At 49.0% G+C, this 495,666-nt stretch overlaps 1 protein-coding gene across 3 annotated transcripts; it reads left to right on the forward strand.

Annotated features, from left to right (window-relative positions):
* The first annotated feature begins 10,048 nt into the window (after nt 1-10,048).
* On the forward strand, nt 10,049-474,299 carry cacnb1 (calcium channel, voltage-dependent, beta 1 subunit). Of its 3 annotated transcripts, none has more exons than XM_073071735.1 (14): nt 10,049-10,267; nt 239,935-240,024; nt 392,727-392,846; nt 395,003-395,125; nt 403,228-403,361; nt 405,211-405,281; nt 407,358-407,515; nt 417,635-417,715; nt 422,195-422,253; nt 426,627-426,736; nt 451,404-451,555; nt 454,621-454,716; nt 459,079-459,264; nt 471,493-474,299. In XM_073071735.1, the coding sequence occupies exons 1-14, from the start codon at nt 10,187-10,189 to the stop codon at nt 471,985-471,987; spliced, it is 1,956 nt and encodes a 651-aa protein (XP_072927836.1). In that variant the 5' UTR covers nt 10,049-10,186; the 3' UTR covers nt 471,988-474,299. The 3 variants fall into 3 exon arrangements, with proteins under 3 accessions (XP_072927836.1, XP_072927837.1, XP_072927839.1); XM_073071736.1 differs by lacking the exon at nt 407,358-407,515 and adding an exon at nt 407,666-407,685; XM_073071738.1 differs by lacking the exon at nt 407,358-407,515 and adding an exon at nt 407,666-407,685 and having other exon boundaries at nt 417,638-417,715.
* The last annotated feature ends 21,367 nt before the right edge of the window (nt 474,300-495,666 follow it).

Below are 495,666 nucleotides of genomic sequence, written 5' to 3' on the forward strand. Positions count from 1 at the left end.
AGGAAATGTGATTGTGTACGATCATGAAATATACTTAACATGCCAATGTAGTAGACGGTGACAACCTTTTGTGCGAAGCTTAAATTCTTTCGTGCGGTAGTAGCAAAAGATGTGTGCACACACACCTTAGAAGGAACATTACTCTCAGCCCCATTCTCCTTGACTTCTCCCCATAACCTTTGATGCCCATTTCTAATAAAGAACATCTCAAACTCCTCTTTAAAATTGGGTTGGAGCTTAGGAGATGATGGTGCCTAATGGCGACTCCTTTGCTTGCATCTTTGGAAACAGCTCTATTTCTATCTTCGATATCTCTATTTTTCCCTTTTAGGGTTTTTTTGAAGACCCTGACCTGGAGTTGCACGCTGACCAGTTCTTTGCAGGAATGGGACCTGCTCTCGGGGTCTCACAACTGGCTGCTATTCGACATACCAAGGACACGGCCTAGGAGTCTAGTGCGCCTTCAGGGTTCCAGGATTTCATGGCTCTGGAGGCGGGCGGATCTGAGGTCTGTGCTTCCGCAGGAAATTGGTGTGTCGTGGGAGATGGAAGATTGAAAGCAGTGAGCTGGCTGCTTGCTGTGTGCCCAGAGACCCGAGTTCTTTGGGCACAGAGCTCGGGAAAAGCGACGCAACAGACTTTTAACATCATAAATTAGCGAGTTGTTTGTTATATCTCTCCTCTCGCTGTGAAACACCTCTTTTACCTTATCAGGGAGAGAGAGAAGCCTGTGGTATGTCGAATTATGGGGTAAACGATTAGTCTTTGGGGTACTGCAAGTCTGTGTCTTTATAGATGCTTTGCTGCACGCTTGAGTGCTCAGTGGGGGGTGCTGATAATGTTTTGCTGGTGGGGGGGAACCGTTGCTTTGCTACTGCTTACGCGTGGGAGGGAGGGGAGCTGGGGGGATGCTTTGGGATTCCAACATTTAACTGTGATTCATTCTTTGGGGACACTCCTCTGTTTTTGTGGATGTTTGCGAAGAAAAAGAATTTCAGGATGCATATAGATAGATAGATAGATACTTTATTCATCCCCATGGGGAAATTCCAACTTTTTTCCAATGTCCCATACACTTGTTGTAGCAAAACTAATTACATACAATACTTAACTCAGTAAAAAAATATGATATGCATCTAAATCACCGTCTCAAAAAGCATTAATAATAGCTTTTATATTAATTTAATAATTAATATTGTATACATTTCTCTGACATTAAATGTACCTTTGAAACCTTTGAAATATACTTAATGACTCAGGCTCCACAGCCATCAGTTGCAATGAATTCCACGGAGTCACCATCCTCTGGCTAAAGAAATTCCTCTTCATCTCTGTTCTGCAGGGACGACTTCTAATTTAGGCTATGCCTACTGGTCATAGAGTCTGCCACTAATGAAATCATTCTCTCCACATCCACTCTTTCAATATTTGGTTGGTTTCAGTGAGATTTCCCCTTCATTCTTCTAAACTCCAGCGAGTACAGGCCCAGAGCCATAAATGTTCCTCATATGTTAATCCTTTCATTCCTGGATTCATTCTGGTAAACCTCCTCTGGACCCTCTCCAATGTCAGCACATCTTTTCTGAAGTGTATAGTCTCTGCCTAGTACTCCTAAAATATAGGCAGAGACTAAATATCACAGCATCAGTGGTGGTCAAGGGAGGTGAAGGAGTGCTTACAGGACGGCTTTGAATCAGTGAACTGGACAATATTCAGGGATTTATCTTTGATTCTGGATGAATTTTGTGTGGAATAGTGTGTGCCTTCAAGAACATATTAAACATACCCAAATCAAAAGCCGTGGATGAACCAGGAGATTCGTTGTCTGCTGAGGGCTAGGTATGTGCCATTCAAGACTGTCAATCCTGAACTATACAGGTACAACCAATGGAAGGTTAGCTTAAGAGCAAAAAAAAATCCAATTAAGGCTAGAGATGGAATTGGATACACATCAGGTCTGGCAGGGCTTGCAGGCCATTACTTCCTATAAAGTGAAACCTAATGTGGCTGTGATGCTTCACTCCCATGTGAGTTCAACTTCTTTTATGGACATTTTGAAAGGGAGAATAAAACTACATCTATGAAAATCCCTGCAGCATCCAGTGACCCTGTGATCTCCGTCTGACATGTTTCAAGAGGCATCAGGACCCAGGTGTACCCAGGAGGTCTCTGAAAACCCATGCAAACCAACTGGCGGGAATGGTCAAGAACATCTTCAATCTCTCACCATTGCAGTCAGAGGTTCCCACCTGCTTCAAATGGGTGATGAATGGGACTAGCTCAGTGGGCACAGTGGTCATCACAGAGGAGGTAGGCTGAAGGGTTTGTTTCCATGGTATGTTAGTCTATGACTCCATCACACAATCTTCATCACATTGCTGTCATTGGAGTTTGCTGTTCTCAAACTACGAGGTAACTGCTGCATTTCTCACATTAACCCAATTCAGCCTCCCACACTGGGATGTATGGAGACTATGAAATGTGCCAGCATGCAAAGCTTTCTTTAATATTGGCATTTACTTTAATTTTATATACCAGTCAAAAGGATTGTATAGTGTTAGTGCAGCACACACACACACAGAAGTCTTGCTGAGTTCCTCCCACAATTTGTGTGTGTTGTTCAAGATTTCCAGCATCTGCAGAAATTTGTGTGCTTAGTATTAGGAACCATTTTTGTTGTAACACAACACACACATAATGCTGGAGGGACTCAGCAGGTAGGCAGCATCTATGGAAGTGAATAAACAGTTGATGTCTCAGACCAAGACCTTGTTGTAATTTGCTTTACAATATACAGTATATATTTGTTCTGTTGACCTTGTATTGTCTGAGTTAATGTCGTCAATGATTCATTTCCACTTCCAGATCCTTGAACACATAATCTATGCTGATGCCTCGGTGGGGGGGTGGGGGGGGGTGTTGGAATGCCAAACTGTCAGAGCTGGTGTCTTTGGATAAGATGTTAGCTGATATCTGGTTTACCTCTCAGATGGATGCGAAAGATTACATGGTGCTCTTGCGAAGAGTTTAAGAGGTCATCCTGGTGCCCTGACCATTAATTATCCCTCAATCACTCATCACTGTTTATCTGGTTGACGACATACGGGAACTTGCTAAGCGTAAGTTAAATGCCCACTTTCCTACAATAAAACAGTGAGAACACTTCAAAAGTATTTAATTCGCTGTGAAGCAGTTTGAGATTATCTTAAACCGCACACAACATATTGAGCTCCAAGATTTTTATTTTCTTGTGAATGTTGCCAAAGGTATTTTATTCAATACAGTAAAAAAAATGTGCTATAGAACATTACAGCGCAGAAGCAGGTCCTTTGGCCCATCTGGTATGTTCCTAAATATAGCCTGTTCCCAACTATTATTCTGCCTAGCTGCACTTGGACCATAGCCCTCCATACTCCTCCCATACATGTATTTAACTAAACTTCTCTTAACTGTTGCAATGTAACCTGCATCTACCACTTTCACTGGCAGCTCGTACCACACTCTCATCACCCTCTGAGTCAATAAGTTCCCCCTCATGTTCCCCTTAAACATTTTACCTTTCACTCTTAATCCATGACCGCTAGTCGTAGTCCCACCCAACCTCAGTGGAAAATGCCTGCTTGCATTTACCCTGTCTATACACCTCATAATTTTGTATACCTTTATCAAATCTCCCCTTATTCCCCGGCACTCCAGGGAATAAAGTCCTAACCTAGTCAACCTTTCCCTCTCACTCAGGTCTTCAAGTCCCGGCAGCATCCTTGTAAATTTTCTCTGCACTCTTTCAATCTTATTGCTATCTTTGCTGTGAGTAGGTGACCAGAATTTCACACAATACTCCAAATTAGGCCTCACCAATGTCTTATACAAGTTTAACATATTATCATATAGCAATATGATTGAGTGTTTGGTAAATCAATAAAGTATGTATTATAAACTTTAATAATGCTGGAACATGTGTAATAAAACTAAGCAGTTCTCGCTCCCAGTTCTTAATTCTTACTTCCCAACTCCAGTACTAAATACTTTAATTTAAGAAGTAATTGATACTCAAATACTTTTTAATAGTAATTTCAGCTTTCAAATTGCTGGCAAACTGATTATTCCTCCTGTTTACTTCATTCTCTCAATCACCCAGTTCATAGTATTGGCCATTCAAAATTCTATAGCTCTCTTGTTTTTTGTTGTGTTTCAATCACTTTTGTGGCTTTCCTTTACCTTATCCACAAATAATGTAATCCATTGCCTCTTCATGCTCTCCAGCACAAGCCCATTTCCCATCCATGCATTAAACATTTGTTTTGGGAAATCAAATTACACAGTGGGCCATAGGCTTGCTCTTTTACTCTCTGCTCTCAGGTTCAAATCCAGTTCCAGTTTATTTATGGTAATTTTTTTTACGTGCTGTGCATGATATATGTTTTATGGGTACACCATGGTCCAGAGGAATGTTGTTTGTTTGGTTGTACATATGTATAGTCAGATGACAATCAACTTGAACTTCAACTTGAATTTGGAAGGGGAGATGGAATCTGATTTTACATAGCTCTAACATCAAATTGATTAATAATTTATAACAGGTTTTCTAAATACTTTGAACCACCATCACAATGGTATGACAATTATACAGATGTAATAAGAAAGGTGTCAAAAACTTGCATTCTAAAATTACTAACACAAGAGATTCTACTGATGCTGGAAATCTAGAACAAAACACGCAGAATTTTGGAGGAACTCAGCATCTATGGAGAACAATATACAGTTACAGTTTCCGGCTGAGATCCTTTGTCAGGATTAATAATTAAATTTATTTTTTCCTTCAATCCTAGCTGCTGGATTTAACATTAGGCTGTGTTGATGTTTTAAGAGTGACTTGCATTTATGTAGCACCTCTTAGATTCCTCTCAGAATTCCCCAAGTATTTTACATCTAATTTGATATTTGATCACTGTGTAATGTAGGAAATGTACCAGCCAATTTATGCACAGAATTATCCCACAGAAAGCGTTTTGCTGACCAGATTTCAGAACTGTGTAGTATACACACGTGTAGTCTAACAGTTAAACAAAACATCTACTTTCTCCTGTGAGAGTTTCAAAATGTGGGAGCTAACTTCAGCAGATGAACAGATTTAGGTTTTAATCAGAAGTGTTCATAGTATTGCATTAGATTTTGGAAATAATAAAAACTCCAAATATTGTCTTCTTTTGCACACTGGTTGCTTGTCAGCCTTTGTTTGAGTGTAGTTTTTCATTGATTCTATTGTATTTCTTTGTTCTACTGTGAATGTCTGTAAAAAAATGAACCTCAGTGTAGTAAATGGTGACATGTATGTTGTGACCCGGGGAAAAGTACACACTCAGGACAACAACTACTTTTTCGGGTTTTAATTCCTTTATCTGTTTTAGATGTTTAAGTGCCAGAAGAGGGTCTTAAAACAAAACGAATGACTTTACAATCAGGTCCTGCCATTACAATCTCCGTTTAACCTTCGATCCACACACTTGTGTCTCGACCAATTGCGTATGAGGTATAAAAATACAAAGAAAACTGCACAAAACTATTACAGTACTAATACGGTAGTGGCAATTCTGAAGGAACACAATACAAACAACATTAGAATCCCCCTAACCCTGGACCTTATACATCGCAGTGAAAAATGTAAGCGAATACATCTCATCTAGGATGTCTACTACTCTTTAGTACACACGTGCTGAACTCCCGAACAGAGACTAAACATTCACGTTACACGGTTACAAGCACAATCAGTCATGATACAATAAGGTTAGACAAAAGGTACGCTTTGGCACAACTTTTACAAGATATTGCCTGGTAGTTAAATTACAGGAAGACTGACCTACTTGGCCGGTAAGGAACTTTGCAAGCCACGCTATCCAGAGTTGAGTTCTTTACTTGTGAAAATCTAAAGCATCCACATGTAAAGCATGTCAAATTACCGATATTCTCGAGTCGCCAACAAGCATAAATGAATTCACATGGATATTGTCAATTAATGCTCACCTTTCCTCACCCAGCCCAGTACCTCTGGTGGGGGGGGGGGGGGGGGGACTTGATTCCAACGCCCTACCAGCTTCGGCAGCAGAAAGCAAAATGGTCTCCCCGCTCTCCCGTGCGTGCGTAATGACGTCACCATCTCCACTTAAAGACACAGACAACTATTCTAGCATTACCCGGATGAATGCCTGAGTACACTGTTAACGATACTGAGTAAGATTCAACGGTCACCTGGTTACATGTACATATTTTGCATTCCAGGCATCGATAACTCTGAGTAAAAAACTTACCCTCACATCCCCCTTGAACCTACCCCCTCTCACCTTCAATGCATCCCCATTGGTATCAGACATTTCAACCCTGGGAAACAGATAATCTCTGTCCACTCTATATCTATGCCCTCATAATCTTGTAAACCTCTATGAGATCTCCCCTCAGCCTCCAGTGCTCCAGAGAAAACCACCCAAATTTATCGAGCCTCTTCTGCACCATCTGTACTCCAAATGCGGCATAACCAGAGTTTTATAACATTGCAACATAACCTCCTGACTTTTGAACTCAATGACATGACTAACAAAAGCAAGCATTCTATAAGCCTTCTTAACTACCCTATCAACCTGTGTAAACACTTTCAAGGAGCTATGAACTTGGATCCCAAGATTGCTCTGCTCAGCAACACTTGCCCTTAACAGTGTACTGTTTCCCTGCATTTGCCCTTCCAAGGTGCAACACCTCACATTTATCTAAGTTAAACTCCATCTGCCATTTCTCAGCCTGTATCTGCAATATCAGTCTATATTGGCCTATATATCTGTTTATATTGTGCTGTATTCTTTGCCAGTCTCCTCACTATCCACAAGTCCACCAATCTTGGTATCACTTGCAAATTTATGAACCGACCCATCTATATTTTCATCCAGGTATTTATATACATCACAAACAGCAGAGTTTCCAGTGCAGATCCTTGCGGAACACCACTAATTACAAACCTTCAGCGCAAATAAGTCCCTTCAACCACTACCCTCTGTCTTCTACGCACAAGCCAGTTCTGAATCCAAACAACCAATTCGAAGCAGATCCCACGCATCTTAATCTTCTGCATTAGCCTTCCATGAGGGACTTTGTCAAACACCGTACTAAAATCCATGTAGACAACATCCACTGCCCTACCCTTGTCAATCTCTCCTGTCACGTTGTCAAAAAACTCAATCAAGTTGGTAAGGCATGACCTGCCATGCACAAAGCCATGTTGGCTCTTCCTAATTAGACCATGGGTTTTGAAATGCTTGTATCCTTAAGAATTTTCTCCAGCAATTTCCCTACAAATAGCATGAGACTCACTGGTCTATAGTTCCCAAGATTTTCCTTTGTTCCCTTCTTAAATAGAGGTACAATATTAGCCACTCGCCAGTCTTCTGGGACCTCGCCTGTGGCTGGAGAGGAGACAAAAGATATTGGCCAAGGACCCAGAAATCTTGTCTCTTGCCTCCTTTAATAACCTGTGGTAAATCCCATCAGGCCCTGGGGATTTATCCACCTTAATACTCATTTGGAGGTCCAACACTTCCTCCTCCTTGACCTCTAAATGCTCAAACATATTTATACACTCAGCACTGATCTCCTGGTCCTCCATATCCTTTTTCTTGGTAAATACTGTAGCAAAGTACTCACTGAGTACCTCACTCACATTCTCTGCATCCAAGTAAATGTTCCCCGTTTTATCCTTGAGTGGTCCCACCCTCCCCCTAGTTATCCTCTTGCTCTTGATGTATGTATAGAATGCACCTTAATTCTACTTGCCAAGGACTTCATGGTCCCTCCTGGCTTTCCTGATTCCCTTCTTTATTTCTATTTCAGCTTCTTTGTATTCCTCACGTGTTTTGTTTGATCCTGACTTCCGAAGCTTTATGTACTTTTCATTTTTTTTCTTGACTAAATTCATCACCTCTCTGGACATCCAAGGTTCTCTTATCTTTCCATCCCTGTCCTTCCTGCTAACAGGAACATACCTTTCCTGTACTCTGTGAAATTGATCTTTAAACACCCTCCACATGTCTGACGTGCACTTGCCAGAGAAAAGGTGTTCCCAATTAATGCTTCTTGGTTCCTGCCTAATGCCCTCATAATTTGCCCTACTCCAATTTAAAACTCCTCCACAAGGACCATACCTCTCCTTATCTATAGCTATCCTGAAAGTTAAGGAGTTGTGGTGACTGTTCCCTAACTGCTCACCCGGTCAACTGACCAGACTCATTACCCAACACCAGATCCAGTACGGCCCTTCCTCCTGTCGGACCATCCACATATTGATTTAAGAAACCTTCCTGTATACGCTTAACAAATTTTGCCTCATCTAATTCCCTTGCACTAAGAAGGTCCCAGTTTACATTAGGGAAGTTGAAATCCCCCATGACAATAACCGTATTATTTTTACACATTTCCTTAATCTGATACATATCTGTTTTTCAATTTCCCGGTGGCAACTAGGGGGTCTGTAGTACAATCCCATATTGTTTTTCATTGTGATGTTGCTGTCCCTCCACATTGTCTTGAGTTTGGATAATGCAGTCATTGCAAAGACCGTTCTACAAAGGACTGTGGAGGGGAAAAGAAGGAGAGGCAGACAGAGGAAAAGATGGACGGACAACATTAAAGAATGGACAGGGAAAACATTTGCGGTGACCCAGGCTCTGGCACACAACCGCGACAGTTGGAACAGACTGGTGCAAAGTTTGTCATGATGGTGCCCCAACGACTCCACCAGGAGTTAAGGGAGGAGGAGGAAGAGGAAGAAGAAGAATCCCATCAGTGTAATTGCATCCTTCCTATTCCTGAGTTCCACTCAAATGGACTCAGTGTCTGACCTCTGTATTATGTCTCCCCTGACTGCAGCTGTTATATTGTCCCTGATTAGTCATGCAACTACTTCACCACACCCCAACCCCCTGCTTTTACCTCCTCCTCTATCTTTTCTAAAATTTCGAAAACCTGGTACATTAATCACCCATTCCTACTCCTCTCTCAACCCAGTTTCAGTAATGGCTACAACATTATAGTTCCATATACTGATCCATGCTCTAAGTTCATCACCCTTACCTGTAATACTCCTAGCATTAACATATATGCACCTCAAACTGTTCAACCCATCATACCTGTTATTTCAATTTTGTCTTTCAATACTTTTCCTGACATCTACCTTCTGGTCCAATCCTTCCCTTACTGACCTGAGGCTCTGGTTCCCAGCCCCCTGTAAAACTAGCTTAAACTCTCCCAAACAGGAGAAAGTCTGCAGATACGGGAAATCAAAGTAACACACACAAAATGCTGGAGGAACTCAGCAGGCCAGGCAGCATCTATGGAAAAGAGTAAACAGTTGATGTTTCAGGTCAAGACCCTTCATCAGGACTGGAGAAAAGAGATGAGAAGTCAGAGTAAGAAGGTGAGGTAAGGAGGAAGTAGCAAACCTCACGGCCAGGATGTTGGTTCCCCACCAGTTCAGGTGCAACCCGTCCCTCTTATACAGGTCACCCCTTCCCCGGAAAAGATTCCAATCTCTGCACCATCTACACAGCCACTCATTCATCTGTGCTATCTTCCCATTATCAAAGTACGTATATGCTACCATATACAATATTTAAATTCTTTTCCTGTAGTTTCCCAGTTTTGATCTGAAACATCGCTCATTTCTCTTTCCATTGATGCTGCCTGATCTGCTGAAAATTTTCAGTATTATTACATTATAGATTTTTCTAAACCCCAATCGCTTCTCACGTGGTTTGGATTGAACGTGATTTGTGTTTCCTTGCACTGACCAGCCCAAGGGATTTTATAAATTAACACCCAACTTTCCACCCAGGAAACATGAAGGGAGGAGCCTAACCTGATTATGCTCTGCCCATCATCTCCAGAATCTATTCTACTATTGGTTAATGTTCCACCGCCTTAACCAATTAACCATGCACCCGATGGTCTAGCCATTTGTGATTGGTTCAATGGTCTGTCAATCGAAGCACAGGCGAGTAAGGTGGGGATGTAAAACGCTAGAGGGGAGAGGGAATTCATTGTGTGTGAGAAGAACAAGCAATGCTTTGAAGAGCGGAGCTCTCTAATAGAAATCAATATTAGCCTTTATTTAAGAAAATGTGCTACCAGTGAGTAGAAGTAGCCCCCAATGGTACTAAACAGCATGTCCAGGACACCTTCAACTTCCCAGGAGATTCGGATGGATGTATTCGACAACCCATCCGTACAGGTACTGACCATATTCTATAGAGGGTAAAATATCCTTATACTGCTATTTTCCTTTCATGTACCGCAAAATAGAACTCCCTGTGTATATTTAAAGAAAAAAAAGAGACTGGTTTGCAATGCACCTCATCCCCCCCCCCCCCCCCCCCCACCACAAGCCGCCTCTGCTTTGGACTGGACGAGATCTCACGGACCTGTTACACCTCGCCCGCTAGCTCGCCTGCGGAACAGCAACACCACCTCCCTGCTTTCATTCGCACCGCGGTGCTTGCTATCTTCAGTCTCCTCCTTTGAATGCATAGCAACTACATCGTGTAGTTCTGTTGGCGGATACTAATGGATAGGCTGCAGATTTCTACTTCACGTATCGCTGTTATTTGTGGCATCTTAACCGCACATATTAATAGGGTAATTTCTCCGCAAGTGTGAGATGATTCTTGCCCTTCCCCCAACCCCCTTAGTGGAACTTATGATTTATCATTTTGAAACAACGGAGGACGATATTTTTTGTATTCTTGAGGTTGTTATTACATGTATAGTACGGAACGCTATATATTGAGTGATATAAGAAAGCGTTAAAGGGAAAATAGTGTGCACGATTGTTATTTGCTTAATTAATGTCCGCCTATTTGTGTGTATATGTGTACGCGCCTGTCTCGCTCCCTGTCTCTCGCCAGAACGCTTCATCGAGAGAGCACTAATTTCCCAGCGCTGCTCGGAATAATCTAGGTCTGATTTTCTTTCCCCCCCCCCCCCCCCCCTTTAGCAACTCCAGTTGCAAATTTGTTTTCGCAATAACGTGCAGGTACACTGACAATTTCCTTCACCTTGCCTGCCTTACATTTATTCTTATTTTAACCCTTTTCCTGCTGGTCATTCAGCTCAGGTTGATTTAAGGTATCTCTATAATGTGAAAAAGTTGGGGGTGGGGGCGTGATCTCTCCCATCCCACACAAAGGTGTGTTTTCACGGACTGAGGAAGCTAAAGGTTTGCGTTGCGCCGTCTTTCTGAACATGTTCCGTTCATGGGATGCGGATGTTAGTGACCGTGCCGGTATTTATTGTTCGTCCCAATGGCCTTGATCTGGGCAGTTAAAAATCGACCGCATGGGCGAGTCAGGAAGCACATAAGGACGTTAAATTCTGTTGCCAGATGAGTTAATACAACCAGACATCACCACTGATTTAAATTCAAGATGCTTCTTCAATTTAATTTCCCTCGCTGCCATGCTTCGAACTCCTGCTTCTGGATCAATGGCCCAGATCTTCAGATGCTGGTCCTGCAATGTAATCATTGTGCTTCTGGCGTTCTATCAACTAAGTCTCTGGCAATTTAGTTTGTCGTTTTTTTTTAAAATCGGGGTTTCCGTCTATAAAGAGTGTGCAGTTGTTGATTTAGTAATATTTGTAGGGTAGTCTTGTTGGATGGGGAACATGTGCTAGCCTGTAAAACACTGCTGAAAAAACACGGTTGCGAGTGTCTGTTTAAAAACCCTGCCTGACCTGCGGTGGACAGTTTGGTTGGCTTTTCCATCCTCGTGTCGGATGTTCTCAGGATAGTTAATTCACCCGGGAGACAGTGGTCTGCGCCCATTTCCATGTCGCTGCGTGCGACGCTGGCGTTAGTACAGTTTTTAATCGCTCAATTACGTCAAGAGTCTTCCAAGCAGAATTAGGCCAGTCGGCCCATTGAGTCTGTCCCGCCATTTCATCATGGCTAATTTATGATCCCTCTTAACCCCATTCTCCTGTCTGTTCCTAGTAATTTTTGACGCCCTTATTGATAAAGAACCTATCAATCTCCCAATGACTTAGCCTGCGCAGCCGCTTGTGGCAATGAATTCCACAGATTCATCACCCTATGGTTCTCAAGAAACGCCCTTGTGTTCTGAGGCTGTGCCATCTCGCCCCTTTCAATAGTCGACAGGTTTCAATGAGATACCTCCTCTTCTAAACTTCAGCGAGTTTACGTTAATGCTCCTTTCTTTTCTTGGAATCATTCTCGAGAACGGTCTATCCTCTCTAATGCCAGCACATTCATTGTTATTGAGAGTGTACTCATTTTTCATAGCTCAACAAAGTGACAAGTTTCAAGATTGGGACCACTGCAAAAAAAAAACCCAGACTGCTTTGTCCTGCTGATCGCTGACACTTAAAATCTCTCCAAGGCGGGCACAACCCAACTGTATAAAATTATAAAAACGCAATATTCTGCAGACGTTGAGCAACAAACACAAAATTCTGGAGGAACCTGCCTTTTAAGCAGTTAGAACACCCAGGAGAAAGCTAGAGGAATTCCGTCTATGAAGGCGAATGAACAGTTGACGTTTCAGGCTGAGACCCTCCATCAGGGTTCAGTCTTGGTTGAAAACGTCAACTATTATTTCCACTCCAGAGTTCCTCCAGTTTTTTTTTTGTGTGTTCCAATTGCATAAAAGGTTGCTTTGGAAGTGAGTGTGTGTTACTTCACACAATCACCTACTCTGGAGTTCCCATCTCACCGAGTAGCTCCACACAATTACAGTGTGGGGAGCCAGAGAAAATAATGCTTTGAGTTGCATAAAGTATAAAGGTTGCACTCATTAATTGACCAAACTTACATTCGTAACTTGCTTGAAAGTGCAATAAATTAATGTTACAATAGAGTCTTTAGATTCCATTTTATTTGGGCTATGCTCCCGTTTCTTCATTGTGGGAGGCAGAATCTCCCTACAGTGCGGTTGAAATTTCTACACTGTTAACGTCAGACATTCTCCAGTGTGCATTGAGACTGGAGGTGGCCAGTCCAATACTGCAAGTTCACATTTTCTTGTAAAGGCCAACACCAATGCAATCTGCTCCAGGTAAAGTTCAAAATGTTCAAAGTAAACAAAGTAGATATATCAAATAGAGATTCATTTTTGTAGGCATTTGCAGTAAAACAAAGTACAATAGAATCAAGGAAAAACTACACAAAAATAATGACAAGAACCAATGTGCAAAATAAGGCAGTGCAAATACAAAAAAATACTCAGAACATGAGTTGCAGAGTACTTGAAAGTGAGTTCATAAGTTGTGTCCAGTTATCAGTTCAGTGACAGGAGCTATAGTGAACATATGCATGGAGCCAGATCAGGAGTGATACTGAAAACGTGTGCATGGAGCCGGAGGAGGTAGCGGAGGTAATTATTGAATACTTTGCTTCAGTATTCACAAGTGAAAAAGACCTTGGCAAGTGTGGTGTTGACTTGCAGTGGACTGAAAGTCTTGACTATAGATATTAAGAAAGAGGATGTGTTGGAGTTTTTGAAGAGTAGTAATGTCATAAAGGGAGCGGACCCAAAAGCAAGACACAGACACTGAACTACCAGGAACAGGACTAGGCATGAGAAGGAAGCAAGGGAAGAGAGGAAGAAAAGACGCTGGACACGACACAGACCCCAGACGAGACAAAGACTTCGGGCCAGGGCTAGGACTTGACTATGATGGGGAACCAGGACATGGAACTGGGAACTAGGAGCCTGAGCTTGGACTCTGAGCCAGAGACTGGACAAGGACCCAAAACCTGGGTCTTGACTCAGGCTCAGACTCCAGAACCCGGTGAGGAAAAGACGTGGCTACAGGATGAGGAGAGGCACAGGGCTGACGTGAGACTCCTGGATGGGACAAGGGAACCTTGGCACAGGATGAGGGAACCCCAGCACTGTGCTGGGTGAGGCACATGGACAAGATGAAAACACAGAGCTTTGGTCGAGGGAGAGACAACAGGACTGGATGTGAGACTCCTGCACAAGGGAACCCCAGCACAGGACGAGGGAATCCCAGTGCCGGGCTGGGCGAGGCACATGGGCATGATGAGAACACAGAGCTGAGGGAGAGACAAGAACATGGAACACTGAGCCAGGACCCCTCCTTGTGGACAGGACGTAGGGTCGGGACTCGAACACAGAACGCTGAACATGACGACACAGTTCCCAATGCTAGGTAGCGGCAAAACGGCCAGACCAACCTAGAGAATGCATGGACACAGACAGACAGTTCCAAACAGGGTGAGGTGAGGCTCCAGGCAGAGTTTAGGCGATGCGAGGCGAGGCTAGGCTCCAGTCAGAGGCGAGGCGAGGCTCCAGGTAGAGGCTAGGCTAGGCGAGGCTCCAGGCAGAGGTGAGGTGAGGCTCCAGGCAGAGGCTAGCCGAGGAGAGGCGATGCGAGGCTCCAGGCTGAAGCTGGGCGAGGCGAGGCTGCAGGCAGAGGCTAGGCGATGCGAGGTGAGGCAAGGCTCCAGGCAGAGGTGAGGCGAGGCTCCAGGCAGAGGCTAGGCTCCAGGCAGAGGTGAGGTGAGGCTCCAGGCAGAGGCTAGCCGAGGAGAGGCGATGCGAGGCTCCAGGCTGAAGCTGGGCGAGGCGAGGCTGCAGGCAGAGGCTAGGCAATGCGAGGTGAGGCAAGGCTCCAGGCAGAGGTGAGGCGAAGCTCCAGGCAGAGGTGAGGCGAGTCGAGTCTCCAGGCAGAGGTGAGTTGAGGCGAGGCCACAGGCAGAGGTGAGGCGAGGCTCCAGGCAGAGGTAAGGTGAGACGAAGCTCCAGGAATAGGCGAGGCATAGCGAGAATCCAGGCAGAGGCGAGACGAGGCCCCAGGCGGCGGCGGGGTGAGTCGAGGCTCCAGGGAGAGGCGAGGCGATGCGAGTCTCCAGGGAGAGGCGAGGCGATGCGAGGCTCCAGGTAGAGGCGAATTGAGGCGAGGCTCCAGGCAGAGGCGAGGTGAGGCTAGGCTCCAGGCAGAGGCGAGGTGAGGCGAGGCTACAGGCAAGAGGCGAGGCGAGGTGAGGCGAGGCTCCAGGCAGAGGCTAGGCTCCAGGCAGAGGCGAGGCGAGGTGAGGCTACAGGCAAGAGGCGAGGCCAGGCCAGGCAGAGGTGAGGCGAGGCTCCAGGCAGAGGCGAGGCGAGGTGAGGTGAGGCGAGGCTCCAGGCAGAGGCGAGGTGAGGCTAGGCTCCAGGCAGAGGCGAGGCGAGGCGAGGCTACAGGCAAGAGGTGAGGCCAGGCAGAGGTGAGGTGAGGCTCCAGGCAGAGGCGAGGTGAGGCTAGGCTCCAGGCAGAGGCGAGGCGAGGCTCCAGGCAGAGGTGAGGTGAGGCGAGGATCCAGGCAGAGGTGAGGTGAGGCTCCAGGCAGAGGCTAGCCGAGGAGAGGCGATGCGAGGCTCCAGGATGAAGCTGGGCGAGGCGAGGCTGCAGGCAGAGGCTAGGCGATGCGAGGTGAGGCAAGGCGAGGCTAGGCTCCAGTCAGAGGCGAGGTGAAGCTCCAGGAAGAGGCGAGGTGAGTCGAGGCTCCAGGCAGAGGTGAGGCGAGGCTCCAGGCAGAGGTGAGGCGAGGCTCCAGGCAGAGGTAAGGTGAGGCGAAGCTCCAGGAATAGGCGAGGCATAGCGAGAATCCAGGCAGAGGCGAGACGAGGCCCCAGGCGGCGGCGGGGTGAGTCGAGTCTCCAGGGAGAGGCGAGGCGATGCGAGGCTCCAGGTAGAGGCGAATTGAGGTGAGGCTCCAGGCAGAGGCGAGGTGAGGCTAGGCTCCAGGCAGAGGCGAGGTGAGGCGAGGCTACAGGCAAGAGGCGAGGCGAGGTGAGGCGAGGCTCCAGGCAGAGGCGAGGTGAGGCTAGGCTCCAGGCAGAGGCGAGGCGAGGTGAGGCTACAGGCAAGAGGCAAGGCTCCAGGCAGAGGAGAGGCGAGGTGAGGTGAGGCGAGGCTCCAGGCAGAGGCGAGGTGAGGCTAGGCTCCAGGCAGAGGCGAGGCGAGGCTACAGGCAAGAGGCGAGGCCAGGCAGAGGTGAGGTGAAGCTCCAGGCAGAGGCGAGGTGAGGCTAGGCTCCAGGCAGAGGCGAGGCGAGGCTCCAGGCAGAGGTGAGGTGAGGCAAGGCTCCAGGCAGAGGTGAGGTGAGGTGAGGATACAGGCAGGGGCGGGGCGAGGCGAGGCTCCAGTCAGAGGCGAGGCGAGGCGAGGCTCCAGGCAGAGGCGAGGTGAGGCGAGTCTCCAGGGAGAGGTGAGGCGAGGCGAGGTTGCAGGCAGAAGTGAGGCTCCAGGCAGAGGTGAGATGAGGCGAGGCTCCAGTCAGAGGCGAGGCGAGGCTCCAGGCAGAGGCGAGGTGAGGCGAGTCTCCAGGGAGAGGTGAGGCGAGGCGAAGTTGCAGGCAGAAGCGAGGCTCCAGGCAGAGGTGAGATGAGGCGAGGCTCCAGTCAGAGGCGAGGCGAGGCTCCAGTCAGAGGCGAGGCGAGGCTCCAGGCAGAGGTGAGGTGAGGCTCAAGGCAGAGGTGAGTTGAGGCGAGGCTCCAGGCAGAGGTGAGGTGAGGCGAAGCTCCAGGAATAGGCGAGGCGAGGCGTGGCAAGAATCCAGGCAGAGGTCAGGCTCCAGGCAGAGGCGAGGCGAGGCGAGCCTACAGGCAAGAGGCGAGGCGAGGTGAGGCGAGGCTCCAGGCAGAGGCGAGGCGAGGCGAGGCTACAGGGAGAGGCGAGGCGATGCGAGGCTCCAGGTAGAGGCGAATTGAGGCGAGGCTCCAGTCAGAGGCGAGGTGAGGCTAGGCTCCAGGCAGAGGCGAGGTGAGGCGAGGCTACAGGCAGAGGCGAGGCGAGGCGAGGCTACAGGCAAGAGGCGAGGCCAGGCCAGGCAGAGGTGAGGCGAGGCTCCAGGCAGAGGCGAGGTGAGGCTAGGCTCCAGGCAGAGGCGAGGCGAGGCCAGGCCAGGCAGAGGTGAGGTGTGGCTCCAGGCAGAGGCGAGGTGAGGCTAGGCTCCAGGCAGAGGCGAGGCGAGGCTCCAGGCAGAGGTGAGGTGAGGCGAGGCTCCAGGCAGAGGTGAGGTGAGGCGAGGCTCCGGGCAGGGGCGGGGCGAGGCGAGGCTCCAGTCAGAGGCGAGGCGAGGCTCCAGGCAGAGGCAAGGTGAGGCGAGTCTCCAGGGAGAGGTGAGGCGAGGCGAGGTTGCAGGCAGAGGTCAGGCTCCAGGCAGAGGCGAGGCGAGGCGAGCCTACAGGCGCGAGGCGAGGTGAGGCGAGGCTCCAGGCAGAGGCGAGGCGAGGCGAGGCTACAGGGAGAGGCGAGGCGATGCGAGGCTCCAGGTAGAGGCGAATTGAGGCGAGGCTCCAGTCAGAGGCGAGGTGAGGCTAGGCTCCAGGCAGAGGCGAGGTGAGGCGAGGCTACAGGCAAGAGGCGAGGCGAGGTGAGGCGAGGCTCCAGGCAGAGGCGAGGTGAGGCTAGGCTCCAGGCAGAGGCGAGGCGAGGTGAGGCTACAGGCAAGAGGCGAGGCCAGGCCAGGCAGAGGTGAGGCGAGGCTCCAGGCAGAGGCGAGGCGAGGCTACAGGCAAGAGGCGAGGTGAGGTGAGGCGAGGCTCCAGACAGAGGCGAGGTGAGGCTAGGCTCCAGGCAGAGGCGAGGCGAGGCCAGGCCAGGCAGAGGTGAGGTGTGGCTCCAGGCAGAGGCGAGGTGAGGCTAGGCTCCAGGCAGAGGCGAGGCGAGGCTCCAGGCAGAGGTGAGGTGAGGCGAGGCTCCAGGCAGAGGTGAGGTGAGGCGAGGCTCCGGGCAGGGGCGGGGCGAGGCGAGGCTCCAGTCAGAGGCGAGGCGAGGCTCCAGGCAGAGGCAAGGTGAGGCGAGTCTCCAGGGAGAGGCGAGGCGAGGTTGCAGGCAGAAGCGAGTCTCCAGGCAGAGGTGAGCTGAGGCTCAAGGCAGAGGTGAGTTGAGGCGAGGCTCCAGGCAGAGGTGAGGTGAGGCGAAGCTCCAGGAATAGGCGAGGCGAGGCGTGGTGAGAATCCAGACAGAGGTCAGGCTCCAGGCAGAGGCGAAGAGAGGTGAGGCCACAGGCAGCGGTGAGGTGAGGCGAGGTGAGGCGAGGCTCCAGGCAGAGGCGAGGCGAGGCTACAGGCAAGAGGCGAGGCGAGGCCAGGCAGAGGTGAGGCGAGGCTCCAGTCAGAGGTGAGGTGAGTCGAGGCTCCAGGCAGAGGCGAGGTGAAGCTCCAGGAAGAAGCGATGCTTCGGGCAGAGGCGAGGCAAGGCGAGGTGAGTTGAGGCTCCAGGCAGAGGCGAGGCAAGTTGATGCTCCAGGCAGAGGCGAGGCGATGCGAGGCTCCAGGCAGAGGCGAGGGAAGGCGAGTCTCCAGGGAGAGGCGAGGCGACACTGAGGCAGAGGTAAGGCGAGGTGAGGTTAGCCTCTAGGCAGAGGCATGGAGAGTCTCAAGGCAGAGCTCAGACTCCAAGCAGAGGCTAGGCGAGGTGAGGCTCCAGGCAGAGACGAGGCGAGGCGAGGCTCCAGGCAGAGGTGGGGCGATCGGAGGGTCCAGACAGGGGCTATGCGAGGCTCCACGCTGTGGCGAGTTGAGGCGAGGCTCCAGTCAGAGGCGAGGTGAGGCTCCAGTCAGAGGCGAGGCGAGGCTCCAGGCAGAGGTGAGGCGAGGCTCCAGGCAGAGGTGAGGCGAGGCCCCAGGCAGAGGTGAGGCGAGGCCCCAGGCAGAGGTGAGGCGAGGCTCCAGTCAGAGGTGAGGCTAGGCTCCAGTCAGAGGCGAGGCGAGGCCCCAGTCAGAGGTGAGGCGAGGCCCCAGGCAGAGGCGAGGCGTGGTGAGGTTCCAGGCAGAGGCGAGGCGAGGCCCCAGGCAGAGGCGAGGCGTGGTGAGGTTCCAGGCAGAGGCCAGGCGAGGCGAGGCTCCAGGCAGAGGCGAGGCTCCAGACAGAGGCTAAACGAGCTGAGGCTCCAGGCAGAGGTGAGGCGAGGCGAAGCTCCAGGCAGAGGCGAGGCGAGGCCCCAGGAAAAGGCGAGGCGAGGCTCCAGGAAAAGGCGAGGCGAGGCTCCAGGCAGAGGTGAGGCGAGGCCCCAGGCAGAGGTGAGGCTAGGCTCCAGTCAGAGGTGAGGCAAGGCCCCAGGCAGAGGCGAGGCGTGGTGAGGTTCCAGGCAGAGGCGAGGCTCCAGACAGAGGCTAAACGAGCTGAGGCTCCAGGCAGAGGTGAGGTGAGGCGAAGCTCCAGGCAGAGGCGGGGTGATCCGAGGGTCCAGGCAGAGGCTAGGCGAGGCGAGGCTCCAGGGAGAGGTGAGGCGAGGCGAGGCTCCAGGCAGAGGCGAGGCGTGGTGAGGCTCCAGGCAGAGGTGAGGCGAGGCGAAGCTCCAGGCAGAGGCGGGGCGATCCGAGGGTCCAGGCAGAGGCTAGGCGAGGTGAGGCTCCAGGGAGCAGAGATGTGAGACTTGGCTCCAGGCAGAGGCGAGGCTCCAGATAGAAGCGAGGTGAGGCGAGTCTCCAGGCAGAGAATAAACGAGCTGAGGCTCCAGGCAGAGGTGAGGTGAGGCTCTAGGCAAAGGTGAGGCCAGTCTCCAGGCAGAGGCGAGGCAAGGCTCCAGGCAGAGGCGAGGCGAGGCTCCAGTCAGAGGTGAGGTGAGTCGAGGCTCCAGGCAGAGGCGAGGTGAAGCTCCAGGAAGAAGCGAGGCTTCGGGCAGAGGCGAGGCAAGGCGAGGTGAGTTGAGGCTCCAGGCAAAGGCGAGGCAAGTTGAGGCTCCAGGCAGAGGCGAGGCGATGCGAGGCTCCAGGCAGAGGTGAGGCGATGCGAGGCTCCAGGCAGAGGCAAGGGAAGGCGAGTCTCCAGGGAGAGGCGAGGCGAGGCGACACTGAGGCAGAGGTAAGGCGAGGTGAGGTTAGCCTCTAGGCAGAGGCATGGAGAGTCTCAAGGCAGAGCTCAGACTCCAAGCAGAGGCTAGGCGAGGTGAGGCTCCAGGCAGAGACGAGGCGAGGCGAGGCTCCAGGCAGAGGTGGGGCGATCGGAGGGTCCAGACAGGGGCTATGCGAGGCTACACACAGTGGCGATTTGAGGCGAGGCTCCAGGCAGAGGCGAGGCGAGGCTCCAGGCAGAGGTGAGGCGAGGCTCCAGGCAGAGGCGAGGCGAGGCTCCAGGCAGAGGCGAGGGGAGGCTCCAGGCAGAGGCGAGGCGAGGCTCCAGTCAGAGGTGCGGCTAGGCTCCAGTCAGAGGTGCGGCTAGGCTCCAGTCAGAGGCGAGGCGAGGCCCCAGTCAGAGGTGAGGCGAGGCCCCAGGCAGAGGTGAGGCGTGGTGAGGTTCCAGGCAGAGGCGAGGCGAGGCCCCAGGCAGAGGCGAGGCGTGGTGAGGTTCCAGGCAGAGGCCAGGCGAGGCGAGGCTCCAGGCAGAGGCGAGGCTCCAGACAGAGGCTAAACGAGCTGAGGCTCCAGGCAGAGGTGAGGCGAGGCGAAGCTCCAGGCAGAGGCGGGGCGATCCGAGGGTCCAGGCAGAGGCTAGGCGAGGCGAGGCTCCAGGGAGCAGAGATGTGAGACTTGGCTCCAGGCAGAGGCGAGGCTCCAGATAGAAGCGAGGTGAGGCCAGTCTCCAGGCAGAGAATAAACGAGCTGAGGCTCCAGGCAGAGGCGAGGTGAGGCTCCAGTCAGAGGCGAGGTGAGGTGAGGCTCCAGGCAGAGGCGAGGCGAGGCTCCAGGCAGAGGTGAGGCGAGGCGAGGCTCCAGGCAGAGGTGAGGTGAGGCGAGGCTCCAGGCAGAGGTGAGGTGAGGCCCCAGGAAAAGGCGAGGCGAGGCTCCAGGCAGAGGCGAGGCGAGGCTCCAGGCAGAGGTGAGGCGAGGCCCCAGGCAGAGGTGAGGCGAGGCCCCAGGCAGAGGTGAGGCTAGGCTCCAGTCAGAGGTGAGGCTAGGCTCCAGTCAGAGGCGAGGCGAGGCCCCAGTCAGAGGTGAGGCAAGGCCCCAGGCAGAGGCGAGGCCTGGTGAGGTTCCAGGCAGAGGCGAGGCTCCAGACAGAGGCTAAACGAGCTGAGGCTCCAGGCAGAGGTGAGGTGAGGCGAAGCTCCAGGCAGAGGCGGGGCGATCCGAGGGTCCAGGCAGAGGCTAGGCGAGGCGAGGCTCCAGGGAGAGGTGAGGCGAGGCGAGGCTCCAGGCAGAGGCGAGGCGTGGTGAGGCTCCAGGCAGAGGTGAGGCGAGGCGAAGCTCCAGGCAGAGGCGGGGCGATCCGATGGTCCAGGCAGAGGCTAGGCGAGGTGAGGCTCCAGGGAGCAGAGATGTGAGACTTGGCTCCAGGCAGAGGCGAGGCTCCAGATAGAAGCGAGGTGAGGCCAGTCTCCAGGCAGAGAATAAACGAGCTGAGGCTCCAGGCAGAGGTGAGGTGAGGCTCCAGGCAAAGGTGAGGCCAGTCTCCAGGCAAAGGTGAGGCCAGTCTCCAGGCAGAGGCGAGGCAAGGCTCCAGGCAGAGGCGAGGCGAGGCTCCAGTCAGAGGTGAGGTGAGTCGAGGCTCCAGGCAGAGGCGAGGTGAAGCTCCAGGAAGAAGCGAGGCTTCGGGCAGAGGCGAGGCAAGGCGAGGTGAGTTGAGGCTCCAGGCAAAGGCGAGGCAAGTTGAGGCTCCAGGCAGAGGCGAGGCGATGCGAGGCTCCAGGCAGAGGTGAGGGAAGGCGAGTCTCCAGGGAGAGGCGAGGCGAGGCGACACTGAGGCAGAGGTAAGGCGAGGTGAGGTTAGCCTCTAGGCAGAGGCATGGAGAGTCTCAAGGCAGAGCTCAGACTCCAAGCAGAGGCTAGGCGAGGTGAGGCTCCAGGCAGAGACGAGGCGAGGCGAGGCTCCAGGCAGAGGTGGGGCGATTGGAGGGTCCAGACAGGGGCTATGCGAGGCTACACACAGTGGCGATTTGAGGCGAGGCTCCAGGCAGAGGCGAGGCGAGGCTCCAGGCAGAGGTGAGGCGAGGCTCCAGGCAGAGGCAAGGCGAGGCTCCAGGCAGAGGCGAGGGGAGGCTCCAGGCAGAGGTGAGGCGAGGCTCCAGGCAGAGGTGAGGCGAGGCTCTAGGCAGAGGTGCGGCTAGGCTCCAGTCAGAGGTGAGGCTAGGCTCCAGTTAGAGGCGAGGCGAGTCCCCAGTCAGAGGTGAGGCGAGGCCCCAGGCAGAGGCGAGGCGTGGTGAGGTTCCAGGCAGAGGCGAGGCGAGGCCCCAGGCAGAGGCGAGGCGTGGTGAGGTTCCAGGCAGAGGCCAGGCGAGGCGAGGCTCCAGGCAGAGGCGAGGCTCCAGACAGAGGCTAAACGAGCTGAGGCTCCAGGCAGAGGTGAGGCGAGGCGAAGCTCCAGGCAGAGGTGGGGCGATCCGAGGGTCCAGGCAGAGGCTAGGTGAGGCGAGGCTCCAGGGAGCAGAGATGTGAGACTTGGCTCCAGGCAGAGGCGAGGCTCCAGATAGAAGCGAGGTGAGGCCAGTCTCCAGGCAGAGAATAAACGAGCTGAGGCTCCAGGCAGAGGCGAGGTGAGGCTCCAGTCAGAGGCGAGGTGAGGTGAGGCTCCAGGCAGAGGCGAGGCGAGGCTCCATGCAGAGGTGAGGCGAGGCGAGGCTCCAGGCAGAGGTGAGGTGAGGCGAGGCTCCAGGCAGGGGCGGGGCGAGGCGAGGCTCCAGTCAGAGGCGAGGCGAGGCTCCAGGCAGAGGCAAGGTGAGGCGAGGCGAGGTTGCAGGCAGAAGCGAGGCTCCAGGCAGAGGTGAGATGAGGCGAGGCTCCAGTCAGAGGCGAGGCGAGGCTCCAGTCAGAGGCGAGGCGAGGCTCCAGGCAGAGGCGAGGCGAGGCTCCAGGCAGAGGTGAGGTGAGGCTCCAGGCAGAGGTGAGTTGAGGCGAGGCTCCAGGCAGAGGTGAGGTGAGGCGAAGCTCCAGGAATAGGCGAGGCGAGGCGTGGCGAGAATCCAGGCAGAGGTCAGGCTCCAGGCAGCGGTGGGGTGAGGCGAGGCTACAGGCAAGAGGCGAGGCGAGGTGAGGCGAGGCTCCGGGCAGAGGCGAGGTGAGGCTAGGCTCCAGGCAGAGGCGAGGCGAGGTGAGGCTACAGGCAACAGGCGAGGCCAGGCCAGGCAGAGGTGAGGCGAGGCTCCAGGCAGAGGCGAGGCGAGGCTACAGGCAAGAGGCGAGGTGAGGTGAGGCGAGGCTCCAGGCAGAGGCGAGGCCAGGCAGAGGTGAGGTGTGGCTCCAGGCAGAGATGAGGTGAGGCGAGGCTCCAGGCAGAGATGAGGTGAGGCGAGGCTCCAGGCAGAGGTGAGGTGAGGCGAGGCTCCAGGCAGGGGCGGGGCGAGGCGAGGGTCCAGTCAGAGGCGAGGCGAGTCTCCAGGCAGAGGCAAGGTGAGGCGAGTCTCCAGGGAGAGGTGAGGCGAGGCGAGGTTGCAGGCAGAAGCGAGGCTCCAGGCAGAGGTGAGATGAGGCGAGGCTCCAGTCAGAGGCGAGGCGCGGCTCCAGGCAGTGGTGAGGTGAGGCTCAAGGCAGAGGTGAGTTGAGGCGAGGCTCCAGGCAGAGGTGAGGTGAGGCGAAGCTCCAGGAATAGGCGAGGCATAGCGAGAATCCAGGCAGAGGCGAGACGAGGCCCCAGGCGGCGGTGGGGTGAGTCGAGTCTCCAGGGAGAGGCGAGGCGATGCGAGGCTCCAGGTAGAGGCGAATTGAGGCGAGGCTCCAGGCAGAGGCGAGGTGAGGCTAGGCTCCAGGCAGAGGCGAGGTGAGGCGAGGCTACAGGCAAGAGGCGAGGCGAGGTGAGGCGAGGTGAGGCTAGGCTCCAGGCAGAGGCGAGGCGAGGTGAGGCTACAGGCAAGAGGCGAGGCCAGGCCAGGCAGAGTTGAGGCGAGGCTCCAGGCAGAGGCGAGGCGAGGTGAGGTGAGGCGAGGCTCCAGGCAGAGGCGAGGTGAGGCTAGGCTCCAGGCAGAGGCGAGGCGAGGCTACAGGCAAGAGGCGAGGCCAGGCAGAGGTGAGGTGAGGCTCCAGGCAGAGGCGAGGTGAGGCTAGGCTCCTGTCAGAGGCGAGGCAAGGCTCCAGGCAGAGGTGAGGTGAGGCGAGGCTCCAGGCAGAGGTGAGGTGAGGTGAGGATCCAGGCAGGGGCGGGGCGAGGCGAGGCTCCAGTCAGAGGCGAGGCGAGGCTCCAGGCAGAGGTGAGGTGAGGCGAGTCTCCAGGGAGAGGTGAGGTGAGGCGAGGTTGCAGGCAGAAGCGAGGCTCCAGGCAGAGGTGAGATGAGGCGAGGCTCCAGTCAGAGGCGAGGCGAGGCTCCAGGCAGAGGCGAGGTGAGGCGAGTCTCCAGGGAGAGGTGAGGCGAGGTGAAGTTGCAGGCAGAAGCGAGGCTCCAGGGAGAGGTGAGATGAGGCGAGGCTCCAGTCAGAGGCGAGGCGAGGCTCCAGGCAGAGGTGAGGTGAGGCTCAAGGCAGAGGTGAGTTGAGGCGAGGCTCCAGGCAGAGGTGAGGTGAGGCGAAGCTCCAGGAATAGGCGAGGCGAGGCGTGGCAAGAATCCAGGCAGAGGTCAGGCTCCAGGCAGAGGCGAGGCGAGGCGAGCCTACAGGCAAGAGGCGAGGCGAGGTGAGGCGAGGCTCCAGGCAGAGGCGAGGCGAGGCGAGGCTACAGGCAAGAGGCGAGGCGAGGTGAGGCGAGGTGAGGCTAGGCTCCAGGCAGAGGCGAGGCGAGGTGAGGCTACAGGCAAGAGGCGAGGCCAGGCCAGGCAGAGGTGAGGCGAGGCTCCAGGCAGAGGCGAGGCGAGGCTATAGGCAAGAGGCGAGGTGAGGTGAGGCGAGGCTCCAGGCAGAGGCGAGGTGAGGCTAGGCTCCAGGCAGAGGCGAGGCGAGGCTCCAGGCAGAGGTGAGGTGAGGCGAGGCTCCAGGCAGAGGTGAGGTGAGGCGAGGCTCCGGGCAGGGGCGGGGCGAGGCGAGGCTCCAGTCAGAGGCGAGGCGAGGCTCCAGGCAGAGGCAAGGTGAGGCGAGTCTCCAGGGAGAGGTGAGGCGAGGCGAGGTTGCAGGCAGAAGCGAGGCTCCAGGCAGAGGTGAGCTGAGGCTCAAGGCAGAGGTGAGTTGAGGCGAGGCTCCAGGCAGAGGTGAGGTGAGGCGAAGCTCCAGGAATAGGCGAGGCGAGGCATGGCGAGAATCCAGACAGAGGTCAGGCTCCAGGCAGAGGCGAAGAGAGGTGAGGCCACAGGCAGCGGTGAGGTGAGGCGAGGTGAGGCGAGGCTCCAGGCAGAGGCGAGGCGAGGCGAGGCTACAGGCAAGAGGCGAGGCGAGGCCAGGCAGAGGTGAGGCGAGGCTCCAGTCAGAGGTGAGGTGAGTCGAGGCTCCAGGCAGAGGCGAGGTGAAGCTCCAGGAAGAAGCGAGGCTTCGGGCAGAGGCGAGGCAAGGCGAGGCAAGTTGAGGCTCCAGGGAGAGGTGAGGCGATGCGAGGCTCCAGGCAGAGGTGAGGCGATGCGAGGCTCCAGGCAGAGGCGAGGGAAGGCGAGTCTCCAGGGAGAGGCGAGGCGACACTGAGGCAGAGGTAAGGCGAGGTGAGGTTAGCCTCTAGGCAGAGGCATGGAGAGTCTCAAGGCAGAGCTCAGACTCCAAGCAGAGGCTAGGCGAGGTGAGGCTCCAGGCAGAGACGAGGCGAGGCGAGGCTCCAGGCAGAGGTGGGGCGATCGGAGGGTCCAGACAGGGGCTATGCGAGGCTCCACGCTGTGGCGAGTTGAGGCGAGGCTCCAGTCAGAGGCGAGGTGAGGCACCAGTCAGAGGCGAGGTGAGGCTCCAGGCAGAGGTGAGGCGAGGCCCCAGGCAGAGGTGAGGCGAGGCTCCAGTCAGAGGTGAGGCTAGGCTCCAGTCAGAGGCGAGGCTAGGCCCCAGTCAGAGGCGAGGCGAGGCCCCAGGCAGAGGCGAGGCGTGGTGAGGTTCCAGGCAGAGGCGAGGCTCCAGACAGAGGCTAAACGAGCTGAGGCTCCAGGCAGAGGTGAGGTGAGGCGAAGCTCCAGGCAGAGGCGGGGCGATCCGAGGGTCCAGGCAGAGGCTAGGCGAGGCGAGGCTCCAGGGAGAGGTGAGGCGAGGCGAGGCTCCAGGCAGAGGCGAGGCGTGGTGAGGCTCCAGGCAGAGGTGAGGCGAGGCGAAGCTCCAGGCAGAGGCAGGGCGATCCGAGGGTCCAGGCAGAGGCTAGGCGAGGTGAGGCTCCAGGGAGCAGAGATGTGAGACTTGGCTCCAGGCAGAGGCGAGGCTCCAGATAGAAGCGAGGTGAGGCGAGTCTCCAGGCAGAGAATAAACGAGCTGAGGCTCCAGGCAGAGGTGAGGTGAGGCTCCAGGCAAAGGTGAGGCCAGTCTCCAGGCAGAGGCGAGGCAAGGCTCCAGGCAGAGGCGAGGCGAGGCTCCAGTCAGAGGTGAGGTGAGTCGAGGCTCCAGGCAGAGGCGAGGTGAAGCTCCAGGAAGAAGCGAGGCTTCGGGCAGAGGCGAGGCAAGGCGAGGTGAGTTGAGGCTCCAGGCAAAGGCGAGGCAATTTGAGGCTCCAGGCAGAGGCGAGGCGATGCGAAGCTCCAGGCAGAGGTGAGGCGATGCGAGGCTCCAGGCAGAGGCGAGGGAAGGCGAGTCTCCAGGGAGAGGCGAGGCGAGGCGACACTGAGGCAGAGGTAAGGCGAGGTGAGGTTAGCCTCTAGGCAGAGGCATGGAGAGTCTCAAGGCAGAGCTCAGACTCCAAGCAGAGGCTAGGCGAGGTGAGGCTCCAGGCAGAGACGAGGCGAGGCGAGGCTCCAGGCAGAGGTGGGGCGATCGGAGGGTCCAGACAGGGGCTATGCGAGGCTACACACAGTGGCGATTTGAGGCGAGGCTCCAGGCAGAGGTGAGGCGAGGCTCCAGGCAGAGGCGAGGGGAGGCTCCAGGCAGAGGCGAGGCGAGGCTCCAGGCAGAGGTGAGGCGAGGCTCTAGGCAGAGGTGCGGCTAGGCTCCAGTCAGAGGTGAGGCTAGGCTCCAGTCAGAGGCGAGGCGAGGCCCCAGTCAGAGGTGAGGCGAGGCGTGGTGAGGTTCCAGGCAGAGGCGAGGCGTGGTGAGGTTCCAGGCAGAGGTGAGGCGAGGCGAAGCTCCAGGCAGAGGCGGGGCGATCCGAGGGTCCAGGCAGAGGCTAGGCGAGGCGAGGCTCCAGGGAGCAGAGATGTGAGACTTGGCTCCAGGCAGAGGCGAGGCTCCAGATAGAAGCGAGGTGAGGCCAGTCTCCAGGCAGAGAATAAACGAGCTGAGGCTCCAGGCAGAGGCGAGGTGAGGCTCCAGTCAGAGGCGAGGTGAGGTGAGGCTCCAGGCAGAGGCGAGGCGAGGCTCCAGGCAGAGGTGAGGTGAGGCCCCAGGAAAAGGCGAGGCGAGGTTCCAGGCAGAGGCGAGGCGAGGCTCCAGGCAGAGGTGAGGCGAGGCCCCAGGCAGAGGTGAGACTAGGCTCCAGTCAGAGGTGAGGCTAGGCTCCAGTCAGAGGCGAGGCGAGGCAAGGCCCCAGGCAGAGGCGAGGCGTGGTGAGGTTCCAGGCAGAGGCGAGGCTCCAGACAGAGGCTAAACGAGCTGAGGCTCCAGGCAGAGGTGAGGTGAGGCGAAGCTCCAGGCAGAGGCGGGGCGATCCGAGGGTCCAGGCAGAGGCTAGGCGAGGCGAGGCTCCAGGGAGAGGTGAGGCGAGGCGAGGCTCCAGGCAGAGGTGAGGCGTGGTGAGGCTCCAGGCAGAGGTGAGGCGAGGTGAAGCTCCAGGCAGAGGCGGGGCGATCCGAGGGTCCAGGCAGAGGCTAGGCGAGGTGAGGCTCCAGGGAGCAGAGATGTGAGACTTGGCTCCAGGCAGAGGCGAGGCTCCAGATAGAAGCGAGGTGAGGCGAGTCTCCAGGCAGAGAATAAACGAGCTGAGGCTCCAGGCAGAGGTGAGGTGAGGCTCCAGGCAAAGGTGAGGCCAGTCTCCAGGCAAAGGTGAGGCCAGTCTCCAGGCAGAGGTGAGGCCAGTCTCCAGGCAAAGGTGAGGCCAGTCTCCAGGCAGAGGCGAGGCAAGGCTCCAGGCAGAGGCGAGGCGAGGCTCCAGTCAGAGGTGAGGTGAGTCGAGGCTCCAGGCAGAGGCGAGGTGAAGCTCCAGGAAGAAGCGAGGCTTCGGGCAGAGGCGAGGCAAGGCGAGGTGAGTTGAGGCTCCAGGCAAAGGCGAGGCAAGTTGAGGCTCCAGGCAGAGGCGAGGCGATGCGAGGCTCCAGGCAGAGGTGAGGCGATGCGAGGCTCCAGGCAGAGGCGAGGGAAGGCGAGTCTCCAGGGAGAGGCGAGGCGAGGCGACACTGAGGCAGAGGTAAGGCGAGGTGAGGTTAGCCTCTAGGCAGAGGCATGGAGAGTCTCAAGGCAGAGCTCAGACTCCAAGCAGAGGCTAGGCGAGGTGAGGCTCCAGGCAGAGACGAGGCGAGGTGAGGCTCCAGGCAGAGACGAGGCGAGGCGAGGCTCCAGGCAGAGGTGGGGCGATCGGAGGGTCCAGACAGGGGCTATGCGAGGCTACACACAGTGGCGATTTGAGGCGAGGCTCCAGGCAGAGGCGAGGCGAGGCTCCAGGCAGAGGCGAGGTGAGGCTCCAGGCAGAGGTGAGGCGAGGCTCCAGGCAGAGGTGAGGCGAGGCTCTAGGCAGAGGTGCGGCTAGGCTCCAGTCAGAGGTGAGGCTAGGCTCCAGTCAGAGGCGAGGCGAGGCCCCAGTCAGAGGTGAGGCGAGGCCCCAGGCAGAGGCGAGGCGTGGTGAGGTTCCAGGCAGAGGCGAGGCGAGGCCCCAGGCAGAGGCGAGGCGAGGCTACAGGCAAGAGGCGAGGCCAGGCAGAGGTGAGGTGAGGCTCCAGGCAGAGGCGAGGTGAGGCTAGGCTCCTGTCAGAGGCGAGGCAAGGCTCCAGGCAGAGGTGAGGTGAGGCGAGGCTCCAGGCAGAGGTGAGGTGAGGTGAGGATCCAGGCAGGGGCGGGGCGAGGCGAGGCTCCAGTCAGAGGCGAGGCGAGGCTCCAGGCAGAGGCGAGGTGAGGCGAGTCTCCAGGGAGAGGTGAGGCGAGGCGAGGTTGCAGGCAGAAGCGAGGCTCCAGGCAGAGGTGAGATGAGGCGAGGCTCCAGTCAGAGGCGAGGCGAGGCTCCAGGCAGAGGCGAGGTGAGGCGAGTCTCCAGGGAGAGGTGAGGCGAGGCGAAGTTGCAGGCAGAAGCGAGGCTCCAGGGTGAGGTGAGATGAGGCGAGGCTCCAGTCAGAGGCGAGGCGAGGCTCCAGGCAGAGGTGAGGTGAGGCTCAAGGCAGAGGTGAGTTGCGGCGAGGCTCCAGGCAGAGGTGAGGTGAGGCGAAGCTCCAGGAATAGGCGAGGCGAGGCGTGGCAAGAATCCAGGCAGAGGTCAGGCTCCAGGCAGAGGCGAGGCGAGGCGAGCCTACAGGCAAGAGGCGAGGCGAGGTGAGGCGAGGCTCCAGGCAGAGGCGAGGCGAGGCTACAGGCAAGAGGCGAGGCGAGGTGAGGCGAGGCTCCAGGCAGAGGCGAGGTGAGGCTAGGCTCCAGGCAGAGGCGAGGCGAGGTGAGGCTACAGGCAAGAGGCGAGGCCAGGCCAGGCAGAGGCGAGGCGAGGCTATAGGCAAGAGGCGAGGTGAGGTGAGGCGAGGCTCCAGGCAGAGGCGAGGTGAGGCTAGGCTCCAGGCAGAGGCGAGGCGAGGCCAGGCCAGGCAGAGGTGAGGTGTGGCTCCAGGCAGAGGAGAGGTGAGGCTAGGCTCCAGGCAGAGGCGAGGCGAGGCTCCAGGCAGAGGTGAGGTGAGGCGAGGCTCCAGGCAGAGGTGAGGTGAGGCGAGGCTCCGGGCAGGGGCGGGGCGAGGCGAGGCTCCAGTCAGAGGCGAGGCGAGGCTCCAGGCAGAGGCAAGGTGAGGCGAGTCTCCAGGGAGAGGTGAGGCGAGGCGAGGTTGCAGGCAGAAGCGAGGCTCCAGGCAGAGGTGAGCTGAGGCTCAAGGCAGAGGTGAGTTGAGGCGAGGCTCCAGGCAGAGGTGAGGTGAGGCGAAGCACCAGGAATAGGCGAGGCGAGGCGTGGCGAGAATCCAGACAGAGGTCAGGCTCCAGGCAGAGGCGAAGAGAGGTGAGGCCACAGGCAGCGGTGAGGTGAGGCGAGGTGAGGCGAGGCTCCAGGCAGAGGCGAGGCGAGGCGGGGCTACAGGCAAGAGGCGAGGCGAGGCCAGGCAGAGGTGAGGCGAGGCTCCAGTCAGAGGTGAGGTGAGTCGAGGCTCCAGGCAGAGGCGAGGTGAAGCTCCAGGAAGAAGCGAGGCTTCGGGCAGAGGCGAGGCAAGGCGAGGTGAGTTGAGGCTCCAGGCAGAGGCGAGGCAAGTTGATGCTCCAGGCAGAGGCGAGGCGATGCGAGGCTCCAGGCAGAGGTGAGGCGATGCGAGGCTCCAGGCAGAGGCGAGGGAAGGCGAGTCTCCAGGGAGAGGCAAGGCGACACTGAGGCAGAGGTAAGGCGAGGTGAGGTTAGCCTCTAGGCAGAGGCATGGAGAGTCTCAAGGCAGAGCTCAGACTCCAAGCAGAGGCTAGGCGAGGTGAGGCTCCAGGCAGAGACGAGGCGAGGCGAGGCTCCAGGCAGAGGTGGGGCGATCGGAGGGTCCAGACAGGGGTTATGCGAGGCTCCACGCTGTGGCGAGTTGAGGCGAGGCTCCAGTCAGAGGCGAGGTGAGGCACCAGTCAGAGGCGAGGCGAGGCTCCAGGCAGAGGTGAGGCGAGGCCCCAGGCAGAGGTGAGGCGAGGCTCCAGTCAGAGGTGAGGCGAGGCTCCAGTCAGAGGTGAGGCTAGGCTCCAGTCAGAGGCGAGGCGAGGCCCCAGTCAGAGGCGAGGCGAGGCCCCAGGCAGAGGCGAGGCGTGGTGAGGTTCCAGGCAGAGGCGAGGTGAGGCTCCAGGCAGAGGTGAGGCGAGGCTCCAGGCAGAGGTGAGGCGAGGCTCTAGGCAGAGGTGCGGCTAGGCTCCAGTCAGAGGTGAGGCTAGGCTCCAGTCAGAGGCGAGGCGAGGCCCCAGTCAGAGGTGAGGCGAGGCCCCAGGCAGAGGCGAGGCGTGGTGAGGTTCCAGGCAGAGGCGAGGCGAGGCCCCAGGCAGAGGCGAGGCGAGGCTACAGGCAAGAGGCGAGGCCAGGCAGAGGTGAGGTGAGGCTCCAGGCAGAGGCGAGGTGAGGCTAGGCTCCTGTCAGAGGCGAGGCAAGGCTCCAGGCAGAGGTGAGGTGAGGCGAGGCTCCAGGCAGAGGTGAGGTGAGGTGAGGATCCAGGCAGGGGCGGGGCGAGGCGAGGCTCCAGTCAGAGGCGAGGCGAGGCTCCAGGCAGAGGCGAGGTGAGGCGAGTCTCCAGGGAGAGGTGAGGCGAGGCGAGGTTGCAGGCAGAAGCGAGGCTCCAGGCAGAGGTGAGATGAGGCGAGGCTCCAGTCAGAGGCGAGGCGAGGCTCCAGGCAGAGGCGAGGTGAGGCGAGTCTCCAGGGAGAGGTGAGGCGAGGCGAAGTTGCAGGCAGAAGCGAGGCTCCAGGGAGAGGTGAGATGAGGCGAGGCTCCAGTCAGAGGCGAGGCGAGGCTCCAGGCAGAGGTGAGGTGAGGCTCAAGGCAGAGGTGAGTTGAGGCGAGGCTCCAGGCAGAGGTGAGGTGAGGCGAAGCTCCAGGAATAGGCGAGGCGAGGCGTGGCAAGAATCCAGGCAGAGGTCAGGCTCCAGGCAGAGGCGAGGCGAGGCGAGCCTACAGGCAAGAGGCGAGGCGAGGTGAGGCGAGGCTCCAGGCAGAGGCGAGGCGAGGCGAGGCTACAGGCAAGAGGCGAGGCGAGGTGAGGCGAGGCTCCAGGCAGAGGCGAGGTGAGGCTAGGCTCCAGGCAGAGGCGAGGCGAGGTGAGGCTACAGGCAAGAGGCGAGGCCAGGCCAGGCAGAGGTGAGGCGAGGCTCCAGGCAGAGGCGAGGCGAGGCTATAGGCAAGAGGCGAGGTGAGGTGAGGCGAGGCTCCAGGCAGAGGCGAGGTGAGGCTAGGCTCCAGGCAGAGGCGAGGCGAGGCCAGGCCAGGCAGAGGTGAGGTGTGGCTCCAGGCAGAGGAGAGGTGAGGCTAGGCTCCAGGCAGAGGCGAGGCGAGGCTCCAGGCAGAGGTGAGGTGAGGCGAGGCTCCAGGCAGAGGTGAGGTGAGGCGAGGCTCCGGGCAGGGGCGGGGCGAGGCGAGGCTCCAGTCAGAGGCGAGGCGAGGCTCCAGGCAGAGGCAAGGTGAGGCGAGTCTCCAGGGAGAGGTGAGGCGAGGCGAGGTTGCAGGCAGAAGCGAGGCTCCAGGCAGAGGTGAGCTGAGGCTCAAGGCAGAGGTGAGTTGAGGCGAGGCTCCAGGCAGAGGTGAGGTGAGGCGAAGCTCCAGGAATAGGCGAGGCGAGGCGTGGCGAGAATCCAGACAGAGGTCAGGCTCCAGGCAGAGGCGAAGAGAGGTGAGGCCACAGGCAGCGGTGAGGTGAGGCGAGGTGAGGCGAGGCTCCAGGCAGAGGCGAGGCGAGGCGAGGCTACAGGCAAGAGGCGAGGCGAGGCCAGGCAGAGGTGAGGCGAGGCTCCAGTCAGAGGTGAGGTGAGTCGAGGCTCCAGGCAGAGGCGAGGTGAAGCTCCAGGAAGAAGCGAGGCTTCGGGCAGAGGCGAGGCAAGGCGAGGTGAGTTGAGGCTCCAGGCAGAGGCGAGGCAAGTTGATGCTCCAGGCAGAGGCGAGGCGATGCGAGGCTCCAGGCAGAGGTGAGGCGATGCGAGGCTCCAGGCAGAGGCGAGGGAAGGCGAGTCTCCAGGGAGAGGCAAGGCGACACTGAGGCAGAGGTAAGGCGAGGTGAGGTTAGCCTCTAGGCAGAGGCATGGAGAGTCTCAAGGCAGAGCTCAGACTCCAAGCAGAGGCTAGGCGAGGTGAGGCTCCAGGCAGAGACGAGGCGAGGCGAGGCTCCAGGCAGAGGTGGGGCGATCGGAGGGTCCAGACAGGGGTTATGCGAGGCTCCACGCTGTGGCGAGTTGAGGCGAGGCTCCAGTCAGAGGCGAGGTGAGGCACCAGTCAGAGGCGAGGCGAGGCTCCAGGCAGAGGTGAGGCGAGGCCCCAGGCAGAGGTGAGGCGAGGCTCCAGTCAGAGGTGAGGCTAGGCTCCAGTCAGAGGCGAGGCGAGGCCCCAGTCAGAGGCGAGGCGAGGCCCCAGGCAGAGGCGAGGCGTGGTGAGGTTCCAGGCAGAGGCGAGGCGAGGCCCCAGGCAGAGGCGAGGCGTGGTGAGGTTCCAGGCAGAGGCCAGGCGAGGCGAGGCTCCAGGCAGAGGCGAGGCGAGGCGAAGCTCAAGGCAGAGGCGAGGCGAGGCCCCAGGAAAAGGCGAGGCGAGGCACCAGGCAGAGGCGAGGCGAGGCTCCAGGCAGAGGTGAGGCGAGGCCCCAGGCAGAGGTGAGGCTAGGCTCCAGTCAGAGGTGAGGCTAGGCTCCAGTCAGAGGCGAGGCGAGGCCCCAGTCAGAGGTGAGGCAAGGCCCCAGGCAGAGGCGAGGCGTGGTGAGGTTCCAGGCAGAGGCGAGGCTCCAGACAGAGGCTAAACGAGCTGAGGCTCCAGGCAGAGGTGAGGTGAGGCGAAGCTCCAGGCAGAGGCGGGGCGATCCGAGGGTCCAGGCAGAGGCTAGGCGAGGCGAGGCTCCAGGCAGAGGCGAGGCGTGGTGAGGCTCCAGGCAGAGGTGAGGCGAGGCGAGGCTCCAGTCAGAGGCGAGGCGAGTCTCCAGGGAGAGGTGAGGCGAGACGAGGTTGCAGGCAGAAGCGAGGCTCCAGGCAGAGGTGAGATGAGGCGAGGCTCCAGTCAGAGGTGAGGTGAGGCGAGGCTCCAGGCAGGGGCGGGGCGAGGCGAGGCTCCAGGCAGAGGTGAGATGAGGTGAGGCTCCAGTCAGAGGTGAGGTGAGGCGAGGCTCCAGGCAGAGGTGAGGTGAGGCGAGGCTCCAGGCAGGGGCGGGGCGAGGCGAGGCTCCAGTCAGAGGCGAGGCGAGTCTCCAGGGAGAGGTGAGGCGAGACGAGGTTGCAGGCAGAGGCGAGGTGAGGCGAGGCTCCAGGTAGAGGCTAAACGAGCTAAGGCTCCAGGCAGAGGCGAGGCTCCAGATAGAAGCGAGGTGAGGCGAGTCTCCAGGCAGAGAATAAACGAGCTGAGGCTCCAGGCAGAGGCGAGGTGAGGCTCCAGGCAGAGGCGAGGCCAGTCTCCAGGCAGAGGCGAGGCCAGTCTCCAGGCAGAGGCGAGGTGAGGCTCCAGGCAAAGGCGAGGTGAGGCTCCAGGCAGAGACGAGGCGTAGCGAGGTTCCAGGTAGAGGCGAGTTGAGGCGAGGCTGCAGGCAGAGGCGAGGTGAGGCTCCAGGCAGAGGCTGTGAGGCGAGGCCCCAGGCAGAGGTGAGGCGAGGCCCCAGTCAGAGGTGAAACGAGGCTAGGCTCCAGTCAGAGGTGAGGCTAGGCTCCAGTCAGAGGTGAAACGAGGCTAGGCTCCAGTCAGAGGTGAAACGAGGCTAGGCTCCAGTCAGAGGTGAGGCGAGGCTCCAGTCAGAGGTGAGGCTAGGCTCCAGTCAGAGGTGAGGCGAGGCCCCAGGCAGAGGCGAGGCGAGGCGAGACTCCAGGCAGAGGTCAGGCGAGGCGAGGCTAGGCTAGGCTCTAGGCAGAGGCGAGGCGAGGCTAGGCTCCAGTCAGAGGTGAAACGAGGCGAAGCTCCAGGAATAGGCGAGGCGAGGCATGGCGAGACTCCAGGCAGAGGCGAGGCTAGGGCTCCAGGCAGAGGCGAGGAGAGGCGAAGCTCCAGGGAGAGGCGAGGCGATGCGAGCCGAGGCAAGTCTCCAGGCAGGGGCGGGACGAGGTGAGTCTCTAGGGAGAGGCGAGTCTAGGCTCCAGTCAGAGGCGATGCGAGGCAAGGCTCCAGGGAGAGGCGAGGGAAGGCGAGGCTCCAGGCAGAGGCTAAACGAGCTGAGGCTCCAGGCAGAGGTGAGGCGAGACAAGGCTAGGCTCCAGGCAGAGGCTAAACGAGCTGAGGCTCCAGGCAGAGACGAGGCGAGACAAGGCTAGGCTCCAGGCAGAGGCAAGGCTCCAGACAGAGGCTAAACGAGCTGAGGCTCCAGGCAGAGACGAGGCGAGACAAGGCTAGGCTCCAGGCAGAGGCAAGGCTCCAGACAGAGGCTAAACGAGCTGAGGCTCCAGGCAGAGGTGAGGTAGGGCGAGGCCAGTCTCCAGGCAGTGGCGGGGCGAGGTGAGGCTCCAGGCAGTGGCGGGGTGAGGCGAGGATCTAGGCAGAGGTGGGGTGATCTGAGGGTCCAGGCAGAGGTGAGTCGAGGTGGACGGCAGAGGTGAGGCGAGGCTTCTGGCAGAGGTGAGGTAAGGCGAGGCTTCTGGCAGAGGTGAGGTGAGGCGAGGCTCCAGGCAGAGGTGAGGTGAGGCGAGGCTCCAGGCAGGGGCGGGGCGAGGCGAGGCTCCAGTCAGAGGCGAGGCGAGTCTCCAGGGAGAGGTGAGGCGAGACGAGGTTGCAGGCAGAAGCGAGGCTCCAGGCAGAGGTGAGATGAGGCGAGGCTCCAGTCAGAGGTGAGGTGAGGCGAGGCTCCAGGCAGGGGCGGGGCGAGGCGAGGCTCCAGGCAGAGGTGAGATGAGGTGAGGCTCCAGTCAGAGGTGAGGTGAGGCGAGGCTCCAGGCAGAGGTGAGGTGAGGCGAGGCTCCAGGCAGGGGCGGGGCGAGGCGAGGCTCCAGTCAGAGGCGAGGCGAGTCTCCAGGGAGAGGTGAGGCGAGACGAGGTTGCAGGCAGAGGCGAGGTGAGGCGAGGCTCCAGGTAGAGGCTAAACGAGCTAAGGCTCCAGGCAGAGGTGAGGCGAGGCAAAGCTCCAGGAGTAGGCGAGGCGAGGCATGGCGAGACTCCAGGCAGAGGCGAGGCGATGCGAGCCGAGGCAAGTCTCCAGGCAGGGGCGGGACGAGGTGAGTCTCTAGGGAGAGGCGAGTCTAGGCTCCAGTCAGAGGCGATGCGAGGCAAGGCTCCAGGGAGAGGTGAGGTGAGGCGAGTCTCCAGGCAGAGGCGGGGCAAGGCGAGGCTCCAGGGAGAGGTGAGGTGAGACGAGTCTCCAGGCAGAGGCGGGGCAAGGCGAGGCTCCAGGGAGAGGTGAGGCGAGGCAAGGTTCCAGGCAGAGGCGAGGTGATGCGAGGCTCCAGGCAGAGGTGAGGTGAGGCGAGTCTCCAGGCAGAGGCGAGGTGAGGCGAGTCTCCAGGCAGAGGCGAGGGAAGGCGAGGCTCCAGGGAGAGGTGACGTGAGGCGAGTCTCCAGGCAGAGGCGGGGCAAGGCGAGGCTCCAGGGAGAGGTGAGGCGAGGCAAGGTTCCAGGCAGAGGCGAGGTGATGCGAGGCTCCAGGCAGAGGTGAGGCAAGGCGAGGCTCCAGGGAGAGGTGAGGCGAGTCTCCAGGCAGAGGCGAGGTGATGCGAGGCTCCAGGGAGAGGCGAGGGAAGGCGAGGCTCCAGGGAGAGGTGAGGCGAGTCTCCAGGGAGAGGAGAGGCGAGGCGAGGCTCCAGGCAGAGGCGAGTTGAGGCGACGCTCCAGGCAGAGGCGAGTTTCAAGACAGAGGCGGGGCGATCCGAGGTTCCAGGCAGTGGCGAGTTGAGGCGACGCTCCAGGCAGAAGCGAGGCGAGGCCACAGGCAGAGGCGAGGCGAGGTGCGGCTCCAGGCAGAGGCGAGTCTCAAGACAGAGGCGGGGCGATCCGAGGTTCCAGGCAGAGGTGAGGCGAGGCGAGTCTCAAGACAGAGGCGGGGTGATCCGAGGTTCCAGCAGAGGTGAGGCGAGGCGAGGTGAGGCTCCAGTCAGAGGCGAGGCTCCAGGCAGAGGCGAGGCGATCCGAGGTTCCAGCAGAGGTGAGGCGAGGCGAGGCTCCAGGCAGAGGCGAGGTGATCCGAGGTTCCAGGCAGAGGCGAGTTGAGGCGAGGCTCCAGTCAGAGGCGAGGTGAGGCTAGGCTCCAGGCAGAGGCGAGGTGAGGCGAGGCTACAGGCAAGAGGCGAGGCGAGGTGAGGCGAGGCTCCAGGCAGAGGCAAGGTGAGGCGAGGTGAGGCTCCAGGCAGAGGCGAGGCTCCAGGTAGAGGCGGGGCGAGGCGAGGCTCCAGAGAGAGGCGAGTCGAGGCTCCATGTGAGGCCAGGCTCCAGGCAGAGGCGAGGCGAGGCCCCAGGCAGAGGCGAGGCGTGGTGAGGCTCCAGGCAGAGGTGAGGCGAGGCGAGGCTCCAGGCAGAGGTGGGGCGATCCGAGGGTCCAGGCAGAGGCTAGGTGAGGCGAGGCTCCAGGGAGCAGAGATGTGAGACTTGGCTCCAGGCAGAGGCGAGGCTCCAGATAGAAGCGAGGTGAGGCGAGTCTCCAGGCAGAGAATAAACGAGCTGAGGCTCCAGGCAGAGGCGAGGTGAGGCTCCAGGCAGAGACGAGGCCAGTCTCCAGGCAGAGACGAGGCGTGGCGAGGTTCCAGGTAGAGGCGAGTTGAGGCGAGGCTGCAGGCAGAGGCGAGTTGAGGCTCCAGGCAGAGGCTGTGAGGCGAGGCCCCAGGCAGAGGTGAGGCGAGGCCCCAGTTAGAGGTGAAACGAGGCTAGGCTCCAGTCAGAGGTGAGTCTAGGCTCCAGTCAGAGGTGAAACGAGGCTAGGCTCCAGTCAGAGATGAGGCTAGGCCCCAGTCAGAGGTGAGGCTAGGCTCCAGTCAGAGGTGAGGCTAGGCTCCAGTCAGAGGTGAAACGAGGCTAGGCTCCAGTCAGAGGTGAGGCGATGCCCAGGCAGAGGCGAAGCAAAGTGAGTCTCCAGGCAGAGGTCAGGCGAGGCGAGGCTAGGCTAGGCTCTAGGCAGAGGCGAGGCGAGGCTAGGCTCCAGTCAGAGGTGAAACGAGGCTAGGCTCCAGTCAGAGGTGAAACGAGGCGAAGCTCCAGGAATAGGCGAGGCGAGGCATGGCGAGACTCCAGGCAGAGGCGAGGCTAGGGCTCCAGGCAGAGGTGAGGCGAGGCCCCAGGCAGAGGCGAGGCGAGGCGAGGCTCCAGTCAGAGGTGAGGCGATGCCCAGGCAGAGGCGAAGCAAAGTGAGTCTCCAGGCAGAGGTCAGGCGAGGCGAGGCTAGGCTAGGCTCTAGGCAGAGGTGAGGCGAGGCTCCAGTCAGAGGTGAAACGAGGCTAGGCTCCAGTCAGAGGTGAAACGAGGCGAAGCTCCAGGAATAGGCGAGGCGAGGCATGGCGAGACTCCAGGCAGAGGCGAGGCTAGGGCTCCAGGCAGAGGCGAGGAGAGGCGAAGCTCCAGGGAGAGGCGAGGCGATGCGAGCCGAGGCAAGTCTCCAGGCAGGGGCGGGACGAGGTGAGTCTCTAGGGAGAGGCGAGTCTAGGCTCCAGTCAGAGGCGATGCGAGGCAAGGCTCCAGGGAGAGGCGAGGGAAGGCGAGGCTCCAGGCAGAGGCTAAACGAGCTGAGGCTCCAGGCAGAGACGAGGCGAGACAAGGCTAGGCTCCAGGCAGAGGCAAGGCTCCAGACAGAGGCTAAACGAGCTGAGGCTCCAGGCAGAGGTGAGGTAGGGCGAGGCCAGTCTCCAGGCAGTGGCGGGGCGAGGCGAGGCTCCAGGCAATGGCGGGGTGAGGCGAGGATCTAGGCAGAGGTGGGGTGATCTGAGGGTCCAGGCAGAGGTGAGCCGAGGTGGACGGCAGAGGTGAGGCGAGGCTTCTGGCAGAGGTGAGGTAAGGCGAGGCTCCAGGCAGAGGCAAGGTGAGTCGAGGCTCCAGGTAGAGGCCAGGCGAGGCGAGGCTCCAGGCAGAGGCAAGGTGAGTCGAGGCCAGGCGAGGCGAGGCCCAAGGCAGCAGCGAGGTGACGCAAGGGCCCAGGCAGAGGCTAAACGAGCTAAGGCTCCAGGCAGAGGTGAGGCGAGGCAAAGCTCCAGGAGTAGGCAAGCTGAGGCATGGCGAGACACCAGGCAGAGGCGAGGAAAGGCAAAGCTCCAGGGAGAGGCGAGGCGATGCGAGCCGAGGCAAGTCTCCAGGCAGGGGCGGGACGAGGTGAGTCTCTAGGGAGAGGCGAGTCTAGGCTCCAGTCAGAGGCGAGGTGAGGCAAGGCTCCAGAGAGAGGCGAGGGAAGGCGAGGCTCCAGGGAGAGGTGAGGCGAGGCAAGGTTCCAGGCAGAGGCGAGGTGATGCGAGGCTCCAGGCAGAGGTGAGGCAAGGCGAGGCTCCAGGGAGAGGTGAGGTGAGGCGAGTCTCCAGGCAGAGGCAAGGTGAGGCGAGTCTCCAGGCAGAGGCGAGGTGAGGCGAGTCTCCAGGCAGAGGCGAGGGAAGGCGAGGCTCCAGGGAGAGGTGAGGCGAGTCTCCAGGGAGAGGAGAGACGAGGCGAGGCTCCAGGCAGAGGCGAGGGAAGGCGAGGCTCCAGGGAGAGGTGAGGCGAGTCTCCAGGGAGAGGAGAGGTGAGGCGAGGCTCCAGGCAGAGGCGAGGCGAGGCCCCAGGCAGAGGCGAGGCGAGGTGCGGCTCCAGGCAGAGGCGAGTCTCAAGACAGAGGCGGGGCGATCCGAGGTTCCAGGCAGTGGCGAGTTGAGGCGATGCTCCAGGCAGAAGCGAGGCGAGGCCCCAGGCAGAGGCGAGGCGAGGTGCGGCTCCAGGCAGAGGCGAGTCTCAAGACAGAGGCGGGGCGATCCGAGGTTCCAGGCAGAGGCGAGGCTCCAGGCAGAGGTGAGGCTCCAGGCAGAGGCGGGGTGATCCGAGGTTCCAGCAGAGGTGAGGCGAGGCGAGGTGAGGCTCCAGTCAGAGGCGAGGCTCCAGGCAGAGGCGAGGCGATCCGAGGTTCCAGCAGAGATGAGGCGAGGCGAGGCTCCAGGCAGAGACGGGGTGATCCGAGGTTCCAGGCAGAGGCGAGTTGAGGCGAGGCTCCAGTCAGAGGTGAGGTGAGGCTAGGCTCCAGGCAGAGGCGAGGTGAGGCGAGGCTACAGGCAAGAGGCGAGGCGAGGTGAGGCGAGGCTCCAGGCAGAGGCAAGGTGAGGCAAGGTGAGGCTCCAGGCAGAGGTGAGGCTCCAGTTAGAGGCGGGGCGAGGCGAGGCTCCAGAGAGAGGCGAGTCGAGGCTCCATGTGAGGCCAGGCTCCAGGCAGAGGCGAGGTGAGGCCCCAGGCAGAGGCGAGGCGTGGTGAGGTTCCAGGCAGAGGCGAGGCGAGGCTCCAGGCAGAGGCGAGGCGTGGTGAGGCTCCAGGCAGAGGAGAGGCGTGGTGAGGCTCCAGGCAGAGGTGAGGCGAGGCGAAGCTCCAGGCAGAGGCGGGGCGATCCGAGGGTCCAGTCAGAGGCGGGGCGATCCGAGGGTCCAGGCAGAGGCGAGGCTCCAGGCAGAGGTGAGGCGAGGTGAGTCTCAAGACAGAGGCGGGGTGATCCGAGGTTCCAGCAGAGGTGAGGCGAGGCGAGGCTCCAGGGAGCAGAGATGTGAGATTTGGCTCCAGGCAGTGGCGAGGCTCCAGATAGAAGCGAGGTGAGGCGAGTCTCCAGGCAGAGAATAAACGAGCTGAGGCTCCAGGCAGAGGCGAGGTGAGGCTCCAGGCAGAGGCGAGGCCAGTCTCCAGGCAGAGGCGAGGCCAGTCTCCAGGCAGAGGCGAGGTGAGGCTCCAGGCAAAGGCGAGGTGAGGCTCCAGGCAGAGGTGGGGTGAGGCTCCAGGCAGAGGTGGGGTGATCCGAGGGTCCAGGCAGAGGCGAGGTGAGGCTCCAGGCAGAGGTGAGGCGAGGTGAGGCTCCAGGCAAAGGCGAGGTGAGGCTCCAGGCAGAGACGAGGCGTGGCAAGTTTCCTGGTAGAGGCGAGTTGAGGCGAGGCTGCAGGCAGAGGCGAGTTGAGGCTCCAGGCAGAGGCTGTGAGGCGAGGCCCCAGGCAGAGGTGAGGCGAGGCCCCAGTCAGAGGTGAAACGAGGCTAGGCTCCAGTCAGAGGTGAGGCGAGGCTCCAGTCAGAGGTGAGGCTAGGCTCCAGTCAGAGGTGAGGCGAGGCCCCAGGCAGAGGCGAGGCGAGGCGAGGCTCCAGTCAGAGGTGAGGCGATGCCCAGGCAGAGGCGAAGCAAAGTGAGTCTCCAGGCAGAGGTCAGGCGAGGCGAGGCTAGGCTCTAGGCAGAGGCGAGGCGAGGCTAGGCTCCAGTCAGAGGTGAAACGAGGCGAAGCTCCAGGAATAGGCGAGGCGAGGCATGGCGAGACTCCAGGCAGAGGCGAGGCTAGGGCTCCAGGCAGAGGCGAGGAGAGGCGAAGCTCCAGGGAGAGGCGAGGAGAGGCGAGCCGAGGCAAGTCTCCAGGCAAGGGCGGGACGAGGTGAGTCTCTAGGGAGAGGCGAGTCTAGGCTCCAGTCAGAGGCGATGCGAAGCAAGGTTCCAGGCAGAGGCGAGGTGATGCGAGGCTCCAGGCAGAGGTGAGGCAAGGCGAGGCTCCAGGGAGAGGTGAGGTGAGGCGAGTCTCCAGGCAGAGGCAAGGTGAGGCGAGGCAAGGTTCCAGGCAGAGGCGAGGTGAGGCGAGTCTCCAGGCAGAGGCGAGGGAAGGCGAGGCTCCAGGGAGAGGTGAGGCGAGTCTCCAGGGAGAGGAGAGGCGAGGCGAGGCTCCAGGCAGAGGCGAGGGAAGGCGAGGCTCCAGGCAGAGGCGAAGCAAAGTGAGTCTCCAGGCAGAGGTCAGGCGAGGCGAGGCTAGGCTCTAGGCAGAGGCGAGGCGAGGCTAGGCTCCAGTCAGAGGTGAAACGAGGCGAAGCTCCAGGAATAGGCGAGGCGAGGCATGGCGAGACTCCAGGCAGAGGCGAGGCTAGGGCTCCAGGCAGAGGCGAGGAGAGGCGAAGCTCCAGGGAGAGGCGAGGAGAGGCGAGCCGAGGCAAGTCTCCAGGCAAGGGCGGGATGAGGTGAGTCTCTAGGGAGAGGCGAGTCTAGGCTCCAGTCAGAGGCGATGCGAAGCAAGGTTCCAGGCAGAGGCGAGGTGATGCGAGGCTCCAGGCAGAGGTGAGGCAAGGCGAGGCTCCAGGGAGAGGTGAGGTGAGGCGAGTCTCCAGGCAGAGGCAAGGTGAGGCGAGGCAAGGTTCCAGGCAGAGGCGAGGTGAGGCGAGTCTCCAGGCAGAGGCGAGGGAAGGCGAGGCTCCAGGGAGAGGTGAGGCGAGTCTCCAGGGAGAGGAGAGGCGAGGCTCCAGGCAGAGGTGAGGCGAGGCGAGGCTCCAGGCAGAGGTGAGGTGAGGTGAGGCTCCAGGCAGAGGCGAGGCGAGGCTCCAGGCAGAGGTGAGGCGAGGCGAGGCTCCAGGCAGAGGTGAGGTGAGGCGAGGCTCCAGGCAGAGGTGAGGTGAGGCGAGGCTCCAGGCAGGGGCGGGGCGAGGCGAGGCTCCAGGCAGAGGCAAGGTGAGGCGAGGCGAGGTTGCAGGCAGAAGCGAGGCTCCAGGCAGAGGTGAGATGAGGCGAGGCTCCAGTCAGAGGCGAGGCGAGGCTCCAGGCAGAGGCGAGGCGAGGCTCCAGGCAGAGGTGAGGTGAGGCTCCAGGCAGAGGTGAGTTGAGGCAAGGCTCCAGGCAGAGGTGAGGTGAGGCGAAGCTCCAGGAATAGGCGAGGCGAGGCGTGGCGAGAATCCAGGCAGAGGTCAGGCTCCAGGCAGCGGTGGGGTGAGGCGAGGCTACAGGCAAGAGGCGAGGCGAGGTGAGGCGAGGCTCCGGGCAGAGGCGAGGTGAGGCTAGGCTCCAGGCAGAGGCGAGGCGAGGTGAGGCTACCGGCAACAGGCGAGGCCAGGCCAGGCAGAGGTGAGGCGAGGCTCCAGGCAGAGGCGAGGCGAGGCTACAGGCAAGAGGTGAGGTGAGGTGAGGCGAGGCTCCAGGCAGAGGCGAGGCCAGGCAGAGGTGAGGTGTGGCTCCAGGCAGAGGCGAGGCGAGGCTCCAGGCAGAGGTGAGGTGAGGCGAGGCTCCAGGCAGAGGTGAGGTGAGGCGAGGCTCCAGGCAGGGGCGGGGCGAGGCGAGGCTCCAGTCAGAGGCGAGGTGAGGCGAAGCTCCAGGAATAGGCGAGGCGAGGCGTGGCGAGAATCCAGGCAGAGGCAAGGTGAGGCGAGTCTCCAGGGAGAGGTGAGGCGAGGCGAGGTTGCAGGCAGAAGCGAGGCTCCAGGCAGAGGTGAGATGAGGCTCAAGGCAGAGGTGAGTTGAGGCGAGGCTCCAGGCAGAGGTGAGGTGAGGCGAAGCTCCAGGAATAGGCGAGGCGAGGCGTGGCGAGAATCCAGGCAGAGGTCAGGCTCCAGGCAGAGGCGAGGCGAGGCTCCAGGCAGAGGTGAGGTGAGGCTCAAGGCAGAGGTGAGTTGAGGCGAGGCTCCAGGCAGAGGTGAGGTGAGGCGAAGCTCCAGGAATAGGCGAGGCGAGGCGTGGCGAGAATCCAGGCAGAGGTCAGGCTCCAGGCAGAGGCGAGGCGAGGCTCCAGGCAGAGGTGAGGTGAGGCGAGGTGAGGCGAGGCTCCAGGCAGAGGCGAGGCGAGGCGACGCTCCAGACAGAGGCGAGGCGAGGCTCCAGGCAGAGGCGAGGCGAGGCGAGGCTCCAGGAAAAGGCGAGGCGAGGCTCCAGTCAGAGGTGAGGCTAGGCTCCAGTCAGAGGTGAGGCGAGGCTCCAGGAAAAGGCGAGGCGAGGCTCCAGGCAGAGGCGAGGCGAGGCTCCAGGCAGAGGTGAGGCGAGGCCCCAGGCAGAGGTGAGGCTAGGCTCCAGTCAGAGGTGAGGCTAGGCTCCAGTCAGAGGTGAGGCGAGGCCCGAGTCAGAGGTGAGGCGAGGCTCCAGGCAGAGGCGAGGCGAGGCCCCAGGCAGAGGCGAGGCGAGGTGCGGCTCCAGGCAGAGGCGAGTCTCAAGACAGAGGCGGGGCGATCCGAGGTTCCAGGCAGTGGCGAGTTGAGGCGATGCTCCAGGCAGAAGCGAGGCGAGGCCCCAGGCAGAGGCGAGGCGAGGTGCGGCTCCAGGCAGAGGCGAGTCTCAAGACAGAGGCGGGGCGATCCGAGGTTCCAGGCAGAGGCGAGGCTCCAGGCAGAGGTGAGGCTCCAGGCAGAGGCGGGGTGATCCGAGGTTCCAGCAGAGGTGAGGCGAGGCGAGGTGAGGCTCCAGTCAGAGGCGAGGCTCCAGGCAGAGGCGAGGCGATCCGAGGTTCCAGCAGAGGTGAGGCGAGGCGAGGCTCCAGGCAGAGGCGGGGTGAGGCGAGGATCTAGGCAGAGGTGGGGTGATCTGAGGGTCCAGGCAGAGGTGAGCCGAGGGTCCAGGCAGAGGCGAGGCGTGGTGAGGCTCCAGGCAGAGGTGAGGCGAGGCGAAGCTCCAGGGAGAGGTGAGGTGAGGCGAGTCTCCAGGCAGAGGCAAGGTGAGGCGAGTCTCCAGGCAGAGGCAAGGTGAGGCGAGGCAAGGTTCCAGGCAGAGGCGAGGTGAGGCGAGTCTCCAGGCAGAGGCGAGGGAAGGCGAGGCTCCAGGCAGAGGCGAGGGTGGGCGAGGCTCCAGGCAGAGGCGAGGCGAGGCGAGGCGAGGCCCCAGGCAGAGGCGACGCGAGGCGAGGCTCCAGGCAGAGACGGGGTGATCCGAGGTTCCAGGCAGAGGCGAGTTGAGGCGAGGCTCCAGTCAGAGGTGAGGTGAGGCTAGGCTCCAGGCAGAGGCGAGGTGAGGCGAGGCTACAGGCAAGAGGCGAGGCGAGGTGAGGCGAGGCTCCAGGCAGAGGCAAGGTGAGGCAAGGTGAGGCTCCAGGCAGAGGTGAGGCTCCAGTTAGAGGCGGGGCGAGGCGAGGCTCCAGAGAGAGGCGAGTCGAGGCTCCATGTGAGGCCAGGCTCCAGGCAGAGGCGAGGTGAGGCCCCAGGCAGAGGCGAGGCGTGGTGAGGTTCCAGGCAGAGGCGAGGCGAGGCTCCAGGCAGAGGCGAGGCATGGTGAGGCTCCAGGCAGAGGAGAGGCGTGGTGAGGCTCCAGGCAGAGGTGAGGCGAGGCGAAGCTCAAGGCAGAGGCGGGGCGATCCGAGGGTCCAGTCAGAGGCGGGGCGATCTGAGGGTCCAGGCAGAGGCGAGGCTCCAGGCAGAGGTGAGGCGAGGTGAGTCTCAAGACAGAGGCGGGGTGATCCGAGGTTCCAGCAGAGGTGAGGCGAGGCGAGGCTCCAGGGAGCAGAGATGTGAGATTTGGCTCCAGGCAGTGGCGAGGCTCCAGATAGAAGCGAGGTGAGGCGAGTCTCCAGGCAGAGAATAAACGAGCTGAGGCTCCAGGCAGAGGCGAGGTGAGGCTCCAGGCAGAGGCGAGGCCAGTCTCCAGGCAGAGGCGAGGTGAGGCTCCAGGCAAAGGCGAGGTGAGGCTCCAGGCAGAGGTGAAACGAGGCTAGGCTCCAGTCAGAGGTGAGGCGAGGCTCCAGTCAGAGGTGAGGCTAGGCTCCAGTCAGAGGTGAGGCGAGGCCCCAGGCAGAGGCGAGGCGAGGCGAGGCTCCAGTCAGAGGTGAGGCGATGCCCAGGCAGAGGCGAAGCAAAGTGAGTCTCCAGGCAGAGGTCAGGCGAGGCGAGGCTAGGCTCTAGGCAGAGGCGAGGCGAGGCTAGGCTCCAGTCAGAGGTGAAACGAGGCGAAGCTCCAGGAATAGGCGAGGCGAGGCATGGCGAGACTCCAGGCAGAGGCGAGGCTAGGGCTCCAGGCAGAGGCGAGGAGAGGCGAAGCTCCAGGGAGAGGCGAGGAGAGGCGAGCCGAGGCAAGTCTCCAGGCAAGGGCGGGACGAGGTGAGTCTCTAGGGAGAGGCGAGTCTAGGCTCCAGTCAGAGGCGATGCGAAGCAAGGTTCCAGGCAGAGGCGAGGTGATGCGAGGCTCCAGGCAGAGGTGAGGCAAGGCGAGGCTCCAGGGAGAGGTGAGGTGAGGCGAGTCTCCAGGCAGAGGCAAGGTGAGGCGAGGCAAGGTTCCAGGCAGAGGCGAGGTGAGGCGAGTCTCCAGGCAGAGGCGAGGGAAGGCGAGGCTCCAGGGAGAGGTGAGGCGAGTCTCCAGGGAGAGGAGAGGCGAGGCTCCAGGCAGAGGTGAGGCGAGGCGAGGCTCCAGGCAGAGGTGAGGTGAGGTGAGGCTCCAGGCAGAGGCGAGGCGAGGCTCCAGGCAGAGGTGAGGCGAGGCGAGGCTCCAGGCAGAGGTGAGGTGAGGCGAGGCTCCAGGCAGAGGTGAGGTGAGGCGAGGCTCCAGGCAGGGGCGGGGCGAGGCGAGGCTCCAGGCAGAGGCAAGGTGAGGCGAGGCGAGGTTGCAGGCAGAAGCGAGGCTCCAGGCAGAGGTGAGATGAGGCGAGGCTCCAGTCAGAGGCGAGGCGAGGCTCCAGGCAGAGGCGAGGCGAGGCTCCAGGCAGAGGTGAGGTGAGGCTCCAGGCAGAGGTGAGTTGAGGCAAGGCTCCAGGCAGAGGTGAGGTGAGGCGAAGCTCCAGGAATAGGCGAGGCGAGGCGTGGCGAGAATCCAGGCAGAGGTCAGGCTCCAGGCAGCGGTGGGGTGAGGCGAGGCTACAGGCAAGAGGCGAGGCGAGGTGAGGCGAGGCTCCGGGCAGAGGCGAGGTGAGGCTAGGCTCCAGGCAGAGGCGAGGCGAGGTGAGGCTACCGGCAACAGGCGAGGCCAGGCCAGGCAGAGGTGAGGCGAGGCTCCAGGCAGAGGCGAGGCGAGGCTACAGGCAAGAGGTGAGGTGAGGTGAGGCGAGGCTCCAGGCAGAGGCGAGGCCAGGCAGAGGTGAGGTGTGGCTCCAGGCAGAGGCGAGGCGAGGCTCCAGGCAGAGGTGAGGTGAGGCGAGGCTCCAGGCAGAGGTGAGGTGAGGCGAGGCTCCAGGCAGGGGCGGGGCGAGGCGAGGCTCCAGTCAGAGGCGAGGTGAGGCGAAGCTCCAGGAATAGGCGAGGCGAGGCGTGGCGAGAATCCAGGCAGAGGCAAGGTGAGGCGAGTCTCCAGGGAGAGGTGAGGCGAGGCGAGGTTGCAGGCAGAAGCGAGGCTCCAGGCAGAGGTGAGATGAGGCTCAAGGCAGAGGTGAGTTGAGGCGAGGCTCCAGGCAGAGGTGAGGTGAGGCGAAGCTCCAGGAATAGGCGAGGCGAGGCGTGGCGAGAATCCAGGCAGAGGTCAGGCTCCAGGCAGAGTCGAGGCGAGGCTCCAGGCAGAGGTGAGGTGAGGCTCAAGGCAGAGGTGAGTTGAGGCGAGGCTCCAGGCAGAGGTGAGGTGAGGCGAAGCTCCAGGAATAGGCGAGGCGAGGCGTGGCGAGAATCCAGGCAGAGGTCAGGCTCCAGGCAGAGGCGAGGCGAGGCTCCAGGCAGAGGTGAGGTGAGGCGAGGAGAGGCGAGGCTCCAGGCAGAGGCGAGGCGAGGCGACGCTCCAGACAGAGGCGAGGCGAGGCTCCAGGCAGAGGCGAGGCGAGGCGAGGCTCCAGGAAAAGGCGAGGCGAGGCTCCAGTCAGAGGTGAGGCTAGGCTCCAGTCAGAGGTGAGGCGAGGCTCCAGGAAAAGGCGAGGCGAGGCTCCAGGCAGAGGCGAGGCGAGGCTCCAGGCAGAGGTGAGGCGAGGCCCCAGGCAGAGGTGAGGCTAGGCTCCAGTCAGAGGTGAGGCTAGGCTCCAGTCAGAGGTGAGGCGAGGCCCGAGTCAGAGGTGAGGCGAGGCTCCAGGCAGAGGCGAGGCGAGGCCCCAGGCAGAGGCGAGGCGAGGTGCGGCTCCAGGCAGAGGCGAGTCTCAAGACAGAGGCGGGGCGATCCGAGGTTCCAGGCAGTGGCGAGTTGAGGCGATGCTCCAGGCAGAAGCGAGGCGAGGCCCCAGGCAGAGGCGAGGCGAGGTGCGGCTCCAGGCAGAGGCGAGTCTCAAGACAGAGGCGGGGCGATCCGAGGTTCCAGGCAGAGGCGAGGCTCCAGGCAGAGGTGAGGCTCCAGGCAGAGGCGGGGTGATCCGAGGTTCCAGCAGAGGTGAGGCGAGGCGAGGTGAGGCTCCAGTCAGAGGCGAGGCTCCAGGCAGAGGCGAGGCGATCCGAGGTTCCAGCAGAGATGAGGCGAGGCGAGGCTCCAGGCAGAGACGGGGTGATCCGAGGTTCCAGGCAGAGGCGAGTTGAGGCGAGGCTCCAGTCAGAGGTGAGGTGAGGCTAGGCTCCAGGCAGAGGCGAGGTGAGGCGAGGCTACAGGCAAGAGGCGAGGCGAGGTGAGGCGAGGCTCCAGGCAGAGGCAAGGTGAGGCAAGGTGAGGCTCCAGGCAGAGGTGAGGCTCCAGTTAGAGGCGGGGCGAGGCGAGGCTCCAGAGAGAGGCGAGTCGAGGCTCCATGTGAGGCCAGGCTCCAGGCAGAGGCGAGGTGAGGCCCCAGGCAGAGGCGAGGCGTGGTGAGGTTCCAGGCAGAGGCGAGGCGAGGCTCCAGGCAGAGGCGAGGCATGGTGAGGCTCCAGGCAGAGGAGAGGCGTGGTGAGGCTCCAGGCAGAGGTGAGGCGAGGCGAAGCTCAAGGCAGAGGCGGGGCGATCCGAGGGTCCAGTCAGAGGCGGGGCGATCTGAGGGTCCAGGCAGAGGCGAGGCTCCAGGCAGAGGTGAGGCGAGGTGAGTCTCAAGACAGAGGCGGGGTGATCCGAGGTTCCAGCAGAGGTGAGGCGAGGCGAGGCTCCAGGGAGCAGAGATGTGAGATTTGGCTCCAGGCAGTGGCGAGGCTCCAGATAGAAGCGAGGTGAGGCGAGTCTCCAGGCAGAGAATAAACGAGCTGAGGCTCCAGGCAGAGGCGAGGTGAGGCTCCAGGCAGAGGCGAGGCCAGTCTCCAGGCAGAGGCGAGGTGAGGCTCCAGGCAAAGGCGAGGTGAGGCTCCAGGCAGAGGTGGGGTGAGGCTCCAGGCAGAGGTGGGGTGATCCGAGGGTCCAGGCAGAGGCGAGGTGAGGCTCCAGGCAGAGGTGAGGCGAGGTGAGGCTCCAGGCAAAGGCGAGGTGAGGCTCCAGGCAGAGACGAGGCGTGGCAAGTTTCCTGGTAGAGGCGAGTTGAGGCGAGGCTGCAGGCAGAGGCGAGTTGAGGCTCCAGGCAGAGGCTGTGAGGCGAGGCCCCAGGCAGAGGTGAGGCGAGGCCCCAGTCAGAGGTGAAACGAGGCTAGGCTCCAGTCAGAGGTGAGGCGAGGCTCCAGTCAGAGGTGAGGCTAGGCTCCAGTCAGAGGTGAGGCGAGGCCCCAGGCAGAGGCGAGGCGAGGCGAGGCTCCAGTCAGAGGTGAGGCGATGCCCAGGCAGAGGCGAAGCAAAGTGAGTCTCCAGGCAGAGGTCAGGCGAGGCGAGGCTAGGCTCTAGGCAGAGGCGAGGCGAGGCTAGGCTCCAGTCAGAGGTGAAACGAGGCGAAGCTCCAGGAATAGGCGAGGCGAGGCATGGCGAGACTCCAGGCAGAGGCGAGGCTAGGGCTCCAGGCAGAGGCGAGGAGAGGCGAAGCTCCAGGGAGAGGCGAGGAGAGGCGAGCCGAGGCAAGTCTCCAGGCAAGGGCGGGACGAGGTGAGTCTCTAGGGAGAGGCGAGTCTAGGCTCCAGTCAGAGGCGATGCGAAGCAAGGTTCCAGGCAGAGGCGAGGTGATGCGAGGCTCCAGGCAGAGGTGAGGCAAGGCGAGGCTCCAGGGAGAGGTGAGGTGAGGCGAGTCTCCAGGCAGAGGCAAGGTGAGGCGAGGCAAGGTTCCAGGCAGAGGCGAGGTGAGGCGAGTCTCCAGGCAGAGGCGAGGGAAGGCGAGGCTCCAGGGAGAGGTGAGGCGAGTCTCCAGGGAGAGGAGAGGCGAGGCGAGGCTCCAGGCAGAGGCGAGGGAAGGCGAGGCTCCAGGCAGAGGCGAGGGTGGGCGAGGCTTCAGGCAGAGGCGGGGCGAGGCTTCAGGAAGAGGCGAGGCGAGGCGAGGCCCCAGGCCGAGGCGACGCGAGGCTCCAGGCAGAGGCGAGACGAGGCCCCAGGCAGAGGCGACGCGAGGCGAGGCCCCAGGCAGAGGCGAGTCTCAAGACAGAGACGGGGTGATCCGAGGTTCCAGGCAGAGGCGGGGCGAGGCGAGTCTCAAGACAGAGGCTGGGTGATCCGAGGTTCCAGGCAGAGGCGGGGCGAGGCGAGTCTCAAGACAGAGGCGGGGTGATCCGAGGTTCCAGCAGAGGTGAGGCGAGGCGAGGTGAGGCTCCAGTCAGAGGCGATGCTCCAGGCAGAGGCGAGGCGATCCGAGGTTCCAGCAGAGGTGAGGCGAGGCGAGGCTCCAGGCAGAGGCGGGGTGAGGCGAGGATCTAGGCAGAGGTGGGGTGATCTGAGGGTCCAGGCAGAGGTGAGCCGAGGGTCCAGGCAGAGGCGAGGCGTGGCGAGGCTCCAGGGAGAGGTGAGGCGAGTCTCCAGGGAGAGGAGAGACGAGGCGAGGCTCCAGGCAGAGGCGAGGGAAGGCGAGGCTCCAGGGAGAGGTGAGGCGAGTCTCCAGGGAGAGGAGAGGTGAGGCGAGGCTCCAGGCAGAGGCGAGGCGAGGCCCCAGGCAGAGGCGAGGCGAGGTGAGGCTCCAGTCAGAGGCGATGCTCCAGGCAGAGGCGAGGCGATCCGAGGTTCCAGCAGAGGTGAGGCGAGGCGAGGCTCCAGGCAGAGGCGGGGTGAGGCGAGGATCTAGGCAGAGGTGGGGTGATCTGAGGGTCCAGGCAGAGGTGAGCCGAGGGTCCAGGCAGAGGCGAGGCGTGGCGAGGCTCCAGGGAGAGGTGAGGCGAGTCTCCAGGGAGAGGAGAGACGAGGCGAGGCTCCAGGCAGAGGCGAGGGAAGGCGAGGCTCCAGGGAGAGGTGAGGCGAGTCTCCAGGGAGAGGAGAGGTGAGGCCAGGCTCCAGGCAGAGGCGAGGTGAGGCCCCAGGCAGAGGCGAGGCGTGGTGAGGTTCCAGGCAGAGGCGAGGCGAGGCTCCAGGCAGAGGCGAGGCGTGGTGAGGCTCCAGGCAGAGGAGAGGCGTGGTGAGGCTCCAGGCAGAGGTGAGGCGAGGCGAAGCTCCAGGCAGAGGCGGGGCGATCCGAGGGTCCAGTCAGAGGCGGGGCGATCTGAGGGTCCAGGCAGAGGCGAGGCTCCAGGCAGAGGTGAGGCGAGGTGAGTCTCAAGACAGAGGCGGGGTGATCCGAGGTTCCAGCAGAGGTGAGGCGAGGCGAGGCTCCAGGGAGCAGAGATGTGAGATTTGGCTCCAGGCAGTGGCGAGGCTCCAGATAGAAGCGAGGTGAGGCGAGTCTCCAGGCAGAGAATAAACGAGCTGAGGCTCCAGGCAGAGGCGAGGTGAGGCTCCAGGCAGAGGCGAGGCCAGTCTCCAGGCAGAGGCGAGGTGAGGCTCCAGGCAAAGGCGAGGTGAGGCTCCAGGCAGAGGTGGGGTGAGGCTCCAGGCAGAGGTGGGGTGATCCGAGGGTCCAGGCAGAGGCGAGGTGAGGCTCCAGGCAGAGGTGAGGCGAGGTGAGGCTCCAGGCAAAGGCGAGGTGAGGCTCCAGGCAGAGACGAGGCGTGGCAAGTTTCCTGGTAGAGGCGAGTTGAGGCGAGGCTGCAGGCAGAGGCGAGTTGAGGCTCCAGGCAGAGGCTGTGAGGCGAGGCCCCAGGCAGAGGTGAGGCGAGGCCCCAGTCAGAGGTGAAACGAGGCTAGGCTCCAGTCAGAGGTGAGGCGAGGCTCCAGTCAGAGGTGAGGCTAGGCTCCAGTCAGAGGTGAGGCGAGGCCCCAGGCAGAGGCGAGGCGAGGCGAGGCTCCAGTCAGAGGTGAGGCGATGCCCAGGCAGAGGCGAAGCAAAGTGAGTCTCCAGGCAGAGGTCAGGCGAGGCGAGGCTAGGCTCTAGGCAGAGGCGAGGCGAGGCTAGGCTCCAGTCAGAGGTGAAACGAGGCGAAGCTCCAGGAATAGGCGAGGCGAGGCATGGCGAGACTCCAGGCAGAGGCGAGGCTAGGGCTCCAGGCAGAGGCGAGGAGAGGCGAAGCTCCAGGGAGAGGCGAGGAGAGGCGAGCCGAGGCAAGTCTCCAGGCAAGGGCGGGACGAGGTGAGTCTCTAGGGAGAGGCGAGTCTAGGCTCCAGTCAGAGGCGATGCGAAGCAAGGTTCCAGGCAGAGGCGAGGTGATGCGAGGCTCCAGGCAGAGGTGAGGCAAGGCGAGGCTCCAGGGAGAGGTGAGGTGAGGCGAGTCTCCAGGCAGAGGCAAGGTGAGGCGAGGCAAGGTTCCAGGCAGAGGCGAGGTGAGGCGAGTCTCCAGGCAGAGGCGAGGGAAGGCGAGGCTCCAGGGAGAGGTGAGGCGAGTCTCCAGGGAGAGGAGAGGCGAGGCGAGGCTCCAGGCAGAGGCGAGGGAAGGCGAGGCTCCAGGCAGAGGCGAGGGTGGGCGAGGCTTCAGGCAGAGGCGGGGCGAGGCTTCAGGAAGAGGCGAGGCGAGGCCCCAGGCCGAGGCGACGCGAGGCTCCAGGCAGAGGCGAGACGAGGCCCCAGGCAGAGGCGACGCGAGGCGAGGCCCCAGGCAGAGGCGAGTCTCAAGACAGAGACGGGGTGATCCGAGGTTCCAGGCAGAGGCGGGACGAGGCGAGTCTCAAGACAGAGGCTGGGTGATCCGAGGTTCCAGGCAGAGGCGGGGCGAGGCGAGTCTCAAGACAGAGGCGGGGTGATCCGAGGTTCCAGCAGAGGTGAGGCGAGGCGAGGTGAGGCTCCAGTCAGAGGCGATGCTCCAGGCAGAGGCGAGGCGATCCGAGGTTCCAGCAGAGGTGAGGCGAGGCGAGGCTCCAGGCAGAGGCGGGGTGAGGCGAGGATCTAGGCAGAGGTGGGGTGATCTGAGGGTCCAGGCAGAGGTGAGCCGAGGGTCCAGGCAGAGGTGAGGCGAGTCTCCAGGGAGAGGAGAGACGAGGCGAGGCTCCAGGCAGAGGCGAGGGAAGGCGAGGCTCCAGGGAGAGGTGAGGCGAGTCTCCAGGGAGAGGAGAGGTGAGGCGAGGCTCCAGGCAGAGGCGAGGCGAGGCCCCAGGCAGAGGCGAGGCGAGGTGCGGCTCCAGGCAGAGGCGAGTCTCAAGACAGAGGCGGGGCGATCCGAGGTTCCAGGCAGTGGCGAGTTGAGGCGATGCTCCAGGCAGAAGCGAGGCGAGGCCCCAGGCAGAGGCGAGGCGAGGTGCGGCTCCAGGCAGAGGCGAGTCTCAAGACAGAGGCGGGGCGATCCGAGGTTCCAGGCAGAGGCGAGGCTCCAGGCAGAGGTGAGGCTCCAGGCAGAGGCGGGGTGATCCGAGGTTCCAGCAGAGGTGAGGCGAGGCGAGGTGAGGCTCCAGTCAGAGGCGAGGCTCCAGGCAGAGGCGAGGCGATCCGAGGTTCCAGCAGAGATGAGGCGAGGCGAGGCTCCAGGCAGAGACGGGGTGATCCGAGGTTCCAGGCAGAGGCGAGTTGAGGCGAGGCTCCAGTCAGAGGTGAGGTGAGGCTAGGCTCCAGGCAGAGGCGAGGTGAGGCGAGGCTACAGGCAAGAGGCGAGGCGAGGTGAGGCGAGGCTCCAGGCAGAGGCAAGGTGAGGCAAGGTGAGGCTCCAGTTAGAGGTGGGGCGAGGCGAGGCTCCAGAGAGAGGCGAGTCGAGGCTCCATGTGAGGCCAGGCTCCAGGCAGAGGCGAGGTGAGGCCCCAGGCAGAGGCGAGGCGTGGTGAGGTTCCAGGCAGAGGCGAGGCGAGGCTCCAGGCAGAGGCGAGGCGTGGTGAGGCTCCAGGCAGAGGAGAGGCGTGGTGAGGCTCCAGGCAGAGGTGAGGCGAGGCGAAGCTCCAGGCAGAGGCGGGGCGATCCGAGGGTCCAGTCAGAGGCGGGGCGATCCGAGGGTCCAGGCAGAGGCGAGGCTCCAGGCAGAGGTGAGGCGAGGTGAGTCTCAAGACAGAGGCGGGGTGATCCGAGGTTCCAGCAGAGGTGAGGCGAGGCGAGGCTCCAGGGAGCAGAGATGTGAGATTTGGCTCCAGGCAGTGGCGAGGCTCCAGATAGAAGCGAGGTGAGGCGAGTCTCCAGGCAGAGAATAAACGAGCTGAGGCTCCAGGCAGAGGCGAGGTGAGGCTCCAGGCAGAGGCGAGGCCAGTCTCCAGGCAGAGGCGAGGTGAGGCTCCAGGCAAAGGCGAGGTGAGGCTCCAGGCAGAGGTGGGGTGAGGCTCCAGGCAGAGGTGGGGTGATCCGAGGGTCCAGGCAGAGGCGAGGTGAGGCTCCAGGCAGAGGTGAGGCGAGGTGAGGCTCCAGGCAAAGGCGAGGTGAGGCTCCAGGCAGAGACGAGGCGTGGCAAGTTTCCTGGTAGAGGCGAGTTGAGGCGAGGCTGCAGGCAGAGGCGAGTTGAGGCTCCAGGCAGAGGCTGTGAGGCGAGGCCCCAGGCAGAGGTGAGGCGAGGCCCCAGTCAGAGGTGAAACGAGGCTAGGCTCCAGTCAGAGGTGAGGCGAGGCTCCAGTCAGAGGTGAGGCTAGGCTCCAGTCAGAGGTGAGGCGAGGCCCCAGGCAGAGGCGAGGCGAGGCGAGGCTCCAGTCAGAGGTGAGGCGATGCCCAGGCAGAGGCGAAGCAAAGTGAGTCTCCAGGCAGAGGTCAGGCGAGGCGAGGCTAGGCTCTAGGCAGAGGCGAGGCGAGGCTAGGCTCCAGTCAGAGGTGAAACGAGGCGAAGCTCCAGGAATAGGCGAGGCGAGGCATGGCGAGACTCCAGGCAGAGGCGAGGCTAGGGCTCCAGGCAGAGGCGAGGAGAGGCGAAGCTCCAGGGAGAGGCGAGGAGAGGCGAGCCGAGGCAAGTCTCCAGGCAAGGGCGGGACGAGGTGAGTCTCTAGGGAGAGGCGAGTCTAGGCTCCAGTCAGAGGCGATGCGAAGCAAGGTTCCAGGCAGAGGCGAGGTGATGCGAGGCTCCAGGCAGAGGTGAGGCAAGGCGAGGCTCCAGGGAGAGGTGAGGTGAGGCGAGTCTCCAGGCAGAGGCAAGGTGAGGCGAGGCAAGGTTCCAGGCAGAGGCGAGGTGAGGCGAGTCTCCAGGCAGAGGCGAGGGAAGGCGAGGCTCCAGGCAGAGGTGAGGCGAGTCTCCAGGGAGAGGAGAGGCGAGGCGAGGCTCCAGGCAGAGGCGAGGGAAGGCGAGGCTCCAGGCAGAGGCGAGGGTGGGCGAGGCTTCAGGCAGAGGCGGGGCGAGGCTTCAGGAAGAGGCGAGGCGAGGCGAGGCCCCAGGCCGAGGCGACGCGAGGCTCCAGGCAGAGGCGAGACGAGGCCCCAGGCAGAGGCGACGCGAGGCGAGGCCCCAGGCAGAGGCGAGTCTCAAGACAGAGACGGGGTGATCCGAGGTTCCAGGCAGAGGCGGGGCGAGGCGAGTCTCAAGACAGAGGCTGGGTGATCCGAGGTTCCAGGCAGAGGCGGGGCGAGGCGAGTCTCAAGACAGAGGCGGGGTGATCCGAGGTTCCAGCAGAGGTGAGGCGAGGCGAGGTGAGGCTCCAGTCAGAGGCGATGCTCCAGGCAGAGGCGAGGCGATCCGAGGTTCCAGCAGAGGTGAGGCGAGGCGAGGCTCCAGGCAGAGGCGGGGTGAGGCGAGGATCTAGGCAGAGGTGGGGTGATCTGAGGGTCCAGGCAGAGGTGAGCCGAGGGTCCAGGCAGAGGCGAGGCGTGGTGAGGCTCCAGGCAGAGGTGAGGCGAGGCGAAGCTCCAGGCAGAGGCGGGGCGATCCGAGGGTCCAGGCAGAGGCGGGGCGATCCGAGGGTCCAGGCAGAGGCGAGGCTCCAGGCAGAGGTTGTGAGGCGAGGCCCCAGGCAGAGGTGAGGCGAGGCCCCAGTCAGAGGTGAAACGAGGCTAGGCTCCAGTCAGAGGTGAGGCGAGGCTCCAGTCAGAGGTGAGGCTAGGCTCCAGTCAGAGGTGAGGCTAGGCTCCAGTCAGAGGTGAGGCGAGGCCCCAGGCAGAGGCGAGGCGAGGCGAGGCTCCAGTCAGAGGTGAGGCGATGCCCAGGCAGAGGCGAAGCAAAGTGAGTCTCCAGGCAGAGGTCAGGCGAGGCGAGGCTAGGCTCTAGGCAGAGGCGAGGCGAGGCTAGGCTCCAGTCAGAGGTGAAACGAGGCGAAGCTCCAGGAATAGGCGAGGCGAGGCATGGCGAGACTCCAGGCAGAGGCGAGGCTAGGGCTCCAGGCAGAGGCGAGGAGAGGCGAAGCTCCAGGGAGAGGCGAGGAGAGGCGAGCCGAGGCAAGTCTCCAGGCAAGGGCGGGACGAGGTGAGTCTCTAGGGAGAGGCGAGTCTAGGCTCCAGTCAGAGGCGATGCGAAGCAAGGTTCCAGGCAGAGGCGAGGTGATGCGAGGCTCCAGGCAGAGGTGAGGCAAGGCGAGGCTCCAGGGAGAGGTGAGGTGAGGCGAGTCTCCAGGCAGAGGCAAGGTGAGGCGAGGCAAGGTTCCAGGCAGAGGCGAGGTGAGGCGAGTCTCCAGGCAGAGGCGAGGGAAGGCGAGGCTCCAGGGAGAGGAGAGGCGAGGCGAGGCTCCAGGCAGAGGCGAGGGAAGGCGAGGCTCCAGGCAGAGGCGAGGGTGGGCGAGGCTTCAGGCAGAGGCGGGGCGAGGCTTCAGTAAGAGGCGAGGCGATGCGAGGCCCCAGGCCGAGGCGACGCGAGGCTCCAGGCAGAGGCGAGACGAGGCCCCAGGCAGAGGCGACGCGAGGCGAGGCCCCAGGCAGAGGCGAGTCTCAAGACAGAGACGGGGTGATCCGAGGTTCCAGGCAGAGGCGGGGCGGGGCGAGTCTCAAGACAGAGGCTGGGTGATCCGAGGTTCCAGGCAGAGGCGGGGCGAGGCGAGTCTCAAGACAGAGGCGGGGTGATCCGAGGTTCCAGCAGAGGTGAGGCGAGGCGAGGTGAGGCTCCAGTCAGAGGCGATGCTCCAGGCAGAGGCGAGGCGATCCGAGGTTCCAGCAGAGGTGAGGCGAGGCGAGGCTCCAGGCAGAGGCGGGGTGAGGCGAGGATCTAGGCAGAGGTGGGGTGATCTGAGGGTCCAGGCAGAGGTGAGCCGAGGGTCCAGGCAGAGGCGAGGCGTGGTGAGGCTCCAGGCAGAGGTGAGGCGAGGCGAAGCTCCAGGCAGAGGCGGGGCGATCCGAGGGTCCAGGCAGAGGCGGGGCGATCCGAGGGTCCAGGCAGAGGCGAGGCTCCAGGCAGAGGTGAGGCGAGACGAGTCTCAAGACAGAGGCGGGGTGATCCGAGGTTCCAGCAGAGGTGAGGCGAGGCGAGGTGAGGCTCCAGAGAGCAGAGATGTGAGATTTGGCTCCAGGCAGAGGCGAGGCTCCAGATAGAAGCGAGGTGAGGCGAGTCTCCAGGCAGAGAATAAACGAGCTGAGGCTCCAGGCAGAGGCGAGGTGAGGCTCCAGGCAGAGGCGAGGTGAGGCTCCAGGCAGAGGTGGGGTGAGGCTCCAGGCAGAGGTGGGGTGATCCGAGGGTCCAGGCAGAGGCGAGTTGAGGCGAGGCTGCAGGCAGAGGCGAGTTGAGGCGAGGCTGCAGGCAGAGGCGAGTTGAGGCTCCAGGCAGAGGCTGTGAGGCGAGGCCCCAGTCAGAGGTGAAACGAGGCTAGGCTCCAGTCAGAGGTGAGGCGAGGCTCCAGTCAGAGGTGAGGGAAGGCGAGGCTCCAGGGAGAGGTGAGGCGAGTCTCCAGGGAGAGGAGAGGTGAGGCGAGGCTCCAGGCAGAGGCGAGGGAAGGCGAGGCTCCAGGGAGAGGTGAGGCGAGTCTCCAGGGAGAGGAGAGGTGAGGCGAGGCTCCAGGCAGAGGCGAGGCGAGGCCCCAGGCAGAGGCGAGGCGAGGTGCGGCTCCAGGCAGAGGCGAGTCTCAAGACAGAGGCGGGGCGATCCGAGGTTCCAGGCAGAGGCGAGGCTCCAGGCAGAGGTGAGGCGAGGCGAGTCTCAAGACAGAGGCGGGGTGATCCGAGGTTCCAGCAGAGGTGAGGCGAGGCGAGGTGAGGCTCCAGTCAGAGGCGAGGCTCCAGGCAGAGGCGAGGCGATCCGAGGTTCCAGCAGAGGTGAGGCGAGGCGAGGCTCCAGGCAGAGGCGGGGTGATCCGAGGTTCCAGGCAGAGGCGAGTTGAGGCGAGGCTCCAGTCAGAGGTGAGGGAAGGCGAGGCTCCAGGCAGAGGCTAAACGAGCTGAGGCTCCAGGCAGAGACGAGGCGAGACAAGGCTAGGCTCCAGGCAGAGGCAAGGCTCCAGACAGAGGCTAAACGAGCTGAGGCTCCAGGCAGAGGTGAGGTAGGGCGAGGCTCCAGGCAGAGGTGAGGCGAGGCGAAGCTCCAGGCAGAGGCGGGGCGATCCGACGGTCCAGTCAGAGGCGGGGCGATCCGAGGGTCCAGGCAGAGGCGAGGCTCCAGGCAGAGGTGAGGCGAGGTGAGTCTCAAGACAGAGGCGGGGTGATCCGAGGTTCCAGCAGAGGTGAGGCGAGGCGAGGCTCCAGGGAGCAGAGATGTGAGATTTGGCTCCAGGCAGTGGCGAGGCTCCAGATAGAAGCGAGGTGAGGCGAGTCTCCAGGCAGAGAATAAACGAGCTGAGGCTCCAGGCAGAGGCGAGGTGAGGCTCCAGGCAGAGGCGAGGCCAGTCTCCAGGCAGAGGCGAGGTGAGGCTCCAGGCAAAGGCGAGGTGAGGCTCCAGGCAGAGGTGGGGTGAGGCTCCAGGCAGAGGTGGGGTGATCCGAGGGTCCAGGCAGAGGCGAGGTGAGGCTCCAGGCAGAGGTGAGGCGAGGTGAGGCTCCAGGCAAAGGCGAGGTGAGGCTCCAGGCAGAGACGAGGCGTGGCAAGTTTCCTGGTAGAGGCGAGTTGAGGCGAGGCTGCAGGCAGAGGCGAGTTGAGGCTCCAGGCAGAGGCTGTGAGGCGAGGCCCCAGGCAGAGGTGAGGCGAGGCCCCAGTCAGAGGTGAAACGAGGCTAGGCTCCAGTCAGAGGTGAGGCGAGGCTCCAGTCAGAGGTGAGGCTAGGCTCCAGTCAGAGGTGAGGCTAGGCTCCAGTCAGAGGTGAAACGAGGCTAGGCTCCAGTCAGAGGTGAGGCGATGCCCAGGCAGAGGCGAAGCAAAGTGAGTCTCCAGGCAGAGGTCAGGCGAGGCGAGGCTAGGCTAGGCTCTAGGCAGAGGCGAGGCGAGGCTAGGCTCCAGTCAGAGGTGAAACGAGGCTAGGCTCCAGTCAGAGGTGAAACGAGGCGAAGCTCCAGGAATAGGCGAGGCGAGGCATGGCGAGACTCCAGGCAGAGGCGAGGCTAGGGCTCCAGGCAGAGGTGAGGCGAGGCCCCAGGCAGAGGCGAGGCGAGGCGAGGCTCCAGTCAGAGGTGAGGCGATGCCCAGGCAGAGGCGAAGCAAAGTGAGTCTCCAGGCAGAGGTCAGGCGAGGCGAGGCTAGGCTCTAGGCAGAGGCGAGGCGAGGCTAGGCTCCAGTCAGAGGTGAAACGAGGCGAAGCTCCAGGAATAGGCGAGGCGAGGCATGGCGAGACTCCAGGCAGAGGCGAGGCTAGGGCTCCAGGCAGAGGCGAGGAGAGGCGAAGCTCCAGGGAGAGGCGAGGAGAGGCGAGCCGAGGCAAGTCTCCAGGCAAGGGTGGGACGAGGTGAGTCTCTAGGGAGAGGCGAGTCTAGGCTCCAGTCAGAGGCGATGCGAAGCAAGGTTCCAGGCAGAGGCGAGGTGATGCGAGGCTCCAGGCAGAGGTGAGGCAAGGCGAGGCTCCAGGGAGAGGTGAGGTGAGGCGAGTCTCCAGGCAGAGGCAAGGTGAGGCGAGGCAAGGTTCCAGGCAGAGGCGAGGTGAGGCGAGTCTCCAGGCAGAGGCGAGGGAAGGCGAGGCTCCAGGGAGAGGTGAGGCGAGTCTCCAGGGAGAGGAGAGGCGAGGCGAGGCTCCAGGCAGAGGCGAGGGAAGGCGAGGCTCCAGGCAGAGGCGAGGGTGGGCGAGGCTTCAGGCAGAGGCGGGGCGAGGCTTCAGGAAGAGGCGAGGCGAGGCGAGGCGAGGCCCCAGGCCGAGGCGACGCGAGGCTCCAGGCAGAGGCGAGACGAGGCCCCAGGCAGAGGCGACGCGAGGCGAGGCCCCAGGCAGAGGCGAGTCTCAAGACAGAGACGGGGTGATCCGAGGTTCCAGGCAGAGGCGGGGCGAGGCGAGTCTCAAGACAGAGGCGGGGTGATCCGAGGTTCCAGGCAGAGGCGGGGCGAGGCGAGTCTCAAGACAGAGGCGGGGTGATCCGAGGTTCCAGCAGAGGTGAGGCGAGGCGAGGTGAGGCTCCAGTCAGAGGCGATGCTCCAGGCAGAGGCGAGGCGATCCGAGGTTCCAGCAGAGGTGAGGCGAGGCGAGGCTCCAGGCAGAGGCGGGGTGAGGTGAGGATCTAGGCAGAGGTGGGGTGATCTGAGGGTCCAGGCAGAGGTGAGCCGAGGGTCCAGGCAGAGGCGAGGCGTGGTGAGGCTCCAGGCAGAGGTGAGGCGAGGCGAAGCTCCAGGCAGAGGCGGGGCGATCCGAGGGTCCAGGCAGAGGCGGGGCGATCCGAGGGTCCAGGCAGAGGCGAGGCTCCAGGCAGAGGTGAGGCGAGGCGAGTCTCAAGACAGAGGCGGGGTGATCCGAGGTTCCAGCAGAGGTGAGGCGAGGCGAGGTGAGGCTCCAGGGAGCAGAGATGTGAGATTTGGCTCCAGGCAGAGGCGAGGCTCCAGATAGAAGCGAGGTGAGGCGAGTCTCCAGGCAGAGAATAAACGAGCTGAGGCTCCAGGCAGAGGCGAGGTGAGGCTCCAGGCAGAGGTGGGGTGAGGCTCCAGGCAGAGGTGGGGTGATCCGAGGGTCCAGGCAGAGGCGAGTTGAGGCGAGGCTGCAGGCAGAGGCGAGTTGAGGCGAGGCTGCAGGCAGAGGCGAGTTGAGGCTCCAGGCAGAGGCTGTGAGGCGAGGCCCCAGTCAGAGGTGAAACGAGGCTAGGCTCCAGTCAGAGGTGAGGCGAGGCTCCAGTCAGAGGTGAGGGAAGGCGAGGCTCCAGGGAGAGGTGAGGCGAGTCTCCAGGGAGAGGAGAGGTGAGGCGAGGCTGCAGGCAGAGGCGAGGGAAGGCGAGGCTCCAGGGAGAGGTGAAGCGAGTCTCCAGGCAGAGGCTGTGAGGCGAGGCCCCAGGCAGAGGTGAGGCGAGGCCCCAGTCAGAGGTGAAACGAGGCTAGGCTCCAGTCAGAGGTGAGGCGAGGCTCCAGTCAGAGGTGAGGCTAGGCTCCAGTCAGAGGTGAGGCGAGGCCCCAGGCAGAGGCGAGGCGAGGCGAGGCTCCAGTCAGAGGTGAGGCGATGCCCAGGCAGAGGCGAAGCAAAGTGAGTCTCCAGGCAGAGGTCAGGCGAGGCGAGGCTAGGCTCTAGGCAGAGGCGAGGCGAGGCTAGGCTCCAGTCAGAGGTGAAACGAGGCGAAGCTCCAGGAATAGGCGAGGCGAGGCATGGCGAGACTCCAGGCAGAGGCGAGGCTAGGGCTCCAGGCAGAGGCGAGGAGAGGCGAAGCTCCAGGGAGAGGCGAGGAGAGGCGAGCCGAGGCAAGTCTCCAGGCAAGGGTGGGACGAGGTGAGTCTCTAGGGAGAGGCGAGTCTAGGCTCCAGTCAGAGGCGATGCGAAGCAAGGTTCCAGGCAGAGGCGAGGTGATGCGAGGCTCCAGGCAGAGGTGAGGCAAGGCGAGGCTCCAGGGAGAGGTGAGGTGAGGCGAGTCTCCAGGCAGAGGCAAGGTGAGGCGAGGCAAGGTTCCAGGCAGAGGCGAGGTGAGGCGAGTCTCCAGGCAGAGGCGAGGGAAGGCGAGGCTCCAGGGAGAGGTGAGGCGAGTCTCCAGGGAGAGGAGAGGCGAGGCGAGGCTCCAGGCAGAGGCGAGGGAAGGCGAGGCTCCAGGCAGAGGCGAGGGTGGGCGAGGCTTCAGGCAGAGGCGGGGCGAGGCTTCAGGAAGAGGCGAGGCGAGGCGAGGCGAGGCCCCAGGCCGAGGCGACGCGAGGCTCCAGGCAGAGGCGAGACGAGGCCCCAGGCAGAGGCGACGCGAGGTGAGGCCCCAGGCAGAGGCGAGTCTCAAGACAGAGACGGGGTGATCCGAGGTTCCAGGCAGAGGCGGGGCGAGGCGAGTCTCAAGACAGAGGCGGGGTGATCCGAGGTTCCAGGCAGAGGCGGGGCGAGGCGAGTCTCAAGACAGAGGCGGGGTGATCCGAGGTTCCAGCAGAGGTGAGGCGAGGCGAGGTGAGGCTCCAGTCAGAGGCGATGCTCCAGGCAGAGGCGAGGCGATCCGAGGTTCCAGCAGAGGTGAGGCGAGGCGAGGCTCCAGGCACAGGCGGGGTGAGGCGAGGATCTAGGCAGAGGTGGGGTGATCTGAGGGTCCAGGCAGAGGTGAGCCGAGGGTCCAGGCAGAGGCGAGGCGTGGTGAGGCTCCAGGCAGAGGTGAGGCGAGGCGAAGCTCCAGGCAGAGGCGGGGCGATCCGAGGGTCCAGGCAGAGGCGGGGCGATCCGAGGGTCCAGGCAGAGGCGAGGCTCCAGGCAGAGGTGAGGCGAGGCGAGTCTCAAGACAGAGGCGGGGTGATCCGAGGTTCCAGCAGAGGTGAGGCGAGGCGAGGTGAGGCTCCAGGGAGCAGAGATGTGAGATTTGGCTCCAGGCAGAGGCGAGGCTCCAGATAGAAGCGAGGTGAGGCGAGTCTCCAGGCAGAGAATAAACGAGCTGAGGCTCCAGGCAGAGGCGAGGTGAGGCTCCAGGCAGAGGCGAGGTGAGGCTCCAGGCAGAGGCGAGGTGAGGCTCCAGGCAGAGGTGGGGTGAGGCTCCAGGCAGAGGTGGGGTGATCCGAGGGTCCAGGCAGAGGCGAGTTGAGGCGAGGCTGCAGGCAGAGGCGAGTTGAGGCTCCAGGCAGAGGCTGTGAGGCGAGGCCCCAGTCAGAGGTGAAACGAGGCTAGGCTCCAGTCAGAGGTGAGGCGAGGCTCCAGTCAGAGGTGAGGGAAGGCGAGGCTCCAGGGAGAGGTGAGGCGAGTCTCCAGGGAGAGGAGAGGTGAGGCGAGGCTCCAGGCAGAGGCGAGGGAAGGCGAGGCTCCAGGGAGAGGTGAAGCGAGTCTCCAGGGAGAGGAGAGGTGAGGCGAGGCTCCAGGCAGAGGCGAGGCGAGGCCCCAGGCAGAGGCGAGGCGAGGTGCGGCTCCAGGCAGAGGCGAGTCTCAAGACAGAGGCGGGGCGATCCGAGGTTCCAGGCAGTGGCGAGTTGAGGCGACGCTCCAGGCAGAAGCGAGGCGAGGCCCCAGGCAGAGGCGAGGCGAGGTGCGGCTCCAGGCAGAGGCGAGTCTCAAGACAGAGGCGGGGCGATCCGAGGTTCCAGGCAGAGGCGAGGCTACAGGCAAGAGGCGAGGCGAGGCGAGGTGAGGCGAGGCTCCAGGCAGAGGCGAGGTGAGGCGAGGCTACAGGCAAGAGGCGAGGCGAGGCGAGGTGAGGCGAGGCTCCAGGCAGAGGCGAGGTGAGGCTAGGCTCCAGGCAGAGGCGAGGCGAGGTGAGGCTCCAGGCAGAGGCGAGGCGAGGCTCCAGGCAAGAGGCAAGGCAAGGCCAGGCAGAGGTGAGGTGAGGCGAGGCTCCAGGTAGAGGCGAGGTGACGCTAGGCTCTAGGCAGAGGCGAGGCGAGGCGAGGCTCCAGGCAGAGGCGAGGTGAGGCTAGGCTCCAGGCAGAGGCGAGGCGAGGCTCCAGGCAGAGGCGAGGTGAGGTGAGTCTCCAGGGAGAGGTGAGGCGAGGCGAGGTTGCAGGCAGAAGCGAGGGTCCAGGCAGAGGCGAGGTGAGGCTCCTGGCAGAGGTGAGGCGAGGTGAGGCTCGAGGCAGAGACGAGGCGTGGCGAGGTTCCAGGTAGAGGCGAGTTGAGGCGAGGCTGCAGGCAGAGGCGAGTTGAGGCTCCAGGCAGAGGCTGTGAGGCGAGGCCCCAGGCAGAGGTGAGGCGAGGCCCCAGTCAGAGGTGAAACGAGGCTAGGCTCCAGTCAGAGGTGAGGCGAGGCTCCAGTCAGAGGTGAGGCTAGGCTCCAGTCAGAGGTGAGGCGAGGCCCCAGGCAGAGGCGAGGCGAGGCGAGGCTCCAGTCAGAGGTGAGGCGATGCCCAGGCAGAGGCGAAGCAAAGTGAGTCTCCAGGCAGAGGTCAGGCAGAGGCGAGGCTAGGGCTCCAGGCAGAGGCGAGGAGAGGCGAAGCTCCAGGGAGAGGCGAAGCGATGCGAGCCGAGGCAAGTCTCCAGGCAGGGGCGGGACGAGGTGAGTCTCTAGGGAGAGGCGAGTCTAGGCTCCAGTCAGAGGCGATGCGAGGCAAGTTTCCAGGCAGAGGCGAGGTGATGCGAGGCCCCAGGCAGAGGTGAGGCGAGGCTCCAGGCAGAGGCGAGGTGAGGCGAGCCGAGGCAAGTCTCCAGGCAAGGGCGGGACGAGGTGAGTCTCTAGGGAGAGGCGAGTCTAGGCTCCAGTCAGAGGCGATGCGAAGCAAGGTTCCAGGCAGAGGCGAGGTGATGCGAGGCTCCAGGCAGAGGTGAGGCAAGGCGAGGCTCCAGGGAGAGGTGAGGTGAGGCGAGTCTCCAGGCAGAGGCAAGGTGAGGCGAGGCAAGGTTCCAGGCAGAGGCGAGGTGAGGCGAGTCTCCAGGCAGAGGCGAGGGAAGGCGAGGCTCCAGGGAGAGGTGAGGCGAGTCTCCAGGGAGAGGAGAGGCGAGGCGAGGCTCCAGGCAGAGGCGAGGGAAGGCGAGGCTCCAGGCAGAGGCGAGGGTGGGCGAGGCTTCAGGCAGAGGCGGGGCGAGGCTTCAGGAAGAGGCGAGGCGAGGCGAGGCCCCAGGCCGAGGCGACGCGAGGCTCCAGGCAGAGGCGAGACGAGGCCCCAGGCAGAGGCGACGCGAGGCGAGGCCCCAGGCAGAGGCGAGTCTCAAGACAGAGACGGGGTGATCCGAGGTTCCAGGCAGAGGCGGGGCGAGGCGAGTCTCAAGACAGAGGCTGGGTGATCCGAGGTTCCAGGCAGAGGCGGGGCGAGGCGAGTCTCAAGACAGAGGCGGGGTGATCCGAGGTTCCAGCAGAGGTGAGGCGAGGCGAGGTGAGGCTCCAGTCAGAGGCGATGCTCCAGGCAGAGGCGAGGCGATCCGAGGTTCCAGCAGAGGTGAGGCGAGGCGAGGCTCCAGGCAGAGGCGGGGTGAGGCGAGGATCTAGGCAGAGGTGGGGTGATCTGAGGGTCCAGGCAGAGGTGAGCCGAGGGTCCAGGCAGAGGCGAGGCGTGGTGAGGCTCCAGGCAGAGGTGAGGCGAGGCGAAGCTCCAGGCAGAGGCGGGGCGATCCGAGGGTCCAGGCAGAGGCGGGGCGATCCGAGGGTCCAGGCAGAGGCGAGGCTCCAGGCAGAGGTTGTGAGGCGAGGCCCCAGGCAGAGGTGAGGCGAGGCCCCAGTCAGAGGTGAAACGAGGCTAGGCTGCAGTCAGAGGTGAGGCGAGGCTCCAGTCAGAGGTGAGGCGAGGCTCCAGTCAGAGGTGAGGCTAGGCTCCAGTCAGAGGTGAGGCTAGGCTCCAGTCAGAGGTGAGGCGAGGCCCCAGGCAGAGGCGAGGCGAGGCGAGGCTCCAGTCAGAGGTGAGGCGATGCCCAGGCAGAGGCGAAGCAAAGTGAGTCTCCAGGCAGAGGTCAGGCGAGGCGAGGCTAGGCTCTAGGCAGAGGCGAGGCGAGGCTAGGCTCCAGTCAGAGGTGAAACGAGGCGAAGCTCCAGGAATAGGCGAGGCGAGGCATGGCGAGACTCCAGGCAGAGGCGAGGCTAGGGCTCCAGGCAGAGGCGAGGAGAGGCGAAGCTCCAGGGAGAGGCGAGGAGAGGCGAGCCGAGGCAAGTCTCCAGGCAAGGGCGGGACGAGGTGAGTCTCTAGGGAGAGGCGAGTCTAGGCTCCAGTCAGAGGCGATGCGAAGCAAGGTTCCAGGCAGAGGCGAGGTGATGCGAGGCTCCAGGCAGAGGTGAGGCAAGGCGAGGCTCCAGGGAGAGGTGAGGTGAGGCGAGTCTCCAGGCAGAGGCAAGGTGAGGCGAGGCAAGGTTCCAGGCAGAGGCGAGGTGAGGCGAGTCTCCAGGCAGAGGCGAGGGAAGGCGAGGCTCCAGGGAGAGGAGAGGCGAGGCGAGGCTCCAGGCAGAGGCGAGGGAAGGCGAGGCTCCAGGCAGAGGCGAGGGTGGGCGAGGCTTCAGGCAGAGGCGGGGCGAGGCTTCAGTAAGAGGCGAGGCGAGGCGAGGCCCCAGGCCGAGGCGACGCGAGGCTCCAGGCAGAGGCGAGACGAGGCCCCAGGCAGAGGCGACGCGAGGCGAGGCCCCAGGCAGAGGCGAGTCTCAAGACAGAGACGGGGTGATCCGAGGTTCCAGGCAGAGGCGGGGCGGGGCGAGTCTCAAGACAGAGGCTGGGTGATCCGAGGTTCCAGGCAGAGGCGGGGCGAGGCGAGTCTCAAGACAGAGGCGGGGTGATCCGAGGTTCCAGCAGAGGTGAGGCGAGGCGAGGTGAGGCTCCAGTCAGAGGCGATGCTCCAGGCAGAGGCGAGGCGATCCGAGGTTCCAGCAGAGGTGAGGCGAGGCGAGGCTCCAGGCAGAGGCGGGGTGAGGCGAGGATCTAGGCAGAGGTGGGGTGATCTGAGGGTCCAGGCAGAGGTGAGCCGAGGGTCCAGGCAGAGGCGAGGCGTGGTGAGGCTCCAGGCAGAGGTGAGGCGAGGCGAAGCTCCAGGCAGAGGCGGGGCGATCCGAGGGTCCAGGCAGAGGCGGGGCGATCCGAGGGTCCAGGCAGAGGCGAGGCTCCAGGCAGAGGTGAGGCGAGACGAGTCTCAAGACAGAGGCGGGGTGATCCGAGGTTCCAGCAGAGGTGAGGCGAGGCGAGGTGAGGCTCCAGAGAGCAGAGATGTGAGATTTGGCTCCAGGCAGAGGCGAGGCTCCAGATAGAAGCGAGGTGAGGCGAGTCTCCAGGCAGAGAATAAACGAGCTGAGGCTCCAGGCAGAGGCGAGGTGAGGCTCCAGGCAGAGGCGAGGTGAGGCTCCAGGCAGAGGTGGGGTGAGGCTCCAGGCAGAGGTGGGGTGATCCGAGGGTCCAGGCAGAGGCGAGTTGAGGCGAGGCTGCAGGCAGAGGCGAGTTGAGGCGAGGCTGCAGGCAGAGGCGAGTTGAGGCTCCAGGCAGAGGCTGTGAGGCGAGGCCCCAGTCAGAGGTGAAACGAGGCTAGGCTCCAGTCAGAGGTGAGGCGAGGCTCCAGTCAGAGGTGAGGGAAGGCGAGGCTCCAGGGAGAGGTGAGGCGAGTCTCCAGGGAGAGGAGAGGTGAGGCGAGGCTCCAGGCAGAGGCGAGGGAAGGCGAGGCTCCAGGGAGAGGTGAGGCGAGTCTCCAGGGAGAGGAGAGGTGAGGCGAGGCTCCAGGCAGAGGCGAGGCGAGGCCCCAGGCAGAGGCGAGGCGAGGTGCGGCTCCAGGCAGAGGCGAGTCTCAAGACAGAGGCGGGGCGATCCGAGGTTCCAGGCAGTGGCGAGTTGAGGCGACGCTCCAGGCAGAAGCGAGGCGAGGCCCCAGGCAGAGGCGAGGCGAGGTGCGGCTCCAGGCAGAGGCGAGTCTCAAGACAGAGGCGGGGCGATCCGAGGTTCCAGGCAGAGGCGAGGCTCCAGGCAGAGGTGAGGCGAGGCGAGTCTCAAGACAGAGGCGGGGTGATCCGAGGTTCCAGCAGAGGTGAGGCGAGGCGAGGTGAGGCTCCAGTCAGAGGCGAGGCTCCAGGCAGAGGCGAGGCGATCCGAGGTTCCAGCAGAGGTGAGGCGAGGCGAGGCTCCAGGCAGAGGCGGGGTGATCCGAGGTTCCAGGCAGAGGCGAGTTGAGGCGAGGCTCCAGTCAGAGGTGAGGGAAGGCGAGGCTCCAGGCAGAGGCTAAACGAGCTGAGGCTCCAGGCAGAGACGAGGCGAGACAAGGCTAGGCTCCAGGCAGAGGCAAGGCTCCAGACAGAGGCTAAACGAGCTGAGGCTCCAGGCAGAGGTGAGGTAGGGCGAGGCTCCAGGCAGAGGTGAGGCGAGGCGAAGCTCCAGGCAGAGGCGGGGCGATCCGACGGTCCAGTCAGAGGCGGGGCGATCCGAGGGTCCAGGCAGAGGCGAGGCTCCAGGCAGAGGTGAGGCGAGGTGAGTCTCAAGACAGAGGCGGGGTGATCCGAGGTTCCAGCAGAGGTGAGGCGAGGCGAGGCTCCAGGGAGCAGAGATGTGAGATTTGGCTCCAGGCAGTGGCGAGGCTCCAGATAGAAGCGAGGTGAGGCGAGTCTCCAGGCAGAGAATAAACGAGCTGAGGCTCCAGGCAGAGGCGAGGTGAGGCTCCAGGCAGAGGCGAGGCCAGTCTCCAGGCAGAGGCGAGGTGAGGCTCCAGGCAAAGGCGAGGTGAGGCTCCAGGCAGAGGTGGGGTGAGGCTCCAGGCAGAGGTGGGGTGATCCGAGGGTCCAGGCAGAGGCGAGGTGAGGCTCCAGGCAGAGGTGAGGCGAGGTGAGGCTCCAGGCAAAGGCGAGGTGAGGCTCCAGGCAGAGACGAGGCGTGGCAAGTTTCCTGGTAGAGGCGAGTTGAGGCGAGGCTGCAGGCAGAGGCGAGTTGAGGCTCCAGGCAGAGGCTGTGAGGCGAGGCCCCAGGCAGAGGTGAGGCGAGGCCCCAGTCAGAGGTGAAACGAGGCTAGGCTCCAGTCAGAGGTGAGGCGAGGCTCCAGTCAGAGGTGAGGCTAGGCTCCAGTCAGAGGTGAGGCTAGGCTCCAGTCAGAGGTGAAACGAGGCTAGGCTCCAGTCAGAGGTGAGGCGATGCCCAGGCAGAGGCGAAGCAAAGTGAGTCTCCAGGCAGAGGTCAGGCGAGGCGAGGCTAGGCTAGGCTCTAGGCAGAGGCGAGGCGAGGCTAGGCTCCAGTCAGAGGTGAAACGAGGCTAGGCTCCAGTCAGAGGTGAAACGAGGCGAAGCTCCAGGAATAGGCGAGGCGAGGCATGGCGAGACTCCAGGCAGAGGCGAGGCTAGGGCTCCAGGCAGAGGTGAGGCGAGGCCCCAGGCAGAGGCGAGGCGAGGCGAGGCTCCAGTCAGAGGTGAGGCGATGCCCAGGCAGAGGCGAAGCAAAGTGAGTCTCCAGGCAGAGGTCAGGCGAGGCGAGGCTAGGCTCTAGGCAGAGGCGAGGCGAGGCTAGGCTCCAGTCAGAGGTGAAACGAGGCGAAGCTCCAGGAATAGGCGAGGCGAGGCATGGCGAGACTCCAGGCAGAGGCGAGGCTAGGGCTCCAGGCAGAGGCGAGGAGAGGCGAAGCTCCAGGGAGAGGCGAGGAGAGGCGAGCCGAGGCAAGTCTCCAGGCAAGGGTGGGACGAGGTGAGTCTCTAGGGAGAGGCGAGTCTAGGCTCCAGTCAGAGGCGATGCGAAGCAAGGTTCCAGGCAGAGGCGAGGTGATGCGAGGCTCCAGGCAGAGGTGAGGCAAGGCGAGGCTCCAGGGAGAGGTGAGGTGAGGCGAGTCTCCAGGCAGAGGCAAGGTGAGGCGAGGCAAGGTTCCAGGCAGAGGCGAGGTGAGGCGAGTCTCCAGGCAGAGGCGAGGGAAGGCGAGGCTCCAGGGAGAGGTGAGGCGAGTCTCCAGGGAGAGGAGAGGCGAGGCGAGGCTCCAGGCAGAGGCGAGGGAAGGCGAGGCTCCAGGCAGAGGCGAGGGTGGGCGAGGCTTCAGGCAGAGGCGGGGCGAGGCTTCAGGAAGAGGCGAGGCGAGGCGAGGCGAGGCCCCAGGCCGAGGCGACGCGAGGCTCCAGGCAGAGGCGAGACGAGGCCCCAGGCAGAGGCGACGCGAGGCGAGGCCCCAGGCAGAGGCGAGTCTCAAGACAGAGACGGGGTGATCCGAGGTTCCAGGCAGAGGCGGGGCGAGGCGAGTCTCAAGACAGAGGCGGGGTGATCCGAGGTTCCAGGCAGAGGCGGGGCGAGGCGAGTCTCAAGACAGAGGCGGGGTGATCCGAGGTTCCAGCAGAGGTGAGGCGAGGCGAGGTGAGGCTCCAGTCAGAGGCGATGCTCCAGGCAGAGGCGAGGCGATCCGAGGTTCCAGCAGAGGTGAGGCGAGGCGAGGCTCCAGGCAGAGGCGGGGTGAGGCGAGGATCTAGGCAGAGGTGGGGTGATCTGAGGGTCCAGGCAGAGGTGAGCCGAGGGTCCAGGCAGAGGCGAGGCGTGGTGAGGCTCCAGGCAGAGGTGAGGCGAGGCGAAGCTCCAGGCAGAGGCGGGGCGATCCGAGGGTCCAGGCAGAGGCGGGGCGATCCGAGGGTCCAGGCAGAGGCGAGGCTCCAGGCAGAGGTGAGGCGAGGCGAGTCTCAAGACAGAGGCGGGGTGATCCGAGGTTCCAGCAGAGGTGAGGCGAGGCGAGGTGAGGCTCCAGGGAGCAGAGATGTGAGATTTGGCTCCAGGCAGAGGCGAGGCTCCAGATAGAAGCGAGGTGAGGCGAGTCTCCAGGCAGAGAATAAACGAGCTGAGGCTCCAGGCAGAGGCGAGGTGAGGCTCCAGGCAGAGGTGGGGTGAGGCTCCAGGCAGAGGTGGGGTGATCCGAGGGTCCAGGCAGAGGCGAGTTGAGGCGAGGCTGCAGGCAGAGGCGAGTTGAGGCGAGGCTGCAGGCAGAGGCGAGTTGAGGCTCCAGGCAGAGGCTGTGAGGCGAGGCCCCAGTCAGAGGTGAAACGAGGCTAGGCTCCAGTCAGAGGTGAGGCGAGGCTCCAGTCAGAGGTGAGGGAAGGCGAGGCTCCAGGGAGAGGTGAGGCGAGTCTCCAGGGAGAGGAGAGGTGAGGCGAGGCTGCAGGCAGAGGCGAGGGAAGGCGAGGCTCCAGGGAGAGTTGAAGCGAGTCTCCAGGCAGAGGCTGTGAGGCGAGGCCCCAGGCAGAGGTGAGGCGAGGCCCCAGTCAGAGGTGAAACGAGGCTAGGCTCCAGTCAGAGGTGAGGTGAGGCTCCAGGCAGAGGCGAGGTGAGGCTCCAGGCAGAGGTGGGGTGAGGCTCCAGGCAGAGGTGGGGTGATCCGAGGGTCCAGGCAGAGGCGAGTTGAGGCGAGGCTGCAGGCAGAGGCGAGTTGAGGCGAGGCTGCAGGCAGAGGCGAGTTGAGGCTCCAGGCAGAGGCTGTGAGGCGAGGCCCCAGTCAGAGGTGAAACGAGGCTAGGCTCCAGTCAGAGGTGAGGCGAGGCTCCAGTCAGAGGTGAGGGAAGGCGAGGCTCCAGGGAGAGGTGAGGCGAGTCTCCAGGGAGAGGAGAGGTGAGGCGAGGCTGCAGGCAGAGGCGAGGGAAGGCGAGGCTCCAGGGAGAGGTGAAGCGAGTCTCCAGGCAGAGGCTGTGAGGCGAGGCCCCAGGCAGAGGTGAAACGAGGCTAGGCTCCAGTCAGAGGTGAGGCGAGGCTCCAGTCAGAGGTGAGGCTAGGCTCCAGTCAGAGGTGAGGCGAGGCCCCAGGCAGAGGCGAGGCGAGGCGAGGCTCCAGTCAGAGGTGAGGCGATGCCCAGGCAGAGGCGAAGCAAAGTGAGTCTCCAGGCAGAGGTCAGGCGAGGCGAGGCTAGGCTCTAGGCAGAGGCGAGGCGAGGCTAGGCTCCAGTCAGAGGTGAAACGAGGCGAAGCTCCAGGAATAGGCGAGGCGAGGCATGGCGAGACTCCAGGCAGAGGCGAGGCTAGGGCTCCAGGCAGAGGCGAGGAGAGGCGAAGCTCCAGGGAGAGGCGAGGAGAGGCGAGCCGAGGCAAGTCTCCAGGCAAGGGTGGGACGAGGTGAGTCTCTAGGGAGAGGCGAGTCTAGGCTCCAGTCAGAGGCGATGCGAAGCAAGGTTCCAGGCAGAGGCGAGGTGATGCGAGGCTCCAGGCAGAGGTGAGGCAAGGCGAGGCTCCAGGGAGAGGTGAGGTGAGGCGAGTCTCCAGGCAGAGGCAAGGTGAGGCGAGGCAAGGTTCCAGGCAGAGGCGAGGTGAGGCGAGTCTCCAGGCAGAGGCGAGGGAAGGCGAGGCTCCAGGGAGAGGTGAGGCGAGTCTCCAGGGAGAGGAGAGGCGAGGCGAGGCTCCAGGCAGAGGCGAGGGAAGGCGAGGCTCCAGGCAGAGGCGAGGGTGGGCGAGGCTTCAGGCAGAGGCGGGGCGAGGCTTCAGGAAGAGGCGAGGCGAGGCGAGGCGAGGCCCCAGGCCGAGGCGACGCGAGGCTCCAGGCAGAGGCGAGATGAGGCCCCAGGCAGAGGCGACGCGAGGTGAGGCCCCAGGCAGAGGCGAGTCTCAAGACAGAGACGGGGTGATCCGAGGTTCCAGGCAGAGGCGGGGCGAGGCGAGTCTCAAGACAGAGGCGGGGTGATCCGAGGTTCCAGGCAGAGGCGGGGCGAGGCGAGTCTCAAGACAGAGGCGGGGTGATCCGAGGTTCCAGCAGAGGTGAGGCGAGGCGAGGTGAGGCTCCAGTCAGAGGCGATGCTCCAGGCAGAGGCGAGGCGATCCGAGGTTCCAGCAGAGGTGAGGCGAGGCGAGGCTCCAGGCACAGGCGGGGTGAGGCGAGGATCTAGGCAGAGGTGGGGTGATCTGAGGGTCCAGGCAGAGGTGAGCCGAGGGTCCAGGCAGAGGCGAGGCGTGGTGAGGCTCCAGGCAGAGGTGAGGCGAGGCGAAGCTCCAGGCAGAGGCGGGGCGATCCGAGGGTCCAGGCAGAGGCGAGGCTCCAGGCAGAGGTGAGGCGAGGCGAGTCTCAAGACAGAGGCGGGGTGATCCGAGGTTCCAGCAGAGGTGAGGCGAGGCGAGGTGAGGCTCCAGGGAGCAGAGATGTGAGATTTGGCTCCAGGCAGAGGCGAGGCTCCAGATAGAAGCGAGGTGAGGCGAGTCTCCAGGCAGAGAATAAACGAGCTGAGGCTCCAGGCAGAGGCGAGGTGAGGCTCCAGGCAGAGGCGAGGTGAGGCTCCAGGCAGAGGTGGGGTGAGGCTCCAGGCAGAGGTGGGGTGATCCGAGGGTCCAGGCAGAGGCGAGTTGAGGCGAGGCTGCAGGCAGAGGCGAGTTGAGGCTCCAGGCAGAGGCTGTGAGGCGAGGCCCCAGTCAGAGGTGAAACGAGGCTAGGCTCCAGTCAGAGGTGAGGCGAGGCTCCAGTCAGAGGTGAGGGAAGGCGAGGCTCCAGGGAGAGGTGAGGCGAGTCTCCAGGGAGAGGAGAGGTGAGGCGAGGCTCCAGGCAGAGGCGAGGGAAGGCGAGGCTCCAGGGAGAGGTGAAGCGAGTCTCCAGGGAGAGGAGAGGTGAGGCGAGGCTCCAGGCAGAGGCGAGGCGAGGCCCCAGGCAGAGGCGAGGCGAGGTGCGGCTCCAGGCAGAGGCGAGTCTCAAGACAGAGGCGGGGCGATCCGAGGTTCCAGGCAGTGGCGAGTTGAGGCGACGCTCCAGGCAGAAGCGAGGCGAGGTGCGGCTCCAGGCAGAGGCGAGTCTCAAGACAGAGGCGGGGCGATCCGAGGTTCCAGGCAGAGGCGAGGCTACAGGCAAGAGGCGAGGCGAGGCGAGGTGAGGCGAGGCTCCAGGCAGAGGCGAGGTGAGGCGAGGCTACAGGCAAGAGGCGAGGCGAGGCGAGGTGAGGCGAGGCTCCAGGCAGAGGCGAGGTGAGGCTAGGCTCCAGGCAGAGGCGAGGCGAGGTGAGGCTCCAGGCAGAGGCGAGGCGAGGCTCCAGGCAAGAGGCAAGGCAAGGCCAGGCAGAGGTGAGGTGAGGCGAGGCTCCAGGTAGAGGCGAGGTGACGCTAGGCTCTAGGCAGAGGCGAGGCGAGGCGAGGCTCCAGGCAGAGGCGAGGTGAGGCTATGCTCCAGGCAGAGGCGAGGCGAGGCTCCAGGCAGAGGCGAGGTGAGGTGAGTCTCCAGGGAGAGGTGAGGCGAGGCGAGGTTGCAGGCAGAAGCGAGGGTCCAGGCAGAGGCGAGGTGAGGCTCCTGGCAGAGGTGAGGCGAGGTGAGGCTCCAGGCAGAGACGAGGCGTGGCGAGGTTCCAGGTAGAGGCGAGTTGAGGCGAGGCTGCAGGCAGAGGCGAGTTGAGGCTCCAGGCAGAGGCTGTGAGGCGAGGCCCCAGGCAGAGGTGAGGCGAGGCCCCAGTCAGAGGTGAAACGAGGCTAGGCTCCAGTCAGAGGTGAGGCGAGGCTCCAGTCAGAGGTGAGGCTAGGCTCCAGTCAGAGGTGAGGCGAGGCCCCAGGCAGAGGCGAGGCGAGGCGAGGCTCCAGTCAGAGGTGAGGCGATGCCCAGGCAGAGGCGAAGCAAAGTGAGTCTCCAGGCAGAGGTCAGGCAGAGGCGAGGCTAGGGCTCCAGGCAGAGGCGAGGAGAGGCGAAGCTCCAGGGAGAGGCGAAGCGATGTGAGCCGAGGCAAGTCTCCAGGCAGGGGCGGGACGAGGTGAGTCTCTAGGGAGAGGCGAGTCTAGGCTCCAGTCAGAGGCGATGCGAGGCAAGTTTCCAGGCAGAGGCGAGGTGATGCGAGGCCCCAGGCAGAGGTGAGGCGAGGCTCCAGGCAGAGGCGAGGTGAGGTGAGTCTCCAGGCAGAGGCGAGGCGAGGCGAGGCTCCAGGCAGAGGCGAGGTGAGGCTAGGCTCCAGGCAGAGGCGAGGCGAGGCTCCAGGCAGTGGCGAGGTGAGGTGAGTCTCCAGGGAGAGGTGAGGCGAGGCGAGGTTGCAGGCAGAAGCGAGGCTCCAGGCAGAGGTGAGATGAGGCGAGGCTCCAGGCAGAGGCGAGGTGAGGCTAGGCTCCAGGGAGAGGTGAGGCGAGGCGAGGTTGCAGGCAGAAGCGAGGCTCCAGTCAGAGGTGAGGCTAGGCTCCAGTCAGAGGTGAGGCGAGGCCCCAGGCAGAGGCGAGGCGAGGCGAGGCTCCAGTCAGAGGTGAAGCGTTGCCCAGGCAGAGGCGAAGCAAAGTGAGTCTCCAGGCGGAGGTCAGGCAGAGGCGAGGCTAGGGCTCCAGGCAGAGGCGAGGAGAGGCGAAGCTCCAGGGAGAGGCGAAGCGATGCGAGCCGAGGCAAGTTTCCAGGCAGAGGCGAGGTGATGCGAGGCTCCAGGCAGAGGTGAGGCAAGGCGAGGCTCCAGGGAGAGGTGAGGTGAGGCGAGTCTCCAGGCAGAGGCAAGGTGAGGCGAGTCTCCAGGCAGAGGCAAGGTGAGGCGAGGCAAGGTTCCAGGCAGAGGCGAGGTGAGGCGAGTCTCCAGGCAGAGGCGAGGGAAGGCGAGGCTCCAGGCAGAGGCGAGGGTGGGCGAGGCTCCAGGCAGAGGCGAGGCGAGGCGAGGCGAGGCCCCAGGCAGAGGCGACGCGAGGCGAGGCCCCAGGCAGAGGCGAGTCTCAAGACAGAGGCGGGGTGATCCGAGGTTCCAGGCAGAGGCGGGGCGAGGCGAGTCTCAAGACAGAGGCGGGGTGATCCGAGGTTCCAGCAGAGGTGAGGCGAGGCAAGGTGAGGCTCCAGTCAGAGGCGATGCTCCAGGCAGAGGCGAGGCGATCCGAGGTTCCAGCAGAGATGAGGCGAGGCGAGGCTCCAGGCAGAGGCGGGGTGATCCGAGGTTCCAGGCAGAGGCGAGTTGAGGCGAGGATCCAGTCAGAGGTGAGGTGAGGCTAGGCTCCAGGCAGAGGCGAGGTGAGGCGAGGCTACAGGCAAGAGGCGAGGCGAGGCGAGGTGAGGCGAGGCTCCAGGCAGAGGCGAGGCAAGGTGAGGCTCCAGGCAGAGGCGAGGCGAGGCTCCAGGCAAGAGGCGAGGCAAGGCCAGGCAGAGGTGAGGTGAGGCGAGGCTCCAGGTAGAGGCGAGGTGAGGCTAGGCTCTAGGCAGAGGCGAGGCGAGGCTCCAGGCAGAGGCGAGGTGAGGTGAGTCTCCAGGGAGAGGTGAGGCGAGGCGAGGTTGCAGGCAGAAGCGAGGCTCCAGGCAGAGGTGAGATGAGGCGAGGCTCCAGGCAGAGGCGAGGTGAGGCTAGGCTCCAGGCAGAGGCGAGGCGAGGCTCCAGGCAGAGGCGAGGTGAGGTGAGTCTCCAGGGAGAGGTGAGGCGAGGCGAGGTTGCAGGCAGAAGCGAGGCTCCAGGCAGAGGTGAGATGAGGCGAGGCTCCAGTCAGAGGCGAGGCGAGGCTCCAGGCAGAGGTGAGGTGAGGTGAGGCCCCAGGCAGAGGCGAGGCGAGGCGAGCCTACAGGCAAGAGGCGAGGCGAGGTGAGGCGAGGCTCCAGGCAGAGGCGAGGCGAGGCGAGGCTACAGGCAAGAGGCGAGGCGAGGCCAGGCAGAGGTGAGGCGAGGCTCCAGGCAGAGGCGAGGTGAGGCGAGGCTCCAGTCAGAGGTGAGGTGAGTCGAGGCTCCAGGCAGAGGCGAGGTGAAGCTCCAGGAAGAAGCGAGGCTTCGGGCAGAGGCGAGGCAAGGCGATGTGAGTTGAGGCTCCAGGCAGAGGCATGGAGAGTCTCAAGGCAGAGCTCAGACTTCAAGCAGAGGCTAGGCGAGGCGAGGCTCCAGGCAGAGGCGGGGTGATCCGAGGTTCCAGGCAGAGGCGAGTTGAGGCGAGGCTCCAGTCAGAGGCGAGGTGAGGCTAGGCTCCAGGCAGAGGCGAGGTGAGGCGAGGCTACAGGCAAGAGGCGAGGCGAGGTGAGGCGAGGCTCCAGGCAGAGGCAAGGTGAGGCTCCAGGCAGAGGCCAGTCTCCAGGCAGAGGCGAGGTGAGGCTCCAGGCAAAGGCGAGGTGAGGCTCCAGGCAGAGGTGGGGTGATCCGAGGGTCCAGGCAGAGGCGAGGTGAGGCTCCTGGCAGAGGTGAGGCGAGGTGAGGCTCCAGGCAGAGAAGAAGCGTGGCGAGGTTCCAGGTAGAGGCGAGTTGAGGCGAGGCTGCAGGCAGAGGCGAGTTGAGGCTCCAGGCAGAGGCTGTGAGGCGAGGCCCCAGGCAGTGGTGAGGCGAGGCCCCAGTCAGAGGTGAAACGAGGCCCCAGTCAGAGGTGAAACGAGGCTAGGCTCCAGTCAGAGGTGAGGCGAGGCTCCAGTCAGAGGTGAGGCTAGGCTCCAGTCAGAGGTGAGGCGAGGCCCCAGGCAGAGGCGAGGCGAGGCGAGGCTCCAGTCAGAGGTGAGGCGATGCCCAGGCAGAGGCGAAGCAAAGTGAGTCTCCAGGCAGAGGTCAGGCGAGGCGAGGCTAGGCTCTAGGCAGAGGCGAGGCGAGGCTAGGCTCTAGGCCGATGTGAAACGAGGCTAGGCTCCAGTCAGAGGTGAAACGAGGCGAAGCTCCAGGAATAGGCGAGGCGAGGCATGGCGAGACTCCAGGCAGAGGCGAGGCTAGGGCTCCAGGCAGAGGCGAGGAGAGGCGAAGCTCCAGGGAGAGGCGAGGCGATGCGAGCCGAGGCAAGTCTCCAGGCAAGGGCGGGACGAGGTGAGTCTCCAGGCAGAGGCGAGGGAAGGCGAGGCTCCAGGGAGAGGTGAGGTGAGTCTCCAGGGAGAGGAGAGGCGAGGCGAGGCTCCAGGCAGAGGCGAGGGAAGGCGAGGCTCCAGGCAGAGGCGAGGGTGGGCGAGGCTCCAGGCAGAGGCGAGTCTCAAGACAGAGGCGGGGTGATCCGAGGTTCCAGGCAGAGGCGGGGCGAGGCGAGTCTCAAGACAGAGGCGGGGTGATCCGAGGTTCCAGCAGAGGTGAGGCGAGGCGAGGTGAGGCTCCAGTCAGAGGCGATGCTCCAGGCAGAGGCGAGGCGATCCGAGGTTCCAGCAGAGATGAGGCGAGGCGAGGCTCCAGGCAGAGGCGGGGTGATCCGAGGTTCCAGGCAGAGGCGAGTTGAGGCGAGGATCCAGTCAGAGGCGAGGTGAGGCTAGGCTCCAGGCAGAGGCGAGGTGAGGCGAGGCTACAGGCAAGAGGCGAGGCGAGGCGAGGTGAGGCGAGGCTCCAGGCAGAGGCGAGGTGAGGCTAGGCTCCAGGCAGAGGCGAGGCGAGGTGAGGCTCCAGGCAGAGGCGAGGCGAGGCTCCAGGCAAGAGGCGAGGCAAGGCCAGGCAGAGGTGAGGTGAGGCGAGGCTCCAGGTAGAGGCGATGTGAGGCTAGGCTCCAGGCAGAGGCGAGGCGAGGCGAGGCTCCAGGCAGAGGCGAGGTGAGGCTAGGCTCCAGGCAGAGGCGAGGCGAGGCTCCAGGCAGTGGCGAGGTGAGGTGAGTCTCCAGGGAGAGGTGAGGCGAGGCGAGGTTGCAGGCAGAAGCGAGGCTCCAGGCAGAGGTGAGATGAGGCGAGGCTCCAGGCAGAGGCGAGGTGAGGCTAGGCTCCAGGGAGAGGTGAGGCGAGGCGAGGTTGCAGGCAGAAGCGAGGCTCCAGGCAGAGGTGAGATGAGGCGAGGCTCCAGGCAGAGGCGAGGTGAGGCTAGGCTCCAGGCAGAGGCGAGGCGAGGCTCCAGGCAGAGGCGAGGTGAGTTGAGTCTCCAGGGAGAGGTGAGATGAGGCGAGGCTCCAGTCAGAGGCGAGGCGAGGCTCCAGGCAGAGGTGAGGTGAGGTGAGGCGAAGCTCCAGGAATAGGCGAGGCGAGGCATGGCGAGAATCCAGGCAGAGGTCAGGCTCCAGGCAGAGGCGAAGAGAGGTGAGGCCCCAGGCAGAGGCGAGGCGAGGCGAGCCTACAGGCAAGAGGCGAGGCGAGGTGAGGCGAGGCTCCAGGCAGAGGCGAGGCGAGGCGAGGCTACAGGCAAGAGGCGAGGCGAGGCCAGGCAGAGGTGAGGTGAGGCTCCAGGCAGAGGCGAGGTGAGGCGAGGCTCCAGTCAGAGGTGAGGTGAGTCGAGGTTCCAGGCAGAGGCGAGGTGAAGCTCCAGGAAGAAGCGAGGCTTCGGGCAGAGGCGAGGCAAGGCGAGGTGAGTTGAGGCTCCAGGCAGAGGCATGGAGAGTCTCAAGGCAGAGCTCAGACTTCAAGCAGAGGCTAGGCGAGGTGAGGCTCCACACAGTGGCGAGTTGAGGCGAGGCTCCAAGCAGAAGCGAGGCGAGGCTCCAGTCAGAGGTGAGGCTAGGCTCCAGTCAGAGGTGAGGCGAGGCTCCATGTGAGGCGAGTCTCAAGGCAGGGGCGAGGTGAGGTGAGGCGAGGCGAGGAGAGGCTCCAGGCAGAGGCGAGGCTCCAGGTAGAGGCGAGGCGAGGCGAGGCTCCAGAGAGAGGCGAGTCGAGGCTCCAGGCAGAGGCGAGGGAAGGCGAGGCTCCAGGGAGAGGTGAGGTGAGTCTCCAGGGAGAGGAGAGGCGAGGCGAGGCTCCAGGCAGAGGCGAGGGAAGGCGAGGCTCCAGGCAGAGGCGAGGGTGGGCGAGGCTCCAGGCAGAGGCGAGTCTCAAGACAGAGGCGGGGTGATCCGAGGTTCCAGGGAGAGGCGGGGCGAGGCGAGCCGAGGCAAGTCTCCAGGCAGGGGCGGGACGAGGTGAGTCTCTAGGGAGAGGCGAGTCTAGGCTCCAGTCAGAGGCGATGCGAGGCAAGTTTCCAGGCAGAGGCGAGGTGATGCGAGGCCCCAGGCAGAGGTGAGGCGAGGCTCCAGGCAGAGGCGAGGTGAGGTGAGTCTCCAGGCAGAGGCGAGGCGAGGCGAGGCTCCAGGCAGAGGCGAGGTGAGGCTAGGCTCCAGGCAGAGGCGAGGCGAGGCTCCAGGCAGTGGCGAGGTGAGGTGAGTCTCCAGGGAGAGGTGAGGCGAGGCGAGGTTGCAGGCAGAAGCGAGGCTCCAGGCAGAGGTGAGATGAGGCGAGGCTCCAGGCAGAGGCGAGGTGAGGCTAGGCTCCAGGGAGAGGTGAGGCGAGGCGAGGTTGCAGGCAGAAGCGAGGCTCCAGTCAGAGGTGAGGCTAGGCTCCAGTCAGAGGTGAGGCGAGGCCCCAGGCAGAGGCGAGGCGAGGCGAGGCTCCAGTCAGAGGTGAAGCGATGCCCAGGCAGAGGCGAAGCAAAGTGAGTCTCCAGGCGGAGGTCAGGCAGAGGCGAGGCTAGGGCTCCAGGCAGAGGCGAGGAGAGGCGAAGCTCCAGGGAGAGGCGAAGCGATGCGAGCCGAGGCAAGTTTCCAGGCAGAGGCGAGGTGATGCGAGGCTCCAGGCAGAGGCGAGGCGAGGCCCCAGGCAGAGGCGACGCGAGGCGAGGCCCCAGGCAGAGGCGAGTCTCAAGACAGAGGCGGGGTGATCCGAGGTTCCAGCAGAGGTGAGGCGAGGCAAGGTGAGGCTCCAGTCAGAGGCGATGCTCCAGGCAGAGGCGAGGCGATCCGAGGTTCCAGCAGAGATGAGGCGAGGCGAGGCTCCAGGCAGAGGCGGGGTGATCCGAGGTTCCAGGCAGAGGCGAGTTGAGGCGAGGATCCAGTCAGAGGTGAGGTGAGGCTAGGCTCCAGGCAGAGGCGAGGTGAGGCGAGGCTACAGGCAAGAGGCGAGGCGAGGCGAGGTGAGGCGAGGCTCCAGGCAGAGGCGAGGCAAGGTGAGGCTCCAGGCAGAGGCGAGGCGAGGCTCCAGGCAAGAGGCGAGGCAAGGCCAGGCAGAGGTGAGGTGAGGCGAGGCTCCAGGTAGAGGCGAGGTGAGGCTAGGCTCTAGGCAGAGGCGAGGCGAGGCTCCAGGCAGAGGCGAGGTGAGGTGAGTCTCCAGGGAGAGGTGAGGCGAGGCGAGGTTGCAGGCAGAAGCGAGGCTCCAGGCAGAGGTGAGATGAGGCGAGGCTCCAGGCAGAGGCGAGGTGAGGCTAGGCTCCAGGCAGAGGCGAGGCGAGGCTCCAGGCAGAGGCGAGGTGAGGTGAGTCTCCAGGGAGAGGTGAGGCGAGGCGAGGTTGCAGGCAGAAGCGAGGCTCCAGGCAGAGGTGAGATGAGGCGAGGCTCCAGTCAGAGGCGAGGCGAGGCTCCAGGCAGAGGTGAGGTGAGGTGAGGCCCCAGGCAGAGGCGAGGCGAGGCGAGCCTACAGGCAAGAGGCGAGGCGAGGTGAGGCGAGGCTCCAGGCAGAGGCGAGGCGAGGCGAGGCTACAGGCAAGAGGCGAGGCGAGGCCAGGCAGAGGTGAGGCGAGGCTCCAGGCAGAGGCGAGGTGAGGCGAGGCTCCAGTCAGAGGTGAGGTGAGTCGAGGCTCCAGGCAGAGGCGAGGTGAAGCTCCAGGAAGAAGCGAGGCTTCGGGCAGAGGCGAGGCAAGGCGATGTGAGTTGAGGCTCCAGGCAGAGGCATGGAGAGTCTCAAGGCAGAGCTCAGACTTCAAGCAGAGGCTAGGCGAGGCGAGGCTCCAGGCAGAGGCGGGGTGATCCGAGGTTCCAGGCAGAGGCGAGTTGAGGCGAGGCTCCAGTCAGAGGCGAGGTGAGGCTAGGCTCCAGGCAGAGGCGAGGTGAGGCGAGGCTACAGGCAAGAGGCGAGGCGAGGTGAGGCGAGGCTCCAGGCAGAGGCAAGGTGAGGCTCCAGGCAGAGGCCAGTCTCCAGGCAGAGGCGAGGTGAGGCTCCAGGCAAAGGCGAGGTGAGGCTCCAGGCAGAGGTGGGGTGATCCGAGGGTCCAGGCAGAGGCGAGGTGAGGCTCCTGGCAGAGGTGAGGCGAGGTGAGGCTCCAGGCAGAGAAGAAGCGTGGCGAGGTTCCAGGTAGAGGCGAGTTGAGGCGAGGCTGCAGGCAGAGGCGAGTTGAGGCTCCAGGCAGAGGCTGTGAGGCGAGGCCCCAGGCAGTGGTGAGGCGAGGCCCCAGTCAGAGGTGAAACGAGGCCCCAGTCAGAGGTGAAACGAGGCTAGGCTCCAGTCAGAGGTGAGGCGAGGCTCCAGTCAGAGGTGAGGCTAGGCTCCAGTCAGAGGTGAGGCGAGGCCCCAGGCAGAGGCGAGGCGAGGCGAGGCTCCAGTCAGAGGTGAGGCGATGCCCAGGCAGAGGCGAAGCAAAGTGAGTCTCCAGGCAGAGGTCAGGCGAGGCGAGGCTAGGCTCTAGGCAGAGGCGAGGCGAGGCTAGGCTCTAGGCCGATGTGAAACGAGGCTAGGCTCCAGTCAGAGGTGAAACGAGGCGAAGCTCCAGGAATAGGCGAGGCGAGGCATGGCGAGACTCCAGGCAGAGGCGAGGCTAGGGCTCCAGGCAGAGGCGAGGAGAGGCGAAGCTCCAGGGAGAGGCGAGGCGATGCGAGCCGAGGCAAGTCTCCAGGCAAGGGCGGGACGAGGTGAGTCTCCAGGCAGAGGCGAGGGAAGGCGAGGCTCCAGGGAGAGGTGAGGTGAGTCTCCAGGGAGAGGAGAGGCGAGGCGAGGCTCCAGGCAGAGGCGAGGGAAGGCGAGGCTCCAGGCAGAGGCGAGGGTGGGCGAGGCTCCAGGCAGAGGCGAGTCTCAAGACAGAGGCGGGGTGATCCGAGGTTCCAGGCAGAGGCGGGGCGAGGCGAGTCTCAAGACAGAGGCGGGGTGATCCGAGGTTCCAGCAGAGGTGAGGCGAGGCGAGGTGAGGCTCCAGTCAGAGGCGATGCTCCAGGCAGAGGCGAGGCGATCCGAGGTTCCAGCAGAGATGAGGCGAGGCGAGGCTCCAGGCAGAGGCGGGGTGATCCGAGGTTCCAGGCAGAGGCGAGTTGAGGCGAGGATCCAGTCAGAGGCGAGGTGAGGCTAGGCTCCAGGCAGAGGCGAGGTGAGGCGAGGCTACAGGCAAGAGGCGAGGCGAGGCGAGGTGAGGCGAGGCTCCAGGCAGAGGCGAGGTGAGGCTAGGCTCCAGGCAGAGGCGAGGCGAGGTGAGGCTCCAGGCAGAGGCGAGGCGAGGCTCCAGGCAAGAGGCGAGGCAAGGCCAGGCAGAGGTGAGGTGAGGCGAGGCTCCAGGTAGAGGCGATGTGAGGCTAGGCTCCAGGCAGAGGCGAGGCGAGGCTCCAGGCAGAGGCGAGGTGAGGCTAGGCTCCAGGCAGAGGCGAGGCGAGGCTCCAGGCAGTGGCGAGGTGAGGTGAGTCTCCAGGGAGAGGTGAGGCGAGGCGAGGTTGCAGGCAGAAGCGAGGCTCCAGGCAGAGGTGAGATGAGGCGAGGCTCCAGGCAGAGGCGAGGTGAGGCTAGGCTCCAGGGAGAGGTGAGGCGAGGCGAGGTTGCAGGCAGAAGCGAGGCTCCAGGCAGAGGTGAGATGAGGCGAGGCTCCAGGCAGAGGCGAGGTGAGGCTAGGCTCCAGGCAGAGGCGAGGCGAGGCTCCAGGCAGAGGCGAGGTGAGTTGAGTCTCCAGGGAGAGGTGAGATGAGGCGAGGCTCCAGTCAGAGGCGAGGCGAGGCTCCAGGCAGAGGTGAGGTGAGGTGAGGCGAAGCTCCAGGAATAGGCGAGGCGAGGCATGGCGAGAATCCAGGCAGAGGTCAGGCTCCAGGCAGAGGCGAAGAGAGGTGAGGCCCCAGGCAGAGGCGAGGCGAGGCGAGCCTACAGGCAAGAGGCGAGGCGAGGTGAGGCGAGGCTCCAGGCAGAGGCGAGGCGAGGCGAGGCTACAGGCAAGAGGCGAGGCGAGGCCAGGCAGAGGTGAGGTGAGGCTCCAGGCAGAGGCGAGGTGAGGCGAGGCTCCAGTCAGAGGTGAGGTGAGTCGAGGTTCCAGGCAGAGGCGAGGTGAAGCTCCAGGAAGAAGCGAGGCTTCGGGCAGAGGCGAGGCAAGGCGAGGTGAGTTGAGGCTCCAGGCAGAGGCATGGAGAGTCTCAAGGCAGAGCTCAGACTTCAAGCAGAGGCTAGGCGAGGTGAGGCTCCACACAGTGGCGAGTTGAGGCGAGGCTCCAAGCAGAAGCGAGGCGAGGCTCCAGTCAGAGGTGAGGCTAGGCTCCAGTCAGAGGTGAGGCGAGGCTCCATGTGAGGCGAGTCTCAAGGCAGGGGCGAGGTGAGGTGAGGCGAGGCGAGGAGAGGCTCCAGGCAGAGGCGAGGCTCCAGGTAGAGGCGAGGCGAGGCGAGGCTCCAGAGAGAGGCGAGTTGAGGCTCCAGGCAGAGGCGAGGGAAGGCGAGGCTCCAGGGAGAGGTGAGGTGAGTCTCCAGGGAGAGGAGAGGCGAGGCGAGGCTCCAGGCAGAGGCGAGGGAAGGCGAGGCTCCAGGCAGAGGCGAGGGTGGGCGAGGCTCCAGGCAGAGGCGAGTCTCAAGACAGAGGCGGGGTGATCCGAGGTTCCAGGCAGAGGCGGGGCGAGGCGAGTCTCAAGACAGAGGCGGGGTGATCCGAGGTTCCAGCAGAGGTGAGGCGAGGCGAGGTGAGGCTCCAGTCAGAGGCGATGCTCCAGGCAGAGGCGAGGCGATCCGAGGTTCCAGCAGAGATGAGGCGAGGCGAGGCTCCAGGCAGAGGCGGGGTGATCCGAGGTTCCAGGCAGAGGCGAGTTGAGGCGAGGATCCAGTCAGAGGCGAGGTGAGGCTAGGCTCCAGGCAGAGGCGAGGTGAGGCGAGGCTACAGGCAAGAGGCGAGGCGAGGCGAGGTGAGGCGAGGCTCCAGGCAGAGGCGAGGTGAGGCTAGGCTCCAGGCAGAGGCGAGGCGAGGTGAGGCTCCAGGCAGAGGCGAGGCGAGGCTCCAGGCAAGAGGCGAGGCAAGGCCAGGCAGAGGTGAGGTGAGGCGAGGCTCCAGGTAGAGGCGATGTGAGGCTAGGCTCCAGGCAGAGGCGAGGCGAGGCTCCAGGCAGAGGCGAGGTGAGGCTAGGCTCCAGGCAGAGGCGAGGCGAGGCTCCAGGCAGTGGCGAGGTGAGGTGAGTCTCCAGGGAGAGGTGAGGCGAGGCGAGGTTGCAGGCAGAAGCGAGGCTCCAGGCAGAGGTGAGATGAGGCGAGGCTCCAGGCAGAGGCGAGGTGAGGCTAGGCTCCAGGGAGAGGTGAGGCGAGGCGAGGTTGCAGGCAGAAGCGAGGCTCCAGGCAGAGGTGAGATGAGGCGAGGCTCCAGGCAGAGGCGAGGTGAGGCTAGGCTCCAGGCAGAGGCGAGGCGAGGCTCCAGGCAGAGGCGAGGTGAGTTGAGTCTCCAGGGAGAGGTGAGATGAGGCGAGGCTCCAGTCAGAGGCGAGGCGAGGCTCCAGGCAGAGGTGAGGTGAGGTGAGGCGAAGCTCCAGGAATAGGCGAGGCGAGGCATGGCGAGAATCCAGGCAGAGGTCAGGCTCCAGGCAGAGGCGAAGAGAGGTGAGGCCCCAGGCAGAGGCGAGGCGAGGCGAGCCTACAGGCAAGAGGCGAGGCGAGGTGAGGCGAGGCTCCAGGCAGAGGCGAGGCGAGGCGAGGCTACAGGCAAGAGGCGAGGCGAGGCCAGGCAGAGGTGAGGTGAGGCTCCAGGCAGAGGCGAGGTGAGGCGAGGCTCCAGTCAGAGGTGAGGTGAGTCGAGGCTCCAGGCAGAGGCGAGGTGAAGCTCCAGGAAGAAGCGAGGCTTCGGGCAGAGGCGAGGCAAGGCGAGGTGAGTTGAGGCTCCAGGCAGAGGCATGGAGAGTCTCAAGGCAGAGCTCAGACTTCAAGCAGAGGCTAGGCGAGGTGAGGCTCCACACAGTGGCGAGTTGAGGCGAGGCTCCAAGCAGAAGCGAGGCGAGGCTCCAGTCAGAGGTGAGGCTAGGCTCCAGTCAGAGGTGAGGCGAGGCTCCATGTGAGGCGAGTCTCAAGGCAGGGGCGAGGTGAGGTGAGGCGAGGAGAGGCTCCAGGCAGAGGCGAGGCTCCAGGTAGAGGCGAGGCGAGGCGAGGCTCCAGAGAGAGGCGAGTCGAGGCTCCAGGCAGAGGCGAGGCGAGGCCCCAGGCAGAGGCGAGGCGTGGTGAGGTTCCAGGCAGAGGCGAGGCGAGGCCCCAGGCAGAGGCGAGGCGAGGCTCCAGGCAGAGGCGAGGCGTGGTGAGGCTCCAGGCAGAGGTGAGGCGAGGCGAAGCTCCAGGCAGAGGCGGGGCGATCCGAGGGTCCAGGCAGAGGCGGGGCGATCCGAGGCTCCAGGCAGAGGCGAGGCTCCAGGTAGAGGCGGGGCGAGGCCAGGCTCCAGAGAGAGGCGAGTCGAGGCTCCATGTGAGGCCAGGCTCCAGGCAGAGGCGAGGCCCGAGGCAGAGGCGAGGCGTGTTGAGGTTCCAGGCAGAGGCGAGGTGAGGCCCCAGGCAGAGACGAGGCGAGGTTCCAGGTAGAGGCGAGTTGAGGCGACGCTCCAGGCAGAGACGAGGCGTGGCGAGGTTCCAGGTAGAGGCGAGTAGAGGCTCCAGGCAGAGGCGAGGCTCAAGACAGAGGTGAGGCGAGGTGAGGTTCCAGGCAGAGTGGAAGCTCCAGGCAGAGGCTCCATGTGAGGTGAGGCTCCAGGCAGAGGCGAGGCAAGGCTCTTGGCCGAGGCGAGGCTCCAGGCAGAGGCGAGGTGAGGCGAGGCTCCAGGCAGAGGCAAGGTGAGGCGAGGCTCCAGGTAGAGGCGAGGCGATGCGAGCCGAGGCAAGTCTCCAGGCAGGGGCGGGACGAGGTGAGTCTCTAGGGAGAGGCGAGTCTAGGCTCCAGTCAGAGGCGATGTGAGGCAAGGTTCCAGGGAGAGGCGAGGGAAGGCGAGGCTCCAGGCAGAGGCGGGGCAAGGCGAGGCTCCAGGGAGAGGTGAGGCGAGGCAAGGTTCCAGGCAGAGGCGAGGTGATGCGAGGCTCCAGGGAGAGGTGAGGTGAGGCGAGTCTCCAGGCAGAGGCGAGGTGAGGCGAGTCTCCAGGCAGAGGCGAGGTGAGGCGAGTCTCCAGGCAGAGGCGAGGGAAGGCGAGGCTCCAGGGAGAGGTGAGGCGAGGCAAGGTTCCGGGCAGAGGCGAGGTGATGCGAGGCTCCAGGCAGAGGTGAGGCAAGGAGAGGCTCCAGGGAGAGGTGAGGTGAGGCGAGTCTCCAGGCAGAGGCAAGGTGAGGCGAGTCTCCAGGCAGAGGCGAGGTGAGGCGAGGCAAGGTTCCAGGCAGAGGCGAGGTGAGGCGAGTCTCCAGGCAGAGGCGAGGGAAGGCGAGGCTCCAGGCAGAGGCGAGGGTGGGCGAGGCTCCAGGCAGAGGCGAGGCGAGGCGAGGCGAGGCCCCAGGCAGAGGCGACGCGAGGCTAGGCTCCAGGCAGAGGCGAGGCGAGGCGAGTCTCAAGACAGAGGCGGGGTGATCCGAGGTTCCAGGCAGAGGCGGGGCGAGGCGAGTCACAAGACAGAGGCAGGGTGATCCGAGGTTCCAGCAGAGGTGAGGCGAGGCGAGGTGAGGCACCAGTCAGAGGCGATGCTCCAGGCAGAGGCGAGGCGATCCGAGGTTCCAGCAGAGATGAGGCGAGGCAAGGCTCCAGGCAGAGGCGGGGTGATCCGAGGTTCCAGGCAGAGGCGAGTTGAGGCGAGGATCCAGTCAGAGGCGAGGTGAGGCTAGGCTCCAGGCAGAGGCGAGGTGAGGCGAGGCAAGGCGAGGTGAGGCGAGGCTCCAGGCAGAGGCGAGGTGAGGCTAGGCTCCAGGCAGAGGCGAGGCGAGGTGAGGCTCCAGGCAGAGGCGAGGCGAGGCTCCAGGCAAGAGGCGAGGCAAGGCCAGGCAGAGGTGAGGTGAGGCGAGGCTTCAGGTAGAGGCGATGTGAGGCTAGGCTCCAGGCAGAGGCGAGGCGAGGCGAGGCTCCAGGCAGAGGCGAGGTGAGGCTCCAGGGAGAGGTGAGGCGAGGCGAGGTTGCAGGCAGAAGCGAGGCTCCAGGCAGAGGTGAGATGAGGCGAGGCTCCAGGCAGAGGCGAGGTGAGGCTAGGCTCCAGGCAGAGGCGAGGCGAGGCTCCAGGCAGAGGCGAGGTGAGGTGAGTCTCCAGGGAGAGGTGAGATGAGGCGAGGCTCCAGTCAGAGGCGAGGCGAGGCTCCAGGCAGAGGTGAGGTGAGGTGAGGCGAAGCTCCAGGAATAGGCGAGGCGAGGCATGGCGAGAATCCAGGCAGAGGTCAGGCTCCAGGCAGAGGCGAAGAGAGGTGAGGCCCCAGGCAGAGGCGAGGCGAGGCGAGCCTACAGGCAAGAGGCGAGGCGAGGTGAGGCGAGGCTCCAGGCAGAGGCGAGGCGAGGCGAGGCTACAGGCAAGAGGCGAGGCGAGGCCAGGCAGAGGTGAGGCGAGGCTCCAGGCAGAGGCGAGGTGAGGCGAGGCTCCAGTCAGAGGTGAGGTGAGTCGAGGCTCCAGGCAGAGGCGAGGTGAAGCTCCAGGAAGAAGCGAGGCTTCGGGCAGAGGCGAGGCAAGGCGAGGTGAGTTGAGGCTCCAGGCAGAGGCATGGAGAGTCTCAAGACAGAGCTCAGACTTCAAGCAGAGGCTAGACGAGGTGAGGCTCCACACAGTGGCGAGTTGAGGCGAGGCTCCAAGCAGAAGCGAGGCGAGGCTTCAGTCAGAGGTGAGGCTAGGCTCCAGTCAGAGGTGAGGCGAGGCTCCATGTGAGGTGAGTCTCAAGGCAGGGGCGAGGTGAGGTGAGGCGAGGCGAGGAGAGGCTCCAGGCAGAGGCGAGGCTCCAGGTAGAGGCGAGGCGAGGCGAGGCTCCAGAGAGAGGCGAGTCGAGGCTCCATGTGAGGCCAGGCTCCAGGCAGAGGCGAGGCGAGGCCCCAGGCAGAGGCGAGGCAAGGCTTCAGGCAGAGGCGAGGCGTGGTGAGGCTCCAGGCAGAGGTGAGGCGAGGCGAAGCTCCAGGCAGATGCGGGGCGATCCGAGGGTCCAGGCAGAGGCGGGGCGATCCGAGGCTCCAGGCAGAGGCGAGGCTCCAGGTAGAGGCGGGGCGAGGCCAGGCTCCAGAGAGAGGCGAGTCGAGGCTCCATGTGAGGCCAGGCTCCAGGCAGAGGCGAGGTGAGGCCCGAGGCAGAGGCGAGGCGTTTTGAGGTTCCAGGCAGAGGCGAGGTGAGGCCCCTGGCAGAGGCGAGGCGAGGTTCCAGGTAGAGGCGAGTTGAGGCGACGCTCCAGGCAGAGACGAGGCGTGGCGAGGTTCCAGGTAGAGGCGAGTAGAGGCTCCAGGCAGAGGCGAGGCTCAAGACAGAGGCGAGGCGAGGTGAGGTTCCAGGCAGAGTGGAAGCTCCAGGCAGAGGCTCCATGTGAGGTGAGGCTCCAGGCAGAGGCGAGGCAAGGCTCTTGGCAGAGGCAAGGCGAGGCGAGGCTCCAGGCAGAGGCGAGGTGAGGCGAGGCTCCAGGCAGAGGCAAGGTGAGGCGAGGCTCCAGGTAGAGGCGAGGCGATGCGAGCCGAGGCAAGTCTCCAGGCAGGGGCGGGACGAGGTGAGTCTCTAAGGAGAGGCGAGTCTAGGCTCCAGGCAGAGGCGAGGCGTGGTGAGGCTCCAGGCAGAGGTGAGGCGAGGCGAAGCTCCAGGCAGAGGCGGGGCGATCCGAGGGTCCAGGCAGAGGCGGGGCGATCCGAGGGTCCAGGCAGAGGCGAGGCTCCAGGCAGAGGTTGTGAGGCGAGGCCCCAGGCAGAGGTGAGGCGAGGCCCCAGTCAGAGGTGAAACGAGGCTAGGCTGCAGTCAGAGGTGAGGCGAGGCTCCAGTCAGAGGTGAGGCTAGGCTCCAGTCAGAGGTGAGGCTAGGCTCCAGTCAGAGGTGAGGCGAGGCCCCAGGCAGAGGCGAGGCGAGGCGAGGCTCCAGTCAGAGGTGAGGCGATGCCCAGGCAGAGGCGAAGCAAAGTGAGTCTCCAGGCAGAGGTCAGGCGAGGCGAGGCTAGGCTCTAGGCAGAGGCGAGGCGAGGCTAGGCTCCAGTCAGAGGTGAAACGAGGCGAAGCTCCAGGAATAGGCGAGGCGAGGCATGGCGAGACTCCAGGCAGAGGCGAGGCTAGGGCTCCAGGCAGAGGCGAGGAGAGGCGAAGCTCCAGGGAGAGGCGAGGAGAGGCGAGCCGAGGCAAGTCTCCAGGCAAGGGCGGGACGAGGTGAGTCTCTAGGGAGAGGCGAGTCTAGGCTCCAGTCAGAGGCGATGCGAAGCAAGGTTCCAGGCAGAGGCGAGGTGATGCGAGGCTCCAGGCAGAGGTGAGGCAAGGCGAGGCTCCAGGGAGAGGTGAGGTGAGGCGAGTCTCCAGGCAGAGGCAAGGTGAGGCGAGGCAAGGTTCCAGGCAGAGGCGAGGTGAGGCGAGTCTCCAGGCAGAGGCGAGGGAAGGCGAGGCTCCAGGGAGAGGAGAGGCGAGGCGAGGCTCCAGGCAGAGGCGAGGGAAGGCGAGGCTCCAGGCAGAGGCGAGGGTGGGCGAGGCTTCAGGCAGAGGCGGGGCGAGGCTTCAGTAAGAGGCGAGGCGAGGCGAGGCCCCAGGCCGAGGCGACGCGAGGCTCCAGGCAGAGGCGAGACGAGGCCCCAGGCAGAGGCGACGCGAGGCGAGGCCCCAGGCAGAGGCGAGTCTCAAGACAGAGACGGGGTAATCCGAGGTTCCAGGCAGAGGCGGGGCGGGGCGAGTCTCAAGACAGAGGCTGGGTGATCCGAGGTTCCAGGCAGAGGCGGGGCGAGGCGAGTCTCAAGACAGAGGCGGGGTGATCCGAGGTTCCAGCAGAGGTGAGGCGAGGCGAGGTGAGGCTCCAGTCAGAGGCGATGCTCCAGGCAGAGGCGAGGCGATCCGAGGTTCCAGCAGAGGTGAGGCGAGGCGAGGCTCCAGGCAGAGGCGGGGTGAGGCGAGGATCTAGGCAGAGGTGGGGTGATCTGAGGGTCCAGGCAGAGGTGAGCCGAGGGTCCAGGCAGAGGCGAGGCGTGGTGAGGCTCCAGGCAGAGGTGAGGCGAGGCGAAGCTCCAGGCAGAGGCGGGGCGATCCGAGGGTCCAGGCAGAGGCGGGGCGATCCGAGGGTCCAGGCAGAGGCGAGGCTCCAGGCAGAGGTGAGGCGAGACGAGTCTCAAGACAGAGGCGGGGTGATCCGAGGTTCCAGCAGAGGTGAGGCGAGGCGAGGTGAGGCTCCAGAGAGCAGAGATGTGAGATTTGGCTCCAGGCAGAGGCGAGGCTCCAGATAGAAGCGAGGTGAGGCGAGTCTCCAGGCAGAGAATAAACGAGCTGAGGCTCCAGGCAGAGGCGAGGTGAGGCTCCAGGCAGAGGCGAGGTGAGGCTCCAGGCAGAGGTGGGGTGAGGCTCCAGGCAGAGGTGGGGTGATCCGAGGGTCCAGGCAGAGGCGAGTTGAGGCGAGGCTGCAGGCAGAGGCGAGTTGAGGCGAGGCTGCAGGCAGAGGCGAGTTGAGGCTCCAGGCAGAGGCTGTGAGGCGAGGCCCCAGTCAGAGGTGAAACGAGGCTAGGCTCCAGTCAGAGGTGAGGCGAGGCTCCAGTCAGAGGTGAGGGAAGGCGAGGCTCCAGGGAGAGGTGAGGCGAGTCTCCAGGGAGAGGAGAGGTGAGGCGAGGCTCCAGGCAGAGGCGAGGGAAGGCGAGGCTCCAGGGAGAGGTGAGGCGAGTCTCCAGGGAGAGGAGAGGTGAGGCGAGGCTCCAGGCAGAGGCGAGGCGAGGCCCCAGGCAGAGGCGAGGCGAGGTGCGGCTCCAGGCAGAGGCGAGTCTCAAGACAGAGGCGGGGCGATCCGAGGTTCCAGGCAGAGGCGAGGCTCCAGGCAGAGGTGAGGCGAGGCGAGTCTCAAGACAGAGGCGGGGTGATCCGAGGTTCCAGCAGAGGTGAGGCGAGGCGAGGTGAGGCTCCAGTCAGAGGCGAGGCTCCAGGCAGAGGCGAGGCGATCCGAGGTTCCAGCAGAGGTGAGGCGAGGCGAGGCTCCAGGCAGAGGCGGGGTGATCCGAGGTTCCAGGCAGAGGCGAGTTGAGGCGAGGCTCCAGTCAGAGGTGAGGGAAGGCGAGGCTCCAGGCAGAGGCTAAACGAGCTGAGGCTCCAGGCAGAGACGAGGCGAGACAAGGCTAGGCTCCAGGCAGAGGCAAGGCTCCAGACAGAGGCTAAACGAGCTGAGGCTCCAGGCAGAGGTGAGGTAGGGCGAGGCTCCAGGCAGAGGTGAGGCGAGGCGAAGCTCCAGGCAGAGGCGGGGCGATCCGACGGTCCAGTCAGAGGCGGGGCGATCCGAGGGTCCAGGCAGAGGCGAGGCTCCAGGCAGAGGTGAGGCGAGGTGAGTCTCAAGACAGAGGCGGGGTGATCCGAGGTTCCAGCAGAGGTGAGGCGAGGCGAGGCTCCAGGGAGCAGAGATGTGAGATTTGGCTCCAGGCAGTGGCGAGGCTCCAGATAGAAGCGAGGTGAGGCGAGTCTCCAGGCAGAGAATAAACGAGCTGAGGCTCCAGGCAGAGGCGAGGTGAGGCTCCAGGCAGAGGCGAGGCCAGTCTCCAGGCAGAGGCGAGGTGAGGCTCCAGGCAAAGGCGAGGTGAGGCTCCAGGCAGAGGTGGGGTGAGGCTCCAGGCAGAGGTGGGGTGATCCGAGGGTCCAGGCAGAGGCGAGGTGAGGCTCCAGGCAGAGGTGAGGCGAGGTGAGGCTCCAGGCAAAGGCGAGGTGAGGCTCCAGGCAGAGACGAGGCGTGGCAAGTTTCCTGGTAGAGGCGAGTTGAGGCGAGGCTCCAGTCAGAGGTGAGGCTAGGCTCCAGTCAGAGGTGAGGCTAGGCTCCAGTCAGAGGTGAAACGAGGCTAGGCTCCAGTCAGAGGTGAGGCGATGCCCAGGCAGAGGCGAAGCAAAGTGAGTCTCCAGGCAGAGGTCAGGCGAGGCGAGGCTAGGCTAGGCTCTAGGCAGAGGCGAGGCGAGGCTAGGCTCCAGTCAGAGGTGAAACGAGGCTAGGCTCCAGTCAGAGGTGAAACGAGGCGAAGCTCCAGGAATAGGCGAGGCGAGGCATGGCGAGACTCCAGGCAGAGGCGAGGCTAGGGCTCCAGGCAGAGGTGAGGCGAGGCCCCAGGCAGAGGCGAGGCGAGGCGAGGCTCCAGTCAGAGGTGAGGCGATGCCCAGGCAGAGGCGAAGCAAAGTGAGTCTCCAGGCAGAGGTCAGGCGAGGCGAGGCTAGGCTCTAGGCAGAGGCGAGGCGAGGCTAGGCTCCAGTCAGAGGTGAAACGAGGCGAAGCTCCAGGAATAGGCGAGGCGAGGCATGGCGAGACTCCAGGCAGAGGCGAGGCTAGGGCTCCAGGCAGAGGCGAGGAGAGGCGAAGCTCCAGGGAGAGGCGAGGAGAGGCGAGCCGAGGCAAGTCTCCAGGCAAGGGTGGGACGAGGTGAGTCTCTAGGGAGAGGCGAGTCTAGGCTCCAGTCAGAGGCGATGCGAAGCAAGGTTCCAGGCAGAGGCGAGGTGATGCGAGGCTCCAGGCAGAGGTGAGGCAAGGCGAGGCTCCAGGGAGAGGTGAGGTGAGGCGAGTCTCCAGGCAGAGGCAAGGTGAGGCGAGGCAAGGTTCCAGGCAGAGGCGAGGTGAGGCGAGTCTCCAGGCAGAGGCGAGGGAAGGCGAGGCTCCAGGGAGAGGTGAGGCGAGTCTCCAGGGAGAGGAGAGGCGAGGCGAGGCTCCAGGCAGAGGCGAGGGAAGGCGAGGCTCCAGGCAGAGGCGAGGGTGGGCGAGGCTTCAGGCAGAGGCGGGGCGAGGCTTCAGGAAGAGGCGAGGCGAGGCGAGGCGAGGCCCCAGGCCGAGGCGACGCGAGGCTCCAGGCAGAGGCGAGACGAGGCCCCAGGCAGAGGCGACGCGAGGCGAGGCCCCAGGCAGAGGCGAGTCTCAAGACAGAGACGGGGTGATCCGAGGTTCCAGGCAGAGGCGGGGCGAGGCGAGTCTCAAGACAGAGGCGGGGTGATCCGAGGTTCCAGGCAGAGGCGGGGCGAGGCGAGTCTCAAGACAGAGGCGGGGTGATCCGAGGTTCCAGCAGAGGTGAGGCGAGGCGAGGTGAGGCTCCAGTCAGAGGCGATGCTCCAGGCAGAGGCGAGGCGATCCGAGGTTCCAGCAGAGGTGAGGCGAGGCGAGGCTCCAGGCAGAGGCGGGGTGAGGCGAGGATCTAGGCAGAGGTGGGGTGATCTGAGGGTCCAGGCAGAGGTGAGCCGAGGGTCCAGGCAGAGGCGAGGCGTGGTGAGGCTCCAGGCAGAGGTGAGGCGAGGCGAAGCTCCAGGCAGAGGCGGGGCGATCCGAGGGTCCAGGCAGAGGCGGGGCGATCCGAGGGTCCAGGCAGAGGCGAGGCTCCAGGCAGAGGTGAGGCGAGGCGAGTCTCAAGACAGAGGCGGGGTGATCCGAGGTTCCAGCAGAGGTGAGGCGAGGCGAGGTGAGGCTCCAGGGAGCAGAGATGTGAGATTTGGCTCCAGGCAGAGGCGAGGCTCCAGATAGAAGCGAGGTGAGGCGAGTCTCCAGGCAGAGAATAAACGAGCTGAGGCTCCAGGCAGAGGCGAGGTGAGGCTCCAGGCAGAGGTGGGGTGAGGCTCCAGGCAGAGGTGGGGTGATCCGAGGGTCCAGGCAGAGGCGAGTTGAGGCGAGGCTGCAGGCAGAGGCGAGTTGAGGCGAGGCTGCAGGCAGAGGCGAGTTGAGGCTCCAGGCAGAGGCTGTGAGGCGAGGCCCCAGTCAGAGGTGAAACGAGGCTAGGCTCCAGTCAGAGGTGAGGCGAGGCTCCAGTCAGAGGTGAGGGAAGGCGAGGCTCCAGGGAGAGGTGAGGCGAGTCTCCAGGGAGAGGAGAGGTGAGGCGAGGCTGCAGGCAGAGGCGAGGGAAGGCGAGGCTCCAGGGAGAGTTGAAGCGAGTCTCCAGGCAGAGGCTGTGAGGCGAGGCCCCAGGCAGAGGTGAGGCGAGGCCCCAGTCAGAGGTGAAACGAGGCTAGGCTCCAGTCAGAGGTGAGGTGAGGCTCCAGGCAGAGGCGAGGTGAGGCTCCAGGCAGAGGTGGGGTGAGGCTCCAGGCAGAGGTGGGGTGATCCGAGGGTCCAGGCAGAGGCGAGTTGAGGCGAGGCTGCAGGCAGAGGCGAGTTGAGGCGAGGCTGCAGGCAGAGGCGAGTTGAGGCTCCAGGCAGAGGCTGTGAGGCGAGGCCCCAGTCAGAGGTGAAACGAGGCTAGGCTCCAGTCAGAGGTGAGGCGAGGCTCCAGTCAGAGGTGAGGGAAGGCGAGGCTCCAGGGAGAGGTGAGGCGAGTCTCCAGGGAGAGGAGAGGTGAGGCGAGGCTGCAGGCAGAGGCGAGGGAAGGCGAGGCTCCAGGGAGAGGTGAAGCGAGTCTCCAGGCAGAGGCTGTGAGGCGAGGCCCCAGGCAGAGGTGAGGCGAGGCCCCAGTCAGAGGTGAAACGAGGCTAGGCTCCAGTCAGAGGTGAGGCGAGGCTCCAGTCAGAGGTGAGGCTAGGCTCCAGTCAGAGGTGAGGCGAGGCCCCAGGCAGAGGCGAGGCGAGGCGAGGCTCCAGTCAGAGGTGAGGCGATGCCCAGGCAGAGGCGAAGCAAAGTGAGTCTCCAGGCAGAGGTCAGGCGAGGCGAGGCTAGGCTCTAGGCAGAGGCGAGGCGAGGCTAGGCTCCAGTCAGAGGTGAAACGAGGCGAAGCTCCAGGAATAGGCGAGGCGAGGCATGGCGAGACTCCAGGCAGAGGCGAGGCTAGGGCTCCAGGCAGAGGCGAGGAGAGGCGAAGCTCCAGGGAGAGGCGAGGAGAGGCGAGCCGAGGCAAGTCTCCAGGCAAGGGTGGGACGAGGTGAGTCTCTAGGGAGAGGCGAGTCTAGGCTCCAGTCAGAGGCGATGCGAAGCAAGGTTCCAGGCAGAGGCGAGGTGATGCGAGGCTCCAGGCAGAGGTGAGGCAAGGCGAGGCTCCAGGGAGAGGTGAGGTGAGGCGAGTCTCCAGGCAGAGGCAAGGTGAGGCGAGGCAAGGTTCCAGGCAGAGGCGAGGTGAGGCGAGTCTCCAGGCAGAGGCGAGGGAAGGCGAGGCTCCAGGGAGAGGTGAGGCGAGTCTCCAGGGAGAGGAGAGGCGAGGCGAGGCTCCAGGCAGAGGCGAGGGAAGGCGAGGCTCCAGGCAGAGGCGAGGGTGGGCGAGGCTTCAGGCAGAGGCGGGGCGAGGCTTCAGGAAGAGGCGAGGCGAGGCGAGGCGAGGCCCCAGGCCGAGGCGACGCGAGGCTCCAGGCAGAGGCGAGACGAGGCCCCAGGCAGAGGCGACGCGAGGTGAGGCCCCAGGCAGAGGCGAGTCTCAAGACAGAGACGGGGTGATCCGAGGTTCCAGGCAGAGGCGGGGCGAGGCGAGTCTCAAGACAGAGGCGGGGTGATCCGAGGTTCCAGGCAGAGGCGGGGCGAGGCGAGTCTCAAGACAGAGGCGGGGTGATCCGAGGTTCCAGCAGAGGTGAGGCGAGGCGAGGTGAGGCTCCAGTCAGAGGCGATGCTCCAGGCAGAGGCGAGGCGATCCGAGGTTCCAGCAGAGGTGAGGCGAGGCGAGGCTCCAGGCAGAGGCGGGGTGAGGCGAGGATCTAGGCAGAGGTGGGGTGATCTGAGGGTCCAGGCAGAGGTGAGCCGAGGGTCCAGGCAGAGGCGAGGCGTGGTGAGGCTCCAGGCAGAGGTGAGGCGAGGCGAAGCTCCAGGCAGAGGCGGGGCGATCCGAGGGTCCAGGCAGAGGCGGGGCGATCCGAGGGTCCAGGCAGAGGCGAGGCTCCAGGCAGAGGTGAGGCGAGGCGAGTCTCAAGACAGAGGCGGGGTGATCCGAGGTTCCAGCAGAGGTGAGGCGAGGCGAGGTGAGGCTCCAGGGAGCAGAGATGTGAGATTTGGCTCCAGGCAGAGGCGAGGCTCCAGATAGAAGCGAGGTGAGGCGAGTCTCCAGGCAGAGAATAAACGAGCTGAGGCTCCAGGCAGAGGCGAGGTGAGGCTCCAGGCAGAGGCGAGGTGAGGCTCCAGGCAGAGGTGGGGTGAGGCTCCAGGCAGAGGTGGGGTGATCCGAGGGTCCAGGCAGAGGCGAGTTGAGGCGAGGCTGCAGGCAGAGGCGAGTTGAGGCTCCAGGCAGAGGCTGTGAGGCGAGGCCCCAGTCAGAGGTGAAACGAGGCTAGGCTCCAGTCAGAGGTGAGGCGAGGCTCCAGTCAGAGGTGAGGGAAGGCGAGGCTCCAGGGAGAGGTGAGGCGAGTCTCCAGGGAGAGGAGAGGTGAGGCGAGGCTCCAGGCAGAGGCGAGGGAAGGCGAGGCTCCAGGGAGAGGTGAAGCGAGTCTCCAGGGAGAGGAGAGGTGAGGCGAGGCTCCAGGCAGAGGCGAGGCGAGGCCCCAGGCAGAGGCGAGGCGAGGTGCGGCTCCAGGCAGAGGCGAGTCTCAAGACAGAGGCGGGGCGATCCGAGGTTCCAGGCAGTGGCGAGTTGAGGCGACGCTCCAGGCAGAAGCGAGGCGAGGTGCGGCTCCAGGCAGAGGCGAGTCTCAAGACAGAGGCGGGGCGATCCGAGGTTCCAGGCAGAGGCGAGGCTACAGGCAAGAGGCGAGGCGAGGCGAGGTGAGGCGAGGCTCCAGGCAGAGGCGAGGTGAGGCGAGGCTCCAGGCAGAGGCGAGGTGAGGCTAGGCTCCAGGCAGAGGCGAGGCGAGGTGAGGCTCCAGGCAGAGGCGAGGCAAGGCTCCAGGCAAGAGGCAAGGCAAGGCCAGGCAGAGGTGAGGTGAGGCGAGGCCCCAGGTAGAGGCGAGGTGACGCTAGGCTCTAGGCAGAGGCGAGGCGAGGCGAGGCTCCAGGCAGAGGCGAGGTGAGGCTAGGCTCCAGGCAGAGGCGAGGCGAGGCTCCAGGCAGAGGCGAGGTGAGGTGAGTCTCCAGGGAGAGGTGAGGCGAGGCGAGGTTGCAGGCAGAAGCGAGGGTCCAGGCAGAGGCGAGGTGAGGCTCCTGGCAGAGGTGAGGCGAGGTGAGGCTCCAGGCAGAGACGAGGCGTGGCGAGGTTCCAGGTAGAGGCGAGTTGAGGCGAGGCTGCAGGCAGAGGCGAGTTGAGGCTCCAGGCAGAGGCTGTGAGGCGAGGCCCCAGGCAGAGGTGAGGCGAGGCCCCAGTCAGAGGTGAAACGAGGCTAGGCTCCAGTCAGAGGTGAGGCGAGGCTCCAGTCAGAGGTGAGGCTAGGCTCCAGTCAGAGGTGAGGCGAGGCCCCAGGCAGAGGCGAGGCGAGGCGAGGCTCCAGTCAGAGGTGAGGCGATGCCCAGGCAGAGGCGAAGCAAAGTGAGTCTCCAGGCAGAGGCGAGGCTAGGGCTCCAGGCAGAGGCGAGGAGAGGCGAAGCTCCAGGGAGAGGCGAAGCGATGCGAGCCGAGGCAAGTCTCCAGGCAGGGGCGGGACGAGGTGAGTCTCTAGGGAGAGGCGAGTCTAGGCTCCAGTCAGAGGCGATGCGAGGCAAGTTTCCAGGCAGAGGCGAGGTGATGCGAGGCCCCAGGCAGAGGTGAGGCGAGGCTCCAGGCAGAGGCGAGGTGAGGTGAGTCTCCAGGCAGAGGCGAGGCGAGGCGAGGCTCCAGGCAGAGGCGAGGTGAGGCTAGGCTCCAGGCAGAGGCGAGGCGAGGCTCCAGGCAGTGGCGAGGTGAGGTGAGTCTCCAGGGAGAGGTGAGGCGAGGCGAGGTTGCAGGCAGAAGCGAGGCTCCAGGCAGAGGTGAGATGAGGCGAGGCTCCAGGCAGAGGCGAGGTGAGGCTAGGCTCCAGGGAGAGGTGAGGCGAGGCGAGGTTGCAGGCAGAAGCGAGGCTCCAGTCAGAGGTGAGGCTAGGCTCCAGTCAGAGGTGAGGCGAGGCCCCAGGCAGAGGCGAGGCGAGGCGAGGCTCCAGTCAGAGGTGAAGCGATGCCCAGGCAGAGGCGAAGCAAAGTGAGTCTCCAGGCGGAGGTCAGGCAGAGGCGAGGCTAGGGCTCCAGGCAGAGGCGAGGAGAGGCGAAGCTCCAGGGAGAGGCGAAGCGATGCGAGCCGAGGCAAGTTTCCAGGCAGAGGCGAGGTGATGCGAGGCTCCAGGCAGAGGTGAGGCAAGGCGAGGCTCCAGGGAGAGGTGAGGTGAGGCGAGTCTCCAGGCAGAGGCAAGGTGAGGCGAGTCTCCAGGCAGAGGCAAGGTGAGGCGAGGCAAGGTTCCAGGCAGAGGCGAGGTGAGGCGAGTCTCCAGGCAGAGGCGAGGGAAGGCGAGGCTCCAGGCAGAGGCGAGGGTGGGCGAGGCTCCAGGCAGAGGCGAGGCGAGGCGAGGCGAGGCCCCAGGCAGAGGCGACGCGAGGCGAGTCTCAAGACAGAGGCGGGGTGATCCGAGGTTCCAGGCAGAGGCGGGGCGAGGCGAGTCTCAAGACAGAGGCGGGGTGATCCGAGGTTCCAGCAGAGGTGAGGCGAGGCAAGGTGAGGCTCCAGTCAGAGGCGATGCTCCAGGCAGAGGCGAGGCGATCCGAGGTTCCAGCAGAGATGAGGCGAGGCGAGGCTCCAGGCAGAGGCGGGGTGATCCGAGGTTCCAGGCAGAGGCGAGTTGAGGCGAGGATCCAGTCAGAGGTGAGGTGAGGCTAGGCTCCAGGCAGAGGCGAGGTGAGGCGAGGCTACAGGCAAGAGGCGAGGCGAGGCGAGGTGAGGCGAGGCTCCAGGCAGAGGCGAGGCAAGGTGAGGCTCCAGGCAGAGGCGAGGCGAGGCTCCAGGCAAGAGGCGAGGCAAGGCCAGGCAGAGGTGAGGTGAGGCGAGGCTCCAGGTAGAGGCGAGGTGAGGCTAGGCTCTAGGCAGAGGCGAGGCGAGGCTCCAGGCAGAGGCGAGGTGAGGTGAGTCTCCAGGGAGAGGTGAGGCGAGGCGAGGTTGCAGGCAGAAGCGAGGCTCCAGGCAGAGGTGAGATGAGGCGAGGCTCCAGGCAGAGGCGAGGTGAGGCTAGGCTCCAGGCAGAGGCGAGGCGAGGCTCCAGGCAGAGGCGAGGTGAGGTGAGTCTCCAGGGAGAGGTGAGGCGAGGCGAGGTTGCAGGCAGAAGCGAGGCTCCAGGCAGAGGTGAGATGAGGCGAGGCTCCAGTCAGAGGCGAGGCGAGGCTCCAGGCAGAGGTGAGGTGAGGTGAGGCCCCAGGCAGAGGCGAGGCGAGGCGAGCCTACAGGCAAGAGGCGAGGCGAGGTGAGGCGAGGCTCCAGGCAGAGGCGAGGCGAGGCGAGGCTACAGGCAAGAGGCGAGGCGAGGCCAGGCAGAGGTGAGGCGAGGCTCCAGGCAGAGGCGAGGTGAGGCGAGGCTCCAGTCAGAGGTGAGGTGAGTCGAGGCTCCAGGCAGAGGCGAGGTGAAGCTCCAGGAAGAAGCGAGGCTTCGGGCAGAGGCGAGGCAAGGCGATGTGAGTTGAGGCTCCAGGCAGAGGCATGGAGAGTCTCAAGGCAGAGCTCAGACTTCAAGCAGAGGCTAGGCGAGGCGAGGCTCCAGGCAGAGGCGGGGTGATCCGAGGTTCCAGGCAGAGGCGAGTTGAGGCGAGGCTCCAGTCAGAGGCGAGGTGAGGCTAGGCTCCAGGCAGAGGCGAGGTGAGGCGAGGCTACAGGCAAGAGGCGAGGCGAGGTGAGGCGAGGCTCCAGGCAGAGGCAAGGTGAGGCTCCAGGCAGAGGCCAGTCTCCAGGCAGAGGCGAGGTGAGGCTCCAGGCAAAGGCGAGGTGAGGCTCCAGGCAGAGGTGGGGTGATCCGAGGGTCCAGGCAGAGGCGAGGTGAGGCTCCTGGCAGAGGTGAGGCGAGGTGAGGCTCCAGGCAGAGAAGAAGCGTGGCGAGGTTCCAGGTAGAGGCGAGTTGAGGCGAGGCTGCAGGCAGAGGCGAGTTGAGGCTCCAGGCAGAGGCTGTGAGGCGAGGCCCCAGGCAGAGGTGAGGCGAGGCCCCAGTCAGAGGTGAAACGAGGCCCCAGTCAGAGGTGAAACGAGGCTAGGCTCCAGTCAGAGGTGAGGCGAGGCTCCAGTCAGAGGTGAGGCTAGGCTCCAGTCAGAGGTGAGGCGAGGCCCCAGGCAGAGGCGAGGCGAGGCGAGGCTCCAGTCAGAGGTGAGGCGATGCCCAGGCAGAGGCGAAGCAAAGTGAGTCTCCAGGCAGAGGTCAGGCGAGGCGAGGCTAGGCTCTAGGCAGAGGCGAGGCGAGGCTAGGCTCTAGGCCGATGTGAAACGAGGCTAGGCTCCAGTCAGAGGTGAAACGAGGCGAAGCTCCAGGAATAGGCGAGGCGAGGCATGGCGAGACTCCAGGCAGAGGCGAGGCTAGGGCTCCAGGCAGAGGCGAGGAGAGGCGAAGCTCCAGGGAGAGGCGAGGCGATGCGAGCCGAGGCAAGTCTCCAGGCAAGGGCGGGACGAGGTGAGTCTCCAGGCAGAGGCGAGGGAAGGCGAGGCTCCAGGGAGAGGTGAGGTGAGTCTCCAGGGAGAGGAGAGGCGAGGCGAGGCTCCAGGCAGAGGTGAGGTGAGTCGAGGCTCCAGGCAGAGGCGAGGTGAAGCTCCAGGAAGAAGCGAGGCTTCGGGCAGAGGCGAGGCAAGGCGAGGTGAGTTGAGGCTCCAGGCAGAGGCATGGAGAGTCTCAAGGCAGAGCTCAGACTTCAAGCAGAGGCTAGGCGAGGTGAGGCTCCACACAGTGGCGAGTTGAGGCGAGGCTCCAAGCAGAAGCGAGGCGAGGCTCCAGTCAGAGGTGAGGCTAGGCTCCAGTCAGAGGTGAGGCGAGGCTCCATGTGAGGCGAGTCTCAAGGCAGGGGCGAGGTGAGGTGAGGCGAGGCGAGGAGAGGCTCCAGGCAGAGGCGAGGCTCCAGGTAGAGGCGAGGCGAGGCGAGGCTCCAGAGAGAGGCGAGTCGAGGCTCCAGGCAGAGGCGAGGGAAGGCGAGGCTCCAGGGAGAGGTGAGGTGAGTCTCCAGGGAGAGGAGAGGCGAGGCGAGGCTCCAGGCAGAGGCGAGGGAAGGCGAGGCTCCAGGCAGAGGCGAGGGTGGGCGAGGCTCCAGGCAGAGGCGAGTCTCAAGACAGAGGCGGGGTGATCCGAGGTTCCAGGCAGAGGCGGGGCGAGGCGAGTCTCAAGACAGAGGCGGGGTGATCCGAGGTTCCAGCAGAGGTGAGGCGAGGCGAGGTGAGGCTCCAGTCAGAGGCGATGCTCCAGGCAGAGGCGAGGCGATCCGAGGTTCCAGCAGAGATGAGGCGAGGCGAGGCTCCAGGCAGAGGCGGGGTGATCCGAGGTTCCAGGCAGAGGCGAGTTGAGGCGAGGATCCAGTCAGAGGCGAGGTGAGGCTAGGCTCCAGGCAGAGGCGAGGTGAGGCGAGGCTACAGGCAAGAGGCGAGGCGAGGCGAGGTGAGGCGAGGCTCCAGGCAGAGGCGAGGTGAGGCTAGGCTCCAGGCAGAGGCGAGGCGAGGTGAGGCTCCAGGCAGAGGCGAGGCGAGGCTCCAGGCAAGAGGCGAGGCAAGGCCAGGCAGAGGTGAGGTGAGGCGAGGCTCCAGGTAGAGGCGATGTGAGGCTAGGCTCCAGGCAGAGGCGAGGCGAGGCTCCAGGCAGAGGCGAGGTGAGGCTAGGCTCCAGGCAGAGGCGAGGCGAGGCTCCAGGCAGTGGCGAGGTGAGGTGAGTCTCCAGGGAGAGGTGAGGCGAGGCGAGGTTGCAGGCAGAAGCGAGGCTCCAGGCAGAGGTGAGATGAGGCGAGGCTCCAGGCAGAGGCGAGGTGAGGCTAGGCTCCAGGGAGAGGTGAGGCGAGGCGAGGTTGCAGGCAGAAGCGAGGCTCCAGGCAGAGGTGAGATGAGGCGAGGCTCCAGGCAGAGGCGAGGTGAGGCTAGGCTCCAGGCAGAGGCGAGGCGAGGCTCCAGGCAGAGGCGAGGTGAGTTGAGTCTCCAGGGAGAGGTGAGATGAGGCGAGGCTCCAGTCAGAGGCGAGGCGAGGCTCCAGGCAGAGGTGAGGTGAGGTGAGGCGAAGCTCCAGGAATAGGCGAGGCGAGGCATGGCGAGAATCCAGGCAGAGGTCAGGCTCCAGGCAGAGGCGAAGAGAGGTGAGGCCCCAGGCAGAGGCGAGGCGAGGCGAGCCTACAGGCAAGAGGCGAGGCGAGGTGAGGCGAGGCTCCAGGCAGAGGCGAGGCGAGGCGAGGCTACAGGCAAGAGGCGAGGCGAGGCCAGGCAGAGGTGAGGTGAGGCTCCAGGCAGAGGCGAGGTGAGGCGAGGCTCCAGTCAGAGGTGAGGTGAGTCGAGGCTCCGGGCAGAGGCGAGGTGAAGCTCCAGGAAGAAGCGAGGCTTCGGGCAGAGGCGAGGCAAGGCGAGGTGAGTTGAGGCTCCAGGCAGAGGCATGGAGAGTCTCAAGGCAGAGCTCAGACTTCAAGCAGAGGCTAGGCGAGGTGAGGCTCCACACAGTGGCGAGTTGAGGCGAGGCTCCAAGCAGAAGCGAGGCGAGGCTCCAGTCAGAGGTGAGGCTAGGCTCCAGTCAGAGGTGAGGCGAGGCTCCATGTGAGGCGAGTCTCAAGGCAGGGGCGAGGTGAGGTGAGGCGAGGAGAGGCTCCAGGCAGAGGCGAGGCTCCAGGTAGAGGCGAGGCGAGGCGAGGCTCCAGAGAGAGGCGAGTCGAGGCTCCAGGCAGAGGCGAGGCGAGGCCCCAGGCAGAGGCGAGGCGTGGTGAGGTTCCAGGCAGAGGCGAGGCGAGGCCCCAGGCAGAGGCGAGGCGAGGCTCCAGGCAGAGGCGAGGCGTGGTGAGGCTCCAGGCAGAGGTGAGGCGAGGCGAAGCTCCAGGCAGAGGCGGGGCGATCCGAGGGTCCAGGCAGAGGCGGGGCGATCCGAGGCTCCAGGCAGAGGCGAGGCTCCAGGTAGAGGCGGGGCGAGGCCAGGCTCCAGAGAGAGGCGAGTCGAGGCTCCATGTGAGGCCAGGCTCCAGGCAGAGGCGAGGCCCGAGGCAGAGGCGAGGCGTGTTGAGGTTCCAGGCAGAGGCGAGGTGAGGCCCCAGGCAGAGACGAGGCGAGGTTCCAGGTAGAGGCGAGTTGAGGCGACGCTCCAGGCAGAGACGAGGCGTGGCGAGGTTCCAGGTAGAGGCGAGTAGAGGCTCCAGGCAGAGGCGAGGCTCAAGACAGAGGTGAGGCGAGGTGAGGTTCCAGGCAGAGTGGAAGCTCCAGGCAGAGGCTCCATGTGAGGTGAGGCTCCAGGCAGAGGCGAGGCAAGGCTCTTGGCCGAGGCGAGGCTCCAGGCAGAGGCGAGGTGAGGCGAGGCTCCAGGCAGAGGCAAGGTGAGGCGAGGCTCCAGGTAGAGGCGAGGCGATGCGAGCCGAGGCAAGTCTCCAGGCAGGGGCGGGACGAGGTGAGTCTCTAGGGAGAGGCGAGTCTAGGCTCCAGTCAGAGGCGATGTGAGGCAAGGTTCCAGGGAGAGGCGAGGGAAGGCGAGGCTCCAGGCAGAGGCGGGGCAAGGCGAGGCTCCAGGGAGAGGTGAGGCGAGGCAAGGTTCCAGGCAGAGGCGAGGTGATGCGAGGCTCCAGGGAGAGGTGAGGTGAGGCGAGTCTCCAGGCAGAGGCGAGGTGAGGCGAGTCTCCAGGCAGAGGCGAGGTGAGGCGAGTCTCCAGGCAGAGGCGAGGGAAGGCGAGGCTCCAGGGAGAGGTGAGGCGAGGCAAGGTTCCGGGCAGAGGCGAGGTGATGCGAGGCTCCAGGCAGAGGTGAGGCAAGGAGAGGCTCCAGGGAGAGGTGAGGTGAGGCGAGTCTCCAGGCAGAGGCAAGGTGAGGCGAGTCTCCAGGCAGAGGCGAGGTGAGGCGAGGCAAGGTTCCAGGCAGAGGCGAGGTGAGGCGAGTCTCCAGGCAGAGGCGAGGGAAGGCGAGGCTCCAGGCAGAGGCGAGGGTGGGCGAGGCTCCAGGCAGAGGCGAGGCGAGGCGAGGCGAGGCGAGGCGAGGCCCCAGGCAGAGGCGACGCGAGGCGAGGCCCCAGGCAGAGGCGAGTCTCAAGACAGAGGCGGGGTGATCCGAGGTTCCAGGCAGAGGCGGGGCGAGGCGAGTCTCAAGACAGAGGCGGGGTGATCCGAGGTTCCAGGCAGAGGCGGGGCGAGGCGAGTCACAAGACAGAGGCAGGGTGATCCGAGGTTCCAGCAGAGGTGAGGCGAGGCGAGGTGAGGCACCAGTCAGAGGCGATGCTCCAGGCAGAGGCGAGGCGATCCGAGGTTCCAGCAGAGATGAGGCGAGGCAAGGCTCCAGGCAGAGGCGGGGTGATCCGAGGTTCCAGGCAGAGGCGAGTTGAGGCGAGGATCCAGTCAGAGGCGAGGTGAGGCTAGGCTCCAGGCAGAGGCGAGGTGAGGCGAGGCAAGGCGAGGTGAGGCGAGGCTCCAGGCAGAGGCGAGGTGAGGCTAGGCTCCAGGCAGAGGCGAGGCGAGGTGAGGCTCCAGGCAGAGGCGAGGCGAGGCTCCAGGCAAGAGGCGAGGCAAGGCCAGGCAGAGGTGAGGTGAGGCGAGGCTTCAGGTAGAGGCGATGTGAGGCTAGGCTCCAGGCAGAGGCGAGGCGAGGCGAGGCTCCAGGCAGAGGCGAGGTGAGGCTCCAGGGAGAGGTGAGGCGAGGCGAGGTTGCAGGCAGAAGCGAGGCTCCAGGCAGAGGTGAGATGAGGCGAGGCTCCAGGCAGAGGCGAGGTGAGGCTAGGCTCCAGGCAGAGGCGAGGCGAGGCTCCAGGCAGAGGCGAGGTGAGGTGAGTCTCCAGGGAGAGGTGAGATGAGGCGAGGCTCCAGTCAGAGGCGAGGCGAGGCTCCAGGCAGAGGTGAGGTGAGGTGAGGCGAAGCTCCAGGAATAGGCGAGGCGAGGCATGGCGAGAATCCAGGCAGAGGTCAGGCTCCAGGCAGAGGCGAAGAGAGGTGAGGCCCCAGGCAGAGGCGAGGCGAGGCGAGCCTACAGGCAAGAGGCGAGGCGAGGTGAGGCGAGGCTCCAGGCAGAGGCGAGGCGAGGCGAGGCTACAGGCAAGAGGCGAGGCGAGGCCAGGCAGAGGTGAGGCGAGGCTCCAGGCAGAGGCGAGGTGAGGCGAGGCTCCAGTCAGAGGTGAGGTGAGTCGAGGCTCCAGGCAGAGGCGAGGTGAAGCTCCAGGAAGAAGCGAGGCTTCGGGCAGAGGCGAGGCAAGGCGAGGTGAGTTGAGGCTCCAGGCAGAGGCATGGAGAGTCTCAAGACAGAGCTCAGACTTCAAGCAGAGGCTAGGCGAGGTGAGGCTCCACACAGTGGCGAGTTGAGGCGAGGCTCCAAGCAGAAGCGAGGCGAGGCTTCAGTCAGAGGTGAGGCTAGGCTCCAGTCAGAGGTGAGGCGAGGCTCCATGTGAGGTGAGTCTCAAGGCAGGGGCGAGGTGAGGTGAGGCGAGGCGAGGAGAGGCTCCAGGCAGAGGCGAGGCTCCAGGTAGAGGCGAGGCGAGGCGAGGCTCCAGAGAGAGGCGAGTCGAGGCTCCATGTGAGGCCAGGCTCCAGGCAGAGGCGAGGCGAGGCCCCAGGCAGAGGCGAGGCAAGGCTTCAGGCAGAGGCGAGGCGTGGTGAGGCTCCAGGCAGAGGTGAGGCGAGGCGAAGCTCCAGGCAGATGCGGGGCGATCCGAGGGTCCAGGCAGAGGCGGGGCGATCCGAGGCTCCAGGCAGAGGCGAGGCTCCAGGTAGAGGCGGGGCGAGGCCAGGCTCCAGAGAGAGGCGAGTCGAGGCTCCATGTGAGGCCAGGCTCCAGGCAGAGGCGAGGTGAGGCCCGAGGCAGAGGCGAGGCGTTTTGAGGTTCCAGGCAGAGGCGAGGTGAGGCCCCTGGCAGAGGCGAGGCGAGGTTCCAGGTAGAGGCGAGTTGAGGCGACGCTCCAGGCAGAGACGAGGCGTGGCGAGGTTCCAGGTAGAGGCGAGTAGAGGCTCCAGGCAGAGGCGAGGCTCAAGACAGAGGCGAGGCGAGGTGAGGTTCCAGGCAGAGTGGAAGCTCCAGGCAGAGGCTCCATGTGAGGTGAGGCTCCAGGCAGAGGCGAGGCAAGGCTCTTGGCAGAGGCAAGGCGAGGCGAGGCTCCAGGCAGAGGCGAGGTGAGGCGAGGCTCCAGGCAGAGGCAAGGTGAGGCGAGGCTCCAGGTAGAGGCGAGGCGATGCGAGCCGAGGCAAGTCTCCAGGCAGGGGCGGGACGAGGTGAGTCTCTAAGGAGAGGCGAGTCTAGGCTCCAGTCAGAGGCGATGCGAGGCAAGGTTCCAGGGAGAGGCGAGGGAAGGCGAGGCTCCAGGCAGAGGCGGGGCAAGGCGAGGCTCCAGGGAGAGGTGAGGCGAGGCAAGGTTCCAGGCAGAGGCGAGGTGATGCGAGGCTCCAGGGAGAGGTGAGGTGAGGCGAGTCTCCAGGCAGAGGCAAGGTGAGGCGAGTCTCCAGGCAGAGGCGAGGTGAGGCGAGTCTCCAGGCAGAGGCGAGGGAAGGCGAGGCTCCAGGGAGAGGTGAGGCGAGGCAAGGTTCCGGGCAGAGGCGAGGTGATGCGAGGCTCCAGGCAGAGGTGAGGCAAGGAGAGGCTCCAGGGAGAGGTGAGGTGAGGCGAGTCTCCAGGCAGAGGCGAGGTGAGGCGAGTCTCCAGGCAGAGGCGAGGCGAGGTGCGGCTCCAGGCAGAGGCGGGGCGATCCGAGGTTCCAGGCAGAGGCGAGGCGAGTCTGCAGGCAGAGGCGAGGTGAGGCGAGTCTCCAGGCAGAGGCGAGGTGAGGCGAGTCTCCAGGCAGAGGCGAGGTGAGGCGAGTCTCCAGGCAGAGGCGAGGGAAGGCGAGGCTCCAGGGAGAGGTGAGGCGAGGCAAGGTTCCAGGCAGAGGTGAGGTGAGGCGAGTCTCCAGGCAGAGGCGAGGCGAGGCCCCAGGCAGAGTGAGGCGAGGCCAGGCCCCAGGCAGAGTGAGGCCAGGCCAGGCCAGGCTCCAGGCAGAGGCGAGGCCAGGACCAGGCAGAGGCGAGGCCAGGACCAGGCAGAGGCGAGGCGAGGCCCCAGGCAGAGGCTAAACGAGGCCAGGCTCCAGGCAGAGGCGAGGGAAGGCAAGGCTCCAGGCAGAGGCGAGTATAGGCTCCAGGCAGAGGCGAGGCTCCAGGTAGAGGCGAGGCGATGCGAGCCGAGGCAAGTCTCCAGGCAGGGGCGGGACGAGGTGAGTGTCTAGGGAGAGGCGAGTCTAGGCTCCAGTCAGAGGCGATGCGAGGCAAGGTTCCAGGGAGAGGCGAGGTGATGCGAGGCCCCAGGCAGAGGCGAGGGAAGGCGAGGCTCCAGGGAGAGGTGAGGTGAGTCTCCAGGGAGAGGTGAGGCGAGGCAAGGTTCCAGGCAGAGGCGAGGTGATGCGAGGCTCCAGGCAGAGGTGAGGCAAGGAGAGGCTCCAGGGAGAGGTGAGGTGAGGCGAGTCTCCAGGCAGAGGCGAGGCGAGGCGAGGTTGCAGGCAGAGGCGAGGGTAGGTGAGGCTCCAGGCAGAGGCAAGGCCAGGACCAGGCAGAGGCGAGGCGAGGCCCCAGGCAGAGGCTAAACGAGGCCAGGCTCCAGGCAGAGGCGAGGCCAGGCCCCAGGCAGAGTGAGGCGAGGCCCCAGGCAGAGGCTAAACGAGCTGAGGCTCCAGGCAGAGGTGAGGTGAGGCGAGGGAAGGCGAGGCTCCAGGCAGAGGCGAGGAAAGGCGAGGCTCTAGGGAGAGGTGAGGTGAGGCAAGTCTACCGGCAGAGGCAAGGTGAGGTGTGTCTCCAGGCAGGGGCGGGGTGAGGCGAGTCTCCAGAGAGAGGCGAGGTGAGGCTCCAGGCAGAGGCGAGGGAAGGCGAGGCTCCAGGCAGAGGCGAGTAGAGGCTCCAGGCAGAGGCGAGGCTCAAGACAGAGGCGAGGCGAGGTGAGGTTCCAGGCAGAGTGGAAGCTCCAGGCAGAGGCTCCATGTGAGGTGAGGCTCCAGGGAGAGGAGAGGCAAGGCGAGGCTCCAGGCAGTGGCGAGTTGAGGCGACGCTCCAGGCAGAGGCGAGGCGAGGCCCCAGGCAGAGGTGAGGTGAGGTGCGGCTCCAGGCAGAGGCGGGGCGATCCGAGGTTCCAGGCAGAGGCGAGGCGAGGCCCCAGGCAGAGGCGAGGCGAGGTGTGGCTCCAGGCAGAAGCGGGGCGATCCGAGGTTCCAGGCAGAGGTGATGCGAGGCTCCTGGCAGAGGTGAGGTAAGGCGAGGCCCCAGGCAGAGGCTAGGTGAGGCGAGGCCCCAGGCAGAGTGAGGCAAGGCCCCAGGCAGAGGCTAGGCGAGGCCAGGCCCCAGGCAGAGTGAGGCAAGGCCCCAGGCAGAGGCTAAACGAGCTGAGGCTCCAGGCAGAGGCGAGGAAAGGCGAGGCTCTAGGGAGAGGTGAGGCGAGTCTCCAGGGAGAGGTGAGGCGAGGCAAGGTTCCAGGCAGAGGCGAGGCGAGGCGAGGTTGCAGGCAGAGGCGAGGGTAGGTGAGGCTCCAGGCAGAGGCGAGGGAAGGCGAGGCTCCAGGCAGAGGCGATGCGAGGCGAGGTTGTAGGCAGAGGCGAGGCGAAGTGCAGCTCCAGGCAGAGGCGAGGCGAGGCGAGGCTCCAGGCAGAGGTGAGGCGAGGCTCCAGGCAGAGGTGAGGCGAGGCTCCAGGCAGAGGTGAGTTGAGGCGAGGCCACAGGCAGAGGCGATGCGAGGCGAGGCCACAGACAGAGGCGAGGTGAGGCAAGTCTCCAGGCAGGGGCAAGGTGAGGCAAGTCTCCAGGCAGAGGCGAGGCAAGGCGAGGCTCCAGGCAGAGGCGAGGCAAGGCGAGGCTCCAGGCATGGGCAGGGCGATCCAAGGGTCCTGGCAGAAGCGAGGCGATCCGAGGGACCTGGCAGAGGCGAGGCGAAGCGAAGTGAGACGAGGTGAGGCTCCAGGCAGTGACTAAACGAGCTGAGGCCCCAGGCAGAGGCAAGGTGAGGCCCCAGGCAGTGGCGGGGCGAGGTGAGGCTCCAAGGAGATGTGAGGCAAGGCTCCAGGCAGAGGCGAGGGAAGGCGAGGCTCCAGGCAGAGGCAAGGGAAGGTGAGGCTCCAGGTAGAGGCGAGGCAAGGCGAGGCTCCAGGCATGGGCAGGGCGATCCGAGGGTCCTGGCAGAAGCGAGGCGATCTGAGGGACCTGGCAGAGGCGAGGCGAGGTGAGGCTCCAGGCAGAAGCTAGGCAGAGCGAGTTGAGGCTCCAGGCAGAGGTGAGGCGAGGCAATGCTCCAGGCAGAGGTGAGGCGAGGCTCCAGGCAGAGGTGAGTTGAGGCGAGGCCACAGGCAGAGGCGATGCGAGGCGAGGCCACAGACAGAGGTGAGGTGAGGCGAGTCTCCAGGCAGGGGCGAGGTGAGGCGAGGGAAGGCGAGGCTCCAGGCAGAGGCGAGGGAAGGCGAGGCTCCATGCAGAGGCGAGGCGATGCAAGGCTCCAGGCAGAGGCGAGGGAAGGCGAGTCTCCAGGGAGAGGTGAGGTGAGGCGAGTCTCCAGGCAGGGGCGGGGCGGGGCGAGTCTCCAGGGAGAGGCGAGGCGAGGCGAGTCTCCAGGCAGGGGCGGGGCGAGGCGAGGTTCCAGCAGAGATGAGGCGAGGCAAGGCTCCAGGCAGAGGCGGGGTGATCCGAGGTTCCAGGCAGAGGCGAGTTGAGGCGAGGATCCAGTCAGAGGCGAGGTGAGGCTAGGCTCCAGGCAGAGGCGAGGTGAGGCGAGGCAAGGCGAGGTGAGGCGAGGCTCCAGGCAGAGGCGAGGTGAGGCTAGGCTCCAGGCAGAGGCGAGGCGAGGTGAGGCTCCAGGCAGAGGCGAGGCTCCAGGTAGAGGCGAGGCAAGGCGAGGCTCCAGGCATGGGCAGGGCGAGGCGAGTCGAGGCTCCAGGCAGAGGCGAGTGAAGGCAAGGCTCCAGGGAGATTTGAGGTGAGGCGAGGTGAGGCGAGGTTGTAGGGTGAGGCGAGGGAAGGTGAGGCTCCAGGCAGAGGCGGGGCGATCCGAGGGTCCTGGCAGAGGCGAGGCGATCCGAGGGTCCTGGCAGAGGCGAGGCGAGGTGAGGCTCCAGGCAGAGGTGAGGCTCCAGGCAGAGGCGAGGCTCCAAGCAGAGGTGAGGCGAGGCTCCAGGCAGAGGTGAGGCGAGTCTCCAGGCAGAGGTGAGTTGAGGCGAGGCCACAGACAGAGGCGAGGTGAGGCGAGTCTCCAGGCAGATGCGAGTCGAGGCGAGGCGAAGTGAGACGAGGCAAGGCTCCAGGCAGTGGCTAAACGAGCTGAGGCCCCAGGTAGAGGTGTTGTGAGTCAAGGCTCCAGGCAGAGGCAAGGTGAGGCCCCAGGCAGTGGCGGGGCGATGTGAGGCTCCAGGCATGGGCAGGGCGAGGTGAGTCGAGGCTCCAGGCAGAGGCGAGGGAAGGCAAGGCTCCAGGCAGTGGCGAGACGAGGCGAGGCTCCAGGCAGAGGCGGGGCAATCCGAGGCTCCAGGCAGGGGTGGGGCGAGGCGAGGCTCCAGGCAGAGGCGAGGTGTGGTGAGGCTCCAGGCAGAGGTGAGGCAAGGCGAGGCTCCAGGGAGAGGTGAGGCGATTCTCCAGGCAGAGACAAGGTGAGGCGAGGGAAGGCGAGGCTCCAGGCAGAGTCGAGGGAAGGCGAGGCTCCAGGGAGAGGTGAGGTGACGCGAGTCTCCAGGCAGAGGCGAGGTGAGGCGAGTCTCCAGGCAGGGGCGGGGCGAGGCGAGTCTCCAGGGAGAGGCGAGGCGAGGTTGCAGGCAGAGGCGAGGGAAGGTGAGGCTCCAGGCAGAGGTGAGTCTCCAGGCAGGGGCGTGGCGAGGCGAGTCTCCAGGGAGAGGCGTGGCAAGGAGAGGTTGCAGGCAGAGGCGAGGGAAGGTGAGGATCAGGGCAGAAGCGAGGCGAGGCGAGGCTCCAGTCAGAGTCGAGGCGAGGCTCCAGTCAGAGTCGAGGCGAGGTTGCAGGCAGAGGCGAGGTGAGGTTGCAGGCAGAGGCGAGGGAAGGTGAGGATCCAGGCAGAAGCGAGGCAAGGCGAGGCTCCAGGCAGAGGCGAGGTGAGGTTGCAGGCAGAGGCGAGGGAAGGTGAGGCTCCAGGCAGAAGCTAGGCAGGGCGAGGTGGGGCTCCAGGCAGAGGTGAGTCTCCAGGCAGAGGCGAGGCAAGGCGAGGCTCCAGGCATGGGCAGGGTGAGGCGAGTCGAGGCTCCAGGCAGAGGCGAGGGAAGGCAAGGCTCCAGGGAGAGGTGAGGTGAGGCGAGGTGAGGCGAGGTTGTAGGGTGAGGCAAGGGAAGGTGAGGCTCCAGGCAGAGGCGAGGCGAGGTTGCAGGCAGAGGCGAGAGAAGGTGAGGATCCAGGCAGAAGCGAGGTGAGGCTCCAGGCAGAGGCGAGGCGAGGCGAGGTGAGGCTCCAGGCAGAGGCGAGGCTCCAGGTAGAGGCGAGGCAAGGCGAGGCTCCAGGCATGGGCAGGGCGAGGCGAGGTGAGGCTCCAGGCCGAGGCGAGGCTCCAGGCAGGGGCGGGGCGAGGCGAGGCTCCAGGGAGAGGCGAGGCGCGGCAAGGCTCCAGGCAGAGGCGGGGCGAGGCGAGGCTCCAGGGAGAGGTGAGGCTCCAGGCAGAAGCTAGGCAGGGCGAGGTGGGGCTCCAGGCAGAGGTGAGTCTCCAGGCAGAGGCGAGGCAAGGCGAGGCTCCAGGCATGGGCAGGGTGAGGCGAGTCGAGGCTCCAGGCAGAGGCGAGGGAAGGCAAGGCTCCAGGGAGAGGTGAGGTGAGGCGAGGTGAGGCGAGGTTGTAGGGTGAGGCAAGGGAAGGTGAGGCTCCAGGCAGAGGCGAGGCGAGGTTGCAGGCAGAGGCGAGAGAAGGTGAGGATCCAGGCAGAAGCGAGGTGAGGCTCCAGGCAGAGGCGAGGCGAGGCGAGGTGAGGCTCCAGGCAGAGGCGAGGCTCCAGGTAGAGGCGAGGCAAGGCGAGGCTCCAGGCATGGGCAGGGCGAGGCGAGGTGAGGCTCCAGGCAGGGGCGGGGCGAGGCGAGGCTCCAGGGAGAGGCGAGGCGCGGCAAGGCTCCAGGCAGAGGCGGGGCGAGGCGAGGCTCCAGGGAGAGGCGAGGTTCCAGGCAGAGGCGGGGCGAGGCGAGGCTCCAGGGAGAGGCGGGGCGAGGCGAGGTTCCAGGGAGAGGCGGGGCGAGGCGAGGTTCCAGGAAGAAGGTGAAGGGAAGGGATACAGACAGGGTATTTGGACAGGCACAATCCAGCTGCCAGAGGCTGAATCCTGAAGCTATTTATGTGGACAGCCCAAACAAGAATCAGCTGCCTCAACAGAAACAGGGGAATCCCGGAAAATTGGAATAAGGTACTTGGACCAGACTGTGAACCGGAATGCGGATTTCACGGACCGGACCATGACAAGTAAGTTAGATAAGTTTTTGGGACTGGATGAGATGTACCCCAGGCTACTGTGGGAAGCGAGGGAGGAGATTGCTGAGCCTCTGGCAATGATCTTGCCATCGTCAGTAGGCTCAGGAGAAACACCAGAGGATTGGAAGGTTGCAAACGTTGTTCCCTTGTTCAAGAAAGGGAGTAGAGAACCAGGAAATTATAGACCAGTGAGTCTTACTTCAGTGGTGGGCAAGTTGTTGGAGAAGATCCTGAGAGGCAGGATTTATGAACATTTGGAGAAACATAATCTCATTAGGGATAGTCAGCATGGCTTTGTCAAGGGCAGGTCATGCCTTATGAACCTGATTGAATTTTTTGAGGATGTAACAAAACACATTGATGAAGGTAGAGCAATGTAGATGTAGTGTATATGGATTTCAGGGAGGCATTTGATAAGGTTTCCCATGCCAGGCTCATTCAGAAAGTAATGAGGCATGGGATCCGAGGAGACCTTGCTTTGTGGATCCAGAATTGGCTTTCCCACAGAAGGCAAAGGGTGGTTGTGGATGGTTCGTATTCCACATGGAGGATGGTGACCAGTGGTGTTCTGCAGCGATCTGTTTTGGGGTCCCTCCTCTGTTTGATTTTTATAAATGACCTGGATGAGGAAATAGAAGGGTGGGTTAGTAAGTTTGCTGATGACACAAAAGTTGGGGGTGTTGTGGATAGTCTGGAGGGTTGTCAGAGGCCACAGAGTGACATCGGTAGGATACAGAGCTTGGTTAAGAAGTGGCATATGGAGTTCAACCCAGATAAATATGAAGTAGTTCAATTTGGTAGGTCAAATTTGAGACAGCATATATTATTAACGATAAGAGTCTTGGCAGTGTGAAGGATCAGTAAGATCTTGGGGTTATTATCCACTCAAAGCTGCCATGCAGGTTGACAGTGTCGTTAAGAAGGCATATGCTGTGTTGGCTTTCATCAACTGAGGCATTGAGTTCAAGAACTGTGAGGTAATGTTAAAGCTATATAAGACCTTAGTCAGACCCCGCTTGGAGTACTGTGTTCAGTTCTGGTCACCTCACTACAGGAAGAATGTGGATACTATAGAGGGAGTGCAGAGGAGATTTACAAGTGTGTTTTCTGGATTGGGGCGCATGCCTTATGAGAATAGGTTGAGTGCATTTGGCCTTTGGAGCGACGGAGGATGAGAGCTGACTTGATAGAAGTGTATAAGATGATGAGAGGCATTGATCGTGTGGATAGCCAGAGGCTTTTTCCCAGGGCTGAAATGGCTAACATGAGTGGGCACAGTTTTAAGGTGCTTGGAAGTAGGTACAGGGAGGATGTCAGGGGTAAGTTTTTCACACAGAGTGGTGAGTGCGTGGAATGCACTGTCAGCGATGGTCGTGGAGGTGGATACAATAGGGTCTTTTATGAGACTCTTAGATAGGTACATGGAGATGCAATAAATAGAGGGCTATGTGGTAGCGTAATTCCAGGCAGTTTCTAGAGTAGGTTACATGGTCAGCACAACATTTTGGGCCGAAGGGCCTGTAATGTGCTGTAGATTTCTGTTTGAGGTTATTGAAGTTATCCATGCAGTTCAGGAACTTGATAGTTGAAGGGTAATAACTATTCCTGAAACCAGCGGTGTGGGACCTGAGGCTCCTGTATCTCCTTCCTGATGACAAAAGCGAGAATAGAGCATGGGTGTTGATGGGGGTCCTTGATGATGGATACTGCGTTCTTGTCGATGTGCTTAATACTGGAGAGGATTTCCCTGTATCCACCACTTTAAAAAGTTAATTTATTATCAAAATTTACAACTGTGAAATTATTCGTCTCCAGATAGCCACGAAACCAAGAAAGGAGAGATCATCAACCCCCAAATCCCTCCTCCCCACACAAAAAACAAACAAAAATAGAGCAGGCAGATTGACCCCCAAATCCCCCTTCTCTTCCCTTCCCCCACAATAAAATGAGAAAGATCGGGTGAAAAAAATCACAAAAAATTAAAAGTATAAGACCTGAAAACAAGTCTATAGTCTAAGTCCATATCCAAAATGAAGAAAACCTGGTTAACTTTCTCCGGGCACAGCGGCAGTCCTTTCCTTTTCCGGCAGCAGAGCAACCCTACCAATGATCATAAAGTATTCTGCTTTCTCTGGTGGCAGAGCAATCCCACCAGCAATCAAAAGGCAGGCAGCTGGCTCTCACCTTCGACATTCACCTCAATGTTTCAATCTCCCTCATCGCTTTAATTGGTGAAATGGAGTCGAACATCAACTCGCACCCTGTCCCACACCCTTCTCACCATAGGTTTGCACAAGCTGTCTCTGTCTCCCAGAATCTCTTGGAGACTGCAGAGTGCTGAAACACCCAAATGATCTTCACGCTGCAAATTACAAGCTCCAGCAGTTCCAGAATTACATTGAAGATGAAAAACAAATGTAAAAATAGTGAAATATATGGTTTCATGATCTCTCCAGAAGATGTCGACCAAAGAAGTGTTGTAAGCAGGTGTCATCTTGACCTATAATATGGAACCTTTCTGTTCTTGGGCATTGATGTTTCCATAGCAACTAGTCAGTGTACTCTCCACTGTGTATCTACAGTCACTTGTCAGTTTTAAATGGTGTGCTGAATCTGTGTAAACTTTTAAGAAAGTAGAGTAGAAGATGAGTTTTAATGACACTAGGATTGAATTGATTGACAGATCATTGCTAGAGAAGAAAGCAGGTCATTACATCCAGTTGTGGAGCTGCTGCTGGCGTGCTAAACCATGTGGGATGAAGGAACACTTCAGAATCAGAATCAGATTTATTATCACCGGCATGTGTCGTGAAATTTGTTAACGTAGCAGCAGCAGTTCAATGCAATACATAATCTAGAAGAAGAGGAAATAGATAAATTAATAAATTAAATAATAATAAGGAAATAAGTAAATCAATTACAGTATGTGAATATTGAATAGATAAAAAATTGTGCAAAAACAGAAATAATATATATTTAAAAAGTGAGGTAGTGTCCACAGGTTCAATGTCCATTTAGGAATCTGATGGCAGAGGGGAAGAAGCTGTTCCTGAATCACTGAGTGTGTGCCTTCGGGCTTCTGTACCTCCTTCCTGATGGTAACAGTGAGAAAAGGGCATGCTCTGGGTGCTGGGGGTCCTTAATAATGGACGCTGCCTTTCTGAGACACCGCTCCTTGAAGATGTCCTGGGTACTTTGTAGGCTAGTACCCAAGATGGAGCTGACTAGATTTACAACCTTCTGCAGCTTCTTTTGGTCCTGTGCAGTAACCACACCACCCTCTTCCAGACAGTGATGCAGTCTGTCAGAATGCTCTGCATTGTACATCTATAGAAGTTTTTGAGTGTATTTGTTGACATACCAAATCTCTTCAAACTCCTAATGAGGTATAGCCGCTGCCTTGCCTTCTTTATAACTGCATTGATATGTTGGGACCAGGTTAGGTCCTCAGAGATCTTGACACCAAGGACCTTGAAACTGCTCACTCTCTCCACTTCTGATCCCTCCATGAGCATTGGTATTGATTCTTTCCTCTTACCCTTCCTGAAGTCTACAATCAGCTCTTTCGTCTTTCTGACGCTAAGTGCAAGGTTGTTGCTGTGGCACCACTCCACTAGTTGGCATATTTCACTCCTGTATGCCCTCTCATCACCACCTGAGATTCTACCAACAATGGTTGTATCATCAGCAAATTTATATATGGGGGTATTTGACCTATGCCTAGCCACAGTCACGTGTATATAGAGAGTAGAGCAGTAGTTCCTTCTCCCACAACATTCACATTCTCAGCTCAACAACTATGGCTGAATATTTCTGGAGGAGAGGAATCTGTGTGTGTGTATGTCTCTCTCTCTATCTGTCTCCACCCCTCTCACTCTCTCCCTCGCTCACACACCCTCTCCCCCTCCCCTTCTCTCTCACCTCTCTCTCCCACTGCTCTCCCCCGTCCCTCCCTCTATGTCCCCCCCGTGTCCCCTGCTCTCTCTCTCTCGCTGTCTCACCTTGTTCTCCCTCTAACTCTCGTTGTCTCGCCCAGCTCTCTCTCAGTTGCTGTCTCAACCTGATCTCTCTCTCTCTTGCTCTCTCACTCTCCTTTCTCTCTCTCTCTCGACCCAGTCCTCTCTCGCGGTCTCACCTAGCTCTCTCTCTCTCGCTGTCTCTCCCCCCCCTCTCTCTCTCTTGGCCCGCATGCTCTCTCTCGCTGTCTCGCATCGCTCTCTCTCTGTCTTGCCCCGGTCTCACTCTCTCGTGGTCTCGCCTGGCTCTCTCTCTCTTGCTGTCTCACCCTGCTTTCACTCTCTCTCGCTGTCTCACCTTGCTCTCCCTCTAACTCTCGCAGTTTTGCCCCGAGCTCGTACTCTCTTGTTGTCTTGCCCCGCTTTCGCTCTCTCTCTCTCTCACCCTCTCTTGCTTTCTCTCTCATTTGCTGTCTCACCCCGTGCGTGCTCTCTCGCTGTCTCTCCCATTCTTTGAGGAGATGACCAGGCATATAGATGAGGGTAGTGCAGTGGATGTGATCTACATGGATTTTAGTAAGGCATTTGACAAGGTTCCACATGGTAGGCTTATTCAGAAAGTCAGAAGGCATGGGATCCAGGGAAGTTTGGCCAGGTGGATTCAGAATTGGCTTGCCTGCAGAAGGCATAGGGTTGTGGTGGAGGGAGTACATTCAGATTGGAGGGTTGTGACTAGTGGTGTCCCACAAGGATCTGTTCTGGGACCTCTAGTTTTTGTGATTTTTATTAACGACCTGGATGTGGGTTGGCAAGTTTGCAGATGACACAAAAGTTGGTGGTGTTGTGGATAGTGTAGAGGATTGTCGAAGATTGCAGAGAGACATTGATAGGATGCAGAAGTGGGCTGAGAAGTGGCAGATGGAGTTCAACCCGGAGAAGTGTGAAGTGGTACACTTTGGAAGGACAAACTCCAAGGCAGAGTACAAAGTAAATGGCAGGATACTTGGGAGTGTGGAGGAGCAGAGGGATCTGGGGGTACATGTCCACAGATCCCTGAAAGTTGCCTCACAGGTAGATAGGGTAGTTAAGAAAGCTTATGGGGTGTTAGCTTTCATAAGTCGAGGGATAGAGTTTAAGAGACGCGATGTAATGATGCAGCTCTATAAAACTCTAGTTAGGCCACACTTGGAGTACTGTGTCCAGTTCTGGTCGCCTCACTATAGGAAGGATTTGGAAGCATTGGAAAAGGTACAGAGGAGATTTACCAGGATGCTACCTGGTTTAGAGAGTATGGATTATGATCAGAGATTAAGGGAGCTAGGGCTTTACTCTCTGGAGAGAAGGAGGATGAGAGGAGACATGATAGAGGTATACAAGATATTAAGAAGAATAGACAGAGTGGACAGCCAGCGGCTCTTCCCCAGGGCACCACTGCTCAGTACAAGAGGAGATGGCTTTAAGGTAAGGGGAGGGAAGTTCAAGGGGGATATTAGAGGAAGGTTTTTCACTCAGAGAGCGGTTGGTGCGTGGAATGCACTGCCTGAGTCAGTAGTGGAGGCAGATACACTAGTGAAGTTTAAGAGACTACTAGACAGGTATATGGAGGAATTTAAGGTGGGGTGTTATATGGGAGGCAGGGTTTGAGGGTCGGCACAACATTGTGGGCCGAAGGGCCTGTAATGTGCTGTACTATTCTATGTTCTATGTTCTCTCTCTCTCTCTGCCTCACTCCGCTCTGTCTCCCTTTTGCTGCCTCACTCTGCTTTCTCTGTCACGCCACGCACCCTCTCTCTCACTGTCTCACCTTGTTCTTCCTCTAACTCTCGCATTCTCACCCTGCGCTCTCTCGATCTCGATGTCTTTGATGCACCATCAATAACTCTCGGAGACGGGAGGTGAACGATAGGCTTTTATTAGCTGCAAGAGACCACGATTAGTAGCAAGAGACCACCACACAACATCCTGGAGACTGAGGGAGGAGCAGTGCCTCCAACCGCCTTTATACCGGGGTCTGTGGGAGGAGCCACAGGAGCAGTCAACAGAGGGGCGTGTCCAGACAGGTATATGTAGTTCACCCCATTCACCCCCACTTTGTTTTAAAAGAGAGTCCCTATGGGGCGAAGTTTCTTACAAGTATATTTACAGGTTAAGTCTATCAGATGGTCGAATCTGTCGCTGCGATCTACGTAGCACCGGCTGTGATTGCACAGGTGCCGGTGGTGGTGATTGCACCGGAGACGGTGGTTGTGCTGGCTCCGGCCTGACTTGAGGTGCCAGCCCATTAGACGTCAGTAATCCCTTATGCGTGTGCGAGGCGCTCGGTATGGGAGTGTCGTGAGGAGTCTGTGTAGGGCTTGGTGTGCGCGGTGTCTCGTGGGTATACACCTCGGTGGGTACGGGGTTCAGAGTCACCGTGGAGTGTTTGGGGTAGTGGTCTGCTGCTCCTGCGGGCACCAGGTCGCGGACGGAGACCATGTCCTCCCGCCCATCAGGTAAGACCACGTAGGCATACTGCGGGTTCGCATGAAGTAGGTGAACCCTCTCGACCGTCGGGGAGTATTTATTGCTCCTCGCATGTTTCTGGAGCAGCACTGGCCCTGGGGACGTCAGCCAAGCCGGTAGGGTGGTCCCAGTGGCAGACTACCTGGGAAAAGAAAAGAGTCGATCACGAGGGGTGGCATTGGTGGACGTGCATAACAGGGAGCGGATGGAGTGGAGTGCCTCGGGGAGGACCTCCTGCCAGCGAGAGACCGGCAATCCCTTTGACTTAAGGGCTAAGTGTGTGGCCTTCCACACTGTGGCATTCTCCCTCTCCACCTGTCCATTTCCCCGGGGATTATAGCTCGTGGTCCTACTAGTAGCAATACCCCTAGCCAGCAGGTACTGGCGCAGCTCGTCACTCATAAAGGAGGACCCTCTATCACTGTGGATACAGCAGGGATATCCGAACAGAGTGAAGAGCTGGTGCAGGGCTTTTATGACAGACGTGGCAGTGGTATCGGGGCAGGGGATGGCAAAGGGGAACCGTGAGTACTCGTCGATTATGTTGAGAAAATAGACATTGCGGTCGGTGGAGGGAAGGGGGCCATTAAAGTTGATACTCAGTTGCTCAAAGGGGCGGGTGGCCTTGATAAGTTGTGCCTTTTCAGGACGGTAGAAGTGCGGTTTGCACTCAGCGCAGACTTGGCAGTCCCTGGTCATCGTCCTGATGTCCTCAAGGGAGTAAGGCAAGTTCCGGGCTTTCACGAAATGGTAAAATCGGGTGACCCCCGGGTGGCAAAGATCTGCATGGAGGGCGTATAGCTGGTCGAGCTGCGCGCTGGCACACGCTCCCCGGGATAGGGCATCAGGGGGCTCATTGAGCCTTCCAGGCCGGTACAGGATATCATAGTTGTAGGTGGAGAGTTCCATTCTCCACTGCAAAATTTTATCATTTTTGATTTTGCCCCGCTGTTGGTTGCTGAACATGAACGCAACTGAGCGCTGGTCGGTCAGCAAGGTGAACTTTTTGCCGGCGAGATAGTGCCTCCAGTGCCTAATAGCTTCCACTATGGCCTGGGCTTCTTTCTCCACCGCAGAGTGTCGAATTTCAGGGCCTTGAAGGGTACGAGAAAAGAATGCTACTGGCCTGCCTGTCTGATTGAGGGTAGCAGCCAGCGCGAAGTCGGAGGCGTCACTCTCTACTTGGAAGGGAATGGTCTCGTCCACCGCATGCATCGTTGCTTTGGCAATGTCCCCTTTAATGCGGCTGAAGGCCGCGTGGGCCTCGGCTGAGAGGGGAAATGTGGTGGACTTGACCAGGGGCGGTCCTTGTCTGTGTAGTGAGGAACCCATTGGGTGTAATAGGAAAAGAAGCCCAGGCACCATTTGAGGGCTCTGAGGGTGTTGGGAAGAGGGAGTTCCAACAGGGGGCACATACGGTCGGGATCCGGGCCAATGACCTCGTTCTCCACGACATACCCAAGGATAGCGAGTCGGGTGGTTCTGAACACACACTTGTCCCTGTTATAGGTGAGGTTAAGAGCTTTGGCCGCTTGGAAAAATCGTTGGAGGTTGGTGTCGTGATCCTACCAGTCATGACCGCAGATGGTGATGTTATCCAGATATGGGAACGTGGCCTTCAGTTGGCACTGGTCCACCATCCGGTCCATTTCCCTCTGGAAGACAGAGACACCATTCGTGACACCGAAGGGGATGCGCAGGAAGTGATAGAGCCTGACGCCCGCCTCGAAGGCGGTGTAGGGGCGGTCCTCCGGGCGGATGGGGAGCTGACGGTAAGCGGATTTCAGGTCTATGGTCGAGTACACCTTGTACTGAGCTATCTGATTGACCATATCTGCAATGCGGGGTAGGGGGTACGCGTCAAGCTGCGTTAACTTATTGATGGTCTGGCTATAGTCTACGACCATCCTATTTTTCTGCCCGATCCGAACAACGACCACCTGGGCCCACCAAGGACTTGTGCTTGGCTCAATGATCCCCTCCCTGAGCAGCCGCTGCAAGCAGCCGCTGCACCTCCAACTTAATGAAGGCCCTGTCCCCCGGGCTGTACCTCCTGCTTTTAGTTGCCACAGGTTTACAGTCGGGGGTCAGGTTGGCGAACAGCGGTAGGGGAGGGATCTTGAGGGTGGAGAGGCTGCAAGTGGTGTCAGTAGTGCAGCTGTTGGCATGGTGCTGGGTTGGATGTGCGGGTCGGTGTGTGTGTGTGGTCAGTAGCGGGGTATATGATTAAACCCCACAAAACTGAGGATTTCTGACAGTGATTGGTGGGTGGGGCCCATCATACTCCATTGTCACACTTTTCAGGTGGCTCTGGAAGTCGAGCCCTAATAGCACAGGGGCACACAGTTGAGGCATGACCAGTAACGCAAAGTCCCGATATTCTGTGCCCTGCACCTCCAATGTCGCTACACAACCCCCCCCCCCGGATGTCTGTGGAATGCGATCCAGAAGCCATGGTGACCCTCTGGCTTACCGGCTGTGTCACGAGTCCGCAGCGTTGCACCGTGTCCGGGTGAATAAAACTCTCAGTGCTGCCTGTCTCAAACAGGCAGCTAGTCCTGTGCCCCTCCACCAGGATGTCCATTATTGACCTTGCAAGCTGGTGTGGAGCGCTTTGGTCGAGGGTTACGGAGGCCAGAGTTGAACGGCCGTCCTGGTGTCCGGTAAGCACCCGTGGGTTGGAGGCGGGGTGAGGTGACCAAGATGGCCGCCCCCATGCCTTGCACGAGGCGGGCAGGCAAGATGGCGGCGACCAAGATGGCCGCCCCCATGCCCCGCACGAGGCGGGCAGGCAAGATGGCAGCGACCAAGATGGCCACCCCCATGCCTCGCACGCGGCGCTGCTAGACCCCGCTCGTGGTTTAGACTTACAGGGCTTGGTGAAGTGGCCCTTCTTTCCGCAGCTGGAGCAGGTAGTTTCTCGGGCCAGGCAGCGTTTTCGGGGGTGCTTTTCGAGTCTGCAGAAGTAACACTGCGCGGACTTGTGACTGGCAATAGCCGTGGTCGATTTGCCGGAGGGTTGGGGGGAGTTCACGGACTCGCGAGTGGCAGCAGCTGTGGTCGATTCGCCGGCGGGTGGCAGGGTCTGCAGCGTCCATGGGATTGGCGGTAGATCGCACGGCTGGACAGCATCAGCGTTGTGCAGAGCAGCCTCCAGCGTGTCGGCCAGCTCGATCGCCGACTGTAAGGTAAGATCGGCGTTTTCCAGCAGCCGCTGGCGCACGTACACTGACCTGATCCCCGTAACGAAGGTGTCTCGTACCAGGAGCTCCGCATGTTGTTCCGCTGTCAGTCCCCTGCAGTCGCAGGCCCGCACGAGTGTCTGTAGGGCCTGGACAAACTCAGCGCTCGACTCTCCGGCCCGCTGCCGCCGCGTCGCTAAGCAATGTCTTGCGTAGATGGTGTTCACCAGCCGCAGGTACTGTCTTTTGAGGGCGTCCAGTGCCCCTTGGTAGGTCGGCAGGTCCCTGATAAGGGAGAATACCCTCGGACTGACTCTGGAGAGGAGAACTTTGTGCATGATAGCAGGCTCAGTCACGGGAATCTCTTCCAGGTACGATTGGAAGCATGCAAGCCAGAGTTCAAAGGCAATGGCTGCTTCGGGAGCTTGAGTATCAATGTCCAATTTATCTGGTCGTAAAATGCTCTCCATGTTTTAAAATTGCAGCTAATAAAATTGATGCACCATCAATAACTCTCGGAGACAGGAGACAAACGATAGGCTTTTATTAGCTGCAAGAGACCACGATTAGTAGCAAGGGACCACCACACAACATCCTGGAGACTGAGGGAGGAGCAGTGCCTCCAATTGCCTTTATACAGGGGTCTGTGGGAGGAGCCACAGGAGCAGTCAGCAGAGGGGCGTGTCCAGACAGGTATATGTAGTTCACCACAGTCTTGCCCGGCTCTCTCTCTCAGTCACTGTCTCAACCCGATCTCTCTCTCTCTCTCTTGCTCTCTCACTCTCTTTCTCTCTCTCTCTCTCGCTGTCTCGCCCCACTTTCACTTTCTCAGCTTTTTTCCCCTCTAACTCTTGCAGTTTCGCCCTGCTCGCTCTCTCTCTCATTTGCAGTCTTGGACCACACGCTCTCTCTCGCTGTCCGACCCGCGTGCTCTCTCTCATTTGCTGTCTCACCCCGATCTCTCTCTCTCTCATTTGCTGTCTCGCTCCATGCACTCTCTGTAACAGTCTCATCCTGTGTGTGCTCTCTTGCTGTCTCTCCCATCTCTCTCTCTCTCGCTGTCTCACCTTGCTCTCCCTCTAACTCTCTCAGTTTCGCCCCACACTCTCGCACTCTCGTTGTCTCACCCAGCTCTCTCTCTCAGTCGCTGTCTCAACCCGATCTCTCTCTCTCTCTCTCACTCTGTCTCTCTCTCTCACTCTCTCTCTGTCTCTCTCTCACTCTCTCTCTCTGTCTCTCTCTCTCTCACCTGGCTCTCTGATGCTGTCTCGCCCCACTTTTGCTCTCTCTCGGTGTCTCGTCTGGCTCTCTCTCTCTCCCTCTCTCTTTCTCACTGTCTCGCCCCTCTCTCGCTGTCTGACCTTTCTCTCCCTCTAACTCTCGCTCTCTCTCTCATTTGCAGTCTTGCCCCACATGCTCTCTCTCAATCGCTGTCTCCCCCCCCCCCCCAGTGCGCTCTCTCTCTGTCTCTCCCACTGCGCTGTCTCGATCTGTTTCGCCCGGCGTGCTCTCCCTCTTTTTCTCATTGTCTCGCCACACCCTCTCTCTCACTGTCTCACCAGTGTGCTCTCTCTCGCTGTCTCGCAACGTGCTCTCTCTCTCCCGCTGTCTCGCCCAACTCTCCCTTTCGCTCTCGCTCTCTCTCACTGTCTTGCCCAATTCTCCCTTTCTCTCTCACTGTTTTGCTGCACTCTCTCTGTCTCTCGCTGCTTTGCCCTGATCTCTCTCTCGCTGCCTCGCCCTACGCGCTCTTTCTCTCTCTCTCTCTTGCAGTCTTGCCCCGCGTGTTCTCCCTCACAGTCTCACCACGCACGCCCTCTCTCGCTGTCTCGCAACATGTTTTCTCTCCCTCCTTCGTTGTGTCACCCTGCGTGCTCTCTCTCTCTCACTGTCTCACCTTGCTCTAACTCTAACTCTCGCAGTTTTGTGCTGCGCTCTCTCTATCATGCTGTCTCGCCCCGCTTTCTCTCTCTCTCGCTGTCTCAAACCCCGCGTGCTCTCTCGCTGTCTCTCCCATCTCTTTCTCTCTCTCTTGCTCTCTCGCTCACCATCTCGTTCCGCTCTCTCTCTGTCGCACTCTGCTCTCTCTCGCTCTCTATCACTGTCTCGCCCCGCTCGCTCGCTCTCTCTCTCGCTGTCTTGTCTGTGCGCTCTCTCTATCGCTGTCTCACCCCACTCTCTCTCTCTCTCTGTCACTGTCTCGCCAGGCTCAGCTTCTCTCTCTACTCTCTCTCTCCCTGTGTCATGCTCCGCGCGCTCTCTCGCTGCCCGCCCCGCGAGCTCTCTCTCTCTTTTTGCTGTTTCGCCACACTCTCTCTCTCACCGTCTCACCCTGCTCTCTGTATCTCTATCTCTATCTCTCTCACTCGCAGTCTCACCCGGCTCTCTCTCTTTCTGTCTCGCCCCATGCACTCTCTCTCGCTGTAACGCCCCGCGCGCTCTCTCACGCTGCCCGCCTCGCGTGCTCTCCCTCTCTTTATCTCTGTCTCACCTCACACTCTCTCTCTCTCTGTCTCAGCCTGCTCTCTGCATCGCTATCTCTCTTTCTCTCTCTCTCTCTGTCTTGCCACACTCTCACTGTCTCTCCTCTTTCTTGCTCTCTTTCTATCATTCACTGTCTTGCCTGTGCGCTCTCTCTCTCGCTGTTTCGCCCCTCTCTCGAAGTCTCACTTTGCTCTCCCTCGACCTCTCGCAGTTTTGCTCCGAGCTCTCTCTTTCTTGCTGTCACGCCCTGCGTTCGCTCTCTCACTCGCTGTCTCGCCCCTCTCTTGCTGGCTCACCTTATTCTCCCTCAAACTCTCATATTCTCATTCTCTCTCTCTCTCTCATGACCTATGTGCTCTCTCTCTCACTGTCACATCCTTGCGGGAAGGTTGGCTAGTGCTGCTCTGGAGGGTTTAACCCAGATTTGCAGGGGGAGGGGAACCAGAGTGTTAGAGCAGATAGTGAGGTGGAGGAGGATAAAGGTCATGCGAGAGCTGCAAGTATAGTGCACGGAGTAAAGCCCTATCTAACATATAAAGAGACTTTGAGGAAAGAGAAGCAGAATAAAGGGTATAAAGGTAGTAAGGTAGAAGGGCTAAAGTGTGTGTACTTCAATGCAAGAAGCATCAGGAACAAAGGTGATGAACTGAGAGCTTGGATACATACATGGAATTATGATGTAGTGGCCATTACTGAGACTTGGCTGGCACCAGGGCAGGAATGGATTCTCAATATTCCTGGATTTCAGTGCTTTAAAAGGGATGGGGGGGGGGGAGGGGGGAAGGGGAGGAGGAGTGGCATTACTGGTCAGGGATACTATTACAGCTACAGAAAGGGTGGGTAATGTAGCAGGATCCTCTTTTGAGTCAGTATGGGTGGAAGTCAGGACCAGGAAGGGAGCAGTTACTCTATTGGGAGTATTCCATAGACCCCCTGGAAGCAGCAGAGATAGTGAGGAGCAGATTGGGAGGCAGATTTTGGAAAGGTGCAAAAATAACAGGGTTGTTATCATGGGTGACTAACTTCCCTAATATTGATTGGCACCTGATTAGTTCCAATGGTTTAGACAAGGCAGAGTTTGTTAAGTGCGTCCAGGACGGATTCCTGTCACAGTATGTTGACAGGCCGACTGGGGGAATGCCATACTAGATCTAGTATTAGGTAATGAACTGGGTCAGGTCACAGATCTGTCAGTAGGTGAGCATCTGGGGGACAGTGACCACCGCTCCCTGGCCTTTAACATTATCATGGAAAAGGATAGAATCAGAGAGGAAAGGAACATTTTTAGTTGGGGAAGGGCAAATTATGAGGCTATAAGGCTAGAACTTGCGGGTGTGAATTGGGATGATGTTTTTGCAGGGAAATGTACTATGGACATGTGGTCGATGTTTAGGGATCTCTTGCAGGATGTTAGGGATAAATTTGTCTCGGTGAAGAAGATAAAGAATGGTAGGGTGAAGGAACCATGTGTGACAAGTGAGGTGGAAAATCTAGTCAGGTAGAAGAAGGCAGCATACATGAGGTTTAGGAAGCAAGGATCAGATGGGTCTATTGAGGAATATAGGGTAGCAAGAAAGGAGCTTAAGAAGGGGCTGAGAAGAGCAAGAAGGGGGCATGAGAAGGCCTTGACAAGTAGGGTAAAGGAAAACCCCAAGGCATTCTTCAATTATGTGAAGAACAAAAGGATGACAGGAGTGAAGGTAAGACCGATTAGAGATAGAAGTGGGAAGATGTGCCTGGAGGCTGTGGAAGTGAGCGAGGCCCTCAATGAATACTTCTCTTCGGTATTCACCCATGAGCGGGAACTTGATGACGGTGAGGACAGTATGAGTGAGGTTGATGTTCTGGAGCATGTTGATATTAAGGGAGAAGAGGTGTTGGAGTTGTTAAAATACATTAGGCCGGATAAGTCCCTGGGGCCTGACGGAATATTCCCCAGGCTGCTCCACGAAGCGAGGGAAGAGATTGCTGAGCCTCTGGCTAGGATCTTTATGTCCTCGTTGTCCACAGGAATGGTACCGGAGGATTGGAGTGAGGCGAATGTTGTCCCCTTGTTCAAAAAAGGTAGTAGGGATAGTCCAGGTAATTATAGACCAGTGAGCCTTATGTCTGTGGTGGGAAAGCTGTTGGAAAAGATTCTTAGAGATAGGATCTATGGGCATTTAGAGAATCATGGTCTGATCAGGGACAGTCAGCATGGCTTTGTTAAGGGCAGATCGTGTCTAACAAGCCTGATAGAGTTCTTTGAGGAGGTGACCAGGCATATAGATGAGGGTAGTGCAGTGGATGTGATCTACATGGATTTTAGTAAGGCATTTGACAAGGTACCACACGGTAGGCTTATTCAGAAAGTCAGAAGGCATGGGATCCAGGGAAGTTTGGCCAGGTGGATTCAGAATTGGCTTGCCTGCAGAAAGCAGAGGGTCGTGGTGGAGGGAGTACATTCAGATTGGAGGGTTGTGACTAGTGGTGTCCCACAAGGATCAGTTCTGGGACCTCTACTTTTTGTGATTTTTATTAACGACCTGGATGTTAATCTGACATCAGTGGTGGGGAAAATGCTAGAGTCGGTTATCAAAGATGTGATAACAGCACATTTGGAAAGCGATGAAATCATTGGACAAAGCCAGCATGGATTTGTGAAAAGAAAATCATGTCTGACGAATCTTATAGAATTTTTTGAAGATGTAACTAGTAGAGTGGATAGGGGAGAGCCAGTGGATGTGGTATATTTAGATTTTCAAAAGGCTTTTGACAAGGTCCCACACAGGAGATTAGTGAGCAAACTTAAAGCACATGGTATTGGGGGTATGGTATTGATGTGGATAGAAACATAGAAACAGAAAATAGGTGCAGGAGTAGGCCATTCGGCCCTTTGAGCCTGCACCGCCATTCAGTATGATCATGGCTGATCATCCAACTCAGAACCCTGTACCTGCTTTCTCTCCATACCCCCTGATCCCTTTAGCCACAAGGGCCATATCTAACTTCCTCTTAAATATAGCCAATGAACCGGCCTCAACTGTTTCCTGTGGCAGAGAATTCCACAGATTCACCACTCTCTGTGTGAAGAAGTTTTTCCTCATCTCAGTCCTAAAAGGCTTCCCCTTTATCCTTAAACTGTGACCCCTCGTTCTGGACTTCCCCAACATCGGAAACAATCTTCCTGCATCTAGCCTGTCCAATCCCTTTAGAATTTTATACGTTTCAATAAGATCCCCCCTCAATCTTCTAAATTCCAGTGAGTATAAGCCTAGTCGATCTCTCTCTTGCTGCCTCACCCCGCGCTCTCTCTCTCACTCTCGCCCTAGTCTCTCTGACTCTCTTTCTCGCTGTCTCGCCCCGCGCGCTCTCTTTTACTTTCTCACTCTGCTCTCTCTGTTACTCTCTCGCTGCCTCACCCCGTGCTCTCATCTCGCCCCGATCCCTGTCTCGCTTTCTCGCCCCGCTCTCGCTCTCTCACTGTCCCGCCCCGCTTTCTCTCTCTCTCACTACCTTACCCCGCTCTCTCTCCCTTGCTGTCTCACCCCACACTCTCTCTCTTTCTCTATCTCTCTCCCTCTTTCGTTATCTCACCCCCGTGCGCTCCCTCTCACTACCTTACCCCGCTCTCTCTCCCTTGCTGTCTCACCCCACACTCTCTCTCTTTCTCTATCTCTCTCCCTCTTTCGTTATCTCACCCCCATGCGCTCCCTCTCACTCTCTCTCTCACTACCTTACCCCGCTCTCTCTCCCTTGCTGTCACACCCCACACTCTCTCTCTTTCTTTATCTCTCTCTCTCTTTCTCTATCTCTCTCCCTCTTTCATTATCTCACCCCCGTGCGCTCCCTCTCACTCTCTCTCTCACGCTATCTCACCCCCGCTCTCACGCGCTCTCTATCTCTCGCATTCTCGTACCGCTCTCGCTGTCTCACCCTGCACGCTCTCTCTCTCTCACTGTTTCACCTTCTCTCTCTCTCTCGTTGTCTCATCCTGCTCTCTCTGTCTCTTTCTCTCTCTCGCTGTCTCGCCCCACACGCTTTCTCTCTCGTTGTCTCGCTGTCTCTATGTCTGTCTGTCTCTGTCTCCCTCTCTGTCTGTATCTTGCTCTCTCTGCCTGTCAAACTCTGGCTCACTCTCTCTTTATCTGTCTGTCTCTCGCTGTCTCTTCTCTCCCCTCTCTCTGTCAACCTCTCACCCCCCCCCCTCTCTCTGTCTCTTGCTCTCTGTGGCTCAATCCCTCTCTCTCATGCTATGTTAACTCCCTCTCTGGCTCCGTCCCTCCCTCTATCTGTCCCTCTCTCTCTCTCTGTTCATCCCTCACTCTCTGTCTTTGTCTCCCTGTCTGTCTCTCTTTCTTTCTCTATCTCTTTCTGTATCTCTCTCTCTGTCTTTCTGTCTCTGTGTCTCTCTGTCTGTCTGTCTTTCTGTCTCACTCTCTCTTTCTTGGTCTGTCTCTGTCTGTCTCTTTCTCCCTCTCTTTCTCTGTCAGTCTCCCCTCCGTCTCTCTCTCTCTCTCTGTCGGTCTCCCCTCCCCCTTTCTCTCTGTCAGTCTCCTCTCTTCCTCTCTCTCTGTTGGTCTTCCCTCCCTCTCTCTGTCGGTCTCCTCTCTCCCTCTCTCTCTGTCATTCTCCTCACTCCCTCTCTCTCTATCAGTCTTCCCTCCCTCCCTCTCTCTGTCGGTCTCTTCTCTCCCTCTCTCTCTCTCCTCTCTCTCTGTCCCTCTCCCTCTCTCTGCCCCCTCTCTCTGTTCATCTCGCACTCTCTTGTCTTTGTCTCCCCGTCTGTCTGTCTCTCTGTCTCTCTGTCTGTCTCTCTTTCTGTCTCACTCTCTCTTTCTTGGTCTGTCTCTGTCTGTCTCTTTCTCCCTCTCTCTCTCTGTCAGTCTCCCCTCCCTCTCTCTCTCTCTGTCGGTCTCCCCTCCCCCGTTCTCTCTGTCGGTCTCCTCTCTCCCTCTCTCTCTGTTGGTCTCCCCTCCCTCTCTCTGTCGGTCTCCTCTCTCCCTCTCTCTCTGTCAGTCTCCCCTCTCTCTCTCTCCCTGTTGGTCTCCCCTCCCTCTCTCTGTCGGTCTCCTCTCTCCCTCTCTCTCTCTATCGGTCTTCCCTCCCTCCCTCTGTCGGTCTCGTCTCTCCCTCTCTCTCTCTGCCCCCTCTCTCTGTTCATCTCTCACTCTCTTGTCTTTGTCTCCCCGTCTGTCTGTCTCTCTGTCTCTTTCTGTCTCTCTTTCTGTATCTCCCTCTCTGTCTGTATCGGTCTCTGTCTTTCTGTCTCTCTGTCTGTCAGTCTCCCCTCCCTCTCTCTCTCTCTCTGTCGGTCTCCCCTCCCTCTCTCTCTGTCGGTCTCCCCGCCCCCTCTCTCTCTGTTGGTCTCCTCTCTCCCTCTCTCTCTGTCGGTCTTCCCTCCCTCCCTCTCTCTGTCGGTCTTGTGGTGAACTACATATACCTGTCTGGACACGCCCTCTGCTGACTGCTCCTGTGGCTCCTCCCACAGACCCCTGTATAAAGGTGATGGAGGTCTGAGCCCGGCCTCTCAGTCTCCAGGATGTAGTATGGTGGTCACTCACTGCTTGTTCCTTCTTCCAGTCAATAAAAGCCGATACCTCGCTTTTACGTCTGAGTGATTGATGCACCATCAATAACTCACACTGAGACGTAGGAAGCGAGGTATCGGCTTTTATTGACTGGAAGAATGAACAACACTACATCCTGGGGAATGAGGCTGGGCAACAGGCCTCAGTCGCCTTTATACAGGGGTCTGTGGGAGGAGCCACAGGAGCAGTCCAGACAGGTATATGTAGTTCACCACAGTGATATCAAGTCTCTTCTCTCCCTCTCTCTCCTCTCTCCCTGTCCCTCTCCCTCTCTCTCTGCCCCCTCTCTGTTCATCTCTCACTCTCTGTCTTTGTCTCCCCATCTGTCTCTCTCTCTTTCTGTTTCACTCTTTCTTTGTCTGTCTCTCTCTGTCTGTCTCTTGCTCTCTGTGGCTCATTCCTTCTCTCTTAGGCTCTGTTCAGCTCTCTCTGGCTCTGTCCCTCTCTGTCTGTCTGTTTCTCTCTCTCTCTCTGTCTCCCTGTCTGGCTGTCTGACATCCCCTCCTTCTTGTCCTCCCCCCACTCTCTGTAGGTGCTTCTCTCTCTCTTGCTCTCTCCCTGCCCACCCCTCTCTCTCTCTTTCTCACTCCTCTGACTCTCTCTGTCAGTCTCCCCTCCCTCTCTCTCTCTCTGTATCTCTCTCCCTGGTGTTCTTTCACTCTCTCTCACACACACACACTCTCTCTCTGTCTCTGTTTCTGCTTGTCTCTCTTTCTGTCTTACTCTCCCTTTCTCTGTCTGCCTCTTCTCTCCCCTCTTTCTGTCGACCTCTCACCCGCTCTCTGTGGCTCTGTCCCTCCCTCTCTGACACTGTCCTGCTCTCTATCTGTCCCCCCTCTCTCTGTTTCTCTCTCTCTTTCTTTGTCTGTCTCTCTGTCTATATCTCCCTCTCTGACTTTATCTTCCTCTCTCTGTATGTCTCTGTCTCTCTTTCTGTCTCACTCTATCTTTTGCTGTCTGTCTCTGGGTCACTCTGTCTCTCTCTGCCGTCTATCTCTGGGTGGATCTCTCTCTCTCTCTCTGTCGGTATCTCTCTCCCTGGTGTCCTCTCACCCTTTCTCTCTCTCTATCTCTCTCCATCTCTGTTTCTGATTGTCTCTCTTTGTCTTTCTCTTTCACTGTCTGTCTCTTCTCTCCCCTCTCTCTGTTGACCACTCCCCCTCTCTCTGTCTGTCTCTTGCTCTCTGTGGCTCATTCCCTCTCTCTCAGGCTCTGTACCTCGATATTTCCCTCTCTGTCTGTATGTCTGTCTCTCTCTCTCTGTCTCCTATCTGTCTGTCTTTCTGACTCTCTCTGTGTCTGTGTCTCTCTCTCTGGTTCTATCTCTCTCGCACTCTCTCACTCTCTCTTTCTCTCTCTGTCTGTCTCCGTCTGTCTGTCTGTCCCTCTCTGTCCCTGTCTCTCTGTATGCCCCTGTCTCTTTCTGTCTGCCTTTCTCTTTGTCTCTGTCGGTCTCCCTTCCCTCTCCCCCTTTGTCAGACTCTCCTCTCTCTCTTCCCACCCCCCCTCCCATCAGTCTCCCATCTCTCTCTCTCTGTCAGACATCCCCCCTTGTTGTCCCCGTACTCTCTGTAGGTGTACCCCTCTCTCTGTCAGTCAACCCTCCCCCTCTCTCTGTCAGACTTCCCCTCTTCTGTCATCTTCCCCTCTCTCTGTAGATGTCCCTCTCTCTCCATCAATCTGTCTCTCTGTCTCTCTCTATCTCCTTCTCTCTCTGTCCGTATCTCTCTCTCTCTCACTATTTCTTTCGGTCTCTGTGTCTCTCTGTCTGTCTGTCATTCTCTCTCTCTGTCTCTCTCACTCTCTTTCTTTGTCTGTCTCTCTGTCTGTATCTCTCTCTCTGTCTCTGTGTCTCTGTCTCCCTCTGTCTCTTTGTCTCACTCTCTCTTTCACTGTGTCTGTTTCTCTGTCTCTCTCTCTCATCCCCCTCTCTGTCGGACTCCCCCCTCTATTTGACGGACATCCCCCTGCTGTGTGTCAGACCCTCCCCCTCCCTGTTGGCCCCTCCCCTCTCTCTGTCAGCCTCTGCTCTCTCTGCTTGTCTATCTCTGACTCTTCTCTCCCTCTCTCTGTCTTATCTCTCTCTCTCACTCTCTGTCTGTATCTCACTCTCTGTCTGTATCTCACTCCCTGGTGTTCTCTCACTTTCTCTCTCTCCGTCTGTGTCTGCCTGTCTCTCTTTCTGTCTCACTCTCTTGCTCTGTCTGTCTCTTCTCACCCCTCTGTCGACCTCTCCCCCTCTGTCTGTCTCTTGCTCTCTGTGGCTCATTCCCTCTCTCTCTGGCTCAGTCCCTCTCTCTCTATCTTTCCCTAACTCTCTGTCTGTATGTCTGTCTCTCTGTCTGTATCTCTCTGCCTCTCTGTCTCTCCTATCTGTTTGTCTCTCTGACTCCCTCTTTGTCTGCATCTTTCTCTCTCTGTCTGTATCTCTCTATCTGTCTCTGTCTGTCTCTCTTTCTGTCACACTTTCTTTCGCTGTCTGTCTCTGTCTGTCTGTCTTTCTCTCTCTTTCTGTCGGCCCCTCCCCCTCTCTCTGTCGGCCTCTCCACAACTCTCTGTCACTCTCTGCCTGTCTATCTCTGGCTGGATCACCCCCTCCCACTGTCTGTATCTCTCTCTCACTTTGTATCTCTCTCCTTGGTGTTCTCACTCTCTCTCGCTCCATCTCCATCTCTGTTTCTGTCTGTCTCTCTTTCTGTCCAACTCTCTCTTTGTCTCTTGCTCTCTGTGGCTCATTCCATCTCTCTCAGGCTCTGTTCCTCTCTCTGGTTCTGTCCCTCCCTCCATCGGTCTCTCTCTCTCTCTCTGTCTCTCCTATCTGTCTGTCATTCTGTCTCTCTGTCTGCTATATCCCTCTCTGTCTGTATTTCTCTCTCTCTCTCTGCCTCTCTGTCTCTCCAATCTGTCTGTCTCTCTGACTCTCTCTCTATCTTTTTCTCTCTGTCTGATCTCTCACTCTGCCTGTCTGTCTCTGTGTCTCTCTGTGTCTGTATCTCCCTCTCTGTCTGCATCTTTCTCTCTTTGTCTGTATCTGTCTCTCTTTCTGTCATACTTTCTTTCACTGTCTGTCTCTCTGCCAGTCTCTCTCTGTCTGTCTGTATTTCTCTCTCTCTCTGTCGGCCCCTCCCCCTCTCTCTGTCGGCCTCTCCACAACTCTCTGTCACTCTCTGCCTGTCTATCTCTGGCTGGATCACCCCCTCCCACTGTCTGTATCTCTCTCTCACTTTGTATCTCTCTCCTTGGTGTTCTCACTCTCTCTCGCTCCATCTCCATCTCTGTTTCTGTCTGTCTCTCTTTCTGTCCAACTCTCTCTTTGTCTCTTGCTCTCTGTGGCTCATTCCATCTCTCTCAGGCTCTGTTCCTCTCTCTGGTTCTGTCCCTCCCTCCATCGGTCTCTCTCTCTCTCTCTGTCTCTCCTATCTGTCTGTCATTCTGTCTCTCTGTCTGCTATATCCCTCTCTGTCTGTATTTCTCTCTCTCTCTCTGCCTCTCTGTCTCTCCAATCTGTCTGTCTCTCTGACTCTCTCTCTATCTTTTTCTCTCTGTCTGATCTCTCACTCTGCCTGTCTGTCTCTGTGTCTCTCTGTGTCTGTATCTCCCTCTCTGTCTGCATCTTTCTCTCTTTGTCTGTATCTGTCTCTCTTTCTGTCATACTTTCTTTCACTGTCTGTCTCTCTGCCAGTCTCTCTCTGTCTGTCTGTATTTCTCTCTCTCTCTGTCGGCCCCTCCCCCTCTCTCTGTCGGCCTCTCCACAACTCTCTGTCACTCTCTGCCTGTCTATCTCTGGCTGGATCACCCCCTCCCACTGTCTGTATCTCTCTCTCACTTTGTATCTCTCTCCTTGGTGTTCTCACTCTCTCTCGCTCCATCTCCATCTCTGTTTCTGTCTGTCTCTCTTTCTGTCCAACTCTCTCTTTGTCTCTTGCTCTCTGTGGCTCATTCCATCTCTCTCAGGCTCTGTTCCTCTCTCTGGTTCTGTCCCTCCCTCCATCGGTCTCTCTCTCTCTCTCTGTCTCTCCTATCTGTCTGTCATTCTGTCTCTCTGTCTGCTATATCCCTCTCTGTCTGTATTTCTCTCTCTCTCTCTGCCTCTCTGTCTCTCCAATCTGTCTGTCTCTCTGACTCTCTCTCTATCTTTTTCTCTCTGTCTGATCTCTCACTCTGCCTGTCTGTCTCTGTGTCTCTCTGTGTCTGTATCTCCCTCTCTGTCTGCATCTTTCTCTCTTTGTCTGTATCTGTCTCTCTTTCTGTCATACTTTCTTTCACTGTCTGTCTCTCTGCCAGTCTCTCTCTGTCTGTCTGTATTTCTCTCTCTCTCTGTCGGGGCCCTCCCCTCTCTATGTCGGCCTCTCCACATTTCTCTGCCTGTTTATCTCTGGCTGGATCTCCCTCTCCCTCTGCATGTATCTCTCTCTCTCTCTGGCTCCATCCCTCTATCTGTCCCTCCCTGTCTGTCTGTCCGTCTCCCTCACTCTGCCCGTCTCTCTCTGTCTTTCACTCTCTCTGTCTTTCACTCCCCACCCCCCATCAGACTCCTTCACTCACTTTGTCAGGCTCCACCCCACCGACTGCCTCTCCACATCTCTCTGCCTGTTTATCTCTGGCTAGATCTCCCTCTCCCTCTGCCTGTATCTCTCTCTTTGTATCTCTCTCCTTGGGGTTCTCTCACTCTCTCCATCTCTCTGTCTGTCTCTCTCTGTCTCACTCTCTGTTTGTCTGTCTCTTTTCTCCCTCTCTCTGTCTCACTCTCTGTCTGTCTCTCTGTGGTTCATTCCCTCTCTAAGGCTCTGTTTACTCTCTCTCTCACTGGCTCTGTCCCACACTCTATCTGTCCCTCTCTCTCTGCCTGTCTGTCTCTCTGTCTGTTATATCCCTCTCTGTATATTTCTCTCACTGTCTGTATCTCTCTCCCTCTCTGTCTCTTCTATCTGTCTATCTCTCTGACACTCTCTGTCTGTATCTCTCTCTGCCTGTGTCTCTCTCTATCTCTTTCTGTCTGTATCTCTCTCTCTGTATCTCCATCTCTGTCTGTATCTCTGTCTCTGTTTGTCTCTCTTTCTGTCACCCTTTCTTTCGCTGTCTGTCTCTCTCTGCATGTCCATCTCTGTCTGTCTGTCTGTCGGCCCCTTCCCCTTCTCTATGTCAGCCTCTCCACATCTCTCTGCCTGTTTATCTCTGGCTGGATCTCCCTCTCCCTCTGCCTGTATCTCTCTCTCTCTTTGTATCTCTCTCCCTGGTGTTCTCTCACTCTCACTCTCCATCTCTGTTTCTGTCTGCCCTTCCTTCTGTCTCACTCTCTCTTTGTCCGTCTGTCTCCCTGTCTGTGTCTCTATGTCTGTCTCTTGCTCTCTGTGTCTCATTCCCTCTCTTTCAGGCTCTGTCCCTCCCTCTATCTGTCCCTCTCTCTGTCTGTTTCTCTCTCCCTCTGTCTGTCTCTCTCTGTCTCTCCTATCTGTCTGTCTTTCAGTCTGTTATATCCCTCTCTGTCTGTATCTCTCTCCCTCTCAGCCTCTCCTATCTGTCTGTCTCTCTGACTCTCTCTCTGTCTGTATCTTTTTCTCTGTCTGTCACTCTGTCTCTCTATCCTCCACAACTTCCGCCACCTTCAACAGGACACCACCACTAAAGACAACTTTCCCTCTCTACCCCTCTCCGCTTTTCGCAGGGATCGTTCCCTCCGTGACTGCCTGGTCCACATGTCCCTCCCCACAGATCTCCCACCTGGTACTTATCCCTGCAAGCGTAAGTGCTACACCTGTTCCTACACTTTCTCTCTTACCACCATTCAGGGCCCCAAACAGTCCTTCCAGGTGAGGTAACACTTCACTTGTGAGTCTGTTGGGGTCATCTATTGCATCCGGTGTTCCCAGTGCGGCCTCCTCTACATCGGCAAGACCCGACGCAGATTGGGGGACCACTTCGTCGAACACCTCCGCTCCGTCCGCCACAACAGACAGGATCTCCCGGTTGCCACCCACTTCAACTCTGCTTCACATTCCCATTTGGATATGTCCATACATGGCCTCCTCTACTGCCATGATGAGGCCAAACTCAGGTTGGAGGAGCAACACCTCATCTACCATCTGGGTAGTCTCCAGCCCCTTGGCATGAACATTGAATTCTCCAACTTCTGGTAATTCCCTCCCTCTCCCTTCCTCCATCCCACTTCCACTCTGCCTCCTCTTCTAGCTGCCTATCACCTCTCTCATGATTCTGCCTTCTTCTACTATCCATAGTAGTACATTCCTTCTTCACCTTTCCTGCCTACCCCCTCCCTGCTTCCCCTCCCCCACCCCTTGATCTTTCCTCAGATTGGTTTTTCACCTGGGACCTTCCACCCTTCCCCCACCTTCTTTATAGGGCCCCTGCCCCCTCCTTCTTTAGTCCTGATGAAGGGTCTCGGCCCGAAACGTTGACTGCTCCTTTCAACCGATGCTGTTCGACCTGCTGAGTTCATCCCGCTTGTTTGTACGTCTTCATTTGACCACAGCATCTGCAGTGTACTTTGTGTCCCTCTGACTCCCTCTGTGTATCAGATAGATAGATAGATACTTTATTCATCCCCATGGGGAAATTCAACTTTTTTTTCCAATGTCCCATACACTTGTTGTAGCAAAACTAATTACATACAATACTTAACTCAGTAAAAAATATGATATGCATCTAAATCACTATCTCAAAAAGCATTAATAATAGCTTTTAAAAAGTTCTTAAGTCCTGGCGGTTGAATTGTAAAGCCTAATGGCATTGGGGAGTATTGACCTCTTCATCCTGTCTGAGGAGCATTGCATCGATAGTAACCTGTCGCTGAAACTGCTTCTCTGTCTCTGGATGGTGCTATGTAGAGGATGTTCAGAGTTTTCCATAATTGACCGTAGCCTACTCAGCGCCCTTCGCTCAGCTACCGATGTTAAACTCTCCAGTACTTTGCCCACGACAGAGCCCGCCTTCCTTACCAGCTTATTAAGACGTGAGGCGTCCCTCTTCTTAATGCTTCCTCCCCAACACGCCACCATGAAGAAGAGGGCGCTCTCCACAACTGACCTATAGAACATCTTCAGCATCTCACTACAGACATTGAATGACGCCAACCTTCTAAGGAAGTACTAAGGAACTTTCTAAGGAGAGTATCTCCCTCTCTGTCTGTATCTCTCTCTCTCTCTTTCTCTGTCTGTTTCTCCCTGTCTGTCAGTCTCCCCCTCCCCCTCTCTGTCGGCCACACCCCTCTCTGCTGGCCTATCCCTTCTCACTGTCAGACTTCCCCGCCCCTCACTGTCGAACTCCTCCTCTCTCTCTTTCAGTCTTTTGCTCTCTGTCCCTTTCCCTCTCTGTCTCTCTCGCTCTGGTTCTCTCTCTCTCTCTCACAGTCTCTCCTCTCTCTCTTGGTCCGTCTGTCTCCCTGTCTGTGTCTCTATGTCTGTCTCTTTGTCTGTTTCTCTGCCTGACTGTCTCTGTTTCTCTCTTCTGTCTATCCCTGTCTGTCTCGCTCTCTCTCTATCTGTCCCTGTCGATGTCTGTCTCTCTCTCTCTTTCTCTGCCTGACTGTCTGTTTCTTTCTGCCCCTGTCTCTCTCTCTCTGCTCCTGTCTGTCTCTCTCTTTCTTTCTCTGTCTGTTTGCCTCTCTCGCACTCCCCCCCTCTGTCGGTCTCCCCTCCTGCCCTCTGTCGGTCTCCCTCCCTCTCTGTCAGACTCCCACTCTTCTGTCGTCTTCTCCCCTCTCTGTAGATGTCCTCCTTTCTCTCGCTCTGTACCCCTCTCTCTCTGTTACCCCCCCTCTCTCTGTCAATCTGTCTCTATCTGTATCTCTCTCACTGTCTTTCTGTCTCAGTGTCTCTCTGTCTGTCTCTCTCTCTCACAGTCTGTGTTACTCTGCCTGACTGTCTGTCTCGCTCTCTGTCTGCCCCTGTCTCTGTCTGTCACTCTCACTCTCTTTCTTTCTCTGTCTGTCTATCTCTCTCATTGTTGGTCTGCCCTCTCTCTGTTGGGCTCCCCTCCTTCTTTCTGTCTCTCTCTTTCTCACTCACTCTCACAGTCAGTCTCCTCTCTGTCTCTCTCTCTCCCACCCTGTCGGCCCCTCCCCCCCCTCTCTGTCGTCTTCTATCTCTCTGTGGCTCTCTCTCTGTCTGTTTCTCTGTCCTTCTCTCTGTCTGTTTGTCTCTTTCTATCTCTCTGTCTCTCTCTTTGCCTGTCTGTCTCTCTGCCTCTCTCTCTGTCTCTCTTTCTGTCTTCCCCCCCTCTCTCTCTCTGTTGGTCCCCCATGTCTCTCACTCTGTCAGTCTCCCCTCTCTCTGTCAATCCCCCATCTCTCTCACTCTGTCAGTCTCCCCTCTCTCTCTCTCTGTCGGTCCCCCTCTCTCTATCTCTCTCATTCTGTCCCCCTCCTCTCTGTCTGCCTGTCTCTCTCTATCTGTATCTCGCTCTCTATCTCTTTCTCTCACTATGTCTGTCTGTCTCTGTGTCTCTGTCGGTCTCTCCCCCCCCCCCCCCGTCGGATTCACCCCCCTCTCTATGTCGGATTCCCCCATCCCTTTGTCAGACTCCCCCCACCTCTGTGTCATCCCCTCCCCCGTCTCTCTATCAGCCCCTCTCCTTCTCTCTGTCAGCCTCTCTGCTCTCTCTGCCTGTCTATCTCTGGCTGGATCTACCTTTCCCTCTGTTTGTATCTCTCTCCCTGGTGTTCTCTCACTCTCTCTCTCCATCTCTGTTTCTGTCTCACTCTCCCTTTCTCTATCTGTCTCTTCTCTCCCCTCTTTCTGTCGACCTCTCCCCCTCTCTCAGATTAAGGGAGCTAGGACTTTACTCTCTGGAGAGAAGGAGAATGAGAGGAGACATGATAGAGGTATACAAGATATTAAGAGGAATAGATAGAGTGGGCAGCCAGCGCCTCTCCCCCAGGACAATACAAGAGGACATGGCTTTAAGGTAAGGGGAGGAAAGTTCGAGGGGGTTTTTCACTCAGAGAGTGGTTGGTGCGTGGAATGCACTGCCTGAGTCAGTGGTGGAGGCAGATACACTAGTGAAATTTAAGAGACTACTAGACAGGTATATGGAGGAATTTAAGATGGAGGGTTATATGGGAGGCAGGGTTTAAGGGTTGGCACAACATTGTGGGCCGAATGGCCTGTACTGTGCTGTATTGTTCTTTGAGAAGGAGAGATACAGAGGGGAGAGTCTGACACAGAGGGAAAGGAGAAAGTCAGCGAGAGTGGGAGGGGAGACCGACAGAGGGGGGAGTCTGACAGAGAGGCAGACAGACAGAGAAAGAGAGTGAGAGAGACAGGGACAGGGCAGACAGAGAGAGACAGTCAGGCAGAGAAAGAGAGAGAGAGACACACACACACAGACAGGGACAGACAGGCAGAGAGACAAAGAGACAGGCAGAGAGACAGAGACAGACATAGAGACACTGACAGTGAGACAGACAAAGAGAGAGAGGAGAGAGTCCAAGAGAGATAGAACCAGAGAGAGATACAGACAGACAGAGAGCAAAATACCGAAAGAGAGAGAGGGGGAGTCCAACAGTAAGGGGCGGGGGAGTCTGACAGTGAGAAGGGATAGGCCGGCAGACAGAGAGGGGGGAGGGGAGACTGACAGACAGAGAGGGAGAAACAGACAGACAGATAGAGACAGACAGAGAAAGAGAGAGTGAGACAGAGAGACAGACAGGCAGGGAGATACAGAAAGAGAGACAGACAAAGAAAGAGAGTGAAAGAGACAGACAAACAGGACAGACAGACAGACAGGGAAACAGAGAGAGGGAATGAGCCACAGAGAGCAAGAGACAGACAGAGAGAGGGGAGAGGAGATAGACAGACAGAAACAGAGATGGAGAGAGAGAGAGAGAGAGAACACAAGGGGGGGGGGAGAGAGACTGAGAGATACAGACAGAGGGAGAGGGAGATCCAGCCAGAGATAAACAGGCAGAGAGAGACAGAGATGTGGAGAGGCCAACAGAGAGAGGGGGAGGAGCCAACAGAGAGGTGGGGGAGTCTGACGGCGGGGGGGAGAGTCTGACAGAGAGAGAGAGAAAGACAGACAGAGAGACAGGCAGAGAGATAGAGAGACACAGAGCGAAAGAGAGAGTGTGACAGAAAGAGAGACAGAGAGAGATATACAGACAGAGAAATGGATAGAGAGGGAAAGATATAGACAGAGAGGGAGATACAAATAGAGAGGCAGACAGAGGGAGAGATACAGAGGGAGATGCAGACAGAGAGACAGATAGAAATAGAGAGACAGACAGAGGCACAGAGAAAGAGAAGCAGAGAGAGAGAGATACAGACAGAGAGAAAAAGATACAGGCGGAGGGATATACAGAGAGAGAGTCAGAGAGACAGACAGATAGGAGAGGCAGAGAGGGAGAGAGATACAGACAGGGAGAAAAAGATAGAGAGAGAGAGGGATATACAGACAGAGAGAGTCAGAGAGACAGAAAGACAGATAGGAGAGACAGAGAGGGACAGATAGAGGGAGGGACAGAGCCTGAGAGAGGGGGAATGAGCCACAGAGAGCAAGAGACAGACAGAGGGGAGAGAAGAGTCAGACAGAGAGATACAGACAGAGAGTGAGACAGAAAGAGAGACAGACAGAATCAGAGATGGAGAGAGAGTGAGAGAACACCAGAGAAGAGAGATACAAAAAGAGAGGGAGATACAGAGAAAGAGGGAGATCCAGCCAGAGATAGACAGACAGATAGGAGAGACAGAGGGAGACAGAAAGAGTGATAGAGAGAGAGACAAACAGACAGAGAGAGAAAGATAGAGAGGAACAGGGCTTGAGAGAGAGGGAATGAGCCACAGAGAGCAAGAGACAGAGAGAGAGAGGGGAGAGAAGAGACATACAGAGAAAGAGTGAGACAGAAAGAGAGACTGGCAGATACAGAGATGGAGAGAGACAGACTGAGTGAGAGAACACGAAGGAGAGAGATACAGAGAGAAAGAGAGCAAGAGAGAGGCAGAGAGAGAGGGAGATACAGACAGAGAAAGAGGGAGATCCAGCCAGAGATAGACAGGCAGAGAGAGACAGAGAGATGTGGAGAGGCCAACAGAGAGAGGGGGAGGAGCTGACAAAGTGAGGGAAGGAGTCTGACGGCGGGGGGAGTCCGACAGACAGAGAGAGACAGGCAGAGAGATAGAGAGACACAGAGAGACAGACAGCGAAAGAGAGAGTGTGACAGAAAGAGAGACAGAAAGATATACAGACAGAGAAACGGATAGAGAGGGAAAGATACAGAGAGGGAGATACAGATAGAGAGGGAGATGCAGACAGAGAGAGACAGATAGAAATAGAGAGACAGACAGAGAGGCACAGAGAAAGAGAAGCAGAGAGAGATACAGACAGAGAGAAAAAGATACAGGCAGAGGGATATACAGACAGAGAGAGAGTCAGAGAGACAGACAGATAGGAGAGGGAGAGAGATACAGACAGGGAGAAAAAGATAGAGAGAGAGAGGGATATACAGTCAGAGAGACAGAAAGGCAGATAGGAGAGACAGAGAGGGACAGATAGAGGGAGGGACAGAGCCTGAGAGAGGGGGGAATGAGCCACAGAGAGCAAGAGACGGACAGAGAGAAGGGAGAGAAGAGTCAGACAGAGAGATACAGACAGATAAAGAGAGAGTGAGACAGAAAGAGAGACAGAATCAGAGATGGAGAGAGAGAGTGAGAGAACATCAGAGAAGAGAGATACAAAAAGAGAGGGAGATACAGACAGAGAAAGAGGGAGATCCAGCCAGAGATAGACAGAGAGATGTGGAGAGGCCGGCAGAGAGAGGGGGGCCAACAGGGAAGGGGAGGGTCTGACACACAGGAGGGTGGTGTCCGACAAAGAGAGTGGGGTAGTCCGACAGAGAGGGGTGTGAGACCAACAGAGAGAGAGAGAGCGGCAGAGAGAGAAAGATAAAGACAGAGAGGGAGATACAGAGAGAGAGAGGGACAGAGAGACATACAGGAGAGGTAGACAGAGAAAGAGAGTGAGAGAGACAGACAGAGAGAGAGAGAGTAAACAGAGCCCAAGAGAGAGGGAATGAGCCACAGAGAGCAATAGACAGACAGGTAAACAGAGAGTGAAGCAGAAAGAGAGACAGACAGAAACTGAGATGGAGAGAGAGAGTGAGAGAACACCAGAGAAGAGAGATACAAAGAGAGAGGGGGGAGAGAGAGAGAAAGATACAGAGAGGGAGATCCAGCCAGGCATAAATGGGCAGAGAGAGACAGAGATGTGGAGAGGCCAACAGAGAGAGGGGGAAGGAGCCGACAGAGAGGTGGGGGAGTCTGACAGAGAGGGAGAGAAAGACAGACAGATAGAGACAGGCAGAGAGATAGAGAGACACAAAGAGACAGACAGCAAAAGAGAGAGTGTGACAGAAAGAGAGAGAGAGATATACAGACAGAGAAACGGATAGAGAGGGAAAGATACAGAGAGGGAGATACAGATAGAGAGGCAGACAGAGAGACAGGGAGAGATACAGACAGAGAGAGAGTCAGAGAGACAGACAGATAAGAGAGACAGAGAGGCACAGAGACAGGCAGAGAGTGAGAGAGATACAGACAGGGAGAAAAAGATACAGACAGAGATAGATAGATACTTTATTCATCCCCATGGGGAAATTCAACTTTTTTTTTCCAATGTCCCATACACTTGTTGTAGCAAAACTAATTACATACAATACTTAACTCAGTAAAAAATATGATATGCATCTAAATCACTATCTCAAAAAGCATTAATAATAGCTTTTAAAAAGTTCTTAAGTCCTGGCGGTTGAATTGTAAAGCCTAATGGCATTGGGGAGTATTGACCTCTTCATCCTGTCTGAGGAGCATTGCATCGATAGTAACCTGTCGCTGAAACTGCTTCTCTGTCTCTGGATGGTGCTATGTAGAGGATGTTCAGAGTTTTCCATAATTGACCGTAGCCTACTCAGCGCCCTTCGCTCAGCTACCGATGTTAAACTCTCCAGTACCTTGCCCACGACAGAGCCCGCCTTCCTTACCAGCTTATTAAGACGTGAGGCGTCCCTCTTCTTAATGCTTCCTCCCCAACACGCCACCACAAAGAAGAGGGCGCTCTCCACAACTGACCTATAGAACATCTTCAGCATCTCACTACAGACATTGAATGACGCCAACCTTCTAAGGAAGTACAGTCGACTCTGTGCCTTCCTGCACAAGGCATCTGTGTGCAGGATATAACAGACAGAGTAACAGAAAGACAGACAGATAGGAGAGACAGAGACAGACAGAGAGTGAGGGACAGAGCCTGAGAGAGAGGGAATGAGCCACAGAGAGCAAGAGACAGTCAGAGAGAGGGGGAGAGAAGAGACAGAGGGGGGAGAGGTCAACAGAGAGAGGGGAAAGAGACAGAGACAAACAGAGTGAGACAGAAAGAGAGACTGACAGAAACAGAGATGGAGAGAATGAGAGAACACCAGGGAGAGAGAGATAGAGGGAGAGGGAGATCTGACAAAGAGGCTGAGAGAGACAGAGAGATGCGGACAGGCTGACAGAGAGGCGGGCGAGTCCGACAAAGAGAGCATGGGGGTCTGTCTCTCTATCTCTCTGTCGGACTCCCCCCCTCTGTCAGACTCCTTCCCTCACTTTGTTGGACTCCCCCACCTCTCTGTCGACTCCTCCCCCTCTCTCTGTTGGCCTCTCCACATCTCTGTCTCTCTCTGCCTGTTTATGCCTGGCTGGATCTCCCTCTCCCTGTCTGTATCTCTCAGTCCCTCTCTCTCTCTCTCTCCCCCCCCCCTCTCTCTTTGTATCTCTCTCCCTGGTGATTTCTTCCTCTCTCTCCATCTCAGTTTCTGCATGTCTCTCTCTCTGTTTATCTGTATCTCCCTCTCTGTCTGTATCTCTGACTCTCTCTGTCTGTATCTCTCTCTGTCTGTCTCACTCTCTCTCTTTCTCTGTCAGTCTCCCACCCTCTCTCTGTTAGACTCCCCCGCCCCTGACTGTCGGACTCCCCTCCCTCCCTCTCTCTGTCGGACTCCCTTCTCTCTCTTTCGGTCTTTTGCTCTCTGTCCCTCTCTCTCTGTCTATCTGTATCTCTCTCTCTGGTTCTATCTCTCTCACACTCTCCCTTTCTCTGTCTGATTGTCTCCTCTCTGTCTGTCTGTCGCTCTGTCTATCTGTCTCTTTGTCTGTTTCTCTTCCTGTGTATCTCTCTGTCTGTTTCTCTCTCTCTGTCTGTCTCTCTCTGTTTCTCTGCCTGACTGTCTGTCTCTCTCTGCCCGTCTCTGTCTGTCTTTCTTACTCGCTTTCTTTCTCTGTCAGTCTGTCTCTCAGTCTGCCCCTCTCTACCCCCCCTCTCTCTGTCGGTCTCCCCCTCCCTCTCCCTCTCTGTTGGTCTCTCCTCTCAGAGATAGATATGGACCAATAGACAGAGAGATAGAGATAGACCGATTGGGGGGTGGGGAGGAGAAGAGAGAGAGGAGAGACTGACAGAGAGGGAGAGGGAGTGGAGACCGTCAGCAAGAGTGGGAGGGGAGACCGACAGATAGGGGGGTAGAGAGAGAGAGACAGGGACAGAGAGAGAGAGAGATACAGAGACAGTCAGGAAAAGAAACAGACAAAGAGACATAGACAGAGCAACAGACAGAGAGAAGGAGGCAAACAGAGAGGGACATACAGAGAGACTCAGACAGTGAGACAGACAAAGAAAGAGAGAGTGAGAGAGTACGAGAGATTTACAGATAGAGAGAGAGAGAGAGGGACAGAGAGCAAAAGACCAAAAGAGAGAGAGGGGAGTCCGACAGTCAGGGGTGGGAGAGTCTGACAGTGAGAAGGTGGAGGCTGGCAGAGAGAGGGTGGGAGACTGACAAAGAGAGGGGGAGGAGAGACTGACAGAGAGAGAGGGAGAAACAGACAGACAGCGAAAGAGAGAGTGAGACAGAGAGAGATACAGATGGAGAGAGTTGTAGCGATGTACTACATACAGAGCTAGAGATGACACGCAGTCGGTAAGTTGTTTCGAGACTAGTTTATTCAAACTTCGCGGCGCTGGCATACCAAAGTCTCTCTCCGCGTGCTGGCTATTTGTGAGCCGGGTTCGCCTGTGCAGAAAGTGGGGTCGCCACATAACCCCCCCCCCAGAACTGGCGATACACCCCCCAATGTCCACAGTCTGGATCAGCCTCTGTTTGGGAGGTCTGCCTCTGCGCCGCGGTGGCCTGAACCTCGACCGGGCTGCGCCAAGTCCACATGGGCTGGTTTGAGTCGGTCCACCGTGGAAAACCTCCTCTCTCCCCCCAATGTCCAGAACGTACGTGGACCCGTTGTTGTTCATCACCTTGAACGGCCCCTCGTACGGCCGCTGTAACGGTGCCTGGTGTCCGCCCCTTCATACAAACACAAACTTACAGTTCTGCAGGTCTTTGGGTACATGGGTCGGGGTCCGTCCGTGCTGTGAAGTTGGGTACGGGGGCCAGGTTTGCCGAGCCTTTCGCATAAGCCTGTCCAGGACTGCTGCAGGTTCTTCCTCTTGCCCCCTTGGGGCTGGTATGAACTCTCCCGGGATGGCCAGGGGGTGCGCCGTACAACAACTCGGCCGACGAGGCGTGCAGATCCTCTTTGGGCACTGTGCGAATTCCAAGCAGGACCCAAGGAAGCTCGTCCACCCAGTTAGGTCCTCTCAGGCGGGCCATGAGAGCCGACTTCAAGTGACGGTGGAAATGCTCCACTAGTCCGTTCGACTGTGGGTGGTAGGCAGTTGTGTGGTGTAGCTGCGTTCCCAACAGGCTGGCCACAGCTGACCACAGGCTGGAGGTGAACTGGGCGCCTCTGTCGGAGGTGAATGTGGGCCGGTACACCAAAGCGAGATACCCAGGTTGCAATCAGTGCTCGGGCGCAGGAATCGGCAGATGTGTCGGTGAGCGGGACTGCCTCTGGCCACCTCGTGAACCGGTCTACCATAGTTAGGAGGTACCGCGCTCCTCGGGACACTGGTAGGGGGGCCCACGATATCCACATGAATGTGGTCGAACCTCCGGTGGGTGGGTTCGAACTGCTGCAGCGGGGGCTTTAATGTGCCGCTGCACCTTGGCTGTTTGGCACTGTGCGCACGTTCTGGCCCATTCACTGACCTGCTTGCGAAGTCCGTGCCACGTGAACTTGCTGGAGACCAGCCGGACGGTTGTTCTGATAGATGGGTGCGCCAAACCGTGTATGGAGTCGAAAACTCGCCGTCTCCAGGCTGCCGGGACGATGGGGCGAGGTTGGCCGGTAGACACGTCGCACAGGAGGGGTCCTCTCACCTGGGCCTACGAGAAAGTCCTGCAGCTGCAAACCCGAGACTGCGGTCCTGTAGCTGGGCATCTCGTCATCTGCCTGCTGCGCCTCCGCCAGGTGCTGCATAGTCCACCCCCAGGAACAAGGCCTGGACAGCTGGTCTGGAGAGTGCATCCGCCATGACATTGTCCTTTCCCGAGACATGCTGGATGTCCGTCGTGTACTCGGAGATGTAGGACAGATGTCGCTGCTGGCGAAGCCGACCAGGGATCGGACACCTTCGTGAACGCGAAGGTCAACGGTTTGTGGTCTGTGAATGCGGGTGAACGGCCTGCCTTCTAAGAAGTACCTGAAATGCGATTGCCAGATTACAGTGCCAACAGCTCCCGGTCGAAGGCACTGTACTTGAGTTCGGGTGGGCCGTTGGTGCTTGCTGAAGAATGTCAGGGGTTGCCAGCGCCCCTCGATGAGCTGCTCCAGCACCCCACCGACTGCTGTGTCGGATGCGTCCACCGTGAGGGGCGGTCGGAACATCCGTTCTGGGGGTCCACCAGCATCGCGGCATCTGCCAAGGCTTCCTTGGCTTTAATGAAAGCGGCCGCGGCCTCCTCGTCCCAAGTAATGTCCTTGCCTTTACCCAACATCAGGGTGTACAAAGGGTGCATGATACGGGCTGCTGAGGGGAGGAAACGGTGGTAGAAGTTCACCATACCAACGAACTCCTGCAGGCCTTTGACCGTGTTGGGCCGGGCAAAGTGGCGGAACGTGTCTTCCTTGGCGGGTAGAGGTGTTGCCCCGTCTTTGGTAATCCTGTGGCCCAGGAAGTCGATGGTATTGAGACCGAACTGGCATTTGGCCGGGTTGATCGTGAGGCCGAAATCACTCAGGCGGGAGTAGAGCTGGCGGAGGTGGGACAGATGCTCCTGGCGACTACTGCTGGCTATAAGGGATGTCGTCCAAATAGATGAACGCAAAGTCCAGGTCGCATCCCACCACATCCATTAGCTGCTGGAACGTCTGTGCGGTATTCTTCAGGCCGAATGGCATTCGGAGGAACTCGAACAGGGTGATGAGTGCTGTTTTTGGGGATGTCTTCAGGGTGCACCGGGGATTTGATGGTATCCCCGGACGAGGTCTACTTTGGAAAATATTCTTGCCCTGTGCAGGTTTGCTGCAAAGTCCTGTATGTGTGGCACGGGGGTAGCGGTCTGGAGTTGTAGAACGCCAGGGGGTTGCCAGCGTGATGGAGTCCAGGTGTGGGGGCCGGCAACTTGGCTTCACCCAGGGAGAACGTCTGGAAAGTCTCGGCATGTACCAGTCTTTTCCCTTGCATGAGGCAGGGCTTGTGTCCGTCAGCCAGGGCCAGCATCTCGTTCATCAATGCTGACGGCAGTCTGTCTCCAAACCGTCCAGGTGAAGCAGGCGGCACCCCACTCACACCGTGAGAGGCCAAAGGTCCCAATGAGCAGCGCTTTGAATGCTTCATATTTGCCTTCTTCCGGGGGCGACCTGTGTGAAATCCGCAACCTGGGCGGCTGTCTGCTGGTCAAGGGCGCTCACCACGTGATAGTAACACGTGGAATCAGAGGATATCTGCCGAATCTGGAACTGGGCTTCTGCTTGGCTAAACCACACGCGTGGTCGCAGCGTCCAGAAAGTCGGCAGTTTTAGCGAAACTGCGTGAACAGATGAAGAGTCGGTCATCTTTGGTCCAAATCCCGTTTGGACCGTCGGGGTCACCAATGTAGCGATGTACTACACACAGAGCTAGAGACAACGACACGCAGTCGGTAAGTCGTTTCGAGACTAGTTTATCAAACTTCGCGGCGCTGGCATTTAATCCCTCTCCGGGCGGAAATGACGTCAGAGGTGCATTACCAAAGTCTCCCCCCGCGTGCTGGCTATTTGTGAGCCGGTTCGCCTGCGCAGAAAGTGGGTCGCCACAGAGTTAGAGATACAGAGAGGGAAGATAAGGAAAGAGAGACGGAGAAAGAGAGTGAGAGAGACAGACAGGGAGACAGAGAGAGTGAGGGGAGAGAAGAGACAGACAGATAAACAGAGAGTGAGACAGACAGAAACTGAGATGGAGAGAGAGTGACAAAACACCAGGGAGAGAGATACAAACTGAGAGGGCGAGAGAGGAGAGAGAGAGAGAGAGAGGAGGGGGGGGGGGGAGATCCAGCCAGGCATAAACGGGCAGAGAGATGTGGAGAAGCCAACAGAGAGAGGGGAAGGAGCTGACAGAGGTGGGGAGGTCTGACAGAGAGGGGGGGAGTCCAACAGAGAGAGAGAAAGACAGTCAGACAGACAGAGACAGGCAGAGAGATAGAGAAACACAGAGAGACAGATAGCGAAAGAGAGAGTGTGACAGAAAGAGACAGACACAGAGACAGGAGGGAGAGATACAGACAGAGAGGCAGAGAGAGAGAGAAAGATAAAGACAGAGAGGGATATACAGATATAGAGAGACAGATAGGAGACACAAAGAGAGATAGAGAGAGCGATAGACTGAGGACAGACAGACAGAGAGGGAAAGATAAAGAGAGGGACTGAGCCTGAGAGAGAGGGAATGAGCCACAGAGAGCAAGAGACAGAGAAAGAGAGGGGAGAGAACAGACAGATAGAGGGGAAGTGGTTGACAGAGAGAGGGGAGAGAAGAGACAGACAGAAACAGAGATAGAGAGAGTGAGAGAACACCAGGGAGAGAGATACAAAGAGAGAGAGACAGAGAGACACAGACAGCAAAAGAGAGAGTGAGACAGAAAGAGACAGAGAGACACAGAGAGAGAGAGAGAAAGACATATAGGAGATGCAAAGAGGGAGAGATAGAGTGAGAGAGACAGACAGAGACGGGCAGACAGAGAGAGAGACAGACAGTCAGGCAGGGAAACCGACTGACTAAGAGAGAGAGAGAGAATGACAGAGAGACAGACAGAGACACAGAAACAGAATGACATAGTGAGTGAGAGAGAGAGAGATACAGACAGGGAGGAGAAGGAGATAGAGACTGAGCGACAGAGTGAGAGGGGATAACCCAGAGAGAGGGGGTATAGAGCAAGAGAGAGGGGGAGATGATGACAGAAGAGGGGGTCTGAGAGAGGGGGGGAGGGGGGAGACCGACAGATGGAGAGAGAGTGGGGGGGGGACAGAGCAAGAGAGAGGGTACACCTACAGAGAGAGCGGGGAGGACAAGGGGGGGAAGTCTGACAGAGAGAGAGAGACAGAAGACTGACGGGGGAGGAAGAGAGAGAGGAGAGAGACCGATAGAGAGAGAGAGTGGGGGGGACAGAGAGTGAGGGGGAACAGAGCGAGGAGAGAGAGAGAGAGAGGGGGTACACCTACAGAGAGAGCGGGGAGGACAAGGGAGGATGTCTGACAGAGAGAGACGGGGAGACCGATGGGGGGGGGGGGAGGAGGAGAGAGAGAGAGGAGGAGACCGACAGAGAGGGAGAGGGAGGGAAGACCATCAGCAAGAGTGGGAGGGGAGACCAACAGAGAGAAGGGGGTAGAGAGAGGCAGACTGAGACAGACAGACAGAGAGTGAGAGAGACAGACAGAGACAGGGGGCAGAGAGAGACAGACAGTCAGGCAGAGAAAGAGAGGGAGGACAGACATAGACAGGGACAGATATAGAGAGAGAGAGAGACATAGAACACTACAGCACAGTACAGGCCCTTCAGCCCTCCATGTTGTGCTGACCCATATAATCCTTAAAAAAAGTACTAAACCCCACACTACCCCATAACCCTCCATTTTTTCTTTCATCCATGTGCCTGTCCAAGAGGCTCTTAAATACCCCTAATGTTTTAGCCTCCACCACCATCCCTGGCAAGTCATTCCAGGCACTCACAACCCTCTGTGTAAAAAAACTTACCCCTGATGTCTTCCCTAAACTTCCCTCCCTTAATTTTGTACATATGCCCTCTGGTGTTTGCTATTGGTGCCCTGGAAACAGGTACTGACTATCCACCCTGTCTATGCCTTTCATAATCTTGTAGTCCCCTCTCATTCTTCTACGCTCCAAAGAGAAAAGTCCCAGCTCTGCTAACCTTGCTTCATATGACTTGTTCTCCAATCCAGGCAACATCTGGTAAATCTCCTCTGCACCCTCTCCATAGCTTCCACATCCTTCCTATAATGAGGTGACCAGAATTGAACACAATACTCTAAGTGCGGTCTCACCAGAGATTTGTAGAGTTGCATCATGACCTCTCTACTCTTGAATTCAATCCTCCTGTAATGAAGCCTAACATCCCATAGGCCTTCTTAACTACCTTATCAACCTGTGCAGCGACCTTGAGGGATATATGAATTTGAACCCCAAGGTCCCTTTGTTCATCCACACTCTTAAGTAACCGACCATTAACCCTGTACTCAGTCTTCTGGTTTGTCCTTCCAAAATGCATCACCTCACACTTGTCCGGATTGAACTCCATCTGCCATTTTTCTGCCCAACTCTGCAGCCTGTCTATATCCTCTTGTAAACTTCGACCACCTACAGCTCCATCCACAACTCCTCCAATCTTCGTGTCATCCGCCAACTTAACTCACCCATCCTTCCTCTACATCCAGGTCATTTATAAAAATCACAAATAGCAGGGGGTCCCAGGACAGATCCCTGCGGTACTCCACTAGTCACCGACCTCCAGGCAGAATACTTTCCTTCCACAACTACCCTCTGCTTTCTTCTTTAAGCCAATTTTTTATCCAAACAGCCAAGGTTCCACTTATCCCATGCCTCATGACTTTCTGGATGAGTCTCTCATGAGGGACCTTGTCAAATGCCTTGCTAAAGTCCATGTAGACCACATCCACTGCCCTACCCCTCATCAATTTCTTTTGTTACCTCTTCAAAAAACTCAATCAAGCTCGTGAGGCACGATCTTCCCTTCACAAAGCCATGTTGACTATCCATGAGTAGACTGTACTTCTCCAAATGCTCATAGATCCTATCCTTAAGAATCCTTTCCAGTAGTTTGCATACCACTGACGTAAGACTCACCGGTCTATAGTTTCCCAGGTTTCTCCCTATTACCTTTTTTTAAACAAAGAAACTACATTTGCCATTCTCCAGTCCCTCCAGCACTTCCCCTGCAGCCAAAGAGGATTCAAAGATCATAGCTAATGCTCCTGCGATCTCTTCTCTCAATTCCCACAACAACCTGGGGTGTATCATATCCAGCCCTGGGGATTTATCAATCTTGATGTTTTTAAGAAGATCCAGCACTTCTTCCTTAATCTCCACATTGTCCAGCACACAGGCCCGCTCTACTTCGACCTCATCCTGATCAAGATCCTTTTCACTTGTGAATAGAAGCAAAGTATTCATTTAGGACCTCCCCAACCTCCTCCACCTCCAGGCACATGTTGCCCTCTTTATCCTTTAGCGGTCCCCACCTTCGTTCCTCGTCATCCTCCTATTCTTCACATATGCATAGAACGCCTTGGGGGTTCTCCTTAATCCTACATGCCAAGGCCTTCTCATGCCCCCTTCGAGCTCTCCTAAGTCCTTTCTTTAGCTCCTTCCTGGCTACCCTATATTCTCATCAGCCACTCCTACTTCCTGCTTCTTATATCTAACATATGCTTCCTTTTTCCTCTTGACGAGTTGCCTCACATGTTTCATCAGGCACGATTCCCCTTTTCTTACCATTTTTTCCTTGCCTCAGTGGGACAAACCTATCCTGAACCCAGTTTCAAGTGGTCCCTAAACTTCTCCCACATTACTTCTGTGCTTTCCCCCTTGAAACTCTGTTTACAATTTACTCTCGCTAGTTCCTGCCTCATCCCTTCAAAGTTAGCCCTTCCCCAGTTAAGCACTTTACCATTTCGTCTGATTTTATCCCTCTCCATAGCTATGCTTGAAGCTAAGGGAGTTAGCTTCACCACTCTCACCAAAATGCTCCCCCACCAAGAGGTCTGTCACCTGGCCAGGTTCATTACCCAGAACTAGATCCAGTATGGCCCTCTCCTCTCGTCGGCCGGTCCACATACTGTGTCAGGAATCCTTCTGAACACACCTGACAAATTCAACCCCATCTATAACCCTTGCATTCAGGAGGGTGCCAGTCAAAATAGGGAAGTTGAAATCACCATAACTACTACCCTATATTTACTGCTCTATTTCTAAAATCTGCCTCTGCTTAACTGCTCCTCGGTGTCCGAGGGCTATTTGGGGGCCTATAGACTACTGTGATCGATCCCTTCCTATTTCTGACTTCCACCCAGACTGACTCCGTGGACACTCCTTCAGCAGTGTCCTCCCTTTCTATAGCCGTGATACTATCCCTGACCAGCAATGCCACATGGACAGACAGAGAGAGATACAGAGACAGTCAGGAAGAGAAACAGACAAAGAGACGGATAGACAGAGTGGCAGACAGACAGAGAGAGGGAGACAATCAGACAGAGAGACAGACAGTGAGACAGACAGAGAAAGAGAGAGTGAGAGAGTGTGAAAGAGATAGAACCAGAGAGAGAGGGACAGAGCAAAAGACCAAAAGAGAGAGGGGGGAGTCCGACAATCAGGGGCGGGGGAGTCTGACAGTGAGAAGGTGGAGGCTGGCAGAGAGAGAGAGAGAATGAAGACTGACACAGAGAGAGGAGAAACAGACCGACAGACCGACAGACAGACAGCGAAAGAGAGAGTGAGACAGAAAGAGACAGATGCAGAGACAGAGAGAGAAGGAGACAGAGAGGGACAGAACCAGAGAGAGAATAAACAGAGCCCAAGAGGGAAAGGGAATGAGCCACAGAGAGCAAGAAACAGACAGAGAGAGACAGACAGGTAAACAGAGGGTGAGACAGAAAGAGACAGACAGAAACTGAGATGGAGAGCGAGAATGAGAAAACACCAGGGAGAGAGATACAAAGTGAGAGGGGGGGAGAGAGAGATACAGACAGAGGAGAGGGAGATCCAGCCAGAGATAAACAGGCAGAGAGAGAGACAGAGAGATGTGGAGAGGCCAACAGAGGAGAGGGGAAGGAGCTAACAGAGAGGTGGGGGAGTCTAACAGAGAGAGAGAGAGAGAGAGAGAGAGAAACTGTCAGACAGACAGAGACAGGCAGAGGATAGAGAGACACAAAGAGACAGGCAGATTCAGAGCGAAAGAGAGAGTGACAGAAAGAGAGACAGAGAGAGAAAGATATAGACAGAGAGGGAGATACAGATTGAGAGTAGACAGAGAGACCACAGAGACAGAGGGACAGAGGGAGAGATACAGAGAGAGAGAGAGATGCAGAGTGATACAGACAGAGAGAGACAGATATATATAGAGAGAGATAGACAGAGAGGCACAGAGAAAGAGAGGCAGAGAGAGGGGGAGGGGAGACTGACACAGAGAGAGAGAGGATTAAGGGAGATTAAGACCTCTTCCCCTCTCTCTGTCCATCTCTTGCTCTCTGTGGCTCTGTCTCTCTCTCTATGTCTCTCTGTCTGTACGTATCTCCCCTCTCTGTCTGTATCTTTCTCTGTCTGTATCTTTCTATCTCTCTCCATCTCTGTGTCTATTTGTCTCTCTTTCTGTCTCACTCTCTGTCTCTCTCTCTTTCTGTCGCACTCTTTCTTTCACTGTCTGTCTCTGTCTGTCTATCTCTCTGTGCCTCTCTGCCTGTCTTTCTCACTCTTTCTGTCGGACTCCCCTCCCCCACCCCCACACTGTCGGACTCCTTCCCTCACCTTGTCAGACCTCTCCCCCTTTGTTGGACTCCCCTTCTCTCTGTTGGCCTCTTCCACATCTCTCTGTCTCTCTTTGCCTGTTTATCTCTGGCTGGATCTCCCTCTCCCTCTGTCTATCTCTCACTCTCTCTCTCTCCCCCCCTCTCTTTTAATCTCTCTCCCTGGTGTTCTCTCACTTTCTCTCTCTCTCTCTCCATCTCTGTTTCTGTCCTGTCTCTTCTCTCCTCTCTCTCTGTTGAACTCACCCCATCTCCCTGTCTGTCTCTTGCTCTCTGTGGTTCATTCCCTTTCTCTCAGGCTCTGTTTACTCTCTCTCTCCTCTCCTCTCTCTCTCCTCTCTCATCCTCTCTCTCTCTCTCTCTCTCTCTCTCTCTCTCTCTCTCTCTCTCTCTCTCTCTCTGTCTCTCTGTCTGTATCTCTGTCTCTCTCTGTCTGTATCTCTCTCTCCATCTCTCTGTCTCTGTGTCCCTCTCTGTCTGTCTCTCTTCTGTCTCACTCTCTCTTTGTCTGTCTCTGTCTGTCTGTCTGTTTCTCCCTCTCTGTCTGTCAGTCTTCCCTGCCTCTCTCTCTGCCAGCCTCCCCCTTGTCACTGTCAGACTCCTCCACCCCTCACTGTCAGACTCCCCTCCCCTCCCTCTCTCTGTCGGACTCCCCCTCACTCTCTTTCAGTCTTTTGCTCTCTGTCCCCTCTCTCTGTCTCTTTGTCTGTCTGTACCTCTCTTTCTGGTTCTATCTCTCTCGCACTCTCTCCATATCTCTTTCTCGTTGCCTGTCTGTCTCACTGTCTGTCTCTCTGTCTGTCTCCTTGTCTGTTTCTCTGCCTGACTGTCTGTACCTCTCTGCCCCTGTCTCTGTCTCTCTCTCACTCTCTTTCTCTGTCTGTCTGTCTGTCTGTATCTCCCTCTGCCTGTATTTCTCTCCCTGGTGTCCTCTCACTCTCACTCTCTCTCTCTGTCTATCTCTCTCTGTCTCTCTGTCTGTTTGTCTCTCTGTCTCTCTTTCTGTCTCCCCACTCTCTCTCTCTGTTGGTTCTCCCATCTCTCTCTCTCTCTGTCAGTCTCTCTCCTCTCTCTCTCTCTCTCGCTATGTCAGAATCCCCTCCCTCTCTCTCTATCACAGTCAGTCCCCCCCCCCTTTCTCTCCGTGGGTCTCCCCTCCCTCTCCCTCTGTCAGTCTTCTCTCTCTCTCTCTCTCCTCTCTATCTCACTCGGTCTCCTTCTCTCTCGTTGGTCTTCCCACCTTCCCTCTCTCAGACATCCTCCCTTCTTGTCCTCCCCCCCCCTCTCTCTCACTCCCACTCTTAGTCTGTCTTCCATCTCTTTCTCTCTCTCTCTGTCTCTGTCTGTGTCTTGCTCTCTGTCTGTCTTTATCTATCTCTCTATCTGTCTGTATCTCTCTCGCCCCTCTCTCTGTCAGTCTCCCCCTCCCTCCCTCTCTCTGTCGGTCTGCCCCCCACTCTCTCTGTCAAACTCCCCCCCTTCTGTCATAACTCTCCCCCTCTCTCTGTAGGTGCCCCTCCTCTGTTCATCTCTCTCTCCTCCATCTCTCTGTCCCCTTTCATTCTGTCCCCCCTCTGTCTGTCTGTCTTTCTCTATCTCCCTATCTATCTGTATCTCTCTCTCCCTCTCTCTGTCAGTTTCCCTCCCTACCTCTCTCTGTCGGTCTGCCCCCCCCACTGTCAAACTCCCCCCCTCTGTCATACTCTCCCCCTTCTCTCTGTAGGTGTCCTCCTCTCTCTATCCCTCTCATTCTGTCCCCCTCTCTCTGTCTGTCTGTCCTCTCTGTCTCTCTCTATCTCCCTCTCTCTCTATCTGTATCTTGCTCTCTGTCTCTGTCTTTTGCTGTCTGTCTCTCTCTGCTTGTCTATCTCTGTCTGGATCTCCCGATCTCCCTCTGTCTGTATCTCTCTCTCTGGTGTTCTCTCACTCTCTCTCCTCTCTCTCTCTCTTGCACACACTCCATCTCTGTTACTGTCTGTCTTTCTTTCTGTCTCACTCTCTGTTTGTCTGTATCTCTCTGTCTGTCTCTTGCTCTCTGTGGCCTGTCTCTGTCTCTCTGGCTCTGTCTTCCTCTCTCTCTCTGGCTCTGTCCCTCTCTCTATCTCGTCTCTCGCTATCTCTCTCTCTGTACGTATCTCCCTCTCTGTCTGTATCTTTCTCTCTCTATCTGTATCTCTCTCTCTCTCTCTGCCTCTCTTTCTTTTTCTCTTGGTCTATCTGTCACTCTGTATCTCCCGCTCTGTCTCTATCTTTCTCTCTCTGTCTGTATCTCTGTGTCTTTGTCTGTATCTCTCTCTCTGTGTCTCTCTGTCTTGCTCTGTGGCTCATTCCCTCTCTCTCTGGGCTCTGTCCCTCTCTCTGTTTCCCTGTCTGTCTCTCTCTCCACTCTCATTCTTTTTCTGTCTGTCTGTCTCTGTCTCTCTTTCTGTATCTCTTCTCTTTCCATCTGTATCTCTCTGTATCTCTCTGGCTACATCCACACTAGACCTGATAATTTTGAAAACGTCGGTTTCGTGTAAAAACGATAGGCGTCCACACTATGCATTTTTAAAAATATCTCTGTCCACATTGAAACGGAGATTTTGGCGATCTCCTCCTACTGCGCATGTGCAGGACACATCTACCCGAAAACAAGCGACATGTTTGGTGTTGAACCTTACAGTGAAAGACTTGGTGCATGTTTGTTCAGTTACAGACTAGAAAAACTTACACGACGGGTAGCTGTTGGCCTCTCGCGCAGGAGGATTTAAAAATTTAAAGAAACAAATACTGAAGCGTATGGAGGCAACCGACAGGGAGTTCATGGACAGTATGACCCAGCTGACGACAAACATTGAAAAACGACTAACTCTGTTGCATTAATAAAGCACCTTGTTAAATGTGTGAAACATGTCTGCATCAGTATTATCTTGTATTTCCATACAATGTTACATTAGGCTGTTACACATCTATTGTCAGAGAAGTACTTGCATAAATAGGTAAACCACCTTCATACGAGCAAGGACAGAAAACAGGGCAAAGTGAGTATACTTATTTATTCAGTAAGTTATGGGGTCAAAGTATTTAGTGAGTACATTTCTAACTCTTCTGGCTTCAGTCTCGTTGCCACCTGTTCTGAAATTGTTAGGTTGCGTTCAAGAATACAATGAAATGACGCGCTGCCATCTGACAGCATTTTCAGATTTCTCCGGTGACCCCGTCCACACTTATCTGCCGGAGTGGTGTTTTCAAAAACAAACACCCCTGGAAAGTGTTTCTGAAAAGCTCTGGTTTTGGGGGACGAAAATGCCGTTTCAGTGTGGACGAAGGGTAAAAACAAAGAGAAAAAGCTTCGGTTATGGATTTATCCCGGTCTAGTGTGGATGTAGCCTCTTTCTGTCTCACTCTCTCTTTCTCTGTCTGTCTGTCTGTTTCTCCCTCTCTGTCTGTCAGTCTCCCCTCCCCCTCACTGTCAGACTCCCCTCTCTCTCTTTCGGTCTTTTGCTCTCTGTCCCTCTCTGTGTGTCTGTATCTCTCTCTCTGGTTCGATCTCTCTTGCACTCTCTCCTCTCTCTCTCTCTCTCTCTTTCTCTCTCTCTGTCTCACTGTCTGTGTCTCTCTTTCTGTTTCTGTCTCTATATCTGTTTGGCTCCCTCTCTCTGTCTGTCTGTCTCTTTGTCTGTTGCTCTGCTTACTGTCTCTCTCTCTCTCTCTCTCTCTCTCTCTTCTCCTCTCCCTCTCTCTCTCTCTCTCTCTCCTCTCTCTCTCTCTCTCTCTCTCTATCTGCCCCTGTCTCTGTCTGTCTTCCTCTCTGTCTCTGTCCTGTCCTGTCTGTCTGTCTCTGTTTTTCTGCCTGACTGTCTGTTTTTTCTCTGCCTGCTTCTCTCTGTCTGCCGCTGCCTCTGTCTCTATCTCACTCTCTTTCTTTCTCTGTCTGTCTGTCTCTGTCTGCTTCTCTCTCTGTCAGACTCACCCCCCCCCCCGTCGGTTCTCGCCTCCCACCCACTGTCGGTCTTCCTCTCTCTCTGTCTCGGTCGGTCTCCCTTCCCACTCTCACTGACGGTCCTCCCCTTCCTCTCCCTCTCTGTCAGACTCTCCCTCTCTCTCTCTCTGTCTCTCTCTCTCTTCCCCCCATCAGTCTCCCCTCTCTCTCTTTCTCTCTGTCAGACATCCACCCCTTGTCCTCCCCGCTCTCTCTGTAGGTGTACCCCTCTCTCTCCTCGCTCTGTCCCCCTCTCTCTGTCAGTCTTTCCTTTCTCTCTCTCTGTCACTCTCCTCTCTCTCTCTCTTTCTCCCCTCTCTCTCTCTCTTTCTCCCCCTCCCCCTCTCTCTGTCAGACTCCCCCCTCCTTCTGTCATCTTCTCACCCCTCTCTCTGTAGATGTCCCCTCTCTCTCTGTTACCCCCTCTCTCTGTCTCTCTCTATCTTCTTCTCTCTCTGTCTGTATCTCTCTCTTTCTCACTATGTCTGCTTGTCTCTCTCTGTCTCTCGTTCTGTCCTCACTCTCTCTTTCGCTGTCTGCCTCTGTCTGTCTGTCCCGCTGTCTCTCCTCCTCTCTCTGTCAGGACTCAGACCCTCTCTATGTCGGATTCCCCCCCTTTGTCGGACTCCCCCCACCAACATGTCATCCCCTCCCCCCGCCTCTCTGTCGGCTCCTCCCCCTCTCCCTGTCGGCTTCTCTGCTCTCTCTGTCTCTCTCTGCCTGTTTATCTCTGTCTGGATCTCCCTCTCCCTCTGTCTGTATTCTCTCTCTTTCTTTCTCTCTCTCTCTCTCTCTGGAGTTCTCTCACACTCTCTTTCTCTCCATCTCTGTTCTGTCTGTCTCTCTATCTGTCTCACTCTCACTTTCTCTGTCTCTTTTCTCTCTGTCTGTCTCTTGCTCTCTGTGGGCCCTGTCTCTCTCTCTCTGGCTCTGTTTCTCTCTGTCTGTCTGTCTCTTTCTATCTCTCTCTCTGTCTCTCCTGTCTGTCTGTCTGTCTCTTTCTCTACGTATCTCCCTCTTTGTATGTATCTTTCTCTATCTGTATCTCTCTTCTGCCTCTCTATCTCTCCGGTCCATCTGTCTCTCTCTATCTCCCGCTCTGTCTCTATCTTTCTCTCTCTGTTTGTATCTCTGTCTCTCTCTCTCTCTCTCTGCCTGAATCTCCCTCTCTGTCTTTACCTTTCTCTCTGTCCGTATCTCACTCTCTCTCTACCTCTCTACATCTCTGTGTCTGTTTGTCTGTCTCTCTCTCTGTCTCTCTCTGCCTGTCTCTTTTCTCTCGCTGTCTGTATCTCTCTCTCTGTCTCTCTGTCTGTCTGTCTCTCTGCCTGCTTCTCTCTGTCTGTCTGTCTTTCTCACTCTCTCTGTCTGTCTGTCTTTCTCACTCTCTCTGTCGGAATCCTTCCCTCATTTTGTCGACAACCCCCCTCCCTCTGCCGGCCTCTCCACATCTCTCTGTCTCTCTCTGCCTGTTTATTTCTGGCTGGATCTCCCCTCTCTGTCTGTATCTCTCTCTCTCCCCCCCTCTCTCTTTGTATCTCTCTCCCTGGTGTTCTCTCACTCTCTCTCTGTCTCTCCATCTCTGTTTTTCTCTGTCCCTCTTTTCTGTATCAACTCTCTCTTTATCTCTCTGTCTGTCTCTTGCTCTCTGTGGCTCATTCCCTCTCTCTCAGGCTCTGTCCCTCTCTTTCTGTTTCCCTGTCTATCTGTCTCTCTGTCTGTCTGTCTCTCTCATTCTCGTTCTTTCTCTGTCTCTCTTTCTGTATCTCCCTCTCTGTGTCTCTGTGTCTCTCTGTCGCTCCCTGTTTCTGTCTCACTCTCTCTTTCTCAGTCTGTCTGTCTGTCAGTCTCCACTCCCCCTCTCTCTGTTCAGTCTCCCCCCCCCCCTCTCTGTCAGTCTCCACTACCCCTTCTCTCTGCTGGCCTCCCCCTTCTCACTGTTGGACTCCTCTCTCTCTGTCCCTCTCTCTTTCTCTGTCTCTGTCCTGTCTATATCTCTCTCTCTGGTTCTATCTCTCTCACTTCTCTCCTTCTCTCTCTCTTTGTCCTGTCTGTCTCTGTCTGTTTCTCTGCTTTACTGTCTCAGTCTCTCTCTCTCTGTTTTCTCGCTCTCTCTCTCTGTCCCTTTCTCTCTCTCTCTATCCACCCCCTGGCTCTGTCTGTCTCCCTCTCTCTGTTTCTCTGCCTGATTGTCTGTCTCTCTCTGCCCCTGTCTCTCTGCCTCTGTCTCTGTCTGTCTCTCTCTTTCTTTCACTGTCTGTCTGTCTCTCTGTCTACCAGTCTTTCCCCCCCTCTCTCTGTTGGGAACTCCCCCCCCCCCTCTGTCGGTCTCCCAGCCCACTCTCACTGATGGTTTTCCCTCCCTCTCCCCTCTCGTCAGACTTGCCACTCTCTCTCTTCCCCCCCCCCCATCAGTCTCCCCTCTGTCTCTGTCGCTGTGTCAGACATCGCCCCTTGTCCCCCCCACTCTCTCTGTAGGTGTACCCCCTCTCTTCCCTGTCCCCCCCCCTCTCTCTGTCGATCTCCTCTCTCTCTTTCTCTCTCTCTCTGTTGGTCTCTCCCCTCTCCTCTCTCTTCTCATTCTCCCTCCCCCTTCTCTCTTTTTGTCGGTCTCCTCCTTCCCCCTCTCTCTGTCAAACTCCCCCTCTTCTGTCGTCTTCTCCCCCTCTCTCTTGCTCTATACCTGCCTCTCTCTCTGTTACCCCCCACACTCTCTGTCAATCTGTCTCTCTGTCTCTCTCTACCTCCTTCTCTCTCTGTCTGTATCTCTGTCCCTCACTATGTCTTTCTGTCTCTGTGTCTCTCTGTCATTCTCTCTCTCTCTTGGTCTGTCTGTTTCTCTGTCTGACTGTCCGTCTCCCTCTCTCTCTCTGTCTGCCCCCTGTCTCTGTCTGTCTCTGTAGCTCTCTTTCTCTCTCTGTCTGTCTGTCTATCTCTCCCTCTGCCAGACTCCCCTTCTGTCGTCTTCTCCCCCTCTCTCTCTCTCTGTTACCCACCTCTCTCTCTGTCAATCTGTCCTCTCTTTATCTCCTTCCCCTCTCTGTCTGTATCTCTCTCTCTCACTATGTCTTTCTGTCTCTGTGTCTCTCTGTCTGTCTGCCCCTGTGTCTGTCTGTCCTCTCTCACTCTCTTTCTCTGTCTGTCTGTCTGTCTCTGTCTGTCTGTCTATCTCTGTCAGTCTCCCTCCCTCTCTCTATAGGTCTCCCATCCTTCTCTGTATGTCAGTCACCACCCCCCCCCCGTTGGTCACCCCCTTCTCTCTCTGTCGGTCCTTCCCACCTTCTCTCTCTCAGACATTTCCCCTTCTTGTCCTCCCCCCTCTTCCTCACTCTCGCTCTTAGTCAGTCGTCCATCTCCTTCTCTCTCTCTGTCCCTCTTTCTCTGTCTCTGTCCGTGTCTTGCTCTCTGTTTGTTTCTCTGTCTTTCTCTATCTCCCTCTCTCTTTTTCAGTCTCCCCTCCCCCTCTCTGTCTGTATCTCTCTCTGATGCACCATCAATAACTCACTCTGAGACGTAAGAAGCGAGATATCGGCTTTTATTGACTGGAAGAATGAACAACACTACATCCTGGAGAATGAGGCCGGGCTCAGGCCTCAATCGGCCTTTATACAGGGGTCTGTGGGAGGGAGTCACAGGAGCAGTCAGCAGGGGTCTGTGGGAGGAGTCACAGGAGCAGTCCCCCGACAGGTATATGTAGTTCACCACAACTCTCTCTGTCAGTCTCCTCTCTCTTTGTCTCTATGTCAGACTACCCCCCACTTATGTCATCCTTTCCCCCTCTCTCTCGCTGTCCCTCTCTCTCTGTCCTTCTCTCTCTCTGTTCCTCTCTCTCTCTGTCCCTCTCATTTTGTCACCCACTCTCTCTGTTTGTCTGTCTCTCTGTCTCTCTCTCTCTCTCTCTCTCTCACTATGTCTGTCTGTCTCTCTCTCTCGTTCTGTCTCTCTTTCGCTGTCTGCCTCTGTCTGTTCATCTGTCTCTCTCTCTCTCTCTCTGTTGGGTCTCCCCCCACTCTCTCTGTCAGACTCAGCCCCCTCTCTACGTCGGTTCCCTCCCTTTGTCGGACTCCCCCCCACCCTCCGTGTCATCCCACCCTCACCCGTCTCTCTGTCAGCTCCTCCCCCTCTCTCTGTCTCTCTCTGCCTGTTTATCTCTGTCTGGATCTCCCTCTCCCTCTCTCTCTCTCTCTCTCTCTCTCTCTCTCTCTCTCTCTCTCTTTCCTCTCTCTCTTCTGTATCTCTCTCCCTGGAGTTCCTCACACTCTCTCTCTTTCTCTCCAACTCTGTTTCTGTCTGTCTTTCTTTCTGTCTCACTCTCCCTATCTCTGTCTGTCTGTCTCTGTCTGTCTCTTTTCCTCCCTCTCTCTGTCTCGGTCCCTGTGGCCCTGTCTCTCTCTCTCTCTCTCTCTCTCTCTCTCTGGCTCTGTTCCTCTGTCTGTCTCTTTCTATCTCTCTGTCTCTCTGTCTTTCACTCTGTACATATCTCCCTCTGTATGTATCTTTCTCTGTCTGTATCTCTCTCTCTGCCTCTGTCGATCTCTCTCGGTCCATCTGTCTCTCTCTATCTCCCTCTCTGTCTTTATCTTTCTCTCTCTGTCTGTATCTCTCTCTCCACCTCTGTGCCTGCTTGTCTCTCTCTCTGTCTCACTCTCTCTTTGTCTCTCTCTGCTCTCTTCTCTCCCCTCTCTCTGTTGACCTCTCTCCCTCTCTCTATCTCTTGCTCTCTGTGGCTCATTCCCTCTCTCTCAGACTGTGTTCCTCTCTCACTGGCTCTGTCCTCTCTATCTTTCCCTCTCTGTCTGTCTGTCTCTATTGCTCTTTCTGTCTCTGTCTGTATATCCCTCTCTGCTGCATCTCTCTCTCTGCCTCTGTGTCTCTGTGTCTCTCTGTCTCCCTCTCTATCTGTCTCTCTCTGTCTGTATCTCTCTCTCTCTCCCTTTCTCTTTGTATCTCTCTCCCTGGTGTTCTCTCACTCTCTCTCTCCATCTCTGTTTCTGTCTGTCCCTCTTTCTTTATCACTCTATCTTTATCTGTCTGTCTCTTCTCTCCCCTGTCTCTGTCAGCCTCTCCCCCTCTCTCTGACTGTCTCTTGCTCTCTGTGGCTCATTCCCTCTCTCTCTGGCTCTGTCCCTCTCTCTCTGTTTCCCTGTCCTGTCTGTCTCTCTCACTCTCTTTCTTTCTGTCTCCTCTCTCTGCATCTCCCTCTCTGTCTGTATCTCAGTCTCTCTCCATCTGTATCTCTCCCTCTGTCTCTCTGTCTGTCTCTTTGTCTGTTTCTCTGCTTTACTGTTTCTGTCTGTCCTGTCTCCTCTCTGTCCCTTTCTCACTCTATCCATCTCCCTCTCTTTCTGTCTGTCTGTCTCTCTCTCTCTTTGTTGGTCTCCCCTCTCTCTCTGTCATTCTCCCCTTCCCCTCTGTCTCTGTCAGTCTCCCCTTCCCCCCCTCTCTGTCAAACTACCCTCTTCTGTCATCTTCTCCCCCTTCTCTCTTGCTCTGTACCCACCTCTCTCCTCTGTTACCCCCCCTCTCTCTCTCTGTCAATCTGTCTCTCTGTCTCTCTCTATCTCCTTCTCTCTCTGTCCGTCTCTCTCTCCTCTCTCTCTCCTCCTCTCTCTCCTCTCTCTCTCTCTCCTCTCCTCTCTCCTCTCTCTCTCTCTCTCTCTCTCTCTCACTATGTCTTTCTGTCTCTGTGTCTCTCTGTCATTCTCTCTCTCTCTTGGCCTGTCTGTTTCTCTGCCTGACTGTCTGTCTCTCCCTCTGTCTGCCCCTGTCTCTGTCTGTCCTCTGTCACTCTCTTACTTTCTCTGTCTGTCCTGTCTGTCTATCTCTCTCTGTTGGTCTCCCTCCTCTCTCTGTGTCGGTCTCCCCTCCCTCTCTCTCTCTCAGACACCCCCCCCCCTTCTGGTCCTTCTCTCTCTCTATCTCTGTTTCTGTCTGAGTCTCTGTCTGTCTCTCTCTGTCTGTCCTGTCCTCTCATCTCTCTCCGTCGACCTCTCCCCCTCTGTCTGTCTGTCTCTTGCTCTCTGTGGCTCATTCCCTCTCTCTCAGGCTATGTTAACTCCCTCTCTGGCTCTGTCCCTCCCTCTATCTGTCCCTCTCTCTCTGTCTGTCTGTTTCTCTCTCTTTCTCTGTCTCCCTAATCTGTCTGTCTCTTTCTATCTCTGTCTGTCTCTCTCTGTCTCTCTTTCTGTCTGTATCTCTCTCTGTCTCTCTGTGTCTCTGTCTGCCAATCTTTCTGTCTCACTCTCTCTTTAGCTGTCTGTCTATTTCTCCCTCTCTCTCTGTCATTCTCTGGCCACTCTCTCTTTCAGTCTCTCCCCCCCCCCCCCTGTCGGGCCTCACCCCCCTCTGCTGGCCTCCCCCTTCTCTCTGTCAGTCTCCTCCGCCCCCTCACTGTCGGAATCCCCCCCTTCCCTCTCTCTGTCGGACTCCCTGTCTCTCTCTTTCGGTCTTTTGCTCTCTGTCCCTCTCTTTCTCTGTCTCTGTCTGTATCTCTCTCTCTTGTTCTATCTCTCTCACACTCTCTCCTTCTCTCTCTCTTTGTCTGTCTGTCTCACTGTCTGTGTATCTCTGTCTGTCTCTCTGTCTGTCTATCTGTCTTTGTCTGTCTGTCTCTCTGTCTCTCTCTCTCTGCCCCTGTGTCTCTGTCTGTCTATCTCTTTCCCTGTCTGCCTCTCCCCCCCACCCAGTCGGCCTCCTACTCCACTCTCCCCCCCCCCCCGCCCGTCGGTCTCCCTCTCTCTCTGTCTCTTGCTGGTCTCTGCTCCCACTCTTGGTGATGGTCTCCCCTCCCTCTCCCTCTCTGTTGGTCTCTCCTCTCTGTCCTCTCTCTCTCTCCTCCTCTCTCTCTCTCTCTCTCTCTCTCTCTCTCTATCTATGTGTCTCTCTGTCTCTCTTTTTCTCTAACTCTCTCTTTCGCTGTCTATCTATGTCTCTCTCTGTCCTTCTGTCTTCCTCTCTCTCTCTGTCAGTCCCTTTCCATCTCTCTGTCGGCCTCTCCGCATCACCCTGTCTCTCCCTGCCTGTCTATCTCTGGCTGGATCTCGCTTTCCCTCTCTGTTTGACTCCCTCTCTCTGTCTGTCGGTCTCTCTGTCTCTCTGTCTCCTTGTCTCTGTCTCTGCCTGACTGTCTCTCTTTCTCTGTCTCATGCTCTCTGTGGCTCATTCACTCTCTCTCAGGCTATGTTTTCTCTCTCTCTGGCTCTGTCCCTCTCTCTCTCTGTCCATTGCTCTGTCTGTCTCTGTCTCTCCTGTCTGTCTCTCTTGCTCTCTCTGTCTGTAACTCCCTCTCTGTCTGTAACTGTCTGTATCTCTCTCTCTGTCTCTGTGTCTGTCTCTGTATCTCCCTCTCTATCTGTATCTTTCTCTCTCTTCTGTATCTCTCTGTCTCTCTTTCTGTCTGTATCTCCCTCGTTCTGTATCTCTGTCTCTCTCTGTGTCCCTCTGTGTGTGTCTCTCTCTCTGTCAGTCTGCCCCCCCCCCCTTCAGCCTCACCCTGTCTGCCGACCTCCCCCGCCCCTCACTGTCGGACTCCCCTCTCTACTTCTCTCTGTCTGCATCTCTCTCTGGTTCAATCTCTCTCGCACTCTCTCCTCTCTCTCTTTGTCTGTCTGTCTCACTGTCTGTGTATCTCTGTCTGTCTCTCTTTCTGTCTGTTTGTCTCCCTCTCTCTGTCTGTCCTGTCTCTTTGTCTGTTTCTCTGCCTGACTGTCTCTGTCTCTCCTTCTATCTGTCCCTGTCTCTATCTGTCTCCCTCTCTGTCTATCTCTCTCTCTGACTGTTCCTGTCATCTGCCTGCCTGTCTCTCTCTGTCTTTATTTCCCTGTTTGTATCTCTCTCTTTCTGTCTGTCTCTCTGTCTGCCTGTTTCTCTGTCACTCTCTGTATATACCTTTCTGTCTGTATTTCTGATGCACCATCAATAACTCTCGGAGACGGGAGGCGAACGATAGGTTTTTATTAGCTGCAAGAGACCACCACACAACATCCTGGAGACTGAGGGAGGAGCAGTGCCTCCAATCGCCTTTATACAGGGGTCTGTGGGAGGAGCCACAGGAGCAGTCAGCACGGGGGGTTTGTCCAGACAGGTATATGTAGTTCACCACAATCTCCCTCTCTGTCTGTCTGTCTCTCTGCCCCTCTCTCTCTGGCTCTGTCTCTCTCTGTCTGTATCTCTCTCTCTCGCTCTGTCTCTCTCTGTCTCACTCTCTTTCTCTCTTTCTGTCTCTCTGTATGTCTGTCTCTCTCTGTCTGTGCCTCTCTCTCTGTCTCTGTCACTCTCTGTGTCTGTATCTCCCTGTCTGTCGGTATCTCTCTCTAGCCCTCTCTCTCTCTGTCCTGCTGTCTGTCTGTCTCTCTGTCAGTCTGTCTGTATCCCTCTCTTGGTCTCGCCCCCTCTCTCTGTCAGTCTCCCCTCCCCTTTCTCTGTTGGCCTTGCTCCCCCTCTCTCTGTCTGTCTCTGTCATCTGTCTGTCCCTCACTCTCTGCCTGCCTGTCTCACTCTCTTTCTGTGTGTGTGTGTCTCTCTCTGTCTGTTGGTCCCTCTCTGTCTGTCGGTCACCCAGGCCCTTCTCTCTGTTGGTCACACCCCCTCTCTCTCTGTTGGTCTCCCCCCCCCCACCATCAGTCTGCCCCCTCCATCTCTCTCGGTCTCCCTCCCCCTCTCTCTCTCTGTCTCTCCCTCTCTGCCTCTCTCTCTGTCTGTTGGTCTCTCAGACAGACTCCTCTCTCTGTGGGTCACACCCCCCTCTCTGTCCATCAACCCCACCTCTCTCTCTGTCGGTTTCCAGTCTCCAACCCTCCCTCTGTTCGGTTTTCCACCTTTCTCTCTGTTTTGGCCTCCCCCCTCTCTCTCTGTTGGTGTTTCCCCTCCCTCTCTCCATCGGTCTCCACTCCTATCTCTCTCCATCTCCCTCCTCTCTCTCTTGGTCTTGCCCCATCACTTTGTTGGCCTCCCCCTCCTCTATCTGTCAGCCTCTTCCTCTTCTTCTCTGTTGGCGGCTCCCCCTCCTCTCTGTCAGCCCCTCCCCACCTCTGTCAGCCCCTACCCCCTCTCTGTCAGCCCCTACCCCCTCTCTGTCGGCCTCACCCCCTCTCTCTTTCAGACTCCCACTCGCTCTCTTTCAGTCTTTTGCTCTCTGTCCCTCTCTCTCTCTCTGTCTTTATCCCTCTCCCTGAATCTCTCTCTCTTGCACTTTCTCTTTCTCTGTCTTTCTGTCTCTATGTCTGTACCACTCTGTCTGTCTCTCTTTCTGCCTGTTTGTCTCTCTCTGTCTGTCTCTTTCTCTGCATGTCTGTCTCTCTGTCTGTTTCTCTTCCTCTCTCTCTCTGTTTCTCTCTATCTGTCTGTCCCTGTGTCTCTCTCTCTCTATCTGTCCATGTCTCTACCTGTCTGTCTCTCTCTCTCTGTCCCTGTCATATGTCTGTCCATGTCATCTGCCTGCCTCTCTCTCTGTCTGTTTCTCTGTCTCTGTCTATCTGTCTGTCTCTCTGGCTGTCTGTTGCTCTCCCTGTCTGTCTGTCTCTCTGTCTGTTTCTCTGCCTGACTGTCTCTGTCTCTCTCTTTGTGTCTGTTTTTCTCTCTCTGTCTGTCCCTGTCTCTTTCTCTATCTATCCCTGTCTCTCTCTCTGACCCTGCCATCTGCCTGCACAGTCTGTTTTGCTGTGTGTGTGTCCCTGTCTTTCTCTCTCTCTGTCCCTGTCTCTGTCTGTCTGTCTCTCTTTCTGTCCCTGTCATCTGTCGGTCCATGTCATCTGCCTGCCTCTCTCTATGTCTGTCTCTCTGTCTCTGTCTGTTTCTCTGCCTGACTGTCTCTCTCTGTCTGCCTCTTTATCTACATGTCTGTCTCTCTGTCTGTTTCTCTGCCCCTCTCTCTGTGTCTGTTTTTCTCTCTCTGTCTGTCCCTGTCTCTTTCTCTATCTATCCCTGTCTCTCTCTCTCTGACCCTGCCATCTGCCTGCACGTCTCACTGTCTCTGTCTGTCTCTCTTTCAGTCTGTCTCTCTGTCTCTGTCTGTGTCTCGCTGTCTGTTTGTTGCTCTCCCTGTCCGTCTGTCTCTCTGTCTGTTTCTCTGCCTGACTGTCTCTGTCTGTCTGTTTTTCTCTGTGTGAATCCCTGTCTGTCTTTTTCTCTCTATCTGTCCCTATCAACTATCTGTCCACGTCAGCTGCTTGCCTGCATCTCTCTCTGCCTGTCTCTCACTCTCTGTCTGCCTGCCTTTCTGTCTGTCTGTCTCTATCGGTCTGTCTGTCTGCCTCTATCTTTGTCAGTCTCCCCTCCCTCTCTCTCTCTGTCAGGCTCACCATTCTCTTTCTGTCGGTCTCCCCCCCCCCCCCTCTCTCTCTCTCTCTCTCTCTCTCTCTATGTCAGCCTCCCCTCCGTCTCTCTCACTGTCAGTCTCCCCTCATTCTCTCTAATTCGGTCTCCTCTCCCTCTCTCTCTCTGTTGGTCTTCTCTCTCTCTCTCTCTCTCTCTCTGTTAGTCTCCCCTCTGTCTCTCTGTCATTCTCCCCTCTCTCTATCTCTGTCAGTCTCTACTCTCTCTCTCTGTCGATCTCCCTCCCTCACTCTCTGACAGTCACACCTCCATCTCTCTGTTGGTCAGTCTCTTTCCCTCTCTGTCTCTCTCTTTCTGTCAGGCTCCACCCCCCCTCACTCACTGTCGATTCCCCACCCTGCCTGTTCCTGTCTCTCTCTGTCTTTCCCTGTCTCTCTGTCTGTTTCTCTGCCTGCCTGTCTCACTCTCTTTCTCTCTCTGTCTCTCTCTCTGTCTGTCTCTCTCTCGTCTGTCCTTCTTTCTCTCTCTCTGCTGTCTATACTCTCTCACCTGTCTGTCACTCTCTCTCTCTGTCTACCTCTCTCTCCGTCTGTCTCTCTCTCTGTTCATCAGTCTGACTTATTTTTTCTCTCTCTCTCTCATCTGCCCATCTCACTCTCTCTCATCTTTGTGTGTGTCTCTCTCTCATCTGTCCATCACTCTCACTCTGTCTCTCTGTCTGTCTCTCTCTTTCTCGTCTGTCCACCTCTCTCTCATCTGTCCGTCTCTCTCTCTCTCGTGTGTCCATCTCTCTCTCTTGTCTGTCTGTCTGTCTCTCTCTCTCTCTTGTCGGTCTGTCTCACTGTCCCCATCTGTCTCTCTCTCTCTCTGACTCTCAATGTCTGTCTCTCTTTCTCATCTGTCTGCCTCTCTCTCCCCATCTGTCTGACTCGCTCTCTCTCTCATCTGTCCATCTTTCCTCCTCTTGTCTGTCTGTCTCTCTCCCTCTTGTCTGTCTGTCTTTCTCTGTCCCCGTCTGTGTCTCTCTCTCATCAGTCCATCTCTCTCTCTCATTCTCTCATCCGTCTGTTGCTCCCTCTTCTGCCCATCTGGCTCTCTCTCTCATCTGTCTGTCTGTCTCTGTCTATGTCTATGTCTCCCTTACCCTCTTGCCTGTCTCTCTCTGTCTCTCTGTCTGTCTCCCTCTCGTCTGTCTGACACCCTCTCTCTAGTCTGCATGACTCCCTCTCTCATCTGTATGACTCACTCACTCTGTCTCTCTCTGTCTTCTCTCTCTGTCGTCTGTCTGTCTCTCTCTCATCTGTCTGCCTCTCTCTGTCCATCTGTCTAACTCACTCTCTGTCTCTCATCTGTCTGACCCTCTCTCTCATCTGTCTGACTCTCTCTCTCATCTGCCTGTATCTTTCCCCCTCTCTCTCATCTGTCTGTTACGCTCTTTCGCTCTCTTGTCCATCCATCTCTCTCTCTCTCATCTGTCCATCTCTCTCTCTCTCTCTATCTCTCTCTGTTTGTCTGTCTTTCTCTTTCAAGTCTGTCTGCCTCCCTCTTATCTGTCCATCTCTCTCCCTCTTGTCTGTCAGCCTCTCCCTCTTGTCTGTCTGTCTCTCTCCCTCTCACCAGTCTGTCTTTCTCTGTCCCCGACTGTCTCTCTCGCTCTCTCTCTCTCTCTCTCTCTCTTCAGTCCATCTGTCTATCATTCTCTCACCTGTCTCTTGCTTTCTCTTCTGTCCAACTTGCTCTCTCTCTCTCTGTCCCTCTCTGTCATCTGTCTGTCTCTGTTTATCTCTATGTCTGCCTCTCCCTCTATCTGTCTGTCTGTCTGTCTCACTGTCCCCATCTGTCTCTCTCTCTCTCTCTCTCTCTCTCTGTCTCTCAATGTCTGTCTCTCTTTCTCATCTGTCTGCCTCTCTCCCCCATCTGTCTGACTCGCTCTCTTTCTCATCTGTCCATTTATCTCTCTCTCATCTGTCCATCTTTCCTCCTCTTGTCTGTCTGCTTCTCCCTCTTGTCTGTCTGTCTCTCTCCCTCTCGTCTGTCTGTCTTTCTCAGTCCCCGTCTGTGTCTCTCTCTCATCAGTCCATCTCTCTCTCTCATTCTCTCATCCGTCTGTTGCTCCCTCTTCTGCCCAACTGGCTCTCTCTCTCTGTCTCTCTGTCTCTCATCTGTCTGTCTGTCTCTGTCTATGTCTATGTCTCCCTTACCCTCTTGCCTGTCTCTCTCTGTCTGTCTCCCTCTCGTCTGTCTGACACCCTCTCTCTAGTCTGCATGACTCCCTCTCTCTCGTCTGTATGACTCACTCACTCTGTCTCTCTCTGTTTTCTCTCTCTCTCATCTGTCTGCCTCTCTCTGTCCATCTGTCTAACTCACTCTCTGTCTCTCATCTGTCTGACCCTCTCTCTCATCTGTCTGACCCTCTCTCTCGTCTGTCTGACTCTCTCTCTCTCATCTGCCTGTATCTTTCCCCCTCTCTCTCATCTGTCTGTTACGCTCTTTCTCTCTCTTGTCTGTCCATCTCTCTCTCTCTCGTCTGTCCATCTCTCGGTCTGTCTCTGTTTGTCTGTCTTTCTCTTTCTCATTCATCCGCCTCTTTCTCATCTGCCTGTCTCTCTCTCTTTCTTATCTGTCCATTTATCTCTCTCTCTCATCTGTCCATCTCTCCCCTGTCTGTCTGCCTCTCCCTCTTATCCGTCTATCTCTCTCCCTCTCACCTGTCATTCTTTCTCTGTCCCTGTCTGTCTCTCTGTCTCTCATCAGACCATCTCTCTCTGTCTTTCTCGTCTGTCCCTCTTTCTCTCTCTCTCTGATGTCTGTACTCTCTCACCTGTCTGTCATTCTCTCTCTCATCTGTCTGACTCCCTCTCCCTCTTGTCTGTCTGTCTCTCTCCTCTCACCTGTCTGTCTTTCTCTGTCCCCGTCTGTCTGTCTGTCTGTCTCTCTTCAGTCCATCTCTCTCATTCTCTCATCTGTTTCTTGCTCTCTTTTCTGTCCAACTCACTCTCTCTCTCTGTCTCTCTCTTTTATCTGTCTGTCTCTCTCTGTCTTTCTGTCTCCCTCGTCGTCGCTCTGTCACCATAAGTCTCCCTCTCTCTCTGTCTCTCTCTGTCTTCTCTCTGTCTCGTCTGTCTGTCTCTTTCATCTGTCTGCCTCTCTGTCTGTCTGTCTCTCTCTGTCCATCTGTTTGACTCTCTCTCATCTGTAGGTATCTTTCCCCCTCTCTCTCATCTGTCTGTCTATCTCTCTCTCATCTATCCATCTCTCTTGCCTGTCCATCTCTCCTTCTATTTCTCTCTCTCTGTCTGTGTCTTTCTCGTCTATCCACCTCACTCTCATCTGTCTGTCTGTCTCTCTCTTTCTCATCTGTCAATTTATCTCTCTCTCATCTGCCCATCTCTGTCACTCTTGTCTGTCTGCCTCTCCCTTTTGTCTGTCTGTCTTTCTCTGTCCCTGTCTGTCTGTCTCTCTCTCATCAGACCATCTCTCTCTGTCTTTCTCTCATCTGTCTCTTGCTCTCTTTTCTGCCCAACTGGCTCTCTCTCTCTGTCTGTCTGTCTGTCTCTGTCGATCTCTATGTCTGCCTCACCCTCTTGCCTGTATCCCTCTCGCTGTCTGTCTGACATCCTCTCTCTAGTCTGTATGACTCCCTCACTCTCGTCTGTCTGACTCAATCACTCGCTGTCTCTCTCTCTTCTCTTTCTCTCATCTGTCTGACTCCCTCTCTCTCATCTGTCTGACTCCCTCTCTCTCGTCTGTCTGACTCTCTCTCTCTCTCATCTGCCTGTATGTTTCCCCCACTCTCTCATCTGTCTGTTACACTCTCTCTCATCCGTTCATCTCTCTGTCTGTCTCTCTCTCTTTCTCATCTGTCCATTTATCTCTCTCTCTCATCTGTCCATCTCTCCCCTCTGTCTGTCTGCCTCTCCCTCTTGTCCGTCTATCTCTCTCCCTCTCACCTGTCTTTCTTTCTCTGTCCCCATCTGTCTCTCTCTCTCTCATCAGACCATCTCTCTCTGTCTTTCTCTTGTCTGTCTCTTGCTCTCTCTTCTGCCCAACTGGCTCTCTCTCTGTCTCTCTGTCTGTCTCCCCCTCTCTCGTCTGTCTGACACCCTCTCTCTAGTCTGTATGAACCACTCACTCTCGTCTGTCTGACTCAATCACTTGCTGTCTCTCTCTCTTCTCTTTCTCTCATCTGTCTGTCTGTCTCTGTCTACCTCTCTCTGTCTGTCTCTCTCTCTGTCCATCCGTCTGACTCATTCTCTCTCTCTCTCTCTCTCTCTCTCTCTCCCTCATTTGTCCATCTCTTTCTCTCATCTGTCCATCACTCTCACTCTCTGTCTCTCTCTCTGTTTGTCTCTCTCTTTCTCATCTGTTCGCCTCTCTCTCATCTGTCCATCTCTCTCTCTCTCGTCTGTCCATCTCTCTGTCTGTCTCTCTCTCTCTCTCTCTCTGTCTGTGTTTCTCTTTCTCCTCTGTCTGCCTCCCTCTCATCTTTCTGTTTCTCTCTCATCTGTACATTTATCTCTCTCTTGTCTGTCCGTCTCCCTCTTGTCGGACTGTCTCTCTCCCTCTCACCTGCCTGCCTCTCTCTGTCCCCATCTGTCTGTCTCTCTCTCTCTTCAGTCCATCTGTCTCTCATTCTCTCATCTGTCTCTTGCTTTCTCTTTTGTCCAACTCTCTTTCTGTCTCATCTGTCTGTCTGTCTCTGTCAATCTCTATATTTGCCTCACCCTCTTGCCTGTCTGTCTCTCTCCCTCTCATCAGTCTGTCTCTCTCTGTCCCCATCTGTCTCTCTCTCTCTCTCTCTCTCTCTTTAGTCCACCTGTCTCTCATTCTCTTGTCTGCCTCTTGCTCTCTCTTCTGTCCAACTTGCTCTCTCTCTCTCTCACTGTCTGTCTCTCTCCATTTGTCTGTCTCTCTTTCTCATCTGTCCATTTATCTCTCTCTCAAGTCTGTCCATCTTTCTACCTCTTGTCTGTCTGCCTCTCTCCCTCTTGTCTGTCTGTCTTTCTCTGTCCCCGTCTGTCTCTCTCTCTCTCATCAGTCCATCTCTCTCTCTCATTCTCTCATCCATCTCTTGCTCCCTCTTCTGCCCAATTGGCTCTCTCTCTGTCTCTCTCTCTCATCTGTCTGTCTGTCTCTGTCTATGTCTATGTCTGCCTTACCCTCTTGCCTGTCTCTCTCTGTCTGTCTCCCTCTCTCTCATCTGTCTGACACCCTCTCTCTAGTCTGCATGTCTCCCTCTCTCTCGTCTGTATGACTCACTCACTCTCTCTCTGTTGTCTGTCTCTCTTTCTCATCTGTCTGCCTCTCTCTCTCATCTGTCCATTTATCTCTCTCTCAAGTCTGTCCATCTTTCTACCTCTTGTCTGTCTGCCTCTCTCCCTCTTGTCTGTCTGTCTTTCTCTGTCCCCATCTGTCTCTCTCTCTCATCAGTCCATCTCTCTCTCTCTCTCTCTCTCTCTCTCATTCTCTCATCCATCTCTTGCTACCTCTTCTGCCCAATTGGCTGTGTCTCTGTCTATGTCTACGTCTGCCTTACCCTCTTGCCTGTCTCTCTCTGTCTGTCTCCCTCTCTCATCTGTATGACTCACTCACTCTGTCTCTCTCTGTTGTCTGTCTGTCTCTCTCTCTCATGTCTGCCTCTTTCTGTCTCTCTCTGTCCATCTGTCTGACACTCTCTCATCTGTCTGACTCCCTCTCTCTCATCTGCCTGTATCTTTCCCCCTCTCTCATCTGTCTGTTACGCTCTCTCTCTCTTGTCTGTCCATCTCTCTCCCTCTTGTCTGTCAGCCTCTCCCTCTTGTCTGTCTGTCTCTCTCCCTCTCACCGGTCTGTCTTTCTCTGTCCCCGACTGTCTCTCTCGCTCTCTCTCTCTCTCTCTCTCTTTAGTCCATCTGTCTATCATTCTCTCACCTGTCTCTTGCTTTCTCTTCTGTCCAACTTGCTCTCTCTCTCTCTGTCCCTCTCTGTCATCTGTCTGTCTCTGTTTATCTCTATGTCTGCCTCTCCCTCTGTCTGTCTGTCTGTCTCACTGTCCCCATCTGTCTCTCTCCCTCTCTCTCTCTCTCTCTGTCTCTCAATGTCTGTCTCTCTTTCTCATCTGTCTGCCTCTCTCCCCCATCTGTCTGACTCGCTCTCTTTCTCATCTGTCCATTTATCTCTCTCTCATCTGTCCATCTCTCCTCCTCTTGTCTGTCTGCTTCTCCCTCTTGTCTGTCTGTCTCTCTCCCTCTCGTCTGTCTGTCTTTCTCAGTCCCCGTCTGTGTCTCTCTCTCATCAGTCCATCTCTCTCTCTCATTCTCTCATCCGTCTGTTACTCCCTCTTCTGCCCAACTGGCTCTCTCTCTCTGTCTCTCTCTCTCTCATCTGTCTGTCTGTCTCTGTCTATGTCTATGTCTCCCTTACCCTCTTGCCTGTCTCTCTCTGTCTGTCTCCCTCTCGTCTGTCTGACACCCTCTCTCTAGTCTGCATGACTCCCTCTCTCTCGTCTGTATGACTCACTCACTCTGTCTCTCTCTGTTTTCTCTCTCTCTCATCTGTCTGCCTCTCTCTGTCCATCTGTCTAACTCACTCTCTGTCTCTCATCTGTCTGACCCTCTCTCTCATCTGTCTGACCCTCTCTCTCGTCTGTCTGACTCTCTCTCTCTCATCTGCCTGTATCTTTCCCCCTCTCTCTCATCTGTCTGTTACGCTCTTTCTCTCTCTTGTCTGTCCATCTCTCTCTCTCTCGTCTGTCCATCTCTCGGTCTGTCTCTGTTTGTCTGTCTTTCTCTTTCTCATTCATCCGCCTCTTTCTCATCTGCCTGTCTCTCTCTCTTTCTTATCTGTCCATTTATCTCTCTCTCTCATCTGTCCATCTCTCCCCTGTCTGTCTGCCTCTCCCTCTTATCCGTCTATCTCTCTCCCTCTCACCTGTCATTCTTTCTCTGTCCCTGTCTGTCTCTCTGTCTCTCATCAGACCATCTCTCTCTGTCTTTCTCGTCTGTCCCTCTTTCTCTCTCTCTCTGATGTCTGTACTCTCTCACCTGTCTGTCATTCTCTCTCTCATCTGTCCGACTCCCTCTCCCTCTTGTCTGTCTGTCTCTCTCCTCTCACCTGTCTGTCTTTCTCTGTCCCCGTCTGTCTGTCTGTCTCTCTTTCTTCAGTCCATCTCTCTCATTCTCTCATCTGTTTCTTGCTCTCTTTTCTGTCCAACTCACTCTCACTCTCTGTCTCTCTCTCTGTTTGTCTCTCTCTTTCTCATCTGTTCGCCTCTCTCTCATCTGTCCATCTCTCTCTCTCTCTCGTCTGTCCATCTCTCTGTCTCTCTCTCTCTCTCTCTCTGTCTGTGTTTCTCTTTCTCCTCTTTCTGCCTCCCTCTCATCTTTCTGTTTCTCTCTCATCTGTACATTTATCTCTCTCTTGTCTGTCCGTCTCCCTCTTGTCGGACTGTCTCTCTCCCTCTCACCTGCCTGCCTCTCTCTGTCCCCGTCTGTCTGTCTCTCTCTCTCTTCAGTCCATCTGTCTCTCATTCTCTCATCTGTCTCTTGCTTTCTCTTTTGTCCAACTCTCTCACTTTCTGTCTCATCTGTCTGTCTGTCTCTGTCAATCTCTATATTTGCCTCACCCTCTTGCCTGTCTGTCTCTCTCCCTCTCATCAGTCTGTCTCTCTCTGTCCCAATCTGTCTCTCTCTCTCTCTCTCTCTCTCTCTCTCTCTCTCTCTCTCTCTCTCTCTCTCTCTCTCTCTCTCTCTCTCTCTCTCTCTCTCTCTCTCTCTCTTTAGTCCATCTGTCTCTCATTCTCTTGTCTGCCTCTTGCTCTCTCTTCTGTCCAACTTGCTCTCTCTCTCTCTCTCTCTCACTGTCTGTCTCTCTCCATTTGTCTGTCTCTCTTTCTCATCTGTCCATTTATCTCTCTCTCAAGTCTGTCCATCTTTCTACCTCTTGTCTGTCTGCCTCTCTCCCTCTTGTCTGTCTGTCTTTCTCTGTCCCCGTCTGTCTCTCTCTCTCTCATCAGTCCATCTCTCTCTCTCATTCTCTCATCCATCTCTTGCTCCCTCTTCTGCCCAATTGGCTCTCTCTCTGTCTCTCTCTCTCATCTGTCTGTCTGTCTCTGTCTATGTCTATGTCTGCCTTACCCTCTTGCCTGTCTCTCTCTGTCTCTCTGTCTGTCTCCCTCTCTCTCATCTGTCTGACACCCTCTCTCTAGTCTGCATGTCTCCCTCTCTCTCGTCTGTATGACTCACTCACTCTCTCTCTGTTGTCTGTCTCTCTTTCTCATCTGTCTGCCTCTCTCTCTCATCTGTCCATTTATCTCTCTCTCAAGTCTGTCCATCTTTCTACCTCTTGTCTGTCTGCCTCTCTCCCTCTTGTCTGTCTGTCTTTCTCTGTCCCCGTCTGTCTCTCTCTCTCTCATCAGTCCATCTCTCTCTCTCTCTCTCTCTCTCTCTCTCATTCTCTCATCCATCTCTTGCTCCCTCTTCTGCCCAATTGGCTGTGTCTCTGTCTATGTCTACGTCTGCCTTACCCTCTTGCCTGTCTCTCTCTGTCTCTCTGTCTGTCTCCCTCTCTCTCATCTGTCTGACACCCTCTCTCTAGTCTGCATGTCTCCCTCTCTCTCATCTGTATGACTCACTCACTCTGTCTCTCTCTGTTGTCTGTCTGTCTCTCTCTCTCATGTCTGCCTCTGTCTGTCTCTCTCTGTCCATCTGTCTGACACTCTCTCATCTGTCTGACTCCCTCTCTCTCATCTGCCTGTATCTTTCCCCCTCTCTCATCTGTCTGTTACGCTCTCTCTCTCTTGTCTGTCCATCTCTCTCTCTCTCGTCTGTCCGTCTCTCTGTCTGTCTTTCTCTTTCTCATTCGTCAGCCTCTTTCTCATCTGCCTGTCTCTCTCTCTCTTTCTCATCTGTCCATTTATTTCTCTCTCTCGTCTGTCCATCTCTCCCCTCTGTCTGTCTGCCTCTCCCTCTTGTCCGTCTATCTCTCTCCCTCTCACCTGTCTTTCTTTGTCTGTCCCCGTCTGTCTCTCTCTCTCTCTCTTCAGTCCATCAGTCTCTCATTGTCTCATCCGTCTCTTGGCCTCTCTTCTGTCCAACTCGCACTCTCTCGCTCTCTCTCTTTCCCTTCTGTCTGTCTGTCTCTGTCGATCTCTATGTCTATGTCTGCCACACCCTGTTGCCTGTCTGTCTCCCTCTCTCATCTGTCTGACACCCTCTGTCTACTCTGTCTGACTCCCTCTCTCTCGTCGGCCTGACTCACTCACTCTCTGTCTCTCTTGGTCTTCTCTCTCTCTCGTCTACCTTTCTGTCTCTTGTCTGTCTGTCTCTCTCATATGTCTACCTCTCTCTCTGTCTCTCTGAGTCCCTCTCTCTCATCTGTCTGTATTGCTCTCTCTCTCTTGTCTGTCCATCTCTCTTCCTGTTGTCTGTCAGCCTCTCCCTCTTGTCTGTCTGTCTGTCTCCCTCTCACCGGTCTGTCTTTCTCTGTCCCCGTCTGTCTCTCTCGCTCTGTCTCTCTCTTCAGTCCATCTGTCTGTCATTCTCTCGTCCGTCTCTTACTTTCTCTTCTGTCCAACTTGCTCTCTCTGTCTCTCTCTCTCTCTCTCTCATCTGTCTCCATGTCTGCCACTCCCTATGACTGTCTCTCTCTCTCGTCTGTCTGTCTCACTGTCCCCATCTGTCTGTCTCTCTGTCTCTCACTGTCTGTCTCTCTCCATTTGTCTATCTCTCTCATCTGTCCACCTCTCTCTCCCATCTGCCCATTTATCTCTCTCTCTCTCTCAAGTCTGTCTGTCTTTCTCCCTCTTGTCTGTCTGTCTGACTCTCGTCTGTCTGCCTTTCTCTGTCCCCGTCTGTCTCTCTCTCTCTCTCATCAGTCCATCTCTCTCTCTTTCTCTCATCCGTCTCTTGCTCTCTCTTCTGCCCAACTGGCTCTCTCTCTCTGGCTCTCTCTCTCATCTGTCTGTCTGTCTCTGTCTATGTCTATGTCTGACTCACCCTCTGATGCATCATCAATAACTCCCTCTGAGACCTAAAGGCGAGATATCGGCTTTTATTAACTGGAAGAGAGAACAAGCAGTGGTTGACCTACTACATCCTGGAGACAGAGAGGCCGGGCTCAGACCTCAATTGCCTTTATACCGGGGTCTGTGGGAGGAGCCACAGGAGCAGTTAGCAGTGGGCGTGTCCAGACAGGTATATGTAGTTCACCACACCCTCTTGTCTGTCTCTCTCTGTCTGTCTCCCTCTCTCTCGTCTGTCTGACACCTTCTCTAGTCTGTGTGCCTCCCTCTCTCTCGTCTGTCTGACACCTTCTCTAGTCTGTGTGCCTCCCTCTTTCTCATCTGTTGACTCACTCACTCGCTGTCTCTCTCTGTCTTCTCTCACTCATCTGTCTGCATTTCTGTCTGTCTGTCTCTCTCTGTCCATCTGTCTAACTCACTCTCTCATATCTCTGAATCCCTTCTCTCATCTGTTTGACTCTCTCTCTTATCTGTCCATATCTTCCCCTCTCTCTCATCTGTCTGTATCACTCTCTCTCTCTCTCTTGTCTGTCCATATCTCTACCTCTCTCTCTCTCACTATCTGTCTGACTCCCTCTCTCTTGCCTGTCTGACTCTCTCTCTTGTCTGTCCATTTATCGCACTCTCTCTCTCGTCTGTCCATCGCTCTCTCTCTCTATCTGTTTGTCTGTCTCTCTCTTTCTCGTCTGTCCACCTCTCTCTCATCCGTCTCTCTCTCTCTTTCTCATCTGTCCATTTATCGCACTCTCTCTCTCGTCTGTCCATCGCTCTCTCTCTCTATCTGTTTGTCTGTCTCTCTCTTTCTCGTCTGTCCGCCTCTCTCTCATCCGTCTATCTCTCTCTTTCTCATCTGACATTTATCTCTCTCTCTCATCATTCCGTCTCTCCCTCTTGTCTACCTGCCTCTACCTCTTGTCTGTCTATCTCTCTCCTTCTCACCTGTCTGTCTTTCTCTGTCCCTGTCTGTCTGTCTCTCTCTCTCTTCAGTCCATCTGTCTCTCATTCTCTCATCTGTCTCTTGCACTCCCTTCCGTCCAACTCCCACTCTGTCTCTCTCTCATCTGTCTGTCTGTCTCTGTCTCTCTCTATTTCTGCCTCACTCTCTTGCCTGTCTGTCTGTCTGTCTCTCTCTCTCGTCTGTCTGATGCCCTCTCTAGTCAGTTTGTCACCCTCTCTCTCGTCTGTCTAACTCACTCTCTCTGTGTTTCTCTTTGTCTTCTCTCTCTCTCATCTCTCTGTCTCTCCCTCTCATCTGTCTGTCCCTCTCTCTCTCTCTCTGTCTAGCTGTCCATCTGTCTGACTCACTCTCTCTCTCGTCTGTCTCTCTCTCTTGTCTGTCCATATCTCTACCTCTCTGTCTGTCTATCTCTCTCTGCCCATCTGTCTGACCCTCTCTCTCATCTGTCCATCTCTCTCTCTCTCTCTCTCTCTCTTTCTCGTCTGTCTGCCTCTCATCTGTCTCTCTCTCTTTTTCTCACCTGTCCATTTATCTCTCTCCCTCTCATCTGTTTGACTTTCTCTGTCCCTGTCTCTAGAGGTCTCTCCCTCTCTCTTCAGTCAATCTGCCTCTCATTCTTTTGTCCATCTCTTGCTCTCTGTTCTGTCCAACTCACTCTCTGTCTGTCTGTCTCTCTCTCTCTCTCATCTGTCTGATGCTCCCTCTCATCACTCTGACTCCCTCTCTCTCATCTGTCTGTATGCCCCTATCTATCTCTATGTCTGCCACACCCTCTTGCCTGTCTGTCTCTCTCCCTCTCATCTGTCTGTCTCTCTTCAGTCCATCTGTCTCTCATTCTCTCATCCGTCTCTTGCTCTCTCATCTGTCCATATCTTTCCCTCTCTTGTCTGTCTGTATCACTCTCTCTCTCTCTCTCTCTCTCTCTCTCATCTGTCCATCTCTCACTCTCTCTCATTTGTCCATCTCTCTCTCTCTGTCTCTTTCTCTGTTTGTGTCTCTCTTTCTCGTCTGTCCGCCTTTCTCTCATCTGTCTATATCTTTCCCCCTCTCTCTCATATGTCTGTATCACTCTCTCTGTCTCCTCTGTCCATCTCTCTCTCATCAGTCTGTCTGTCACTCTCTCTCTCTCTTCAGTCCATCTGTCTCTCATCCTCTCGTCCGTCTCTTGCTCTCTATTCTGTCCAACTCGCTCTCCCTCTCATCTGTCTGTCTGTCTCTGTCTATCTCTATGTCTGCCTCATCCTCTTGCCTGTTTGTGTCTCTCTCTGTCTGTCACTCTCCACTTTGCTCTGTCCCCATCTCTCTCTCACTCTCTCTGCCTATCTCTCTTTGTCTCTCTCTCTGTCCATCTGTATCTCTCTCTGTCTGTCTGTTTCCCTCTCTCTCTCTCTCTCTCTCTCATCTGTCTATCACTATGTCCCTTCTGATGCCCTCTCTTTAGTCTGTCTGACTCCCTCTCTCACGTCTGCCTAACTCACTCTCTCCATGTCTCTCTGTTTTCTCTCTCTCTCGTCTCTCCCTCTCATCTGTTTGCCTCTCTCTGTCCCCATCTGTCTGTCTCTCTATCTCTTCAGACAATCTGTCTCTCATTCTCTTGTCTGTCTCTTGCTCTCTCCTGTCCAACTCACTATCTCTGTCTCACATCTCTCTGTCTGTCTCTGTCTATCTCTATGTCTGCCTCTCCCTCTGTCTGTCTGTCTCACTGTCCTCATTTGTCTGTCTGTCTGTCTCTCTCACTCTGTCTCTATGTCATCTCTCTCTGTCTGTCTCTCTTTCTCGTCTGTTCGCTTCTCTCGCTCTCTCAACTGTCTGCCTCTCTCTCGTTCTCATCTGTCCATTTATCTCTCTCTCTCATCTGTCTGTTTTTCTCCCTCTTGTCTGTCTAATTCTCCCTTTTGTCTGTCTGTCTCTCTCCCATTCATCTGTCTGTCTTTCTCTGTCCCCGTCTGTCTGTCTGTCTCTCTCATTAGTCCAGCTATCTCTTTCTCTCTTTCTCTCATCCGTCCTTTGCTCTCTCTTCTGCTCAACTGGCTCCCTCTCTCTATCTCTGTCTCCCTCTCTCGTCTATCTGTCTGTCCCTGTCTATGGCTATGTCTGCCTCACCCTCTTGTCTGTCTTTCTCTGTCTCTCTAGTCTGCCTGACTCCCTCTCTCTCATCTGTCTGATGCACTCACTCTCTGTCTCTATCTGTCTTCTCTCTTTCTCATCTGTCTCTCTCTGTCCATCTGTCTGACTCCCTTCCTCTCATCACTCTGATTCCCTCCCTCCCGTCTGTCTGACTCCCTCTCTCTGGTCTGTTTGACTCTCTCTCTCATCTGTCCATACCTTTCCCTCTCTCTCTTATCAGTCTGTATCGCTCTCTCTCATCTGTCCATCTCTCTCTCTCTCATCTGTCCATCTCTCACTCTTTCTAATCTGTTCATCTCTTTCTCTCTGTCTCTCTCTCTACCTGTCTCTCTCTTTCTTGTCTGTCCACCTTTCTCTCATCTGTCCATATCTTCCCCCTTTCTGTCATATGTCTGTATCGCTCTCTTTCTCTCTGTCCTCTGTCCATCTCTCTTTCTCTCTCTTGTCTGTCTGTCTGTCTGTCTCTCTCTCTTTAGTCCATCTGTCTCTCATTCTCTGGTCCGTCGCTTGCTCTCTCTTCTGTCCAACTCGCTCTCTCTCTCTCTCTCATCTGTCTGTCTGCTCTGTCAATCTCTATGTCTGCCCCTCTCTCTGTCTGTCTCTCTGCCTCTCATCTGTCTGTCTCTCTCTGTCCCTGTCTGTCTCTCTCTCGCTCTTCAATCAATCTATCTCTCATTCTGTCATCCATCTCTTGCTCTCTCTTCTGTCCAACTCGTTGACTCTCTCTCTCTCTCTCTCTCATCTGTCTATCACTATGTCTGCTTCACCCTCTTGCCTGACTGTCTCTCTCCTTGTCTGTCTGTCTCTCTCTGTCCCCTTCTGCCTGTCTCTCTCTCTCTTCAGTCCATCTGTCTCTTATTCTCTCATCTCTCTTGCTCTCTCTTCTGTCCAACTTGCTCTCTCTCTCTGTCTCTCTCACTCTCTCTCTCATCTGTCTGTCTGTCTCTGTCTATCTCTATGTCTCCCTCTCCTTCTGTCTGTCTCTCTTCCTCACGTTTGTTTCTCTCACTGTCCCCGTCTCTCTCTCTATCTGTCACTCACTGTCTGTTTCTCTCTGTTTGTCTGTCTCTCTTACTCGTCTGTCCGCCTCTTTCTCTCTTTCTTAGCTGTCCATTTATCTCTCTCTCTTGTCTGTCCGTCTTTCTCCCTCTTGTCTGTCTGTCTTCCTCTGTCCACATCTGCCTGTATATCTCTCTCGCTCATCTGTCTCCTGCTCTCTCTTCTGCCCAACTGGCTCTCTCTCTCTCTCTCTCTCTCCCTCTCCCTCTTGTCTGTCTCTCTGTGTCTCTCTGTCTGTCTCTGTCCATCTCTATGTCAGCCTCTCCCTCTGTCTGTCTGTCTCACTGTCCCCGTCTGTCTGTCTGTCTCTCTCTCTCACTCTGTCTCTGTCTGTCTCTCTTTCTCGTCTGTCCATTTATCTCTCTATCTCGTCTGTCTGTCTTTCTCCCTCTTGTCTGTCTGTATTTCTCTGTCCCCATCTGACTGTATATCTCTTTTTCTCGTCTGTCTGTCTGTCTGTCTGTCTCTCTCTGTCCATCTGTCTGACTCCCTCCCTCTCATCTGTCTGACTCCCTCTCTCTCGTCTATCTGCCTCTCTTTCTCATCTGTCCATACCTTTCCCTCTCTCTCTTATCTGTCTGTATCGCTCTCTCTTGTCTGTCCATCTCTCTGTCTCTCATCTGTCCATCTCTCGCTCTGTCTCTCTCTTTCTCGTCTGTCCATATCTTTCCCCTTCTCTCTCATATGTCTGTATTGCTCTCTCTCTCTCTGTCCTCTGTCCATCTCTCTTTCTCTCTCTTGTCTGTCTGTCTGTCTCTCTCTCTTTAGTCCATCTGTCTCTCATTCTCTGGACTGTCTCTTGCTCTCTCTTGTCAAATCGCTCTCTCTCTCTCTCTTTCTCTCTCATCTGTCTGGCTGTCTCTGTTTATCTCTATGTCTGCCTGTCTGTGTCTCTGTCTGTCTGTCTGTCACCCTCCTCATCACTCTGTCCCCATCTGTCTCTCTCTCACTCTCTCTGCCTATCTCTCTTTGTCTCTCTCTCTCTGTCCATCTATATCTCTATCTCTGTGTCTGTCTGTTTGTCTCCCTCTCTCTCTCTCTGTCATCTCCCTCTCACTCATCTGTCTGATGACCTCTCTGTAGTCTGTCTGACTCCCTCTGTCTCATCTGCCTAACTCACTCTCTCTGTGTCTCTCTCTGTCTTTTCTCTCTCTTGTCTCTCTGTCTCTCCCTCTCATCTGTCTCTCTCTCTCTGTCTGTCCATATCTCTACCACTCTCTCTCTGTCTGTCTCTCTTTGTCCGTCTGTCTGACACCCTCTCTTGCTCTCTCATCTGTCTCACTCCCTCCCTCTCATCCGTCTGACTCCCTCTCTCTTGTCTGTCCGTCTCTGTCTGTCTCTCTCTCTCTCTCATCTGTCCACCTCTCACTCTCATCTGTCCATCTCTCTATCTCTCTCTGTCTGTCTCATTCTCATCTGTCCCCCTCTCTCTTTGTCTGTCTGTCTGTCTCTCTCACTCTGTCTGTCTGTCTCTTTCTCATCTGTCTACCACTCTCTCTCCATCTTGTCTGTATGCCTCACCCTCTTGTCTGTCTATCTCTCTCCCTCTCACCTGTCTGTCTTTCTCTGTCCCTGTCTGTCTGTCTCTCTCTCCCTTCAGTCCATCTGTCTCTCATTCTCTCGTCTGTCTCTTGCTCTCTCTTCTGTCCAACTCATTCTCTCTCTCTCTTTCTCATCTGTCTGTCTGTCTCTGTCTATCTCTATGTCTGCCTCATCCACTTGCCTGTCTGTTTCTCTCTGTCTGTCTGTCCCCATCTGTCTCTCTCTCTGTCTATCTGTTTGTCTCTCTCTCTCTCTCCCCCCGTCTGTCTCCCTCTCATCGTCTGATGCCCTCTCTCTAGTCTGTCTGACTCCCTCTCTCTCGTCTGTCTAACTCATTCTCTCTGTGTCTCTCTCTGTCTTCTCTCTCTCTCTCTCTCATCTCTGTCTGTCTCTCTCTTCTGTCTGCCTCTCTCTGTCCATCTGTCTGACTCACTCTCTCTCTCTCATCTGTCTGACTCCCTCCCTCTCGTCTGTCTGACTCCCTCTCTGCCATCTGTCTGGCTCCCTCTCTCATCTGTCTGTATCCTTCCCCTCTTTCTCATCTGTCTGTATCGCTCTCTCTCTCACTCTCTCTCTCATCTGTACATCTCTATCTCTCTTATTTGTCCATCTGTCTCCTCTCTCTCTCTCTCTCTCTCTCTCTCTCTCTCTCATCTGTCCATCTCTCTCTCGTCTATCCATCTCTTTCTCTTGTCTGTCCATCTTGCTCTCTCTCTCTCATCTATCCATCTCTCTCTCTCATCAGTCTATCTCTCTCTCTGTTTGTCTTTCCCTCTCTTTCTCGTCTGTCCACCTCTCTCTCATCTGTCTGTCTCTCTCTCTTTCTCATCTGACCATTTATCTTTCTCTCTCTCTCGTCTGTCTGTCTGTCCCTCGTGTCCGTCTATCTCTCTCCCTCTCACCTGTCTATCTTTCTCTGTCCCCGTCTCTCTCTCTCCAGTCCATCTGTCTCTCATTCTCTCATCCTTCTCTTGCTCTCTCTTCTGTCCAACTCATTCTCTCTCTCATCTGTCTGTCTCTGTTTATCTCTATGTCTGCCTTACCCTCTTGCCTGTCTGTCTCTCTCTGTCTCTCTGTCCCCATCTGTCTCTCTCTCACTCTCTCTGCCTATTTCTCTTTGTCTCTCTCTCTCACTGTCCATCTGTCACTCTGTCTCTTTCTCTGTCTGTCTCCTTCTGTCTCCCTGTCTCTCATCTGTCTAACTCACTCTCACTCTGTCTTCTCTCTCTCGTCTCTCTGTCTCTCCCTCTCATCTGTCTGTCTGTCTCTGTCTGTCTCTCTCTCTGTCCATCTGTCTGACTCACTCTCTCTCTCTGTCCACATCTCTCTCTGTGTCCATCTGTCTGACTCACTCTCTCATCTGTCTGAATCCTTCTCTCTTGTCTGTCCGACTCTCTCTCTCATCTGTCCATCTCTCTTCCTCTCTCTCTCTCTCTCTCTCTCTTCCTCTCTCTCTCTCTCTCTCTCTCTCTCTCTCTCTCTCTCTCTCGTCTGTCTGCCTCTCTCTCGTCTGTCCATCTCACTCTTGTCTGTCCATCTCTCTCTCTCACTCTCTCTGCCTATCTGTCTTTGTCTCGCTCTCTCTGTCCATCTGCCTCTCTCTCTCTCTAGTCTGTCTGACTCCCTCTCTCGTCTGTCTAACTCACTCTGTGTCTGTCTCTGTCTTCTCTCACTCTCATCTCTCTGTCTCCATCTCATCTGTCTGTCTGTCTGACTCACTCTCTCTCATCTGTCTCACTCCCTCCCTCTCGTCTGTCTGACTCCTTCTCTCTTGTCTCTCTTTCTTGAGAGCGGGTCCCATTCCCACAAAGAACCAAAGTCAGCGTGCAACTCCAGGTCAGGGTCTTCAAAAGAATCCTGAAAGGGAAAAATAGAGATACTAAAGATAGAAATAGTGCTGTTTCCAAAGATGCAAACAAAGGAGTTGCTGTTAGGCACTTTCATCCTCCTAAGCTCCACCCAGATTCTTCTCCCCATAACATAGAAACATAGAAAACCTACAGCACAATACAGGCCCTAACAAACATGTCCTTACCTTAGAAATTACCAAGGGTTACCCATAGTCTTCTGTGTTTCTAAGCTCTGTGTACCTATCCAGGAGTCTCTTAACCTTACTAATCAAGAATCTATCAAACTCTACCTTGAATATACCTAATGACTTGGCCTCCCACAGCCATCTGTGGCAATGAATTCCACAGACTTATTACCCTTTGGCTGAAGAAATTCCTCTGCATCTCTGTTCCAAATAGACATCCCTCAATTTTGAGGCTGTGCCCTCTGATCCTAGACTCTCCCACTAAAGGAAAATCCTCTCCACATCCATTCTATCTCGGACTTTCAATATTTGATCAGTTTCAATGAGATCCTCCTTCATTCTTCTAAACTCCAACAAGTACAGGTGCAGAAACATCAAATGCTCCTCATTCCCGGGATCACCTCTGTACCCTCTCCAATGCCCGTACATCTTTTCTTGGATAAGGGGCCCCAAAACTGCTCATAATAGTCAAAGTGCAATCTGATTATTGCCCCATAAAGCCTCAGCATCACATGCTTGGTCTTGTATTATAGTTCTCTCAAAATAAATGCTAACATTGAATATGTCTTCCTTACCACTAACTCAACCTGCAAGTTAACCTCTCAGGGAGTCCTGCATTAGGACTCCCAAGTTCCTTTGCACCTCTGAGTTTTGAATTTTCTTCCCATTTAGAAAATAGACTATGCCTTTATTCTTTCTACCAAAGTGCATACCATACATTTCCCTACATTATATTCCGTCTGCCATTCCTTTGCCCATTACCCCAATCTAAGTCCTTCTGCTGAGACCCTGCTTCCTCAAAACTAGCTGCCCCTTCACCTATCTTGGTAGCATCATCAAATGTAACCTTTTAAAAACTGACATGCTGTTGTTGATAAATTCAATTCTACCTGCACAAACATGTCAGTGGCTGATCATTAACAATTACCTTTAAGTTAACTTTGCCACAGTTGAAATTCTGCCATGGTGGTCCCAAACCTGGCTGCAAAAGGAGGAGGGTTGGCATGAGGCTAGCAAATTTGTCTGATTTTAAAACCTAGAGTTACAGAAACACCATCAGAAGTTCCAAAGACCTCATCTCTGGGAGAGGAAGGATCTTCACCCAGAAGATGTGTGAAAGGGGCAGCCACAAGACAGACTCTGGCAAACTGCTATCAGCGGCTTATGTCCACAGTAGGGGTGATAGACTTAGACCTTTAGGTTCTTTTTGCTAATCAACTTGTGTTACTGTTTCTCCTTTCAGGGCTACTGAGGCCATGTGGCACGGTAGCTTAGCAGTTAGTGCAATGCTTTACAGCACGAACTGCAAGAATGGCCACTGTATATTCTGGGTTCCCTCCAGTTTCCTCTCATATTCCAAAGACTTACAGTTAGGGTCAGTGGGTTGTGGGCATGCTATGTTGGTGACAAACAGCACATTTCACTATGTTTCAATGTACAGTACATGTGACAAAATAAGCTAACCTTCATCTCTCTAAATTCTTGTACCATGCTTGATGTTGTGTTCAGTTCTGGTCACCTCATTATAGGGAGGCTGTGGAAACTTTAAAAATGGTGCGGAGGAGATTTACCAGGATGCTGCCTGAATTAGAGAGCATGTCTTATAAGGATAGGTTGAGTGAGATAGGGTTTTTCTCTTTGGAGTGAAGGAAGATGAGAGGTGATTTAATAGAGGTGTACAAGATGATAAAGGGCATATATGAAGTGGAGAGCTAGAGAAAACCAGGATGTTCTTGCAGGATTTTCAACTGAACTTTATTGATAGATAGATAGATAGATAGATAGATACTTTATTCATCCCCATGGGGAAATTCAACTTTTTTTCCAATGTCCCATACACTTGTTGTAGCAGAACTAATTACATACAATACTTAACTCAGTAAAAAAAAATAACCCAGCTTGTAAAATATGTGAACTCCTTCCACGTGGGAATGGTTAACTGAGTGGCATTGGAATATCACTATTAACTACCACAACATCTCCTCTTCTTGGAAAGAAAAGAAAAACTAGGTATGTTCTTGTCCATAGAATTGTTTTGAAATTATAGTCACTGAAATTGAGCAATTCAATTCACTTTACCCATCGCACATAACTTGTGCTTCTTACATAAACATAATAAGAATTGCCAACATTATAACTGTCTTTCTCTTTGTTTTCCTCTTTTTTCACCAATTCCTTCTTTATTTTATTTACTTGTTTTTTAACCCACTAAATCTAATAGCGATGAGGGTATATTACCTGAGCACTCAAGCAAAGTGGGAGGATTATTCTGCCTCCTTAGTCGCTCACTCTAAGTTATTAAAAGTATACCTTTTTAGTGGGACAGATTAAACAATCTGATCAGTTTGATAGGTTCTTGGAAGCATTGGAGCAGATGGAGATTCTTGAATAGGTGCGTCCCCCTCAGGTAAATGGTCCTTGTCATAAGGATCAGGCCACTCTATTTCTTTCTCTAACTTTCGTGGACCTTGAAGGCGCACGAGTGCACGCCTGTTTCACCTGATTTCATCTTGTGATGTTCTGATTACAAATAATCATGGTGCACGCTGCTGGACTGTTGTTCCATTGGTGAATTGGTCTGAAACCCAAAAAGCTTCACCACTTCTGAGCAGCGTCAAAGATTTTGCTCTGTGTCTGAGGTCATGCATGCTCTTTGTTTTCTCACGCTGTGTTTTCTCAAAATTTCTCACCTTGTCTAAGTCCATTAAGTGAGTTTGGAGAAGGGAAAGAAGAATGGGCAGGCTTGTTCTCAGTCTCTGGCCCATTGACAGCTCTGATGGTCTGTAGCCATTCACAAGAGGTGTGGAACAATTAGCTAGCACTGCTTATCAGAGTCTTTTGCCATCAGCAGGTGACTCTTAAAAGTTTGCACTGCTCTTTCTGCTTCTCCATTTACTTGTGGGTACTGTGGACTGCTTCTCTACCATTTGAACTCGGTCCCTAGCAAAGCCTTTGAATTCTGAGCAGCAGAATTGTGGACCATTGTCTGACACAAGTGTCTCTGGTATTCCATGGCAAGTGAGTACAGCTTTCAGGTGCTGTATAACTGCAGTTGAGGATGTAGAGAACAGCTTGGGTACCTCAACATTCCATGCATTGTAATCCACAGTGAGAAGATATTTGTCTCTTTTCAGATTAAATGCCTGTGCCAACAATTTTCCATGGAAAATTTGGGAATTCTATGGGACAGAGGTTCAGCATGATATTTATGCATTTTTCTGCATGCTTCACATTGCTTTACATAATCTTCCAGCTGTGTGCTCAGACCAGGCTACCACACAGATTGCCTTGTTCTTAGGCAACACTTTACAATGTGTTCATGTCCTTAAGGGATTTGACTGACGATTTTGGTGTGCTTAGAAACCAGAATGACAAGTCTGGAGCTCTTTAACAGCAAGCCTCCAAGAATAGTGAGTGTGTCGCATTCAAGCCAGTAAGGTCTGAGTTTGTGAGCTCCTTTTGGGACAGCTGGCCATCCATGCTCACAGTGTTGCATGACCTTACTGCAGATTTGGTCCTTTTTTTTAACTCAACGCAAATTTCGTCCAATTTTGCTCTGATGCAGGAAAGCATTCACGTACCTGAGCTAAATAGATGGTGTCTTCCACAAGGGTGGAGTCAGCTTCTGTCCACTCACTTTTGCATGGCATCCTCAACAGAGTGTCTGGTGTTGTGAAGATTTGCCGGGGACATGTTCAATGTCATAACAGAATCGCATAAGCCTCATTCTGAATCTTTGCAGACATGGAGGTAAGTCATCCAAGTGTTTCGAGCTGGAGAGGCTGACAGGTGACTTGTTGCCTGTTTCAAGTAGGAATTTAGTGCCTATCAAGTAACAGCTGAAGTGCTCACAAGCCTACACGAGATCCAGTGTCTCCTTTTCGATTTGGGCATAATACTGCTTAGTAGGTGTCAATGCTCTCAATGCATATGTTACCGATTTCCATACAGCATTGCAGTTTATTATGAGCCCTCCCCTAAGTCAAAGGAAAAGGTGTTTGCTGAGACCTTGGTTGCTTTGTTCGGATCAAAGAATACCAATATTGACAGAAAGGTGAGCTCTGCTTTAAGTGATGAGAATGACTTCCCTTGTGATGCATCCCAGGTCCAAATGTTCTTCTGAGAGAGGAGGACACATAGTGGCTTTGTTTCCTCCGCCAAATCTGGAATGAACTTGAGGGGGTTTACTATGCCGAGGAAACTGGATCTCTGATATATTCATAGGTTCTTCCATGTTCTGAACTCCAGAATCTGGTTGCACTCCCTCTGAGGACAGTTGATAGCTTAAGAACTTCACATCCAACTTTGCAAATTCCCACTTCATTTTGTTCAGTGTTCAGTGTTATTCAGTTTCAATTTCTACAAGCAGCTTCCATTCTTTTGTCATGTTCCTCACTTGTGCTTCTGAAGATGAATATATTGTCCACGTGGATGTCTACTCCTTCCAGTCCCTCCAAAATTTGGTTCATCCTCATCTGAAAGAGTTCAGGGGGTGATGAGACACCAAAAGGGAGTCTCTTGAAAGCATAGCATCCATGTGGTGTTATAAAGGTTGTGAACTTCTGTGACTCAGGAGCTAAATGGATCTGCCAGAACCCTGAGTTTGCATCTAGTTTGGTGAAGAATTCAGCATACCAAATGTGTACTCAACAGAGTCAAGTCAAGTCAAATTTATTTATAAAGCACATTTAAAAACAACCCATGTTGACCAAAGTGCTGTACAAACCATAACAGGCAGCTAAAATCACAAATACAAGAAACACAGATATAAACAAGACACTCAGCTTATAGGCACAAAATAAACAACACACGAGCCTAAGCACCAGCCAAAAATCAGCCACATCAAGAAGATTCAAATGCTAGTGAATAAAGGTAAGTTTTGAACCTGGACTTAAAAGAGTCAATGGAGGGGGCAGATCTGATAGGGAGGGGAATGCTGTTCCACAGTCTAATGGCTGCAACAGCAAAGGCGCGGTCACCCCGAACTTAAATGTAGATCGCGGGACAGCCAAGAGCCCCAAGTCAGCCAACGTGAGGGACCTGGAAGTAGAATAAGAGAGCAGAATAAACTTCTCCTGCCTCACTGCATTATTTAATTTTGTGAGATCACCACAGATCCTCACTCTGCCATCTGGCTTGGGAACAGGAACAATGTCCGTACATCAGTCAGTAGGTCCATTCACTCTAATTATAATGTTAAGTGCCTCCATTCTCTCAAGTTAAGCTTTGACTTTGTTCATCCATGGGACCTCGCAGGGGTCAGAGTAGGGCATCACTCCTGGCCACAGTGGGATAAGGCACTCTTCTTTCAGTACCCCCCGGCCTGTGAACAACACCTTATTCTGGCTTCTGCCATCTTCCTTTCTAGTGCTGTGAAGGGTCTTCATCTGAAATGTTTTTCCACTCTGTAGAACCTGCCTGACTCATTGAGTTTCTCTGGCATTTCAAGTGACTGATGGTTGAGCTGGGCATGGTGGACCTGTTTCTCTGCTGTATCTGAGTCTACACCAACCCACAAGCATCTATTTAATTCTACTCAAATCCTAAATTATTCTCCCCTTGATTTTGCCACTAAGCTGCATGCTACAGGTTGCTTGCAGTCGCAATTAACCCAGTAACTTCCTTGCTCGACTTTGGGACTGTTTTTGGATTAGGTCTTCAAGTTTTAACAGGCAATCCTGTTGGTCTTTGTAAGAAAGGTTACCACACAGCCTATCATACATTATTATACATTTCCCCCATCTGCAGCAGTTTGCTTAAACACAGCCGGTGATGGAAATATTCAGCTGAGCAAGCAGAATCTGTGTACCTAGCTGATGTTTCAGAATTTACAATACCTTCTCACTGGCTTTGGCAAGCAGGCATAACACCATCAACTTGAAATGATAAATTTCTGTTTGTGTTCAGAAGCTACCTGACCCAAGTACTCCCATCATTTTCTGTGTGGAATACAAAATGGAAGATTAACTTTATTTGTCATGTGCACTGAAACATACAATGTAATTCATTATTTGTGTCAATGACCAATACAGTGCAAGGATATGTTGGGTGCAGCCCACAAGTGTTGCCATGCTTCCGGCGCTAACATAGCATGTCTGCAATTTACTTACCCTGACTCATATGTCTTTCGAATGTGGGATGAAACCAGAGCACCCAGAGGAAACCCTTGTGATCACAGGGAGGATGTACAAACTCCTTACAGACAGTGAAGGGAATTGAACCCCGATCTTCCAATCACTGCCACTCGAAAGTGTTATGCTAGCCGCTACGCTACTATGCTGTCCATTCATTTGTTCCCAGCAATTTCTAATTGGTTCTGGTGAACAGGCATATGGTCATCAACATAAAACTTTGTGTTTCTGTCCTTGGAACCCATCTGAGCTGAGCATTCCCAACATTTTATCTAAGTGAGATACTCATCAGCAAGTTATAACTCTTGACCTTGCACTCTACCATGTCATGGCCTTGCACCTTGTCTGCATTCTGCATTCTGTCAACACACACAAAATGCTGGTGGGACACAGCAGGCCAGGCAGCATCTATAGGGAGAAGCACTGTCGAGATTTCGGGCCGAGACTCTTCGTCAGGACTAACTGAAAGAAAAGATAGTAAGAGATTTGAAAGTGGGGGGGGGGGGATTCCGAAATGATAGGAGAAGACAGGAGGGGGTGGGGTTGAAGCTAAGAGCTGGAAAGGTGATTGGCAAAAGGGATACAGAGCTGGAGAAGGGAGAGGATGGTGGGACGGGAGGCCGAGGGAGAAAGAACGGGGGAGGGGAGCACCAGAGGGAGATGGAGAACAGGCAAAGAGTGATGGGCAGAGAGATAGAAAAAAAAAGGAGGGGAAATGGGGGAAATAAGTAAGGGATGGGGTAAGAAGGGGAGGAGGGGCATTAACGGAAGTTAGAGAAATCAATGTTCATGCCATCAGGTTGGGGGCTACCCAGTCGGTATATAAGGTGTTGTTCCTCCAACCCGAGCGTGGCTTCATCTTGACAGTAGAGGAGGCCATGGATAGATATATCAGAATGGGAATGGGACGTGGAATTAAAATGTGTGGCCACTGGGAGATCCTGCTTTCTCTGGCGGACCGAGCGTAGGTGTTCAGTGAAACGGTCTCCCAGTCTGCGTCGGGTCTCACCAATATATAAAAGGCCACACCAGGAGCACCGGACGCAGTATACCACACCAGCCGACTCACAGGTGAAGTGTCGCCTCACCTGGAAGGGCTGTCTGGGGCCCTGAATGGTGGTGAGGGAGGAAGTGTAAGGGCAGGTGTAGCACTTGTTCAGTTTACAAGGATAAGTGCCAGGAGGGAGATCGGTGGGAAGGAATGGGGGGGAATGAATGGACAAGGGAGTCGCGTAGGGAGCGATCCCTGCGGAAAGCAGAAAGAGGGGGAGGGAAAGATGTGCTTGGTAGTGGGATCCTGTTGGAGGTGGCAGAAGTTACGGAGAATTATATGTTGGACCCGGAGGCTGGTGGGGTGGTAGGTGAGGACAAGGGGAACCCTATCCCGAGTGGGGTGGCGGGTGGATGGGGTGAGGGCAGATGTGCGTGAAATGGGAGAGATGCGTTTGAGAGCAGAGTTGATGGTGGAAGAAGGGAAGCCCCTTTGTTTAAAAAAGGAAGACATCTCCTTCGTCCTGGAATGAAAAGCCTCATCCTGAGAGCAGATGCGGCGGAGACGGAGGAATTGTGAGAAGGGGATAGCATTTTTGCAAGAGACAGGGTGGGAAGAGCAATAGTCCAGGCAGCTGTGAGAGTCTGTAGGCTTATAGTAGATATCAGTAGATAAGCCGTCTCCAGAGATGGAGACAGAAAGATCAAGAAGTATTGTTTACAGTTCTGGTCACTGAATTATAGGAAAGATGTCAACAAAATAGAGAGAGTACAGAGAAGATTTACTAGAATGTTACCTGGGTTTCAGCACCTAAGTTACAGAGAAAGGTTGAACAAGTTAGGTCTTTATTCTTTGGAGTGTAGAAGGTTGAGGGGGGACTTGATAGAGGTAGTTAAAATTATGAGGGGGATAGATAGGTGGATAGGCTTTTCCCGTTGAGGGTAGGGGAGATTCAAACAAGAGGACATGAGTTGAGAGTTAAGGAGCAAAAGTTTAGGGGTACCATGAGGGGGAATTTCTTTACTCAGAGAGTGGTAGCTGTGTGGAACGAGCTTCCAGTAGAAGTGGTAGAGGCAGGTTCGGTATTGTCATTTAAAGTAAAATTGGATAGGTATATGGACAGGAATGGAATGGAGGGTTATGGGCTGAGAGCAGGTCGGTGGGACTAGGTGAGAGTAAGCATTCGGCACGGACTAGAAGGGCTAAGATGGCCTGTTTCCGTGCTGTAATTGTTATATTGTTATATGGTTATAAGAAAGGGGAGGGAGGTGTCGGAAATGGACCAGGTAAATTTGAGGGCAGGGTGAAAGTTGGAGGCAAAGTTAATGAAGTCAATGAGCTCAGCATGCATGCAGAAGGCAGCACCAATGCAGTTGTCGATGTAGCGAAAAAAAAGAGAAGGATGGATACCTGTATTGGCTTGGAACATGGACTGTTCCACAAAGCGAACAAAAAGGCAAGCATAGCTGGGACCCATATGGGTGCCCATGGCTACACCTTTGGTTCGGAAGAAGCGGGAGGAACAAAGGAGAAATTATTGAGAGTGAGGACTAATTCCACTAGACGGAGGAGAGTGGTGGTAGAGGGGAAATGGTTAGGTCTGGAATCCAAAAAGAAGCAGAGAGCATTCTGTCATTGTTTTCCCTTGTACTACCTCATTCGTAAGGAAGACAAGCAAAAGTGTTTCACTGTCCCTTGGTGCATGCGATAGTAATAACCAGTTTACAGGACTAAAGCAAAGTGGCTTTGTTCTGGTGTGAAGGAGCCACAGGCATGAACACAAGTCTGAGAGGGGGGACCATCTAGAACTTCTTCCAACCATCTGCTTACATATTTTGGCTGGAGTGTCTTTATCAAGGTTGCTGCTGAGATGAAGAATGGGGCAGTTATCCACGGGGTAGATCAATAAAACTGTTTCAGAAATGAAAACCGGCAGTAATCTTGCTAGTTCAGGTCACTTACTGTGGTAAGTCACTGAAAATGGAACAGCTGGTGTACAGGGGTGGAAACAACATCAATGAAAAATGCTGCCCGTGGCAGCACAAAACTGAAGAGTTGTGAACACAGTTCAATGCATCAGAGGAACCAGAGTCTCCTCTATAGACTCTGTCTATACTTCTCACTTTCTCAGTAAGGCAGTCAGCATAATCAAGGACCCCATCCACCCCAGATATTCTCTCTTCTTCCCTCTCCCATCAGGCCAAAGATACAAAAACTGACAGATTGTACCACCAGGCTCAAGGACAGCTCCTATCCTGCTGTTATCAGACTCTTGAATGGATCTCTTGTACAATATAGAAACATAGAAAACCTACAGCACAATACAGGCCCTTCGGCCCACAAAGCTGTACTGAACATGTACTTACCTAGAGTTACCCATAGCCCTCTATTTTTCTAAGCTTCATGGATCTATCCAGGAGTCTCTTAAAAGACCCTATCATATCCATCTCCACCAATGTTGCTGTCAGCCCATTCCACGCACTCACCACTCTCTAAGTAAAAAAACTTACTCCTGATATCTCCTCTGTACCTACTTCCAAGCACCTTAAAACTGTGCCCTCTCATGCTAGCCATTTAAGCCCTGGGAAAAAGCCTCTGATTATCCAAATGATCAGCACCTCTCATCATCTTACACACCTCTATCAAGTCACTTTGCTGCTCCGAGAAAAGGCCGAGTTCACTCAACCTATTCTCATAAGCCATGCTCCCAAATCCAGGCAACATCCTTGTAAATCTCCTCTGCACCCTTTGTATAGTTTCCACATTCTTCCTGTAGTGAGACAACCAGAACTGAGCACAGTACTCCGTGGGGTCTGACCAGGGTCCTATATAGCTGTAACATTACCTCTCGGCCCTTAAATTCAATCCCACGGTTGATGAAGGCCAATATACCATATACCTTCTTAATCAGAGTCAACCTGCGCAGCAGCTTTGAGTGTCCTATGGACTCAGACCCCAAGATCCCTCTGATCCTCCACACTGCCAAGAGTTTTACCATTAATACTATATTCTGCCTACCAAAATGAACCACCTCACACTTATCTGGGTTGAACTCCATCTGCCACTTCTCAGCCCAGTTTTGCATCCTATCGATGTCCTGCTATAACTTCTGACAGACTATCCACACTATCCACAACACCCCCAAACTTTGTGTAATCGGCAAATTTACTAACCCATCCCTCCACTTCCTCATCGAGTCATTTATAAAAATCATGAAGAGAAAGGCTCCCAGAACAGATCTGTGAGGTACACCACTGGTCACCAACCTCCATGCAGAATATGACCCATCTACAACCACTCTTTGCCTTCTGTGGGCAAGACAATTCTGGATCCACAAAGCAAGGTCCCCTTTATCCCATGCCTCCTTACTTTCTCAATAAGAGTTACATGGGGTACTTTGTCAAATGCCTTGCTGAAATCCATATACACTACATCTACTGCTCTTCCTTCATCAATGTGTTTAGTCGCATCCTCAAAAAATTCAATCAGGCTCGTAACGCACGACCTGCCTTTGACAAAGCCATGCTGACTATTCCTAATTGTATTCTGCCTCTTCAAATATTCATAAATTCTGCTTCTCAGGATTTTCTCCATCAACTTACCAATCACTGAAGTAAGACTCACTGGTCTATAATTTCCTGGGCTATCTCTACTCCCTTTCTTGAATAAAGGAACAACATCTGCAACCCTCCAATCCTCTGGAACCTCTCCTGTCCCCATTGATGATGCAAAGATCATCACCAGAGGCTCAGCAATCTCCTCCCTCGCCTCCCACAGCAGCCTGAGGTACATCTCGTCCAGTCCCAGTGACTTATCCAACTTGATGCTTTCCAAAAGCTCCTGCACATCCTCTTTCTTAATATCTACATTCTCAAGCTTTTCAGTCTGCTGCAAGTCATCCCTACAATCTCCAAGATCCTTTTCCGTAGTGAATACTGAAGCAAAGTATTGATTAAGTACCTCTGCTGTCTCCTCTGGTTCCATACACACTTTTCCACTGTCACACTTGATTGGTCCTATTCTCTCACATCTTATCCTTCCACCCACAGAGACTCAGTAGACAATTCCTCCATGCTTTCCTCCTTTTCTATGGCTATGACACTATCTCTGATCAACAGTGCCTTGCCCCCACCTCTTTTGCCTCCCTCCCTATCCTTTCTGAAACATCTAAAGCCTGGTACTGTAAGTAACCATTCCTGCCCCTGAGCCATCCAAGTCTCTGTAATGGCCACAACATCATAGCTCCAAGTACTGATCCATGCTCTAAGCTCATCCGCTTTGTTCATAATACTCCTTGCATTAAAATAGACACATCTCAAACCATCAGTCTGAGCACATCCTTTCTCTATCATCTGCCTGTCCTCCCTCTTACACTGTCTCCAAGCTTTCTCTATTTGTGAATCAACTGCTTCTTCCTCCGTCTCTTCAGTTCAGTTCCCACCCCCTAGCAATCCTAGTTTAAACTCTCCCCGATAGCCTTAGCAAACATCCCTGCCAGGATATTGGTCCCCCTTGGATTCAAGTGTAACCCGTCCTTTTTGTACGGGTCACTCCTGTCCCAAAAGAGGTCCCAATGATCCAGAAATCTGAATCCCTGCCCCCTGCTCCAATCCCTCAGCCATGCATTTATCCTCCACCTCATTCTATTCCTATTCTCACTGTCACATGGCACGGGCAGTAATCCCGAGATTACTACCTTTGTGGTCCTGTTTCTCAACATCTTTCCTAACTCCCTGTAGTCTACTTTCAGGACCTCCTCCCTTTTCCTACCTATGTCATTGGTACCAATATGTAGCACGACATAGGCAGGAAAAGGGAGGAGCTGTTCTCGCTCCCACTTCAGGATATCTTGGACGGGATCAGAAACATCCTGGACCCTGGCACCTGGGATGCAAACCACCATCTGTGTTTCTTTCCTGAGTCCACAAAATTGCCTGTCTGACCCCCTAACTATAGAGTCCCCTATCACTACTGTCTTCCTTTCCCTACCCTTCTGAGCCACAGGGCCAGACTCTGTGCCAGAGACGCGACCACTGTTGCTTCCCCCAGGTAGGCTGTCCCCCCCAACAGTACTCAAACAGGAGTACTTATTGTCAAGGGGTACAGCCACAGAGGTACTCTCTAGTATCTGACTCTTCCCCTTCCCCCTCCTGACTGTGACCCAGTTGTCCACCTCCCGTGGCCCTGGTGTGACCACCTGCCTGTAACTCCTCTCTGTCACCTCCTCGCTCTCCTTGACCCGATGAAGGTCATCAAGTTACATCTCCAGTTCCCTAACCCAGTCCCTGAGGAGCTGCAGCTCGACGTACCTGGTGCAGATGTAGCCGTCCAGGAGGCTGGGTGTCTATGATGGACTCCTAGCGTCACTATCTTGCTCTTAATCATTAACTGGCACTGCACTTTTTTGGTAGCATTTATACTTTATTCTGCATTATTGTTCTACTTTATTCTACCAAATGCACTGTGTAATGATTTGATCAAGCTTTTCACTGTATATATGACAATAATAAACCAATACCAATACTAACTGAGTGGTGGACACAGCCCAATCCACCACAGATAAAGTCCTCCCCATCACTGAGCACATATACAAGGAGTACTGCCACACAAAAGCAGCTTTCATGGTAAATGAGCCCCACTGCCCAGATCATGCTCTCTTCTCACTGAGCCATCAGGAAGAAGATACAGGAGCCTCAGGACTCACACCACCAGGTTCAGGAACAGTTATTACCCCTCACCAATCAGGCTCCTGATCTAAGGGGTTAACTTCACTTACCCCATCAGTGAACTGTTCCCACAACCTATGGACTCGCTTTCAAGGACTCTTCATCTCATGTTCTTGATATTTATTGCTTATTTATTGGTATTTTTTTCTTTTGCGTATTGGCTTTTTGTCGGTCCTGTTGGGTGTGGTCTTTCATTGATTCTATTATGTTTCTTGGATTTGCTGTGTATGCCTGCAAGATAATGAATCTCAGGGTTGTATATGATGACATATATGTATTTTGATGATAAATTATACTTAGAACTTTGAAATGCCTGCAAGTAAATTAACATACATTCTTTGACAAGAAATTTGCATAGAAACATAGAGTACAGCACAGGAACAGGCCACTTGGCCCACAACGTTGTGCCAAACCAGCTAAAAAGCAAATCAAAAACACCCCAACACTACTCCTTCCTACCTACACAACATCCATATCCCTCTATCTTCCTTGCATCTATGTGCCTTTTCAAACATTTCTTAAAAGACTCCGGTGTATTTGCCTCTATCACAGCATCAGGCCAAACATTCCAGGCATCCACCACTGAGTTTTTATTAAAAAAAACGTGCCCCTTTCATCCCCCTTGAACCTACCCCCTCTCACCTTCAATGCATGCCCTTTTGTATTATATATTTCAACCCTGGGAAACAGATACTCCCTGTCCACTCTGTCCATGCCGCTCATGATCTGTAAACCTCTATCAGATCTCCCCTCAGCCTCCAACGCTCCAGGGAAAACAACCCAAAGTTTATCCAGAATCTTTGAGGGCACATGCCCTCTAAACCAGGCAGCATCCTGGTGAATCTCTTCTGCACCCTCTCCAGAGCCTCAACATCCTTCCTATAGTGGGGCGATCAGCACTGTACATAATACCTTAGATGTGGCCTAACCAGACTTTTCTAAAGTGGTAACATAACCTCCTGACATTCGTTATCAATGACTTGACTAATAAAAGCAAGCATTCCATAAGCCACCTTGATCACCTTATCAGCCTGTGTAGCCACTTTCAAGGAGCTATGAACTTAGATTTACAGTACTTTGACTTTGAGAAATTTAGGGAAACTGTATACATGCTTAACATTAATACCCAAATATTAAATCCTGCTGTAGGTACTTGATTGAAATCAGTACCAACAATGGTGTCTCTTAATTGTCGTTATTTCAGTTATATATTTCAATGTGATTCACAGGAGTAATATCAAATAAGACACAACCACATGGAGAGAGATCAACACTGAACACCAAATACAAGGTCTAAGGTGGGATTGGAGGAGAGGATGATATGGAATTGGGGGTGTCAAAGTAAAATTTATTATCAGAGTACATGCACGCCGGTTCATACAACCATAGGATCTTTTTCTCTGGCGTACTGTGCAAATCTATGTAACAGTAACTGTAAACAGGATAAATGGAGAACAAATTGTCCAAATTCAGATATAAATAAATATCAATAAATAATGAGCATGAAATAACAAGATAAGAATCCTTAAATGAGTGTAGTTATCCCCTTTTGTTCAAGAGACTGATGGTTGATGGGTAGTAACTGTTCTTGAACCTGGTGGTACGAGTCCTGAGGCACCTGTACGTTCTACTTGATAGCAGCAGTGAGAAAAGAGCATAGCCTGAGTGCTGAGGATCTTTGGGTCCTGCTATCCTATGGCAACGTTTCATGTAGGTGTGTCAAATGCTTGGGAGGATTTTACCCATGATGTACTGGGCCGAATCCACTACCTTTTGTAGGATTTTTTGCTCAAAAGATATTGGTGTTCCCATACCAGGCCATAAAACAGCCAATCAGCACACTGTCTACCACACATCTATAGAGGTTTGCCAAGGTTTTCGATAACATGTCGAATCTCCACAGACTCCTGAGGAAGTAGATGCGCCGTCGTGCTTTCTTCACAATAATATTTATATGATGGGTCCAGGACAGGTACTCTGAGATAGTGACACCCAGGAATTTAAAGTTACTGACCCTCTCCACCTCCAATCCTCCACTGGCTCATGGACCTCTGGTTTCCCTCTCCTGAAATCTACAATCAGCTCCTTGGTCTTATTGACATTGAGTGAGAGGTTGTTGTTATTACACCATTCAGCCAAATGTTCAATCTCTCTCCTGTATACTGATACATCACCACCTTCGATATGGCCCGCAACAGTGGTGTCAGCATACTTGTATGTGGTGTTGGAGCTGTACTTAGCCACACAGTCATAGGTATAAAGCGAGTAGAGCAGGGGGCTAAGTGCACATCCCTGAGGTGCACCCGTGTTGATGGAGATTGTGGAGGAGATGTTTTTGACAATTCGACTGATTGGGGTCTGTAAGTGAAGAAATCCAGGATCCAGTAAGGTATTGAGGCCCAGGTCTTCGGGTTTATTGATTAGTTTTGAGGGGATGATGATATTAAATGCTGAGCTGTAATCAATAAAGAGCGTCCTTTCTTGTCCAGATGTTCCAGGGCTGTGTGAAAAGCCAATGAGATAGCATCTGCTGTAGTCCTGTTGCTTTGGTAGGCAAATTGGAGCGGATCCAAATTGCCACTCAGACAGGAGTTGATATACTTCAACACCAGTGCCTCAAAACACTTCATCACTGTGGATGGAAGTGCCACTGGGCGATAGTCATTCAGACAGGTTACCATGCTTTCTTGGGGCCCTGGTATAATTGAAGCCTCCTTGAAACAGGTGGGTCCAAACACTGCCAGAGCGAGAGGTTGAAATATCTATGAATATGCCAGCCAGTTGGTCAGCACAGGTCTTCAGTACTCGAGCAGGAACTCTGTCCAAACTGGAATGTCCACACTGTTCCTTAGATTCATTCTCTTGAAGGCAGCCCACAAGAGGGAGTCCCAGAACTTTGAGGGTCTTGGCAACTGAAGGTGATCACAGAAACAAAAGGATTAAAGATCCAGTTCAGTTGGAAAGTCAATACCTCATGGGATGTTGTAGAACATAGGGGCAGAATTAGGCCATTCTGCCCTTTGAGTCTTCTCTACTGTTTCATCATGGCTGATTTATTATCCTTCTCAACCCCATTCTCCTGCTTTTTCTCCATAACATTTGACACACTGACTAATCAAGAACTTATCAGTCTCTGCTTTAAATATACCCAATGACTTGGCCTCCACAGCCACCTGCGGCAATGAATTCCACAGATTCACCAACCTCTGGCAAAATAAATTCCTCCTCATCTCTATTCTAAAGGGACCTAGACTCTCCCAGCACCAAGATGGGAGATTTTCCTCAAATGCTCCTCATGTTAAACCTTTCTTTCCCGGGATCATGACAGTGAGGGCTCTGGGCCAGAAACATCAACTGTTCATTACCCTCCGTAGATTCTGCATGACTTGTATATGTTGCTCCAGATCTCCCACATCTGCAGTCTCTCTTGTCATCTTGTGGGATGGGAAAGGGGGCTGGAGATTCTGGTCCCTGAGGGGTCTGGCGATGGACTATTGAATAATCATGGGGTGGGAGCTGAGATTTACTGCAGTATTAGGACCTTAAGGACCTTGGGAACTTGGTGACCTGGTGTTTTGGGTACTCAGTTATTAAGGAGTCTAGGTCAGGTGCTGAGTGTGGAGGAATGGTGGGGTGACTAGGGAGAGGGTAGAAAAGTATGTGTAGTGAGTAGTGAGGTCCAATAGAATGTGAGAGAAACCTAGGGTTTGTGAAAGGCCTCACTAACAGAAAACAATACAATCTCAGTTGCTTGGCAATGCTGCAGAAGGAAGTGGTTTTGAATCAGAGTTTCTTTTTGCCTGCCTTTCCCGTTCTTGACCCCATCCCACACTGAGCTGTCTGTCTATAGCTTCCTGTACTGGAACATCAACACCCAATGCAAGCTTCATGAATAGTAGTAGCTGTGCAGTCACTTGAGTACAGTATGATGGTCTGCTAAGGGGTTGTCTACCGATCTTCAAGTGGCTGTAGAGGCCAAACCAGGATCTACATAATCCTGCCCCTTCGCCCCTTGCTGAACCCCATGGGACTTAATCTGGGATGATGTTAGGGTGGATTCCCTTAATAGAGAAAGTCTGTATGTGACTTTAACATGGGGAAGCTGATGCATGGCCAGCCACCACACGGTTCCTGACAGATCGGGATCAGGATCCAGTGGTATAGAATGCAAGATGACTGGGGACCATTCACTGTTGCAGCCTTCCTCCGCCTTCACTGATACTGTAATGTGTCTCTGCTGAGGTCTTGGTTGGATCACTCTTCTGGAACCTCCCCCTTGACTTTACCGCCATGGGTGACCCTACCAGGAGTTAAGTGCCAGATGTCTAAACTACAGAAGGCATTGCTGTTGTGAGTTCCTGAGATTCCAAGCCTCTCCACCATGACAAAGTGACAATCCTCTGAGAAGCAATGACAGTTTGATGAATAACACTCCATCTGTCTGAGCACATTGTAGTGATGACTCATGATCAAATTCTCCTGCATTAGGTAACTCACTTCCTCTGTCTGCACTTCCTCTTCTGTCTGTCATTCATCTGTGACTTTGACATAATTTTTCTGTTTGGCACATCCCATAGTGCTACTACCAGATGGACGGATAGTCCCCCACCTTCTCTGTTGCTGAAAGCTAACTTGCTTTCTGTGTTGTTTTCTCCTATTCTGATGGTTTTCCAACCTAAAATGTTAACTGTTGCTCTTTCCACAGGTGGTGTCCAATCTGAGTGCTTCCAGCTTGTGTTCCTCTCCCCTGCGCCCCCCCCATCTTCTTCCTCTGGCTCCTTCCCTCTTCCTTTCCAGTATTGATTAAGGATCTTGGCCTAAAATAGGCTGTTTATTGCCCTCTGACAAAATGCGGAGGAACTCAGCATGTCAGGCAGCATCTATGGTGTTACTCTGGATTTCCAGCATCTGCAGAATCTCTTGTTTATGCTTCCAGCATTTTCTGTCTTCTGTTTCTTATTGGGAAGTGTCTGATAAAACGTTTAGAATGACACAAACTGACCCAGACATGACAATATTATGTTTAGTGCATTTAAGTATTGCTGAAATAAATAGCACTGCATTTTAAATTCCAGGCTTCCACACACAGATGCATATTTTGGGCACTGCTGTGCATTACTGCATTGCTGTCTTTTGCATAAGATGTCAGCACTGAGGAATAGAAAATCTTAGGTGACCATCTGGCACTTGGTGCTTAAACCTGTACCAGATGATGCATCTACTCCTGAGTCTTTGGATTCAAACCAACAATTGTGAATCTTGTTACATCTTGCATCACAGTGCTGCCAACAAGGACTCAAAAATTAAAAAAAAACTGAAGATAATGGATACTTGCACTAGAAAGTGAGATAGAGTTAGAGATGAGCTTTATTTGTCATATATACATCAAAACATGCAGGGAAATGCATTGTTTGACAAATCAGCAAGGATTATGCTGGTCAGCCTGTAAGTGTTGCTACATTTCTATAATCAATATAGCCCACCCACAACTCTCTAACACTAACTGTACGCCTTTGGAATGTGGGAGGAATCCAAAAGCATCTGGAGGAAACCCATACTTTCATGGGGGGAGCATACAAATTCCTTACAGACAGTGGCAGGGATTGAACCCCAGTCTTGCACTGTGCTGCAAGAAAAGCACTGTGCTAACTACTACCTTACTGTGTTATTCTATTAGGCCAAGGATTTGATTGTTAACTCTGCTTCTCTCTATATGGATGTTGATTGACCTAAGTGTTTCCAGCATTTTCTGCTTTTGATTTCCAGCATTTGCAGCTACTGCTTTTGATTAGCAAGGATTCATGTTGGGAGAGGTAGGTAATGTAGGCTGCTCGTAAGGACTAGGGAGCATATGCAGAGGAGTTTTGTTCAGTTGGTCCATGCAATGCTAAATTACCCAGACCCAATCCTGACTTTGTGGAGCTGTTTGCAGGTAATTAGCAAATTGTGGGTCACTTCTGTATGCTCCAGCTTCTTACCACAGCCCAAGGATGTGCTGTTTCAAAGATCAAAGTAAACTTATTATTAAAGTATGTATATGCCACCATGTACCACCTTGATTGTCTTCTTGTAGGCATTTACAGGAAGGTGATTTATGCAAATTATACATAAGCAAAGACTGACAAACTACCAATGTGCAAAAGACAAATTGTATGTAAAGGCACTACAACTCAGTATTTTTAAAATTTTTCTGTGAGTCTATAGGTTGTGGAGTTAGTTCAGCATTGTGATGAGTGAAGTGCTGGTTCAGGAGCCTGATAGTTGAAGTGTTAATTACATTGCCCCTAGTGTAGTGCTGGTGGTCAAATCTGGATGGAGTTGATATGTATACGAGAAAGGATAGGTTAAGGGAAATGTGGGGGAACAGCATTGTGTGGCCTTAGGGGTTGTCATCAATGGACTGAATTGTCTCCTTGTGTGGTGAAAGGAAGTATGAGATGGAGACATCTTTCGGTACTCATAACCTGGGAATCACTGCCTGAGGGGTTATGAAACCAGATTAAAACCTGTAGGACAGAGGAAATATGATTGCAGATAAAGTGTCCACTTTATTAGGTGCAGGAGTGGAACCCAGTGTGGTCTTCTGCTGTAACCCATCCACTTGAAGGGTCGATGTGTTGTCCATTCAGAGATGCTCTTCAGCAAACCACTATTATAATGTGTGGTTATTTGAGTTATAGTCACCTTCCTGTCAGTTTGAACCAGTCTGGCCATTCTCCTCTGAACCTCTCTCATTAAAAAAATATTATTACTCACTGTTTTCACACCATTCTCTGTAAACTCTGGAGACTGTTGTGCATGAAAATCCCAGGAGATCAGCAGTTTCTGAGATACTCAAACCACCCTGTCTGACACCAACATAGTCAGTCACTTAGATCACTTTCTTCTCCATTCTAATGTTTGGTCTGAACAACAACTGAACCTCTTGACCATGTTTTTTATGCATTGAGATGCTGCCACATGATTGGCTGATTAGATATCTATGTTAATAAGCAAGTGTACCTAATAAAGTGGCCACTGAGTGTAGTGGTGAATGGGAGTGCTTTACTGAGTAACAGCATAGACCTAGTGAGGTGAATGCTCTTCAATACTGCAATGATCCTAATGGCAAAGAACAAATTGCTCATTTTGAAATGATGGAAATCCAACAGCAAAGAAATGACTTTTTGAAACAAAAGATAGCAGGCTATATGTAGCATGGTGGGCTCCTGAACTGAATGCTCTGTACAGATTGAACTACAGACCTCCTTCCTGTCACTGACCCTCACAGAATGACTGACAATTCTCCAAAAAGACTCTAATTCTGAGAATCCAATAGACTTTGACACAATAAATCGGGCTGCTGAAACATGAGCTGGTTATGAGCCTTAAGCTCCTGTCTATTTCTTCCTTTATTTATTTGGTCCTCACAAAACCCGATCATGCTGTAATGTAATACCATGACAACTGCCCACTGTTTGTTTTTAATTCAATGCATGGTCTCAGTAAAAAAGATTACAGTCACTTAGATGATGAAAAAACACACACATGGAGGAGACTGAATTTGACCAGTGTATGATGGATTTGCACTTAATGTGAAAAGGGACCCAATCACCTGCTGCAGTATCATCCATCTGCTCTGTTTGTGAGCAATAAGTTTCCTTGCACAGCATCTCTGTAACTGCTCTCCCATCTGTCCTTGCATTCGATTATCAGAGGTTCGACAGCCTTCATTTATATAGCAGCTTTAATACAAAGAATACCTCAAGGCGTTTTAACAGGAACATGAACAAAAACTAAATGATATTTGGACTGTTGCTTGGTGACGATTCACTAACCCCAACATTGAACTGATTTCACAAACTACAGACTCAATTTCAAGGACTCGACAACTCATGTTATCAATATTATTTATTATTTGCACTAATTGTCTTTCACACATTGGTTATTTGCAAGTCTGTTTTATAAATTCTATTGTATTTCTTTATCTTCCTGTAAACGCCTGCAAGAAAGTGAATCTCAAGGTAGTGTACGGTGACATATTTGTACTTTTATTTTGGACGGGGTTGGTTTTAAGCATTCTTCTTTTCAGATTTTTAGCTTTTTTTACTTGCTAATAAATCTTAGTGTTTGTGTAATTTTCTGTGGGATGTTAGACCCTCGCCCAGAAGAGGAAGGAGAGGTCAAGAGCTCCCGTAACTAGACTTCAATACTGTTTGTGTGGAGTTTGCACATTTCACCTCTATGGCTCTCTGGGTTTCCCAAGGGTGCTCCTGTTATCTCCCATGTCCCAAGGATTTGAGTTGGGAGGCATATTGGCTGCTGTAAATTACCCCAGTGTATAGACTGGTGATAAGAATATCTTAGGGAGGGAGGAGGTATTGGACAGTGAAACAGTAGGTTATAGGGAGATTGTTGGGGTGGGGGAGAGGAGAGAAAGAGGATTGCTCTGAAAAACAGCCTAGATTTGATAAGCCAAATGTTGTAGCACTTACGTCCATGCTGACATTTTGTGCTCAATTACACTAACCCCCCCCCCCCATTTGCCTGTATTAAGACTGTATATCCTTATAACTAGTGTTTTTATTTTTTTAACAAAAAAATCTCTAAATGCTTATGCTGTAGGAAAACAATAATGAGACTAGCTTGGGAGACACAGGTCACAATCGGTGAAATTCATTGTCTGCTTTAACAATCAACACACCCAAAGATTCTGGGGAAAGCCCATAAGTGTCACCACAGTTTCTAGTGCCAAAGTATCTCAAAACTCATGGGCCTACAATCCTCATTGAAATCCAAATTCCAATATCCATGATCCTGAGTATTGAGATACACTTAGTGGCCACTTTGTTAGATGCCTCCTGTACCTCCTGTTTGTGGTCTTCTTCTGCCGTTGCCCATCCACTTCAAAGTTTCTGTTGTGCATTCAGAGATGCTCTTCTGCACACTGCTGTTATAACACATGGTTACTTGAGTTATTGTTGCCTTCCTGACAGCTTGAACCAGTCCGGCCATTCTCCTCTGACCTCTCTCATTAACAAGGCATTTTCCCCCACAGAACTGCAACTCACTGGATGTTTTTGTTTTCTGTTTTTCTCACCATTCTCTGTAAACTCTAGAGACAGTCATGTGTGAACATCCCAGGAGATCAGCAGTTTCTGAGGTACTTAGATCACCCTGTCTGACACCAACATCATTTCACGATCAAAGTCTCTTGGATCACATTTCTTCCCCATTCTGATGTTTGGTCTGAACAACAACAGAACACCTCAATCATTTATCTATTGAGATACAATGTAGCACAGGTCCTTCTGGCCCTTTGAGCCATGCTGTCCAGCAACCCCCAATTTAACCCTAGCCTAATTGTGGGGCAATTTACTATGACCAATTAACCTACCAACTGGTACATCTTTGGATGGTGGGAGAAAACCGGAGCGCCTTCAGGAAACCCATGCATCAAACTCATGTCCGCATGATTTCATGCGTTTAGTAGCAGCCACAGGATTAGCTGATTTAGATATTTGTGTTAATGAGCACTTAATAAAATGGCCACTGAGTGTAGCTAACATATTAGAAATTCTGAATCCATTGGTAAGATTTGAATTTCCAAGTTTTAGATGCATGTGCAGTGGTCCTGACTTGTACCTAGAATATGGAACAGTCCAGGAACAGGTCCTTCAGACGATGATATTTGTGCCTTACACAATACCAAATTTACACTAAATCTCTTCTGCCTGCACATGATCTGTCTCCATTTCCTCTCTATTTGTGTGTCTATCTTAAAGCATCTTAAGCACGATTATTTAAATTGCAGTCACTATGGTCTATCCAGTGTTGATTAATTTGGTTACTGTGGGCAACATTTACCAGAAATTGGACATGGGGCTTGTTCTGTAATGGCAAAAGAGGAGGTTGACAAAATGGTAGTAGGTGAGGAGATTTTTTCATTGGAATTTAATGGGCCTCAAAACCAGGATAATTATCAGTGGAAGAGCAGCACAATTAATTGTGCTTCTATGTGAATTCCTTTTGCATGGGGAGTAGCCTCCCTTGTAACAAACTGCTGTATGACTGAACCTGGGAGTAGAAATACAGTTGGAAGCCTGGGCTGACATTCTTCAGAATACTGAATGGGATCTTAAGGACTGTTGTTTTCTGTGAGTAAGAGAGTCAGGGATTGTTACTGAGACTTTCTGCTGCGTGTGAAGGGGGGGGGGTGGGGTGGGAAGAGATTTGAGAGTCTGTGAGTTTTGTTTCTTTTCTTGTGGCGGTTGGGGGGGTTTGAAATCTTTTCTTTTATCAACATCCATGGTCTTTCTGTATTTAATGGCAATCTGGAGTAGATAAATATCAGAGTTTTATTGTACATGACAATAAAATGAATCTTTTGAACTTTGAGATACTTAAGCTGGTATCAGGGATATAATTTATTGCATGTGGGCTGGGTATGAGTCACTGGGGAAAACAGTAGTTTGTTATTTGGAGGGAGGAGGTGACACTGGGTATAGCTAGTATAGTCACTGTCTTTCAGCACCAGATACCCCAGGATCAGTCCTAACCTCTGCTGCTGTCTGTGTGGATTTTCCCCAGATGCACCAGTTTCCTCCCAAGTACAAAAGGCATACAGGTTGGTAGAGTAAATTGTCTCTCATGTGTAGATGACTGGGGGGAATTGATTGGAATGTGTGGAGAAGGGGGGTGAAATGGGATTAATGTTGGATTGATGTTTATTTGGTTTGAAGATCTGTTTCAGTGTTTTATTTCTCTAGGACTCTTGTGTGAAGGAAATTGGCTATTGCTAGGGGGTTACTTTTGAAAGGAACTATAGTTGTTCACTTGACAGAGGTCATGGGCTGTGGACAAGAGACTGCAGATTGGAATCTGGAGCAACAAATAACACGCTGGAGGAACTCACACAAAATGCTGGAGGAACCCAGTGGGTCTGGCAGCATGTATAAAAGGAAATGGACAGTCACCGTTTTGGGTTGATACCCTTCACCCAGACAGGAGGGGAGATAGCCGGTATAAAAAGCTGGATGGAAGGGGCAAGAGATGGCAGGTAGCACAAAATACTGGAGGAACTCAGCAGGTCAGGTAGCTTCTATGGACAGGAATAAACAATTGATGTTTTGGCCTGACTTCTTCATCAGGTCTGGGAGGTGGATCCCTTTGGCATGGATAAGAGACAGTAGAGTGGAAATAGCACTAGAATCTGGGAGGTGATGGGTGGAAGTGACAAAATGATGGTGGAATCTATTAGGAGAGGGAACAAAGGGAATGGTTGGTTATTGGGTAGAAAATGCTGGTTACTGGACTTTATAACTGTGTACAAGTGTTTGGTTACTGAGATTTGGTGTTGGCTGACTCGTGGCAAGGCTTGATTCTGCTACTGATGGAGGTGGTTAATCATAAAAGAGTTGAGGGGGAACTGGTTTATTCCTGAACAAATTGTTAATAGCTGCCCCAGGCTCAGACCACAAGCATTCAGCATAATTCGGGGATCAGCAAATTTGTGGATGATACAAAGATTGGGAGTGTAGTGGATAGCGAAAAAGACTCCCAAAGCAGCAGGATCTGGACCAGCTGGAAATATCAGATGGTGTTTAATGCAGACAAGTGTAAGTGTGCTTTGGGAGCACCACCTATGGGTAGGTCTTGAACATTGAATGATAGGGAAAAGAGGAGTACTGTAGAACAGGGTTCTGGGAATACAGATCCATAATTTCTTAAGTGGCATTACAAGTAGAAAGGGTTGTAAGAAAACTTTCGGCACATTGGCTTTCATATATCAAAGTACTGGGTACAGGAGTTAGGGTGTTATTTTGAAGTGGTGAGCCTAATTTTGGAGTACTGTGTGCAGTTCTGTTTACCCACCTACAGGAACAATATCAATAAGATTGAAAAAGTGCAGAGAAAATTTACAAGGATGTTGCTGGGAATTGAGGACCTGAGCTATAGGGAAAAATTGAATAGGTTGGGACTTTATTCCCTTGGAGAACAGGAGAATGAGATGAGATTTGATAGGGGTGTAGATATGGTAATGCAGCAGGCTTTTTTTCACTGAGTTTGGATCAGACTAGAACTAGAGGTCTTGGGCTAAAGGTGAAAGGTGAAATGTTTAAGGGGAACATAAGAGAACTTCACTCGGTGGTGAGTGTGGAATGAGCAGTTTTTCAGTTAGTGAAAAGTTTGGATGTGGTTTCAATTTCAACATTTATGAAGTTTGCATAAGTACATAGATTGAATGGGTATGGTCCAAGAGTGGGTCAATGGGATTAGACAGAATAATAGTTTGGCATGACTAGATGGACTGAAGGATCTGCTTCTGTGTTATAGTACTCTGACTCGAATCATGGAATCCAGATTTTATGCTTGATATGGATTTTGGCTTTATTGTGATGTGAAACAAGAAACAAAAAAATGTAAATTTTCCTGCCTATTTAATCCAAAGTCTGCAACCCTGAAGAGGAGATGGCTCTTTACACATTGTTTTCTATCAACAGTTCATTTATCAGCACCATGACCCTGATCCCAAATTTGGGCCGAAGATTGTCTCTATACTTTCTTTTGCCTTGAGTTGCACGAGGATGTTGAGGACAATAAACTAATGTGAATATTTCATTGTTTTTTAAAAAATATATAGTGTGCGCCTCCTGAGATACCAATCTGTCCAAATGTTATTGCAAAGGGGTTTAGTGTTTCCATGGCAGAGCAAGACAATGGAACTGATGGAGTAGTGTTGGGACAGTTTCACCAGAGGTTTTGAGGCTGTGATTGAAACTGAGATACAGTGCAGAACAGCCCTACTGGTCCAATGTGTCACACCCTGTCCAGCAACCCACCTACATAATTCTTGCCTAATCACAAGACAATTAACCGTCTTTGGAATATGGGAGAAAACTAGAGCATCTGGAGGAAAGCCACACAGTCATGGCAAGAATGTCCAAAAGATGCTCCGAGCTGTAACAGTGTTGTGCTAACTGCTGTGTTATGCAGGGCACCCCAGTTGTGTGCAGGGTTACACATGAAAGGTATTTGGTGTCAATGGCAGATGTTCATTCCTTAATTCACAGTACACATTCAGCACCTGTGGGAGAATTCACTTCTTTTCAGGTTTGGCTGCACACCTTTCTATATGAAGCACTTGGGTTCCTCTTCAATAAATAAAGAAAATCAGAAAATGCTGGAAATAGTCAACATTTTAGTTCAAAAATGAGGATCTTTTGACCTGAAGAATTCACCATTTCTTTTCCCACAGATGTTGACTGTCTTGTTTAGAGTTTCCAGCATTTTTCTAGTTTTATTTCACATTTCCAGCACCTGCAATATTTTAGCTGAGATACAAGGATGACTTGGTGGCATTCTGGTTTGAGGGTCATCTTGCAGCATATGTTATTGCTGGTTATCAAGTACCTATCCATAGAAATCCCATTTTTCAGCACTTGGCATAAGGTCTGGTATAGCATGATGTTTCAAATGCCCATCTAAATGCTTGTGGGTGGTTTGTAATATGGCGCACACCTGCTAAAACTGGCACGTGATTCTGTCTCTCTCACAATGCATGGATTTGGTCCCTAAACCCATCCCAAAAATCCTCCTTTGCCCTGGACAGACCACAGCTTGGGCACTAAATGCAGCTCTGGTCAAGGTTTTGGAAGGGCCAGAGGAAACTTAAGGATGCTGCCAAGTCTGGTGAAGGGTAGGAGTTGGAAGAATTGACCAGTTAATTACCCTACAACCATTAGGCACCTGAACCAGCATGGATAATCTCACTCACCTCAACTCTGAACTGATTTCACAACCTATGGACTCACTTTCAAGATTTCTACAACTTGTGTTCTCAATATTATTACTATTTTTGTATTTGTACAGAATGTTGTCTTTGGTACTGTTACAAACCCCGTAACTGGGTCACTTACCAGCAAAGATAGAGAGGTCTGTTGAAGTCTGATGGTACTATTTTTAACAGTATTTATTGATAGAAATACACAAAAATAATATCAATGGCAACATACAGATAATATACGTCGTCAATACTAAATCTAAAAGCGCGGGTATAATAATAATCAATGAGAAATAGCTCTATCGTTGTCTAGGGGATAATGAATTGTCCGATGGAAATATAAAAGTCACTCAAGTTCATGCAGGCGGCAGCCTTTGGTTGGAGTCACGAGAGGGATTTTTGCAACTTGCCAGCTTTTCCTTTTTTATGATGTCGATCCTTCCAGAGTTCCGTTGGTGTTGGTTTCTCCTTTTAGCTAAAGCCGTTCTTCCGTGGTAAGGCCCGCCAATTCCTTGGCAAATGGAAAAGGACGCACGTGAGCCCCACTGGCTGTCGCTATTAAACACTGTCACGGGATTTCTAGCGTTTCTCCTGGTGCGTCTGAAGGGATTGTTCCCCAGACCCTCTTTTATCCTTACTCACGGGGTCTCAGATGTCAGTCAGGTTGGGATGATGCAATCCCTCAACCAGACCACTCTGGTCATTCCCTGAGGGCTTCAATGAATAGTACAGTACTCAATACACAATTCCGTCTCCAAGAGACAATGGCCGGTATCCGTGGCTTTGTCTCGCTGAGGGCAGGACACACATTCCAAACCCTTGAGGATTCTCTCTAATTTCCTGGGTCCCCAAACCTGAATTAATAGCGATCTTGCGATTCTCAAAAAGGAGGGGACTACTTTGTACCCTTTGGTCCCTCAGAGTTGTGGCACATTCGTAACAGTACATTGTTTTGTCAGTCTTTGTAGCTGTTCATTGGTTCTATTGTTTCTTTGTTCTACTGTGAATGTCTGCAAGAAAATGATTCTCATGTTGACATATACAGTATGTACTTTGATAATTTACTTTGAATGGGTTGGATTGGGATGGTTAATAGTGAGGTGTAGTGTTTAGAATGCATGCAAATGAGAGATTTGATCAATATTGATTAAACTTGAGGCTTCAGGTGAGTTGGTATAGCTTAATTCCCTCAGAGCCAGTAGTTTGTATGTGTAGATTTAAAGTAATCAGAAGAATTAGAGGGCAGTCGAAGGGTACTGGGTGTCTGGAACTTACCTTCTGAATGGGTGATGGAAGTAAGAGCCTCCGTTATATTTAAGAATGTGGACAATCTCTTGTGAACCACATTCCACATGACTGTAGACAGAAGCTTGGAAGTAGGATTAGTTGGGTAGCCGTTGTTATTTTAACTTTGTGAACAAGAGGGTTAAATGGAGACCAAGGAAACTGCAGATGTTGGAACACCACAAAGCAAAAGGCACTCAGCAAGTTGGGCAGCATCTGTGAAGGCAAATGGACAGCTGATGTTCTGGATTGAGACCCTTTACCCAGTCAGAGGGTTAAATGATCTCATTTGCTTAAAGTTTATTTCATTCTGTAAACTCTCTTCAACTACAGGCTAGCCACAGCAAGCGGTGTCGCTAGAGGATGAAGACGGTTAATTTGACCACTGTGCATGGAGCTACAAGATCATAAAGTTGAGGATGGGCCTGCCCAAGCAATGGCATGTTTTGCCAGGTTAAATTCTCAATGTTTTCAAAATTGGACACTACTCACCCTTGTTTTTAATTATTTATGAGTGTTTAACTAGTTGGACAGACAGACTTCTTCTATTGGCTGCACTTCATTCTTCTGAATTCCACTGATTACAAGCCCAATCTGCTCAAACTTCCTTCATTAATCAACCCTCAATTCCAGGAAAGTCAGTTTTCTGAATTGTCTCCAATTGAAGGAAATCAATCCTTGATGAGGAGACCAAAACTGAATGCAGTGTTCTCAGTGAAGCACTGTACAATTGCTATTAGACTTCCCGATGTTTGCTGTTGCAGTGTTCACAGCTTGGCAAGTAGCTTGCAGACATTTCATCACCAGTCAAGCTGACATTCTCAGTGCACAGTTGTTGGTGTTTATCTCTGGGAGTGCTTGCATTTATATAGCCCCCTCACCCCCCACCCCTATTCTCTTGCCACGGCCCTGATCGGCTACACCTTTAATTTACCTTTGAATACTATTGGCTCGCGTTACTTTGGCTCTTAAGAGTTTGTAGATGGCATCTATTTCTATATGTTTAGAGTTATCAGAAGAGAACCACACTTCTAAAAATTCTTGTGCCTGCTTCGCGTTTGCCTGCACCAGAGCCTCTATGGTGTCCCAGTTAAAGAGATGTTTTTCTTGGTCATCATGTACCGAGATCAGCGACAGTGGATCTTACCTCTGTAATGCCAGTTTTTGTTCCCGTAAATGAGTTGAGAGTCTGGTCAGTGTAGTTCTTGTTGGTCTCCACAGATGATCTTGAACACCACATTGCTTTTGTCCATTGTCTTTAATGGTATCTTGGTTCTTGAGACAAGCTTCCTTAAAGTTACAGTTATTTAAAATTCTCCAGAACAACAGTTACTCACAGAATTCCATCAGGAGATGCTTACTAAGGACTAAGTCACGTAGTCCTTGCTCAACATATATTGAAACGCACAGCTTTGCCCTACATCAGGAATATCTCAGAATATACAGCTCGAGAACTCGAGCCTCACTGGAGTGTTTGATGGCTCTGGAGTTTAGAGTAAAGTCGCTGTTAATTTGTGAGTGATTGTGATACTGGAGTTTAGAAGAATGAGAGGGGATCTCATTGCAACCTATCAATTATTAAGAGCTCTAAATGTAGAGTAGATGTTTCCTATAGTGGGGGAGTCTAGGACCTGAGGGCACAGCCTCAGAATAGAAGAACATCCCTTTAGAACAGAGGAGGGATTTCTTTAGCCTGAGGTTGGTGAATCTGGAATTCATTGCCACAGACTCCTGTGCAGGACAAGTCATTGGATATATTTAGAGTAGAGGTTGATAGGTTCTTGATTTATCGTGGTGTCAAAGGTTACGGGAAGAGAGGGCAGGAGAATTGGGTTGAGAGAGACAATAAATCAGCCATGATGGAATAGCAGAGCAGACTCTGGCACAGAATTAGGCCATTTGGCCTATTGTCTTATTGGCTTATGATACTTGATCAACTGTATGAGGCAGAAAACTTCACATTCAATAACCAGAGCCAAGATCCATTACTTCCTCAGAGTTTGTCACAGTGGCTGCAGAATTAAATAGTTTAACATTTAACCTGAAAGTGTGCTGTTTCTGCAGGTTTAATTAAGAAAAAGGCTACCCACTCTAACTTGGCTAACTTGGTTCTTTGCCAACATCCCATTTTGGTGTTAAAAGTAAATTCAAGCTTTGGCTAAAGTGCCCCTCTTTTCCTTCTGTTAGTTTAACTAAGTCAAGATCAAGTTAAACTGAGCTCCAGGTCTGCACTCAGTTTTATTGTTCATTTTTTATTGGTTGTCTTTAAGGAGTACATTTTACAGATAATCTTAATTAACTATTGACTTGACAAAGTTAGGGCAAGATATTGGCCAGTTAGTGGTCAATATCTGGGTGGTGGGATGGAGATGCATTTCTACCAAAGGAGGTGCAAAACACTCCTTCCCTCAGGTAGTCTGCAGGTCACCCTTGGGCAAGGTGTAGCACCTGCTTAGACATTCCCCGCCCCCCCCCCCCCCCCCCGATCAGTGTAACGTGAAGTCATGGGAGCTGGTAGTGGATTGTCGTATGAGCAACTGGTGCATATCACAAGTCCTGGTTATGCGAACACTGACACTAGGCAGACATATCTGAAGAGTAATTGACGACGGCTGGGATCACCTGTCTTGTAACGACACTTCCCAGAAGAGGGTAATGGCAAACCACTTCTTTAGAAAAAATATGCCAAGAACAATCATGGGCATGAAAAAACCATGATTGCCCACGTCATACAACACAGCACATGATGGATGAGTCCCATTGAACTGGCCATTTCTTATCATCAAAGTGAGAGATCCCCTTTGATTAAACTTTGCACTGAACCCCAGATCATCTGGAATAAAAGTATAGAACAAAGTCTTGAGAGTCTGACTGGAAGGTGAAGTGCCATTGACATTAGGCATGACTGAGGTTGCAACTGTTCTGAGGTGGAAGTTGTGGGCTTGAGACTCACTCCAGAGATCTTAAAATAGACTTCTCAACAGAACAGAAATATGCTTCATGATATTGGCCTTGGATATTGACACTGCCAAGCCAATGCGCTCACATTCCAACTCCAATTATTTGACGGATAAGGGAGGGATCTCATTTAAACCTACTGGACATTGAAAGGCTTAGAGCGGACATGGAGAGTGCTTTCAATACTGGTAGAGTCTAGGATCAGAGGGCACAGCCTCAGAATTGAAGTGTCCCTTTAGAACAGAGATGAGGAGGTATTGGCCAAGATGAGTGGAGGGACAGATAGTGTTCAGGAAGCAGCAAGGCTACAGAAGGACTCAGTTAGATTAAGAGAATGGAATACAGTGTCAGGAAGTGTATGGTTATGCACTTTGATAGAAGAAATAAAAGCATAGACTATTTCCTAAATGGAAAGGAAATTCAAAAATCTGAGGTACAAAGGGTCTTGGAAGTCCTTGTGCAGGATTCCCTAAACATTAATTTGCAGAATTAGTCAGTGTTGAGGAAAGCAAATGCAATTTTAGCATTCATTTTGAGAGGACTAGAATATAAAAGCAAGGACGTAATGTACAGATTTTATAAAGCACTGGGGAGGTATTGGTATTTGGAGTATTGAGAGCAATTTTGGGCCCTTTATCTAAGAAAAGATATCCTTACAGTGGAGAGGGTTCAAAGGAAGTTTAAAAAATGATTCCAGGATTGAAAGGCTCATCATAAGACCATAAGATATACGAGCAGAAGTAGGCCATTTGGCCCATTGAGTCTGCTCCACCATTCAATCATGGCTGATCCAATTATTTCAGTCATCCCTACTCCCCTGTCTTCTCCCCATACCCTTTGATGTCCTGGCTAATCAAGAACCTATCTATCTCTGCCTTAAGTGCACCCAATGACTTGGTCTCTACAGCCACACGTGGCGACTAATTCCACAGATTTACTACCCTCTGACTAAAGCAAACTATGCACTTGTCACTTGCCCACAGTGCACACTGCAATGTAGGGGGAAAACACTGAAGATTTTGATTTGCCCATTCCACTACTTGGCCAATTTTGAGTGTGCTCTCAAAGGTCAGGCTTACCTCTGCCCCCCAACTTCCTGTGAATATGGCAGTCACTGATCCCACACACTAACCCATTCCTTGGTATTTGATGTGAGAAATTGATCTAGAATAACTTCCTCAATTCAACTAAAACTCAGTAACAGATTCTACAAAATATGAATCAAATCTAAACCTTTGCATGATGTTACTTCTCTGTGGATTAAAATAGTTAATCTGCAAATGTAATCCAGTTACTTATTTTTTTATTATTGAGCTCAGCTGCTGTAACAACATCCCCTGCACTAATTAGATAGACATCTGTTTATTTTCATCATTGTTTGCAGAAAAAATGTATGCTTATACCTCACATATTCCTCCTTTATCTGAGTTTGAGAGTCAAATGCCTTTAGAACATAGAACAGTACAGGCCTTTCAGCCCATAATATTGTTTGACCCTTTAACCTGCTCTAAGATCAATCTAACCCTTCCCCCTTCTATAGTCCTCCATTTTCCTTTCATGTTTCTGCATATCTAAGCATCTCTTAAATCTCCCTAATGTATCTGTATCTACCATCACCCTTGGCAGTGCATTCCAAACCCCATCACTCTCTGTGAATTTTTAAAAAATCTACCTTTGACATTCTTCTGTACTTTCCTCCCAACACCTAAAAGTTATGCCTCCTTGTAGTAGCCATTTCCATGCTGGGGGGAAAAGTCTCTGGCTGTCCACTTGATCAATACCTCTCATCATCATGTACACCTCTGTCAAGTCACCTCTCATCCTTCTCTCCAAAGAGCTTGCTCAACCTATCTTCATAAGGCAAGCTCCCTAATCCAGGCAGCATCCTAATAAATCTCTTCTGCATTCACTCTAAAGCTTCCACGTCTGTTTGAGTCTTGAGTCATGGCCATTTCCATACTCTTAACTTGATGCAGTGTAGGTTTCCCTTCTGTGCTCACTAGCTTTGGAACAACATTCTTTTTTTCAATGTCTTATTATACTGTTAACGGGGGGGGGGGGGGGGGAGGATGAGTTCTGTCCTTTAGGAAGCTTCACACCTTTTAACCACTAAAGATATTGACTAAGGTGATATCTGTTAAAAACATAGGATATGCCCCCCAAAGCACCATGACCCCTGACTTGGTAGAGAATGATCTATACATGTTTAAAAATTTCCCCTCTGGTTGGGTGAGACAAGAACTAGAGGCCTTAGGTGTAGGCTGACAGGTTAAATACTTGAGGAAAATCTAAACAGGAGCTTTTTCACTCAGAAGTCGGGGTGAGTATGGAATGAGCTGCCAGTAGAAATGGTAGAGGAATGTATGTGGAATTTTATTTGTCACATGTACATTGAACCATACAGTGAAATGTTTGTTTGCATCAATGACCAACAAAATCCATGGATGCACTGGGGGTGACTGCAAGTGTTGCCATGCAACAATGCATGCCCACAACTTACTAACCCTAGTTGATATGTCTTTGGAAAGAAACCCACACAGCCACAAGGAGAATGTAAAAGGTCCTTACAGACAACATTAATGAAAAGTTTGGATGGGTACATGGATGGAGGGGTTTAGAGGGATATGATCTGTGCACAGGTAAATGGGACTAAGCAGAAGACCAGGATGATCGGTGTGGAGTAAAAGGGCCAAAAGGCCTGTTTCTGTGCTGTAGTGCTCTGATTCTATGACTGTACACATATACTGTACTTTACCTTACTTCCCCTCTCTTTGCCAATACTCAGCAAACTTTTTGATTTTTCAAACAGGAAAATCAGTCTTTTATAATTTGAATCACTTCCTTCACTCCTTCAGGGAATATTTTGGATCAGACACAATCAGTTCTTTTATAAAATTTAATCTCCATGCTGTGAAGGCCAGTGTAAATTAGAATCCAGCAGTAAGTTTTGGCTTTGAACTGCTGCAGTCTCTGTAGTAAAGTGGCTTACACTGATGAAGAGATTGTGATATTTACACTAATTATGTTAGGGGTGACAAGAACAGGAACTTCAAGAGTTCAAAGTAAAATTGTTATCAAAGTACATCTTACACAATGCTAAGATCCACTTTTTTTGTGGGTATTCACTGTAAATACAAAGAAACACACTGAATTGAATTGACTTTATTACTTACATCCTTCGTATACATGAGGAGTAAAAATTACATTATGGTTCCATCTAAATGTGTAATGTGCAATTATAGTGATTTGTAATAAATATTATGTACAACAGGATAGTCAATATAACATAGAACTACAGTTGCATCAGCATGAATTAATCAGTCTGATGACCTGGTGGAAGAAGGTGTCCTGGAGCCTGTTGGTCCTGGCTTTTATGCTGCGCTACTGTTTCCTGGATGGTAGCAGCTGGAACAGTTTGTGATCGGGGTGACTCTGGTCCCCAATTATCCTTCGGGCCCTTTTTACACACCTGTCTCTGTAAATGTCCTGAATAGTGGGAAGTTTACATCTACAGATGCACTGAGCTGTCCACACCTCTCTCTGCAGAGTCCTGTGATTGAGGGAAGTACAGTTCCTATACCAGGCAGTGATGCAGCCAGTCAGGATGCTCTCAATTGTGCCCCTGTAGAAAGTTCATAGGATTTGGGGGCCCATACTAAATTTCTTCCACCGTCTGCGGTGAAAGAGGAGCTTTTGTGTCTTTTTCACCACACAGCTGATATGTACAGACCACGAGATCCTCGGTGATCTGTATGCCGAGGAACTTAAAGCTGTTCACCCTCTCAACCCCAGATCCATTGATGTCAATAGGGGTTTGCCTGTCTCCATTCCTCCTGTAGTCCACAACTTGCTTTTGTTTTTGTGACATTGAGGAAGAGGTTGTTTGATACCACTGTGTCAGGGTGATGACTTCTCTGTAGGCTGCCTCATTGTTATTTGAGATTAGGCCAATCAATGTAGTATCATTCAGAAAATTTAATTAGCAGCTTGAAGCTGTGGTTGCAACACAGAGAGTAAAGGGGGGGCTTAGGACATTAGAATCAATAAAAGACTGCACCCAATAAGATAGACGAACAACTAGTAGCAAAAGACAACAAAATGTGTAATTATAAAAGGAGTAATAATAAATAAGCAATAATTATAAGACAATATGGATGATGCATGTTCTGTCCCAAGTTAGTTCTTGTCCTTTTAAGTAGATCCAGCTACCTATAGAGTCATACAACGTAGAAACCAGCCCTTTAGCCAACTGAGTTGGTACTGATTATCAAGCACCATTTACAAGAATCCCATTTTGTTCTTCCCCCACATTCCTAATGATTCATCCACACACTAGGGACAATTTACAATGGTCAATTATCCTGTCAGTTGTTGAGATATAGGAGGAAATCAAAACTTCCAGGGAAACCCATGTGGTCACAGAAGAATATGTAAACAAAAAACATGGAAGGTGGCACAGTAGTGCCAGCAACCTGGATCAAATTCCACCCTGTGACCAGTGGGTTTCCTCCCACTTTCCAAAGACATATGGGTTGTGAGGTTAGTTGGTCACATAGCTGTAATTGTGGGGTCATGTGTTCTCTGGACCAGAATAGCCTGTTACTGTGCTGTATCTCTAAATTTTAAAAAAACAGTTTATTTTCCCCACATTTCCAACCACTTTCCCAATCACTCAGGTCAGCTTTGAGTAGCCAATTTGCCAATCAATTTGCACATTACTGGGACATGGAAGGAAACCACATTTCTCAGGAGAAACTCACGTTGTCACAGTCTGACCATCAAGATGGCATTGATGGTCAGGGTAGGAACTGGGTCACTGGAGCTGTGAAGCAGAGGCTCTAAGAGACACAAAATAAAATAGTTTCTGGATCAAAACAGAAATTAAAGGTCACAGGAACAAGCAAATAAACTTGCCCTTTATTTAAGGATAAGTTTATTTTACTCCTTTGATGTTCACGTGGTGGTTCAGTTATGTCCTTCAACAAACCTTGTCTAACAAATATTTCTCGGTGTTGGACATGCAGATCATGCAGTGAGTTCAATTCTTCACCTGTATTCCTGGCTCCATCACTTCAGATCATTCAATTGTGACCTCCAGGAGAATTGTATGCAGTTTTAGTCACCTACCTACAGAAAAGATATCAATAAGATTGAAAGAGTACAGAAAAAATTTAGAAGGATGTTGCCTGATTCGATGATGTGAGTTATAGGCAAAGGTTTAATAGGTTAGGTCTTTATTCCTTGGGGTATTGGAGAAGGAGGGGAGATTTGATGGAGGTATACAAAATTATGAGGAGTGTAGGTAGGGTAAATGCTAACAGGCTTTTTCCACTTGGGTGAGGCTAGAACTCGAGTTCATAGCTTTAACGTGAAAGGTATAATATTTAAGGTGAATCTGAGGGGGAGTTTCATCACAGAGCATGGTGAGAGTGTGAAATGAGCTGCCAGCAGAAGTGGTGGATACAGGTTTGATTTCAACATTTAAGAGAAGATTGAATAAGTACATGGATTGAAGGTGTATGAAGGGCAATGGTCCAGGGTCAAGGAAGGAAGACAATTTAGCATGCAATTGATGGGTCAAAAGTCACCCTCTGTGCTGTAGTGCTCTATGACCAGTCTACCGTTTAGCATCTGGTTTCAGACTTCAGTACTTTCTGGATAAACATCTTTCATCAAGTGAGTAGTTGGTATGTTATTCATACAACCTGGCTGTGTTTTAATTACAGCTCATTGAATCTCAGCATTCTCCATTGTTTATAATTCTCTGGAATTAAATCAATGTAGAACCTTCAATCATTAAATGTGTCCTAATCCTGTAGATTAGTGGTTAAGTTACTTGACTAGCATGGCAGCTGGAAAAAAGATTAATATCTTTATTTTTCTAATTTGAGTGCAAGTATTTTTTATTTGAGTTCACATACAGCGGATTACATTTAATTGGGCCATCAGTTAACTGAGGCAGCCATTTATTTGGGGCAACTCTTAAAGAACAAAAACTATTCACGAAAATAGCCAGGATTCTCTTCATTTATTTGGGACACTATGTTGCTCACCAGGTTAAGATGGTGCTGGTGAAGTAAAGTGATGACTTGCTGGCAGGAAACACAACTATTAGCTACTCAATTATTCACACTTTTTCTTGAAAACGATCATTGCTATCAATAGCCTGGAACTTCCCTTTTGGAGTTGAGCTTTGAATCAGCTGTTCGACCTGGCATTTTTTTTTTGTAGTGAACTAAAGTCTTGAAGGTGCTGGACAGTTGTGGTGTGTATGGGACAACTTGAGATGGCGGGGCCCAAGCCTGAGAGCAGGGAACAAGCCAATGTTTGGCTGCTAGAGTGGATTTGGAGGCAATTCAAAGCAGTGTAACCCAGGCGAGGCAGAGTCGAGGTTCTGAAATTTAAGCACTTGGCCAGATTGGAAAGGTCGGGTATGGGCTGAATTGAGGTGGTGGATCCCAGGCCTAAGAGTGTATTGAAGCAGCAGGGTATGGGTCCGAGAGCGAGGATCAACCTGCTGTTTGGCTGATTAAGTACTGGGCCAGATTGAAAAGGTCAGCATGTCGATGGTTTCGGTGACGTCATCATCGAGAATGGCAGCTTAAGTCACTCGCTCCTCCGGAAAAATGTGTATTAAGCCCCGTTAACCCATCAAATATAATATTTTTCGAAAGTATTTGAACTGATAAGAGGGGCAAGAATGGGGAAAAAGAATGGAAATAAAAAAGCGACACTGCGGAGCCTGCGGCCGAGAGGAGTGCAGCGAGCGGCTCTCCTACCTGACCATGTGCTAGTGAGATGGACGCTGGGCCTTGTTCAGGCGAAGCAGCAAATATGATCAAAATTTTGAAAGAGATAAAGGAGTTCCAGAAAGATATAAAACAGCAGCTACATGATATTAAGTCAGAGCTCGCCAACGTCAATCAAAAAATAGTGGTGTCCGAGACTCGAATTGAGAAAGTGGAAGATCATGTTCAAAACGTGGAACGGATACTAAGTAAGACGATAAAAATATTAAATCAACAAGAAGGTAAACTGCTTGACCTGGAGGGAAGATCACGATCACGGTGGAAAAATATCAGAATATACAACGTACCCGAAGGAGCGGAAGGTTTGTTTATGACAGAGTTCGTCGGAAAGTTGCTGCGGGACGCATTGGAGCTTCCCTCGACTATGGAGCTGGAAATTGAGAGAGCGCATCGTGCACTCATCCCAAAGCCTACCCGAGATAGAGCAGATAAGCCACACTCAATAATAATTAAATTCCTTCGGTACAGTACCAAGGTGGAGATTCTACGAAGGGCCTGGGGTAAGAAGAGGGTGTTTTTAGACGATAAATTAATATAATTTGACCAAGATTAAATCCCCCCCCCCCCGCGGTCCTGCAGAAATGTAAAGACTACTCTGAAGTAAAGCGACTACTAAAACAAGAAAGGATTAGACTTCAAACTCCATACCCTGCTAAACTTCGAGTGTTTTATCAAGATGGGATCCAACTGTATCAGACAGTGGAAGAGGCGACTACAGACATGAAGGCCAGAGGGTTGCCCATCAGCATGATCAAACTGAGGGAAAGCCTGGCAGAGGAATTATCCCACTCCGCTTGGGAAATAGTGCGAGAATCGAGAAAGCAGGAGACGGGAGGAGGCCGAGAGAAGTATATCAGGAAGAGACCGGGAGTTTTCCAAAGACAGCCCTCACCCCCTCCAGAAGAGCCATAAGGTTTGGCTAACTTTAAAAATGTTGAGAAGCTAAACAGAAGCAAAAGTAGACGGCGATATACCTATCTCGAGAAATACTTATTATAATGTGGATTTTATATTACTTAGTTGTTATTCTTTATTCACTCACTTACTCCTTTTTCCCCACCAAAATGAGAATATACATATGTGTGCATATATGTGTATGTATGTAATATATATGTGTGTGTGTGTGTGGGTGTGTGTGCATATATGTGTGTGTGTATGTATATATATATAGGAGGAGTACACAGGGAAATCTTTTCTGTGTAATGGATTAGTTCACTGACTTTTATGAATACTGCAATGGGGGCCCTCAACTCACAAGTAGGAGGGGTTATCCCCCACAGCTAGACATTTCCTCTAGCTCAACACAGGATCATTTACCAGAGACCTCAGCCTTGGAATCACACATTTGTTGCCATTTTTGTTGTTATTTGCATTTTTTGGTTCTTATTTGTTCAGGGAGTAGATCGATTAAGTTTTATTCTGCTAATTTCAATGATACATTGACAGATAAATACAGATGGCTAAGGACAAAGTAAAATTCATTTCTTTTAATGTCAATAGGCTATTAAATCCAATCAAACGTAATAGAATTTTATCCAAAATGAAAAAAAAACAAGCCCATGTAGTATATTCACAGGAAACTCATTTAAGTGATAATGAGCATAAAAAACTAAAGAGAATGGGCTTCACTAATTTGTTTTTCTCCTCATATAAATCAGGACATAGGAGAGGAGTTGCTATTCTCATCTCAAGTAAGCTAAATTTTGAAAAAGTATTCGAAATGGGAGATAAAGAGGGCAGATATATTCTGGTAAGGGGAATATAATATTCAGGAAAAATTTAATGTTTCTGAAACGGAGACATTATGAAAGTGGATCAAAGTCTATGAAAATACTGGCGTGGAAACTGAAAAAAAAGATAGCAGAAAATACAATTCATAGAATTAGGGACCCAAGAACGAAAATGATAAAAAAAATAAGCTAAGTGAAATTCAAGAAGCTTTTGAAGTGTTTTACAAAACTCTATATTCCAAATTCCAGGGGGAAGCATAACCCAAATTGACACCTTCTTGAATTCTCTAGACCACTTTAAGTGAAGAACAAAATAGAACAATGACTGCTGACATAACTGAAGTTGAATTAAAAGCTACAATTAGTAGGCTTAAATTAAACAAGTCACCAGGATCAGATGGGTATACGGCAGAGTGGTACAAAGAATTTAAAAATGAGTTAATTCCTGTTTTACTCCCCACACTGAACTGGGCTCTAAAACAGTCACAAATGCCACCCAGTTGGAAGGAAGCGATAATCTCAGCTATACCGAAAGAAGACAAGGATAAAATGGAATGTGGGTCATTTAGACCAATATCTGTTCTTAATGTAGATTATAGATTATTTACCTCCATCATGGCCAAACGATTAGAGGAGTTTCTACCCATACTGATACATAACGATCAGACAGATTTTATGCGACAACGCCAAACAAGACAATATACGAAGGACACTTCACATTATGGATCATATACAAAAAAATTAAATCGAAGCAATAGTGATAAGCGTGGATGCTGAAAAGGAATTTGATTCAGTTAATTGGAATTTTCTTTACAGAGTTTTACATAGATTTGGTTTCCAAGACACAATTATTAAAACTATACAGACACTATATGACAACCTTACGCATTATATCATATAACCATATAACAATTATAGCATGGAAACAGGCCATCTCGGCCCTTCTAGTCCATGCCGAACACTTACTCTCACCTAATCCCACTGACCCGCACTCAGCCCATAACCCTCCATTCCTTTCCTGTACAATTTTCCTGTCCTATACCTATCCAATTTTGCTTTAAATGACAATACCGAACCTGCCTCTACCACTTCTACTGGAAGCTCATTCCACACATTCCACTCTCTGAGTAAAGAAATTCTCCCTCATGTTACCCTTAAACTTTTGCCCCCTAAGTCTCAACTCATGTCTTCTTGTTTGAATCTCCCCTACTCTCAATAGAAAAAGCCTATCCACGTCAACTCTATCTATCCCCCTCATAATTTTAAATACCTCTATCAAGTCCCCCCTCAACCTTCTACGCTCCAAAGAATAAAGACCTAACTTGTTCAATCATTCTCTGTAACTTAGGTGCTAAAACCCAGGTAACATTCTAGTAAATCTTCTCTGTACTCTTTCTATTTTGTTGACATCTTTCCTATAATTCGGTGACCAGAACTGTACACAATACTCCAAATTTGGCCTCTCCAATACCTTGTACAATTTTAACATTACACCCCAACTCCTATACTCAATGCTCTGATTTATAAAGGCCAACATACCAAAAGCTTTCTTCACCACCCTATCCACATGAGATTCCACCTTCAGGGAACTATGCACCATTATTTCTAGATCACTCTGTTCTACTGCATTCCTCAATGCCCTACCATTTACCATGTATGTCCTATTTTTTGTAATCATGTATTACCATGATTATTCCTACCAAAATGTGGCACCTCACACTTATCAGCATTAAACTCCATCTGCCATCGCTCAGCCCACTCTTCTAACTGGCCTAAATCTCTCTGCAAACTTTGAAAACCTACTTCATTATCCACAACGCCACCTACTTTAGTATCATCTACATACTTACTAATCCAATTTACCACCCCATCATCCAGATCATTAATGTATATGACAAACAACATTGGACCCAGTACAGATCCCTGAGGCACAGGGCCTCCAACCTGACAAACAGTTATCCACCACTACTCTCTGGCATCTCCCATCCAGCCACTGTTGAATCCATTTTACTACTTCAATATTAATACCTAACAATTGAACCTTCCTAACTAACCTTCTGTGCGGAACCTTGTCAAAGGCCTTACTGAAGTCCATATAGACAACATCCACTGCTTTACCCTCGTCATCTTTCCTCGTAACCTCTTCAAAAAATTCTATAAGATTTGTCAAACATGATGTTCCACGCACAAATCCATGTTGACTGTTCCTAATCAGACCCTGTCTATCCGGATAATTATCTATACCATCTCTAAGAATACTTTCCATTAATTTACCCACCACTGACGTCAAACTGATAGGCCTATAATTGCTAGGTTTACTCTTAGAACCCTTTTTAAACAATGGAACCACATGAGCAATACGCCAATCCTCCAGTATCATCCCCATTTCTAATGACATTTGAAATATTTCTATCAAAGACACTGCTATTTCTACACTAACCTCCCTCAAGGTCCTAGGGAAAATCCTGTCAGGACTCGGAGATTTATCCACTTTTATATTCCTTATATCTGGAACCATTAGCTCAATACATCAGACAAAATGAAGATATCAGGGGAATTACTATTAAAGGGACAGAGCATAAACTGGCTTGTTACGCAGATGACATTTTGATCTATCTAGGGCAACCAACATACTTTTTACCTAAATTGATGCAATCCTTTGAACAATATGGTCAATGATCAGGATACAAGATCAACATAGATAAAACCCAATTACTTTCATATTACTATAGCCCACCAAGAGAAACTGAAAGTAGATATCCCTGGGCATGGCAAACTGAGTCTTTCAAATATTTGGGCATCATTATGCCAAAAGATTTGGCAAAATTATCAGAATGTAATTATCAGCCTTTATATAAAAACAATTAAGGAAGATATGGCAAGATGGAACCTGATTCCTTTTTTCAGTCTCAGTTCAAGTATTGAGTCTATTAAAATGAATATACTGCCCGGACTGTTATATCTCTTTCAGACCCTACCAATAGAGATGAATCAAAATCAATTCAATGAATGGAACAAGATGTTATCAAGGTATATTTGGCAGGATAAAAGGCCTAGAGTTCGTCTCAAAACTTTGCAATTAGCAAAGGAAAGGGGGGGATGGGGCCTATCTTCTCTTAGAGATTATTATTTTGCAGCACAGTTGAGAGCTGTGATATGTTGGTGCAACCCATCATATGACGCTCAATGGAAAAACATTGAGGAGCGGGTACTTCCCATCCCCATACAAGCAATTTTGGCTGATAAAAACCTGCAAAGCTACATAAATACTATTGATAACCCATGGGTGAAATTGACTCTTAAAATATAGAAAACTACTATAAAAGAATATAATCTAGAGGGAGATATTGCAAGTCTTAAATGGTGTGCATATGACTCTGATTTTACACCAAATAAATTGGATGCTAGATTTAAGGACTGGACAGCTAAAGGAATAACAGTTCTTTGCAACATAATGAAAGAAGGAACACTGTTCAATTTTGAAATGCTTAAAGAGAAACACTTATTAGAAAAAGAAGATTTTTATCGGTATTTACAGATACGACAATATGTTAATAAGACGCTTAAAAATGTAACCAAGCCAAGTACATGCTTGATAAAGCTATTTAGAAAAGCATATAATTCAGATAATGGTAGTAGAATCATTTCAAGCATGTATAAGGGGTTGTCAAATCTTAAAACACATTCAACTTCATACATTAAAACAAAATGGGAGAAGGAAGGAGGGCTAATTATATCTGAGGAAGAATGGACAATAATATGGAGGTATCAATGGAAGTGTACCAGTTCACAGAAATGGAGGCAGTTTGGATGGGAAAATGTGATAAGCTATTTTATTACACCCTCTCAGAAATCCCATTATGATAGTAACCTCCCTGTTTGCTGGAGAAATTGTGGAAATCAAAATGCAAATCATTATCATTTTTTGGGACTGCCCTGTTATCAAAGACTATTGGAGGGAGATACACAATGCCCTACAAGACATCTTTAAATGTGAAATACCCTTAGAGAGTAAGACCATATATTTTGGATATATACCTCAAGAATGGTTGAAAAGAATTAAATATTTAATGAATATACTGTTGGTGGCTGGTAAAAAGACTCTTACTAGGAAATGGTTATCACAGGAGAGCCCAACTTTAAATGCATAGATGGAAATTACAATGGACATTTACAAAATGGAGAAGATAACAGCATCTGTTAATCATAAGCTTGAACAATTTGATTCTGTTACGTACCCAGTAACTGGGTGTCTTACCAGCAAAGATAGAAGTGTCCGTTGGAGTCTGGTACTATTTTCAAAACAGTGTTTATTAGTAAAAATATACAAATCAATATCAACAATGCAAATATACAGATTATACACGTTAGCAATACTAAACCTAAAAGTGTGGGTATAATAATAATCAATAATAAACAAGCTCTATCGTTGTCTAGGGGATAAGGAATTATCATGGGAAAGTATAAAGTTCAGTTCATGTAGGTTGAGGTAGTTGTTGGTTCTTTCGTTGTAACCATTGAAGGGAGAGAGAGAGAGAGAGAGAGAGAGAGAGAGAGAGAGAGAGAGAGAGAGAGAGAGAGAGAGAGAGAGAGAGAGAGAGCAAACAGTGACAGCTATTGTCTTGCAAACCTTCCTTTACTTTCTTGATCCATCAATGTGTTGTTGTGGCCATTCAGGTATGACCCCTCTGTCCTTTAGCTAGACCGTTCTTCTATGGTGGACTCGTCACCCAGGCAAGGGTGGACACACACACAAGCCCCCACCGGCCTCGCTATAAACACTGTGAGTTAAAATTGACCGATCATTCGTTCGGTCTCCGATGCCCCCACACCTTCTCGTGGGTTCCAACACTTGAGCAGTGCTCACTAGTGTGTCTCCTGGTACTCCTCTTGGTGTGTCTCCTGGTGTGTCTGAGGGGTGTCTCCCCAGACCTCACTTTTATCCCCACTCACGGGGTCTCAGGTGTCAATCAGTTTTGAATGGCTTAGTCCATCGAACCAGCCTACTCCGGCTGTCCATTGAGGAATTTTAATGAACAGAATAGTACCAAGTAAACAGCCCTCTCCGGAGCCGTGAGTCTTACAGGAGTCATAATATGGTCTCTCTCCCCCGGTGTTATCATGCCCTTGTCTGAAGCAAATGTTCCACTCCCAGTATGTTTTGTTCCATCTCTTTCTCTCTCATTAACATCGTGGTAACAGTAACGGTTTGTAATTCTCCCAGGAGAGGGGGACATGGGCAACTCTGTACCCTTCTGCCCATCAGAGTTGTTCATCCTTCATAACACCCCCATCCTTCTGGGAATTTTCACTAAAGGGGAAAATTAACTAGTACAGTGTTTTACAGGATTAGAGTTTAGCAAAAAATACAGAAGTGTTCTTAACTATAAAGCAATACAGATATACCTTCACTTAGCATCTAGATAAACAGTCAGCGATTACATTGTCACTTCCTTTAATATATTGTATCTTAATAAATTCCTGTAGCATCAGACTCCAATTTAATAACCACCTGTTTTATTCATTTTTGTCAGCAAAAAAAACTAAAGGGTTGTGATCTTAGCTTAAGTGTATATTACAAAATGTGAACCAATACATGTGTGATTATACTGTAGTACATTACAAAAGTTTGTGCAAATATTAATCTCTATTTTACTTTTTAAACTTAACATTCAATCTTCCATGGTGTTGTCTTTATTATTTACATGCTTTGTCAAATTCCCTCAAAACCAGATCCGGTGGCATTTGTCAACCTTTTCCCCTTTTCCATTTAACTCTCATGTGGTTAGCTTGCTCACCAGTGTGGAATAAGCCTTCGCATACTCCTTTCATAGGAGTTATCTTATCACCAATGTTTTCCAAACTTAGCCCATTTTCTGAACTTCCACACAACTCATTATTTTTAAGCAAGTCATTAATTTTATATTCAGGACCCTTCATTCTATTAGTTTTCAGTTTAACAGCTGCAAGTGATTCCTCTTTGTCTAAACAACATTTTTGATTCTGTCCCTCCAAATCACATCCTTGAATAACATCAGCAAGTTGTTTATCTTTACATTCCAAAACAAACTGTAATTGATTCACAGGCACCTTGTTAACAAGCCATTGTTCCTTCAATCTGGTTACTGCTTCTAAAACCAATTCAGACTTTAAATTTTCTTTATTCAATTTAGGAACAACACCTTTCCCTTCTCCTTCAATAATATTCACATCACCACCTTTTATCTCCTCACTAACTTTTAACACACCTTCTAACACAAACAACTGAGAATTCCCACTTTCCACTGTTACCAAGGTTAACCCTTTCTTCACTGAACCAAGTCCATCTGACCCAAAAGGACTGCATTCCTTTTCAACTAAATCAGATACCTCAGACTTTTCCTGAGTTTCATTACTAGGTTCAGTACCATGTGACTCCACATCTTGAACACACTCAAACGGGACATCTACCTCTTCCAGGCTTTCCATACCCGTCCCTTTTTCAAATTCTAAGTTCCCCTGATCCTCCCAGTTACTCTCTGGGCAACTCCCATCTGGAGTAAACTCAACCCTGCGGGTTAAAACAACTTCATCTGCTAACCCAGCAGACTCCTTCAAGGTAATGGCATCCTTTTCATCTAGGACTGCCCTTATATCATTATCAGGAACACCTTTATATTCTTCAACTTCAAACTGCTCTGTCAAGCCAGACAGATCATCCGTGTCCAACCCTGGACCTTCTAACTGCCTTATCTGTTTCTCATCTTTACACTGTGCCTCTATAAATTCCCTCTTGGCTAAGGGTAGGTCTACCTCCTCTCCTTTACTCTCTTCCACCTCCCTTTTCTCCGTTTTACCATCCCCTAACCCCTGTTGGTACAGGGTCGGTAAAAACGTCTCAGCCAAATCAACACTGGACTAATTTAAACTGTCCTCTTTCTCAGCCGCCTTTCTCGACATGCTGCGAGTGATTGCGCATGCGGGATAGATCTTGGAATCCAGGGGCGGGTCCTCAGCACTCACAGGCTTGCTCGTTAATTTCACTGCTGAATACACGTTACCACCTGCTAAATCATTACCAAGAAGGACGTCCACGCCGTCTCTCGGTAATTCTGACTGCACCCCTACTTCAACTGGTCCAGATACCAGGTCACAGTTTAAAATGATCCCATGCAAAGGCACAGCTTCTGTCCCTTTTCCTATGCCTCTTAATACCACCTCTCCAGTCTCAGGACCAAAATCTAGCACCTTACTTAAGATTAATGACTGATCAGCCCCAGTATCTCTCCAGATTCTCACTGGAACTGGGGTTTCTATTTCTTTCACAGACACCGTCCCTTCTGAAATAAATTTCTCACGCCTCTCTCGTACTCCATCTACCTTTGCTTTCCTCGTCAATTTGCTGATCAACTCAATACAACCTGTAGGGACTGCCGTTTTCCCTTTTCCTGTCTCCTTCTTCGGAGCAAAGCACTTAGATGCAATATGACCAACCTTTCCACAATTATAACAGGTCAAGCCAGGAACCTTCCTGCCAGCCTGCTTTTCCTCCTCCTCACCTTTTCCACTAGCTCCCGGCTTATCCTCGACCTTAGCCGGTGGACTTTCTCTACCGTCCCTACTGCCTTTCTGGTAACTCTTATTTGAGGAAAACTTTGTCTTGTGGGTTAGGGCATATTCATCTGCAAACCTGGCAAATTCCGATATAGACTTATTCGGCTTCTCGTTCAGATACATCCTGATATTATCCGAAACACAACCTTTAAATTCTTCAATCAGAATTAACTCTCTCAAACGATGGAAATCCTCCTCCACCTTTTCTGCAGCACACCAGCGATCCAAGAGCACACCCTTTTCATAGGCAAACTCTGCATACGTCTGATTCCACAGTTTCTTTAAATCTCTGAACTTTTGTCTATATGCCTTAGGTACCAACTCATAGGCCCGAAGGATGGCCTGTTTTATTTCCTCATAATCCTCAGACTCGTCCATGGACAATGCCGCATATGCCCGTTGAGCCTTCCCTTTTAATGCACTTTGTAACAACGCCACCCACTGATCTCTGGGCCACTTCTGATTCACTGCCACATTTTCAAAATGCAAGAAGTAACTATCAACATCTGTCTCCTCGAACGGAGGTACTAACCTAAACTCTCTACTAACATTAAACTTCTCCTCTCAGTCTGCCCCTCGGTCTTTTCCCTGTTGCTTTACCCTCTCTATTTCCAGCTCATGTTGCCTCTGTTTCTCTTTCTCATTTAGCTGGAGCTCATACTCCCTTTTCTTCTGCTCCGCGTCCAACCTTAATCTTTCCATCTCTAACTGAACCACCCCAACAACTGGTTTCTTTTCAGGGATAAGTTCCAATACCCCCGGCGTGAACACATCCTCGGATATATAATACTGGGCTATGGCCCTCTGTATCTCCCACTTTTTCATTGATGACTTCACCTCTGTGAGATTTAAACCTTTCGCAATATTCACCGTCCGTCTTATTGGCGGTCTCTAGCGCCTTCAAAGTCGGGTTTTGTATAAATTCGTCTACATCCATCTTTGCTGTTTTCCCATCTGGCTACCCATGCAACCAGAACAAATAATGGACTTATAGCCCGATTCACTGGCCCCCCCAATCTGGTATCAAATCCCAGACGAGCCCCCAATTTGTACCGTACCCCGTAACTGGGTGTCTTACCAGCAAAGATAGAAGTGTCCGTTGGGGTCTGGTACTATTTTCAAAACAGTGTTTATTAGTTAAAATATACAAATCAATATCAACAATGCAAATATACAGATTATACACATTAGCAATACTAAACCTAAAAGTGTGGGTATAATAATAATCAATAATAAACAAGCTCTATCATTGTCTAGGGGATAAGGAATTATCATGGGAAAGTATAAAGTTCAGTTCATGTAGGTTGAGGTAGTTGTTGGTTCTTTCGTTGTAACCATTGAAGGGAGAGAGAGAGAGAGAGAGAGAGAGAGAGAGAGAGAGAGAGAGAGAGAGAGAGAGAGAGAGAGAGAGAGAGCGAGCAAACAGTGACAGCTATTGTCTTGCAAACCTTCCTTTACTTTCTTGATCCATCAATGTGTTGTTGTGGCCATTCAGGTACGACCCCTTTGTCCTTTAGTTAGACCGTTCTTCTATGGTGGACTCGTCACCCAGGCAAGGGTGGACACACACACAAGCCCCCACCGGCCTCGCTATAAACACTGTGAGTTAAAATTGACCGATCATTCATTCGGTCTCCGATGCCCCCACACCTTCTCGTGGGTTCCAACACTTAAGCAGTGCTCACTAGTGTGTCTCTTGGTGCATCTCCTGGTGTGTCTGAGGGGTGTCTCCCCAGACCTCACTTACTCACGGGGTCTCAGGTGTCAATCAGTTTTGAATGGCTTAGCCCATCAAACCAGCCCACTACAGCTGTCCACTGAGGAATTTTAATGAACAGAATAGTACCAAGTAAACAGCCCTCTCCGGAGCCGTGAGTCTTACAGGAGTCATAATATGGTCTCTCTCCCCCGGTGTTATCATGCCCTTGTCTGAAGCAAATGTTCCAGTCCCAGTATGTTTTGTTCCATCTCTTTCTCTCTCATTAACATCGTGGTAACAGTAACGGTTTGTAATTCTCCCAGGGGAGGGGGACATGGGCAACTCTGTACCCTTCTGCCCGTCAGAGTTGTTTATCCTTCATAACAATTCATACTGGGAAAAATGGTTTAACTACATATGCCTCATAGGCCTGATTTTATTCTTACAAATCAATAAATATGTTGTAAAAAAAAGATCACTCCCTACTTGTATGTAGTTTTTTCCTTTTATTTGCTTTTTCTTTCCACTCTTTTCTATAATTGTATACCTCAGATAAATACTATGTGGAGATTTGTGACATATATGATTATATGATATATGTGTACAATGTCTGAAATACATCTTATGGAAATGTTTGTTTGATGATGAACTTCAATTAAAAAAAATTACAAAAAAAAAGAAAAGGTCAGCATGTTAGAGCTGAAGGAGAGGAAAGGGCCAGTGTTCAGCTCACTGCTCTGTGAGGTTTACTCGTCTCTGCACTGTACTGAGGCTGTGACCTACAAGTAATGGCCTCCTGAATCAGCTGTGACTCGCTTTCGTGAACTTCATTTCTGAATAATATTTGCTTACTTTTATTGTTTGCACAATTTGTTTCTTTTCATTGGGTGTTTGATGGTCTTCTTTTTCTTAATGGGCTTTATTAGGTTTCTTTGTTTTGTGTCTGCCTGTAAGGAGACGAATCTCAAAGTTGCATATACTTCGATAATAAATATACTTTGAACCTAACTGGGACAGGAGACTTTGGCATACAGTTTCTAACTAGCATCAGTTTTCTGTATTTGTATGGGCATTAGACACTACACCATGCTTAGAGTGAACAGTTTTGAATTGGTGTCAGTTGCCTGTGTTTGCATTCAAAAAGCAGTGATTTTTATCACTGACAGTTGGCAATAAATAAGCAGTAAGACAATTTAGAACTGTTTTAGTCACTGCAGTTTCAAGCATTCAAGCTTGGAGATGCCAGAAATGAAAATGAAACTACTTAGCAATTTCAAGTTAGTAACTATGAAGAATTTGAAGGTATCGATAGTCATTTTGTATGTTACAATGAAAATGAAGATTTGGAAGATGAAATTATCAAAAACATTGTATGATGGCAGTCCATTATCTATACAAAGTGTCTGCACTGACTTTGTTCATTTACCGTCAATCAAAAGAACACTGGATGAATTCCTCCATCAATAACTATAAGGAAATAAGTTTAGTAGTACTGTTGTAATATTGGTAGTTTCTGTGCTTTTATGTATTTCATTTAATTACAGAATTTATTACTCAGTTAAATGGTAGGTTGTTTCTTTTTATACTTCTTTAAAATTAATTTCCATGAAACTTCAGCTAATTAGGGCAGCCGTTTAACTGGGCCAAAATGTACTGGTCCCAATCCATCCCAATTAACCAGAATTATCTATAATTCTTATTGGGAAGTTTGGCATCAGGAATTATTTCTGTAAAAGTGCCATTTTGATGCAACCTATTTACTAATGTTGTTTCAAGGAAGGGAATCCTTATCTGCTCTTTGAGTTTAGAACCACATCAAGAACTAAATGACATTTGGACATCAGCTGGTAGGTAGCAAGTACTGTCTCTACCCCAAAATTCTAAGCAAAGGTCACCTCAATAAGACAGGGTTTCACTACCTATGCATGACATTGATTCTATGCCAATTATTTCCTACAAGAGTAACACATGCAAAATCCTAGATGCAGGATCTATGGAGAGGAATAAACAGTCGACACTTCAAGGATCTCAGCCCAAAAAATTGACTGCTTTTTCCTTTCCAGTGATGCTCCCTGATTTGCTGAGTTCCTGCAGCATTTTGTGTGTCTTGTGTTAATCTGGATTTCCAGCATCTGCAGAATCAATTGCTTCTGATTTTCTATAAGAGAATAGGTTTGCTTAGATCCCTGCATCAGAGGCGTTGAGGATGATGGAGCATTTGCAACAGTCTGGTTAGAATCACTAACTACAGTAACTTCTCTGATAACCTTGTTCAAAGAATTGGAAACTGAGATGGTCTGTGTCTTAGCAGTAATGGTACTCTCTCCCCTTTACAGAATTGCAAGAACAGATTCTGCAGGTCAGTTACCTTCTGCCCCACCAGCTTTTCCACTTTCTATAAATCATTTATCACAATTTACATCAGCTTTGTTTGATTCTGATGGTTTTTAATCCAAGGTTCTTTAGGAAGTCAAGAAAGTGAACAAATATTTTTGCTTCATGATCATTTTATTAAGCACCAGTAGAACAAAGCAAATAAGAAACTGAGGAGCAGATGCTATTATCCTAGAACAAAGAACAAGGAAAAGACTAAAAGATAGTGGGACCACGTGTTCAGCTCTTTTTATACCATAGATGAGAAACATTCCATTCAAATTTGTAGATAAGAGTTAAGCAATCAGATAGCCCCTATTCAAACAATGAAACACCAGAGCTAATCAAGCAGCTTCAACTGTTACACGAGCATGGCAGTGGACGAACCCAAGTGCAGAACATGGGCACAGGGACAGAGTCGGGAGACGTTATTGACATGGCAAGCATGGAATCAGTATCCAGGAGTGATGCTAGGCTTAAAACTGGCAGTCCTAAGAACCATGAAACAAGGCTACTCACACTGGAGTCAACCAACGAACTGGCAGCTCCTTGTTGTGTTCACAGGGTTTTAATACTGCAGTTGCTGATGGAAAGCAGGTGTGTGTAGTTAGTGGAACCTGGGAATGATTGGAAACTAAATGAGAGGACTGAGGCCCAAATCCTGAGGTAAATAGCAAGGTGGGGGATTGCCAGAAGGGACCATGACATCAACAAGATTCCACATCTTTCCCCTCCTCTCTCCTTTTCAATATTCCAAAGGGATCGCAAAGGGAGTAGTAGCTGGATTTTCTCTTGTTGGATAACGCCATTGCCTGGCACTTGTGTGGCACCTATCATCCCAAGCCTGGATATTGTCCAGACTTTGCTGCATTTAGCCGTGGACTGCTTTGTTGTTTAAGGAAATGTGCAAGGTGCAGAACACTACACTACTCCTTCTGACCTTACATTTGTAAAGATCTTAACTAGCCACTGCCATGAAAATCAGTCAATCAAAAAGAACCAGTCACTAACAAAGACATGAGACTGCAGATGGTGGTATCTGCAGCAACAAACAATCTGCTGAAGAAACTCAGTGGATTGAGCAGCATGTGTAGGAGGAAAAGGATTGTTGCTGTTTCAGGAGTTTTCCTGATGCAGAGTTTGACCTGAAATGTTGACAGATCCCTTCCACAGAAGCTGCTCAACTCTGGAGGGCAAGAGTTAGATTGGTCACCCTTTCATTCTTGAGCCTATCACCCCTGCTGGGGCATAGGCTGTCAATTGCAGCTTGCCAGAGTCCTCTGTCTTGGGCCAATTTTTCAGTCTTTCAAGATGTAGCCCATCAAAGATACTTCTGCTCCCAGGGATGAAATCTTTGGAGCTTCTGTTGGTGTTTCTGTAGCTCTGGGTTTTACAGGCTGGGCTTGTGCCCAGCATCACTTTATGGGCTTATAATCAATCTATCTATGGTACATAAGCTACTTTATGTTCTTGTATTTATTGTACTTTTTATTATTATTGTGTTCCTTATCTCACTGTGTTTTTGTGCTGCATCAGATCTGGAGTGACAATTATTTCATTTTCCTTTACATTTGTGTTCTGGAAATGACATTAAACAATCTTGAGTAATCTTAAGTTGAATACATGTTTTGTGAAATGTATATTTACGGTCCTAGATTTATCTCTGTGGCTAAGTAGTTGAATTGATCAGTGGAATTTTGTTTGACTTTCACTTTTTCATATCTTATAAACACTGCTCTATTTATAAAATAACCTTTTATTTTTATTCTGCCTTTAAAAATTTCTTTGTGATTTGTACTGTTGTGGCAACAAGAACAGTACACAGTTGCTGGAAGAAGAAGCAGTTTAAGTAGGAGCCACAATGTTGCTTTCATGATATTCAAGGGCAAAATAAAGTTTATTATCCAAATACCTCTATTTTGCCATATACTACTTTGAGGTTTATTTTCTTGCAGGTATTTACAGGAAAATAAATATAATAGGATTTCCAAAAAAAACCTATACATAAAGAGTGACAAACAACCAATGTTTGGACCAAAGGATTGAAGTTTATTGCATCCTTACATTTTGTAATAAATGTTCAAAGTAAGTTTATTACCAAAGTACACATATATATTACCATATGCTACCCTAAGATTCAGTTTCTTGCAGACATTCACATAGAACAAAGAAATATAATAGAATCAGTGAAAAACTACACACCAAGACTGACAAAGAACCAATGTGGAAGTAAAGGCAAATCTTGCAAATACAAGAAAAAATAATTAATAAATAAATAATAAAAGTTGGGAGTGGTGTGGGTAGTCTGGAGGTTACAGCACAACATCAATAGGATGCAGAACTGAAGCTTTTAAGGCGCTTGGAAGTAGTTGCAAGGGGGATGTCAGAGGTAAGGTTTTCACACACAGAGTGGTGAGTGCATGGAATGCACTGCTGGTGACAATGGTAGAGGTGGATACAATAGGTTCTTTTAAGAGACTCTTGGATAAGTACATGGAATACATAGAGGGCTATGCGGTAGGGTAATTCTAGAGAGTTTCTAGAGTAGTTTCTAGGTCGGCACAACATTGTGGGCCAAAGGGCCTGTAATGTGTTGTAGATTTTTATGATCTATATTCTAAATATAGAGAACATGAGTCCAAGAAAGTGAGTCCATAGGTTATGGAACCAGTTCAGTGTGAAGTGAGTAAAGTTATATGAATGTTTAAAGCTGATTACTAATATTCTTTCTCCAGTTGATAATAATCAGTAAAAATCTTTGCCTTGGTCTGTTTAAATGGACAGTGTAGGATCAGAGGAGGGAGAATATCTGGAGCTTACAAAAGGTAATGTATAAATGCAAGCTCTGCATTTCAGTTGTCTTGACATTAGTCACACAAAGTGTCATCAAATTGTCCACATCTGGTCAGGGGGAAAGGAACTTCCCCATTCAATCCCAATTCTTAGATATGCCTTTCTGAAAATGGAGACAGGATGTAAGGATTAGTCATGCATTTTTTCCTTTCCTTGCATTGGGACAGAGGTTAGTTTTAGCAATTCAATCAGCATGAAACAAAACACAGGCTTGTCTTACGCTGTGCCAAGTGTGTAGACCATGGACTGAGTTTCAGATCTGCAACCCCGCCTGTGTAAAAACAAAAAGGCAATGATCTCGAAGGTAACTCACATATTTTTCTTCCTTCCAGCAGGGAAAGTATGCCAAAAGGAAAAGTAGATTCAAGCGCTCAGATGGGAGCACATCCTCAGATACAACTTCCAACAGCTTTGTTAGACAGGTGAGTTGGTGTAAGCAGTGCATGGCCTTGTTTAGTCAACATTCCAGTGCTCAGTTCTTCATGCTGTAGACTTTACTTCTTTAACAGTATTGAATTTGTGTTTAACTGGTCACTTCCAGCATTTCGAGACTCACTGCTACTATGTATATCAGTGGTTCCTCTTACTGCTTTGTCTGTCCTTTGCTGGGTGTGGGCCAATTGTGTGCACCTGATGTTCAATAGATACGATTGTACTTTTGACGTGATGGGCAGGGTTTTAAGTCCATCACTGCCCTCTTCCCCACCAAGCTGTGTTTGTTTATTTTTCTCATGATCTCATTGAAGATTTTCATTCTTGTACTGCACACTTTGACTTGTAATCCTGTAGTTCCAAGGTTCCTTGTGTCAGGAATTCTAGAGAAACCGTTCATTCCATGTGGCTTTCCAGATTGCCTCTGGGAGCCTTTATAGGCAACTATTGTTACCCAGACAGCAGTCCACCTCACTATACAGGGCATAACTAGGTGAGAACCAAAAGCAGTAGCCATCCTGAGCATAATACAAGTCCAAGCATCCTGAGCTAAAATATTGGGAGGAGGCCATGCTGATGTTATTCAAGGCAGAACATTGTCAGAAAGAAAGTAAACCTTTGCGTATTCACACACATAATACTGTGAATGTTAACGGTAATACTTGACTGGAATTTCATCCTGACTGGTGTTGCTAAGTGAGCTCTTCTCCCTAGATTTTTGCTCTATTGAAGGCAATTTTGGAAGAGATTTGTAGTGGGCTATGGAATGGGGTGAAATTCTCACCACTTCTTGCTAACACCCTGAAACACATATTAGTGGCTCTGTTGTCTGGTACTTCAGTGTTATTTATGAGTGATTTGCTTGGATGATGTTTCCATCTCCTCTCCATCCCTTCTATTGACAAGTTGCAGGATGTGTCAAAATGAGGGACCCAGAGTGAAAATGTAAGACATTCAATTGGGACTGGGCCACCCCACTTCAACTTTGTCTGTCACACAAGATTATAAATGGTTTATGATCAAAAGCCTTTTCTGGAGGATCTCAGTGAGTCGAGCAGCATCTGTGTGGGGGAGTGGGGAGGTGTGTGTGAATAGAATTGTCACCAATTCAATCTGAGAACCTGCATCAGAAATGCAAGTGGAAAGGGGAGATAGCTAGTGCAAGTTTCCATTTCTGAAATGTCTTCATCAAGCATTATTGGAGAGGTGGGCTTACTTGGCCTTTACTTGATGGGGTTTGGGTTATTAGACCTTTTGGATGCCTGAGATGTTAACGGTATGAGTGTCTGCAAACTTCAGAGCATTGTGACAGAACCAGTTAACAAACTTTCTTGGACTGGCCTCTCAGTTGGCATCTAAACAACAGGGATGGGAGATTGACAGACTGACAAGTCTCCAAGTCACTTTGTCCTTCTAATTGTAGACATTTGTAGAGTCTCAGCATCTGAGGTAAGAGGAAAAAGACATCCTTTTTGTAAGTTGTTGTTCAAGGGTGTGAGCATTTTGCAACATGTGAAAGAGATCCCCTTGCCAAATTTGCACATCAGTTGGAAAGATGTCAATGATAGGTGTTGTGAACCTCTGCTGTGCCAGATTTGGCACAGATCTGTGCCACTGTTGGCCAGATTTGGAAATTTGGTACAGAAGCCCCATTCCAGAAGCTTGAACGTACAATGTAAGCTGATGGTGTGGTATAGTACACAGTTAGAGGAGCTGTCCTTTGGGATAAGGATGGAAGATGCCATGGCACTATGTTCAAGAGGAGCTGGAGGTCCAAGCCACTAATGCAGCAATTGTTCAAGAGTGAGCTGCCTTAATGACTATTGCCTGGTAGCACTCACATCGACAGTGATGAAATTCTTTGAGAGGTTGGTTATGACTAGACTGAACTCCTACCTCAGCAAAGACCTGGACCCATTGCAATTTGCCTATCACCACAATAGGTCAATGACAGATGCAATCTCAATGGCTCTCCGCATGGCTTTAGACCACCTGGACAACACAAACACCTACATCAGGATGCTGTTCATCGGCTATAGCTCAGCTATAGCTCAGCATTTAATACCCACAATCATTCCCACAATCTTGATTGAGAAGTTGCAGAACCTGGGCCTCTGTAACTCCCTCTGTAATTGGAACCTTGACTTCCTAACCGGAAGACCACAATCTGTGCGGATTGGGGATAACACATCCTCCTCGCTGGTGCACCTCAGGCGTGTGTGCTTAGCCCACTGCTCTACTCTCTATATATACATGATTGTGTGGCTCGGCATAGCTCAAGTACCATCTATGAATTTGCTGACAATACAACCATTGTTGGTAGAATCTTAGGTGGTGACGAAAGGGTGTACAGGAGTGAGATATGCCAACTAGTGGAATGGTGCCACAGTAACAACCTGGCACTCAACATCAGTAAGACGAAAGAGCTGATTGTGGACTTCGGGAAGGGTAAGACGAAGAAACACATACCAATCCTCATAAAGGGATCAGAAGTGGAGAGAGTGAGCAGTTTCAAGTTCCTGAGTGTCAAGTTCTCTGAGGGTCTAACCTGGTCCCAACATACTGATGTAGTCATAAAGGCAAGGCAGCAGCTATAATTCATTAGGAGCTTGAAGTGATTTGGCATGTAAACAAATACACTCAGAAACTTCTATAGTTGTACCGTGGAGAGCATTCTGACAGGCTGCATCACTGTTTGGTATGGGGGAGGGGCTACTGCACAGGACCGAAAGAAGATGCAGAGGGTTGTAAATCTAGTCAGCTCCATCTTGAGTACTAGCCTACAAAGTACCCAGGACATCTTCAGGAAGTTGTGTCTCAGAAAGGCTGCGTCCATTATTAATGACCTCCAGCACCCAGGACATGCCCTTTTCTCACTGTTACCATCAGGAAGGAGGTACAGGAGCCTGAAGACACACACTCAGCGATTCAGGAACAGCTTCTTCCGCTCTGCCATCTGATTCCTAAATGGACATTGAACCCTTGGACACTACCTCACTTTTTAAATATATATTATTTCTGTTTTTTGCATGTTTTTTATTCTATTCAATATATGTATACTGTGATTGATTTACTTTTTTTTAAATTCTAGATTATGTATTGCATTGAACTGCTGCTGCTAAGTTAACAAATTTCACGTCACATGCCGGTGATAATAAACCTGATTCTGATTCTTGAGACTTGAGAAACTGAGTTACAGAGAAAGGTTGAATAGGTTAGGATTTAATTCCCTGGAGCGTAGAAGAATGAGGGGAGATTTGATAGAGGTATATAAAATTATGATGTGTATAGATAGAGTGAATGCAAGAAGGCTTTTTCCACTGAGGCTAGGGGAGAAAAAAAAAACCAGAGGACATGGGTTAAGGGTGAAGGGGGAAAAGTTTAAAGGGAACATTGGGGAGGGGCTTCTTCATGCAGAGAGTGGTGGGAGTGGAATGAGCTGCCAGATGAAGTGGTGAATGTGGGCTCACTTTTAACATTTAAGAAAAACTTGGACAGGTACATGGATGAGAGGGGTATGTAGGGATATGGTCCAGGTACAGGTCAGTGGGACTAGGCAGAAAAATGGTTCGGCACAGCCAAGAAGGGCCAAAAGGCCTGTTTCTGTGCTGTAATGTTCTATGGTTCTGTGGTTCTGAATTATCAGAGCACTCTTTCTGGGATCTTATTGTGCACAGCAGTGCAATTTCCCAGATTTCAGTGGTGAACAAACTTCTTTGAAGCAGCTTGTTACATCTTAAGTAACACACACTAAATGTTGAAGGAACTCAGCAGGACAGATGCTGCCTGACCTGCAGAGATCCTCCAGTATTTTGTGTGTGTTGCTCTGAATTTCCAGCACCTGCAGAATCTGTTGTGTTTATGAGACACCTCAAGATCATTAGTGGCACTTCAGAAATGTGAATCTGTCTGTTTTTTAGAATAACTGCATTAACCAGTTGCCAAAAAGGCAGAGGGTAGAATAGCATTTGATTAATGTTCCAAGTTAAACCCCTACTAAGAGCAAGCATAATATGGAGCCCCGTAATACTGCAGAACAGGTGGATTTTCTGTTAAAAATAAGTAATTAAAGGTTGCACAACGTGCTGGAGATGGAATACAAGATCTTAAGCGACAAACAAACTCCTCCCTGGTGTGCAATTATTAAGTAATTCAAAGTTTGAAATGTAGCCTCCAATGCCAAACAATTCCAGCAGCACAGGGCATTCTTGGAGATCCATTTTGTAGATGAATATTTTTATGGGCTCCTAGATGGATTATTTTACGTAGAGTTCAGAAATAAAGCAAATCCATCTGTGTGTAATGAGCAGTTCCAGTCTTTATGTGAGTGTTGACTCCCTGCCAGTTCAACTTATTTGTAAAAGTGTAGCTTTTAAGCTTGGAATTTTCACCATGAGCTTTTGAAAGATCTCTTTCCATGGTTGCAATGACGAGGCAGCTCACTGTTGGAGTTGTACAGAAGAGATGCAGGTTCCTCAGCCCACCATGCCTATGCTGATCATAAAGTGCCCATCTTTATCAATCCTATTTACCAATTTCTAGTGCCTGGCTTTCTCTGCCTTGGCATTTCTAGTGCTTGAATGTTGTGATAGTCCCTGCCTCAGCCTCATGCAGACAGGTTCCTATCACCAGAAAAGCTCTTCCTCAGATTCCCTCTCAAACTCTTTTCCCCTCACCCTAACACATGCCTTCTAGTTCTATAAGGGATAGGTTTCCCTCTATCTGCCCATTCTATGCTCCTCATAATTTTGAATACTTGTTAAAATCCAATTGTGTCCTCCCCTACCCCAAGGAAAACAATCCCAGCCTCTCTAGTCTCTTCTCACTGACAACATCCTGGTGAATCTCCTCTGCACCTCTTCCAATGCAATCATGGCTTGTTAATTACTTTTTAACTGAAGCATATGAGGTTTATGATCATTAATGGTCAGATATTTTAGGTTATGTTTATTGAGCGGATGAATTCACACTTCCAAAAGACTTTGGAACATAGAATACTATAGCACAGAACAGGCCCTGAGGCCCATGATGACATGTTGACCTTTTAACCTACTCTAGGATCAATCTAGCCCTTGCCGCCAACATAATCCTCCATTTTTTTAAATCATCTATGCGCCTATCTTAGAGATTCTTAAATACCCCTAATCTATCGACACCCCTGGCAGGACTTTAGATGCCACATGTCTTTCTGGGGAAAAACTTGCAGCTTTTTAAACATTGCTCGACATTAGATTCGTGGGCCATGCAGGGGAAGAAGCTGGTCCTAAGAAGGGATTCTTACCTGCAGTTGAATGATGAAGCTCAAGTAGTTGTAGAGTACTACAGCATGGAAACAGGCCCTTCAGCCTATCTGGTCCATGCTAATCTAATGGTAGTAGGTAAGTAGCTGTTCCTAGACACAAAATACTCTGCAGATGCTGTGGTCAAAGCAACATGTACAACATGCTGGAAGAACTCAGCAGGTCGGGCAGCATCCGTGGAAATGAACAGTTTACGTTTTGGGCCGAGACCCTTCATCAGGACTGAAGAGGGAGGGGGCAGGGGCCCTATAAAGAAGGTGGGGGGAGAGTGGGAAGGAGAAGGCTGGTAGGTGCCAGGTGAAAAACCAATAAGAGGAAAGATCGAGGGGTGAGGGAGGGGATAGGCAGGAAAGGTGAAGGAGGAACATAAGGGGAAAGCACTGTGTGTAGTAGAAGGAGGTGGAACCATGAGGGAGGTGATAGGCAGCTGGAGGAGGAAGCAGAGTGAATGAGTTGGAGAAGGGAGGGGGAGGAAATTACCGGAAGTTGGAGAGTTCAATGTTTATGCCAAGAGGCTGGAGACTACCCAGATGGTATATGAGGTGTTGTTCCTCCAACCTGAGTTTGGCCTCATCATGGCAGTAGAGGAGGCCATGTATGGACATATCCAAATGGGAATGTGAAGCAGAGTTGAAGTGGGTGGCAACCGGGAGATCCTGTCTGTTGTGGCGAATGGAGCGGAGGTGCTCGACGAAGCGGTCCCCCAATCTGCGTTGGGTCTCGCCGATGTAGAGGAGGTCACACCAGGAGCACCGGATGCAATAGATAACCCAAACAGACTCACAAGTGAAGTGTTGCCTCACCTGGAAGGTCTGTTTGGGGCCCTGAATGGTGGTAAGAGAGGAGGTGTAGGGACAGGTGTAGCACTTATGCTTGTAGGGATAAGTGCCAGGTGGGAAATCCGTGGGGAGGGATGTCTGGACCAAGGAGTCATAGAGGGAACGATCCCTGTGGAAAGCAGAGAGGGGTAGAGAGGGAAAGATGTGCTTAGTGGTGGGGTCCTGTTGAAGGTGGCAGAAGTTGCGGAGGATAACGCGCTGGATCTGGAGGCTGGTGGGGTGGTAGGTGAGGACGAGTGGAACTCGGTCCCTGTTGTGGTGACGGGAGGATGGGGTGAGGGCCGAAGTGCGGGAAATGGACGAGTTGCGGGTGAGGGCATCATTGATGACGGCAGAAGGGAAACCACAATCCTTACAGAAAGAGGACATTTGAGATGCCCTGGAACAGAAAGCCTCATCCTGGGAGCAGATGTGGCGGAGATGGAGGAACTGGGAATAGGGAATAGCATTTTTGTGGCAGGGTGGGAAGAGGTATAGTCGAGGTAGTTATGAGAGTCAGTGGGTTTATAGAAGATGTCAGTGGACAGCCTGTCTCCAGAGAAGTGTTCGAGATGGACTAAGTGAATTTGAGGGCTGCGTGCAAGTTAGAAGCAAAGTCGATGAAATTGATGAGCTCAGCATGGGTGCAGGAAGCAGCACCAATGTAGTTGTCAATGTAGCGAAGAAAAAATTGGGGAGCAGTACCAATACAGGTTTGGGGCATAGACTGTTCCACATAACTAACCAAGAGGCAGGCATAGCTGGGGCCCATGCGAGTGCCCATAGCTACACCCTTGGTCTGAAGAAAGTGGGAAGAGCCAAAAGAGAAGTTATTAAGTGTGTGAGTACCAGTTCCACCAACCGGAGGAGGGTGGTGATGGTGGTGGGGAACTGGTGAGGTCCCAGGATGTGGCTTTCCATTCCAGGACATCTCAGATGTCCTCTTTCTGTAAGGGTCGTGGTTTCCCTTCTGCCGTCATCAATGATGCCCTCACCCGCATCTCCTCCATTTCCCGCACTTCAGCCCTCACCCCATCCTCCAGTCACCACAACAGGGACATAGTTCCCCTCGTCCTCACCTACCACCCAACCAGCCTCCAGATCCAGCACATTATCCTCCGCAACTTCCGCCACCTTCAACAGGACTCCACCACTAAGCACATCTTTCCCTCTCTACCCCTCTCTGCTTTCTGCAGGGATCGTTCCCTCTGCGACTCCTTGGTCCACACGTCCCTCCCCACGGATCTCCCACCTGGCAGTTATCCCTGCAAGTGTACATGCTACACCTGTCCCTACACCTCCTCTCTTATCACCATTCAGGGCCCCAAACAGTCCTTCCAGGTGAGGCAACACTTCACTTGTGAGTCTGTTGGGGTCATCTATTGTATCCGGTGCTCCCGGTGTGGCCTCCTCTATATCGACGAGACCCAACGCAGATTGGGGACCCGCTTCATCGAGCACCTACGCTCCATCCGCCATAACAGACAGGATCTCCTGGTTCAACTCTGCTTCACATTCCCATTCGGGTTATGTCCATACATGGCCTCCTCTACTGCCATGTTGAGGTCAAACCCAAGTTAGAGGAGCAACATCTTATATACCATCTACGTAGTCTCCAGCCCCTTGGTATGAACATTGAATTCTCCAACTTCCAGTAATTCCCTCCCCCTCCTTTCCCCCATCCCAGTTTCACTCTGCCTCCTCCTCCAGCTGCCTATCACCTCTCTCATGGTTCTGACTCCTTCTACTACCCATAGTTCTTTCCACTTACATTCCTTCTTCATCTTTCCTGCCTATCCCCTGCCTCCCCTCGATCTTTCCCCTTACTGGTTTTTCACCTGGCACCTACCAGCCTTCTCCTTCCCACCATCCCCCCATCTTCTTTATAGGGCCCCTGCCCCCTCCCTCTTCAGTCCCGATGAAGGGTCTCGGCCCGAAATGTTGACTGTTCGTTTCCACGGATGCTGCCCGACCTGCAGAGTTCCTCCAGTGTGTTGTAGCTGTTCCTGGACCAGGTGGTGTGGGATTTCAGGCTTCTGAATCTTCTGTCCAGTGGCAGCAAAGTAGATTAAATGTGCAGCCTGCACCTCAAGTTCAGAATCAAAATCAGGTCTAATGTCACTGGCATATGTCGTGCAATTTGTTGTCTTTGTGGCAGCTGTACAATGCAACACATAATAATAGAGAAAAAAAGCTGAATTACTGTGTGTGTATGTACATATATATATGTATATATCAATCAAATAGTTAAATAGTGAAAAAAGTAATGAGGTAGTGTTCAGTGTCCATTCAGAAATCGGATGGTTAGATGGCACGAGGGAAGAAGCTGTTCCTGAATCGTTGAGGCACAACACAGCCTCTGTACTCTCCTGTGGCCCACACACTGGTGTAGTGGGACACAATAATCAATCTTAGTAAGGTTGAAAAGACAGCAGAAGTCAAATGATTAGAGGGAGCGACTTCACTCAATGGGGAAGAGCAGGATGAATTATTTAGGAGGGACTCTTTATATAGCTTTGTGTAATGAGCTTCCTGGAAGCAAACATGCATGAGGATAGCTGGTTGAGCTTTCAATTAATCGTATACAAGTGTTTGATGTTTCCTCGGGTCATTAAGTGATATTTTAACTAGACACATGATGCAAATCCATCTTTTTCTTCTTGCCAGCTAACCACCTTTTCATTGGTGGGACAATCTGTTGCCTTGGCAATGTGTTAGAGTGCTTAAGAGAAAATAAGATGAGCTAATATTATTCTGCACATTGGAAACACAATTTTATTCAAGTCCACATCCCTTTTGCTCTTGTTTTGGATGGGTTTGATTGTAATGAAGGGCTGAGGGAGTGCTGTTGCCCTTCATCCAATCAACATACACATGTTACTTCAAAACTAGACATAATCATAGATTCATACAGAGGCTCTTCAGCCGCTTGAGTCTGAGCTGACAAACCGCATCCCATTTTCAAAAATTTTCCTCATATTCTCATCAATTCATACCTGAACATGGAACAATGCTGAGCAGAACAAGCCCTTTGGCTTACAATGTTCTGCTAAACTAATTAATACCTCCTTCCTACCCAAATGCCTCTGCCCTTGTAAAGTGATGGAGCAATTTCAAGGCTGAGACATTCCCACACATAATGTTTTAGGAACAGCTTTTTCCTTTCCGCCATCAGATTTATGAGTGGTCCATGAACACTATCTCGCTATTCCTTTTTTTACACTATTTATTACTGTAACATATAATAATTTTTAATGTACTCTTTATGTCTTCTGCCACAAAACAACAAATTTCATTACATAAACAGAAGCGATTCTACAGATGTTGGAAATCCAGAGCAGTAGTAAGACAAGATTCTGAAGGAGCTCAACAGGTCAGGTAGCTTCTATGAAGAGGAATTAACAGATGTATTAGGCTGAGACCCTTTATCAAGAGTGGAAAGGAAGGGGGAAGAAACCAGAATCCTGATATATCAGTTATAATAAGCCTCATTCTGCTATCCTAAGTATTTTTGAACTTTTGGTTCATTATTGCAAAGTATCCTTTGGGTTTTACTGCAGAAAGTGCTCCTGTGAAAATGGCTGAATGAGGTAGAGTTGTCAAGTCTCCTACTGTACTGTACATTGGATGTCACTGTCACATTATCAACATAACTCATTGCAGCCTTGCAAGCACTGATCACTTTGCATGGAATAATGTGTTCTTTTTATTTTAAATGAGTTAACACCTCAATTAAATAATTAACCAAAGAAGAGATGATTTCATTCAGCATCGATTCAGTAATATCACCGTTTTCATGTTCCAGTCTGTGATCTCACTAAGTAGCACAATAAAATAGTAAATTCTATTCATTTGATGTTGTGAGAGGAATGGAAGAGGCTCTTAATGTTTGAATAGCCAGAACCAGATTCATTTACTTGTCACATGTACATTAAAACAGACTGTGAAATGTCTTTTTCCATTAGTGGGGGAGTCTAGGGCCAGGGGAACAGCCTCAGAATAAAAGGATTTTCCTTTAGAACAGAAACGAGGAAATTCTTTAGCCAGAGAATGGTGAATATGTAGAATTTATTGCCAGAAATGCTTGTGGAGGCCAAGTCATTGGGTTTATTTAAAGCAGATGTTTCTTGATTAGTCAGGGTGTGAAAGGTTACATGGAAAAGGCAATAGAAAGAGGTTGAGAGGGATAATAAATCAGTCACGATGGAATGAAGAAGAAGACTTGCTGGGCCAAATGGCCTAATTCCACTCCTATGTCTTGTAGCTTGTAGTTTGTGTTAACAATCAACTCAACCTGAGAGTGTGCTGAGGGTAGTTTGCAAGTATCACCACATATTCTAGCGCCTACATAGCATGCCCACAATATTCAACAGAATAACACTAGAAACAACAGGAACAAAACAAAACAACAGCAGCAAAGCAAGCCCCTTTCCCACCCTCCCTCCAGACAGGCCTCCAGCAACAAGACAGGCTACCTTCAGAGTTCTTGATCCCGGATGCTCAGATTCGCAAACATTCAGCCTTCAACCTTCATTCCCTGGCCCAGACTCTCAGATATCAGGCTTTGAACTTCTGGACAGACCAACCCAAGGGCTTCACTTTTGGGACCTAAACCTTTGGACTTGGTGGCTTCAGTCTTTAATCTTTGGGCTTTGACCTCTGATATTGACCCCAGGATGAGCCAATAATGGGATTTTGAACTCCAGCCCTTGCCCTCTGGACTCACATGGACCTCCAACCCAAAAAGAAAGTGTGGGGTGAGGGAAAGATGTGCTTGGTGGTGGGATCCCGTTGGAGGTGGCAGAGGTTCCGGAGAATTATGTGCTGGATGCAGAGGCTGGTGGGGTGGTAGAACCCCATCCCTTGTAGGGTGGTGGGAGGATGGAGTAAGAGCAGATGTGCGTGAAATGGAAGAGATGCGGTTGAGGGTAGTGGTGATGGTGGAGTAAGGGAAACCCCTTTCTTTGAAAAAGGAGGTTATCTCCTTCATTATAGAATGAAAAGCCTAATCTTGGGAGCAGATGCGGTGGAGACGGAGGAATTGAGAAAAGGGGATGGCATTTTTACAAGTAGTAGGGTGGGATGAGATATAATCCAGGTAGCTGTGAGAATCCATGGGTTTGGAATAGACATCAGTGGATAAACTGTCTCTGGAGATAGAGACAGTGAGATTGAGAAAGGGAAGGGAGGTGTCAGAAACGGACCAGGTAAATTTGAGGGCAGGGTGGAAGTTGGAGGCAAAGTTGATGAAGTTGATGAGTTCAGCATGGGTGCAGGAAGCAGCACCAATGCAGTTGACAGACAGACAGACATACTTTATTGATCCCGAGGGAAATTGGGTTTCGTTACAGCCGCACCAAGAATAGTGAAGAAATATAGCAATATAAAATCATAAATAATTAAATAATAATAAGTTAATCATGCCAAGTGGAAATAAGTCCAGGACCAGCCTATTGGCTCAGGGTGTCTGACACTCCGAGGGAGGAGTTGTAAAGTTTGATGGCCACAGGTAGGAATGACTTCCTATGCCGCTCAGTGTTACATCTCGGTGGAATGAGTCTCTGGCTGAATGTATTCCTGTGCCTAACCAGTACATTATGGAGTGGATGGGAGTCATTGTCCAAGATGGCATGCAACTTGGACAGCATCCTCTTTTCAGACACCACCGTCAGAGAGTCCAGTTCCACCCCCACAACATCACTGGCCTTACGAATGAGTTTGTTGATTCTGTTGGTGTCTGCTACCCTCAGCCTGCTGCCCCAGCACACAACAGCAAACATGATAGCACTGGCCACCACAGACTCGTAGAACATCCTCAGCATCGTCCGGCAGATGTTAAAGGACCTCAGTTTCCTCAGGAATTAGAGACGGCTCTGACCCTTCTTGTAGACAGCCTCAGTGTTCTTTCACCAGTCCAGTTTATTGTCAATTCATATCCCCAGGTATTTGTAATCCTCCACCATGTCCACACTGACCCCTTGGATGGAAACAGGGGTCACCAGTGCCTTATCCCTCCTCAGGTCCACCACCAGCTCCTTAGTCTTTTTCACATTAAGCTGCAGATGATTCTGCTCGCACCATGTGACAAAGTTGGCGATGTCGCATGGGAAAGGTGCAGGATGGTCACCAGTGTAGGGTTGGAACATAGACTGTCCACGTAGCTGACAAACAGGCAGACATAGCTGGGACCCATGGTAGTTCCCATGGCTACACCTTTTGCTTGAAGGAAGTGGGAGGAGCCAAAGGAGAAATTATTAAGAGTGTGGACAAGTTCCGCTAGACAGAGGAGAGTGGTGGTGGAGGGGAATTGGTTGCGTCTAGTGTCCAGAAAGAAACAGAAAGCTTTGAGGCCTTCCTGGTGGGGGATGGAGATGTATAGGGACTGGACATCCACAGTAAAAACAAGATGATGGGGGCCAGAGAACTTGAAATCCTTGAAAGGATCAAGAGCCTGTGAAGTGTCATGGATGTAGGTAGGAAGAGATTGAACTGGGGGTATAAAACAGAGTCGAGGTCTGCCGATATGAGTTCAGTAGGTCAGGAACAAGCAAAAACAATGGTCTACCTGGACAAGCAGGTTCGTGGATCTTGGGTAGGAGGTAGAAATGGGAGGATTGGGTGCAGGAACTATGAGGTTGGTGGCAGTGGATGTGAGATCCCCAGTGCTAATAAGGTTGGTGATGGTGTGGGAAACAATGGCCTGGTGCTCCTTAGTGGGATCCTGTTAGAGGGGTAAGTAAAAGGAGGTGGCTGAGAGATGTCGTTGGGCCTCAGCAAGGTAGAGGTTAGTACGCCAGACTACAACAGTGCTTCTCTTACCTGCAGGTTTGATGGTGAGGTTAGGATTAACTCGGAGGGAGTGGAGTGCAGTGTGTTCAGAAGGAGTGAGGTTGGAACAGGAGAGAGGACTGTTGAAGTCTAGATGGTTGACGTCCTGTTGGCAATGAAAAGGTCCAGAGCAGGCAGAAGACCAGGGCGGGGTGTCCATGAAGTTCAGAAGAGGTAAGGTTGGAATAGGAAAAATGAATGGCTGTTTCTTTTCATTTTAAAGGGAATTTTGTTTGGGGTCACCTGTACATGCTATGAAATACAGATGTCAAGTATGTAGGGAAGAATAAAGGGTCCAAATTTGCTAGTCACTGCATTGCTATAGAAACCTATAGTGGCACCCAAGTTTTCTGAGATCTCTTAGCACTGATGCAACATAGGATCTAAAAACCTTAGTGCCATGGATTAGGCAGAGGGCAAGTCAAAGTTACTTTTGGAGAAAAAATTATTCATTTTATGCCTAGTGTAACACACTCAAAATGCTGGAGGAACTCAGCAGGTCAGGCAGCATCTATGGAAGGGAGTAAACAGTTGACATTTTTGTCTGAGAACCTTCATCAGGACTTGAAAGGAAGGGGAAGGAGTACAAGCTGGCAAGTGATAAGTGAAACCAGGTGAGGGGGAAAGTGGGTAGGTGGGAGGAAAAGATGCAGTGAGAAGCTGGGAGGTGATGGGTAGAAAGGGTAAGGAACTGAAGAAGAAATCTTGATAGGAGGGGGCAGTGGATCATGGGAGAAAGGTAAGGAGGAGGGGGACCGGAGAGGTGATGGGTAGCTGTGAAGAGAAGGGATAAGAGGGGAGCCAGAATGGGAAATGGAAAAGGAGAGAAGAGGGAGTGGGAAGAAATATTGGAGAAAATGATATTCATGTCGTCAGGTTGGAGGCTACCTGAAAAGAATGAGGTGTTGCCCCTCTGATTTATGTTTGCAATTATTTGTATCTTAGGTGCCTTGTAATTCATTTTATTTTGAATTATTTACTCAGTTTTTATAGAATTTGATGGCATTAATTGCCCAACATTGGAAAATACTACCATTATTATTGGTTTATTATTGTCACAGCTTTTGGGATAGAACATAGAACAACCATAGATCATTACAGCACAGAAACAGGCCTTTTGGTCCTTCTTGGCTGTGCCGAACCATTTGTCTGCCTAGTCCCACTGACCTGCACTCCATACACCTCTCATCCGTGTACCTGTCCAAGTTTTTCTTAAATGTTAAAAGTGAGCCCGCATTTACCACTTCATCTGGCAGCTCATTCCACACTCCCACCACTCTCTGTGTGAAGAAGACCCCCAATGTTCCCTTTAAACTTTTCCCCCTTCACCCTTAACCCATGACCTCTGGTTTTTTTCTCCCCTGGCCTCAGTAGAAAAAGCCTGCTTGCATTCACTCTATCTATACCAATCATAATTTTATATACCTCTATCAAGTCTCCCCTCATTCTCCTACACTCCAGGGAATAAAGTCCTAACCTATTCAACGTTTCTCTGTAACTCAGTTTCTCAGGTCCCGGCAACATCCTTGTAAACCTTCTCTGCACTCTTTCTTTATTTTTAAATTTATTTTTATTTAATTTTAATCTATAATTTTTTTATACATTCATAAGTACACATTGAGATAATATAAAAAGTAATAAGGCACTTAAATAGATAATGATGTGCAGTTGTAATTACACCCTATTAGACTAAGCAATGACAATAATTGTTAAGAAAAATAGTAATAATAGTGGATTAATAATAATTTCCATGTATCTCTTCTGAACCATTACTTCTGGTCCAAAATATTGTATGTAACCCATGTAACTACCATTGTAGGATTTTATATCCTAACTCGTTCACGTTTGCTCCTACCCCCAAACATAATTATCCAATCCCTATGTACTTATTTACTTAATTTTTCCATATTTTTCCCCTTTCCCAAATCTTTTCCTTTACTTGTGTTAATTCCCTATTTTCAAAAAAACCCAGTAAACAATCGAACCAAGGGTGCTTACATTAGCAATATTACTGTGTTGATGAGAAAAGCAGTATAAATCATTAGGAGAGTCAACCAGAGTCTGCTCGCTTTGGGGTTATAAATTCAATCCATTTATTCCAAATTTGATTAAATTTTTCTTTTTGAATTCTCAAAGAGTAGGTCATCTTTTCCATTTTAAATATTTGCAAAATAATTTCATGCTAATCTTCTAATGTAGGTGATATTGGATTTAGCCACTTTCTGGTGATTGATTTCTTACTTGCCGCTAAGAGGACCTGTAGCAACTTTATGTCTTTCTTCTGATCCAAAAACAGTACATGCCCCAAGTAGAGCGTCTCTAAGTTCAGAGGTATCCGGGTCTTAAATACCTGACCTAAAGTTCTATGACTACCTTTCCAATATAAACTTAATTTAGGGCAATCCCAGAAAATATGGAAATGATTTGCCTGCTTGGAGCCACACCTTCTCCAACACGTCACATTTGTGTCTTTATATTTTTCCTGATATGGGGTCTTGAAGTACCTTATAATATTTTTCCAACAATGTTCTCTCCAAATCAAAGAGTTAGTCGAAGACCACTGAAAGCTGCATATTTTCCCCCAAACTTCCTCTGAAAGTACCAACCTGGCTTCTTTCTCCCACTTCTCTTTAATATACAATGTATTTTCATTTTTAGCATGTAAGAGTACATTGTATAATTGAGAAATTGATTTACTTGGCATTGAACTGTAAGCCAAATTCAGAATCTTGAAAAATTCTAATTCTACTGTTGATAAATCTGTATATCTACAACTCTGGTTAATATAATGTCGTATTTGAAGGTACCTAAAAAAGTCAATATGTTCTAGGCCATGTTTGTCCTGTAAGGATTGGAAACTTTGTAATACTCTTTTCTATGTAAATGAGAGATAGGTTGTAAGATCATCAACAACCGCTACCGAGCACTTCAAGCATGAACAAAGCAATAGAAAAGACACAGACTTGCAGATACCCCAAAGACTTTGCGTTTCACCCAGTATTCGATATACCACAGGCTCTCTCTCTCTCCCCCTAATAAGGGAGAAAGAGGTGTCTCCGTTTTCACAGCGAGCAGGGAGACATAACAAACAACTCGCTGGTTTACGATGTTAAAAGTCCATTACGTCGCTTTTTTTGAGCTCAAAGATCCCGGGTCTCCGGGCACACAGCCGTGAATACTCCTTGGATGACACAAGGGTCTCCTGCCATGACACCAACCCTCAATTCGCCTGTCTCCAGAGTCCCGAGATCCTAGGCTTCCAAATCCAAGCTGGACTGTTAGGCCAAGTCCTTGGCATGCCGAACAACGGCCAGTTATGAAACCCCGAGTGCGGGTCCCATTCCTGCAAAGAACCGTAGTCAGCACATAACCCTATGTCAGGGTCTTCAAAAGAACCCTGAAAGGGAAAAATAGAGATATTAAAATATATTTCAATGTACGTTTGATGTGCATGTGGTAAATAATGAATCTGAATCTGAAGGGTCTGTTTCAGTGCTGCCCAAGTCTGACGCTTTACCTTTAAACAGTATCCCCATTCTGAAATACTGTGTATGAGGTCTGGGCTCCCTGCATACTTGAAATAGAGTGAGGGCAGAGTGGTTTACCAGACTGATTGTGACGAGGTGGATTTGATGATTCCCATGTCTGTAGTATCTAGAACCAGGAGTCACTGCCCCATAATGAGAGGTCAGCCATACAGGACAGAGATTAGAAGAAATTTCTCCATCCAGAAGGTTGGTGGATCTTTGGAATTTGTTGCCCAAGAGAGCTGTAGAAACTCAGCCACTAAGATTATTAAGTTTAGAAATTTGAAGAATCATTTTTGGAATTTAGGGTATATAAGACTGTGTGATCGGTGCAGAAAAAAATAGTCTGAGGTAAAAAGCTGTAAATTTAGCTAGAAAGGATGCAGAAAAGATTCACAATGATAACACAGGAACTGAAGTTTTGAGTTATAAAGAGAGATTGTATTAGACTGTTTCCCTGAATCAAAGGAGGCTAAGGGGTAAAGTCAAAGTCTTTATCCCAGGGAGTCTTAAAAACTAGAAGGCATAGTTTTAAGGTGAGAGGGCAAAAATTTGAAGGCATCTCTGAGGAGCAAGTTTTTTTTTTACACAGAGGGTGGTGGGTACATGGAACAAGCTGCCTGAGAAAGTGCTAGTGGCAGGTACAATTATAGTATTTAAAGCATGTAGGTAGGAAAGGTTTAGGGGAATATTGGACAAATGCATAGAAAATGGGACTAACTTGCACTAAATAGGCATCTGATAGAACAGTACAATACAGTACAGGCCATTCAACACATGATGTTCTGACTTTTTAACTTGCTCTAACATCACTCTAACATTTTCCTCCTACGTAACCCTCCATTTTTCTATCAACCATGTGCCTATTCAAGTGTCCCTTAAGTGCCCCTAATGTATCTGACCCAGTCACAGTCCCTGGGAGTTTGCACCCACCACTCTCTGTGTAAAGAGCTTACCTCTGATATTCCCCCTATACTTTCCTCCAGTCATTTTAAAATTATGGCCACTTGCATTAGCCATAGCTGCCCTGGGAAAAAGGTGCTGGCTTCCCACTTTGCTTATGTCTCTTACAAAAGATCATGGATCAACTTTATTCACCTTAATATACGTTTACATTTGCTGTGGTGTGTTGGCACGACATGCAACAAAAACAGCATTCAACAATTATAAGTAATGATAAGTAAGTTAGAGGTTAAAGTATGGATATGTAATAAAATGTGCATAAATACATAAATACCAGCATGTATTTACAATGTAAACAGCATGATAAAAAGTGGTTTAAAGTGTTTACAGTGTAGTGGTGGAAGTAATAGAAGGGCTAACTAGAATAGGTGATAATGTTAACTGCCTGGGTGAAGAAACTGGGGGAAGAAGATAGTGAGGAGCTTTTATTTATGTTTTAATGATGCTTTATGATAACATCCATAAATGAATGGCTGAGCAAGCAGAAAAGAGTTGAATGGCCTTGTTTTTCCCACAATTGCGCAGGGAAGCTGGTGATATGCTAGGCACTGAGCTTCTGGGTACCTGTCAAAGTGCCAGCCGCAGGTAGGTTGGACACAGCCCACCAAAGCCAGACTTGGGAATATACTATGGGCAGACAAACCATCATTAACAGTGCTTTTATTTAAAGAGCTCTAAATGGGCTTGTCTGAAAGGAAGATTTACTCCACATACATCTCACTTGGAGCCAGCTGTAACTGTGGGCAACAATTTGTCAATCTTGCAGTCCCTTCTTTTCAAAAGTAATTTAACGTTTCAGTGAATTTTCCCTCTCTTTCTGAGCAGGTGTTTTACAAATGAAGCTTAAATTGGCCTCTAACCATTATAAACCACTAGCATGTTCTCATGACATTTAGCAGTATCAGACTATTTACTAATACTTCTAGACTGCTGCTATGTTGGTGACGGCTGTATCCCCATTCATTACTTGAGTTGAGGGATACAAGGATTGTGGTGGTGGTAGAGAGGCTTGTGAGTTCCTGTGATCGCGAGGGCTAGAGTCTGGAGCTTAGCCCCTGGTAGAGTCACCCATGGCGGTAAGGTCAAGAGGGAGGTTTCAGATGAGAGTGACCCAACTAAGGAACTGGCAGAACACGATGGCAATCGCAATGATGGAGCTGGAGGAAGATAATGACATCATAATAGCAGAAAATGCAGAGGAAGGCTGCAAAAGTGAAGGGTCCTCAGTCATCTTGCACTTCATGCCACTGGACCCTGACTCCAATCTGTCAAGGTCCGATCTGTGCATTAGATTGCCCATGTTAAACAAACTTATGCACAGGCATTCTCCATTAAGGGGACAACCCCTTAAGAGATCATCATACTGGACTCGAGTGATCACACTACCATCTGAATAGGAGAGGTTGTTTTTAGGGCTTCTGTTCTGTTTAACCAGATGCCTTTAGATCTACCCACTAAAAAAAATAGGTCAGGAAGCGTCTGATGGAGGAAATGAACAGTCACCATTTTGGATTGAGACCCTTGGTGCCATAATGCCTGGCGACAATTGTACACCCTCATGTTTCACTGTACACATGGCAAATAAACATAAATCTTTAATGCACCTTTAGATCTTATGGTGCTTAAAGGGAGGGGGAAATTAGCCTTGAATTGAAAGATTGAACCATAGCATTCAAAAGAAAATGGCAGATATCCCTGTAACCATGAGTTTTCAGGGCAGTGGGGACATATGGGCATGCATAGAAAGCAGTAAGGTAGCGTTGCAGTTAGCGCAATGATTTACAGTGGCAACTGTAAGATCAGAGTTCAATTTCCACCACTCTCTATAAGGAGTTTGTACATTCTCCCTGTGATCTCAGGAGTTCCTCCGGGTGCTCTGGTTTCCTCCCACCTTCCAGAGACGTGGGTTAGGCTTAGTGCACTGTGGGCATGCTATGTTGGTGCTGGAGTCATGGCGACACTTGCTGGCTGCCCCCAACATAATCTTCGCTGACTTGATTTGATGCAAATGGTGCATTTCACTGTAGGTTTTGATGTATACATGACAAATAAAGCTAATCTTTATCTTTTAAAGATTAGAGGAGTCAGTAAATGTAGAATGGGCCAAAGGCTTCATTTTGTACTTTATTATTCAACAATTTTTGAGGGAAAAAGGAAAATGAAAGGCTTGTAAATCTTCAAGAGAACTGATGTAAGGTGATGCTATTGAGATTTGAGATATTGTAATGTTGTTGCTGCTCCTATATCTTATTGTCTTACAAAGCCAACTTACTTTGTCACCAATTTATTTATATCATGTGCATTTTAATTGGGTCTTAACATTAAAATGAGCCGGCCCGTGGTATAGTGGCATCAGCACTGGACTTTGCAGTAGAAGGACCTGAGTTTGAATCTGGCCAGGTCCCAACCTGGACAGCAGCAGTATCTGCACGGAAGAAAGGCCTAACAATCTACTTCCTTATCTTGCCACCAAAACCTGATGGATGACTACATTATCCACAGGGTCGCCATGAGTCGAGGGCCAACAACAACATTAAAACAGAGCCAAACAAATTTGTATGAAATGTTAACTAGTTTATAATGCCCGTTTCACACCTGCACATTTTGAAAATGATTTACTTTCAAACAGAATATTCTCAGGTTTTATTAACTAATTAGAATCAGTAGTTGGTTCTCCATCCTCACACTACTGGAGATTTGTTTGCCAAATATGAACCTTATGTCAATGAAAATTTAGGTACAGTAATTACCTGGTGAGCTTAAAATGTCTTATAGGTAACACTGATTTGTGCATTCTGAGACTTTAAAAGGCATTGGTTAGACCACACAAAGTATTGTGAGCAGTTTTGAGCTCCTTACCTAAGAAAGGATGTGCTGGCATTGGAGAGGGTCCAGAGAAGGTTCACAAGATTGATCCTGTGAATAAAAGGATAGCTCTTGGCTTGTATTCACTGGAGTTTAGAAGAATAATGGGGGATCTTATTGAAACCAATCAAATATTGAAAGGCCTAGATAAAGTGGATGTGGAGAGGATATTTCCTATAGTGGGGGCATCTAGGACCAGAGGGAACAGTCTCAGAATTGAGGGACGTCCATTTAGAACAGAGATGACAAAAAATGTCTTTAGCCAGAGGGAGTTGAATCTGTGGAATTCCTTGCCCCAGATGGCTGTGGAGGCCACATCATTGGGTATATTTAAGCTGGAGGTTGATAGGTTTGGTTATTAAGGGTGTCATAGTTTACAGGAGTAGGCAGGAGAATGGGGTTGACAGGAATAATGAATCAGCCATGCTAGAATGGCAAAGCAGTATCTGGGCTGAATGGCCTAATTCTGCTCCTATGTCTTATGGTTGTAAATACTGACATGAGTATTGGTTTTACTCACATCATGTGCACCAAAATATATTGAAAAACTTTTGTTTGCATTTAAGTTTTTGTTTGCATCCACTTACATCATACCATAAATCAGTACATTGAAGTAGTGAAAAGAAAAACAATACAGAATATAGTGTAGCACAATACAGAATTTGTGTAGTTCTGTTAGGTAGCATGGATTTTGAAGTAAGGGGTCAAGTTAATGGTAGAGATAGGGATCAGAGCTTGGCAGTGCCAAGGCCGGAGGTCGAGACGCGTCCTGTCCTGGGATGGGTGTGTGTGTGTGTGTGTGTGTGTGTGTGTGTGTGTGTGTGTGTGTGTGTGTGTGTGTGTGTGTGTGTGTGTGTGTGTGTGTGTGTGTGTGTGTGTGTGTGTGTGTGTGTGTGTGTGTGTGTGTGTGTGTGTGTGTGTGTGTAAAAATGCATCTACTACTTCAGAAGGCCAAGGAAATACAGTGTGTCCCTAATGACTCCCACTGATTTTTTTAACAGAGGCACCATAGAAAACATACTATCTGGATGCATAACAGCTTGGTATGGCAACTGCTCTGCACAAGATTGCAAGAAATTACAGATAGTCGTGAATAGAGCCCACTCCATCATGCAAATCAACCTCCCCTTCATTGACTCCATCTACACTTCTCGCTGCCTCAGGAAAGCAGCCAACCTAAGCAAGGACCTCTCCAACCATGGTTATTCTCTCTCCTTCTAGCCCCTCCAATTGAGCTTGAAATTGGAATTTCACCAGAATCAAGGACAGCTTCTAACCTACTGTTAATAGACTCTTGAACTGACCTTGTGCTAAGTACAAATTCTTGATCTACTAATCTATTTTGTCATGGCCCTTGCAATACACAATACAATATGTGCAATTTACAATTGTGTGAGTGTTGGAAAGATTCTTTGAGATCATTTTAACAGTGAATAAGCAAATGTGAAACTTGGCTTCTGCTTTGTGACTCCTTTGATCTTTGTGTTGGCAGGATAAGGGTGTTATTGCTGCTACAAAGGTTTCAGTAGTAAATTAACAGTGATGTTCCCAAAGCTGTTCCCAAATTGCATCCACCCACATCTTCAATCCTTGACCCTGTGATCTCTGATGGAGTTTTCCCAGTCAGAGTTCAGTCACGTGTGTGTGGTAAAACTCCAATAATCTGCCATCTGACCCTACAGAAATCCTGATGCGACATACAAAATGCTGCAGGAACTCAGCACGTCAGGCAGCATGGAGGTCATGGAGAGTAATGAAGTGAGAAGCTGGAAGGTGATAGGTGGAAAAGGTAAAGGGCTGAAGAAGAGGGAATCTGATAGGAGAGGAGAGAAGAGCGAGCCATGGGGGAAAAGTGAAAGAGGGGCACCAGAAGGAGGTGATAAGCGCGCACGCACACACGCGCGCACACACACACACACACACACACACACCCTCATTAATCCCCACTGACTCACTGGTCTGCACTGTGTAACTGGGTCTCCAGACTCCCTCCCCTCTGATTCTCACCTACATTTCACCCCCATCCCTCGAGACGTATAATTCACATTCTTTTGACTCTCACTTGGCCCAACCTTCCTCCTGCTCTCTCCCTCAAGACCCAGTTCCAAAACTCCCCCTACACTCAGCAGCTCCCCAATGGTTCTGCTTCCCTGAAATGTTCAATGCATAATTTATTATAACACTATGACATCATAGAAAGCCAATTGCAAGTGCAAAACACACACACACACACACACACACACACACACACACACACACACACACACACACACACACACACACACACACACACACACACACACACACACACACACACACACACACACACACACACACACACACACACACAACTCAGCATTATTTCCATGGAGGGAAATAAACAGTTGACGTTTCATATTCCTAGGAACAGATCGTGTGTCAGGGAATTAATGACATCCAATCCAGTTGGTCTCTTATCTCAGCATCATCAGTTCCAAATATGCTGGATCATTTTTATTCGCCATATACATTTACATTAGGAATTTACTGTGGTGAGTTAGTCAGGACGCTGCATGCAACAAAATACAACATTCAACAATTATATAGGATTATATTCAAAAACTAAGTTAGAGGCCGAGTATATAGATATGGAATAAAATATACAGAAATACCAGCATCAATTCATTATAAAAAGGGGTTTAAAGTGTTTACAGTGCAGTAAGTGACAGGGGTATAGATGGGGGGAGTAACTAGAATGGTTAATCAGATTAACTGCTTGGGGAAGAAACTTCCAAGATGGCTGGAAGTTTTTTTTTTGTTTTAATCACCCTTTAGCAATTTCCAGAAGGGAACTTTCAGAAAAGGCGGGTGTACAGGGTGGGTAGTGTCCAATTTTTCGTGCCCGCTTCATTGTCCTGGACACAGACACATCCTGTAGTGATGGTAGACTGCAGCAATGACCCTTTCTGCTGACTGATAATTCACTGTAGTTTTCGTATATTGTGAGAGAACCAAACCAAAGAGTAATGGCTAAAGTGATGTGAATTGGAGGACTGGATGCGCAAACTTGACCAAAACTCATTGAGTGTGGCTAAATAGGTTGTACATCTGCCTGTAAATGCAGGGTGCCATTCATCAAATGAGCTAACTTACAGTACCTCAGCAGTGAGAGATTGCAGGGGTGGGACTGACAAAGAGAACTGCTTTTTTTCTGATGAAGGGTCTCGGCCCGAAACGTCGACAGTGCTTCTCCTTATAGATGCTGCCCGGCCTGCTGTGTTTCACCAGCATTTTGTGTGTGTTGTTGTTTGAATTTCCAGCATCTGCAGATTTCCTCGTGTTTGCTTTTTTCTGAGGTGAATTTCCATTGTTCCTGCCCTCTGTGTGAACATAATCACAGATCACCTGGAGTACTGTTGAACCCAGTGATGGGCTGGAGGCAGTTTCCTTGGTCTGTGTTTCTGAGTGCCTACTTACAGCAGTTCTTGAGAAGTTTATTGCCCCCAAAGGCCCAATTATTTGGCAGCGCTCGAAGCTGTGGGAACTGCTGTGGAGGAATGTTGCGGTTAGTTTGTCTGTACTTAAATCCCTAGGCACCTCAGCATTAATCATTCTGTACAATTTTTTTGGTATCTTATTTTTCTCTTCTCTGCCAATGTTCATCTTTTGGTTAGATGCATTGTGATATGAACTCAGTGGCCACTTTATTACACACTTCCTGTACCTAATAAAGTGGCCATTGAGTGTAATAGAGCAATGCAGGCCCTTTGGCCCACAATTTTGTGCCAACCTTTTCTCCTACTCCTAAGATCAATCTAACCCTTCCCTCTCACACAGCCCCATATTTATCTTTTATTCATGTTCCTATCCAAGTTATGGGGTGGTGCAAGTGTGGAACAAGCTGCCGATGGAAGTGGTAGATGCAGATTTAATTGTAACATTTATGAGAACTTTGGATCGGTGTATGGATGGGAAGGGTATGGAAGGCTATGGTTGGGTTGCAGGTACATGGGACTCGGCAGAGCATCAGGTTGTCGTTAACTAGATGGGCCAAAGGTCCTGTTGTATGTTCTCTATGACTCTAACTTATTAATTTTTATTTAGAGATACAACATGGAAAAAGGCTCTTCTGCCCAACAAGCACATGCCTTCCAATTAACCTACTGACCTGTGCGTCTTTTGGAATATGGGAGGAAACCAGAGCATGGGGAGAGCATACAAACTCCTTACAGACCGGTGGGAATAGAACCTGAGACAGTGGTGCTAAAATAACATTATTCTAACTGCTGCATTACCATATTACCGCATACCCCACCATCTCCTACCTCCCCCTCTCACCCTCTTGGAATTCATCTTGCCCATGAGCCCCAACTCATTCCTAAACAATGGGTCCCCACACCTTTCCTTCCTGGCTTTTGTTGCCCAGTGATACTTTCCTGTCACTGCGAGCTGTTGTGGCTTTCCCTTCAAAAGTCCAAAACCATCGCCCATCTGCTCTTGCAGTGGCGCCCACCATTTCCCCAACACATCTGTGTCCTGCCTGTTTCTGTAGCAAGTTCCATGAGGTGGAAGGTCTGGTGCAGAGCCAGCTGCGAGCCGGCTGCTCTCATTATCCATCATGGCACTGGGCCAAGCAGCAGAGCCTTTCAATATGTGAAAGGCAAACAAGCCGTGGCACAAAAAGCTGCTCGCTAAATGTCACGAGCAGGAGGTAGTGTACAGTCAGCGAAAGAAGTCAATTAAACAAAGTTGGCAGTAGAATTAAACAAATCAGAAGTAAAGTAATCCAGTGATGGCTGCCTTGCCAACGTTAGTCAGTGTTACCCACAGATGAAATTAATTTCAATGTTTTCCTCCTTTGCCATTGTCAATAAAACTCTCCCATGACTTAGAACATATAAAATATAGAACAGTACAGGCCCAGGCCCTTCAGCCCATGCCATTTTCCAAACTAATTAAGCAAAAGAGACCTAATCCCATATCCCTCCATTAGCTACATATTCAAATGCCTATCTGAGATACTCTTAAATAGAAAATTCACCTTGGTTTCCTGTTGAGGTCCCAACCTCCACAAACATAGAAACATAGAAAACCTACAGCACAATACAGGCCCTTCAGCCCACAATGCTGTGCCAAATATGTACTTACTTTAGAAATTACCAAGGGTTACCCGTAGCCCCCTATTTTTCTAAGCTCCATGTACCTATCCAGGAGTCTCCTAAAAGATCCTATTATAGCCTCCTCCACCACCGTCGTCAGCAGCCCATTCCACACACTCACCACTCTCTGCGTAAAAAACTTACCCTTGACATCTCCTGCGGACCTACTTCCAAGCACCTTAAAACTGTGCCCTCTCGTGCTAGCCATTTCAGCCCTGGAAAAAAGCCTCTGACTATCCACATGATCAATACCTCTCATCATCTTATACACCTCTATCAGGTCACCTCTCATCCTCCATTGCTCCAAGGAGAAAAGGCTGAGTTCACTCAACCTATTCTCATAAGGCATGCTCCCCAATCCAGGCAACATCCTTGTAAATCTCCTCTGCACCCTTTTAATGGCTTCCACATCCTTCCTGTAGTGAGGCGACCAGAATTGAGCACAGTACTCCAAATGGGGTCTGATCAGGGTCCTATATAGCTGTAACATTACCTCTCGGTTCTTAAACTCAATCCCACGGTTGATGAAGGCCAATGCATTGTATGCTTTCTTAACCACAGAGTCAACCTGCGCAGCAGCTTTGAGTGTCCTATGGACTCGGACCCCAAAATCCCTGTGATCCTCCACACTGCCAAGAGTCTTACCATTAATGCTATATTCTGCCAACATATTTGACCTACCAAAATGAACCACCTCACACTTATCTGGGTTGAACTCCAGCCCAGTTTTGCATCCTATCAACGTCCCGCTGTAACCTCTGACAACCCTCCACACTAACCACAACACCTCCAACCTTTGTGTCATCAGCAAATTTACTAACCTATCCCTCCACTTCCTCATCCAGGTCATTTATAAAAATCACAAAGAGTAATGATCCCAGAACACCCTGAGGTACACCACTGGTTACCAACCTCCATGCAGAATATGACCCATCTACAACCACTCTTTTCCTTCTGTGGGCAAGCCAATTCTGGATCCACGAAGCAAGGCCCCCTTGGATCCCATGCCTTTTTACTTTCTCAATAAGCCTTGCATGGGGTACAAAAGTCAGTTAGGCTCACAAGGCACGACCTGCCTTTGTTGACTATTCCTAATCATATTATTCCTCTCCATAATGTTCATAAATCCTGCCTCTCAAGATCTTTTCCATCAACTTACCAATCACTGAAGTAAGACTCACTGGTCTATAATTTCCTGGGCTATCTCTACTCCCTTTCTTGAATAAGGGAACAACATCTGCAACCCTCCAATCCTCTGGAACCTCTCTCATCCCCACTGATGATGCAAAGATCATTGCCAGAGGCTCAGCAATCTCCTCCCTCGCCTCCCACAGTAGCCTGGGGCACAGCTCATCCGGTCCCGATGACTTATCCAACTTGATGCTTTCCAAAAGCTCCAGCACATCCTCTTTCTTAATGTCTATATGCTCAAACTTTTCAATCCACTGTAAGTCATCCCTACAATCGCCAAGATCCTTTTCCATAGTGAATACTGAAGCAAAGTATTCATTAAGTACCTCTGCCATCTCCTCCGGTTCCATACACACTTTTGCACTGTCACACTTGATTGGTCCTATTCTCTCACATCTCATCCTCTTGCTCTTCACATACTTGTATAATGCCTTAGGGTTTTCCTTAATCCTGTCAGCCAAGGCTTTCACATGGCCCCTTCTGGCTCTCCTAATTTCATTCTTAAACTCTTTCCTGCTAGCCTTATAATCTTCTAGATCTCTATCATTACCTAGTTTTTTGAACCCTTTTGTAAGCTTTTCTTTTCTTCTTGACTAGATTTTCAACAGCCTTTGTACACCATAGTTCCTGTACCCTACCATCCTTTCCCTGGCTCATTGGAATGTACCTATGCATAACGCCACTCAAATATCATCTGAACATTTGCCACTTATGGAAGGATTTTCTTGAAGGAATTTTTGAAGGATCTTCATTCATTTGATGTGCAATTAAAAGACTGGGAGTAGTGGATATGGAAGCAGGAAGCATCCTGGCTCTAGTACAAATTACCACAATGGGTCAGGGAGGATCTCCTGAAACACCATCTGTCCATTTTCCTCAATAGATGTTGCCTGAGCTGTTGAGTTCCTCCAGCTCCATTATGTGGTGCTGCAGATTTCCAGCAACTGCAGTCTCTGGTGTCTCTAGTACAGAAGACGTGTTGCAGAAGTAGCTGTGTCAAAGCAAACATTGATAGTTACAACAACGTGTACCCAATAATGTGGTATAGCCTTGAATCACCTCATCCATAAAAGTGGACTACCCAGTCTGCTTTCAGCACTAGTAAGGTAATGGCCCTGTTATCAAATAGCATTTCCTCACCAACAATTTGCTCACTCGTGCCCAATTTGCATTTCATTGGGACCATTTGATTCCAATGAAACTCAAACTGCTGCTGCTACTATTGTTGCTTTTCTACTTGGTTTGTTCTTTTTTGTTGTGTTCTGTGTTGTTCTGCTGAGCATTGTGAGCATGCTTTGTTGATGCCTGAATGTGTGGTGACACTTGCAGGCTACCCCCAACACATCCTTGGGTGAGCTGGTTGTTAACACAACGGCACATTTCACTGTCTGTTTCAATATACTGTATGTGGGATAAATAGATAATCTGGATCTTGGCTTCAGAACTAGTATCATTCCTGGTCCAAACTGAAAACAAGAGACGCAAAGCAGAACTTAACTGATTACTTATAGTGGCATTTGACTGAATGTAGCTTTGGAGTCTTACCAAAACTAAAGGCAGTGAGCGTCAAGAGGAAACATTTTTTAAAACTAATTCATGCATAAAAGAAGGTGAGTGTGATTGCTTGAAGCTCATTGAACCTGGATATCTCTGCAGAAATTCCCTGGCATAGTGTCCTGTCCCAGAGGCCTTCAACTCCTTCACAAGGTGGGAAGTGGGCACCTGTGTTCACTTCCATTTCACAATGCATATAGCCATTTCTTGTGCTTCAGCGTCAGAGCGATACAGTATGGACATAGAACCTTTAGCTCAACTTGTACATGCCATCAAACCAAATCCCATTTGCTTGCATTTGGCCCATATCCCTCTAAACTTTCCCTGTCCATGCACCTGTCCAAATGTAATTAGTGGTATTGGTTTATTATTGTCACAAGTACCAAGATGCAGTGAAAGTCTTGTCTTGCATCTTTTCATACAGATCAATTGAAATCAGTACACCTTTGCTCCAGTGAAAACAGTCCCAGTCTATCAAGTAGGGGCTTGTAAGTCAAGTCCTTCAGTCCCAGCAACCTCCTTATGAAGTTTTACCGCACCCTCTCTAACTTATTCACATCTGGTAGCCCAGGAATGCATAAAAACACACTGGAACTGTCACATCCACCAAGATACAGTGAAAAGCTTTTGTTTGTGTGCCATACATAAGGTAGTAAAGAGGAAAACAGGATGCAGAATGGAGTGTTACAGTAACAGAGAGAGTGCAGCTAGATAAATAAAGTATTAAGTCCATGATGAAGTGGATTGGGAGATTAAGAGCCTGTCTTTTACCACGTGAGAGGTTGATTCAAGAGTTTGATAACAGCAGGACAGAAGCTGTCCATGAAACTAGTGGTATGTGCTTTCAAGTTTAGTGTCTTCTGCCTGGGACAGGAGAGAAGAGAAAATGGGAGGGTGGAAGGATTCTAGTAGACAGTTTACTAAAGATTAAAAATGTTAGCTTTATTTGTCACATGTATATCAGAACATATAGTGAAATGTTTTGTTGGCTTCCAGCGCCAACATAGCATGTTCACTGCTCACTAACCTTAGGAATTTGGGAGGAAACTGGAGCACCCAGGGGGCATCCACCCTGTCACATGGAGAACGTACAAACTCCTTGTCCTCTGTGCTATTGTGCTGTCCTCTAAGTTCTCTCTTCTGAAACTACATTATCTTTTTTCATTCACAACAGAGTTTCAGCTTTGAGGTTACTGATTTCAGCTTTTAATTTTCACAATTTCCAAACTGCCAAGGTGGAAACAGATCATGTTTCCCTTGTCAGCACCCTTTCGTTATACTCAAAGCATAAGTTGGAATATCACACATAAATTGCTGGAAGAACTCAGTGGGTCAGGCATTGAATTGAATTGACTTAATTTCTTACATCCTTCATGGGGGGTAAAAATCCTTATGTTATGACTCTGTCTAAATGTGCAATGTGCATTCATAGTAATTTATAATAAGTAGAACAGTCAATGTAATATAGAGTACACTCAAATCAGCGTGAGTTAATCAGTCTGATGGCCTGGTGGAAGAAGCTGTCCCGGAGCCTGTTGGTACTGCCTTTGATGCTGTGGTACCGTTTCCCGGATGGTAGCAGCTGGAATAGGTTGTGGTTGGGGTGACTTGAGTCCCCAGTGATCCTTTTTACACACCTGTCCTTGTAAATGTCCTGAATTATGGGAAGTTTACAACTACAGATGCGCTGGGCTGTCCGCACCACTCTCTGCAGAGTCCTACGATTAAGGGAGATACAGTTCCCGTACCAGGCAGTGACGCAGCCAGTCAGGATGCTCTCAATTGTGCCCCCGTAGAAAGTTCTTAGGATTTGGGGGCCCTTACCAAACTCCCTCAGCCATCTGATGCCGAGGAACTTAAACCTGTTTACCCTCTCAACCCCAGATCCATTGATGTCAATAGGGGCTAGCCTGTCTCCATTCCTCCTGTAGTCCACAACCAGCTCCTTTGATTTTGTGACATTGAGGAAGAGGTTGTTTTCTTGTCTTGACACCACTGTGTCAGAGAGATGACTTCTTCCCTATAGGCCACCTTATTATTGTTTGAGATAAAGCCAATCAATGTAGTGTCATCAGCAAATTTAATTAGCCGATTAAAGCTGTGGGTGGTGACACAGTCATGGGTATACAGAGAGTAAAGGAGGGGACTCAGTACTCAGTACTGAGAGTCAGAGGGGTGGAGGTGAGGGAGCCCACTCTTACAACCTGCCGGTGATCTGACAGGAAGCCCAGGATCCAGTTACACAAGGCAGGGTGAAGGCCGAGGTCTCCGAGCTTCTTGTCGTGCTTGGATGGAACTATGGTGTTGAATGCTGAACTGCAGTCCAAGAACAGCATTCTCACATAAGCATCCTTCTTCTCCAGGTGTGTAAGGATGGTGTGTACAGCAGTGGCTATTGCGTCATCTGTCAATCAGTTGTGTCAGTAGGCGAATTGTAGGGGATCCAGTGTGGGTGGTAGCAAGCTGCAGATGTATTCCTTGACCAGCTTCTCAAAGCATTTGCTTATTATTGAGGTGAGTGTGACAGGATGCCAGTCATTCAGGGATGTTACCTTGATCTTTTTTGGTACAGGGACAATGATTGATAATTTGAAGCAGGAGGGCAATCTATACTGGGAGAGGGAGAGATTAAAAATGTCAGTAAACACACCTGCCAGATGTGCAGTGCACATCCTGAGTACCTGCCCTTGGATGCCATCCGGTCCCCCAGCGTTGCGATGTTTTGGAGCAAGACCTTTCATCAGGAATACTTCATCACAAAGTATTGACTGTTCATTCCTCTCCATAGATTAGAGTTTACCAACCTGGAGTCCACAGACTCCTCAGTTAATGGAAGGGGTCCATGGCATAAAAAGGTTGAGAACTCCTGCCATAGATGCTGCCTGACCTGCTGAATTCTGCAAGCATTCTATATGTGTTACTTTGGATTTCCAGCATCTGCAGAATCTCTTGTGTTTAAGAATGGGAATATGAAGCTTTGAAGTTTCATTTTGTCAGTTTTACTAGGTGTTATTGTTAATCTCGTTGATCCAAGTGACTTTAGCAGTTCTCTTAATGTTTCTTGATATTGAGCCAAATATGGAATAAATGAGTAAAAACAAAATAAATTAAAAACTAAGGAACTCAATGGGCCAGGCAATATTTGGGGAGAGAAATGGGATGTTGACATTCAAGACCCTTCATCTGGAATGAAACCTAAAGAGGAGATAGCCAGTATATAGAGGTGAGGAGAAGGGAAGTGTGTGGATGATGGGCAGATGGAGAGAACGGAGGAGTGAAAAGAAATAGGGTGCCTGCACTTCACCAGTTGATCTACAGCTGTTATATTCATCTCAATACTCCACACCTCCTACCAAGGACGACCAAATGAAAGTGGGGATTGCAATTGCCATCTGATGAGCTTCCCACTGGCTCAGCCCATGACTGTACATTGAGCAATAAAGAAGGAAAGATATATTTTCCATGCAGCCACAGTTTCATTTGGCATATGTTGGCCAGTTGCACTTTACTAAATCACTTATTGTCATTACATTTTGTGCAGTAATCAGGAAAGTTTATCTCATGTGCTTTTTAATCTCTTTGATGCCCATGATTATCGAGCTGTGAGACATCAAACAGAGTCTAGTGTAAATCCAGACTCAGACCCCTGGATCAAGAGTAGTTGTTGGATAAGTGTGTTTAAATAACACTATTTTAGATTATAAGCAACACAATAATGTTATGGTTTAGAGTGCCAGCGATCAGAAGATTTGGGTTCAATTCCTGCTGTGGTCTGAAAGGTTTTTATAAGCTCTCCCTGTAACCTCCAGGTGCTCTGATTTCCTCCCACATTCCAAAAGGTGTATGGGTTAGAGTTAAAGCAACACACACAAAATGCTGGTGGAACACAGCAGGCCAGGCAGCATCTATAAGGAGAAGAGTCTCGGCCCGAAACATCAACAGTGCTTCTCTTTATAGATGCTGCCTGGCCTGCTGTGTTCCACCAGCATTTTGTGTGTGTTGTTTGAATTTCCAGCATCTGCAGATTTCCTCGTGTTTGGGTTAGAGTTAGCAAGCTATCAGCATACTATGTTGGCATTGGAAGCACTTGTAGGCTATGTTCCCTCTAAGCTGTGTGCGTGTGTGTGTGCACACATTTTTTTCAACCAGCGCACAAAGGGTTAGTTACCTAAAATAATGTAGTAATTAATAATTATACTTATTGAAAATAATCTTTTAGCTAAATGTTTCTATTAACTAGTTAGTCGGTTTTTCAAATATATACCGTAATGCACGACACTAATTTACGTCACCTCACCTTTCCTGTTCCGGTTTGTACAGCTGCATGACGGCAGCAGCCATCTTTGGCAGACAGTGTTCATATCGTAAAGTTTATAAAGATCTGTTTCAAATCCTGTAGATAGCTTACTAAGTTTTTACTGAAAAAAATATTGATTCACTATGTTGAATTCTAAAGAAACGAAGGACGTGAAGTGCAAAAGAACTGCAAATTTGTTTAAAGTTGAATGGCTGAACAAAATAGTAGAAACTGCTAAATCGAAAGCTCATGAGGTCATGAACATTCAGCTACGAGAAATATTTATGTATGATTCGGAAACTGGAGTTATCTGTTTGTATTGTCATGATGCGAAAGTTGCTGGAGAATTTGCTAGTGGAAAGAAGTGGGATGATGTTTGGAAATGACTTTTTGAAGCATCATTTGGCAAGTAAATCACATTTGGATGGTGTACAAAAACTCAGGCAACAGTACCCATCATTACCCATTACAGGAGTGTTACGCATGTTACGGTTGAGTGCAGATGAGTTTTATAAATAGTCTTTGTGTTCATTTAGAAGAAAGGTTTCCTGAAGATGAGGTACAAGAATAGTCAACTTTTGATTTGTCCGTAATTGCGGATTGTGACTTCACATTTAATGTTAATGTTAACAGTTTAATTTAATGTTAATTTAATTTAATGTTAACAGTTAATGCCTTTTGTCTAAAATATCATGATTTTCTAGTTGAAAATACTGTAATAGTTAGACAGTTTAATGATTTCAAATTTTTGTGCAAGAAAAAATTAAATCCAAACTGATTTCAAACTTTGTTCAAATGGCAGCATTTGTACTTCAAAATGAACAGTTTTGCGACCTTGCACAGTTGATGGACATTGAGGGAACCTTTCTTGCATCTAGTGCGGACTGTAAGTGAGGTTTTAGCCTAATGAATCAACTCAAAAACAAGCTGAGAAACCATTTAGATGAATGTCATTTGGATATGTTAATGAGAATCAAAAGCTATCAATTGGGTGGTAGTTCTATTAGTCTAGATAGAGTTCACAAAGAATGGGTAAATGCCAAAGATAGGAGAGAGAAAAAAAATAACTGAGTGACTTAAATATGTATGTTATTTTGTTGTTATTCTGTGCAGTTTTATGTCAACTTGCACAACATAAGATTTTTGCGCACACTGACTACTAAATATTAGAGGGAACATTTCTTGTAGGTACCCCCAACACATCTTCAGCCTATGTTAGTCATTGACATTAACAATGCATTTCACTGTATGTTTCGATGTACATGTGACAGGTAAAGCTAATCTTGACCTTGATGTTCAATCTGACATTGCTATTTTGGGAATCGAATTTCAGCAGGTGAAGTGAAGACCTTTGGACACACTTTTTTTGTTGGTATGCAAGTTGTACTGATCCTGACTGCTTTGTGTAGTGTGGAATGGGTGAATTGAGCCTATCCAGACTAGATCATGATTCTCAAGTTCAAGCTCAACTTTAAGTTTATTGTCATTTCACCTGTATGTGTACTGTTAAATGAAAATGTTCCTCTGGACCAATGTGCCCAACAGTATATGTAACTCACACACAATACATAAAGTAATAGTACCACAAATAAAATTAACAAATAATATGTTGCATTTACATCACAAATAAAAAGTATAACTCTGCTGGCATTTCATATATGATGAGACCTGGGTGGTGGCTGGGAGTTCAGTAGTCTCACAGCCTGGAGGAAGAAGCTGTTTCCATCCTAACAGTCCTTATCCTAATGCTATGGTACCACCTGCCTGATAGTAGGGTTCAAAGAGAATGTTGGACGGATGGCAGAGATCAATGACAATGCTAATTCTGAACACAAACAGCCAGAGATTAGCCATTTAAATATCACTAAGACCCTCCCAGTGTGCCCTAGCAAACCTGGATGTCCCAGACTTCCTGGAAGACAGATGACAGCACATCCGTTGCATTTATTGGGTTCTAGGTGGAGTTCAGCTAGGAGTTTCCTCTTTCCAGAATTCCTGGCATTTATAGTGGGGAATCGCTCTTCCAATCCAGTGTGGGCTATGGGCAAAATGCCCTGTTTTAAATTATTTCAATTTTAATACATTAGGTTCCCTTAGAATTTATTTTTATTTTGGAATATTTTAATATTTACTTCATATTTAAGTGTCTCTGAACTTCGAGGCATTTTATTAGCTATTTAAAAAGGAATCTCTTGAAGCTTTCTTTCTATGGAGGAAGTGCAGTGCAAGCCAACAATAAGGTGTAAGATCATAATGAGGTAGATTGTGAGGTCACGAGTGCATCCTATTGTACTAGGGAACCATTCAGTGGTCTTATAACAGTGGGATAGAAGCTGTCCTTCAGCTTGGTGATGTAATGATAAAGCAAATAGTGGTGAAAAATTGTACTATTAATTAATAACACTTCCTTTTCTATTCATTTGTTTCTGGAATAAACTGAGAAGGTGGTAGACATAAGTATTCTCATAACATTTATGAAACATTTGAATTGCCAGTGATAGGCTATGGACCTAATGATATGAATGGAATTAGTGAAGATGGATATCTGATGGTCAACAGATATTAAGTATCAAAAAGTTGATATGACTCTAGATATCTTGTGATTCACTCATTGTCGAGAATATCTTTTCTTAGTATCCAACAGCCCATTACACCACTGGTGTTTAGGGCAGCAATGAAAGTCCTCCATCTCTGGCGGTGTTCAGGGCTACATTCATCGTGTCAGTAGCTCAATTTTCACTACTGTCAGTCATGCAAGTTCCGGATGGAGACTCAAGAATACTGGAACACTCAGATGTAGAAGGGTTCTTCATTGCTGTTTCTATAACAATTTTATAACCACTTCTACTGGAAGCTCATTCCACACAGCTACCACTCACTGAGTAAAGAAATTTCCCCTTGTGTTATCCTTAAACTTTTGCTCCCTAACTCTCAAATCATGTCCTCTTGTTTGAATCTCCCCTACTCTCAATGGAAAAAGCCTATCCACGTCAATTCGATCTATCCCCCTCATTATTTTAAATACCTCTATCAAGTCCCCCATCAACCTTCTACGCTCCAAAGAATAAAGACCTAACTTGTTCAACCTTTCTGTGTAACTTAGGTGCTGAAACCCAGGTAACATTCTAGTAAATCTTCTCTGTACTCTCTCTATTTTGTTGATATCTTTCCTATAATTCGGTGACCAGAACTGTACACAATACTCCAAATTCGGCCTTACCAATGCCTTGTACAATTTTAACATTACGTTTTAACCTCATTTTTAACATTAACATTTAGAACAGCGATGAGGAGGAATCTCTTCAGTGAGTGGAATAATCATCAGAATCAATGGGCCAAATGGCCTCATACTGCTCCTATGTCTTATGGTCTTAATTGAGCACAATATGTGTTGCTGATAAAGGGGAATGGTATGTAAAGAGCATTGCATTATTTATTTCAGCAAAGTCAATTTTTATATTTTAATTCTCTGAATGGCTTCTAAAGTATTCCATATTAAATTGCACTTTGATGAACTAAAAGAGCCAATGTATTATAAAAGCATATCAATCTAGATCATTTGTTTAAATACCACTTAAATATATTAGTGGTGTATGTTGAGAAATGCTCAACATGGTATCTGCACATTAAGAGAAGCCAAACTAAACCTTCAGGACCTGAAAGCTGAAAGGTCCTCAGACTGAAACATTAGTCCTGTTTCCCTCTCCCTTGATGCTAACTGACTTGCTGAACAGTTCCCCTTCCTATTTTAGATTTTCAGTGTCTGCCAAGTCATGCAATTGCATGTTTGAATGAAAAGACTTTTTACCTAAAGAATTGTGTTGTAAAATCTGGCAGAACTGTGGAATAAAATATACTTGGGCCCTGATGGAATTCTTTGGCATATTCTGAGTTTGCCTCCAGTCATTCATAATCTGTCTGCCTTGTAATCTTGAAATAACTTTGATCAGTGATTCACATCTGTAGAATTCCCTGTTGCATGTAAATATGATGGTGTTCCTCCTAGGACAGCCAGACAAATTCTGAAAAGGCTCCTGTAATTATCCCACCAATGGTCTGGCAGCTAAATTGATAGTGTGAAGAGAAGTGGAAACACAGTAGGGCAGGAGCCTCTCTTTATTGTAATTGTTGACAACACCTTCTGGCCAATTTGTTTTCAGCAGCTCTGAGTTCTTACTCATTCACAGAAGCAGCATTTATTGTCTTTCTCTTTCTTCCAAAGAGAATGACCTGATGGGGTCAAGAAGGGTGAACTATTGGTCTGTGTGCCTGAGCATGTTCAGCAGTTTATAGAGCCATATATCACAGCAGTTCAGGAACAAGACTTTCAGCCCATTTAGTACATACTGACTTGTCTTCTCTCTACCCCCATCCACTATTACACAGGCGATAAACACAAGAGGATGCTGGAAAACTAGATGAATGCATACAAAACTCAGCAGTTCAGTTAGCGTCTATGCAAAGGAATAAACAGTTGACATTTCAGGCTGAGATCAGGACTAGAAAGGAAGGGAAAAGAAGCCAGAAACTCCAAAACCTCCAGATCCCCCCTTGCTCATGCTCTGTTCTCCCTGCTGCCATCAGGAAGAAGGTACAGGAGCCTCAGGAAGTTACTGAACCAAGTTCAGTAACAGTTATTACCCCTCAACCATTGTGTTCCTGAACCAGTGGGGATAATTTCATTCAATTTCACTTGCTCCATCACTAAACTGTTCCTTTAATCCATGGACTCACTTTCAAGGACTCTTCATCTCATGTTCTCAATATTTCTTGCTTATATATTTATATTTTTCTCTGTTGTATTTGCACAGTTTGTTGGTCTTTTGCACATTGATTATTTGTCCACCCTGTTGGGTGCCTGTTAGAATCTTTCATTGATTCTATTATGGCTCTTATATTCACTGAATATTCCTTCAAGGAAACAAATCTCAGGGTTGTATGTGGTGACATATACTGTATGTACTTTGTTAGTAACTTTGAACATAAGTGGGATAAAAGAGTAAGTTTGAAGATTTTAAAATATAGTTTTATTTGTTACATGTACATTGAAACTTTGAAACATAAAGTGAAATACGCTGTTTATGTTGAGTGTGCTGTGGGCAGCCCGCAAGTGTTGCCAACGTAGCATGCCTGCAACTCAATAACCCTATTGTGAAACACGAGATTCTGCAGATACTGGAAATCCAGAGTAATACACACAAAATGTGAGAAGAACTCAGCAGGTCATATACCATCCATGGAAAGGAATAAAGAGTCAATGTTTTGGGCTGGGACCCTTACTCTTTCTTTCTTTCCATAGATGCTGCCTGACATTCTGAGTTCCTTCACCGTTTTTTGTGCATGACGATAATCCATACCACTTTGGAATGTGAAAGGAAACTGGAGCTGCTGGAGGAAACCCTCACTTTTACAGGGTGATTGTAAACTTGTGCATGGAATGGGCTGCCGGTGACGGTGGTGGAGGTGGATACGATAGGCTCTTTTAAGAGACTATTGGACAGGTACATGGAGCTCAGAAAAATAGAGGGCTATGAGTAACCCTAGGTAATTTCTAAAATAAGGACATGTTCAGCACAGCATTGTGGGCCAAAGGGCCTGTAATGGGCAGTAGGATTTCTGTGTTTCTATGTTCTACTTCTTACAGAGATTAGCAGGGATTGAACTCCAATCTTACTTTTGGCACTGAAAAGCATTACATTAACCACTATGCTATTGGGTAAATCATTTGAGCAATTGTCATTGTCATGGTAGGAGATACATTCTCTGAAAAGTGGAGTAAACTGTGCAATTTGTGAAATTTCCCTCAACCTAATGGTCTTTAACTGTAACCTACGTGAGAAGATTCCGGAAGGTCTGGATCTGACAAACCCGTGTCTTGGCTTTCTGGTCCCTAGTGACTTGTGGCTGGAGTGCACGAGAAGGAATGTTAGTTCAATGTAAATTTAGTACATATATATCACCAAATACAACCCTGAGATTCTTTTTGAGTCCAGAATAAACCCAAATAACACAATAGAATCACTGAAAGATCTCACTGAATATGATGGACAAACAACCATTGTGCAAAAGACAACAAACTGCAAACACAAACAGAAAAGTAAATAAGCAATAAGTATCAAAAACATGAGATGAAGAGTCCTTGAAAGTGAGTCCATAGGTTGTAGGAACATTTCAGTGATGGAGTGAGTGACCTTATCTTCACTGATTCAAGAGCCTGATGGTTGAGGGGTAATAACTGTTCCTGAACCTAGTGGTGTGAGTCCTGAGGCTTCTGCGCCTTCTTCCTAATGGCAGTAGCAAGAAGAGAGCACGTCCTGGGTTGTGGGGGTCCTTGATAATGGATGCTGCTTTCCTGCAACATCGCTTCATGCAGTGGTAACAGCTTCTTGCAAAGGGTGATGTGTATTTGAAATGAACTGACAAATAGTATTTGAGGCAGGCACATTAACAACATCATCTAGATAAGTACACAGATAGGGGAGGTTTGGGGGGCTATGGGCTAAACACGGGCAGATGGCAGATGCGACTAGTTTACTAGAAAAGCAGTTAGTTTTGACAAATGGTTTGCACATGTTTGTATGCTGTAGCATAGTGGTTCGTGCAATGCTTTCCAGCAGCCAGCTGTAAGAACAGGGTCTGATACCCACCACTGTTTGTAGGGAGTTTTGCATTCTCCCCATGACCACAGGGTTTCCTCCAGGCACTCTGGTTTTCTCCCACATTTCAAAGATATATGGTTAGGGTTAGTAAGTTGAGGGCATGCTATGTTGGCACCGGATGCATGTCGAGACTTGCCGGCTGCCCTGTACAGTCCTCACAGGTTTAATTTGACACAAGCAGCACATTTAACCATATGTTTTGTATGATAAAGTTAATCTTTAAGAACACGGATCTTTGGTAACCATGAGTGCAAAGAGTCAAGGAGCTGCCTTTGTTCAGAGTAGTTCTCTGTCCTCGCCTCCAATCCCTATTGGTTCTTTTATAAACAGTTTCATTCACAATCACAACAACACGCTAACTGGCCTGCAAAATGTGAAGAGCACAGTATTTGTACAGTGTGTTTGGTGCTACTGAATGTGGGTGGGCTTCTCGGCAAGCATCGTTGAATAAGTGATATGTGGTACAAAGAACGAGAATTGACTTAATTTGCCATTTACACTCAATGCATAAAAACATACAAGCATGGCCAAGAGGTTCAGTTGTTGTTCAGATCAAACATCAGAATAGGGAAGAAATGTGATCTAAGAGACTTTGACCGTGGAATGATTGTTGGTGCCAGATGGGGTGGTTTGAGTATCTCAGAAACTGCTGATCTCCTGGGATTTTCACACACAACAGTCTCTGGAGTTTACAGAGAATGGTGTGAGCAGCAATTCTGTGGGCAAAAACACCTTGGACCTTTAACAAGGAGAATGGCCAGACCAGTTCAAGCTGACAGAATGGTGACTGTCACTCACAGTGGTGTGCAGAAGAGCATCCCTGAATGCACAAAATGATGAACTTTGAAGTGGATGAGCTACAGCAGCAGAAGACCATGAACAGGCACTTTAATAGGTACCAAATAGCCACTGAGTGTACACTTACATGTATTATGAAATTGCTGTGGTGTGTTGGCACTATATGCAACAAAAAAATTGTTCAACAATTATAATGTAATATTATATAATGATATAAAATAATTAGAAGTACAGATATGAAATAAAATGTACATAAATCCATAAATACCAACATGTATTTACAATGTAAACAACAACATAAAAGTGGATTAAAGTGTTTACAGCACAGTGCAGTGATTGAGGTAAGGTGGGAGGGCACTAACTAGAATGGTTAATCAGATTAACCACCTAGGGGAAGAAACTTTTAAGATGGCATGGAGTTTTTGTTTTAGTAGCCCTGTAGCACTTTTCAGAAGGGAGTTTTTGGAAAAGGTAGTTTGCTGGGTGTGTAGCATCCACAATGTTTTTCCTGCCTACCTCTTTGCCCTGAACACATGGTGATAACACAGTTCTTCCACCTAAGGAATTGTCTCCCAACTCAGCCACATCTGTAAGATTTCTTCACTAAGAGAGCATTACCCCTTTGCATCGCTGCATCACATCATTTGTCTCGACTTATATTTTTCTAACCATGTAATCTGGATCGTCTCATAAACAATGCTGGAGGAAAACAGATAGTCGGGCAGCATCTGTGGAGAGAAATGAACGTTCATCGTTTCAGGCTGACACCCTTCATTAGGACTGGCAATGAGGGGGGCTGAGCCACAATAAAAGAGTAGGGGGAGCTGGCAGGTGATGGGTGAATCCAGATGTGAGGGGAAGACAGGAGTGTGAGAGGGGAAAGGGAAATAATGTGAGAAGCTGGGAGGTAATAGGTGGGAAAGGCAAAAGGCAAAAACGGAATCTGATAAGTCAAAGTCAAAGAAAATTTATTACCAAAGCAACACACATAAAATACTGGAGGAACTCAGCAGGCCAGGCAGCATCTATGAAAAAGAGTACAGTTAACGTTTTGGACTAAGACCCTTCATCAGGACTGAGAAGGAAGGGGCCAGAATAAAAAGTGGTAGAATAGAAGTATTATCAAAGTGCATATACATCAGTGTACTTGTTACATACACCTGTTAGGATGCATTCTCCAGATACCTTATGAGGTAACCGTAGCCTTCAGCCAGGAGCAGATGTCATCAGGTGGTTCCCAACCTTCACAGAGTGTTTAGACCCTTAACCATGACACTGTCCAGTTGGTGGGCCGACAGTGGTGGCCAAATCACTGCCCATCTGCTCCTGGCTTCCAGCTTCCCTCCTCTCGCCTACTCCAAATCCAACAAGAGGCTCATTCTGCCTCTTCTCCAATCCTACGAGCTGCTTGTATTTTGCTCCTTTCATCCAGGCCCAGAGCTGACAACAACCGCCATGCTGATTTGGCTGGGAAACCTCTGCAGCCGATCTCCACAGGGAACAACCATGCCTGCCATTCCTTGTCTTTGCACTCCTGCACTAAGGGCTGGTACTTCGAGGCCTTTCTCTTGTGGGCCTCTTCCCATCCCTCCTCCCACGGCACCGTCAGCTCAACCAGAATTATTTTCTGGTCTTCAGTTGACCACAATACAATGTCCGGACGGAGGGTTGTGTGCACCACCTCCGGGAACTACAGCCTCCTTCCCCCATCGACCCTTATCTCCCAGGACCTGGCCGTTAGCAGCAGATTTAGCTTTGGTTGTTTAGTTACAAAAGGCCTGGCTCCCCCTTTGATGAAGGTGATGGCTTTCCTCAAATCTGTGCCAGCCGTCCTCTTCTTGCATCTCTCTCGCTCCAGTGTGTCAGCAAGAGCAAGCAGCACCTTATCATGGCACCGTCCTTGAATTAGAGCTGTTTTACACCCGGACAGTACATGAGCCAGTGTCCCCTTCTGACCACAGAGCTTACAGTTCGGGTCCTCTCTCATCCCCCACGTGTACAGATGTAATGGTGAAGGAAGGTGTCATACACGGATCACAAGAGGCAGGAAATACGGAAGGGCTTCAGTCTCCATAACTTTGCCCATGAGATCGTGCGCTTGGGCAGATCCCATTTTGTCCAGGCACCCTGGGACACTTGTTCCACTGCCTTTGACATCCACTTCCCTTCCTCACGGATCCGTACTTCTGCCTGTACCATGTCTCACCTGTTCCTCATGCTTGCGTTTCCCCACTGCCGGAAGTGAATCGAGCCGAGGCCTTGCCGCCGGATGCAGGTGTTGCCGATGATATCTCGCAGCTTCAGAAAAGACACTGCCTGTTCTGCTGTTGCTTTGGCTGCCCACTTGCACCCAGATCTGGTTGTAACACCTACTTGTTTTACCAGGTCGTCATTGGAATCTCTCAAGCTTAATAAGGATCTGTATTTGGCCACCTTGAACTCCTCCACAACAGATGACAGGGGAAGTTGCAGCTGCCCGGATTGAATATAGAGGCCCACTGAAGAGAAGCTTGGGGGAACTCCTAACCCTCTCCACAGGTGCTTGTTGGTTTTCCTCTCGATGCCCTCTGTGGCGGTCATGGGGAACTCGTAAACTGTGAAGAGCCAGAGAAGCCTGGGCAGAAGGTTGTATTGGTACAGCCAGGTCTTGAATTTACCGGGAAGTCCGGATTTGTCGATCTTCTTCAGCCATTCATCTGTCTGCTTCACAGCATTGGTGACATTGGCCCCATCTGTCAGTGACGCATTAAACCACTTCCCAAATATTTTATCAGGTTATCTTCGATGGAAGGGATGACCTCACCCTGAACTTGGAAGCTAAACTTGAGATTCATCTTCTTGCAGACATTGACAGGAAAATAAAGAAATACAATCAAATTTATGAAAACTATACATAAACCTAAACTGATGAACAGCCAGTGCAAAAGAAGACAAATTATGCAAATAAAAAATAATTCTGAGACCATGAATTGTAGAGTCCTTGAAAATAAGTCTGTAGGTGAGAGGACAGTAGACCATGGAATGAGGGAAGGAACTGGGGGACCAGCAGGACAAGGGTAAAGGTGATGGACATGTTGTGAGGGTGGGGAAGGAGAAAGAAAAGTAGAAACAATTTTCCTACCACCCACGTGTGCTAGGAATAACTAAACAACTCACCAGTACATCTTTGGGATGTACGAGGAAACTAGAGTACACAGGGGAAACGCGTTGAGATAAATATTGGCTGCGACACTCAGGATAACTATTTTTGCAGGGATAACATGTAAACTGCACACAGCCAGCACTGAAAGTTATGATTGAACCCTGGACTCTAGAGCTGTGAAGTAGCAGCACCATTTTTGATTAGTGTCACATTTTAATATTTAGGAAAACCACTAAATGACATTCTATCAACCTAACAAATATGTTCAGGGTAATTAATGAAAAGAATGTTCTGTTTTGACTGGCCAATTATAAGTAAAACCTTTGATGTCAGCCCTTACTGAAGCTTTATTTATCCCAGGATCAGAGCCAAGAAGAACCATTTTGTTCTTCTGCAAGATAGGCAAATCCAGACAAAATTGTCAAAATCAGGTTTATTATCACGGCATACATTGTGAAATTTGTTGTTTTGCGGCAGCAGTACTGTGCAATACATAATAATTCCTATAAATGATAATAAGCACATATAAAAGTTAAATAAGTAGAGCAAAAATAGTAAGGTAGTGTTCATGGGTTAATTGTCCATTCAGAAATCTGATGACAGAGGGAAAGAGGCTGTTCCTTATACGTTGAGTGTGTGTCTTCAGGTTTCTCTGCCTGTCCTCTGATGACAGTAATGAGAAGAGGACATGGCTTGGTTAGTGGGAGTTATTAATGATAGATGACACTTTTTTGAGGCATCGCCTTTTGAAGATTGTTTCTGGCTTCTGCCCTTCCTTTCCAGTCTGAATGAAAGGTTTTGGCTTGATATGTTGACTATCTATTTTACCCCCATAGTTGCTGCTGACCTGTTGAGATCCTCTGGGGTGGCGGGGGGCGGGGGGGTGTGTGTTGCGTTGCTCAAAATTGATTTTCCTTTTTAAGTAAACTGCCCAGATTGATATGACCCAACGGATAGGATCCAATCTTGACATTTTTTTGTGGAAATAGATCAAAAGTTAATATTGGAAATGGACAGTAAAGAGTGTCCAAAACTTCTGTCAAAATGATTGTATAAGGAAAGTAATGTCCATTATTACAATCAGTCATGCTATTCTATGCCAGAACCAAACCTCATTTTGCTAATGCCTCAGTATCTGAATGAATCCACCAAATCAATTTGGCAATTAATGGATATACTCCACTGACTCTGAACCACCACCACTAATCTTAATTATCCTTAAAGTTCAGTGGTATGTGCTCAAGTTCTCTTGTGCAGGTGCTGGAAGGTACTTCCTAAACAGGGACTCCTATTTATAGCCATATAACCATATAACAATTACAGCACGGAAACAGGCCATCTTGGCCCTTCTAGTCCGTGCCGAATGCTTACTCTCACCTAGTCCCACCGACCTGCACTCAGCCCATCACCCTCCATTCCTTTCCTGTCCATATACCTATCCAATTTTACTTTAAATGACAATATCGAACCTGCCTCTACCACTTCTACTGGAAGCTCGTTCCACACAGCCACCACTCTCTGAGTAAAGAAATTCCCCTCGTGCTACCCTTAAACTTTTGCCACCTAACTCTCAAATCATGTCTTCTTGTTTGAATCTCCCCTACTCTCAATGGAAAAAGCCTATCCACGTCAACTCGATCTATCCCCCTCATAATTTTAAATACCTCTATCAAGTCCCCCCTCAACCTTCTACACTCCAGAGAATAAAGACCTAACTTGTTCAACCTTTCTCTGTAACTTAGGTGTTGAAACCCAGGTAACATTCTAGAAAATCTTCTCTGTACTTTCTCTATTTTGTTGATATCTTTCCTATAATCTGGTGACCAGAACTGTACACAGTGCTCCAAATTTGGCCTTACCAATGCCTTGTACAATTTTAACATTACATCCCAACTCCTATACTCAATGCTCTGATTTATAAAGGCCAGCATACCAAAAGCTTTCTTCACCACCCTATCCACATGAGATTCCACCTTCAGGGAACTATGCACCATTATTCCTAGATCACTCTGTTCTACTGCATTCTTCAATGCCCTACCATTTACCATGTATATCCTATTTTAATTAGACCTACCAAAATGTAGCACCTCACACTTATCAGCATTAAACTCCATCTGCCATCGTTAAACCCACTCTTCTAACTGGCCTAAATCTCTCTGCAAGCTTTGAAAACCTACTTCATTATCCACAACGCCACCTACCTTAGTATCATCTGTATACTTACTAATCCAATTTACCACCCCATCATCCCGATCATTAATGTATATGACAAAGTGTCGGCACGGACTAGAAGGACCAAGATGGCCTGTTTCCGTGCTGTAATTGTTATATGGTTATATGGTTAAACAACATTGGACCCAATATAGATCCCTGAGGCACACCACTAGTCACCGGCCTCCAACCTGACAAACAGTTATCCACCACTACCCTCTGGCATCTCCCATCCAGCCACTGTTGAATCCATTTTACTACTTCAATATTAACACCTAAAGATTGAACCTTCCTAACTAACCTTCCATGCGGAACCTTGTCAAAGGCCTTAATGAAGTCCATATAGACAACATCCGCTGCTTTACCCTCATCAACTTTCCTCGTAACCTCTTCAAAAAATTCAATGATTTGGCAAACATGACCTTCCACGCACAAATCCATGCTGACCATTCCTAATCAGACCCTGTCTATCCAGATAATTATATATACCATCTCTAAGAATACTTTCCATTAATTTACCCACCACTGACGTCAAACTTACAGGCCTATAATTGCTAGGTATACTCTTAGAACCCTTTTTAAACAACAGAACCACATGAGCAATACGCCAATCCTCCAGCACCATCCCCGTTTCTAATGACATTTGAAATATTTCTGTCAGAGCCCCTGCTATTTCTACACCAACTTCCCTCAAGGTCCTGGGGAATATTCTGTCAGGATCTGGAGATTTATCCACTTTTATATTCCTTAAAAGTGCCAGTACTTCCTCCTCTTTAATTGTCATAATTTCCATAACTTCCCTACTTGTTTCCCTTACCTTACACAATTCAATATCCTTCTCTTTAGTGAATTTCGAAGAAAAGAAATTGTTCAAAATCTCCCCCATCTCTTTCGGCTCCACACATAGCTGTCCACTCTGATTCTCTAAGGGACCAATTTTATCCCTCACTATCCTCTTGCTATTAATATAACTGTAGAAACCCTTGGGATTTATTTTCACCTTACTTGCCAAAGCAACCTCGTATCTTCTTTTAGCTTTTCTAATTTCTTTCTTAAGATTCTTTTTATTCCTTGAGCACCTCATTTACTCCATGCTGCCTATATTTATTGTAGGTCTCTCTTTTTCCTAACCATTTCTCCATGATTGTTTATAGGAGAATGAATGTTTCTTTGTTCGGTGTGAATGTCCAGCATTTATTAAGTCTCATTTTTAATTGGCACCTGTGGTCATATCCATCTGTGTGTGTCATGGGCTTCAGTGATCACTCTAGGGAAATGTGCATCAGAAATTTTAACTGGGGAAAATAGGGTGGTACACATGAGATTAGAACTCTGAGTTCATTGTGTCAGTCTCCAGCTCCATGCCAACCTCTTGCTTTCAGGAGATGCCAGCAGTTCATGAGCAAAATCAAATCACAATCTGTTGCTCCACATTTGAATGCCTATGGTGGGCCGGTATCTTGAAACATAAAACCAATGCAACACTGCTCAAACTCCATCTACAGGTTTGCAAGGGCTCCAGCATAGTGAGCTGAATATAAAATGAACATGTCCACCACCTCCCTTCCTGTAGCCTCGACTATCACCTGTGTTTTTGCTGACACTGAGGGAAGATTATTGCCATTGTACCATTGCATTAGGCTCCATTTCTTATTCCTGTACTTTGACGCATCATTATTTGAGATTCAGCCCACTCTGGAGGTGTCATCTGTAAACTTTATTTATCTAGGGATACAGTGTGGACCAGATGGTACCGGTCCATCGAGTCATGCTGCCCAGCAGCCCACTGATTTAACTCTAGCCTAATCACAGGACCACTTACAACGATCAATTAACATACTAACCGTACGTCTTCGGACCATGGGAGGAAACTGGAGCACTCGGAGGAAACCCATGTGCATACTGGAAAATAGTACAAACTTTCTTACAGAAGACGTCAGAACTGAACTCCCAACTCCAATGCCCCGAGCTGTAATGGTGTTGTGTTAACTGGAAGCTGGATCATGCAAAATATTTTAAATGGCTGTGGAAGAATATTTGATAGGTGGAGGAACAGAGGGGTGTGGAGAAATGTCACCGAGGAGTTGAGGCCAGCATAGATTAGCCATGATCATGTTAAATGATGGGGCAGGCTAGAAGAGCCTGAGGACCTACACATATTGGAGAAGCAACATTTCATATTCTGTTTGAGTAGCTTTCAACCTGATAGCATGAATGTTGATTTCTCCAACTTTCGGTAACTACCCCCTTCTTTTGCATTCTCTGCTTTTCCATTCAGCATTCTGTCTCTCCTCTTACTCCTTCTCTTCTGCTCACATGCCTATCACTCCCTCTGGTGCCCCTCCTCCTTGCTTTTCTCCCATGGTCCACTCTCCACTCCTATCAGATTCCTTCCTCTTCAGCCCTTCACCTTTTCCAACTATCACCACTCAGCTTCTTATTACTTAGCCCTTCCCCCATCCATCTGGTTTCACCTATCGCCTTCCACCTTTGTACTCCCACCCCTCCATCCACCTTCTTATTCTGACTTCTTCCCACTTCCTCTGTGGTCCCGATTAAGGATTTCAGCCCTAAATGTTGCATGTTTATTCCTCCCTATAGATGCTGCCTGACCTGTTGAGTTCTTCCAGCATTTTGTGTTGCATTGGAGTCTGGTTCTTATCTTGCTACATATTGTGTATCTGTAGTATTCCTCCATTCACTCTTTGATTATCCTCCTGAGGTACAAGTGATGAAACATTGAAAGAAAGATTGTTGACCTGAAATATTAGTTCTGTTTCTCCTTCCACAGTTCCTGTAAGGCCTGCTGAGAATTTCCAGCAGTTTCTATTTTTATTTGTTTACTGGAATCATTGTTTAAGTCTGAGAGTAACTAGAAAGGTTAGGTTGAGCAAGCTATGGCTCTCCTCTTTGGAGTGAAGGAGGAAGAGAGGTGTACAAATGATAAGGAGCATATATCAAGTGGACAGCCAAACAGTTTATAAGGTGGCATAATTTTAAGGTGATTGGAGTAAAGTATATGGGGGATGTTAGAGGTAAGTTTTTACAAAGAGAGTAGTGGGTGCATGGAACTCCCTGACAGGGGTGGTGGTAGAGGTTGATACATTAGGGACATTTAAGAAACTCTTAGATGGGCACATGGATGATAGAAAAATTGAGGATTATGAAGAAAGAAAGGGTTAGGTTGATCATAGAAATAGGTTAAAATATCAGCACAACATTCTGGGCCCAAGGGCCTGTACTGTGCTGAAGTGTGCTATGAAAGGTCTCAGCCTGAACATCGGCTCTTTATTTCTCTCCATAGATGCTGCCTGACCTGCTGAGTTCCTCCAGCATTTTGCAAATCTTCTATGTTCTAAAAAGTGAATGCGCATTGAGATTTTATTTTAACGGTTACATGAGAGTTTGGTTCCTATTAAGTGAGTAACACACAAATGTTCAATGGGAGTGTGTAATGAATGGGCCTCAATCTCAAACATGCTCTGATGCCCCAGCATCAAGTTATCATGTTACATAAACAGGTTTGTGTTGACAAGTGCTGATGAGGTGATCAAACTGCTCAATTCAAACAAAAACAGCAAAGAAGATTAATGACATGTAATTGCGCAGTGGTTGCTAGGCAAAAGCCTTTTTCTCTCCAGAGCTATCAAACAAATTGATCATTTATCTTCCCTACTTCCATTTAAAATTCATAAATGTCTGCTCACTTTACTCCTGACATGATCAGTAAATGTTATGTTCAGCTGCCTGCGTATAGTCATCGGAACCAGGGCTGGATCTACATGGTTCAATGGTGGGGAAAAGTTCTCATCACCATTGAGCTCATCCACAAGGACCAGCATCCATCATCAAGAATCCCACCATCCAGGCTGTGTACTCTTCTTGCTGATGCAATTGGGGAGGAAGTACAGGAGCCTTAGGTCCAACACCACCTCACCAGGTTCAGGAACACTTATTAGAAACATAGAAACAGAAATTACAGCACATTACAGCTCCTTCGGTCCACAATGTTGTGCCGACCATGTAATCTACTCTGGAAACAGCCCAGAATTTCCATACCACAAAGCCCTGTGATTTTCTAAGTTCCATGTACCTATCCAGAAGTCTCTTAAAAGGCCCTATTGTATCTGCCTCTACCACCATCGCTGGCAGTGCATTCCACACACCCACCACTCTCTGTGTGAAAAACTTACCTCTGACATCCCCCTTGTACCTACTTCCAAGCACCTTAAAACTGTGCCCTTTCGTGTTAGCCATTTTAGCCCTGGGAAAAAGCCTCTGGATATTCACATGATCAATGCCTCTCATCATCTTATACACCTCTATCAAGTCACCTCTCATCCTCCAGCACACCAAGGAGAAAAGGGCAAGCTCACTTAACCTATTCTCATAAGACATGCTCACCAATCCAGGCAACGTCCTTGTAAATCTCCTCTGCACTCTCTCTATAGTATCCACATCCTTCCTGTAATGAGGTGACCAGAACTGAACACAGTACTCCAAGTGGGGTCTGACTAAGGTCTTATATAGGTGTACTATTACCTCACGGCTCTTGAACTCAATCCCACGGTTGATGAATGCCAACATGCCAGACGCCTTCTTAACAACACTGTCAACCTGCGCAGCAGCTTTGAGAGTCCTATGGTCACGAACCCCAAGATCTCACTGATCCTCCACACTGCCAAGAGTCTGGCCATTAATATTATATTCTATCTTCAAATTTGACCTACCGAAATGAACCACCTCACACATCTGGATTGAAGTCCATCTGCCACCTCTCAGCCCAGTTTTGCATCCTATTGATGTTGCACTGTAACCTCTGATAACCTTCCAGACTATCCACAACACACCCAACCTTTGTGTCATCAGCAAATTTACTAACCTATCCCTCCACTTCCTCATCCAGGTCATTTATAAAAATCATGAAGAGGAGGGATCCCAGAACAGATCCCTGTGGAACACCACTGGTCACCAAACTCCATGCAGAATATGAACCATTTACAACCATCCTTTGCCTTTGGTGGGAAAGCCAATTGTGGATCCACAAAGCAAGGTCTCCTTGGATCCCATGCCTCCTTACTTTCTGAAGGAGCCTTGCATGGGGAATGTTATCAAGTGCCTTACACTATATACACTACATCCACTGCTCTACCTTCATCGATGTGTTTTGTTACATCCTCAAATAATTCAATCAGTTTCATAAGGCACGACCTGCCCTTGACAAAGCCATGCTGACTATCCCTAATGAGATTATGTCTCTCCAAACGTTCATAAATCCTGCCTCTCAGGATCTTCTCCAACAACTTGTCCATAACTGAAGTAAGACTCACTAATCTATAATTTCCTGTGTTATCTCTACTCCCTTTCTTGAACAAGGGAACAACGTTTGCAACCTTCCAATCCTCTGGTATTTCTCCTGTCCCTATTGATGATGCAAAGATCATCGCCAAAGACTCAGCAATCTCCTCCCTCACTTCCCACAGTAGCCTGGGGTATATCTCGTCCAATCCTGCGACTTATCTAACTTAATACTTTTCAAATGCTCCAGCACGTCTTCTTTCTTAATGTCTATACACTCAAGTGTTTCAGTCCGCTGTAAGTCATCCCCACAATTACCAAGGTCCTTTTTCCTGGTGAATATTGAAGCAAAGTATTCATTAAATACATCCGCTATCTCCTCCGGCTCCATGCACACATTTCCACTCTCACTCCTGATTGGTCTCACTCTCATGGCTCATCCTCTTGCTCTTCACATACTTGTTGAATGCTTTGGGGTTTTCCCTAATCCTGCTTACCAAGGCCTTCTCATGGCCCCTTCTAGCTCTCCTAATGTCATTCTTAAGTTCCTTCCTGACATCCTTGTACTTTTCTAGAGTTCTAACAGTACCTAGTTTTTTAAACCTTTCATCAGCTTTTTTTTTCTTCTTAATTAAATTTTCTACATCCTTTATACACTATGGTTCTTTTACCCTATCATCCTTTCCCTGCCTCAATGGAACGTACCTATGTAGAACACCATTTGCCACATTTCTGCCATGCATTTCCCTGAGAACATCCGCTCCCAATTTATGTTCCCAAGTTCCTGACTAATAGCATCATATTTCCCCCTACCCCAATTAAATGTTTTTCTCAAATTGTCTCCTCCTATCCTTCTCCAGCGCTATGGTAAAGCGCTGGGGCACCTATAAAAAACACCCAGTGGAGTTACATTGCACCCTTCCTGTTTCTGACTTCCACCCACAATGACTCAACGGTCCCTCCATGATTTCTTCCTTTTCTGCAACCATGATACTAACCTTGATTAGCAGTAACACACCCCCACCTCTTTTGCCTCCCTCCTGTCCTTTATGAAACATCTAAAGCCTGGCACACTCAGCAGCCATTCCTGCCCCTGAGACACCCAAGTCTCTAATGGCCAGAACATCATAGTTCCACGTATTGATCCACGCTCTGTTCATCTGCCTTGCTTATGATGTTCCTTGCATTAAAGTAAACACATCTCAAACCATCTATCTGAGTACTTCTTTGCTCTATCATCTGCCTCAAATTCCTCATAAATTCCCTACAAGTAGTAACTACTTGTGCGCCAACTGCCTCATCCTCTGCCTCTTTGCTTTGGTTCCGTCCCCGTTGCAAATCTAGTTTAAACCTTCCCCAATAGCATCAGCAAATCTCCCCCCCAGGATATTGGTACCCCTCCAGTTCAGGTGCAACCCATCCCACTTGTATATGTCACCCCTGGCTGCTGCTGCCTTGCCCAGATAGGTCATCCCCCACAGCAGTATCCAAATGGATATACCTTTTGCTGAGGGGAATGGCCACAGGGGGACCCTGCACTGACTTCCTTCTCCCTTTACCTCTCTCAGTGTTCATCCATCTACTCCCTGAATTTTGCACTCTGGGCATAACTACCTGCTCAAAAGTCATATCTATCAATTGCTCTACCTCCCGGATGATCCTTAGTTCATCCAACTCTAGCTCCAGCTCCTTAATGTGGTCTTTCATGAGCTGGAGTTGGCTGCACTTCCCACACGTGTAGTCATCAGGGAGACTATCAAGTTCCATTAATTCCGACATCCTGCAGGAGGAGCATTCCACTGCCATATCTGTCATCCTGCCTGCACTGTACAATGGGCAACTAAGACCAAATCTTACAACCTGTTTCTTTGGTCTCAGCCTCTTCTCGTCGAACTCTCTTGAGTCAAAGCCTGATGCTCCTACTCTCACCGCTGGCCTGCTCCCAACAATGGCTGGCCCGACAATAGCCGCCCCAATAATGACCGCCCCACTTAACCCTTCTGTATTTTTTATTTAATTTGAAGTGCTCTACTCCCGACTCTTAACCATTAACCAGTTATTGCCCCTCAACCATCAGCTTTCCAACCAATGTGGATAACTTCACTCACCTTAGCAATAGACTGATTCCACAAACTATAGACTCACTTTCAAAGACACAACAACTCATCAAGTCAAGTCACTTTTTATTGTCATTTTGACCATAACTGCTGTTACAGTACACAGTAAAAACGAGACAACGTTTTTCAGGACCATAGTGCTACATGAAACAATACAAAAGCTATACTGAACTACGTAAAACAACACAAAAACTACACTAGACTACAGACCTACCCAGGACTGCATAAAATGAACAAAACATTGCAAGCATTACAATAAATAATAAACAAGACATGTTCTCAGTTTTATTTATTTGTAGCAGTTTTTTTGATTTACACAGTTTGGAATTTTTTGCAAATTGGTTCTTTGTCAGTCTCTGTGTGTAGTTTTCATTGATTTTGTGTAACATATCAATATGTTACATATTGATATATACAATTGATATATACATATTGATATATACAATTGTGTATATCAACATATCATACACAAGATGTAACATATAGAGAGGCTTTGATGAAAGAGAAGCAGAATAAAGGGTATAAAGGTAGTAAGGTAGAAGGGCTAAAGTGTGTGTACTTCAATGCAAGAAGCATCAGGAACAAAGGTGATGAACTGAGAGCTTGGATACATACATGGAATTATGATGTAGTGGCCATTACGGAGACTTGGCTGGCACCAGGGCAGGAATGGATTCTCAATATTCCTGGATTTCAGTGCTTTAAAAGGGATGGGGGGGGGGGGAAGGGGAGGAGGGGTGGCATTACTCGTCAGGGATACTATTACAGCTACAGAAAGGGTGGGTAATGTAGCAGGATCCTCTTTTGAGTCAGTATGGGTGGAAGTCAGGAACAGGAAGGGAGCAGTTACTCTACTGGGGGTATTCTATAGGCCCCCTGGTAGCAGCAGAGATATCGAGGAGCAGATTGCAAGGCAGATTTTGGAAAGTTGCAAAAATAATAGGGTTGTTATCATGGGTGACTTTAACTTCCCTAATATTGATTGGCACTTGATTAGTTCCAAGGGTTTGGATGGGGCAGAGTTTGTTAAGTGTGGCCAGGATGGATTCATGTCACAGTATGTTGACAGGCCGACTAGGGGTAATGCCATACTAGATCTAGTATTAGGTAACGAACGGGGTCAGGTCACAGATCTGTCAGTGGGTGAGCATCTGGGGGACAGGGATCACTGCTCCCTGGCCTTTAGCGTTATCATGGAAAAGGATAGAATCAGAGAGGACAGGAAAATTTTTAATTGGGGAAGGGCAAATTATGAGGCTATAAGGCTAGAACTTGCGGGTGTGAATTGGGATGATGTTTTTGCAGGGAAATGTACTATGGACATGTGGTCAATGTTTAAGGATCTTTTGCAGGATGTTAGGGATAAATTTGTCCGGGTGAGGAAGATAAAGAATGGTAGGGTGAAGGAACCATGGGTGACAAGTGAAGTGGAAAATCTAGTCAGGTGGAAGAAGGCAGCATACATGAGGTTTAGGAAGCAAGGATCAGATGGGTCTATTGAGGAATATAGGGTAGCAAGAAAGGAGCTTAAGAAGGGGCTGAGAAGAGCAAGAAGGGGGCATGAGAAGGCCTTGGTGAGTAGGGTAAAGGAAAACCCCAAGGCATTCTTCAATTATGTGAAGTACAAAAGGATGACAGGAGTGAAGGTAGGACTGATTAGAGATAAAAGTGGGAAGATATGCCTGGAGGCTGTGGAAGTGAGCGAGGTCCTCAATGAATACTTCTCTTCAGTATTCACCAATGAGAGGGAACGATGACGGTGAGGACAATATGAGTGAGGTTGATGTTTTGGAGCATGTTGATACTAAGGGAGAAGAGGTGTTGGAGTTGTTAAAATACATTAGGATGGATAAGTCCCTGGGGCCTGATAGAATATTCCCCAGGCTGCTCCACGAGGCGAGGGAAGAGATTGCTGAGCCTCTGGCTAGAATCTTTATGTCCTCGTTGTCCATGGGAATGGTACCGGAGGATTGGAGGGAGGCGGATGTTGTCCCCTTGTTCAAAAAAGGTAGTAGGGATAGTCCAGGTAATTATAGACCAGTGAGCCTTAGGTCTGTGGTGGGAAAGCTGTTGGAAAAGATTCTTAGAGATAGGATCTATGGGCATTTAGAGAATCATGGTCTGATCAGGGACAGTCAGCATGGCTTTGTGAAGGGCAGATCATGCCTAACAAGCCTGATAGAGTTCTTTGAGGAGGTGACCAGGCATATCGTTGAGGGTAGTGCAGTGGATGTGATCTACATGGATTTTAGTAAGGCATTTGACAAGGTTCCACACGGTAGGCTTATTCAGAAAGTCAGAAGACATGGGATCCAGGGAAGTTTGGCCAGGTGGATTCAGAATTGGTTTGCCTGCAGAAGCAGAGGGTTGTGGTGGAGGGAGTACATTCAGATTGGAGGGTTGTGACTAGTGGTGTCCCACAAGGATCTGTTCTGGGACCTCTACTTTTTGTGATTTTTATTAACGACCTGGATATGGGGGTAAGTGGGTTGGCAAGTTTGCAGACAACACAAAGGTTGGTGGTGTTGTAGATAGTGTAGAGGATTGTCAAAGATTGCAGAGAGACATTGATAGGATGCGGAAGTGGGCTGAGAAGTGGCAGATGGAGTTCAACCCAGAGAAGTGTGAGGTGGTACACTTTGGAAGGACAAACTCCAAGGCAGAGTACAAAGTAAATGGCAGGATACTTGGTAGTGTGGAGGAGCAGAGGGATCTGGGGGTACATGTCCACAGATCCCTGAAAGTTGCCTCACAGGTAGATAGGGTAGTTAAGAAAGCTTATGGGGTGTTAGCTTTCATAAGTCAAGGGATAGAGTTTAGGAGACGTGATGTAATGATGCAGCTCTATAAAACTCTAGTTAGGCTACACTTGGAGTACTGTGTCCAGTTCTGGTCGCCTCACTATAGGAAGGATGTGGAAAGGGTACAAAGGAGATTTACCAGGATGCTGCCTGGTTTAGAGAGTATGGATTATGATCAGAGATTAAGGGAGCTAGGGCTTTACTCTTTGGGGAGAAGGAGGATGAGAGGAGACATGATAGAGATGGACAAGATATTAAGAGGAATAGACAGAGTGGATAGCCAGCGCCTCTTCCCCAGGGCACCACTGCTCAGTACAAGAGGACATGGCTTTAAGGTAAGGGGAGGGAAGTTCAAGGGGGATATTAGAGGAAGGTTTTTCACTCAGAGAGTGGTTGGTGCGTGGAATGCACTGCCTGAGTCAGTGGTGGAGGTAGACACACTAGTGAAGTTTAAGAGACTACTAGACAGGTATATGGAGGAATTTAAGGTGGGGGGTTATATGGGAGGCAGGGTTTGAGGGTCGGCACAACATTGTGGGCTGAAGGGCCTGTAATGTGCTGTACTATTCTATGTTCTATTTTATTAAATCTCAGGGAAGTATATGGTGACATATACGTACTTTTTTATAAATTTACTTTGAACTACAGCCTGATGTTCTATATTGAAGCATATGAATCTCTACCTGCATTCAACAGTTTCAACCCTTTCTACAGAGGGTAAGTTCTTTCTGTTGGAAGAGGTGAAGGTCATGTGTTGCATCAGCTGTCCAAATTCTCAAAATGAATTTATTAGATCTTGCAATAAACTTCAGAGAAGATGCATAATTTGTGCAAAAAATCAGATGAAGAATTTCTTGAAATGTTAGTATCAAGTAGTTCTATGTATACCTACCTACAGGAAAGATTCAATAAGATTGAAACAATGCAGACAAAATTTTCAAGGATATTGGTGGGACTTGAGGACCTTATTTATTTATTTATTTATTTATTGAGATACAGTGCAGAGTAGGCCTTCCAGCCCTTCGAGCCACGCTGCTCAAGAATCCCCTCAATTTGATCCTAGCATAATCGTGGGACAATTTATAATGGCCAATTTACCTGCCCACCGGTATGTCTTTGGACTGTGGAAGGAAACCGGAGCACACAAAGGAAAGCCACGCTGTCATGGGGAGAACGTACAAACTCCTTACAGATTGCAGCGGGAGTTGAACCCAGGTCACCCACACTGTAAAGCATTCTGCTAACCACGATGCTACCGTGCTGGCCTGAGTTATAGGGAAAGGTTGAATATTTCTTGGAGTGTAGGAGAATGAGGGGAAGTGTATAAAATTATGAGGTATGGAAAGGGTAAATGCAAGTGGAATTTTTTTTTCACCGAGGTTGTGTGAGACTAGTACTCAAGGTCATAGGTTTAGGATGAAAGGTGAAATGTTTAAGGGGAATGTGAGGGGGAGCTTCCTCACTCAGAGGGTGTGGAACAAGTTGCCAGTGGAAATGGTGGGTGCAGGTTTAATTGAAACATTAAAGAGAAGTTTGGATAGGAGGTGGGAGGGTGTGGTGTTTAATGGCCCAGGTGTTGGTTGATGGGACGAGGCAGAATAACAGGTTGGCGCAGATTTGATCGGGCAAAGGGTCTGTTTCTGTGTTGCAGTGTTCTATGAGTCTCGTATGCACCTCCCTGATTCCCTCTCTTGCCTTTTCCCTTTTCCACTGCAGCTCACTTTCCGTTGTCTGTGTAGAAATCTCAGAATTCATCTGTTTGTTTTTCCTCAGCCTCTCCTCTGGAACTTCGCAGCTCATCTTATGTTCCCTGTGATGCCCTTTGGGTTCTTTGCTGTGTTGAAGAGCTAAGTAGTTACATTCTTTTAGAAAACAAGGCAGTGCTGCAGATGGATGTTAATGAGCCTGTAATCTTATTCCTCTGACAGTCATGGTACATCACTGCCTCACTGTAATAGCAACACTATCCAGACATTCTGACACCAAATTATGCCAGTTAAATCCTTTGTTGGATTTCTCTAGTCGCAAATTATATTGGTTTCTCTGCTCCTTAATTTTATTGCCAATTTTTAAAATATATACCCTCGACTCTCTAAAATCAGGTATTACCCAAGGGAACTCAGAGCTTTGTTTACAAATGATGAGACTGTTTAGACACTTGTGACCCATTCTTCAGAACTTGCAATCGGAAAGAAAATATTAATCCGATTAATTAATATTAATATTACACTATCTCCCCCCTTTCCTTCCACCCTCTCTCCCCTTCTCTCTCCACCTTCCCTCCCACCCTCTCACCACCCTCTCTCTCCCCCTCTCTCTCTCTCCCCCCCTCTCTCCCCAATCTCTCTCCCCCTCTCTTTCTCCCGCCCTTTCTCTCCCCCTCCTCTCCACCCTCTCTCTCCCCCTCTCCCCTCTCTCTCTCCCTCCTCTCCCTCCACAATCTCTCTCCCCCCTCTCTCTCCACCCTCTCTCTGTCCACCCCCTCTCTCCCACCCTATCTCCACACTTCCTCTCCACCATCTCTCCCCACTTCTCTATCTCCACCCTCCCTCCCACCCTCCTCGCCACCCTCTCTCTTCACCCTCTCTCACACACCCCTCTCTCTCTCTACCCCCTCTCTCCAAACTTCTCTCCACCCTTTCTCTCCCCCCTCTCTCCCCCACTTCTCCCATTCACTCCCCCTCTCTCTCTACCCCCCTCTCTCTCTGCCTCTCTCTCCCCCCTCTCTCACCAACCTCTCTCTCCCCCTCTCTCTCCCCTCTCTCTCCCCACTCTCTTCACGCCCTCTCCCCTCTCTCTCTACCCCACTCTCTCTCCTCCCCTCTCTCCCACTCTCAACACCCCCTCTCTCCCTCCCCATCTCTCTCGCCCCCTCTCTCTCCCCCTCTCTCTCTCCCCTTCTCTCTCTCTCTCTACCCTCCCTCCCACCCTCTCACCACCCCTCTCTCTCCCCTCTCTCTCTCCCCATCTCTCTCCAGCCCCTCCCCACTCTCTATCCCCCCTTTCTCGCTCCCCCTCATCACACCCCTCTCTCCCCGCTCTCTCTCCCCACTCTCTCGTTCCCCCCCTTGTCACCCCACTCTCTCTCTGCCTCCCCCTCCCCCTCTCTCTCCCCATCTCTCTCCCCCCTCTCTCTCCCCACCCTCTCCTGCTCTTTCTCACCCCTCCCTCTCTCTCCCCTCTCTCTCCTCTCTCACTTCACCCGCTCTCTTTCTCCCTGTCCATCGACACCTTTCTCTCTCCCCGCTCTCTCCCCCTCTCCCCCTCTCTCTCTTTCTCCCCCCTCTCCCACCCACCCCCCTCTCTCTCCCTCCTCTCCCTCTTCTCTCTCCCCTCTCTCACCACCCTCTCTCTCTCCCCCCACTCCCTCCCCACCAATCTCTCTCCCCCTCTCTCCCCCTCTCTCTCCCCCTCTCTCTCCCCCTCTCCCCTCTCCTCTCCCCCCACTCTCTCGCCCCCTCTCCTCTCCCCCTCTCACTCCTCTCCTCCCCCTCTCTCCCCCCTCTTTCTCCCCTCACTCACCACCCTCTCTCACTCCCTCTCTCTCCCCACACTCACTACCCCCCTCCTCTCCCCCCTCCCTCTCTCCCTCTTTCTCCCCATCACTCCCCCTCTCTCTCCCCCTCTCACTCCCCTCTCTCTCCCCTCACACTACCACCCCTCTCTCTCACCCTCCTCTCCCCCTCCCCAATCTCACTTCCCCTCACTCTCTCCTGCCCCTCACTCTCCCCCATCTCACCACACTAAACCCCCTCACTCTCCCCCCCACCCCCTCATCTCTCACCTCTTTCACTTCCCCCAATCTCCCTACCACTCCTCCGCTTCCCTCCCCCTCCCCTCTCCCCTCTCACTCCTCTCCTCCCCCCACCACTCCTCCCCACTCACCCCACCTCCCCACCCCCTCTCTATCCCATCTCTCACTCCCCTTCATCACCCCCCTCTCTTTCCCCACTCTCTCTCCACACACACCCCCCACACACACCCCCTCTCCTTTCCCCTCTCTCTTCCTCTCTCACCTCCTCTCCCTCTCTCTCTCCCCTCTCTCACCACCCTCTCTCTCTCTCCCCTCTCCCTCCCCCAATCTCTCTCCCCCTCTCTCCCCCTCTCTCTCCCCCTCTCCTCACCCCCCACTCACTCGCCCCCTCTCCACTCCCCCCTCTCTCTCCTCTCCTCCCCCCCCTCTCTCCCCCCTCTTTCACCCCACTCTCACCACCCTCTCTCTCTCCCTCTCTCTCCCACATTCTCTCTCCCCCCTCTCTCCCCTCCTCTCTCCCCCCTCTCTCTCCCCTCACACTCCCCCTCTCACCCCCCCACTACCAACCCTCTCTCACTCCCTCCTCTCCCTCCCCAATCTCTCTTCCCCTCTCTCTCTCCTGCCCTCTCTCTCTCCCATCTCACCACACTAAACCCCCCTCTCTCTCCCCCTCCCCCTCCCCCCTCTCCCCTCTTCACTTCCCCCTATCTCCCCTACCCACACTTCCGCTGTCCCACCCCCTCCCTCTCCCCCCTCTCTCTCCTCCCCCCCTTATCCTCCTCTCTCTCCCCCTCTCTTTTCCCCCTTTCTCCCCCTCTCCCCTTCTCTCTGCCCATCTCTCCCCCTCCACCCCTCTCTTTCCCCCTCTCTCACTCCCCCTTCATCACCCCCTCTCTTTCCCCTCTCTCTCTCCCCCACTCTCTCTCCCCACTCTCTCTCCCCCTTCTCCTTTCCCCCTCTCTCTCTCCGCCTCTCTCTCCCTCTCCTCCCCCTCTCTCTCCCCTCTCTCACCACCCACTCTCTCTCCCCTCTCCCTCCCCCAATCTCTCTCCCCCCCTCTCCCCTCTCTCTCCCCCTCTTTCTCCCCCTCTCCTCTCCCCACTCTCTCTCCCCTCTCCTCTCCCCCTCCCTCTCTCCCACTTTCTCCCCATCTCTCCCCCTCTCTCTCCCCCTCTCCCCCCACTCTCTCTCCCCCTCTCCTCTCCCCCACTCTCCTCCCCCCCTCCTCCTCACCCCCTCTCTCCTCTCCTCCCCTCTCTCCCCCCTCTTTCTCCCCTCTCTCACCACCCTCTCTCTCCCCCACTCTCTCTCCCCCCTCCTCTCCCCCTCCCTCTCTCCCTCTTTCTCCCCAATCTCTCCCCCCTCTCTCTCCCCCTCACTTACCACCCTCTCTCTCCCTCCTCCCCCTCCCCAATCTCTCTTCCCCTCTCTCTCTCCTGCCCTCTCTCTCTCCCCTCCTCTCTGCCCTCTCTCTCCCCCATCTCACCACCCTAAACCCCACTCTCTCCCCTCTTTCACTTCCCCCTATCTCCCCTACCACTCCTCTGCTGTCCCTCCCCTCCCTCTCCCCCTCTCCTCTCCCCCTTATCCTCCTCTTTCTCCCCCTCTCTCCACCCTCACTCTCCCCCTCTCTTTTCCCCCTTTCTCCCCCTCTTGCCCCTCTCTGCCCATCTCTCCCCCCTCCACCACTCTCTTTCCCCCTCTCTTTCCCCCCTCTCTCTCCCCACTCTCTCTCCCCCTTCTCCTTTCCCCCCTCTCTCCACCTCTCTCTCCCCTCCTCCCCTCTCTCCCCCTCACTCACCACCCTCTCTCTCTCCCCTCCTCTCCCTCTCCAATCCCTCTTCCCATCTCTCCCGCCCTCTCCTCTCCCCCTCTCTCTCCCCCTCCCCCTCTCTCTCTATCTCTTTCTCTCCCCCTCTTTCTCCCCCCTCTCCTCTCCCCCTCCCTCTCTCCCTCTTTCTCCCCATCTCTCCCCCTCTCTCTCCCCACTCTTTCTCCCCACTCTCTCTCCCCTTCTCCTTTCCCCCCCTCTCTCCACCTCTCTCTCCCCTCTCCTCCCCTCTCTCCCCCTCTCTCACCACCCTCTCTCTCTCCCTCCTCTCCCTCTCCAATCCCTCTTCCCATCTCTCCTGCCCTCTCTCTCCCCTCCTCTCCACCCTCTCTCTCCCTCTCTCTCTCTCCCCCTCCCTCTCTCTCTATCTCTTTCTCTCCCCCTCTCTCTCCCCCTCTCCTCTCCCCCTCTCTCTCCCCACTCTCTCTCCCCCTCTCCTTTCCCCCTCTCCTCTCCCCCACTCTCTCACCCCCTCTCCTGTCCACCCTATCACCCCCACTTTCTCCCCCTCTCCCTCTCCCCATTCTCTCCACCCTCTCTCTCCCACTTCTCTCTCCCCCTCTCACCACCCTCTCTCTTCCCCTTCTCCCTCCCAATCTCTCTCCCCCTCTCTCCCTCCCACCCCTCTCTCTCTCCCCCCTCTTTCTCCCCCTCTCTCTCCCACTCTCTCTCCCCCCTCTCCTCTCCCCTCCCTCTTTCTCCCCATCTCTCCCCCTCTCTCTCCCCCTGTTCCCCCTCTCTCCCCTCTTTCACTTCCCCTCTCTCCCCCTACCACTCCTCCACTGTCCCTCCCCTCCTCCCTCTCCCCCTCTCTCTCCCCCTTATCCTCCTCTCTCTCCCCCTCTCTCCTCCACCCTCTCTCTCCCCCTCTCTTTTCCCCCCTCTCTCCCCCCTCTCCCCCTCCCTCCCCCTCTCTCTGCCCGTCTCTCCCCCTCCACCCCTCTCTTTCCCCCCTCTCTCACTCCCCCTTCATCACCCCCTCTCTCTCCCCTCTCTCTCCCCACTCTCTCTCCCCCCTCTCCCTCCCCTTCTCCTTTCCCCCTCTCCTCTCCCCCACTCTCTCTCTGCCTCTCTCTCTCCCTCTCCTCCCCCTCTCTCCCCCTCTCTCACCACCCTCTCTCTCTCCCCCTCTCCCTCCCAATCTCTCTCCCCCTCTCTCTCCTGCCTCTCTCTCCACTCTCTCTCCCCCTCTCTCTCTCCTCTCCTCTCTCTCCTTCTGTCCTCTGCCCCTCTGTCTCCCCCCTCCCAGCTCTCTCTCCCCCTCTCCCCCTCCCTCTCTCCCCACTATCTGCCCTCTTTCGCTCCCCCTCATCACCCCCCTCTCTCCCCGCTCTCTCTCCCACTCTCATCGTTCCCCCCTCGTCACCCCACTCTCTCACTCTCCTCCCCCTCCCCCCCTCTCTCTCCCACCCTTTCCTGCTCTTTCTCACCCCTTCCTCTCTCTCCCCTCTCTCTCCTCTCTCTCTTCACCCGCTCTCTTTCTCCCTGTCCATCTACCCCTTTCTCTCTCCCGCTCTCTCCCCCACTCTCCCCCCCACTCTCTTTCTCCACCTCTCTCTCACCTTCTCTCTCTCCACCCCTCTCTCCCCCTCACCCTCTACCCCCACACTCTCCACCCTCTCACTCCCACCCTCTCTCCCCCTCTCTCTAACCCCCTCTCTCTCTCCACTCTCCTCTCACCCCCCTCTCCCCCTCTCCCCCCCTCTCTCTGTCCCCTTCTCTCTCTCCACCTCTCTCTCCCCCTCTCTCCCCAATCTCTCTCCCCCCCTCTTTCTCCCGCCCTCTCTCTCCCCTCCTCTCCACCCTATCTCTCCCCATCTCACCCCCCTATCCCACCTCTCTCCCCCTCCCCCCCCCACTCCCCTCCTCTCCCCCCTCCCCCTCTCTCTCCCTCCTCTCCCTCCCCAATCTCTCTCTCCTGCCCTCTCTCTCTCCCCTCCTCTCCACCCTCTCTCTCCCCCATATCTCCCCATCTGCCCTCTTTCCCCCCTCTCTCCCATCTCTCTCCCCTCTCTCTCTATCCCTCTCTCGCCCCCTCTCTCTCTCCCCATCTCCCCATCTCTCTCTCCTCCCACTCACCGCTCTCTCTTTCTCCACCCTCTCTCCCCCCCTCCCTCTCTCTCTCTGCCCCTCTTTCTCCCCCTCTCTCTCCCCCTCTCCCTCTCCCCCTCTCTCCCCCTCTTCTCCCCCTCTCTCTCCCCTCTCTCACCACCCTCTCTCACCACCCTCTCTCACCACCCAATCTCTCTCCCCCTCTCTCCCTCCTGCCCTCTCTCTCCCCCTCTTTCTCCCCCCTCTCCTCTCCCCTCCCTCTCTCCCTCTTTCTCCCCATCTCTCCCCCTCTCTCTCCCCCCTCCCCACACTCTCTCCCCCACTCTCTCTCCCCCTCTCCTCTCCCCCACCTCTCTCGCCCCCTCTCCTCTCACCCTCTTTCTCCCCATCTCACTCCCCCTCTCTCTTCCCCTCTCCCCACACTCTCTCCCACTCTCCTCTCCCCCCACTCTCTTGCCCCCTCTCCTCTCCCCCTCACTCTCCTCTCCTCCCCCCTCTCTCCCCCTCTTTCACCCCTCTCAACCCACCCTCTCTCTCTCCCTTTCCCACTTCTCACTCCCCCCCTCACTACCCTCTCTCTCCCCCCACTTACTCCCCACTCTCACCCCCTCTTCTCCCCTCTCTCTCCCCCTCCCTCTCCCACCCCCCACTCACTTGCCCCCTCTCCTCTCCCCCTCTCTCTCCTCTCCTCCCCCCTCTCTCCCCCCTCTTTCTCCCCCTCTCTCACCACCCTCTCTCTCTCCCTCTCTCTCCCACTTCTCTCCTCCCCCTCATCTTTACCCTCTCTCTCCCCTCTCTCTCCCCCCTCTTTCTCCCCCCTCTTTCTCCCCCACTCTCTCCCCCTCTTTCTCCCCCTCTCTCTCCCCTCTCTCACCACCCTCTCACACCACCCAATCTCTCTCCCCCTCTCTCCCTCCCGCCCTCTCTCTCCCCCTCTTTCTCCCCCTCTCCTCTCCCCCTCCCTCTCTCCCTTTCTCCCCATCTCCCCCCTCTCTCTCCCCCCTCTCCTTTCCCCCTCTCCTCTCCCCCCACTCTCTCTCCCCCTCTCCTCTCCCCCCTCTCTCCTCACCCCCTCTTTCTCCCCCCTCTCTCCCCACTCTCTCTCCCCTCTCCTCTCTCCCTCTTTCTCCCCATCTCTCCCCCCTCTCTCTCCCCCTCTCCCCCACTCTCTCTCCACCCTCTCTCTCCCCCCTCTCTTTTCCCCCTTTCTCCCCCTCTTTCCCCTCTCTTCCCATCTCTCCCCCCTCCACCCCTCTCTTTCCCCCTCTCACTCCCCCTTCATCACCCCCCTCTCTTTCCCCCCCTCTCTCTCTCCCCCACTCTTTCCCCCCTCTCTCCACCTCTCTCTCTCCCTCTCCTCCCCTCTCTCCCCCCTCTCTCACCACCCTCTCTCTCTCCCTCCTCTCCCTCTCCAATCCCTCTTCCCATCTCTCCCCTCCCTCTCTCTCCCCTCCTCTCCACCCTCTCTCTCCCCCTCTCTCTCCCCATCCCCTCCCTCTCTATCTCTTTCTCTCCCCCCTCTCTCTCCCCCTCTCCTCTCCCCCCTCCCTCTCTCCCTCTTTCTCCCCATCTCTCCCCACTCTCTCTCCCCACTCTCTCTCCCCTTCTCCTTTCCCCCTCTCTCCACCTCTCTCTCTCCCTCTCCTCCCCTCTCTCCCCCTCTCTCACCACCCTCTCTCTCTCCCTCCTCTCCCTCTCCAATCCCTCTTCCCATCTCTCCCGCCCTCTCTCTCCCCTCCTCTCCACCCTCTCTCTCCCCCTCTCCTCTCCCCCTCCGTCTCTCCCTCTTTCTCCCCATCTCTCCTTTTCCCCTCTCCTCTCCCCCACTCTCTTGCCCCCTCTCCTGTCCACCCTATCACCCCCTCTTTCTCCCCCTCTCTCTCCCCCTCTCCCTCTCCCCCATTCTCTCCACCCTTTCTCTCCCACTTCTCTCCTCCCCCCTCTCACCACCCTCTCTCTCTTCCCCCTCTCCCTCCCAATCTCTCTCCCCCCTCTCTCCCTCCCACCCCCCTCTCTCCCCCTCTCTCCCCCTCCCCCTCTCTCTCCCCCTCTCTCACCACTCTCTCTCTCTCCCCCTCTCCCTCCCCAATCTCTCTCCCGCCCTCTCTCTCACCATATCTCCCCCCAACCCCCTCTCTCCCCTCTCTCCCCCCTCCCCCTCTCTCTGTCTCCCTCTCTCTCCCCCTCTCCTCTCCCCCTCCCTCTCTCCCTCTCTTTCCCCTGTCTCTACCCCTCTCTCTCCCCCTCTCTCACCACCCTCTCTCTTCTCCCCCTCTCCCTCCCCAATCTCTCTCCCCTCTCTCTCCTGCCCTCTCTCTCCCCTTCCTCTCCACCCTCTCTCTCACCATATCTCCCCCCACCCCCCTCTCTCCCCCTCTCTCCCTCTCTCTCCCCCTCTCTCCCTCCCCCTCTCTCTCTCCCCTCTCTCTCCCCCTCTCTCTCCCTTCTCTCTCCCCCTCTCTCCCCCCCTCTCTCTCTCTCCTGCCTCTCTCTCCACTCTCTCTCACCCCACTCTCTCTCCTCCTCTTACCTTAGAAATTACCTAGGGTTACCTCTATTTTTCTGAGTTCCATGTACCTGTCCAGGAATCTCTTAAAAGACCCTATTGTATCCACCTCCACCACCGTCGCCGACAGCCCATTCCACACATGGAAGAAAGAGGAAGAGGGACACCAGAGGAAGAATGGAAAATGAGAGAAGGGGGAAGGGGAAGAAATTGCCCATTTTGGACTGAGCTGATATGACCTTTTCTTCTATCAGAGGGCTGTGTGTCTTTGAAGCTCTCTTCTTCAAAGGCAGTAGAAGTAGAGGTTTCAATATTTTTGAGAAAAAGGTAGATGGAGATTGGATAAGCAAGGGGGTGAACGATTACTGCAGGTGGTCTGGAATGTGGTGTTACAGTAAGAGAAGACATGATCTTAATCAATGGTGGAGCAGGCTTGAGGGGACGATGGGTGTTAAGCCTGTCTACTTTCAGTGGAGCTGTGCTCTCTGACAGAGGGCCTTGTTGCCATTATTTGCTGTTTAGCTGACACAATACAGGTTGATAGGATTCAGCATTTTAATAGTTTGGCATCAACTCGATGGGATAAAGGGCCTGTTCCTGTTCTGTAGTGGTTTATGACTATGACAATCGTCTATATCAGAAAGCCTGCCTATTCCTCAATGTTGCTAATCTCTTCTTGTGAGACACCAAAATTCAAAGTCCCCAATACTTGTGAAATTCCTAGAACAGTTGATGAAGCATTAGCGTACTATAAACCCCTACCTACAAAAAAAGGTCACCCACCATTATCAAAATAAACTGAGGCATTTTCCAAAGTGATTTGTATAGCGCCTGAACTGTGCAAGGCATATATGAGGTATGTATTCAGATCAAAATTCAACAGACCCATTAAAGGAGCTTCTGAAACAAATCTTGCTCAAGAGAATAAGCTTTAAAGGGGATGGAGAGGTGGGGAGGAATTTCTGAAATGTTGCTCTACATACATTCAATGGCCACTATTTTTAGTTATCTCCTATACATAATAAAGTTGCCATTGACTGTGTAGGTGGTATTATGCTGCTGTAGCCCATCCACTTCAAGGTTTAATGTGCTGTGTGTTCAGAGATGCTCTTCTGCACACCACTGTTGTAACGTGTGGTTATTTGTGTTACTGTTGCCTTCCTGTCAGCTTAAAACCAACCTGCCCATTTTCCTCTGTTCTCTCTCATTAACAAAGATTTTTTGCGCATGGAACTGCCAATCACTGGATGATTTTATTTTTCGCATCATTCTCTGTAAAATCTAGGAATGTTTTAATGAAAATCCCAAGAAATCAGCAGTTTTTAAGATAACCCAACCATCCCTTGTGGTACCAACAATCATTCCATGGTCAAAGTCACTTTGATCACATTTCCTCCCCATTCTGATATTTGATCAGAACAACAACTGAACCTCTTGACCATGTCTGCATGCGTTCATGTGTTGAGTTGCTGCCACGTGATTGGCTGGTTAGATATTTGCATTAACAAGCAGGTGTACCTAATAAAGTGGCTATTGAGTGTATGTGAAGGTCTTACCATCAATGATGAATTAAAGAAAATGGGGCATGTTCAAAGATCAAAACTGGAGGAGTTAAATTTGTTCTCCACCTGTAAATTCTCATCCACTTTCAGTGAGTAGTGGTTCATCTAAGGAGGATTGAGTCCATAGAGGGATTTGAAAAGAAGGGTGTGAATTTTAGTTTTTTAGTTTTAAGGACTTGTCTTTACAAATAGGAACTGTTGCATTTTTTCCATGGATAGACCAGTCATTATGATAGTCATTATGATAACTTATGGTCACATCAAACAGATGTAGGCCCTTTGGCCCACTATGTAAAGATGAGCTTTATTTGTCACATATAGTACATTGAAATCTACAGTAAAATGTGTAAATGCATCATCATTTTGTGATGTGCTGGGGACAGCCTCCAAGTGTCATCATGTTTCCAGCACCAATATACAGTGCCTTGTTAAAGTATTCAGGCCCCAACCCATTGTTCACACAAATGAGCATTACCACCAGATATTTTGATTAATTTAATTGCAAATTTTTATTTGTGAATCACAAGCTCCTTTTTCACAGTAGAGCCCAAAAACAGGAAAATTGTAAAATATGAAAAACTAAAAAATCAAAAACTGAAATGTCAGCAGTTCAAAAGTATTCTCCCTTTTTGCTCAGTACTTTTGAGGAGAATATTTTTGAACAGTACTTAGTTGAACCACCTCTCGTAGCTATTACAGTCTTTTTGGATTAGTGTCTATTCGCTTTGCACAAGGTGAGGGAGCAAGATTTGCCCACTCCTCCTTACAAAAGTGCTCAAACTGTGCCAAGTTAGTTGAGGAGCAGCAGTGGACAGCAATCTTGAAGTTGTGCCAGAGATGTTCAATTGGGTTAAGATCAAGACTCTGACTGGGTCACTCAAGGACATTAATTTTCTTCATTTGAAGTATTCAATGGTTTGCTCTGACAGTCTGCTTTGGGTCGTTGTTCTGCTGAAAGACGAACTTCCTATCTAGTTTAAGCTTTCTGGCAGAGGCTAGTAGGTTTTTATCCAGGATTTCCCTGTATTTATCAGCATTCATCTTCCCATCAATCCTGGCCAGATTTCCATTCCATGCTGCTGAAAAGCATCCCTTTTACAGAAGGGATGGTGTGACCAGGCTGATGCGCAGTATTAGATTTACACCATGCGTACTGCTTAGTGTTGAGGCCAAAAAGTTACACTTTGGCCTCATCTTTACAGTATCTTCTGGTGATACTTTGTAAAGTCTTTATGGGTAAAAAGTTAAGTTAAAGTCTGTCCCGAGCCTTATAGGCTCATCAGGCCAGTACTTATGCCAGTTTCCATGACGTGAAGCGACTGAGAGTACGAGACTCTGCCCCCCCCCCCCACCCCAGATAGGACGTCAGTCTATCGCGAGGTTAACCCCCAGCATTTTGCCGGTACCCATTTTCAGCTGGGTGGACTGGAGCAGTGTGTGGTTAAGTGCTTTGCTCAAGAACACAACACATTGCCTTGGCTGAGGCTCAAACTCACGACCTTCAAATTGCTAGTCCAACGCCTTAACCACTTGGCCGCATGACACAGAAGGATATGTTTTATTTTTTAGCCAGGGCTTCTTCCTTACCACTTTTCCATGAATACCCTTTTTGTGCAAGGGCTTAAAGATTGTGGAGACATGAATTTCATCTCCAGTTGCAGCCACTGACTTCTGCAGCTCACTCAGAGTGACTGTTGGTGTCACAGTCACCTCTCTTCCAAGTGCACTTGTCTTGAATGCTCATTTGCCTTCATTTTGGTTTGGTCGGTTGAAATTTCTACCATTCTGTTGGACCTTACAGAGAGAGGGGGAATTCTTATGAATTCATTGAAAACAGGTGATCCTCATCAACAAATTGGATGACTCAATAAGGTAATACTGTATATTGCATCTGAGGACAGTTAGTGTAATACTTACAAAGGTGATGAATACTTTCTCAGCCTTGGAATTTTGGTTTATAATTTTTGGTAAATTGTTGACTTGATTTGACATGATGTGCAAAGTTTTGTAGATTAGCCCAAAAACATTCTACTTCAGTATATTTTAAATTTAGAAAATGTGAAAGTAGTTGTGGGGCTGAATATTTTTCAAGGCATGCCCACAACTTACTAACCATAACCAAAAGCATAACCCTAATCCTAAACCTAACCTGTGCATTTTTGGAACATGGGAGAACCAGAGCACCCTAGAGCACCCAGAGAAAGCCACTCAGCCATGAGGAAAATCTACAAACTCCCTTCAAGCTGAACCCGTGATCACTGATGCTGTAAAGTGTCACACTAACCACTATGCAACCATGCCACCCTCTACCTCTATATATCTATGCTAACTTTCAAGTCCTGTGCTTTGATTCTATGATCTTTGTATTAAACCAGAGTAATTCCTACATGGTTGCAACCTCTATCATCCAAACTATTGGCTGGTTGAGTTCTTTGGTCTCATTACATGATGCACTACTGGCAGCGAATGACTGCTGGCCTGTAGCTGATGTTAATGGTCACATGGGAACTGAGTTATTTAAAGATAAAGATTAGCTTTATTTGTCACATGTACATTAAAACATTGAAGTGAAATGAATTATTTGCACCAATGACCAAATGACGCAAATGTTGATGCTGCAGGTGGCCATGCTTCCGCGCCATGTGCCAACATGGCATGCCCACAACCACTAACTTTGTCTTTGGAATGTGGGAGGAAACTGGATAACCCTAAGGAAACTCACACAGTCATGGGGAGAATGCACAAGCTCCTGACAGACAGCAGTGGGAATCAAACTGTAAAGTGATTGTGTTAATCGCTATGCCACTGTACCACCCCTACAAATCCAGTACAAGTAAAACCTGGAAATGAGGAGCTGGCACCACCTGTATAACTGTCTAGGCTCCTTTTAGCCTTGAACCATTCCAGTCCTTGCTCGCAAGTGAGAGAAAACACGGGAGAGTTGCCAACATTCTAAGAGTGGGCCACAAGGAGATTTGGCGCCATCAGGAATTTGCAAGAAATTATTGGCATAAATAAACATTTGTGTTCAGCTTCAAAAGCCTCTTGGGCACTCTGGAAAATTCAGAGTTGCCAAGGAGTGCGATAGCTTAGTGTCTGCAAAGCTGGAATGCTGCCCAGAGATCTGGACCATCAATTCCAAGGCAAGAGTTTGAATCCTACCAAAGCTGCTGGGAATTTAAATTTGAATTATTTAATAGCATTTTGTTTTAAATTCCATTTTTATCTGAAATCCAGTGAGATAAAGATTACTTTTATTTGTCACATTTACATCGAAACATCGAAGCATACAATGGAATCTGTCGCTTGCATCAAATCAAATCAACGAGGATTGTGCTGGGCAGTCCACAAGTGTCCATGCTTCTGACACCACATAGAATGCCCACAACTCTAATCCTAACCTGTACATTTTTGGAATGTGTGAGGAAACTGGAGCACCTCGAGGAAACCTATATGGTCACAGGAAGGATGTATAAAGTCCTTACAGGCAGCGGTGGGATTTGAACCACTATTGGTGATCGCTGGGACTGTACTAGCATTATGCTAGCTAACTGTTATGCCACCCAATGTCTTTGGATGGATCTGAAGTCACGTATTATCCCAGACCATCCCAAACGTGTCTGACCCTATGACTCTTCATGGCCTCTGAAATGGCCAAAAAGGAATCAGGGATGGGCTTCACCTTACCTGCAATATCCCCAACTTGTGGAATCTGAAGTTAAACACTCCTGGAGATATTTTATTGCACCGGTCTTCTTTATTAATGAATAAAATCTCCCTGTTTTGTGGATATGTCCCAGTGACACCAATAGATCAGAAAATCTAGGCCAGAACCTTAAATTTATCTTTAGCTCCAAAGCAGTCAGAATATCTGTTGGATAGCACAAATTTCAAAAATTAGTTTTAACTAAAAAGTTTTCATCAGAGCATTAAGAGTGGCCTATTCATTACATATGTCTCCTGCAATATCATACACCCATAAATAAATATAATGAATGTTTTTGATGTAATTTGGAGTTGACATTTTTGATAAGATGCAAAATTAGTTCCTGCAGTTGATTACATAAGATAAGCTATCTGAAAATGAGAGATATGTTTCCACTGTAAGTTTATGTTAGGACTAATGAAGATGTAGTTTGAGTGTCAGTTTGATATTACCCTGAGAAGGATGTTTTATAGGAACCCCTGCATTTAAATCTGAGGATATTTTGCTTTCTAGTTTGAATTAATTTCAAGACTTTCCTTAAAACACTTGCATGTGCTTTTATTGTTTGATTGCAGAGATGAATGGTTTAAGCAAGTAGGTCATTTGTTCCTTTCTGACTCATTTATGATTTGTCAGTCAGAATTTTCAACAGTTTTTTCTTGGGGCTGAATCAATTGTCAAACTCTGCACACAAATCCAAATTCTTTCCATCTTCCGTTTTGAGAAGAAAGACCTGTCACATTCCTTTCAGGAGTTCCCAGGAACTTGAAGTTTGCCACTGTTCTAATGTAGGAAATAGAATAGCCTGGTTTTCGAACCATTAATGAACTAGGGTGTAAATATTGGCTGAAGCTTCTTGTATCTTATTCAAAGTAGTGCTGCAATCTTCAGGACAACTTGAGAGGGCAGACGAGACATCATAGAACATACACTACAGCACAGGCCCTTTGTCCCATGATGTTATACTGACTTTAAAATCAATCTAACCCTTATCATCCAGGTGTGTATCTAAAGTTTCTTAAGTGTGCCCAATCTAGCTATCTCAAACCACCACCCCTGGCAGCACATTCCACGCACCCACCACTCTGTGTTTTTTTTTTTAAAAAAGGAAAATAAATAAATAAATACCTCTGACCCTTTATATTTTCTTCCGATCACCTTGAAATTATGCCATTTCCACCCTGAGAAAATGTCTCTGGTTATCCACTTGATCTACGCCTCTCATCACCTTGTACACCTTTCCACCTCTCAGCCTCCTGTATCCCAGAGAGAAAATCTCTAGATTATTCAGCCTATCATCATAAAACGTTATCATCGTTTTAATGGTTAGTCTGAAAGGTTTCGTCTGTGACAGTGCGATACTCTTTCAATACTGCACTGGTGTCCACCAGGTTTTGGAGACCTGGGATGGAACTTGGACCCATTACTTCATGTTTTTATTACTTCCTCAGAAGGCTAAAGAAATTTGGCCTGTCCCCCATCAACCTTTGCCACTTTTTAATCATACACCATAGAAAGCATTCAATCGAGATGCATAACGGCTTGCTACGGCAACTGTTCTGTAACGTGACTACAAGATTCTGCAAAGAATTGTGCCCAGCACATCATGGAAACTAACCTCTTCTCCATGGACTCTGTCTACACTTTTCAATGCCTCAGTAAAGCAGCCACCATAACCAAAGTCCCCACCCACCCTAGCCATTTGGCCCAACAGTTCGTTCTCGTCAGAAGGTGGCTCTCCTTTGTACAAGCCTTCTCCCAGCAACGTGCACAAAATGCTGGAGGAACTGAGGCAGAATCTATGGAGAGGGGAAAACAGTCAATGATTTGGGCTGAGACCCTTCATCAGGATGATTCATTCCTCACACTGGTTACACTCTTATCCCTTCTCTCCTCCTCAGCTGCCCTTCTCCTTCCTCTGATTCCCCTCCTCCTTCCCTTTCTTCCATGTCCTCTCTTTTTTCAACCCTACACCTCTTCCACCTATCACCTCCCAACACTGTTCCCCACACTGTTCAAAGTTCAAAGGAAATTTATTATCAAAACATGTCTATGTTTCCATATACCTCCCTGAGAATCGTTTTCTTGCAGGCAATCACCATAGAACAAAGACATACATAGAATCAATGAAAAACCATACACAATGACTGACAAGCAACCAATGTGCAAAAATCAACAAACCATGCAAATACAAAATAGTAATAATAATAAATAACTATACTGAGAATATGAGTTGTAGAGTCAGTGAAAGTGAGTCTATAGGTGGTATTCAGTGATCAGTTCAGTGTTGAGATGAGTGAAGGTATCCATATTATCAGAATCAGAATCAGGTTTATTATCACCGGCATGTGACGTGAAATTGGTTAACTTAGCAGCAGCAGTTCAATACAATACATAATCTAGGGCAGAGAGAGAAAAATATAATAATAAATAAAATAAAACATAATAAATAAACAAGTAAATCAATTGCATATATTGAATAGATTATTAAAAAATGTGCAGAAACAGAAATACTGTATATTAAAAAAGTGAGATAGTGTCCAAAGCTTCAATGTCCATTTAGGAATCGGATGGCAGAGGGGAAGAAGCTGTTCCTGAATCACTGAGTGTGTGCCTTCAGGCTTCTGTATCTCCTACCTGATGGCAACAGTGAGAAAAGGGCATGCCCTGGGTGCTGGAGGTCCTTAATAATGGACGCTGCCTTTCTGAGACACCACTTCCTAAAGATGTGCTGGGTACTTTGTAGCCTAGTGCCCAAGATGGAGCTAACTAGATTTACAAGCCTCTACATCTTCTTTCGGTCCTTTGCAGTAGCCCCCCCCCCCCCACCAGACAGTGATGCAGCCTGTCAGAATGCTCTCCACGGTACATCTATAGAAGTTTTTGAGCGTATTTGTTGACATGCCAAATTGCTTCAAACTCCTAATAGAGTATAGCTGCTGTCTTGCCTTCTTTATGACTACATCGATATGTTGGGACCAGGTTAGATCCTCAGAGATCTTGACACCCAGGAACTTGAAGCTGGTCACTCTCTCCACTTCTGATCCTTCTATGAGGATTGGTATGTGTTCCTTTGTCTTACCTTTCCTGAAGTCCACAATCAGCCCTTTCGTCTTACTGATATTGAGTGCCAGGTTGTTACTGAGGCACCATTCCACTAGTTGGCATATCTCACTCCTGTACGCCCTCTCGTCACCACCTGAGATTCTACCAACAATGGTTGTATCATCAGCAAATTTGTAGGTGGTGATTAGCTCAGCATCCTGATGTTTCAGGGCTAATAACTGTTACTGAACCTGATGGCCTGAGACCTAAAGTTCCTGTATCTTCTTCCCAATGACAGCAGAGAAAACAGAGCATGGTGAGGATGGTGGGGGTCCTTGATAATGGAACACTACTTCCTTGTGGCAGTGTTCCTTGTAGGTGTGCTCAATGCCAGTGAGGGCCTTACCTGTGTCGGACTGGGCTCTAGCCACCACTTTTAGTAGGTTTTTTCATTCTTGGGCATTGGTGTTTTCATCCGTCTGTGATGCCACCAGTCAGGATACTCTCCACTATGCATCTATAGAAGTTGTCAAAGTTTTAGATGACATGTCAAATCTGTACAAACTTCGATGAAATTATACGGAAAACTTCTAAGCTAGAGAAAGACTGACTTTACAGGACTAAGATATGATTTAATAAAAATGGATTGAAAGCATCCGTCTGAAGCTGACCAGAGGATCAGAAAAAATACCCAGTGCCAGAGTAGGAGAGATATAGAAAGTTCAGAACAAATATGTACCTGTTGTAGAAACTCCCAGCTCTGTGACCCATGAATGTCCAAATATTCGTAACACAAGGTAGAGCCAAAAATAAAAGAAAGCTTGCCAGGAGCTTTGCACTAGAAAGAGGGGATGATGATGAAAGTTTCAGGTGTCAATAAAGAGGCAAAGAAAGTGCAGGAAGAATTATTTGTGGTTAAAATCGAAAGAATTTTAAGATGCTTTACAGATGGGAAGGGAAAGAAGTTGACCAAAGGAAAGACTGTAATGGCAGCCTCAGAGTGTGGAAGCATTGGTCAGATCACACTTGGAGTATTTTTGACAGTTTTAGGCCCCTTATTTAAGAAAGGATGTTCTGGCATTGGGGAGGGTCCAGAGGAGGTTCACGAGAATGATCCTGGAATGAAAACGTTAACATATGAGAAGCATTTGATTGCTCCAAGCCTGTAGTCACTGGAGTTTAGAAGAATGAGGAAGAATCTCATTGAAATCTAACAAATACTGAAAGGTCTAGATATGGTAGATGTGAAGAGGATATTTCCTACATTGGGGGAGTCTCGGACCAGAGGGCACAGCCTCAGAATACAACATGTCCCAGTAGAACAGCGATGAGGAGAAAGTTCTTTAGCCGGTAGGTGGTGAATCTGTGGAATTCATTGCCACACACGCTGTGGATATCAAGTCATTGGTATATTTAAGGCAGTGTTTGACAGGTTCTTCATTAGTAAGGGTGTCAAAGGTTATGGGGAAAAGGCAGGAGAATAGGGTTGAGAGTCATAGAAGTCATAAAACACTACAACACAGAAACAGGCCCTTCAGCCCATCTATTCTGTGCTAATCCATTAATCTCCCTAGTCCCATCAACCTGCACCAAAACTATAGCCCTCCATATCGCTCTCATCGAGAACTATGTAAATTTCTCTTCGATGTTGAAATCAACCCCACAACCACCACTTACTCTGGCAGCTCATTCCATATTCTCACTACTGCCTGAGTGGTTCCCCCTCACATTCCCCTTAAAGATTTCACCTTCCACCTTTAACACATGTCCTCTAGTAGTCTCACCCAATCTCAATGGAAAAAGCCTATTTACATTTACCCCTCATAATTTTGTATACCTCTATGAAATCTGCCCTCAATCTTCTACATTCTAGGGAATAAAGTCCTAACCTATTCAAGATTTCCTTTAACTCAGGTCATCAAGTCTCAGCAACATGCTTGTAGATTTTCTCCACACTCTTTCATTCTTATTTACATCTTTCCTATAGGTAGAGACCAAAACTGCAAACAATACTCCAAATTAGGCCTCACCAACATCTTGTACAATTTCAACATAACATCTTAATTCCTGTATTCAATACATTGCCCTTAAGAAAAAGCTTTCCTTATGAACCTATCTACCTGTGACATGACTTTCAAGGAATTTATGGATCTGTATTCCCAGATCCCTTTGTTTTACCACACTGCTCAGTGTCCAACCGCTCAGCATGTAAGACTTACCCTGGTTGGTCCTACTGAAGTGCAACACCTCCCACTTGTCTGCATTAAATTCCATCTGCCATTTTTCAGCCCATTTTTCCAGCTAATGCAGATCCCTCTGCAAACTTTGATAGCCTTCCACACTGTCCACTACACCCCCAATCTCGGTGTCATCCACAAATTTGCAGATCCAGTTTATCATCCAGATCACTAATATAGATGACAAACAATGAACCCAGCACCGATCCTTAAGAAATACTACTCGTCACAGGCCTCCAGTCAGAGAGGCAACCATCTACTACCATTCCCTGGCTTTTTCCATGAAACCAATGTCTAATCCAATTTACTACCTCATCTTGAAAGCCAAGTAACTGAATCTTCTTGACCAACCTCTCATGTGGGATCTTGTCAAATACCTGACTAAAGCCATGTAGACAAAATCCACTGTCTTGCCTTCATCAGCTTTCCTGGTAATTTCCTTGAAAAACTCTGGTTTTTCATTGGTCATTGGATACACATGACTACCACACACAAATCCACACAAAGTGGAGGATTACAAATACCTGGGGATATGAATGGACAATAAACTGGACTGGTCAAAGAACACTGAGGCTGTCTACAAGAAGGGTCAGAGCCATCTCTATTTCCTGAGGAGACTGAGGTCCTTTAACATCTGCCAGACGATGCTGAGGATGTTCTACGAGTCTGTGGTGGCCAGAGCTATCATGTTTGCTGTTGTGTGCTGGGGCAGCAGGCTGAGGGTAGCAGACACCAACAGAATCAACAAACTCATTTGTAAGGCTGGTGATGTTGTGGGGGTGGAACTGGACTCTCTGACAGTGGTGTCTGAAAAGCGGATGCTGTCCAAGTTGCATACCATCTTGGACAATGACTCCCATCCACTCCATAATGTACTGGTTAGGCACAGGAGTACATTCAGCCAGAGACTCATTCCACCGAGATGTAACACTGAGCGTCATAGGAAGTCATTCCTGCCTGTGGCTATCAAACTTTACAACTCCTCCCTCGGAGTGTCAGACATCCTGAGCCAATAGACTGGTCCTGGACTTATTTCCACTTGGCATGATTAACTTATTATTATTTAATTATTTATGTTTTATATTGCTATATTTCTTCACTATTCTTGGTTGGTGCGGCTGTAACGAAACCCAATTTCCCTCGGGATCAATAAAGTATGTCTGTCTGTAAATCAATGCTGACTATCCCTAATCAGTCCCTGCCGGTTCAAATACTTATATATCCGGCTATCCTCCAATCTTTCAGCACTTCACCCGTGGCTAAGGATGTTCGAAATATCTCTGCTAGGGCTCCTGAAATTTCTGCATTAGTCTCCCACAGGGTCCAAGGGCACACCTTGCCAGGTCCTGGGGTTTATCCACCCTAATTTGCCTTAAGATAGCAAACACCTCCTCCTCTGTAATCTGTATAGGGTCCATGAACTCGCTGCTGTTTTGCCTCACTTCTATAGACTCTGTGTCTGTCTCCTAAGTAAATACAGATGCAAAAAATCCATTTAAGATCTGCCCACCTCATTCAGCTCCAAACATAGATTACCACTCTGTCTTTCAGAGGACCAATTTTGTCCTTTTGACCTTAATATATCTCCTTCACCTTGTTTGGAAGAGCAAATGTGTCTTCTTTTTGCCTTCCTGATTTCCTTCTTAAACGTTCTCTTGCATTTCTTATACTCCACAAGTACATGATTTGTTCCTGTCTGCCTATACCTGATATGCACCTCCCTCCTTTTCTTAACCAGAGTCTCAATACCTCTCAAAAACCAATGTTCTGACGTACAAACTCTGTACTCTCAAATATCACTTTTGAAGACCTCCCATTTACCAAGTACACCTTTGCCAGAAAACAGCCTGTTCCAATCCACATTGCCAGAACCTTTCTGATACATCAAAGTTGCCCTTTCTCCAATTTAATATCTCAACCTGAGAACCAGACCTATCTTTTTCCAAAATTACCTTGAAACTAATAGCATTATAATCACTAGATGCAAAGTGTTCCCCTGCACAAACTCCTGTTACCTGCCCTGTCTCATTTCTTAATAGGAGATCTAGTATTGCACAAAATCAATAGATAGAACACCTCTTCCCCAGGGCACCACTTCTCAATACAAGAGGACATGGTCTTTAAGGTAAGGGGAGGAAAGTTCAAGGGGGATATTAGAGGAAGGTTTTTTACTCAGAGAGTGGTTGGTGCGTGGAATGCACTGCCTGAGGCAGATACACTAGTGAAATTTAAGAGAGTACTAGACAAGTATATGGAGGAATTTAAGGTGGAGAGTTATATGGGAGGCAGTGTTTAAGGGTCAGCACAACATTGTGGGCTGAAGGGCCTGTAATGTGCTGTATTGTTCTATGTTCATTGGCACTTCGATGTACTGATAAAGAAACTTTCCTGAACACATCTGACACACTCTATCCCATCTAGTCCTTTAACAGTATGGGAGTTCCAGTCAATACATGGAAAGCTAAAATCACATACTAACACAACATTATGTTTCTTGCAACAGTTTGCGATCTCTCTACAAATATGCTCCTCTAAATCCCATGGACTGTTGGGTGGCCAATAATATAATCCCTTTAATGTGGTCATACTTTTTTTATTCCTCAGTTGTACCCATAAAGCCTCACTAGATAAGCTCTACAGTCTGTTCTGACTGAGCATTGCCATGATATTTTCCCTGGCTAGTAATATCACCCCTCCCCCTTCTAATCCCTCCTGCTTTATCACATCTAAAACAGCGGAACCCCAGAATATTGAGCTGTCAGTCCTGCTCCTCCTGCGACCAAGTCCCACTAATAGCTACAATGTAATAATTCCAGGAGTTGATCCATGCCCTGAGCTCATCACTCCTTGCACTGAAATAAATGCAGCTCAGGACATCAGTCCCACCATGCTCAACCTCTTGATTCCTGACTTTGTATGTTAGCGTAACAACATCTTTCTCCACAACCACTCCACTATCTGTTCTGGCACTCTGGTTCTCATCTCCCTGCAACTCTAGTTTAAACCATCTTCTGCCCCACCCACCCACCCCTCACCGTGCAGCACTAGCAAACCTTCCCACTAGGATATTAGTGTGGAACACCACTAGTCACTGGCAGCCAACCAGAAAAGTCTCCCTTTATTCCTACTCTTTGCCTCCTGCTAATGAGCCAATGCTTTATCTATGTTAGTATCTTTCCTATAACACCATGGGTTCTTAACTTGTTAAGCAGTCTCATGTGTGGCACCTTGTCAAAGGCCTTCTGAAAATCCACCTACATTATATCTACCGATTCTCCTTCATCTATCCTGCTTGTTATTTCATCAAAGAATTACAACAGATCTGTCAGGCAAGATTTTCCCTTTTCCCATGCTAACTTTGACCTATTTTATCATGTGCCTCCGAAACCACATCCCCGAAACAAACAACTCCAGCATCTTCCCAACCACTGAGGTCAGACTAACTGGCCTATAATTTCCTTTCTTCTGCTTCTCTCTCTTCTTGAAGAATGGAGTGACATTTTCAAATTTCCAGTCCTCCAGAACTATATCAAGATCTAGTGATTCTTGAAAGATCATTACTAATGCCTCCACAATCTCTTCAGCCATCTCTTTCTGAACCCTGGTGCGTAGTCTATCTGGTCCATGTGACTTATCTACCTTCAGATCTTTCAGTTCCCCAAGCATTTCTCCCTAGTAATGGCAACCTCACTCACTTCTTCCCCTGACACTTTCGAACTTCCAGCATACTGCTAGTATCTTCCACAATGAATATTGATGCAAAATATTTATTCAGTTTGCCTGTCATTTCCATGTCCCCCATTACTACCTCTCCAGCATCATTTCCAGTGGTCTGATATCACTAGACACTAAAGATTTTGCTTCCTGAATACCTTAAGATGTATCTTATGGATTTTATGCTACTGATCAGTTTTTTTTGAAGTTGCTATCTTTATTATTTAACTTCATAATTCAAGTCAATTAAAACGATGTCCCGAATGCAAGCTGAAACGTTTTCTATCTTGTTCAGGCCTACCTGGGCATGGTTAGGCAGGGTGGATGCTGCATTTGCAGGGCAGGTCTTAGAAAGGCTATAAAAGCATCACGCACTCACCGTTCTATGCATTGCGTTTGCATGTATATCAGTTTGCGATCACATTGATGCGCATGCTCTAAGCACATAGCAGATTGTGTGTACTCATTATAACACAGTAATCGTATTTTCAAGAGCATTTGTGGTAGCAAAATGTCTTGCCAATGTTGCAACAGCCGCAGCACTTTCTGTTATATTTGTGGCGAGTATGCACTCAAATCTCAAGGATAGAGGATGACTCCTCTTATTAAGAAAGCTCACGAGCTGTACTTAGGGTGTAAAGTTGGCGACCAAGACAAAGCCTGGGCTCCTCACTTTTGTTGCGCAACATGCCCTGTCGATCTTAGAGCTTGGCTCAGAGGATCTTGGAAGTCAATGCCGTTCACTGTCCCGATGATATGGTGAGAGCAGAAGGATCAAGTGACAGACTGATACTTCTGTCTGACCAGTGTGTCTGGTTTCTCTGCTAAAAACGAGAATACCCTTCAGCCTTGAGACCTGTGCTTGAGGCATGACGATAGTCTTCCAGTACTGAAGCCACCAGAGTCATGGAGTCTAGAAGAGGCAGGCGAAGATGCCATGATTTACGAGCCAGGAATGGAAAATGACATTGATGCTGATACAGATTTTGAGCCCTTTGTGTCAAGTGAGCCTCAACTGATAACTCAATCTGAGTTAAATGACCTGGTCAGAGACTTGTGTTCATCAAAGGCAAAAGCAAAATTACTGGATTCAAAACTACAAGGATGGAATCTGCTGTCACCAAGCACAAAAATTCCATGAAGGATTTCAGTATTTGAGATGGATGTTTCCCAGAATAACTGATGCCAAGATTAAGGAAAGCATTTTTGTTGGTCCACAACTCAAACAAGGCAATTCAACGAACTTCTAGTGGGCCCAAAGAAAATCGCATGGAAAGCATCCTTGGATGTTGTTGAAACTTTTCTTGACAAATTACAGAGCAAACTACACTGGTCAAACTACAGAGCACCAAACTACATGCAGCTGGTTGACAACGTGCTTCAACCATACAAAACCATGAAGTGCAACATGTCACTAAAGATTCATTTTCTATATTCCCATTTTGGCTTCTCCCCTGCAAATCTTGGTGCTGTCAGTGACGAGCATGCTGAGAGGTTTCATGCTGTGGTCATGGAGAAATGGCATCAGGGTAACTGGAATCCATCAATGCTGGCTGATTATTGTTGGATATTTAAGATGATAATTGTTGGACACCTCAGACACTGAGAACAAACAAAAATTCCCAATAAAACATCTTTAGCTTATTGCAAAGCATCAGCACTCTAATGCAATTCAACACATTGTATTCAATAAAGGTTGATTTCTTGTAGGCATTTGGAAAAACAAGTGGTCTGAAATTATATTTGTGCTAAGCTTCAAGCGGTCTATCATAACCAACAAAAGTGTCTGAGGAAGCAATACTTTTGAAAAATTTGTTGTCCAGTGTTATTAGAAAACATGAGTCAGTTGTTAGAGTGGCTCAAGTTAGTTAAGAACTGTCCATATGGATTCTCTTAATGGTTTAATTGGATATTTTGAAGGGTTTCAAAACAAGGACAATGAGGGTAGGACATGAGATGTAATATACATGGATATTAGCAAAGTGTTTGTCAGAGTCCCCCATGATTAATTGGCATATGAGGAGTGTTTGATGTCTCTGGAATTCAGAATAATGAAGGGTGATCTCATTGAAGCCTACTGAATATTGAAAGGCTGGGACAGAGTGGATGTGGTGAGGATGCTTCCATTAGTAGGAGAGTCTAGGACCAGAAAGCACAGCCTCAGAGTAAAGAAATATTTGTTTAACATCCCTCTTTCATTTATCCCCCCCCTTCTCAACCCTCCTTCTTCCACACTTTCTCTCTTCCTTCCCACCCCCCCTGCAAAACCCTCCCTAATCCCTTTCCTCTCTCCCTCCCTCCCCACTCCCCCTCCGCTCTCCCTCCTTCCCATCCCCTTCAAGCCAAAGTAAATTTATTATCAAAGTACATATATATCACCATGTACAACTCAGAGATTCATTTTCCTGCGGGTGTACTCAATAAATCTATAGAATATTAAATAGAACAAGATCAACCAGAGTGCACAAGACACCAAACCATGCAAATACAAATATAAATATGAGAACATAAGATAATGAGATAGAGTCCTAAAGTGAGATCACTGCTTGTGGGAACATCTCAATGGATAATCAAGTGAATGTAGTCATCCCCTTTTATTCAAGAGCCTGATAGTTGAGGGGTAGTAACTGTTCTTGAACCTGGTAGTGTGAGTCCTGAGGCTCCTTTACCTTCTACCTGATGGCAGCAATGAGAAGAGAGCATGGCCGGGGGTTGGGGGGGTGGAGGGTGTGAGGATCTCTGATGATAGATCCTGCTTTTCTACAGCAATACTTCATGTAGATGAGCTCAATGGTTGGGAGGGCTTTACCCGTGATGTACTGGGCCCCATCCACTATCTTTTGTAGGATGCTCTGTTCAGAGGTATTGGTGTTCCCATATCAGGTCACAATGTAGTCAGTCAGCACCTTTTTCCATCACACACCTATAGCAGTTTGCCAAGGTTTTTGATGTCATGCTGGATCTCAGCAGACTGCAAAGGAATTAGAGGCACTGTCATGCTTTCTTCACAATTGCACAGGACAGGCCTCCTGAAATAGTATCACCCAGGAATGTAAAGCTGTTAAGCTTCTCCACCTCTGATCCTCCAAAGAGGACTGGCTCATGGACCTCTGGTTTCCCTCACCTGAAATCTACAATCAGCTCCTTGGTCTTGCTGACATTGAGTGAGAGGTTGTTGTTATGACAAATTTTTGATCCTTCTGCTGAATGCTGATTCATCACCACCTTTAATACGGCTCACAACAATGGTGTCATCAGGAAACTTGTATGTGGTGCTGGAGCTGTACTTAGCTACACAGTCATATGTGTAAAGCGAGTAGAGCGGGGTGCTAGGTACACATCCATGTGCTAATGGAGATTGTGGAGGAGATGTCTTTGCCAATCTGAACTGACTGGGGTCCACAAGTGAGGAAATCCAAGAGTCAATCGCACAAGGGGTTATTGAGGCCAAGGTCTTGTAGTTTTGAGCGGATGTTGGTATTAGATGCTGAGCTGTAATTGATAAAGAGCATCCTAATGTATACACCTTTGCCATCCAGATATTCCAGGGTTGTGCAAAGAGCCAATGAGATGGCATAAGCTGTGGACCTGTTGCTCCAGTAGGCAAATTGGAATGGATACAAGTCACTTCTCAGGCAGAAGCTGATATGTTTCATCACCAGCCTCTCAAAGCACTTCATCACTGTGGATGTAAGTGCCACTGGGCGATAGTCATTGAGGCAGGTTACCATGTTGTTCTTGGGCACAGATATAATTGAAGCCTGCTAGAAGCAGGTGGGTACCACAACACATCTGCCAGTTGGTCAGCACAGGTATTTAGAACATGGCCAGGTACCACATCCAGGCTGGATGCTTTCCTTGGATTCACCCTCCTGAAGGCAGTCCACACCTTAGCTACAAATACTGAGATCAAAGGATCATCAAGAGATGTGGGAGTTCCTCCATATTCTGACAGTTAAAGCGAGCATGGAAGACATTGAGCTCATCTGGAAGTGAAGCTCTGTTGTTCCTCCATGTTGTTTGCTTTAACTTTGTAGGAGGTTATAGCATTCAAACACTGCCACAGCTCTTGAGCATCCCTCGTTGATTCCATTTTGGTCTGAAATCTCCACTTGGCCCGTGAGGTGCCTTTCCGGAGAACATACCTGCACCTCTTGGTCTCCAGACTTGAATGCCTCAGCACATTTTGGATCTTCATGATTCATTCAGGACTTCTGATTGGGGAAAACTTTGAACCATTTAGTGGGGACACACTCATCATTAATAAAGTCTGATGTGTTTATTAGATAGACACTGATCAAAGCAATCCTGTCAATATTCCTCTGCCTTCCACAACCATCCCTTAGCTATCCTAATCCCTGAAGCCTTGTTTTTTAAACTTTGTCTGTATGCAGGTAGGAGAAGGTCAGCTATCTGATCCGATTTACCAAAATGCGGTCTACCCAAGGATCCAGCCTAACCCCCTCCCTCCCAGTACCAGCCCAAACCCCAACTTTTATTCCTCCCTCTAAACTCCTTCCCACCCCATCCAAATCTAACCCACACTCCCTCTCCTCACTCCCCCTCCTCACCTGCTCCCCATCCTCACCTCAACCCCCCACTCACACCTCAACCCCTCCCACTCCCCCTCATCACCACACCCTTTCCCTTCCCACCTCACCCATCCCCTCCCACTCCCCGCCTTACTCCTATCCTCCCTCTCCCCGCCTCAACCCTATCCTCCCACTCCCCCTCTTCACCCCATCCTCCCTCTCCTCCTCCCCACTCCCACTCCCCTCTTCTCCCCATCCTCCCTCTCCTCCTCCTCACCCCTATCCTCCTCCTCCCCTCCCCTTCCTCTCCTCCTTCCCCTCTCCCTTCCTTCCCCCACTCCCCTCACTCTCCCACCCCTTCGTCTTTCCCTCCTCCCCTTTTCTCCTCTCCCCTTACCCCTCCCTCCTATTTGCTCCCCTCCTCCTCCTACCCCCTACACTCGTCCTCCTTCCTTCTAACACCCCTCAACTCCTCTTGCACTCCTCCCCCTCCCCTCCACTCCCTCCCACTCCCTCCCCCTCCCCTCCATCCCTCACCCTCTGCACTGTCCCCACCGCTCCACAACCCTCCTCCACCCCCTCGCTTCCCCTCTCCTCTCCACCCAGTCCTCCCATACTGCCCCTACCCTCCCCTCCCCTCCCCTTCTGCCCCCTCCTACCCCTTTCTGCCCCTTCAGCCCCTCTCTACTCCACCCCTTCTCCTCCCCCTCCTGCCCCCTCCTTCACTCTCCACTTCCCATCCTACTCCCCTCTCCTCCCCATCCTCCCTCCATCTACCTCCCCATCCACATCCCCATCCTCCTCCCCCTCCTCCTCACCTCCCCCTCCCCCTCCCCTTCCCTCACCCATCCTCCTCCCCCTCCCCCTCCCATGCACCACTCCTCCCCCACTCCCATTCTCCTCCCCTCTTCTCCACTCCTCCCCCTCCACCCCCTCCCCTTTCCCACTCCTTCCCCCTCATCCCCCTCTCCTCCTCCTCCCCTCCTTCTCCACCCTCCTGGAGCTGTGTTAACCTTGTTTATTGTTCTGTGATGGTGTGAATGTTTCAGCGTCATGTCACCTATTTTCTGATCTCATCACTCACAGTTAACAGGTTACAATCATAGCTGAAAATCTCATCACCCTGTCCTATACCTCAATCACCAGCATATTGTTAAACTCTGCTGGGATACCCCATGCCTTAATCATGGATCTCAGCCATAAAACTCTATTTGTCTGCAGAATCCCTGGATGTGGAAATAAGATTAAAATCCATGGCTTTTCCAAGCCACTCTTTGTTGCAAAGCACCGTTCCTTCATCAGCTAAAGAGAGTCAATAAATCGTGCGGTTTCCTTGGTAACACTGCACATCACTCCCCATAATATAAATAGATCAACAGATGAAATGTGTGCAAAAACAAGTTTCAGTCTTGTGTTTGATTCCCTATTTCATTTTGCAGAGGAATTTGACTTAGCCATCCAGAAATGGACAGGTAACAGTGCAATTCCATGATAGTTATCAATCTCCTTTTATTTTCCCTTTAATTCCCTTTCCACACCTTTTATTGTTTTACTGCTTTTTGCACTTCACGACATCAGTCCTGAGCCAATGCTCCAATCTGGGCTTCTTGTATTAGCCTTAGGTACCCAGTACCCTATATCTTCTCCACCCATCCCAAAATCTCTACTCACAGACTGCTGTTATCAGGCTCTTGAGCAGACCTCTCATTGAATACCTGTTAACCTTGTTTATTGTTCTGTGATGGTTATTTAGGCTAGCTTGGTTTTCTTTTTACAGAAAGTCTGTCCTGTTTCCCTTTCCACTACCTCAATGTACTGATGTATGTCATGTCTATTATGTATGTCTATTTGTTTCAAGATACAGTGCAGAACTGGCCCTTCCAGCCTTTGAGCTGCACCATCCAAAACCCAATGGTTTAACCTAAGCCTAATGACTGGACAATTGACAATGACCAATGAACCTACTGACCAGTACGTCATTGGACTGTGGGAGTAAACTGAAGCACCTGGAGGCAGCCTACACAGTCACGGGAAGGAACCTACAAACTTGCTTACGGATGACACTGGAGTTGATCTCCAAACTCTAACACCCGAGCTGTAATAGTGTCGTACTAACCTCTATGCTATCGTGGTGCCCCTACTTGGATGGCACGCAGGCAAAAGCTTTCCATTGTTTCTTGGTCCAGTCCATGATCAGCCTCCTGTCCTCACTGTACATGCTGCCAATCTGCAGATTCCAAAGGGAAGTTGTGCTGCTTTTTTTAATTAGAGATATGGCACATTAACAGGCCCTTCTGGAGGAAACCTCACGCTGCACCTTCTCCTCCTGTGCCTTTCCTATAGAAAGGGTGCAGAGGAGATTTACAAGGACGTTGCCTGGATTGGGGAGCATGCCTTATGAGAATAAGTTGAGTGAATTCGGCCTTTTCTCCTTGGAGCGATGGAGGATGACAGGTGACCTGATAGAGGTGTATAAAATGATGAGAGGCATTGATCGTGTGGATAGTCAGAGGCCTTTTCCCAGGGCTGAAATGGCTATCACAAGAGGACACAGTTTTAAGGTGCTTGGAAGTAGGTACAGAGGAGATGTCAAGTGTAAGTTTTTTTATGCAGAGAGTGGTGAGTGTGTGGAATGGGCTGCCGGCAACAGTAGTGGAGGCAGATATGATAGGGTCTTTTAAGAGACTCCTGGATAGGTACATGGTGCTTAGAAAAATAGAGGTCTATGGGTAACCCTAGGTAATTTCTAAGGTAGGGACATGTTCGGCACAGCTTTGTAGGCCGAAAGGCCTGTATTGTGCTGTAAGTTTTCTATGTTTCTATGTTTCTAACCTTTGGTGCTCCTTAATAATCAAGAACCGATCAACTTCTGCTTTAAATATGCCTAATGATTTGGCCTCCATACCTGCCTGTTTGTTGTCTTCTGCACTCTGGTTGAACACCCTAGTTGGACAGTCTTTCACTGATTCTGTTATGGTTATTATTCTGTAGATTTATTGAGTATGCCCACAAGAAATTGAATCTCAGATTGTAGATGGTGACATATATGTACTTTGTTAATAAATTTACTTTGAACTTTGAATCCACAAATTCACTCCCCTCTGGCTAGAGAAATTCCTCCTCATCTCTGTGCTGAAGGGACATCGCTTTATTCAGACACTATGCTCTCTGGATCTAGACTCTCCCACTATTGAAAATATCCTTGCATTAGGGGTAATTTGTCAAAATCAAAGTACATATATGTCACCACATACAGCCATGAGATTCATTTTCTTGCAGGCATTTACCGGAAAAATGTTTTAAAAATTTGAATTTATGAAAAAACTGACAAAAAAGACTAATCCTGCAAATAATTAAAAATAAATAAATAAATAATACTGTGAACAAGAGTTGTCAGGTCCTTGAAAATAAGGCTATAGTTTATGGACTCAGTTCAGTGTTTAGGTGAATGAAATCCTCTTGCATTTGTACAGAGCCCTGGTGAGACCACACCTGGAGTATTGTGTACAGTTTTAGTCTCCAGGGTTAAGGAAGGACATCCTGGCTGTAGAGGAAGTGCAGCGTAGATTCACGAGGTTAATTCCTGGGATGTCTGGACTGTCTTACGCAGAGAGGTTAGAGAGACTGGGCTTGTACACGCTGGAATTAAGGAGATTGAGAGGGGATCTGATTGAAACATATAAGATTATTAAGGGATTGGACAAGATAGAGGCAGGAAATATGTTCCAGATGCTGGGAGAGTCCAGTACCAGAGGGCATGGTTTGAGAATAAGGGGTAGGTCATTTAGGACAGAGTTAAGAAAAAACTTCTTCTCCCAGAGAGTTGTGGGGGTCTGGAATGCACTGCCTCGGAAGGTAGTGGAGGCCAATTCTCTGGATGCTTTCAAGAAGGAGCTAGATAGGTATCTTAAGGATAGGGGAATCAAGGGATATGGGGACAAAGCAGGAACCGGGTATTGATAGGAATTGATCAGCCATGATCTCAAAATGGCGGTGCAGGCTCAAAGGGCCGAATGGTCTACTTCTGCACCTATTGTCTATTGTCTATTGTCTATAAGTTATCCACACTGGTTCAGGAGCCTGATGGTTCAAAATTCAGAAAGTTTGAAGTGGATTCATTATCAAAGTATGTACATTATACTATAATGGCAGCAAGAAGTGTAGTCCGAGTTCATGGAGGAGAGTTCGTTTCCTTGATGTGCTGAGCTTATGTCCACAACTCTTGCAATCATGGGCAGAGTAATTGCCATACCAAGCTGTAATGCATCTGGATAGGATGTTTGCTATGGTGCATAAAAGTTATTCATATCTTTGATAAGCCTCCTCTGGTGGTTTGTTTGTGTAATTGCATCAGAGGTTGTTGTTGAGAAGATACAGTTCAAATCTCTCAGTCTACCATTTCCAAAAATGATATTTCATTTCCAGAATTATTTTCACAGCATTTTTTAACAATTCATTCATTGAAAGTGAGCATTGTGAGATAGGCTCTTTCATTTTTTTTATTTCAAAAATATACTTTATTCATAACAAAACTCAATGCAATCTGTACATTTTTTACGTTCATTCTACCTTCAAACCAACGCATACACCTACAAAGCAACAGCACCAATTATGTTTCCTCTTTTCTCATGTGGTGATGGAGGCAAGAGTTAGTGCAGCCTACCCGATGTAATTATCGATTTATGTGCTCAAGGAAGGGATGTCACTGATGATGGACCTCAAGTATGTGAAATGATGAACAACATTCAGTTTGTAGTTATCGGTGGTAATGACTGGTGATGGCTCCACATCTTGTCCAGGACTTTTGTCTTTTTCAGGCTGATAGCCAGACCAAATTCCTTGCAGGCCTGAGAGAAGTGATCCATCAAGCTCTGAAGGTGCTGCAGAGTGAGTTGCGGCTGCTGAATCATCAGCATGTCTCTGATCATAGTCTCGAGCACTTTGGCTTTGGCTCTTAGGTGGGTGTGGTTAGAAAGGTTGTCATCTGATCTAATGCGGAGATAGATACCTTCTGTTGCGGTGCCAAATTCGTGCCTCAGGAGAAGGACAAAGAAGATTTCAAAGAGTATTGAGGAGAGAACACAGCCTTAATTAATATTGTTTCTTATGTCAAAGGGCTCCGAAGAGCAGCCGTTGTACAGCACAGTCCCCTTCATGTTGCTGTGGAAAGATCTGATCATGCTCTGTCATCCTGGCAGGCAGCCTACCTTAGAGGAGAACTCAAAGAGCCAGTCTTTGCTGACCAAGTCAAATGCCTTTGTGAGATCAATAAAAGCAACATAGAGGGGCTTCTTTTGTTCTCTGGACTTCTCCTGGAGTTGGCAGAGAAAGAAAATTATGTTGATAGTTGACCTTCCAGCACAAAACCACTATGTGATTCCGGGTAGACACGTTCAGCCAACTTCTGTAGGTGGATCAAGACTTGGGCAAAAATTTTGCCAACAACACTCAAAAGGGAGATGCCCCTGTAGTTGTTACCATCACTTCTTTCACCTTTATTTTGGAGAGGGTAATGATCTTGGCATCCCTCATATCCTGTGGTACAGCTCCTTTCTCTCAGAGGACTTCATGCAGAGGGTGCAGTAATGGAGTCTTTAATTAGGTCTGGGGGAAATCCCATCATTGCCTGGTGCCTCCCCTGAAGCAAAGCTGCTGATAACCTTACTGAGCTCCTGTAGGGACAGCTCTGTATCCAGTTCTTCCATTGTCAGATGCACTCAATGGTGTCCAGGCTGAGGTGGTGACAGTGTTCAGTCTAGAGTAGAGGTCAGAGTAATGTTCTATGCATCTCTCCTTCTGTTTGCCCCTGTCTGTGATTACTTCCCTACTGACAGATTTGAAGGAAGCCACTGTTCTGAGAGGATATTTTGTGCTACGGTCTGGATGTCTTCACTGATGTGCATCCAGTACATGATGGTACAATACCTGGCAGTCTGCTGAACTTTACTTCGAGTAGCCCTGAGGATCTGTAGGTTCCTCTCAGTTGGCTAACGCTTATACTCGGCTAGGGCAGCACATTGGCTTCAATGATGGGGGTCATCCTGTTTGGCTTTGAACCAGTCATTTGTTTTTGAGATTTTCTTCCCAAAGGTAACTAAGGCTGTGCTGTAGATGGTACTCCACAGAAGTTTCCATTTCTCTGTGACAAAGTTTCCAGGCTGCTAGGCACTCAGTATTTCTTGAAGGACTTAGCAAACTGCTCCAGCAGGTCTGAGTAGACATCTTGCTGACATCAATGCAAGGGTTCCCTTGTTTAGCATGATGACATTTATTTGACTGCAGTCTGATCTTGCAAGTGGTCTGCGCTATGGTAGGAACATGTGAAAAGCACGCTGCCAAGAAGGAGCACCTGTCTAGGTGGTGTCAGCATCTGGAGTGAGGGTGTCGCCAGGAAACCTGGTGTTGTAACTTGGTCTGGAAGTATTGTATGAGTTGGTGATACATGGATCATGACAGGTGCAGAACTCCAGCAATCACTGTCCATTCTCATTCATCTTGCCCACATCAAAGGGCCATGAGTTGTATTCTGCACTCAATCTGGCATTGAAGTCACCCAGGATTACAAGATGTTCCTTTCTGGGGGTATTCCTGATGGTGGCTGCAAGGTTCTCATAAAACTCATCTTTTGCCTCAGATGTGGAGCACAGCGGGGGTGCGTTCACACTGACAAGAGTAAATGGACTTTCAGTGGTATTGAGGTGAAAGACTTCTTGTCCTTTTTTCCAGACCTGATGGAGGGTCTCAGCCCAAAACGTCGACTGTTTATTCTTTTCCCTAGATGCTGCCTGGCCTGCTGAGTTCCTCTAGCACTTTGTGTGTGTTGCCATTAATTTCTCCCTTCTGTGAGCAGGTCAAGGGTGTAAAGGAACAGTGAAGATAGATTAACAGTTCACTTGTTAGATCTTCACAGTGACAGATTGTTTAGCAGCTGGTGCTATGAATAATTAACAAACATCAGTATAATTGCTGATAACAGGAGAAGGCTTTAGAATCAAGTTGTATTTTCAGACAAACCGCCCCCCTACATCCTTATCCACATGATGCCACCAAATATTCCACTACAATCCTCCCAATGTTTCCGGTATCCTATCCCTCTCTCTCCAGCACTGCTGCGATACTGCTCAATTATAAACACAGTTAATTTCAGAGCCTTTGTAGTAATGTCCCCAGGTGGTGAGAGTCAGCTGACAGTTAGTGTGAAAGGCTTAAACTTTGATCCCTGACATTTTCTGGCAAAGTCTAAAACTGATCTAATCCACTGTCCATTCTGAGAATTTGCAGTATCACCATTAATAATTCCTAACATTCCAAAAATTTCCCGGATTAATGTTTACTCTCTGGTATTGCGGTAAAAACAAAATGGTGGTGTGCTTAATTTCATTGCTTTGATTACTTTTACTTATCAGAATCAGGCTTATTATCACTGTCTTATATGACGTGAAATTTTTTGCTTTGCAGCAGTAGCAGTCAATGTAAAGACAAAATTACAATATAGATGAGATTAAAGTATCAAAACATTGAAACACAGAGAGAAATGCGTTGTTTGCATCAACTACCAGCACAATCCAAGGCTGTGTTGGGGGCAGCCTGCAAGTGTCACTATGCTTCCTGTGCCAACAATACATGCCCACAATTTACTTACACTAACCTGGACATCTTTGGAATGTGGGAGGAAACTGGAGCTCCTGGAGGAAACCCACTTGGTCACAGAGAGAAACTCCTTACAGACAGCGGCAGGAATTGAACACCAATCAGTTATTGCTGGCACTGTAAATCATTGTGCTGGTTGTCTCCTTTTGTGGGGATAAAAACAAAATGGTGGTGTATTTAATTTCATTGATTTTATCACTTTTACTTCAAATCAGAATTTAGTTTATAATCACTGTCTTAAATAGTGCAACATTTGTTGCTTTGCAGCAGCAGTACAATATAAAGACAAAAGTGACTATCAATTACAAAAATAGAACATAGAATAGTACAGCACATTACAGGCCCTTCGGCCCACAATGTTGTGCCGACCCTCAAACCCTGCCTCACATATAACCCCCCCCACCTTAAATTCCTCCATATACCTGTCTAGTAGTCTCTTAAACTTCACTAGTGTATCTGCCTCCACCACTGACTCAGGCAGTGCATTCCACACACCAACCACTCTCTGAGTGAAAAACCTTCCTCTAATATCCCCCTTGAACTTCCCTCCCCTTACCTTAAAACCATGTCCTCTTGTACTGAGCAGTGGTGCCCTGGGGAAGAGGCGCTGGCTATCCACTCTGTCTATTCCTCTTAATATTTTGTACACCTCTATCATGTCTCCTTTCATCCTCCTTCTCTCCAAAGAGTAAAGCCCTAGCTCCCTTAATCTCTGATCATAATCCATACTCTCTAAACCAGGCAGCATCCTGGTAAATCTCCTCTGTACCCTTTCCAATGCTTCCATATCCTTCCTATAGTGAGGCGACCAGAACTGGACACAGTACTCCAAGTGTGGCCGAACCAGAGTTTTATAGAGCTGCATCATTACATCGCGTCTATAGTATAAATAGTGTCAAAAAGAAGAAATGGCAAGGAAGTGTTCATGAACCAAATCAAAAATCTGATAGTGGAGGGGAAAAAGCTGTTTCTGAATCAGAATCCTTATTAGTATTGGCCAATGAGAGGATGATTATTCTATTTAAAGTTGGTAATTATCCAATGACAGATTTGGAGACAGTGGAATTGGTTTAATATGTCACAGACACCAAGATACAATAAAAAGCTTTAGTTTGTGTGCCATCCAGACAACTCATTCTGTACTCAAATACATTAAGGTAGTTAAAAGGAAAGCAGAATGCAGATTATAGCCACACAGATGCTGGAGGAACTCAGCGGGTTAGGTAGCATCTATGGAGCAGAATAAAGAATTTTTAATGTTTTAATGGCCCAAAATGTTGACTGCTTATTCCTCTCTATAGATACAACCTAACCTGCTGAGTTTCTCCAGCATTTTGTGTGTAGATTCACACATCTGCAGAATTTCTTGTGTTTATGCAGAAAATAGTATTGTGGTTACAGGGAAAGTGCAGTGATCAGATTAGAGTAGTAGTTAAGTTACTAAATAAGTACCTAGAAGCTTGGACTACTGATCTGAATGCTTCTCAAGTGCCCTCATAGCAGCTGGGGCATTACTATTTGAGTAATTGTCCAAGTTGGGTACAAAATGAAAGTTTCAGTAATGGTGAACTTCAGGATATCATATTGTTATAATATTATAATGAGAAATGCAGCCAACCCTTCCTGTCCCTCTCCCACCTGATTCCATCTGTCCATCATCATACCTCCCTTATCAGGTTCCACTTATCACCTTCCAGCCTCTATCTCTACCTTCTCACTCTCCTCCGCCACCTGACTCTACACAAACAGGACCCGCTTCCTCACCTGCCATCTCAACCCCTCTACACACTCTGCCCTGTTTCGATTTGAAACATAGATGCTTTCTCTACTCAGACGCTGCTTGGCCTTTTGAAGGCAGCACGGTGGTGTAGCGGTTGGCATAACAGTTTATTTGACTTTCTCTGTGACTGAGGATGTGCAAAGCTCTTTGCTTTACTACGAGTAGATTGTCTCCTTTCTCATGTCTACTTCAAGCTTCCCTGCATGACCTTCTCTTTCCAAAAATACATGATAAGGTTCTGAATTTGTGACTGAACTTTCTCCCCAGAGTTTAGGAGCTTGACAAAAGGGACTGCAGATGCTGGTAACTGTGCAGCACATGAGGAACTCAGCAAGTTAGGTAGCGTCTGTGAAGGGAAATGGACGGTCGCCATTTCGGTTCAAGAGCCTTCATCGATAGATGAGATTAGCCAGTGTAAAGAGGTGGAGGGAAAGGGTGGAATTTGATGTTGGTGCATACAGGAGAGACTGTAGATGATGGAAATCTTGGTCAATACACACAAAATGTGACGGTTTAGACTGTATCAGTGCAGGAAAGGATGTTTGGACTGAGACTCATCATTAGGACTGGAAAGAAAGAGGGCAGAAACCAGAATAAAAGAGTAGGGGCAGGAGGAGGAGCAGGTATAATGTGAAAAGCTGGGATGTGACAGGTAGAGAAGGCAAAGGGTTGAAGAAGCAATCTGATAGGAGAGGACATTAGACCATGGCATAAAGGGAAAGAAGAAGGTGAATGCGTTTGAGCAGAAAGTTTATTATAGGGTGGTTTGAAAGACACTTGCGTCAGAAACAAATCCACGCTAGAGGAGTTCCTCGAAGTGTTTTCTGAGGCACTGATTACCACTGCCCTTGATCAGCTCACTTCCATTCTTGTCTCTTAGTGGGATGGGCCCATGCTGGGACAGTGGATAGTCATCCCATTGCTGGAGAATCCACCCATTCCATGGTTATCAGAGAGATGCCAGACCTCCTCCACTCTTTACTTAACCCTCCTCTATTTAATGAGACCAATGCAAGTTTTCTGGTCACTAGTGTGTTGCAGGAACTGTTCGGGCCACACCACAATTGTGACAGCACATCAGCGGTTTTTCAATAACTGCCAGGCACTTATCAAACATAGTGAAGAGCACTACAAAAAATACAAATCTGTCTGGCCTACTTGGACATTTACTGTAGCAGCTTGCAAAGTTAAGGATATTCTAAGTTGGAACAAGCCTAAAACAGGCAATGTGTTCATTTAATGAGCAAATAATGATGAATGCTGGCTCTACTATTCTTTGCTGGCATCTGTCAGCTAGATTTCTTCAGTTAATTTAAATGCCTTTGGTATAGTGTTTCTGTCACCAATACTATCGTTTAAATCCTAAATGTCTTCAGATTTAACAGAAGCAGTGGCCTCTGGTCTTACATTGTTTAAAGGCTCCCCAGAATAACAGAAGGTAGGTTTTCTTTCAGCCTTGTGCATTGGATAACCTCACTGTAAGCTCATCTTTTTATTTAAATAAACTTTTAAGACACTTTTACAAGCGCTGTCTGGAAAGACAGAAAGGTGGAGGATGAAAGACATCAGTAAAGGCACGGGAAGTGGTTGGTGGCTGGCATACTGCTGAATGATTTGTTTGAGGTGTCCACTCCAGCTGTGATCTGGCATCAGGAGAGATCATCACTTCAGGTGAACCACCTGCACAGGAAATGGACTGAAGTCAATTGTCCAGGTTTGAGATGTGGAAAGTGCAAGGGATAGGGGCATTGGGGTGGGACATTGGAGGGGGAGCAATCGTGGGTTGTCAGAAAGGATAGTCAGTAGGAATTGAGCAAAGGGTTAGGTGCAGGTGGTTAGCAAAGGTCTGTGATGGTGGAGAGACCTGGAAGGAGTGGAGGACATAAACAATGGTGGGTGAAGTTCTAAGGTCTGGAGGAGGTGTGGATAGGAGAATTGAATAAATTAACAGCAGAATAGAAAACCAAGCCATGAGTGCTGGAAACAGAAACTCAAAAACTGTTTCCTTCTCTACAGTGACTAATTAGAGGCTGGTTTCCAGCATTTACTGACATGAAGCAGCCTTAGAATTTAGAATTTCAATAGCAATAAAAGAATTGGTTTTCCAAACATAAACTCCAGTGTTGTACATAATCCAAACTGGTGCCTCAGTTTTCCACCATCCAAAATCCTATGCAGAATTTACAGTGAGGACCACTCACTTTATCCAGCACGCCTATACAACAGTTTATACTCATCCGCTCTTCCTTTAATAAATATCTATTCCTATATTGCCTCTTACAATGTCCTGGAATTGTACAGCTTTGAAACAACTCTTCAGTTCACCACTTCCATGCCGGGCTTTTTGCCCATTTGTACAAACCCAATTTGCCTGCATTAGAATTGTCTCCTAGGTACAGAACAGAGAACAGCACAGCATAGTACAGGCCCTTTGGTCCACAATGTTGTGCCGACCCTTAAACCTACTCTAAGATCAATATTGCCTTTCCCTTCCACATAGCCCACCATTTTTCTTCCATCCATGTGTCTAAAGAGTCTGAAATGTTCCTAATGTATCTGCCTCTATCACTATGTCCAACAGTGTGTTCCATGCACCCATCACACTTGGCACCAACTAGATAGGTCAAAAGATCTATTTCTGAACTGTAGTGTTATATAACTCTATGACTCTAACTAACTTTAAATATAATGCATAATGCATAAACTACATAGTGAAATGCATCTGGGCAGAGAAAATAGTCCATGAACACTACCGCTTTTGCGCTGGTTATTATCTTTAATTGTAACTTAGTCATTTTTTATACCTTGTACTGTACTGCTGCCAGAAATCCCCAAATTTCACAACATATGTCAGTGATAATAAACCTGATTCATCTAGTCCATGTCGAACTGTTATTCTACTTAGTCCCAATGACCTGCACCTGGATCATAGCCTCCATGTACCTATCCAAACTTCTGTTAAATATTGAAATCTAACCCACATCCACCACTTCCTCTGATTATAGAGGCTATAGGCTCAACGCAGGTTGATGAGACTATGTAGAATAACAGTTCAGCATGACCTACAGTAAATAGACTGAAGGACCTGTTTCTGTGCTGTAGTAATCTATGATTTCTGTGGCTAGGACTTCTATGTCTTTGGAATGTCAGAGGAAACCAGAGTACTGGAGGAATCTGCACAGAGATTTTACAGGACACACTCCACATAGTGGTGAACATTTTGTCTGTTTTCGGCTATAGACCAGAGACAGGTAGTTGGAACTGTTCCTCCCCTACTCTACGTGCTATGTTTGAAGCATGTCCTGCAGCTGAATGCTCCTTCTGCAGTGTATCATTGCCCAGCAGACTGCCAACTAGATGGCAGTATTATTCAAGCTCCTTCAGAGTTTCTGACAACCACAAAATTTTCTCAGGCAATGACTTGGATCTCTCTGGCCTCTGCAGCTGAGAAAGAGTTAACTTCCAAGCAGATTGTCACAACAGCTGGTTAAACAGAACAGGTTACTAAATATCTTACTGTGCAACCAAACAAATTGATCTAAGCATTTCGAGAAGCATCTGAACTTTGAAAGGGGAGTACACATTTAGTAAATCGCATTGCCAATCTAAAATGAATGAATTAAGACTATAAGACACAGGAGCTGAATTAAGCAGTTTAGACCATCGAGTCTGCTCTGCCGTTCCATCATGGCTGATTATTATCCCTCTCAACCCCATTCTCCTGCCTTCACCTGTAACCTTTGACCCCCTTACTAATCAAGAACCTATCAACCTCCACTTTAAATATACGCAATGACTTGGTCACCATGGCCATCTGTGGCAATTATTCCACAGACTCGCCACTTTCTGGCTGAAGAAATCTTTGTTTTAAATGGATGTCCCTCAATTCTGAGTCTGTGCCCTCTGGTCCTAGGCTCCCCTACTACAGGAAACATCCTCTCCACTTGCACTCTATTTTGGCCTTTCAATATTGGGTAGATTTTAATGAAATTCCCCCCCCCCCCCCCATTCTAGTAAACTCTAGCAAGTACAGGCTCAGAGCCATGAAACCTTCCTCATACAGTAACCCTTTCATCCCTGGGATCATTTTCATGAACCTCCTCTGGATCCTCTCCAATGCCAACACATCCTTTCTTAGAAAAGGGACTCAAAACTACTCACAATTCTCCAAGTTTGGCCTAACCAATTTCTTATAAAACCTCAGCTTTATTACATTTTTATTAAATTGGTCCTTTACTGTTTCAGTCTTAATCTGAACGGCAAGTGACATAAAGACTGGACCATTTGGATGGGTCTCTGTGGATTGAGTTTCCATGTTAACACTTCGATTGCTGTAGCCCTCTGATAATCTCTACACACTGTCAAAAATGATTAAGCCAGTCCATTCACACAATGAATACTCCTGCTGTTCCTCATGGTCCCACGCCTGCTGCATTCCTCCAGCATTTTGTGTGTGTTCTGAGAAATTCATTCCTCTTTTCATGTCTAAGTTAGCTTACATTCTGAAAGTTAATTTAATAGGTTAATTATCGTTTTTCTTTCAAAAATAATCATTGATCAAGTAATTTGATGTAAGCCATTGAAATAAAGTACACAATTGCTGTTCAAATTTAATTAACAAAGGTTTCAAATTAAAGCCATTAATTAAAATGGGGATTGTATACATAAACAAAAGATCCTGCAGATGCTGGAAACTTTGAGTAACCTAAACAAAATGCTGGAGGAACTCAGCAGGTCAAGGAGCATCAATGGAGAGGAATAAACAGTCAACATTTTGGGCTGAAACCTTTTTGCAAGACTGGAAAGGAAGGGGGCAGAAGCCAGAACATATTCTCTGCCCTTTTCAAAGTTCAAATTCAACTTCATTTATTGCCATTTCAAATGTATACACCTACACTGCGAAACAAAACAATGTTTCTGTGGACTAAGGTGTCAACACAGTAAGTAGGACCCACACATAACACATGAAATAATATTACCACAAATAAATTAACAAATAATAAGGTGCACTTACATCACAAGTTAAAAAGTGAACAGTATAGTGCTACTAGTGTTTCGTATGTGATGAAACCTGGGTGATGTCAGGGAGTTCAGTAGTCTCAGGGCCTGTTTCCTGTCCTAACAATTCTTGCCCTAATGCTATGGTACCTCCAGCCTCATGATAGGGGTCAAAGAGATTGCTGGACAGATGGGAGGGATCATTGACAATGCTCAGGGCTCAGTGTATACAGCGCTCCTGGTAAATAGCTTGGATGGGAAGAAGGCAGACCCCAATAATCCTCTCAGTAGTCCTCACAATCCTTTGAAAGGACTTATGGTCAGATTCCTCACAATTCCCCATTTTCTCATTCCACAGTTATTCTTTATATTTTTGCATGATGCTATTAGACTTTGTGTTGTGAGTCAGAGAATCCAAATGATTCAGGTGAATGTGCTGTCTCACTGTGTAATACTCAATGCATTTTAATACTTTGACTTATCCAGAATAAGCAATCATAGTCTTAAAATACGTGATTGGTCATTCAATATAGATAAGAGTACAAGAACGTAGTTTGCTGAAAGCTGCATCACAGGTAGACAGGAGGGTAAAAGAGGCTTTTGACACATGGGCCTTCATCAGTTAGACCACTGAGCATAGGGTCATTATATTTAGAGTCATAGAAAACCACAGCACAGAAACTGGTTATTCAGCCCATCTAGTCAATGCCTAACCATTTAAACTGCCTAGTTTCATCGACCTGCACCCAGACCCCTCCCATCCATGTACCTATCCAAACTTCTCTTAAAGATCGAAATCAAACCTGCATCCACCACTTCTGCTGGCAGCTCGTTCCATTTTCTTATCACCCTCTGAGAGAAGAGGTTCCCCCTCTTGTTCCCCTTAAACATTTCACTTCTCACCCTTAACCCATGACCTCTAGTTGACCCAACCTCAGTGGAAAAAGCCTACTTGCATTTACCCTATCTATCCGCTTTGTAATTTTGAATACCTCTATCAAATCTCCACTCAATCTTCTAGGTTCTAGGGAACAAAGTTCTAACCTATTCAATTTTTCCTTATAACTCAGGCCCTCCTATCCCAGCAACATAATTGTAAATTTCCTCTGTATTGTTTCAATCTTACGGACATATTTCCTGTAAGCAGGTGACCAGGACTGCACACAATACCCCAAATTTGGTCTCACCAGTGTCTTACTTAATTTCAACATAACATCCCAATTCCTGTACTTAATACTTTGATTTATGAGGGCCAAAATCTTTCTTTATGACCCTATTTACCTGTGATGCCACTTTCATTGAATTATGGACCTGTGTTCCCAGATCCCTTTGTTCTACACTCTCCTCAGTGCCCTACTGTTCACTGTATAAGACCTACCCTGGTTGGTTCTCCCAAGGTGCATTAAATTCTATCTGCATTTTTCAGCCCATTTTTCTAGCCAGTCCTGATCCTGCTGCAAGCTTTGATAGTCTTCCACCTGTCCACTGCACCCCCAGTTTTGGTGTCATCCACAATTTTTCAGACTGAGTTAACCACATTATCATCCAGATCGTTGATATAGATGACGTAAAGCAATGGACCTAGCATCAATCCCTGTAGCACTGCACTAGTCACAGGTCTCCAGTCAAAGAGGCAACCCTCTACTACCACTCTCTGGCTTCTCCCACAATGCCAATGTCCAATCCAACTTACTACCTGTGGTAAACTATGTATATCTGTCTGGACACGCCCCTCTGCTGACTGCTCCTGTGGCTCCTCCCACAGACCCCTGTATAAAGGTGATGGGGCACTACTCCTCCCACAGTCTTCAATGTGGTCATGCTCCGTTTTCGCTGTTAATAAAAGCCTATCGTTCACTTCCAGTCTTCTAGAGTTATTGATAGTCCATTACTACTTGAATGCCGAGCAACTGAACCTTCTTGACCAACCTCCCATACGGGACCTTGTCAAATGCCTTGCTAAAGTCCATCCACTGCCTTGCCTTCACCAACTTTACTGGTAACGTCCTTGGAAAATCTCTATCAGATTGGTTAGATATGACCTACCACACACAAACCCATACTCACTATTCCTAATCAAGTGAAGTCAAGTCACTTTTTATTCTCATTTCGACCATAACTGCTGTTACAGTACATAGTAAAAATGAGACAACGTTTTTCAGGACCATGGTGCTACATGAAACAATACAAAAACTAGACTGAACTGCGTAAAAACAACACAGAAAAAAAAACTACACTAGACTACAGATCTACCCGGGACTACATAAAGTGCACAAAACAGTGCAGGCATTACAATAAATAATAAACAAGACAATAGGCACAGTAGAGGGCAGTAAGTTGGTGTCAGTCCAGGCTCTGGATATTGAGGAGTCTGGTGGCTTGAGGGAAGAAACCGTTACAGTCTAGTTGTGAGAGCCCGAATGCTTCGGTGCCTTTTCCCAGACGGCAGGAAGGAGAAGAGTTTGTATGAGGGGTGCGTGGGATCCTTCATAGTGCTGTTTGCTTTGCGGATGCAGCGTGTAGTGTAAATGTCTGTAATGGCGGGAAGAGAGACCCCGATGATCTTCTCAGCTGACCTCATTATCCGCTGCAGGGTCTTGAGATCCGAGATGGTGCAATTTCCGAACCAGACAATGATGCAGCTGCTCAGGATGCTCTCAATACAACCTCTGTAGAATGTGATGAGGATGGGGGGGGGGGGGGGGTTTGTGAGATGGACTTTCCTCAGACTTCGCAGAAAGTAGAGATGCTGCTGGGCTTTCTTTGCTATGGAGCTGGTGTTGAGGGACCAGGTGAGATTCTCCGCCAGGTGAACCACAAGAAATTTGGTGCTCTTAATGATCTCTACTGAGGAGCCGTCGATGTTCAGCGGGGAGTGGTCACTCCATGCCCTCCTAAAGTCAACAACCATCTCTTTTGTTTTGTTCACATTCAGAGACAGGTTGTTGGCTTTGCACCAGTCTGTTAGCCGCTGCACCTCCTCTCTGTAAGCTGACTCATCGTTCTTGCTGATGAGACCCACCACGGTCATGTCATCGGCAAACTTGATGATGTGGTTCGAACTGTGTGTTGCAGCACAGTCGTGGGTCAGTAGAATGAACAGCAGTGGACTGAGCACACAGCCCTGGGGGGTCCCCGTGCTCAGTGTGATGGTGTTGGAGATGCTGCTCCCGATCCGGACTGACTGAGATCTCCCAGTCAGGAAGTCTAGGATCCAGTTGCAGAGGGATGTGTCCAGGCCCAGTAGGCTCAGCTTTCCAATCAGTTTCTGAGGGATGATTGTGTTGAATGCTGAACTGAAGTCTATGAACAGCATTCTAAGGTATGTGTCTTTTTTGTCCAGGTGAGTTAGGGCCAGGTGGAGGGTGGTGGCAATGGCATCATCTGTTGAGTGGTTGGGACGGTATGCAAACTGCAGGGGGTCCAGTGAGGGGGGCAGCAGGGTCTTGATATGCCTCATGACGAGCCTCTCGAAACACTTCATGATGATGGATGTGAGTGCAACGGGACGGTAGTCGTTGAGGCAGGACACTGAAGACTTCTTCAGCATGGGAACGATGGCGTTGGAAGCTTGAAGCTTTGAAGCTTTGAAGCTCGTTGGAACGATGGCACTGCTCAGGGAGATGTTGAAGATGTCAGTGAGTTATTTTACTTTAATCATTCCATGTCTATCCAAATACCTATCTACCCAGTCCTTTAGAATACCTTCCAATAACTTTCCTACTACTGATGTCAGGCTCCTGGTTTCCTGGTTTATGTTTAGTTATCCTCCAATCTTCAGGTTCCTCACCTGTCGCTAAGGATTATTTAAATATCTCTGTTAGGGTAGAGCTATCTCTCAGAAACCAAGGTTCAATAAACCTGTTATCCTTACCTTTTGTTCTGCCAGGCCCATACAAGCTTTCTACTCACAAAATTTCACTTTTGAAGGCCTCCCATTCACCAAGTACACCTTTGCCAGTAAACAGTCAGTCACAATCCACACAAGCCAGTTCCTTTCTGATACCATCAAAATTGGCCCTTCTCCAATATAGAATCTTACACTGAGGACCAGACCTACCCTTTTCCAAATTACCTTGAAACTAATGGCATTATGATCACTAGATGCAAAGTGTTCCCCTGCACAAACTCCTGTCACCTGCCCTGTCTCATTCCCTAATAGGAGATCAAGTATTGCACATTCTCTCATCGGGTCTTCTACCTTCTGATGAAGGAAACTTCCCTGAACACATTTGACAAACTCTATCCCATCTGGTCCTTTTATAGAATGGGAGTCCCAGTCAATATGTGGAAAGCTAAAATCACTTACTATCACAACCTTATGTTTCTTGCAACAGCCTGTGATTGGTCTACAAATTTGTTCCTCTAAATCTCATGGACTGTTGGATGGTCTGTAATATGGCCCCATTAATATGGTCATACCTTTCTCATTCCTTATTTTCACTCATAAAGCCTTACTAGATGAGTTCTCCAGTCTGTCCTCACTGAACACTGCCATGACATTTTCCCTCCTCCTTTAATCCCTCCCACTTCATCACATCTAAAACAATGGAACCCCTGAATACTGAGCTGCCAGTCCTGTCCCTCCTGCAACCAAGTCTCACTAATGGCTACAGTATCATAATTCCAGGTGTTGATCCATGCCCTGATTTCACCTGCCTTTCCTACAATACTTCTTGCATTGAAATGTATACAACACAGAACTTTATTCCCACCATGCTTAATCTTTTGCTTCCTGATGTTGTCCAAGGCCTTAGCAACATCTGTTTCAACAACCTCTCCACTAACTGTTCTGACATTCCCATCCCATTTCAGTTGTCCAAGTATTGGCCTTCCTCAGCTCCTTCCTATTTCATCACCAGCACAAGCCTCCCAACTATTGACAACATCTTCCAAAGGAGATACAGGAGCCTGGAAACACACACTCAACATTTCTACCCCTGCACCATCAGAATTCTGAACCGTCCATCAATGCTTCCTCATTATTCATCTTTCGCACTATTTATTTATTTATTGTAACTTAGAGTAATTTAGAGTCATAGGGCAGAGAACCAGGTCCTTCTAGTCCACGCCAAACTTTTATTCTGCCTAGTTCCATCAACCTGCACCTGGACCATAGCCCTCTATATCCCTTCCATCCATGTACTTAACCAAATTCCTCAGAAATATTGTAATCAAATCCATATCCACCATTTCTGCTGGCAGCTCATTCCACACTCACACCAACCTCTGAGTGAAGAATTTCCCTCTCAGGTTCCTATTAAACATTTCACCTTTCACCCTAAATTTACAACCTCTAGTTTTAGTCTCACCCAACCTCAGGGGAAAAAGCCTGTTTGCATTTACTCGGTGGCCGCTTTATTTAGTACACCTGTACACTTGCTCAGCAATGCAAAAGTCTCATCAGCCAATCACATGGCAGAAACTCAGTGCATAAAACCATGCAGACATGGTCAAGGTGTTCAGTTGTTGTTCAGGCAAAACATCAGAATGGGGAAGAAATGTGATCTAAGTGACAGTGATTTTGAGTGTGACAGCTCGCTGCTAGGAGGGGTGGTTTGAGTATCTCAGAAATTGCTGATCTTCTTGGCCTCCACAGCTGTCTGTGATGATGAATTCTACAGAATCGTCATCCTCTGGCTAAAGAAATTCCTTCTCATCTCTGTTTTAAAGGAATGTCCTTCTATTCTGAGCCTGCTGCCTCTGGTCCTACACTCCCCACTATAGGAAGCATCCTCTCCACATCTACTCTATCTAGGCCTTTCAATATTCAATATGTTTGAGTGAGATCCCACAAATAAAAACTTCTGGAGCGCCTAGGTGTGACTCGAGTAGCAGCAGTACTCTCAATGGATACGATTAAATATTCCTGTTTCAGCCTGATACAGCTAAAAAGCACAACTGCTTCCAAGGTCAATTTAGTCAACAAAGATGTCTTAATGCATTTAAATGAACTATTGCTGCTTAAAACCAACAGAAACAACACCGATTGTGGTTGGAAGTGCCCATGGAGGACACCTTGGAGGAAGTGCAGGTGTAGATCAGGATTACAAGTGCCTTTAAGAAAACGGGGTTTTAGACTCCCTATACTGACTATCTTGCTGGCAAATACAGTCTCTGGTGCATAAAATCGATGATCTCAGAGCCAGGGTGCTGAATCAGAGGGTTATTAGGACTGTGTGTGTCCTTTGTTTCACGTAATCCTGGTTAACCCCTTCCATACCGGATGCAGTGATCCAGATAGACGGGTTTACTATACACCATCAGGATAGAGCTATAGAGTCTCTCAAAAGCAGAGGTGGAGGAGTATGCCTCATGATCAACTCTTCTTGGTGCACAAATATATCAGTGTTGTCCCAATTCTGCTCACCAGACCTGGAATATCTAGCAGTTAAGTGCCGTCCTTTTAACCTACCATGGAGTCCTCTGTGGTCATTTTGGTAGCAGTTTACGTTCCACCTCAGGCCAATGTCAAACAAGCTTTAGATGATCTGAGTAATGGGATCAACATGCATGAAACAGCGCACCCTAATGCCTTCACCATCGTTTTAGGTGATTTTAACCAGGCCAGTTTGAAAAAAATCACTAAGCAATTACCATCAACAGATCACTTGCAATACCAGAGGAAACAACACACTGGACCATTGCTACACCACCATCAAGAATGCCTACCGTGCTATTCCACACCCTCACTTTGGGAAGTCTGATCACTTGGCTGTACTTCTACTCTCTGAGTACAGGCAGAGACTGAAGACTGCAGCACCAGTAGTGAGGACCAAGAAGGTATGGACAAGGGAAACACAAGAGCGCCTACAGGACTGCTTTGAATCAGTGGTCTGGACTGTATTCAGGAATTCATCTTCAAATCTGGATGAGTATGGTGCAGTTGTTATTGATTTCATTAAAAGCTGTGTGGATGAGTGTGTGTCTACAAAGACTTACTGTACATTCCCAAACCAAAAGCCGTGGATAAACCAAGAGGTACGTCATCTGCTGAAGGCTAGATCTGTGGCATTCAACTCTGGCAACTCAGGTCTGTACCAGAAATCCAGGTGTGATTTGCGGAGGCCTATTTCAAAGGTGAAGGGACAATTTCGAATTGTTGGAGGCGACATTGGATGCACGACAACTCTGGCAGGGTTTGCAATACATTACTTCCTACAAAGCAAATCCCAATAGCATGAATGGCAGCGATGTTTCACTACCAAATGAACTCAACGCCTTCTATGCCTGCTTTGAAAGGGAGAACACAACTACAGCTGTGAAGATCCCTACTGCAACTGATGACCCTGTGATCTCTGTCTCAGAGGCCGATGTTTTTAAAGACTGTCTTTAAAGAGAGTGAACCTTTGCAAGGCAGAAGGTCCTGATGGAGTACCTGGTCAGGCTCTGAAAACCTGTGCCAACCAACTAGCGGGAGTATTCAAGGACATTTTCAACCTCTCACTGTTATGGGCAGAAGTTCCCACTGGCTTCAAAAAGGCATCAATTATACCAGTGCCTAAGAAGAATAATGTGGGCTGCCTTAATGACTATCACCTAGTAGCACTCACATTGACAGTGATAAAATGCTTTCAGAGGTTGCTCATGACTGAACTGAACTCCTACCTCAGCAAGGACCTGGACCCATTGCAATTTGCCTATCATCATAATAGGTCTACAGCAGACATGATCTCAATGGCTCGCCACACGGCCTTAGACCACCTGGACAACACAAACACCTACGTCAGGATGCTGTTCATCGACTATAGCTCAGCATTTAATACCATGATTCCCACAGTCCTGATTGAGAAGTTACAGAACCTGTGCCTCTGTACCTCCCTCTGCAATTGGATCCTCGACTTCCTAACCGGAAGACCACAATCTGTGCGGATTGGTGATAACATCTCCTCCTCACTGACAATCAACACCGGTGCACCTCAGAGGTGTGTGCTTAGCCCACTGCTCTACTCTCTATATACACATGACTGTGTGGCTAGGCATAGCTCAAATACCATCTATAAATTTACTGATAATACAATCATTGTTGGTAGAATCTCAGGTGGTGACAAGAGGGTGTACAGGAGCGAGATATCCCAACTAGTGGAGTGGTGTCACAGCAACAACCTGGCACTCCACATCGGTAAGATGAAAGAGCTGATTGTGGACTTTAGGAAGGGTAAGACAAAGGAACACAAAGGTTGGAGATGTTGTGGATAGTGTGAAGGGCTGTCAGAGGTTACAGTGGGTCATTAATAGGATGCAAAACTGGCCTGAGAAGTGGCAGATGGAGTTCAACCCAGGTAAGTGTGAAGTGGTTCATTTTGGTGGGTCAAATATGATGGCAGAATATAGTATTAATGGTAAGACTCTTGGCAGTGTAGACGATCAGAGGGATCTTGGGGTCTGAGTCCATAGGACACTCAAAGCTGCTACGCAGGTTGACTCTGTGGTTAAGATGGCATACAGTTCATCGGCCTTCATCAATCGTGGGATTTAGTTTAAGAACCCACAAGTAATGTCGCAGCTATATAAGACCCTAGTCAGACCCCACTTGGAGTCATCATCATCATCAAGTGCCATGCCCAGTTTGAGCTTTGACTGCCATGGCCCACACACTCCTGTTTCGGGTCACCCACTTGGAGTACTGTGCTCAGTTCTGGTCACCTCACTACAGGAAGGATGTGGAAACTATAGAAAGGGTACAGAGGAGATTTACAAGGATGTTACCTGGATTGGGGAGCATGCCTTATGAGAATAGGTTGAGTGAACTCAGCCTTATTTCCCTGAAGCAACGGAGGATGAGAGGTGACCTGATAAAGATGTATAAGATGATGAGAAGCATTGATCGTGTGGATAGTCAGAGGCTTTTCCCAGGGCTGGAATAGCTAGCACAAGAAGGCACAGTTTTAAGCTGCTTGTAAGGAGGTACAGGGGAGATGCTAGGGCTAAGTTTTTTACGCAGAGAGTGGTGAGTGCGTGGAATGGGCTGCCGATTGTGGTGGTGGGGGTGGAAACGATAGGGTCTTTTAAGAGACTCCTGGATGGATACATGCAGCTTAGAAAAATAGAGGGCTATGGGTAAGCCTAGGTAGTTCTAAGGTAAGGACATGTTTGGCACAGCTTTGTGGGCCTAAGGGCCTGTATTGTGCTGTAGGTTTTCTATGTTTCTATGTTTCTATACCAATCCTCATAGAGGGATAAGAAGTGGAGAAAGTGAGCAGCTTCAAGTTTCTGGGTGTCAAGATCTCTGAGGATCTAACTTGGTCCCAACGTATCGATGTAGTTATAAAGAAGGTAAGACAGCGGCACACCTTATTGGGAGTTTGAAGAGATTTGGCATGTCAACAAATACACTCAAAAATGTCTATGGTTGTAAATGGAGAGCATTCTGACAGGCTGCATCTCCATCTGGTGTGGAGGGGCTACTACACAGGACCAAAAGAAGCTGCAGATGGTTGTAAATCTAGTCAGCTCCATCTTGGGCACTAGCCTACAAAGTACCCAGGACATCTTTAGGGAGTGGTGTCTCAGAAAGGCAGCGTCCATCATTAAGAACCTCCAGCACCCAGGACATGCCCTTTTCTCACTGTTACCATCAGGGAGGAGGTACAGAAGCCTGAAGGCACACACTCAGCGATTCAGGAACAGCTTCTTCCCTTCTGCCATCCGATTCCTAAATGGACATTGAATCTTTGGACACTACCTCACTTTTTTTAATATACAGTATTTCTGTTTTTGCACATTTTAAAAAATCTATTCAATATGTATATGTAATTGATTTGTTTATTTATAATTTTTTAAATTTTATTTATCTTTATTTCTCTGCAAGATTATGTATTGCATTGAACTGCTGCTGCTAAGTTAACAAATTTCACGCCACATGCCGGTGATAATAAATCTGATTCTGACAATGACAATGTAGGTTTACAGAATTATGGAGACAGGATTTTCCAATTCATCTCAGTGATTTTTAAGTTCAGCCTCCATATCCCAGGTCAGAGCCAACGCAAGGCACCAGGCTTTAACACTTCAGTAATCCACAGACATCAGTGGCAGCAAACCCTCCACTGGTAGTGACCAGAACCAGGAAGGAAGTAATTGGTTAACTATTGTGTACATGTACAGAGACATGGTGAAAAGCTTTTGTCTGCATGCCATCCAGACAGATGCATAGTACATCGAGGTAATGCTGAAGAAAGAAGAAGCAGAATGCCTCCCCCTGGATATTTTCTCTTCTCCCCCCTCCCACTGGTCAAAAGTTTGAGAACATCTAGCACCAGGCTCAATGGCAGCCCATATCCTGCTGTTATAAACAATTGAACAGGCCTCTTACAGACGAAAGATGAAATCTTAATCTCTCAAATGTAGCTGATCATGACCCTTGCATCTTATTGTCTACCTGCACTGCACTTTCTCTATAACTGTATTACTACACACAGTGACCACTTTATCAGGTACCTCCTTTTTATGGTCTTCTGTTACAGTAGCCCATTCTCTTCAAAATTCACTATATTGTGCACTCATAAAAACTCTTCTGCACACCACTTTGTAACATGTGGTTATTTGAGTTTCTGTCGCCTTCCTGTCAGCTTCAACCAGTATGGCCATTCTCCTCTGACCGCTCTCATTAACAAGGCATATTTGCCCACAGAACAGCCACTCGCTGGATGTTTTTTGTTTTTCATGCCATTCTCTGTAAACTAGAGATTGTTGTGTGTGAAAATCCCAGGAGATCAGCAGTTTCTGAGATACTGAAACCACCCTGTCTGGCACCATCAATCATTCCAGGGTCAAAGTCACTTTGCTGCCACATGATTGGCTGATTAGATATCTGCTTTAATGAGCAGGTGTATAGGTGTACCTAATGAAGTGTCTAATGAGTGTATCTAAGTAATAAGAAAGAGAAAGAGAGAGAGAGAGAGAGAGAGAGAGAGAGAGAGAGAGAGAGAGAGAGAGAGAGAGAGAGAGAGAAAGGTTGATGATATTTGTACCATACAGAGAAGGCTAATGCTTTGTCACCAGGGACCCTACAGTTCTAAGCTGCCTCTAGTCTGATTGAAAGGCTTTAGCTAGAGGAGCAGCTCCTGTTAACAAAAAATTTTGCTGCAGAAATAGTGTGCAAATACAATCCCACACAATGCAGTAAACATCAAACAGCCCTACTTGAAGGGTTTAATCCACCAGCCAGACTGCTTTCATTCTGTAACACAGAAAAATATAAGTCAATTTTTTTTGTGTGTGTGACTGATATTCTAGGGTCTGCGTAAGAGTCATATTGAATAACCCTCACTGCATACCGTGCCTCTCTCTGACCCTTTTTTTTAATTCTCCCTCCGTTCTCTGGGAAGGCTAAATATATGTAACAGGTTGCAAGTGCTGCACTATTAATGCAACCTGACCTTCCACCAATGCCCAGCTCAGGCAGCTGGGAGGAAAGGCTGCACACCACTCAGCGGGCCCAGTTCAAGGCAAACGGCATGAACACTTTAGAAAAAGCACATCGCGGTCTTCTGGTGAGAAGCTTTAATTTTTTTTTCCTCTCTCTCTCTTTCTTAAGTGACTGTGTCAGCTGGGTGGAAGTTTTCTCCTGTGTCTCAGAGGCGGTCGGGATATCTGGGATGGGTTCTGAAACAAGTATTGATCTTTATAATTAAAAAAAAGATATAACCCTGATTTAGTTGATATACAGGAGTCTCAAGATAGCACATTCCTTTTTTGGGACTGGAGGGATTTTATGGCAAGCTTATTATAGATGGCTGCTGTGTTTACAAATCTTCACACAGACAATATCTGATTACATTGGAAGTTTCTCTGGTTTTGTGGTGTCAGTGCATGCAAACACATGAACACCCATACACAGTCACACTGCATGCCATTGCACTAGGGCATCAGTGATTTATTATTGCATTTCATTAGTGCAAGAAACAATCAACTTGAGAAGATGTTTCCCGCATGTGCAAACCCATTTGTAGTGTCTGTTCATCCACGAATGAAGCACTCTCTCTGTTGTCCCACTGACGTCACGCTGGAGCTTTGAGCTGTTTGAAGGTTCTACTAGCTCACTCACGTGTGCGCAGTCCACTGGCAAATTCACTGTGTCAAGCAATTTTTGAGACAATTTGCTGATGCATGAAAAATAAAAACTATTAGGGTGATAAGAGTGGAGAGGGAGAGGGAGAGTCTGCCATCTCTGACAGCATTGGTAACCACACAATACAGATTTAAAGCAAATATCAGCAAGGCAAGGCAATAAAGAGATTATTACTTGGATGTGTTGTGTAATAGAAATTAGAGACGTGATGGTGGATAACTTCCAAACCGGAGGCAATATCTGCTTTTAAAGCATTTTGCACCTTTCACTCAAACCATCAGGCTCTTGAACCAGAGGGGAAACTTCACTCAGCCCAACACTGAACTGATTTCACAACCTATGGACTCACTTTCAAAGACTCTATGATTCCTTTTCTCAAATTTATTATTTATTTATTTGTTATTGTTATTATTTTGGTTTATCTTTTTTATATTTGCATACTGGCTGTTTCTCCATCTTTGTAATGTGTAGTTTTTCATTGATTCTATTGCATTTCTTTGTACTAAATGTGAGTGCCCACAAGAAAATGAATCTCAGGGTAGTATATTGTGATAGAAATGTACTTTGATAATAAATTTAATTTGAACTTTGAACTTTGAATGCTTCAAAGCACCTCACTGTCAATGAACCATTTTCCCGATGAAGGATCTCGGCCCAAAAACTCAACTGTTTACTCCCATCCCCTCCATGTGGGCATGCTATGTTGATGCTGGAATCATGGCAGCACTTATGGGCTGCTCCCTGCACAACCCTCACTGATTTGATTTAACAGAAATGACCTACTTCACTGTATGTTTCAATGTACATGTGACAAATAAAGCCAATCTTTTTAAATGCTGCATGACTTGCTGAGTTCTTCCAACATGTGTGTGTGTGATGCTCCAGATTTCTAGCATCTGCAGAATCTCTTGTGTTAATGAGCCACTTTCAAAATTTTTGTATTGTAAGAAACACAGTAACAGATTTTCACAATGCATTCCTTGACAAAGAGGAATGGGATCACAAAAATTATATTTTTATTTCTTTGAGATAAATGTTGGCCTGGAGTTCCTCCCTGTCATATTCAAAGCAATTTCATGGGATTTTTCTTACCTACCTCAGAGAACAGCTGAGGCTTCAGTTCAGCATCGTACCTGCAGTAGAGCTCCTGAGGAGAAGATAGCCCTCAGAATTAGATTCAGCTTCAGATTTATTTATTTATTTATTTGTTTGTTTGTTTTATTTGGAGAAACATTGCAGGACAGGCCCTTCTGACCCAATGAGCTGCAGCACCAGCAACTCACTGATTTAACACTAGCCTAATCACAGGACAATTTACAATGACCAATTAACCTACTAACTCGTAAGTCTTTGGACTGTGGGAGGAAATTAGAGCACCCAGAGGAAACCTACACAATTATGGAGAAAATATACAAACTCCTTCCAGACAGTACTGGAATTGAACTTTGAACTCCTGAACACCCCAAGCTGTAATAGCATAATGCTAACCACTACGCCACTGTGGCGTGTATCACATGTACATGTTAACATACTGCAAAATGCCTCATTTATGTTAACTTTCAGCACACCTAGGATGTGCTGGGGGCAGCCTGCAAGTGTCACCACCCATTCTGGTGTCAACAAAGCATGCCCACAGTGCTCGGCAGAACAACATAGAACACAAAACAAGCCTCTTTCTTCCCCCCCACCCTTCCCTTCCACTCAGCCACACACACAATCTTCCAGCTCCAGGATAGGTCTCTAGTCTCCAGGCTTCGGCCATCAGCTTGAATTTCCAGACTTCTAATCAACCTTTAGTCTTCGATCTTTGCCCCCTTGATTTTAGTATTCGGCCCTCCATAGAGGTGAACTGGGACACTGAGGGGAATGCTGCCCTTTGGGTCACCACAGTTTTTGTAGGGATTTGGCGAATTCAGATTGGTTTATGTGACTCTTCTCAAGAAACAGGGATTCAACTTGGTGCTCCAGAAATTAAAAACTTTCTTTCTGTCTTTCATGTTGCTATTTGAAGACATGAACAATATTTTTCAGAAATATTGAAGTGCTAGTTAATATTGTCAGTTATTCTGTCACGTTCCCGGACTTTTATTTCTACCTCTCTCAGTTGTTCCACTATTGTCACTTCAGCTTTTCATTCTGGACGACTTCAGAGTGCACTACAGTCCTTACCCCAATCTGCTGTTTTGCACATGTCACTCTATCTACTGTTGTATCTATTATTACCACAAATACAGTTTACTCTGTGAGCTTCACACAAGTAAGGAATTTCATTGAACCCTGGCATGTAAACAAATCTGATCCATAATATTACAAAGGTGACAATCAGGTGATTATGCAGACCTCACTCAGCCAGGTGTTTATTCCGTTCTATAGATGCTACCTGACCTGCTGAGTTCCTCCAGCATTTTATGTGTGGTGCTTTTAAAATCGTGCAGGTCTACATCGTGTAAAATCAGTAGGTTAATTCCTGGGATGATGGGTTTCTCCTATAAGGAGTGTGAGTGTAGCCCATTCATTTATCAGGAAAATAGTATCTTTGGTAAGGTCAGTATTAAGCTTATAGAGTAATAGAGTACTACGGCTTAGAAACAGGACCTTTATCTCATCTAGTCCATGTTGAACTAATATTCTGCCTAGTCCCATCAACCCACTTCTGAACCATAGCCCCCCCATACCTTTCCCATCCATGTACTCATCCAATCTTCTCAAATGCTGTAATCAAATCTGCATCCAACACTTTCACTGGCAGCTCGATCCACACTCTCACCACCTTCTGAATGAAGTTCTCCTAAGGATCCTTTCAAATATTTCACTTTTCACCCTTAACCCATGACCTCTAGTTCTGGTCTCACCTAACCTCAGTGGAAAACACCTGCTTGTATCTTTATCCCTTATGATTTTGTATGCCTCCCCTTATTCTCTTGCACTCCAGGGAATAAATTTATAAGCTTTTCCTATAAATCAGGTCCTCCATACAGAATCTAAATTATAATAATAAAAGAGAAAGATTAGCTTTATTTGTCACATGTACATTGAAACATACAGTGTAATGTGTCATTTTGCATCAACGACCAACACAGTCTGTGGATTGTGCTAGGGTCAGCCCACAGGTATAACCATGTTTCTGGTGCTAATGTAGCAAAATTATACATAAATTTATACCATACAGTAATAAAAACTTTGCAAAAGCAAGTCCTTAGTGCAAAAATACAAAGACATAATCAAACATAAAGTCCATGGTGTTGCAAGAACAGCTCTGAAGTGTTCTTTTGCTGCGGTAGAGTTTGGGTCGTGAACCAGAAACCTGATGTTTGTAGGAAAGTAGCTGTAAGACATAGGAGCAGAATTTGGCCATTTAACTGATTGGTCTGCTTCATCATTTGATCATTTTCCCTCTCAACCCCATTCTCCCTGTAACCTCTGATGCCCTGACTAATTAAGAACTAGCAATCTCTGCCTTAAGTATACTAAAAGACTTGGCCTCCACAGCCACCTGTAGCAATAAATTTCACAGAGACACTACCCTCTGGGTAAAGAGATTCCTCCTCATCTCATTTCTGTTCTAAATAGATGTCCCTCTATTCTAAGACTGTACCCTCTGGTCCTAGACTCCACCATGATATGAACCATCCTCTTCACATCCACTCTATCAAGGCATTTCAATATTCAACAGGTTTCAATGAGGTCACCCCTCATTCTTCTGAATTCCAGTGAGTAGAGACCCAGTGCCATCAAATGCTCCTCATATGATAAGCCTTTCAATCCTGAGATCATTTTTGTGAACCTCCTTTGAATTTTTATCAATTTCAGACATCCTTTCTTAGATAAGGGACCCAAAACTGCTCACAATACTCCAACTGAGGCCTCACCAGTGCCTTATAAAATTTCAGAATTGCATCCTTGCTTTTATATTCTAGTCCTCTTGAAATGAATGCTAACATCACCACCAACGTCCTCACCACCAACTCAACCTGCAAATTTACCTTTAAGGAATCCTGCACGAGGACTGTCAAGTTCCTTTGCACCTCTGATTTTTTAATTTTCTCTCCATTTAGAAAATAGTCGATACTTTTATTTCTTCTACCAAAGTGCATGACCATACACTTCCCAACGCTGCATTCCATCTGCCACTTCTTTGCCCATTCTCCTTATCTGTCTGTCCTTCCTTCTGTAGCCTCTCTGCTTCCTCAACACTACCTGCCCCTCCACCTATCTATATATCATCCACGAACCTGGTCACAAAGCCATCAATTCTGTCATCCAAAGCATTTACATATAAGTGGTCCCTACACAGACCCCAGTGGAACACCACTAGTCACTGGCAGCTAACCAGAAAAGGTTCCCTTTATTCCCACTCTTTGCCTCCTGCCAATCAGCCAATGCTTTATTCATGCTAATGTCTTTCCTGTAAAACCATGGGCTCTCAACTTGTTAGCAGCCTCAAGTGCGGCACCTTGTCAAAGGCCTTCTGAAAATCCAAGAACACAGCATCCACTGATTCTCCTTTGTCTATCCTGCTTGATATTTCCTCAAAGAATTCCAACAGATTTGTCAGGCAAGATTTTCCATTCAAGAAACCATGACAACTATGGCTTATTTTATCATGTGTCTCCAAGTACCCTGAGACCTCACCCTTAATAATCAACTCCAACATCTTCACAACTACTGAGGTCAGATTAACTGGCCTAAAATTTCCTTTCTTCTCCCTTTCTGTCTTGAAGAGTGGAGTGACATTTGCAATTTTCAAGTTCCCTAGAACCATGCCAGGATCAACTGATTCTTGAAAGATCATTACTAATGTTTCCAAAATTAATGCAAAATACTTTCTCAGTTCATCTGCCATTTCCTTGCCCCATGACTACCTCTCCAGTATTGTTTTCCAGCAGTCCAATATCTACCCTCACCTCTCTTTTATACTTTATATATCCAAAGAAGCTTTTGGTATCCTCTTTAATATTATTGGCTAGTTTACCTTCGTATTCCATCTTTTCCTTCTTTATGACTTTTTTTTAGTTGCCTTGTGTTACTTTTTAAAAGCTTCCCAATCCTCTACCTTCCCATTATTTTTTGCTATGTTGTTTGCCCTCTCATTGCTTTTATGTTGTTTTTGAATTCCCTTGTTAGCCATAGTTGCATTGTCCTGCCTTCAGAATACTTCTTCTTTGGAATGTATCTATCCTGCACCTTCGGAATTATCCCAGAAATTCCAGTTGTTGCTGTTCTGCTATCATCCCTGCTAGTGTTGCAAAATCCAGTGTGTGCAGGCCCAGAGACATCAGTTGCTGTACCTGAACCTGGTTGTGTGGGACTTCAGGCCTCTGTACCTCTGTCTGATGGTTGCAGCAAGAAGAGAGCCTGGTCCAGATGTTGGGGATTCTTGATGATAGATGCTGCCTAGGTGAAGCCTAGGTAAGTCATTGCAGTGACTTAATTTAAATATTCCTCATTAGATTTTTTTTAAGATTCAGATTTATTTATCATATGTATATTGAAACATACAATAAAATAAGTTGTTTCCATGAACAACTCGCCCACCCAATGATCTGCTGGGGACAGCCTGCAAATGTCGCCACACATTCTGGCGCCAACATAGCATGCCCAATATGCCCAGCAGATCAACTTAACAAAACAGAACATACCAAGTGACAAAATAACAAACACAAAACAAATCCTGTTCCTCCCTCCAGCCCACCCACTAATGCACATGCAGTCCTCTAACCCCAGGACAGGCTGTCTTTTCATTTCAGATTTTTGTGTGAAATCTCCATTCTTCCTTGCACATTGCCAACAGAATTAATAGGAACGTGTTGTCCTGTATCCGTACTTCACTCCTATGAGGTTTTGCCATGACATGAACTTAAATGAGATAAATTGCTCTGGCCATGGCTAACTGATGTGGTGAAAAAGAAAATAAAAGCATACCCAATGAAAATATGCCAAATCAACCAAAAATAAGACAGGGCCAGTGGGTGGAGTAGATCTGGGTTCTCCAAACAGCACTTGATTAAGTGTGGGACAATAGGTTATTAGTTGAAGTAAGAGCTCATGGGTTAGAGGTGACATGAGATGTTTAATAACTAGTAATTATCATTATTTCCCAATGTGCCCAAGTTATTTTTGAATGATAATAAATGTCAAAGATACAACCGATTTTACATACAAGTTTTGTGGCCAGTGTCTTGCTGGCTGTCAAAACCATTCTGTGGGTGCAGTGCAGGGTGTTCAAACTCAAGTTAGAGGTAATTACTGTACACAGTGAGCACATGAATATGTAGCCAAAACCCAGAACCACAGAGAAGAGGTAAAGAGCAAGCCATTTAGGAGTAAGGTGAGGGGAAGTTCCTCAGAGTGAGGGGTGTAAGCCTCTAGCATTGTCTGCCTCCAAACTGTGGTTAGGTAGATTCAAAGTCTGGTCTGGTGGTGGAATTGGGAAATGAGGGATAAAGGTATCACATGAGGAAATGCAGGATAGAGGGATTGGAAGGGTAAGTGGAGAAACTTTGATTAAACTGGATGAGGGGCCACATACCTTCCTCCTGTTCCCTCCTCTGATGGTTAACCTGCCCACAGGAGTGAAAGGGTGCCATTATCATGTGGGATATGGGTAAGAGAAGGATCAGCGCAGGATAGCCAGGCCTGAATGGACCTCCACACATTTCCTTAAATCACTGTGGTTAACTTCTTCTTGAAAGCTCTTTTCTGTCAATTTCTTTTTGATTCTTTATGAATTTGACCTGCACTGATGAACACTAATGGCAGGTGCCAATTAACCTTCCTAACAGCTTCTAGTCTATGAGATGAAACCAGAACAACCACTGGTAGGGCAACCATGCAGTTATGGACAGAACATGCAAACTTCACACAGATAGCACCAGAGGTCAGGTTTGAACCCAAGTCATTGGAATTGTGAAGCAGAAGATACACCACCGCGCCGCAGATACTATTTTTTTTAATTACAGATTATTTGATTGATTGTATTTGGATTTCCCTACTGCTAAGGTCCTTCTTGAATTCATGTCCCCAGATCATTGGTCTGAGTCTCCAGTTTATCAGGATCTCTGACTACGTCCTTCGTCTCAGACTAGGAGTCACAAAAGAAGGCAGATGCTGGAATCTGGTGCAACAAGCTGAAGAGACTCAATGACAGACAGCATCTGCATGTCACTGACTCGCACTGGCATCTTATACACTTGGTGGCCACTTTATTCGGTACAGGAGTGGAACCCTGTGTGGTCTTCTGCTGCTGTAACCCATCCACTTCAAGGTTGAACGTGTTGTGTGTTCAGCGATGCTCTTCTGCACACCACTGTTGTAACACGTGGTTATTTGAGTTACTGTCTCCTTCCTGTCATTTTGTGTGATGAGAGACCAGTCAGATGTGTTTTTGACAACTTGAACCAGTCGAAGTCACTTAGATCCCATTTCTTCCCGATTCTGATGTTTGATCTGAACAACAAATGAACCTCTTGACCATGTCCGCATGTTTTATGCATTGAGTTGCTGCCGCATGATTGGCTAATTAGATATTTGTATTAACAAGCAGGTTTACAGGTGTACCTAATAAACTGGCCACTCTGTGTATATTGCAAGCATTTGATTTGTTTTTAGCTCACTGTCCACCCCAAACTGCCTTTAAGGAGGTGTCGGGATAATCTACCATTGCAATCCTTATGACGAAGCTGCCTCATATTACTGTTGAATTGGGTTTCAACATAGATTTAGATCATAGAACATTATAGAACAGTACAAGCCCTTCACCCCATGATATTGCACCAACTTTTTAACCTACTCTAAGATCAATCTAACCCTTTCCTCTCCCATAGTCCTTCATTTTTCTATCATCCATGTACTCATCTAAGAGTCTTAAATGTCCCTAAATGTATCTGCCTTACCACTACCCCGGCAGACCTTTCACGTACCCACCACTCTCTGTGTAAAACAACCTTCCTTTATACTTCCCTCCATTAGTATTGTTATCCCATGTTATTATATTTCCTTTTGCAAATGCAGATTGCTTCATTCCGCTGCACCTCTCTCAAAACCTTTTGAAGTTCCCTTTTTCAAAACTGTATTTCCTTTACAAAAATCTATCTTTCCTTTAGAGTACATTCCATTCCAGCACAAATCTAAAAAGGTTCGAAGTAAATTTACTATCAAAGTATGTATCAGCATATACTACTCTGAGATTCATTTTCTTGCAGGCATTCACAGTAGAACAAAGAAATACAATAGAATCAATGAAAAACTACAAAGACTAATGTGCAAAAGAAGACAAACAGTGCAGATACAAAACAAAGCAAATAATTATTGTTCTTACTACTACTAATAATAACTAAATAATAATGAGAACATGTGTTATCAAGTGCTTGAAAGTGCCCATAGGTTGTGGAATCAGTTCAGTGTTGGGGTGTTGGTTCAGGAGCCTGATGGTTGAAGGGTAATAACTGTTCCTGAACTTGGTGGCATTGAACCTAAGGCAGTGGTGGGAAGAGAGCACGGCCTGGATGATGGGGATCTTTGATAACGGATGCTGCTTTCTTGTGGCAGCACTCCTTTCTTATCCAATCACCTTATTTGAAAAGAAAATTCTCTCCCTACATCAGAAAATCAAAGAGCAAATTAAGTTGAAATAGAAAATTGAAATCTGAAAACACTCAGCAGGTCAGGCAGCATCTGTGGAAAAGAAGGCTGAGTTAATATTTCAAACATCGAAAGGACTTACTCCACAGATGCTGCATGACCTGGTATGTGTTTCCAGCATTTTCTATTCTTTCCCTAACTTCTCCCAATTAAGAAAAGCAATAATTTCAGAAACTTTCAAGCTGATAGAGTCTCAGCACTCTACAGCACAGAAACAGGTCCTTCAACCCATCTAGTCTGTGTTGAATTCTTTTTCTGCCTAGTTCAACTGACCCACACCTGGACCATAGTGCACCATACCCCTCCCATCCATGGACTGATTCAAACTTCTCTTCAATGCTGAAATTGAACATGCATCCGCCACTTCTGCTAGTAGCTCATTCCACACTCTCACCACCCATTGAGTGAAGAAGTTTTCCCTCATGTTCCCCTTAAACATTTCACCTTTCAGCCTTAACCCTTGACCTCTAGTTATAGTCTCATCTAACCTCAGTGTAAAAATTGCCTGTTTGCACTTACACTATCTATACCTCTCAATTTAGTATACCTTTATCAAATGTCCCTTCATTCTTCTTCGCTCCAGGGAATAACTTCGTAACTTATCCAATCTTTCCCTACAACTCGGGTCCTCAAGTGCCAGTAACATCCCTGTAAATTTTTCTGTACTTTTTCTGTATGTAGATGACCAGACCTGCAAACAATACTCCAAATTTGACTTCACCACATCTTGTACATACAACTTCAACACAATATCCCAACTCCGGTATAAATTCTCTAACTTATGAAAGCCAATGTTCCAAAAGCTCTTTTTACGACCCTCTCTACCTATGATGCCACCTTAAAGAAATTATGGATCTGTACTGCCAGATACTTTTGAACTTTTCCCTCTATTCCATTTTGAATTCCAGTCCCACTGCAGACTGAATATCTTTTCTCTATAACTTGAACTTTCAGAAGTTCAAAACCGCATTGAATTGAATTGACTTTATTTCCTTCACATACACAAGGATTTTAAAATATTACATTACGTCTCTGTCTGAATGTGCAATGTGCAAATTATAGTAATTTGTAATAAATAATATGTACAGAAAGATATAGAACAGAACAGTCAATATAGCTTAGAAATGCAATTGTGTCAGCATGAATTAATCAGTCTGATGGCCTGGTAGAAGAAGCTGTCCCAGAGCTTGTTAGTCCTGGTGCTGTGGTACTGTTTCCCAGAAGGTAGCAGCTGGAATAGTTTCTGATTGGGGTGACTCGGGTCCCCAATGATCCTTTTGGGCTCTTTTTACACACCTGTTGCTGTAAATGACCTGAATAGTGGGAAGTTCACATCCACAGATGCGCTGGGCTGTCCGCACCACACTCTGCAGAGTCCTGCAATTAAGAGAGGTACAGTTCCCATAACAGGCAGTCAGGATGCTCTCAATTGTGCCCCTTAATTCAGAGGTCTAAGTTCCTGCTTTGTGTATTTAAGTAAAATTTTAAGTTTATTGTCTGAGTTGCTTTGATCTACTGCATGACTCCAAGCAGAAAGAATTGTAAGCCGATTGGAGGCACTTGAACTTGAACCTGGGACTCCTTGATCTGCAGTCCTAGGTGGGGTGGGGTATATTCTTCAAGTTACTGCACAAGGAGACCCAGTTCAAATCCAGGGGCTTCTGACCAGCCTGCAACGCCCTAGAGTAGGGGGGCGTGCTGTTGATCAGACAGGCAATCTCCAGCTACAAGAGAATTATCACCAAGTAGTCTGGAATCCTAACAGTGTTATTAATTGCGAGACAAACTGAATGCAAAAGTAGCTAGGTTATATTTCACTTATGTAAGGCATTGGTAAGAGGGCATTTTCTAAAGTGTTGGGTTCCTTAATTATGGATGTAGCTGCACTGGAAGCAGTTCAGATAACGTTTACTCACTGATACTTGGAATAATGGCAGAACCACATGCGCTATTCCTGCTTCCATTTGTTGAGCAACATCTGCCACCAAAAGGTGGGATTTCCCGGTGACCACCCATTTCAAATTGACTTCCCATTCCAACTATGGCCTCCTCTATTGCTACATTGAGGCCATACCTCATGTTCCATCTGGATAGCCTCCAACCTGATGGCATGGATGTTGATTAACTATCAACTATCTATTCCTCTCCATGGATGCTGCCTAACCTGCTGAGTTCCTCCAGAATTTTTGTCTATGTTCCTCTGGATTTACAGCATCTGCAGAATCTCGTCTTTCAGATTTCCTGCTTCTATTCTTATGTTTTTTGAATTTCCTTTGTAATTTTTACACTTTATCCTGCATTTTTTTAGCTTCTTCTACTTCAATGCACTGTGTAATGATTTGTTCTGTATAAACAGTATGCAAGACAAGCTTTTCACACATGTGACAATAATAAACTAATTCCATTTCCAATTTTTGACGGTCATTCAATTGCACTGTCACGGCAAGCAATTAGGGGTTTGGAGCAAAACTGGGCAAGTTTTCTAATGGCAAAATGATAGACAGACTAGGATTGTATCTGCTGGAGCTGAGAAGAGTGAGGGAAGACTTAAAACATATAAGGTCCCAAGAGGTCCAAACAGGGTAGGTGCAGAAGGAGTGTTTCTTCATGTGGTAGTATGTGCCACTTCATAAATAGCAGTTTGGCATTTATGGCAGAGAGCCATAGGATCATAAAACCCATGATCTTTTGGCCCATTGAGTCCGCTCTGCCATTCCATCATGGCTGATTTGTTTTCCCTCTCAACCCCATTCTCCTGCCTTCTCCCCGCAGCCTTTGACACCCTTACTAATTAAGAACCTATCAACCTTCACTTTAAATATGACTTGGCTTTCCACAGCCATTTGTGTCAATAAATTCCACAGATTCACCACTTTCAGGCTAAAGAAATTCCTCCTCATCTCTGTTCTAAAGTAGTGTCCCTCTCTTTTGATGCTATGCCCCCGGTCCTAGAGTCACCCACTATTGGAAACATCCTCTCCACATTCATTCTATTTAGGCTTTTCAAGATTCCATAGGTCCTCTCCACATCCACTCTATCTACACCTTTCAACATTTGATAGGTTTCAAAGAGATCCTTCCTCATCTTTCTAAACTCCAGTGAGTTCAGACTCAAAGCCATCAAACACGCACTGTACATTAACCCGTTCATTCCCTGAATCATTCTCACAAACCTCACTGAACTATTTCTAATGCCAGCAGATGGTCAAGGGCCTTATGGCCTGGTCTTAATTGCTGCTTATACACAATATTGTTAGCCCCTGATCTTATTGTCAATTTATAAGTTCTTTGTGGAATTAATGTTTGGCGCCTTTCCTCAGGCAGTGTTCCAGATTTTGGTCAACTTTTAATGCATTTTGAAAGGAATCATTTATGAAACACAGACATCATTGTCAGAATGACACCTGCTGGGATATTTCAGAAGGCGGCAGAGTCACCTACATTGTTGTCAAATGTAGGCCAAACCTGGTGAAAATAACAAGTTTCCTCCATTAAATAATATTAACACATGCCAACACAAGAAGCTGAAGTAGGTCAGCCATTCAGCCTCATATGTCTATTCCACCATTCAGCAAGATCATAGTTAATCCTTTGCTTCAGCACAACTTTTCTGATGGGTGAAGTGGTTGGATTTTTAAACAACAGTTTAAGAGTTTAAAACGTCGTTATTACCTCCTCCCAGCTCTCTACTCCATCCCTCCTCCCACTTCTTATCCCCCCTCGACCATCCCATGTTACTTCACTCCTGATGAAGGGTTTCGGCCCGAAACGTCGTTATTAACTCCTCCCATAGATGCTGTCTGGCCTGCTGAGTTCTGCCAGCATTTTGTGTTTTTTAGTTTAAGATTTCAGTGGTCATGGTTACCATTGAATTGTATTGGAACTTGCATTACTGTATTAGATAACTGGACCATTATGCTACTATACACCAATTATTCCGTACTTCCTCTGTAAACTTTTTTGCAATGTTATGAAAACCATTGAAGTTAGTCTAAAAAAGATCAAACAACTTTATTCTCTGTTTTCAAGACATGGGGTTTATTTCAGTAGTGTAGCACCAGCAACCAGGTTCAATTCTCGCCGCTGCCTGTAAGGAGTTTATATGTTCTCCCCATGACTGTATGGATTTCCTCCAGGTGCTCTGGTTTCATCCCGCAATCCAAAGATGTACGGGTTAGTAGTTTAATTGGTCACTGATATATCTATCTGTAATAAAAATTGTTCCGTCAAATATTCATCTATAGCTGCACAGATAGTTTGATAATCACTAATAAACCTGTATGAGTGAAACACTTCAAGGTTGGGGGTAGAGATTAGCAGTATAGTATCTGACTACAGATCAAGAGGTCCCTGGTTCAAATCCAGGAGCTCCCTAATAAAGAGCCATTTATTTGGCAACCATTACTGTAATATTAAGATCATTACCATGAGCTGGAATTCAAAAGTTTTAAGAAACATTGACTCTTACAAGGGAAACAGCAGTTCCAGGGCACAGTGGTATAGGAGTTAGCGCAATGCTTTACATCACCAGCACTAAGATTGGGGTTCATTTCCTGCCGCTTTTGTATGTTTGTTTGTTCTCCCTGTGGCTGTGTGGGTTTCCTCTGGGTGCTCTGGTTTCTTCCCGCATTCCAAAGATGTACGGGTTAAGGTTGGTTGGTTGTGGGCATGCTATGTTGGTACCAGAAGTACAGTGACACTTGCAGGCTGCCCAGCACATCATCAGTCTGTGTTAGTCCTTGATGCAAACGGCTCATTTCGCTGTATGTTTCAAATAAGGACAATCTTTTACCTTTATCCTGTCAACACAGTGAGGTAAGGAATGTGGTTCATAGCTTAAGTTATCAGGAGAAGCTGCACAGGCTGGGGCTGTTATCTCTGGGCATAGAAGGCTGAGGTTTGCAAAATCATAAGTGGCATAGATAAGGTGGATGGTCACAGTCTGTTTCCCAGGCTAAGTGGGTCTAAAACTGGGGGCGCCACAGTAGCATAGCGGTTAACATGATCACAATTACAGTTTGGGGCGTCAGTGTTCTGAGTTCAATTCCAGTGTCCACTGTAAGAAAGCTTGTATGTTCTTCCCGTGTCCTCTGTAAGAAAGCTTGTATGTTCTTCCCGTGTGTGCATGGGTTTCTACCGGGTGCCCTGGTTTTCTCTCAATAGGTAAATTGTCCTGTGATTAGACTAAGGTTAAATAGATGGTTGCTGGGCAGCGTGGCTCGTTGGGCCAGAAGAACCTGTTCCACACTGCATCTCAATAAATAAATAAAGACTTTACCTGTTATTCCCAAGTAAGTAATTTAACAATGTCCCTTTAATTCATTTGGGGGGAGAGCAGAGTATGGAGAGGGTGTGTGCAGAGATGTATTACTTTTGGTAACAGCTGTGGACAGGGTTTATTTCAGGAGTGTAAAAGAGAAATCCAGACTCTGCAGACTAACACAGGTCCGGGAGTAAGCAGGGAGTCGGTAATTCAATCATGTTGCCCTCGTTAGGGAGATGCCATCGTTTAAATGAAGTATACTGGTTGACTGTAGTTGAACTGAATGCTGTTTCCCAGGGTCAGGGAATCATGAACTAGAGGACTAGAGGGGCAGATGTTTAAGGTGAGAGGGAAGAAATTTAATAGAAACCAGAGGAACAATGTTTCACCCAGAGGGCGGTCAACGTTTGAAATGAGCTGCCGGAGGAAATGGTTGAGGCAGATACAGTAATGACTTTTAAAAAGCACTTGTACAGGTACATGGATAGGAAAGGTATGGGCCAAACACGGGCAACAGCACCAGCTTAGATCTGAACTGATTGTGCAGCGAAGGTTTGAGATCAGAGATTTCCTTCTCCTAGATGATCTGCCAACCATGACTGATGACCCTCATCTGCCCAAAGCAACTGGTTTTAAGGCACCAGTAACCTGCCTTTGCCCCTTCTCCTGTCAGAAAAAAATGGTTCTGCCGGACTTAGTAGCTAAGCCACACGTGAAGGCCAGGATCTGGGCTTGGTTGTCAGAGGCTATTTGAGACGCATGCCATTAGAAGCATTTAATAGGTAGCAGGAGCTCATTCCCACTACCCCCATCTCTCCTGGCCATGACAACCTTAATAGTTCAATAGTTGCATTTACTATCAGAGAATGTATATAATATGCAACCTGTAATTCGTACTCACAATCGACATCCTCAGAACAGAAGAAAATCCCCAAAGAGTGAATGACAGAAAAAATCCCCCTGCCCTCTCCCATGCACAAGCAGTAGCAAGTAGCATCAACCCTCACCCCTCCCCTTCTCCACTTATTGCAGCATAAAGCATCAGCATTCCCACCACCCACAACAGCAAAGTCCCCAAAGAGAGACCATGGTCTACAGTCCACCAAAAACTAACTGTTCACTCCAACATTTCAACATCCCACAAAGGGAGAGACAGGTATCACTCCTTCCACAGTGAGAGGGGAGATTTCAATGTTACAGTCAGTCTGAAACTTTGCTTTTTTATTTTGAGTTCCCTAACTTGAGAATTGGCAAATCAATTACCGAGAAGGAAAATCGAGACGTTAGAATAGAAAGAACCTAACTGTTTCGTGGATGAGGTGAGAGAAGTTGCCCTCTAGCGCCATCTTTAGTTCCACCCGTTCACCAAATTTTCTTGCAGGCATTCAGTAGAACAAAGCGATACAGCTGAATAATTGAAAAACTAAACACAAACAAAAGCTGACAAACACCTGATGTGCCAATACAAAAATAAATAAATACAGAAAACATGAGTCCTTGAAATTGAACCCACCAGCTGTGGAATCAGTTGAGTGTTGAGGTGAGTGAAGTTACCCACTACATGGCTCAAGAGCCTGATGGTTGAAGGTTAATAACTGTTCCTGAAGCTGGTGGTGTGGGAGCTAAGGAAGTGAGAAGAGAGCCTAGATGGTGAGGGTCCCTGGGGTCTTGTGGCAGACCAGCCTGTGGGTGTACTCAATAGTGGGAAGGGTTTTTCCTGTGATAGACTGGTGTGTATTCACTACTTTATTGTCAGCTTTGTCAACTAACCTACTGACATATCTTTATGATGTGCCGAGAAAACAGAGCATCCAGATGAAGCCCTCGTGGTCACAGGGAGAGCATGCAAACTCCACACGGACAGCAGGAGAGGTTAATATCGGACATGGGTCCCTGGAGCTGTGAGGCTAAAGCACCACTTGCTACACTACTGTTCTGCTTTTATTTTACACCAAATAATTCCATAGTTGTTTACGGTTCTCTAGTCTGAGTATCAGTCCTCAAGAGTACAATGTAGTCAGTGAATTTGTTGACAGTAACCAATTTATTTTTTTCTCTAAAAAAATTAGATCCCTTAAAGACCAAAATTGAAGGAAAAAAGTCACAGTTGCTTGCGGGGAAAATCGTTCTTGTCACATTAAATGCAGAAATAGTAGGATATGTCAGATGTGTCAATTCGTGGTAAATCACTCCTGTTACTGAGAATGAGATGATACAGCTCATCCCACTTACAACAGTCTTGTCTATTCAGTGTTCAAGTGGGGCCTCCAGAAAATTATCAAAATATACTTGTAAATAGCAATGTGTGTTTATTTATCCAGAGATACATAGTGGAGCAGGCCCTTCCGGTCCAATGAGCCACGTCACCCAGCAACCCACCTATTTAACCCTAGCATAATCACAGGACAATTTACAATGACCAATTAACCTACCAACCAGTACATCTTTGGACTGTGAAAGGAAACCCACACAGTCACACAGGAAGAAGGTACAAACTTTCTTACAGAGGCCGCTGGAATTGAACTCTGAACTTCAAACTCCAATGCCCCGACTTGTAATAGCATTGCGCGAACTGTGATACTACCATGGTGCCCCCATTTATAAAGTGCCTTTGATTCAAATCAGTAACGAATTGGAAAGTCTGCACTTCAATGTAAACTCCATGTCTTGCTAATTTGTCTTTGTTGGCATTACTCTGACCTCCTGAGTCTGATGGTTTGGAGCTCAAGACTTGATGGGGAATTGAGTTCATAGGCTTACTCTCAGAAAGAGGGGGGGAGGGAAAGGTAGATCACCAAGCACATCTTTCCCTCCCCCCCCTGCTTTCCGCAGGGATCACTCCCTACGTGACTCCCTTGTCCACTCGTCCCCCCCATCCCTTCCCACTGATCTCCCTCCTGGCACTTACCCTTGTAAGCAGAACAAGTGCTACACCTGCCCTTACACTTCCTCCCTCACCACCATTCAGGGCCCCAGACAGTCCTTCCAGGTGAGGCGACACTTCACCTGTGAGTCAGCTGGTGTGGTATACTGCGTCCGGTGCTCCTGGTGTGGCCTTTTATATATTGGTGAGACCCAACGCAGACTGGGAGACTGTTTCGCTGAACACCTACACTTGGTCCGCCAGAGAAAGCAGGATCTCCCAGTAGCCACACATTTTAATTCCACATCCCATTCCCATTCTGATATGTCTATCCATGGCCTCCTCTACTGTCAAGATGAAGCCACACTCGGGTTGGAGGAACAACACCTTATATAACAGCTGGGTAGCCTCCAACCTGATGGCATGAACATTGACTTCTCTAACTTCCGTTAATGCCCCTCCTCCCCTTCATAACCCATCTCTGACATATTTAGTTGCTTGTTTTTTTTTCTCTCTCTGCCCATCACTCTGCCATTTCTCTCCATCTCCCTCTGGTGCTCCCCTCCCCCTTTCTTTCTCCCGAGGCCTCCCGTCCCATGATCCTTTCCCTTCTCCAGCTCTGTATCACTTTTGCCAATCACCTTTCCAGCTCTTAGCTTCATCCCACCCCCTCCGGTTATCTCCTATCATTTCGCATTTCCCCCTCCCCCCACTACTTTCAAATCTCTTACTATCTTTCCTTTCAGTTAGTCCTGACGAAGGGTCTTGGCCTGAAACGTCGACAGTGCTTCTTCCTATAGATGCTGCCTGGCCTGCTGTGTTCCACCAACATTTTGTGTGTGTTGTTTGAATTTCCAGCATCTGCAGATTTCCTCGTGTTTGCTACTTAATGAATACTTTACTTCAGTATTCACTATGGAGAAGGATCTTGGTGATTGTAGTGATGACTTTCTGCAGACTGAAAAGCTTGAGCATGTAGATATTAAGAAAGAGGATGTGCTGGAGCTTTTGGAAAGCATCAAGTTGGATAAGTTGCCGGGACCAAATGAGATGTACCCCAGGCTACTGTGGGAGGCGAGGGAGGAGATTGCTGAGCCTCTGGAGATGACCTTTGCATCATCAATGGGGATGGGAGAGGTTCCGGTGGATTGGAGGTTGTGGATGTTGTTCCATTATTCAAGAAAAGGAACAGAGATAGCCCAGGAAATTATAGACCAGCGAGTCTTACCTCAGTGGTTGGTAAGTTGATGGAGAAGATCCAGAGAGGCAGGATTTATGAACATTTGGAGAGGTATAATATGATTAGTAGTAGTCAGCATGGCTTTGTCAAGGGCAATTCATGCCTTATGAGCCTGATTGAATTTTTTGAAGATGTGACTAAATAGAAGAGCTGCTTTTGGATCCCACTAAGGTGAGGCCATAAGACCATAAGACATAACAGCTGAATTAAGCCATTCAGTCCATCGAGTTTTCTTTGCTATTCCATCAAGCTGATTTGTTATCCTCTCAATCCCATTTTCCTTCTTCTCCCGTAGCTTTTGATGCCCTGACTAGTCAATAAACTATCAATCTCCGCATTAAATATACCCAATGACTTGGTCTCTACAGCCATCTGTAGCAACAAATTTCACAGATTCACCACCCTCTGCTAAAGAAATTCCTCATAATGTCTGTTCTAAAGGGATGCCTTTCTACCTTCCATTCTGAGGCTGTGTCCTCTGGTCCTAGACTCCCCCACTATAGGAAACATCCTCTCCACATCCACTCTATCTGTGCCCTCTGGTCCTAGACTCCCCCACTATAGGAAACATCCTCTCCACATCCACTCTATCTGTGCCCTCTGGTCCTAGACTCCCCCACTATAGGAAATATCCTCTCCACATCCACTCTATCTGTGTCCTCTGGTCCTAGACTCCCCCACTATAGGAAACATCCTCTCCACATCCACTCTATCTGTGTCCTCTGGTCCTAGACTCCCCCACTATAGGAAATATCCCCTCCACATCCATTCCATCTAGGCTTTTCAATATTCAATAGGTATCAATGAGACTCCCACTCATTTTTCTAAACTCCAGCGAGTACAGACCCAGAGTCATCAAATACTCCTCATACGTTAACACTTTTATTCCCAGGATTATCATCCTTAACCTCCTCTAGATCCATGCCAATAGCAGCACATAAGTATTTTCCATTAGTATTCCCTGTGATATGCCAGAAATTTGAGAGTGTTAGTGAGTATAGTTGCTATTACTAAGGAGAAGGTGCCTAAGAAGCTGAAAAGTCTGAAGGTAGATAAGTCACCTGGACCAGATGGACTTCATCCCAGGGTTTTGAAAGAGGTGGCTGAAGAGATTATGGAGACATTAGTAACGATCTTCCAAAAATCACTAGATTCTGGCATGGTTCAGGAGGACTGAAAAATTCCAAATGTCATTCCACTCTTTAAGAAGGGAGGAAGGCAAAGAAAGGAAATTATAGGCCAGTTAGTCTGACTTCAGTGGTTGGGAAGATTATTAAGGAGGAGGTTTCGAGGTACTTGGAGGCGCATGATAGACTAGGTCGAAGTCAGCATGGTTTCTTTAAGGGGAAATCTTGGCTGACAAATCCATTGAAATTCATTAAGGAAATAACAGGCAGGATAGTCAAAGGAGAGTCTGTGGATGTTGTTTACTTGGTTTTTCAGAAAGCCTTTGATATGTGTCACACATGAGGCTGTTTCACAAGTTAAGAGTCTATGGTATTACAGGAAAGACTAGCATGGATAGAAAATTGGCTGATTGGCAGTGCGGTCTGGCCAATGGCTTATAAAGCCTCAACATTACATCATTGCTTTTATATTCTAGTCCTCTCAAAATTAATGCTAACATTGCATATGCCTTCCTTACCACTGACTCAACCTGCAAGTTAATCTTTAGAGAATCCTGCATGAGGACTCCCAAGTCTCATTGAGCAAGTGTTGAGTGGGATCCAGGTCACAGTGTCAGAAGGTAAGAGGAGAACATTACATTGCAAAGAGATATTTCATTAGTTACGTATAAAGTGATTCGGATCATCCCCAAATTATGAAAGTCTGTTGGCTTGAGGAATTAAATGGCCCATTCCTGGTCCTGGTATGAGTCCTTTTATCTTTCTATTTCTACATTTATGTCCATTTTCCCATCAATCTCCCTTTATTATTCTTTCATTATCTCTATGAATTTACCCTTATTGCTGTTTCTATTCATTCATGAGGAAGATGTGCAGCTCTCTCACAGTGACAGAGGACTCAAGTTAGATACTGACCTTGGGGGTTGTCTGTGTAGAATTTGTATGTTCAATCCTGTGACTGCGTGCATTTCCTCTGCTTTCTTCCCACATCCAAAAGACATGGGTCACTGTAAGTTGTGAGAATCTGGACAGCATTAAAGAGAATGTGGGAAGAATGAAATGCAGTGGATGGTAAATGCATACTCAGTGGGCCAAAGGGCCTGTTTCCATGTTGTACCTCTCTTTGAATCTATAAATGGCATTCTTTATTTCCCCATTAAACCCCAAAACTTGAAGCATTGTGTTCAGTTCCTGTCACTCATTATACGAAGAATGTGGAAGCTATGGAGAGATTGCAAAGGAGATCTACCAGGATGCTGCCTGCATTGGAGAACATGTCTTATGAGGATAGGTTAAGCAAGCTAGGGTATTTCACTTTGCAGCAAAGGAGGATGAGAGGTGATTTCATAGAGGTGTACAAGATGATAAGAGGCACAGATCAAGTGGACAGCCAGAGACACTTTCCCAGGACAGAAATGGCTAATACAAGGAGGCATAATTTTAAGATGATTGGAGGAATATATTGGGGAGATGTCAGAGGTAAGTCTTTTACACTGAGTGGTGGGTGCGTGGAAAATGCTGCTGGGGTTGTGGAGGAGGCAGATAAATAGGGAACTTTGAAAAGGGACATGATAGGGAAACAGAGGGCTTTGTTGGGGGATTAATCTTTGAGTAGAGTAGAAGGTCTGCACAACATCTAAGGGCCTGTACTGTGCTGTAATATTCTATGTTCTGTACCAAGTGGCTGATCTCCTGATATTTTCACACTTAACAGTCTCTAGATTTTACAGAGAATGATTCAGAAAAAAAAATCCAGTGAGCAGCCGTTCTGTGGGTGGAAATGTCTTGTTAATGAGAGAGATCAGAGGGAAATGGCCAGACTGGTCCAAGCTGACAGGAATGTGACAGTAACTCAAATAGTCACACGTAACAATGTGGTGTGCTGAAGACCTTCCCTAAACACACAACACATTGAACTTGAAGTGGACGAGCTACAGCAGCAGAAGACCACAAATATACACCAGTGTCTGCTTTAATAAGTACTAATTCATTCCCGCTTTCCAAACCCTGCTTCCTCCCAGCTGACCTTTTCTTCACAAGGTTAAACCAATTTAAAACATTTGAGATGCCTGATCCCTCAAACACTTCAGGAAGAAAAGCATGAAGGAGGAAAGGAATCACAGACTTCTTTTGACAACTTCAGCATGTTATGTAACACAAACCCTCTGCACAAATGCACACAAACACTTTGAATACCACAGAGCCACATGTATTCATACATCAGAAAGAGGGGGCTCCTGCTGTCACTCTGACAGTTGCTTGGATTCCAGGCAACGAATCAGATCGTGGGGCCAGCGTCATCTGCTGTAAGCTATTTTGGACCAAAGCCTTGAATCGAGGCTGGGTCGCTAACCAGCGCCTTCTCCTCCATTAGAACTTCTGGCCTTGTTGCTTTCTGTAGTGGAAACAGTCACAGTGGGTGTACTTACCTCTGGGAGATGTGCTGTACTTCCTTGGTGACAGTGCCCTCTGTCAGAGTGAGGATCTTCTAAAGTAGATGGTTGTTCCTATTTCATTTATTCTACAAAAGAAAAGAACTGAAAAGGGAAGCAAAAGCCCATTAAAACAGTGTGTGTACGCTGGATTCCAATCTATTCCTGATGAACGTGGAGATGTACCTTTATGGACTTGATGATGTGGAAGTGGTAGGTTGAATATGTTCAGTGCTATTTCCAAGTTGCTTGTCTGTTTTCCCCAGTGACATATGCTTATTTACATACCAATGGACTTATGCAAAGTTTGCTGTGAGACTAACTGGACTTTCAGGAGCAGAAGTATCCGAAACAGTTTGTGGCTCTGTTTGTTGCCTTTGGCTGTTAACTCTTGCTTCTAAAGTTTTATATCTTACGCTGTAGGATTTCAGAAGTTAACCAGCAAATTTAAAAAATTTATTTACTTATTTCGGCATACAGGCCCTTCTGGCCCAACGAGCCACACCACCTAGAGCCCACCTATTTAACACTGGCCTAATCATGGGACAATGTACAATGACCAATTAACCTACTAACCAGTACGTCTTTGGATTTAGACTGGGGAAAGAAACTGGAGAACGTGGAGGAAACCCACATGGTCACAGGGAGAACGTTCAAATTCCTTACAAATGACGCCAGAACTGAACTCCAAACTCTGACGCTCCGAGCTGTAATAGCCTTGTGCTAGCCACTATGCTACCATGACACCCCAGTATATGGAAGGCTCAGACTAAACCAAGTTCTTTTAAGATTAAAGGGCCACAGAGAGTGGTGCCATTGATACAACCAGTGTCTTAACTGCGCCAGAGACTCGGGCTGCTGTCCATCTGAAGTTTGCATCTTCTTCCTGTGACCATGTGGGTTTTCTTCCAGGTGCCCCAACTCCTCCCACAGTTTAGATTGGGTTGGTAGGTGAATCGGTTCCTGTAGAGTGCCACAACTTGGTTGATGAGTGTTGGAATCTGGGGGGAGATGATGAGAATAAAAAAAGGTGGGAATTAATCAAGTACTTCTTTGGAGTGAAGGTGAAGCAGAGGTTACTTGATAAAGGTATACATGAAGCAACACACACAAAATGCTGGTGGAACGCAGCAGGCCAAGCAGCAACTATAGGAAGAAGTACAGTCGACGTTTTGGGCCGAGACCCTTCACCAGGACTAACTGAAAGAAAAGATAGTAAGAGATTTGAAAGTAGTGGGGAGAGGGGGAAATGCGAAATGATAGGAGAAGACCGGGGGGGGGGGGGGGTGAAGCTAAGAGCTGGAAAGGTGATTGGTAAAAGGGATACTGAGCTGGAGAAGGGAAAGGATCATAGGATGGGAGGCCTAGGGAGAAAGAAAGGGGGAGGGGAGCACCAGAGGGAGATGGAGAACAGGCAAGGAGTGATTGTGAGAGGGACAGAGAGAGAAAAAAGAGAGAGCGAGAAAAGTGATGGTAATAATAAATAAACAAATAAATAGACAGATAGATAAATAAATAAATAAATACGTCAGGGATGGGGTAAGAAGGGGAGGAGGGTCATTAACGGAAGTTAGAGAAGTCAATGTTCATGCCATCAGGTTGGAGGCTACTCAGACGGTATATAAGGTGTTGTTCCTCCAACCTGAGTGTGGCTTCATCTTGACAATAGAGGAGGCTATGGATAGATATATCAGAATGGGAATGGGACGTGGAATTAAAATGTGTGGCCACTGGGAGATCCTGCTTTCTCTGGCGGACAGAGCGTAGGTGTTCAGTGAAACGTTCTCCTAGCATGAAGCAGCCCCTTCCGGCCCCTCAAGCCACACTGCCCTAGCAACCCTACAATCCTGATTAACCTTCACCTAATCACAGGACAATTTACAATGACCAATTTACCTACCCGATAAGTCTTTAGACTGTGGGAGGAAAGTGGAGCACCCAGAGAAAACCCACGCCTTCCACAGGGACTCCTTACACAACAGCACTCAAATTGAACTCTGAACTTAGGAATGCTCCGAACTGTCACACTGACTGCTACACGCTGACTGCTACTAATATGAGGGGGCATAATTTTAAGGCAATTGGAGAAAAGTATAGGGGGAATGTTAGAGGCATGTTCTTCACACAGAAAGTGGTAGGTTTGTGGACTGGTAGTAGAGGCAAATACATTAGGAACACTTAAGAAACTCTTAGATGGGCACATAGATGAAAAGAAAATGGAGGGTTACGTGGGAGGGAAGGGTTAGATTGATATTTGAGTAGGTTAAAAGATCAACACAACTTTATGGGCCAAGGGGCCTGTACTGTGCCATAATGTTCTATGTTCTATTAGTTTCAATAGGAAGTTGATGGTCAGCATGGGCTCAGTGGGCCAAAGGGCCTGTTTCCATGCTGTATCTTTCAATCACTTCCTGATATTCTTTTGAGTGTGCCTATGCAAGGCTCAGTCTGTAGCTCTTGTGTCCCAGTAGACTCCATTACTAAATACTGCAAGTTTATCCTGTGCTGAAGCAATGATAGGTTGAATTCAAATCTTAAATTTATCGCCACTTCATCTTATTTATTGAGATACAGCACAGAATAGGCCCTTCCAGTCCTTCAAGCCACGCTACCCAGCAACCCCTAATTAACCCCAGCCTAATCATGGGAAAATTTACAATAACCAATAAACCGACCAACCGGTACATCTTTGGACTGTGGGAGGAAACCAGAATACCTGGAGGAAATCCTAGTGCAGAGAATGTACAAACTTATTTCAAACTGGAGTAAGAATTGAATCCTGATCTTAAGGCTGGCACGTCAGTTGACTCAGCAAGTCAGGCAGCATCTGTAGAATGGAATAAACAGTCTAAGTTTCAGGCTGAGACCCTTCATCAAGACAGGAAAGAAAGGGGGCAGAGCCACAATTAGAAGGTGGGGATGGGGAAGAATATAAGATGGCAGATGATAGGTGAAACCAGATCTGGGGGAAGGTGGGTGGGTGGAGGATGGGGATGAAGTAAAGCAGCTAGGATGTGATAAGTGTAAGAGGTAAACGACTTAAGAAGAAGAAATCTAATAAGAGAGGATAGAAGACCATGGAAGAAAGGGAGGTGAGAAACCAAAGGGAGGTGATGGGCAGGTGAAAAGAAGTGAAGGGATGGAAGGGAACCAGAATGAGGAATGAAAAAACAGAAAAGTTCAAGTTTATTGTCATTCAGTCATATATATTTATATTGCCAAACATAACAACATTCCTCTAGACCAAGGGGCACAACACAGTACATATAACTCCACACATAACACATAAAGTAATATTACCACAAATAAATTAACAAATTACAAGTTTCATTTACAGCATGTTAAAAATCAAACAGTAAAATGCTACTGGCACTTTATACGTTATGCGACCTGGGTAGTGACAGGGAGTTCAGTCGTCTCACAGCCTGGAGGAGAAAGCTGTTTCCCATCCGAACAGTCCTGGTCCTAATGTACAGTACCTCCTGCCTGATGGTACGGTGGGGTTGGGGAAGATGGGCAAGATCATTGACAATGCTAAGGGCTCTGCGTGCGCAGTGCTCTGGATAAATATCTTGGATGGGTGGAAGAAAGACCCCAGTGATCCTCTCAGCAGTCGGTGCAATCCTTCTGGGGCCTTGCGGTCAGATGCTTTGCAATTCCTGTACCAGTCGATGACGCAGCTAGTCGGTATACTCTGTAAAAATTGGTTAGAATGGAGGCTAGGGGGTGGGGGGTGGCGAGACATCACCTCAGTCTCCTCCGGAAGTGGAGACGCTGCTGAGCTTTATTGACTAAAGAGCTAGTATTGAGGGACTAGGTGAGATTGTCCATTATGTGCACTCCTAGAAACTTGGTGCTCCTAGTTCACTCCACAGAGGAGCCATTTATGTGCAGTGACAAGTGGTCAGCCTGCACCTTTATAACATCTGCAATTTTCTCTTTGGTTTTGTCTCTACACTGAGACTCCAGTTATTGATGTGCATCATTCTAACAGCCACTCTACTTCTCCCCGTGCACCATCTCATCATCGTTGAGGCCAACCACTGTTGCGTCAACAGCAAACTTGATTCGATTGGAACTGAATCTAGCAGTACAGTCACATGTCAGCCACGTGCTGAGCATGAAGCTGGTGCTCAGCGTGATGGAGCTAGAGATTTTGCTGCCAACATGGACTGACTATGGCCTTTCTGTCAAGAAGTCCAGGATCCAGTTACAGGGAGAGGTGTTGGGGCCCAGTGTGGAGAGTTTACCAACCAGCTTCTGAGGGGTGATCATATTAAGTGCCGAGCCGAAGTCGATAAATAGCGTCCTGGCCTATGAGGCACCATTTTCCAGGTGGGACAGGACAGAGTGGAGTGCAGAGGCTATGGCATAATCACTGGACCGATTTGAGTAATAAGCGAACTGGAAAGGATTCAATGTAGCAGGAAGATGGGAATTAATGCAGTTCATAACCAGCCACTCAAAGCACTTCTGTACTACTGAGGTCAGAGCCACTGGATGGTAGTCATTAAGACAGTTTACTGTTGCCCTTTTGGGCACTGGGATGATGGTGGTTGCCATGAAGCATGGGGGGGACAGTGGACTGTTCCAGAGAGATGTTGAAGATGTCTATTAGAACCCCTGTTAACTAGGCTGCACAGTCCCTCAGCACTTGACCAGGTATGTTCTCAGGCCCTGCAGTTTTTATATGGTTTAACTCTGGCTAGGGTCTCCCTCACATCAGCTGTGGCTAGACAATGCCAGCCTCTTGGGGGGTGGGGTGGTCGTACCATGCATTGAACCATGTGTAAAAGATATTCAGCCTATCAGGATGGACTTGTAGTTTGCTATGGTCTGAATGCCCTGCCACATGCACATTGTGTCTCTCGTGTCACAGAAATGGCTGCATGTGCTTTGTGAATAATCATGTTTTGTCTTCCCAATTGTGCATGAAAGCGCAGCTCTTGCTGATTTGAGAGCTGTCTAATCCCCCAATCTGAAAGCAGCATCCCAATCTCTCAGCAGTGCCCAGACCTCTGCTGTCAACCATGGCTTTTGATTTTCCTCACAGATATTAAAATAATGGTGACTTTCTCACTTTTCTATATAGCCAGTCACAGATCCTCCATATTCATTCATGTTAATGTGATGGTCATAAGTAGCCAGCTCCCTGAACATGTTCCAGAAGGTGTGGGGAGACATTACTGGAAGTTAGAGAAGTCGATGTTCATGCCATCAGACAGAATATGAGGTATTGCACCTCCAAACTGAGAGTGGCCTCATCATGACAGTGAAGAAGGGCATGGACTGATGTGTCAGAATGTGAATAGGAAGTAGAGTTAAGATGGGTGGACACCAGGAAATCTCACCTTTTGCTCAATGTAGCAGTCCTACTTATATGAAAGAAAAGAATTAACAAAAAACAGCAGTCCATTTCAGTGTAAAGTGGTCAACATGTTGAGTCCTGCTGAAGGGTCTTGGCCTGAAATGTCGACTGTACTCTTCTCCATACACGCTGCCTGGACTGCTGAGTTCCTCCAGCATTTTGTGTGTTTTGCATAATGTTGCTAAACTGGAATTTTTGCCAGTTAGTTCAAGAACTTAATGGTTGAAGGGAATTTGCAAGTTAGTGTTTTTAAACCTGGTGGTATAATACTTCAGGCTTCTGTACTTCCTGCCCGATGGTTTGCACATGGCCATTTCACTGAACAATCACACATATATATATATATATATATACAGCAGGTGATTATATAAAAATACGAATAAGCATAAGAAAGTTATAATACAAGAAAAACAACAATTGTACAGCCCAGGCCAATAGGCTTCTGTTGATTATTTCTTCAACATAATCATTTCCTTCTGTGTAATCTCCAACCACTTTTATTCTATAAGACCATAGACCAGGGGTGGTCAACCTTTTACATTCAATGCGTCAATTTTTTCACGCACGAGATCAGATGAGATTTTTTCATGCACGAGTTCTATATTAACATATTTTTACAAGAATTGAATGGGGGCACAAGAGTTGTATGGTGCATCTGGACTTGTGAATGAAAAAATTGACACATGGAATGTTAAAGGTTGGCCACCCCTTCCATAGACCATAAAACAGAATTAGGCCATTCAATATTGAGTCTGCTCTGCTATTCCATTATGGTTAACTTATTAACCTATTCAGCACCTTTCTTCTGCCTTCTTCCCATAATCTTTAATGCCCTTACTAATCAAGAACTTATCAATTTCTGCTTTAAATATTCCTGGTAACTTGGCCTCCACAACCATCTGTGATAATGAATTCCACAGATTCACCACCCTCTGACCAAAGAAATTCCTCCTCATCTCTGTTCTAAAGGAACATCATTGGATTCTGAGGCTGTACCCATTGGTCCTGAACTCTCCTACTATTGAAAACACCCTCTCCACATCCACACTATCTAAGCCTTTAAATATTTGCAAGGTTTCAATGAGATTCCCCCACCCCCCCCATTCTTCAAAATTCCAGTGAATTTGCCTTTTTCCAACACGTTATTTTTCAGTAGTGTCACTGATCTACATACCCCACAAACAAAAGGGATTGGTCAGTAAACTGTAAAGACTTTGAAATCCCACACACAGCATTCTTAAAGCAGAATTAATAGATTAGATCATTAAGTTTTAAGATGTTCAGTGAATTATGAGCAATGGGGTTAGAGCAGAGTAGCAGTAAACTATGAGCCATCATCTTATTGAATGTTGTAGAAGACGCAAGAATAGGATGCATCTGATTCTGTTTCCTATGTCCTGGAATATTGGCATCAATTGCTTGCACAGAATTCTATTGTCTAAAAAAAAGGTTTGTCAAGATAGATGGGAATCTTAGTGTAAATTAATAGATTAAGATCTATCCACTCAGGGGTGTTTCTTTGTTTTAATTGATTAAAACCAATTAAGTTCCAGCTCAAATAATAGGGCAGAAACACACCCTTGCCCTAAACTTTAGCAGAACCAAATTTCAAAAGCAGAACACAACCCACAGCTGTTTCAAAGTTCAAGGTGAATTTATTATCAAAGTATGTACACGTCACCAGACACTACCTTGAAAGTTATTTTCTTGCAGGCATTCACAGTAGATACAAAGAAACAGAATAGAATCAATGAAAAACTACACACAAAAAAATGGACAAAGCAGCCAATGTGCAAAATATGTCAAACTGCACAAATACAAAAAGCAAAACAAAATAATATATAAATAATATTGATAACATGAGTTGTAGAGTCCTAGAAAGTGAGTCCATAGGTTGTGGTTTAGTTCAGTGTTGATGTCAGTGAACTTTGACTGAATAATGCTAGCAACTGAGGGCAAAATTCCCCTCCATTGTTTCCTTCTACACCTTCTTCAAACACCAGTATTTAAATTTACATATCTTATTGGCAATGAGAGTAGAGTAATGATTTGGGTGGGCTAATTGGAGTCAGGTGGGACTCATAAGAATGTGTCCAATCACAGCTGGTAATCCTGGGGCATCATGGTTGCTGTCATATGATTGGCTGTCAAAAATAATGCCATTTAAGTCATGTATTTGGCTTCACCCAACAACACACTAGAATAAGGAGGAACAAAACTGTGTGACCTCAAGTCATTGTCGTTAAGTCTTGTAATTCCAAAACATAAAATGAATTCAAAGAAAAGCATGGTAGTCTGGGATGCGGGGATTTAGTTTAATTTTACTTTAGTAAGCCATGCACTTATAATATGATGTGGTGGCATAATGACATATGCTATTCATGTACTATATTTTTCATATAACCCAAAATGAATTATGCAAACAAAGAATGCTTAATCAAACAACATATTAACAATATTACTCAAATATTACAGAAATGTTAAATACACAGTACTTCTAGTATAAACTCTAACTCAATATAGAATGCATTTCAATTCAAATATTTAACATATTGCTCTCCAATCATCTATATATAGTGGTTCTGACAGCTCTGGGCAGCTTTCTTCTCTACAGTTGACTCTCTCCTCAACTAATCAATATTTTGTCTCTAGATGACATCAGACACAATCTCCACTGTGTAGGAGAGTGGTCTAGTTCTGTCCTTAATTTTTCCAAGTACCCACTTTTGATCACCTCTGTAGTCCCTCACCAGGACTGCCTGTCCAGGAGTAAAACATTGAACCTCCTTGTTTGAGGAGGCCTCAACTTGTCTCAGTTGTTTGTCCTACATAATCCTTCTGAGACTGGGTTTGAAGAGATCCAAGCATGCGACAAGGGGTGGCAGAACTGGTGAGTTGTTGGTTGTGGAGTGTGCTGCATTGTGATATGCAAGGATGTAAGGAGGAAATTGAAGAGCTTTTGATTCAGTGTCAGTGTAGTGTGTTCTGCTGACATTGCTTGCAAAGTGCATTCCTTATACTTGGACAAATCTTTCTGCCAAGCCGTTTGTAACTGGATGAATGAGGCAGATGTAATGTGTCTTATTCCATTCATTTTCAGGAATGACTGAAATTTTTCCACAACAAACTGTGGTCCATTGTCACTGACTAAGTGTTCTAGAACACCAGCCCTTGAGAAGAAGCTTTTCTACATATCATCAGTGTGCGAGCCTGGAGTGGAGACTATTGGAATCACTTCTGTCCTACCAAGAAATTTGTGCTCATGAATGGTCTGGCAAAATCTACATGAATCCTCTGCCAGGGCAATGCAGGACATTCCCAGGGATGGAGAGGTGCTGTTCTTGACATCTTCTGGATGTGTTGGCATCCTGAATAGTGCATAGCAATCTGCTCAATCTACTGATCTATACCAGGCCTCCAGACAAAGCTTTGAGCCAATGTTTTCATTTTGACCTTGCCTAGATGACTGACATGTACAGTAGCTCCTCCAATACTTCAGCTCTCAGCTTGGATGGTACAATCACTCTCGATAACCACATAAGGCAACCCCTGTCATGGGGAAGTTCATTCTGGCATTGGTAAAAATGGGTGAACAGGGATTTCTGCTGCACTTTCCAGCCATTTTGGGTGGCCATGTAGACATGAGGCAGAGTGGGGTCCTTTCTGGTTTCCCTTTGGATCATCTGCTGTAGTAGGGAGACTTTTGATTTGCATTAGGGAGAACATGTCAAGAGTAATGACATCTTCTGTAAATTTTTCAGTTATTTCCTTTTCCAAGGGTAAACAGGACAATCCATCAGCACTTTCATGATTAGTCATCCTCTTGAATTTGACCTTGTTAATGTGTTCTCCAAGAAACAGAGAACATATCTGCATTCATGCTGCTGTTAGTTGGACACCCTTGTGTGGATTGAAAATTGACACTAGGGGTTGATGATCAGTAACAAGGGTAAACTCTCTCCCATACAGGTACTGATTGAAACATTTTACACCTCAAATTAAACTCAAGGCCTCTCTGTCATTCTGTGCAATTTTTCTCTGCAGCAGTAAGGGAATGTGATGCAAAGGCTGTGGGGTGTTCACTTCCATCACTGATAAATGTGACATGACTGCACCTGTACCATAAGGCGAAGCATCACAGGCAAGCTTCACTGGATGATGTGAATCATGATGTGTGAGTAGTGACTGACATCACAATTTCCTTTGTCTTTTGGAAAGCTACCTCGCACTGCTTTGTCCATTGTCATTTCTTCCCGATCTGTAGTAAAGAGTTCAAGGGTTGGAGCACAGTAGACAGGTTAGGCAGGGACCTGTTATAGTAATAGACAAATGCTAAAAAGGACCACAACTGTTACACATCCCTTGGCCTTGTGGCATCCACCACTGCTTGAATTTTCTCAGGACACTTGTGTAATTCTTGTGCATCAATGGTGTGACTACAGTAAGTGATGTTTGGTTTAAAGAATTCACACTAGTTGCATTGTGCTCACTGTCCATAATCTTCCAATCTTTCTAACACTGTCTTGAGATTTTGGAGATGTTCCTTGTCATCGTCACCGGTAACAATCATGTCATCCAGGTAACACTAAGTGCCTGTGAGCCTTGCAGCACCTGGTCCATCGCTTTCTGCCAAAGTGCAAGTGCAGTTGCTACTCCAAAAATAAGCCTATTGTAGCAATAAAGCCTTTTGTGAGTGTTTCTGGTGAGAAACACTTTAGACTCTTCTTCCACCTCCATTTACAGGTAGGCTTCAGCTAAGTCCACTTTGCCGAAGTGTTTTCCTGCAAAAATATCCTCTATATTGTGTAGAGGGTATTGATCTACTTTCAGTACTGGGTTGATAGTGACCTTAAAATCACCACCGATCCTGGCAGATCGATTCTTCTTGGCTACTGGGGCTACTGGTGTTGCCCATGGGCTCTACTCAACCTTGGAAAGAATTCCTCCAGCCCTCATGCAATCTAGCTCACTGGTTATTTTACCATGGATTGTGTATGGAAACAGACAGGCTTTGTAAAACTTAGGTATGACATTTTCATTTTGCACTATTTTATTCTTAATATGTTTGAGTTTTCCATTGCCATCCTTGAACACTGCTGTGGCATCATCCAGTACCTTTATTAATTTGCTTTCCATTGTCTCTATTGAAGGGGATGTGGCATGCAACTTGTAGATGGATCTCCAATCAAGTTATAGTTGTCTCAGCCACTCACGAGCCCCCACAATGCTGGCCCTCCTGTTTTTCCCACATACAAGCCCAATGTGGCTTGTTGGTTGTTGTAATTCACTGCTACGAATGTCATTCCCACAGCAGTTACCATTTCTCCAGTATAAGTTCTTTGTTGGATATCTGCAGGCTTCAGTTCAGTATCTTTGAAATGCCATTCAAACTCATTTTGTGCAATGACTGAAACAGCCGAGCCGGTGTCCGGTTCCATTTTGATTAATTTGCCATTTACTTCTCGTGTAAGCTATATTGCTTGTTATTTTTCATATTGTAAATCTCAAGGCTATCTGATCCTGTGTCACTCTCATCATTATCAGATTTTTCATCAATGACATTCATATTAATGCTCTTTTTGAAACTGCAACTTGACTTTTTATCTTTTTATCTTCCCTGTGCAGTCCATTTATTTTTGTCTGCCCAACATGCTCTTTGTATGTGCCCTACTTTGTCACATTTTCTGCAAGTTTTGCATTTAAATCTATATTGGTCTGGTGTACATGAGCCCCTGGCACAATGGTCACACAATTTATTCAGGTATGCGGGTTTCTGTTTAGACATTGCAATTTTGTTCACCGCTCACTCTCACTCCTGAATGCAACTCAATTGTATCTCTGGCTGCTGTTTCCATTGGTACAGCAATTTCAACTGTTCTTTTAAGAGTAAGTTGCACTTCAGGTAGGAGCCATTTTTGAACACTTTCTTGTAAGTTTCCACAAACTAAATAATCATTCGGTGCATCATTGTGCCCATTACTGAACTGACAATGTTTGGACAATTTCTTCACTTCAGCCATGTAAGCTGAAGTGGAGTACCTTTTCTTTTGATTCCACTTATGAAATTTAAAGCGTTCTGCAATTAAAAATGGTTTTGGTTTTAAATATTCCTGCATTACGTTCACAATCTCAGCAAAACTCATTGTGGCTGGTTTGATTGGAGCAGTTAAACTTCTAAGCAAACTGTATGCTCTTCCACCAATTATACTCAGCACATCTGGTATTCATTTCCCATTTGCTTTAAAATACTGCTAAATTCACTCAATATACATCACCCCAGTTATCTTTTGTGCAATCGAACATGTCAATCTCTCACATGTCAATGTGCTCTTCTGCACATCACTGTTGTAATGTGTGGATTATTTCAGTTACTGTTGCCTTCCTGTTAGCTTGAGACAGTCTGGCCATGCTTGTCTGACATCTCTCATTAACAAGGCATTTTCACCCACAGAGCTGCTGCTCACTGGGTGTTTTTGTTTTTCACACTATTCTCTGTAAACTCCAGAGACTGTTGTGTGTGAAAATTCCAGGAGATCAGCAGTTTCTGAGATACTCAAACCATTCCGTCTGGCACCAACAATATCAATATCACTTGAATCACATTTCTGCCCCATTCAGATGTTTGGTCTGAACAAAAACTAAATCTCTAGACCATGTCTGCATGGTTTTATGTATTGAGTTACTGCCACATGATTGCCTAATTAGACATTTGCATTACCTAATAAAGTGGCCAATGAGTGTCGAAATGGCTGTGATAAAAAACTGGTTTAAATCAAACCTGTCCGTACTGTGCTACATATCAAGTTCATCTTGCTGGCAGCCACACACTGAACAGTTGTATTGTCTCAATGGTGTGACTGCAATCTGGCACCCTTACAATAGAGCTGTAGTGGCAGGTCACTCTCCCATAGAGAGGATTTCCGTCAGTATCCCATAGATGCTAACCGAAGCAGTTCCGACAGGACTCAAAGCTGATCATAATTTTTAAAAGGGAATAAAGTAGATTGAGAGACCAGAGAGAAGAAATGAAGTAAATGGTCAACACATGCAAATTGCTGGAGGAATTCAGCAGGTCAGGCTGCACATATGGATGGAAATGAACAGTCAATATTTCAGGCCAAAACCTCTCATCAGACCTTGAAAGGAAGGGGAGTGGAAGCCAGAATAAGAGGGAAGGGGAGGGAGAGAGTATAAGCTGGTAGGTGATAGGTGAGAGCAGGTGAGTGAGAAGGTGGGTGTGTGGGGGAGAGAGGAAGAAGTAAGAAGCTGGGAAAAAGGTGATCGGCTGAAGAAGGAGGAATCTGATAAGAGTGGGCCAAGGAAGAAAGGGAAGGAGGAGGGGAACCAAAGGGAAGTGATGTGCAGGTGAAGAGAAAAGAAGACATTAATGGGTAACCAGAATGAGAATAGAAAAAGAGAAAAAGGGAAGTGGGAGAAATGACCAGAAATGAGCAAAATCATGCTCATGCATTAAGGTTAAAGGTACCCAGATGGAATAAGAGGTGTTACTCCTCCAACCAGGGTTCTCAACTTATCAGTAGAGGAGGCCATGGACCAACATGTCAGATTAGGAAGAGGAAGTCGAATTGAAATGTGTGGCCACCAGGAAATCCTGCCTTTTGTGCCAGATGGAGCAAAGTTGCTCGACAAAGTGATCCCCCAATCTTTTGGTTCTCACTGATGTAGAGGGGGCCACACCAGGAGTAGATGATCCCGATAAACTTACAGGTAAATTGTTGCCTCACCTGGAAGGACTGTTTAGGGCTCTGAATGGTAGTGAGGGAGGTGGTGTAGGGACAGGTGTGGCACTTGTCCTGCTTGCTCTTGGTGCATGGTCACCACTTCTTGAGAGCTGGATTAGCGATGGTTCAAAGACTGCCCCTTTACTGGGTCTTTTTTGATTTGTGTGAGGGAAGGGGTGTCTTGTTTGCTTTTAAATTCAGTCATGGGATGTGGACAACCCCACAACGCAAGTGTCTATTGTCTAATTCCCTGGACACCTGCCTGAGCTGAGGAGTTAGTTTACAATCAATTGCATTGATATGTCTGAGCCATGGATATCGCATCCTAGCTGTCTACATGGTACGCAAGACAAGGCAGTACAATACAGAGAGCAAGCTGTTGCTCATTTCAACAGGCTCCCCCTCTCCATGCAGCTGATGAATCCAAAGGAACAGCAGAGACTGACACAGTTTGGCACCAGCAGCATTGTAGGAGTTACCAGTCAAATTTGAGCTCAATGTAAGACTGCCTTAGGGAGTCCAGCTCCGGATTTTTCCCTTGGGATTGACATCTGAAGCCTTCCCCATGAGTGGATAAGGCAGCAGAGTTTTGAGATCAGAGTTTTCCTTCTCCTAGATGAGCTGTCAACCATGGCTGATGAGACTCATCTGCCCAAAGCGACTGGTTTTAAGGCACCAGTAACCCATGTCAGTGTCTCCTGTCAGTCGAAACGGTTCCACTGAGCTTAGTAACTAAGCCACATGTGAAGGCCAGGAGCTGTCAGAGGCTATTTGAGATGCTCGCCATTTGGAGCTTATCCCCACTACCACCTCCAGCTATAAAAACCTTAAGGAGATACAACCATAAGACCATAAGACATTGGAGCAGAAATAGACCATTCAGCACATCGAGTCTGCTCCATAATTCTATCATGGTTGATTTATTATCTCTGTCAACCCCATTCCCCCACCTTCTCTCTATAACCTTTCACACCCTTACTAATCAAGAACCTATCAACATCCACTTTAGATATACCCAATGACTTGGTCTCCACAGCCATTTGTAGCAATGAATTCCACAGATTCATCCTCTGGCTGGGATGGCAGAATTACTCCACTGAGCAACACTAGTGATCGAGATGAGTTTGAATGACAATGTAGACAACATTAATCTCTTGATTAATGTTACCAAAACTAGAAGTTCCAGACTTACAACATAACTGAATTGGAATTCCTCAGCTGTTGTGAAAAGTTCGTAACTTTGGTCAATGGTCCAAGACTGTGGCTGCTAGTACTTGACTCCCACAATTAGAACATTGTACAACAAGGAAATATAAACACTGTCATGAGGCACAATATTTTTAGGTGTTACGTGCTGTGTTTATTTTAAGAAACCTAAATCATGTCACTTGGATGAATTAAGCATATTGTAGCAGTTAGCATAACTCTTTACAACACCAGAAGCCCGGGTTCAATTCCCGCCATTGTCTGTAAGGAGTTTGTACGTTCTTCCAGTGTTTGTATTGGTTTCCTCTGGATACTCCAGTTTCCTCCACGTCCAGGATGTACTAGTTAGTAGGTTAATTGGGTGTAACTGGGCACTCATTGGGCCAGAAGACCTGTTACCATGCTGTACATTAAGAGGAATAGACAGAGTGGACAGCCAGCACCTCTTCCCCAGGGCACCACTGCTCAGTACAAGAGGACATGGTTTTAAGGTAAGGGGAGGGAAGTTCAAGGGGGATATTAGAGGAAGGTTTTTCACTCAGAGAGTGGTTGGTGCATGGAATGCACTGCCTGAGTCAGTGGTGAAGGCAGACACACTAGTGAAGTTTAAGTAACTATAGACAGGTATATGGAGGAATTTAAGGTGGAGGGTTATATGGGAGGCAGGGTTTGAGGGTCGGCACAACATTGTGGGCCAAATGGCCTGTACTGTGCTGTATTGTTCTTTGTTTTTGTTTTGTACGTATAAATAAATAAATAGAAATTAGGGTGGGAGTTGCAGAAGAGGTTCACTAGGAATGGAGCTCTCAGCTCTCAGTTATGAGAGAGTGCAAGGGGTCAGGGTGTCTATTTCTGTTCTCCACAGAGTGGGGGAGGTTAAGAGGAGTCAATACTGAGGTGTATAAAATAATAATGGTTTTGATAGGGTAGACTGCAAGAAACTTTCCCCCTTATCTGAAGTGAATAAAACTAGATGAAATAGAGCTAAGGTAAGGGGTAAGGAGTCTAGGGGGGATCTAAGGGGATCCTGACACATTCAGCGAGTAATGTCTACCTGGACTAGTGGAAGCAGAGATGCTGATAACATCCAAGATGTGTCTGGAGAAGCACTTGAAATACCCAGGTACAGAGGACTATGACCATCTGCTGGAAGATGGGATAAATATTGATGGGTCAGCGTGGTTATAGTGAACTGAATGGCCCATTTCTATGCTGTATCACTCGATATGCACAACTCCAGGCTGGTGGTGATGGAGGTCACTGCCACCTTCAGTGATGTCATAAGACATAGGAGCAGAATTAGACCATTTAGCCTATTGAGACTGCTCCACCATTTGCTCATGACTGATTTATTATCCCTCTCAACCGCATTTTCCTGCCTTCTTCCTGTAACCTTTGTTGCCCTTACTAATCAAGAATCTATCAACCTCCACTTCAAATATACAAAATGACTTGGCCTCCACAGCCACCTGTGGCAATGAATTCCACAGATTCACCACCCTCTGGCTAAAGAAATTCCTCCTCATCTCTGTTTTAAAGGGATATCCTTCTATTCTAAGATGGTACTTTCTGGTCCTAGACTGTTGGAAACATCTTTTCTGTATCCACTCTATCAAAGCCTTTCAATTTTGGTAGATTTCAATGAGAGACAATCCCCCATCCTTCCAAACTGCAGGGACTATAAGCCCAGAACCATCAAATCATGTACTCAATACAGAGCTTGTGGCATAGTAAGTAAGCACATGGGGAACTTTATCCCTATTATGACAACAGGAAGATGGGATGAGAAGGAAGATTGAGGATCAGGTTAAAAGGTCAGGGCAACATCATGGGCCAAAGATCCTGTACTGTGTTTTCCAAAGATTCATAATCTTACAAGGGAACAGATTGTTCCTCCATACAGTTTCAAATGAAAATGGTGTTATTCAGAGACAATTTCCCCTTGTTCTAAATTCTCAGACCAGGGAAATGTGTACCCAAGCAAGCATGCTCAGAATCCCGTATGCTTCATGAAGCTCATCTCTAGTTCTCAGCTCCAAAGAGTATGAATCTACTCAAGACCGGCACATCATCTTTGGCCAAATGGCCTGCCCAATGCTATACTATTCTATGTTCTATATACATAATCAATACTCATAAGACCATCGATTTATCCAGGTATCAACCTGACAGGTCTTCTCTGTACTGGTATCAATGGACATATGTCTCTCCCACATGATAGCAGTGCACCATGTTCTCACCACAGTTTGAAACACCTCTCAGTTCCCTAAACTCAAGAGAACAAATGCCCAAGTTGTTCAGTTGTAGCTGAAACAACTCTTCAAAGTTCAAAGCTCAAAATAAATTTATTATCAAAGTGTGTATATGTCACCATATACTACCCTGCAATTCACAGACATTCACAATAGAATAAAGAAATACAACAGAATCAATGAAAAGCTACACACAAACAAAAAGTGACTAACAACCAATGCACAGGAGAAGACAATCTATGCAGATACAAATAAACAAATAAATAAATAATATTGAGAACATGAGTTGTCGAGTCCTTCTTTCTGTAAATTTAAGAGGATTGAAGTAAATAGCTAATGAAGAAAGGGTTTGTGTTGATGGTTGGGAGGAGATTAGAGCTGAGCATAAATACTCTCTATATATAATAAATAATGTATTTATATAAAATAAAGAATGTGGGTGGTATGGTAATGTAGTGCTTAGCATAGCACTTTAACAGTGCCAGCAATTACCGATCAGGGTTCAATTCCGATCACTGTCTGTAAGGAGCTTCTACGTTCTCCCAGTGACTTTGTGGGTTTCCTCACACATTTCAAAGATGTACAGTACAGGGTTAGTGAGTTGTGGACATGCTATGTTGGCGCCAGAAGCGTGGCGATACTTACAGGCTGCCCAGCACAATCGTCTCTGATTTGATTTGATGCAAATGATGCATTTGACTGTATGTACATGTGATAAATAGATTTAATCTTTAAATACTCATCACCTCATGTGCCAGTTATCCTGTTTTAGCTCTGCTTATCCTTCTGCGTAATGTCACATCTGCAGAATGTCCAAAGCTTCTACAGTCAATTAATAACCTTTGAAATGCCATGGTTGTGTTTCCGTACTGAAAGTTGACAGCAGTTTGTGCATAGGAAGCCAACAAAACAGTAATGAACTACGTGACAAGTTAGTCCATCTTTGACAGTACTGAGTGTAAGGCAATTGGCCAGGGCACTGGGAGAATCTCATCGGAAATGACATGAGATCTTTTACATTGGTCTCCAAGAGCAAGCCAGTCAGTAGTGTCACATGGAAATCACCACCTGTAATGATGCAGTAGTGCCTGGTAATGCTCACCAGGAGTATGGTGGACACTGCCAGCAGCAGGTGTGAAGGGAATGTGGTTGTTATATTCTGAGAATGAATAAGGAGCTCCATGGTTGGGTGTGGGTATACTGTCTTGCTTCATACCCCAGTGCCCTTCATTATTGTACAGACTCTCATCCAAAAATTTTGAAAGGTGCAACAATGTCTTTAGGTTCCAAAGCCAATCTGGGATTTAACTGTACAGAGATCATAGCTGTATCCACACTACAAGCTCGCGTTGGTTTTCCTTAAAGCTAGCATTCACACCTACATCCAATGTAGATTTTTATTCCCTTTCAGTCACCCGACTCACCATGTGAGACTTCATTTAATTACAGAGCTCCATTTATTCATTTGATTTCTGGGTTGAGGTTGGCTGGCAAACAACTTTTTCACTCCTCATATCCTCTGCTCTGCTCAGTAACACAATATTCCTTTTATGAAGCACTGCTGAGTAATACAGTCTGGCCATTAGAGGAATTGAATGAAATAGGGTAAGAAAATGGTGCTGTGATCTTGTTGAATGGCAAAGCAGATTCAAGGAGTATTTTGACTTACTCTTCCTGCTGTTTCCTATGTTGTTAACAGGATTGAAATGAATCTCCCATACTCGCCTCCAGTCCATACCCTGCAAAACAAAAAAACACACACATTCCCTCACACATTCACTCAGACAAACAAGCACAAACACACACGCGCGCGTATACACAGACACACATGTGCACACACACACGTGCATATACACACACATACACACGGATACACAGACATGCACACACTCACACACACATACACAGACACAGACACACAGGCATACTCACATGTGCCCACACAGACACATGCACGTGCACACACATACACAGACACACACACACACACACACACACACACACACACACACACACACACACACACACACACACACACACACACACACACACACGCACAGGTTCAAATTGGGTAAAGCATCTAATAATTGTGAGCAATGAGTTAGTATGTTCAGAATAACTCTGTAAAATACTAAGGATTAGACTACCCTAAACTCAAATAAACTCATTTCCATGCAAAAATACAAATTTTCAAATATTTCAATTATTATTTGGACACTTTATCTCTCAATCTGCCTTGTTATGGCCTTGCACCTCAGTGACTGCCTGCACTGCCCTCTCTCTTTAACTGTAACACTTTATTCTGCATTCTTATTGCTTTACTGTGTACTATCTCAATGCACTCTTGTAATGAAATGCTTTATATGGATAGTATGCAAGACAGGTTTTCAAAGTTCAAAGTAAGTTTATTATCAATGTACCTTTGTACATAAATGTCACCATATATAACCCTGAGATTCTTTTTCTTGCGGGCATACACAATAAATTATTAATAGAATAATAACCATAATATAATCAATGCAAGGCCGCACCAACTTGGGCGTTCAACTAGTGTGCAAAAGACAACATAATGTGCAAATAAAAAAGAATGAAAGAATGATAATAAATAAGTAAGCAATAAATATCGATAGCCAAAGCCATTTGATAACATCCCACATAAAGTGCTGTGCATTGGATGAGAGGTCAATAGATTGGGATACTGTGCTAACATGGTTTTCCACTGTATTTTCACACATGTATCAATCATAAACTAATTAACCAATCTGCAAGAGTGAAATCTCCAAGAGGCTTAAGTCCACAACAGTCTACATCATTCAAACCAGCACAAGAGATTATAACTGGAGATAGAGCACTTTGTATTTGAAACTCAGAGTTTTGTTTCGAGGGCAGTTATATATTACTGATACAGTCATACTTAGTATAGAAACAGGCCCATCACATCTGCGCTGGCTATCAAGCAACCATTTAACCACTTTGACACTCATCCCATTTTGTTCTCCCTACATTCCCATTACCTCTCCACAGACTCTATCCCTCACACACCCACTAGGACCAGTTACCAGCAGCCAATAAATCCACCAACCTGTATGTCTTTGGGATGTGGGAGGAAACCAGAATCCCGGGAGGAGCCATATATGGCCACAAGAAGACTGTGCAGACTCCACACACTGACCTCAACTCTGGAACCAATTCCACAACTCACAGGCTCACTTTCAAGGACTCTACAACTTCTGTTCTCAGCACTTTTTTTGTTTGCACAATTAGTCTTCTTTTGAACATTGGTTGTTTGTCGGTCTTTGTTTATCAATAATTTTTCATAAATGCTATTCATTATTTTCCTGTAAGTACCTGCAAGAAAATGACTCTCAAAATAGTATATAGTGACACTTGATAATAAATTTACTTTGGCTATGACAGAGGCAGATGTCGGGATTGAACCCAGATTGATAGAGTTGTGAGGTACCAGCTCTGCCAGCTGTTCCAAGGTACCACTCAAAATGTGCTACTATTGTATCAAAAGATTGGCACTGTGAATGGCAATACACGAAGCAGGGAAGGAGTCCACATGCCGGCAAGATAATAAGAACGGTTTCCTGTGATTTTCCTGCTCAGGGCTCAGCGGACTCCTACACCAGCCGCCCATCAGACTCTGACGTCTCTCTGGAGGAGGACAGGGAGGCATTACGCAAAGAGGCTGAGCGACAAGCTTTGGCACAACTTGAGAAGGCAAAGGTAAGATAGACTGGTACCGGCTCACCTGCACCGTGTCATTACAATCTGGCCCAGAAGGAATGCCTGTGGTCCTGACAGCCAACAGTTACACAATGAGGCCCAAGCACAAGGTCATCAGTCACACAGATAAGTTCAAGCAAAGTGGGGACACTTCACCCACCTTCCACTTCCTCTTCTCTTTTGAGCTGGTAAATACTTCCTTTCTGTTTCTCATTTACAGAGCCAAAAGTGGTGAAATGATCTGTGTCAATGGAAAGCAAATCATAGTTGCTCACTGTGTCATGTAACAGTAATGAACCAGTTACCAATTTCCAATTACTCTCTGACTTTTCTCCTGCAAGTGTCTCAGGTGTCAAGTGTGTCAAATACTTGCAATCCTATTAAGGTCCACAAATGATGGAAGCTAACTAAGATTGCCACGGATATTGTGTTCGTTGAATGACACTTGGTGTTATCTTGGCAACTCCTGTTGTGTCCAATTCTCAAGAGCTCTGGCCTGCAGGTTTTCTGAACTCACATAGCACTCCTTTCTCACTCATTTAAGATGAGTTGGATTTCCTTTTTGTTCTTCTCTTCTCTTCTCCCCATCACCCATCAGGCAGAAGATACAAAAGCCTAAAATCGCATACCACCAAGTTCAAGGGTAGCTTCTATCCCACTATTATAAGGCTACTGAATGTTCCACTAATCTAAATAAGAATCTTATTTTTCTTAATAAGATCGCCTCTCAATTTTCTAAATTGCAAAGTGTGCAGGCCTAACCTATTCACCCAGTTCACTGGATCCATTTCAGAGTGATCAGTGTTATATTGGTCAGGATCAGAATTCTAAAAGCATCAGGCCAAGGAGGAGACATTTTAACAAAGACCATGATAACTATAAGAGACTTGAACAGGACTATCAGACCATTATAAACATTTGTGTAACTTGCCCATGCTTGGTAGGTTCTGTGAGGAACACACAGAGCCACCATTCCTCTGACAGCAGACTGAAGTTCAACCCAGACCTCAGAACAAAATCTATTGTTTGATTTGCATAAGGTCTGTAAATGGCTGAATAACTATCTGCCATTCACAAGAACGCGCATAGCGTCTGAATATGGATGTGGAATGAGCTGCCAGAAGAAGCAGATGAGGCAGGTTCAATAGTTTCTTTTGGGAAGCACTAGGATAGGTACATGGAGGGATGGGAGATGGGCTTAGAGAGAAAATGACTGGTTGGGCCAAAGTGCCTGTATCCATGTTACATTGCTCTACAAATCTATGACTTTTTAATTCAGCTCAAATTGATAAGATGAAGGTCTTATTATTCTGTGAAAATCCAATTGCAGTACAATGGCACAGCTAATAGAGCTAATACTGGCTCACAGCAGCTAAGAGTTAGTTCAATGCTGTCTGTGTAGAGTTTGCACTTTTTTCCTTTTGCCTATCTGGGTTTCCTCTGGATGCACTGATTTCCTCACATATCCCAAAGGTTGGTAGGTTAATCAGTCAATGTAACTTACTCCTAGAGTGTTGGTGAATGGTAGAATCTGGAAGGAATTAGAACATAGATCATTACAGCCCTTTGGCCCATGATGTTGAGCCAACCTTTTAACCTAATCTTAGATCGATCTAACCCTTCCCTCCGGCATGGCCCTCCAATTTTCTCTCATCCATGTGGCTATCTAAGAGTTTCTTAAATGCCCATAATGTATCTGACTCAACCACCATCCCTGGCAAGGTGTTTCATGCACCCACCACTCTGTGCAATGAACTTACCTCTGACATACCCCCCCCCCATACTTTCCTTCAATCACCTTAAAATTATCCCCCTTTGTATGAGCCATTTCCACCCTGGGTAAAAGACAATGGCTATACACTTGGTCTATGCCTCTTATCATCTTGTACGCCCCTATCAAATCACCTCTCATCTCATTCGCTCCAGAGAGAAAAGCCCTAGCTCACTCAACCTATCCTCATAAAATGTGCCCTCAAGTCCAGGCAGCATCCTCTGCACCCTCTCTAAAGCTTTCACGTCCTTCCTCTAACTGAGGAGAACGGAATGTGGGAATGAAAGAAAAGGGGTTAACATAGGCTTAGTGTAAATGTTCAGCACAGGTGAATGGATTAAAGTGTATGCACCATACATTTAAATGTAATTATCTGCTTTATTAGACCAAGCCTGTTGCATTTGCTGTTCGAACAAATGTCGGCTACAACCCCAGCCAGAATGATGATGTCCCTGTGCAAGGCATGGCCATCTCCTTTGAATCCAAAGATTTTCTACACATCAAAGAAGTAAGTGCTCTGCTAATTGTATTTTAATTGTTATGTTCAATCATTGAAGTAATGATATACACAAACATTCTGCAGATGTTAGAAACCAGCTGCCATGTTATATTCAAGAGATTCTTCAGGTGCTGGAAATCCAGAGTAGCACATACAAAATGCTGGAGGAACTCAGCAGGTCAGGCAGCATCTAAGGAAAAGAATAAACAGTCAACTTTTTGGGCCGAGACCCTTCATCAAGACCTCTTAACCCTCCCTGGTGAAGGGTCTCAGCCCAAAACATTGACTCTTTATTCCTTTCCGTAGATGTATCTATGTTAGGGGGAACATTATAAATTCATGAACATATGCCTACTTTATCCCTAAATGCATTCTTGCGAATGTGTTATGCCATTACATTTGAGCTCATGTTAATGCAGTATGTGATCATGCATGGATACATATTATTACAATGCTTATGTGTGGGTGACCACTGTATTAATACATCTTATGAGGGTGCATACTCTGATAATGCACTTGTGCCTGGGTGTATGATTTGCCTGCACACTTGACACAGGTGTGTGCCTTTTTCTTGCACCTATGTATATTCAGGTACATAATATCATAATATGTATACTGTGTCTGTACGTGTGTTCATGTGTCCATGTACTTGTGTGTGGTCACCTGCTACTTTAATGCATTTTTAAAGAGTACATACTGTGTCTGCCCACTTGCGCATGCAGTTATGTAGTGTTCATATAATTCTGCATTATGCATGCCTTCTTAATGCAGTTATGGATGGGTGCATACAATGTACACTTGTGTATGGGCACATGCCATGATATGGATGCATATTGTCTTACTGAACATACCTAGCTCATACTGCTGAATCCACTTATGCCTGCTTTTATGCTCAAGTTGACCGTAAAAAGTTTTGTTTTTGCAGATTTAAATTGTTTGTGCCGATTTCCATGGGAAGCCTTTTCAGCTGGGAAATTGGACCAAGCACTTCCTGACATAATTTCCCAGCTGTTACTTGTATTCTTGACATTATCAATGGGCATGATGCCTTATGTTTGAAGTTGATACAGAACTGTGCAACCTGCAAACTGTGTTTTATCAGTAAAGGTTAAATAAGGAGCAAGCCATGCAGAAAAGCATCAAGCTGATGGTATTAAAGTGTCCCCATGATATCTTGATTTTTTTTTGCCATCTACTCATGTCTGATCCCTGCATTACTCATGGTTATATCTGTGTGCCTGTTGTAACTTGTTCCCATAAAGTTATAGAGCACTACAGCACAGAAACAGGCCCTTCAGCCAATTTAGTCCGTAATGAACTATTTTGCTGCCTAGTCCCTTTGACCTGCACGTGGACCATAGTCCTCCTTACTCCTCCCATCCATGTACTTATCCAAATGTCTCTTAAATGATTCCTGTGGAACAGTGCTAGTCACAGGCCTCCGGTCAGAGAAGCAAACATCTGCTAACACTCTCTGGCTTATCTCATGATCCAGTTTACTATCTTATCCTATGCAGGACCTTGACCATGTAAACGACATCTATTGCCTTGCCTTCATTGACTTTCCTGGTAACCTCCTTGAAAGACCTTGAGGCCACATAGAAGACAGGGATGAATACAAGGGCAGGATTGCAGTGGGTTGGAGAGGACATAGCTAGAAATAATTTGTGAATCACAAAACTTGATCAGGCAAGTCCAACAGGTGGCTGAGAAAACAAATGGCACGTTGGCCTTTATTGCAAAGGTGTTAAGAGTTTAAGACTACGAAGGTTTTATTACAATTCAATGTTCCAAGTAAATTTAATATCGAAGTACACATATGTCAGCGTATATTACCATGAGATTCATTTTCTTGTAGGTATTCACAGTAGAACAAGGAAATGCAATAGAATCAATGACAAACTACAAAGACTGACAAACAACCAAAGTGCAAAAGAAGACAAATTCTGCAAATAGAAAAATAAGTAAATAAATAATACTGAGAACATGAGTTGTAGAGTCCATGAAAGTTAGTCCATAGGTTGTTCAATGATCAGTTCAGACTTGAGGTGAGGGAAGTTATCCACGCTGGTTCAAGAGCCTGATGGTTGAAGGGTAATAACTGTTCCTCAACCTGGTGGTGTGGTACTTAAGGTTCCTGTACCCAGGGCAGCAGCAAGAAGAGAGCATGGCCTGGATGGTGGGGGTCCTTGATGATTGATGCTGCTTTCTTGTGGCAGCACTTCCTCTAAATGTTCTCAATGGTGGGGAGGGTTTTACCTGTAATGATTGTTGGTGAGACCACATTTTTGGTTACCTTAGCTAATAAAGGATATAGTAGCATTGAAGGCAGTCTGAAAGAGATTCACCAGGCTAACTCCTGGGATGAGACTATTATCCTGTCCGGAGAGGCTCAATAGTTTGGGTCTGAATTCCTTGAAGTTTAAAAGAATGAAGAGTAACCTTATTGAAACATATAAGGTTGTAAGCAGGCTAAACGTGGCAGATTTTGATACGTTTTCACTAGCGGAAGAGTTGCTAGTGACAGGGAACATGGCTACAAAAGAAGGGGCTGGTCATTTAAAATTGAGGTGCATAAAAATGTCTTCTGTAGTGAATATCTAGAAGTCTCTGTCACCAAGGGGAGTGGTGCATTGGTTGTATTTAAAGAATGGGTAAATATTTGAAAGGTCAAGGTATTGAGGGTTACAATGAACTGGCTCAGGAGAAGCTGAGGCCACCATAGATCAGACAAGGTTATATTAAAGGCATTCATGGGGCCTGGTAGCCTGCCCTCTAAGTTATCTAAAGGAGACTTCCTTGAGTGCACTCCTGACTAATACTAATACTGGGAACCACTCATCCTGCTGCAACACTAGTAACAAGTCAACCTAATGACCCTGCCTGACCTAGCTCACTCATAAATTTGTTCCCAAACCCATCTGATCCTGTCTCCCAGAAAGCCAGATTTACCCAATGTAACTTTACCCAACCAGATGTAGATCAGTATCACCTTCTCCTGTCATAACCTTTTCCAGAACCTGACCACCCCCCTCCTTACCTGACTCTCAACCCACCCTACAGCCTCCTGTCCTGCAATGAGGCACTCAGCTGTTCTCTTGACTCCCATTTTTTCTGTTTTATTTAAGATTTCCAACATCCGCAGTCTTTTTTTGGTTTTTGATTATCCTGATAATTGCAGTGCTTGGAGGAAGATACTGCGATCTGCCCATTTCAAATAAAGGGTCTCAACTTGAAAAGTTGACTGTCCATTTCCCTCCATAGATGCCTCCTGACCTTTGAGGATGTATGTGGAATGTCTGATGGCTATGGGCCAGTACTCACAGCTATTTAGAAGAATGAGGGGGGATCTCATTGAAATCTATTGAATATTGAAAGGCCAAGATTGAGTGGATGTGGAGAGGATGTTTCCTATAGCGGGGGAGTCTAGGACCAGCGGCCACAATTTCGGAATATAGGATTGTCCCTTTAGAGCAGAGCTGAGGGGGAATCTTTTCAGCCAGAGAGTGGTGAATCTGTGAAATTTGTTGCCTCAGGTGGCTGTAGAGGCCAAGTCACTGAGTACATTTGAAGCGGAGGTTGATAGGTTCTTGATTAGTCAGGGGTCAAAGGTTACAGAGAAGGCAGGAAAATGGGGTTGAGAAGGATAATAATCAGCCATGATGGAATGGCAGAGTCAGCTTGATGGGCCAAATGGCCTAATTCTGCTCATATGTCTTATGGTCTTATGGGCTTGTTGAGCTCCTCCACTGCTTTTGAGTGTAGCTCCAGATTCTAGCATCTGCAGTCTCTTATACTGAAGGACTGAACTTTGTTTGCTTCCAATCACTCTACCAACTTCTATAATGGATTCTGTGGCATCATTCAGAGCTGAGTTCTCCATGGCCTTCTGTGTCTAGGGATAGATTGGAATGATTGTTAGAATTCTTGAACCTATGCAACTTACTCAACAATCAAGAATCAACTTTATTCACCAGATACATTTACACGTATTAGGAATTTGCTGTAACGTGTTGGTCAGGGCGCAACATACAACAAAAAGAACAGCATTCAATAGTTATAAAGAATAAAGAATTAAATAAAAAATAAAGTTAGAGGTTAAAGTATGGATAATAGAATGTGAATAAGTACATGAATACCAGCATGTATTTAGCAGGAATGAAAAAGTAAACATGGAACAATTGCTTTTGAATGTCAATAGGTCAAGCAGGATCTATGAAGAGTCAACATTTCAAGCTGAGACCCTCCCTTCATGAGGCCTGAAACATCATCTCTTTATTCCTTTCCATAGATGTTGCCTGACTTGCTGAGTTCCTCCAGCATTTTGTATGTGCTACTCTGGATTTCCAGCACCTGAAGAATCTCTTGAATATAACATGGCAGCTGGAAAAAGGGACCCAGGTTTAGGGTAAAGAGTGCAAGTGTGATCAAATATTAAGAGGTATTTCTTTCTACAAGCTAATAAAGTGATGGAGTGTGTTACCAGAATGGGAAGTGAGGCCAGGACACTGGAATCATTTAATCATGAGCCATTGTACTGGGGAGTGACAGTATGGTCTATTCAGCCTTCTGAGCCTGCCATACCCTTTAGTGAGATCATGACAGATCTGTGATGTAATTCTATGTACCTGAACACTTCATATGCTTTAATACAGAAAACTGTTCATTGCTGATTTAAAATTAACAACTGACCTCTTGTGAACTGCTACTGGTAAAATTCCAATCCTCTGCAACTCCCTCCCTGCAGAAGGGTTTGCAAATACCACTTGGTAAAGGACTGGCTCTAATATCTGGCCTAGTTCCCAGATGCCCCAATTATTTTCCTCTCTCTTCCCTATCCGTTCTTCTTAATATATTGAAAGCTTTGTTCAGGTCAATACTGTTTTGTGTAACCTTTCCTCAAAAGTTAGTCCTAGAGGTCTGTTGTTCATAGTCATAGAATCACTAAGATTGGAAACAGGCTCTCCAGCCAAGTTCATCCATGTGGATTAAGGTGCTCACATTTGGCCCTTATCATAAAACTTTCCTATCTATGAACTCGTCAAAATATCTTTTCAACATTGTAATTGTATCCACCTCTGCCGTTTCCTCTGGTAGCTCATTGCACATATCCAGCACCCTATGTGTGAAAATCTACTCCCTTGTCCCCTTAGAATCTTTCCCCTTACAGTCCCAGCAGTCCAGTCTCTCCTTGTAACTCAAGCATATTTTGATACATTTGTACTTACTCTCTCTGATACTCCAGTCCTGAGATGTGGAACCCGAATCAAGGCTTCATACACCCACACCATGGTGTCTAACCACTTGAGTTCCAGACTTCTAAATATCAGAATCAGAATTCAGTTAACCTTTTCAAATTTCATACTCTTGTGCTTTAGATTAATGCATCTGTTTTATTAATTCACAGCTTAGACTCAGTTCCACTTTTCTACTTGGCTGCTAAAACCCCTGATCATAAGATCATAAAACATAGGAGTAGAATTAGACCATTAGGCCCATTGAGTCTGCTCCGCCATTTGACCATGGCAGATTTGTTTTCCCTCTTAAGCCTAATCTCCATCCTTCTCCCCATAACCTTTGACACGCTTATTAATCAAGAACCCATCAACCTACTCTTTAAATATACTCAATTACTTGAGTATAGCTGTCCATAGCAATGAATTCCACAGATTCACCACCCTCTGGTAAAATAAGTACCACCTCACCTCTGTTCTAACGGGACATCTTTCTATTCTGAGGCTCTACCCACTGGTCCTTGACTCTCCCACTATTGGAAACATCTTCTCCATCTTCACTCTATCTAGACCTTCCAATATTTGATGAGTTTCAATGAGATAATCTCTCATTCTTCTGAACTCCAGCAGCTATAGGCCCAGAGCCTTCAAATGCTCCTCCTACATTAACCCTTTCATTCCCAGGATCATTCCCATGAAGCTGCTCTGAACCCTCTCCAAAACATCCTTTCTTAGATAACAGCCCCAAAACTGCTAACAGTACTCCAAATGTTCAATACCTTACCAAGCCTCAGCTTTTATATTCCACTCCACACTAAATGAATGCTGGCATCGCTTTTGCCTTTCTTACTACCGACTAAACCCTTAAGTTAACCTTCAGAGAATTCTGCATGAAGACTCCCAAGTCCCTTTTGCCCCTCCTATTTCTGAGTATGCTCCTCATTTAGAAAATAGTCTACACCTTTATCCCTTCTAGTGTAGTATGTATATCTCACCATATTCATTTTCTTGCAGGTGTTTACAGGAAAATAGAAAGATCCAATAAAATTTATTTAAAAATATGCATAAAGACTGACAACCAATGTGCAAAGAAGACAAATAGTGCAAATAAAATAAAATTAACTAATTAATTAATTATACTGAAAACGTGAGTTGTTGAGTCCTTGAAAGTGAGTCTGTAGGTTGTTGAATCAGTTCAGGGTTAAGGAGAGTGAAGTTATTCATGCTGGTTCAGGAACCTAATGGTGGTTGTAGGTGGGTCATATTCTGCATGGACCAGTGGTGTTCCGCAGGGATCAGTCCTGGGACCCCTTCTCTTTGTGATTTTTATAAAAACCTTGATGAAGAAATAGAAGGGTAGGTTAGTAGATTTGCTGATGACACAAAGGTTGGGGGTGTTGTGGATAGCATGGAGGGCTGTCAGAGGTTACAGCAGGATATTGATAGGATGCAAAACTGGGCTGAGAACTGGCAGATGGAGATCAACCCAGATAAGTATGAGGTGGTTCATTTTGGTAGGTCAAATATGATGGCAGAATATAGTATTAATGGCAAGACTCTTGGCAGTAAGGAGGATCAGAGGGATTATGGAATGTCCATAGGACATTCAAAGCAGCTGCGTAGGTTTACTGTGTGGTTAAAAGGCATATGGTGTGTTGGCCTTCATCAACCGTGGGATTGAGTTCAAGAGCCGAGAGGTAATGTTACAGCTATATAGGACCCTGGTCAAACCCCACTTGGAATACTGTGCTCAGTTCTGGTCACCTCACTACAGGAAGGATGTGAAAACTATAGAAAGGATCCAGAGGAAATTTACAAGGATGTTGCCTAGATTGGGGAGCATGCCTTATGATAATAGATTGAGTAAACTTGGCCTTTTCTCCTTGGAGCAAAGGAGGATGACCTGATAGAGGTGTTTAAGATGAGAGGCATTGATAATATGGATAGTCAGAGGCTTTTTCCCAGGGCTAAAATGGCTAACACAAGAGGGTTTTAAGGTACTTGGAAGTAGGTACAGAGGAGATGTTAAGGGTGAGTTTTTTACGCAGAGAGTGGTGAGTGTGTGGAATGGGCTGCCGGCGATGGTGGTGGAGGCGGACACAACAGGGTCGTTTAAGAGACTTTTGAACGGAGCTTAGAAAAATAGAGGGCTATGGGTAACCCTAGGTAATTTCCAAAGTAAGTATATGTTCAGCACAGTATTGTGGGCCAAAGGGCCTGTATTGTGCTGTAGGTTTTCTATGTTTCTATGTTAACTGGTCTACCCCTATGTGATTCCAAACTCAACAAGGTTATTTACTCTTCAACAGTGTTCTGAATTGGGCCTACAAGCAACAATGTCAAAAGGATATTTAGGGAGTGATGACCAAATCTGTGGAAGTGGACAAGATCTTGCTTGTCTTTATTCCGAGAAACCACTGGAAACAGACAAGACCGTAAGACATAGAGGCCGAATTAGGCCATTTGGCTCATCACATCTGATCTGCCATTCCATCGTGGTTGACATTATGCCTCTCAACCCCATTTTCCTGTCTTCTCCCTGTAAATTTTGATGCCCTGACCATCCACTATTTGTGCTGGTCCAGCCATGTGGATGCTATGGCCATGAAAGCACACCAGTGCCTCTACTTCCAAAGAAGGCTAAAGAAATATAACATGTCTTTGATGTCTCTCGCCAACGTTTTACAGGTGCACCATGAAAGCATCCTGTCTGAGTGCATGTAGCAACTGCTCAGCCCAAGATCACAAGAAATTGCAAACAGTTTTGAACGCAACCTGGTATATAATGCAAACCAGACTCTATTGATACTTTCTGCTGTCTCAGGAATGTAGCTAACAGATAATGATTGGCAAGTCTCACTCTTCTCTCATTTCCAGAAATACAACAACGACTGGTGGATAGGGCGGCTGGTGAAAGAAGGATGTGAGGTGGGATTCATTCCAAGCCCGGTTAAGCTAGAGAACATCAGACTACTACAGGAGCAGAAAATGAGGCAAGGAAGACTTTCAAGGTACAGTGCAACCTTTTGGATCCACTATACTCATCACTGCCATGCTCAGTCATCCTTTTAGTTGACTCCTGGGTCAAGCCTTAGATTGGTTTGGGTTGACCACTTGCCTCAGATCAGGGATTCAACTGCTGGACCTAGTCTTGCCATGAGTGACAGGCCCTTCTACCCATCTTGTCCATCCCACAACTGTTACTCTGCCTAGTTCCATCAACCTGCACCTAGACCTACAGCCCACCATACCACCCCATCCATGTACTAATCCAAACCTGTCTTAAATGTTGAAATCTAATCCACACTTCCACTGGCAGCTTATTCCACACCCACACAACCCTTTGAGTGAAGAAGTTCCCCTTCAGGTTCCCCTTAAACATTTCACCTTCCACTCGAGTTTCCATCTCACCCAACCTCAATGGAAAATGCCCTCTTGCATTTATTCTAATATTGTCCCTCAATTTCCTATGTATCAGGGAATAAATTCTTAACTTATTCAACCTTTTCCTTTCACTCAGGTCCTCAAGTCCCAGCAACATCTTTGTAAATTTTCTCTGTACTCTTTCAATTCTATTGATATCTTTCCTGTAGGTAGATGACCTGAATTGCACACAATACGCTGAACTTTGCCTCAACTTATACAACTTCAACATAACATCCCAACTCTTGTACTCAATACTTTGATTCATGAAGGCCATTGTGCCAAAATCTCTCTTTACGACTCTATCTACCTATGACACCACTGTGATCTCTGAGTCGTATTCATGTTGACTGCATTCATATGTACGCAGAATGTGTGTGCTTCCTGGTCTGCAATTTATTGTTTCGAGCTGCATTTTGAAATCAATCCACAACCCACATTCAGATCTGAAGACTGGTTGCAGCTGAAGTTAATATTTGCTATATACACTAGCTCCAGAATGCAGCCTAATGGGAGATATTTCCTGATTGGACATGTTTTCATGCATCTAACCATGAGAAATTTGCTAAAGTTATACCCAATGTAGATCAAATGTAAGCCATAGTGTAGAATTGTGAAGCCTAGATGTATGATTAGTCTGTGCATCAAAGGTTACAGGGAGAAGGTAGGAGAATGGAGTTGAAAGGGAATAATAAAACAGCCATGATCAAATGGTGGGATGGACTTGATAGGATGAATGGCCTAAATCTGCTCCTAGGTCTTATGGACTTGCGCACACATCAGTGTATGTTGAAAACATGTCCCTGTGATGTAGGCCCACAACACAGGAACTCTGCAATCAGTGGCGTTGCCACTTCACCTTTTGGCAGGGATTTATTTCTGGAGGAGAGTGTCCTGCCCTCCCCGCCCCCAACAATAATCGTCAGGGACAACCACCTGTGACAGAATCAGAAGGACCCGCTTTGAGGTAGGGTAACCTCGAGACTCTCCAGAAGGGATAGGCAGACAGCAGTGCATCTACAAACATACAAGAGCCAACGCCTCACACCAATTATGGGTTTGGCCCATGAGACCACAAGACACAGGAACAACAATTTGGCCATTCAGCCCATCTAGTCTGCTCACACCCTAAGAGCAAGATTCATAAGCTTACCACAATTGCCCCCATTCATAGAATTCATTGAGTTATTCAGCATGGAAAGAGGCCCTTCAGTCCAACTGATCTACACTAACCAAGATGCCCATTCTAAACCTTCCTGATTCATGCGCCTGTTCAACTGTCTTTTAAACTATCTTCCATTAATCAGAGGAGCAGGATACTTTCGTGGAATTGCATTTGAGATAATACATTCATCACTTAACCCAATTAGAATAATTTCAATAATTTCTTGATCAAGTCCTATTTTTTAACTTTATTTGTTCTACATTTTGTTGTAGTAAATCAGGAAACTCCAGTTCTAGTCTAGGAGATGTAACTGGAACCCGGAGGCCAACTCCACCTGCCACAGGTAAGAGCCAAGCATCTCTCTTTGAAAGCTCTGGTAAAATGTGTTTTTGTCGCAGCTGCTTCACTCCATCACCCTTGTGAAGAAAAATATTGTGATTTCCAGTCGAGTAAGCCAGTAGAAAATTCAAGAAGGGGAGAAAGAACTTGGAGTATTCAAATGAAACAACAAATTCTGGGAATACGATGGAGGTTTGATGACAGTCAAGTAAAAACATAGATGAACATTAAAACCTTTAGTTGGAATTAACTTAAATTGTTTTTGTCCTCTTGCCTTCCAAAGCAGAAGGAATGTTGGGAAATATTTTTTTACTGCAGAGTCTGATGTGCAATTCCCTGCATCTTCCTTCACCCAGATCAATAGCGTATATAACTTCCCCTCTAATCCTAAAGCGAGAGAATCAGATAGAAGACAGAAGAATGCAGTTGAGAGCAATAATAAATCAGCCATGATCAAATTGCAGCCTAATTCTGCTCCCATGTCTTATTGCTTCTCTTAGCCACTTTGGTTGATAGTTTGGAGGTAGTCCAGTTGCTTTAGTTGAGGATAGTTGAGGTGATCCTACCTAGAAAAGTACAAAGTGTAACTGTTTAGAAATTATTGTGTGCATTCATTGGTGGACACAGTGGGTATTGCTTTGATGTATTCGTTACTCAAATCTTGCACATCTTTGTGAAAGAAAATGTGCTGCCCAGGACTCTGGTGGGCTAGGTTAGGAGTGATTCAGGGTCTCCTGGAATTGGGATGGATTCATCTATCTGGTTAGGAGGAGAGCTGGAGGGACAATCAGGATCAGACCCTTAAAATCAGAATCAGGTTAATTATCACAAACATACAGTATATCATGAAATTTGTTGTTAATGTGGCAGCAATATAGTGCAATACATAAAGTGTACTGTAAACTATATTTCACGAGATTAGTACTGAGAGTATGATGGTGTTGAATGCTAAGCTGGAATCAATAAACAGCAGCCTGATGTAGGTATTGAAATTGTCCAGGAGGTGCAAGGCCGAGTGAAGTGCCAGTGAGATTGCATCCGCTGTAGTCCTTTTGTGGTGGTAGACAAGTTGCAGCAGGTTTAGGCCATGATTAACCTTTCAAAACATTTCATCACTGTAGATATGAGTGCAACTGGGTGATAATTGATCAGGTTCATTCGTGGTGGGTATGATGATGAGCAGTGACTGGGTCATACTGAGTCGAATTATGGTCATGGTTTGGAGTTTTTGAGGCAGTGGCCTAGGAGTAGAAGGACCAAGAATGTTTTAAGCCAGTTCCTATTGAGACCTGTTTGCCCAGGATGATATGTAAATTACCAGGCTGAGCCTGAGAGGCCACTGAGTAAGTTAATGCAGAAGATGGAAACCTCCCCGCTGTTTCAGGGGGCCACAGCCCTGTTCAAGTTGATCAGGGAAGAGGATGATTCTGAACCTAATATGTAAATAATTCATAAAAGTGGTTAACAGAACTATTCAATTCTGCCTCACCAGTTATTTAAACTTAGCTGGTGCCGTGATAGTGTAGTGGTTAGTACAATGCTATTACAGCTCGAGGTGTTCCAAAGTTCAGAGTTCAATTCCGGTGGCGCCTATAAGGAGTCTGTACATTTTCCCCGTGACCACGTAGGTTTCCTCCAGATGCTCCAGTTTCCTCCCACAGTCCAAAGATGTACAAATTAGTAGATTAATTTGTCAGTGTAATTTGTCCTGTAGGCTATTGATAAACAGGTGGGCATGGTTAATTGGGCCAGAAGGACCAGTTCCACATTGCATCTCTAAATAAATATATTAAGAGTAACGACTGAAGTGTAGACTGTGTAATACCTGCTCTATGCTATAAATTACCCCTAATTTGCGGATGAGCAACGAAATCCTGGGAGTGTTGATGGAAATGAGGGAAAAGGATGGGTGCTCATGTGGTTGACATGGACTCAGTGAGTCTTCTTTCCATACTGATCGACTCTCCGGGCTGCTTTAGAATCAGGCTGTTTCTCCTTTCTGATTTAAAGATGCTGCTGATTATGTTTCCTACCTCAATATCAGTTACATTTCAAACCTTATCTTGTTCCCCTTTCTCAGGAAATACGGACTTGACTAATTTAGCTTTTGATGTAGATGCCATTGACTTAGATGCAGAAGAAAGTGATTCACAAACCAACCATCGGTCCCCTAAAACGAGCGTTAGCAGTGTCACGACTCCCCCATCCAATGCAAAACGAATCCCATTTTTTAAGAAGGTAACGCCTCGTTGGTGAGCACAGCTGCCTGTTGCACGAGCTAGCACACGTGCCACACATGTCTGCTGCTTCTATGTCTCAGAGACCTGCCAATAACATGCATGCCTTGTGTTTTTCTCTTGGGCTATCTTTCCATGCGCACGTGAACAGCAAAGCAGAAGCAGAAATCGGTAAGTCTGGATTTTATCATTCCATTTGCTTACTTCTTATTAAACCACTAGGCTGCAGCATTAGCCAAAGGTCTTGATAAAATATACCCCACACATCAAGTTCAAATACGTTTATTGTCATTCAGCCATATACATGTATACTGCCAAACAAAACAACGTTCCTCCAGACCAAGATGTAAAACACAGTACATATAACTCACACACAACACATAACATAATATTAACACAAATAAATTAACAATAAAATATATTCCATGAGTGACATTTAGCATAAAGTTCATTTATGACACAACCCTTAGATATAAAGTACTGTGCAAAAGTTTTAGGCACATATATATAGCTAGGGTGCCTAAGATTTTTGCACAGTACTCTACTTGTCAATGTGGAGCAGAGAGCGAGTTTGTAAATCTGGTTGGAGCAAAGAATGTTGGAAATGGTGAGGATGGAGCACCGTGGAAGGAGTGTAGGACAGATGGCAGAGAAGGAGTGCCAGGGAAGGTAGTGGTGCGAGTGAAGACACACCCGGCCCCGAGACACCAGGCAAGGTCATTTGATTCCAAAAAATTGGTTTATTGATCATTACAAGATGCTTCCCACTCCCTCTCCTCTTCTTTCCCCTTTCCCAACCATGATTTCCCTCTCCCTCATCCCTTCCCACTCTCTGTCCACAACAAAGACCCATATCAGAATCAGTTTTATCATTACTCACATATGTCATGAAATTCGTTCTTTTGTGGCAACAGTACAGTGAAATATGTAAAGTTGCTACAGTACTGTGCAAAAGTATTTGGCACCCTAGCTATAGATATATGACTATGACTTGCACAGTTCTGTAGTAGAAGAATTATCTATTAAAAGGTATCATCTTATTGAAGCATAAACCAACCATGTGATCAATAACCATTTGTGTTTGTCAAAGAAGAATAATTTGTATTGGTATCCACCATAATATCAAATTGAAATATTCTGAACTTGTTTAGTGAATCTAAAATGACCCACATCATTGATAAATGCAAGATTGGAGTGGAATTCCACCCAATGATCCAGACATAAGAGTTCAGAGTCAGAAGCAGGTTTATTATCACAGAGATATGTCATGAAAGTTGTAGTCTAAGCATCAATACAGTGCAATACATAAAAAATTACTGTAAGTTACAATAAGAAATACAAAAAAATAAATTAGTCCAAAGAGAGAGCAAAAATTGAGGTAGTGTTTATGGGTTCATGGTCCATTCAGAACTGTGATGGCAGAGGGGAAGAAGCCATTTCTAAAACATTGAGTGTGTGTCTATAGGCTTCTATAGTTCCTCCCTGATGCTAGTAATGAGAAGAGGGCATGTTCCAGGTGGTGAGGGTCCTTAATAATGAATGCCGCCTTCTTGAGGTATCATCTATTGAGGATTTCCTTGATGCTGAGGAGTCCAGTGTCCATGATGGAGCTGGCTGAGTTTACCACCTTCTGCATTTTTTTTCAACCCTGTGCATTGGGTTTAAGTTTCAGCACAGCTATGGAGAAATTTAAATACAGTTAATTTGAGAGCAAGTAGCAGTTAAGGTATTCACAAGTCAACCAAACCATTGCAACAGCTTCAGTGATTAAAGTTTACTAATTCCTATAGGAAAGAACATTTGCCATGCTTATCCACTCTGTACAATACATTACCCCATAGCAGAGTGATTGATGGCTTTCAGAAATGACCCAACAAGCCTCTTAGCTCAAGGGCAGTTAGGGATGGCAATAAAAACTGGTTCTGTCAGTAATGCCCACATCCAGCAGATAAATAAGACAACTGCCTTCAACATTTTTGTTCTGCATCCACCTGGTAGTTGGAGTCTCCATTTCCACTGCTAAGAGTCGAGAAACCAAAATAGTATGAGGAATGTTGACATAGGATTTTGCAGTGATAAATGCTAACCACAGAAGCGCCATCAATAATCATGGCAACAGTAAAGCAGATTTATGAGAAGGCAGTGCATCTGTGAACTGAAGTGTTTGTTTAATGTAAAAATAGAGAAGAGGAATCGATGAAAAGTTACATAGCAGCTGGAAGTTCCATTCAAAAACCAAGAGTGGTCCACACAGTTGGATTGTAAACTGCTCCTAATCTCCTCATTTTTCACAGATGCATCAGAGAGAAAAAATCAACATGTGCATCCAGAGAACTGCGGCTGAGCCATTGGAAGGGAGAAATGGAATCTGATACCTAACACCTTAATGTAGATAGTTAGTGCAGTTTAAAAGGCCACACTATCTTGTAAAGTGCTAAAATGTTTACATGATATAGATTTGAGCAGGTTCTTTCACTTGTATTGTGAGGCTTGAACTATGAAAGCAGGATTTTATCTAATAAATCAAAAGAAATGCCAGATCTTAGAAGCCAAATACAATACCTACTATGGACAGTAGTTTCATTTAATGTATTTGTTAGAATATAGCAGGACTGAATATCTATGAGGACAGAAATAGATAGCTCGTCTTTTGACAGGGCATAAACAGTCAGTGTTTCAGGCTGAGACCCCTTCTTACTCTGGCTTCTGCCCACTTCCATTCCAGTCCTGATGAAGGGTCACAGCCCAAACTGTCGACTGTTTATTTCTCTCCACTGATACTGCCTCAGTTGCTGAGTTTCTCCAGCATTTTGTATGGGGCTTCATTTTCCTTTGGCATCTCTTTCAGGACAGATACAGGCCAGTTATAATCTAGAAGTCACAGCACATTACAGTGCATAAGAGACTGCTTTGAAAAGAAGTTTTAAAAATGTTTCTGTTGCTTGATGATTTTTGTTGAGCATAATTTATTGAGCACTTGAGACAGCTTTTAAATAAGCATTGCCTTGTGGAAAAAACACTATCTTTATGGAATGAGGATTGACAGAATTTTTTTTTACCTTTGGCAAACATTGTCCTGGAGTGCTTGGGCTTATTTAAGAATCACTGGGGCTTTGCTTGCGCTCAGCAAAAGTGACACATTGCTTGTTTGGGGCTTCTCGATCACTGGTGTTGCAGACGGCGATGCTATAACATGTGTCAGTTTCACACCGGGCTATGCAAGATGATTATGAATGTGAACTGCGGTGTGAATTGCCCTCCGCACTGCAATGGAAGGTTTAAAAGCAGTGTATAAAATCAGCTAGGAATTAACTGTGTCCACCTCCAGACATGGGACTGACTTATGGATAGAGGTTGCACGGGTTGAAATTGGTGGTCTCACAGAGATGAGCGGCACAGATAGGGTGAAAGCACTCAGTATTTTTCCCAGCATTAGGGAATCAACAACTAGACGGCAGAGGTTTAAGAGGTTTGAGAGGTGAGAAGAGAGATTTAATAGGATCCTTGGGGCAACATTTTCACGCAGAGGGTAGTCAGAGTTTGAAATGGGCTGCCAGAGGCAGGTACATTAACATGGACAGGAAAGATTTATAAGGATATGGGCCAAGTGAGAGCAAATGGGATTAACTTAAATACGAATCTTGACCAGTTGGGCTAAAAGGCCTGTTTCTCTGCTATATGACACTTTGCCTTGATGACTCTAGAACAGTTATTAATCAGATCGCACCTTATTAAGGTTATCAGTTAAATTATTCAGTTCTGGAACCTGATAGAAATTTGTAAATAGCTTTCATATGAATTAAATAGTATTTGATATCAGAGGAAGACCAAGAAAAATACTTTCCTTATCTTGATCCTAAATGAGCAGCTGTACTTAAATGGTAACCCTAGGTCAGAGTTCTTCAACTCCTTATCTGAAAACTCTGGCTGTTTTCACCAACTCCCCTTCTGCTATGATGAGACCACTCTCAGGTTGAAGGAGCAACACCTCATATTGCATCTATAAGACCATAAGACATTGGAGCGGAATTAGGCCATTTGGCCCATCGAGTCTGCTCTGCCATTCAATCATGGCTGATCCTTCTTTTTCATCCTCCTCAAACCCATTTCCAGGCCTACTCCTCATAACCAATGAGGAGTCCAATCAATAACCTATCAATTTCTGCCTTGAATACACCCAATGACCTGGCCTCCACAGCTGCATGTGGCAATAAATTCCACAAATTCACCACCCTCTGGCTAAAGAAATTTCTCCGCATCCCTGTTTTGAATGGATGCCTCTCGATCATGAGGCTGTACCCTTTTGTCCTAGATTCTTCCACCATGGGAAACAAACCTTTCCACATCTACTCTGTCTCAGCCTTTCAACTTTGAAAGGTTTCAATGAGACGCCCCTCATCCATCTGAATTCCAGCGAGCGCAAACCCAGAGCCATCAAACGTTCCTCGTGTGATAACCCTTTCATTCCTGGAATCATCCTTGTGAACCTCCTCAGGACCCTCTCCAATGCCAGCACATCTTTTCTAAAATGAAGGGTCCAAAACTGTTCACAATACACAAGGTGAAGCCTCACCAGTGCCTTATAAAGTCTTCACATCACATCCTTGCATTTATATTCTAGTCCTCTTGAAATGAATGCTAACATTGCATTTGCCCTCCTCACCACCGACTCAACCTGCAAGTTAACCTTTAGGGTGTCCTGCACAAGGACTCCCAAGCCCCTTTGCCTCTCAGATTTTTGGATTTTCTCTCCGTTTAGAAAATAGTCTGCACATTTATTTCTACTACCGAAGTGCAAGACCATGCATTTTCCAACATTATATTCCATTTGCCACTTTCTTGCTCATTCTCCTAATCTGTTTAAGTCATTCTGCATCCTATCTGTTTCCTCAACACTACCTGCCCCTCCACCAGTCTTCATATCATGTGCAAACTTGGCAACAAAGCCACCTATTTTATGATCTAAATCATTTATATACAGCATAAAAAGAAGTGGTCCCAATACCGACCCCTGCAGAACACCACTGGTCACTGGCAGCCAACCAGACAGGATCCTTTTATTTCCACTCACCGCCTTCTTCCAATCATCAATGCTCTAACCACCTTAGTAACTTTCCTGTAATACCACAGGCTCTTAACTTGGTAAGCAGCTTCATGTGTGAAGACTACCTCTAAGTAGCCTTTAACCTGATGGCATGAACACCGATTCCAACAACTACCGTAATTTTTCCCTTCCCCTTTCCCTCTTCTTCAATTCCCCACTCTGGCCTCTTACCTCTTCTCCACACCAACCTATCACCTCCCCCTGGTGCCCCTCTTCCCATGGTCCACTCTCCTATCAGATTCCTTTTTCTCCAGCCCTTTATATTTTCCACCTATCACCTCCTACCTTCTTACTTTATCCCCCCTCCCCCCCACCACCTGGCTTCATCTATCACTAGCTTACCTTCCTTTCCCCCCCCACTCCCCACTCAAATTCTTATTCTGGCAACTTTCCCCTTCCTTTCCAGTCCTGATAAAGGGTCTTGGATCGATGATGAGTTCTTCCACCTCCAGAATTTTGTGTGTGATGTCCTTAATGGATTTTTGGTGAGCCGCTCATGGACATTGATGCTGGAGTTGGAATTTGAACCACACATCCATCCTGACAAGGCCCCTCAGTATCTGGCATGTTTCAATCAAATTCACTTTTGCTCTGCTGAACTCCTGTGCATATGAAACTGACCTGTCCAACCTCTCCTCATAAGACAATCTGCTCATTCCAGATGTCAGTCCAGACAACCACCCCCCAACTGCCTCCAACACATTAACATCCTTCCCTGCAGGAAGACAATACAGTGCTCAGTACTCCAGATGTGGTCCTTTTATATCGAGCATACTAGCGAAAACCACTAGTATCTAAAGGTTAGCACATTGCTTTACAGCAGCAGCTGTAAGATTAGGGTTCAATTCTGCTGTTGTCTATAAGGAGTTTGTACATTCTTCCCATAAATGAGGGAGCTTCCTCTGATTGCTCCAGTTTTCTCCTACATTCCAAAAAGATACGTACAGTTAGATTTAGTGAATTAGGACATGCTATGATGACACTGGAAGTGTGACAATACTTGCAAGCTGCCCTGCACAATCCTCACTGATTTGATTTGACACAAATTATGCATTTCACTGTATGGTTCAATGTGCATGGACAGATAATCTTTAATCTTATTATAATCTCCCAAATAATGCATTCCACTATCCATAAGACCATAAGATATAGTATCAGAATTAGGTCATTTGGCCCATCGGGTCTGCTCCACCATTTCATCATGGCTGATCCAATTTTCCTCTCACCCCCAATCTCCTGCCTTCTCCCCATATCCCTTCATGCCCTGACCAATCAAGAATCTATCAACCTCTGCCTTAAATATGCCTTGGCCTCCACAGCTGCCTGTGGTAACAAATTCCACAGATTCACCACTTTCTAGCTAAAGAAATTCCTCCTCATCTCCATTCTAAAAGGACACCCCTCTATTCTGAGGCAGTGTCCTCTGGTCTTAGACTCTCCCGCCATAGGAAACATTCTCTCCACATTCATTCTATCAAGGCCTTTTACCATTTGAAAGGTTTCAATGAGGTCACCCCTCATTCTTCTGAATTCTAGTGAATACCAGCCCAGAGCCATCAAACGCTCTTCATATGACAAGCCGTTCAATCTTGGAGTAATTTTCGTGAACCTCCTTTAAACTCTCTCCAGTTTCAGCACATCCTTTCTAAGTTAAGGGGTCCAAACCTGCTCACAATACTCCAAGTGAGGCCTCAACAGTACTTCATAAAGTCTCAACATTACATCCTTGCTTTTATATTCTAGTCCTCTTGAAATGAATGCTAACATCACATTTGCCTTCCTCACCACAGACTCAACCTGCAAATTAACCTTTAGGGAATTCTGCATAAGGACTCCCACGTCCCTTTGCATCTCAGTTTTCTGTATTTTCTCTCCATTAGAAAACCCATTCTACCAGTCTACCATTTCATTTCTTCTACCAGTGTGCATGACCAAATACGTCCCGATTCCATATTCCATCTGCCATTTCTTTTCCCATTCTCCTAATCTGTTTAAGTCCTTTTGTAGCCTCTCTACTTCCTCAAAACTACCTGCCCCTCCACATATCTTCATATCATCTGCAAACTTTGCAACATAGCCATCAACTCTATCATATAAGTCATTAACATATAATGTGAAAAGAATCAGTCCCAACACGGAACACCACTAGTCACCAGCAACCAATCAGAAAAGGCTCCCTTTATTCCCACTCTTTGCCTCCTGCCAATCAGCCACTACTTTATCTATGCTAGAATGTTTTTTGTAATACCATGGATTCATAGCTGGTTAAGCAGCCTCATATGTGGCACCTTGTCAAAGACCTTCTAAAATTCCAAGTACACAACATCAACCAATTCTTTTTTGTCTATCCTGCTTGTTACTTCTTCAAAGAGTTCCAACAAATTTGTCAGGCAAAATTTTCCCTTGAGGAAACCACGCTGACTACAACCTATTTTATCATGTGCCTTCAAGTACCCTGAGCCTTTATCCTTAATAATCAACTCCAACATCTTCCCAACCAACGAGGTCAGACTAACAGCCTATAATTTCCTTTCTTCTGCCTCTCCCCCTCTTGAAGAGTGGAGTGAGATTTGCAATTTTCCTGTCTTCTGGAACCATTCAAGAATCTAATGATTCTCAAAAGATCAGTACTAATGCCTTCATGATCTTTTCAGCCACCTCTTTCAGAACCCTGGAGTGTACACCATCTGGTCCAGGTGACTTATCTACCTTCAGAACTTTCAGTTTCTCAAGAACCTTCTCTCTAGTAATGGTAACTTCACACACTTCATGCCCCAACACCTGGAACTTCCACACATTGCTAATGTCTTCCACAGTGAACACTGATGCAAAATACTTATTCAGTTTTTCTGCTATTTCGTTGTCCGCTATTACTACCACTCCAACATCGTTTTCCAGTAGTCCGATATCCATTCTCTCCTCTCTTTTACACTTTATGTATCTGAAGAAACTTTTGGTATCCTCTTTAATATTATAGACTAGCTTACTTTAGTATTCCATCTTTATCTTCTTAATGACTTTTTCAGTTGCCCTCTGTTGGTTTTTAAAAGCTTCCCAACTCTCTAACTTCTCACTAATCTTTGCTCTGTTTTTTGCCCTCTCTTTGGCCTTTATGTTGACTTTAACTTCTTTTGTTAGCCATGGTTGTGTCATCTTTCCTTTTGTATACTTGTTCCTCTTTGGGATGTATATATCCTGTGCCTCCTGAATTGCTTCCAGAAATTCCAGTCATTGCTGCTGTGCTGTCATCCCTGCCAGTGTCCTTTTCCAATCTATCCCAGTAATAAACTTCCTGTCATGACTTTCTTTCTGAAAGTTATGCACCACAACTCCCAGGTCCCTCTGTATCTCTGAGCTCTGTACTCTTTCATTATTTTTATTTTAAGTTTTATTTTTTATTTTTCCTGTCACAATGCATAATTGCACATTTTCCCGCAATATGACCTGGATGTAGAGGTGGAAGGATGGGTAAGTTTGCGGATGACACAAAGATTGGAGGAGTTGTGGATGGAGCTGTAGGTTGTCGAAGGTTACAAAAGGATATAGACAGGCTGCAGAGTTGGACAGAAAAATGGCAGATGGAGTTCAATCCGGACAAGTGTGAGGTGATGCATTTTGGAAGGACAAACCAGAAGACTGAGTACAGGATTAATGGTCAGTTACTTAAGAGTGTGGATGAGCAAAGGGACCTTGGGGTTCAAATCCATAGATCCCTCAAGGTCGCTGCGCAGGTTGATAGGATAGTTAAGAAGGCCTATGGGATGCTAGGCTTCATTAACAGGGGGATTGAGTTCAAGAGTAGAGTGGTCATGTTGCAACTCTACAAATCTCTGGTGAGACCGCACTTAGAGTATTGTGTTCAATTCTGGTCACCTCATTATAGGAAGGATGTGGAAGCTATGGAGAGGGTGCAGAGGAGATTTACCAGGATGTTGCCTGGTTTGGAGAACAAGTCATATGAAGCAAGGTTAACAGAGCTGGGACTTTTCTCTTTGGAGCGTAGAAGAATGAGAGGGGACTTGATAGAGGTCTACAAGATTATGAGAGGCATAGATAGGATGGATAGTCAGTACCTGTTTCCCAGGGCACCAATAGCAAACCCCAGAGGGCAAATGTACAAAATTAAGGGAGGGAAGTTTAGGGGAGACATCAGGGGTAAGTTTTTTACACAGAGGGTTGTGAGTACCTGGAATGACTTGCCAGGGATGGTGGTGGAGGCTAAAACATTAGGGGTATTTAAGAGCCTCTTGGACAGGCACATGGATGAAAGAAAAATGGAGGGTTTAGTACATTTTTTTAGGGATTATATGGGTCAGCACAACATGGAGGGCTGAAGGGCCTGTACTGTGCTGTAATGTTCTATGGTTCTATGGTTCTATGCTCCACTTGGTAGATCTTTGCCCACTCAATATCATCTTGAAACATCCATACGTTCTCTTAACTTATCTGTCTGTCTATATTTGTATCAACAGCAAACTTATTAACCAAACCTTTGATGCTTTAATATAAATTATACAGTATTAGAGGTGAGGCCTCTTTCAGAAAGGAACTGGTTACCTGCTTAAGAAGGGATATTTTGTTGGTGTTGGTATTGGTACTGAAATTGGTTTATATTGTCATATGTAACGGGATACATTAACAAGTTTGTCTTACATGTTGTTCGTACAGATCAAATCTTTACACATTGCATTGAGGTAGAACAAGATAAAACAAAACAATGCAGAATGAAGTACAAAAGCTGCAGAGCAATGCAGGTAAACAATGAAGTGCTAGATCATAACAAGATAGATTGCGAAGCCAAGTGTCCAACTTATCATACAAGAGGTCTATTAAAGAGTCTGATAACAGCAAGATGGAAGCTATCCTTGAAACTAAGGATGGACAAAAAACAGGGAGCTGGGACTAATTCAGAAGGTCAGCAAGGTTTAATGGACCAGATGACAACCAGTTGTACTGTATAATCAGAGTAATATGGTTCAGGATTCTGATGCTGTGGTCTTCTGTTTGCCCGGTTAGCAGGAAAACGTGCCTCCCTATGATGTGGTGCCTTCCATGAGACCAATCATACTCGTGGGTCCATCCCTGAAAGGATATGAGGTAAGCAGCAATTCCTCCCATGGATTTTCTTTAGAGAAATTGACTCAAATTCACCTGTGTGTAATGAGAGCACTTCAGAATCAGAATAAGATTTATTATCACTGACTTAAATAATGTGAAATATGTTCTGCAGCAGTACAGTGCAAAGATGTAAATTTACTATAAATTCAGAAAAAATACATTAATAATTACTATAAGTTACAGCATATAAAAATTAAATAAACAGTGCGAAAGAGGAATGTCGAGGTTGTGTTCATGGACCATTCAGAAATATGAAGGCGTAGGGGAAGAAACTGTTTCTGGATCACTGAGTGTAGGTCTTCAAGCTCCTGTGCATCCTCACTGATGGTAGTAACAATGGCTATGATTCGATCAGTGATACTTTTACCTTGAAGTCAGGTGATTGTGGGTTCAAGTCTCATTCCTTAGTGTTATACTTTAGCTGGCCATTTCAAACTTAATTTCTTTTCAGTAGCCAGCCTGACCCGACCATGGCCATGTTCCCCTTGACCCAGAGCTGTAGCAGGGAAAAACTCTAAAGTCTGGTTGGGGCACTTCAGGGTGATCAATATTCAAATGTTAAAAGTCTGCAGACGCTGTATTTCAGAAATAAAGACTGAAAATGCTGGAAGACTCAGTAAATCAGGCTGCTTCTCTGGAATAAGAAAGTTAATGTTCCAAGTCAGAAACCTTTGTCAGAACTTGTGAAGAGTAATCCATTGAATGGGAGGCTGGTGGTGTGGAAGGTCAGGAGCAGGGGAACTGTGTTATTGCTGGGTCAGGGAGCAGGGTGAGAGCAGAGGTGCAGGAAGTAAATGAGATGTGGACAACAGCTCTGCCCACAGTTCAGGAAGACATTTTGAGGGGACTAGTGTGGAAAGTCTCCTCGATGGATTGAATGCATCATAGATGGGGGATCTGGGATAATGAAATGGAGTCCTCGTCCTATCTGGAGACAGGATGGGTGAAACCAAAGCTAAAATAGCTAAGAGAGTTTGTCCACTTGTCCACTTCTGTGTTGTTCAGCTAAGCATTACAGGCATGCTATATTGGCACCGGAATGTGTGGAAACACTTGCATGCCGTCTCCAGCACAGCCTTAAGTTGTGTTCAATATATGTTTCAATGTATATTTGATCAATAAATGGATCTGAATCTGAGGAGTCTTCGAGTATTTTTAATTTAGAAGGATGTTGGTACTTGGTAAGCAAAGTAGTGTAAGGTTACATCTTTCGATGTACAAGTGATAAATAAATCTGAATCTGAGTGTTAGTGGTTGGCCTATCCCCTGAGATGGAGACACAGGGAAGGGAAATGTTGGAGAAAGTGAGAGCAAGATACAAATTACAGCAAAGATGTGAGATTTTTGAGTTCTGTATTAGTGCAGGAAGAAGCAACAATGCAGGCATGGATACACTGGTGAAAGAGCGGAGGGAGGGGCCTGATCAGGACTGAAACCGTGCAGCCCACTAATACAGAGGTATAGCTATGGCCCTTAGCTACACCTGGAGAAGGTGAATATAGTAGAATCCTTCATTCAGAAGAAAAATCTACCATTTGAATCGTTCTGTTTCTATTGTGGTAAAGCCTTCAGCATGGCCCAATCCAGGTGAACCCCAACTGAATTTGTACAGTTTGTCTTTTTTGCACATAAATTGTTTTGTTCATGTGTAGTTTTTCATTGATTCTACTGTATTTCTTTGTTCTACTGAGAATACATGCAAGAAAATGAATCTCAGAGTAGTATATGGTAACATAAAAATTACTTTGATAATAAATTTACTTTGAACTTTGACGACTTATCATGACCCACTGTACTCAAACCAAGTCCCTGTTATCCGGTGTTGTGAGATAGCTTTTACCACTCCTTGTGACTAAATTCCAGTTGCAGTAAGGAGTGAGGGCTGCCCAGAAGATGGTGTTCTCTCTTAGATGGCCTGCCCATCACCACCCTCTGGTTCCCACCACCCTCCCTTTAGTCCACTGTCCTCTCCTATCAGATTCCTTCATCTTTAGTTCTTGAACTCTTCCACCTAGCCCCTCCCAGCTTCTCAGATCATTTACCCGTCCCCACCCACCCTCCTTTCAACCACACCTGGTCTCTCCTATCACCTGCCAGTTTGTGCTCCACCCCCACCTTCTTATTTTGGTTTCTGCCCACTCTCTTTCCGGTCCTGACTTGCAGAGTTCCTCCAGCAGTTCATGTATTTTGCTCAATGTTAAACCAGATTCTGTTTGAGTGGGCAAAAAAAAACCAAATTGAAGAGCAAGGAAGCTACCCCACTTCCTAGTCAATAACTCTAAAGGTTCAAAGTAAATTTATTTTCAGAATACGTATATGCTACCATATACGATCTCAAGATTTGTTTTCTTGTACAGTAAAAATTAAATACAATAGAATTTCACAAAAAACTATACATAAACAAAGTCTGACAACCATTGTGCAAAAGAAGACAAATTGTGAAAATAAAATAATACTGAGAATTTGAGTCTCTGAAAGTGAGTCTGTTGGTTGTAGAATCACTCCAGAGCTGAGATGAGTATTTATCCATGGTGGTTCATGAGCCTAAGGGTACTAACTGTTCCTGAACCTGGTGCTGTGGGACCTGAGGTTCCTGTACCTCCTTCCTCATGGCAGCAGTGAGAAGAGAGCATGGCCTGGATGGTGGGGGTTCTTGATGATTGATGCACATGAAGCAGGTGATTAAGCACAAGAAATTCTGCAGATGTTGGAAATTAAGAGTAAAACACACAAAATGCTGGAGAAACTCAGCAGGTTGGACAGCATCTATGGAGAGGAATAAAGAGCTGATGTTTCAGGCCGAGATATCAGGCTGGAAAGGAAAGGGGGAAGAAGCCAAAATAAAAATGTGAAGGAGGGGTCAGAGTACAAGCTTGAAGATGATAGATGAAACCAGGCGAAGGGCTCGGTAGGCAGGTGGGGGAGGTGAAACAGATGATTCTCTCATTTTGTGTAAATTGGATACATTGATCCTGACATCACACCATCTTTGGCAGTGAGGTCATAAAGGATGCTACACAAATGCAAGGCCTTACTTCTCCGCATTTAAGTGATGGTGGATGGGATCTGATATGGTGCCTTGTGAGGTTAAAATCAACACAAAAACAAGACCCCTTGAGTGTTGTACGAGCATGTAACAGGTGACTATTAACACCATCCAGTGAGGAGGGAAAATGGTCTGGATGGGGGGTGCAAGAAAGACTAGATTGTTGGCAGATTGTCTGCAGTTGGCAGACCGTACAAGAGTCATAGAGCACTACTGCACCATAACAGGCTCCTCGACCCACCTAGTCAATGCTAAGCTGCTTTTTGCCAAGTATCATTAACCTGCACCCGGACCATAGCCCTCCATACCCCTCCTGTCCATGTGCCTATCCAAATCTCTCTTACATGTTACAATTGATCCCACGTCCACCACTTCCGCTGGTAGCTTGCTCCACACCCACATGACCCTCTAGGTGAAGAAGACCCCCTTAGGTTCTATTAGGTTCTCTAGTTCACCATTCACCCCTACCCTATGATCTCTATATCTAGTCGAACCCAACTTCATTGGAAAAAAACCTGCTTGCATTTACCCTATCTATACTCATTATTTTGTATATCCCCTCATTTTCCTACACTCTAGGGAATTAAGTCCAAACCTATTCAATCTTTCCCTATAACTCAGGTCCTCAAGTCCTGGCAATATCCTTGTAAATTCTCTCTGCACTCTTTCAATCTTATTGACATCTTTCCTGTAGGTAGGTGACCAGAACTGCACACAATTAGGCCTCACCAATATCTTATACAACTTCAACATAACATCCCAACTCCTTTACTCAGTGCTTTGATTTATGAAGGCCAATGTGCCAAAAGCTCTTTTTACAACCGTATCTGTAATGCCACTTTCAACGAATTATGGATCTGTATTCCCAGATCCCTCTGTTCTACCACACTCCTCACTGTGTAAGACCTACCCTGACCTGTCCTCCCAAAGTACAACAACCTCACACCTGACTGCATTAAATTCCATTTGCCATCTTTCAGCCCATTTTTCCAGCTGGTCCAGATCCCACTGCAAGCTTTGATAGCCTAACTTGCCAAACATTACACCCGCAATATTGGTGTCATCCGCAAAATTGCTGATGCAATTTATCACATTATCATCCAGATCATTAATATACATGATAAATAATGATATACCCAGTACTGATCTCTGCAGCAGTCCAATAGTCACAGGCCTCCAGGAGAGGAAGGGCTGGATTCTTCCAGTTCTGTACACACAAGCTGTCATCCTGAACTTACTCCCAACCTGTACCTGGGATGTTTTCCATCCATTGGTTTCCATGGGTGGGTGAAGAAATGGACTGCTCTAGATCAGAATTTCCACAGCAGAACTTTGACTAAGGAATGTTGATTTAATAAATGCACTGTAAACATCAAAATCTTGCCTTAACGTGATCACTTCTCTCTATACAGGTGACAGACATGATGCAGAAGGCTTTGTTTGACTTTTTGAAACATAAGTTTGATGGAAGGTAAGAAAAGACCACGCTTCAGTCTCTGCAATGCCATTAAAATGAGTGCCACGGTAGCGTAGCAGTTTGCACAATGCTATTACAGCTCAGGGTGTTGGAGTATGGAGTTCAATTCCAATGTCTTCTGTAAGGAGTCTGTACATCCTCCCGTGGAATGCAATGGTTGTCTCTGGGTGCTCCGGTTTCCTCCCACAATCCAAATATGTACTGGTTGGTAGGTTAGTTGGCCATTGTAAATTGTCCTGTGATTAGACTAGGATTAAATTGGGGGTTGCTGAGTGGTGTGACTCGAAAGGCCGGAAGGGCCTATTCCACATTGTATCTCAATCAATCAATATATGAATAAATACATCTGTAGATCTATAACATCCATGCAGTTGCTGGATCTGTTTAGAATTCTTCACCTTATCCCAAACAGAGCAGAAACCTTCCTCCCCTGAGATCCTCAGCATAGTTTATGTGACATTTCATTTCACTGGAAGGAAATTTAACCTTACTGCCTGTGACACAATGTCTTGGCTGATGTCCAGAAACAGAATCAGAATAAGATTTATTAAAGCTCAAAGTTCAAAGTACATTTATAATCAAAGTATCCATACTATATGCAACCTTGAGATTATTCTCCTCACAGGCAGCCACAAAACAAAGAAACTCAATAGAACCCATTAAAAAAGGAAGACAGTCAAACATCCAATGTGCATAAAAAATAACAAATTGTGCAAACAATAGAAATAAGCAAACAGCATTCGAGACTTCAGTTCACACTGCAAAAATGCCAGATTATAGGTGGTTCAAACACTCGACCCCAGAAGGGAAGTTGCAGGCTATTGATTGCAGTGATCGTTTCCAAGAAAAGGTGTAATTATTAGGTTTTTTTTGCTGCCAGCAAGTCATCGCTGTGTTTCACCAGCACCATCTTAAACTGGAAGCTGGCATACTGTATAGAATATAAAACATTACAGCCCCTTTGGCCCACGATGTTGTGCTGACCTTTTAACCTACTCTGATCAATCTAACCCTTCCCTCCTACATAGCCTTCCAATGGTCTATCATCCATTTGCCTATCTAAGATTTTCTTAAATGTCCCTAATGTATCTGCCTCTACCACCACCTCCAAAAATGTGTTCCATACACCCACCACTCTGTAAAAAAAACCTACCTCTGATATGCCCCCTATGCTTTCCTCCAATCACCTAAAAATTATGCCCCTTCATATTAGCCATTTCCATCCTGGAAAAAAGTCTCTGACTATCAACTCGATATATGCCTCATCATGTTGTCTACCTCTATCAATTCATCTCTCATGTTTCTTCATTGTCCACTTCTCAACCCAGCTCAGCATATCTATCAATGTCATGTTGTAACCGACAACTATCAACAATTTCAGCAACCAACGTTCAAAGTAGATTTATTATCAAAGTGCATATATGTCACCATATACAACACTGAGATTCATTTTCTTGTGGGCATACTCAATAAATCCACAATAGAATAATAACCAGAATATAATGAATGAAAGATCGCACCAACTTGGGCATTCAGCCATTGTGCAAAAAACAACAAACTGTGCAAATACAGAAAGATAGAAACAATAATAATAAATAAATAAGCAATAAATATCAAGAACATGACATGAGCGTCCTTGAAAGTGAGTCCACAGGTTGTGGGAACATTTCAATGATGGGGTTAATAAAGTAAAGTGAAGTTATCCTCTTTGGTTCAAGAGCCTGATGGTTGAGGGATAATAACTGTTCCTGAGCCTGATGGTTGAGGGATAATAACTGTTCCTGAACCTGGTGGTGTGAGTCCTGAGGCCTCAGTACCCTCTTCCTAATGGCAGCATCAAGAAGCGAGCATGTCCTGAATGGTGGGTGTCCTTGATGATGGATTTCTTCTTTCCTGCGGCTACACTTCATGTAGATGTGCTCAATGGCGAGGAGCACTTTGCCCATGATGGACTGGGCCATACCTACTACTTTTTTATAGGATTTTCTGTTCAAAGGCATTAGTGTTTCCATACAGGTTGTAATCCAGCCAGTCAATATACTGTTCACTACCCATTTATAGAAGTTTGTTAAAGTTTTCGATGTCATGCAAACTCCTAAGGAAGTAGAGGTGCTGCCTTGCTTTTTACATGATTGCACTTACAATTAGGGCCCGGGTCAGATCCTCCGAAATGATAACAGTGAGGAATTTAAAGCTGCTAACCCTCTCCACCTGTGATGAGGACTGGCTCATGAACCTCTGGTTTTCTCCTTCTGAAGTCAATAATTAGCTCCTTGGTCTTGCTGACATTGAATAAGTGATGGTTGTTATGGCACCACTCAGCCAGATTTTCAATCTTCCTTGTATATGCTGATTTCGTCATCACTTTTGATTCAGCCTGCGTCAGTGGTGTTGACAGCAAGCTTGAAAATGACACTGGAGTTGTGTTTAGCCAAAAAGTCATAAGTGTAAAGTGAGTAGAGCAGCCCAGGTAGATGTTTTCAGAAACCGGAATCCTGAAAGGATGGAGGAAGCATCCCATGCATCAGTGTGACAAGAGGGATGATTCACCCACTGCCCGCATGCCCCCAACCTAACCTCACAGTGACACGCTCTTCATTCTCCAGGTCCACAAAATGCCAAGATACCCAAAAGGCAAGAGAGAACCAGTAAGTTAAACCCAAGCTGGGTCAACAGAAAACAAGTCACCACTCAACTCAATGACAGGGTGGAGTGATACTGAATCTTCAGTAAACACTGTCAATTTAACCCATGCAATCCCAGGCATACAGATGCCAGGTGTTGAGGTTTAAAAATATTGTTACCCCCAGAATTACATGCCTCTCATTATCTTGGTCCATGGGATAAACACAAGCCGGGCCTAATCAACCCTGGCTGGGTCGCCTGGAAGAAGATGTCTAATGATTAAAGACCTAAAACACCTGATGACCTCAGGTTGCATTACTGATGATGTGTCCCAGTGCACATCCGGTTCATTAATCCAAGTGGTGTTGGACCACGATAATGAAAGGCATGAGCCAGATTAAAATACCCTATCCGCCATAGCCCCACATCCTCTCCACACAACACCTCCCAACCTTATCTCTCCCAGCCCCACATATACATCTATCAGCCCTACCCCAAACCTAATCCTAAGGTCCAAGGGGGCACACACCCCCAATAACCCCAGGGGCCCTGATTAACCCTAGCCAAACCCCCACAAACCCGATGACTTGTGTAAAGAGAGGCAAGATCCAATAAAGGCAAGTATTGGACCTGGTTAGTGAAGGTGTGGGCAGGGTTGCATGACACTGAATCTCAAGTGACGAGATCAAGAAGCACAAGAGGGATGATTCGCCCACTGCCTGCATACTCTCAACCCATCGGCTGGTGGTGTAGTGGCATCCACACTGGACTTCAAGGTGTGTGGACGCAGGTTCGAATCCAGCTGGCTCCTAGCATGCGTTTTCCATCTGTGCTGGGTTGAGTGTCGAGGTAGCAACTTGACCTTGTGAAAATACAGACAAAAATGCTAAAGGAATGGCAAGGTTGATGCCCAATGTGCAGAAAGATACAACAATACATCATATTTTATTGTACTGTGGTAGATTTTATAACACTTTTTTACTAGAAGTGTGAGTAATCACAATCAGGTGGTGTATGTCCCATGAAGGAGGCAGTGTTTCCGAAGCACAACTTCAAGGGATGTCACAAAGACCATAAGCCCATAAAACAGAGCAGAATTAGACCATTCAACCCATCGAGTCTTCTCCGCAATTCCATCATGGCTGATTTATTTTCCCTTTCAACCCTATTCTCCTTCCTTCTTCCTGTAACCTTTGACACCCTTACTAATTAAGAACCTATCAACCTCCACTCTAAATATACCCAATGACTTGGCTCCACAGCCATCTGTGACATTGAATTCCACTGATTTATCACCCTCTGGCTAAAGAAATTCCTCCTCATCTCTGTTCTAAAGAGATATGGTTGTACTCTGAGGCTGCCCGTCTGGTTGTAGCCTCCACCACTATAGGAAGCATCCTCTCAAAGTCCACTCTATCGAGACCTTTCAATATTCGATAGGTTTCAATTAGATCCCCCCTCATTCTTTCCCTCATTCCCCTCTTTCAATCCTGAGATCATTCACGTGAACCTCCTCTGGACCTTCTCCAATGCTAGTACATCCTTACTTAGAAAACGGGCCTAAAACTGCTCACAATACTCCAAGTGCAGTCTGACCAATGCCTTATAAAGCCTCAGCATTACATCCTTGCTTTTATATTCTAGTCCTCTTGAAATGACACCATAATATGTGGCAGGAGAGTATTACTGGGAAGATTAACGGTTCCAAGCAAGCTACAAGTAACACTACTTTCTGTTGACAGAATATCAATCACACGAGTTACTGCTGACATCTCATTAGCAAAGCGATCAGTGCTGAACAATCCCAGCAAACACACGATAATCGAGCGTTCCAGCACTCGTTCCAGCCTAGGTGAGTGTCTCGCTTGAATTGCCTCTTAAATTTCTTTCCTAATTGGATCATCTGAGCCGCTTTTTGAAACATCCTTTCACCTGGGTCTGTGGCAGTCTCTCTGCGTCTGTCAAACGGGATGAAACTGGTAACCAGAGCTCTCAGTCTGAGGATAATCAGGGTGGGGGCTATGAGGGTGATGAGGAGAAATGCTCTCAATTAGCGAGTTGTTCTGATCAGAAAGTCTGTAACAAATCTATCTCCAAAGAGAAATAGATATATCCTCTAAAAGGATATTTTTCCAGGGGAGGGAGGGTAAGGGGACTACAAGAAATCTCTGACAGTTCACTCTATAGGGGTGTCACGGGAGTGTAGCTTTTAGTATTACGCTATTACAGCTTGGGGCATCTGGAGCTCAGAGTTCAATTCCAACTCCATCTGTAAAATGTCTGTAGGTCCTCCCCATGGAATGTGTGGATCTTTTTCAGGTGTTCCAGTTTCCTCCCACAGTCCAAAGGCGTACTGGATAAGTTAATAGGTCATTGTAAATTGTCCAGTAATTAGGTTAGGGTTGTCGAGGGTTGCTGGGGTGACGTGGCATGAAGGGCCAGAAGGGCCTACTCCGTACTGTATCGCTAAATAAATCTACATCTATTCGGGGACCCCCAAGAATTGCTTTCCAGTTATAGACAACACGCCTTTCCAACAGAATTTTCCCCTTCCTATGCCCCTCTCTCTCTCCCAGTCTGATCCTCCTTCAGTCTTCCTGTCATCCCATATTTGACCCCATTCCCACCCCTTTCCCCTTTTCGCCCCCTCCCCTTCCAATCCTTCTCCAGTCCTCCCATTTTTTGACCCTTTTCCTGCCTCCCACACTGCTCCCTCAGATGCCCATCACTCATCTTCATTAAAGTGTAAAGGTTAGCTTTATTTGTCACTGTCGCATATACATTGAAACATCGAAACATACAATAAAATGTGTCAACAAGGATGCGCTGGGGCAGCCTGCCAGTCGCCATGCTTCATTCCATTCACCCACTACATATACTGTATATTCTGTGCTCCACCCACCCCTTCCCTGTCAGGTTCTGGTCCCATTTGCCATTTACCTCTCCCTTAATGGTCCCTTTAGTTATCATAGTCCTGCATCGGTAGCCCTTTGTGTTTCTGCTTATCTCCCTCCAGCAGTCGTCTCTACTTCCATTCTTACCTTCCCCCATCTCTTACTTACTGGCATCTTGTTTCCCATGTTCCTTTTAAACTTACCATGTTTGCTGAAAAACGTATTATGCTGTGTAGCATTGAAAAAGCAAAAGATTAAAAGTATGATAAGGTATTAATAAAATAACATCTGGATGTTCAGAACATCTGCCGATCTGTCACCACTGAAATACTCAGCATACTGAATTAACAGCATTTTACTGTAATCTAACATGGAGACACAAGCTACTGCAAATGCTGGGATCTAGAGCAACAATAAATCTGCTGGAAGAATTCAACAGATCAAGCAGACTGTGGGAGGAAAGGAATAGTCAATATTTTGCATCAAAACCCTGCATCAGGACCTGAATGTTGACAATTCTTTTCCTCCCACAGATGCTGCTTGATCTGCTGAGTTCCTCCAGCTGACTGCTTGTTGCTCCTGTGCCACTATATTTCCCTGAGCCTCTCTATTGTTCTGTGAACATGGTGGGCAAGTTATGCTGATGCTGGAATATATGGTGACACTTGTGGGCAGCACCCAGCACATCATTTGGTGGTGTTGATAGTTAACACAAACGACGCATTTCACTGCAGGGTGTGATAAATAAGTGAACCTGAATCTGATTTATGAAATCTGTGAGTTTAATTTTAGAACTTGTGACACAGCTGCCCTGTACTTCCTGTAACTGATATATTTTGAATAATGTAAATCAAATATAGGTTACAAAACTTTTGTGCAAGTGAGTAAAGTATCAATCCTTGGAGAGGAATAAGCAGTTCACGTTTCAGGCCGAGACGCTTCATCAGATTGAAAAAGCAGAAGTCATCTTATAGGAGAGGCCAATGGACCATGGAAAAAGGGTGGGTAGAGAGGAACCAGAGGAAGGTGATGGGCAAGTGAGGAGGAGAGAAGGGGTAAGAGGAAAGTGGATAGATGAGGGAGGGGAGATGAAGCTGGGAAGTGACAGGTGGAATTGGTACAGGGCTGAAGAAAATGGAATCTAATAGGAGAGGATAGCAGACCATGAAACAAAGGAGATAGTGTCATTCATTAAAGAAATCAATGTTCATGCCATCAGGTTGGAGGCTACCCAGATGGAACCTTGTAAGGAATTTGTATGTTCTCCCTGTGACCCCGTGGGTTTCTTCAGGTGCTCCAGTTTCCTCTCAAAGTCTAAAGATGTACCGGTTAGTAGATTGATTGGTTATTGTAAATTGTCCCATGATTAGGCTAGGATTAAATTGGGGGACTGCTAGGCGGTGTGGTTTGAAAGGCCAGGAGGGCCTATTTCACACAATATCGCAATAATAAATAAATAAATAATTCTCTAACTTGCATTAATTTCCCTCCCTTCTTTCCTTTTCCATTCTTCATTCTGATTACCAACTTACCCCTTCTTCTCACCTACCCATCATCTCTCTATAGTTCACCTCCTTCTTCCCTTACTTCCACTGTCCATATGGTCCCCTGTCCTTCCCTTCTTCTTCAGTTCATTACCTCTTCCACCTATCCTTTCCCAGCTATTTACTTCAACCCACCCACCTTCCCCCTCATCTAGTCTCACCTATCACCTACCAGCTTGTAGTCAAGTCAAGTCACTTTTTATTGTCATTTCAACCATAGCTGCTGGTACAGTACACAGTAAAAACGAGATGTTTTTCAGGACCATGGTGCTACATGAAACAATACAAAAACTACACTGAACTATGTAAAAACAACACAGAAAATACACTAGACTACAGACCTATCCAAGACTGCATAAAGTGCACAAAACAATGCAGGCATTACAATAAATAATAAACAAGACAATAGGCACAGTAGAGGCCAGTAAGTTGGTGTCAGTCCAGACTCTGGGTATTGAGGAGTCTGATGGCTTAGGGGAAGAAACCATTACATAGTCTGGTCGTGAGAGCCCGAATGCTTCGGTGCCTTTTCCCAGATGGCAGGAGGGAGAAGAGTTTGTATGAGGGGTGCATGGGGTCCTTCACAATGCTGTTTCCTTTGCGGATGCAGCATGTAGTGTAAATGTCTGTAATGGCGGGAAGAGAGACCCCGATGATCCTCTCAGCTGACCTCACTATCTGCTGCAGGGTCTTGCGATCTGAGATGGTGCAATTTCCGAACCAGGCAGTGATGCTCTCAATACAACCCCTGTAGAATGTGATAAGGATGGGGGAGGGGGGTGGGAGATGGACTTTCCTCAGCCTTCGCAGAAAGTAGAAACTCTGCTGGGCTTTCTTTACTATGGAGCTGGTGTTGAGGGACCAGGTGAGATTCTCCGCCAGGTGAACACCAAGAAATTTGGTGCTCTTAACAATCTCTACCAAGGAGCTGTCGATGTTCAGCGGGGAGTGGTTGCTCCGTGCCCTCCTGAAGTCAACAACCATCTCTTTTGTTTTGTCCACATTCAGAGACTGGTTGTTGGCTCTGCACCAGTCCATTAGCTGCTGCACCTCCTCTCTGTAAGCTGACTCGTCGTTCTTGCTGATGAGACCCACCACGGTGGTGTCATCGGCGAACTTGATGATATGGTTCGAGCTGTGTGTTGCAGCACAGTCGTGGGTCAGCAGAGTGAACAGCAGTGGACTGAGCACACAACCCTGGGGGGCCCCCGTGCTCAGGGTAATGGTGTTGGAGATGCTGCTCCCGATCTGGACTGACTGAGATCTCCCAGTCAGGAAGTCTAGGATCCAGTTGTAGTGGGAGGTGTTCAGGCCCAATAGGCTCAGCTTTCCAATCAGGTGCTGAGGAATGATTGTGTTGAATGCTGAACTGAAGTCTATGAACAGCATCCGAACGTATGTGTCTTTTTTGTCCAGGTGGGTTAGGGCCAGGTGGAGGGTGGTAGCAATGGCGTCATCTGTTGAACGGTTGGGACGATACGCGAACTGCAGGGGGTCCAGTGAGGGGGGCCAGCAGGGTCTTGATATGCCTCATGACGAGCCTCTTGAAACACTTCATGATGATGGATGTGAGTGCAACGGGATGGTAGTCATTTAGGCAGGACACTGAAGACTTCTTTGGCACGGGGATGATGGTGGCGGCCTTGAAGCACATTGGAATGGTGGCGCTGCTCAGGGAGATGTTGAAGGTGTCAGTGAGAACATCTGCTAGCTGGTCTGCACATCCTCTGAGCACTCTACCAGGGATGTTGTCTGGTCCAGCAGCCTTCCGTGGGTTGACCCTGCATAGAGTTTTCCTCACATCGGCCACGGTGAGCCACAGCACCTGGTCATTGGGAGGAGGGGTGGTCTTCCTCGCCACCATGTCATTTTCCGCCTTGAAACGAGCGTAGACTTTATTCAGCACATCTGGGAGGGAGGCATCACCCACACAGTCAGGTGATGTTGTCCTGAGGTTGGTGATGTCCTGAATGCCCTTCCACATGCGCCGTGTGTCGCCACTGTCCTGGAAGTGACTGTGGATTCGCTTTGCCCCTCTGATGGCTCGGGACAGTTTGGCCCTTGCTGTTGTTAGGGCTGCCTTGTCGCCTGCTCTGAAGGCGGAGTCGTGGGACCTCAGCAGCGCACGCACCTCCGCGGTCATCCATGGCTTCTGGTTGGCACGTATAGTGATGGTCTTGGACAGAGTAACATCATCAATGCACTTGCTGATGTAGCTGGTCACTGATGCTGTGTACTCCTCTCAGTTGGTAGAGTCACCATCGGTTGCAGCCTCCCTGAACATGTGCCAGTCAGTGTGCTCAAAGCAGTCTTGAAGAGCAGAGATGGCTCCTGCTGGCCAGGTTTTCACCTGCTTCTGAACTGGTCTGGAGCGCCTGGCGAGCAGTCTGTATGCTGGAATTAGCATAACAGAGATGTGGTCTGAGTATCCGAGGTGGGGGCGGGGCTCTACCCGATACGCGTCGGGGATGTTTGTATAAACAAGGTCCGATGTGTTCTCCCCCCTCGTTGCAAAGTCCACATACTGATGGAATTTGGGGAGCACTGACTTAAGGTTCGCGCAGTTAAAATCTCCGGCGAAAATGAACAGTCCATCAGGGCGTGCGTTCTGCAGTTTGCTAATAGCCCCGTACAGTTCACAGAGCGCCTCCTTAGCATTAGCGCTGGGGGGAATGTAGACACCGAATATAAGGACAGAGGTGAATTTCCGTGGCAAATAAAGTGGTCTGCATCTAACAGCCACAAACTCCACGAGCGATGAACAGTAAATAGAGACCAGCAGAGTTCTTGCACCATTCCACGTTGATGTAAATACACACACCACCAGCGTGAGCCTTACCGCAGAGTTACGTCTCTGTCAGCCCGAAACAAAGCGAGCCCGTCTAGCCCAAAACATTGAATGTTTATTTCTCTCCATAGATGCTGTCTGACCTGAGTTTCTCCAGCACTTTGTGTATGTTGCTCAAGATTTCCAGCATCTGCAGAATGTCTTGTGTTTAACCTTCAATCCTGACCCTCAACGTATGGAAACCTCATATTTTCTGCAGCTGTAGGAAATACATAGTGCAAGTACTGAAGAATGACTTATGTATTTAACCTAATGAAAGCACTTATGCTGTTGGTTTAGTCCATGTTGGTGACAAGAGTTCCTGTTGGTGACTCTTCCCTCGGGATGGGCATGAGAAGAAAGTAAACACTGCCACTTAATGGCAGGAGGAAGTATTGCTGGCTGTATCATTGCTGGTGCAACCATTCGTTAATACACTTTAAAAAAAAGTTAAAATGAAACTTGCAGAAGTCACATGCAGAGTTTTCAGATTTAATGCACGATTATTTTGACAGTAATTTAAAATGAATCTTGGACACATGCCCAAGACCATTGTTTGCCCTTAAGGCCTGAGATAATTCTGTTCATATTGAGGGGAACAGTAAGTCAGGGGGATGTGGATCTTAAGTATTCAGTAGGTTTTATTTTACTCACATTGGCCTATTTACAGTATTTTAGAAATAAAGCAGGAACATGAATAAACAGGAAGGAAAACCTGAAACATCAACTCTTTATTCCTTTCCATTGATGTTGCCTGACCTGCTGAGTTCCTCCAGCATTTTACACATTTCTCTAGATTTCCATAATTTGTAGAATCTCTTGTGTTCAATAAAAGGAACAGAAAATGGTGAAAAAACTCAACAGCTCAATTAGTATTTGTGGAAAGAGAATCTGTAATATTACAGGATGAAGAACCTTCATCAAGACTGAGAAGGAGAGAATGCAAGATAGTTTTGTTAGCAGAGGAAATGGGAGAGGACAATGGGTGGAACAGTGACAATATCTTTGATAGAATAAAATGATGTAACCATAGATGTTGTGATGTTGCCCTTCAGCCCATGATGTTGTGCCAACCTTTTAACCTACCGTACTCTAAAATCAATCTAACCCTTCCCTCCTACATAGCTTTCGATTTTTCCATCATCCGAGTGTGTAACTAAATCTTTTTTAAATGTTCTTAATGTATCAACATGGGCAATTAAGCCTTTGTGTCTATATAATGTATGAAGTCTAGGTAAAATACAGTCTGACTTATTCGAATGTGCCAAAGTATTAAAGTAAGACCACTGTTGCATCCTGTCACCATTGTATTCACCCACAATCCTCCCTCGCCTTCTCTGCTACCTAGGGCAACTTATTTGCTCTCCTTCTCCTTTCTATTGAAATGTCTTTGGTCTGAAAAGTTAACTGTCAGACCCGCTAAGTGTTTCCAGAATTTTCTGTTTTTATTTCAGGGAAGGATTTATCCTATGAACAACTCCCTTTAACCCCATTGTATACTTAAGAAATAGGTTTTTTATTTACTTTGAAATTTTGAATTTCTTACCTGTGAGCAATTTTGTGTGTGACCTGTTTGGGTTTCTCTAATAAACCCAACTTGAGATCGTTGAGACTGTCATAGCATTATGGGATGGTGGGGGGGAATTAGTGAGTACATCTAGTATTTTCACTCCAAACCACCATCAGAAGTGATGATTACAAAATACTGGAGGAACTCAGCAGGTCAGGCAAAGTCTATGGAGAACAATGAAGAGTCAACATTCGGTCCAGGACTCATCATCTGGACTGGAACTGAAGGGGGGGAGAATCGAGTATAAGAAGGTGGGGAGAGGGGAATGAGTAGCAAAGACCAAGAGCTGGAGCAGTGAAAGAGGGACAAAGAGCAGATTTAAACCTCTTCAGGGTAGGCATATCTCAAAGTGACTTCTGATGCACCATCAATAACTCTCAGAGACATGAGGTGAGATATAGGCTTTTATTGGCTGGAAGAAAGAACAAGCAGCAATTGACCACCACACTACATCCTGGAGACTGAGGCCGAGGCTGTGTCTCCAATCGCCTTTATACCGGGGTCCGTGGGAGGAGCCACAGGAGCAGTCAGCAGGGGGGCGTGTCCAGACAGGTATATGTAGTTCACCACAACTTCACAGTGTAGCAGCATATCATAAACACAAAAAATTCTACAGATGCTGGAAATCCAGAGTAACACACAGAAAATGCTGGAAGAACTTAGCAGGACAGGCAGTATCTCTGGAGAAGAATAAACAGTTAACATTTTGGGCTGAGACCCTTCATCAGGACTGCAAATGGGGTGGGGGGGGGGGAGGTTTGGAGAAGCCTGTTTATTCCTTTCCATAGATGCTGCCTGAACTGCTGAGTTCCTCCCACTTTTTGTGTGTTACTCTGGCAGAAAGGCAGGATATGCTTAGAGAGGATAGATTACCTAGAGCAGATGCAATAAATCCATAGATAGAGAGGGAAGTAAGAGGAGAAAATGCAGTGTCCCCAACCATAATCTTCCAAATATTCAACGGTGATATCTTAGAACTGGAAAATTTCGGATGGTTTTAGCATGGAATTCTTCAAAGTATTTGGTCCAAAATTGTCACCTCTGCTCTTACGAATGTTGAATCACTCCAGGACAGCTTCCAGATTGCCACCTACTTTATATAAAGCCAATGTTTCTCTGATTCCACAACTAGGCCGTGATCCCGAGGTGGTTTCATCATATCGCCCCATTTCGCTGCTGCCCATTGAAACCAAATTCTCGGTAAAGTCCTGGCTAATAGGTTAAAAGGATACATTTGTTCTGTTATTCATCCAGATCAAACTGGCTTTATGCCAGGTAGACATATGCATTTTAATTTGCATCGTCTTTTCAATATTTTATATACAAAAGCATGCAGAAGAGGCTGTAGTCATTTCATTAGATGTGCAACGTGCGTTTGACCAAGTGGAATGGCCATATATGATGTTTGCACTTAAGAAATTTGGATTTGGAGCATCCTTCATTAAATGGATTAAGATAATTTATTCACACCCATCTGCTTCAATTATCACGAATCAGAATATTTCCTCCCCTTTTGCAATTCATCGTGGGACTCGTCAAGGCTTTCTCTGTTTTAGTTTGCAGTTATCATTGAGCCTTTGGCTGTTAGCATCAGACAGGACCCTTTGATATCTCCCATTGATATGCATGGACATAAACATCACCTTTCATTATACGCTGACGATGTCCTTTTATATATCTCCAGCCCACAAACATCAATACCCGCCCTTCTGACTCTAATTAATAATTTTGGTAGTTTCTCAGGTTTCTCTATTAATTGGGATAAGAGTGAACTAATGCCAGTCACTGCGGTGGTTAATACAGCGTATGTACAGTCTATTCCCTTTAAAATAACTTATGATAATTTTTCCTATCTTGTTGTGTCTATTACAAAAAACTCAGATGACCTTTTGCAAGTGAATTGGCAAAACAAAGTTGAGCAGGTTAAATGCAATATTGACTTTTGGAAAACACTTCCAATTTCTTTGGTGGGGAGGGTTAACACAATCAAGATGATTGTACTGCCACGATTTCTTCATCTTTTCCAGTCAATTCCATGTTTTATTCCTCTACCATATTTTAAGCAATTGGATTCAATTATTATACCCTTAATTTGGAATTATAAAGACGTTAGAATTACTAAAAAACACTTGTCAAAGCCCAAGAAAGCAGAAGGTTTTGCCCAACCGGACGTTAAAGTGTATTACTGGGCTGCCCACCCATCCATTCTTGCATGGTGGATAAAAGGCCCACCCTCTACCTCAGACTCGTGCCCAGCATGGTTACTCATAGACCGAGTGCTTTGTAAGAAGACTTCCTTACCAGCTCTCCTTAATAGCCCCACTGCAGTTAATAAATCACACTTTAGTAACCGCTTTGTGGTTGGCAGCACTATAAGAATTTGGAAGCAGATTCAACTACACATTAAGGCCCCAAAAACTTATATTGACACTCCGATTTGTGACAATCATTCCTTTTTGCCTGGCCTGAATGATTCTGTTTTTTCCACCTGGAAACAGAGTGGTATCTGTTGTGTAGGTGACCTATATATTAATGGAAACTTTGCCTCATTTGCGCAGTTACAAGCAGTTTACAATATCCCTGCATCTAGTTTTTTTAGATATTTACAAATTCGAGATTATGTTAGAAAATATATACCTAACTTCGAGGTTTTAGACAAACATGAGTCCCTGGAGGCAATAAATAAATTTGGTCCTGTTACTCATAGTGCCGTAACCTATTTTTATCAGATACTATATAATGGAGCTCGAGTGAATACTGCAGGTCTTAAACAGGCATGGGTGGATGAATTGGGTATAGAACTGACAGAGGAGGTCTGGGATGAGTGTTTAAAGAGTAGACATGATTGTTCGGTCAACGTTAGACACAGACTCATACAGTTTAAAACAATACATAGACTTCATTATTCCAAAGAAAAGTTGCACAGCTTCTACCCTGATGTTTCACCAGCTTGTAATAGATGTAAATCTGAGAACAGTAACTTGTCACATTCATTCTGGTCATGTTGGTCATACTGGAAAAGTGTTTTTCACTGTTTCTCTGAGGGTTATGGGAAGTGGACCTGCTCATAGCCATCCTTGGAGCAACAAGCTCCCTATCTTCAGACATAAGTATGAAAAAATGGCTGTATTGTTTGGAAAGGTGATTGCTAAGAAGTTAATCCTGCAAATGTGGAAAATGGACTCTGTGCCTATGTACGATCTGTGGCTGAGAGAACTGGCAAATACTTTACATATGGAGAGACTGAGACTATGTAATGAGGACAGAGGAGACATCTTTGAAAGGATATGGGGCCCTGTATTGGACTTTATTACGGGGTGAGGACTGAGGTTTTTTGGTGCGGTGCACCTCTGCTGTGTATGTTTACTTTTGCTTTTATATTTTTCTCCCTTTTGCTGCTCAATATTTAATTTGATTTTGTTAAGGTCGTGGTTTTTGTGGATGTGCTGTATTTTTTTTGTTTGTTGAAAAAAAGATAATAAAAAATGTAAAAATAAATAAATAATTTTTTTTAAAAACAAGAAGAAAAAGAACTGGAAAATTTCAAATGTTCCAACCTTGTTTAAAAGAACAGTGTAAAGGTAGCAACTAGAGATCAATTAGTTTTACTTTGTGTGGAGAAAATTTCAGGAACATTCAGCAGTAGTAATTATTTTGATGTATGTGGATTGATACTAGAATACCAGCATTGATTTGTTAAAGAGAGTTAAATTTGTAGAATATTTTGATGAAGTGGCAGAGAGGGTTGATGAGGGTAATATAGGATTTGAGCATTTGATAAACAGTTGCACAATGGGCTTGTCATCAAGATTGAAGCCCATAGAGTAACTGTAGATAGAGTAGAATGGATAAAAAATTAACTATGTAACTGGAAATTGTTGCATATTGGTCTGAAGAGGGAGAGTAGTAAATCCCTAAATGCCAGTACTTGGACTTGGTTGGACAGTGCACGGTTTCCAATTTGGAGATGGCATGGAACTTAGAATCATAGATGTACAAAAATTTACATTTTTGTGGGAAGATTCGTGGGGGGGGGGCAATAGTAAGCTGGAGTGTACATTTCCAAATGAGAACAAGTGAAGGGAGATCTGGGATGTAAGTGCAGAGTTCATTAAATGCAGAAGGATGGGTTGTGAAAATTGTTAAAAAAGCATACAAAATCCTGAAGGCAAAGGTTAAGTTGTTACTACAGGCAGCCTCAGATGAAGGTTGCCAGCACCAAGCCAGATCCCAGAGGTGATAGCAGTCTGATGGTTTCACTTTGTTGTTGGAATGTATTAAATATTATTTCCTTCCTTTGCTCATTTGCTAATGTGATATCTCCAAGTGAGCGTCAAAGCTAAGAGAAGAACTTGTTAGGAGCACAGTTTGAGGGGGATGTTGTCTCACTCATCCATCACTTTTCTGAGAACTTAATCAATGTGTTGTGTTGATCCAATCATCACCTCCATACTATTAACACAAATTTTCATCTAAATATAACAGAAAATTGAGATTTAAAACACTTGATCTCAATGAGTGAGCACATGTGATTTACCCAACTTGATCAATGGTTCCTGAATATGTGGGAGGCAGAGACCAGAGTTCAAAGTTGTAGTGGAATTGCAAATTGAAAGCAAAATTATGCCAGATAAATAAAATAAAACCAAGAAATGTTGGGAATAATTAGCAGGTCAGTCAGCAACAGTGGAGAGAGAAACAGGAGTTAATGATTCAGGTTCATAAATTGTACCATTTATGTGACTTTCTCCACAATTGTCATCTGACTTGAACGGGACACCCAGATGGTATGTTGCCTTCCAGGTGCCAGGGTCAGGGATGTCTAAGGTCGCATCCACAACATTTTGAAGAGAGGGGGAGCAGCCAGAAGTCTTGGTATATATTGGTACCAATGACATAGGAAGGAAAGCAATGAGGTCCTGAAAAGAGAATTTAGAGGGCCAGGTAGAAAGCTGAGAACCAGGACCTCCCAGGTAGTAATTTCTGGATTGCTGCCTGTGCCACACGCCAGTGAGGATAGAAACAGGATGACTTGGCAGATAAATGCATGGCTGAGAAGCTGGTGCAGGGGCAGGGCTTCAGGTTCTTGGATAATTGAGATCTCTTCTGGGGGAGGTATGACCTGTTCAAAAGTGACAGGTTGCACCTGAACCTGAGGGGGACCAATATTCTCACAGGCAGGTTTGTTAGAGCTGTTGGGGAGGGTTTAGACTCAGGAAGGACAGATGGTAAAAAAGTAAAGATAGCATGCGGTCAGATTGTCAGGAAGGACAGGCAGGTGATGGGACTCAGTTGCAGCCAACAGGCTGAGTATCAAATCATTACAGATGCAGAATACTCAAGGTGTTTTATCTAAATGCATGTAATATAAGAAATAAGGTGGATGATCTTGTTGTAATATTACAGATTGCCAGCTATGATGTTGTAGCCATCACTGAATTGTGGCTGAAGGATTATTGTAGTTGGGAGTTGAATGTCCAAGGTTACACATTATATCAGAGGGATAGAAAGGTAGGCAGAGGGGGTGGCGTGGCTCTGCTGGCATCAAATCAGTAGAAAGATGTGACATAGGATCAGAAAATGTTGAATCCTTGTGGGTTGAGTGAAGAACTCAAGGACGTTGATGGCAGTTACTCCCAACAGTGGCTGAGAGGTGGACCTCAGGTTACAACAGGAAATAGAAAAGGCGAGTCAAAAGGGCAATGTTATGGTAATCGTGGGAGATGTTAACATGCAGGTCGATTGGGAAAATCAGGTTGGCAATGGATCTCAAGAGAATGAGTTTGTTGAATGCCTAAGAGATGGCTTTTTAGAGCAGTTTGTTGTTGAGCCTACTAGGGGATCAGCTATACTGGATTGGGTGTTACATAATGAACTGGAGGCGATTAGGGAGCCTAAGGTAACCCGTAGGAACCAGTGATCACAATATGATTGTGTTCAACTTGAGATTTGAAAGGGAGAAAGTAAAGTCTGATGTAGCAGTATTTCAGTGGAGTAAGGGAAATTACAGGGGTATGAGAGAGGAGTTGGGCAAAGTAAATTGGAAGTTGCTGCTGGCAGGGATGTCAGCAGAACAGCAATGGTGTGCATTTCTGGGAAAAATGAGGAAGGTGCGGGACATGAGTACAGTATTCCAAAAATGAAGAAATACTCAAATGGTAAAATAGTGCAACCATGGCTGACAAGGGAAGTCAAAGCTATTGTAAAAATGAAAGAAAGGGCATACAAAAAAGCAAAAATTAGTGTGAAGATAAAGGATTGGGAAGTTTTTAAAAACCTACAGAGATCAACTAAAAAAAAATCATTAGAAGGGAAACGATGAAATATGAAAGCAAGCTAGCAAATAATATCAAAATGGATAGTAAAAGTTTTTTCAAGAATGTTAAAATTAATTAAAAGAGAAATGAGAGTAGATATAGGACAGCTAGAAAATGAGGCATGAGATATAATAACTGAGGACAAGGAGATGCCTGGTGAACTAAATGAGTATTTTGCATCAGTCTTCACTGTGGAAGACACTAGCAGTATGCCTAGTGTGTGAAGGAAGAGAAATGGGTGCAGTTACTATTACAAGAGAGAAGGTGCTCAAAAAGCTGAAAAACCTGAAGGTACATAAGTCACCCAGACCAAAGGAACTGCACCCTAGAGTGCTGAAAGAGGTAGTGTTAGAGATGGTGATGGCATTAGAAATGATCTTTTCATAATCATTAGACTCTGGCAGAGGACTGGAAAACTGCAAATGTTACTCCACTCTTTAAGAAAAGAGGAAGGCTGCAGAAAGGAAATTATAGTCCAGATAGCCTGGCCTCAGTGGTTGGGAAGATGTTGGAGTCAATTGTTAAGGATGAGGTGATGGAGTACTTGGTGACAAGGGACAAGATAGTACAAAGACAGCTTGGTCTCCTTCAGGGAAAATCCTGCCTGACAAACCTGTTGGAATACTTTGAGGAGATTACAAGTAGGATAGATAAAGGGGATGCAGTGGATGTTGTATATTTGGACTTTCAGAAGGTCTTTGATAAGGTGCCTCATATGAAGTTGCTTACCAAGTTAAAAGCTCATGGTGTTACAAGAAAGTTACTAAGATGGTTACAGCATCGGCTGATTAATAGGAGGCAGTGAGTGGGAATAAAAGGATCCTTTTCTAGTTGGCTGCCGGTGACTAGCGGTGTTCCGCAGGGGTCGGTGTTGGGAATGCTTCTTTTTATGCTGTATATCAATGATTTAGATGATGGAATAGATGGCTTTGTTGCCAAGTTTGCACATGATATGAAGATTGGTGGAAGGGCAGGTGGTGTTGAGGAAACAGGTAGGATGCAGAACAACTTAAACAGATTAGGAGAATAAGCAAGAAAGTGGCAAATGAAATATAATGCTGGAAAATGCATGGTCATGCACTTTGGTAGTAGAAATAATGTGCAGACTATTTTCTAAACAAGGAGAAAATACAGCAATCTGAGATGCAGAGGGACGGGAGTCCTTGTGCAGAACACTCTGAAGGCTAACTTGCAGGTTGAGTCAGTAGTGAGGAAGGCAAATGTCATGTTGGCATTCATTTCAAAAGGTCTAGAATACAAGAGCAAGGATGTGATGCTGAGGCTTTATAAGGCACTGGTGAGGCCTCACCTTGAGTATTGTGAACAGTTTTGGGACCCTCATCTTAGAAGAGATGTGCTGGCATTGGAGAGGATCCAGAGGAAGTTCACAAGGATGATTCCAGGAATGAAAGGGTTATCATACGAGGAACATTTGATGACTCTGGGTCTGTACTCACTGGAACTCAGAAGGATGAGGAGGGATCTCATTGAAACCTTTCAAGTGTGGAAAGGCCTAGACAGAGTAGATGTGGAAAGGATGTTTCCCATGGTGGGAGAGTCTAGGACAAGAGGGCACAGCCTCAGGATAGAGGGGCACCCTTTCAAAACAGTGATGCGGAGAAATTTCTTTAGCCAGAGGGTGGTGAATTTGTGAAATTTGTTGCCGCATGCAGCTGTGGAGGCCAGGTTCATAAGAAATAATATTAAATCATTAGAAAGTGATGACATAGTATTGGAAGGTGTAGAGTCTCTATGGGTTGAGCTAAGAAATGGCAAGGGTAAAAGGACCCTAATGGCAGTTGTATACTGGCCTCCAAACAGCAACCAGGATGTGGATTACAAATTACAGCAGAAGATAGAAAAGGCATGTCAGAAGGTCAATGACATGATAATCATTGGGGATTTTAACATGAAAGTGGATTGGGAAAATCAGGCAGTACTCTCAAGAGAGAGTATTTGTAGAATGTCTAAGGGATGGCTTTTTAGAACAGCTTGTTGTTGAGCCCACTAAGGGATCGGCTGTGCTAAATTGGGTGTTGTGCAATGATCCAGAGGTGATAAAGAGAGATTAAAGTTAAGGAACCCTTAGGGAACAGTGATCACAATATGATCAAGTTCACTTTGAAATTTGAGAAGGAGAAACTAAATCCCAATGTGTCGGTATTTCAGGGGAATAAAGGAAATTACAATGGCATGAGAGGGGAACTGGCCAAAGTTGACTGGAAAGGGACACTATCAGGAAGGACAGCAGAGCAGCAATGGCTGGAGTTTCTGCAAGAAAATAGTAATTGATAGAGAGACTAGAGTATTGTATAGGTAAATAGTCATTGATAGAATGACTAGAGTATAGTCCAGGAAAATAGTAACTGATACAAAAACGAGAATATAGTTCAGGAAAATAGTCATTGATAGAATGACTAGAGTATGATTGAAGAACCCACTGCGTATAAGGAACAGGTGTAAGGATCCATCGTATGCAAAAGTACCTGGATGAACACTTCAAGAGCTGTAACCTATCGAGCATGTAGAACTGGGAGTGAACTAAATACTTCACTTTACAACTGGGATATAAACCAAGTTCTCTCCATCTGTGCTGTACCTCTTATGAGTGGGAGTGAAATTAACACTGCAGTTAATGTCAAAGTGAATTTATGATGAAAGTATGCATATGTCACCATATTCTACCTTGAGATTCATTTTTTGCAGAGATTCACAGGAAGATAAATATATACAATAGTATATCTGGAAAAACTATACATAAATAAAGACTGAAAAACAATGTGAAAAAGAAAACAAATTGTGCAAATAAAAAATACTGAGAACATTTTGCATCTAGTGATCACAGTGCCATTAGTTTCAAATTAAATACATGTATGCATAAAAAGGTCTGTCCGAAAAGGCCAATTTTGATGGTATCAGAAAGGATCTGGCAAATATGGATTGAGACAGGTGGTTTTCTGACAAAAATGTACTTGGTAAGTTGGAGATATTTAAAAGTGAAATTTTGAGAGTACAGAACTTGTATGTGCCTGTCAGAATAAAAGGTAAAGATAACAATGTAGGGAACCTTGGTTTTCAAGAGACATTGAGACCCTAGTTAAGTAAAAAAGGTGCATAGCAGGTATAGGCAAGTAGGAACAAATAAGGAGCTTATAGAGTATAAGAAATGCAAGAGAACACATAAGAAAGAAATCAAGATGGCTAAAGGAAGCAATGAGGTTGTCCTAGCAGACAAGGTGAAGGAGAATCCTCAGGGATTCTATAAACATGTTACGGGCAAAAGAATTACAAGGGACAAAATTGGTCCCCTGGAAGATCAAAATGGTAATCCATGCGTGGAGCCAAAACATGAAGAGGAAGATCTTAAATGATTTTTCTGCATCTGTAATATTCAGGAAATGGACATAAAAGTGGCATCAACTTCATGGACCCTATACAGATTACAGAGGAAGAGGTGGTGTTTGCTGTATTGAGGCAAATTAGGGTGGATACATCCCCAGGTGCTGACAAGGTGTTCCAAGGTGACCCATGGGAAGCAAGTGCAGGAATTGCCAGGGCCCAAGCAGAGATATTTAAAGCATCCTTAGCGATAGGTGAGGTACAGAGGATGGGAGGATAGCCAATGTTGTTCCACTGTTTAAGAAAGGTTCCAAAAATAAAACAGGAAATTATAGACAGGTGAGCATGACATCAGTAGTAGGAAAATTATTGGAAAATATTCTAAGGGACTGGATATATGAGTATTTGGATAGCTGTGGACTGATTAAGGACAGTCAACATGGCTTCATGTGTGGTAGGTCATGTCTAACCAAACTTATAGTTTTTCAAGGTAGTTACCAGGAAAGTTGATGAAGGCAAGGCAATAGATGTTGTCTATATGGACTTTAGTAGGCCATTTGACAAGGACCCACATAGGAGGTTGGTCAAGAAGGTTCAGTCACTAAGCATTCAAGATGAGATAGTAAATTGGATTAGACATTGGCTTTGTGGGAGAAACCAGAGAGTGGTAGTAGATGGCTACTCTCTGACTGGAGGCCTGTGACTAATGTAGTGCTGCAGGGATTCAATGCTGGGTCCTTTGTTGTTTGTCATCTATATCAACAATCTGGATGATAATGTGGTTAACTGCATCAGCAGATTTGCAGATGACACAAAGATTGTGGGTGTCGTGGACAGTGAGGAAGGCCATCATGGCTTGCAATAGGATCATGGCTTGCAGTAAATTGGCTCTGAATTGAGGTGAGTGATTTTATCCACTCTGGTTCAGGAGCCTGAAGATTGTAGGATAATAATTGTTCCTGAACCTGGTGGTGTGGGACCTAAGGCTCCTGTAACTCCTTCCCGACAGCAGTAGCGAGAAGAGAGCATGGTCTAGATGGTTGGGATCCTTGATGATGGATGCTGCTTTCTTGTGGCGGCATACCCTGTAAATATGTTCGGTGGTAGGTAGGGCCTTGCCTCTGATAGTCTTGGCTGTTTCCACCATTTTCTATGGACTTCAGAGATTGTTGTTACCAATTTGATGTTCATAGCCTATTCTTAATGAAAACTGGTTTTGCACAAAATATAGTATTAACCAACACGTTATAGTTAAATAAAGTGCAATAGAAAATTGGTACAATCTGATTACTAAAATATAAACTGCTAGAACTCAGCAGGTCAAGCAGCATATTTGGAGGCAAAGAGAGGGTCATCATCTCAGGTTCAGACCCTGTCAGGACTGGGAGGGTAGAAGGTAGAGTACCAGTACAGAGAGGTGAGGAGGTTATATAGAGGCTGATAGTTGAGAGATAGTTGATTAGGCAGATGGAACCAAGTGAAGGAGGAAGTAGTTGTTGGCTTCCCATGAAAACCAGGTGACTGCTTAAATATAGAAAATGTTGGCTGTGCAGATCAGACCAGCCTGCAGAAACTGGGTAATTTAGCATTCACCCTCACTTCTAGCATTGTATAATTCTATAAAGCTGCTATTTATTCCATTGTAATAATAAAATTAACAATGCAGTATTGATAAATAACTGTTGACCATTTATAGACTAATGTATTGAAATTCTGATCTGAACTTTAATAAGTGTGCAAATTAAATTGACTGTCTTGGATTTTTCTCTCTCATTCTCTTACTCCATCATTACTCTCCTTTCTCTTCAGATGTTTTGGGTATGTATATATGACCATAACACATGTCCCATACCATTTTCCTTTGCCTTAGCTGCGTATGTATATGCGTGTCCCTCTAGTTGCTTGTAACTAATTGAACCAAGGGTTCCAACAAGTTCCAACAATTCCAGTGATGGGCTGACCTGGAATCTTTGTTCAAATCAGTGCCAGGCTGCCACTTGTTGATATGTCACCTGGAATGTGAGTGAGAAAACAAAAACAAGAAACAAAATTGGCATGCATGCACTGCTTACACTTAGTAGAGATTTCTGGATTACAAAGATAGTATCAGCACAGGCGGGGGCTTCTGTAGACATGTAGATGTATTCAAACTACCAGCCAGACATTATTGTCATCAAAAACTATCAAGAAATAGTAGCCAGGTATTTGCCCTTTTTTAATCAACATATATTTGTTTCTTGTTAGCCCATATCATGTATTAAGCCTCTCTTCTTAATCACAAGAGATTCTGCAGATATGGAAATCCAGGGAAACATACACAAAATATCAGGTGATTCAGCAGGTCAGGCAGCATCTATGAAGGGGAATAAACAGTCAACGTTTTGGGCCAAGACCCTTCATCAATTCTAGTTGCTCTGATAATTCCATTTGCTGTAAGAAGTACAGTGAACACACACCCTTGTGTGTTGCTCTCGATTTCCAGCATCTGCAGAATCCATTCTAATGTTTGACTGGAAACGTTCAAAGTTGCCATTGAACATTTATCTTTCCTAATATGCAGTGCACTGTGTTCTCAGAAACACTCCATACACCTCGCATTTCCCTCAACTCTAAACAGCAAAAGCCCAAGTTGTTCAGTTGTTGCTGAGACAACTCTTTAAAGTTCAAAGTGATTTTTTTTATCAAAGTATGTATACGTCACCATATACTACACTGAGATTCATTTTCTTGCAGGCATTCACAGTAGAACAAAGAAATACAATAGAATCAATGAAAAAGTACAAAGACTAACAAACAACCAATGTGCTAAAGAAGACAAACAATGCAAATGCTAAAAATAATAAATGAGTTAATGAATAAATAATGCTCAGAACACACATTTTCTGTAGTATTTATTGTAGAAGTTGTAGTATTTATTGTAGAAGTTGTAGTATTGCTTATACCAGCAGTTTTACTTTCGGTGGCCATTTTATTAGGTACACCTGCTTGTTAAAGCAAATATCTAATCAGCCAATCATGTGGTAGCAACTCAATGCATAAAAGCATGCATTCATGGTCAAGGTGTTCAGTTGTTGTTCAGGCCAGACATCCGAATGGGGAAGGAATGTGATCTAAGTTACCTCGATCTTAGAATGATTGTTGGTGTCAGACGAGGTAGTTTGAGTATCTCAGAAACTGCCGATCTCCTGGGATTTTCATGTACAACAGTCTCCAGAGTTTACAGAGAATGAAGCAGAAACAAAAACCATCCAGTGAGCGGCGGTTCTGTGAGAAAAAGTGCCTTGCCAATGAAAGAGGTCAGAAGAGAAGGGCCAGATTGGTTCAAGCTGACAGGAAGGTGACAGTAACTCAAATAACCACACGTTATAACAGTGTGCAGAAGAGCATCTCTGAACATGTCAAATTTTGAAGTGGATGAGCTACAGCAGCAGAAGACCGTGAACGTGCAATCAGTGGCCAGGAGGTACCTAATAAAGTGGCCACTGAGTGACTTTCCTAGTCAGGATGGTACGAGGTTTGAAGAGAATTTTGTACGTGTCCCCTTGAATCTGCTATCCTCAGGTAGCAGAGTTATCCAGCATTTTATGTGATGCTCTCACATTGTCTTCTCCTGAACAATAATGATTCTATCCTGTAATATGCAGGGACCCTTCATATCCAGATATTCACACAGCATTGATTTGACACAACAGATAGTGAAGTAGCTTCATGTCATTAATTTGTTTGCCATTATTACAAGCCCATGGGAGAGCTGGTGCACCATTCCAACATCAATTATCTATCCAGCCCCAGTTAGGATTTGGTGAGGTTCAATCTGAGTTCAAACCAACTTTCTGAATCATTTGTCTGTAGTTTTATTGCTCTGTCATGGATGCATGTACAGTAGTTGCATTGCTACCAGTGTAAACTACCTGCACCAAAATATGCAGAAATATTTGCAGAGTGATCCATAGACATTAAGTTAGGACTGCACTGCACTGCATACAGTATTGCATATCTTGGCAGCGTTACGCAGTGCTCACATATTTGGCAATGTGCTGTTAACTAGGATACAAAGAATAAGCTGTAAGCTATCAAGTTAGTACACTGCTGTCTAGCATGCATGCAGAAAATCCAGTTTGCAGATAATGCCTACTAATCCTTACAAATATATATCACTGTTTCACATGTAGAGAATGCATTAATACTTTGCATGTGGAAATTGCATTGCATTCTGAAATGTAGGAAATGCATTACCATCAGGCATGCAGTAAATGCCATGTGAGGAATGCATTATTTTAAAGCATGCAGATGTTTATGCAGGAAATGCTGCACACTCTAGCATGCAAAGTATGTGCTACTGAACAGTTTACAGAAGCATTTGAAAACATCCCAAACAGTGGAGCTAAATTTAGGTACAGACTCATGGCTATGAGATGTCACAGTCAGATCTGAAATTATGTCAAAAGAACAGTTAAACTCAGAAAAAAAAGAAAGGTTTGGATTCTGAAAATCAAAACAGGTACTGTAAACATGTTTAATGTTCTTTCTTCTTCTTTTGATGAATTTCTTCTGCTGACATGTTTAGTGCTTCACTTTAGAAACTGTGCCTCAAATATTCTTATGGTTCAGGAAACGTAACATGAAACGTAAATGCTGAATAATAAATAATTAATGACAGTAATAAAGATGAGAATGTCTGCCAAACACCCCTTCTACAGTAAGCCTGGTGCTTTTAGGCTGGTTCTCCTCTGAATAACTGGATAATTCTGGAATCGCAAGAGACTGTACATGCTGGAATCTGGAGCATCACACCAGATGCTGAAGGAACTTAGCAAATCAGGCAGCATCTATGGAGGAAAATAAACAGACAGTGGTTTGGATCAAGACTCTTCATCTGTACAGATGAGGCCAGCTCCTGTAGATTTGTATGTGTTGCAGTTCAATGACTAGAAGTCCAGTCAGATCCATTTAGTTCACCTGCTGCCATTCGGCCCATCAAGTCTACTTCACCATTCAATCATGGCTGAATTTTTTCAACCCCATTGCCTCACCTTCTCCCCATAACCTTTCACCCTTTTAACAGTCAGAAACCTCTCAATTTCTGCATTGAATATACCCAATGGCTTTGCCTGTACCACCCTCTGCAGCAATAAATTCCACAGATTCACCACCTCTGGCTGAAGAAGTTCTTTGACATTTCTAAAGGAATGTCCCTTTATTTGATGCTATGCCCTGAGGTCTTAGACCATCTTACTAATGGAAACATGTCCACTCTCTCCAAGACTTTCAGTATTCAGTAGATAGCAGTGAGATCCCACCTTCATCCTTCTTATCTGTGGAAATAGCATCCCAATTTGCCGACAGGAATCAATTCAAAATAATCCTTGCAACCAACAGAACACTTCCTAGAAATAAGGAAGCCGGGATGAAAAAACAGTTTTTAATAAATCTTCTAAACATTGTTTAAGTTAGATTGGAACATACCATTAAGGTTCAATCAGTAGTACAATAAATAAATATTTTTAAATCAAAAAATAATTTTAAAATCCATCATTTTCTAATATATTTTTATCAGAGGAATTCACAATCCACTTGCATTCAGTTTATTTTTTGGCTGAGCAGTAATCGTAACTTTGTATTGGATCTCAATGAAATCTAAAATGGAAAGCTTATGCTCCTCACGTAAAACGGATGGATCGGCTGCCTCATGTGTTGGGATACTTATTTTCTTGGAAACGTAATATTGATTTAACGTAGCAATATCTTGTGTGTGGAGAGCACAAGATTCCATTTTGAGGTCTATTCAAGCCCCATTCTCCTGTCTTCAACCCGTACTCTTTGACACCCTTACTAATCAAGAACCTATCAGCCTCCACTTTAAATGTACCTCATGACTTGTCCTCCACAGCCATCTGTAGCAATGAATACCACAGATTCACCACCTCTGGCTAAAGAAATTCCTCCTCATTCTGTTCTAAAGGGATGTCCCTCTATTCTAAGGCTGAGCCCTCTGGGTCTTCCACTATAATAAGCATCCTCCCCACGTCTCCTCTGTCTAGGTCTTTCAAGATTTAAATGATGAAGGAACTCAGCAGGTCAGGCAGCATCTATGGAAATTAATAAACAGTCTATATTTTGGGCCAAGACCCTTCTTCAGGAATCAATATTCCGTAGGTTTCAATGAGGTCCCCTTCATTCCTCTAAACTCCAGTGAGTACAAACCCAGAGCCATCAAACACTCTCATGCAATAACCCTTTCATTCCAGAGATTATTCTCATAAACCTTCTCTGAATCCTCTACAATGCCAGGAGTACTAATCTACACCTAAAACATGGATTATTCAACAGCACAGCAAGTCAGAAGACTTTCCTCAATTCTGCAGCAAAGTCTGTAAGCCCAATGGCTTGGCCTCCACAGATGGGAGAAATAGAAATTTCCACATTAAATGCCACAAATACAGAAAGGTGAAGTCTTAGTGAAGAATTGGCAGAAGTGCTGTATGTTTTACAGTTATTGCCACCTTGAGATCCTGCTGGAAAATCCACCTAAACTGCTTTTGATTGAGCCAAATATATCCAGAGATATCTGCTGAAGGGTATAGACCTGGGTAGCTTTTCAATAACTTAAGTTCAGTGGCCCCATGCTCACCCTGTGCATTATAAAGAAGATAAGGCCTTCACATCTCTCACTGTCAGATAGTTTACAACATATGTTGAAGAGAACAAGCGCCCATGCGCTGCAGTCCAGAGTGAATCATAGACTTTAGGCAAGTAAAGACAGACAGACATACTTTATTGATCCCGAGGGAAATTGGGTTTCGTTACAGCCGCACCAACCAAGAATAGTGAAGAAATATAGCAATATAAAACCATAAATAATTAAATAATAATAAGTTAATCATGCCAAGTGGAAATAAGTCCAGGACCAGCCTATTGGCTCAGGGTGTCTGACACTCCAAGGGAGGAGTTGTAAAGTTTGATGGCCACAGGCAGGAATGACTTCCTATGACGCTCAGTGTTACATCTCGGTGGAATGAGTCTCTGGCTGAATGTACTCCTGTGCCTAAGTAAAGTGAATTACAAAGAAATCAAAGCTCAGTGTGTCCTGCATATTATAAATTAAAGTGGTGGCTTGTGCAGGTCACTTGTGGCTTCAACAAAGGAACTGGTTATACAATTGCGGAAAAGATCTGACTGAATTTCTGTGCAGAAGCCTGACCCAGTTTGATGGGCCAAATGGCAGGATCTTGTCCTGTGATGAATCTTTGATTCTACATTACAAGATTTAATGTTGTTAGCAATGTGAACATTTATTATCCATCTGAACTTATCGTTAAGAAGGTGCTAGAGAACTCCCTTCTTGAACACAGCAAGCTACACAATGAAGCCACGTCCACCATTGAGCTGAATAGTGATGTCCAACTTTTAGATGCAACATCAACAAATGTATAGCAATCTATTTCAAACTCAGAAATATATAAGAAGGGCACCTTAAATGTGGTACTGGGTTATTAATTTAACTAATGTAATACAGAAAGCATTGAATAACTTTAGGCAAGGTTTCAAGGGAGAGGAAAAATGGGTTGACAAAAGAAAGTCTTTGAACTCCAGGTTTCTTTTTGCCTCTGTACTGGATGTTGAATCGTGTCATGTTTACAAAAAGCAAAGCATTCCAATACAGAATATTGCCATCTCCCTCTCTCTCTCTCTCTCTCTCTCTCTCTCTCCCTCTCCCTCCCTCCCTCTCTCCCTCCCTCCCTCTCTCTCTCCTCTCTCTCTCTCTCGTGAGAGAGCATAGGAGATCTTATTTCCTAACAAAGAACCTCTACTAGAACTCAACAGACCTTCAAGTAACTTGGGAGCCCCAATAAAAGAGCATTGTTATTGTTACAATACACAAGAAAGAATGAACCATTGCTAACATTGAGCCAAGAAGATTATTGGAGGGCTGCCTGCTGTATTTGATCTTGTTTTGGCACTTTTGGTGAAATGATAAAAGTGGTAATTTGGTAAAAGTGCCTTTTCTTTATGATTCTTTCCTTTTAGCTGAAGTACAAAGTGAGATTGAGCGCATCTTTGAATTGGCCAGGACCCTCCAATTGGTTGCTCTTGATGCAGATACCATCAACCATCCAGCCCAACTTAACAAAACTTCTCTGGCCCCAATTATAGTCTACATAAAAATTGCTTCACCCAAGGTAAGAGACCTCAAAAATGTTTCTATATTTCACCCCATTGAGTTTTTGCACCTCCAATATCTTTCCTGTCACCCATCAGCCCCAAATGACCCACTATTCTTAACCTGATTGTTCTAACCACTGCGTGGAGAACTGACAAGTAATGCATACTTACCTGTTTCTATCAGAAATGGTACACTTGTCTCCTTGAAAGCTTTCAGAAAAAAAGTGACATCTGGGAAACATGGAACATTGGAACACTACATCATGGTAAAGGCCCTTTGGCCCATAATGTTGTGCTGACCTTCTAATCTTCCCTAAAATCAATCTAAAACTTCCCTCCTACATGGCACTCCATTTTTTTATCATCCATGTGCCTGTCTAAGAGTATCCAAATGTATCTAGGGATATTTATACCCCATATTTAGGGGCATAATGCCCCTAATGTATCTGGCTCTGCACCACCCCTGGAAGGGTATTCCACACACCCACGAGCCTCTGTGTAAAGAACTTTTCTCCAATCACCTTAAAATTATGTCCCCTAGTATTATCAAATTCTGCTCTGGAGAAACGTCTTTGGATAGCCACTCAATCTATGCCTCTTATCAAATTATACTTCTCTATCAAGTCACCTCTCATCCTCCTTTGCTCCAGAGAGTAAAGCCCTAGTTTCCTCAACCTCTCCTCATAAGACATGCTCTCCAATCGAGGCAGCATCCTGGTAAATCTCTTCTGCACCCTCTCTAAAGCTTCCACATCCTTCCTATAATGTGGTGACCAGAACTGAACACAGCACTCCAAGTGTGGTCTAACCAGGGTTACCTCACAGCTCTTGAGCTCGATATAGTAATTTACCATCCTCCCTGAAAATGCCAGGACACAGTGCCAGCTTATATGTTCTCTTCCTTTAGCAGTTTCAAACAGGGTAGGAAAGGATTCTACTCCCAATAGGGGAACTTTTCCCAGGAAATGTTAATGAATACAGAATCAATTGGCTTTTGGGTCAGGCACTTTAAACTCCCCCTACCCTCTTCAATGGATGTAAGAAATTCCATGGCACTATTTAAGATTCAATTAACTTTATTTGTCACATGTACATTGAGACATCGAAACACACAGTGAAGTGCATAGTTTTACCAGCAACCAACACAATCCAAAGGTGCAGCCTATAAGTGACACCATGCTTCTAGCGCCAACATAGCATGCCAATGACTTACTAATCCTTAGCATAACTACATCTTTGGAATGTGGGAGGAAACCAAAGAACCCAGAAGAAATGCACACAGTCATGGGAAGAACATGCAGCCTCCTTACAGACAGCACTGGAATAGAACCCCAATCTTCCAATCACTGGCACTGTAAAGCATTATGCTAATCACTACTACCAATGACCCTGGTGTCAGTGTTCATCTCTCAATCAGTATCACTAACACTGGTAAAGTTGATCTTTATTGCATTGCTGTTTGTGGGATCTTACTCTGCATAGATTGGCTGCTGTGCTTGCCTCATTACAACAGTGTTTGCTTATCAAACGCATGTCTGATGTGCAATCACTGCTGTAATCAGGTGTTCTGAAAGGAGTATGAGGTGCTATATGAACGCACCCATTTCCTTTTGACTTAACCTGTTCTGCAGGTTTTGAAGTGGGCAGGTGTCCTCAGCCTTGAGAAGTCGGGTAGTGAAAGGAGACCAGGGCACCTTCAAGGTGAAGTTCCTTATAAATACAGCACTGCTTGTGTGCTATGTGTGAGGAGATGTTCACCCCCCCCCCCCCCACACACACACACACAAACTCACTCGCATGCACAGACACACACAACCATGCACACACATGCACATAAATACATATGTACAAACACCTACACACAAACGTGCACGTGTATTCTCTCTCTCTCTCTCTCTCTCTCTCTCTCTCTCTCTCTCTCTCTCTCTCTCTCTCTCTCTCTCTCAATTAATTACACTCCTCTCCAACACTGTCTTCAATCAACCTTACTGCAAGAAAGGGGGAGGGGGGGTTCTCATTGAAACCGAATGAATATTGAAAGGCTTGGATAGAGTGGATGTGCAGAGGATGTTTCTAATAGTGGGCAAGTCTAGGATCTGGGGGCACAAGCTCAGAATAGTAGGTCGTCCCTTTAGAACAGAGATGAGGAGGAATTTATTTTGCCAGAGTGTGGTGAATCTATGGAATTCATTGCTACAGATGGCTGTGGAGGCCAAGTCATTGGGTATATTTAATGCAGAGGTTGATAGTTTGTTGATTAGTAAGGGTGTCAAAGGTTACAGGCGGAGAATGAGGTTGACAGGGAAAATAAATCAGCCATGATAGAATGGCAGAGCTGTCTCAATGGGCAGAATTCTTACGTGTTATGGTCTTACTGCTCAGTGTTTTCATGTTAGAGTATGTATAGAGGCTCTTTCCAATCTGAAACTGTCTCTCCACAGTCCCATCAACCCAGAAATCAATAACGACAATTAATATTGAGAGGTTGCTGTGTATCAGCAAATCATACTGAGAGATAGGGTTAGTGCATGTCAACCAGTTGTTGGATTCTGATGTTTTTCATCTAAGGATCACTCAGAAGTCAGGAAAGAGGCACAATATTTTTTGCTTTGTGATTGTTTTATTAAGCTCTAACAGAACAAAGAAAATTGAAAAACGGACACTGATAGAGGTTTTGTAAGTGAAGGGAAAGAGAAGCAAAAGGAGGTATGCCTTGTGGTCAGCTCTTTTTCTGTCCTATAGATAAGAAACTTTCCATTCAAATTTGCAGAAAGAGTTAACCAATCAGATAGTCCCTATTTAAATAACACAATACCAAGAGAAGTTTCCAGAATCAAACAAATGTAACCATTTGGGGACATACGAAACAATTGCATATACATGTTGTGACCAGCAGGAAACATACTAAACAGTTATAAAAAAATACTACCAGGCATAAATTGTTAAACTGCAAAGATAATGACGATTAAACAGTCCAATCCAATGCAGTATTATACTGAGAATCATCAGTACAAGGGTAAATGAATAAAATGTTATTTGGTCTTACAGTTGCACATGAGTTTCATTATCTGTTTGCCCACAGGTCTTACAGCGACTGATAAAGTCACGAGGAAAATCCCAGGCTAAACATCTCAATGTACAGATGGTGGCATCAGACAAGCTAGCACAGTGTCCTCCGGTCAGTACCTCAGATTCAGCAGGAACTGTGCTTTCACAGTGACTACAAACCTCTCATAAATGCTCCAAATGTCTCTACTGTGATCATTCAGAGAGTTCAATTGTACAAATTGCACTATGGTCAAGAAATTGGTAAATCACTGTCACATGTACAATGCTTTGTTCTCAGAATCAGAACAATACATAATATATTCAATAAATTACAGTAATAAATATATATGAAAAAGTCAAATAAGTCATGCAAAAAGAAAGCAGAGTTCATGAGGTAGTGTTCATGGGTTCATTATCTGTTGAGAAATCTCATGGAGTAGGGGAAGAAGCTGTTCCTGAAACAGTGAACATGTGTCTTCAGGCTCCTGTACCTCCTCTTGGATGGTAGCAATGTAAAGAGGATATGACATGTGTGGTGGGGGTCCTTAATGATTGATGCGACCTTTTTGAGGTGGTTATCCATACAAATCATTTCATCACAATCAGTAAACTGAGGTAGTATAAGGGAAAATCTAAACCAGAATGTAAAATATAATGTTACATTTACAGAGAAAGTGCAGTGCACCCAGACAATAAGTTACAAGGCCATTATGAGGTAGATTGTGAAGTCCAGAACACAAACACAAGAGATTCTGCAGATGCTGGAAGTTCATTGCAATGCATGCGGACCTCAGCAGGTCAGGCAACATCTATAGAAATGAATAAACAGTCACTGTTTCAAAGTTCAAAATACATTTATTATCAAATTATATATACTATATACAACCTTGAGATTGTCTCCTTACAGGCAGACACAAAACAAAGAAACCCAATAGAATCCATTAAAAAAGAGAAGACCATCAAACACCCAATATGCAAAAAAAGAACAAATTGTGAAAACAATACAAAGTAAGCAAATAACATTCAGAACTAAAGTTCATAAAGTGAGTTCACAGCCACGAAGTCAGTCATCACTGCAGTCGGTCCAGGAGCCTGTCAGTTGCAAGCCACAGCCTCAGTTCAGTGCAGAGATGAATAACCTTTGCCAAACAGCAAGCTGAACCAAGCACCTCTGGCCCAGACACCCTGACCTTTTCAAACTAGCCCAGCGCTTAAATCGGCCAAACCTCATGTTGTTCCTCGCTCTCAGGCCAGGGCTCCACCCCCTCAGTACACTCTTGGGCCTGGAGCTCTGCTGCCTTGATACACTCTCGGGGCTGGGCTCTGCTGCCTCGATACACTCTCAGGGCTGGGCTCTGCTGCCTCGATACACTCTCGGGGCTGGGCTCTGCTGCCTCGATACACTCTCGGGGCTGGGCTCTGCTGCCTCGATACACTCTCGGGGCTGGGCTCTGCTGCCTCGATACGCTCTCAGGCCTAGACTCTGCTGCCTCGATACGCTCTCGGGGCTGGGCTGTGCTGCCTCGATACGCTCTCGGGGCTGGGCTGTGCTGCCTCGATACGCTCTTGGGGCTGGGCTCTGCTGCCTCAATACGCTCTCGGGTCCGATCTTTTCAATCTAGCCCAGCACTTAAATTGGTCAAGCATTGGCTTGTTCCTCACTCTCAGGCCTGGGCCCTGCCGTCTTGATACGCTGTCGAGACTGTGCTCTGCTGCCTCAATATGCTCTTGGACCCGATCTTTCCAATCTGGCACAGCGCTTAAATTGGTCAAAACACTGGCTTGTTCGTCGCTCTCGGGCCTAGGACCTGCCGCCTCGACCTGCTTTGCCTTGGATCCGCAGCTTCAAGTCGGCTCCAAGTCCACTCCAGCAATGGCCAAACATTGGCTCATTTCTTGCTCTCTGGCCTGGACCCTACCGCTTCAATTTGGCCCATACACTCCATGCCACTCCATTCATGCACCTTCAAGACTACAGTCCACACCACAAAAATACCAGGTTGTACAGGTGGTTCAAAAGATCAACCCCGAAAGGGAAATTACAGGCTATTGATTGCAGCGATTGTTTTCCAGAAAAGAGTGTGAATAATAAAGTGGTTAGTAGTTTTGTTTGCTTCCAGTAAGATGTCACTGTGCTTCACCAACACCATCTTAAACCAGAAGCCAAGGTCCGGGTTTTTTAAATGGTGCAGGACTCCAGGTTTTTAAAATTGGAAAGTAGCCAATGAAAAGTAACAGGGAAAGAGGAAGGAAATGAGAATAACCAATAAAGCAGAAAATTCAAAGATTCAAAGTACATTTCTTGTCAATGTATATAGTATACAACCGTGAGATTTGCCTTCCCACAGCCAGCCACGAAACAAAGAAAACCTTGGAGCATGTTCAAAGAAATACATCAAACACCCCCCTCCCCACCAATGCGCAAAAAAAATCGCGCAAATGACAAAAAAGAATTTTTAAAAACAAGCGAAAAATCACAGAATATAAAACATAAAATCAAAAGAGTCTAGGCATATTCAGTTCAGTTCAATCTAGTGCTGTGCCGCTCGTTATCTGTAGACTGTCCCAATCAAAATCGCACAAAATAGCAGCAAATAAGGAGCAACCAGAAACTAGAAACACAGCATAACATGAACTACAGAGTCCAGTCACAAACCGCAGCGATTAAACCCTGCCCAAGACCCAGGACTCCAGCGCCATCCTCTGGGAGCAGCAAGCAAGCGGGAGAGAGACTAAGTGGCGCTAAACAACCCCTTCACCTTCTGCTCTCGCCTCTATGTTTTAATTGGCGGGATCGGTGAGAAATTGAGTTGATTACGGTCTCCAGGTCTCTTGGCCTCAAGATCACATGCTTCACTTGAAACCTTACCAAACAACCTTGAGACAGCAAAGCACCAGATCACTCAATCGGTCTGAAAACACACCACCAAAATGTAGAACATGGGCTCCAACAGCAGCAGAACCACATTTGAAAGAAAAAGAAGACGTAAAAAAAGTGAAAGAAGTAGATTTGTGAACTGTCTGGAGGATGTCACTCTTGATTATGTTGTTCACTGGCATCACCTTCTTTCGGAAATGGCCTCCTTTCATGCTGTAACGACTCTGTGATTCAAGTCTCTGGCTCCTTAAGTCAGAGCCTTTGAACCCAGAGATCAGCAGGTGAACCAGTGTCCCTCCAACCCACTGACACTATCAAAATGAGGCAGAACCTCCTTCATCGCCAGCAATGCACAACCTTTCTTCCCACTGTTGGTCCACAACCTGTGCCACAACAGGGAACTTGTTTCTTTCAGTTTGAACATTTGGCCATTTTCCTCCCCACAGGCAAACTAACCAACATGTGGGGACAGAACAGATGCTTCCACAGCCCCGCCCACCAACACTTCTCAGAAATAGAAATAGGAATTGACAAAGAGTACCTCCAGAAAATGGAATGTGCAGGGTTTCACCCGTTTTCCAGCTTAGGTTACTCTAGGGAACTTTGAACCTTCCCTGCCATTCTGACCCCCATTGCTGTCCATGTTATGTTTGTATGTGTAAGTTTCCTCAAGGTGCTCTGGCTTTCTCCCACATCCCAAAGGTTTGTGGGTAAATAGGTTAATTGGCCAATGTCAGTTATTGCTAATGTAGATGGGTTGAGTTATAAGGAGAACAGGTTACATGGGATGGGATTCATACTCTGGAAGTGGGCAAGGCTGGCTGCTATTTTTCATGCCCTGATACCCTTGAGAAACCGGTGCTGAGTGGCCATCCAGAACCACTAAACGCTCTGCGGGGAAAGTGTTGACAAATGGAGGGTTCCATGAGTATATATCCAGCATAGAATGTGAATTGAAATGGACAACCAGTATGCTCATGTACCAGTTATTCCCCCAAGTTTAGAAGCTGAGGGTCCAGGGAATGTTATCAAAACCTGCAAAATAGGCTGTGTTATATTCTGTAGGTGACAGATACATTGGGCTATCACAGTTACAGCGGTGAGGAGGGCTGTGCCCAGGATGGACCATGCTGTGACCAATATTCTCTGCTGACCTTTGTGTTCATATAATTTGGAATTACCATACCAGGCCATGATGCAACCAGCGGGCTAATGTGAATGTGTTTCCTATCGTGGGGGAGTCTAGGACCAGAAGACACAGCTTCATAATAGAGGGGCAACCCTTTAGAATGGAGATGAGAAATTTCTTTTGACAGAGGGTGGTGAATCTGTGGAATTCATTGCCACAGAGGCCAAGTCATTGGGTATATTAAAGCAGAGATTGATAGGTTCCTGATTAGTAAGGGCATCAAAGATTACAGGGAAATGGCAGGAGAATGGGATTGAGAGGGATAATAAATCAGTCATGATGGAAAGGCAGAATTGACTCAATGGGCCGAATTAGCCTAATTATGCTCCTATGTCTCATGGTCTCCTAGGAAATATGGAATATAGGAAGAAAGAGGGTGAGTAAAAAGCTCCTTTCAACATGGGCTCCCTTTATCTCCTTTGCAGGAGATGTTTGACATCATTCTAGACGAGAACCAGCTGGAAGACGCTTGTGAACATTTGGCTGAGTACCTGGAAGCCTACTGGAAAGCCACTCATCCTGCCAGCTGCAACCCACCCAACCCTCTCTTGAACCGCACCATGGCAACCGCCGCCCTTGCTGCCAGCCCTGCTCCAGTGTCTAACCTACAGGTACAGGTCCTCACGTCTCTCAAGCGTAACCTTGACTTCTGGGGGCCAAGGGACGACGAAAACAAAGGAGTCACCGAAAACAAGGAAGCTACAAAGCGGCCAACGGAAGCAGAGGACGCAGTCTAATATGTAAAGTGCGGAAGGGAGAGGGCACACTGTGGTGGCGTTACCTGAAACTGTTCTCCCCAGTCCTCTGTCTCAATTTGCAGTCCCCATACTAGTCTGTAGCTGCATGTAGATACCAGCTAACCATGCTTTTCTTCGTCAGGAAGACAGGAGGCTTAAGACAAGAAAGTGGCTGCCCTTTTTTCTCTTGGGCAATGGGCAGCTCCTTCCTGTCGTTAGTGCACTGTTTGTGGTTTTCCTATCGTTCCATTTCGTGTCCCGTGCTTTTCAACAGCGTGCAGAGTGTGAGCCAGCAGTTCTGCCCCAGGCACACTCTGAGCCAGTGTTTAGAGCTGGACGCACTCAGCTTCGAGGAGGTAGTCTTTGGGCAAAAGCAATGTCTGTACTCTATTAAGAGAGAGCAAACACTTAACCACACCAAACATGGATGAGCCTATTTCTCTCGACATTGTAGAACAAGGTCAGAGGTGTCTCCACAGTCAATGCTGAGAAGCAGATCTCACCAGACCTTTGCCAATGATATAGACCTCTAGGCTCAAGTTTTAGTATGAGTTTAGGGAAAGGAGATATAAGTCTGGGGTAAATTGGCTGTTATGTCAAACATTCAGACCTCCAGAGTACTTTTAAAATGATGGCAAACTTGTTTTAGATGCTTAGAAAGTGCAGAAATAATATTGGTGTCAAAGGTTGTAAAACAATTTGGGCAAGACTTGAGGTGTTGGGAGATGGACAGATGACAGTGGAGACATGAGAGACTGCAGATGTTGGTATCTGAGCAACACACAAAGCACTAGAAAAATTCAGCGGGTCAGGCAACATCTACGGTAGAGCTGGATCGCTGCACGGCAGAACCAACCTGCCCTTGCCAGGGCCAGAGAGATACAGGTTCCTAGTTATACAGAGAAGCTGATAAGAAGACATAGAACATTACAGCACAATACAGGCCCTTTGGCCCACGATGGTGTGCCAATCTTTTAACCAACTCTAAGATCAAGCTAACCTTTCCTTCCTACATAACTCTCCATTTTTCTGTCATCCATGTTCCGATATAAGAATTTCTTAAATGCCCCTAATGTATCAGCCTCTACCACCAGTCCCTTTGTAAAAACTTACCTCTAACATTCCCCCCCACCATACTTTCCTCCAATCACTTTAAAATTATGCCCCCTGATGTTAGCCATTTCTGCCCTGGGAAAGAATCTCTTTACCTCTTGTACACCTCTTTCAGGTCACCTCTTTGTTCCAAATAAAAAAGCCCTAGCTCACTCAATTTAACTTTATCTTCATAAAACATGCTCTCTAATCCAGCCAGAATCCTGATAAATCTCCTCTGCACGCTCTCTGAAACTTCCACATCTTCGTGACCAGAACTGAACACAATGTTACAAGTGTAGTCTAACCAGGTTTTTATAGAGCTACAAGCTCTTGAACTCAATCCCCCAACTAACGCACCAAAATCCCTCTTAACCGCCCTTCAACTTGCATGGCAACTTTGAGGGATCTATGGATGTGGACACCCCCCCCCCCCCCCCACACAGATCTCTCTTTTCCTCCATGCTGCCAAGAATCCTGCCATTAACCCTGTATTATGCCTTCAAGTTTGACTTTTCAATGTGAATCACTTCACAAATGATTTATTTTGGAAGGTTGACTTTGAAGGGAGAATACAGGGCTGGTCAGAGAGTGGAGACACAAGACTGCAGATGTTGGTCCTGTCATCCACTGCTCAACTAATAGTGTTCCTGCTTATCTCCCTCCAGTAGCTGCCTCCACCTTCAGCCCCCTCTTCTCCACACTACACTCCATCCACCGCTCATTTGTATCTCTGTCTGCCTCTATCTACCATACATCTGCCACTGTCTCTCAACTGCAGCCATCTCTCCCTGCCTGTCATCTTTCACCCCTACTCAGCCCGCCAATTCACCTCAGATTCCTACCTCACTGCTCCCTCTCTCCTCTCTATACTGACCATCTCAAGATTCAAGTTTATTTATCATGTGTACATCAAAACATACGTTGAAATGCGTCATGTGTATTAACAACCAACACACCCAAGGGTGAGCTGGGGGCAGCCCACAAGGGTCACCACATATTCGGGTGCAACATAGCATACCCACAATGCTCTACAGAACAACACAGAACACAAAAAGCAACAAAACAACAACAGCAAAACAAGCCCCTTTCCTTCTATTCACCCACCCATGTACACAGCCCTCTAACCCCAGAACAAGCCATCTTCTTTGGCCTCCAGCTTCTAATGGGCTCGCAGACATTGGGCTTTGAATTCCCCTGCTGAGTTGCAAAGATTCATAGTCATGGGTCTCCGGCCAACATGCCTCAACTTCTGATTCAACCCTCGGGCCTCAGTCCTCAGCATCAACACCTCACTCTCTCACTCTCAGTCCTGGTACAGGATTTCAATGCAAAATGTTGACAGTTCCTTTCCTACTGGAGATGCTGCTTGAGTCGCTGAATTCCTCCAGCAGATTGTTGGTGAAAGAGCAGCTGGCCTATCAACTGCCCAACCACACCACCGATCCATCTGGGAATGAACAGGACTCCCAGATCTGCTGGTCAGCAGTGCAGCATGCCCCCATCCACCATTCTGACACATCACACTTGTGCAGCTGAAAAAGCTCCTCCCTCACAGCTGAGGTTCAACCCTCGGGCACTGTCTCTGTGGTGTTTACATGTTCTTCCTGTGACTGCATAGATTTCTTCGCAATGCTCCTGATTCATCCTACTTCCTAAAGTACAGGTTGTTAGTTGCCCCTGGTATGTGAGTAAGTGCGACAATCTGGAGTGTTACAATGGGATTAGTGAAGGATTGGTGCAAATGGTGTTTGATTGATCAGCACTCACTGCCAGAAAGCTCTTTGCTCTGTGAGGCTTGCAGCTATCAAGATAAAGATACAAAAGATCAGCTTTATTTGTCACAGGTACATTAAAACACCGAAACATATAGTGAAATGCATTGTTTGTGTCAACAACAAACTTGGTCTAAGGTTTGTGCAAGGGGCAGCCCACAAGTGTTGCCATGCTTCTGGCGCCAATATAGCACGCTCGCAATTTTCTACATGTGCATTCTACATTCTACATGAGGAAATTCATGTGGCCACTGGGAGAACGTACAAAATCCTTACAGACAGTGGCAGGAATTTAACCCTGATTGCTGGCGCTGTAAAACGTTACTCTAACCGATACACTGCTGTGCTGATCTTCCTACAACAGTGAGCGCTGTAGGTCTTAAGTCTTTCTATGCATTTACTAATCAAACATTATAAGTGCTTTTTCAACAAAGGTTCATGTTGAGTTAAACAACAGTATGATCTATTTGTTTCATTCAAGAACAACACAGCCGATTTTGTAAGTCACCAATAAGTGAATTATTCTCACAGCGAGAAGAGATCAGAGCTGGGGGCTCTCAAATTACCAGCAGACGTCTCCAGGTAACCAGCAAGGCAGGGTAACAATAATGATGAGTAAGTCAGGGATAAATCTGAACTTGTTGGGAAGTTACCTGAGCAAACTGTAACCCAACCCCTGAGTGAGTCAGCTCCCTGAAAGAAATCACAGTGAGAATAATGTTTAGGGATAAAAGTAAATAATTATTAATTTTAATATATTATTATATTATTTTACTTTTTCACAAAACATTATTGTTGCCTTCTCATTCTGTTTTCTTTCTTTCCTCAAAGTGCTGACTCACTTAATCTTTAAAATATAAATATATTATTTTACTTTTAACCGTAAACATTTTTGTTGCTTTCTCATTCTACTTTCCTGATATACATAAAGTCCCTGCCCAATAGATTTTGAGTTTACCCTGCACTCTTGCACATATAATTTCTACCTCCATGTCTCAGATGTAGCTGATGCCTCTTCTCTGGAGAAAGCCCCTCAGAGACACTCAAGTGGACTTGAGTGCTGTTCTCTCCTCCCTATCTGGATCAGAACCTTTTGCTCTCAATCCCTCTCCCAGTGGTATTGCTGTCCATTTTACTAGGATTTTTTCAAACTGACTCATGACATTTGACCAATCAAGCCTATGCTGACTCACAGAGCAATTCCATTCCCACCAAGCTAAAATAGAAGAGCACCTCATATTCTGCCTGCATAGTCTGGACACTGAATTCCCCTGTTTCAGGTAAACTATTCCCCTCTGTGCCTTTTCTCCAGCTGATCTACCCAGTTACTTCCACACCCACTCTTGCACCCCTCAATCACCTTATTTATTTCCCCTCCTCCACCCAAACACTCCATCCCCCCCTCCACTGTTCCCATCTGCCCTCCCTACCTCCCCTAGACCATAAGGCATCAGAACAAAATTCAACCATTCAGCTCATCAAGTCTGCTCTGCCATTCCATTATCTCTCTCAACTCCATTCTCCTGCCTTCTAACAGTAACTTTGATACCCCTACTAATCAAGAATCTATCAACTTCCATTTAAATATACCCAATGGCTTGGCCTCTGTACAATGAATTCCATTCTCCTCTTTCTCCTATCCGATTCCATCATCTGCAGTCCTTTGTCACTTCCACCTGTCACCTCCGAGCCTCTGTCACTGCCTTGCTCCTCTATCTGCCTGTCACTGTCCCTCACCTGTATCCACCTATCACCTGCCAGCTCTTGCCCCAAACATTCCCCTCACCTACTTATACTATCTACCCTCTGTCTTTCAGTCAAGATGAGGGGTCTCGACACAAAACTCAGCTGACTACTTTCCTCCACAGATACCACCTGATCTGCTGAGTTCTTCCAGTTTCTTGTTTGGTTCTCCAGGTTCCAGCATCAGCACTCTCTTCTGTTTCCATTCCACAAACTAACTTTTATTTACTTACTTGCTTGCTTACTTAGAGATACAGCACAATAATAGGCCCTTCTGACCCAATGAACCCAGCTATTTGAACCTTATCCCAATTACACCCCTGTGACCAGTAACTTACTAACCAGTACATCTTTGGAATGTGGGAGGGAACTGGAGCACCCAGAGGAAACCCACACTGTCAGGGGGAGAACGTACAAATTCCTTATAGACAGCAGCAGAACTGAACATGGGTCATTAATTTTCCCTGTCATCTCTTTTCCCCCCATTCCCATTAGCTCCTATCAAATTCCACCCTTCAACTGCATACTGGAGCAATTTATAGGGGCTAACTAAACCATCAGTCCGCATGTGTTTGGGATGTGGGTGGAAACCCACAGGGTCACGGAGAGAATGTGCAAATTCCACATAGTGAAGGTCAAACCCGGATCATAGGACCATAAAAAATAGGACCAGAATTAGGCCATTTGGCCCATCGAGTCTACTTTGCCATTCCATCATGGTTGATTTACTATCCCTCTCATCCCCAATTTCCTGCCTTTTCCACGTAACTTTTGATGCCATTACTAATCAAGAACCTATCAACTTCAGCTTTAAGTATACCCGCTAACTTGGTCTCCATAGCTGTTTGTGACAATGAATTTCACGGATTCTCCAGACTCTGACTAAAGAAATTCCTCCTCATCTCTGTTCTAAAGGGACGTCCTTGTATTCTGAGTTTGTGCCCTCTGATCCAAAACTCCCTCACTAATGGAAACATCCTCTCCATGTCCACTCTATCTAGGCCTTTCAATAGGTTTCAATGAGATCCCCCTCATTCTTCTGAACTCTAGCAAATACAGGCCCAGAGCCATTAAACACTACTCATACATTAACCCTTTCATTCCCAGAATCATTCTTTAGAACCTCTTTGCAATTCTGTATAATTTCAGCATGCCTCACGGGAGGTATCAGCCATCGCCATGCGGGTATGAAGCCAGCAATTGGCAGGACGAGGAGATGGGCTTAGAGCAGGCTACAGTGAGGCATCGGAATTTTAACAGTCAATAGGGAGGAGTGCCTCAGAGCAGACAACAGAGGTGTTGATGCAATCATAAAAGCCTACAGCAGGTTAGAGGGAGAAGGTTTGGAGGGGAGTGAATTTGAAAGAATATTTCATAGCATTTCATACAAAATGCTAGTGCAGCACAGCAGGTGAGGCAGTGTTCTGTGGAGGGAATGTTTCGGGCCAAGACCCTTCACCAGGACTCTGATCAGGACTCTAATGAAGAGTCTCAACACAAGACATCAACTGTTTATTCCTCTCCAAAGATTCTGCCTGACCTGCTGAGTTCCTTTAGCATTTTGTGTGTGTTGCTCTGGATTTCCAGCATCTACAGAATCTCTTGTGCTTTTATAGCATCTTACATGTTCTTTTCAGGACATCTCAAAGCACTTGAAATATGCAACAGAAGATCTCTGCATAGCAAGCTCCCATAAAACATTACATCACAGGATAATCTATTATACTTTTAGAAATACAATGAAGCTCCTTTGCTCTACCCCAAAACAGTAATGGGCTGAGAGCAAAAATAGTTCTAGAGTCATGAAGCACTACTGCACAGAAACAAGGCCAAGCTATTCCATGCCAAACCATGACTGTATTCTGGCTAGTCCCATCAACCCGCACCTGGACTATGGCTTCCACATCCCTCCCACTGTCTATTTATCCAAACTTCTCTTAAATGTTCAGTTTAATGTACTCAACTCCCTCAATATTACACTGAAGCATCAGCCCAGAATTTTGTGCCCAAGTCTTTGCATTGGGACTTGAACCACAAACTCCAGAGTGAGACTGAGTGTACAACCCAGTGAGCCACAGCAGGGTAAGGTAGGGGTGGGGTGTTGGCTTGAGTTAGCTAGCTATAAGTATTCAGAGGAACTAATACATGGGTGGGGGGAGGGCCTGTGAAGCTGGCAAAGAGAAATCAGTGCCTCTTTCACTTGAGTGTGGGTGAGCTCACAGTTTAATTGGGTCACTCAACAATGATTGTCTATACTGGAAGCCTGGGCTGAATTCAACAGTCACTGAGGCTACCTGGCAACAGTGGCAACTGAAAAACTATCTGTGGACATCTAGTTGGGATTCAAACAAGCACTCCTGAGGGCTGTACTGCTATGGCTAACCCTTTGCAAATTTAACACAAACTAATTGTTTCAGCATTAAAGGTTAGTCTTTGAGTGTTTTTCCTGCTTCTCTACTGTGTTACTAGAGAAGAGAACATGAGAAAGGAGGAGTTGCAGTAGGTCAGCTGGTCCCGCAAGCCTGCCCCACCTTTCAATATAAAGTCATAGAACACTACAGCACAGAATCTGGCCAATAGAACCTGTGCTGAACTGTTATTCTGTCTAGTCCCATCAACCTGCACCTAGACCAGAGTTCTCTATACCCCTCTGATCCAAGCTTTTCGTAAACATTTCATTCAAGCCCACATCCACCACAATATGATTATGGCCCACCTGCCTCAGGGCTCAAATCTTCCTCTGTACCACAAAATAAATTGGATGGGTCCTTTACCACATGAAGGACCTTGTTGACTGTGCATCCCCCTCTGTAGATGCTACCAGACCTGCTGACTTCCTCCAGCAGTCTGGTTTTTTTTTGCTCCAGATTCCAGCATCTGCATCACTTGTGTCTCCTCCTCTTTGATAATTTACCTTGGCATTCAATTGCTTAATCTTTAAAAAATGTACCTCCCTCCACCTTAATGAATTTTAATGAGCTACCCTCCACAATGCACTTGTGCAGAAAATTTCAAAGATTCACTATCCACTACAAAAAGAAATATCTATGTGTCTTGAATGACCAGCCCCTTGTAACAATGTTCCCTTGTTCAAGACTCTCACTAATGAACACATCTCAACATCTACTCGATCAAGTCCCCTCAGGTTTTTATATGTAAAGATTAGCTTTATTTGTCACATGTAGGATAGGTACACACATGGATGGTAGAAATATAGAGGGTGATGGTCCTGGCGCAGGTCGATGGGAGTAGACAGTTGCAATGGTTTTGGCATGGTCTACATGGGCCATAGGGCCTGTTTCTGTGCTGTACTTCTCTATGACTCTATGTACATCAAAATATACAGTGAAATTCATCGCTTGCACCTGGGATGTGCTGGGCACCCCACCAGCGTTGTGATGCTTCTGACACCAACACGGCATGCCCATTACTTATTAACCCTTTGGAATGTGGGAGGAAACTGAAGCACCTGGAGGAAACCCACACAGTCACAGAGAGAACATACAAACTCCTTACGCACAGTGGTGGGGATGGAACCCCAATTGATTTTATAGCTAGTGCTATAAAGTGTTGTGCCTACCGTTAAATTACGGTGCTGCCTCATTCTTCTAGATGTCAAAGAATACAATCCAAATTTTTTAACCTTCTTTGATAGGATTATCTCAAGTACTCTTGAAAATCCAATTAGCTTTTTGTGGGAAAAAGGAAGTCAAAAGTAAACAATTTTAATCTAGCCCCAACTTTGGCATTGGGTACAATGCTGGTTTTACAGCACACTCAAATTCTCTGCAGAAGTCAAACTGGTGATCTGTCTGTCCAATCCCAAAGTCCAGCCCTAACTCAGAATCAGAATCAGGTTTATCACTGGGATATGTCATGAAATTACTGCAATATATAAACATACTATAAATATTATATATGTATATAATCTAATGATCGAGGGGAAGAAACTGTTCCTTAAACATTAAGTTAAAACCTGGTGGAGGGATTTAATGTTCTCCACCTGAATTCAAAGTCTAAGTCAAGTTTATTGTCATCTGCACAAGTACCTCCACACACACATGCAATGAAAAGCTTGCAGCAGTATCACAGGCACATAGCATCATATAAGCCTCATTCTCAAAAAAATCACATACACACTTTTTATACATAATTTAGATGCAGCATAGTGTAGTCAGCAAAGCATAGTGTCACACAAGGAGGCCAATCAGCCCATTTCATTCTGTGGTGGAGTGGAAAATTGCTGTCTAGTCTAATCCCACCTTCCAACACTGGAATTGTAGTCCGGTATGCCACTGTTCTGCAAGTACTCATCATATACTGTTTAAATGTTGTGATGGTATATGCTTCTACCATTGCTTTCAGGCACTGAGTTCCAGATATCTGCCACCCGATGGATGAGAAAGCTTCTAACCCTCTCTCCCCTAATCCCCCTAACCAACCTTGTACTCCCACATCCCTACAAATATCAGCCTGTGTCCTTATGGCCAAGAGAATTGAGTTCTTCTTATCTTCTTTATTAAGGTTCCACAGTTAAAATAAAGAGTTCCATTCATTAATGGTCATTGATTTCCTGGCCTGGATTAAAATAAATGAGAGCATAAACAGTGCAGCACAGGAACAGGCCATTCAGCCCATTATGTATTGTGCCTGCCATGATGCTAAATGAAACCAATCCCATCTGCCTGCACATGATCCATATCCTTCCATTCCGTGGCCTTTCCCTGCATCTGTCTAAATGTGCCTCAGACAGATCTGCTGGTGATAGTGACAGCACTATCATATCTGCTTCTACCACTAACTCTGCAGCATGTTCCTGGAGCCTACCATTCTAAGGGAAATAAGCTTGCCCCACACATCTCCCTTAATCTTCCCCTCTCTCACCTAACACTATGCCCACTAGTATTTGACATTTCTACCTTGGAAAAGGACTTTGTGGGGATTGTTCCGAGGTGGATTATTTCTACAAATTTCCAGTGTAAACATCAGGAATGACAAAGATTAGGATGATCAGAAAACACTGGTACTAAGTTATGGTGGGTTCTGGGGTATCATCGTTCACAGGATATAGAACTCTAGAACTCTACAGCACAATACAGATCCTTCAGCCCACAATGTTGTGCTGACATTTTAACCTAAGACCTTTTACCCCAAGAGCAATCTAAGAGCCTTTTCATCCTACATAGCCCTTCATTTTTCAATCATCCATGTGTCTATCAATGAGTTTCTTAAATGACCCTAATGTATTTGGCTTGATGACCACCCCTGGCAGGACTTCCCATGTACATCACCGTTCTCTGTGTAGGAAAAAACTTACCTCAGGACTCCCTCTATAATTTCCTCCAAATACCTTAAAATTATGGCCTCTGGTATTAGCCATTTCTGACCTGGGAAAAAATCGCTGGCTAGACACTTGACCTAAGCCTTCACTCTTTTTCTATTCCTCATTCTGGCTCCTCTCTTATCCCTTCTCTTCTTATCTGCCTATCACCTTCCTTTGGTGCATCTCCTCCTTCCCTTTCTCCCCTGGTCCACCCTCCTCTCCTGGCAGCTTCCTTCTTCTTCAACCCTTTACCTTTTCCGCCTGTCACCTCCCAGCTTTTCACTATATCCTGCCTCCCCTACCCACCTACCGTTCCATCACCTGGCCTCACCTATCACCTGCTAGCTTGTGCACCTTCCCCTTTCTCCATCTTCTTACTCTGGCCTCTTCCCTCTTCCTTTCCAGTCCTGAAAAAGGGTCTTGGCTTGAAATATTGACCATTTATTCCACTCCATAGATGCTGCCTGAACTGCTGAGTTCCTCCAGAATTCTGTGTGTGTTACTCTGGATTTCCAATATCTGCAGAATCTCTAGTGTTTATGATCTATGCCTCTTATCATCTTGTACACCTCTATCAAGCCATCTCTCATCTTCTTTTGCACCAGAGAGAAAAGTCCCAGCTCACGCAAGCTATCCTCATAAGACATGCTCTTTAATCCAGGCAGCATTCTGGTAATCTCCTCTGCACTCTAAAGCTTCTACATCCTTCCTATAATGAGACAACCAGAACAGAACACAATGTACAGGACATTAGTGCCAATTAGAGGAAAAGCTAGCAAACAGAAAGTGCTTGGGTATCTATCAAACAGTAGCTTAATAAATCTACAGGCTCAGCTTTTGTTGTATCTGGCTTCTCCAAGTCTTGGCTACTCAAAGGTAGTTCTTTTATCTCCATTTCGCAGTGGTTTGTGCTCAGAGAGGTTAAAATAACAAATGCCCCAGGGTATAAACCTCTCCCAGGCAGACTATGATCTGTTTTGGACTTTGCCTGCCGCAGCTGAGCGAGGTTCAGCTGGACCGTAGAAAGGCTTGGGATTCACAATGGTATCCTTGCTGCTGCTGCTACCTAAGGCAGCTTGACACCCCATCAAACCAAAGTTCAAAGTAAACTTTTATCAAAGTACTTATATGTCACCATATACTTACTACCTGAGATTTGCTTTCTTGAAGAGCAAAGAAACACAATAGAATCAATAAAATACTGCTTATAAACAAAAACTGGCAAATAACCATTGTGCAAATGAAAACCAATTGTAACCTTCCCAACCTCTGACTACTCTGAGATAGTAAAGCCTGCATAATCTTTTCTTGTAAAATCATTTCAGACTCTCACTTCCAAGTTTTATGGGGTTTTTTGTTACGCACATGGGCTTTTATCGCTTTTTTCCTTTAGCCCTCGCAGGTGCAGTGACTGCTGTTGGAATCAAAGCAAACTTCATGCAAGCATCTGAATGTGGCTCAGGTGGTGAGGCTGTGCAGGTCTGAGTACATCACTGCTTGGTTGGGCTCTCAGTACGAGCACCATAACACATCCATGGATGCCCACTGGGCATAAAAATTCAGCCTTCTCTTCAATCACCTTCAGAGGAGAGAAGCCAAGGAATTTAGGGAAAAGGATAAGATCCCTTTTCATTGCCAACTCCTCCTGAAGTTGGTTTGGGAACATATAATCTTAGTGGTACCCTCACATGGTCACACAGTACTATCAGCAAGGAAGTACAGCAATGGCCCTCCTGCTCTGGCCTGGCTGGGTTCCTTCCTGACACCTAGTGCCGTGGACAAGGATTTCTTCTTCCAAGGAAGTCCTTGTCTCTCTAAGAAGTCCTTCTTCCAAGGTCTTTTCCACCCTCACAACCCTCATTATTTCAGCCAAGTAGCCTTTAGGGCCAGTTAATTTTCACAATGCGGCAGTGATATTAACTTATTTCTAGCTCAGGCTTATTTCTTAAACGCTTTATCAGAGTGCATTAACATTGCTTGAACAGAGTTGCATAGTTTTAACACAAAATTGAGCTTAAGAATGAGGCGATGGGATTGTTAGTGGCGGCTGGCCTGGGGTAATAATCTACTGTAAGAGAATGTATTTGTCATTTATGGCTAACAACTATTTGTTTTCCACCCATCTCCTCACCCCCATTCCTCTCTGCATGGTGTGCCGTTACTAACTAGGGTTCCTACTTAGTGCATGGAGAACAAGCCATTGACTGTTCGAGCCCTGATCAGACAGATTTGCATGACTATCAAAGTGACTCTGCCAATCAGCCCTACCTTCGCTCGGCATCCTCCACGCCTCAGTACACCCATCACCCGCGTGCCACCTCCCGAGCTCTCTCCCGCCAGGATACTTTTGACTTGGAGATGCAAGGCAGCCGGGACTCGGCTTACACCGAGCCGGGGGACTCCTGCATGGAGACGGATCCTTATGATGACCCAGAGCACTCGGAAGACCCTCAGGGCGCTCCCTGGCATGGGGTGGCTCAGCAGCAAGTCCAGCACCAGGAATCGTGGGGTGAGGAGGAGGAGGAGATGGACAACGGCAACTACAGCAGACAGCAGAGGAGTCGGCTGCGAGCCAGAGACCACTACCGACAGAAGGACGAGGAGGTCTTGAACCGGAAACAGGGCGACCTGGAGGAGTGGGACCGTGATGTGTATATTTGTTAAAGTGCACTAGGGCCTACTCACTGCTCCCACCCCAAAGAATTTGTTATCTTGTAGTGGTGCCACTTGCTCTGTTTCATTGTCCAATCTGAAGAAGAGACTATCATGTTTTTTAGCATTCGGTGCATTCATCTTGCCAAGCCCTCTATCAATGCCAATAGGGAGTTACTGATTGACGGAGGTGCTTCTCCCGGGAGAAATTTGCATACAGTATCATGCCCTGCCCACACCCCTCTCCCTTTGCTCTTAATGCCTCGCTACAGAGTCTACAGGGGTTTGATTATATGGACCAGATATGGTGCGCTGTTAACCCTTTTAAGAATGGACACTTCTGATAAACATGCTTGAATTGTTTTTCTGCACCCATCTGCGACAATTCAGTGCCAGTACTGCCAAGAGACCAGTTCACCTGATTTAGCTAGCTTAGAACTGAGAAGCCTACATACCAGCCAAAGCCACATCTCTCACAGCCTTGACGGGATGTTTTTTTAACTCTGTCCTCTGCCAGGTTAGCAAGTTGTGAGGTGAAAAATACAAATGTAAACACAAAACTAAGCATTAAAGCATGAATAAATAGAGGGAAACTTTGAAAACAAAATGGCTCTAACTTTTACGACTGTCTCTGACAGCACCCTCTTGTTTACGTGAATTTACGAATTAAGAGTGGCCTTGGAGAAGGTGTGAGGAAGCGTTCATGTTTTCTACACTGTCCTCCTATTTAACCCACTCTCTGCATCTTTAATAGATGATGAGATGCTATTTAATAAACCCTTTCCTTGTCTGCCTCTTTCTGCCACCCCCACGTCATTTTCAAATTGGAAAAGGTGGGTGACGGATAACAAAATCTATACAGGTGGATATTAAACTTGTATCTGTCATTAAAGACAATTTGATGCAGAATATGTCCCTTTTTTATTTAAACACAGAGACTTCTGGGTGCTTGAATTTCTAAAAGGCAGTGTGGTGGTAGGGGGAGGAGGGGGAGAGGGGAGACTGAGCCAGTCCTTGGCCATTGACCAAGGCACGGATTAGGATTAGAGTGGGGCAGAGAAAGGCTTCAGAGGGGATTACTGCTCACTGCCTTTTATAACACAGCTAAAGTCCTCTGTTCTGGGTAAATAGGACATCAGCCTTGGTTGATCTGTGGTAAGGTGGCATGGGTGGGTTATAAAGGATAGTTTATGCCAAAATTTAAAAGTAAATAAATAGAAGCAAATGAAAAGGCAGGTGATGAAATCAAGGGGATAAAATGATATTCTAATCCAGAAGAGATTTAACAGATGCAATACCTTTGATACTGGGGATGCAGATTGAATCCAGTCCAGGTGTCTAAACAAGAAACTATTACCCTAAGTTACCTATTAATTTGGAAGCCTTGATGCTAAATGTCCCTCCCCATTGACCAACCCCATGAGGAGTGATGCAAATCAAAATGCTACAATAAGGAGCAGTTTTACCTAAAAGACTTAGGAGCAGAATTTGGCCATTCAGCCCATCGAGTCTGCTCCGTTATTTTATCATGGCTGAATATTTTCCATCTTGACCCCCTTCTCCTGCCTTCTCCCCATAACCTGACCTATTTGCCTATCAACCTCTACTTTAAATATACCCAGTAACATGGCCTCCATAGCTGTCTGTGGCAATGAATTGCACAGATTCACCACCCTCTGGCTTAAGAAATCTTTCCTCATCTCTGTTCTGAAGGATTGTCCTTGCGTTCCAAGGTTGTGCCATCTGGTCCTAGACTCTCCCGCTATTGGAATCATCCTCTCCATGCCCACTCTATCTAGGCCTTTCAATATTCGGTAGATTTCCATGAGATCCCATTCCCTCCCATTCATTTAAACTCCAGCAAATTCAGCCCCAGAGTTTTCAGGGTTCTAGGAATAAGGGATCTTTACCAGGCATCTGAGCAAGATAATCATGCTCCTGAGGAAACAGGTGCCAATAGTTCAGATGTTGCATAGAACCCAGCAAAAAGTTACCAAACAATGTGTAATGATAGATTGAAGCTTTTAGAAACATTATCCAAACCCTGAGATCAATTCATAGCCTTGGAAAATCATTTTCCTGCTCTCTGGTATTGTTTATAATGATATACTGTTTGAATTTTCTGTGGAAAGTTTAATTTTGTTGCTGGCCAGTTTACACTGGTGGATCACACTGTGTCCTTAATGTGTAACAACACCTAGACCAGACTAATAATGATTAGTACAACATGCCGTCGGATACTGAAAAATTCTATGTCCAGTATATATTATAAATAAATGTTCAAATATAAGTTTTAATAAGAAATGTGGTAGTATGTTTACTTATGCCATATCAGCACCTTTTCTGTGCACTATTAAAATTATTACTGAGCTGTAGGCTTGAATTTATCTTTTTCATTACAATACACAGTAAGTTTGGGATCATTTTCATTCTAGAATCTTGAAAGAATACAGGGTTAATGGCAGGAATAGCCCTTGTTCACAGATCCCTCAAAGTTGCAGTACAAGTAGATAGGGTGGGTGAGAAGGTGGCCTTCATTAGATGTGTGATTGAGTAAAAGAGCCACAAGGTAACGTTGCAGCTCTACAAAATTCTGGTTAGACCACACTTACAGTATTGTGTTCAGTTCCAGGAAGAATGTGAAAGCTTTACAGAGCATGTAAAGTTTTACCAAGATGACACCTGGATTAGAGAGCATGTTTTATGAGCATAGGTTGAGCAAGCAATGGCTTTTTGGAGTGAAAGAGGATGAGAGGTGACTTGATAGAGATGTACAAGATGATAAAAGGCATAAACCAATTTGACAGCCAGAGACTTTCCCAGGGCAGAAATAACTAAGAGGCATAACTTTATGGTGACTGGAGGAAAGTATAGGGTGGAATGTTTCTTACACAGAGAGTGGTGGGTGCATGCAACGTCCTTCCAGAGATGGTGGTAGAGGCAGATACATTAAGAACATTTAAGAGACTTTTAGATAGGCACATTGATGAAAGAAAAATGGAAGGATGTGTAGGAGGGAAGATTGATCTTGGAGGGGGTTAAGAGGTCTGTACAACATCATGGGCCAAAGAGCCTGTACTATGCTATACAATTCTATGTTCTATAATCCTGGGAGCCCAAAGCACAACAAGCAAAAATTATAGCAGGAGTGGAGACATGCAAGTGAGTTTTGATTTTGGTCATGGATGTCTGATTCTAAGCCTTCTCTGTGGTATCCATTCCTTACCAAGAAGACAATTGAACTTTCTACAGAAATCTTCAGTTGACAGAATGTAAGGACAGATGTTAAGTTGTCCAGTGGAAGATAGCCACACACAAGACCTCAGGATAATATAGCATGAGGAACAGGTGCAGGAATCAGACATGTGGACCTATGGGCTTACTCTGCCATTCAGTAAGATCACGACTGCTCTTACCACTGGCCTTAGCTTTAATGTTCTGCCTGATTCCCAAAACCTTTTACCCTTAAGGTTTATGTATCTCTGTCTCAATCATGAACAAATATCTGGAGTGAAGAATTTCAAATATGCACAATACTCCGAAAGAAGAATTTCCTCCTTATTTCCACTTTAAATGGGTGACTCCTTGCCCTGAGTTCTAGATGTCCCTTCAACAAAATACCTCCCTCAGAATCTTCTGTAAATCATCTTTTTCATCCTAGATACTTGGATAAGATCACTTCGAGTTGTCCTAATCTCTAGAAAAGCTCAATCATTCTCAAATATTTTCATGACACAATCCCTTTGAACTACCTTCAAGGCAAATATATCCTTCCTAAATAACAAGACCAACCTTAAGACCATAAGACATAGGAACAGAATTAGGCCATTCAGCCCATCAAGTCTGCTCTGCTATTCCATCAAGGCTGATTTGTTATCCCTCACAACCCCATTCTCCTGCCTTCTCCATGACCTTTGACTAATCAAGAACCTATCAACCTCTGCTTTAAATATACCCAATGACTTGGCCTCCACAGTCATCTGTGGCAATGAATTCCATAAATTCACCGCCCTCTGGCTAAAGAAATTCCTCTTCATTTCTGTTTTAAAGGTATAGCCTTCTGTTCTGAGGCTGTGCCCTTTGGACTCTCCCACTATTGGAAATATCCTCTGCATGTCCACTCTATTTCAGTAGGTAAATACAGCATACAGTACTCCAGATTATGTCACAAAATTTCCCTACTTTTGAACCCCATTCTCCCTGCAATAATGGCCAGTGCCGCATTGCCCTTCAAGACTGCGAGCAATGCCTCCATGATAACTTTGTATTTTGTCATGGATGGACTTGTCTCTTGATCCATCCCAGGGCTGACTACTATCTCAAGAACTAGACTGCATAGGTTTAAAGAGAGGAGGAATAGATTCAATAAGAAACTGAGGGGCAACTGTTTCACCCAGAGTGTGGGTCTGTATGAGCTACCCAAGGGATTAGTAGAGGCAAGTAACAACATAAGCCTGAACACTAAAGGGTGTCAGGTAGAAAGGGATGCCACAAAACTTCCAACACTTGGTACAGAGACAGAACCACTGGGAGAGAGGGAAGATGAAGAACTACTGCTATCTCCAGCCCCATCCCCTGGATGAACAAAACAATGAATGTTCCTCTCCCTTCCCTTTCTTCCATGGTGACCTACCCTCTCCTATCAGATTTTCCCCTTCTCCAGCCCTTTATCTCTTTCACCAGTCGATTTCCCAGTTCATTACTTCACTCTTCCCCCCTCTGGTTTCACCTATCACCTACCACCTTACACTTCTTCCTCCCCTCCCCTACCTTATTGCTCTGACTTCTGATCCTTTTTTCCAGTCTTGATGAAGGATCTCGGCCCAAAACATCAACTATTTACTCTGTTGAGTAAATGCTGCCTGGCCTGCTGAGTTCTTCCAGTATTTTGTGTGTGTTGCTGAAATAAATGTTGTTATTGTTATTGCCTCTACTAATATGCTACCATGCGGCGCCATGGGAAAGTAGCAGTTAGCATGATACTATGAGAGCTTGGAGTTCCAGAGATCAGAGTTCAATTGCGGCACCATCTGTAAGGAGATTGTATGTTCTTCCTAACGTGTGAGTTTCCTCTGGGTTCTCTGGTTTTCTCCCACAGTCCAAAGACATACTGGTTAGTAAATTAATTGGTTATTGTAAATTGTCCTGTGATTAGGCCAGGTTTAAACAGGTGGGTTGCTGGCGGTGCAGCTTGTCGGGCCGGAAGGGGTTGTTCCGTGCTATATCTCTAAATAAAATACAATAAATAAATAATTCTTCAGGCAGCTCATTCCATATACGGACCACCCTTCAGGTCAAAAGGTTGCCTCTCAAGTTCCTACTAAATCTTCCACCAAATCCATCTTAAATGTATGCCCTAAATGCCTTCTTAAACACAAGGGATTCTGAAGATGTTCGAAATTGTGAACAATACACAAAATGCTGCAGGAACTCAGTAGGTCAGGCAGCACCTATGGAGGGAAATGAACAGTCAACGTTTCAGGCTGAGCCCCTTCGTCAGGCCCAAAACATTGACTATTGATTTCCCTCCATTGATGCAGCCTGACCTGTTGAGTTTCTCTAGCATTTCGTATGTGTTGCTCTCTGGATCTTGATTCCCCATCCTTAGGAAAAAGACTGTGTGCATTTTTTAAAGATTAAAGATTAGCTTTATTTGTCACATGTACATCAAAACATCAAAAATACAGTGAAATGCATAGTTTGCGTCAAATCAAATCAGTGAGGATTCTGCTGGGAAGACAGCAAGTGTTACCATGATTCTGACACCAACATAGCATGCCTACAACTCACCAGCCTTAAGCATATCTCTTCGGAATGTGGGAGGAAGTCAGAGCACCCGGAGAAAACTCACGCAGTCACGGGGAGAACATACAAACTCCTGATAGGCAGTGGTGGGAATTGAACCCCAATCAATGATTGCTATCATGATTAGCGTTATATCAACTACTACGCTACTGCGTTGACCCTATCTATGCCTTTCATGACTTTCTACACCTGAAAAAGATCACCCCTCATTCTACTACACTCCAATAAATAAAGGCCCAGCCCAAACTCTCTCTGTAACTTAGTCTTGCAACACCCTCGTAAATCTTTTCTACACTCTTTCTATGCAGAAGGGGCTAGCTTGTCTATGGACTTCAATGACTCTTAATGTCATATATAATTGCATTTCTTTAGCACCTTTCAAAACCAACAATGTTCCTTGTGGGCAGCAAGATACTGAATGCAGCCATATGATACTCTAGCTATGTGAGGCTTCTGGTCACGGTGGCCCCAAGCTGAGGTCTCCATCAAGGTTATGACTCACACAATCATTTTTTATGGTCAGCGACGGGAGTTAGAGATCACATTATAGTTTAGCGATGAGGATGTGGAGGAGTTAAAGGTCAGGCCAGAGTAAGGTCTCCGCTCCACACTTTGCATTTGAATGCCAGCAAAGTGGACGGCAGACAAAGGACATCCGGAGTCTGTGACTCCACTCTGAGCTCAAAGGCCAGTGATGTGGACTTGAGAAGAAGAACTACCAGAGTGCAGGTCTCTGCACCATGCTCGAGGGCCAGTGACATGGATGTGTGACAAAGAATATCTATAGATATTGGGATGTCCCAGGTGAGTGGTTCCCAGTGGATCTATGCGAGCAAAAGGCACAAGGGCCGGTGAATTGGTGAGTCCAGAGTTCGAGGCCTGAAATTCAGGGTCCCATAGTCTGCTAGTCCTGGGATTGATAGCAAAAGTTGAAGTCCGGAGGTTGATTGGAAGTCTGGAAGTTGAAGCCCGATGGCCAAAGCCTGGAGACTGGAAGCCCAGAGGCCGAGGTTTAAGGACTATCTGTGTATGTGGGAAAAAGGGGGCTTGTTTCGCAGGCCCGGACATCTCCAAACCACAATCCCTGCTGCTGACCTCAACAGCTCTGACGATCCAGAGCAGGTTCAAAATCCGGACTCTACCGCCATCAATGCAGGTTCCAACGACCTCAGACATCTCCAAAGTGCTGATTGTGCAACTCTGAGCTCCAGGCCAGGTCTTCATGCGCTGCCGCTAGAACCCCTGTCTCCCCTTCCCCCACCACCGCTTCTCAATCCCGTCTCTCTCAGATCCCACCATCAGCTAGTGGGTCCTCTAACCCCACCATCCCTGAACAGTCCAAACCTCCCTTCCTCTCAGACACTACCAACCCCCTTCCCTCCCCAAACTGATCCCAGCTCTCATCCATGCCAGGTTGCCGACCTTCTCCTCTCAGAGGCAGAACATTCTGTCCTCAGTAAGGGTCTCAACTCTGTTTCCCTGCACCCACACCTCAGTGAGTTACGTGCCCGCCACGACGCTGAGCTCTTCTTTGGCCACCCCCATCTCCGAGCCCATTTCTTTAGCAAGGACTCTCCATCCCACACCAATGACCCCTTCTCACCTCTTCAACCCTCCTCCTCTTCCTGGACATACTGCTCTGGTCTTCTGCCTGCTCTGGATCCTTTCATTGCCAACTGCCGATGGAATATCAACCATCTAGACTTCACCAGTCCTCTCTCTAATTCCAACCTCACTCCTTCTAAAAACACTGCTCTCCACTCCCTCCGCACCAATCCCAACCTCACCATCAAACTTGCAGTTAAGGGAGGCACTGTCGTAGTCTGGCAGACTGACATCTACCTTGCTGAAACCCAACGACATTTCTCAGACACCTCCTCTTACTTACCCCTCGAAAAGGATCCCACTAAGGAGCACCAGGCTATTGTCTCCCACACTATCACCAACCTTATTGACTCTGGGGATCTCCCATCCACCGCCACTAACCTCATATTTCCCGGACCCCGCTCTGCCCATTTCTACCTCCTATCCAAGATCCACAAACCCGCTTGTCCAGGTAGACCCATTGTTTCAACTTATTCCTGCCCCACTGAACTCATGTCGTCACATCTCAACACTGCTTTACCCCCCCCCCCACCCCAGTTCAGTCCCTTCCTACCTACATCCGTGACACTTTACATGCTCTGGATCTTTTCAAGGATTTCAGGTTCCCTGGCCATCATCAGCTTAATTTTACTATTGATATCCAGTCCCTACACACCTCTATCCCCCACCAGAAAGGCCTCAAAGCTCCCCATTACTTTTGGGACACCAGACCTAACCAGTTCCCCTCCACCACCACTCTCCTCCGCCTAGCGGAACTTGTCCTCGCTCTAAATAATTTCTCCTTCAGCTCCTCTCACTTCTTTCAAACGAAAGGTGTAGCCATGGGCAATCCAGCTATACTGCCCATTTGTCAGCTACATGGAACAGTCTATGTTCCAACCCTACACTAGTGACCGTCCTGCACTTTTCCTTCGCTACATCGATGATTGCATTGGTGCTGCTTCCTGCACCCATGTTGAACTTGTTGACTTCATCCACTTTGCCTCCAACTTCCACCCTGCCCTCAAATTTACCCAGTCTATTTCTGACACCTCCTTCCTCTTTCTCAATCTCACTGTCTCTATCTCCGGAGACAGCTTATCCCCCAATGTCTATTATAAACTCATGGACTCTCACAGCTACCTGGACTATTCCTCTTCCCACCCTGTTACTTGTAAAAATGCCACCCCTTTCTCTCAATTCCTCTATCTCCACTGCATCTGCTCTCAGAACAAGGCTTTTCATTCTAGAATGAAGGAGATGTCCTCCTTTTTCAAAGAAAGGGGCTTCCCTTCCTCCACTATTGACACTGCCCTCAACCACATCTCTTCCATTTCACACACGCCTGCTCTCACCCTATCCTCCCTCCACCCTACCAGGGATAGGGTTCCTCTTGTCCTCACCTACCACCCCACCAGCCTCTGCGTCCAGCACATAATTCTCCATAACTTCCGCCATCTCCAATTGGATCCCACTCCCAAACACATCTTTCCCTCCCCCCCCCCCCCCGCTTTCTACTTTTCTATGCAACTCACTTGTCTATTCGTCCCTCCCCACTGATCTCCCTCCTGGCACTTATCCTTGCAAGCAAAACAAGTGCTACACGTCCTCCCTCACTACAATCCAGGGCCCTAAACAGCCCTTCCAGGCGAGACAACACTTCAACTGTGAGTCTGTTGGGGTCATCCACTGTACTGGTGTTCACAATGTGGTCTCCTGTATATCAGTGAGACCCAACGTAGATTGGGAGAGCGCTTCACTGAGCATCTACACTTCATCCGCCAGAACGAGCAGGATTTCCCAGTGGCTGCCTATTTTAATTCCACTTCCCATTCTGATTTGTCCATCCATGGCCTCCTCCACTGACGGGATAAAGCCACACTCAGGTTGGAGGAACAACACCTTATATTCCGTTTGGGTAGCCTCCAACCTGATGGCATAAACATTGATTTCTCAGACTTCTGGTAATGCCTCCCCAACCCCCTTCACTATTTCCCTCTGTCACCTTATTTCCTTGCCTGCCAATCACCTCCCTCTGATGCTCCTCCCCCCCTTTTCTTTCTTCCATGGCCTTCTGCCTCTTTCACCAATCAACTTCCCAGCTCTTTACTTCATCCCTCCCCCTCCAGGTGTTTTTCTCTCTCTCCTCCCCCCACCTTTCAAATCTACTCCTCAGCGTTTTTCTCCAGTCCTGCAGAAGGGTTTCAGCCCGAAGCATCAACTGTACTTTTTTCTATAGATGTTGCTTGTCCCGCTGAGTTCCTCCAGCATTTTGTGTGCGTAGCTCTGATTTCCAGCATCTGCAGATTTTCTCTTGTTTGTGGTTGTTTTGCTGTTGTTATTCTGTTGCTTAGTGTGTTCTGTGTTGGTCTGCCGAGCATTATGGGCATGCTGTGTCGCCACCAGAATGTATGGCAACACTTGCGGACTGCCCCAAAACATCCCTGGGTTGTGTTGGTTGTTAATGCAAACAATGGATTTCACAGTATGTTTCAATGTACATGTGGCAATTAAATGAATCTGACTGAAGAATGGTACTGGCCAGCACACCAGCAGAAATCATTTGGTCTTTCACATTGTGTCATGGGATCTTTTGTCTCTCCCTTTGAGGCCAGAGGCAGCCTCAGTCTAACCTCTGACCCTCTGATGTTACATTGTTCAATTTCCTCCCTTCACATTGCAGCTATAAGTGTGCATCACACCATCTCTTCCTGCCAACAGTACCCTTTTGATCAATGGGCAGGAAGCCTGCGACGCTGCAGACGTAGGTAACACATACTGTGACATCAGCCGCAGCGAAACGTTATGAACCCTCTGAAGAAATGGAATGTGTTCTCGCTGGTTGTGTATGTGCTTTGCAGACTGTGTTACTGAGTTGTTTCATGAACAGTAACATTAACATTGCTACTTCAACTCTGCGCAAGGTCAATATTACTATTTAATTCTCTGCCCTCCCTGTTTGTAATTTACTTTTTTATTGAAGTTCATCAAACAAACATTTCCATAAGATGTATTTCAGACATTGTACATATATATCATATAATCATATATATCACAAATCTCCACAAAGTATTTATCTGAGGTATACACTTATAGAAAAGAGTGGAAAGAAAAAACAAGCAACAGATTCATTGATTTGTGAGAGTAAGAGTCTTTTTACCAGCCACCAACAGTATATTCATTAAATATTTATCTCTTTTCAACCATTCTTGAGGTATATATCCAAAATACATGGTCTTACTCTCCAAGGGTATTTCACATTTAAAGATGTCTTGTAGCTCTGCCCTCCCTGAACCTCTCAAAACACGTGCCAGTGGAATGTCCCTTTAATCAGATGGAAGGAATGCAAGGGGGCAGTGCACAAGACAGAGACAGGAGATCGTGAGCCATGTCTTGGTTTACTGGTCTGCATCGAGTGCCTGCTCCTGCTGCTTAGTTTTCAGATTTCAAATTCATAGAACATAGAACACTACAGCAGAGTAGTGCCGACCTTTTAACCTATTCTAAGATCAATCTAACCCTTCCCTCCAACATTGTCCTCCATTTTTCCATCATGCACGTGCCAATTCTGATTCAGATTTATCACATGTACATCACATGTAGGTGTGTCACATGCAGGACGGCATGGAGCAACCACTCCCCGCTGAACATCAACAGCTCCTCGGTAGAGATCGTAAAGAGCACCAAATTTCTTGGTGTTCACCTGGCGGAGAATCTCACTTCGTCCGTCAACACCAGCTCCATAGCAAAGAAAGCCCAGCAGCGTCTCTACTTTTTGCGAAGGCTGAAGAAAGTCCATCTCCCACCCTCCCATCCTCATCACATTCTACAGGGGTTGTATTGAGAGCATCCTGAGCAGCTGCATCACTGCCTGGTTCGGAAATTGCACCATCTCAGATCGCAAGACCCTGCAGCAGATAGTGCAGTCAGCTGAGAAGATGATCGGGGTCTCTCTCTTCCCGCCATTACAGACATTTACACTACATGCTGCATCTGCAAAGCAAACAGCATTATGAAGGACCCCACGCACCCCTCATACAAACTCTTCTCCCTCCTGCCATCTGGGAAAAGGCACTGAAGCATTCGGGCTCTCATGACCAGACTATGTAACAGTTTCTTCCCCCAAGTTATCAGACTCCTCAATACCCAGAGCCTGGGCTGACACCTTACTGCCCTATTGTCTTGTTTATTATTTATTGTAATGACTGCACTGTTTTGTGCACTTTATACAGTCCTGAGTAGGTCTGTAGTCTAGAGTAGTTTTTTTGTGTTGTTTTGCATAGTTCGGTGTAGTTTTTGTATTGTTTCATGTAACACCATGGTCCTGAAAAACGTTTACTCGTCTTTACTAAGTACTGTACCAGCAGTTATGGTTGAAATGACAATAAAAAGTGACTTGACTTGACTTGATTGTTAACGCAAACAACACATTTCACTGTACATTTCGATGTACATGTAATAAATAAATCTGAATCAGAATCGGATTCGAAACATAGAGCGTAATGCAGTATTTGCATTAATAACCAGCACACCCAAGGGTGTAAGTGTCACTACATCTTCCGGCGCCAGCATAGCATGTGCACAAAACACAAGCAGCAATAACAACAACAAAACAGACTCACAGACTTTGGACTTCACCCAGGACTTGCCAATCACAGATTTGACCTTCGACCTCAACTTCTGGGCATGCATGAAGCTCAGTTCCCAATGATCCATACCTACAGAGCAGGGGTTCCCAACCTTTTTTAGGCCATGGACCCTCACCATTACCCGAGGGGTCCATGGACACCAGGTTGGAAACCCTTACTATAGAGCAAGATACAAACATGCTTCCATTTCAGTCTACACCCCCTCATACTCTTCCTCACTCTCACCTCTATTTTCCCCTCCTATCTCTTCTACTATCTCCTACAACTCATCTCCCCTTTCCTCCTCAGTCTCTTCTTGCCGGCATCTCTACCTCTTAAACTAGTTGGAACACAGTCCTTCTCCCAAACAACTGTATCCATGTGATTTGTCTCAATAGCATTCAAAGCAAAAGCTTATCACTGTATCTCACTGCATGTGACAATAATAAATAGAATTGGGAGATTGTCACTATAAATTCAGGACTTATGTTTCCCAACATGGGGTATTTCTGAATGAAAAATATATGAAAAAAAATTAGAGGTGGAGAGAAGGACAGGAGTAGGCCACTCAGCCCCCATGTCTGTTCTGCTGTTCCATAAGATCATTTACCTCATTATCACTTTCCTGCACTAATCTCATATCCCTCAATTCCCTTCATATCTAATGTACACTCAGTGGCCACCTTGTTAATGCAAATATCTAATTACCGTGTGCAGACACGATCAAGAGGTTCAGTTGTTGTTTAGACTGAACATCAGAACGGGGAAGAAATATGATCTGAGTGTGTTGACCGTGGAATAATTGCTGGTGCCAGAAGGGGTGGCTTGAGTATCTCAGAGACTGTTCATCTGTGATTTTCACGCATAACAGTTCCAGAATTTACAGAGAATGGTGCAGAAAACAAAAGAAATATCCAGTGAACAGCAGTTTTGTGGGGAAAAGCCCTTATTAATGAGAGAGGTCAGAGGATAATGACCGGACTGGCTCAAGCTGACATGAAGTTGACAGTGACTCAAATAAACATACGATACAACAGTGGTGTGCAGAAGAGCATCTCTGAACTCTATCCTGAGCAGAGTGTATTGATCTACCTTGAGTACTGTGTTGATGGTGACCTTAAAATCACCACAGATCCTGACAGACCCATCCTTCTTGGCTATCCATCCTTTTATCGGCAGCTCAGGTACAGTAAGTGTTTGTGTCAGATCCCTACCGAAAGTCAGGAAACAGAGTATAAAAGGAGCAGATTTGGGTAAGGCTAGTCTTTTTCAGCTGCGCAAGTGCGATAATTGTCGGCGTCAGAAGACTAAACTCAACATCAAATAAAAGGAAGGCAGGGTCAAGCAGAACAGCCATTGTCAGAGTGTGCCAGTGACAGAGTGAGAAGGCTTCGGCTTAACATGCTTCAGCAAAAACAGGCAGAGGCACAGATAAGATGAGATAAGCTTTTTTTTTTAGTACAGAGTGGTCAGGATGGAATGCTCCTCCTGTCAAATGTGGGAATTTGGGATACCTGACGGTTTCTCTAATAGCTACATCTGAAGAAAGTAATCCAACTTCAGCTCCTGTGTGACCGGCTGGAGTTGGATGGACTCAGGATCATTTGGGAAACTGAAGATATTATAGATGAGTCTTTTGAAAAGGTGGTCACACCCAGAGTACAGGCTTCGGACAGTAGATGGGTGACCACCAGGAAAGGTAAGGGGATTAAGAAGTCGGTGCAGGGTTCCCCTGTGGCCATTGCCCTCAGCAACGAGTATACCTGTGATGGGTGGGAGGGGTGATGCCAGGCTAGTAGTACTGTGGCCGGCTCTGAGGCTCAGCAGGGAAGGGTAAACACAGACAGTATTAGGCAGCGTGGAGCTGATAGGGGACTCGATAGTTAGGGAGATAGAAAGGAGATTCTAAGACCACAAAAGAGACACTAAGACAGTGTGTTGCTTCACAGGATGTATCGGAGCGGGTGCAGAATATTCTCGGGGGGTGGTGGGGAACAGCCAGAGGTTGTGGTGCATTTTGTCAGAAAAGTGGAAGAGGTCTGATGCAGTGAGTACATAGAGTTAGGAAGGAGGCTGAAGAGAAGGACCTCCAAGATGATAATCTACAGATTACTCCCTGTACCGCAGGCTAGTGCAGGTTGGAGTAGGGAGATAACACAGATGATTGAGTGACTGCAGAGATGGTGCATGAGGCGGGATTTCAAGTTCTTGGATCATTGGAACCTTCTCTGGGGAGGGGGTGATTAATGGATTTGTGGCTAAGTTTGCCAATTATACAAAGATAGGTGGAGGAGTGGGTAGTGTTGAGGAAACAGAGAGCCTGCAGAGAGACTTAGATAGTTTAGGGGAATGGGCAAAGAAGTGACAAATGAAATACAATGTTGTAAAGTGTATGTTCATGCACTTTGGTGGAAGAAATAAATGGACAGGCTATTATTTCGATAGGGAGGGAATTCAAAATGCAGAGACACAAAGGGACTTGGGAGTCCTTGTGCAGGATACCCTAAAGGTTAACCTCCAGGTTGAGTCGGTAGTGAAAAAGGCGAGTGCAATGTTGCCATTCATTTATAGAGGTATAGCATATAAGAGCAGGGATGTGATGTTGAGGCTCTATAAGGCACTCGTGAGACCACACTTGGAGTACTGTGTGCAATTTTAGAAAGGATATACTGACATTGGAAAGGGTTCAGAGAAGATTCACAAGAATGATTCAAGGAATGAAAGGGTTACCATATGAGGAACATCTGGCAGCTCTTGGGCTGTATTCCCTGGAGTTCAGGAGGATGAGGGGGTATCTCATAGAAACATTCTGAATTTTAAAAGATATGGCAAAGTTATTTCTCATGGTAGGGGAGTCTAGGACAAGAGGGCACAACTTCAGGATTGAAGGACGTCCATTTAGAACAGAAATGTGGAGAAATTACTTCAGTCAGAGGGTAGTAAATCTGTGGAATTTGTTGCCACGAGCGGATGTGGAGGCCAAGTCACTGGGTGCATTTAAGGCAGAGATAGATAGGTTCTTGATTAGCCAGGGCATCAAAGGGTATGGGGAGAAGGCAGGAGAGTGGGGATGACTGGAAGAATTGGATCAGCCATGATTGAATGGCACAGCAGACTTGATGGGCCAAATGGCTTACTTCTGCTCCTATATCTTATGATCTTATGACCTGCAGAAGAGGGACAGGTTGCACCTGAACTGGCGGGGAACCAATATCCTGGCCAGGAGGTTTGCTAATGCTGCTCAGGAGGGTTTAAACTAGTTTTGCAGTGGGCTAGGAACGGGATCACCAGGTCAGTAAGTGAAGGATCAGAAGACTGGAAGTTAGGTGTTAGGGAAAGTATAAGTAACAGGTATGATGGGTCAGATAGTTTGAAGTGTGTGTATTTTAATGCTAGGAGTATTACGGGTAAGGGTGATGAACTTAGAGCATGGATCAGTATATGGAACTATGATGTTGTAGCCGTTACTGAAGCTTGGTTGAGAGAGGGGCAGGAATGGGTGGTTAAAGAAGTTTTAGAAAAGATAGAGAAGGAGGTAAAGGGAGTGGGTTTGCACTACTAATCAGGGACAATATCACAGCAGCACTGAGGGGAGACATAATAGAGGGTTCAAACAGTGAGTCCATTTGGGTAGAACTCAAGAACATGAAGGGTGTAATCATACTGAAGGGATTGTACTACAGAGCCCCTAATAGCCACCGGGACATTGAGGAACAAATATGTATCAGATTAAGGAAATACGTAAAAATAATGCGGTTGTTGTCATGGGGGATTTCAACTTCCCTAATTTAAACTGGGAAGTTCTTACTACAAGGGGTTTAGATGAGGCAGAATTTGTTAAGTCTGTCCAGGAGGGTTTCTTAAATATGTGGACAGTCCAATAAGAGGAGGGGCCGTACTGGACCTGGTGTTGGGTGATGAAGCTGATCAGGTGACTGACCTTTCAGTGGGTGAGCAGATAGAGAACAGTGACCACAACTCCTTATCATTCAGGATAGCTATAGATAAAGATAGGTATGGTCCTTGTAGGAGAATTTTAAACTGAAGTAGGGCACATTACGAGGGCGTTAGGCAGGAACTAAGAAGCATTAATTGGGAACACCGTTTTTCTACTAAGTCCACATCAGACATGTGGAGGGTATTTAAAGATCAATTGCACAGAGTACAGGAAAGGTGTGTTCCTGTTAGAAGTAAAGTGATGAATTTAGTCAAGAAGAAAAGGAAAAGGATGTAAAGCTTTGGAAGTTAGGGTCAAACAAAGCACTTGAGGATTATAAAAAGCCAGAAAAGAACTAAAGAAGGAAATTAGGAAAGCCAGGAGGGGCCATGAAGTCCTTGGCAAGTAGAATTAAGGTGCATTCTATACATACATCAAGAGCAAGAGGATAAGTATGGGGAGGGTGGGGCCACTCAAGGATAAATAGGGGAACATTTGCTTGGATGCAGAGAATGGCAGTGAGGTACTTAATGAGTAATTTGCTTCAGTATTTACCAAGGAAAAAGACGTGGAGAACCAGGAGATCAGTACTGTGTGTATATTTAGGGTGTTTAGAGGTCAAGTAGGAGGATATGTTTGGCCTCCTAATGTGAAGGCGTTAGTAATGATTTTTCAAGAATCACTAGATTCTGGAATGGTTCTAGAAGACTGGGAAATTGCAAATTTCACTCCACTCTTCAAGAAGGGAGAGAGGCAGAAGAAAGGAAACTATAGGCCAGTTCATCTAACTTCAGTGGTTGGAAAGATGTTGGAGTCGATTTTTAAGCATGAGGTCTCAGGGTACTTGGAGGCACATGATAAAATAGGCTGCAGTTGGCACGGTTTCCTCAAGGGAAAATCTTGCCTGACTGATCTGTTGGAATTTTTTGAAGAAGTAACAAACAGGATAGAAAAAGGAAAATTGGTTGATGGTGTGTACTTGGATTTTCAGAAGGCCTTTGACAAGGTGCCACACATGAGACTGCTGAACAAACTACAAGCCCATGGTATTACAGGAAAGATTCTAGAATGGATAAAGCAGTGAATGTAAAGAGCAAACACGAGGAAATCTGCAGATGCTGGAAATTCAAACAACACACACAAAATGCTGGTGGAACACAGCAGGCCAGGCAGCATCTATAAGGAGAAGCACTGTCGACGTTTCGGGCCAAGACCCTTCGTCAGGACTAACTGAAAGGAAAGATAGTAAGAGATTTGAAAGTAGTGGGGGGAGGGGGAAATGCGAAATGATAGGAGAAGACCGGAGGGGGTGGGATAAAGCTAAGAGCTGGAAAGGTGATTGGAGAAAGCGATACAGAGCTGGAGAAGGGAAAGGATCATGGGACGGGAGGCCTCAGGAGAAAGAGGGGGGGGGGAAGCACCAGAGGGAGATGGAGAACAGGCAAACAACTAAATATGTCAGGGATGGGGTAAGAAGGGGAGGAGGGGCATTAACAGAAGTTAGAGAAGTCAATGTTCATGCCATCAGGTTGGAGGCTACCCAGCCGGTATATACGGTGTTGTTCCTCCAACCTGAGTTTGGATTCATTTTGACAGTAGAGGAGGCCATGGATAGACATATCAGAATGGGAATGGGACGTGGAATTAAAATGTGTGGCCACTGGGAGATCCTGCTTTCTCTGGCAGACCGAGCGTAGATGTTCAGCGAAATGGTCTCCCAGTCTGCGTCGGGTCTCACCAATATATAAAAGGCCGCACCGGGAGCACTGGACGCAGTATACCACACCAGCCGACTCACAGGTGAAGTGTCGCTTCACCTAGAAGGACTGTCTGGGGTCCTGAATGGTGGTGAGGGAGGAAATGTAAGGGCAGGTTTAGCACTTGTTCCGCTTACAAGGACAAGTGCCAGGAGGGAGATTGGTAGGAAGGGATGGGGGGGACGAGTGGACAAGGGAGTCACGTAGGGAGCGATCCCTGCAGAAAGCAGAAAGGGGGGGGGAGGGAAAGATGTGCTTGGTAGTGGGATCCCATTGGAGGTAGCGGAAGCTACGGAGAATTATACGTTGGAACTGGAGGCTGGTGGGGTGGTAGGTAAGGACAAGGGGAACCCTATCCCGAGTGGGGTGGCGGGCAGATGGGGTGAGGGCAGATGTGCGGGAAATGGGAGAGATGCATTTGAGAGCAGAGTTGATGGTGGAAGAAGGGAAGCCCCTTTGTTTAAAAAAGTAAGACATCTCCTTCGTCCTGGAATGAAAAGCCTCATCCTGAGAGCAGATGCGGCGGAGGAATTGTGAGAAGGGGATAGCCTTTTTGCAAGAGACAGGGTGGGAAGAGGAATAGTCCAGGTAGCTGTGAGAGTCTGTAGGCTTATAGTAGATATCAGTAGATAAGCTGTCTCCAGAGATGGAGACAGAAAGATCAAGAAAGGGGAGGGAGGTGTCGGAAATGGACTAGGTAAATTTGAGGGCAGGGTGAAAGTTGGAGGCAAAGTTAATGAAGTTAACGAGCTCAGCATGCGTGCAGGAGGCAGAGCCAATGCAGTCATCAATGTAGCAAAGGTAAAGAGGGGGATGGATACCCGTACAGGCTTGGAGCATGGACTGTTGCACAAAGCCAACGAAAAGGCAGGCATAGCTGGGACCATACGGGTGCCCATGGCTACACCCTTGGTTTGGAGGAAGTGGGAGGAGCCAAAGGAGAAATTATTGAGAGTAAGAACTAATTCCGCTAGACGGAGGAGAGTGGTGATAGAGGGGAATTGGTTAGGTCTGGAATCCAAAAAGAAGCGAAGAGCTTTGAGACTGTCCGGGTGGGGGATGGAGGTATATAGGGACTGGACGTCCATGGTGAAAATAAGGCGGTGGGGGCCAGGGAACTTAAAATCATTGAAAAAATTCAAAGCGTGAGAAGTGTCACGAACATAGGTGGGAAGCGATTGAACAAGGGGGGTAAGACAGTGTTGAGGTATGCAGAAATGAGTTCGGTGGGGCAGGAGTAAGCTGAGACAATGGGTTTACCTGGACAGGCAGGTTTGTGGATCTTGGGTAGGAGGTAGAAACGGGAAGTGCGGGGTGTGGGAACTATGAGGTTGGTGGCAGTGAATGGGAGATCCCCAGAGTTGATAAGGTTGGTGATGGTATAGGAGACAATGGCCTGGTGCTCCTTAGTGGGGTCATGATCAACAGGTGAATAAGAGGAGGTATCAGAGAGTTGTCGCTGTGCCTTGGCCAGATAGAGGTCAGTACGCCAGACAACAACAGCTCCCCCCCTTATCAGCAGGTTTTATAGTGAGGTTGGGATTGGTGCGGAGGGAGCGGAGAGCAGAGCATTCGGAAGGAGTTAGGTTGGAATTGGAACACGGTGTGGTGAAGTCGAGACGGTTGATGTCCCGTCGGCAATTAGCAATAAAGAGATCCAGAGCAGGCAGAAGACCAGAGCGAGGTGTCCATGAAGAGGAGGAGGGTTGAAGACGGGAGAAGGGGTCATCAGTGGGGGTAGGAGAGTCCTTGCCAAAGAAGTAAGCTCGGAGATGGAGCCGGCGGAAGAAGAGTTCAGCGTCATGGCGTACGCGGAACTCGCTGAGGTGTGGGCGAAAGGGGGCAAAGGTGAGGCCCTTACTGAGGACAGAGTGCTCTGCCTTAGAGAGTTGAAGGTCGGAGGGAATGGTAAAGACCCGGCACGGATGAGAGGGGGGAGGGAGGCTGGTGGTGTCAGAGGGAAGGGTTGGGGTGAGAGGAAGATGGAGCCTCTGAGGGCCCAGGAGCTGAAGATGGGATCTGAGGGAGAGAGGATTGCAGAGTGGTGGTAGGGGAAGGGGAGACGGGAGTCACAATCGCAGCATGTGAAGACCCAGCCTGGAGTTCAAGGCTGGAGTCGCAGTCGGTGGTTGCACAATCGCTTTGAAGCTGTCCATGGCCGTTGGAACACGCGTTGATGGTGCTGGAGTCCGGATTTTCAATATGCCCTGGGTAGCTGGAGCAGCCGAGATCGATGGCCGGGCCCGGGGACGCGAAACGAAGACCATGCTCTGGGGTCTGCAGATGGAAGATCTTGCGATCCTTGCAGGACGTGATAAAGTCAAAGAAACGGCGATTGCACGCATGGATCCGACGGAGGATGAAATAACGGACAGGTCCATTGCAAACGGAGAGAAAGATGTCCCGGAGGCGTGGAAGGGATTGTGATAGGGACGCCAGGTACCTTCTCATGGCGGAGAGTGTCGCCCTCAGAGCTCGACGGGAGAAACAACGGGAGGCAGAGTCAATTAAATGTGAGTACCTGGGATTCTCAGAAGGTCCAAATTGAGAAGCTCGAAAACAGATCCTGAAGCCAACTGGAGTCAGTTGGCGGCGGAGACACGTTCCAAGGAAGGATATATGGCTGTAATAGCGAGTCTGGGTTAAAATATGATCAAAAAGTTGAAGGGCCGAAGGAATTATAGATGGGGAGCAGCGAGAGAGGGTTTCACTGAACTCCTGTCGAAGAGAAGATTTAAACTTCTTCAGTGTAGGCATCACTGGCAGAGGCTTCGCAGTAGTGAATTTAAAGAGCAAACACGAGGAAATCTGCAGATGCTGGAAATTCAAACAACACACACAAAATGCTGGTGGAACACAGCAGGCCAGGCAGCATCTATAAGGAGAAGCGATGTCGACGTTTCGGGCCGAGACCCTTCGTCAGGACTAACTGAAAGGAAAGCAGTGAATAATTGGCAGAAGACAAAGAGTGGGAATAAAGGAAGCATTTTCTGATCAGCTGCCAATGACTAGTGGTGTTCTACAGCGGACTGTTTTGAGACCAATTCTTTTTATGTGATGTGACAATGATTTGGATGATGGAACTGATGTCTTTGTTGCAAATTTTGCAGACAACATGAAGATAGGTGGAGGGGCAGGTAGTTTTGAGGAAATAGAGAGACTACAGAAGGACTTAAATGGATTAGGAGAATCGACAAAGAAATGGCAGATGGAATACGTCAGGAAGTGTATGGTCATGCACTTTGGTAGAAGAAATAAGAGGGTTGACTATTTTCTAAATACAAAAAACTGAGGCACAAAGGGACTTGGGAAATCCTTGTGCAGGATTTCCTAAAGGTTAATGAGCCTGTGGTGAGGAAGGTAAATGCAATGTTAGCATTCATTTCAAGAGGACCAGAATATATAAGCAAGGATGTAATGTTGAGAATTTATAAAGCACTGAATTTGTTAGCAGCTTTGGGCCCCTTATCTTAGAAAGGATGTGCAGAAACTGGAGAAGGTTCAAAGGAGATCCACGAAAATGATTCCAAGATTGAATGGCTTGTCATAAGAAGAACCAATGTGCTCCCTTATCTATTAACATGGTCTCTGACTCTCAAGTACACCTCATTTTTCTTAGAAAATGGATCACGTGACATGATTGAAGCGCATGTGTTTGCTACAACTACTATAATTAGTTGGCATTGATACTCGTAAAGCTTCCTGGATACATGTAATATTTGTGTAGAGTCATGACAACAAGGGGAGGAGCAGTCCTTACATAAGAAAGGGAATTCTCAAAATGCCCTGCTGTACTTTAGTTTCATTTTTTTTTGCTATCACATTTGCTTTCCTAGAACAATTTCACCACTTTGTGTTTCTGAATACTTTACCTGGTATTCTGGTATTTCCCTGTCAGGTTTTACTTTCTGTTCTATTCTTGCACTTGCATTCGTACTCTCCCTTTTGTAACAGAGGGGAAGTTCTGGTGGAAAGTCCCTGCACAGTCACTGAAGTCTCTGAGTTCTCAGTCGAAGGGACAAAGCAACAGCAGGTGAAGAAGCCACAAAGGATGTAAAATTCTAGTAAACACCCTATGATCTGAGGACTAGGAAAAGGATTAGGAACATCCTGATTCCCAGTTAGCACAGATCAATAGCAAATATCCATTGTTTTATTAAAGTCAAAGTCAAAGAAAATTTATTGTCAAAGTATATGCCTTCAGTATATATCTTACAATACACTTCCTTGAGATTCAATTTCTTACAGGCATTTACAGGAAAATAAAGAAATACAATGGAATGTGTTAAAAAATTATTCATAACCAGACTGACAAACAACCAATGTGCAAAAGAAGACAAATTGCGTAAATAAAACAAAATAAATAATACTGAGAACATGAGTTGTAGTGGCCTTGAAAGTGAGTCTGTGTGTTCAGAGTTGAGGTGAGTGAAGTTATCCATACTGATTCAGGAGCCTGATGGTTGTACATTAATAACTGTGGTGTGGGCTCTCATGCTCCTATACCTCGTGCCCAATAGTACCTGTAGTGAGAAGATGGCATGGCCTGGATGATGGAGGTTTTCGATGATGGATGTTGCTTTCTTGTGGCAACGCTCCTTGTAGATGTGCTCAATAGTGTGAAGGGCTTTGCCTGTAATGGACTGGGCTGTCATCCACAGAATGTAGTTTTATTGGCAAGGCCATTACTTGTTACTCAATCTTACATGAGAAGGTGCTGATAAGCTGTTTGTTTAAACTGCCCCAATTTTTGATCTGGTTACACAGAACATAGAACGTTACAGCACAAGTACAGGCCCTTCAATCCACGATGATGTGCTCTAACTTTAACCTACTCTAGGATTATTCTAACCCTTCCCTCTGACATAATCCTCCATTTTTCTTTCATCCATGTGCCAATCAAAACATTTCTTAGAAGTCCCTAATGTACCTGTCTCTACCACCACCCCTGGCAGCATGTTCAACACACCATCAGTGTCTGTGTAAAAAGACCTATCTCTGACATTCTCCTTATACTTCCCTTCAACACTTTAAAGTTATACCCTTCATATTAACCATTTCAACCCAGAGAAAAAGTCTCTGGCTATCCACTCTATCTATGCCTCATCATCCTGTACAGCTCTATCAAGTCACCTCTCATCTTCTTTCTCTCCAAAGAGAAAAGCCCCAGCTCACTCAACCTATCCTAATAAGACATGCTCTCCAATCTAGGCAGCATCCTGAGAGAGCTCCTCAGCACTCGCTCTAAAGCTTCCACATCCTTCCAATAATGAGGTGACTAGAACTGAATGAAAGACCACAGAAATAATTTCAAGATTATCATGTGCACAAGTATGATGAGGTGTGTTGGCACGTGGCCAAGTGGTTAAGGCATTCGTCTAGTCACTAGTTTGAGCCTTGGCTGAGGCTTCTGTGTGTGTCCTTGAGCAAGGCACTTAACCAGACATTGCTCTGCGACGACACCGCTGCCAAGCTGTATGGGTCCTAATGCCCTTCCCTTGGACAACATCAGTGGCGTGGAGAGGGGAGAGTTGCAGCCTGGGCAACTGCCAGTCTTCCATAAAAAAAACCTTCCCCAGGCTTGTGCCCTGGAAACTTTCCAAGGTGCAAATCCATGGTCTATCGAGACTAACGGAGGCCTGCATGATGAGGTACAGGTATAATGAAAAACTTGTTTGCAGCAGCATCACAAGTATGTAGGTTCAGGTAATACACCTAATATAAATTATACAGAAATTATACGAGACAGTTAAAAGAGAAAAATTGTGTAAAGACTAGACTGTAGTAATTATTTTTTATTAATTTATTTATTAAGATACATAGTGGAATAGGCCCTTCCAGCCCTTTGAACCGTGCCGCCCAGCAACCCCTGGTTTAACCCTAGCCTAACCATGGGACAGTTTACAATGACCAATTAACCTACCAACCTCTTTGGACTGTGGGAGGAAACCCACACAATGACAGAGAGAACGTACAAACT

This window comes from Hemitrygon akajei, chromosome 18 (genome assembly GCF_048418815.1).
Source record: "Hemitrygon akajei chromosome 18, sHemAka1.3, whole genome shotgun sequence".
Taxonomy (NCBI): Eukaryota; Metazoa; Chordata; class Chondrichthyes; order Myliobatiformes; family Dasyatidae; genus Hemitrygon; species Hemitrygon akajei.

What these genes read in the sequence shown, in the direction of transcription:
- cacnb1 (XM_073071735.1), top strand. Translation starts at nt 10,187, where the DNA reads ATGGTACTAAACAGCATGTCCAGGACACCTTCAACTTCCCAGGAGATT. An exon ending in CCAACAGCTTTGTTAGACAG is followed by an intron (nt 240,025 to 392,726) that starts GTGAGTTGGTGT and finishes TTTCCTGCTCAG; the next exon opens with GGCTCAGCGGACTCCTACAC. An exon ending in AGGCAAGGAAGACTTTCAAG is followed by an intron (nt 403,362 to 405,210) that starts GTACAGTGCAAC and finishes ATTTTGTTGTAG; the next exon opens with TAAATCAGGAAACTCCAGTT.